Raw genomic sequence first — 576,716 nt, forward strand, 5'->3', positions numbered from 1 at the left:
TTGTCCCGATACTAGTATCGGTACCGATACCAAGCATTTGCCCGAGTACTTGTACTGTGAGCGGTGATCAGTGCATGGGGAAGTTACAAGCACCAATCACCGCTGTATAGATTTAAAAGTAATTTCTCCGCTTCTCTCTACACCCCTCCCCCCGCGTGGCTTTCAGCCGCTTTAAAATCAGCCGTGATCGGTGCTTGTAACTCCCTCACACACGATCACCGCTGACTGTCCCGTGTCCTCCTCTGGCCCTCCTCCGTTTTGCTGCAGTCTGTCTCCCTCCATGTCCCCCGCTGTGTATCTCTCCCCTTCCGTGCTCCTCCTCCACCCCCTGGAATTGTCAGGATGGAGAGCGGGGTAGGAGTCGGTAAATCCGGCTCCTTACTGCTCTGAATGGACAGAGTCAGTGATCACTGACTCATGCTATTTACATAACTGAAACATCGTAACCTGTGTTTACAATGTTTCAGTTTATGAATGAAGAGAAGACGCTGTCTTCTCTCCATTCATTTTCAGAGCAGCTGATGCTGCTGAGAAAGGGACTGGAGAATCTGTGTCCCTAGTCCTTTTCTCTGTCTCAAAGGGGAGATGTCAGAGGTCTGTTAAGACCCCTGATATCTCACCAAAGCCCAACAACAGGGCTGAAAAAAAAAATAAAAAAAAAAAAGAAGAAAAAAAAAAAAAACAAAAGAAAAAAAAAAAAAAAAAATTATGGTAGAAAATAAAAAATTAAAGAAAAAAAAACACACTGACACGGTCCACCCCCCACCTTAAAAAAAAAAGAAAGCATTATAAATTAAAAAAAAAAAAAACATTGTAAAGAAAAAAAAAAAAAAAAACACCGATACATGTGCCGCTGTCACACGAGATTAAAAAAAATAAATAAAATACCAATACATGTGCCGCTGTCACACGAGATTTAATAAAAAATAAATAAAAAAGTATCTGTACTTGTACTCGGTCTTAAAAAAGTGGTATCGGGGCAACCCTACCTGTAAGTCACACCAGGGTCATTTCTAAGGACAGAAAGCTGACACTGATCACCTTTGTACCCACAAAAACCTAAAGATGAACTACACTAGCAATACCTGGAACCAGGGCCATTTCTAAGGACACAAGGCTGACATTGATCTGGTACCCAGGCCAAACTAATAACCTATACCACCATCACTGAGAACCAGAGCCCTTTCTAGGACTTAAGGGTGACAATGATCACTGTTACCCAGGCCAACCTATTAATGACCTATACCATCAACACCAGGAACATTTCTAAAGACACAAGCCGACACTAATCACTCTTGTACCCAGGCCAAAATTAATGATGGCCAATACCATCAACATGTTAAACCAGAGCCATTTCTAGGACCCAATGCTTACAGTGCTCACCATTACACAGGCCAACTGAAGACTAACATATACAATCAACAACAGGAACCAGGGCCAAGGACACAAGACTGCAATTGATAACTCTTGTAACCATGACAACCTAACGATCAGTTATACCAGGAACCAGGGCAATTTTTAGGAACCTGATCCATCTGGTAACCTAATGATCCCATCAACCATAGCCAATTCTAAGAACCTGATCACTTTGGTAGCGTATCGATCAGTTATACCATCAACACTGGGAACCAGAGTCATTTCTAGGACACAAGGCTGACACTGACCATTGTTATCCAGGACAAACTAATGATAAGTTCTACAATAATACCACCACCAAGCAGGGCCATTTCTAAGGACACCAGGCTGACACTGACCACTCTGGTGTCCAGGACAACCCAATGAGAAGCTATAAAAACAATATCACCAGCGCTAAAATTGGTAGATGTGTGAAGATAGTCAAACATCATGGGGTGGGAAATGAATATCAAAAAGAAGGATGCAAGTCCAGAGCAGCTAAATAAAATGTGTACCCAGAAGTAATGAATATACAACATCCATACACTAAAATCCAGCGCTAATGGGACACACACAAAATGATGCAGATTGTCTCTTTGCAGCGATGAAGAAGTTTGTCCGTTTATTAGCCACAATTTCAATAAAAAAAACTAGCCACGAAGTGGACGACAGGTGGAAGAAGTAAAATGAAACACTTGCAATGAACAAACTTGCAGTAGCACCTACGATCCCCTGAGCAAGGAGGGGCTAAAGATTCCAGGTGTAACTCGGTGATCACATAAGCTGGGCGCAATAGAAGGCTGTCGCCAGTACCTTATGATGACTGTCATGCAGACCGACATGTGGAGGGCCCTCCAGCACGAGGGACGCGGAACCAGGACTGCAACAGCGGGACGAGGAAACCCGAGAACTATACTTCTTACACCTTTTCTTTATTGAAATTGTGGCTAATAAACTGACAAACTTCTTTATCACTGCAAAGAGGCAATCTGCATCATTTTGTGTGTGTCCCATTAGCGCTGGATTTTAGTGTATGGATAATGATAAGCTATAGGTAGCACAATGGCTTAGTACTGTCTTGCAGCACTGGGGTTCTCCGTTCATTTACTAGGCAGAACGCCATCTACACAGTTTGCATCATGTTCTCCCTGTGGCTACATGGGTTTACGTCCACACTACAAGGACATGCTGGTAGGATAATTGTGTCCTAGTTTGTGTGTGTGCGTGCGTGTAAAGTAGGAGCCTTGAGATCAGAAAATGATATGACTGTACAGTATGTAAAGCTCTCTGTATATGAACAGCAATATATGCATACCTGTAATAAAAAAAATAACATACCATAGGGCTGGACAATACTGGGATCCAGAGACACAAGGCTGACACTCTGGTCCCCAAGCTAGCCTATACCATAGATCTGGACAACACTAGGCAAAATTCTACGGACCGCAGTGCAGCCTACAGATGTCTAATGCCATAGAGATTGACAACAATAGGGACCAAGGACAATTCTAGGAACACAAGGCTGATGCTCTGGTCCCCAGTCCAGCCTAAAGATATCCAATACCATAGAGACGGACAACACTGGAATTCAGGGACAATTCTAGGGACAGAAGACTGACGCTTTGGTCCCCAGTCCGGCCTACAACTGACCTATACCAGAGATGTGGACAACACTAGGGACCAGGGACAATTCGATGGTTAAGAGGCTGACGCTCTGGTCCCCCAGCAAGTACAGTCACCCAGGCACCACAGTCAACCCTGGCCCCGCTCTCCCCAGCAAGTACAGTCACCCTGGCACCGCTCTCCCCCAGCAAGTACAGTCAACCCTGGCCCCGCTCTCCCCCAACAAGTACAGTCACCCTGGCACCGCTCTCCCCCAACAAGTACAGTCACCCTTGCACCGCTCTCCCCCAACAAGTACAGTCACCCTGGCACCACAGTCAACCCTGGCCCCGCTCTCCCCAGCAAGTACAGTCAACCCTGGCCCCGCTCTCCCCAGCAAGTACAGTCAACCCTGGCCCCGCTCTCCCCAGCAAGTACAGTCAACCCTGGCCCCGCTCTCCCCAGCAAGTACAGTCAACCCTGGCCCCGCTCTCCCCAGCAAGTACAGTCAACCCTGGCCCCGCTCTCCCCAGCAAGTACAGTCACCCTGGCACCGCTCTCCCCCAGCAAGCACAGTCACCCTGGCACCCCTCTCCCCCAGCAAGTACAGTCACCCTGGCCCCGCTCTCCCCAGCAAGTACAGTCAACCCTGGCCCCGCTCTCCCCAGCAAGTACAGTCAACCCTGGCCCCGCTCTCCCCAGCAAGTACAGTCAACCCTGGCCCCGCTCTCACCAGCAAGTACAGTCAACCCTGGCCCCGCTCTCACCAGCAAGTACAGTCAACCCTGGCCCCGCTCTCACCAGCAAGTACAGTCACCCTGGCACCGCTCTCACCAGCAAGTACAGTCACCCTGGCACCGCTCTCCCCCAGCAAGCACAGTCACCCTGGCACCCCTCTCCCCCAGCAAGTACAGTCACCCTGGCACCGCTCTCCCCCAGCAAGCACAGTCACCCTGGCACCCCTCTCCCCCAGCAAGTACAGTCACCCTGGCACCCCTCTCCCCCAGCAAGTACAGTCACCCTGGCACCCCTCTCCCCCAGCAAGTACAGTCACCCTGGCACCCCTCTCCCCCAGCAAGTACAGTCACCCTGGCACCCCTCTCCCCCAGCAAGTACAGTCACCCTGGCACCGCTCTCCCCCTCAGTCCCCCGATCGTGACTCACCCTCCGTCTCCCCGTCACTCTCCTGGTCAGGCTCCGAGTCTCCCACATACACGGCCAGAGACGACAATACATTCTTCCTACTCGCAGCCATTGCTCCCGTCGCTCTTATGACTTATTTCCGGGAAGCGGAAGGAAGGTGTGTGAAGGTAATCCCATAACAACAGAGGCCGGTGTTGTAAAAAATCCTCGGACCTGTGAAAAAATCGGACCGCGTCACTTCCGGTGCTCGTACGTATTGATGAGCCACACCGGAAGGGACGTGGTGGAGATCTTGCATGGGGTCGAGACTTTTTTTTACGACACCTGTTCTGCCTTCGTCATCAGTGTGCGCCGCGCCGGCGGAAGTTTTCGGGGAGATGATACACGTCTGTACAGTTGGTGTTCTCCGGGGGGACAAGCTGACTGTCCATAGCAGAGGTAGAAGGAGACGCCTTACTCTTCATATGGCGGTGTGGCAGGTCGCCTCTGCTCTGACAGTTTATAGGTGTTTATTAGTTATAAGGCCCCCTACATGATACCATGGAGACATAGCTAAAGGCAAAACTTTTTCTTTTTTTTAGTTATGTCTACAGCAAATAGGGATTAGAACTCCTGTCACATTTGTATTGCTGTTTGTGCTCCTGTCAGTTATTTTGTCCCATGTGTCTCCAATTTGGGAGATTTCCCTTTGCTTCCTGTTCTATAACTGAAACAGGAAGTGAAAGGGAACCCTCCCCCCATAGTGAGGATTGTTTTCCCTTCAGCCTGGAGCTGCAACTTTAAAGGCAAACCTTTTTTTTTTTAATTATTTACGTTTTGGATAGATTAGGATATAACCCCTGTCAGGTTTGTAGCGCCACCTGTATCCCAATGGGGAGATTTCCCTTCACTTCCTGTCCTATAGCCAAACAGTAAGGGAGGGGACGCCCTCCCCAAAGTGAGGCAATACCTGGTTGTCACCAGAACTATTTTCCCTATTGGATGATCTTCCCAAAATTCCTGTTCTGGTGATTGCTCAAAATTTGTGATTTTCTTTCACTTTCTCTCTACAGTAAAAAGGACAGACAAGATGGGCTTTTCTGAATGACTAGGATCCTGAATGGCTAACTCCAACCAAGACAATTTATATAGATTTGAAAAGGGCTGGCGCCCCTGTCCCAGTTTTTTGTTTACTTTCACCTTTGCTTTCATTGGGGAGATCTCCCCTCACTTCCTGTCAGGACGAGATGGGAGATCCCCCCTCACTTCCTGTCAGGACGAGATGGGAGATCTCCCCTCACTTCCTGTCAGGACGAGATGGGAGATCTCCCCTCACTTCTTGTCAGGACGAGATGGGAGATCTCCCCTCACTTCTTGTCAGGACGAGATGGGAGATCTCCCCTCACTTCTTGTCAGGATGAGATGGGAGATCTCCCCTCACTTCCTGTCAGGACGAGATGGGAGATCTCCCCTCACTTCTTGTCAGGACGAGATGGGAGATCTTCCCTCACTTCTTGTCAGGACGAGATGGGAGATCTTCCCTCACTTCTTGTCAGGACGAGATGGGAGATCTTCCCTCACTTCTTGTCAGGACGAGATGGGAGATCTTCCCTCACTTCTTGTCAGGATGAGATGGGAGATCTCCCCTCACTTCCTGTCAGGACGAGATGGGAGATCTCCCCTCACTTCCTGTCAGGACGAGATGGGAGATCTCCCCTCACTTCCTGTCAGGACGAGATGGGAGATCTCCCCTCACTTCCTGTCAGGACGAGATGGGAGATCTCCCCTCACTTCCTGTCAGGATGAGATGGGAGATCTCCCCTCACTTCCTGTCAGGATGAGATGGGAGATCTCCCCTCACTTCCTGTCAGGATGAGATGGGAGATCTCCCCTCACTTCCTGTCAGGATGAGATGGGAGATCTCCCCTCACTTCCTGTCAGGATGAGATGGGAGATCTCCCCTCACTTCCTGTCAGGATGAGATGGGAGATCTCCCCTCACTTCCTGTCGGGATGAGATGGGAGATCTCCCCTCACTTCCTGTCGGGATGAGATGGGAGATCTCTCCTCACTTCCTGTCGGGACGAGGTGGGAGATCTCTCCTCACTTCCTGTCGGGACGAGGTGGGAGATCTCTCCTCACTTCCTGTCGGGACGAGATGGGAGATCTCTCCAAGGGGGGTGCATGCAAAAAAACAAACAAAACATTTACCACATTGAGAAAAGATTACGATTTCTCGCAATGGGGTTGATGTACTACAGGCAAACAGGATGTCCACTTTGCAAAAAAAAAAAAAAAAAAAGCTGTACTTTGCAAGGGATTTTTTTCCCACAGCTTAGTGAATGCGGCAACATTTCACTTTGTAAATAGCGGCCAATCACCTGCAAGGAAAATAAAAACAAAACTGAATTTTTTACTTGCACATGATTGGATGATGAAAGACAGCAGAGCTTCCCCACATTCACTAAGCCCTGGATCAAATTCCCCTGCAAAGTGAACAGTCTAATTGTCTTAAAGCGGTGGTTCACCCTCAGTAACAACATTCTAGCATGTCATTTAGCATAGTAGCGCGAGCTACAGTATGCCTTTATTTATTTATTTTCCCCCGTACTCACTGTTTAATCCTACAGTGAAGATTCAGGCTCCCCGCGGGGAATGGGCGTTCCTATCCAGAGGGAAGTTGATTGACGGCCGGCTCTGGCACGTCACGCTCCCCGAAGATAGCCGGAGTAGGTCTCGGCTCTTCCCGGCGATATACGGCGCCTGCGCACAGACATCGGAGCTGACTGCGCAGGCGCCGTGAAGGGCAAACACCTATTTTGGCTATTTCCGTGAAGCGTGACGTGCCATAGCCGGCCGTCAATCACGAGCCCTTTGCATAGGAACGCCCATTCCCCTGAAACTTTACAACCCGATTAAACAGTGAGTACGGCGCTAAATTTTTTTTATAAAGGCATACTGTAGCTCACGCTACTATGCTGAATGACATGCTAGAAAAAAAAAAAAATAATTTAGGGAGATCCCCCGCTTTAAGTATTTCAACCCTACTGTGTTTATTGCTGTCTGTGCCCTACTGCCCCTGTGACAACCACTTCCCCAATTTCTTGTCCTGGTGTCACAGTGACAGGAAGTGGGTGGAATGCAAATAAAACCTAACATAAAATATTTGGTCTTTTGTAATTGGTTGGCATTCTGCCTGAAATTAGTGATTCCACATCAGATTGATACAAAAAAAGGCCTTTTTCTTTAAAAAAAAAATTATTAGTTGATATTAGCCACTTCCACCAATGAGAAAGGGTCAGTGTATAGGTAACGGACATTTCTGTTATAGGTGGACAGTGATTGGCTGGAACTTCCCCTCTTGTTCAGTGACAACTTACATCCCCTGTTCTGGGTGGCGTTTGTGCTTGGCATCAGTGAGCGCAATGTTTAGAATTTTAACAAACCTGTATAAATGTCACCGCCGTGTTAATTTCTGTCCACACAGTCCTGACTTGATTTTTATCCATGGGCACATTCAAGCCATCCTTTGTGTTATTACACGAGCATTAATACAACGGGGGAGATTTACAGGAGCACCAAGAATCTGGTGCAGCTCTGCATGGCAGCCAATCAGCTTCTAACTTCAGCTTGTTCAGTCAACTGCTTCTTGACTGTCCCACACAGATATACTGTGGCAGGACGGCGCTCCTGCGTGAAATCACATACCTGTAAGTGATTTTGTGCACAGGTTGTCTGGGGCGCACACCGCCGGTGACCTGCTCTCACTGTGATTGGACACAACAGGGGCCAATCAGCGGGTCTGCCGATCTGCTAAACGGAAACGCAGATCTCTATCTTCCCCCAGGGACACACTTAAAATGATACTATTGGTTCCTGTTTTTTTTTTTTTTTAATACTAACAAACGTCATACTTGCCTCCACTGTGCAGTTTGTTTTGCACAGAGTGGCCCCAATCCACCTGTTCTAGGGTCCCACTGCGTCTCTCGTGGCTCCTCCCCGCATTGGATAACCCCCTATGGGAATCTCTTTCCTTGCGGGTGCGCTCCTGAGTCATTCATACACTCGGCATCCACAGACACCGAGTGTATGACTCGACCCCGCCCCCGCCGCCTGCGTCATTGGATTTGATTGGCAGCAACAGGAGCCATAGACTGCGCTGCTATCAATCTATCTAATCAAAGCCGGGACTCCGTGGAGAGAAGGATGGCAGGGACACGCCCATTGAAATTCAGGGTTTAGGTAAGTAAAACGGGGGGCTTAGGGTGCCAGACACTGGAATTTTTTTTTTTTTTTCACCTTAATGCACAGGATGGTGAAAAAACACGTAGGTTTACAACCCCTTTAACCCCTTGATGTTAACCCCTTCTCTGCCAGTGTCATTAGTACAGTGACAGTACATATTTTTTTTAGCACTGATCACTGTATTGGTGTCACTGGTCCCCAAATAGTGTCAGGTGTCCCATTTGTCTGCTACAATGTCACAGTCATGCTAAAAAACACTGATCACCGCCATTTCTTTAAAAAAAAAAATTCCAGTGTATATATCCTATAGTTTGTATACGCAATAACTTTTGCACAAACCAATCAATATACACTTATTGGGATATTTTTTTTTTTTTTTACCAAAAACATGTAGCAGAATACATATTGGCCTAAATTGCTAAAGAAATTTGCTAAAAAAATAAAAAATATTGGCAATTTTGTTTAACAGCAAGATATATATATATATAATTTTTTTTTTCAAAATTGTCGCTCTGTTTTTGTTTATAGCGCAAAGAATAGAAACCGCAGAGATGATCAAATACCACAAGGAACTAGCCCATGTGCAGTCTGTTTTCTGTACATTGTGATAACACGTGCATTAATTGCAGCACATAGTTCTGGATGGGCCCTAAACAGCATTGTCCCCATCAATTAAACTTATCCCAGGCAATGATATGCAGCAGACACTGGAAGAAGTGCATGTAGACCAGAAGTGGCGGCAAAAAGGCCACGAGAGATTAGCAGCAATGAGATGTAAAAATCAATGAACAAAAAAAAAAAAAAGTTTAGATGTTGTTCCTTAAAGAGTATCTAATTGGACCCCGGATGCACAGAATTCCTCTGAACACTGACCCCAAGTGCAAGGAACATTTATGGTTGTAAAGTATATTGAATATATACTTTTTTTTTTATTTTTTTTTTCAAATAACAATTTTTATTAGACACGAGGTAACCCCCGTGCCATAAAAGGAACAGTACAGGTATGTCAGCAGAACATAAGCAGAAAAGAAAACAGTGTGAATATATATATTCTATTGCTTTTAGTACCATAATCCAGTTTTACTGCTAATTGTTTTCTTCTTTTTCCTCTTAGTAACACGCTGATGAACCATGAGATTAGGCCATTTGGTAAGACTTGTGTATGAAATATGTTTTTGGAAAGTAGACCTAAACGGGTTTAAACTGTTTGCATGCCTAAATATTTGTAATTCAGTTTATACTCACTTGTGAATCAAACACCCCTACTACACTGCGTAGCCAGGAAGGTGACAGTACTGCCTGGGAATAGGGCAGTGAGTGTTTTTTTTTTTTTTTTTGTGCTTATCTCATTTTGTAAGCTATATAAACATCTCTCTCCTTCACTGCCTAAAAATGATCGATTATTAGAGTTTCACATGGAGTTCCACTCATTTTATGTCAGTGTAGCTGCTGACTTTTAATAAACAGACACTCACCTGTCCCACAATCCAGCGTTGCGGCCGCCCAAAGCCTCGCTCCTCTCCACAGTGTCATCATTGCAAGTGTGGGCACCCGCCTGTCACAGCTTGGGGAGTCACAGCCACATACTCGAATCGCTCTGCGCTCGCTTAGTGGCCAGGCAATCTTCTGGAAACCTGTGATATGTCACAGAAGATTGCAGAGGGGGATAGGAGTCGTCTGGTTTCCGATAATGGTGGACTCGCCGCAAGATCTCTTTTATCAGCGGCCCCTCCCGGTGCCCTCCGCAGCTTACCGAAGCCATCGGTAGCAGAGGCGATCGGATCCTTCTTTCTGCTTGGTATAGAGATGAGTATCCGTCTCCATATCATTGCAGGGCGGAAGAGGCATCAAAATTGGTGTGAATATGAGATCTGAGGTCTTTTTGACCCCAAATGTCGTATTTTAAGACGACCTGTCATGCTTTTTTTTCTATTGCAAGGGATGTTTACGTTCCTTGTAATAGGAATAAAAGGATGGGAATAAAAGTGACACAAAAAAAAAAAAATAGAAAAAAATGAAAATAATTTTTAAATGCGCCCCGTCCAACAGAGCTCACACCCAGAAGCAAACGCATACGTGAGCAGCGACCACATATGAAAACGGTGTTCAAACCACACATGTGAGGTATCACCACGATCAGAGTGAGAGCAATAATTCTAGCCCTAGACCTCCTCTGTAACTCAAAACATGCAACCTGTCAAATTTTTTAAACGTCGCATGTGGAGATTTTTAGGGGAAAAGTTTGTCGCCATTCCACGAGCGGGCGCAATTTTGAAGCGTGACTTGTTGGGTATTGGTTTACTCGGCATAACATTATATTTTTCAGTATAAAAAAAGGAAATTGGGCTAACTTTACTGTTGTCTAATTTTTTTATTCAAAATTTTCTATTCTTTCCAAAAAAAGTGCGCTTGTAAGACTGCTGTGCAAATACGGTGTGACAGAAAGTATTGCAACGACCGACATTTTATTCTCTAGGGTGTTAGAAAAAAATATGTAAAATGTTTGGGGGTTCTAAGTAATTTTCTAGCAAAAAAAAATGTTTTTAACTTGTAAACGCCAAATTTCAGAAAGAGGCTCGGTCCTTAAGTGGTTAAAGTGGAGGTTCACCCACAAATGTTAATTTTGTTAATTTTTAACCTTAGATTGAGGCTCATTTTGTCTAGGGGAATCGGCTAGTTTTTTTTAAATCAAAGCTGTACTTACCGTTGTAGAGAGCGATCTTCTCCGCCGCTTCCGGGTATGGGCTGCGTTTGACAGTCTTCCGACAGGCTTCCGACGGTCGCATCCATCGCGTCACGATTTTCCGAAAGTAGCTGAACGTCGGTGCGCAAGTGCCGTATAGAGCCGCACCGACGTTCGGCTTCTTTCGGCTACTCGTGACGCGATGGATGCGACCGTCGGAAGCCTGTCGGAAGACTGTCAATCGAAATAGGAACGCCCAGTCCCGAAGACCATACCCGGAAGCGGTGGAGAAGATCGCTCTCTAAAACGGTAAGTACTGCTTCGATTTTAAAAAAACTAGCCGATTCACCTTCACAAAATGAGCCTCAATCTAATGTTAAAATTTTTTTTTAGGGTGAACTTGACCACCAGGCACGTAAACCCACTTAATAACCAGACCAATTTTCAGCTTTCGGTGCTCTCACAATTTGAATGACAATTACTCAGTCATGCAACATTGTACCCAAATGAAATTTTCTTACTTTTTTTCACACAAATAGAGCTTTCTTTTGGTGGTATTTAATCACCGTTGGGTTTTTTATTTTTTGCACTATAAGAGAAAAAAGACTGAAAATGCTATAAAAAAAAAAAGAATTTTCCTTTGTTTCTGTTTAAAAATGTTGCAGATTTCGTATTTTTTCTTCATTCTTTTGCATATTGTGAAAGATGAAGTTGCGCCGAGTAAATGGATACCCAACATGTCACCCTTCAAAATTGCACACGCTCGTGGAATGGCGCCAAACTTCGCTACTTAAAAATCCCCATAGGCGACGTTGCAGGGTAGTGTGGGGTATTGCAGGGTAGTGTGGGGTATTGCAGAGTAGTGTGGGGTATTGCAGAGTAGTGTGGGGTATTGCAGAGTATTGTGGGGTATTGCAGAGTATTGCACAGTTTGGTTATGTTGTTATGTTATTATTATTATGTTATGTTGTTATTGTTATGGGGCAGGGATGGATGGCTGGATCTGTGACTGTATTTGTCACAGATCCAGCCCACAGCACTCGTGCTGCATCCGCTCTCTCCCCTCTCCTCTCACACTGTACCGTTCGGTACAGAGAGGGGAGGGAGGAACCGGCGTCATCACACGTCATTGGACGGAGCGATCACGTGGTAAACCGCCGCTATCAGCGGCGATTTACCGTGATGTGTCGGGTCCAGAGGACCCGGCGGTCACGGACATTCCCGTGTGCGCGATTCTGGGAGGACGTCCATGGACGTCCTCCCAGAGTTAAGGAACTGCCTTGTAGACGTCTTTCGTCTATAGGGCGGTGACTAAGTGGTTAAAGAGCAACTGTCATCTCTGTCCCACAGCAGCTCCTCCTCTGGCCGACAGTCTCATTCACTTTATTGGGACGGCTGGTGATGCGGCAGTGACACAACAAGGTGAGGGACGTGGCGGCAGCAGGTGAGTGGATCCTTGCTAACAGGCGCTGCCATGATGGATCTGAAATGACAGGTGCTCTTTAAATGTAAGGTCTTATTCTTGCTGGTAGTTAGAATCTTTAATATTTGCAAACAAAATTAAGATTTTCTATTGAGAATAATAAGCTGTCAGGTTAGTAAATATTCCCAAACTGGGTCTTTTTTTTTCGACCTGCTGCCATTTTTCTCCTCGGGGGAGGAATTAGGCACTTCAATCTATGTGCAGAAAGATTACAAGGTTTATAAGCTGCTTAGAAGGTTTCAATTTAATTTTTACTGCTTGCCCTTCCTCCTCACACCTAGAGCCTGGTACAGATGCATTTCTCTTCAAACAATCCTAGTTTGTAGTGTACATACAATGAGATAAAGGACTATTCCTGAACTTTATCTCATGGTTACTGTGAAATTGTGTGAATGCATCAATGAAGTGTTAGCTCAGTATGCAGAGCTTGGATTCATTGAATGAGTTTACCATAAATGTAAATATTGCAGAATAAACAGCCTCATGCTACATAACTAAGCTTCATTTTATGCTGAAAAAAACTCAATTATTAATGTACCTTAAAGTGGAGGTTCACACAAAAAGTGAACCTCCGTGTTTTGGATCCCTCCCCCCTTCCGGTGTCACATTTGGCACCTTTAAGGGGTGGGGGGTGCAGATGCCTGTCTGAGAAAGGTATTTGCTTCACTTCCGGGTTCTGACTCCCACAGGGAATCCAGCCTTGTCACGTCACCCCCCCCCCCCCCCCCCCGCTGTCTTCTGGGAAACACTGTTCCCGGGAGAGAGCGGGAGCAGTGACGGCGCTCTGCGATCCCCGCACATGCGCAGTAGGGAATCTATTTTTTTAAAGTCAGCAGCTGCAGTATTTGTAGCTGCTGGCTTTTAAAAAAAAAAAAAAAACGGCGGAACCTCCAATTTAAGATAGTGTTTTTTTGTTTTGTTTTTTACTTCAAAAGCATTTTATTAAAATTATTTGATAAAAATCCACATGAAATAAATACATTATTTTATTTATTTATTTTTTTTAAATAATTGAATTTTCTTCTTTTTTTTTTTTTTCCTCCGATCCTGGCTAGAAGTGCAGGGCTGATATCGCTTTCTGAACATGGTAGCTGGCTAGCTGTCATTTTATATTTAAAGCGGTATTAAACCCAAAACCAAAATAGTAATATATTGCAGCTTACCAGTCATTCAATGTGGTGGCTGCATTCGTTTTCTTTTCTTTTGGCTTCTTCCCCTTTTTTCACCTGGTCATCTGGCCAGTAACATACCTCCTGTATTAGTGAGACACAACTCTGGAGGAATGAGCATAAGAGGCACAGCAGACGGCTTCATTGTCAGTCTGGGGAGGGCAGTGTTAAATGTACTAACAGATTTATTTGCACTAACAATTTGAAGCCAAACTCTGGCTCACACTTTTTAAAAAGATATGGCAAACCGTTTTTTTTTTTTTTGGATAAAGCTTTTACATGAATAAATAAAAGCTGATAATTTCAATCACCCCTGTCGGCGTTTAACAGTTTTTTTTTCTCATCCATGTAAACAGATACATTCCGCTGGAGCTTGTGAAAAACAAGAGACTTACTAGCTAGATCACCAGATGAAAAGAGAAGAAAGAAAACTTAAAAAAAGAAACTGATACAGCAATCATTAATTGGCAGAATTGGTAAGCTGCAATATAATTACTGTTGGGTTTAATACTGCTTTAAAATAGAAGTAGGGCCATATTTTTCTTCTGGGTCACAGTAGTGCACTTACTGTCAGCTGACATCACAAAGCCACCTATGTAAAGATCCTCACTATATTGTCAGAATCCATCCTGATACCTGACTGACAGCTGACTCCGCCTCTCAGCGTACCCCTTTCCTTTCTAGCCCGGTCCTCCAGTGAGCACTGGAGGGACAGAGCAGTGACTGACAGCAGTGGTAATTTTGGCAGCAAATTTCGATTTTAGTTTTAGTCCCATTTTAGTAATCTGCAATTTTTTTAGTCTTATTTAGTCGACTAAAATTCCCTACATTTTAGTTGACTAAAATCATTTAAGTTGCACGTTTTTTGTAGGGTTTTCTGAAAGGGCACCAAAGATACAGCATGCAGGATTTAGGTGCATTTTCAGAAAATGTGGCAAAAATGTGCAACCTAATAGTAGTCTTTGGAACTGCGGCTATAACCAAAAGTAACATGCAAGAAACCTGCAAGTACACCACCACTGCGGCCAAACCACCACATACAAGTCTGAACCAAAAGGGTTGTTCACACTTGCAGCAGGCACTGTCACTCCACTGAAAAGTGATCCATGCTCATCAAACTTTTCAGAGGCACTTGACAGGCAGTGTGGAGGTGATATCACATTTCCTCACTGCCTATTTTAACCTTCTAAATGCCAATTCCTCAAGGTAATGGCATGGTGAGCCCTCTTAAATGCACATAGAACCACATACTAATATAGACTGAAGAAAGAAAGCTAAGGAAAGGTTCTGCTGGGGGACAACATAAGAAAGAGGAGAAGGGGGAGAGATGGCAGGAAGGGATTGAAGAAGTGGAAGAGTACGGTCACAGTGCTGAACTGCTCACTCACTCAGTGGCTTAATATTTTGGCTGCTTGATTGAAACAATCCCGTCCACATTTTCTTCAAATATACAGTGCACGGACAGGCTGCATGGAGGGAGGGAGGGGCAGGCACAGGGAGGTAGAGTAAGTATATTAAGTACCCCATAATATAATTTAAGAAGAGGGGGGGGGGGTCTGTCTAAGCACTGAATTAACTAGGCATGACCTATAGGGAAGCTGGATTATATCATTAATAAACTGTTATTAAACGGAATTGATACTAGAGGCTAGCCCCAGAATCTTAAAAACAAAACATAAAATGCACCAAAATTCTGCAAAAAAAAATAAATTGAAAAAACAAAACATTTTTGTACATCGAGGGCGCCTAGGACAGGTAATCCTTATTAAAAGTCAGCAGCTACAGTGTTTATAGCTGCTGACTTAAAAAAAAAAAAACTGCGGGTGGAACCCGATTTAAAGTGATTGTAAAGCTTCTTTAGCTTAATGTATTTTCTGCAATAAGGTAAAAATCTTTCTCTGTGCAGCTCCTCCCTAGCTGTGCGCATCTGCAGCAGCCCCCCCCCCCCCCCCCACTCGGCTCTAGCAGACTTGGCTGAGAGCAGTGGGCGCCATTGTCCCCTTCTGCTGTCAGTCAAAACCTGAGAGCAGTGGGCAAGGCTGAGCCAGGCTGTGTGTCTGAATAGACTCAAACAGCCCAACTCTAGATTGAGCATGCATGAGTACCCCCGTAGGAATTGGCTCACTCTGTGGTGGGCACTTGGTGGGGGGTGGGGCAGGAGGAGCCAGGAGCGCCAGCAGGGGACCCTAGAAAAGGAGGATGCTCTGTGCAAAACCATTACACAGAGCAGGTATAACCTGTTTGTTTTCATAAAAAAAAAAGTAAAGCTTTAATATAACTTTTAATACATACACAATGCAATCCTATGCAACAGTAATGGATACACGGCACAGGTTCCTTATTAAAATTTTCTGTAATTTTATAAAATGTTTATAATGCATTCTCTTAAACAGATTTCAAGCAAAATGTGTTCCATTGTTCCATCACTTGCCTGTATACCGTGTGTATGTATGTATGTAGTAATTAAGGTGGAATAATGATCATTTAAAGCGGGAGTTCACCCAAAAATCAACTTTCTGCAGTTAGATCCAGCATACTGCTGACATCTGCAGTATGCTGGTCTTTTTTTTTTGGTACTTATCGTTTTAGCAGTAATTCTTCTATGGCTCCGAGCGGGGAATCCTTCGGGGAATGGGCGTTCCCGAAGGCAAGCAAGTTGATTGACTGCCTTCGATAGCGCGTCACGGCCTCCGAAAACAGCCGAGGTGACACTTGGCTGTTTACGACGCGCCTGCGCCTGCCGTGTAAAGCTGACTGCGCAGGCGCCGTAATTTGGCGAGCGTCACTCGTGTATTTTCGGAAGCCGTGACGCGCTATCGAAGGCTGTCAATCAACTTGCTTGTCATGAAGGGAACGCCTATACCAGGAAGTAATCCCCGCTCGGAGCAATAGAAGAAATACTGCTAAAACGATAAGTACCAAAAAAAAAAAAGACCAGCATACTGCAGATGTCAGCAGTATGCTGGATCTAACTGCAGAAAGTTGATTTTTGGGTGAACTCCCGCTTTAAGTTGGACAGAGTCTTGGCTGTCTATATGAAATTATTTCTTGCTGTGTTTTTCTGCCTCCTTTAAAGTAAACTCTTCTCTTTTTTATTTGTTTTTTTTATTTTCACCTATAGGTAAGCTTATAATAAAGCTTATCTGTAGGTAAAAAAAAAAAAACGTTTACTACCACTTTAAAGGAAGCAGAAAAACACAGCAAGAAATTATTTCAAATAATTGCAAACATGAATATCTCCTAAATGCGCACCGTTTAGGAGATATTCTAGCCAGCAGCAGCAGCTAATGACATCACCGGCGCATGCGCGCTAAAGAAACGGCATACCCATGCCGTTTGTTTAGAGCAGGGTGCCACGACTGAGACTCGCGTGCATGCACGGGAGTGGCATTATGGCGGCTCGGCCAGTTAGACGGCTGAAATCCCCGTAAGGAAGACCAGGTGGAGATGGAAGCCTCTGCAGCGGTGACAGCTGAAGGGCTTCACTTTAAGGTAAGTCTTTCATTATGTGGTTCATAGCAGCACATTCTGATTTTTGCCTTGCAGGTAGAAACTTTTTCTTAAAGATTTTACTATTGCTTTAACTACTTCTGGACCACCCACCGCACATATACTGCGGCAGGGTGGCCCAGCTGCGCCAAACAACGTACCTGTACATTGTTCGTGACTTCCGGGTCTGGGATTCATGTGACCAGCTGTGATTGGATACAGCGGGAGTCAATCGGCAAGTCCGTCAGCCGCGATTGCCGCTGGCCACCTGTGATCTTTTGGAGGAATGACAGAACGGTGGACTGCCTAGGTAAACAAGGCAGACCATCGTTCTGTCAAACAGGGAGAGAAAGATCTTGCGTTCCTGCTAATCAGAAACACAGATGTCTCTCTGCAGTCAGTCCATCCCCCACACAGTGAGAGAGCACACCCAGGGAACATACTTAACGCTTTAATTGTCTCTGATAACCTTTTCCCTGCCAGTGTGATTTATACCATAACGGTGCATTTTTTTTTTTTTTAGCACTGATCACTGTATTGGTGTCACTGGTCCCCAAAAAGTGTTACTTAGTGTCTGATTTGTCCCGCTAAAAATCACTGACCCCCACGCAATCAATGCGTTTTCACTGTGGTGCAATAAAAAAGAAATGGGGGGTGGGGGGATTCTTTCTCTGTGTTTCTGTGGGTAGGGATGGCCATTGAAATAAATGGGCTGCCCTACACACAGCACACAACCACACAAAAGGGAAGGGCTTGATCTCCGACTGGGAGAGGGAGAAGCAGCGAAAAGAACCTTGTGTTGTAGTGCTCCTGGGGAAAAATTGGAAAGCTGACGGGTGAGAATAGAGTAACAGAGATGAGTTTATCAGTTTGTTGCTTCTCCTTTTACAGGCTAAGGGAGGGGAAAGACTCATAAGGCTTAATTTCCACTGGCGTTTTTACAGCCACTTTTTTTTTTTTTTTTTTTTTTGTGAGCTGGAGCTCAAAACGATGCGGTAGCGTTTTTGTGCGTTTACAATGATCTTAAATCAGTGATATGAAAGGTGTAGATGCTGCTATTCTGTGAGCAACACCACTGTGTTCTGTTGATGTTCTTGCAACACAATCCCTTTTTTAAATTGCAGTAAACCTTCTAAAACATCTTTGTCATGGATTTTGTGGCTTTTATATTGAAATTAATCTCTAAAAGCTCAGTTGCCTTTATTGTACGTCTACATTGCACAACCTATAGTTCCTGCACAGCTCTGATTTTTGTAATTGTTTAAATATTTTCTCTATGTGATTGAATAATTGATTTCTTTCCTGCAGGAGGATTAGATGCCTTTTTCTTCTCTAAAAGATGAGTGCAGAGTGTTCCTCATCATCAGCACGACCGAAGTGCAGAGTACAGTCTGCCCTGAAGAAGATTTTTGGATTTGACTCTTTTCGGTCTGATCTGCAGGAGAATGCAACTCGTACAGTGGTTAGAGGTGACTGACTTTTTCATACGCTATTCTTATTTTCTAGTAGATTTAGTGCAGGGACTTAAAGTGGTTGTAAAGGGAAAAGTTATTTTTTTTACCTTAATGCATTCTCACATAAGGGTAAAAAAATATTTAATAGTAGTCCCCCATTAATACTTACCTGAGCCCGATCTTGATCCAGTGCTGTGCACATTTGCAGCATATCTTCTCCCTTATCCTCTTTTCCCAGCTCTCACATGCTTGGCTGAAAGCAGCAGTAGCCATTGGCTCATATTGCTGTCAGTCAAACCTGTGAGCTGAGAGTGGAGGGTGGGGCCGAGCCAAGCTGTTTTTTTCTGAAAAGACACAAACAGCTGGGTTCAGAAGTGAGCATGTCATGGGATGCGCGCTCACGTGAGGACGTGACGTGACGACGCGATGCGCTCTCGGGTGGGGGAGTGAAGAGCTATGGGACTGCTGAGAGGAAGGACGGACCGCGCCGAATGAGAAGGGGAGACGGCAGACGGCAGCTCCGTTCGTGACACGTGATGCTCAGCGGCTTTCCATTGGACCATCGGACCAAATCGCCTCCTGTGGTGCTAAGGGCTGCGGGCGGCGAGGTGTCGCGCCGTGCCGCAGCACCGGAGAAACGGATACAGGACGCGGGGTGAGTAGAGGGGGGACGGACCCCGCTGACCACACCGGCTTCGGATGGGACGCTGGCCCGCGTTGGGGTGAGTGAGTGTACCGAGCCAGCGTGCACGCAGAGTCCAGGCAGATATCATCTACACCCCTCCTCTCAGCTGATCCAGATCTAGAGGTATATTTCGAATCTGGGACTTAATTTTGTTGCTTAATCAGATTGTCTGAAACCAGCGATTAGAAACAGCAAGTAAATGCAGGTTTATGGAGAAAAGAGATGTATTTAGCTATGTGGGATTAAATCAGAGCTGAAATATATGATACGGTCACAGAACAATGCAACACAACTGAAACACTGGAGAATGGATGATCAATAAGGGAGGCAAATGATAACCTTGAGATAACCAGCTGCCCACGCTAAATAAATTAGTATAGAAGGAGGGTTAAGATGCGTCACCATGGATAAACGGACTGCTACAGACTTTTTATACTCTACTTGACTGGGCAGGGACTATTTATAGCACATGTGAAGTATCTATAATTGGTAAAATCGGCACATACTTTTTGAACTCAAATTCTTACCTGCATGCCCCCCTAGAAGTCTGCCCATTTGTAAAAAAGAAGGGAAATTTATTTTTCTTCTTTCTTGCTTGCGGGGAAATTTATATGCCCCATTCCTCTTGGGGAAATTCTAGGCACCCCTGGTTTTGACTCCTCTCCATCTCCCTTTTTTTTGGGGAGTCCCCTAGTCTCCTTGGGCGTAACTAGGAAAATTCATATAAAACATGGATACGAGTGAAGAGGACCCACAAATGTAGGATACTATCGGTGCAATCGGTGCAATTTGAAAGCGGGGTCACTGGAATCAATACTCCATTTGCTCTTCTTTATCGACGAGATCATATACTTAGGGAGTCCCTCGGTACCCTTCGGTTCGGAAAAGGGGTCACTGATTACGTCTATCCCGGAAGTATCTCTAGTCCCGGATTTTAAAAATCCTAGACACTCAGACGACCGGAAGAACTGACGGTCAATACGCCTCTCCTGGACTAAAAATAGAAGGGAGTGGGGGATAAAAAGGAGAAAGAACTTTGGGGAGATTTGGGGATCAAATTCTGTCTCCTCCTACAAAACCCCATAAACAAAGGATTGGAAGGTGACCCTTTTATCCCCTCTCTCTTATCCTGCTCTCTGTGTACATAAATATTTGGACATTGGTACACTGATAAGTGTTGGTCAGCGTTGCTCAAACGGTTAGAACCGCCGAAACCTGAGACAATAGTAGTAGGGTAAGAGTTAAAAAAGGGGGTAAAGGAGGAGAGGATAGAGTTGGAGCAGCAAATCCCTACAAAGCAAACCTCCGGCCCAACCCAGTCTAGTACTTCATTTCGATCTCTCCCATTATATTGATTTGTATATCAATTGGGGGAATAAGAGGTCAAGCTGGGGAAGAGAATCAGAAAGAAGGAGACTAACATGAGCAGGATGACGAGTAGATCAACAAAAGGAGGACCCCCAATCACCCCAAGTAACACCATAGCAACAAGCTCAATAAGGCCATTTGTAACCAGAGGGGAAAGCCCGCGGGTGCTTGGAGCCCAGAGTGTAATTAAGCAACAACAAGGGAATAAAGTTAAAAAGGCTGAAAATAAGAAACCCCAGAGTGACAATTCCAGAGAAACATCTATAGAACTAAGAGAGGAGGGGCCTACTGGAAGTGCACTGGAAAGTAGCAGGATGGATGAACGAAGCACGGACACTCAATCCCCCACAAAAGGAGAAATGGCAGAGATGCTGTTAAGATTAGAAAATGTGATAAAAAGTGAAATACAGAACTTAAGGACCGATTTCGGCCATATGCTCTCCAGAATAGAAACAGCAGAGGAACAAATAGAGAAACAAGAACGGGAATCAATTACACTAAAAGCCCAGATTGATCAGATTCAACAACAACAGAGGCATATTCTCTATAAATTGGAGGATCAGGAAAATAGAAGCCGGAGGCAAAACTTAAGGATAAGGTCTATACCAGAGAAGAGGGGCGAGGACCTCAGGATAATAACACAGACGATATTTGGTCCATTATTGGAAAGAACAATAGACAATCCAATTAGGATCGAAAGGGTGCATCGTGTAGGAAACCCGAAAAGAGTGAACCCCGAGCGATCAAGAGATGTCATAATAAGGTTCCGATTTTATGAAGACAAAGAGGCAATTTGGAAGAAGCTGAGGGGGCAACCCCCGATAGTGTTTGAAGAGACGGAGCTGCAGATTTTCACTGATGTGGCCCCAGAAACTCTGGCAAGGAGATGGCTGTTAAAACCACTCTTAAAACAGATGATAGACATGAATATTAAGTATAATTGGGGTTTCCCTGCCTGTCTAATTGGAACAAAAGAGGGGAGATCTGCGACACTAAGATTCCCCGAGGACTTAAACGAATTCTGTAGGAAATTGGATATTCAGGTCCCTGACTTGCCAGGCTGGGGGTAGGGGGGGGGGGCGGAGGTGGGAGGGAGAGGGGGGGAGAACAAAAACTCCACCCCCTCCTCCTTCTTTCCTTAGCTCTACCCCCAGTTGCATCTCTCCCTTTTTTAGGGCACGGATCGACGCCCCCGGCAAAAAAAAAAAAAAAAAAAAAAAATTTTTCCCTTTTTCTTTCTTTTCTTGGGTCTGGTATTTCCTCCGATCACGGACCGGGGCCGTGTCCTCTTCCCCCCCCCTCCTGGGTAGAAAACCGGAGGGGGGGAGGCGGTCTCAGACCCCACCCAGAACGACCTGAACCATGATATGGAAGATGGTTCAGAGGTCTTGAACAGGCCAGATAGGGGGGGTGGGAGGGAGGGAGGGGGGGAGGGTTTAGTCGGGGGGAGGGGAGGGATGGGATGCTGGGGGGGAGGGGGGTGGGGGGGGGGGGGGGGGGGGGGGGAGATGCCCTGTCTCACCTGGAAAATTAGATGCGAACGTGTACCATAGAAAGGAAAATTGCAGATCTAGTCGAGGATTAAAAAACAAAAAAAACGAGGATGCCAGTAATTAAATGTCTATCATACAATGTCAAGGGACTGAATAGCCCATACAAGAGACATAAGGTTTTGAAGGAACTGAAATTTTATAGGGCAGATATTGCATTCCTACAAGAGACCCATCTGACAATAGGATCAAACGTTAGGATGTACTCGCCAGACTTTCCCACTTGGTATTACGGAGATACCATCTCCAAGAGGGCTAGAGGGGTCGCAATTGGGGTAGCCAAGGGTACAAGGTTTGTGCTTACAGATAGACTAACTGACCCAGAAGGGAGATTCCTCTTTCTGAGAGGAAAACTGGAGGAGGAAGACTATACCCTTGTAAACGTATACGCACCTAACACTTCCCCAATGAAATACATTGTGGGAATTTTGGGGAAATTAAAAGACTTCAGCAGGGGAAAGATAATACTAGGAGGAGACCTAAACTTCTGTATGGATCCGAAAGTGGATAAATCACATCGGACATTAGAAACTCAGGACACACAATTAAGAAAGGCCAAAGCTAGCTTATACAGAAGTCAGTTAGTGGAAACATGGAGGATTTTTAACCCTTGTCAACGAGACTATACTTTTTACTCCCAGGTGCATGGTAGCTATTCTCGGATCGACCACATCTTTGTCGACCACAGAATGCTGGAGGGTGTGGTCGAGACAAGAATAGAGCCCATGACGATCTCTGACCACGCGCCCATTAGTATTTCTATAAAAATCTCGGGCAATCAAAGGCCCTATCAAAGCTGGAGATTAAATGAGGAACTACTGATTGAGGAGAGAAGTTTAACAAGGGTCAAAAAAGAACTAGAAGAATATTTTAAGATCAATGAAACGGAGGAAATCTCGGCGGCTACCCTATGGGATGCCCATAAGGCAGTAATAAGAGGGGTTCTGATCTCTGAAGGGGCAAGGAGAAAAAAGGAAGCGATCAGCAAAAAAGTTAAATTAATAGACGAGATTTACAATCTAGAACAAATACACAAAAAAGAAAGTAAACAACGAGACGTATACCTAACCCTAGTTAACAAACGAAATCAACTTAAAGATCTCATGGATCAGGATACAAGAAAAGAATTCAACTTAATAGCAGGGGAAAGATATAGGTGGGGAAATAAAACAAGCAAACATCTGGCTCGGTTGGTGAAAAAAAAAAAATCAAGAAATTATATTGACAAAATTAAAAATGATAAAGGTGAGGTTGCCCATACAACAAAAGAAATCGCCGAAACTTTTAGATCATACTATGAAAAATTATACTCAGTTGAACAAAAGATTTGGCAGATAGGAGAAAAAGAAAACAAGATCACAACCTTTTTAAAAGAAGCAAGACTCCCAAAAATTAGTCAATTTGACGCAGAGGGGATGGACAGGCCAATCACCGAGAATGAAATTAAGCTAGCACTAACAAACTCAGCCTCAGGTAAAAGCCCAGGCCCAGATGGCTTCACAGTAATGTACTACAAAAAATGCAAAGAGACACTACTACCAAGGCTATGTAAGTACTTCAACGGCCTTGGGAAGGGGTACAAATTAAGTAAGGAGGCCTCAGAAGCAATTATCACTGTCATCCCGAAGGAAGGTAAAGACCTGAAAGGATGCCCGGGGTACCGGCCAATATCCTTGCTAAACACGGATATAAAACTGTTCGCAAGGATCTTGGCCGGGAGAGTTAAGCAGGAAATGAATAAATTGGTGCATCCAGACCAGACGGGGTTCATCCAGGGGCGAGAGGGGAGAGACAATGGCGTCAGAACACTTTTGATTATCCGGAAAATGAGGACAATGGGGTCCCCAGGTCTACTCCTGTCAATAGACGCAGAAAAAGCGTTCGACAGGGTAGACTGGGGACTCATGCTCTCTACTTTAAAGGAAATGGGGTTTGGCCAGGGGATGATGAATTGGGTGGCTGCCCTATATCAGTCCCCTATGGCCAAAATTAAAATAAACGGCAGCTTCTCGCAAACATTCCAAATGAAAAATGGAACACGGCAGGGGTGTCCATTGTCCCCACTGCTGTTTGTGTTGTCAATGGAACCCCTGCTAGCCAAGATTCGTATTAGCCAAAAAATAAAAGGGATCAAAATAGGAGAGGAGGAACACAAACTTGCAGCTTTTGCAGACGACGTCCTCTTCTATCTAACTGAACCCAAAACATCAATTCCAAACCTATTAAGCCTTTGCTACGAATATGGAGAAATTTCTAATTTTAAATTAAATATCACCAAAACGAAGATCATGAGCATAAATGTTAGTAAGATAGAAGAAAAATCCCTGAAAAAAAACCATCGTTTCGACTGGGTCAGTGAACTTAAATACCTCGGGATTATGTTAGCCAAAACAATTAAAAAAATGTACGAGATAAACTTTATCCCATTACTAAACGAAATTAAGAAAGAGACAAAAAGGGTGGAAAATAGAGCAATATCTTGGATAGGACGAATTAATTATTGCAAAATGGTCATTATGCCAAAGGTCCTATATAAATTCCAGATGATCCCCATAGCCCTTCCGAGAACTCTACTCTCAGCCCTTAATAAATTAATTATGAACTTCATATGGAAGAATAAGAAACATAGGATATCTTCTCAAACATTAATGCAACCAAAAAAAAAGGGAGGACTCGCCGTTCCGGATGTTAAGAGTTATTACGATGCGGTTATACTGACAAGGGTGGTGGAGTGGGCCAGACTCAATAAAGAAAAAAGATGGGTAAGTTTAGAAAATGAATTATCACAGGCAAGGTTAGATAAGATAATTTGGAACCCCCCCAAATTTAGGACACTGGATATAAACCTACACGAGATAACAAAAAAGGCACTGAAAACATGGGATATAGTATACAAAAAAATTGAGAAAGAATATAACTCACCTCTCATAGCACTGAAAAACAACAATTTTTTTGCACCGGGTAAGACACAAGTAGGGGGGCATTGGATTAAAAAAGACACGGCACAATTAAGAGACATAATGAGTGAGGGTCACATTAGAACACTGCAGGAGTTAAAACTTAATAAAAATTTAATGGAAATCAATGAGTGGAGGTATCAGCAGCTTAACCATTTTATCCAAGGTCTCCCCCACCCTTTGAGGTCAGGAGACCAGTTGTCAGACTTGGAAAAAATCTGCACCACGGAAAGATCCAAAGGTATTGTTTCAAAACTTTATAGGATCCTAATGAAGACGGGGGAGCCGGGTATACCCCCATTCATTGAAAAATGGGAAAGGGAATTGGGCACAAAGCGGGATAGGACTAAAATAGAGAGAATGTTGACTCTGACCCACTCCTCCGCGGTGGATAGCCGCACGGCGGAAATGTGTTTTAAATGCATTTCCGGTTGGTATATGACGCCGGATAAATTAAAACAATTTAAAGAGGGGCAGACAGGGAATTGCTGGAGGGGGTGTAGTACACTAGGAAATATGGCACACCTTTGGTGGGGATGCCCTAAGATAAAAGAGTACTGGGAAAAAATATTGGGATGCGTTGAGGAGATCACAAAGGAAAAGATAAAGATGGACCCATGGGTTGTTTTATTTCATGGGGGAGAAGAAGGTATAAAAAGGTATAGGGAATCACTGATACCGCACCTCCTAAACGCCGCCAAGAGATTAATCCCTAGAAGGTGGCAAGACCCAGACCCCCCTCTGATTTGGGAATGGATCGACGCTGTCGAAGAAACATACAAAATGGAAGAACTGAAAGAGGGTTTAGAGGGCAATAATATTTTATTAAGCACAAAATGGGAAAACTGGAGGATCTTCAAGAAAACGTGGAGCTACGCACAAAAGCTAAGGGAAAAATTTAAAACTCTCTTCTAGAAGAATATTAGAAAGATCTATAGGTCTGAAGAAAATGTCTAAGGTGAGACAGGGGAGGGGGGGGGGGAGGGTAGAGGCAAGGGGGGGTAAAAATTTAAAATGGTCAACCTTTGGGTATTTTTATGTGCTCTTTTGTAAGAGGGACATATATGGGTTTATATGGGTTTATTGTTTATGCGCATGTTACAATAGCATATGTATAATAATAAAAAAAAAAAAAAAAAAAAAAAAGAAGTGAGCATGTACGACTGCCCCCCCTATGAAGAAGCTTCCACTAGGGGCACTCAGCGGGTGGGTCTGGAGGCCCGGTGCAGGAACCTAGAAGAGAAGGATTGGGGCTGTTCTGTGAAAAATAATTACACAGTAAAGGTAAATCACTGCAATTTGAATGAGCCCCTCTGCCAAAAATGTATGGCTGCAGAGGAACCTGACTCTCCATGTTGCTGAGGACAATGTTGTCCACAACTATCTAACCCCACACACTTACAACACGTAAAGTTTGTAAGGGGGAAAATGTACTCCTAAAAGTCTAGCCCATGTCCTTCTCCTCACTGTTGGCATCTCATCCTCCTCATGCTCCTCCTGTGTTTGGTGCTGCCTCATAGGGATGGATTCAAAATAAGGCAGTTTATGATACAGCAGGAAGTTTTCCTCTTCCTCCTTTTGATTTGCCTTGCATGCCCAATCTTGTACAACACGTACTTGCTCCAGCTGGAACGCCAGAGGGATTTCATTGCTGACCCCTGTTGTAGAATCTCATATTAGCCAATGTGTTTCATATTATTATATGACATGACAAGTACTTGTACACAGGTGTTCTTGAAATTGATTAAGATAGTTCGTTTAATTTCACCAATTGGAAAAGGAAATTTTTTAATCACAGTTGAAATGCATATAAATCGTAGAGATAAGTAATACAGGTAGTTTAAAATAATTATGTGGATATGGGAAAGTTATGTACAATACATTAAGTTTGACGGGGTCTGCTTGTGCCCTCATTAAAACTGTTACATATAACAGATAAGGTGGGGTTATTGAAAGTTTATTGAAAGTTTATTCTTCCAAAGTGATAAATCTGTTGTCCTTGAAGTTGGTGACTAACACAGCTGGATGCCAGACTGTCTCTACACAGGTGTTTTTAATTGGACAAAACCAGATATAAATCACTTTTAATGAACATCTAGGAATTCTAGGACAGGTGTTACATTGACGTAGATCTTGGCAACCAATCATATATAGGAGGTATAGGAGAGATTGCTGAGATAAGACCCCTTTCACACTGGGACGGGAGGTGCGGTGGTGGTATAGCCCCGCTAAAAATACCATCAGAATTGTGGTGGTATTCGGCTGATGGCAGTGCGATTTTTATTTATTTATTTTTTACCCCCGCTAGCGACTGAAAAATGGGTAATACCGCTTGCAATGCGCCTCTGCGGAGGCGCATTACCAGTGGTATAGCCGCGGTTTCCCATTGATTTCAATGGGAATGAGCGGTGGAGGAGCGGTAAACCGCTCCTCTCACCGCTCCAAAGATGCTGCTAGCAGGACTTTTGGAGCGGTCCTGCTAGCGAGCCGGTCGACCTACTGGTCCCCATCAGGTAACAGGGTTTCCAAGAATTGGCAGAAAAGACACATTCTGGTTCAAGGTGAGAACAATTCACTATTGTTTCAATTTGGTTAGAGGATAAGAATATCAATATCTAATATGCTTGCATTGTAATAAACTGTATAAATTAGACCTGTATCTTGTAATACTTTGAACATAAAACTGTATGTTCCCAGCTGTTAATAAACCTGCATTGTTGAAGTCCTGCCTGGTTCGATACTTTGTTATTCTACATCACCCCCCCACATTTTCACAGCTCACCATTTTGGTTGTAAGTGGTGAAACTATGGTAGATAAGTCTTGAGCGATGAGCCGCTGCCGTGGCGAAAAAAAAACCCAGAGCCTACTTTTGTCCCATACTCCATTAAATGCTCATTAGCAGCCTACTAATGCAAGTACAACTGTTGTAGCATGGCCAAGGTCGAGATCCAGCATGAGGGCAGTTTTGCATATCAAGCGATTTTTGGCCCGTGTGTATCTATCCTTAAGGTATATGACTTCCATCCTTATTGCTTGAAGCTGTAGATGTTGCTGATAGAGATTCTTGTGTAGTGCAGGGAGAGGTGGAAAGGGCTTGTGAGATGGAGTTGTTGAGGCTTTTTGCTGTTGACTGATATTATTTCTGTGTTGTGCCCACGGAGCTTTGTGGTAAACATTCTTATCTCTACTTATTCATGTGGTCCCCATACGCTATAGGCAGAGGCTGCAAACCACTACAGTGCTGTTTGCAGCAGATGGGTGAAAAATGAAGCACTTTTTCCAGCACAACATGGTGTAGCGTAATCCACTGCCTCACACTATGCTGCAGGCAGTAGAAGTAAATGAAATGTCATTTGAGAAATCTCAAGTTATAATCAATGAGCCCTTACTCCTTTTTTTTTTATTACTTCTATATCATATTGTGTGGTGTCTTTTTCAGGTGACAAAGATGTGTTCGTGTGCATGCCAACTGGAGCCGGCAAGTCTCTCTGTTATCAGCTTCCTGCTGTTCTTTCAGTGGGAATTACTATTGTTATTTCTCCACTCATTGCGCTGATTCAGGTAATGACAGAAACCTTTAAGCAAGCCATACACAGAGAAAATTTCTTTCCTGCAACCACCATTGTATTAACCAGTTTTAAGCCACCCCCACTGGGAGAAGACAGTGATTATTACTGCCGGGTATACCAGCCACTAGCGATAATCACATGCAAAATCCAGCAGGCTGGTTGTACCCAAGTTGATCCATCAATTAACTTGGTACATTCAGCTGGCCCATACAAGGTTCAAATCAGGAACCGGCCGAGATGTGAACTGTCTATAGCCCATAAAGTATAATCACATTTTGTGGTATTGGTTAGCAAGACCTCATACACTTTTACATATTTTCTTTAAACCTTATACATGAGCATACATCATTGCACTTTTCCATTAATCCCAACACCATTGCCTATTGACAGAGATTGCAGCAGAGGAGTGCCCACTGCGTTCACGTTGGACAGACTCTGCTAGCTCAGCGGGGAATGACTCTGCTGATCCTCGCTGAGCAGGCGGATGACAGCTTTGTCTCCGCTCACTGTCAGAGCCCCCATGTTCTCTATGGGGAGATTGGATGAAAACGGACAGCCAGTCTGTTTTCATCTGATCCGCTGGACGGATGGTGAACGTATCGCCATCCGTCTGTTTTGAGTGGATCTTGTCGGCTCAGATGGCAGGCGGGTGTAAGTCGACACAGCTCCGCTGACATCCGCCTGCCCATAGAAGTCAATGGGTGGCCCGCTTGTATTCACCTATCTGTTTTTTTTAAAGGCGGATCCGAGAGGGGAGACCCATTGACTTCTATGGCCAATCGTGTGAAGGGGCCTTATTGGACATATTGGCACAGACTAAGACAAACCTGTGTAGTAACATTATTTGTGGTAATCGTACAGTAGAGGACACAAGCTGTTCATAGACCCCCCTAGGTTATAGACTGTTACCTTTTAGGTGATTGGACGCCGGTACTTGCTTTGCTAGGTATGCCCTCTATGTGTACTCCCTTAACACCACCCCTGCAATTTTTTCCTAGTGTGCTTATGTTTTGGACCTCCTATGGAGAAGCTTTCTGTGCTTATCCAGTTTTCCTTTTGTTTTCCCTTTTATTATACGTTCTTCAATTGACTTTTCATTGACTTCTACTCTAACAATAGAAGCAGTGCATCCAGATGGGTGTAACCCTGGTAATACCATGGATTCACATTCCCTAAGATTGGCAGTTTCCCAATAACATTCATTGTTGTGATTTTTTTTTTTTTGGCAGCCAGATTTGACCGGTGAATCTATCAATGTCCTTTTATAAACAGGTTACTAAATGTAATTGTAAGCCCTATGTCAATATAGTTGTGTGTTTTATATATCTCTATGCTCTGCTGTTTTTAGAGTGTAATATCTTTTGTGTACCGTGCCTGTAACATTTACTGTTTCTTATTAACTCCTAGTTGGTTAATAAGTTAGTTCAGTTCACCTATTAGGCTTTGATAGTCTGTTGGGTTTAATCACCCATTGGCTTCTTTCTACAGGGCTGCTGCAGTAACATATGTATTCTGGAATATCTGTGCCATAGTTCTTGGCTTTGAGCATTGTTATTCTCTGCTGCATTCTATATTATGTTTATCAGAGTCCCTGGGAAATATAAGAGCTATTGAGTTCAGTATTTTAAAGCTGAACTCAAGACATAGTTTAAATATCTGAATTTGTAATAATTTCAGCCTCCTGTAGTTTCCTGTACAAGCAGGTCTTAGACTGGTATAGGGGTAGTGAGCACCCTGAACCAAAAGGATCCATGTATATGTGCTGACAGGAGAAAAAAACAGAATGTTGGACTTCTCATTCTGAAGCTGCTTTTAATTGCACAAATACAGGCTTGGGACAGGTTGGAGACCAAGCTATGTTGTCGAACTATGAGAAAAAGTGGCTGGGGACCAAGCCGCATTGCGTAACTTTAGTGGAGAAAAGTAAGGTTTACTAACCTGGCGGTCCTGTCTGCCAGAGCTGTGTAAGTGCGTTCACCAGCACTTGAACCATGTAGGCCCCCCAACCACTTCTCCTTTTAGCTGTAGAGAAAGTATCCAGGGTTATACATACAGTTGCAATACAAAGTATGTAAATCCTTTTGGAATGATATGGATTTATGCACACATTGGTCATAAAATGTGATCTGATCTTCATCTAAATCACAACAATAAACAATCACAGTCTGTTTAAACTAATAACACACAAAGAATTAAATGTTACTATGTTTTTATTGAACACACCATGTAAACATTCACAGTGCAGGTGGAAAAAGTATGTGAACCCCACGACTAATGACATCTCCAAGAGCTAATTGGAGTGAGGTGTCAGCCAACTGGGGTCCAATCAATGAGATGAGATTGGAGATGTCGGTTACAGTTGCTCTATAAAAAACACTCACCAGTTCTGGGTTTGCTTTTCACAAGAAGCATTGCCTTATGTGAATGATGCCTTGCATAAAAGAGCTCTTAGAAGACCTATGATTAAGAATTGTTGACTTGCATAAAGCTGGAAAGAGTTATAAAAGTATCTCCAAAAGCCGTCCTGCTGTTCATCAGTTCAGCACTGCTGCTACTCTCCCTAGGAGTGGCCGTCCTGTAAAGGTGACTGCAAGAGCACAGCGCAGACTGCTCAATGAGGTGAAGAAGAATCCTAGAGTGTCAGCTAAAGACTTACAAAAGTCTCTGGCATATGCTAACATCCCTGTTAGTGAATCTATGATATGTAAAAACATAGAGAAAAAACAAGATGCGCTACACATAATAAAAATGCATAAATGTGTCCAAAAACGAATAAAGTAAATCATCCGTGAAAAATATGATGAATATAAATGAACAACAAATTATCAGAAAAAAGTCCTTAATGGAAGCAAAAAAATCCTTTCACCAGTGAATATGAAAAGAAAAGTCCATGTTGATGAGTGACAATCCAAAAAAAGAAAAAGAAGAGACCTCCACCAAACGAGTAATGAATCTGCTTACCAGATTCCCGGTGGTCTCTTAGTTAAAAGAAGACCCCAGGTAGCATGAAGATTTTAAACTCTACGGAGTAAAGGCTTGTATGGACAATCCAGATAACGATCTCGGTTGCACTCCCGTGTTAGAGGATACGATGACCATACCACATAAAAAACATAGGAGGCCACAATAGTGTAAATCCGTAAAAATTGATTTATTTAAAAACTAAGACAAAAGCACACTTACAATTTAGCAGTGTTTGACAGGCTTATCAAGTTAAAGCTCCGGCCGGAAGCAGACCAAACAGCCCATCAATGGTGTGGAAAAATGCAGTCAACGGGGGGTGATACCGATATAGATGCACGTTCTGCCCGACCTGGTTTCGCGACAAATCGCTTCCTCTGGGGCACTGAGTACTTAAGGCCATCTGTCCACCAGCTGAAGCTCAACAGAAGATGGGTGTTGCAACAGGACAACGAACCAAAGATTGAGATGCTGTGGCATGACCTCAAGAAAGCGATTCACACCAGACATCCCAAGACTATTGCTGAACTGAAACAGTTCTGTAAAGAGGAATGGTCAAGAATTACTCCTGACCGCTGTGCACGTCTGATCTGCAACTACAGGACACGTTTGGGAAGAAGAAATTGTTGGGACTTGAATTGAAAAAGAACACTAGGTCAGAGTGTATCAATCAATATGATCACCTTTGGGGTTGGTGCATAGCCATGTCCGGGATCTGCGACAAGCACCGCGGTGTCCCCCCTACCCTTCCGGCTTATTGGCTGCGGGAGGCTTACTCGCTGTGTGTCGACCTCACACGTCTGTGCGATTGACGTCTATCCTGACGCCGCGTGCTGGCGTGTGTATTTCCATCTGCGTTAGCTATAAAGGGAGGGGTTAGGTGACTACTTATAGGCAATGGTTGCATGTATGTGGTCGCCGCTCCTCCAGCACACCTCGTGACGTTAGTGGGGCTCTGTCGGCTGGTGGGGTGTCCCTCTTTTGACTAGTGTCTATGGTCACTACCCTTTTTCCTGGACACTTTTTTACACCATGGTTATCATGGTTTAACCTTCTAGTTCAGGTACACTCACTTTTATTGTTGTTTCCGACTCTTGCATATTGAGTCGATTCATCCCTCACCACTTTTTCTCTACCTTCACACATTAAGGTGCCTTATACGCCCCGACCTGATTTAAATATGTTCACTTTTATCATTATAGTTCTTACTTTTCACTAGTTCAGTTCATTATTTTTATGCATAATTTATTATTTGTTACAGAAACCTTCATGGCTTCCACTGTTATACCTATCACTATATTATTACCTTGTCAATTTGGGTGTTCCCTGCCGCCGCTTTGCAGCCACTCTAGCTCCCGGGGATATGATCTCTCAGCCCCCAAATGCCTTCTATCAGTTTTTCTACTGCTTATATTGTTTTACCAAATACCCATAGGTAAGATTATTAGGATCACCATGTAGTGTTCCCTCTCTTCCCTTTCTAATTAATTACCATTAATTAGTTTGTCATTATCAACTATTATTTATTGTAGGTTACCCCAGTCCCTAGCTGCTCCTGATGAGTAGAGTTATTCCATGAAACGCGTCGAGCATACGAACATACAAAATTGCTGTCCCGTCACAGTGAAGATGTTTATTACTATGAGCTTGATATTGTCTGAATCATCAATTGTATTTTACTATTTATTATGGTTATATGTCATTCTGGGTCACATTGCTGGTTTCATTGTTTATCATGTGTTATTATGTTTATTTTTGCTACTATTAGAATGCTATATGATTTACCAATCATGCTTATGTTATACATTGTAACTCATTTATTGATCTACCCTGTTTACCTACATTGCACTGTGCCCTAGCATGCCATTAATATTTTTTATCATATTTATTGATCCACTCTGCCCTAGTGTTCTGTTTCAATTCCCAACAATTTCTTCTTCCCATTTCATGTTGCCGGGATGGAGGTCTACGTGCCGGATGGCCATAGCCTCATTTAAAGTCCCACCCAATTAGATTTTAAATTTAGCAATTTAAACTCCATATTCAAACTACAGGAAACGTTTGGTTGAAAATATTGCTGCCAAAGGAGGTTCAACCAGTTATTAAATCCAAGGGTTCACGTACTTTTTCCACCTGCACTGTGAATGTTTACATGGTGTGTTTAATAAAAACATGGTAACATTTAATTATTTGTGTGTTATTCGTTTTAAGCAGACTGTGATTGTCTATTGTGACTTAGTCTTTTTATGACCAATTTGTGCAGAAATCCATATCATTCCAAAAGGGTTCACATACTTTTTATTGCAACTGTATGGCGTGTCTATGGCAGGTATCCCCCTGTCATTTGCCATTGCGTAGCAAACGCTGAATTCGCCCCATTAACGTGAATAGTGCCACTCTGCAAGCACCCCGCAAGCGTGTGTAGTGCAGTTGGTTGCGGCACGCTGGTGCAGAGATTAAAGGGTTAAAGCAGCCTCACAGCTTTTCAGATGCCTTTTGAAAAGCAGTCTGAACTCGAATCACTCTTCAGAGAGCAAAGCTAGTGTAGATGAGCCCTAAAGCCTTGTACACACGATCAGATTTTCCGGAGACAAAGCGCAGGACTTTTGTCCAAAGGGCGTTGGCCAGGAATTTGTCTTGCATAAAAACGGCACACAACTGACGGCCAACAAACACGACACAATGTGGTTTTTCAGCTCTTTAGTGTCACTCTTTGGGCACCTTCTGCTAATGTTGTGTTTGGTGAGCATTGCTTCCAATCATGCGTGTTTGTACTTTTGTCCACACGCTCGGAAAATCGGACAACAGACCGTTCGAGAACATTTTTAAAGCATGCTATCCAACATTTCTCCGCAGAAAATCCGACAACAATTGTCTGATGGAGCGTACAAACGGTAGGATTTTCCGTCAACCACCTGTCATCACACAATTCCCGTTGGAAAATCTGATAGTGTGTACGAGGCTTAAGTCTCAGTACTGGCAGGTAAAACAACTTCCATATTTCACAATTGTATTCAGCTGTGGTTCAGGAAGATTCTGCTGTAACATCAGTAAGGCTACTTGCACACTTATCCGCTGCGAAAACGTGGCAAAGATGCATATGCGTTTGTAATGCATTTTTTTTTTTTTTTAAAGGACATGTGACCCAAAAGCGCATCACAGATGTGTTTTTGCGTTTTCCATTGAATTCAATAGGAAGTTGCTATTTTTTATTTTATTTTTTTAGCTGACCAAACATTCACCAAAAATGCGGCAAGCAGGACCAGTGTGAAGAAATACATAGAATTTATAAGTCTTTTTTCTTTTTCTTGCACTTTTGTGTTTTTTTTTTTTTAACACAAAAGTGCTTCAAAAACTACTTTCACACGAAGGCGCTTTGCAGGTGCTAGAACGCTAAAAATAGCGCCTGCAAAGTGCCTTGAAAGTGCCTCTCCTCTCACTCCAGTGTGAAAGCCCCGAGGGTTTTTACACTGGGACGGTGCACTGGCAGGACGGTAAAAAAAAGTCCTGCTAGTCGCATCTTTGCAGCGCTGTAAGAGCGACGTGTATACCACTCCTAAAGCGCCCCTGCCCATTGAAATCAACGCAAATTCGGTGTGAAAGCAGCCTAATAATTGAAGTATCAGTTTTTAGTGAACTGTTTAACATTAACTAGTTCTTATTTACCCTTGTTCCAAAATACAGGATCAAATAGACCACCTTGAAGCCCTGAAGATTCAAGCCTGCTCCCTCAACTCCAAACTGCCCGCTGCAGAACGCAGACAAATCATGCAAGATCTGGAGTGTGAGAGCCCCAAAACCAAGCTTCTGTATATCACCCCTGAAATGGCCGCTGCCTCATCTTTTCAGCCCACCCTGAACATGCTGCTTTCTCGGGGCCTCCTGTCCTATCTCATCATAGATGAAGCCCATTGTGTCTCTGAATGGGGCCATGATTTTCGTCCTGATTACCAGCGTTTGGGGTCCTTGAGAGCTCGCTTGCGGCAAACACCCTGTGTTGCTCTCACTGCCACAGCCACCAAGCAAGTACAAGATGACATTATATCATCGCTGAAGCTGCGCCAACCAATTGCAATGTTCAAAACACCTTGCTTTCGATTCAATCTTTTCTATGATGTTCAGCTGAAGGAGCTTTTGTCAGATCCTTATGGGAGCCTCAAGGATTTTTGTTTAAAAGCTCTAGGAGAGAAGAAACCTACAGGGGTAAGAAAAATCCAATCAAATAAACTGGAATGGTAAATTGTGTTGATGATTTACCAAGTGCTCACTTGCCAGTATAACCTTAAGGCATCCATGTCTGTTACTTATTAAAACACTAACAAATCTAAATTCCAGGCTTGAATATACACTATATTGCCTAAAGTTTTGGGACGGCTGCCTTTATATCCGTATGCCATCCCAGTCTTTTTTCGTAGGGTTCAATATTGAGTCCCCCCCCCCCCCCCCCCCTTTTGCAGCTATAACGGCTTCAACTCTTCTGGGAAGGCTATTTACAAAGTTTAGGGGTGTGTCTATGGGAATGTTTGACCATTTATTTCAGAAGCACATTTGTGAGGTCAGGCATTGATGTGGGTAAGAAGGCTTGGCTTGCAGTCTCCCCTCTAATTCATCCCAAAGATGTTCTATGGGGTTGAGGTCAGGACTCTGTGAAGGCCAGTCAATGTTCCTCCACCCCAAACTCGCTCGTCCATGTCTTTATGGACCCTGCTTCAAATCATTTGGTGGAGGGGGGATTATGGTGTGGGGTCGTTTTTCAGGGTTTGGGCTTGGCCACTTGATTCCAGTGAAGGCAACTATTAAGGCGTCAGCATACCAAGACATTTTGGACAATTTGATGCTCCCAAAATTGTATGAACAGTTTGGGGATGGCCACTTCCTGTTCCAACATGACTGTGTACAAACCAGGTCCATAAAGACATGGATGAGCGAGTTTGGGGTGGAAGAACTTATCTGGCCTAACCTCAACCTGATAGAACACCTTTGGAATAAATTAGAGCGGAGACTGCGAGTCAGACGTTCTTGTCCATATGTCCGTCCCCTCTACCCCACAATTGTGCTTCTGGAAGAATGGTCAAACCTTCCCATAGACACTCTTAAACTATCTTTCTAGAGGAGTGTACGCTGTTATAGCTGCAAAGGGCGGGCCAACTCAATATTGAACCCTACAGACTAAGACTGGGATGTTATTAAAGTTCACATGCGTGTAAAGGCAGGCGTCCCAATATTTCTGGTAATATAGTGTATAAAGTGCTATGAATAATAATCTTGTAGCATCCTATAATGGTTCCTATCTAAGGGACCACAGATCTAAAAGGTCCAGTTCTGACAACAATTTAAAAGAATAAGTTAAAAAAACAAAGTGCATTTGCTGTATCATCTTTACCCCCTTCTTCTGACCTAACCCACCACAAAAAAAAGAACAAAACACACATATGATCCCTCTGCTGAGAAAGGGCATTCTGACCGGCTGCTGTCATTTTGCACTGATCAATGGCTGCAGCCGCTTATCGAGAAAAGTTTTCCATATATGTCCTTTCAAAAGAAGTTGATCAAAATACTTTTTTATTTTTTAGGGCAGGTTATAAAACCTAAGGAGGCATTTAAATAGTTTGGCAACATATATATTTTTGGTAAGCTACATAATACATTGGTGTGCTCATACACAGGGTTTCTCCGGCTGTGGAATAGTGTACTGCCGAACCAGAGACTCTTGTGAGGAAGTGGCAATACAATTAACTCAGCGAGGCGTCCCCTCCAAGGCCTATCATGCTGGTAAGTGACCGTTTATAGATTAAACCATTTTTTACATAGTATACTTTTTAATCTTTAAAAACCTAATTCAACAAAAATACCAATGTTTTTCTTTATCAGGTCTCAAAGCAGGAGACAGAGCGAGTGTCCAGAATGAGTGGATGGATGAGGTTGTTCCAGTGATAGTGGCCACCATCAGCTTTGGAATGGGAGTGGATAAAGCCAATGTCAGGTGTGTTGCTCTGATTGTATTTTTAGGGTGTAGGAATTCTATTCATTACATTCCTGTATTAACTTGCCTTTTATTTGTGGCAGGTTTGTCGCTCACTGGAACGTTGCCAAGTCATTGGCTGGCTACTACCAAGAATCAGGACGGGCTGGCCGAGATGGCAAGCAATCTTTTTGCCGCGTCTACTACTCACGTACTGACAGGGACCAAGTCAGCTTTCTCATCAAAAAGGATATCGCTAAAGCTCAGGTGAGTTTAGGCATCGGAGGCTAAACTACTCGTATGCTGCTTGGATTTACAGTATTTTAAAAGAAAATATTATTTAAAGGACTAATATTCTTTTAGTGAAATTGTACCCTCTATAGTTCGTTCTTGTGGGGTAATTGCTTATCCACATCCCCACTCCTGATATTTTTACTGTGCGGTGCTGGCAGGCACTGTACAACTTTTTCTCCTAAACAATCCCAGCTAAACCTTGCACCTGCTATGCATGCTGCTGTCCGTGTTTATTCCTATGAATAGGTCTATACTCAGGTGGTCCCCGGGTTACAAACAAGATAGGGACTGTGGGCTTGTTCATAAGTAGAATCTGTTTGTAAGTCGGAACAGGTAAATTTTGAAATTGTAGCTCTAGCCAAAACATCTATTTTTAAGCTTTTTTGGATAACATAGGGAAGGGTTATCACCCCTATAACATTTGTTTTGCTGTCTGTGCGTCTGTTCAGAAGATTTCACCTCACTTTCTGTCCCAATGAAAATTGCATTTAGAACATTTTGGGTTATTAGGGAAACAAGGATTGGTGATAAAGCATCAGTGGAGAAGAGACACGTTTTTCCCATATTAACTCTTACAAGAGAGAATTTCCCTTCCTAGAGGTAGGTTTCCTCTCACTTCCTGTTGTCACCCTCCGTTTGTGAGTAGGAGTTGTTTGTAAGTTGGATGTTTGTAAGTAGGGGACCACCTGTACCCAGATCTGGGGTACTACTACTAACCAAGACCCAGGTCTGGAGTACTTGTAACCAAGACCCAGGTCTGGAGTACTTGTAACCAAGACCCAAGTCTGGAGTACTTGTAACCAAGACCCAAGTCTGAAGTACTTGTAACCAAGACCCAAGTCTGAAGTACTTGTAACCAAGACCCAAGTCTGGAGTACTTGTAACCAAGACCCAAGTCTGGAGTACTTGTAACCAAGACCCAAGTCTGGAGTACTTGTAACCAAGACCCAAGTCTGGAGTACTTGTAACCAAGACCCAGGTCTGGAGTACTTGTAACCAAGACCCAGGTCTGGAGTACTTGTAACCAAGACCCAGGTCTGGAGTACTTGTAACCAAGACCCAGGTCTGGAGTACTATTGCTAACCGCCCCTCAGGTCTGGAGTACTATTGCTAACCGCCCCTCAGGTCTGGAGTACTATTGCTAACCGCCCCTCAGGTCTGGAGTACTATTGCTAACCGCCCCTCAGGTCTTGAGTCCCTGGTATAATGCATATATAACTTTAATCTCAAGAAACCTGCATAAGGGGCCACTCCTCAAAACGTATCACATCCAAATGAAAATTCACACTCCAGCAAGTAATCAAAAGTAATTAGTAGAACTGTGTCCCCTAAAAATATTATTCTTTACAAAATGTATGGATTAAAATACCATGTTAAGTACATGGACACTTAAATATCTGCTGGCCACTGCATTATAGTAAGTTCCAATATACAGCGTACTTACAGCAGTACAGTTTTTTTTTTTTAGCACCTACATAATATTCAAATTTTCCCTTATAGTAGAACTTGACGGTGCACCTGTCGCTAGAGGTCAACCGATATAGGTTTTTCTCTGGCCAATGCCAATATTTAGAAATTGGGGCGGCCGATGGCCGATATTTGAGGCCAATTTTTTGCAGCCGATATTTTGGGCCGATTTTTGGTTTGGGATGCATTGTGGAGGAGGATGGATGGTGCTGGGCGTGGGTGGGAGATGCGTTGTGGAGGGGGATGGATGGATGCTTCTGGCGGTGGGTGGGGGATGCGTTGTGGAGGGGGATGGATGGTTGGTGTGGGTGGGATGGTTGGTGTGGGTGGGGGGTGCGTTGTGGAGGGGGATAGCTGGTTCTGGCCATGGGTGGGGGATGCGTTGTTGAGGGGGATCGATGGATGGTGCTGGCCGTGGGATGCGTGGTTGAGGGGATGCGTTGTGGGGGGGGGATGGATGGATGGTGCTGGCGGTGGGTGGGGGGTGCGTTGTGGAGGGGGATGGATGGATGGTGCTGGCGGTGGGTGGGGTTACATTGTGAAGAGGCTCATATCCACCCAGAGTCATCCTCATCCATTTTCACAATGCAACTCAATGCCAGCTTGTCAGTCTCAGCCAGGTGTCCCATTAAAGGAGATTAAAGTCTGCAGGGGGCACAGCAGCACACATTACATTTTTGACTTGCCCTCCATCCATGCAGGGAAGGAAGAGGAGGTAGTGCTGGCCACGATCACCTGCTGGGGGGGTTACTAGTCAGACAAGTTGCAGTGGCGGCGGCTCAGGCTTGTGACATGTTTGCGGATGATGCTTTCTTCCTCTGCTACAGCCCGCCGAGGTTGGGGGGTGGGGCTGGGCGGTGCTAGTGAAACTTTCTCTTCTCCTCTATAGGGGCCGGTGCGCAGGCTATTGCCACGAGTGAATTAATTTCACGTGCTGCTGTAGGTGGAGCGGGTCACTGGTCATCAGGTTTAATGCGGCAGCCGAAAATCGGCCTAATTTTCACAATAGTAGGCCGATGTCGATTTCTTAAAAACTGCCAAATATCGGCCGATATATCGGTCGACCTCTACCGGTCGCCCATCAGTGGCGGTCAGCGGTGCACCTGTCGCCCATCGGTGGCGGTCAGCGGTGCACCTGTCGCCCATCGCCTATCAGCACCATCACCAGAATACACATCACGCAGCTGCCCATCACCAGAGTACACGTTATGCAGCCCATCAGCAGCAGTCAAGTCTCGGCCATGGCCAAAAAAAATTGCAGCTGTGGGAGGCGTTTTAGATCCTAAGCATGACTGATTCAGATTTAGAAATTTGAACCGATCGAAAGCAGTGGATTGGCGACCGAATCGGAAGAAGAAAGGGTTCCTCCTAAAGGGTTACGGCGCTCTAAAAAATAGGCATCTGCCAGCGACTGACCCCAGGATTAAATGCCCAGTACCAGTGCTGGAGTATCATTCCCAATTACCAGCATTAAATTGGAAAATCTCCCAAGTACCAGCACTGGAGTGTCACATCCCCCAAGAGTCAGGGCCGCTACATACCTCCCAACATGGCTGCCTTCCAACTCGGGATCAGTAAGCATGCCCCCTTTCACCCCACAGCCGGGTGTGTAGGCCAATACAGAATTTTTTTCTAAAATTTATTTTTTATTTATTTTTGCCCAACGCTTTTACTTTACTTACTAATTTACTGTTAACCAGAGCAGACAAATCTATTCGCCCAGCAGTATATTTCTAACAGCCCCTTTTCATCCTATGCCCGTCTGTATGAGTGGAGAAATCTGACTTTTGAGGAATTCAAATTGTTTATGGCCTCACCCTTAACATGGGGCTTACATAAAAATAAAATGAAGGACATGCCTACTGGTCCACCCACCCTATCCACCACATGCTCATTTTTTCTTCAGTAATGCTCAGTCCCCGTTATGAGATGATTATGCGCTTCCTTCATTTCAGTGAAAACACCCAGTGCCCTCCATACAAACTATGACAAATTTATATAAAATTTGCCCACTTAAACATTTTTTTTTTTTTCTCAAAGATTTGCTGAACTTTGTCCCTGATCAAAACATATGTGTGGATGAGACCCTGGTACACTTTACAGGCTGGCTAGGGATCAAACAATGTATTCCTAGCAAAAGGGACAAATATGGCATCAAATTTTACAAGCTATGTGAAAAAGCCATGGGATATCTGTATGCGTTTTGCATATATGAAGGGAGAGATTCCCAGCTTCAGCCCCCTGAGTGCCCAACCTACATGGGCACATCCAGAAAAATTGTATGGGACCTGGCGTCCCCACTGCTGCAAAAAGGTTTATCACATATACCTGAATAACTATTATACCAGCCTGCCCCTTTTCAGGCACCTTGCAAAAACCCTGGCCCGTGGAACCTCCAAAAAGAACAGGAAGGGCTTCCCACAAACTTTAGTAAATAAAATACTGCAATGGGAGGAAAAAGCAATTCTGAGAAACAATGAAGTGCTGGCCTTAAAGTGGAAGGATGAGAGGGATGTATACATGCTGTCCACCATCCACAATAACACCTCAGTCGGGATTCCCAGAAGACAAGTTCCCATTCAAAAATCTACATGCGTCCAAGATTAAAATCTTTACAAAAGGGGGGTGGGGGGCAGGGTGGATTTAAATGATCAAATACTTCAGCCCTGTTTAGCAACAAGGAGGTCCCATTTCTGGTATAATAAAGTTGCAATTTATCTTATTCATTTGGCCATTTACAATATATCACCTACACCAAATCCACGGAAAGACCCACCCCATTCCTAAAATGAATCGAAGAAATAGTCACGTCCCTCATCTACCAGCAAGGACCCCTTTCAGAAAACCTTCACTCTGATGCTCTTAGCCGACTTCATGAGCGCCACTTCCCGGACAGCACTCCACCATCTGAAGCAGGCTGAAGAGGCCAAAAAGGATGTAGTTTATGCAGCAGAGGAGTTGGAAGAGATACCAGCTACCATTGTCTGCAGTGTCCCTCCCAACCCGGCCTAGGCATTGGAGAATGCTTCTGGTGGTATCACACATCCCTGAAATATTAGCCCATATTTTTAACCATTTCCCCATTTTCATCATCTGTGCTGACCATTTTCCAAGCTTTTTCAAATAACCATTTCACTGCCTTCCATGTGAACTGACCCTGGCTTCTGCCTACTGCTTGGACTAATCAGTTGCCCTGCTACTGTAGTACACAAGGGTCTCACATAGGTTTGTTTTTACAGATGAAGAAAACTAACATCCCTTGTGATAGGAATCTATTGGGACAGGTCCTCTTTATGGAGAGAGGCGGGGTCAATAAGACCCCACATCTCTCCTCCAGGCTGGAAAGCATGAGATCGGGAAAAAAAAAAAGATCTTGTGCCGACAGCCACGATTGCGGCTTTTTTTACCTCTGGGTACCCGAGCGTGACGTCATAACATCACGCCCGGGCCTCCGATGGTCATGGAGATCATTTGGTCACCAGTCATCCTTATGCTTCCCATCCGGCGCCGGCAGATTGTTTCTCCGGATCCCCGATGACACGGGAGAGCCCGGAGAAACACCGGATGGCGGCGGGAGGGGGGACATCACCCCCCGTCACCTATAAGAACGATCAAGTGGCGGAACTTCCACTATGATCGTTCTTATGGTGCACTGAATCGCCGGCTCAAAATGGTGATATCTGAATGATGCTGTAGCTGGCAGGCATCATTCGGATATCCCCACTGAAATTCCAGGACATCATATGACATCCTTGGGTGGGAAGTGGTTACATGTTTGTTTGTTTTTTACACTTTTTAAAAAACATATATATTTTTGATTACTTTTATTCCTATTACAAGGAATGTAAACATCTGTTGTGATATGAATATGGCATGATCTGACATCTCTACAGTGAAATATGGGGTCAATAAGGCCCCACATCTCACCACTAGGCTGGGACAGCTGAAATAAAAAAAAAAAAACAACCTCAACTTCCCTGCCAAGGAGGCGCCGTTTTTTTGAATGCAGAGGCCAGGCGTGACGTCATAACATCCCGCCCGGCCTCTGACGATCATAGAGACTCTGGCGACCATCTGGTCCACTGCCAATTTTTATGGTAAACATCCGGGGCCGGTGGATCCTGTCTCCGTCCCACCGATTGCAGCGTTGAGTCGGTAGAAGCATTGGAGGGCGGCCGGAGGGGGAGACGTCCCCTCTCACCGCCAGTAAGAACGATCAAGCAGCTGACTAACCGCTATGATCATTCTTATGGTGTAGGGAATCACAGACTGAAAAAAGCCAATATCTGAATGAGGCCTGTAGCTGCACCCATCATTCATATATACCCGCTCAAAGTCAAGGACGTCATATGTGGGCGGGACGTCGTTAAATTTGCATCAAAAAGAAAATTGTACGAAAATGTACTCAAAAATCAGGCTGCTGCAATAGAAATGGTTTGCTACTAGAACAAGTACTAAAAAAAGTAAGTACTAAAACACACTTGTGCTAAGCCATACGTGGGTTGAATTTCGAAATGGCGTTTTTTTTTTTTTTAAGCCCAGTGTGCATAAATGCAAAATTTTTTAGTATAGCCTCAGATTGATTATTTAAATAATCATATAATGTACCATCATCCAGGATTTAATGGAAAGAGGAGGATAGGGTGGTGATGGCTGCTAGTGACGTAAACCAAAAATAACCATCACCCGAAAATAATTTGATATGGACTTTCTCTGTACTGATGACACAGATGGATACAGTAAAAAATACATTTATTGTACATAAAAAAATACAGTTTAAAAACAGCTATGACAATCAACCTCACAATAGTTACAGCAGTGGAACATAAACGGAAATCCGTAAGGTGTATATATGGTTGTGAGGTGAAGTCAAAGGGAGACCTCTACCGGTTTCGCGGATGACCGCTTCTTCAGGAGGTAATCGCCAGAGGGTCATGGACCGACATGGATCGCGCCGGACAAAATCCCTCAACGGCGGACAGGGGGGAAAAAATTTGTTCTCAAGGCTGGTAACAGCACTTGATTAGGGCTGCTGGGATGTGAGCGCTACAGCAAGTGTAAAACACATTTAAAACCTGACAGGGGTTCTAACCATTTCCTTCTCTATCCAAAATCAAAGAAAACATTTGGTTTATACATGCTTTAATATTCTGTCAATTTCACTAATAGTAAGTGTTTTTTCTAGTTGTTACAACCCTTATTGTATGAATTAACGTAAGATTTATGTTAGGATAATTTATATGTCTGCTTTTACAGGCGAAAAGGAAAGATACCAAATCATCAGACAAAGCTGCAATGGTTGGATTTGAGACAATGGTGAATTACTGCGAGGAGCAGGGGTGAGTGTTCTTGTCATGTTCTTTTTTGATAAATCCAATAAAAAGGTAGGCACAATCCTGCTAAAGTCAGAAATTTCTGGTAAGCACATCCATATGTTTGAGCACGTTTTGGGTGAAAGAAGATTGTAATGTTTGGTGGTGGCAAGTTATCACTTAAACAAGAACACAGTTAATAAGGAAATATGAATATCAGATTCACTGCAATACACAGATTGGGACTACCTATTAAGAGACACTAATAAGCACTGCAGCTGTGCTGAACCACTTTTGTCATCTATTTTTGTCTATATTTAAGTTGTTATTGTTATATGTTTAATAATTTATAATTTGCACAACTATAGGGGATATTTTTTAGTTATCAATTTGTAGCCAAGCGCCCTCTATATTCACCTTCACCAATAAAAAGGTAACGCTGTTCCAGGTGATTGTAATCCAATGGATTAAATGGGCAGGGTGGTCGTGCTTCTTGAAGAAGCACAAGTTAAGTGTGAAACGCATTACCTGTTCTGTGGCAGTCGTGATATTATGAATAAATCAATATTGGATGTTTGGTGGTATGCAGCCGCATCTTTTTTCGTGTCCCCTTTGGTTTCGGCCTTCTATATGATTGAGGTTTTCTTTTGTACATGTTAAAGCCAAATTACTATATATGTTTTATTTAGTCTCCTTGTTTCTGGTACCTTGTTGCATCATCTCATAGGAGAGGATATATTAATTCACATCATCTTTGTTTTTAGGACTTTTATTTTTAGTAAATTGAGGGTGATTTCCAATATGGGCCTTCTGCATTGACTGTTAAATTAACCATAATTGAAATTTTTTCCAGATTACCACAATTCAATAGATTACTTAATTTATTGCTTTGCATATTATGTTACAGAACTATTGTGAGCATGGCACTTAAAGGGTCACCAAAAATATACTGCCCTGCCCGCTGGCTTACAAACTGTAGAGATTATTGTATGTACAATTATTAAATATTTAGAATCATTTTCAGCAAAATGTACAGTAATGTTTAAGTTACAAAAGGTAAAAAAAAAAAAGAATTGCCAATATTTCCCGCAGATACATTTCATTGATCTGCCACTTGTTTTCCCAAGTGTTTTATCTTGCTAAAAAAAGCTATCCAGAGGCAGCTCTGTCCTTATGGTGTCATTACCCCTGCATACTGGTTACAGTGCCCATTTTTAATGTATGCAATACCTACGCATTATTTTTATTATACAGGATTTATAACGCGCCTACAGTTCGCTCAGCGCTTTACAACATTAGGGCAGACAGTACAATTACATCCAGTAGGAATCAGAGGGTCCTGCTCGTTTTAGAGCTTACAGTGTAGGAACACATGTTGTACTCTCCCTGTCTCATAGACAGAAGTCCACGTTACAGGCTGCCTTGCTTGCCTGCCTGGGCAGTCATAAGGAATTGATAGACAGCAGTTCCTACATTGAACCTTACTATGATCCAAGCATAGGGCAGTTAGGTAATGAGTAGTGTGCAATTATAAGCTAAGAAACAAAGTTTCATAGAATTGCAGTGCTTACCTGCACACCAGGATGTGTGACACAATGCGCTTTCATACCACAGATTACAGGGACTGCATAGCGGTCATGTGTCCACTGCAAACATCTCTGGGGGAAAATAAAAGATGATGATCTGAAATATGAGGAAGGGGCAAGCCCCTTGAAACATGTCATCATGATGATTGGCTTCTCTCTTTTGGTTTGACATGGTTTGAGTGCTCTCCAAGACTTCCAGTTTGCCCTCAGCAGCCAAAGTTTGGGTGCTCTTCAGCCAAATGTATGACATCCTGTCCTGGGACACATGAGTTCCAGGGGGCGCCATCTCAGCAGGGGATCAAGTACTTTTTTCGCTCACTGTATACATGAAACTGAAGTAATTGGCCTGTGCATTTCCCTGCTGACCACTAGTCACATCAGGACAACAGTAAGTGCATAAGGGTAGTGGTAGGCACTACGGCAGCCAGTGGTGGGCACACTCTGTTCAACACGCCTAAATCTGTGGAATTGGATCAGCTCCAGGAGTTCTGCTACAGAGTGAATTTTTGCAAATGGGCTGACTGGTATGTTTAAATCTGTTTTCTGCACAAGTTGGTGATTTTGTAATTATATTGACCCTCTGTCACTTTCACATTCAAGTGTTTAATTAGGGCTGAAACAACTAATCGACATAATTTCGAAAATAGTTGTTAACTGTTTTCATATTCGATTTATTGGTCAACCATTTAGTTTGCCTGCATACAGAAAGCATTATTTGTTTAAATATCAGAAAGTACAGTGCAGCTTGGTAGGCCATCCATGCATTTCAGTAAGTGCCTGAGAACTTGTGATTTTTCTAATGTGTGAGGAGCAATGCCTCATGGGACATGTAGTCCTAGGCAGGAGAAGGAAGTGCGTGATTCTAAAGGCAGAAGTTTGTTTTTACCTTGCTATAGGGGCACCCTATACTTTACTTTGTGGCTTGCTGTAGGGGCAGCAGCGCAATCTGTCACTGGCTGTGTCATATGGATCTGAGTACCAGCTTATTGCCGGTACCATGTGATCGCCGTGACGTATCACAGCAGGTCACATGACAGTTGTAAACAATAGATGGCTTCCTTTTGTGCCATCTATTGAATACAACTGTGTTGCTAGCTGTGATTGGTCAGTGTGATCACATGGTACAGACACAAGGCCAATCACAGCCCATCTGTACCATGTGATTAGCTCTGACCAATCACAGCTAATCAAAACAAAACAGACTGAAGGAATCTGTTTCAGTAAAATGCTTGCTTAGTGTATAGTAATGTAATGCATTTCTATATGCAAACATAATGTGTGAAAAAAAGTCCTCATAACTTCCCCAGAGTAGTCCGCTAACATTCGCCTCCCCATAGAGGACAATGGGCAGCCTGTATGCCTGAAAAACAAACAGGTGGACCTGATCGGTCCGATTGTGTGAAAGGGGCCTAAGGGTAGAATCGGCAGAATGTTGAGCTCTTCTTTTTCGCTCTCCTCTCTTCTCCTATCATCATGCACTGTGGCACAACTGATTGATTGGTTCCTCATGTTGCTTCCCAGTCCCCTAGAGTTTATAGTGCTTAGGGCCCTGTCCATTTAGGGACAAGCTTATGGAACACACAAAGGACTTGTGTACCATATGATACAGTGTTTATCCCCACAGACTTTGACAACCTGCATGTAGTGGGGCTGAACGCTGCACCTGTCTTTAAAGCCTAGTACACACAGGCCGAACGTTCAATAAAACCCGGCCAACGTTCAGCCCATGTGTATGGCAGCCGGTCCGACAGGCTTCTGTCAAATGAGCCTGATGAAAAACCAGCAGTGTTCTGGCGAGGGGCGCCCCCCTATCAGAACACAATAGAACAGAAGGGGAGCAGGGCCGGATTAACATAGGGGCTGATGGAGCTGCAGCTCCAGGCCCCTTTCTCAAGATAGGCCCATTTGCCCCCCAAAGAAAAAGAAAAATCTGAAAAAAAAAAAAAAGATCGACTTCGGGGGTTGTAGCTCGACGACCAGAGGTCACAGAAACCCCACATTTGGGGGGTAGGCAGACAACTGGTCAAAATATGGGACGGCTATCATTTTTGGTTCCGGAGATACGGGCCTGCTTGCACAGCCTGTCAGAAACTACATTCAGAGCGGCCAATATAAATACAAGCTGACATATAATGTTTAGCGGTTCCAAGTAATTTTCTAGCAAATAATATTGCTTTCTAACTTAAACAAGTGTTGGACTTTAAGTGGTTAAATTTCCTGCATTTACACACAGAAGTTTGATCTAAGAAGGAAGTTGGTTACAATGTTTCATGTTGTTTACAAACTTGGCAGACTGCCCAGATTTTTTCTTTACCCACAGAAGTTTATCCCTTTGATCTAAGAAGGAAGCGTTAGTTATAATGTTTCCTGTTAAAAACTTGGCAGACTGCCCAGATATTTTCTTTTGATAGCTGAAAGTCTCTCCACTTGTTATATGAAAGAATCGGCAAACTCTGCATTGGAGATCGTCAGGGGGGTTGAATCGACATCACGATCGCGTATGTAACCTGTGTGTATCTGGCTCTGATACTAGCCAGTGCCTACCCAGCCACTGACTAGTATCTCTCCCCAGCCTGTCCCCACACACCCTCTCGCCTGCTGACCTGTGGATGGGGGAATCACTCCTGCAGTGTTATTGTGTTCTGCCAGTGAGTACAATGATCAGTGTTGCTAACTATAGCTGGCAGCACTGATTGTTTTGGGAAAAACCTAACAGGCTGGTTGCACTCAAGTCGATTAATAGATTGACTTGTGTAAAACCAGCTAGCCCATACATAGATCGACTATGGCTGGTCTCTGCATAATTGGTGTAATTTCAATCCATGTATGACCCGCTTAACCACTATGCAGTCCCTAAATATCCTTCCACTCCTGTACATAGTGCCCACTGTCATACTCTCCACACTCCTCTCCTCTCCTGTACATAGTGCCTGCTGTCATACAATTCTCTCCTGTACATAGTGCCCACTGTCGCACCCTCCACACTCCTCTCCTGTACATACTGCTCACTGTCATACCCTCCACACTCCTCTCCTATACATAGTGCCCACTGTCATACCCTCCACACTCCTCTCCTATACATAGCGTTCACTGTCTTACCCTCCACCCTCCTCTCCTATACATAGTGCCTACTATCATACCATCCACATTCATCTCCTGTACATACTGCCCACTGTCATACTTTCCTCTCCTGTACATACTGCCCCATCATACCCTCCACACTTCTCTCTGGTACATACTACCCTCTGTCATATGCCCACACTCTTCCTGTACATACTGCCCACTGTCATACCCTTCACACTCCTCTCCTGTACATAGTGCCTTTTGCCGTACCCTTTGCACTCCTCTCCTGTACATAGTGCCCACTGTTAGACCCTCCACATTCCTCCCCCTCACCTGCACATACTTCCCACTTATATACCGTCCATACTCCTCCCATATGTCGCTTACCCACAAAAACAGTTCTTTAAAATTATACTGAATACCCTCAATGTTACCAGCTCTAGAATGGACACACTTTTGTTAGTTCAACTAGGAAATCTCAGTTCTCATATTTGTTCTGCCCCATTATTAGTACTCATTTAATTTTGTGATTACTACTGTGATGTATAGAGGAACATCGGGGATCTCAGCTACTCTAAATATAGCACCTATATAAAAAAGTGTCTCTGAAAATATTTTTTAAATGTTGGCAACTGTGCACTTAGGCACTGCCCAAGGACCACTGGGTCAGTAGGGGCCCCATGAGAGGCTCTTGGGATCCTGTGATAATAAAGTGGTAGTAAACTTTCCTGACATTACTACTTTTTAGAGGCCCTGGGGTAGGTTATGCCACAATGTACAAGTATACACAGCACATTAGGGTACACTTAAATGTTCAGACTGAGCCCTCTAGTGCTGCGCTGTGATGAATCAGGCGGGGCCTGGACACTTCCATCTTCACCCGGTCTTCCGTCTGGGTTCTGTGCCTTTGGTCACTTGCCTTGGCCGGGCTGCGTTCATGTCATTCCCACGCATTTATTTATTATTTATAAAAGGCCCCGCCAAAATCCTCAGCACCAGGCCCATGATGTTCTTAATCTGGCCCTGCAGGGGAGATCGCTGTACTAACATTGGGTTGTTAGTACAATGGCTCTGATTGGAGCTGACAGTTTCTTAAAAATACTAGTGGCGTGTACTAGGCTTAAGCATCGGGAGGGACACACTGCAACTGAAAAGCCCCCTTAATGAGTGTAAACATTTGAAGTCTGTGGACAAATTGGGCAGTACTTGATAGTATACATCTGTAAATGCAGGCTTTATCAGATAGTCTATTGTGCCAGTGCTTGTATATTTGATACAACCTATTACTTATAGTAATTGCTTCATATATAGTTACTGTTTTTAATTCTCTGGGGAAAACCCTATGCAAGTGCCAACCTGCCTGACAAAGAAATGAATGCATAATTTCCTTCCAGCTTTGTTCTTTTTGTTCTGTGTCCGCACCCACAAAGTGATCACAAAATACTGTACAGAGAGGAAACACCCTTTCACATAATACAGCTGGTCCGGCAGCTTTATACCTCTTGCATTGTGATGTCATTTACTCCATTGGTTCACATATGTTTATATATAGCAGGTTAATCTGCTTGCAGGGGTTGTAAACCAGGGGTTCTTGGCTCCTGATTGGATAGATTGATAGCAGCGCAGCCATTGGCAATCAAATCCAGTGACGCGGGGGGGGGGCGGTGCTGAGTCCGGCATTCGTGTCTATGGACGCCGAATGCTGGACTCTGGAGCATGTCCGCAGGGTAACCCCACCCAGGAGAGAGCTTCTCCTAGAGGGTTATACGATGCGGGAAGGAGCCGCCGAGGGACCCCAGAAGTCGAGGATCGGGGCCACTCTGTGCAAAACTAACTGCACAGTGGAAGGTAAGTTGACATGTTTGTTAAACAAAAAACTAAGGCTTACAATCATTTTAGGTCTTATTAACGCCCTTGAATACTAAGGGGCAGATCCACGTAGAATTGCATGGGCGCAGCGTATGGGAGATACGCTACGCCGCTGTAACCTACTTTTTGATGCTTCGAATCCAGAAAGAATTTGCGCCGTAAGTTACGGCGGCGTAGTGTATCTCTCGCGGCGTAACTGCACCTAATTCAAATCGGTGAGTAGGGGGGAGTGTTTCATTTAAATGAAGCGCGTCCCCGCGCCGAACGAACTGCGCATGCGCCGTCCCTAAATTTCCTGCCGTGCATTGCGCTAAATGACGTCGCAAGGACGTCATTGGTTTTGACCTGGACGTAAATTACGTCCATCCCGATTCACGAACGACTTACGCAAAAAAAATTAAAATTATACGCGGGAACGACGGCCAAACTTAACATTGAGTACGCCACGAAATAGCAGCTTTAACTATACGCCGAAAAAAGCCGACTAGAGACGACGTAAAGGAATGCGCCGGCCGCTCGTACGTTCGTGGATCGTCGGAAATAGCTAATTTGCATACTCGAAGCGGAAAACAAAGGGAACGCCACCCAGCGGACGCCGAAGAATTGCATCTTAGATCCGAAGACACTTGTTGCTTAAAGGGGTTGTAAAGGTGCATGAAGGTGAAAAAACACCTGGCAATCATCGACCCCCTACCCCCCCCCCCCCCCCCTGTTTTACTCATCTGAGCCAGTTACCTGCTCGGCGCATTTCCGGCATTCTCTTCTTCAGAGTCCTGGCGTTGATTAAATAGATTGATAGCAGCGCAGAGCGCAGCCATTGGCTGCTGCTGTCAAACAAATCCAATGACCGGGGGGGGGGGTCTATGGACACCGAGTGTATGACTCTGGAGCATGCCCGCAAGGTAACCCCCTCAGGAGAGCTCTTCTCCAAGGGGGTTATCTAATGCGGGGAGAAGCCGTTGAGGGACCCCAGAAGAGGATGTTTGGGGCCAGTCTGTAAAAAATGAGCTGCACAGTGGAGTCAAGTATAATATGTTTGTTATTTAAAAATAAATAAAAAAAGGAACCTTTAGACCCCTTTCACACTGAAGCGTTTTTACAGCGTTTTAGCGTTAAAAATAGCGCTATTAAAACGCTCTACATGCATCTCAATGGACCCTTTCACACTGAGTCCTGCAAGCAGCATCTTTGGAGCAGCTTTTGGGCGCTGAAAAAAACGCTTCAAAAACGCCCCTCTCCATTGAAATGAATTTAAAGCGCTGTAAAAACGCCTTACCCTTTCACACTGAGGCACTGCAAAAACGCCCTAAAACATTAGGGTCTTAGCAGTGCTTTACCAGCACATTGGGATTGCAGATGAGGCTTCGCTTGAAAAACTTTTGGAAAACCCTCGAATAACGCCCCAGTGTGAAAGGGGCCTTGGTGTCCCTTTAAAAAATCCTGTATTTGTTGCTAGAAAATTACTTGTAACCCCCAAAAATATATACTTTTTTTAGGAGAGACCCTTGAGAAAAACAATGGTGGTCGTTGCAATATTTTGTCACATTGTATTTGCGTAGCGGTCTTTTAAACACCTACACTGACAATAGCCCAATTTTAATAATTTTTTAGTATAATGTGAAAGATGATGCTATGTAGAATAAATAGATACCCAACATGTCACGCTTTAAAATTGCGCACACACGTGGAATGGCGACAAACTACGGTACTTAAAAATCCCCACAGGCCACACTTTAAACATCTTTAACAGTTACCAGTGTAGAGTTGCAGAGGAGGTCTAGTGCTAGAAATATTGCTCTCAATCTAACGATCGTGGTGATACCTCAGCTATGGTTTGAACGCTGTTTAAATTTGGAGGCACGACTTGCATATGCGTTCATTCCTGCTTGCGAACACGGAAAGATGGTGTGCTTTTAAAAAAAATATAATTTTACACTGTCCCTTTTTAAAACAAACTTTTTTTTTTTTTTTTTGTATCACTTTTATTGCTGTCACAAGGAATGTAAACATCTATTGTGACTGCAATAGTCACGTGTCGGGTATTTTTTTTGGAGGGATCCAGGGTCTAAGACCCCGGATCCCTCCTTTTCACTTAAAGTGGTAGTAAACTCTTTACTACCACTTTCACTTACCGGTAAGCTATATGCCGCTCCAGCCAATCACAGCGCTGGAGCGGCGATACCCAGAAGACACGCCGAGGCAAGATGACATCTCCCTCGGCGTGGACCAGATAAGTTTCCCTAACCTCGTTCCAAGGTAATTATTGTAGCTGCTGACTTTTAATGTAAGGACACTTACCTTTCCAGGGAGCTAACGGCTCCGGGTGCAGGTGATGGCATCCTTACTAAGGGAAACAGAAAGTGAAGCAAAACACACTTCGCTTTCTGAGTGGTCACTGTCTTCTGGGACCTGTGTGTCTCCCACAATGCAGCAGGGTGACGGAGGAGGGTCCTGAAGTTTCAAAGATCGCTGCACAACGATGCAGCAATTTCTTTATCGTACATCACGGGACACAGAGCAGCATAGCCATTACATATGGGTTATATAGTGTACCTTCAGGTGATGGACACTGGCACTCTCCGACAGGAAGTTCCCTCCCTATATAACCCCCACCCATAGTGGGAGTACCTCAGTTTTTTTCGCCAGTGTCTTAGGTGTTGGTGCACGTTGAAGGTTGTGCCTGCAGTTTGTCCTTGGGACCAGGGCCAGCCGACCGGATCCGTCCAAGGTGCTTCATAGCCAAAGTGGACGGTACCCGGGCCCCAATTCGTGGATGGGGTTTTGCCTATAATGCCTCTCCTTGGAGGGCTGGACTCTGGGTTCCAGGACTGGGTTTTTTAACCTATGAATACCTGCTGCCAGTAGTGCTGTATAGGTCCAGGTGTGTGGTGTTCCTGACTTGGACCCCGGTCCCTGAAGGTCTATGACCATACCCACGGTGAAGGGGGAAGATTGGGCCTCTTGCATGAGCAATACCCTGCGGCGTGGAAAGGTAAGCGGGGGGCCTACGGAACTTGGTTTGTCAGTGGGCTCCCCACAGGGGGACTCTGGGGGAAAGCCTTTTTATGCCTCTGTGCATGGGCTAAAGAGAAACCACAAAGTCTGCATGACTGGATGGCTCAAACACCCAGGTATACTGTTCCTCTGGCTGGGCTAATAGACTGCTGCTGCTGCTACAAGGTGTTTTTTGCTCCATGAGATGTAAAAGGGGAGCATATCAGGTAAAATACTTACTTCCTGATGTCTGTGTGTGCTTCCAGCAGCTCCTGGGCTCCTCTCCCCACATGGCTTCCTGCTTCCTGCAGAGCGGCGTCGGGAGCGCGCGCGCGCACTGTTATAGGCGCCGACGCTGCGTGGAGGGGGCGGGGGACGCCCGGGGAGTTCCCTCCCCTCTGTACATCAGAGGGGAAAACTCTATTTAGCCTGTCAGTATGCTGAAGGCTGTGAAGGGACACGGAGCAGCGATGCTGAGCTGAGCAGGATAGGTTTGCCTATGTTATGCTGACACAGTGACACCTAGTGGCCGTTTTTTTTGTACACACCTTGCTAAAGAGCTGTTTAAGCTCATATTTTCTCTGGAAAGCCGGTGTACTAAGTAGCAGTCAGAGTACTTTTATTATTAGGTACTCTCCTAGCCCAGCATTAAGGGAAGCAATATTAGGATGTGATTAAGCCCTTGGGGCTCAATATTGTTTTCTCTTGTTAGGTTTTGGGAAGTTTAGTTTCTGTCTAACATTACCCTAGCCTAATTTTTTCCTCATTTATGTAAATGTGTGTTTTCCTCCAGCTATTACAGTTAGTTGTATATTAGCGGAGTATCTCAGATTTGTTTATTATGGCTCCTAAGGGTGCAGGGAACGCTAAAAATGCTAAAGGTATTAAAAAGCCGAAGGGTTCCCCATCGGGCTCGGAGGATATTTCCCAGAATCCACCTGCCCCTACCTCCCCGGAGGATCCGGAGGTTGCTGCCCTGGGTGAGCCATCGGGGTTGCTAGGTGCTATGGCGGGCCCTATTCAACCAACTCCTTCCTATGTCACGGAAGAGATGTTAGCCTCCACCTTGGGTGGATTTGAAAAAAGGATGGCCGCTCTTATTACGGCCTCTTTATCCGGGAAGAAGCGGGCTAGATCCCCGTCTCCCAGGTTTGAATCTCCTGAGGAAGATGTCCTTTCCACTGAGGAATTGGAAGATACAGGAGACCAGGCTGAGGATCACCTGGACCATTTAGGTTCTGAGGATTCTACTATAGAAGAACCTTTTTCAGCTTCTCACGCAGAAAAATTGTGGGTTCAGTCCTTAACGGATATGGTGCGGTCAGCCTTTAAAATGCCTTTGCCTCAGCCTCTGGCTTCCGCTGTTTCCTCATTGGGCTCCCTAAAAGCGCCCCAAGCCAACCTGGTGTTCCCGGTCCATCCTTTGTTAAAGGACCTGATATTTCAGGACTGGGTTAAGCCAGACAGGATTTTTTTGCCTCCTAAAAGGTTCGCAGTTATGTACCCTTTAGAGGAGGAGTTTTCAAAAAAATGGGCTGTCCCCACTGTTGACGCAGCCATATCATGTGTCAATAAAGCTTTAACGTGTCCAGTGGACAATATTCACATGTTCAAAGATCCTGTGGATAAAAGGCTTGAGACCTTACTGAAGGCATCCTTTGCCACAGCGGGGGCAGTGGTCCAGCCAGCTGTAGCTGCCATTGGCGTCTGCCAGGCTTTAAAAGACCAGGCCAAGCAGGCCCTAAAGGACCTCCCCGGCTCAACAGGCTCAGGACTTGGCCGACCTACCTAGAGCTTTATGTTTCGCGGTAGACGCTATCAAGGATTCAATCCAACAGGCGTCCCGCCTATCCCTGTATTTGGTTCACATGAGAAGATTACTTTGGTTAAAGAACTGGTCTGCAGAAACCCCCTGCAAAAAGCTCCTTACAGGATTCTCCTTTCAAGGAGAGAGATTGTTTGGAGAAGATCTTGACAAATATATTCAAAAGATCTCTAGTGGTAAGAGCACCCTCTTGCCGGTTAAGAAAAGGTTCCGGGGTCCCTTTAAGCGTCCAACCTCTCCAGTTCCAGGGCCCTCATTCTCTAGGCAGTATCGACGGCCTTCTGGACGAGCAGCTGCAAACAGGCCACAAGGCCAACCTGCAGGGAACAAGAGACCGTGGAACCGTAAGCCGGTTAAGGCTGCCCCTAAGGCAGCCTTGTGAAGGGGCGCCCCCACTCTCTCGAGTGGGGGGAAGACTCCGGTTGTTCTCGGAGTTGTGGGGGGCCAAAGTTACCGACCAATGGGTTCTGTCCTCAGTGACTCAGGGGTACAAGCTGGAGTTTCGGGAGTTCCCCCCTCCTCACTTTCAAACGTCAAGACTTCCAGGCGACCCTCAAAAGCAGGCATCACTTCTGTCCGCCCTAGAGCGACTCCTATCTCAAGGAGTGATTATGGAAGTACCAGCAGGGGAGCAAGGACAAGGGTTTTACTCAAACCTCTTCATTGTCCCGAAGCCAAACGGCGACGTCAGGCCTATACTGGACCTAAAGTCATTAAACCGCTTTTTAAGAGTCCGGTCCTTTCGAATGGAGTCCATTCGTTCGGTGGTGGCCGCCCTCCAAGGAAGGGAGTTCTTGGCCTCCATCGATATAAAGGACGCATACCTGCACGTTCCGATATTCCCAGGTCATTACAAGTATCTGCGTTTTGCCCTAAACTATCGGCATTTTCAGTTCGTGGCTCTTCCGTTCGGACTAGCCACGGCCCCTCGGGTTTTTACGAAAATCCTGGCCCCCGTGTTAGCCATCCTAAGGGAACAGGGCATTCTGATCATGGCCTACTTAGACGATCTTCTGGTAGTCGACCACTCAGCGGCCGGCTTAAATCGGGCAGTGTTGCTAGCAGTAAACTGCCTAGAGTCCCTGGGTTGGGTTCTAAACCGGGACAAATCAGCCCTACAGCCCACAAGAAGGTTGGAGTATCTAGGTCTGATTTTAGATACAAGACGACAACGGATCTTCCTGCCCCAGTCCAGAGTGGACTCGATAAGGGAGTTAATCCACTTAGTCCTAAGCAGCACAAGGCCATCTATACGCCTCTGCATGCGCCTGTTGGGAAAGCTAGTGGCCACCTTCGAGGCAGTACCCTATGCCCAGATCCATTCTCGGAGGCTACAGAGAGCTTTTCTCACGGCCTGGGACAAAAGACTCCAGGCCTTGGATCTTCCCATTTCCCTTCCCTATGCGGTAAGGCAGAGTCTGTGTTGGTGGCTAGTCACAAAAAATCTTCTGAAAGGAAGATCGTTCAGTCCCCCCTCATGGAGGATAGTAACCTCGGATGCCAGCCTATCAGGCTGGGGTGCAGTCCTAGACGATTTAACCCTACAGGGGAAATGGTCAAGGGCAGAATCAGCCCTACCCATAAATGTCTTAGAGATCCGAGCAGCTCGGTTGGCTCTTTTGGGCTGGACGGAGGTTCTGCAGGGCTCCCCAGTAAGGGTACAATCCGACAATGCCACTGCCGTAGCTTATATAAACCACCAGGGTGGCACCAGGAGTCAGGCAGCCCAGAGGGAGGTAGATCGGATCTTTTTATGGGCAGAAGCCCATGTCCCCTGCATCTCAGCTATCTTTATCCCCGGGGTGGACAATTGGCAAGCGGACTTTCTCAGCCGCCAACAGATGTCCCCAGGGGAGTGGTCCCTCCACCCCGAAGTGTTCCAGGACATTTGCCGGAAGTGGGGTACCCCGGAGGTGGACGTTATGGCGTCCAGATTCAATGCCAAAGTAGCAAAGTTTGTCTCCCGAACGAGGGATCCATTGGCCTGCGGCACGGATGCCTTGGTGTGCCCTTGGCATCAGTTTGCGCTAATCTATGCCTTCCCTCCAATACGGATGCTACCCCGTCTTCTTCACAGAATTCAAAGGGAACGCAAGCCAGCGATTCTAGTGGCCCCAGCGTGGCCCCGAAGACCTTGGTACTCCTTGATAAAAAGGATGACCGTAGAGGAGCCTTGGGTCCTCCCTCTACGTCCGGACCTCCTCTCACAAGGGCCATTCCACCACCCTGCCTTACAGGCCCTAAATTTAACGGCCTGGCGGCTGAGTCCCTGATTCTCAGAAACAGAGGCCTTTCAGGGCAGGTCGTTTCCACCCTTATAAACGCAAGAAAACCAGTTTCCAGGTTAATATACTATAGGGTGTGGAAGGCCTATATTACCTGGTGTGAAACCAGGAAATGGGATCCCCGCAAATATACCATTGGGAGAATCCTGGAGTTTTTACAGTTGGGAGTGGAAAAAGGTTTGGCGGTCGGCACAATCAAGGGGCAGGTGTCTGCCTTGTCGGTCTTCTTCCAGAGACCTTTGGCTGCCCATTCCTTAATGAAATCCTTTTTACAAGGTGTTATTCGGGTGAATCCCCCGATTAAAGCTCCCCTGTATCCTTGGGATCTAAATTTGGTTCTATCGGTCTTGCAAAGGCAGCCTTTTGAGCCCTTGTCCGCGATCCCTTTGGTCCTTTTGACTAGGAAACTAGTGTTTCTGGTGGCCATGGCATCCGCCAGAAGAGTGTCGGAGTTGGCAGCCTTGTCATGTAAGGCACCTTATTTATTAATGCATAAGGACAGGGTCGTTTTGCGGCCACTTCCGTCCTTCCTGCCTAAGGTGATATCGAATTTTCACCTTAATCAAGATGTGATTCTTCCATCATTTTTTCCAAAACCTTCTTCTAAGGAAGAGAGGGTACTACATTCCTTGGATGTAGTTAGAGCTGTAAAGATTTACTTGGAAGCTACAGCCCAGATTCGTAAGACGGACGTCTTATTCATTCTGCCGGAAGGGCCCAAGAAGGGCCAGGCAGCGTCTAAGGCCACTATTTCTAAGTGGGTTAGGCAGACGATTATACAGGCCTATGGCCTGAAGGGGAAGAGTCCACCCTTGTCGGTTAAGGCTCATTCCACTAGAGCTATGAGTGCCTCTTGGGCAGCGTATCACCAGGTCTCTATGGCCCAGGTCTGCAGGGCAGCAACCTGGTCATCTGTCCACACATTTGCAAAATTTTATCAAATGGACGTTAGGAGGAACGCTGATTCAGCTTTTGGGCAGGCGGTACTACGGGCCGCAGTTTAATCTCCTCTTGTCCGGTGGCACCTCCTGTTTGTTTTTTTCTGGTTGTCTCCCTCCCCTCATGGAGCATTGCTTGGGGACATCCCATATGTAATGGCTATGCTGCTCTGTGTCCCGTGATGTACGATAAAGAAAAAGGGATTTTTAATAACAGCTTACCTGTAAAATCCTTTTCTTGTAGTACATCACGGGACACAGAGCTCCCACCCCTCTTATGGGGAATTTTGGGATGCATATTGCTTGCTACAAAACTGAGGTACTCCCACTATGGGTGGGGGTTATATAGGGAGGGAACTTCCTGTCGGAGAGTGCCAGTGTCCATCACCTGAAGGTACACTATATAACCCATATGTAATGGCTATGCTGCTCTGTGTCCCGTGATGTACTACAAGAAAAGGATTTTACAGGTAAGCTGTTATTAAAAATCCCTTTTTTGCATGAAAGAAGGAGCGGATACCTGGTTTTGACAGGTATCTGCTAAAAAAGGTGCCAAATGTAACAGCAGAGGGGGGGCGAGGAAGCAGTCAAGAAGAGCTTCCCCTTTTGGGTCATGACATCACTTCCGGGTTACTAGATCCGAGACCCAATCAAAGCCGATTCCTGCTTTGTTCGGGTCTCCGGCCAGCTGACTGACATGCCGGCTGGTTGCTCGGGCCTCCCAGTGGGATGGGAGAGCCCAGGAAGAGTGGCGAAAGCTGGCAGGAGGGGAGAGACATCCTCTCCTGCTGCTTGTATTAATAGCCGAGCGGATGATACTACAAGAAAGTCGACCGTAGACGCTGGAAAATGGTACCGGGGTGATCGCCCCAGTACAGCCGCTTGAAGCAGAAGGCCGCATATATGTGTTACATCGGCGTGAAGGGGTTAAACCTCAGTCAGGTCATAGGTCCCCTGTACATAATTCTGTATTATTCTAAAACCGTAGACTATACTGACGTGCTTTATGAACACATGATTTGTAGAAATCTAATATTTTTTTTTCAAAGGGTATATGTGTATTCCATGATTATTTACTGACAACTTGCAGCGTTGTGTGGCATAGTAAAGGAAACTTGTACTGGCTTATTTCTGAAAATGTAAGTTGCCTTACTGTCCTGACCCTTTTTCTGCATTCATTACTCTTGAGTCAGGCCCCATTCACACCTCCAGCATATTGTACGTTAAAGCTTGAAGTTCCAAAATGCTGTAGGAGAAAAAAAATATACTGTATGGAGATGGTTCTGCTACAAGTCGCTTGAAACTCAAAAAAGTTCTGGAGTTCTTTTTGTAGCTTGAATCGAGAACCCCAACCCCTATCCCTATTCCTAAACCCTAACCTAAAAAATAAATAATAAGTAAATAAATAAAATAACCCCCAACACCCTTTAAGGGGTTGTAAAGGCAGAAGGTTTTTTATCTTAATGCATTTTATGCATTAGGATAAAAAGCCTTCTGTGTGTAGCAGACTCCCCAGCATCCCCTAACACTAACTTGAGGTCCCTCTGTCCAGCGAGTGTCTCGGCAGTCCACTATTCTCCTTCCTGATTGGCTGGGACACAGCCATTGGCTCCCGCTGCTTTCAAAGTCGGCTAGCCATTCAGGGGGAGAGGGTTCAAGGCCAGGGCGTGGTTTCATGTCTTAATGGAGCTGTGACTCTGCTTGGGTGCCCCCATAGCAAGCTGCTTGCTGTGGGGGCACTGAACAGGAGGGAGGGGCCAGGATCAGGGAAGAGGGACCCAAGAAGAGGAGGAGCCGGGGCTGCTCTGTGCAAATCTACTGCAACAGGGCAGGTAAGTATAACATGTTTGTAATTTTTATAGGGGAAAAAAAACAAGCCTTTACAATAACTTTAACCCTTTACAAAAAAAGTTAAAAAAATAATGAATTAATAAATCAAAGTAGATAAAACCGTAGCAACGCACATTCAAATGGCTGACAAAATGCTCAAAAACATGACACTTGGGTATGAATACAGCCTCAGAGACCCAATACAAGCATGCAGTAAATATTGTAAGTGTGTTGGGAAAATATCAGAATTCCTCATCTCCATGCTTGTTCCTGGACAGAAACTCAAAAAGCATTGAAAGTCAAATCGGTATGATGGCCACAGGACTCGCATTCGCAATACACAAGTCAGCCGTGGCAACCCCCAGTTTCTCTCTATAAGTTGCAATATTACAAGGTTGGGTCAGCAGTGACAGGCAGCATGTAAATTTTTAAAAAATCAAATGGAAAAAAAATGAAGAAAGAAAACAAAGAAAGGAAATTATAAGACCATGGTAAAATCCCACAGTGAAAAGAATACCATATAGCCATTGTCCTGCTTCGCTGAGGCATACAGTAGAAAGAGCATTTCTAGGCAGCAAGTGAAACAGCATCTTTAGCCATTGTAGCAGGCCTTCACCTTGATTGTGAAAAATACCATAAAGATACCTATAAAAACAATATGAAATGGCAGTTAAAAATTACATTCACTTTTTGAATGTATACTTTTGTTTCTTTGAATGCTTTTGGTGTGTTTATGTTAAATACCCATGCTGCCCTAGAGGCGGGCATCCTCACCTCATATGAATCTATCCAGAACCTAATACACCATCTGTGGCTTAGGGGGAGGGAAGGGGCTACTGTTCTGGCCATGACCCTGCAGATCTTTAGAGTTTCTAAACTGTTACCACTCAGTACCCCAGCTATATATTCTTCCAACGCCTCGCTATGGGGAAACCTATGTCTACCAGAATTTCATTACTGGGGCATACTGGTTCAAGAAAGGGGTAAAAACAATATCGCACTTATTTACAGACACTAAGTTCCGCTCCTTTGCGGAATTTCAGAGAGACTTTGGTCTCCCACACACAGCCGACTTTCAATATCTATAGATACGACATACCCAGGGCTGGACTCGGACAAAAATTTGGCCCTGGACCTTATCCAGACCGGCCCACTTTATTTTTGCAAACACAAACAAAAACCATATATAAACTATACGGAATTGCGCAAAAAACAAACAAAAATAAAAAACATAAGTAAAAACATTCCACATTAATTCATTAACCAGCAGTGGCAGTATATTTATTCATTTATCAGTTACCATGACCAGTAGTAGCAGTACATTCATTTATCAGTGACCATGACCAGCAGTGGCAGTACATTCATTCATCAGTAACCATGACCAGCAGTGGCATCACATTCATTCATCAGTAACCATGACCAGTAGTGACAGTAGATTAATACATCAGTGGCAGTAAATTCATTCATCAGTGACCGTGACCTGTCAATTCATTCATCAGTGACCGTGACAAGTAAATTCATTCATCAGTGACTGTGACCAGTCCAGAGCAGGACATTATTACATCAGTTACTATGACCAGTCCAGTGGCAGTACATTTACCCCCTCCCCCCGCCATGCTGCATATTGAAAAAATCAGACAGACGCACAGACAGTCACAGTTCATAATCTAAGTTCAGTATGGCATCAGCGGTCAGCCCAATTTAGTTGAGTGCTTTCTTACTTGTTGTAAATGCGATACTACAGTGTACTGACTTTTCTGCTGTCTGATGAAGTTGTTGGCAATGGATGGTTCCTCCTCGGCCGCCCCGACTCTACTTCTCTTAGTTGCAGCAGCTCTCTCTACAGCTCCTCCCATAATACCCTCCCACCCCTGGCCGTGAGTGACGTGACGTCACGCAGAGGGGACAGGGGTAGGGTTGTAAATTTAAGGCGGAGCTGAGGAGGGAAGTGTCTTGCAGCCTGGCAGCGATGATGGGTGGCTATTTGCTGGCGCTGCCGCCGGGTGCAGGAGGCAGGAGCCAGGACTCGGGAGCATTACGTGACATTTACAGAGAGACACTGTCACACTGACATAACAGATGGCCCCACTGAGCCATGGGATGTTCGGATCAGCGGCCCACCGGGCAGGAGCATTATGTCAGACAGTGACATAGACTCACTAACCGAGAGAGAGAGAGACACTGTCATGACAGCCGGCCCATCGGATGATCGGCCCACTGGGAATCTCCTGTTAGTCCCAATGGCCAGTCCATTCCTGGACATACCGCTGCTGCACAATTCGGACTATGAAATATAGAGAAAGGCGAACTTCCCAACTTGAAAACTTACTGACTCCTCCCACACCAAAATAGTTTTGTCTTGCTATAAGTCTCTACTCCACTTCACGACCACTAGGCTTACCACCATTGAACAAAGATGGCATGCAGACATAACTGAGCTGACACAGGAGATCTGGGGAGAGATTCTTCCCTTGCAGGTGCCCTCCGTCGTCTCCTCAAGAGACAAGGTGATCCAGACCAAACTATTGTATAGATCATATTTTACACTGTATTTGTTATATAGATTAAAGAGATTATCCACTCCTTTATGAACTCTATGTGGACTGGCCAATGGCACATTCTTCCATCTGATGTGGCAATGTGCTCCGATAAGGAAGTTCTGGTCGGATGTTACTGCTTTCATCAGCTCTGTAGCTGAGATTCCTAATATTTGCAATCCTCTTATGCCCTGTACACACGATCAGACCTTTGTCTGACCAAATTCACATCGCTGGAAAATAGAACATGTTCTCTATGTAAATTTCGATGGAATTCATGGGGCATACACATGGTCGAAATTTCCGATGGGGGGAAAAAAATCTTTAACATGCACTGGAAATCTCAGTCCACACCAAATATTAAGTTTTGGTTTACCATTGTCAACCAAGCGATACCACTATACAAGTTAACATACGAAGCTAGAGGATACCCCAAAAAAGTTCTCCAAAATATCGAACTGCTGGGTTAACTCGGATCGTACCATACCTCCTGCCCTCTAGGCTACAGCTTTTAATAGAGATATTATGGTTCCAAAACTGCCAGTGCCTAGGCCCTGACTAGGGTAGATTGTGCTACGTGATGATATTCTCTGTATGCTGTTTCACAATGTTCACCTGTATACCTGATTATTGTATTGTACTTTGACTGAAGAGATGTTCGCTATGATTATACACCCGTATAACTATTGTTTGTTTATAAAAACAATAAAAAAAGTTAACCTTTAAAAAAATAAAAAATACCCTTATTCCTGTGGCCATCTTCAGTAAGTGCAGAGGATTATTTCTCCTAACACTTGATCTCCGGAAGATTTACCCCCTTTCATGAACAAGATTTTTTTTGCTATACAGCAGTAAGCATCACACGATGTGAAACATGTCCGCCATCCTTTTCCTTCCTTTTGTTCACTTCTTTTTGACTGCAACATTGTTGGTTTTTTTTTTGTTTTTTGGATTTCACTTGCTGAATAAAGATATCGTTTTAAGGAGTGCGGCAGTCCAGAACCACTTTTCATCCAAAGCACTGTTATTTAACGGACAATTGCGCAGTCATGCAACGCTTTTCATAAATTGTATGTCATTTATTTTCCAGAAATGGTTTTCTTTTGGTGGTATTTAATCATCACTGCATTTATTTTTGATATGCAAAAAAGGCTGCAAATTTTGCAAAAAAAATAATAATAAAAAAAAAAAAAATATATATATATATATATATATATATATATATATATATATATATATATATATATATATATATATATATATATATATATATATATATATATATATATATATATATATATATATATATATATATATATATATATATATATATATATATATATATATATATATATATATATATATATTCTTTTTTTATTATTTTTTTTTTTTTTACTTTGTGCTGTAAAACCTATCCAATGAAATAAAAAAAAAATCCAATTTCTTCATAAATTCAGGCCATGTCATGCTTCAAAATTGCGTCTGCTCGTGGAATGGCGGAAAACTTTTACCCTTTAAAATCTCTATAGGCGACGTTTAATTTTTTTTTACAGGTTGCATGTTTTGAGTTGCAGAGGAGGTCTAGGGCTAGAATTATTGCTCTCGCGCTACCAATCGTGTCTATACCTCGCGAACACCGCTTTCATATGCGGGCGCTACTCACGTATGCGTTCGCTTCTGCGAGCAAACTCGGCAGGACGGGGCGCATTCCTGGCTCCTAACTTTTTTAGCTGGCTCCAAGCAAATTTGTCAAGCCCGGTCTTAATCGACACATGAAGCTATGACTCGGCTCATGTCCCCCCATAGCAAGCTGCTTGCTGTGGGGCACTGAACAGGAGGGAGGGACCAGGATCACAGAAGAGGGAATCCGAGAAGAGGAGGATTGGGGCTGCTCTGTGCAATTCCACTGCAACAGTGCAGTTAAGTATAACATGTTTATTTTCTATAGCAAGAAAAAGAACCTTTACAATCACTTTAAGATTCAACACTATATGTTTCCACACTACTTCTGAAGACGATCTCTGCTGGTTAATTCCTATGTAACATCTAACGTACCCATTTTCCCCCTTTTCTGACTTGCTGTATTTCTACTGTTTACAAGATGATCTTCGTAGGGCTTTCACATACTTGGCATGTTGTACAGAGTCCCGGTATTTGTATGCAGCTGAAGGTTCCACTGAGACTCACATTACCATTATGTTCTTTATGGAACATTCAGATTCTTGTGTAGTTTTTTTCCCACTTGCATCTCTTATTGTACAATCTACCCGTTCACCACACGTGTCTCTGCATCATCAGTGTCATAGTATTTTTAATGACTCATAGGACAGCCATCTTATCGTTTTGGCTGGGCTGTATCCTCCTTAAAGGATAAGTTCACCTTTCCTATGTTACACCCAAATTCAGGGTGTAATATGTAACATGTTATGAATGCACTGGCCCCCACGCCACCCCGATCCCCACTGTTACAGCAAACTGGGGGTCTTCTCCCTGTGTCTGCTGCTACAAGTCAAAAAAGACTCAGTGAATGGAAAACTACATGGTCCATTGCAGCTGTCTGCTGATTGCTGGTGCAATGCTTTACAGCATGGATATGCAATTAGCGGACCTCCCAGCTGTGGCAGAACTACAAGTCCCATGAGGCATAGCAAGACTCTGACATCCGGCATGACACCCAGAGGGAGAGGCATGATGTGTAGTCTTGCAACAGCTGGAGGTCTGCTAATTGCATATCCCTGCTTTACAGGCTCCCAAAATAAAAATTATAAATGCACATTTTTTTTTTTACCCATAAATAAATGTGCATTCATTATTTTTTGTCAAAAGGTGAACTTATCCTTTAACCACATCAATACAGGGCACTTTTATCCTCTTCCTGCCCAGACCAATTTTTAGCTTTCAGGGCTGTTACACTTATGCCGCGTACACACCATCACTTTGTGATGAAAAAAAATGACGTTTTTAAAAACGTCACTTTAATTGACCGTGTGTGGGGGAAAACGTCGTTTTATGTCTTCTAAAAAACGACCAAAAAAAATTGAAGCATGCTTCTATTTTATGTGTCGTTTTTCAAAACGTCAACTTTTACTTCACAGAAATTGACCGTGTGTAGCAAAAACGTCGTTTAAAACGACGTTTTTTCACCCGCGCATGCCCAGAAGCTAGTTATGAAGCGAGCTTCAATGGAAAAACGTGGTGAACGTAACCTCGCTTTGCTAGAACATTGTGAGAAAAACGATGGTGTGTTGGCAACTTCGTCTTTGAAAATTGAAGTTTCAAAAACGTAATTTTTTACTTCACAGAAAATGTCGTTTTTTTCATCACATAAAGTGTGTACGGGGCATTAGAACTACAATTGCACAATTATTCAACACTGTACAGTACCTATATCAAATTTCTATCATTTTCAAATAGAGCTTTCTTTTGGTGGTATTTATTTACCACTGTGTTTTACATTTTTTGCTAAATGAACCAAAAAAAGGCCAAAAAGTTTGTGAAAAAAAATGTGTATCTTCGTTTTTGGTATAAAATTTTGAAAATAATCTTCATAAATTGTATTCTGCTACATTTCTTTGGTGAAAATAACCCAAATCAGTGTATATTATTTAGTCTGTAGGAAATGTATACTTAACCACTTGTGGACCCCTTCACGCCGATATACGTCGGCAGAAGAACATGGCTGGGAACAGGCTCGTCGTCTTTAAGAGCACAGCCGCGGGTCGCGCACGCGCCGGTGCAGGTGCGATCGCGAACTAGTCCTGAGCTCACAGGAGCTGAAGAACGGAGAGAGGTGAGTGTAAACAAACCTTCCTTGTTCTCTGTGGCAATGCCACTGATCGTCTGTTCTCTGTCATAGGGAACGACGATCAGTGATGTCACACGTCCAGCCACGCCCCCCTACAGTAAGAAACACAATAGGACACACAAACCCTTTAGTGCCCCCTAGTGGTTAACCCCTTCACTGCCAGTGTCATTTTCACAGTAATCGGTGCATTTTTATAGCACTTTTCGCTGTGAAAATGACAATGGTCCCAAAAATGTGTCAAGTGTCTGATGTGTCCCCCATAATGTCGCAGTTACGAAAAAAAATATTGAATTTTTTTAAAAATTGACGCTCTATTTTTGTGTATAGCGCAAAAAAATTAACGCAAAGGTGATCAAATACCACCAAAAGAAAGCTCTATTAGTGGGGAAAAAAAGGACGCCAATTTTGTTTGGGAGCCACGTCGCACGACCACGCATTTGTCAGTTAAAACGATGCAGTGCCGAATCGCAAAAAAGCTCCGATTAAATACGGTATATATCTCTTGTGGCCCCCAAGGCACAGGGCACATTTGAGGCTGCAATGGCTATATATACATATCCAAATCCCCAGGGGGGCCATATTAAATCACCAAGGGGGCCGCAATTGGCCCCCGGGCCGGACTTTGGACATGCCTGCCCTAAGCAGTACCCTGAAAGATTTACCTTTTTGTCTTCCTTCTAAAAACAGCAGGGGTAGATCCACGTACCTCTGCTGCGCGCGGCGCAGATGTGAGATACGCTATGCTCTTCCTCTACCTCCAGCCTTATAGCTTTTAGTTGTGTCACTGCTGTACTGTTCACTGTTATTTTTGCTGGAGAGGAAGCTGTACCTGAATATGTGCAGCACAAGAATCTTCTCCATTCATCCACTCATTCTGTGAGTCTTTGCTGCTGCTTGAATATTCCCTCACCAGTCATCAGATGACCTGGCATCAGAGGTGCTGTGAGGAAACAAATCCCTGACTCTACCAAGATGGTAGTCTCCACATAGAAAGACAAAGCAGAGCAAGCATGGTAAATTGCTAATGGGGAAAACATGAGCTGCAGGGAGCCCACAGGCAATGCTGGTAACTAGTCCTTTGCCCTTTTTTATTTTTTTATTTTTAGGCACAGCTTTTACCGTTCAGTTCCTCTTTGTTTACGGCTTTTCTTACAATTTTAACCACTTGCTTACTGGGCACATAAACCCCCTTCGTTCCCAGGCGAAATTTCAGCTTCCGGCACTGCGTCGCTTTAACTGACATTTGCGCGGTCGTGCGACGTGGCTCCCAAATAAAATTGATGTCATTTTTCCCCCACAAATAGAGCTTTATTTTGGTGGTATGTGATCACCTCTGCGGTTTTTATTTTTTGCGCTATATAAACAAAAAAAGAGCGACAATTTAAAAAAAATATATTTTTTTTTTACTTGTTGCTATAATAAATCTCCCATGTTTTAAAAAAAAAAAAAAATTCTCAGTTAAGGCCGATACGTATTTTTCGACGTATTTTTGTAAAAAAAAAAAAAAAAAAAAAATCGCAATAAGCGACTGGTTTGCGCAAAAGTTATAGCGTCTACAAAATGGGGAACAGAATTATGATTTTTTTTCATTTTTTTTTTTTTTTTTACTAGTAATGGCAGCGATCTGCGATTTTTATTGGGACTGCAATATTGCGGCGGACGTATCGGAAACTTTCGACACAAATTTGGGACCATTCACATTTATACAGAGATCAGTGCTATAAAAATGCACTAATTACTGTATAAATGTGACTGGCAGGGAAGGGGTTAACACTAGGGGGTGAGGAAGGGGTTAACTGTGTAGCCTGGGTGTGTTCTAAGTGTGAGGGGGGTGACTGGGGGAGGTGACCGATGCTGTGTCCTTATGTACAAGAGACACAGATCGGTCTCCTCTCCTCTAACAGCACGTGGAGCTCTGTGTTTACACACAGAGCTCCACGTCCCTGCTGTGTTCCCGACGATCGCGTGTACCCGGCGGACATCGCGGCCGCCAGGTACACGCATCGGGTCCCCAGCGATGCGGCGGCACAGTGGTTACCCGCCGCGTGCCCCCCAGTGGCGCGCGCGGGTAATGCATTTCAAATGACGTCCCAAGACGTCCACTTGGCACCTGAGAACCGCGCTGTTGACGTCTTTTGTCAATAGCGCGGGTCTCAAGTGGTTAAAGGTTTCTTTTTGTACCCTCCCTACCACATTTCGTTAAGCATGCATGCATAGTTTTTCAATATAAAACAATATTTCTTGTCTTTCCTTATCTATTTATATGCTCTGCGTTAGCAACTTGGAAAATATTCAAGGCATTGGCTACATTTTTAGAAGGACATTAACAATGGCAGTCCCCACAGTATTTCTTTCATGTTTACACGTCGTTCAAAGGTTTTTAGTCTGTTCACCTTGACTTTTGTTACTACCCAGGCCTGAAGAAATATGTTTAGGTATAAAACTAAAGTACATGACAAAGTCCTTGGCCTCATAGTTTTCTTTTGAAGTGTATCGAAACCCAAAACCAAAAATGTAATACATAGGAACTTGCCAGTACAGGCATACGTACCCTCACTGCACGTACACTCGCGAGTACGGACACATTGGCGTCCGTATGCACCGATACTGGTATCGGCGCTGATACTAGCCATTTTTGCGAGTATCGGTACTCGCAAAAAGCTCAGATTCTGGAAACCGATACTGGAAGTGACGTCGTTTGGAAGCGGACCGCCTCCTCCTCCCCTCCTAACAGTGCCATTCCTGCCTCCTCCTCCCAGTGGCATCGCAGGGAGCAGGCCCACCCAGCCTAACAGCCCACAAGCCCTGTCTCCTCGCTGCACACCTCCTTCCTCCAGCTCTGACTTCCGTCCACACAGAGCACTGGATCCGGGCTCTCCCTGGCTGGATGCTGAGGAAGGGAACAGGAGGGTTCTGTATGAAGACACTCTACGGGTGGTATCCTGTTGTACTGAACAGCAGGGCTGTCTCCCTGTACTATGTCTGCAGTAGGGTGACCACATTTCCAAACTGCCATTCAGGGACACCCCTCCCCCCTTCTTGTGGGACCGGTTTTGTGGAACGTTTGTCAATGAACGGGGGGTGGAGGCCACTGGCGTATGGGTGGTGGTGTGTGAGGTGGAATGTAGTCTCGGGAGTTGATGGGGAATTTGGCAGAGGGTGATTTGTCGGACGAATGGCTGGTGTTGGCACTTTTATCATCATGACACCATGCTTGATATGGTGTCGGGATGATTAAATCACATTATTTCTATTACTACATTGTAATGTAGCTTGTCACCAGATGCAGCGTGTCCAAGCAGTCCCGCTATACGTCGCTATTTGCCTCCATTACGAGTAGAAGGGAAATAAATAAAAATTCCATAAATGCTCCATGTAGATGCTATAACCATATAGGTGCAAACCAATCAATGTACGCTTATTGGGATTTTTTTACCAAAAATATGTAGCAGAATACATATTGGTCTAAATTGATGAAAAAATATTGTTTTCAATTTGTTTTATTGGATGTTTCTATAGCAGAAATTAAACAACTTTTTTTTTTTTTATTGTTGGTCTTTTTTTGTTTTGTTTTGCAAAAAATAAAAACCGCAGAGGTGATCAAATACCACCAAAAAATAGCTCGATTTGTTGGAAGAAAAGGACATCAATTTTATTTGGTTACAGCGTTGCACGACTGCGCAATTGTCAGTTAAAATAACGCAGTGATGTATCGTAAAAAATGGCCTGGTCATTAAGGAGGGGTAAATCTTTCGGAGAGTAAGTGGATAATAAGAACTGTTTCTTTAATGGACTGTCTATAATTCCATACATCAGGAACTGCTTACCAAACAGGGATTAGAACTATGATAGTTACACTTGGCAGAGCGGTTGGTTTATAAAACAGGGACTGTCCCTATTAATCAGGGATAATGCCATACACAGTAGTGGGTGAAGGGGAGGGACTGGTCTCCAGGTCAGGGACTGTCTCTCTGTGTACAGTGACATGCTGTGATTGGGTGAGCAGTCTCTCTGCACATAGCCAGTTTTGTCTCATGTCTCAGTGTAGCACACACAGGCAGTAGACAAAGACATGTACAAACATACTGACAGCTCAGCTGTATATCCCCCCCCCCCCTCCTGAGCACTTGTTTATGGTCCCCTCACAGTGATTTATGATTCTAGCATGGCCACCACAGAGCATTCCAAGCTGGCAGGTTAGGGAGAGGGAGGTGAAGAAAGTGACCGACAAGGAGGCACAGGCTCATCCATCTAACAGACAGAACTATAGAATTCCTACAACTCCCTCTGACAATCCAGTGTGTCCCCGGCGGTTCTAATTATGGTGTCAGCAGAGGCTGGCGGCCCCCCCCACTAGAATAATACTAACTGTGCACTGCAGTGTGATCGGGGAACATCGCTGGTGTCAGCTGCTCTGTGCTGTGAAGGGTCAGGTGCCCAGTAGAAATCCTTGTGGAGACTGGAAGTGAAGTAGCAGAGAATCTTCTTTGGGGTGCCGTGAGTGGGGCCCCCACTGACAACTAGCCCAGATGCAGTGTCGCTTGCCTTGCCAGAAGATAGAAAAGGTGGGAGGTCATCCAGTATGGCGGAGAGCACTAGGCGCGGAGGAGGCGGAAGTTAACTTCTCCTTCGCTTTGAGTGCTGAGCAGGAGTCGCATCCATGACGTCACTCGTTTCTAGATGCCAGGCGGCTCTAGCAACCAGTGGCCAGTAGAGTATCAGGTGGAGGCTGAGGTGGAGTGAGCACCAGCGCTACTGCAGGGTTTGCTCACTCTGTCAGTATCATTCCGGGACGCTGTATTGTCCCGGAATGAAGGTGGCGGGACCCGGGACAGACTTGCTAATTGCGGGAGTGTCCCGGGCAATCTGGGACACGTGGGCATCCTAGTCTGCAGTCTTTCTCACTCTCTGTACCATGCCTGCAGTTTCAGGCATGCTCTCTCCCTGTACCATGCCTGCAGTCTCAGGCTCGCTCTCTGTACCATGCCCTCAGTCTCGGGCTCTCTCCCTGTACCATGCCCGCAGTCTCTGGCTCTCTCCCTGTACCATGCCCGCAGTCTCTGGCTCTCTCCCTGTACCATGCCTGCAGTCTCTGGCTCTCTCCCTGTACCATGCCTGCAGTCTATGGCTCTCTCTCTGTACCATGTACCACTCCCGAACAACAACCCCCTGCCACCTCCCAAACCACCCCTCTTCCTAGGTGATAGGTATCGGTAATCGGTATCGGCGAGCACCTGCAAAAAAGTATCGGTACTCATACTCTGTGTTAAAAAAATGTCATTGGTGCATCCTTAGCGTCTATGGGAAAGCTTGCTCAGCTTGACATGGCACCAAAATTTTGGGAGCACAGAGAGAGGACCCAAGACTACAACATATTCAATTTTGGGGTTGGCCAGCTTGCCTTGGTAATCTACCATGTTGTAGTCCTGGGTCCCTAAGTTTGTTGTCCCTGTCACTTATGGTGCAGGAGCAGTACCATATCAAGCTGACCAAGATTTCCCATAGAGCTAGTGTATTTACATGCATTGAGAAGTGACAAAAGGTATTGCTTCACTTTAACCACTTCCATACCAGGCACTTACGCACCTTCCCGCCCAAGCCAATTTTCAGCTTTGAGCACTGTCGCACTTTGAATGGCAATTGCGCAGTCATGCTACACTGTATCAGTGAAAAAAGTCCAAAAGTGCTCCAAATAATGAAGTGACTGATTGTGATTGAATCTCAAAAAGCTGTGATCGACAGGAAGGTTCCTTCACCAATAGCTAAAAGATGGCCCCTCACCTCAGCCATTCGACCATGGCTAGGTCACAAAACTTTTGAAAACCTCCAAGGTAAGTGTAAGGACACGTCCAAGCTTTAAAGGTTACCAGCAGGCAGCAGACAGCTCAATACTCCCAACGACCACAGAGAAATATATGAAACAAAAAGGGAACAGACTAGTGCTCTCTGTCTCAAACTGGATTTAATAAATAAAAAAAGACCAAAATAAACTCACATTTTACAACACTCAGAGCCGAGTGTGAAGCGTATCAGCATAAGCGGAGCTCCAAGGCTTCCGAGTCTTTACACAGCTCACACATCAGCGTTGGGTCGGCGAGCGCGGGTGACGTCACGAAGCTCCTCCCCCTCGTACGCGTTACGTTCCTATGGGCGGAACTTCCTCAGCGTGGGGTCAGAGAGGCTAACGTGAACGTCCCGCAACGTCATAAATAGTGTGTGGTTGCCATCGCAACACACCATACTAATTCCCTGCTCACCTGCGCCATCTAGTGCCCAATACACAGAAGGCAACTAAAAAGCTGTAACTTTTTTAATGCACAGGATAAACGGTCCACCTAATTAAAGAAGGACCAGCAGGTACTTTAGAGATAAATAAATCTTTGTAAAACGTGACGTCAGCCACGATCGCCTCGCCATTAACAAACAGAAAATACCACTAAAATTTAGCGGATAAGTCCAGTGTAATTAACAGCATATTAAGAAAACATTAAATATATAAGAATATATTAACAATATATTCTAGGCAAGATAACATGCCTTAACATTTCAATACCTTTAAATACAGAAATGAGTATGCAAAATTAATTACATTATAATATTATGTACAGAAACCTAGTCATATGAAATGTAAAAGGTAAATATATATGTTAATACATAATTAATATTAAAATTATTAAAATTAATAAAAATTAATAAAAATACTAAAAATTCCCCAAATACTGAAAAATTGAAAAATACAAATTATCGATTAGAGATAAAACAATTGAGATCGAACTCAACATTGAGGCCTAATGGAGCCGAAACCTTGGTTTCATAGATCCAAAAAGATTCACGACGGCTCAACTGTCGTATGTAATGCCCTCCTCTCCAATGTTTGGTGACCTTTTCTATGCCCCAAAATTTCAGGCCTTTAGGATCTCTACCATGGCATTCCCTAAAATGCTTAGAAACACTATGAGTCCTAATGCCACGTCGGATGTTGCTAATATGTTCTCCAACCCTCACATGCAATTCACGTGAGGTACGCCCGACATATTGCAATCCACACTGGCATTCAAGCATGTACACCACGCCAGTGGTCGAGCAGGTAATTAGTTGTTTAATTGGATATTCCATTCCAGTAATATTAGAAACAAAGGACTTCCGTTTCTTGATATTATGTTTGGCATGTTTACAGGTTGCGCATCTGCCACAGGCGTAAAAACCTGATAGGAAATTGAAAAGTTTGGGTCTCGGGATGACAGGTGGATCTATCACCCCTGGAGCCAACCGATCCCTAAGCGAAGGGGCCTTCCTATACACAAATTGTGGACGTTCTGGAAGAACCGGACCTAGGACCACATCTCCCTTTAAGACCGGCCAATGTTTGGCCACAATCTTTTCAAACTTCTTATGTTGGATAAAATTCGCACCAATACGTAATTTAAATAAATTTGAGACATATGTGAATGTCCAGAAATATGTGAGGAATTTAAATTTGAAAAAATATTTTCTCTCTAATCCTATAGAAAGGACTCTCTCTATGGCTTCTAAGCATTCGAGTCTGAGAAATAAGTCTGTTTTTAATCCCCATAATGCTGATACCAAACACCTGGAAGTTTTTCGGAATTTGGTGTGCAAAGATCTTGATAATCTTAGGATCAAAAAAGTGAGAGACTCTCAGTGTATCCAGCGAGGTATTGTTTCGCTGGAACAACGTAATAACATTGTAATCCGCCCCGCGGACAAGGGGGGTGGTCTGGTGGTCCTCAGCAAGGCCTACTATTACGAGGAGATGGGTAGGTTGCTGGGTGACCAGGATACTTATCTCTTGTTACGAAGTGATCCAATGGTGAAATACAAAAATGAGCTTCACCTTTTGATAAAAGGAGGTAAGGACTCGGGCATATTGAATAAAAAGGAAGCGGCCTATCTAGACCCTTTCCATTGTCGGACCCCGATAATTTATTTTCTTCCTAAATTACATAAAGACGCAGAACGACCTCCTGGCCGTCCAATTGTAAATGGAATTGATTCCGTTACGTCTCGTTTGGGACAATACTTAGACGTCTTTTTGCAGCCTTTGGTTCATAGATTACCTGCTTACCTTCGGGATACAAAGCAAATTATTCAAATCTTGAACTCTATTCCCTGTACAGATAGTACTATATTGGTAACTGCCGATGTAGGCTCTTTGTATACCATAATTGGGCATGATGCAGCCTTGGCATCAGTGGCATGGGCATTAGAGTCCACTGATTTGAGTCCTGAACATACTGATTTTCTTCTGGACAGTTTGAGATTCTGTCTATTGAAGAACTATTTTTGGTTCAATAAGGAATTTTTCCTACAGCAGCGAGGAGTTGCGATGGGAGCCCGTTTTGCTCCCAGTGTGGCCAATCTTTTCATGGCCCACTGGGAGCGGGATGTGGTCTTCCACGACACACCCCCTCAGCTTCTCTGCTACCGCAGATATATAGACGATCTGGTGATGGTCTGGGAGGGCGATATGCCCTCGTTGGAGACTTTTATGGCTAAACTAAATTCCAATGATAAGGGCATTGTCCTAACTTGGACTGTTTCCCCTGACCAGGTGACGTTTTTGGATCTTGAGATTTTTAAATCTGGATCCATGTTGGCTACCAGGAATCACTTTAAGGCTGTAGATCGAAATGGGTATATCCCTTTAACAAGCTGCCATCATAGATTGTGGCTATGCAATATTCCTCGTGGCCAGTTCGTCAGACTCCGTAGGAATTGTGCCTTGGATTCCGATTATGCGGTACAGTCTGAAGAATTGGCCACTAGATTTGTGTCTAAAGGTTATCCTATGTCTTCTGTGAAGCAGGAGATAGAAAAGGTTAAAAACCTGGACAGGAATCTGATTATTATGGATAAACCACCAATTGCTGAAGTGGATAGATCCAATTACAAAATGTTGTTGGATTATAACATCCAACATAAGAAGTTTGAAAAGATTGTGGCCAAACATTGGCCGGTCTTAAAGGGAGATGTGGTCCTAGGTCCGGTTCTTCCAGAACGTCCACAATTTGTGTATAGGAAGGCCCCTTCGCTTAGGGATCGGTTGGCTCCAGGGGTGATAGATCCACCTGTCATCCCGAGACCCAAACTTTTCAATTTCCTATCAGGTTTTTACGCCTGTGGCAGATGCGCAACCTGTAAACATGCCAAACATAATATCAAGAAACGGAAGTCCTTTGTTTCTAATATTACTGGAATGGAATATCCAATTAAACAACTAATTACCTGCTCGACCACTGGCGTGGTGTACATGCTTGAATGCCAGTGTGGATTGCAATATGTCGGGCGTACCTCACGTGAATTGCATGTGAGGGTTGGAGAACATATTAGCAACATCCGACGTGGCATTAGGACTCATAGTGTTTCTAAGCATTTTAGGGAATGCCATGGTAGAGATCCTAAAGGCCTGAAATTTTGGGGCATAGAAAAGGTCACCAAACATTGGAGAGGAGGGCATAACATACGACAGTTGAGCCGTCGTGAATCTTTTTGGATCTATGAAACCAAGGTTTCGGCTCCATTAGGCCTCAATGTTGAGTTCGATCTCAATTGTTTTATCTCTAATCGATAATTTGTATTTTTCAATTTTTCAGTATTTGGGGAATTTTTAGTATTTTTATTAGTATTTTTATTAATTTTTATTAATTTTTATTAATTTTAATAATTTTAATATTAATTATGTATTAACATATATATTTACCTTTTACATTTCATATGACTAGGTTTCTGTACATAATATTATAATGTAATTAATTTTGCATACTCATTTCTGTATTTAAAGGTATTGAAATGTTAAGGCATGTTATCTTGCCTAGAATATATTGTTAATATATTCTTATATATTTAATGTTTTCTTAATATGCTGTTAATTACACTGGACTTATCCGCTAAATTTTAGTGGTATTTTCTGTTTGTTAATGGCGAGGCGATCGTGGCTGACGTCACGTTTTACAAAGATTTATTTATCTCTAAAGTACCTGCTGGTCCTTCTTTAATTAGGTGGACCGTTTATCCTGTGCATTAAAAAAGTTACAGCTTTTTAGTTGCCTTCTGTGTATTGGGCACTAGATGGCGCAGGTGAGCAGGGAATTAGTATGGTGTGTTGCGATGGCAACCACACACTATTTATGACGTTGCGGGACGTTCACGTTAGCCTCTCTGACCCCACGCTGAGGAAGTTCCGCCCATAGGAACGTAACGTGTACGAGGGGGAGGAGCTTCGTGACGTCACCCGCGCTCGCCGACCCAACGCTGATGTGTGAGCTGTGTAAAGACTCGGAAGCCTTGGAGCTCCGCTTATGCTGATACGCTTCACACTCGGCTCTGAGTGTTGTAAAATGTGAGTTTATTTTGGTCTTTTTTTATTTATTAAATCCAGTTTGAGACAGAGAGCACTAGTCTGTTCCCTTTTTGTTTCATATATTTCTCTGTGGTCGTTGGGAGTATTGAGCTGTCTGCTGCCTGCTGGTAACCTTTAAAGCTTGGACGTGTCCTTACACTTACCTTGGAGGTTTTCAAAAGTTTTGTGACCTAGCCATGGTCGAATGGCTGAGGTGAGGGGCCATCTTTTAGCTATTGGTGAAGGAACCTTCCTGTCGATCACAGCTTTTTGAGATTCAATCACAATCAGTCACTTCATTATTTGGAGCACTTTTGGACTTTTTTCACTGATGCACTTTTATGGATTTCTTTTTGTGTTAATATTAGAGTTATATATATATATATATATTTTTATATATAATTTATATATATATATTATCTGATCATCAATTGTGTTATTACTTAATTTTATATGTTTTGCGCTGCACTTTATTGCTATTGATCATTATTGGGATTTCTATTTGAATTTATCCTCCAGTGCTGGCTTGCATTTTTTATAGTTTTTTGTGTATTTTCCAGCGCGGAATTTCTTCTTTATTTTTGGTATGCTACACTGTACCCAAACAAAATTGGCGTCTTTTTTCCCCCACAAATAGAGCTTTCTTTTGGTGGTATTTGATCACCTCTGCGATTTTTTTTTTTTTTTGCGCAACAACTAAAAAAAGACTGAAAATTTTGAAAAAAAATTACGTTTTTATTTTTTTCTGTTAATTTTTTTGTAAATAAGTTTTTCTATTTCAATTACGGCACTGATATGGCGGCACTGATGGGCACGATGAGACGGCACTGATGGACATCGATGAGGTAGTACTGACGGGCACAGATGAGGTGGCACTGATTGGCGGCGCTGGTATGCGGCACTGATGGGCACACATAGGCGGCACTGATGGGCACACATAAGCGGCACTGATGGGCACTCATAGGCGGCACAAATGGGCACTCATGGGCGGCACTTATGGGTGGCACTGATGGATACTTATGGGTGGCACAGATGGGCACTGATAGGTGGGCACTGGGCATGGATGGGCACTGTGGGGTGTCACTGATGGACACTGTGGGGTGGCACGGACACTGGGGTGGCACTGATGGACACTGTGGGGCAGCACAGATTTAACCATGTTGCCAGTCAGTGCCCATTTGTGGGCACTGACTGGCATCTTTTTTTTTTTTTTTAATGGTTTATTTTTTTTCAGACTTTTTTTTTTTATTTATTTGCCCTACCCTGGTGGTCCAGGGTGGGCTTCCCTGGTGGTCCAGTGTGGCGATCCGAGGGGGGGCTGCGCTGATAAACAATCAGCGCGAACCTTCCCTGTCAGGAGAGCCGCCGATCGGCTCTCCTATACTCGCGTCTGTCAGACGCGACTGGGGAAGAGCCATCAACGGCTCTTCCTGTTTACATCGTGATCAGCCGTGATTGGACACGGCTGATCACGTGGTAAAGAGTCTCCGCTGGAGGCTCTTTACCGAGATCGGAGATGCAGGGTGTCGGACTGACACCCCGCATCACCGATCACGCGGCATTAAATCCTGCAGGACGTCCATGGACGTCCTGTCAGGATTGTGCAACCACTTCCCGGACGTAAATCGGCCATAGGCCGGGCGGGAAGTGGTTAAGTACATTTTCCTTTTTACATACGTGCTCTGGTCCCATTGGTTGTGGTGGTTGCTTTTTTTTTTTTTTTTTTTTTTTTTTTTTTTTAGGCTTCTAAGATTTAAAAAAAAAAAAAATATAAAAAAAAAACAAATGTAATTATCAGTTAAAGCCAATATGTGTTTTGGATACATATTTCTGGTAAAAAAAAAATCCCAATAAGCGTATATTGATTGGTTTGCGCAAAAGTTATAGCATCTACAAAATAGGGGATAGATTTTTAATTGTTTTTATGACTGCTATCTGTGATTTTTAGTGGGACTGCGACATTGCGGCGGGCATATCTGACCCTAAGTGACACTTTTTCGGGACCAGTGACACCAATACAGCGATCAGTGGTAAAAAAAATGATAATGCACTGATCACACTGTAAATTACACTGGCAGGGAAGGGGTTAATTCTGGGGGGGGGGGCGATCAAGGGTTAACTGTGTTTTCTGGGTGTGTTCTAAATGTGTGGGGGATGGGCTCACTGGAACAACACAGATCGCTGTTCCTGATTACTAGGAACAGGCGATCTCAGTGTTGGCCCCTGACAGAGCGGGGATCTGCCTTGTTTATATAGGCAGATCCCCGCTCTGCCTTTCTGTGGAGTGATCGCGGGTGGCCGGCAGGCATCGTGACCACAGACCCTTGCTAAACATTCTATTTGTTTACTAAAAAAATCATTATACTTTCCTTTGAGTGCAGAGTACATGCCATTAGGTACTGCGTAATTCCCATCAAGTCCCTGTTTTCTTAGGAGATTTATTGATTATTCTGGACATAAAATCCTCGCTAAACTGCTTGCTGACCAGCCGTGGTTATATGCTGTTATACGCAGTGTCACGGCGGCAGGTCGGCTCTGCTGGGCGAGTTCACGTAGCTATACGTCACCTCGCCGAGCAGCCAATAGGAGCGCACGCTCGCCCCTGACGCGTGTGCCTGGCGGTCACGATCACCGCCGGGCACCCATGATTGCTCGTTACAGAGTGAGAACCGGGAGCTGTGTGTGTAAACACACAGCTCCCGGTCCTGTCGGGGCGAAATGATCTATCGTCTGTTTATACAATGTATGAACAGCGATCTGTCATTTCCCCTAGTCAGTCCCACCCCCCCTTCAGTTAGAACACACCCAGGGAACATAATTAACCCCTTCCTCGCCCCCTAGTGTTAACCCCTTCACTGCCAGTGGCATTTTTATAGTAATCAATGCATTTTTATAGCACTGATCGCTATAAAAATGCCAATGCTCCAAAAATGTGTCAAAAGTGTCCGCCATAATGTCGCAGTACTGAAAAAAAAATCGCTGATCGCCACCATTACTAGTAAAAAAAAAAAAAAAAAAAAAAAATATTAAGAAAAATGCCATAAAACTATCTCCTATTTTGTAAACGCTAAAACTTTTGCGCAAACCAATCAATAAACGCTTATTGCGATTTTTTTTTTTTTTTACAAAAAATATGTAGAAGAATACGTATCGGCCTAAACTGAGGAAAAAAATAATTTTATTTATTTTTGGGGGATATTTATTACAGCAAAAAGTAAAAAATATTCATTTTTTAAAAAATTTCGCTCTATTTTTGTTTATAGCGCAAAAACTAAAAACCGCAGAGGTGATCAAATGCCACCAAAAGAAAGATCTTTTTGTGGGAAAAAAGGACGCCAATTTTGTTTGGGAGCCACGTCGCACGACCGCGCAATTGTCAGTTAAAGCGACGTAGTGCCGAATCGCAAAAAGTGGCCTGGTCTTTGACGAGCAATATGGTCCGGGGGTTAAGTGGTTACATTTCTGAACTAGTGAAAACGTTTTTTTTGTGTTTTTAAAATTAAATAAATAAACAATTGTGTGACATGACATTGAGACAGAGGTATGTGAATTAGTCATACTGAGTAGGGCTTTAACTTCACACGAGATTGTAATCATTTATTAGCAAGAGACTTAACTACTTGTTGACAACTGTCAACGAAATGTTAAGTATTATAATCAAATGAACATATACATTTCTTGCCAAACATTTCCAGCCTCACGTGCAACCACATCCCTAATGTTGTCCTTTTAACGCTTCTCTTGGCTTTTGGCATTGTTATCTGACAACACAGTTATAAAATGAATATATTATATGTAGCCTACTTGTTCAGGCTAGTGCTTGCTTTTCAACCCTTTTCCTGCAAAAACAGACCTCTGCTGAGAATGGACAATAAAAAAAAAGATAATTATGGCCTACTTTGCAAACACACCAGTTTTATCCACAGTATGTCAATGTATCGTGCACTAGAAAATCACCAATTGCATCTTCAACATGTGCATTCTTTGTTATCTCTTGTCGTGCTTTCTTTATATATTTTCTGTATAGAAAAGCCCTTTTCTACCCACAACATTTGGAGTCGTTTTGGACAGAGCGGAGAAGGGTTAGAACCTCTATAGGGTTTAATTTGCAAACTTGGGGAAGTTTTTACATCACTTCATGTCTGATGAGAAAATGATGAGAAACTCCCTATTTGGGGACACGGACCACAACAAAATGGTTAGAATCTCTGTCAGATTAATACTCTGTCCTCCTGTCATATTTTAGCTGTAGTTGGGCTTTAATAGAATTATAAATGATGTGTAGATACAATAAGGCTTTCCTTGAAAAAAAATTGTATGGTGGCAGGAAAAATACTACTTCAAGTGATGGTGTACTATGAATGCCATGCACAGTTTTGTACATTAAAGTAGAAGTAAGGGAATCAGTTTTTTCCCCCCCCACTTTTATACTTACTTAGGTGGATGCAGTATTGGTTGGATGCTGCATCTGTCCCCTGGCATCTCTGCACTGAGAACCGAGCCATCGAACACTGTCGATGGCTCGGTTCTTTTCGGGTCACCAAGCAGAGAGCTGCTGCCTGTCAATAAGCAGCTCCTGCTCTGCTCTCCACGCTCACTGGAGAGCTGAGCTGTGGAGGGGTGGGGAGCGGCTGTCTCAGCGGCTCGCTGAGACTGCCATTAGTCCAGGCACCTGGCGGATCCAGACTTCCAGAGGTGGGATGACGTGGTGCCTGGACTGATCTGTGTGACGTCAGCAGAGAGCCATCTTCAGACGGCTCTCTGCTGAAAACGGGTCACAGGAGTGCAAAACGAATTGCACTCCTGTGACCCGTAGGAGATGCCCAGCCAAACAAGCTCTGGATTTCTCCTTTTTAATAGGCAGGTCTGAATTTTGGGCACAGCAAGAATATTCCTTTCCACAGCAGGGGTAAAGGGGTGACTTTTGGCTGTATGGTTTTTATCCAGATGTTTTCCCCATTAGTAAAAAAAATAAATAAAATTACAGTATCCTTATATATGCCTACGTTTTACGGCCCAAAATTTGTAAACACCTGGTCAGCGCACCGATATGAGCCTTTTGGACATCCCATTCTATGGTCTTGTTGGTGTAGAGAAAAAAAAATCTGTCAAGGGCTTGTATGGCAGGGGCACCCTTGGTTGTGCAGGGTGGTATTCTTGAAAGAGTCGTCATAATTGGTGAGCAAACATTTTATTTATTACACTGTAATATCTGAGATTTTTAGCTCAGTGGTAGAAGAATTTTTAGTGAGTCCCTGCCAGTTTGAACAGTGTTTTAGGGCTTGTTGGCGCAGTTTATTAAACAAACTCAAGGGTCAACAGGAAAACTAGTTGCCCATGCTGGGGTTTTCATTGTCGAAACAGAAAATGAAAAATAATATTGAGTCATCTGGCTCTTTTTTCTGTAGCACTGCTACTTAAGCCTTAAACTTTGGCTCTTGGCTTCTGGCCCCTCCGATCATCTTACACATTACCTCAGCTTCCCCAGCTCTCCTGGCTCTCTCAGCCCTTTTGGTTGCAGCACCCAGCTACAGTGACCCACTTCTTGGCCTCTAGATGGGGGTTCACCTGACACCCCAGGATCTTTTACTCCTCCAAGACCTCCAGATTCCCTCAGTTCCATAGACTTGCCTAGTCATCCTGAAACTCTCAGTCCTAGACTTGTTTAGCCACTGTGACTCCTCCCAGTCCTGTGGACAAGGAATCTTTACTTCCAGCATGGAGTGCTGTCTCTTGTTTAAGCACACCTGTCTCCTAATGGGAGCTCTGAGCTATGCCCAAGCCTGTCACTATAAGGGCTGTGTGTACCCGCACTCACAGCCTTTCTGGTCTTCTGCCAAACTAGGACACTGTGTTGGAGATGTCTTTTCTCCCACAACTCATTGAAATCTCTAAACTTCGGAATCCAATCCGAGAATACCAAAATCTGGAGAAAACCAAACGTTTTTTTTCTGCTCAGGAGTTCTGCACTCTGCAAATGTGCAAACTAGGATTGCACCGATACTTGTACTCATGCAAATGCTCCGATGCTTGATCCGATACTTCCCGGCAGGAGGCCAGTACACCGGCATCCTCAGCGTAGCAGGGGGGTCGGGCAGCCTCACAGATGGTCTGTGTGGCAGTGGGTGCAGTTAAAAGCAATGATTTCCCTGTATAGCTTTTCTGACAGCCACTTTTCCTCCTCTCCTTCCTGTGGCTGTCAGCTGCCTAATTGAAAGCTATACAAGGAGATCGGTGCTTGTAACTGCACCCTACCGCCACACCAATCATCTCCGACTGTCCCTAGTGCCCTCCTCCGACTTCCTAGGTCCTTCCAGGATGGAGATAAATCTGTAATTTACCGGCTCCTTCCTTTTCTGGATGCATCAGTGATCACTGTGTTTACAATTCTTCAGTTTATGAATGAACAGGAGCAGCTGTTTCCTCAGTCCTTTTTCCTGTCTCAAAAGGGATATGTCAGGAGTCTGTTTAGACCCCTGATATATCGCCAAAGCACTCCCCCCCCCCCCCCCCCTATAAAAATAAATAAATATAAAAAAGAAATGTAATAAATTAAATGTTTAAAGCTTAAATTGTAAAAATAATAATAATTTAAAAAAACACTGACACCGTCCACTCGTTTTTTTTTAGTTTATCCCAAAGATGTTCAGTAGGGTTTAGGTCAGGTCTCTGTGCTAGTCTTTAATGTAACTTCCCACTAAACCCACAACACCATGCCTTTATGGAGCTTGGATGTGCACACAGGGCACAGTCCAGCTGAAGCAGAAAAAGGACCTGTTGCCTCAAGGTTGGAAGACCCAACTTGTCTAAAGCTGGGTACATACAAGCTGAAAATCATCCGGAAACTACCAGTTTGGCAGGAACCGGACAGCTTTTGGCCAGTGTGTACATCTCCTTGTCCAACAGAACGACCAGCTTCTGTCGAACGAGCTTGCTGAAAAACCAGCATCCCTTCACTGATCACTGTGTTCTGGTAAAGAGGAAGTCTCCCTGTCAGAACACAATAGCTCAGAGGGGAGATCATTGCACTAAAATCGAATGAGTTAGTATGGCGATCTGTTATTTTTCTTTTATCATACACCACGGGACACAGATCCATTAATCATTACATAATGGGTTGTATGGACACCAGAGGTAATTGGACACTGGCACAGCCAATCGGAGACAGTTTTCCTCCATATAGCCCCTCCCACCAGGGGAACACCTCAGTTTTTTCGCCAGTGTCTAAGGATTGGACGCATGGGAAGTGCGAAGGAAAAGCTCAAGCAAATCCTGCTTAGGGGTAGAAGAGCTAGACTGTCGGGTCCATCCAGGACGCTGAATTTTAAGCCAAAATTGGATGCGACTCGGGCCTCTCGCAGGAGGTGTCGCCTGTAATGTCTCTCCTTGGAGGACTGGGCTCTGAGATTCCAGCACTTTCGCTATGGTAGCTAAAAGTCCTGGTCAGAGTCTTTTACAAGGCCCAGGCAAGAGGTATCCTTTAACCACTTAAGGACCCCTTCACGCCGATATACCCCTGCACGCGACCCGGTTCGAAGCTCCTTGACCGCGGCCGCTGGAGTCCCGCGATCGGTCCCCGGAGCTGAAGAACGGGGAGAGCTGTGTGTAAACACAGCTTCCCCGTTCTTTACTGTGGCAGCGTCATTGATCCCGTGTTCCCTTTTATAGGGAAACACAATCAATGACGTCACACCTACGGCCACACCCCCCTACAGTTAGAAACAGAGATGAGGTCACACTTAACTCCTTCAGCGCCCCCTTGTGGTTAACTCCCGAACTGCAATTGTCATTTTCACAGTAAACAATGCATTTTTAATGCATTTTTTGCTGTGAAAATGACAATGGTCCCAAAAATGTGTCAAAATTGCCCAAAGTGTCCGCCATAATGTCACAGTCACGAAAAAAATTTGCTGATCGCCGCCATTAGTAGTAAAAAATAATTAATAATGCAATAAAACTATCCCCTATTTTGTAAACGCTATAAATTTTGCGCAAACCAATCGATAAACGCTTATTGCGATTTTTTTAAAAAAAAAAATTTTTTTACCAAAAATATGTAGAAGAATACGTATCGGCCTAAACTGAGGAAAAAAATGTGTTTTTTATATATTTTTAGGGGATATTTATTATAGCAAAAAGTAAAAAATATTTTTTTTTTTTTCAAAATTGTCGCTCTATTTTTGTTTATAGCGCAAAAAAATAAAAACCGCAGAGGTGATCAAATACCACCAAAAGAAAGCTCTATTTATGGGAAAAAAAGGACGCCAATTTTGTTTGGGAGCCACGTTGCACGACCGCGCAATTGTCAGTTAAAGCGACGCAGTGCCGAATTGCAATAACTGGCCAGGTCCTTTAGCTGCCTAAAGCTCCGGGTCTTAAGTGGTTAAATAGGAACCCAGACCCCTGAAGATTGACACACAAAGCAAGCGGAGATGGGTGAAGACTGGGAGTAACCCTGCGGCGGGGAGAAGGTAAGGGAAATGGAGCCTAAGTGTATCTTAGGACCTTTTCCAAAGGATTTTTTAGGGAGGTGTCTTCTCAAAGGTGGCGACCGGAGGGAGTAAAGAGCTATCTCACTCACCTTGGACCACAGACATGCCAGAGCCCAGAAAGCACGCTTCTCCTGCAGAGCTCTGCATCCCAGCGCTGGCTAAGTTTAAAGTAGGGGGATTGGAAAGCCCTGAAGAGGGCACATAGGATTCCCCATGCCTCCAGGCAAGCCGCATCAGCGGGAAAACACGCGGGGGCGCTCGCGCACGCTTTTAAAGCCCCAGTACCGGAAGTGATGGGAGCGCGCACAGGGGAGTGCGCACGAGACGCCGAGATTAAAAAAATGGCGCCCAGCAGAAGCCAGCACATTCAGCAGCTATCCTTTGGGACACAGCAGCTTGGGGACACGTCAAGGTGGTTTGGCACTGCTAAAGAGACACCTACCCTTTTGCATTGAACCTGTGTGTTTAAGTTGCAAACTGTTATGTAGATTGCTAAACGGAGCACAGTAGTATATGCATATTGGTACCTCGGCTTGTTGCCTTGAAAATGTCTTCCCTTAAGAAAGGTTCAGGGACTCGAAATAAAAAGTCAGCACCGCCGGAGACGGGGTTCTTCCCGCGCCTGTTCGGTACCATCCTCCCCTGTAAGCCTTGATTTGCCTATACAGGAGGATCCTTTGCCACTTTTGCAAGTCTCTCCAGTGGCGCCTGGGCCTGCTTATGTCACTGAAGACACTTTTACAGTAGCCGTGGAAAAATTGGAGGAAAAGATTGCGACCTTAATGGCTAAGTCCTCTCAAAGAGACAAAAAGCGAAGTAGATCTCCTTCGTCAACAATCGATCCTCTATCGGAAAAATATGAAGAGAAGGAGGAAGATTCTGCAGAGGATAGAGATGAGGTGTATCAGAGGAGCCTTTTTCTGCCTCCCAGATGCTGAGATCGCAGGTGCAATGTTATGCAGAAGCAGTACGCACTTAATTCAGACTGCCCCCTTCGGAGCCGGAATTACCTGTCTCCTCCCTGGGGTCACTAAAATCTCTGCAGAATTTAGGCTCTTTTCCAGTTCATCCGCTGTTAAAGAAGCTTATTTGCGCGGACTGGTTACATCCAGACAAGCGTTTTTCTCCGCCAAAGAAATTTGAAATTATTTATCCTATGGAGTAAGAGTTTATCAAGAAGTGGAGTTTACCTGCGGTAGACGCAACCATATCTTGTGTAAACAAGAACCTGACTTGTCCGGTGGATGACGTACAGGTGTTTAAAGACCCTTCAGAAAAAAGGTTGGAATCCTTATTGAAATCCTCCTTCATGTTGGCAGGTGCAGTGGCTCAACCTGCAGTAGCCACAGTGGGCATGTGCCAGGTCCTTAAGGTACAAGCTGGAGTTCAGAGAAATCCCATCTTCACAGTTCCGAAGTTTAGGCCTCTCCACAAATCTTCTAAAAAGAGCACCCTTCTTCAAGGGATTGGATCACTTGCTGTTCCAAGGAGTGATCACAGAAGTACCCTTAAGGGAGCAAGGTTTAGGTTTTTATTCAAACCTATTTGTGATCCCAAAACCAAACTGAGACGTCAGACCCATTCTGGATCTAAGATCTCTAAATCAGTTTCTGAACATTCGCCATTTCCGAATGGAAACTATTCGTTCAGTAGTCGCCACCCTACTAGGAGGAGAATTCATGGTGTCAATAGACATCAAGGATGCCTATTTACATGTACCTATCCATCCCACTCGCCAGAGATTCTTAAGGTTTGCGGTAGAGCATCGACACTTCCAATTTGTAGCTCTGCCCTTCTGGGTAGCCACCGCACCCCGAGTGTTTACAAAGGTACTAGCCCCTCTGCTAGCAAATCTCAGAGCACAGGGCATAGTGATAACAGCCTATCTGGACGATCTACTGGTGATAGATCAATCACTGGAAGGGTTAAATCATGCGGTTTCCACTACTATAGGATACCTGGAAGAATTAGGATGGATAGTAAACTTACAAAAATCCTCGCTACAAGCCCAAAGAAGGGTCGAGTATCTAGGCATGATCATAGATACAGCCTAAAGCCGTGTGTTTCTACCAGAGTCAAAGATCAAATCACTAAGGGATCTGATTCACAAGGTGAAGGCAAAGAAAAAGCCATCCATTCGTCTTTGCCTGAGGCTTATGGGGAAGATGGTGGCCTCTTTCGAGGCTGTCCCTTATGCCCAGTTTCATTCGAGACTGCTTAAAGCCAATATATTAACGGTCTGGAACAGGAAGATCCAAGCTCTGGATTTCCCCATGCACCTGTCTTCACAGGTAACGCCGGGGGCTTCAGTTGGTGGTTAAGGACCAAGAACTTACAAAAGGGAAGATCTTTTCGCCCAATCACCTGGAAGGTGGTGTCAACAGATGCCAGCCTAACGGGCTGGGGAGCTGTGTTGGAAGAGGCTTCAGCCCAGGGAATATGGACCAAAGTCGAAAGAAACTTACCCATCAACCTACTGGAGTTGCGGGCAGTATATTGGACCCTCAGAACTTGGACAAGCAGGTTACAGGGCCACCCTGTTCGGATTCAGTCCGACAATGCTACAGCAGTGGCTTACATCAATCACCAAGGAGGCACCCGCAGCTAGGGTGCCCAGAAGGAAGTGAATTGCATCTTGAGATGGGCAGAAAAACATATCCCTTGCCTTTCGGCAATTTTCATTCCAGGGGTAGAGAACTGGCAAGCGGACTATTTGAGTCGCCAGCGGTTATCACCAGGAGAGTGGTCTCTCCACCCCGAAATCTTTCAGGCCATTTTGACAGAAATGGGGGACCCCGGATGTAGACCTATTAGCTTCCAGGTTCAACAGGAAGTTGGACAATTTTGTATCCAGGACAAAAGACCCTCTGGCTTACAAATCGGATGCACTGGTAGTGCCATGGAATCAGTTTTCACTGTTTATGCCTTTCCACCAATTCCCCTTCTACAAAGACTGATTTTCTGAATCAAGAGGGAAGGAATTCCAGTGATCTTAGTGGCTCCAGATTGGCTCAGAAGACCCTGGTACGCCGAGATCATAAAGATGGCAGTAGGAACGCTGTGGAAGCTTCCGCTTCGTCACAGCCTGTTATCACAAGGTCCAGTTTTTTACAAGGGCTAAATTTGACGGTTTGGCTGCTGAGACACACATTCTAAAGAGGAGAGGGCTCTCAGGACCAGTACTTTCTACGATTAGTAATGCCAGAAAACCAGCTTCCAGACAGATCTACTATAGAGTGTGGAAGTTGTATGTTTCATGGTGTGAAACTAACAAATGGAATCCTCAGAGATATGACCTTAGTAGGATTCTTGCTTTTTGCCAGCTAGGAATGCATATGAAATTAGCCCTTAGTACTATTAACCACTTAAGGACCGTCTAACGCCGATATACGTCGGCAGAATGGCACGGCTGGGCACAATCACATACCTGTACGTGATTGTATAATGCCCAGTCGTGGGTCGTGGGCGCGCGACCCGTTCCGAAGCTGCGGGACTCGCAGACCCGATCGCCGCTGGAGTCTCGCGATCGGTCCCCGAAGCTGAAGAACGGGGAGAGCTGTGTGTAAACACAGCTTCCCCATTCTTCACTGTGGCGCTGTCATCGATCGTGTGTTCCCTTGTATAGGGAATCACAATCGATGACGTCACACCTACAGCCACACACCTCTACAGTTAGAAACAGAGATGAGGTCACACATAACCCCATCAGCGCCCCCTAGTGGTTAATTCCCAAACTGCAATTGTCATTTTCACAGTAAACAATGCATTTTAAATGCATTTTTTGCTGTGAAAATGACAATGGTCCCAAAAATGTGTCAGAATTGTCCGAAGTGTCCGCCATAATGTCGCAGTCACGAAAAAAACTGATCGCCGCCATTAGTAGTAAAAAAAAAATTATTAATAAAAATGCAATAAAACTATCCCCTATTTTGTAAACGCTATATATTGTGCGCAAACCAATTGATAAACGCTTATTGCGATTTTTTATTTATTTATTTTTTTACCAAAAATGGGTAGAAGAATACGTATCGGCCTAAACTGAGGAAAAAATCTTTTTTTTATATATTTTTGGGGGATATTTATTATAGCATTAAGTAAAAATTGTCGCTCTATTTTTGTTTGTAGCGCAAAAAATAAAAACCGCAGAGGTGATCAAATACCACCAAAAGAAAGCTCTATTTGTGGGGGAAAAAAGGAAAAAAGAATTTTGTTTGGCAGCCACGTCGCACGACCGCGCAATTGTCAGTTAAAGCGACGCAGTGCCGAATCGCAAAAAGGCTTCTGGTCCTTTAGCTGCATTTTGGTCCGGGTCTTAATGGTCAAATATCGGCTCTATCGGTCCTCTTTCAAAGGCCTCTGGCACCTCATTCCCTAGTGAGGGCTTTCATTCAGGGGGTACTACGGATCAATCCACCAGTTAAGTCTCCCTTATGCCCATGGGATCTGAATTTTGTTTTGTCAGTGTTGCAGAAGCAACCCTTTGAACCTATTCGCCACATTCCGCTGATTCTTTTAAGCAGGAAATTGGCGTTTCTGATTGCTATCTCTTCGGCGAGAAGAGTATCTGAATTAGCAGCTCTTGCTTGTAAAGAGCCTTATCTAGTTTGTCATAAAGACAAAATTGTACTACGACCCCAACCTGCTTTCTTACCCAAGGTGGTGTCGGCTTTTCATTTAAATCAGCTCATTGTCCTACCTTCTTTCTTTCCGAATTCGCAGACAGCGGAGGAAAAATTGTTACACTCTCTAGATCTTGTGAGAGCTGTAAAGGTGTATCTGCAGGTGACCGCTCAGATACTCAAGACAAATATTTTGTTCATTTTGCCGGATGGTCCCAAGAAGGGACAAGATCCATTATCTCCAGGTGGATTCGACAGACTATTTTTCAAGCCTATAGTTTAAAGCAGGGGTCTTCAAACTACGGCCCTCCAGGTGTTCAGGAACTACAATTCCCATCATGCCTAGTCATGTCTGAATGTCAGAGCTTTGCAATGCCTCATGGGAAGTGTAGTTCTACAACAGCTGGAGGGCCGTAGTTTGAGGATCCCTGGTTTAAAGAATAAGACTCCTCCTTTTTCTGTTAAGGCGCACTCAACCAGGGCGATAAGCGCTTCATGGGCAGTGCACCACCAGGCTTCGGTGACTCAGATCTGTAAGGCTGCAACTTGGTCGTCAGTCCACATATTCTTTAAATTTTATCAGATAGATTTGAGGGCACGTGAGGATGCCACCTTTGGGCGAAGTGTACTGCAGACGGCAGTATAGAGCTTCTAGTCCCTGGCGGTTTTGCTTGATCTGTGTCTCCCCCCCTTCATATAGGGAATTGCTCTAAGACATCCCATTATGTAATGATTAATGGCTCTGTGTCCTGTGGTGCACAATAAAGAAAACCGGATTTTTATAACAGCTTACCTGTAAAATCCTTTTCTTGGAGTACACAACGGGACACAGAGGTCCCCCCCCCCCCTTCTTGTGGGAATCCTTATTGCTTTGCTACAAAACTGAGGTGCTCCCCTGATGGGAGGGGCTGTATGGAGGGAAACTGTCTCTGATTGGTTGTGCCAGTGTCCAATCATCTTTGGTGTCCAATACAGCCCATTATGTAATGATTAATGGCTCTGTGTCCCGTGGTGTACTCCAAGAAAAGGATTTTATAGGTAAGCTGTTATAAAAATCCTGTTTTTCATTCAACCCACATGGCTGACCAAAAAAAATCTTCCGTGTGTACCAGTGAGATGTCTTTTGTAAACTGTAAACAATGGAAAGTTCTACATTATTTTGACCATGTAGGATTGTGTAATGGTCCAATGTTCACAAACTTTTGTCCATATATTATATGTACACATTATCACAATGTTCTAGACCAAGTTAGGGAAAATAAAACAAAAATATATCCATTGTAAATGCATCTTACTAGCAGAGATGTGTTGCTTTGGGCACCAAAGACAGTGTGCCTTCAGACACCAGTAATGGAATTGCAGCCTGGTCAAAAGGCATGTAGATAAAACACTGTTGCTAATCTGCAGTACATAGTTTTACAGACTGCTGTTGAATGCTCACATCCATAAATAGATATACACTCATAAGAGTGCTTAAGAAATGTGTAGGCGGTGATATTGGAGACAGGTCCTATTCAAAGTAGGTCTTACTGATACATTTTTTTTCTTCTCTATCGGATATAAATGAGTCTCGATTGTAACACTGATAGTTTAAAAACTTCTAACAAATAAAGTTTATTTACAGATTTTGTGGCACATATTTAAATAATTGCAAGTAACACCTCTCTAAACATAGGTATCCCCACCAGGCAGGTGAATCAGGTGCTTGTCAACAAGCGCATGCTCACTCCATGTGTCATATTACCAGAAGAACAAGAAGGCCAGACACTGAGGACATCATTGGGTATAAAACCTATTCAGGCCACACTTACGTGCTGCTGAGTCCTGACCAGGGGCGGACTGGCCATTTGGGCACTCGGACACTGCACGAGGGTCCCATGTTACTAGGCAACTAGGGTTGCCAGGCTCAGTAAAACCAGGAACAGTGGGGTAGATTCAAAAAGCAATTGCGTCTGCGTAACCATAGTTACGCAGCGCAATTGCTTACTTGCGCCGGCATATCGAATGCTCCTGATTCAGGAACCTCGATACGCCGACTGCAGCCTAAGATATGCCTGGCATAAGGCTCTTATGCCGTCATATCTTAGGCTGCATTCTTACGCAGGCCGCTAGGTGGCGTTCCCGTAGGGGTCAGCGCAGAGTATGCAAATTGCATACTAATGCCAATTCACAACCGTATGCGCGCCCTGCGTACGCAGTTTACGTTGTTTGCGTACGTCGGTTTTTGCGTAAGGCTGCCCCTGCTAATAGCAGGGGCAGCCAATGCTACGTATACCAGTCGTTCCCGAAAAATTACGTTTTGTTTGCGTAAGTGAATCTTGAATGGCGCTGGACGCCATTCACGTTCACTTTGAAGCAAATGACGTCCTTGCGACGTCATTTACCGCAATGCACATCGGGAAAGTTTCCCGACGGAGCATGCGCACTACGTTCCGCGCGGGAACACGCCTTATTTAAATGATCCACGCCCTCTATGGGATCATTTAAATTGCGCGCTCTTACGCCGGGCATTTTTCAGGAACGCCCACGCAATTTACGGAGCTACTGCTCCGTGAATCAAACGTAGCGCAGGAAATTTACGGAGGCGCAGCGGCAAAACGGTGCACTGCGCCTCCGTAAGAAATGGGCAAATGTACCTGAATCTACCCCAGTATGTACAAATCTGTGTTTTTTTTTTTTTTTTTTTTTTTTTTTTTTACATCTGTCCCTGATATGTCCGATACCGACATCATTTTGATGTGAAAATCCCAAGATTTTAGCTGCCCCACCTCTGCACTGCCTCCTGGCATGGTGGCCATCTGTCAGCCTGGGGGCCCCATAATCTTCTATTGCCCGGGGGCCCCATGAGTTGTCAGTCCGCCCCTGGTCCTGACCTAAAACCACCCCACATTGATGCATTTCACCTTTATGGGCTTACTCATCGATTCTGTGTAGAGATGTCTCTACAATTAGGCATGTTCTAAGGTGGGCCTCGGCAGCAAGAATAAAGTTGATTTTAAATCCAGTAACAACAGTGACCTGCAATCTTTATGTTCTTCTGGTAATACAACATATTTAATTGGTGGCATTACACCACACATAGCAAGCCCACATTTGCCATTTTTGTTTGAGCCTAAAGCATAGGAGTTATCTGGTAATATATGTTTTCCCTGAGAAGACCAGAAGAAGGGCAGATCTTAGGAATAATGGAGTGGTCTCTGGTATCAGTAGGTGGCTTGTGTTGTGTTTTTGGTTTCTTTGGCTCCAAACTCTTCTCAGAACTATGTTAGTGGATATAATAGTATAAAGCTGCAGTCCTTTCACACATGTAGAAAAAATGTCCAGTGTTTCATTTTATGTCATTTTTAAGTCCATATTTCTTTTCACTGCACTTGATAAAGTGATCCAAGTGGTAACGTAAGGCATTTGGATTAAGGCTTCTTGTTCCATTTCACACCTCAGCTTTTGGCTGAACCCGGGTAGTGCGACGCTTCTTATTGGTGCAACAACAGCCGGAACACGCTACGATTGTGACCACCAACACTGCGGCTGTGGAAGAGAAAACAGTCACTGTATTGTTTGTATTGGTGTGGATTAGCAAAGAATTACAGATGTTTATATAAAACATTCTAGTAGGGATTTGTATGATAAATCTGAAGCAAAGAACTGGACCAGAAATGGAATCTTGAGCACAGCTAAAGTGGTTAGTGATTTATTTTTTGGAAGATTCATGAACACCACCTTTTTGTTTTGTTGGCCCCCTATACTCATCACTTATCTTATTACTATGGCAGCTGTAAAAGTGTAGGTATTAGGAAATGTAGCTACCGTTACAATATTGTTTCTGCAGAACTTGTCAGTTTTGGTAGAACATTAGAACATACCCAGAGGTCTGCATCCCTCACTGATTACTCCTATCTCTAGCACAGGATGAGGAAGAACGTATCTCATGGAAACAAGATGGAGGGGGTAATTCTAATGCAAAAAATATATATATTTTTTTATAGTGGCTAAGTGGCAGAAAAGTTAAAACAAAGCGGCACAGAAACACTCTAACATTAGTGATTATTTTGTGAACTATATAGATTATGATAGTAAGTAACGTATGTAATGCACATAAACGGTTGCTGCAAAATACCATATGCATAGGGCAGAATGTGACCTCCTCCTATAAGACAGTGCTTGGGTCTAGCAGCCCATTGCTAGGCCTAAATACTGTCATATGATGTAGTAGGTGACATCAGGTATTGTGGTGCAAGCTATGACAAGGGAAGGAGCCACAGGGGGTCACCGAAAAGGCAAGTATTTGTAGTAGTGGTTTAGTACTTCTTCGCAGACTTGTGCTTGAATCAGAAAGTGAGTCTTTAAAGTGGTTGGCACATATATATATATATATATATATATATATATATATATATATATATATATATATATATATATATATATATATATATATATATATATATATATATATATATATATATATATATATAAACACACAAACACACACACACACACACACACACACACACACACACACACAGAAAAGGTACTGGAAAGGCGGGGCAGCTATAATCTTCTTTTTTTTTTTTTTTTTTTTTACCAACTGTCCCTGGTTTTACTGAGGCTGGCAACCCTGATGGTCCCCCTAGTGGCATGGGGCCCTCGAGCAGTGCCCGAATGGTCAGTCTGCCCCTGCAGGGAAGGGATCTCCAGCTGATTGACAGCCTCAGCTCTGTTCCTGTGTGTGGAGGGGAGTGTATCCCTTTCCTCCAATCGGCTCTCAGAGCCGCCCTCATTGAGCTCTGCAGACTGGTTACTCAAGCAATCTGCCCCCTTTTTTCTGACAGCTCCGCTTTATAAATGCTGGACTTTGAATGGATGTAGAGAAGAGAAGACTGCAGATAACCAGGCACAACTTATGTGGGAGGATTTTTTGCATCTCAGTGTATCACCTGAGGACCGTCACTTCATTGGGTAAATGTAAGGGTTTACAACCACTTTAAGCAAGAGGTGTGCTTTTACATAAATGAGGACCAATTTATGTTGTAGAATAGTTATATTGTAATAAGCAGCATGAACATACTAAAATCATTCATTTTACTCACCAATAAAAACAAGGATGATGGTGAATGAAATTATTTCCACAGTATCTGCCTGAGGGATTTGCCTTAATTTTGTCAGAAATTTTTCCCCCATCTTTGCCACCTCTTCTTTTATAGTTGGAGAAGACATGGTTGCACAAAGGTATTGTGGCAGAATCTGCCTAAAATAATAATAAAAAAAAAATGATCAAAATCTCTATTTGCATGCCATAGTTTTTTTTTCTTGTAATTTTTTTTCATCAATTTCAAATCTATCTCTATATTAAAGCCGGGTTCACACTATTGCAAATTGGATGTGGATTTCTCTGCATCCAATGCGCATATCAGAAGATTGTAAATGGCTCTCTATGGAGCCGGTTCACAAATTTCCGCAGAGATTTCGGTGCAGATTGCACAGGAGTCCTGTGCGTCTTCTGGTTTGTTTTCAAGTCCGAATTCAGCCCAAAATTCAGGCTGAAATCGGACCTAAAATGGTGAGTGGAGACGCACCACACCCCTACTGTGAGCTGCTGCGTTCTCCAGTGTGAACTCGGCCTAAAGCAGAACCCACCTCGCCTAAAATATGTGCCTATGTGCTCGAAGCCCATCACCAAGGAGTACAATGTTGAAGGAAGTAGCAAAATATGAGTTTTTAACCACCATGTTTATTTTTTCCGTCTTTTTTAAGTCCTTTTATATGCAGTAACACATTACATCCGTTTGCATGAGATATGTAAACTAATTTTTATTTTTTAACACCTGAAAAGCAAAAGCACCGCATACTAGCTCATTATGAAAATACTTACCTTGAAACGAGGTGTGAGGAACTTACGTGGTCCACGCCGAGGGAGATGTCATCTTCCCTCGGCGTGTCTTCTGGGTATCGTCGATCCAGTGCTGTGATTGGCTGGAGCGGCGATGTCGTCACTCCCGCGCATGCGTGCGGGAGACTTCTCTCCGGCAACGTCCGGCGGCTGCCGGGCCTTTAGCCGAGGATCTCCGCATCCAAGATTTTACAATACATGGCTGCATCCATTGGCCCCACAATGTGGCAAAGTCTGCTTGTACCTTTAGCAGAGAAAGGGCCCCAAAGCATAATGTTTCCACCTCCATGCTTGATTGTAGGGATGGTGTTTTCAGGGTCATAGTCTGCTTTTTTCTTCCTCCAAACACAGCGAGTTGAGTTAATGCCAAAGAGTGAAATTTTGGTCTCATCTGACCACAGCACTTTCACCCAATCCTCTGAATCTTTTAGCTGTTTATTGGCAAGCTCCAAATGGGCCTGTACATGTGTTTTCTTGAGATGGGGAACCTTGCACGTATTGTGTTACCGATGGTTTGTTTGGTGATTGTGGTCTCAACTGCCTTGAGATCATTCACAAGCTCCTCCCGTGTAGTTCTGGGCTGATCCCTCACTTTTCTCATGATCGTCCTTACCCTATGATGCAAAATCTTGCATGGAGCTCCAAACCAAGGGTGATTGATGGTTATTTTGTATTTCTTCCACTTGACAATGTCTCCTCCTTGCCAAGTTTCTTGCTGATGGTCTTGTAGCCCATTCCAGCCTTGTGCAGTTCTACAATCTTGTCTCTGACATTCTTTGACAGCTCTTTGGTCTTGCCCATGATGGAGAGGTTTGAATGGAAGAAAGAAAATTGAATTGGCAGGTGTCTTTTATACACATAATGAGTTGTCGTGGGGAGCGCTTTCTTAAATTGACAGGACTGATCTGCGTACCACATGAGAACATACTGCAGCCAGAATTATTGGTTGGGGATCAAATACTTAATTTACTCACTGAATTGCATCTCAATTTATAACATTTGTATCATGTTTTTTTCTGGATTTTTGGTTGATTTTCTGTCTCTATTGTTTAAAATACATTATGATAAAAATTATAGACCCTTCATTTCTTTGTAAGTGAGCAAAGGTACAAAATTTGCAGCGGTTAAATAATTTTTCCCCATTGTATTTGTCCTGTTTATTGTTGTCAGAGTGAACGTGAAAGAAAATCCCAAATTTTGAGTTGTCACCACAACAGGAATGACGGGAACACAAGTTATGGTGACTCTGGGGACAATTGGGGAGTCTCACATTTTGCAGAGATTTCCTGTCACTTCTGTTGAGGTTATGGGCTAGAGAGTGCAGTTTAATCTCCCTAATGAGACACAAATAGCAAAAAAAAAAACTGATTGGTTATAAACTTTCCTTACCCTATCCAACATGAAAAAACATTTTGCGTTTTAGTTCAACTTGAGATAAAATCTGCCAAATTTACCTTCTAAATAATGGATAGCATCTTCAAACTGTTGAGTCACCTTCTAGCTAACATGCTCTCATTTTCAAGCTGGTGTTTAAAGATGCTGAGATTTTCACATGGCCCTACGAGCTGTCCCTTAAACAACCCATAGATGAGTCAATTTTTTCCATTCAGCCAGCGGGTTGAACAAAAAAAATACTTGATAATCAACTCCATGCAATTCAAGTGGATGGAGGAATCCTCGCCGCCGAGCTATTGTGTTCTGACAGCGGGGAGACTTCCCTGCTATCACAATACACAGATCAGCACTGCCAGCTATAGCCTGCAACTCTGATCAAGCAGGCAAAATCTTGGAAAGATCGACTTCTGTACTACCCCAGTGCCTATAAATGGATTACAATTTGGCTGCTGCAGGAACATACACATAAATAGTGTCATAGATGTGACAATATATGACCAATATTTGGTTCTAAAGCTGGCTTTAGACCCATCAAAATTTGGCCGGCTCAGCTTGGAATGGGTAACGTTCAATCAGCCCCGATTCACACTAATACAGCCCATGTATTTGACATGATAAATGAATGTTCCATTTTTTATTTCCTTCAGAAAAAAAAAATCCCATCTACGTGCAGCTTTATGCTGGCAACCTTTTTTAAAATTTGCAATCGTGATGAAGGCAAATTTTTTTCATAAATTGGGCATCGGCCATAGCAAAATGGCTGGCAGTAGTGAAGACAGAATTGCCATTAACTGCAGCTGTTATTTCTTCAGCTGTCACTGTGTTATTGCAGCATATTCAATGGATCAAGATCTCTTTGTATTCCTCAAGGAATATTATTATTCTTGGAGAAAGTGTCAGTTAAAATGGTTCTAAAATATTTTTTTTTATCTTTAACGCATTCTATACATTAACTATTTGCGGACCGCCCACTGTAGATATGCTGCAGCAAGGCGACCACTCCAAATCACGTACATAGATGGATGTACACAGCCTAACTCACCAGTGGGCCTGCCCTCTCAGCACATGGCTTACTGAATAGGCAAATGTACACAAGCCTGTGTAATTAAAGACACTCACTGTGGCAACGATAAAATAGATATAGAGGCCTTTCACTGCGCACCACTTGTTATAAAAGTTAATTATAAATCATGAAAGGTATGTATATGACCATAGCAGATATGACTATAAGATAATATCTATCTCTCAGATATGCAATATGGGTACACTCATCCATGTGGACACAGCTAACCACTGATGGACAAGCCCCATATATCACCATATCCACCATTTGCTAAGACTACACTGACACCAGGCATATCACACCCCAGAATTCTGAAAAAGGGGGGTGGGAGGAAAGAGTCAGAAGGTGCTCGCAAAATGAAAATCGGCCAAGGTTTGTGTGCAGTCTTCGCTAATGGTGGATATGGTGATATATGGGGCTTGTCCATCAGTGGTTATCTGTGTCCACATGGATGAGTGTACTCGTATTGCATATCGGAGAGATAAACATCACCTGGTCGTATACCTGTAAGTTATAAATTAGATTATAAAACTGCAAAATGTATACCAATAAAAATTTAGATAAAGCATCTTTGGGCATCCATTGCTGTAATTTCTGTCAGAATTATCATCACCAATTCAGTGATGACGCTAGAATCTAATCTATGACATTAGAATTTATAGAAGTGCCTCCTTCTAAAGTCTTTTTTTTGTTTTGTGTGTAGGTTGTCTATAGTAGTGTTTGTTGATATGTCTTTGGTTGCTTAGATGCTGTAATATACACGCATTCTGGTAATTTGATTAGATATTGTTTTTTTTTCTATGGCTAAAGGGGTGCTTTTACTAAATGAAAAACAAAGAAACCTTAGCTTACAAGATGAAACTAATTTAGAAAATTAAATTTGTATGTTAAGTCAGCAGGTAAGGGTATGTAGTTAAAGTGGAACTCTGCTGCTCTCTTCTCTATAACTACATTTCCCCTCACTTTCTGTCCCAGAAACCACCGTCACTGGGCCCAGAAGAGATGGTAATCATTGTCATTGGGACGGCAAAAAAAGCTTATGAATGGTTTTAATTTCCCCTTGCTTTTCTAGAAAATAATGTTTTTGCCACCTTGCGTGTTCTTGGTGGACAGATACAGTATAACTGTAATGCTAGGGCTTCAGCTGCCATTTGACAGTTGAATGACAGTGAAAGGGGATTGGGCAGAAGTTAAACTGACAATGGGGTTGATTTACTAAAACTGGAGCATGCAAAATCTGGTGCAGGTGTACCAATCAGTTTCTAACTTGTTCAATTAAGACCCCTTTCACACTGGGGACGCGTTGGCACTAAAGCGCTGTTTAAGCAGCTTTTTTTGTCCGATAGCGGGGCGCTTTTAGGGTTAAAAGCGCTTCCAAAGTGCTTTTCAGGCGCTTTGGAAGCGCTGTCCATTCATTACAATGGGCAGGGCGTTTTGGGAGCGCTAAATACAGAGCTCTTAAACCGCCCAAAGATCCTGCTAGCAGGACTTTTCGTAACGTCCCCACAAGCGCACCGCCCCAGTGTAAAAAGTCACACTGGGATGAATGGGAGGCAGTATTCAGGCGCTTATCAGAGGCTATTTCCAGCACTAAAGCACATGAAAACCACCCCAGTGTAAAAGGGGTCTAAGGCCCCGTTCACACTGGGTGCGGGAGGTGCGGTGGCGCTATACCGTCGTATTTACCGCGATATTTGGCCGCTAGTGGTGCGGTTTTAACCCCTGCTAGTGGCTGAAAAAGGGTTAATACTGCCTACAAACCGCAGCTGCGGTATAGCCACGGTGTCCCATTGATTTCAATGGGAAGGAGCGGTATACACATCGCCTCTGGCTTTCACATTGAGAATGCTGGGGCAGGATTATTTCCGGCGTTATTTATGCAATAAATCGCCTGAAATACGCCTCAGTGTGAAAGGGGCCTTAGTGTTGATAAAAAACCTGGAATCAGATTGGTTTGTATGTAGAGCTGCACCAGGTTTTAATGTCTCCAAAAAATAATCTGTATACATTTAAGTTGGAATGGCCCAGTAACCTACTTTTCATGAAATTTCTGCCTTCTTGTAACATCCTCGGTGAGTTCCATAAACCTCTTCTAGAATTTGGATCCAATGGCCTTTGCAGTGGCACAGTGATTAAAACTTTACTGATCGCTCAGATTGCTCTTCAGCACTGTGGTAACCCTAAAATGTTGTCAGATCAGGTTCACTTTAAAGGAAACTTTTCCTGAGATATGTAGTCTACAAACCTAAAGAAGCCTAAAGATGAGTTAGACTGTCCTGGTCAGATATTTGTCTGATGTCAGTGACTCGCAAAGTATTCAAACCAGTGGAGCAGTATAATGGCTAGGCAAAATACATGTTCAAACTGTGGTCAGCTATTGCAGCCTTAAAGGAGATGTATAGCCAAAGCTTGTTTGGCTGTACTTTTCCTATGGATCACAGCAGTGCAATTCGTTTTGCACTCCTGTGACCCGCTTTCAGCAGAGAGCGAGCTGAATCCGCTCTCTGCTGATGTCACAGAAGTCGGTCCAGGGTCCACATCCAGGGATCCTTCAGTTGCCTGGACTGACACCTGGCTTAGGCTCTCGGCGAGTCGCTGAGAGCCTGAGCCGGCCTTCCTGCCCCATCCACAGCCCAGTGAGCAAAGGGAGGGGGGAGGACAGAGCAGAGAGCTGCTGACTGACAGTCTGCAGCTCTCTGCTCACGGAGCTGTCAGAACTGAGCGATTGATGGTGTTCGATCGCTCGGTTCTCAGTGCAGAGGCACGGAGGACAGATGCTGCATCCACCTAGGTAACTATTAACCACCTCCCGTCCACGCTATAGCTGAATGACAGCTACAGTGCGGGTCTTAATTGCCGGGAGGGCGTCAATAGCTCCTCCACCAAGTTCTGGGGGCACAGCTAGCCAGTAAACAAGGAAAGGTTAACTGCATGGCTCAGCTATTTAAACAGCAATCATGGTGTATTTGGAAGATCCTGGTGTTCCTCAAGCAATATTGGTGACCTTGGAACAGCTATTCAGCAAATTTGTTTTTGGGATAATGTGTAGGTTTGTGTTTGCTGTTGAAAAGCAGCATTTGCCACATGCTTCGAGTGAAATTACACCCAAGATATGAGTATTTTTATTAACCCAGCAAAGTAGTTTATTTTCTTTGCTTTGCTTTACTTATATATGTAGCATTAATTCTTAGAAATGGCAACATGAAGGTGTGAAAGACTGTGGTAAGACGCCATGCTAGCTGTCCTGTAGTTGGTACTACTATAAATACCCACAAGGGTTACTTTGTGCCCATTAAACGATGAATAGCCACTCTGTTTTGTTTAATCCTGCGCTTACTGAGGATTCGGAAATACTTTATATGTGACGATGGCAGCAATGTACTTTTTACACAGACACGGGATCAGAATTCATTCGAATACTACCTACAGATAGAGGTGATATACTGGAATAAAAACAAACATTTTCTTCTCCTAATCATGCAGTACAGGACACAGGTTTGATAGTCATAGACCCCGGGTTATAGGCTGCTACATCTTTTTAATAATTTAACAAAAATATCAATAGATGTTGTAGAAAAATGTACTGTGGCCTCAGAAACTGGTAACTCCGCCTTTAGCAAAAGTGACTTCTTTTAGGCATTTTCCATTCCAATCTCTGACATCAATTCATTGTACAAAGCCTTCCTTCAGGCATGACATTTATGGGTTTCCTCATAATCTTTCAGTGAGATTCAGATAAAGGCTTTGACTAGGCCAGTCTGTAACCCATGATATTTTATTTATTTTTTTCCATTTTTTTTTCTTTTAATTTCATTTGTCATTTTGTCATTCCTTGTTGTATTTGCTAGTGTACTAAGGATCATATAGAAACATCCATACCTGATTCAATTTCAACTTTCAGACATTGGGCTTTGCATTTTCAACACGCACACGCTGATATTATGTCAGCAGTGGCTTCGATCTACAGTCAGGTCCATAAATATTGGGACATCGACACAATTCTAATCTTTTTGGCTCTATACACCACCACAATGGATTTGAAATGAAACGAACAAGATGTACTTTAACTGCAGACTTTCAGCTTTAATTTGAGGGTATTTACATGCAAATCAGGTGAACGGTGTAGGAATTACAACCAATACTATATGTGCCTCCCACTTTTTAAAAGTAATGGGACAGATTAACAATCATAAATCAAACTTTCACTTTTTAATACTTTAATTCTTTGCAGTCAATTACAGCCTGACGTCTGGAACGCATAGACATCACCAGACGCTGGGATTCATCCCTGGTGATGCTCTGCCAGGTCTCTACTGCAACACTGTCTTCAGTTCCTGCTTGTTCTTGGGGCATTTTCCCTTCAGTTTTGTTTTCAGCAAGTGAAATGCATGCTCAATCGGAGTCATGTCAGGTGATTGACTTGGCCATTGCATAACATTCCACTTCTTTCCCTTAAACTCTTTGGTTGCTTTCGCAGTATGCTTCGGGTCATTGTCCATCTACACTGTGATGCGCCGTCCAATGAGTTCTGAAGCATTTGGCTGAATATGAGCCGATAATAATATTGCCCGAAACACTTCAGAATTCATCCTGCTGCTTTTGTCGGCAGTCACATCATGAATAAATACAAGAGAACCAGTTCCATTGGCAGCCATACATGCCCACGCCATGACACTACCACCACCATGCTTCACTGATGAGGTGGTATGCTTTGGATCATGAGCAGTTCCTTTCCTTCTCCATACTCTTCTCTTCCCATCACTCTGGTACAAGTTGATCTTGGTCTCATCTGTCCATAGGATGTTGTTCCAGAACTGTGAAGGCTTTTTTAGATGTTTTGGCAAACTCTAATCTGGCCTTCCTGTCTTTGAGGCTCACCAATGGTTTACATCTTGTGGTGAACTCTCTGTATTCACTCTGGTGAAGTCTTCTCTTCATTGTTGACTTTGACACGCATACACCTACCTCCTGGAGAGTGTTCTTGATCTGGCCAACTGTTGTGAAGGGTGTTTTCTTCACCAGGGAAAGAATTCTTCGGTCATCCACCACAGTTGTTTTCCATGGTCTTCCGGGTCTTTTGGCGTTGGGAGACAAGATACAGCATCCACCTGGATTTGTATGATTCTTAAAAAAAAAAAAAAAAATGCCATACTTCTCTTTTAGGCAATGCACTTTAGGACCTATCAATTATAAGCCTTTCTCTGAGTTCCAAACTGTAATGTCTAATCCCTGAACATGAAGGTAGCCAGTGAAGTTAAAGTCCTTCATCGCCTCTTTCCAGGTCAGTGACTCAATTTATTCATTTGAGCCATTAGATCAATGGGACAGCAAGGCAGTTGGCATTTTCAGGAGAGGTCATCAGTGGCACATTGCATATTTCTTTTAATGCAGGTTTCCTGGTTATGTTGTCAGTCGTTATTTCCAAGAAGGGATCAAGATTGCTGCAATACCTATACATAATGAGCCAAAGCTCTGTGTTATTCTTTTCAAATTGTTCATTTATATTGTTACAGAAAGCCATGTGGGGTCAAACGGACTCTAGTTGCTAGGTACTCTGATGCCAACAAAGCTGAAGCATGTATGTTTATTGCCAAGTTATGAGGAAGTACAGCATACTAGATTTCTATTGTGTCTATTTCCTTGTTCAGAAGTTCATAATCATAGACTGAGCGTATTGTTCATTTAACCTCTTGCCAACTGCATAACGCATATATACGTCGGGAAAGAGGGTGGGCTTTAACGGACAGTTATTGCACATGTGTGTCAACAGAGGTCTAAGGTCGTGTGCTAGGAGCGTGCTCACTGCATACGCCCAACATGCTGACCAAGCTGTCACTGACAGCTGTTGGTCACAGCTTCTGATCGAGAGCCAGCGGGGTGGACTCCCAATCATGTGACTGCTGTGAGAACCAGTCACAGCGGTCACAAAATAGAGAAGCCATGCTGCCTCATTAAAGCCTGGGCTGTTGGGCGGTGACGTGAAGGGGTTAAAGATTCTGTAAGTACAGAATAATATCTGTTGATTTTTACGAAATTCACTCGGCTTCTAATTCCCTCTTGAGAAATAAAACCATATGTCATTTTGAGGACTGAAATTGCGAGATTAGGTGTCATCCTTGCTCAGTATGCTTGCATACTAGAACATTGTGTGAAACTTGCCTTTAAAACGAAGCCCTCCAGCGACGCACTTTCATCACTGACAAGGCTTCCATCTTCGCCTCACGGAGCTCTGAAAACCGAGCGATCGTTCTTCAGTGTTGGAGCTGAAATTCCCATACATCTCTTAAGGATTAAATTCAAATACGTTTCATCATGCTTTAGATGCATGTTATCCCTTTAGAAAGCTTTTGTTATTTTTTTTACTTTTTCCAAAAAAAGGCTACTTAAAGCGGGAGTTCACCCATTTGTTAAAAAAAAAAAATTCTCTTTTTCTTTCTCCCTTAGATTCCTGCTCGTTCGGTCTAGGGGAATTGGCTATTTGTATTAAAATATGAGCAGTACTTACCCGTTTTCGAGCTGCATCTTCTTCCGTCGCTTCCGGGTATGGGTCTTCGGGAGCGGGCGTTCCTTCTTGATTGACATTCTTCCGAGAGGCTTCCGACGGTCGCATCCATCGCGTCACTCGTAGCCGAAAGAAGCCGAACGTCGGTGCGGCTCTGTACTGCGCATGCGCACCGACGTTCGGCTTCTTTCGGAAAATCGTGACGCGATGGATGCGACCGTCGGAAGCCTCTCGGAAGACTGTCAATCAAGAAGGAACGCCCATTCCCGAAGCCCATACCCGGAAGCGACGGAGAGGATGCGTCTCGTAAACGGGTAAGTACTGCACATATTTTAAAACAAATAGCCGATTCCCCTAGTAAAAACGAGCAGGAATCTAAGGGGGAAAAGTGCCCTCTAAGGGTGAACCCCCGCTTTAAAGCGGAGCTCCACCCTAAAGTGGAACTTCCACTCATTGGATTCCCCCCCCCCCTCCAGGGCCACAATTGGCACCTTTGGGGGGAGGGGGGACAGGATACCTGTCTTTGACAGGTATCCTTTCCCACTTCCGGGAGTCCGGCCACGGAAGTCACGTCACTGCGGGGCTCCCTCCTCTCCCTCCCCTGGCCGCCAGGCTAATAGGAGAGAGGAGCGGGGCCTCGCACATGCGCAGTAGGGTTACCGGCGTGAAGCCGAAAGGCTACACTGCCGGGTTCCCTTACCCACAATGGCAGCGGCAGTGTAGCCTTTCAGCTTCATGCCAGGAACCCTACTGCCGACATTGCTGGACTCCAGAACAGGTAAGTGTCCAATTATTGAAAGCCAGCAGCTGCAGCATGTGTAGCTGCTGGCTTTAAAAAAAAAAAAATTTCCCCGGACCTCCTCTTTAACCACATCCCGCCCGGTCCATAAGGGATTTATGTCTGGGAAGTGGTTCTGAAATCCTGACTGGACGTCCTGCAGGATTTCATGCCGCGTGCGCCCTTGGGTCTTAACCACGTGATCAGCCGTGTCCAATCACGGCTGATCACGATGTAAACAGGAAGAGCCGTTGATGGCTCTTCCTCACTCGCGAGTAGAGGAGAGCCGATCGGCGGCTCTCCTGACAGGGGGGGGTTCGCGCTGATTGTTTATCAGCGCAGCCCCCCCTCGGATCGCCACACTGGACCACCAGGGAAGGGCAAACCAAAAAAAAAAGGGGGGCAACAAAAAAAAGTCATTGGGGGGAGGGCATTAAAAAATAAAAAAGATGCCAATCGGTGCCCACAAATGGGCACTGACTGGCAACATGGATAAATCAGTGCCGCCCCACAGTTTCCATCAGTGCCACCCCACAGTGTCCATCAGTGCCACCCCACAGTGCCCATCCATGCCCAGTGCCCACCTATCAGTGCCCATCTGTGCCACCCATAAGTATCCATCAGTGCCGCCTATGTGTGCCCATCAGTGCAGCCTATGTGTGCCCATCAGTGCCGCATACCAGCGCCGCCAATCAGTGCCACCTCATCTGTGCCCATCCAGTACTACCTCATCGATCAGTGCCATCTCATCGGTGCCCATCAGTTAAAATTTTTTTAGTTGTTGAGCAAAAAAAAAAATCGCAGAGGTGATCAAATACCACCAAAAGAAAGCTCTATTTGTGGGGAAAAAAGGACGCCAATTTTGTTTGGGTACAGTGTAGCATGACCGCGCAATTGCCATTCAAAGTGCGACAGTGCTGAAAGCTGAAAATTGGCTTGGGCGGGAAGGTGCGTAAGTGCCTGGTATGGAAGTGGTTAACAAGGTGTTCTGAAACCTTTGTTACTAGCTTTTACAGTTGCCCCCTAAAAGCATAAAAACCCAATACAATGCTACGTGCACATATTTTGTTTTACCACGCATTTCTTTCTTTAACACCCAAGCAAACTTCACCTGCACTTGGTACTTGGGAACTTTTTATGTCTGTACTCTGGGGAAGAGATTGATTTCCTTCTGTATTGGTATTGGGTTGCCAAAAGACTATTCATAAAAATCCAACAATGGCTTGGTTTCCCAAATTGCAGCCTCTCTACAAATCCAGCATTCATTACTTTAGGCACCTGTGCTTTTAGTTCCATTTACCTTGGGCACATTTTATGTCTGGGATCAGAGGAAAAGAGATTTACTTTTGCGATTTTTATTTTTATTTATTTTTTGGGCATTAACTGCTAAAAAGCAAGATGTAAAAACCCAACAATGCATTGGTTGCCTAACTGCAGCTTCTACACAAATCCAGTATTTATTACTAATATCATTGAGTTCTAGTCTAATAGGGCTCTGTTATTACATTAGCTTTATAATAAAGAATACATATATATAAAACAAACCACCTTTTAACCCTTGATTAATAAGCAGTTCCGTAATGATGTAGTATGTAATGAAAGAGAAATATTTTCACTCACTCCTTAGTTCCTAAGAGGGACATGTATACTGTAAAGTTCAGCCTTGATGGAGTAAATGGGGAGTACAGCACCCATATACCATTGCATTGTGATACAGTGGACTGGGTTTGATAAATAAGTCAAAGCTCAACATCTGCCACCTGTCAAATATACATTTACTATAGAAGCTACCTGAGCCTTCATCTAAAGCAGCATATTTATTGGAAAGACATTTCTAGTGTTGGCCATGCACTTCTCGATATTCTAACTTTGGGTGGCCCTGTTGATTTTGAAATCGAAGGAGCCAGGTTGGCCTATTGGCTCCTACTTCTGTCAAACACAGCCAGTGAGCTCCTGAAGAGAGAGAGTGGGGGTGGGAGGTTGCAAGCCACAGCTCTTGATGTCTTATGGACACACAGAGCAGCAGCTCGGGAGCAAGCATGCAGTGGTGTTCCCAGGGCAAGTGGCTTTCTTTGTTGGGGCGGAAGCTGGAGGAGCTAGGACCACCAGTAGGTACCGAAAAGAGGAGGCTCAGGCCTGCTCTGTGAAAAACCACTGCACAGAGCAGGTGAGTATTACATGTTTGTTATTTGAAAAAACAAAAAGAACACAACGCTTTAACCACTTAAAGTGGTTTTACACACTGTACAACCAATTTTACCTACCGGTAAGCCTATATTAAGGCTTACCTGTAGGTTCTGGACATCTCTCCTACACGTTTAGGGGATATTTACAATGTCTACGTACGCCGATGCATTCGGCGCATGTGGACTTTAGAAAGGGCACGCTGTGCCGTTTCTAGTGTGGGGTCATGCCATGACTGGTGGCTCCCGCACGTATGCGTGATGTCACGCCACATCCGGCCAGTCACAGACCGGAGTCCAGCCCCTGGAGGACGAGGGGTGAAGAAATGGACGCTTCCTGTACAGGGGACAGCCGGGGACATCGCAGGCTTCGGTTTCAGGTAAGTGACACATAATGGACTACTATGCAATGCATAGTAGCCCATTACGCTTTACCTTTGCAGGGAAATAAAAAGGAAGTAAAACCTATCAGGGTTTACTTCCTCTTTAATAAAGGGGTTGTAAAGGTAAAAAATGTTTTCCCTAAATAGCTTCCTTTACCTTAGTGCAGTCCTCCTTCATTTACCTCATCCTTCCATTTTGCTTTTAAATGTCCTTATTTCTTCTGAGAAATCCTCACTTCCTGTTCTTCTGTCTGACTCCACACAGTAATGCAAGGCTTTATACCTGGTGTGGAGAAAGCCTCTTGAGGGGGCGAGCAGGAGTGTCAGGATGCCTACTAACACACAGCTCCTTTCTCTATCTGCAAAGTAGAGAGCGTCCTGACACTCCTGCTCGCCCCCTCTCCCCTCAAGAAGCTTTCTCCACACCAGGGAGAAAGAGTCACATTACTGTGTGTAGTTACAGACAGAAGAACAGGAAGTGAGGATTTTTCAGAAGAAATAAGGACATTTAAAAGCAAAATGGAAGAATGAGGTAAGTGAAGGAGGACTGCACTATGGTAAAGGAAGTTAAAGGGGAAAACAAATGTTACCTTTACAACCCCCTTTAAAGACCGAGCCTCTTTCTGAAATTTGGTGTTTACAAGTTAAAAAACATGTTTTTATTGCTAGAAAATTACCTGGAACCCCCAAACATTTTATATGTATATTTTAACACCCTAGAGAATAAAATGGCGGTCCTTGCAATACTTTTTGTCGCACCATATTTGTGCAGTGGTCTTGCAAGCGCACTTTTTTGAGAAAAAAAACTTTTTTTTAATTAAAAAATAAGATGACAAAGTTGGCACCATTTTTTTTTTTTTTTGTGAAAGATAATGTTACGCTGAGTAAATTGATACCCAGCATGTCACGCTTCAAAGTTGCGCCCACTCGTGGAATGGCGACAAACTTTTACCCTTAAAAATCTCCATAGGCGATGGTTAAAGAATTCTACAGGTTGCATGTTTTGAGTTACAGAGGAGGTCTAGGGCTAGAATTGTTGCTCTAATTCTAATGATCACGGCGATACCTCACTTGTGTGGTTTAAACATAGTTTTCATATACGGGCACTACTCACATATGCGTTCGCTTCTGCACACGCTCAGCGGGACGGGGTGCGTTTACATTTTTTTTTTTTTATTTTACCTTTTAATTTACATTTTTACACTGTTCTTTAACCACTTAGCCCCGGGCTATTAGGCTGGCTAAAGACCAGGCCACTTTTTGCGATTCAGCACTGCGTCTTTAACTGAAAATTGCACGATCGTGCGACATGGCTCCCAAACAAAATTGACGTCCTTTTTTTCACACAAATAGAGCTTTCTTTTGGTGGTATTTGATCAATTCCGTGGTTTTTATTTTTTGCGCTATAAACAAAAATAGAGCGACAATTTTGAAAAAAATGCAATATGTTTTTACTTTTTGCTATAATAAATATCCCCCAAAAATATATATATAAAAAACGTTTTTTCAGGGATGCAGACCCTGCCAATTTCTTTCTTAGAACTCTGCAGGTGCAGCAGCTGACTGATAATTATAAAACCACTCCCATACAGATTCACTGTGCACATGGACACAGACAAACGGCTATTTCTTCAGAATAACTATAGGTAGGAATCTGCAAAAAAGTTTGGTAAAATCTTTGCAATGTACATGGATCACCCAGATGGGAATTTTTCTTTCTCCACAAAAGTGGATTTAATATCCAAGAAATGAAGATGTGCAAGCCAGCAGGGTAGTGTGCATTGTATTCTAGACTAGGGGAGTGGGGTGACTAGGATAAAGGGTTTGCTTGAAGGACATGTGTGTCAGATTGCACATTGTATGGCTGACACAAATAGAAGCTTTGGTTTGTTTATCATATAGTCCTTGGGGTAAGCTTATGTCCACTTTGGCTAAGTTGATCTTTTCAGGATTTGAACAAAGAGTTGCCCATTCTTTAAACGTTGTTCAGAAGTAATAGCCTACTGAAAGGGTCAAGAGTCTCTGGAGTATTTACGTTGTTTTCTGCGTGCAATCATACTTGTGTTTATTAGCCTCAGTTAGATTTTTCTACACATTTTATGTTTCAAACAAAAACAAAATTTTCTTTATTTTCTTAAGATATGAGTAGTTTGCTTTATGTATATATTCTTATCCATGTGTGTTTCTTTTCAAAAGAGCTTTTTTTTATTTTTTATTTAGTTCATGATGCATGTATGCAGTAGTAGTAGCATTTATCCATTACTTATGCAGGCTCCATTTCCTACTTCGTATATCTGCATATTGATTGTGCTTTGCTCAATCCAAGACTATCAGTCTGGTCTGGCTGATTGAGAACAATGCACGCTTTATATGGCTGAAATTTTATATCTGCTTGAAGCCCAACTCTAGGGTAAACTTTTTTTTTTTTTTTTTTTTTTAAAGGTCCCCTAGTTGCTAAAAACAAAAAACAGCCCTGACTTCAAACTTGCCACAACTTGGGATCTGACTTGTGAGAGACCCCAAGTCGCATGACATGTGAAATACCATGTTGGTCAATGAGAGCGGTCTTAATTGTCACTACTGAAGTCGCTCCTACTTTAGAAAAGGTTCCTGTACTACTTTAAGGTGACTTCTATCTGACTTGTGCCCATAGACTTTAATACAGGGGTCGGTAGCTCGTTGACCGAGGACAGGTAGATGGCGAACAGGTTTCCACCGCCGACCCCCACCTTCTACTTTAGGTACCAGACTGGTTCTCTCTCTGCCACCAGCCGTGCCTTCGGTTCTTCTCTCTCTCCACGACCTGCCTCTGCCCCCACCTCTGCTGCTGTAATCGGTGAACAGCGGGGCGCGAGGGCCAGCACAGCCCAGGACAGAGGGCAGGAGTAGGAGCTGGCCAGGTTAACTTTTTAAATTAACTTGCCGTGGATTGGTTGCTAGGTCCTAAGCAACCAATCACCAGCTTGTTAATATGAAAAATCACTTGACCAGCTTCCGCCCCTTGTCCAGAGCTGTGCTTTCTCCCAATCTTTGCTGTGTGCAGAGGTAGGATACAATGGAACTATGCCATGGAACACTGCTATGGGAAGGAAGGGTTCCAGAGGTCTCTGCTAAAGGGGTAAAAGGAGGACACTACTGTGTGTGTGTGTGTGTGTGTGTGTGTGTGTGTGTGTGTGTGTGTGGGGGGGGGGGGTGATGTGAAGGGGGCAGTGGACACTGTTATGGGCATGGCCACCCCCATATCCTCTATCACCCTTCTTATCACCTCCCCCCAACTCTACATTCTGAGCGCAACGCACTCCTGATTCCTGCATTCTGAGCGCAACGCACTCCTGATTCCTGCATTCTGAGCGCAACGCACTCCTGATTCCTGCATTCTGAGCGCAACGCACTCCTGATTCCTGCATTCTGAGCGCAACGCACTCCTGATTCCTGCATAAGTAGATCTCCATCTACTTGAACATAAAAAAATTAGTTTTGCAATGGTGACTATAATATTTGTTTACTGAAAATACAGACAGCCTTCCTTTTTAATATAGAACTTTTAGCAAAAGAAAAAATGTGTGGGCAGTGTTTTCCCACACAGAAGCTCCATGCATCCAAATGCAGGCAGTCCTATTCATGTCAACGGGGACAGACACAACTGCTGTTCCCAATTTGACATCCTTGTGTGTGTCCCCAAACTCGCACTGTCAGCGTTCAGGGACATGCACCTGCTTCCAATCTGGTGTCAAATTGGGACACAGCGACAAATTGGGAGCAGTTGCTGCATCTCAATTGACATAAATGGGACTGCCTGCCTGGACACGTGTAAACATGTAAAATCACAGCACCCTTGTTACCCTTGTAGCCAAAATGGACATGTCATTTTAGATGACTTTAAAAGAGAAGTACAGCCAAAGTTTGTTTGGCTGTAGATCACAGGAGGTCAGTTTGTTCTGCACTTCTGTGACCTGTTTTCAGCAGACAGCGGGCTGAAGCCACAGAGCTGGTCCAGGCTGGGGAAAGATCATAATACACCCACAAGCCTGGACCGGCACCCGCCTCAGCCTCTCAGCGAGGCGATGAGGGCTTAAGCCAGACGATCCCGCCGCCCTCTACAGCCCACGCTCCAGTCTGTACAGGGGGTCAGAGCAGATAGCTCTCAACCTTGGAGCCAGCGGGGAACAGATGCTGCATCCACCTAGGTAAGTATAATCCTTAAGAGAAGTATGGGATTGTTTTTTTTATTGTAAGTAAAGTTAAGTTTAACCACTTCAGCCCCGGAAGTTTTACCACCCTTCCTGACCAGGCACTTTTTTGGGATACGGCACTTCCTTGCGTTAACTGACAATTGCGTGGCTGTTCGACATTGTACCCAAATATAATTGATATCCTTTTTTTTTTTTTTTTCACAAATGGAGCTTTCTTTTGGTGGTATTTGATCATCTCTGCGGTTTTATTTTTTTGCACTATAAACAAAAAAAGACTGACAATTTTGAAAAAAAAACTATATTTTTTACTTTCTGTTATAAAACATACAATAAAAAATAAATAAAAAAAAAAGCAAATTTCTTCATCAGTTTAGGCAAATGTGTATTCTGCTACATGTTTTTGGTAAAAAAAATAAATCGCAGTAAAAGTATATTGATTGGTCTGCGCAAAAGTTATAGAGTCTACAAACGATGGAATAGATGTATGGGCTTTTTATTAATTTTTATTAGTAATAGCAGCGATCAGCGATATTTAGCGGGACTGCGTCATTGCAGCAGATAGATCTGACACTTTTTGGGGACCAGTGACACCGATACAGTGATCAGTGCTAAAAAAAAATGCACTGATCACTGTATAAATGGCACTAGCAGGGAAGGGGTTAACAAGCACGATCAAAGAGGTAAATGTGTTCCCTGGGAGTGCTTTCTAACTGTGTGGGGGATGCTTTGATTGGGGGGAAGACATAGATTTGTGTTCCTGCTTGGCAGAAGAACGAGATCTCAATCCTCCAGTCTCTCACAAAACGGCGATCTGCCTTGTTTACATAGTCTGCCTTGAGAAAGATTGGCGAGCCCCGGCGGACATCAAGTCCGCCAGACATACTGGCTCTTGCTGTGTCCAATCACAGTGGGAGCCGGACGCTGCTGGCGCACTCGCGTGTCCCAGACCTCAAGAAAGAAATCGCTAAAGGGCTGCCCTGGTACAGTATATGTACGTGGGGCCGTGCTTAAGTGGTTAAAGGGGTTGTAAAGGTAAAACATTTTTTTTTTAAATAACAAACATGTCATACTTGCCTCCACTGTGCAGTTCATTTTGCATACAGTGGCCCTGATCCTCGTCTTCTTGGGTCCCTCGGCGGCTGTCTCGGCTTTGATACAGTGGCGGCCATAGCTACCAAGTGTATCACTCGGCCCCACCCCCCCAGCACGCGGCGTCATTGATTTGATTGACAGCAGCGGGAGCCAATGGCTGCGCTGCTATCAATCATATCAATCATCCAATGAAGAGCCCACAGAGATGGGGGAAACCAACACGGGATCACACCCACAGATTCGGGCCTCAGGTAAGTAATACGGGGGCTCGGGGAGGCCAGTAACTATCAAATGTTTTTTCACCTTGATGTATAGGATGCATTAAGGTGAAAAAAACTGAAGCTTTACAGTCACTTTAAAGCATAACTCCAGCTAACACTTTTTAAGCAGTAACTGCAAGAGTTTTTTTCTTTTTGGCAAAAATGTTTAAACCCTGATGGCAAAACAAATTGTTAACTCCTGTCTGAATGGTCCCAACGCTTGCCAGCGTTTCCAAGTTTTTGGAAGCTTAGTCTGCATGTAAATGTGGGGAAAAATATAAATAGAGTGAAATAAAAAAATGGAAGCCATATACTGAGTATTATCCTTATGTTTATACATTTACCAACATACGTTCATTTTTGTTTTAATGGTTTTTAAAATAAAATTGACATGTATTGTGTGCAGTACTTTATATATTAAAATAATGGAGGAAACATTGGTCCACGCTACTGATTGCTCACTGTCCATATAATGTATACTGGAGTATAATCCGAGGTACCTAATTTTACCCCCAAAAAATGGCAAAACGTATTGACTCGACGTCCGTGATTGGCGGAACACTGAACACAGTGTCTGCTGGGAAACCGAGTCCGAGGATGAGAGGACCTCTGTGATAGGCGGAAAACACTGAACACAGTGTCTGCTGGGAAACGCCTATCCTTGAAGGTACCAGGGGGAAGCCACGACTTTTAAACAATGGACGCTCGCAGCCCTTCAGGTACACCGACTCGAGTAGAAGCTGAGGGGGGTATTTTCAATCCTAATAAAAGGCCTGAAAAACTCTGCTTATACTCGAGTATATACAGTACATTATTTTTTTTCAGCTTTGCCTATGTATTATTCAGACCTTTCTCCCCTCGTTTTATAACCACTTGCCGACCGCCGCGTGTATATGTACGTCCACAGAATAGCACGTACAGGCAGATGGGCGTACAGGTAAGTCCCCGCCTTTCCGTGGGTCGGGGGTCCGATCGGGACCCCCCCCCCCCGCTACATGCGGTGGTCGGATTCCCGCGGGGAGCGATCCGGGACGACGGCTCGGCTATTCGTTTATAGCCGCTCCGTCGCGATCGCTCCCCGGAGCTGAAGAACGGGGAGAGCCGTATGTAAACACGGCTTCCCCGTGCTTCACTGTGGCGGCTGCATGGATCGAGTGATCCTTTTTTATAGGGAGACTCGATCGATGACGTCAGTCCTGCAGCCACACCCCCCTACAGTGGTAAACACACACTAGGTGAACCCTAACTCCTACAGCGCCCCCTGTGGTTAACTCCCAAACTGCAACTGTCATTTTCACAATAAACAATGCAATTTAAATGCATTTTTTGCTGTGAAAATGACAATGGTCCCAAAAATGTGTCAAAATTGTCCGAAGTGTCCGCCATAATGTCGCCGTCACGAAAAAAAATTGTTGATCGCCGCCATTAGTAGTAAAAAATAAATAAATAAAAATGCAATAAAACTATCCCCTATTTTGTAAACGCTATCAATTTTGCGCAAACCAATCGATAAACGCTTATTGTGATTTTTTTTACCAAAAATAGGTACAAGAATACGTATCGGCCTAAACTGAGGAAAAAATAAAATTTATATATGTTTTTGGGGGACATTTATTATGGCAAAAGGTAAAAAATATTGATCTTTTTTCAAAATTGTCGCTCTATTTTTGTTTATAGCGCAAAAAATAAAAACCGCAGAGGTGATTAAATACCACCAAAAGAAAGCTCTATTTGTGGGGAAAAAAAGACGGTAATTTTGTTAGGGAGCCACATCGCACGACCGCGCAATTGTCTGTTAAAGCGACGCCGTGCCGAATCGCAAAACCTGGCCTGGGCATTTAGCTGCCTAAAGGTCCGGGGCTTAAGTGAATAATTAAGCTTCATGTTTGCCATATTTTTCTTCTATTATTCTTCAGTTATGCCCTTTACTTTGCTTTCTTCTAAAGACTGGCTTGCCGTATTTTAATTTTGATGTTATGATCATTTGTTATTTCTGTTTCCCGAACATTATCTGTCACAGTATGTCACATTCAGTGATGTTATTTTCTACTTTCCTTGAGCTTGTGGTTTCCTCCATGCCTTTGTGCGCTGCCTTCGTCACATTGCATTTGTTTGATGCTATGATGCCCCAAAGGCAGGGCAGGGAACTTGCTACTCCCAAGCTTTCCTCCAATATAATGAATAGGATTGCAGCATCCAGCTAAGGACAATAATGGGTGGCATTTGTTACTAACCAAAATAAAAAGAACTTGCACGACTACAATTAATGAAGCTCCTTGGAATTGCTCTCACTCACTGCACTCTTATAGGAAAAATGAACAGGTGCTTAGAATACTGGTTTCCTGGCTGTCTCTCTCTTCAATAGACTCGGAGTCTCCGAGTCATGCAGATCACAAATTCAGAACTGATCTTGAATTGATTTAGGTAGTGCCACAGAATTAAATAAATCAGGAGAGCCAGGCAGCTAGCATTTTCAGGAGTCGTCATCAGTGGTAGCCTTTAAAGTCTCTTCGTACAAGTTTCCAGTAATATTTTTACTTTTCCTAAAGCACATGATGTATTTGACAGATATTAAGCTTCTGCAAAGCCTGTGTTGTGCCAGGCAGGGACACTCAGTAAAAAATCTCAGGAAGAGAGACTGAGGATAAGTATTTTGCAGTTGGCAAACATTTTAAGGACAACTTTACTTAAAGTAGTTTTAAAGGCTGAATTTTTTTTTATCCTAATGTAGTAAAAAAAAAACGTGTGTCCCAGAGCCCCTCCCTACTACTCACCTGAGCCCTCTCTTGATCCAGCGATGTGCACGGGAGTCTTGGCTGTCCTGGGTATCTCTCCACAGGGGGTGGGGCTGAACCGTGGCTCTGTGTCTTATAGATGCATAGAGCTGGGCTCGGGAACGAGCACGCACCAGCGCCCCCATAGCAAGGCTTTCTGTTGAATAAACTGGTTAAGGGGGAGGAGCCAGGAGTGGCGATTGGGGCTGCTCTGTGCAAAACCATTACACAGAGCAGGTAAATGTGTTTTTTTTTTTATTATTATTAACACAAGCCTTTAGAATCACTTTAAATTTCTTCCCAGAATCTGCTAGGGTGACAAGAGCATTATGCATTAGATTTGTGATTTTCTGCTATGAATGTTCTTTGTCCCCTATTGGTGTAAGCTGCCTTGTGTTTTCCTTTTATTGGGTAGTGATGAATAGCGGCACTCTTCTGTCTACACCTGTTGCTAGTTTATAGCATACTGAACAGATCCAGTGCATGGCATTGTTTATATACAACGGTTCTCTATGGTAGGTTGCACCGGACGATCACAGACTGCACAAAGTCGTCTACATGCTTTTGTATGCCCAGATCTTTATTGCACTCACTAAGCCATCACTGCCACAAAGTCCTGGGAAGGTTTTTTATTCCATTGACTTCCATCAACGGAGCAAATTATGCAGATTTCAGAGAAATCCAAATCGTATTTGCAATTATTATAGTAGTAGTAGTATTGTATAGCGCCAACAATTTGCGCAGAGCTTTACAACACAAGGGCAGAATATTGCGAGCTCTGAGCTCCTCCAGCACTTAGTAATAAAATAAGAACACTAGTATTTGGCAGGATCTGTTGGTGTGTACATGACTTACATTGACCATACTCGGCAGGAATTAATGCTGGGATTACACACAGCCAAGAGATCTGTAAACATACTACTATTCCATGTTCTGCAAGCCTGGAGCTTTCACCCTTCCTTTTATTGTGCTCCGTCAGACCCCAGGCACATAAAATAAAAAATCAAGATGACCTGCAGACAATGAGATAAAATATACATTGTGTTGTTTTTATGATATTGTGCCTTCCAAGTATGCAGGTTGCTTCCCAAGGAGGTTGCAAGCCCTTAACTTTACTTGCCAGTCCTTAACTTTACTTGCCAGTCCTTAACTTTACTTGCCAGTCCTTCACTTTACTTGCCAGTCCTTCACTTTACTTGCCAGTCCTTAACTTTACTTGCCAGTCCTTAACTTTACTTGCCAGTCCTTAACTTTACTTGCCAGTCCTTGACTTTAGTTGCCAGTCCTTGACTTTATTTGCCAGCCCTTAACTTTACTTGCCAGTTCTTAACTTTACTTGCCAGTTCTTAACTTTACTTGCCAGTTCTTAACTTTACTTGCCAGCCCTTAACTTTACTTGCCAGTTCTTAACTTTACTTGCCAGTCCTTAACTTTACTTGCCAGTCCTTAACTTTACTTGCCAGTCCTTAACTTTACTTGCCAGTCCTTAACTTTACTTGCCAGTCCTTAACTTTACTTGCCAGTCCTTAACTTTACTTGCAAGCCCTTAACTTTACTTGCAAGCCCTTAACTTTACTTGCCAGCCCTTAACGTTACTTTGTTTAGCCCTGGTCCATGCATGATATATTACAAACAGCAAACTAGTGAATCCTGCAAATCGGTGAAGTGACAGTCCTTTCATAGAAAATAAAAGTGCATATCAGATGTAATAGCTGCACACGGAGATGCTTACCCTGCACTCCAGAAGTGCTCTGTCCCCTGTCACCCCATACAGCCAGTAGTTGCTTGGTGCTCCCTGACAGCTTGCTCTACCCTTAGCAGTGCTTGGATTATTCTGCTGCCTAAGAGATGGGAGGTTTTATATTACACTTCTCCAGAAAGGGGAGGAAAGGAGGCTTGTCTGGGGGTGTGCTTTGATAAGAGAGGGTGGTAGTGGAGAACAGCTGGGACTGACGGATGGTTTGCCTGTTGTCAATGTCACGTTTTCTTTTTTTCTGGGCAACTGTCATTGTGCACTTTGTATTTGTCATCCATCCTGTTTCTATGCAGTGAGGCTGGCTCTCGCAACTCAGCAAAACTGCCTATTTTGCATGCTTTGTGCCTGGCATAACCAAAATCAGAGGCATGGTGTATAAAAACTGGAGAAACAAAGCTGTCACCCACAGAAACTCATCCAATCAGTTTGCTGTAGTTTTCTGCTCTTGTCCCTCTCCTTTTGTCTGTTCCCAAGGTTTAACGTAAGAGGAGAGACCAGAGACTTCTACCCATGAGCAGCACTTCTGTGTAATTAGAATGGATGCACACACATGTAAATGACCCCCTTTTGCCACCGAAAAGCATCAGGTTATTGGCACATCTGTTCCCGTGCCTGTTGCTGGTAGACAGAAGCTTCTTGTGTAGTGTATGACACATTGCCTCTGAAAGACGCTTTTCTTCAGTCTGCAAGCCGACACCCAGAGTTCCTTTTCTTTGAGGTCAAGCTGTGAAAGAAATCTTTGTGGCCTTATTGATGGCAGCTACTTCCCAGGAACATGCCGGACATCTCCCACAATATTAAATGAAGCTTTGCCCCGGTCTCCAGTGCCTTTGTAGTATGTGGTTCTATAGTTAACCACTTGCTTGCCGGGCACTTTTACCCCCTGCCTGCCCAGGCCAATTATCAGCTTTCAGAGCTGACAATCTTTGAATGACAATTCGCGGTCATGCAACACTGTACCCAAACTACATCTTTATCATTTCCCCCCCACAAATAGAGCTTTCTTTTGGTGGTATTTAACCACTTCCCGACCGCCGCATGTAAATGTACGTCCACAGAATGGCACGTACAGGCAAATGGGCATCCTTGCCTTCTAGCGGGTGGGGGGTCCGATCGGGACCCCCCCCCCCCCCCCCCCCCCCGCTACATGCGGCGGTCGGATTCCCGAGGGGAGCGATCCGGGACGACGGCGCGGTTATTCGTTTATAGCCGCTCCGTCGCGATCGCTTCCCGGAGCTGAAGAACAGGGAGAGCTGTATGTAAACACGGCTTCCCCGTGCTTCACTGTAGCGCTGCATCGATCGAGTAATCCCTTATGTAGGGAGACTCGATCGATGACGTCAGTCCTACAGCCACACCCCCCTACAGTTGTAAACACACACTAGGTGAACACTAAATCCTACAGCGCCCCATGTGGTTAACTCCCAAACTGCAACTGTCATTTTCACAATAAATAATGCAATTTAAATGCATTTTTTGCTGTGAAAATGACAATGGTCCCAAAAATGTGTCAAAATTGTCCAAAGTGTCCGCCATAATGTCACAGTCACGAAAAAAATCGCTGATCGCCGCCATTAGTAGTAAAAAAAAAAAAAAAAAATTAATAAAAATGCAATAAAACTATCCCCTATTTTGTAATCGATAAACGCCTATTGCGATTATTTTTTTACCAAAAATAGGTAGAAGAATATGTATCGGCCTAAACTGAGGAAAACATTTTATTTATATATATATATATATATATATTTTTGGGGGATATTTATTATAGCAAAAAGTAAAAAATATTGTTTTTTTTTTTTTCAAAATTGTCGCTCTATTTTTGTTTATAGCGCAAAAAATAAAAACCGCAGAGGTGATCAAATAACACCAAAAGCTTACTCACCTGACACAGCCATCTGTTTACCTATTTTTTTTTTTTTTTTTGTTTTAACTAAACGATGTATTCTTCCATTGATGTTTGTGCTGTGGCTCCCCTTCTGTTTTCCACATGTCCTGATGATCTTCCCTGGTCTGATGAGCCCTGCTGCACCTTTAATGGAGCCTGAACCCATTTATTCACCCATCCCTGATCACATCCATCCCAGTTATCCATCCTGCTATTGGCTATTTATTAAGGTAAAAAAAATGTCAGCATCGCCCCTTAGCCCCCCCTTTACTTACCAGAGACCCCTTTCATTCCAGCGCCATGCACGTCGGAAGATCATTTCTCCCCTCACTTCCCGGTCTCGCTGGCTTTGCTGGGGCAAGGGAAGCCATTGGTTCCCAGTGCTGTCAATCAAAGCCAGTGACGATGGGGCGGGCCGAGTCCCTCTGTGTCAAAGGATGCAGAAGAGGGACTCTGGTGCGTGCACGCACGAGTGCCCCCATGGGAAGCGGCTTCCCATGGGGGCACTGGTCAGAGAGGAGGGGCCAGGAGCACCGACCGGGGACCTGAAAAGAGGAGGTTCCCGGCTGCTCTGCGAGATTCTATTGCACAGAGTAGGTAAGTATAGACATGTTTATTAAAAAAAATTGGACTTTTCAATCACTTAGGCTTAGAGAAAGCTGCATAAAGTTGACCAAAAGCTTTGCAAAAGCTTGCTGTTCACACTGCTCTTATGGAAGCTGAGGCCTGTGTGAAAACAGGTCTTGTTTTTTTTTTCCTTTTGGATAAAGGTTTTACATAAATGAATAAAGGCTGACCATTGTAAGCACTCCTGTCAGTGTTAAATGGTTACTCCCCAAGTCTAACGTCCATGTTTACTGCACAGCTTGTTGGTAAAATAACAGACTCAACAGGTGAAAGCAATATGTTAATGCTTGTCTCATTTTTAATGTTGTCATTAGTACCCCTTTAAAGCAAACTTGCATATCAAATCAACAGGTATGCTTTAATGCCTCTCTTCCCAGCCGTACTTCCTTTTCTTCACTCCCCCACTGTAACAGTCAGCGTGCTCGAACGGTCATGAATCCACACACAGCTGTCATGCTCATCCACAGAAACACCCGTGCAGCCATAAGCAAGCCATACACTATACGATTTTCATTCCTTCAATGATGGGTTAAAATTGCTTCATTCCCCCATCAACACAGTCAGAGCTATTAGATTCTGAGGGAAGTTTCCCAGCTGTCAGAATGCAATGATCACTGCTGGCAGGTATAGCCACCAGCAGTAATTGCATGAAACCCGACAGGCTGGTTGTACTGAAGTTAATCAATGGATTGCCTGCATATAAATGGATGATAATTAGGCCCCATGCACACGAGACGCTGATAAACGTGTGTTCAGAGGCATTTGGACAGCTTCACATTCAATGTTATCCTATGTGTCCATGCACACAGTCAAGTTTTTCTGCGTTTTTCGGAAGTTGCGTTTATGCTCGTTTTTTCAGAAGCAAAAAAAATGGGTTCAGACGCAAAAGTTTTCGCGTTTCAGATGCAAAACGTGGCAAAACGCCGGTACCGCGTTTTTCCGTTTAGTTTATAGGCGTTTTTAATAGTGACCTATATTTTTTACATTAGAAATCTCAAAAATGATGGCAAATGATGAAAAAACATTTAAAAAAAACATAAAAAACCGAATTGCTTGCAATGCATTGTGGACAATCCACAACTTGTAGCAGGTGACGTGGCCAGGTCATGTGGCAAGTGGACAATCCACAACTTGTGGCAGGTGACATGGCCTGGTGACGTGGCAAGTGGACAATCCACAACTTGTGGCAGGTGACGTGGCAAGTAACGTGGCCAGGTGATGTGGCAAGTGAACAATCCACAACTTGTGGCAGGTGACGTGGCCAGTGTACAATCCACAACTTGTGGCCAGGTGACGATCTGCAACTTGTGGCAGGTGACGTGGCTAGATGACATTGCCAGGTGATGTGGACAATCCACAACTTGTGGCCAGTGGACAATCCACAACTTGTGGCCAGTGGACAATCCACAACTTGTGGCCAGTGGACAATCCACAACTTGTGGCCAGTGGACAATCCACAACTTGTGGCCAGTGGACAATCCACAACTTGTGGCCAGGTGACGTGACGTTTGAAAACGTGTGTTTAGATGAGTTTGCATATGCGTCTCGTGTGCATGGGGCCTTAGCCAATTCCTGCTGATCCAGACAAATTTTGATTTGTCTATGGCTGGCCTCAATGAGCAAAGCTCAGATTATCCTTGTATTGGATTGATCGATTGATTCTTGAATTCTATGTGAATTAGTTTAACCTTGCTATTATGCCTGTTTATTGTTTGTTTCTGTTTGGTAACTGCAGCTATCTGCCTATCACTAGGAATCGTATCCAGAGCTTTGTTGTCTATGTACTTTGTCTTTTCTTTTGGCTTTGTTTTGTAAAAAGGTTGGATTAACTGTGTAAACCTCTCTTTGTTGCTTGATGGTAAATTGCAACAACATAATATCTCAAACCAGGGCTTGACAAATCTGCGTGGAATCTAGGAGCCAGCTAAAAAAGTTAGGAGCCAGGAACGCGCCCTGTCCCGCCGAGCTTGCGTGCAGAAGCGAACGCATATGTGAGTAGCACCCGCATATGAAAGCAGTGTTCAAACCACACATGTGAGGTATCGCCGTGATTGGTAGAGTGAGAGCAATAATTCTAGCCCTAGACCTCCTCTGTAACTCAAAACATGCAATCTGTAGAATTTTTTTAAACGTCGCCTATGGAGATTTTAAAGGGTAAAGGTTTGTCGCCATTCCACGAGCAGGGGCAATTTTGAAGCGTGACATGTTGGGTATCAATTTACTCGGCGTAACATTATCTTTCACAATATAAAAAAAAATTGGGCTAACTTTACTGATGTCTTATTTTTTAAATAAAAAAATAAGTGTATTCTTTCCCCAAAAAGTGCGCTTGTAAGATCGCTACGCAAATATGGTGTGACAGAGTATTTAAACGACAGCCATTTTATTCTCTAGGGTGCTAGAATAAAAAATATATATAACGTTTGGGCGTTCTAATTAGAGGAAAGGAGGTGGCAGTGAAAACACTGGGGAAGCTCCATTAGAAATGCTGGTTTACTTGTCATGCCAACGGCCACTACAAGATGGCACCAGATCACAGAAGGAAGCATAGGCCTGTAGAAAGCCGTGGCATCAATTGCCGGCCGGCGCGGGCTGATGCGATCGCACGGCGGGGGCGCACGGAGACACAGGATACCCCAGCGGTGCCGCGCCAGGTCACTAATTCTAGTCGCAATTGCGACCTAGCGAACCCTGTCTCAAATCATTAACCCGAGGCTCTTAATAAGATGTAGCAGCCCACTGCTGAATGGCTGAGCATAATAATAAAGAAAATAGAACATCTGTCTGAAAGTTACATTTCACATGTGTGTGATTGCCCTTATCAGCAGGTATTAATATTTACGAAGGTACCAATATCTTTCTTGGAGGAACTGAACTTTTGGGAGCTGTGGCCAAAAAAAAAAAAACATAGAGGGCATTGGGATAGCTACTGGTATTGCCCTGAGGTTTTCCTTCATCTGATCTTTCCCATTGCTGACTTACCATTCCTGGTTCTGCACTGTCTGTGTGGTGGCGGCCATCTTTGTAGATGACAGACTTTACTACTTGTTTTCCGAGCCACCAGCAAGGACAACAGTGAACGGTACAAGAGTGACACCCCCAAATCTTACTCCAAATATTCTGGGACTAACAAGCTTGTACCCAATGCATTATGTTATACTGTTGATATACAACCATAGGCCTATAGGCCCAGGAGTGCCTAGGCACACTCCCATACCAGGAAGCACATTACAATTCACAAGGTTCATTTAAAAAGAAATAGGTAATTATTAGGTACAATTATCTTTCGATGTTCCTTATAACATGGCATATCTTCACATTTCATTGTATTTGGTTACCACTAGGGTTGTCCCGATACCACTTTTTTGAGACCGAGTACAAGTACCAATACTTTTTTTTTCAAGTACTCGCCGATACCGAATACCAATACTTTTTTTTTTTTATGTCGTGTGACAGTGGCGGTATTTTTATTGTATTTTTTTACCTTTTTTTTTCGGGGGGGGGGGGGGGTAGTGTCAGTGTGTCAGTGTGTTTTTTTTTATTATTATTTATTTTTATTATTTACATTTTTATTTTTTAATTATTTATTGCAAATTTATTTTCATTCAGCCCTGTTGGGGGGGCTGAGGCACGGAGGGGGACGGCTGCGGCACGGTGGGGGGGGCGGCTGCGGCACGGGGGGGGCGGCTGCGGCACGGAATGGGACAGCAGAGGTACGGAGGGGGAGAGGAGCGGCACGGAGGGTGACAGCAACGGGACAGTGGGGGACAACAGAGGCACGGAGGGGGAGAGGAGCGTCACGGAGGGTGACAGCAGCAGGACAGTGGGGGACAACAGCAGCACGGAATGGGAGAGCAGCGGCACGGAGGGGGGACATGGAGGGGGAGCGCAGAACCAAGGAGGATAGCAGCGGTACAGAAGGGGGGACACAGAGCATGGTGGAGGAGAGCAGAACCCAGGAGGATAGCAGTGGCATGGAGGGGGGACACGGAGCGTGGAGGAGGAGAGCAGAACGGATGGTGGGAACTGGAGGAGGATACAGGGGAAAGTCAGGTATCGGGTAAAGTATCGGAGTACTCCGCCAGGCCTTCTCATCCACATCAGTGCCTGACCTCACAAATTTGCTTCTGGAAGAATGGTCAAATATTCCCATAGACACACTCCTAAACCTTGCGGACGGCCTTTCCAGAAGAGTTGAAGCTGTTATAGCTGCAAAGGGTGGGCCAACTCAATATTGAACCCTACCGACTAAGACTGGGATGCCATTAAAGTTCATGTGCGTGTAAAGGCAGCTGTCCCAATACTTTTGGTCAAATAGTGTATGTTAAAGAGGTTACCTGGCCACCTTCATCACTTCAGCAGGAATGGTTTCAGGGGGACAATCTCTGGCCTCCATGACAATCCAGCATCTAGTAATGGCTCTGTGCTTGCCACAGCTACGTGGTGCGAAGAGGAATTCTTTGTGTGTCTCACTTTATTGGCAGGCAGAGCCGCATAGGACCTAGAAAAGTATTCTTCAAGGGGCGGTACCCTACAGAAAAGTAGTAGTAGTAATAAAAGTTGCTGAAATTAAGTCAACTGTACACTGGGTACTAGACTCATCATTCATGGAACACCCTCCGGAGAAAACTGCAGTACTTGTTCTTTCGGGTTGGAATTCTTATTTGTTAACCATCTTGTGTCAGACGGTGTTAGTGTTCCACACAGATTAGTGGCAAATATTTGGCCAGCACATATTAGGAATGTGTAAGGGGAGGGCAGCTACAAATGAACGGAGGCACTTACATTCCCAAACACCATAACAATCTGCAAACTATTATGGCATCAAAAAAAATCATTCACTTTTAATTATGTAGTAGAATGCATATAAGTGATTACAAAGAGGTTGTTTAATGCAAACTAAGGGTGTCTATTTGTTTTATATAGGCATTGTGGGGATCACTCTCCTAATTATCTGAGATAATAATGCTGTTGGATTAATGTTGGAATGATTCTATCTATCTTTCTATCTATCTATCTATCTATCTATCTATCTATCTATCTATCTATCTATCTATCTATCTATCTATCTATCTATCTATCTATCTATCTATCTATCTATCTATCTATCTATCTATCTATCTGTATGCATGTATGTATGTAGTAAATAGTAATTTCATACCTAATTTTTGTGTCCATATGGGCTTTGCAATAGGAAAGAGCATCACCACTGTTCATATATTTATATGAAAGGTAATGCTGCCTTTTTTTTGTATTCATCATCAAAAAAAAAATTCATCATTTGACTGATCCAACAGCATTATTATCTATGATAATTAGGAGAGTGATCTCCACAATGCCTATTTAAACAAATAGACACCCTTTTGCGTTAAACAACCTATTTGTGTGTGTATGTGTATATGTGTGTGTGTGTGTATATATATATATATATATATATATATATATATATATATATATATATATATATAATTACAGTGGAACCTCGGTTTATGAGTAACTTGGTTTGAGGGCGTTATGATTTGCGAGCAACTTTTCTTTTTTTTTTTGTTTTGACTCGCAAGACAAGCAGAATTTAATAAATAGGCCTGCAGTACCTCCTTTGGCCTGAGGTACGGGGGCGCAGAAGCCGAGAAAAGCCAAACATTGGCCTGCAGTGCCTCATTTGGCCTGAGGTACAGGGGTGCAGGAAACGAGCCGAAGTGTTTTCGGGCCTTTTCTATGCTCTCTGGAGCCCCCACCTCTGACCGCATTCGGTATTGCATCCCATTGAAATCAATGCGGAACAAATTATTTTTGTTTCCATTGACTTCAATGGGAAAAAGCTCTTTGATATGTGAGTACTTTGGATTACGAGCATACTTCTGGAACCGATTATGCTCGTAATCCGAGGTTCAACTGTAATGGAGAGAGAGATGGTAGCGCGGTGACAAACGGACCTAAAACTTTTTAGGTGTTAACCTTCACGTGTTACAATCTGCTTGTACAACCTTCTGTGTGTTTACCACCTCCTATGGTCAGTGTTGTTTGTGCCGTGATTCATGTTGGCATGTGCCTGTGCTACCGGTGTGACTTTCCTGAACGTGGTCACGTGATGCAGTTTCTCCCTTTTGAAAAATATAATTTCCTTATGTTTCTCCGTCGTCCTATCGACTCCATACTGCCGAAGGCACGTTTTATGAGAAGGTATTCTAAAACCTAGTACAGCCGGGCACAATATCATGCAGCATCAGCCGGTTCAGTAGAAACCGGCTGACATTCGGCCCTTGTGAATGGCAGCTGGTCTGACAGAAGCCGGCTACTCATAAATTTGTGACTAAGCTATGAATGATCAAGCATTCGCATATTCTTAAAAAGCAGATTTTTTTTTTTTTTTCTAAAACAAGCCCTTAATGACCTAGCTAGCTGCAGGTTCTTGATTTTATATATTTATTTTTGTTTATTTAATAAATATAGCATTAATAATTCATGACTTCTGTAGTGCAAATCAATGTACCAATAGTGGTTAGCATCTGTAACTTGCATACTTTTATCAGTTAAACATATCATAAATATGGTGACACCAAACCAGTAAGTGCCATCAAATAAATGCAAAAACAGTCCAAGAGTTGTCCAAAAAAAAGCAAATAAAGTCCACAATCCACATCTAGTCTAAGGCCCCTTTCAGACTGGGGCGGGAGCCGCGGTGGCGGTATAACGCCGCTAAAAAAAAAGTGGCGCTATACCACCGGGATTGCCGCGGGAATCAGCCGCTAGCGGTGCGGTATTAACCCCCACTTCACTTAATTAAAGGTGGTCAAAATGCACTTAATTCCACTCCTTGCATAATCGGGAAAAAACTATGTCTACGTGTTTGGTATATATTGATTTGCACCATAGGAGTCATGATATGTTATTGCTATATTTATTAATGTTATATATGTATTTTTATATTAATTTATGCACTTGTTGGATGGTTTGTATACACAGTTTTATATATATTTTGTATTGGTGGGATACAAGGGTTAATCACTAGCGCGCCAATAGGTCTGAAACAACAAATCGATTAATCGACAACTAATCGATTGTGAAATTAATCGATTACTGTTTTGATAATTGATTAATTGGCCAGTAACATAATGGGTTTAAAAAAACGAAAATTAGCCCTTTATAGTACAAAAAAGGCAAATCGCTACTGTTAATATTATATTAATACGAAAAATCTTTGTACATTCGCTGAATGAAAGAATGTTTGAAATTTCCACTTGCTTTTAACATACAGTTTTAAAATGAGTGTAATTTCTGAACGAAAACCACATACACTGTCTGAAAAATCCTTTCTATTATTTCTAAACTTTCTCATCACTGTGGTTGAAAACGAATGTCCATTTGACCCCACTGACGATTAGAAAATCAAACGAACGTTCTTAAAATGTTTTTTTTTTTTTTTTTTTTTATAAGGAAAACTTCTAACTTTTTAAACTGAGTCTGATTTCTACCAGCAGGGCCGATCCTAGGGTCACAGGCGCCTGGGTGCAGAAAAATTTCTAGCGCCCCCATATGGTCGTGGTCATTTTAACTCCTCCCCTTTACAAATGTTTCTATGGCAACGACTCAACCACAGAGATGCTCCCCTACGAAGTCTTCATTACCCTGGGATCCTTACATGATCTCTTAACAATAAACAATATACAGGAAGAGAAGCAGAATACTTTATTGGGACTTGGAGGGGGCCTCTCTGATGGACACAGAAAGGGCTTCTGTTAGAGAGTCTGTTAGAAAGAGCCCCAGACATACTACAGACATGATACAGGAGATGGTCAGAGATTGCAGACATAGTACAGGAGACGGTCAGAGACTGCAGACGTAGTAAAGGAGATGGTCAGAGACTACAGACATAGTACAAGAGATGGTCAGAGACACATCAGTTCTGGAAGGACACACACCTATGCTCAGAAAACTAGTTCTGGACGGACACAAACAAGGAGAGAAGAAGGGAGGGGAGAACTCTGCCACTTTGGCGCCCCCACCTCTGCAGGCGCCTGGGTGCAAAGCACCCTGTGCACCCTGCCTAGGATCGGCCCTGTCCACCAGATTATTCTCTAATAGTATATACAGTATACTTCTTCATTCTTCTGTCCATTATTCTCAGAGTGGATTAGAGATTTTGCTGCCTAACTATATAGTTGATTATTTATATTTACCACTGCATAGAGATATTTAATATTAAATTGCTTTTTTTTTAACTTTACATATTAACTAAATTATACACCACACTTTATTTTAGGTTATTAACCGATTAAGCGAAACAAAAATCGGCCAACTAATTAATTATGAAAATAATTGTTAGTTGCAGCCCTAGAAGCCAAAGATTTTTGGATAGAGTGTTGAAGGATTAGAAGCCCTGTCAGATTTTTCTGCTATGCGAGGCTTCATGAAGGAGATTTTCCCTGACTTCCTTTCCTCCTGACAACAGTTTTACCAGAAGCAGGGAAAATCATGCAATATAGACCTAGACATAAATAAAATCTCACAGGGTTCCTAGAAATTCATGTCTATAAAAATGTCAGCAAGATGGGAAGTAAGGGTAAATCTCTCCAGGGGTTCAAACTCTTCCCCATTCCATCCAATTAGAATAGACTTTACCATATACTTTAAGCCCCCAGTTGATAGGACAGCACTTGCATGCATTGCGTATACCTAGAGTTCTTGCTTTTTTTGGAGTAGACACTTTGCAGACCTTTGCAGGCGCATTCAGATGGAACCTAGATGTTAAAGTCCGTCTTTTCAAGAAGTATGAGAAGTTAGTCTTGTTCCTTATGTTCTGGTCATTAAAGCTGACCTATCATTACTTTTCCAGGTGCCGCCATGCTACCATTGCATCATATTTTGGTGACACGAAGCCTCAGTGTAACAAGTGCTGTGACTGTTGTAAAACCCCTCAACTGGTGAAGAAACAGACTGAACACTTACAGACCCTGCTCCTAGGGAGAAGCAGAACTTCTATTGAGCAACCTGGAGCTCGGCCTGGACCATTTGGCTATAACTCAGATCTTTATGAAGGCGGCAGGAAGGGGTATGGGTTTGAAAGGTAAGAAACATTTATTGGTTAATATCTATACTAGTTCAGCAGATTGGCAGAGCGCTGTGATTTATTGCTCTGCTGTTTTTTCTCCATCGTTAATGTTTGCATTTTAATGTGTTTGTCCATCCTTGTTTCTTATTTCTAGATTTGATGAGGATGAGGATTCTGATGGAGGACAGGAGGATACAACTGACAGGAAGAAGAAATGGAACAGTTTCTTTCAGAAACAGATGAAGCTAAGGAAGGTGAGGGCTGTGAAGTTGACTCTGTAGCCAATAACCGCATTCCCAATGGTTTGTGGGATGGTATGGGTAGCAGAAGTTCTCAGTGTTTTTACTGAAATTAAAGTCCCAGTGATAAGAGTGCAAAGCACCCAGGATCTAGTGGGGGTGTCCCGGGCACCCATGTTACTAACGGTACATGTGGGCACATTACGGTGTCCTCTTTAGTTATATTGCTTGTGAGTTGGAGACCCACTTCTTCAGGGGCCTCTCTCTCTTACATTTTTTCTTTTCTAGCACTGAAGCCTCCATCGGTCTCTTTAGTGTGTCCCCTTCCCCTGTGGGTCTATCCTCCAACCACAGCTGTATTGCAGTAGAATTATTATGCTAGAGAAAATATGCCAAAGTGCATCAAATTCACAATAAAAAGTGTGTTTCTTTAAGAGAAGTATGGGAAGAAGTTCAGCCAAACAAGATTTAACCCCACTATGATGTACAGAGGGCTTTTAATAAAATTCAGTTTACTAGGCTTAAATGGGATTGACGTTCTGGTTCTCCGGTTCTCTGTCAATATGAAATATCAGAAGCAATAAAAATGAATATTCTCTCGGCTGTTTTTGGTGCTTAGCGTCTTTTGTCTTTTTCCCCTTTCTTTGAAATAACAAAATATTGATTTATTTGGGAGTACAATTGATGGGTTGAAAAACCTCTAAACTTTCCTGTATGTGTAGAATTGTTCTTTTTGAGGATGAGTTTTGCCTCCCTACTTACTGGGGTTGGTTTACTAAAAGTGGAGACTGTAAAATTTGGTGCAGCTCTGCATGATAGCCAATTGGCTTCTAACTTCAGCTTGTTCAATTAAAGAGGAAGTAAACCCTGACGGGCTTTATTTCTTCTTTGTTTTTCTGCAAAGGTTAAGTATAATGGGCTACTATGCATCGCGTAGTACCCCATTTTGTGTCACTTACCTAAAAATCGAAGCCTGTGATGTCCCCGATTTCCTCGCTGGCTGGAAGTGTCCATTCCTCACCACTCTTCCCTCCGCGGCCACGAACTCCGGTTCTGTGATTGGCTGGGGTCGTGTGATGTCACTCCCGTGGGAGCTGCTGGTCACGGCATGACCCCAGATTGAAACGGCACAGCGTGCCCTTTCTAGAGTGCGCATGCGCCGAATACACCGGCGCATGCGCGTTAGACATCGCCGTATGGGGAATTGTAAATATCTCCTAAACCATGTAGGTTTAGGAGATATTTCCAACACCTACAGGTAAACCTTAATTTAGGCTTACCTGTTGGTGAAAGTGGGTTGTAAGGGTTTACAACCACTTTAAGCTTTGTCAAAAAATTGGAAGCTGGGTTCTATGCAGAGCTGCACCAGATTTTGCACAAATCAACCCCACTTTATCCTATTCACATTCTTCCCATTTCTTTCCCTCGTTCAGAGGCTTTGAAAGAAGAAGTCGGGGTAACAAAAAACAAACATTTATTCTCATCTCTATGCTGCAGCCTTGATCTGATGCTGCAACTGTCTCACCTCGACTCTAAGCCCAAGAATTGAGAAATCACATGACTGGTGATTGCTCAGTTTTCTGTCTTCTCAGAAGGGGAGAATGGTGACTTTCAGTCACCGCTCATTGACTCAGCCCACCAGCACTCACTGGAGTGCAGGGCTTGAGGAGGGGAGGGAACAGTTGATTCTGGATTTCAGTTGTGCGCTGAGAGGCAAGGCCAGCTGTTGTTCGGGCACCTGGGTGGATCCTGACAATATGTTTGGGATCCTTCTAAAGCCTGGAGTAGCTCTGCCATGTCTTTCTGGGTCCCCACAAGAGAAGCTTTGGCTATACTCCCCTTTTAACTCTTTTCAGCAAGTTAGATAATTTATTTATAACTCATTGGTAAAAGTGTTTTAGGTTTTAATTTGGTACATTGCTTTAAAGGGGTTGCCGAGCTTAAAGCGAAGCTCCACCCTAAAGTGGAACTCCCGCTGATCGGAACCCTCCCCCCTCCGGTGTCACATTTGACACCTTTCAGGGGGAGGGGGGTGCAGATACCTGTCTAAAGACAGGTATTTGCACCCACTTCCGGCCACACAGTCTGCGGGTAGACTGCAGGCAGGACGTCAGATCCCGTCATTCCCCTTGTGTTCTGGGAAACACACGGCTCCCAGAACACAGCGGGGACCAGTGAGCATGGCGCACACGACTCGCGCATGCGCCGTAGGGAACTGGGCAGTAAAGCCGGAGCGCTTCACTTCCTGGTTCCCTCACAGAGGATGGCAGGGGGGCAGCAGAGGGACGAGCGATCGCTCATCCTTAGTTGCGGACGGCGCTGGACTCCAGGACAGGTAAGTGTGCTGGTATTAAAAGTCAGCAGCTGCAGTATTTGTAGCTGCTGGCTTTTAATATTTTTTTTTTTCAGCGGACATCCGCTTTAATGTTTTCAGAATAATAAACATGGTATACTTTACTGCCCTGTGCAGTGATATTGCAGAGCGCTGCATCGAACCACCTCTTCTGGGGTCCCCCACCAGCAATCCTCCTCCTCCTCCTCATCCTCAATGTGCCATTATAGGAAGCCACTTTCTATGGGGGCTCCTGAGCTGGGCTGTGTGTGTCGGCTCCCCCCCTCTGCTCACCCAATTTGATTGTTGGCAGCAGGAGCCAATGGCTCCCGTTGCCGCCTCTCTGTTCTGTGAAAACAGGGAGAGAGCTGCTACAGCATAGTGCTGGATTAAGTGAGGACTGAGAAAATATTTGGGGGGACAAACACTGGGACATTTTTTACCTTTAATGTAGGGAATACATTTAAAGTGAACATTTTTATGTCTTTACAATTAGAAAAAAATAAAAATGAATGCTCAGAAGTTGCTTTATTTCTTCTCTGTTCTGTTCACTTCCTGCTTGTCTGATTTTACTGACCACCGTGAAGGGAGGCTTTACTGCAGTGGTCAGTAACGTGCTCGCCCCCTCCTGGGAACTACATCTGTGCGGCAGCACGCTCTCTATGTGTTAGAGACTTCAAGGAGGTGTGAATTACTGGGCGTGCCGCAATGCATACTGGGAAATGTAGTTCTTACATGAACGAACGATGCAAACCAGGAAGTGAATGAGAGAACAGAAACTAGAACACCGGAGGTGATATAGATGAAGGGATTTAATAGGTATTTACTTGTTTTTTAACAGAATCATTACACTATTCTGTCTGTCTACCTTGCAGACATTAATTTTTGGCAAAAAACTGTTTTCCTTTACAACTCCTTTAACTTCATGCGAGCTATAGCAGAAACGCAGAGATAGTTCAAAAGTCCCATGGAGTATGTATTCACAAGCCTACAAATATGCAGTTTATGATGTGCCCAAGGCTTTCATTTTTGTGAATGGAGCCAGCATGTGATTACTTTGTCAAAGCTGACATAGCGTTCATATGATCTGTAACCACTCCTGATGTCAGTGGGGACCCCGGCCTTCACTGACATTGGGATTGAGAGCCTAAAACAAGAACTTTTATAAATCTGTCCTTAACCACAGGTCATCATGGTGGAGAAGATTATTATACAGATTGTAGATGGGAAGGGTCAAACCTCAAAAACAAATGGAATCATTGAGACTGGCGACCTGAAGCGAACACCTCCATACTCAAGAAACCCCAAATAATTGTGTACAGTCTTTTTAAAGGGGCCCAGTAAAAAACTGCAATTATTCATTTTGGAAAATGAATCTGAAGACCTAAGAGCAACAAGAAAACCACAAATGTTCTCATTGGTTAATTTAAGTTCTCGGAGGATTGGAAGCCATGCGAGTCACCTGAATGCAGCAGAATATATTTGGGTCTGCTGAATTTCCAACCTCACATGTTATTTAAAGCGGGGGTTCACCCTGTTAAAAAAAAAAAAAATGTTTTTTTTTATTAGACCATTACATTCGGCATCGTAGCGCGAGCTACGGTATGCCGGTCTTACATTTTTTATCCCCGTACTCACTGTGCTATGGCTCATTGAAGATTCCGGGGAATGGGCGTTCCTATGGTGAGAGAAGGTGATTGACGGCCGGCCCTGGCACGTCACGCTTCTCCGGAAATAGCCGAAATAGGCTTGGCTATTCACGGCGCCTGCGCATAGCCTGTGCGCAGGCGCCGTGAAGAACCGAGACCTACTCCGGCTGTCTTCGGGGAGCGTGACGTGCCAGAGCCGGCCGTCAATCATCCTCCCTCTCCATAGGCACGCCCATTCCCCGCGGGAGTCGGATTCTTCAATGAGCGATGGCACAGTGAGTACGGGGATTACAAATTTAAGACCGGCATACCGTAGCTCGCGCTACGATGCCGAATGTAACGGTCTAATGATGTGAAGGAGGGTGAACCACCGCTTTAAGTTGGACATTTTAAACAAAACCAATTTCACAGTATCCCAAGTCCAGCCCTTTCATTATTTGTGGTATATTCGTCAGAGAGATACATGGGAGACAAGGACATCTCTGCTACTAGATTTGTAAAACCCAAGTTTTGGAGCTTGTGCTCCAGTTATCCCAATCTACAGCCTTGTTTGACCTATTTTATTTGTGTAGTGGCCAAGGCCTGTCATCCTGGTGAGTCTCAAATTTTACTTGTGGTCCTGTCAAGGCTTATGATTGTTTTGACTGCTGTTAACAGCCAATCCAATTGTACTGGTTCACATTTCTAATATTTTGCACTGATTATAAGGCAAGCAATGGGACGTTAGCATGTAAGGTAATTTGATTTGAATGACTTGGACTATTTTAAAACTTGTTTTTATTTAGCTGTCTATTGATAAATACAAGCATGCAAAAATTACTATTGATATCATAGCTAAATGGCGAGTTCATACAGCTGTGCTTTAGCCCAAGGAATTCTCATCTTTCTGTCTTTTTTTTCCACAGAGCAAAGAGCTGGAAGAATTCATTCCTCCAAGTAGGTGAAAAAAACTACAGCTAATGATTTCTAAGGCCGCGTACACACGGTCGGACAAAACCGATGAGAATGGACCGAGGTTCAGTTTCATCGGTCCAAACCGACCGTGTGTATAGCCCATCGGTCTGTTGTCCTTTGGTCCAAAATGTTAAAACATGCTTCAAAATCGAACCGATGGCCCGCTGCCCGATCGGTCCAAACCGATGGTTAGTATAGAAAGCATCGGTCCAAAACCCGCGCATGCTCAGAATCAAGTCAACGCATGCTTGGAAGCATTGAACTTCGTTTTATTCAGCACGTCATGTGTTTGACTTCACCGCGTTCTGACCCGATCATTTTTTGGAACGATGGTGTGTACGCACATCAGACCATCAGGCCACTTCAGCGGTGAACCGATGGAAATGGCCCGTCTGACCATTCTCATCGGTTTGGAACGATCGTGTGTACGCGGCCTAATTGTGTTAACGTGAAGTGAACCTATGCTCTACTTTTACTAGTAATACAGCTACCTAAAAACAGCTACCACAAAATTGGCTGCTTTAACCTTGATAATCAAGGACAACCTTTTCTGTGCTGCTATTTGATTTCGTATTACTTGGGACATCATTTATGGTTAAAATATACTGTATGTAAGGCCAAACCTTCCATAGTTTTGAATACATGAGGACATTGGTAAACTGTTGGGAATATTCAGCCTTAAAGCACAATTGGCACCTGTCTTTCACAGGTATCCTGTTCCCACTTCCGGGAGTCTGGGCCGCGGCCCGTGACGTCAACGCAGGGCTCCTTCCTCTTCCCTCCTCCTCCCCTTGTTGCCGGGGCCAGTAAGAGAGAGGAGCAGGGCTTCACACATGCGCAGTAGGGTTCCCGGCGTGAAGCCAAAAGGCTACACTGCTGGATTCCCTTAACCGCCATGCCGGTGGCAGCACCCGATAGCTGATAACATCAGCTGCGGGTGCTGACATCGCTGGACTTCAGGACAGGTAAGTGTCCTATTTATTAAAAGCCACAGCTGCTTTTTTTTGGAGCCGAACACATATTAATATTTGTCCTAGTGACTATTTTCTCCAGTGCTGTACAGAAAAATGATTAGAAATCCAAAATATTAGATCTGTCCCTGAAATATGGGTAAATGTTAAATATGCCAATAAAGAAGCTTTGTTCTGTAACTGTCTAGGGGGCGTTTTCCCCTAGTTTGAAGACTACTTTATCTTTCTTTCTTTTTGTGCTACTGGGACAGGAAGTGATGGGGAAATTTACCTGACAAGATACAGCCACAAAAAAAACATTCCATTCTCTATCTTTTAAAAAGTTTTGTCTTTGCGTACATTTTAAGCTATGTCAACTGCTGTTCCACTATCAGGTGCTCTGCGTGGACTGTAGCAGTTAAGGATATTTAGCCACTTAAAGGGGTTGTACAGGAAATAATTTTTTCCCAAAATAGCTTCCTTTACCCTAGTGCAGTCCTCCTTCACTTACCTCATCCTTCAATTTTGCTTTTAAATGTCCATATTTCTTCTGAGAAATCCTCACTTCCTGTTCTTCTGTCTGTAACTCACCACCATAATGCAAGGCTTTCTTCCTGGTGTGGAGAAAGCCTCTTGAGGGGGGGAGGGGGTGTGCAGGCAAGTCAGGACACTCTACTTTGCAGATAGAAAAAGGAGCTAGTGGGCGTCCTGACACTCCTGCTCGCCCCCTCAAGAGGCTTTCTCCACACCAGGAAGAAAGCCTCGCATTACGGTGTTGAGTTACAGACAGAAGAACAGGAAGTGAGGATTTCTCAGAAGAAATGACATTTAAAAGCAAAATGGAAGGATGAGGTAAGTGAAGGAGGACTGCACTAAGGTAAAGGAAGCTATTTAGGGAAACATTTTTTTCCTTTACAACCCCTTTAAGGGAATGTCTGGTCCCACTAACGGTGAGTCTAATTCAGAGAGGAGCACAAGATGGGCTTTCCTAATTATACATTACAGAACACAGGAGACTTGGATACCTTGGGTTATTCAGCTTCTTTTAGGTTAAGGACCTCTGTTCTCCAAGTCACTACAACCCTACAAATTATAGAAAGGACTAGCATTGGGGAATGGTGGCCCCTTTAACCCCCAAAACATGGCAAAAAGCCATTGACGGGAACAAAAATTTAAGAAAAAGGGAAGCGAAAATGCACCACATTCTACTCCTGAGGATGCTGGCAAATAAATGAGTCATTTACTGCAGATGGGGGTTTGGCCACCACCACGCTCTTTAAGCATGCTTTTAGTTTAGCTTCACCTAACGTCCTGCTCCTGAAGGTGGCAACATCACATGCATCCATGAAGAAGTAAAGACGTGTTTTTCAATGAATGACAGAAATTATTTGAATAGGACACTTTGAATATTGTTCGCTCATAGGTTGGAACATACTGCAAATGGGCAATGTTGTTGCTAGACTGCCATTTAACAGAATAGGGCAGTGGTCCCCAACCTTTTTGGCACTGAGGACCGGCGTTGTGGAATAGAATCGGGCCAAGGCCTGGGGGGTTGGGTTGTTATGTAGCTTTTCGTGGGCAATTTGTCGGGGAAATGGCTGGTGTTGCCACTGCAATCATCACAGAACAATGGCTGATATGGTGTTGGGATGATTGAAGCGCATTATTTCTGTCATTGCATTGTAATATAAAATGAAATAGTTCAAACTCCTCAAAATGCAGAATCTGCCACCAGATTCGCTTTGTCACTTGCCACGTCGCCTGCCACCAGGTGTGGATTGTCGCTTGCCACCTCACCTGCCACCAGATGTGGATTGCCACTTGCCACAACACCTGCCACCAGGTGTGAATTGCCACGTCACCTGCCACAAGATGTGGATTGCCACATCACCTGCCACAAGGTGTGTATTGCCACATCACCTGATGTGGTTTGCCACCTGCCACTAGATTTTTTTTTTTGTCACCTGTCATGGTGGTAGCACAGGCCAGTGAGGGAGAACAGCGGTAATGCAGGGTGGTATAGCAGCCCCACTGTGTGGGCCGAAGTGTTGTGATCCGGGCGTGCTGCGAGAGATGTCATCTCTCTGCTTGCCCGCCGCACCTCACACAGTGCAGCCTTCGTGGCCCGGCTGCAAATAGGCCACGGTCTGGCAGTGGGCCGCGGACGGGGGGTTGGGGAACCCTGAAGTAGGGTGTTAAATCTTGACTTGTTTCACTGACACCATTGGATAGATCTCTTTTAAAAATAGGCACAGTATACACCTTTCTATTTAGCTGTATTTCACCAGATCTGGAGACCAATGTCTGTTGTAACTTTTAACAACCCCAATTCACCATTCTGCGGGGCATATGATCCATCAGACAAAGCCCTTTCCAAGTGCTATATTCCCTACAGACAACTTTTAGCCAGTGCCTTTCCTCTTCCTCCTCTTTATTGATATGAACATGTATGCTTATTTAAATGTATATGTTGATGCAGCACTTTTTTTTAAAGAAGGCCTTTGCATGATTTTTTTTACATTTTTCATTGATCATATTGGTTGGATTGTTGTTACAATTTTCTATATTTTAACCTATTCTAGGTGAGGATTCTCCACTTAGAGATGGGGCTAATACTAAAATTCCTAAACTCACAGTTAAGGTAAGAGATGAAAAAAAAAATGGCATTAATCACTTGTCTACCATGGCAATTTTTGTATTTTTTTTTTTTTGCACATGTTAAAATCTGCATTTTATTTAAAGGATATGTAAACCCTCACCTTGTAAATCAACCCATTCAGTTTAAAATAGAAATGAAAGGCAAAACATTTGTGTATAGAAGTAAACAAACAATATAAATACCCTTTTTTCCTCTTTTTATAGGTGATTACATTCCCTCTGTTCTCAGCTGCATAAGAGATGGGGGAGGAGAAGCAAGAGAACACTCTAAATTTCCAGTGAAAGGCTGTGCAGGGGGGGAGGGGGCGCGTGTCTGGATAAGTCTAATCATTGGAGGAGGGCACACCGAGTTCCAAGCATAGCTAGATAGCTGACTGCAATATGCTCTCCTGCTTAGTGTGGTCAGTTTTTAATAGGAAAGTAGAGGGACTGGCAGGAACACCAAGAATTTCACACTGTAGAAGCCATACAAAGAGATCAGGACTTTTTTTGTTTAATATAAGTACAAGGTACAGCAGGCACATTCAGATTCCGAATACTTTATTAATCCCAAAAGGAAATTATTATTGTGGTGTTTACATACTCTTTAAACCCCCAAACGCTGTGTATATTTTCTGAAAGCACAGACCAAATAGAATTGTGGCACACAAACGCACAATATATTATTTTTTGGTAGAATTTAAAAATATGGGATTGCTTTAAGTAGATACCAAAATGTTAAAACGTTAAATTGCGTTTGCTCCTAAAATGGTACCCAAATTTGAGAGTAGAGACAAGATTGGTGATGTAGCTTGGGGCAGAGTTGTAAATGGCTTTGTATGTTAGTAATTTAGAATTGTTTCCGTAAGTCAATCGGGAGCCTATAGTAGGGATTGGCAGCTAAAAAGGGGTGTATTATGGAGATGTTATGGAGGTGAAATCGACAGGGTTTAGACAGGGTTTAGACAGTGATTGTGTTTGTGGCTGAAAGAACAGGTCAAAGGACAGGATTATACCTACCACCCTGGCATGAGGGCGGGAATTATAGTTGTGACATTGATCTTGATAGAGAAGTAAGGGGAGTGGGGCACGGGCGGGGATGAATATGAGCTCAGTTTTAGAAATAATGAGTTTGTGGGAGCGGTTTGACATCCATACTGATATGTCACTTATTAACCGCTCCAGACAATTGCGCGGCGGTGCAACGTGGCTCCCAAACAAAATTGACGTCCCTTTTTTCACCCAAATAGAGCTTTATTTTGGTTGTATTTGATCACCTCTGCAAATTTTTTTTTTTTTTTTTCGCTATAAACAAAAAAAGCGAAAAGATAAATAAAAAATTCAATATTGTTTACTTTTTGCTATAATAAATATCCCCAAAAAATATCCCCAATTTTTTTACACCGTTTAGGCCGATGCGTATTCTTCGACATATTTTTGGTTAAAAAAAACGCAATAAGCGTTTATTGATTGGTTTGCGCAAAAGTTATAGCGTCTACAAAATAGGGGACTGTTTTATGGCATTTTTATTAATCATTTTTTTTTACTAGTAATGGGGGCGATCAGCGATTTTTATCATGACTGCGACATTATGGCGGACACATCGGACACTTTTGACACCATTTTGGGACCATTGTCATTTTTACATCGATCAGTGCTATAAAAATGCACTGATTACTGTAAAAATGACTGGCAGTGAAGGGGTTAACCACTAGGTGGGGGCGCGGGCGCGCCCACTGGGCAGCAGATTTAAAGGGACGAACCTGTACGCCAATCTGCATGCCCGTGCCATTCTGTCGACGTAAATAGTCGTGCGGCGGTCGGCAAGTGGTTAAGTTAGTATTGCGGCAGGAGATTAAAGGGGTGAAGTGGGGAGTAGAGCGTTAGATGTGGGTGTCATCAGCATAGCGATGGTATTGCAAGCCGTGGGAGTTTATCAAGTGACCAAGAGAGGTGGTGTAGATGGAGACGAGAAGGGGTCAAAGGACAAAACCCTAGGGGACCCCTACAGAAAGAGGAAGTGGAGGGGAGGGTACTGATATGTAGGCAACACTGAAAAAACACTGTGATAGGAGGGGAACCAGCAAAGATCAGAGTCTTGGAGGCCAGGGCAGTGGAGGAGGAGTTGGTGGGCAACAGTATCAAAGGCAGCAGAAAGGTCTACTGGTTTTAGCCATTAGTAAGTCGTTAGTGAGTTTTAGTAGGGCAGTTTCTGTGGAGTGTTGTGATCGAAAGCCAGGCTGTAAGGGGTCAAGAATGTTGTTGTCCGTGAGGTAGGAGCTCAGACGATTGTAGACTAGATGTTCTAAAAGTTTAGAAATAAATGGGAGCAAGGAGATTGGTCTTAAAGTGTAGTTCTGTCGAATATTTTATATATATATATATATATATATTTTTTTTTTTAAAAAGTCAGCAGCTCCACAGAAACTGTCTTCGAAGACAGCGGGGCAGTGGGGAAGTACAGAGGAGGGGCTGGACATGGCATAGATCGCCGCGGAGCCTAGGCGATCTATGCCTGGAAGTAGGAGCAAACACCTGGATTAGACAGGTATCTGCTCCTCCCCCTTGAAAGGTGGCAAGTGTGACCTCGGAGGGGGGTGGGGTTCCGAAAAGCTGAAGTTCAATTTTTGGGTGGAATTCCGCTTTGAGTTCAGGATGGTGGGGTCCAGTGAGGACTTTTTGAGTATGGGGATGATCAGTGCATGGCTTACTCTGATGTTCACAGCGATACCTCACGTGTGGCACAATTGCTGTTGACATGCATGTATGCGCCCCCTTATGTGATAGCATTGATAGGTGACAGGTTCTCATTATGAAGACATTAGTGGTATATTAGACCCTCAATCTCCACTAAACCTAATCAAGCACATATTGTGCTACAGTAGCCAGGCCATGACTGTACTATGAACCTAGAAGTGACATAATACACGTGACTTTGGGGTTCCTTTATTGCACAGGAGATTGGAGAATCGGTGTTCTTTGATCCCATTTTCGAACAATAGGTTACTACCTTTTACTGCTGTCTTATGCTTCCCAGAGGAACAGGAGAGCCGGGAGCCATGATGACTGGTACAGTAGGGGGAAGGAGGGGGTCAGCACCCTTTTGGTACTGTAAAAGTGATTGGGTAGCTCTACAGCTACCTGATTACTTTTACATGAAAGCTGATTGCTGGCTTAAAAAAGTAAACCTAAACGTACATTGATGGGCAATGGAATAAGTACATATACAGTGTGTGTATATATATATTTTTTTATTTATTTGTTAATATAGGTTCTAAAAGTAAGAATATTTGCTGTGCTTTATTGGTACCTGTTCTGATTTTAGGCTAGGGAGCATTGCCTTAAGATGCTGGAAGAAGCACTGAGCAAAAATGCCCAAATGACTGACAGCCAGTATAGGTAAGATTGATGGTCTTAATTGCCCAGTTTTCCAGTGTGCTGTATTGTGTGCGTGCGTGCATGGTTAACTTTTTACAACCCCAATGCCAAAAAAAAGGTTGGGACGTTGTGTAAAATCTACATAAAAACAGAAAATGATTGGAAAATCTCATGAACCAATATTTTATTCACAATGGAAAACCACATCAAATGTTTAAACTGAGAGCATGTACCATTTTAAGGAAAAAAATAAGTAATTTTGAAATTTGGGACAGGGCAAGAAAAAGCTGGCAAAGTAAGTGGTACTAACAAGGAGGAACATTTTGCAATGAATTGGGGTAATTGGCAACAGGTCAGTAACATGATTGGGTATAAATAAAAAAGAGCATCTTTAGAGAGTCAGAGGGGTTGATTTACTAAAACTAGAGAGTGCAAAATATGGTGCAGCTATGCATGGTAGCCAATCGGCTTCTAACTTCAGCTTGTTCATTTAAGCTTTGACAAAACAAAAATGGAAGTTGACTTGCTTCTATGCCGAGCTGCACCAGATTTTGCAGTTCACACTTACAGTAAATCAACCCCAGAGTGTCGTAGAAGTTCACCAATCTGTAAAAAACTACATCTATAAAAATTGTTGAACAATCTCAGAATAATTTTCAAAAATTATAGTAAAATTGCAAAGCCTTTAAATATATCATCTACATTACATAATATCGTCAAAACATTCTGACAATCTGGAGAAATCTGTGTGCAAGGCCAAAATGCAATATTGGATTCCTGTGATCTCTGGCCCTTTAAATGGCACTGGATTAAAACCAGGCATGATTCTGTGATGGGCATCACTTCATGGGCTCAGGAATACTTCCAAAAATCACTGTCTGTCAAAACAGTTCGCTATGCCATCCAAAAATGCAATGTGTAAAGCTCATATCTGAACATGATCCAGAAATGCTGCCAAAAGCTTGTTTAAAATGGTCTGTTGCAAAGTGGAAAACTGTTCTGTGGTCAGACTAATCTAAATTTAACATTCTTTTTGACATTTATGAGCGCCCTGTCCTCCGGACTAAAGAGGAGAAAGACCTTCCGGCCTGTTATCAGTGCTCCGTTAAAAAGACTGCATCTCTGACATAGGGATGTGCGTTGGTGCGTATGGAATAAGCAGCTTACCCATCTGAAAAGGCACCCTCAATGCTGAAATATATATCTAGGTTTTAGAGCAGCATATGCTCAGACAAGACCGGGACAACATTCCGCTCCCAATTCTTCAGCAACCGGTCTGCTCCTTCTCAGTGGTTTACAAAGTCTTACTAAAAGAAGAGTGGATGCTACACAATGGTAAACATGGCACTCTCCTAACCTTTTGTTTGGAATTGGGGTTGTACTTTGCCAGCTTTTTGTTGCCCTGTTCCAACTTTTTTGAGATGTGTTGCTGCCATCAGTTTCAAAATGACCGAATTTGTTTCTTAACCACCTCAATACAGGGCACTTAAAGGAGTTCTCCAAGCTAAAACTTTTAACCCCCACTGTGCCCGGGCTGTAAAACTATACAAAATAAACTTTCACTTACCTGCCTACGATCCCCCGTTGTTCCGATATCGCCGTCCCGTTCTTCGGTCCCGGTCTCTTCCACTTCCTGCGGGTCGGTGACTCACAGTGCGCTCAGCCTATCAGCGGCCGCGGCGGGACATTGCTGCGGCCGCTGATAGGCTGAGCGCACTGTGAGTCACCGACCCGCAGGAAGTGGAAGAGACCGGAGAACGGGACGGCGATATCGGAACAACGGGGGATCGTAGGCAGGTAAGTGAAAGTTTATTTTGTATAGTTTTACAGCCCGGGCACAGCGGAGGTTAAAAGTTTTAGCTTGGAGAACTCCTTTAAACCCCCTTCCTGCCCAAGCCATTTTTCAGCTTTCAGCGCTGTCACACTTTAAATGCCAATTGCGCAGCCATGAAACACTGTACCCATATGACATTTTTATAATTTTTTCCCCACAAATGGAGCTTTTTTTTGGTGGTACTTATCACCTCTGCATTTTTTTGCGCTATAAACAAAAATAGAGCGACAATTACTTTTTGCTATAGTAAATACCACCCCACCCCCCCACATATTTTTTGTAAAAAATAAGCAATAAGCGTATATTGATTGGTTTGCGCAAAAGTTATAGCGTCTACAAAATAGGGGATAGTTTTATTGCATTTTTTTATTTTTTACTAGTAATGGCGGCGATCTGCGATTTTTATAGTGACTGCGATATTGCGGCCGGCATATCGGACACATTTTTGGGACCATTCACATTTATACAGTGATTAGTGCTATAAAAATGCATTGATTACTGTATAAATGTGACTGGCAGGGAAGAGGTTAACACTAGGAGGCGATCAATGGGTTAATGTGTTTCCTAGGGAGTAATTCTTACTGTGGGGGGAGGGGACTGACTGGGAGAGGTGACCGATCGGTGTCCCTATGTACAAGGGACACACCATCTGTCTCCTCTCTCCCTGACAGGGTGTGGATCTGTGTGTTTACACACACAGATCCATGGTCCTGCTCAGTTACTGGGCAATCGCAGGTTCCCGACGGACATCGCGGCCGCTGGGCACGCACATCAGGTCCCCAGTGACACGGCGCGCCCCCCTAGTGGCCTGGGAAGGAGAAGACGTAATATGACGTCTTCCCAGTACGAAAGCCTTATCGTCCCGCCGTCATATGACGGCGGGCGGTAGGCAAGTTGTTAAAGGGGTTGTAAAGGTTTTTTTATTTTCTAAATAGGTTCCTTTAAGTTAGTGCATTGTTGGTTCACTTACCTTTTCCTTTGATTTCCCTTCTAAATGTTTTGTTTCTTTGTCTGAATTTCTCACTTCCTGTTTGTCCTCAGTAAGCTTTCCCCCCATCATCCATGGGGGTTAGTCAGCCAGAACAGCTTACTGAGGAGGAACAGGAAGTGAGAAATTCAGACAAAGGAAAAAAAACATTTAGAAGGGGAATCAAAGGTAAATGAACCAACAATGCACTACCTTAACCACTTCAGCCCCGGACCATATTGCTTCTCAATGACCAGGCCCCTTTTTGCGATTCGGCACTACGTCGCTTTAACTGACAATTGCGCAGTCGTGTGACGTGGCTACCAAACAAAATTGGCGTCCTTTTTCCCCCCACAAATAGAGCTTTCTTTTGGTGATATTTGATCACCTCTGCGTTTTTTTTTTTTTTTGCGCGATAAACAAAAATAGAGCGACAATTTTGAAAAAAAATTAATATTTTTTACTTTTTGCTGTAATAAATATCCCCAAAAATATTTAAAAAAATTATTTTTTTCCTCAGTTTAGGCCGATACGTATTCTTCTACATATTTTTCGTAAAAAAAAATATCGCAATAAGCGTTTATTGATTGGTTTGCGCAAAAGTTGTAGTGTCTACAAAATAGGGCATAGTTTTATGGCATTTTTATTAATATTTTTTTTTTACTAATAATGGCGGCGATCAGCGTTTTTTTTTTTCGGTACTGTGACATTATGGCGGACACTTTTGACACATTTTTGGGACCATTGGCATTTTTATAGCGATCAGTCCTATAAAAATGCATTGATTACTATAAAAATGCCACTGGCAGGGAAGAGGTTAACACTAGGGGGCGGGGAAGGGGTTAAGTATGTTTCCTGGGTGTGTTCTAACTGAAGGGGGGTTTGGACTCACTAGGGGAAATGACTGATCGCTGTTCATACATTGTATGAACAGATGGTCAGGCATTTCTCCCCTGACAGGACCGGGAGCTGTGTGTTTACACACACAGCTCCCGGTCCTTGCTCTATAACGAGCGATCGCCTCCGGCGGCGTGCGCCCCTATTGGCTGCTCGGCGAGATGACTTATAGCTACGTGATCTCGCCCAGCAGAGCCGACCTGCTACAGTATAACTGCGGCGGCTGGTCGGCAAGCAGTTAAAGGAACCTATTTAGATAATAAAAAAACAAACCTTTAAAATGGGAAATGTTCTCAGTTTAAACACTTGATATGTGTTCTATGTTCTATTGTGAATAAAATCTGGGTTTAAGAGATTTGCAAATCATTGCATTCTGTTTTTATGTAGATTTTACACAGCATGCCAACTTTTTTGGAACCGGAGTGGTCCATTCTAGATCAGGTGAGCAGAAGTATAAATGAAGCCTAGTGACCCAACTGGAAAATGTATGACCAGCTTTTATGGACATGTGTGGTAATAATCGGTGTAACTACCGGTATGTCCTTTTTGCTCTTTCACCCAACATTTACTTAAATATTCTGATTCCAGGATTGATGCAGCTTCATCTGCTGTGGACCTAGAATATGAGGTTTTTCAAAACAGCAAAGTGTCAAACGTCTATAAAGCAGCAGTGCTGAAAAAGGTAATTGCCAGGGAAAGAAATACTCGGGTGTAGAAATGTGCTCATCACTTGCAAATGCTGAAGCAAAAAATGCCAGGTGAATGGATTTTGTATAGTGAAAATCTTCAGATAAGGATGTAACATAGTTGTAAACCTGACCTAGATCAGCCCCCTGCTGCAGTCTTTGCTGCCATTTGATTCCTGGGTAAAAGGAGACTGAGCAAATGCTTCCTCCTACTTTGCCTAGCCAAAGTCACGGACTGGAGCTCAAAGATTACTTTTTAATGATGAAAGGTGAAACTTTTATTGTTAAAAGGTAATTTTGTTATTGCTGTATGTTGTAACATGTCAGAAATGTAGTTTCTAAATGTGACGTGCTAAATTACAAAGTATGGTAATGCTAATGTATAATAAATCAAAATGAAAATCAATAAAGTGCAATATGAATGTCCATTGTTATAAAAATGTAAGATTCTCTATGGGTTCAGGTCAGGTGAGTTTGCTGGCCAATCAAGCACAGTAATCCCACGGTCATTGAACCAGGTTTTGGTGCTTTTGGCAGTGTGGGCAGGTGCCAAGTCCTGCTGGAAAATGAAGTCAGCATCCCCATAGAGCTTGTCTGCGGAAGGAAGCATGAAGTGCTCCAAAATCTCCTGGTAGATGGCTGTGGTGACCCTGGACTTAATGAAGCACAGTGGACCAACACCAGCAGATGACATGGCTCCCCAAATCAACACAGACTGGAAACTTCACACTGGGCTTCAAGCATCTTGCAGTGTGTGCCTCTCCATTCTTCCTCCATACTCTGGCTCCTTGGTTTCCAAATGAGATGCAAATTTTGCTCTCATCAGAAAAGAGGACTTTGGACCACTGAGCAACAGACCAGATCTGTTTTTCTTTAGCCCAGGTAAGACGCTTCTGATGTTTGTTGTTTAGGAGTGGCTTGACAAGGGGAATACGACATTTGAAGCCCATGTCCAGGATCCGTCTGTGTGTGGTGGCTCTTGATGCACTGACTCCAGCCTCAGTCCACTCCTTGTGAAAGTCCCCAACACTTTTAAATGGCCTTTTTCTGACAATCCTCTCCAGGCTGCGGTCATCCCTGCTGCTTGTGCACCTTTTTCTTCCACACTTTTCCCTTCCACATAACTTTGTATTATTGTGCTTTGATACAGCACTTTGGGAACATCCAACTTCTTTTGCAATTACCTTTTGAGGCTTTCCCTCCTTATGGAGGGTGTCAATGATGGTTTTCTGCACAACTGTCAGGTCAGCAGTCTTTCCCATGATTGTGATTCCTACTGAACCAGACTGAGAGACAATTTAAAGGCTCAGGAACCCTTTGCAGGTGTTATGGCTTAATTCGCTGATTAGAGTGGGAAACTTTGACCCTAGAATATTGCATCATTTCACAATATTAAGATTTTCTGAAATTGTGGATTTGGGGTTTTCATGAGCTGTAAGCCATATTCATCACAATTATGACAAATCATGGCTTGCACTATCTTGCTTTGCATGTAATGAGTCTCTCTCATATATCTGTTTCATCTTTTAAGTTGCATTAGTGAAATAAATGAATTTTTGCACGATATTCTAATTTTTCGAGTATCACCTGTATATATACCACAAGTCGGTAACAAGCCATGCAATCCATACAACAAAACCAAAACAAATAAATTCAGAAATTAAGTTATGTGTAATAAAATGGAATGACACAGGAAAAAAGTATTGAACCCCTGAAGAAAAGAAGGTGCAAAAAGACATAGAAAGCCAAGACATCAGCTGAAATCTATCAGTAATTAAAGAGCAATCCTACCCCTTATCAGTACAAATTTATTATCAGCTGGTTCAGTCTCAACTGATGGCCTATAAAAAAGGAAAGAAACATCTCATGATGGGTAAAAGCAAAGAGCTCTCAAGGCCTTTGCAAACCTTATTGTTGCAAAACATACTGATCTCATTGGTTACAGAAGGATTTCTAAACTTCAGAATGTTCCAGTGAGCACTGTTTGGGCCGTAATCCGGAAGTGAAAAGAACATAATTACCATAAACCGACTTCGACCAGTTGCTCTTCGCAAGATTTCTGAGGAGTGAAAAGAACTGTCAGTTGTCCAAGGACCACTTGTGGAGAGCTTCAGAAAGACCTGGAATTAGCAGGTAAAATTGTTTTAAGAGAAGCCATTAGTAATGCACTCAATTGCCTTGACCTGTATGCACGCTCACAATGCAGTACTCCATTGCTGAAAAAAAAGCATGTTGAAGCTTGTTTAAAGTTTGCTGCACAACAATACTTTATCTCTGTGTCATTCCATTTTATTACATATATCTTCATCTCTGAACTTAACTTATTTTTGGTTTCCTTGTATGTATGGATTGCATGGGATTGCATGGGTTGTTACTGACATTTGGTGAAAATTTCATGTCAATATCACATATAAATATTTTAACCCAGAAAAATGGTGATGTGTTCAATACTTATTTTACCCGCTGTAACTTTGAATGCATAGTGTGTGTTTTTGTGTGTGTGTGTGTGTGTATGTATGTATGTATGTATGTATATATATATATATATATATATATTTGCTGGTGAGCGAGATGGTTGAGTATTTGTCAAATGTATTCATGAAGACTTATAAAGTTACAGAAAGGTCCACTTAAGTAATACTTGTGGCTTGGTCCCCATTGGCAGCAGTACTGGAATTTTTACAGCTTACCTACTTTTGTATTTTTATGTATTCATGTATCAGGTGAATGAGATTAATAAGGCTTCTAAGGATGGTGAGGTGTATGCTGTGCTTGGTGAACCTTCGAGAAAAACCGAGAAAACAGAAGATCCACCCGAAGATGGATTTGTAGCTGCCGCTCAGGTACATACAGTGTGTTACAGTATTCTGCAGCAAACACCCATTCTGATAAATCTGTGATTTTGTAATTATATATTTTTAAAGCGTGTGCCATGCAAAAAACGACTAGTATTATCGGAGAGTTTGTTAAATGATCGTGTTTTCTATTGCCAGTGTCAGCAAAATACGCATTTTAAAAAGCCCTGTACTTCCTGTATGGCTGTTTGTGCTCATTTGCTGTTCGTTATATCTAGCATATACTGTAACTCAAACCACATAGAGATCCGTAAGGTCAGATTGAGTAGATACCAGTGAGAAAACATGGGCCAGCTTGGGTAGGGGAAACCTTTTTACTTAGGTGGCAGGTGCTTTTACATTTTCCACTTTGATCAGTCATTAAGATAAGTTATCTTTAGGGGAATTTGGGTTGTGACTCAAGGTAACCAGTTTTCCTGCCATTTAGTTAAAATTTTTATTATTAGTTTAATATATATATGTAGCGCCTATGTACTTTATAGTACTGGTGCTAGTCAGATTTAAGTATAGATCCGAGTATAGTTAGACTCTGATCCTAATTTTTAGGTGTGAGAATAGGGCCTCTGTCTCAGCTTGGCTGTGCCGTGGGTCATTCTGCTGTACTGGGGTGTTCTTCCAACCCCGGTGTTGCAGGTGGCAGCAGTGGAGTCAAGGTTTGGGTGCGAGGTTTCCCAGCAGCCAATCGCGAGGGTTGGTCCTCAATGTGCATGCTGGGGAGGGGTATTTATGGGGCAGACGCCATTGTTTCTGGTTCTTCTTCGTCCAGTGTGGCATCCACCTTTTAGGGTGGCCACATCACAGCGCCATGGCCTACCTGGCCAGGGCGTACGCGCCACGCAGTGTTCCTGGTTCCGGGGCCATGTTGGCCCAGAGCATCTGAACCAGCGATGGGGACCCAGCGACTGGGTTCCCTCTTTTGAAGATCCCAAGCTGTGTTGCTGTTCAGTGGGGAGTCTGTCTGAGGAGCGCCATTGAGAGGCTGGCGGTCCAATAGGGCTTGGACGAAACCACCGGGGATCACAGGTAGCCGGACACTGCGGGACTGATCACCTGTCAGTCGGTACCTGGGCGACAAGTTAAAGGAGATCCAGACGTAACTCAACCAGGGAGGCATATCTCCAAGAATTCTACCCAGAGGGGACCTGTGGCAGATGTATCTTCTGAGGCTCTTTGAAAAGGGGTCTGTGGCAAAGACTTTCTCCCAAGTTCAAGTTCACCAAGGAGGGTCTGTGGCAGAGACTTTATCCTACAATTGTCCGAGTGATACTCCGGCTGCCAGGTCAGTGAGAGAGGCCTGTCCGGGTACACTGAACCCACTCCATCAGGAGTGGCGCAGAGAAGTGTTGCGTTCGGGAGCAGGACTGTTTCCTATCATTACGCCTGAATCTGCTATTCTTTCTCCTTTTCTTTCCTCACCACAAATTATTGTTTTTACCTGGCTGGGTAATAAAGAGCACAGCAAAGAGCACTTGTCGTGGACATTCCTTTACTTCTGTTTATGCACATACGCATCACTCGCCCCTAGAGAATTCGGAGGAGCCACGAGGTAACACCCCACCCAAAAATCCAGCAGCTCCACTGGGGGTAATGCGCTATATATAATATATATAAAATAAAATATAATCTACATAGTATATACTGTCTGCCACTGTAGACCTGAGATAATTGTCTATGGGTACTCATTCACCAAAAAAACTGGTGTAGTATAAAAAATGACAGTTTTTGGCTGTCCTTTTATTTAGAAAATAAAAATAAAGGATGGTCCCCCGGTGTAGATTCATCGTCAATCATGACACCCGCCACCACCGCCGACCCGAAAGAAGAAAAAAAGTACACTCCCGCCAAAGGCTCCCACCATCTGACAGCTCCGCCACCTGACCGTTCTTAAATAAATACACTGGGTGTCAGCGTCAGCCAGGGACATCACCGGGTGCCCCCACCACTTAGTTGTTTATTTATTATTATTTTTTTCAGGTCAGCAGTGGCAGTGGGTATCGTGCTTGATGATAGATTCATTTCGGGGGCCATTGTTTTTTATGTTTTGTTTTTTTTTCTTCTTATTTCTTTGCTGCCTTTTTTTTTTTTTTACATTCAACTGTCAGCTGGGTTCCCTGCACTGGGTCTATGAAAATGGAGTTTGTTTCTATTTGCCTGCATGTCTATTTATTTGTCTTAATTCAGTTGGGCTTAAATTAAATATGATAGCCGTGCAGAGAAGGGCAACCAAACTGATAAGAGGCATGGAGGAGCTCAGCTATGAGGAAAGATTAGAGGAACTGAATTTATTCACTCTTGAGAAGAGGAGAATAAGGGGGGATATGATCAACATGTACAAATATATAAGAGGTCCATACAGTGAACTTGGTGTTGAGTTATTCACTTTACGGTCAACACTGAGGACAAGGGGGCACTCTTTACGTCTAGAGGAAAAGAGATTTCACCTCCAAATACGGAAAGGTTTTTTCACAGTAAGAGCTGTGAAAATGTGGAACAGACTCCCTCCAGAGGTGGTTCTGGCCAGCTCAGTAGATTGCTTTAAGAAAGGCCTGGATTCTTTCCTAAATGTACAGAATATAACTGAGTACTAAGATTTGTAGGTAAAGTTGATCCAGGGTAAATCCGATTGCCTCTCGGGGGATCAGGAAGGAATTTTTTCCCCTGCTGTAGCAAATTGGATCATGCTCTGCTGGGGTTTTTTGCCTTCCTCTGGATCAACTGTGGGTATGGAGTTGGGTGGATAGGATTTTACTGTGTTTTTTATTTTGTTTTTTTATTTTTTGTGGTTGAACTGGATGGACTTGTGTCTTTTTTCAAGCTGACTAACTATGTAACTATGTAACCATGTAACTATGTGTTGTATTCGATACTTATTGGATCCGTTTTTTTTTTCTCCTATACAGTTTAAACGAAAGAGAGTGGGTGCACCTTCTTTATTTCAGACTGCATCTAGTTTTCTGCAAAACACAACAGCAGAACCGCCACAGACTAATCATGGCTCCATAGAAGAGTCAGAACCCAGCAATTCGAATTCACTCCTGGCAAACCGTGCAGGTAGCAGTAAAAATGTAAACAGCCCAAGCAAAAAGCCCTATCTTAGTAAGAAGAAACAGGAGCTGGTCTCTGCAGCAGCCAAAGACTCGCAAAACATTGCCAAGTTTTTTTCTTCTCCGGTTAAACCTAAGGTCTCAAAAAGTGACAGCCCCACTGTATGTGAAAGCACTTCTACCAATCAAAACTCTGACTCTTTTATTACCTCAGATGTCTTGAAAGAGGAGCAGAGTAGTGATAAAGAAATTGTCAGACGTTTACCAGCTACAGACAATTCAGAAAACACAACTGTCCAGATGCCGAGAAGAAATATTCTGTTTGAGAACTATAAAACTGAACAGTCGCTGGAGACAAAAGACCAGTCTAGCACTTTATTTGTACATCATTCAGACAGTATGGATGTTTCCGATCATCTCCAAGATATGCATATCTCTAAAACAAGCACTGAGGATACCTTGACTCTGTGCCCATCACAAAACCAGAAACTATCTACTGATTCTTCATGTCATGGGAGATTAAAGGAGTCTGTGAATTCCAATAAATATCAAAACCGTTCTGGGTAAGCATAATTAGTTGTCTGGAAAATATATGTGTTAACATTTGCTCTAGCATAGAATCTGCAAAGACTAAGGCCAGCCATACACGGTTCGAATCTCAGCTGGTTTAGCAGGAAGCTGCTAAGACTCGAACCGTATATTGGCAGGCTGAATGTAACAAATTGATCGATTTGTTCAACTTGGGTACAACCCGCCTGCCGGATTCTCGTCTATGCTAAAGCTGCTAGCGATAATCGCTGTCTTCTCCCGGTGGGGGGGGGGGGGCAGCTTCCCCAGCCGGGAGCAGACAATTGTTTGGCAGGAAGGATTCCCTTGTCCGCACTGTCTGTGTTGATGGAGGAATCATGCAAATTTCTTTGGAAAGGAATTTGTGCTATTTGGCCTGCCTTAGGCAGCCTATACATTTTTTTTTTTTTTTTTTTTTTTTTTCGTTGGTACACTATTTTTGTACAGGATTGGAGGAGAGTGAGAGAGAGAGAATATTTTTGAGGGTGAAGATCCACTTAAAATTATAAATGTATTTTTGGCACAAATCCCCTGTTTGCCTATATCAAGTTAAAGATAAGGATGTTATTTACACACCAGGATTTGCCTCCTAACACTGTTTGGTGTACCTGTTGTTTTTTTTGGTGGTAAAGCCACTTCTGCCAGTCAGTGGAAGGTACTATTCAGAAAGAAGGTATATAATTGAATTTGTCAGCTATAACATGGTGAGTACAAAAAGGCTGGATGCTTGATTGAAGAAATAAGCCTTCATCCTGCAGACAAAAACACTGCCACCTTTTAATGTCATCTTTTTAAAGGGGTTGTAAAGGTACATGTTTTTTCACCTTAATGCATTCTATGCATTAAGGTGAAAAAACATCCAAGCATTAGCGCCCCCCAACCCCATGCCCCCGTTTACCTTTTCTGACCTCTTTGCTGCTGTCAATCATATCCGATGACGGGGGCGGGGCCAAGTGTTACAGAGAGCGGCTATAGCCGCCGGCTGTATCATGGGAGCACACACAGAGAGCTCACATGAAGGTGGAAAGTTCTTCTGGGGGGAGCCGAGACAGCTGTCGAGGGACCCCAGAAGACCAGGTTTGGGGTCACTCTGTGCAAAACGAACTGCACAGTGGAGGTAAGTATAACAAGTTTGTTATTTAAAAAGAAAAAAAATATATATTTTTAGTGTTCCTTTAATACTGTAATTGTCAGAAGGAATAACAGTATTAAAGCGATAGTGTAATGTGTCAGAAAAAAAAAAAACCCTGCAAGGTAAAGGCATAATGTGCTACTATGCATTGCATACTTGGCTTAAAACGAAGCCCTCCAGCGGCACGGTGTCACCGCTGCGGAGGCTTCCATCTTGATTTGGTCTTCCTTCAGGGGTTCAGGGACTGTGGCTGTCTGGCCGAGCTGCGATGTGCATGCACGTGGGAGTCATGGCACAAAGCCTTGAAGGAACAGTACAGGTATGCCGTTCTTTCGGAACGCATGCGCCGGTGATGTCACCGGCTGTTCGCTAGAATATCTCCTAAACGATGCACGATTAGGTGATATTAATTGTACATGCAGGTAAGCCTTATTATAAGCTTACATGTAGTTAAAAATTTAACTGTTTTTTTAATTTCAATTATTGTGCATTTTCAAAAAAAAAAAAAAAACAGAGGAAGGCTGGTATTAAAACAGTGTACCAAATAAGAAGGCAACTTGTGTTTCCTGCATGTTTCTGGTCAAAGTTAAGCCAGACAACATATGCAGGTAGGTTTAGATCAGAGGTATCAAACTCAATTTCATCATGCGTCACATCAGCTCTATGGTTTACCTCAAAGGACCAGTTGTAACTGGGGTGCGCTACATTGAGGGTTCAGAGGTGCGCTATGGACAAAGTGCAGTTCCAGGGGTGCCCTATGCGCAGAGTTCAGGGTTGCACTATGTGTAGAGTGCAGGGCTCAGGAGCTGATCACATACAAGAGTGCAGGGTTCATGAGTACACTATGTATAAAGTGCAGTGTTTGGGATGAGCTGTGTACAGAGTGCAGGATTCAGGGGTGTGCTACCCATAGTGTGCAACCCCATCTCGCTTGCCATGTTCTGTCTGCAAAACTGAGTGCGCAGGCCACATGACAAGGCCTGGCAGGGCGGATTTGGGCTGGGGGCCTTGTGTTTGACATATATGGGTTATATGATGCTTCCACATCAGAGATCATAGCAAATTGACAGCATCTGTAGATAGCCCACCATTAATGCTTTTATGCTTAATGAGCTATGTTCACTGTCTTTCTGCAGCAACATCTCCTCCACCTGTCTAATCTTATAGGTCTTTAAAAATGTAAAACAAAAAAATGATAATGCACAGCATAGAAATAACCAAGGCATGCTGAGACTGGTAAATTTGGCTTAAACATCTAAGCATTACTGATCTCTGGTAACACAGGAATGGTTTTCTTTCACAGATAGTGTGTTCTGTGATGGCTGCAACCCATGTCATCATTTTAGGGTACCAATTTGACTATATTGGATGACTGTTAACCTACAGTATATGTAAATCAAACCTATTGAGCAAGCCTCTATGTGTGCCATTTACTTTATTTGTGCTATGTGTAACTATTACTTTTATTTGTGCTATGTGTAACTATTACTTTTATTTGTGCTATGTGTAATTATTACTTTTATTTGTACCATGTGTAACTATTACTTTTATTTGTACTCCTGTGTTTTTTCCATCTTTTTATACACCTATTTTGAAGCATTGGCTGTTTTTTAGGTATCATTTTAACTTTTTTTTTTTGTTTACTTTAATATTTTTTTATCTCCAGCCAACATGAGTTAGAGAAGAAGGCATCAGGAGAGGAGGTGAGTTATTTTTTTTTGGGGGGGGGGGGCTTTTCTATGATATAATCATTATTTTTTGCTGTATTACATACCTATAAACAAGTATAATTGAATTTCCTTGGCCAGGAGTCTGACGAGCCTACCAGAAAGAGGCCAAGAATAGAAGACAAATCCAGCTCCATTTTGTCCCATCAAGTAAAAAGCAACTTTGGCAAAAAGAAAGTGACTTTCGACCCAAATCTCTCTCGTGAAGACAAGGAAGGCACTGCTAAAATATTGCAGCCACCTGGGAATAAGGTGGTGACTCTTAAAGAGACTGCTGACATTGTGGTGAAATATTTGACCCCATTTTTCCGGGATGGGAAGTTTGCTTCCAAGGTAAGTAAAGCTCTTTAGTCCAGTGCTATGTATATTTCATTATTATTAAAGCACCCCCTTCACCATACTGCAAGTGGCAATAATGGCATACAAGAAGAGACCCGGGTAGGGACTATCTGGGAGGAAAGCGACTACTATGGCAACAAAGGGTCATAATAGGTACTGGTTATAAAGATACAAAATGTATTGAGTTAGAAAAATAACAGCTAAAAACATGCGCAGTGTGGCTGTATTGTTGCAACTTCACATATACTAGATCAAGAATTAAACACTACAACAGTGACGTGTGAAAATAGACAAAAAGGAGACACAAAGGATTACACATAAATAAAAAGTCCAGATGCCAAATACATTCACATATAGATTGTTATACGATAATTATCGCTTGATAGGTATGAAAAAAACGGTTGATATTTTCTAACAATCGGTATGTGTATGGCCCCAGGGAAGTGGAGTCGCTCATTGACCTAGCCAATACTAATTTGGTGCAGACTGACTAGTTCAATACACTTTTTGTATCTTTATAACCAGTCCCCATTATGACCCTTTGTTGCAATAGTAGCTGCTTTCCTCCCAGGTAGTTTCTACCAGGGTCCCTTTTTGTATGCTTAGATTGGCTTGGCTATGGTGACAACACCCAACTGTGGTGAGTGATCCAAGGGTGGATTTTCCTTGCAAGTGCCAATAATGCCGAGCAACAAACCCAAAAGGGTAAATGATCAAATATAGGTAATCTTTACCTCTACCTATATAACTAGCGAACCATTGCTATTCCCTTGTCCCCTTTCATATGCCAATAATGCCTGTTACCTACAAAGATTACCATACCACTGGGCACTGATCTATTGAAGTAAAATAGCTTGGAAGTAATGATTTCCAAAAAAGCCTTTAGCCTGTGATTTCCCCTCACTGAAGCGGTGTTCAGCGGTGCAGGTGACAGGAGAAATATTCACTTTCTTCTTTGCAGATAATAGATGTTAATTATGGGTACTTTTAATACGGCGGCAGGGATAAGGGATACTTTCAGGGTTTTAAAAATGTAAAGGATTATTACAATAAAGCTGTAAAGATTGGTGCACACAACGAGGAAAAAAACCTGACCGCTCCAGAGGAGCCGCTGTACTAACCATACAATTTTAGTACAGCAATCCCCCCTGCTTTTCTATTGTGTTCTGACAGGGGGACAGCCCCTGCCAGAACACTCTGGTCAGTGATCTCAGTCACTGGTTGAGAGCGCTCATCGGGGGGGGGGGGGGGGGGCAATTGGCAGACCGTTTTTGGTCATACCCCATTGACAAAAGCCGGCCGACACACGGGCTGAATGTCGGATGGTTTTTATTGAACCGTCCAATGCCGTCCAACATTCAGCCTATGTGTTACTAGGCTTTATATACATAACTCAGTGGAGAAAATATTATACTGCAATAAACCAAGACAAGTCATGATGTACCAGCACATGCAGCTCTTAAAAAGGCGCTAAAATCTGGAAGCTGTGCTTAAAAAGAAAAGAAAGTCAGGCACAGAGCAAAGGACTAGTCACTGGTATTGGCTGGGGCCTACTATGTTCTGCACTGTGTCCCTGTGTGGAGGCAGCCATCTTGGAAAGGCAGGACTTTGCTTCCTAATGTCAGAGCTTCTGGGAAGTGGAACAGTGAGCAGCAGGCCTTCTCACTACAGCTATGAAGGTGCAGGTATACTCATATACCAAGAAGTACACTGCTGTTTTAAGGAGGAACAAAGGTACATTTCAGGGTACTATTTAGGCACAATTCACATTCCTACATGTTTACTGCAACGAATATAGAACAGTACCCCTTCAAGAAGAGTGGGCAAAATCGGACTTTGAGGCTCGTGGAAGTATAAAAAAATATATATTTTATTACATAAATTTACAAAATGTACACTAACAATGGTATAATGAAATGCAACTGATAACAATCACAATACAACCATTCAGAACAAGAGAATAGTGAAAGAATCCTATTGAAGTCGCCTACGCGTTTCACCGTGGGGCTTCTTCAGGACGAAATGAACAGGATTATTGCTACTATGTAGCCATGATTTTCACAATCTGATACACAGCGGTGGATATAATCATCCAGGAAGATTCCAATGAGCGTCCGTGTATGCCCCAGGGTCACAGCCTGTGCAGGTACTCAGCACAGGCTGTGACCCTGGGGCATACACGGACGCTACATGCACACAAGGTGTTTGCAAGACGATCTCTGTTACATGGGAGATGCTGTTCCTTTATTGATGGATGGCCTTATGTTTGCCTCTTTGAGCTGTCTTTTGCCCCAGCTTTAGGTCCCCTAGTGGATTTTTAAGGGATTCGGTTACCTGCATCTCTATCCCCGACACGTCTTCTTTTGCCTGGGGACTGTAATGTGTATTTGCTCATGTCATTATTGACATATTTGGCCTGGACCTGCGGTCATCGATCTCTAAACATATTTTTTGTACTATCTACTACCATCGGTATATATTTCATCTATCATTGGAATCTTCCTGGATGATTATATCCACCGCTGTGTATCAGATTGTGAAAATCATGGCTACATAGTAGCAATAATCCTGTTCATTTCGTCCTGAAGAAGCCCCACGGTGAAACGCGTAGGCGACTTCAATAGGATTCTTTCACTATTCTCTTGTTCTGAATGGTTGTATTGTGATTGTTATCAGTTGCATTCCATTATACCATTGTTAGTGTACATTTTGTAAATTTATGTAATAAAATATATATTTTTTATACTTCCACGAGCCTCAAAGTCCGATTTTGCCCACTCTTCTTGAAGGGGTACTGTTCTATATTCTTATCATTAAAAAAAATGGAGGATCCCCCAGGGTGGGGCTTTTTAGGCAACAGTAGTACAAGTAGTCATGGTAGATACAAAATATATAATAGTTTAATAATAACAGGACGGTATCAAACAACGTTCAGTAAACGTATATAGTACAAAGGTTTAAAAACAACACATTAATGGGGTGTATTGGAAAAAGAGTCCACAATATGAATACTGGGCCCAACGCGTTTCGGGTTTCCTTCTTCAGGGACCGAAGTATGTGTGGAGTCAGAAAGTGTAACAAACAACTTTTCTAGAAAACAAATAAATGACAATGTGTTGAAAATAATAACATACAGATGAAAAACATAAATATTAATTATTAAACTGGTACAGATAAGAAAAAAATCATACCACCCGAGAAGTTTCAACGGCTCAGCACACCCCTTAAAAGGACATCGCAATCGGGACGCATGGCAAGCCTCAGATGGTAAAGAGAGGAGTGAGGACTGGCATCTAATATCAATCACAGCGTAGCAAGACCTTTGGCCCAAAGTGTCACAGCGTAAAAGTTTATTGATTGTATATATATTTTTACCTGTCCAAAATATAAATAAGAGGACAGGATAATATCAACGGTGCCGCAGGCAACAAAAACGCAAAAGAACGCAAAAAAGGATCGCAAAAAAGAAAGCTGAACCAAGATTTTATATATGAGGCTAGAGACATACCTGTAATGACAAAAAGTGGCCAGAGAGGTCAGTAGAGGGATCGGAAGCTAAAAAATAAATGAAAGAAATAAATCCCAGTTTAGAGATGTACAGAGTATAGGAAATGGCATGTAAAGCAATAGTATGGGGGTCAAGGTGGGAAACCTGAAGGGACAAAGTACTTACATGGGAAGAAAACACAAGCAGTGTAGAGTGTGTACAGCTGCTGCAGCCATCCAGCAATGTCTGACATTGTGGGGCTGCTTGGCTTTTTAAATAGGAGAGGGGGAGGAGTAAGGTGGGAGGGGTCTGTAAAGGAGCCTGCGTTGCTATGGGTCAGTGTGGAAAAGGGGGCGTTGCCTCCAAGTGGGGAGAGGGGAGGGACAGGTAAGCCCTGCTCTCATCATGTGGGAGCCCGCACTAGTGACGTGCAGGGAGAAAAAACTATGTGTGGTATGCAGTGGGCGGGACAGAGAGAGAGGGCGGAAGATACGTCCCGCCCTCTCACCTCCGCCCACACCCACCGCCCAACAGCGCGGTAGCGTAGGCACGCCGCAACAGAGAGATATATGAGTGTAGTGAGCACTGGGCGGGACAGAGAGAGAGGGCGGAAGATACGTCCCGCTCCCTCACCTCCGCCCACACTAGCCTCCTGACAGCGCGAATGACGTAGACACGCCGCAGCGCCGTCAGGAGCTACATAGCAAGTGACCAGGAAGATCACCTGACACGGGGGTGGAGAATATGCAGATTAGTTGGTTGCATGTTAGAGAATAAGAAACGTATGATAAAGGGGGCATGACCATTACTAGTACAGGAGGAGAAGGGTACAAAAAGGGTCAGCTAGGGAAAAAGTAGTAAGAAGGATTGGAAATGCAAGATGCAAATAAAGGTTTTTGTTATAGAGTGATTTATAAACACGGTTGCTGCTCAATGCAAGCAGGAGTTTGTATATACAGTATCTTTATGTACAGGTATGCTCAGCCATAAAATTAAAGGGACAGCAATCTAAGAAGATGTTATATTAAAAGGATATTATAATTATGCAAGAATGGGGACACGTGGGCCAAAAGGTCCAGGGGCAAAAAGGAAAAAACAGGGGCATGAAAAATGTCCACTGTGTGATCCCTGCCCCTGTTATAGGCGCAGGTATAGACCCATGGTCAAAGACACCAAAAGGTGCATGGGGACCAGGTCAAAAAAAGCCGTCTCCCATGGAAGGAGGACAGACGGCTTACGTGCGCCCAGCTAAGGAGTGACAATAAGGGAGATGCCAGTCGAGCCAAAATGCGCCTCGAAGGCGAATCCCCAGGGGGTGTACTGAGGGATGAATGGGCATGGTGATAAATACAGGGAACATCCAGTATGTATTACTGACATGGGCAAATGACAGAGTGGAGAAGGGGGTAATGAAAGGAGACAATCGGTGACAAAAGGTCCCCGAAATATAGAGTGGTCTTGGTCAGTCTTTTTCACAACCCCCGGAGGAGAAACCTTCCAAAAAAGGCCTAAAGCTGATCTGCTCATTGAGGCCCGGTGGAAGATTAGCCTCTAATTCGGCAATCCACCGAGTTTCATGCTGCAAGAGGATCTTATTCCAATCCCCACCTCTGGGGCTTGGATGGATCCTATCGAGGATTAAAAATTTAACCCCTGAGAAAAGTCCATTATGTTGAGACAAGATGTGGCGCCCTAGTGGTAAGTCTGGGTTGGCCGAACGCATGGCATGTAAGTGCCGGGAAGCTCGCTTAAAGAATGGTAATTTGGTTTTACCCACGTAGAACCTCTTACATTGACAAGTGAGTAAGTATATTACGCCAAATGTCTTGCAATTGGCAAAGTGTCTCGGTCTGTAAGGCCGACCGTTGGGTAGTACAATATCACGCTCTATATTGATGTATCGACAGATGGAGCAACCCCCGCAGGTGAAGGTACCCTTCCTTTTGCAAGGGTCTTTCCTGAAGTTGTCCTTGAACTCACTGGCCACTAAGTGGTCTTTGAGTGAGCATGCCCGTCGGTAAGTTATCGCTGGCTCTTTTGGTACAAAAGGACCAAGTTGAGGGTCAAAAGAGAGTAGGTGCCAGAATTGTTTGAGGATTCCTCTCGTTTTTTGATGTTGAGTATGGTACTTAGTGATAAGTCTGGTAGTGTCACTACCAACAGGGGACTTCTTGCCTGATTGTACTAATAGGTGTGACCTGATTTGTCCATTGGCCCGTTGAAATGATCTTTTAAGGATTTTTTTCGAGTACCCTCTATGTAGTAATCTGTCACGTAGTCCAGCTGCTTCCCGTAGGAAGGATTCCTGGGTAGAACAATTGCGTCTTAGGCGTAGATATTGACTATAGGGTATTGATCCTATCAAAGATGTGGGGTGTGCACTAGAAGCGTGCAATATTGTATTACCCGCCGTGGGTTTTCTGTAGAGCCCTGTTGATATGTACCCATCAGGGTTTTTGAGTAGGGTAACATCAAGAAAGGGGATTTGGGAATCGCTGGAGGACATTGTGAACTTTAAGTTCAGCTCGTTGCAGTTCATGATAGACATGAATGACTCGAGCTCCTCGGTCGATCCCTCCCAGTTCATAAGGACATCGTCAATATATCTGAACCATCCAGATACAAGATGGATAAATGGTTCTACCGGATTACTGGTCAGGAATAATTTTTCCCACTCCCCCAGGTACAGGTTGGCATATGATGGGGCACATGAGGTCCCCATCGCTACCCCCTGTACCTGGAGGAAGTGGGAGCCGTCAAACGAGAAGACACTATGATAGAGTATGAACTCCAAGGCCATAATGAGAAATTCCCCAAGCTTCCGATCAACGCGGAAGATGGGAAGTAAGACATCCCGTATAGCAGCCAAACCCAGAGGGTGTGGGATGGAGCTATACAGGGCCTCCACGTCGATGGCTACCAAAAGTGCTCCTGGAGGCACTCTAAGATGTTCAACTTTGTTTAGAAGATGGATGGTGTCCTTAATATAGGATGAGAGGTGGGTTACAAAGGGTTTCAAGTGTGAATCGACAAAGATACTCAAATTCTCCGTTAGGGCGCCACTGCCGGATACAATGGGACGGCCCGGTGGATTTATGAGATCCTTGTGGATTTTAGGCAGGCAATAGAAAGTTGGAATTTTGGGGTATTTGGTGCGGATAAACTCCCATACATCATGGTTCACTGCACCTTGGGAGAAGGCTCCATCCACTAGAGCATAAAATTCAGTTTCAAACTTTATAATAGTAGATGTGGAAATGGGAGTATACCAATCCCGGTTGCAAAGGATTTTTTTACACATAGCCTTGTATTGATCATTCGTTTGGATCACAATGTTGCCCCCCTTATCGGAGGGCTTGATGGTGAGTGAATGACAGTCTTTAAGTTTCTCTAGTGCCTCAATGGGTTGGTAAGCAAGCTGTTTGGTGTTGGGTGGTTTTCGTAATTTTTTGATTTCTGCTGTCGTGAGTGCTACGAAAGCAGCCAGGTTTGAGTTGGTTTGCAAGGGAGGAAACTTGTCCCACTTGATTTTCAAAGTGTTGAAGGGTCGTTCGGGTCTTGGAGTGGAGATGGCGTCTGACATAAGGGTTTCTATGTCTGAGATGTCATCAAAATCAGAAAGGTCTGCCTCGTCACAAAGTGATAGAAGGAGATCCATGTCTTCTTTGTGCTGTTGAGCACTAGTAGGAAAAATTTCTGTTTTGGGTTTAGAGTACAGACTCTTAAGTAACAACTTCCTTGCAAACAGGTGAATGTCCTTTATAATTTCAAAAGTGTCCAGGGGTGCCACTGGGCAGAAAGAGAGGCCTTTGGTTAGTAGTGTCATTTCGTCGGTAGAGAGTTCGTAATTCGAGAGATTTATTATATCAAGACCGACATTGGATCTTGGTTCATCATCCATCAATATAGGATGGTCTAGGTATCCTGCCGTGTGTGAACTACTTGAGGAAAAAACCCAGTATCCGTGGTTTCTCTGATTGTGGGTCTTAGTCCTTCATGAGTAACATGGGTACTTTGTTGTGAAGTCGAAAACACAGGAAACAGCCCGGTTTTTTGAGCTGGGGAATTGCTGTGTTGATTAAATCTTTCGGAGTCCGCGTGGGTATTGGTGGGTCCTGGCTGTTGTACTATGCGTTTCTTGATGGTGTTGTCATCTTGGTCCGACAAGGCTCGTTTCGGTTTAGCATTCCTATTTCTAGTGGAGTTTTGTGTGGGGGCATTGTTGGGAACATTTGATGAGGCCTTATTGCCCTTTTTGGAAGTAAAGGCGTTACCTCCTTTTGAGGAATTTTGTTGGGTGGAATATGCTGTTTGCCATTTGTAGGCTTTGCCTTCTTGGAAGGACCGTTTGTCCCTCCAGAATTTTGTTTCCTTTTTGTGCAGAGTTTCTGCAGTGACCGCATAAAGTCGTCCCTTGATTTTGGTCTCATGCTCTTTAAAGGCAGGTAACGCCAAAAAGGGTAAAAGTTTGGTATAAGTTTCGTCAATGTCCTTTTCAACCTGTGCCGATCTAGTCTTGTATTCTTCTATGAGAAGTTTCATCATGTTGGCAGTACAAAGTTGGAGGTTTAGCTCCCATTTCTTCCGGAACTCAGGATTTACATTGTCTAACAATGGAAAAATCTGAATCCGGAGACCATAGGGGTTAATATCTTCTCTTAGATATTTTTCAAAGCTCTCAACGTGCCAAAAGAGGGCTGCCTTCTTTTCAACCAGTCTGCCAAGTTGGCTACACAAGGAGGAAAGCTCAGACTGTATGGCCTCCCCCTTGTGATGACTGGCAGAATAGCCCTGCATTAGGTCATCCCATTCCTTGCCTTGAAACATGGTCGGTGGCGAAAATAAAAAACTGCACCAGATAAGAGTGTCTAATTGCTCAGAAAATTAGTGCAAGAGGACGTAATCCACAAAGAGTGTAACAAAGTATAGTACAAATAATGAATAAAGGTAAAAATTTGTACAATAATTCAAAGAATATATGAGGTAAGTAGCGATCAAACAAAGATGTAAATGGGGGGCTGAAAGTGGTGGTAAGCCACCTTCATGGGTATTTTCTACCCTGAATACGAAAGTATGAATAGAACATCTATTATGGTTTGGTCTCAAATAGTTGCCGACACCCCTGATGAACAGAAAAAAATGGAGGATCCCCCAGGGTGGGGCTTTTTAGGCAACAGTAGTACAAGTAGTCATGGTAGATACAAAATATATAATAGTTTAATAATAACAGGACGGTATCAAACAACGTATCAAACAACGTTCAGTAAACGTATATAGTACAAAGGTTTAAAAACAACACATTAATGGGGTGTATTGGAAAAAGGGTGAAGAGTCCACAATATGAATACTGGGCCCAACGCGTTTCGGGTTTCCTTCTTCAGGGACCGAAGTATGTGTGGAGTCAGAAAGTGTAACAAACAACTTTTCTAGAAAACAAATAAATGACAATGTGTTGAAAATAATAACTTACAAACATAAATATTAATTATTAAACTGGTACAGATAAGAAAAAATCATACCACCCGAGAAGTTTCAACGGCTCAGCACACCCCTTAAAAGGACATCGCAATCGGGACGCATGGCAAGCCTCAGATGGTAAAGAGAGGAGTGAGGACTGGCATCTAATATCAATCACAGCGTAGCAAGACCTTTGGCCCGAAGTGTCACAGCGTAAAAGTTTATTGATTGTATATATATTTTTACCTGTCCAAAATATAAATAAGAGGACAGGATAATATCAACGGTGCCGCAGGCAACAAAAACGCAAAAGAACGCAAAAAAGGATCGCAAAAAAGAAAGCTGAACCAAGATTTTATATATGAGGCTAGAGACATACCTGTAATGACAAAAAGTGGCCAGAGAGGTCAGTAGAGGGATCGGAAGCTAAAAAATAAATGAAAGAAATAAATCCCAGTTTAGAGATGTACAGAGTATAGGAAATGGCATGTAAAGCAATAGTATGGGGGTCAAGGTGGGAAACATGAAGGGACAAAGTACTTACATGGGAAGAAAACACAAGCAGTGTAGAGTGTGTACAGCTGCTGCAGCCATCCAGCAATGTCTGACATTGTGGGGCTGCTTGGCTTTTTAAATAGGAGAGGGGGAGGAGTAAGGTGGGAGGGGTCTGTAAAGGAGCCTGCGTTGCTATGGGTCAGTGTGGAAAAGGGGGCGTTGCCTCCAAGTGGGGAGAGGGGAGGGACAGGTAAGCCCTGCTCTCATCATGTGGGAGCCCGCACTAGTGACGTGCAGGGAGAAAAAACTATGTGTGGTATGCAGTGGGCGGGACAGAGAGAGAGGGCGGAAGATACGTCCCGCCCTCTCACCTCCGCCCACACCCACCGCCCAACAGCGCGGTAGCGTAGGCACGCCGCAATAGAGAGATATATGAGTGTAGTGAGCACTGGGCGGGACAGAGAGAGAGGGCGGAAGATACGTCCCGCTCCCTCACCTCCGCCCACACTAGCCTCCTGACAGCGCGAATGACGTAGACACGCCGCAGCGCCGTCAGGAGCTACATAGCAAGTGACCAGGAAGATCACCTGACACGGGGGTGGAGAATATGCAGATTAGTTGGTTGCATGTTAGAGAATAAGAAACGTATGATAAAGGGGGCATGACCATTACTAGTACAGGAGGAGAAGGGTACAAAAAGGGTCAGCTAGGGAAAAAGTAGTAAGAAGGATTGGAAATGCAAGATGCAAATAAAGGTTTTTGTTATAGAGTGATTTATAAACACGGTTGCTGCTCAATGCAAGCAGGAGTTTGTATATACAGTATCTTTATGTACAGGTATGCTCAGCCATAAAATTAAAGGGACAGCAATCTAAGAAGATGTTATATTAAAAGGATATTATAATTATGCAAGAATGGGGACACGTGGGCCAAAAGGTCCAGGGGCAAAAAGGAAAAAACAGGGGCATGAAAAATGTCCACTGTGTGATCCCTGCCACTGTTATAGGCGCAGGTATAGACCCATGGTCAAAGACACCAAAAGGTGCATGGGGACCAGGTCAAAAAAAGCCGTCTCCCATGGAAGGAGGACAGACGGCTTACGTGCGCCCAGCTAAGGAGTGACAATAAGGGAGATGCCAGTCGAGCCAAAATGCGCCTCGAAGGCAGCCCTCTTTTGGCACGTTGAGAGCTTTGAAAAATATCTAAGAGAAGATATTAACCCCTATGGTCTCCGGATTCAGATTTTTCCATTGTTAGACAATGTAAATCCTGAGTTCCGGAAGAAATGGGAGCTAAACCTCCAACTTTGTACTGCCAACATGATGAAACTTCTCATAGAAGAATACAAGACTAGATCGGCACAGGTTGAAAAGGACATTGACGAAACTTATACCAAACTTTTACCCTTTTTGGCGTTGCCTGCCTTTAAAGAGCATGAGACCAAAATCAAGGGACGACTTGATGCGGTCACTGCAGAAACTCTGCACAAAAAGGAAACAAAATTCTGGAGGGACAAACGGTCCTTCCAAGAAGGCAAAGCCTACAAATGGCAAACAGCATATTCCACCCAACAAAATTCCTCAAAAGGAGGTAACGCCTTTACTTCCAAAAAGGGCAATAAGGCCTCATCAAATGTTCCCAACAATGCCCCCACACAAAACTCCACTAGAAATAGGAATGCTAAACCGAAACGAGCCTTGTCGGACCAAGATGACAACACCATCAAGAAACGCATAGTACAACAGCCAGGACCCACCAATACCCACGCGGACTCCGAAAGATTTAATCAACACAGCAATTCCCCAGCTCAAAAAACCGGGCTGTTTCCTGTGTTTTCGACTTCACAACAAAGTACCCATGTTACTCATGAAGGACTAAGACCCACAATCAGAGAAACCACGGATACTGGGTTTTTTCCTCAAGTAGTTCACACACGGCAGGATACCTAGACCATCCTATATTGATGGATGATGAACCAAGATCCAATGTCGGTCTTGATATAATAAATCTCTCGAATTACGAACTCTCTACCGACGAAATGACACTACTAACCAAAGGCCTCTCTTTCTGCCCAGTGGCACCCCTGGACACTTTTGAAATTATAAAGGACATTCACCTGTTTGCAAGGAAGTTGTTACTTAAGAGTCTGTACTCTAAACCCAAAACAGAAATTTCTCCTACTAGTGCTCAACAGCACAAAGAAGACATGGATCTCCTTCTATCACTTTGTGACGAGGCAGACCTTTCTGATTTTGATGACATCTCAGACATAGAAACCCTTATGTCAGACGCCATCTCCACTCCAAGACCCGAACGACCCTTCAACACTTTGAAAATCAAGTCGGACAAGTTTCCTCCCTTGCAAACCAACTCAAACCTGGCTGCTTTCGTAGCACTCACGACAGCAGAAATCAAAAAATTACGAAAACCACCCAACACCAAACAGCTTGCTTACCAACCCATTGAGGCACTAGAGAAACTTAAAGACTGTCATTCACTCACCATCAAGCCCTCCGATAAGGGGGGCAACATTGTGATCCAAACGAATGATCAATACAAGGCTATGTGTAAAAAAATCCTTTGCAACCGGGATTGGTATACTCCCATTTCCACATCTACTATTATAAAGTTTGAAACTGAATTTTATGCTCTAGTGGATGGAGCCTTCTCCCAAGGTGCAGTGAACCATGATGTATGGGAGTTTATCCGCACCAAATACCCCAAAATTCCAACTTTCTATTGCCTGCCTAAAATCCACAAGGATCTCATAAATCCACCGGGCCGTCCCATTGTATCCGGCAGTGGCGCCCTAACGGAGAATTTGAGTATCTTTGTCGATTCACACTTGAAACCCTTTGTAACCCACCTCTCATCCTATATTAAGGACACCATCCATCTTCTAAACAAAGTTGAACATCTTAGAGTGCCTCCAGGAGCACTTTTGGTAGCCATCGACGTGGAGGCCCTGTATAGCTCCATCCCACACCCTCTGGGTTTGGCTGCTATACGGGATGTCTTACTTCCCATCTTCCGCGTTGATCGGAAGCTTGGGGAATTTCTCATTATGGCCTTGGAGTTCATACTCTATCATAGTGTCTTCTCGTTTGACGGCTCCCACTTCCTCCAGGTACAGGGGGGTAGCGATGGGGACCTCATGTGCCCCATCATATGCCAACCTGTACCTGGGGGAGTGGGAAAAATTATTCCTGACCAGTAATCCGGTAGAACCATTTATCCATCTTGTATCTGGATGGTTCAGATATATTGACGATGTCCTTATGAACTGGGAGGGATCGACCGAGGAGCTCGAGTCATTCATGTCTATCATGAACTGCAACGAGCTGAACTTAAAGTTCACAATGTCCTCCAGCGATTCCCAAATCCCCTTTCTTGATGTTACCCTACTCAAAAACCCTGATGGGTACATATCAACAGGGCTCTACAGAAAACCCACGGCGGGTAATACAATATTGCACGCTTCTAGTGCACACCCCACATCTTTGATAGGATCAATACCCTATAGTCAATATCTACGCCTAAGACGCAATTGTTCTACCCAGGAATCCTTCCTACGGGAAGCAGCTGGACTACGTGACAGATTACTACATAGAGGGTACTCGAAAAAAATCCTTAAAAGATCATTTCAACGGGCCAATGGACAAATCAGGTCACACCTATTAGTACAATCAGGCAAGAAGTCCCCTGTTGGTAGTGACACTACCAGACTTATCACTAAGTACCATACTCAACATCAAAAAACGAGAGGAATTCTCAAACAATTCTGGCACCTACACTGTTTTGACCCTCAACTTGGTCCTTTTGTACCAAAAGAGCCAGCGATAACTTACCGACGGGCATGCTCACTCAAAGACCACTTAGTGGCCAGTGAGTTCAAGGACAACTTCAGGAAAGACCCTTGCAAAAGGAAGGGTACCTTCACCTGCGGGGGTTGCTCCATCTGTCGATACATCAATATAGAGCGTGATATTGTACTACCCAACGGTCGGCCTTACAGACCGAGACACTTTGCCAATTGCAAGACATTTGGCGTAATATACTTACTCACTTGTCAATGTAAGAGGTTCTACGTGGGTAAAACCAAATTACCATTCTTTAAGCGAGCTTCCCGGCACTTACATGCCATGCGTTCGGCCAACCCAGACTTACCACTAGGGCGCCACATCTTGTCTCAACATAATGGACTTTTCTCAGGGGTTAAATTTTTAATCCTCGATAGGATCCATCCAAGCCCCAGAGGTGGGGATTGGAATAAGATCCTCTTGCAGCATGAAACTCGGTGGATTGCCGAATTAGAGGCTAATCTTCCACCGGGCCTCAATGAGCAGATCAGCTTTAGGCCTTTTTTGGAAGGTTTCTCCTCCGGGGGTTGTGAAAAAGACTGACCAAGACCACTCTATATTTCGGGGACCTTTTGTCACCGATTGTCTCCTTTCATTACCCCCTTCTCCACTCTGTCATTTGCCCATGTCAGTAATACATACTGGATGTTCCCTGTATTTATCACCATGCCCATTCATCCCTCAGTACACCCCCTGGGGATTCGCCTTCGAGGCGCATTTTGGCTCGACTGGCATCTCCCTTATTGTCACTCCTTAGCTGGGCGCACGTAAGCCGTCTGTCCTCCTTCCATGGGAGACGGCTTTTTTTGACATGGTCCCCATGCACCTTTTGGTGTCTTTGACCATGGGTCTATACCTGCGCCTATAACAGGGGCAGGGATCACACAGTGGACATTTTTCATGCCCCTGTTTTTTCCTTTTTGCCCCTGGACCTTTTGGCCCACGTGTCCCCATTCTTGCATAATTATAATATCCTTTTAATATAACATCTTCTTAGATTGCTGTCCCTTTAATTTTATGGCTGAGCATACCTGTACATAAAGATACTGTATATACAAACTCCTGCTTGCATTGAGCAGCAACCGTGTTTATAAATCACTCTATAACAAAAACCTTTATTTGCATCTTGCATTTCCAATCCTTCTTACTACTTTTTCCCTAGCTGACCCTTTTTGTACCCTTCTCCTCCTGTACTAGTAATGGTCATGCCCCCTTTATCATACGTTTCTTATTCTCTAACATGCAACCAACTAATCTGCATATTCTCCACCCCCGTGTCAGGTGATCTTCCTGGTCACTTGCTATGTAGCTCCTGACGGCGCTGCGGCGTGTCTACGTCATTCGCGCTGTCAGGAGGCTAGTGTGGGCGGAGGTGAGGGAGCGGGACGTATCTTCCGCCCTCTCTCTCTGTCCCGCCCAGTGCTCACTACACTCATATATCTCTCTGTTGCGGCGTGCCTACGCTACCGCGCTGTTGGGCGGTGGGTGTGGGCGGAGGTGAGAGGGCGGGACGTATCTTCCGCCCTCTCTCTCTGTCCCGCCCACTGCATACCACACATAGTTTTTTCTCCCTGCACGTCACTAGTGCGGGCTCCCACATGATGAGAGCAGGGCTTACCTGTCCCTCCCCTCTCCCCACTTGGAGGCAACGCCCCCTTTTCCACACTGACCCATAGCAACGCAGGCTCCTTTACAGACCCCTCCCACCTTACTCCTCCCCCTCTCCTATTTAAAAAGCCAAGCAGCCCCACAATGTCAGACATTGCTGGATGGCTGCAGCAGCTGTACACACTCTACACTGCTTGTGTTTTCTTCCCATGTAAGTACTTTGTCCCTTCATGTTTCCCACCTTGACCCCCATACTATTGCTTTACATGCCATTTCCTATACTCTGTACATCTCTAAACTGGGATTTATTTCTTTCATTTATTTTTTAGCTTCCGATCCCTCTACTGACCTCTCTGGCCACTTTTTGTCATTACAGGTATGTCTCTAGCCTCATATATAAAATCTTGGTTCAGCTTTCTTTTTTGCGATCCTTTTTTGCGTTCTTTTGCGTTTTTGTTGCCTGCGGCACCGTTGATATTATCCTGTCCTCTTATTTATATTTTGGACAGGTAAAAATATATATACAATCAATAAACTTTTACGCTGTGACACTTTGGGCCAAAGGTCTTGCTACGCTGTGATTGATATTAGATGCCAGTCCTCACTCCTCTCTTTACCATCTGAGGCTTGCCATGCGTCCCGATTGCGATGTCCTTTTAAGGGGTGTGCTGAGCCGTTGAAACTTCTCGGGTGGTATGATTTTTTTCTTATCTGTACCAGTTTAATAATTAATATTTATGTTTTTCATCTGTATGTTATTATTTTCAACACATTGTCATTTATTTGTTTTCTAGAAAAGTTGTTTGTTACACTTTCTGACTCCACACATACTTCGGTCCCTGAAGAAGGAAACCCGAAACGCGTTGGGCCCAGTATTCATATTGTGGACTCTTCACCCTTTTTCCAATACACCCCATTAATGTGTTGTTTTTAAACCTTTGTACTATATACGTTTACTGAACGTTGTTTGATACCGTCCTGTTATTATTAAACTATTATATATTTTGTATCTACCATGACTACTTGTACTACTGTTGCCTAAAAAGCCCCACCCTGGGGGATCCTCCATTTTTTTCTGTTCATCAGGGGTGTCGGCAACTATTTGAGACCAAACCATAATAGATGTTCTATTCATACTTTTATATTCTTATCATTACGGATGCGGCCAATGTGAGTGCTTTCCTTGTGTATCTTGTCCTCCCTCCCTCTCCCTCTTTCCTTTGTCTTTTCCTTTCTGATCATCCCTAGTTTTGTGTTTTTCCTTCCCTTCCCACCCCCCTCCTTCTTTTGTTTTCAATGTTTACTGCAACATTTTCACTTTTTGGTCCTTTTCTTTGCAAAAGATACCCAATCCCATGATTGGATGATAAAAATCGGCAGAGCTTCCCCTCCTTTACTAAGATCTAGAGCAACTGCACAGTATTTTCCTTTACTAAATCCGCCCTTAGGGTCTGTAATCCCTCCCTTACTAATCCTGCCCGGCTTCGCTCAGTGTCCTTTGAAGTATTGCTGTTCCCTTCAGCTATATGTTTTCTGTGATCAACTGTCACTGGTGGGTTCAAGCAGGATACTGGAAATCCTGAAGGCCTCTCTGGCTAATGAGCGCAGGTTTTTCCAGTTCATCAAGCATACTGGTGTTCCCTCTGTGAGGATCCTGCAGTCGGCAATAACAACCCTGTCTGTGTTCCGGTCAGCACAGAACTCTGCTGTTCAGGTCAGGCCAATACACCTGAGGATTCCTTGCTGAGTTATTAGGGCCAATGCTGTGGCAATGTTTGTCTCTGAACACTTACATGTTGTACCCGAGGCTGTATGTGGTACATGCTACAGGAGCTGTTGTAGCTGGCTGGGGATTGTGTGAAGAGAACAGAAAGTTAAATTACTTTAAAATGCAACAATCTTATAGTTGGGTCTTACCCAGCCAAGGAGAGCTTACTCCTTCTCCATATGAGCACATTATATTCTTTATACATCAATTGCGATTTTAGCTTTGTATGTGATTTCAAATGCATGTATAAGTATAATATGGTTTAAATGAATTTTGTCTATATAGTTACAGTGCCTTGAAAAAGTATTCATACCCCTTGAAATTTTCCACATTTTGTCATGTTATAACCAAAAATATAAATGTATTTTATTGGGATTTTATATGATAGACCAGGGGTCTCCAAACATTTCAAACAAAGGGCCACATTATTGTCCTTCAAACTTTAGGAGGGCCGGATTGTGACCAGCAGGGGCAGAAAATGTCACAGGCCCAGCATCAGTGAGAATAAATATGGCCTCAGGGTTGGTGGTCGATAGGAGGAGGAGTATTCCCCCTATTAGTAGGAGGAATAGAATCCCATCATTGGTATCATTGGAAGAGATAGTTCCCTATTGTTGTTGTCAGTGGAAGGAATAGTGCCTCATATCAGTGGGAGGAATTGTGCCCCAAGGGCCAGATAAAGGCTAGCATAGGGCAAAATTGCTCCAGGAGCATTAGTTGCAAAATGTCCTCTGCTGTGGTGGCCTGGCTGCTGTTAGCCCAGTTAGAGGCCGACAGGGACAACTGGCATGCCCATTCCGCGTAAGAGTCTTTTGTGGTTTTGCGTGAGTCCCTGAACTTCTGTCGGTGGGACTCTGGGGTTACTGCATAACGAGCCAGGAGCACTTCTTTAACCCGGGCGTAGCTATGGATATCCTGATCTGGCACGGTCCGGAAAGCATCAGAAGCTTTGCCTGACAGTTTGCCTGACAATATTGCGACCCACTCTCTTCTAGCTATTCGGTGCAGGTTACATTGTCGCTCAAAATCTGCCAGGTAGTTATCAATCTCACAGTCCTTTTCATCAAAAGCTTTAAAAGCGCTAAACGGAATCTTCCTTGTGTCTGCTGTGCTGTACTCACTGTTTGGAGAATGTGCGGCTGCTTGTTGGACTGCTGCCAGTTTTAACTGTAGCTCTGCGTCTCTTATTTGTTTAGCCTCCTGTAGTTCTGCGTTTCTTATTTGTTTAGCCTCCTGTAGTTCTGCGTTTCTTATTTGTTTAGCCTCCTGTAGTTCTGCGTTTCTTATTTGTTTAGCCTCCTGTAGTTCTGCGTCTCTTATTTGTTTAGCCTCCTGTAGTTCTGCGTCTCTTATTTGTTTAGCCTCCTCCGCTAACAGGTCCATCACTTTCAGCACCACATCCGCCGTTGGGTTCGGACCGAACCATGCTAGCTTCTCTCTCATTACTTTGTTGGCTGGCGATTCCTCCTCCTGAATCACTGGTGTCTCCATCTCTTGTACTGCTGGCGTTGCTGCAATCCCGTCGTCCTGGTCTAGCTCCATTAATTCTGCTATGATGACCCGCTTGGTTTTGTTGCTAGCAATCCTTCCATGAACTTCCAGTAGTTCTTCCAGTGTCTGCTTGGAATCCGGGTGTAAAGGGGAATAGAAGGGAAAATCCCGCTGCTGCCAACCAGTTGTGACGGTATTACAATGATATCCCCGTCAACGTTCCCTTCTTCCCATAACGAAAATCACCCCAATATTCCAAGAGGAGGAATATTCCTGGAGTCGCCCAGAAAGCCACACATGAGACAAGCTTACTGCTGCAACAACACAGACTTTAATGGTTTTCTTCTCAGCTTTTTATACAGTCCAAGACATTGAAGCAACAATGAAATCTCCACCCCCCCTAATCGCACACTAAGGCTAATTACTAAAACATTCTAGACAGGTCGGCACCGACTGATAATCATCATGTCTAATCACTGCACATTCCTTAAACAGCATAACAACAAACCACCTTCACACCCTTGAGTTTCTTAGGCAGACGTTTCGTCTGCATCCAGTTTGACACCTAGTAACACCTCTGAGCATCACTAGGTTGTAGACAGCGTTGTCACACAATTAAAGGCCTTTCAAAAGCTAGCCTTATTTAACATATGAACAGTCTTTACAGAGAGAGATGAATCACACATGAAAACACCTGTTACCTCTAACCCACAGCATTAAATTAGCAGGGAGAATTAAACTGGAGCATATATAGGCAATTGCATCACAGGGGGTCTCATCCTTTCCTCCCTTCCCTCCCTCCCTCCCCTCCGGGCTCTCTGAGCTAGGCTGACTGCTTCACCTGTGAGGGAACTGCGCTGTACGTCTGCTTACAAATGCTATAAGCTGTCATGAAAAGTTTGCTTACCTGTGTGTTCCCCTCCATGCTGTCGGTGGCCATTTTTGCCTGTGTTTCACACTGTTTGGCCTCTATCTGTCGCTCGGTGGCCATGTTTTTGTGGTCCGCGCCTTGTTTGGCCTCTATCTGCTAATCGGCTGCCATTTTGCCTGTGATCCACGCTGTTCTCTGGTCCACGCTCTGTTTTTGCCTCTACCTGCCGCCCAGCGGCCATGTTCTTGTGGCCCGCGGCGTTGTTTGGCCTCGATCTGCCGCTCAGCAGCCATTTTCTCACGGTCCAAGCCGGATCATATCATTTTTAAACGGCACAAGCTTGCAGACACAAGCTACTCAGTGGTCAGACTGACACAGACAGCTAGCAATTGATGCCCCTGCCCCGATGTATCGGATGCTATGTCGGCAATCCTAGATGCTTTTTTTGCCAAGGTGGAAGCGGCGTGTGGGAACACGGGGGGTAATAAAGCACCTGCTGAGGGACAGAAGCGTCCCTGGTTTCGCAAGCCCAACAAGCCTGCAAACAAATCCACGTCCGCATGAAGGTTTGGGGAGACGTCTTTGCGAATTTGTGACCCGTTGGACATCGCAGATCTCCGACTGGTGGGTTTGCAAAGTAGTTTCCTCAGGGTACAAGATGGTGTTTCTCTCTTGCCCACCAAACAGATTTTTTTCCCCTCCAACCTCCAGCTTCAGCCGTTGGACAGCCCTGTTTGGCGCAGTTCAGGATCTGCTGTTACGTGGGGTAATTATTCCTGTCCCAGTACAGGAACGATTGCTTTGTGAAGGTACAAGGATTCTGTATGTAGTCGGTTCGCTCTGTTGTCGCTGCCCTCCATCTGGAGGATTTTATGGCATCCTTGGACATCAAGGTATCAGATGTCTGAACTTTGCTGTCGGGGAAGACCACTACCAATTTGTGGCTCTCCCCTTTGACCTGGCATCGGCACCGAGGGTGTTCACCAAGGTGCTCTCCCCGATTTCTGGCCCTACTAAGAAAGCATGGCATCGATATCATGGGATGTTTGGATGATCTTCTGAGGGCCACTTCAAGCTCAGAATTAAAGGTGAGCGTGTGTCTATAACCTGTCAAACCCTCCGAGATTTTGGTTGGGTGCTGAACACTCAGAACACTCAGAAGTCAGTATTGGTGCCAACTCGACGCCTAGTGTATCTGGGATTGATTCTGGACTCCTCAGAGGCGAAAGTTTTTCTCCCTGTGGTAAGGTTGCAGACTCTTCGGGCTGCAGTTTGGCAGTTGACATCCCAAAGATGGTCGTCACTCCGCTTTTGCATGAAAGCCCTGGGTCTCATGGTAGCCTCCTTCGAGATAGTACCGTATGCTCAATTTCACACTCGAGAGTTGCAGAAGGAAATTCTGTCCAGATGGGACAAGTGCCCAGCATCCCTGGATTGTCAAATCCGGGTGAGCCACCTAGTTGGGACCTCCCTGGTTTGGTGGCTGACATCACCGGCACTTCTGTCCGGGAAGTCGTTCCTTCCATTTCACTGGATGGTGGTCACGATGGTCGCCAGTCTTACCGGTTGGGGGGGAGTCTGGGGGGTCCAGTCGGCCCAGGGTCACTGAACTCCGCAGGAATCCCACTTTCCGATCAATGTCCTGGAACTCCGGGTGATCAGGCTGTGCCTCTCCACATGGTCTCAGAGCCTCCAGGGGCGTCCAGTCAGGATCTAGTTTGACAACGCCACGGTGTCAACCATCAAGGAGGAACAAGAAGCTTGGCTGCAGAGTCGGAGGTCTCCCACATCCTGAGGTGGGCAGAAAGGAGCAAATCGGCCGTATACATTCCGGGCGTGGAAAACTGGCAGGCGCACTACCTGAGTCGCCAGATGATGGACCAAGGAGAATGGTCTCTGCACCCGGAGGTGTTTCAGCTCCTTTGCCAAAGATGGGGCACGCCAGACGTAGATCTCCTGGTGTCTCAATTTAATTGGAAGGTATTGAAGTTTGTGGCCAGGTCAAGAGATCCATGAGCAGATGCGACAGATGCGTTGGTGGCACCGTGGAGTTAGTACCGGCTAATCTATGCCTTCCCTCCTCTGAAGCTCCTTCCTCATCTGCTACGCAGAGTGGAGGCAGAGGAGATCCCAATGATTCGAATTGCTCCGGATTGGCCTCCGCGTCCTTGGTACGCCGACCTAGTGCATCTAGTAGCAGACGTCCCTTGGCATCTACCGCCGAGAGAGAACCTGCTGTCGCAATGTCCTATACTTCATCCTGCTTTACAGTCGCTGGCTTTAACGACATGGCTATTGAAAGCCAGGTGCTAAGAGACCGGGGCCTGTCGGTTTCAGTGATTTCTACCATGAGGAGGGCTCGGAAGCTATCCTCTAGGAAGATTTACCATCGCACTTAAAAAGCCTACATATCCATTTGTGAGGAAATGAGGTGGAATTTGCATACTTATTCGGTTTCCAGAGTCCTGCTGTTCTTACAGAGGGGGGTGTACCAAAAGCTTGCCTTAAGTACGATCAAGGGGCAGATTTCTGCCCTGATGGTCTTTTTTTCAACGACCAGTTGAGGCTCACTCTCTAGTGAGTACGTTTGTGCCCCTCCGGTCCAACCTCCCCTACCTCCGTGGGACCTGAACTTGGTCCTCTCGGTGCTTCAGAAACCACTGTTTGAAAACTTTAGGAAGATTACCTTGTTGACACTTTCTCAGAAAGTGGTCTTTTTGGTGGCTGTTGCGTCAGACGGGTTTCTGAGCTGGCAGCCTTGTCATGCATCTGATCTTCCACAAGGGTAAGGTGGTGCTGCGTCTGCAGCCGTCTTTTCTTCCTAAGGTCGTTTCAGCCTTCCATTTCAATGAGGACATTATACTTCCATCCTTGTATCCTCGTCTGTCGCACCCTAAGGAGGCGACGTTGCATTCCTTGGACGTTGTTTGAGCTTTGAGAGTATACTTGTCTGCTACTGCTCTGTTCCAGAGGTCAAAATCGTTGTTTGTTTCAGTGGCTGGTCCTAAGAAGGGCCTGGCGGTCTCGTCGGCCAACATCTCTAGGTTGATCCGACAGATCGTGATTCAGGCTTACTCCATAAGGGGTCGGGCGCCTCCCTTTCCTGTCACTGCGCATTTGACCAGGGCAATTGGTGCCTCTTGGGCTTTCCGACATCAAGCATCTGTTTCCCAGGTGTGTAAAGGGGCGACCAGGTCGTTCGTTCACACTTTCACTAAATTCTACAAGGTTAATGCGAGTGCATCTTCGGATGCTTCTTTCGGCCGCAAAGTTTTGCAGGCGGCTGTTTAGAGTTGCAACTCCTCACTTGAGGAGCTCTGTTTTGTTTTGGGGTGAAGTAATTTTATGCTGTTCCCAGCCCTCGTTTTTGACACTGCTTTGGGACGACCCACTTTGTCAAGATTAAGGCTGTGTCCGTCCATGAACGAAAAGAGAAAATAGGATTTTTGTACTCACCGTAAAATCCTTTTCTCTGAGTTCATGGACGGACACTGCACCCACCCCTCCTTTTTTTATGTTTGTACTGCTTTTTGACTAACTGATCTGCGAGATGCAGAGAGAGGAGCTATACCCAGAGGGACCGCACATGGTGTGTGATGTGTTTAACACTTTCTATATGTTTCTGCCTAGTCACTCCTAAATGAAGGCCAATACCCACTTTGTCAAGATTAACCACTTCCATACAGGGCACGTATACACCTTCCCGCCCAAGCCAATTTTCAGCTTTCAGCACTGTCGCACTTTGAATGGCAATTGCGCGGTCGTGCTACACTGTACCCAAACAAAATTGGCGTCCTTTTTTCCCCACAAATAGAGCTTTCTTTTGGTGGTATTTGATCACCTCTGCGATTTTTTTTTTTGCGCAACAACTAAAAAAAGACTGAAAATTTTGAAAAAAAATTACGTTTTTATTTTTGTCTGTAAATTTTTTTGTAAATAAGTACGTTTTCTCTTTCAATTATGGGCACTGATATGGTGGCACAGATGAGATGGCACTGATGGACATCGATGAGGTAGTACTGACGGGCACAGATGAGGTGGCACTGATTGGCGGCGCTGATATGTGGCACTGATGGGCACTCATAGGCGGCACTGATGGGCACACATAGGTGGCACTGATGGGCACACATAGGCGGCACTGATGGGCACTCATAGGCGGCACTGATGGGCACACATAGGCGGCACTGATGGGTACACATGGGCGGCACTGATGGGCACTGTGGGGTGGCACAGATGGGCACTGTGGGGTGGCACAGATGGGCACTGTGGGGTGGCACAGATGGGCACTGTGGGGCGGCACTGATGGACACTGTGGGGCGGCACTGATGGACACTGTGGGGCGGCACTGTTTTCCTTTTGTTGCCAGTCAGTGCCCATTTGTGGGCACTGATTGGCATCTTTATTTTTTTTTCCAGACTTATTTTTTTTTTTTTTCAAACTTTTTTTTTTTTTTTTTTTTAGACTTTTTTTTTGTCCCGTTTTTTTTTCTTCCTGCCCTTCCCTGGTGGTCCAGGGTGGGCTTCCCTGGTGGTCCATGTGGCGATCCGAGGGGGGGCTGCGCTGATAAACAATCAGCGCGACCCCCCCCTGTCAGGAGAGCCACCGATCGGCTCTCCTCTACTCGCGTCTGTCAGACGCTAGTGAGGAAGAGCCATCAACGGCTCTTCCTGTTTACATCGTGATCAGCCGTGGTTGGTCTCCGTGAGAGACTCTTTACCGAGATCGGTGTTGCGGGGTGTCAGACTGACACCCCGCAACAATGATCGCCGCGATGCGCGCCCCCGGGGGCGCGCAGCGGCTCAGAATCCTGAGGACGTCATATGACGTCCAGTCAGGATTCTACAACCACTTTGCCGACGTCAATTTGTCATTGGCGGGCGGCAAGTGGTTAAGACTGTGTCCGTCCATAATTTAGAGAAAGGGATTTTTATGGTGAGTACAAAAATCCTATTTTGCCATGTATTTGCCCACTCCATTATTTTGTTCAGGTCTTTTTGTAAAATTCCTATATCCTAATGTGAATTTATTGCCCTACTTATCTTTGTGGTGTTCGCAAAAACTGAAATCGAGCTATGTATAACATCCTCTATCATTTATGAATAAATTTAAACAGAATTGGTCCCAAGACAGAACCTTAGGGTTCCCCATTTGCCACTCCAGACCAGTCTGAGTACACGTTATTTATCACTGCCCTTTGAACACGCCCCTTTAACCAGTTTTCTATCCAAGAACAAACCTTATGGTCCATGCCTGCAGACCTCAGCTTGTAGATTAAGCGTTTATGGGAAACTGCATCAAATAGTTTTGCAAAATGCAGGTACACCTCATCTACCGGCCTCCCCCTGTCCAGATGACAACTCACTTCCTCATAGAATGTTAACAGATTGGTCTGGCAAGAACGATCCTTCGTAAACCCATGCTGATTACTACTAATGATACTGTTTTCATCAGCAAATTCTTGTATATTGTCTCTTATAATCCTCTCCAATAATTGACCTACTATTGATGTTAGGCTGACTGGCTTGAAGTTTCCAGGAATATGTCCATGCCCTTTTTTTGAATATTGGTACATTGGCTTTTCTCCAATCAGTTGGTACAATTCTCGTACAATAAAGATATAGGGCTTGTTCACCCCAGTGCAATTGTATAACCTGGCCTCTGGTGTGCTATGTGAAGGGAGTAGTACTAACCCGTCATAGCACTTCTGCATTGGGAAACTCTGCCCATGGCAGACCAACATAGGCCCTTCGTATGATAACATTTGGAACATGAGTATGGGAAATTGTATTTCGGAAATCTCGCCAATGGTAAACAAACATCAAATTACAAGGGGTTTTACCTATTCCTCTCTATCTCACGGTCTGCTGTTATAGTTATTTCTTTATTAGAGAAGCATAAATGTGTGAAAATATAGTTCAATGTTACTGCAGATATTTGCACTAATATAATGCAATGTATTCATTCCTAATAGGACCTGTTTAAAGGATGCGCAAGGCAGCTATCTCACCACTTGGCTGGGGATAACAAGAAACCTCTGCGGAAAAATGGTGAGCCTCCCTGTATCCTCTGAGGAGGAACATCCATCTATACAGAGTTTATTAGGTCAAGTAGGGCAAAATATGTTGAGTCTTAAAGAGTTACTCCACCTGAGACGTATATATTTCATTTCTGATGAGTGAGTATTGTGCCAGGTCTCGGGGTATATACTAAAGCTAGTTATACACTGTGAAACAAACATATTCCTGCGTCCACACAAGCAAGGTGGAGAAATCAATCCCCCACTAGGACATTGTATTCTGACAGCTGTGCCCACTGTAGATGCTGATCAAGTTCTCCAGCATGTTCTTTCAGCAGAAGACCATCAAACGATTGATTTACCGAGATTGGGTGACCACACACTGATGGAGATTTGACCAGTCTCTGCTGAATACATGGAATTTTGATCACTGTATGGTCAGCTTTAGGCTCAGCACACGCCTGCAAATATTAAGAAAAACATTTTTTTTTATGTTATTTAATACAAGATGTTGTACTAGAATATGACGAGTATAAGTACAAAATGTTGTACTAGAATATGACGAGTATAAGTACAAAAATCTGCCTTCATGTCAGCTTCCTGGAATTCCCTCCAAAGTAGCACTAGACCCCTTTCACACTGGGGCGTTTTTCAGGCGCTTTGGCGTTAAAAAAAGCCCCTAAATGGGAAGGGGTGCTTTAGCAGCGATGTGTATTCAACGATTCTAAAGCGCTGCAAACAAACACATTGGGATTTCAGATGAGTCTTCTTTCAGATGCTTTATAGGCACTTTTTTTAACGCTAAGACCCCTTTCGCACTGGGGCGTTTTTCAGGCACTTTAGTGTGAAAGCACTTGGGCTTTCACATTGGGATTGCAGATGCAGCTTCTTTCAGGTGCTTTACAGGCGCTTTTTGTTTAACGCTAAAGCGCCTGAAAAATGCCCCTGTGTGAAAGTGGTCTATAGCTTAGAGAGGGAGGACCAGCAGTGGCATTGCACAGTGTTGTCAGTCTGTTTCTGAGCATGCTTACAGCAGAGCAGTGTGCTGCTTCTACCTCTTATAACTTTACATATACTTTGACGATGGGGTATTTTATTCGATCTGAGATGATGGGTATAGGCAATTACAGATGGAGTATTTTATATGATCTGAGATGGCAGTTAAAGTGCAATTAAAAATTGACTATTTTATTTGATCTGATATCTAAGGCATAGTGCAATTTAAAGTTGTGGTATTTTATTTCAGCTGACATACCAGGTATAATGCAATTTAATCATGAAGTATTTTTTTAAAACGGATATACCAGGTATAATGCAATAAAAAATGTGGTATTTTGTTTAATCAGAGATGGCAGGTATAGTACAAATAAAGACGGGGCATTTTATTTGAGTTGATATACTAGGTATAGTGCAATTAAAGATGGAGTGTTTTATTCGAGATGATATACCAGGCATAGGGGTTGATTTATTAAAACTGAAGAGTGCAAAATCTGGTGCAGCTGTATATGGTAGCCAATCCGCTTCTAAGTTCAGCTTGTTCAATTAAGCATTGACAATAAAACCTGGAAGCTGATTGGTTTCTATGCTTTTTGCACTCTCATTTTAGTAAATCAATCCCCAGTGCATATGAGGATTGGGTATTTTCTTTGTCTAATATACCAGGTATAGTGCAATTGAAGGTGGGTAGTTTCTTTGATCTGATATACCAGGTATAATGCAATTGAAGGTGGGGTATTTTCTTTGATCTGATATACCAGGTATAATGCAATTGAAGGTGGGGTATTTTCTTTGATCTGATATACCAGGTATAATGCAATTGAAGGTGGGGTATTTTCTTTGATCTGATATACCAGGTATAATGCAATTGAAGGTGGGGTATTTTCTTTGATCTGATATACCAGGTATAGTGCAATTGAAGGTGGGGTATTTTCTTTGATCTGATATACCAGGTATAGTGCAATTGAAGGTGGGGTATTTTCTTTGATCTGATATACCAGGTATAATGCAATTGAAGGTGGGGTATTTTCTTTGATCTGATATACCAGGTATAGTGCAATTGAAGGTGGGGTATTTTGGTTGATAAGACTTATTGTTTAGTGTGAATCTTCATTCATCTATTCCTTCTCTTTAGTGAAAGAAGACGCTCAGAAGCTGATCAAGGCATTTTTTAAGAACCGGCCAAAGTGTGAGAGTGAGACGGATTGGCAGGAGATGCTGCAAGCTGCCACCTAATGCCAGTACTGAAGAGCTGCCACCATGTACATGACTTATCTATGCACTAACAAGAGCGCTCAGTGGAGCACACAGCTACCTCATACCACCTGTTGTACTATTCATCAGTCTGTGTGTGTCCCGCCTGTTCTCTGCTGTCCTACCCATTACATTGGAATGGTTTATGTCGGATTTAGACCAGTCTTTTTTTTGTTCCTTTCTGTGCTGCGCTTCCTATAAACTTCTCGTCAGTACAGCACCAAATAGTGATGTTGAGGTAATAGAGGGGACAGAATCATCACTGTGTACATTTTTGTGGTCTGTTCTTCCTTGGCTAAATTATGAATTCTTTTTATGTTTAGGGAACCCATGCAAACACCACATTGATGTTTCCTATAGAGGTGAAACCAAAGTTATAGCATGGACTGCTGCTTATAGATGTCAATAGTCGACTCTTTTTCAGATACTGCTACTGTGGTGCCATCTTGTGGATAATGATGGCACAACTACTATCTTGTCATACTACTGTATCACTGAACAAACAAGAGTGACTTGGTTGTGCTGCTATTGCTTTTTCATGCTGATTCTAGGAACAGTAGAATTATTTGCTGTTAAAGTGTATGGAGGTATAACAATACAAGTGCTGGAGAGTAAACGTCATAGGGTGCCAGGCTGCACTTGTTTTGTTAGAATAAGGCTTCTCACTGGGCTGGCTAAGTAGTAATACAAATACTGACTTTCTGAAAGGTCAGGCACATTCCTCTTGTGACAGTTCTTTGCCTGGTTACTAGATCTCATATAAGATTGAACTTAATGTCATTTCAAAGGTCATTTTCAATTCTTTCACTAAAATTAATCCTGGTGATCATGCCATGAAGATTACCCAGATTTCTTATAAGAAATCTGGGTAGTCAATTCAACACACAATGATACAGGTATTTATATAGCACTGACAATTTCCACAACACTTTGTACATTCAAATCAGCGCCTGCTACAATCTAAGGTCCCTAACTCACATGTGTACATATACTAGGGCCAGTATAGACATGAGAAAATTGACCAACCAGTATTTATTTGGAGTGTGGGGGGGGGGGGACCCCATGCAGGCACAGGAGAACATGCAAACTCCATGCAGGTAGTGTCCTGGTTGAGGTTTAAACCAGTGACCCTGGTGCTGTAAGACAGCAGTGCTAACCCCTAAGCCACTGTGCTGCATGTAATGTTGTCATGTTCCACTGTTTTTACCATCAGGAATCTCGTTCTGAAAACTGCCATGCAGAAAGTGACTGCAACAAGGCTACAGGAGATGAACGCTACTGAGATAAAACAGTTTTTCATTTTTTTTTTTAAACATGACAATTGTTTGACATGTAAACAAAAGTAGAAAACGCGGTGGCAAAAAAATAGTAAAGCCGCAAGCAAAAACAGTCAGACATGCTGTGCAATAGGACTTGGGGACAAGATATGCAGTACTAATAGTAATTACACTAGGTAATCAAGTATATAAAAGTGAAAGTTCAAAAAAGTCCAAAAAGTAGTATGTGCAATTGTGACAGTGGTTCCGGTCACAGGCAGATCACATTCCACCACCAATACAAGATGGACTCTTACCTATATTCATGGACACCATTACGGAGTCAGATGCGCATAATACAGTGTGTCCACATGTGCCAAAATTCCAAACCTCCAGGAATCACAAATGATCCAAGGATCTCCCAGTAAAATCACATATAATTCAGGTACATCTCAGTAGATGTGATGGAATAAGGTGTCACCATGAAAAGCTTACATAGTATAAAACCGCAAAAGAGCTTTTATTGATGCAAAAAGGGTGATTAAAAAATACTCCCATAATTTATAATACAATCAGCACAGTCTTTAAATCCAAGGCTCCCAAAACCATACATAAGAAAGGTCATTTACAGAGCAGGGGAAGTGTGGTGACGACACGTATGTTCGCTCCGCCATACACGTTTCATCATAACTGACGCCATCGGGATCATATTTGAATACCTATTGTAATCACTATTAGCGCTGCATATCTTGTCTCTAATTGGTTAACATGTAATGCTTTAGAAATCTAAATGCCTACTTTAAGAAGTCTCCAGCAGCACAGGGAGAAGGAGTATTCTGACAAAACCGTTACATTCTGTCAGCTATGACGCATATTCTGCAGCACTTACCTTAATATTTTTTCATCGTACAGGTTTATTTTATATTCAGACTTTAATTAAAAGTACATATCCCCCTTCCCTCTCGTTCCTTGCACATCATTTTTTTTTATTTCTTATTGAAAAACATTCATCCAGATGGTGCGCAATTGTCCTCTGTCCTCATCCTGTCGTCTCTCCAGCGACATCCTGTGGATGAAGTAGAGTGGTGCAACCATGTCACACAGCAGTGACGTACATGTGTTGTCAGTACTGGAAGATTGGGGAAGATGTGCTAATGGCTACACATTGCAGAGAAGTTCAAGTGGTGGAGCCATACCTTTCTGTAAGTCGATTTCCAGTGTTCAGCTAGAAAGTGTGGCAGCAGCTACTGGACTCTGCAGACTTTCTGTAGGATACAGAAAGTCAATATTACAGCGAAAGCTGTGTTTTTTTTTATTTTTAACAGGAGTCAGTAAATTTAAATTGTGAAGCTGGAGTAGAGCTTTTATTTCCATACCCATTTTTGTTTTTAACAGGAAAAAAATTTGCTTATGTTTAGGGGTTCAATGGGAAAAAAAATAAAGTTTGCACATTAGTAATAAAACAAAGACGGACACTTGTATTGCTCGAATAGGAAGGCTTGCAGGGATTATGTCTTCATTGCTGCTTGTGCATATTCAATATGAATGTGGTGCTTTTTTAATAGCCATAGGTATTTGACATTACTGTTATTTATCTGACGCTGGAAGAGGTTGGAATTGCCTTAAATTTCATGTGTTGTTTCACCAAGCCATACATAAACCTTCGACTACAAGAAAACGCGTGTAATCACTTACCTTCATAAAGCAATTTTTATTCTTTAACAGTTATTTCAGTTTCATAAATTTTTTTCAGATTTTACTATAAGCATAACCCATCGAAAATTGCTAAAGCTGAATACCAAGCAAACCGCTAAATACACAGATAAAGTACCGGTATATATAAGGGAGCTGATTAACCTGCCAGAGTTGTGAGTTTTACACAGCACAGTCCTGTCTGCCAGAGAAATGTTACTGTAGTTATGGATTTGCAGTCCAGGGACCTCGCCTGTGGAATGCACTACCAACCACCATCCGACTGGAGTCGGACCACTTGGCCTTCAGGAGAAAGATTAAAACCCATCTCTTCTGAGGTCAAGGGGTTCCTTACCCATGAAATGTATACAGCGCCCAGAGGCGATTCAGTTCGCATGTGTTGCGCTTTACAAGTCTCTCTCTCTCTCTCTCTCTTATGTAACCTCTACAAGTCTTGCCCCTCCCCCAACCCATGACTGGACAGTTAAAGGAGAAAGTGTTAATAGGAAATATTACTGCTACAAAAAAAGTGACAGAATTCAATAAACAGGATAGTGGAAAATGTAGCGCTAAAAATACCAACATTGGACAATAAACCAAATGTTAAATGTGAATAATAAACTATATGCAAAAAATCTATCTCTGATATGGTGAAATATGAGACAAAATATTAAATAGTGAAACCAAAGTGAAAAACGTCCCAAAGGTGAAACAAGTGGTAAGTATGTATAAAGTGCACCCCAAGAAGTTGTTGCTCCAAAGTGGGGTACAGTGGCCTTAACAGGCACCTAGAACCTCAAAGATGGTATATCCTCCACACAATATAAGGGGTATGTACTCTAACTGGAAGTAGTAGACTCAAGTGTCAACGACGAGTCAATCAAGTGAGGATGGCCCGATCAGCAGATCTCCTAAACGATCCAGGGAGTCCATGACAATCCAAGACCGAATCCAAAGAATCATGTAGATGCCCAAAAAACTGGAACTTGGCTGTTCAGGATCTAGCCCAGGAAGCCAGCAACTCTCATCTGAATGGATATAAAAAGAAAAAAATGCCTCCATATGGTGTAGGTCAAAAAGTTAGAATTTTATTAAAAGCCAACATTCATCCATTCAATAAAAATATGTGATCACAGAATAAAAGCCCCAGTTGAAGTCCACTTGGATGAAACGCGTCAGTCTTGGCTTTCTGCTTCCCACATTGCTTTTATTCTGTGATCACATATTTTTGTCTTATGGATGAATGTTGGTTTTTAATAAAACCCAATCTTTTTGACCTACACCATAGGTGTATACCTCGCATGTGTGGTTTGAACACTGTTTTCCTATGCGAGTGATGCTCACGTATGCGCTCGCTTCTGCGCGCGAGCTTGTTAGGACAGGGTGCTTTTAAAAAAAGTCTTATTTATTTTATTTATTTTTACACTCTTTAAAAAAAAAAAATTGGGATCACTTTTATTCCTTTTACAAGGAACGTAAACATCCCTTGTAATAGAAAAAAAGCATGACAGGTCCTCTTAAATATGAGATCTGAGGGTCAAAAAGATCTCATATTTATACTTAATTGCAATAAAACAAATGGCCCTTTAAGGGCTATGGGCGGAAGTGACATTTTGACGTCGCTTCCACCCTGCAGTGGTATGGAGACGGGTGGGGCCCCCTCTCTTGTCGCCGATAACGGTGGTCTTGCGCCGCAGAGACCACCCTTATCGTAAACGGAACCGCTGCCTGATGACTAGGATACCTGGGTTTTGGCAGCTAGCTATCCCGCTTTAAAGTGCCGACATATATAGTTATGTGGCGGTCCGGAAGTGGTTAAGACACCTCCTGTATAGAGAAACTAGTCTCATGCATTGCTCAGGTGTGTCTTCAAATCTATGATCTCTGGTCTTTGGTTCTTTCCATAGATTTTCTATTGGATTCAAGTCAGGCGATTGGCTTGGCCATTCTAGCAGCTTTATTTTCTTTTTTTCAAACCAATTGAGAGTTTCCTTGGCTTTGTGTTTGGGATCATTGTCATGCTGGTAGATGACAGCAGATTTTTATCAAGAATGTCTTGGTACATTTTTCCATTGTTCTTTTCTTCAATGATATGAAGTTTTCCAGTATTGTATGGTGAGAAACGGCCCCACACCATGATGTTCCCACCTCCAAACCTCACTATTGTTATGGGGGTGTTTTTAGGGTGATGTGACCTCCAAACATGGTGTGTATTATGGCATCCAAAGAGTTCACTTTTGGTCCCATCTGACCAGACTATATTCTCCCAGTATTCCACAGGCTTTTTCAAATGTTGTGCAACAAACTTTAAACGAGCTTCAACATGCTTTTTCTTTTCAGCAATGGTGTCTTGCATAGTGAGCGTGCATAAATGCCAAGGCGGTTGAGTGCATTACTTGTTTTCTTTGAAGCGATTGTACCTGCTAAGTCCAGGTCTTTCTGAAGCTCTCCACAAGTGGCCCTAGGCTCTCTGACAACTCTGTCAAAAATCTTGCAAGAAGCACCTATGGCCGGTTTATGGTGAAAGATGTTCCTCCCACTTCCGGATTACGACCCCAATAGTGCTCACTTCCGGATTACGGCCCCAATAGTGCTCACTGGAATATTCAGAAGTTTATAAATACTTCTGTAACCAATGCCATCAGTAGGTTTTGCAACTATAAGGTTGCGAAGGTCTTGAGAGAGCTCTCTGCTTTACACATCAAATGAGATGTTTCTTGTGTGACATCATGGTAATGAGATGCCTTTTTATAGGCCATCAGTTAAGACTGAACCAGCTGATATTAATTTGCACTGACTGGGCAGATTTCTATTTAGGGCCCTTTCACACGGAGCGGATCAGTAATGATCCGCTCCGTGTGTCCGCTTTGCTCAGCGGGGATCCTCCGTAAAATCCCCGCTGAGCTGGCAGCTGACAGGGCGGTCCCCGCACACTTCATCCGATCCGATCCGGCAGACGGAAGAAAAATAGGATTTCTTCCGTCTGCAAATGCGGATCTTTGCGGAGGCGGACAAATTACGGGTGTCAGCGGATGTTCAAACCCGCTGACACCCGTAATCACATAGGGACCCATGTATATCCCGTTTTCATCCGCAAACGGAAAATGCGGACATACGGTCCGTACGTGTGAAAGGGCCCTTACTGATAGATTTCAGCAGGAGTCTTGGCTTACTCCCTTTCTTCATGTGTTCAATACTTTTTCCCTGTGTCATTCTTTTTATTACACATAACTTTTTTTCTTAACTTATTGGTTGTGGTGTGTTTGTATGTATAGAGTGCATGGGTTGTTACCGACATTTGGTGAAAATTTCATGTCAATAGCACATAGAAAAATGGTGACCTGTTCAATATATTTTACCCGCTGTGTCTGCTTGGAGTTCTGCGCTAAAAAGCTCTATTTGCACCTAAATGCTATTATAATATTAATATTTAAAAACAAATTTAAAATGACTCTGATTAAAATGAAAAAAACGGCCTGTAAACAATTAGGAATAAGTAAATACAGGCACTCATCCTTGGCCTTGTATATGTTCTTTATGAAATACCCGGGGTAAAAGTCACAGATGTAACAGTGCTGATATGTTTTAGCCACGAATGGCCTTACTCATAGGAATACTAACCAGCCGCACCTCACCCTAGTCTTCACTCTTTTGTAGAGTTATAACCAACATCCAACACATTTTCGGGTATGTCAGATGCCTGCATTCCCCTGCTGTACTATGTGGTTCCACCCATCAGGCCACTATGTCACTAGTGTGTCCCTGGACCTCTGAAAGGACATGATAGTGACAGTGGTCGGACACTGGAACCAGAGACTAGGCATCTGACACAACCGCTGTTGTTTAGCTGGCCATAAAGGATGAACGGGAAAAAAAAAATCAAACATTCCTCCTTCCTCCATCCATACTACACAGTACAGATGGCAGAACCTCTTACTGCAATATGTATGTTGTGTTACTCTTGCGCTACCACAGTATCTAAAATGGTACAAATTACACGGGACAGCTGTTCTCACTGTATAGCTTATCCGTGGCTATTGGTAAAGATTAATGGGGTGAATAGTGATTCGCTGTCTACCAAAACCTTATCTACTCAACATGTGAAATAATAAGTGACAAGAATATTGTGCTGTAGTATAAATGGTAAGACGCGTGTGTCTCAAGGCTGGACACAATTCAATCCACACAAACTTGAAAAAGACTTGCGGGGGCGGTTTTACTACCCACTTGCGGCCGAGAAAGGGTTAAGAACCACCGCAAAGCGCCTCTGCAAAGGCGCATTGCTGGCGGTATAGCCACGCTGTCCCATTAATTTCAATGGTGTGAGCAGTGAAGGAGCGGTATACACACCGCTCCAAAGATGCGGCTAGCAGGACTTTTTTTTTACCATCCTGCTAGCACAACGCTCCAGTGTGAAAGCCCTCGAGGCTTTCACACTGGAGACACAGCAGTGGCTGTTTAGGGTCAGTTTGCAGGCGCTATTTTTAGCGCAATAGCGCCTGCAAAACGACCCAGTGTGAAACAGACTCCTTCATTGAAAATGTCCTTAACCACTTGAGACCCGCGCTATTGACAAAAGACGTCAACAGCGCGGCTCTCAGGTGCCAACTGGACGTCTTTGGAAGTCATTTAAAGTTTCCTGACCCGCGCGCATCGCTGGGGACCTGATGCGTGTACCTGGCGGCCGCGATGTCCGCCGGGTACACGCGGTCGTCGGGAACACAGCAGGGACGTGGAGCTCTGTGTGTAAACACAGAGCTCCACGTGCTGTCAGAGGAGAGGAGACCGATCTGTGTCCCTTGTACATAGGAACACAGCATCGGTCACCTCCCCCAGTCACCCCCCTCCCCCCACACAGTTAGAACACACCTAGGATACACATTTAACCCCTTCCTCACCCCCTAGTGTTAACCCCTTCACTGCCAGTCACATTTATACAGTAATTAGTGCATTTTTATAGCACTGATCGCTGTATAAATGTGAATGGTCCCAAATTTGTGTCAAAAGCGTCCGATACGTCCGTCGCAATATCGCAGTCCCAATAAAAATCGCAGATCGCCGCCAATACTAGTAAAAAAAAATAATAAAAAAAAAATCATAATTCTGTCCCCTATTTCTCTTATCGTCCATGGACGGACACAGCTCCTTAAGTCTTGACAAGTGGGTTATGTTCCTGTTTACAGGAGAGGACTAGGCAGAAACATGTTAAATGGTTAAATACATGTTAAATTAACAGAGTTGAACAGCCCCGCCCAGGGGGCGGTCCCTCCAGACATAACCCTCCTCACTGCAGCATGCAGCCTCAGTTTCGTTCTGCCTAGCAAAGGAGAAGGACGTATGGCTCCCTTTGGGCCCAGCGCCCTGAGGAGAAATTTTATTTTATTCTATCTTATTTTATTTTATTTTCACTTTTTCTTGAAGAATCTTCTTTCAACTGTCGGCTGAGTGACAGGCTGGATATTATAGATCCTTGTAGTCTACTCAGTCCGACCAGCAAGCGTGGACACACCTATGCAAAGAGGCTTGGTCTGCCACGCCGTACCTCATGACTCCTGAGGTGGCCGTGAGCTTTGCTCCGAGGTCCACATATGACTGGGCTGTGGTGTTGCCTCACTCACAGTGGACCGGGCCGACAGCTACCTCCATTGCGGTTGTATGTCTGTCAGGAATGCGTCAGCGAGTCCTCGCTCGGACGGGTAAGTACAGTCCCTCCTACTTCGGTGGGTTGGTACGGCTGGGCATTCCTGGGGTTCGGAGGTGCTCTGACAGTGGAGGAGCACTCCTCCCTTCCCTGCTCCGTTCCCTTGCTGCATTGCTAAGGCACGCTGTCCGGGGGGGGGGGGGGGCTTTTCACTGTAAAGGCTCTAGGAGGCTTTCCCTGTTTAAAATGTGGCGTTTTGCCGCCGTTTGGCCGACGCTGGCGCCATTTTTTGGGAGGTTTTCAATTACATTGAAAACTCCCATTGGCGGCCATTTTGTCATAGCCGCGCCATGTGCAGCGGGCGGCCATCTTTGTGCAGTCCTGACCCCTAGCGCTGTATCTACGGCGCACACAGGTCCCTGCAGACGCCGCAGTTCCTTCATGGTTTCTTTCCTCTCCACACGCTGTGTGATGAGAGCGGTCGGCAGCGCTGGGCAGTCTCCTCCTGAGGTGAGTCCCCTGGCTAACAGACTTATATTGGGATAAGTTTTTAACTCCCCGGGTCAGCGCAGCAAGTGGGTAAGATGCCCTGTATAGGGCCCTGGGAGCGTCAGTTTTTATGTTAAGACAGGTATTACATACACATGTAAATGTCTTTTATATTTGGAGTCAGTATCTGGTCCTTCCCCCAACATGCTCAGCGGCAGGTGTTAGCACCTGGGATCTCCACAGAGACTTCTTTGTTAGCCCTGGACACTTTTGGGCCAGGCTGGGGGTGGAATGCGGACGGGCGGGGGTTAAAAGAGTGCCCCCTCCCTCTGTTATCCCCTGGGGAATGCTCCGTATTATTGAATTTGTGACCAAATGTGTGTTTTATCTTTTTGTCTATGGTTTATATGACTCTTCTTTTGTGTGTCACCTTTTAAAGTCCCACCCTCAGGGGTGTACTTTTGTTTTGTTTTTTTTCTGCTATGGAGCCATGGACCAGGTACCTGGGTAGTAAAAAAAAAAAAAAAAAAAAAAAAAGCAGGATAAGGCATTTATGGGTGCGCTTCTCACTGCTGTAAGGGACTCTCTTAAGCTGTATAGTGCAGCTGTGTTTCCGCCGAGGGCTCGGTCTTTTTTTTTTGGATCACAAATCAGACCGCTCTGTGTAGGTTCTCTCCTTCTTGCCCTTCTTTTATAATTTCTAAGATGCGGAATGAGAAAAGCCGCTGAGGTAGTCCCTCACCGCCTGGCGGTTCAGTGCCCTTTTGAGGAGAGCCCTTTCAGGGGATCCTCCGGGTGTTATGTATAGCTGACCACTCTCCCTATTATGGGAGTCCCCGCTTGTATGGATCTGGCTGTTAGAAGATCCGAGGTACTGGCCCTTGTCATGTTTACCATGCTGGGGTCCGTCTTGCGGCCTATTGTGGCTACTACTCTGGAGTCTCAGTCAATTTCTGAGTGAGCATTTTGCACCAGACAGTGGAGGAGCACCGTCTCTGTACCAAGGATATTAGGCTAGCGGACCCGTTGGTCCAGGGCCTCATATAGGTCTGTGATGCTTCTTTGAATGCTGTGCCCTTGTTATCCAGGGCTTCTGTTTCAGAGATGGTACGCGGTGGTGTAGTGGTTAATTCCATTACTTGTCAGCAAGAGTCATTGGTCCGAATTCCGGACACTGACACCAATCTAGCTGGAGCTTACTTTGTCGCTCTCTGTGTCTGCGTGGGTTTCCTCCGGGTACTCCGGTTTCCTCCCACCCTCCAAAGACGTGTGCATACACTTCCATAATATACATGCAAACTTTGTGTATGTATTAGTACGGGGCCGACAAGGGCTCAGCTGGGGGACTAAATTGTCCCTGGGTGCGTAAACGCCATATGCAGTCGTCTTCCCTCCCTGCTCTAGGTGTGGGGGGGCGGCTTACAGGTTCACAATTCAGTGAATCTCCCTGCTCTGACTGATGGGGGGCAGTCCTGCATGGTGCAGTGGTAAGCCACCTGCACTTCGGTGCACAAGGTCATAGGATCGAATCCATTAGACCCACCATGGGGCTGCTACCTGTATCTGCGAGGTGGTCTCTTCAGAGTCCTAGATAGGGTTTACGCCTATCCATAGAACAGAGTTCTTTTCTCGTTTATTCCTCGCCCGGCTTGTCGTTCTGCCTGAGAACAGTGCGGGACTTGTAAGTCCCGCAGGGATGCATACATGCATGTCCCGTTTTGCATATGTCACAGAATTTTCTGTGCTCCGTGATGGGGGAGGGCTTCTGTCAGTCTGTGGCCCTCCCTCTTAATCTGGCGTTGGCACTGAGGGTTTTCGCCTAGGAGCTCGCAATTATCCTAACTTTGTTGGGACAGTGAGGTTTTGCCTCGTGGGCTTCTTGAACGACCTTCTTCTGAGGGCAGCTTCTGTCTCAGACCTAATGGAGCTATTTATAGCCATTCAGACCCCCCGAAGTCTCGGGTGGGTGCTAAACATTTGGAGCCGGTCCTGAGTCCGACTCAAAGGGAGCGAAGTTCCTTCTTCCCCTGGAGAAATTGCAGACTCTTCAGTCTGCAGTGAGGGTATTAGCATCATGCTATCGGTCTTCTATCCGGGTGCATGCTGGTCCGGGACCTGTGGGTAGCCTTCTTCGAGGCAGTACTGTATGCCCAGTTCCACACTTGGGCTTTCCAGGTAATACTGTCCAGGTGGTAAGAAATTTCTTGTCTCTGTAATCATCAGATTCAGGTGCGCCACCTAGTTGGAGTCTTCTGAGTTGGGACGGAGATCCCCGGATCTTCGGCCCGGGAAGTTGTTCCATCCTTCCAGTGGTCGTTGTTTACGACGGACGCAGGCCTCACGGATTGTGGGGACCCCTGGGGGGGTCCAGTCGGCCCAGAGTCGCTGGATTTGCATGGACCTACGGCCACAACTTCCTGAGTGTGCCTGCTCTCTTCTGATCTTGGTGGCTACCCAGGGTCGGGCCTGGTTAGTACCTAGGTGGGAGGCCGCCTGGGTGCTGTGGACCCTGTCTACCGGTCTTTGTCCCACTATTTGGTTGATCAGGCTTTGATTCTCCTCGTGTTCGAGGCGGTTGCAAGGTACTAGCCAACAACGCCACGACCGTGGCTTCGGTCTACCATGGGTATGCCAGCAGGCGGGCTACTGGAGTCACCTGATGCTGGACCAGGGTGACTGGTTTTCTGTGCCCGGGGGTGTTTCGGCTCCCTTGCAGGAAGTGAGTCTCACAGGACAGGCGAGATTATGGCTCAGCGGTAGACTGCCTGCCCTGCAGGCAGTTGCCTCTGGGTTCAAGCCCAGGAAGATCTGTGTCGTTACGTTGGCCGGGCTCGCCTTGGTTTTTTTCCACTTGTGGATCTCCTGGCCGCTCGTCTCCACCGCAAGGGTGTCGAAGTAGTGACCAGGTCTAGTGCTCTGGTACTGACGCGTAAGTTGCGCTGGTGACCCTGTGGGGGTCTGTATCAGCGGCCTTATACCGTTCCTCCATTTGTGTTGCTTCCTCAGGTGCTCCATAGAGTGGAGGCTGAGGGGATCCCGATGTTCCTAATCACTCCAGATTGACATTGGCATCATTGGTACGCCGTTTTCGGGCACTTCATAACGGAGGTACCCTGGCCGTCGCCAGGGCGAGAGGTCCTTCTGTCTCGAGGTTCCATACTTCCTTCTGTTGTACAGTCACTAACTTACTCAATATGGCTATTGGTAGCCAGACTTTAAGAGACCGGGGTCTGTCTGACTCGGTCATCTCAACCATGTTGAGGGCATGGTAGTCTTCTTCCAGGAGAATCTACAGTCACACCTGGCAGACCTACATCTCTTGGTGCGAAGAGATGAAGTGACGTCCACGAACGTATTCGATGGCCAGGGTCCTGATGTTTTTTTTACAGCTTGGTGTGGATCTCAAATTACTTTTAAGCACCGTTTGGGGACAGAGTTCAGCCTTGGCTGTGTTCTTTCAGTGGCCCTTTGGGGCCCGTTCCCTGGTGGGTACCTCTTTTTGCAGGGGGTTTGTCATATTCTTTCCCCTCTTGGCCCATCTCTTCCCCAATGAGTTTTGACTTTGGTGCTCTTGGTTCCTCAGGAGCTTTCCCTTTGGAAACTTCAGAGAGATTTTCTCTTAACACTATCTCGGAAGGTGGCCCTTTTCTTCTGTTAGAGGGGTCTCTGAGCTGGTGGGCTTGTCTTGCAAGCCGCCATGCTTGATACTCCATAAGGATTAGGTGGTGGTGCGCCCGCGACCTTCCCTTCTTCCGAAGGTGATTTCGGACTTTCGCCTGAATAGGGGCATTGTTCCGTCCATCCTTTTTGCCCTCGGCCGGCGCATCCTACGGAGGTTGCTTTTCATACTTCTGGCGTGGTACGCGCTTTGCGGGTGTATCTACCTGCTACGGCTCCGTTTTCGAGATCTGACCCTCTTTTGTGTCAGTGTCTGGTCCACAAAGGGCCTGGCGGTCTCGTCGACCACCCTGTCTCGGTGGATCTGACAGACCGTCATACAGGCCTATGCTCTTAGGGGGCGGGCCCCCCTTTTTTCCGGTCGCGGCACTTTCGACCAGGGCACCTGGTGCTTCCTGGGTTTTTTCCGACTTCATACGTTGGTGTCACAGGTGTACAGGGCGGCGACTTGGTCGTCCGTTCACGTTTTTTGTTTTTCAAAATTTCCTGGTTGCTGTGAGTGCATCATATCATGCTTTCGCCCGCTAGCGTTTGCAGGCGGCCATTTGAGGTTGCATCTCCTCCGTTTGAGGAGCTCTGCTTGTTTTGGGGTGAAGTTAAAATTGGTTTTACTGATATATTTCCCACCCCTCGTTTTGACACTGCTTGGGGACGTCCCACTTGTCAAGACTTAAGGAGCTGTGTCCGTCCATGGACGATAAGAGAAAATAGGATTTTTTGTACTCACCGTAAAATCCTTTTCTCTGACGTCCATGGACGGACACTGCACCCACCCCTCCTTTTTAGGTTTGTACTGCTTGTTACGAACTGAGGCTGCATGCTGCAGTGAGGAGGGTTATGTCTGGAGGGACCGCCCCCTGGGCGGGGCTGTTCAACTCTGTTAATTTAACATGTATTTAACCATTTAACATGTTTCTGCCTAGTCCTCTCCTGTAAACAGGAACATAACCCACTTGTCAAGACTTAAGGAGCTGTGTCCGTCCATGGACGTCAGAGAAAAGGATTTTACGGTGAGTACAAAAAATCCTATTTTTGTAGGCGCTATAACTTTTGCGCAAACCGTCGCTTATTGCGATTTTTTTTTTTTTTTTACAAAAATACGTCCAAAAATACGTATCGGCCTTAACTGAGAAAAAAAAAAGTTTTTTTAAAAAAAGATTGGGATATTTATTATAGCAACAAGTAAAAAATATATATATATTTTTTAAATTGTCGCTCTTTTTTTGTTTATAGCGCAAAAAATAAAAACCGCAGAGGTGATCAAATACCACCAAAATAAAACTCTATTTGTGGGGAAAAAAGGACGTCAATTTTGTTTGGGAGCCACGGCGCACGACGGCGCAAATGTCAGTTAAAGCGACGCAGTGCCGGAAGCTGAAATTTCACCTGGGCACGAAGTGTGCCCAGTAAGCAAGTGGTTAATGGAGTCTGTGTGGATACAGAAAATAATCCCTTGGGAACACCTTCAGAGTCTATATTACCATCATAGAGAGCAGAGTATTGGGAAAATACAAAGATGACTTAACCATACAGTATTACACCACTGCTAAAAGATATCATCATATGCCTATACTAAGCATATCTAAGGTGAGAGGCCAGAGAGCACAGAGGTGACACGGGAAGAAAGGGATTCAGTCACCTATTATTATGGACATTCACAAGTGAATGCAAAGGGATGCACCATGAATCTGCACCGACTCCATTAACCACTTCCATACAGGGCATTTATACACCTTCCTGCCCAGACCAATTTCCAGCTTTCAGCGCTGTTGCACTTTGACAATTGTGCGGTCATGCTACACTGTACCCAAACTAAATTTGTATCATTTTGTTCCCACAAATTTTTTTTGGTGGTATTTGGTCACCTCTGGGATTTTTATTTTCTGATAATTTTTTAAAAAAAAAGAACGAAAATTTAGAAAAACAAATGTTTTTTTGTTTTTTTTTCCCCCGTTTACAAAACTTTGTAAAAAAAAAGTATGTTTTTTCCTTCACTGATGGGGCTGCACTGACAGGCACTAATAAGGCGGCACTGATGAGGTGGAATTGATGGGCACTAATATGCAGCACTGATGGCGGCATGGATGGGCACAGATAGGCAGCATGGATGGGTACAGATAGGCGGCACGGATGGTCACTGATAGGTGGCACGGCAGGGCACTGATAGGTGGCACAGATTTACTGTATTTTATTGTACTTATGGATGCCAATCAGTGCATTTACATTTGTGTCATATTTACTACACTATCGGAGCCTCCCTTCCTTTTATTTTTTACTGAGGCACGAAAGAGACCGGACTGCATAGGATCGCACAAGGAGCTGACCCCCCAATTTGTGGAGCATTAATATAAGGAGTTCCTGAGATACGCCTGTTACCCCAAGAGGGGGCTTCTATCTGGTAAGTGGGGAACCTTGAGGGGAGCACCGGAAGCACGCCATGTTATGTTATAGGACCACTTCCTCCATACCCACCCTCCTTGCTGGATTCCAACTACTTTCGATGAGACCTATGCCTGTATAAACTGTGACTCAGTGGCTCTGGATGAACTGTTTTTTCAAATTATCAAGCACTATCAGCATTTGTATATGCAATTTATTTTTATTTTTTTCTACAAGCTTGCTGCCTGTATAACAGACATTTTAAGTAGAACGACTGCTATTTCTTTTTTCTAGGGGGCAGCAGCCCATATATGCACACTGGACTGGGTACTGTGTTTATGCCATTATATATATATATCTGTTTCCACAGGAATAGCTAATTGGCGTTGGACATATATTGCTCTGTTATATATTTTTCTCCACAGGGGGCATTAGCCCAAGTATCTACTCTTATCTGTGGGACTTAGTTGTGTTATACTTTAATTGTATAAGAGATTGTTTTCATCCAGGCACTCTATATACACATTGGGGCAGCGACCCCTGGATTTGGGAACCATTGGCGCCACACCACCCTACAGAGTGGTTACTGGCGCGAATAAGGTATTATAGCATAGCCACCTGGGAAGCTGTAGCCCACTAACACTTAGTGGCTCGATTGCCAGTGTGATATACAATTTGGCATTCACACCTGCCTACTGTGCAGCCTGCACATTTTTCTTTCATCTAGGGATTGTATTATTTACATTGGGCCTTACACATTACTGCCCTCAACTTTCTTAGGGCCGACCATTTATAGGAACACTAGTGTATTGGAGCCCAGTGAGGCAGTGCCATCATCCCACCTCTATACCATCATATAGGCCCCACTAAGCTTAATATAGCTCACGGCTTCTTATTGGGGCTACCTGTTATCTGTCACTGTCCCAGGTAGATTACCTATAGGATACCTCAGAGGCAGGTGTTCACTTTGGCAGCGCCAACATCCCTACCTTCACATTTACTATAAAAAAAAACTAAATAGCTTCCTTTACCTTAGTCCAGTCCTCCTTCACTTATCTCATCCTTCCATTTTGCTTTTAAATGTCCTTATTTCTTCTGAGAAATCCTCACTTCCTGTTCTTCTGTCTGTAACTACACATAGTAATGCAAGGCTTTCTCCCTGGTGTGGAGAAAGCCTCTTGAGGGGGAAGGGGCGAGCACTAAGGTAAAGGAAGCTATTTAGGAAAACATTTTTTTACCTTTACAACCCCTTTAACTCAAGTGGAAAAAAAACTGAACACTTTATGGCCACCTTTCTTTTTCAGCATGTCAGAAGAAAAAAAATTCTCTAGTCCTGGTTTTTGGTAAAAGCTCCAAGATATGTGACCAGGCTTTCTGTCCAGTTTGTCATAGATGAACAAGTCTGAAAATAAAAGTTCTGTTCCTGTAATGTTCTTCCATTTTTTCCTTTTAAATCTATTACCTGTGCTTCCAATGAGGATGATGTAGCTACGGGAGTAAACACAGATGTAATGTTTTTCTGATGTCACACAAGGCCCGGCAAGTTTGTTCAACTCTTATTGTTAGAAAGTATGTAGTGAGGTTTGAGACATTAATGACATTCAATAAGCACAGCAGCTTTGCTCAAGTCAAAATGTTAGTGTTCCCAAACCCCCAACAGTAATATTAGTCTGTATATTCATTAAAGCATGCTTGTTATACTGTGGAACCTAAGTGGTTAATCCTCTGCATTGTGTAAAAAGTCTGTTTGATACTGTCTTCTCTGATCCTTCTCTCCTTCCACAGTCCCCAAACTATCTGCTGATAGCACAGCGCTCTAGGAGTCACTCTGCACATCAGCGGCGGTGCGTCCATAGTGGGCGCAGAAGCGCCGCCCCCTCTCTCCCCTGCACCGTCACTCAAGTCTACAATACATAGAGATTCATGCAACTCCCAGGCCATAGCTGTTGAGTCAGCTGTCTGTCCCCACCTTCTACTTCCCTGATGCAGGCAGTACTAGTTCACAACCGACTAGCCAGGGTTACATGAAATGGGGGGGATAGGACGGTCTTCACTAAACTCATGCAGAGAATGCCTTTCGCTGTGGCTTTTCCTTTCCTATCATGCATGCTTTCTTATCCTATTCAATGCTCACCACACACAAAGAATTTTAACGCATGTATTGTTCCTCTGTCTTAAGTAGAAGAATACGTATTGGACTAAACTAAAACAATTTTTTTTTTTAAATGGGATATTATAGCAAAAAATAAAAACCGCAGAGGTGATCAAATCCCACCAAAAGAAAGCTCTATTTGTGGGGGAAAAAGGATGCCAATTTTGTTTGGGAGCCACGTCGCACGACCGCGCAATTGTCATTCAAAGCGTGACAGTGCCGAAAGCTGAAATTTTGCCTGGGCAGGAAGAGGGTATATGTGCCCAGTAAGCAAGTGGTTAAAGGCATGCCAGGGTGGGTGAAAAAGGGTTAAGGGGGTTAAGTTTCCAGCCAGGTGCTTTTGAATAACATAAAAGGATGAGGGGCCTAATTTATCGATTGTGTGTGTGTGTGTGTGTGTGTGTGAAAGAACTGTGTGTTGCTTTAGAAAGGCCAGTCCTTCTACAGTTTTCAGATGCACGTTTCATAATTTGGTGTTGGGTGAGGCAGCTATGTAGACAGTACATAAAGGACTGGCAGGCCGGGTGGCAGAGTTGGCATACCCAGAGAATTAACTGCAAATAAAAAATAAACCCAATTTTAGAATTGTTCTTCAAGACTAAATATCCATATTGCAGGGGAGTGATTGAGGCTGGGTTCACACTGAATTTGGATAGGGGTCCGGTGTGTCCCTGTTCTCTGTTTCAGGGACAAATCAGGCCTGAATTTGTACCTGAAATGGAACTAAAAAACAAAAGGGAAGCAGCGCTGATCAAAAATAACTATACAGTCAGGTCCATAAATATTGGGACATCAACACAATTCTAATCTTTTTGGCTTTATACACCACCACAATGGATTTGAAATGAAACGAACAAGATGTGCTTTAACTGCAGACTTTCAGCTTTAATTTGAGGGTATTTACATGCAAATCAGGTGAATGGTGTAGGAATTACAACAGTTTGTATATGTGACGCCCACTTTTTAAGGGACCAAAAGTAATGGGACAATTGGCTGCTCAGCTGTTCCATGGCCAGGTGTGTGTTATTCCCTCATTATCCCATTTAGAAGGAGCAGATAAAAGGTCCAGAGTTCATTTCAAGTGTGCTATTTGCATTTGGAATCTGTTGCTGTCAACTCTCAATATGAGATCCAAAGAGCTGTCACTATCAGTGAAGCAAGCCATCATTAGGCTGAAAAACAAAAACAAACCCATCAGAGAGATAGCAAAAACATTAGGTGTGGCCAAATCAACTGTTTGGAACATCCTTAACCCCCGGACCATATTGCTGGTCAAAGACCAGAGCACTTTTTGCGATTCGGCACTGCGTCGCTTTAACTGACAATTGTGCGACGTGGCTCCCAAACAAAATTGGCGTCCTTTTTTCCCCAAAAATAGAGCTTTCTTTTGGTGGTATTTGATCACCTCTGTGGTTTTTAGTTTTTGCGCTATAAACAAAAATAGAGCGACAATTTTGAAATAAATGAATATTTTTTACTTTTTGCTATAATAAATATCTCCCAAAAATATATATAAAAAAAATATTTTTTCTCAGTTTAGGCCGATACGTATTCTTCTACATATTTTCCGTAAAAAAAAATCGCAATAAGCATTTATTGATTGGTTTGTGCAAAAGTTATAGCATTTACAAAATAGGGGGTATTTTTATGGCATTTGTATCAATATTTTTATTTTTTTTTACTAGTAATGGCAGCGATCAGCGATTTTTTTTTTTCGGTACTGCGACATTATGGCGGACACTTTTGACACATTTTTGGGACCATTGGCATTTTTTATAGCGATCGGTGCTATAAAAATGCATTGGATTACTTTAAAAATGCCACTGGCAGTGAAAGGGTTAACACTAGGGGGCGGGGAAGGGGTTAAGTATGTTCCCTGGGTGTGTTCTAACTGTAGGGGGGTGGACTGACATGGGGAAATGACTGATCTTCTGTTCATACATTGTATGAACAGAAGAACAGCATTTCTCTCCCTGACAGGACCGGGAGCTGTGTGTGTGAAAACACAGGTGCTCTCCTTACAATTCTCATTAAGCCATGGGACCCAACAGAATGACCTCTGAGCCTGCCCCCCTCCCCCGGGCCCCGACCAATGTAGCTGGAGAGCAGAAAGTAATGAGTGAGGTGGAGGATTGCAAAAATTACCACTCCGGTGCAGCGCTCACTGAAAGTTGCCCTGACATAAGAGCAGTAGCCTTCTAGTTTGTGCAGTTTTCTTCTGCTTGTGCTCTATGTAAGTGTCCAACAGTTTAGCCTGAGCACTGTGAACAGACTGGTCTCAATGTGTGCTGTGCGCTGTCAGTGTGCGCTGTGCTATGGTGTCAATGGCTGTGCAGTTGTGTGGATCTCAGCACTGGATTGTACTCCCTCTGCCAGCCTGAATAAAAGAGGGAAGTGGGGACATGCAAGCGTGGTGCCGCACACACAGGCTTCTGATGATGAGATGAATGGGAGAGAGAGAGAGGATGGATGGGAGTTGCGGAGGAGGCAGGAAGAGAATGGGGGAGAGACCCAGTTCTAGTGCCCTGTCCCTCTGGTCTGCCCCCAGTGCCCTGTCCCTCTGGTCTGTCCCCAGTGCCATGTCCCTCTGGTCTGCCCCCAGTGCCCTGTCCCTTTGGTCTGCCCCCAGTGCCCTGTCACTCTAGTCTTCCCACAGTGCCCCTTTGTTAAAGTTGTTGTTGGTAATATTTAATTTTGTAACTTGATTCTGCATAAAACATTGTCATTCCATGAGATAATCTACGAGGGCGTGTTTACGGGTGCAATTAGGCGCAGGGCAGTGTATGAATTAGGTGGGGCAACTGGTGGCGAGAAACTCTTGAGGCCTGGCTAGTAGCTCAGGACTTGAAATTTTGAGCCCTGGCCTATACAATGTGATAATACCACCTAGTGTGATCCTCCGCCAGTCATACCAAACTGACTCACCAGATCAAATGGCTGGTAAGATTATAAACCTGGAGCTGTGCCTTTTTGCAATCAATGCTTAGATCCTAAGCTGATTGCTGTTAGCAATGCACAAAGTTCTCTCCAAAAATCATGCCATGGTCCCACATGCATAAGGAGAGGAACAAAGAGGCTCCAATAGTGTGATAATGCTTATTAAAAAGTTTATTTAATACATTAAGAATAGGTTGCACTCACATTTTAAGTGTCAGACCCGACACTAGGGATCACAAGCATTTGTGTATTCCAAATCACCTCTGGCCGCTGAAGTTTGTATGTGAGCGCAAATACGATCCTAGAGAGCATGTTGACATCAACGTCCTTGCCCCACCCTATGCGTTTCGTCATACAATTGGACCTGTAATGGAGCCAAAGACACACAGGACCCCTGTGCAATACGCTCCACAGCCTCCCTGGACATGTGTGAACTGGCTCCATAGAGAGCTGGTCACATTCTGCTATCATGCAAATTGGATGCAGAGAAACTCCACTTCGCATAAGTGAGCACCCAGCCTCAAGCAACAATTGGCCATATAGATATAGAACATTTTACAAATAAGCAGAGGTGATACAAGTGACTTCTCTTTAATTAAAGAATATTACTACAGTAAAGGCACTAAAACCATCAATACTTTAGTTTCGATTGTATCTGTTTTCTGATTAAACAATATGTTTCCCAATAAATTACTTTTTTATTTTAACATGTATATAAAACAATTTTTTTTAATATATTGCACCTTACTAGTCCTTGGATGTAATTTCTTTGTTATTTTTTATTTTATTTTATTTTATTTTTGTTTTTCTGGCATTTTCCCTATTTTCACCTTCTGATGTTGCCTGTAACACATTCCTGTCCTAGGGTGACCATGTTAATTTGCTCTACAGTAACCACAGAGGAGCGTTGGTGTCACCCTAGGCTGCCCTTCACATTTTGAGCTACAAACCTTTTCTCCTACATTATATATAGGGAGTCAGGGCTGGACTGGGACAAAAAATTTGGCCCTGGACTTCATCCAGACTGGCCCACTTTGACCGGTCTCTCTTATTGCAGCCCGACAACTTCTGCCCCCCGCCACCAAAGCCCCCTCTCCACCGCCAATAGCCATTCTACTTTATTAGAGTAGAACGGCTGGTACTCTTATAGGCAGTACCAGTGGGAAAGCTCAACATTATTTCACCCGGGGCAAATAATCAGTTTGGTGCCCCCACCCCCATGGGACAAGATTAGGCAGAAGTGAGAAACTCCCAGGCCATAGCTGTTGAGTCAGCTGTCTGTCCCCTCCCCCTTGCTCCTTCTGGTCCCACCCCATGCTCCTCTGGTCCTCCCCATGCTTCTCTGTTCCCCCCAGATAAGCACTGTGGGGAGGGAGAGGAGGTAAGCACTGCGGGGAGGGAGAGACAGAGGAGCGGAGGTGGGCTGTGGTGCGCTGTCTCTGAAGCCGGCCCACTGAGCCATCGGCCCACCGGGAAACTCCCAGTAGTCCCAATGGCCAGTCCATGCCTGTAGGGAGTCATTCTTTTGCAGTTCAGAGAAGTTGGCAAAAAAAACTGATATTATTGTTTGCAAATTTTCTCGGAACACAGGAAGTTACAAAAAAAAAATATAGCATTCTGACAAAAAAAAAAGCTTATGTAATTGTAGAAAAAGGACTTATACTGAAAAAGCAAAACAAATGCAACTACATCTAAGGACTGGCAAGCTGCATTATATTACTTTTTGGTGTTTGGATTTAGATAAGTAACTGCAGATAACAGGCATTTCACTATTTACATTGACAGTCACAATATTTCTATCAGGTATTAATATGACTAGACCTGCATTCAAATAAAAGCAAAGATTGGTTAACCAACTGATCCTAGCACAGCAAGCCACTGTACACACAGGGCAGCTTGGACATTCCCAGTTTTAATTTGATAGACATAATTCAATGGTACAGGCAGACATTCATTTCTGATCACATGAAATGACAAATTGAATAAGGTGTATTTATACATGATCTCTTTCTATTTCTTTCTACTATACAGACGCATCCTTGTTCTCTATGATCAAGGCCAGTGTGTGGTACAGCTCTTTAGCCTGTGGAGAGAAAAGGAAAACACAAAACTTTAAAATTCTTTCAGTGCGTAATTTTTTACTTTATTTTTACAATTAACTTTATTGTGGTCACATAGGGGGTCAACGGTCCCCTGATAGCACACTGTAATATCAAGTTCTCTTTATTGAGACATCAGGGGTCTATTTGACCCCTGATGTATCCTCTCCCTTCACTGAAGCTAATCGAGCACAGGTTGTGATTGGCAAGATGTGAAAGTTATTGGGTGGTTTTATAGTTGCCCATATGATCTCCACATGAGAGCCCATTGTTTTTGTATTAATGCTGCTGGTAGATCCGTGGTTAAAGCAGAGCCTCTGGCTCCTCCTACAAATACTGTAGCTGCTGACTTTTAATATTAGGACACTTACCTGTCCATGAATCCATCGGTGTCTTCACCCCCTGACGCTCTCGGGTGCTGCCGCTGTCATTTTTTATAAAGGAAACAGGCAGTGAAGCCTTTTGGCTTCCCAGACGGTTCCCTACAGCGCATGCGCAAAGCACGCTATGCTATGTGAATAGCCCAGTGGCAGGGGAAGGAGTCTGAACTTACAGGTGACTTTGCTGCGGTGAAGTCAGACGAAAGTGGAAGCGGATACCTGTCAAAACCAGGTACCCGCGCCCACCCCCTCCCGAAAAGGTGCCAAGCGTAGGTGGGAGGAGGCAAACAAGCCTTTTGGGTGGAGGTCCGCTTTAAAAAGGAATTCTGAGACGTTTGGGTTATACTGCCACCTACAGGAGAATTGTACACTGGTAACAACAAACTTGTCAGCCAGCCAGTATAGCCCCTGCCAATTCCATCATGCTTCCATTTTTTGCTACTGTCCTAAGAGAATGGACAGCTTTTCTCCTCCTCAAGCTTAAAGGAACCTATTTAGAAAATAAAAAACAAACCTTTACAACCCCTTTAATGATATCAAGAAACTGTTTGAAGAGGCACTATCCTTTAATGTCCCATGTGTGAGGGGCAATAGTGGGTAATTCACCATGCTACTAAATATATGTAGTAAAAATAAATGAAAGGCTTGCAGCTGAGCACTGTTGTGTGTTCCCACACCCCAATGAAAAATGTGACAAAATAAATAAAATGCAGCGCTGCCTTCACTAAAGAGTGTTGGTGGAGGGACCCCCTCAATGTGTGACAAAGGGGGCAAACTATTGTTTTGCTATCATATATTCATGTTTACCTTGTGCATATAATTCTATAATGATGATATCCAAAAAAAAAAACTTGCATATACAGATTGAAATAATTACACCTCCTACATGTAACTGTGCAAACAACCTGGGATAGCAACTGCACACATTGGGGCAGATCCACAAAAGAATTACGCCGGCGTATCTCTTGATACGCCGCGTAATTTCAAATTTTGCGCGTCGTATCTTTGTTTTGTATCTGCAAAACAAGATACGACGGCATCTCGGATCGATCCGACAGGCGTACGTCTTAGTACGCCGTCGGATCTCAGGTGCATTTTTTCGGTGGCCGCTAGGTGGCGTTTCCGTAGATTTCCGCGCTGCCTATGCAAATTAGCTAGTTACGGCGATCCACGAACATACGTCCGTCCGTCGCTTTTTTTTACGTCGTTTGCGTTCGGCTTTTTCCGGCGTATAGTTACCCCTGCTATATGGTGGTGTACTCAATGTTAAGTATGGCCGTCGTTCCCGCCTCGCATTTTGAATTTTTTACGTCGTTTGCGTAAGTCGTTCGCGAATAGGGATTTGCGTAGAATGACGTCACCGTCGTAGGCATTGGCTTGTTCTGGTTTAATTTCGAGCATGCGCACTGGGATATCCCCACGGACGGCGCATGCGCCGTTAAAAAAAACGTTGTTTAAGTCGGGTCACGACTTATTTACATAAAACACACCCCCATAACATCCATTTGAATTCCGCGCCCTTACTTACGGCGCAAATTCTTTGAGGATTCCAAAAAAATAAAATAAGTTACGGCGGCGTAGTGTATCTTAGATACGCTACGCCCAACGCAATAATGCGCTGATGTACGTGGATCTGCCCCATAGTATATACCAGGGGAGGGCTGGCAGGGGGGGCAGGGTGGAAATCTCCCCTCAGGCTGGTGACACTATGCACAGCCACTGGACGCCGCTACCAAATGCTGTTTTTGCACAGCAGGAATATGCCTGCTGGAGCTCTGTTAACACAGGTCACGGCCGCTGCTCACCTCCCACTGTGCAGCTGTGCCTGTGTCAGCTCCGAGGTAGATGGCTGCAGAGCTGAGCTATGTCTCATCTCACACATAGCTCAGCCCCAGCGCACACCAGCGATGACATCCCCTTCTCTCTCTGCACAGACACAAGGAGAGATGGAGCTCATCTGCTCCTCCTCCTTCTGAGTCTGCCCTGCCCACACTCCCCGGGCATGTGTGGGCACTGGACAGGAAGTTTGAACCCAAAAAAGCATCAGACAGCCTGCCTGCTCCTCAGCCTCCACCCTGGTAAGCTCACCCTCTCTAGTCTCTCCTGACTCCCAGTGTATAAAAATGGGTTCTCTGTGGACTTTGTTAAAGGGGAGGGGGGGGGGCAGGCTTTGGTGAGCAGAGACCCTCTTTACATAGTCCACAGCATGCACCCTTAAAGGGTCACTAAAGGAAAACATTTTTTTAGCTGAAATGACTGTTTACAGGGCATAGAGACATAATAGTTAACTGATTCCTTTTAAAAATGATTAAAAATAGATAAAAAAACAATCATATAATGTGCCTGCAGTGTAGTTTCGTTTTTGCATGTTGTTTGCTGGTTCTCTGATGTACAGAGAGCCACTAGAGGGCAGTCAGCCAATAGAGAGCAGTGATACTTTGTCTAAAACTCCTCAACACCAATCCAGTTTCGTTTTACACACAGCTCCTTGATTAGTGACCACCGTGAGAAATCTCCCAGTACTGTGGTTATCAGGAAAAAGGCAACCAGGAAGTGTCCAGAACAGAGAGGATTTACAGCAACATGAAAGCAAAAACGAACAATGAGCACATGAAACCAGGACTGCAGCAAGGTAAAGGAAGCTATTTAGCTAAAAAAAAAAATTCCTTTAGTGACCCTTTAAATCAAGTTTCCCAGAACACCCCTTACATCAGATCTGATGTATATGGGTCTGTGCAGACTCTGATGTAAGGGGAGGTGGGCCTCTGTGCAGACTCTGGTGTAAGGGGTGGGCCTCTGTGCAGACTCTGATGTAAGGGGGGCCTCTGTGCGGACTCTTGTGATCATGAAAAATCTTAGACTGTTTTCCTCGATCCATCACTTTTCCACGCTCTATGGGCCACTTGACTGGACTTGCCCCCCAGGCCTAAGGCTGCCAGCCCTCCCCTGGTATATACAGTGCAATAGCGATACAGAAAAACGCAAATAATCAGCAATATGTAATAAAAAACATGCACATATACTTGATATATAGCAATGGTGGTGGGAGCCACTTTCCCATTAATAAGTCTCCTATGTGGAATACTTTAGTTACATAAAGACTCTCAAAAATGAAAACGTATACACAAAGCAAGTGTCCAGTGAAAGTAGAAATCCTCAATATGCGGCTACTTGGGGGGAAAAAAACCCCACCTGATCCTCCACCTTTCTATATATGCTCTCACCTTCCTTTCAGACCTATTCACAGGTCCCAATGCGCTTTTCCCTTACATGGGTCTAAATGTATAGCAAGATTTTCTCCAGATCCTCCCAGAACTGCTCTGCATTATGTGTGGTAATGAGGGACTCGTCCTCTCTTCAATTTGGCTCAAAAAGGGTTCAAAACAAAACGCCGTCATGCATTGCCATTAAAAAGTTGTTAATGATTCATAGACATGTGCACTCCGAAAAAAAAAAAATTGGAAATCCAAAAATTTGGAAATTGAAAAATTCGGAAATTTCGGAATTAACGATTTGGTCAAAATTAGTTAAAAAACTAATTCGGAACTAAACGAATTGCACATGTCTATTAATGAAGGCAGTGCTGTATTTTTTAGTTTAATCTGACAAATGTTTTACCTATTCCCTATACTATATATCCAAAACCAAAGAATAAATTCAGACCCAAGATATACTTGGGTGTGGAGGGACTTATTATATAGGATATTCCCCCTGCTAGAGAAAATAATAAGAATGTGAGAGGTACACGTTTCATAAAATCACTTCACATACTACTTTCCTATAATAAAAGCCTTCTATTGTACAACATATATTTTCAACACTTTTCCTAGGCAATTGATGCTCATTTTTATTATTTTACTCATTTTTATTCTCTTAGATTTTTTTTATTATTGGCTGTCTTTGTGGTAGCAAAAGTTTCCACATATAAATGTGACGACAGGAAAGTGGAACTGAGGTGGCGTGCTGAGCGCGCAGTCCATGTACAGTCACTGACAGCTCTTAGTCATGGCTTCTGATTGGGTGCCAGTGGGACAGGTTCAAAATCATAAACAAAAAAAAAGAAGAAAAAACTCTGCGCTAAACCCACCGTATAAAAAAAGAAAAAATACTTACCAACAAAGTATCATAATAAGTGAAAAATTATGTGATAAGAGAAAAGGAATGCTGCAGCCAATATAAGTTTAAATACCTAGAACTCAAAAACACATACATACAAAGAATAGGTGCGCAATTCCCAAGCAATTACAAGTACAGTACAAGTGATGAGTGCTAATTGAAATAATGTGAGCGTGTGATATACACATAAAAAGATTGTAAACCAAAGGAAGTCCCAAAAAAAAACAATGTGTGTGCGCTCTCATAAATGAATATATAATAAATATTAATCAAGTGAAAAAAGTCCCATAACATATATCCGTGTGAGATAAGATAAGTGGGTTCTGATGACAGAATAATATCCAGAAATCAGTTCAATGATCACTGCACATTTCAGCACGGTATCTGGAAGCAGTTTGATTCTTATTTCTCAGCCCAAAGGGAATGAAAATACTTGGCTAGATTCAGGTAGCATTTACGGCGGCGTATCTCCAGATACGCCGCCTTAATTTAAAATCTGCGCTGGCGTATCTTTACGCCGATTCTCCAAGGCAGATACATCGAAAAAATAGGCTTCCTCCGCCGACGTAACTTTAAAGGGGCGGCATATAATTGTGTGCATTCTTACGCTGGCCACTAGGGGCGCTTCTGTTGTTTTCGGCGTAGAGTATGCAAATTACCTAGTTACGCCGATTCACAAACGTACGTGCGCCCGGCGGTAGTTTTTTACGTCGTTTGCGTAAGGCTTTGCTCCAGCTATTAGGTGGCGCAGCCAGTGTTAAGTATGGACGTCGTTTCGCTTCGAAATTTGAATTTTTTACGTTGTTTGCGTAAGTCGTTCGCGAATAGGGCTGGACATAATTTACGTTCACGTTAAAAACCAATACGTCGTTGCGGCGTACTTGGGAGCAATGCACACTGGGATATGTACACGGACGGCGCATGCGCCGTTCGTAAAAAACGTCAATCACGTCAGGTCATCACACATTAACATAAAACACGCCCCCTTCCACATTTGAATTACGCGCGCTTACGCCGGCCCCATTTACACTACGCCGCCGCAACTTACAGAGCAAGTGCTTTGTGAATATTGCACTTGCTCCTGTAAGTTGCGGCGGCGTAGCGTAAATACAGTATGCTGCGCCGCCGTAACTATGCGCGCCCCTACCTGAATCTAGCCCACTGACTCTTACCGCAAAAGTTGGACCCCGTTTTTAAGGAGGTCAAAACAGCTTGTGCATTAGCCTGCCGGCCCTAGTAGGAATTCACTCAACTCAGGGAGGGGTGCTTAAATATTGCAAAGGAAGAGGAGGCCTTCAGCTATCTCTTCAGACTGGATCATGCAGACAAACGGTAATCAAATTCACTTGAGATGATACCAGATATTTGGATACTGATTCAGTTCACTCAATGAAAAGAAAAAAGGGGACAAATCCTCATCGTGCAGTATGTCCAAAAAAAGTCATTTATTAAAAAAATCATGAAAAAGTCACAGCAGATAAAAAATCAAGAAAATATCTCACAGCAGGTCAAACAATCCACAGCAACAATATTTCTGAAGAGGAGAAAAAAGACCAAAAAACACAAAAAAATATATATATATATATATATATATATATATATATATATATATATATATATATATATATATATATAAAACATTCATATATATAAAAAACAGCCAAGGATCAAACCATATGGGCTGTATGTATGAGTGTGATGGCATTAGAATTGCTCCACCCGACTAGTTTCCCCAAAACTGGCTTCAACTGGGAAAGGAAACTAGTTGGGTGGAGCAATTCTAACGCCATCACACTCATACATACAGCCCATATGGTTTGATCCTTGGCTGTTTTTTACATATATATTTTTTTTGTGTGTTTTTTGGTCTTTTTTCTCCTCTTCAGAAATATTGTTGCTGTGGGTTGTTTGACCTGCTGTGAGATATTTTCTTGTTTTTTTATCTGCTGTGTAATTTTTTTTATGATTTTTAATAAATTACATTTTTTGGACATACTGCACGATGAGGATTTGTCCCCTTTTTTCTTTCCATTGAGTGAACTGAATCAGTATCCAGTATCTGGTATCATCTCAAGTGAATTTGATTACCGTTTGTCTGCATGATCCAGCCTGAAGAGATAGCTGAAGGCCTCCTCTTCCTTTGCAATATTGAAGCACCCCTCCCTGAGTTGAGTGAATTCCTATCAGGGCCGGCAGGCTGATGCACACGCTGTTTTGACCTCCTTAAAACCGGGGTCCAACTTTTGCGGTAAGAGTCAGTATTTTCATTCCCTTTGGGCTGAGAAATAAGAATCAAACTGCTTCCAGATACCGTGCTGAAATGTGCAGTGATCATTGAACTGATTTCTGGATATTATTCTGTCATCAGAACCCAGTTATCTTCTCTCACACGGATATATGTTATGGGACTTTTTTCACTTGATTAATATATATTATATATTCATTTATGAGAGCGTACACACATTGATTTTTGAGACTTCCTTTGGTTTACAAACTTTTTATGTGTATATCACACGCTCACATTATTTCAATTAGCACAGGTTCACAATCATGTGACCACTGTGAGAGCCAATAACCACAATCACATCAGTGTTAATTTTGGCAGCAAATTTCGATTTAATTTTGGGACTAAAACTAAAATGCAATTTTAGTCCTATTTTTTTGTCTTTTGCAAGTTTTACTTGTATTAAGTCGACTAAATCTCCAGTATATTTTAGTCAACTAAAACAAATTTTAGTCGGCTAAAATCGAATGAGTGTAATTAAATTGTAATGCATTAGTTAACATTTCTCTACAATTTCCAAACTCAATACATACTGCTGGAGTGAAAAATCTCATGTTATTATTTATGGTATTGAGGTATAAACATGCACTACAGACCAGTGTTCATTTTGAAGTCAAATTTCAATTTAGTTTTAGTATTAGTCTATTGACTAAAATTCCATTTTAGTTTTAGTCGTATTTTAGTCACCTCATTTGTTTTAGTTGACAAAATTAGCACTGAATCACACAATAGAACAGCCACCTCTCGGTATCAAAGAAGACCAGGCCTTTTTCTGGAACTTTGGGCCAGATTCACAGTGAGAGTACGCCGGCGTATCTACTGATACTCCGGCGTACTTTCAAATTTGCCGCGTCGTATCTTTAGTTTGAATCCTCAAACCAAGATACGGCGGCTTCTGGCTTCGATCCGACAGGCGTACGGCTTCGTACGCCTTCGGATCGTAGGTGCAATACTTCGGCGCCCGCTGGGTGGAGTTTGCGTCGTTTTCCGCGTCGGGTATGCTAATTAGCTTTTTACGGCGATCCACGAAGGTACGCGCGGCCGTCGCATTCTCTTACGTCGTCGCTAGTTGGCTTTTCCCGGCGTATAGTTAAACCTCCTATTCTGTGGCGTATAGATAGACTTGCCATGTTAAAGTATGGCCGTCGTTCCCGCGTCGAATTGAATTTTTTTTTTTTTGCGTAAGTCGTCCGTGAATAGTAAAGGACATAACTCACGTCTACGTTCAAAAAATTACGTCGGTGCGACGTCATTTTGCGCAAAGCACGGCGGGAATTTTCGAAACAGAGCATGCGCATTTCAATTGGTGCGGGGACGCGCTTCATTTAAATGAAGCACGCCCCCTACCCGCCCAATTTGAAATCCGCGCCAAGAAATACACTACGCCGCCGTAACTTACGGCGCAAAATCTTCCTGGATTCTAAAATGCGGCAAGTAAGATACGGCGGCGTAGCGTATCTCTGATACGCTGCGCCTGGGCAAATGTATGAGAATCTGGCCCTTTGTGTTTACTAAATTAAATTAGTATTGTTTGCTAAAAAAATTACTTAGAACCCCATTCATTATATAATATTTTTAGCAGAGACCCTAGAGAATGAAATGGCGATCGTTGCAATATTTTACGTCACATAGTATTTGCACAGCGTTTTTTTAAACGCAATTTTTGGGGAAAAAATACACTTAAATGAAAAAACAAAAACATAATAGTTACCCCAATGTTTTTGTATAATGTGAAAGGTGATGTTATGCCGAGTAAATGGATACCGAACGGGTCACGCTTTAAAATTGCACACACTTGTGGAATGGCGACAAACTACTGCGTTCACTTCTGCGTGGGGCAAATTTACATTTTATTTTTTCTTATTTGTTTTACTTTTTACTTCTACACTGTCCCTTTTTTTTGCACTTTTTTTTTCCTTTTACAAGGAATGTAAACATCCCTTGCAATAGAAATTAGGAGGACAGATCCTCTTTATTGAGAGAGTAAAAAAAAAAAAAAAACATAACTAATTTAGGCCCCTTTAAATGGGGCGGGTCTGTTTCAGCGCAGTCTGCCTGCTCAGAGGAGGACACTCTGTTGATCTCTGCTGAGCCAGGGGATGACAGGTCGGCCTCTGCTGACTGAGCGGGGAGGGGCCTATCAGAGCCCCGCTGATTCCTATGGGGAGATAGGACGAAAAGCATGTCTGTTTTCATCAGATCTCATCCGATCCACCAGACGGATAGCTGAACATATCGCCATACATCTGATTTTAGTGGATCGGATGGCAGGCGGGACACATCTCCACTGACATCCACTTGTCCATAGGAGTTAATGGATGGCACACTCGGATCCACCTGAAAAACAGACAGACGGATCCGAGCGGGCTTGTTGTGTGTAAGGGTGCCTAAAAACAAAAGGAAAAAAATAAATAATTTGTTTTGCCCAGAGAACAGGAAGTGACGTCGGATATCGCTCTAGTCCTCCAAGGGCATAGAGAAGAGTGGCGGTCATCTTGCCTTCACTCGACTTCCTGCCCAGTAGGGTATGGTAAGCCCGGGAACACCTGGGAAGGGGGGCACCACTCCCACTGCTTCCAAAAGTCATCCTGCACAGATGTAAAAAAATTATACTGATGTTATGGCAACCAGCTGCTATCCATAACACCAGTATTAAATGTCAAAGTAATTACTTATTTTTACAATGGGCTGATCGGCAAAAGGTTAAACAATGGTTATGTATACAACCTACTGCACATGTGCTTACCTCCTGGAGCTCCACCCATAGTGTACGTGGATTGGCTGCTGAGCCATAGTGCAGCTCCACCCCTGGGAGTGTGTTGCTATCCAGAGGACGCATAGTGCGCATGCTCTGTATGTCTTGTAAGCTGACAGTGGTATGTGGTTTCTGTACATAGAAGAAATTTACCGGTTACTACATATGATTAGTTAGACATCAGAGAATTCTACATAAATAAATAAAGAAGCAATCTTTAGTGAAGCAAGAATATGGACGTTTTCTTCTGTATTAATTCCAGGTTAGACATGGCACCAAGCATTATCTAACCCAATGTTTCTAAACTCCAGTCCTAAAGGCACCCCAACGGGTCATGTTTTCAGGCTTACCATTATTTTACACAGGTGATTTGATCAGTTTCACTGCCTTCTTAGTTAACACAGCCGTTCCATCTGAGGGAAATCCTGAAAACATGACCTGTTGGGGCGCCTTGAGGACTGGAGTTGAGAAACACTGATCTAACCAATAAGAAGGCGTGTTCTGCTTTCCAGGTTCTTTGGGTAAGAGAATATTATCAGAACACACAGATCTATGGTATGTAATGTCAGAACATTCCCTAGCAGTGCTCATCCAGCTACAACCTCTATAGTAAAACTTGTCCTACATCTGCAGCAGTCATTTTTCTGCCTCTTATATAATATGTACGTTTTTTGAACTGGGTGAACAAAAGGGTAGTCCAGAACAAAGACAGAAATAGCTAAAAACTTGTTTTGTCCGTTCCACCAAGATAATGCATCAAAAACGTTTCCATACATTCAAATCTAAAGTGGAACTTCCTCTCATTTGTCTCCTCCCCCCAGCCGGTGCCACATTTGGCATCTCTTAGTGGGGGGGCAAACAAATTCCTGTCTTTGACCTGTCCTCACATACAGGAACTCCCTCCTCCTTCCCCCACCAATAGGCCAATAGGAGCGGTGCCTCGCGCATGCGCAGTAGGGCTTTCAGCGTGAAGCTGTAATGCTACACTGCCAGGTTCACTTACCTGCCATGGCGGCGGCAACACCCGACAGCTGATGGAAACATCAGCTGCGGTGTCGACATCGCTGGACTCCAGGACAGGTAAGTGTTCTATTATTTAAATGCAGCAGCTGCAGTATTTGTAGCTGCTGGCTTTTAATTTTTGCAGCTGTGGGCGGACCTCCACTTTAAATAGATTGTGTGTGTGTGTGTGTGTGTGTGTGTGTGTGTATGTATATCTCACTCTACACAAGACTTACCCTAGGTTCACACCTATGCGTTTTTAGTGTGTTTTTGCAGTTTGCAGAAATGCACTACAGTCCAGTGTTTACTATGTCTTCCTGTCTATGGTGGTCTTGGTCTTTTTCAACTCTCAATGGAGGTGTCTTTCGTTGGAAGATTCGATCTGGTGGCTCCTGGACCCTGTGTTTAATCCACTGACGGATATTATATCTGCTTGAGGCTGTTATTTCTTATCAATCTGGCTTTCCATGTGGTGGCGGTTTGCACAGATGGTTTAAACCAGGGGTGCCCAACCTTTTGAAGAGTGAGGGCCACTTAAGCGACTTGGTAACCAATCGCGGGCCACAATCAGCAGAGTGGGTGGGTGGCATGTCCGTGTCCGCTCTGCATATGCAGAGCGGACACGAACATAGCCCACTATACTCCTTTTTTTTTTGCAGGTCGGATTGGAGGTAGGACACAAGACGGTTTATGTCTTCCACTACTTAGAGGTGAGTGGAGGGTCCAATTGGTCGGACTGTCCGTGTGAAAGGGGCCCAAGGCTGCTTTTACACTGATGTGCTGCAGTTTATCCGCACCACGGGTGCAACGCAGTCTACCTTTGGCTTTCCTGCACTTTGCAATAGACTTCAATTATATTCTGCAGGTTTGGTGCACTTTCAGAAAACTCACCAAACTCATAGGTACTAACAGAAGTCTATGGCTCAGTGCAGGTAACCCGCAGGTAAACTGATCTGCACCTGCGGATCAGTTTGAAAGCAGCCCAGTAACCACTGCAGAACAGATATGCTCATATATACACACTGCGATTTTAGTAATAAACTGACCTTTAATAACAGTCTTCTATTCTATTCCATCCCAAAGCAGGAAGTCGCGGGCCACATCAGATGGCTCCGCGGGCCACATGTGGCCCCCGGGCCACTGGTTGGGCACCCCTGGTTTAAACATTCACTGTGGTGCTGTTCGTTACAGATGTTAACACCCACAAGTCATTTTACCTTTGGGAAATTTTTTACATGTTTGATTTATATGTTAATTTATGTCATTACATATGTCATTACATCTGGCATGAGTGCTATGTGATTCAAGTTGGCGCAGTTTTTTCCTTTGTTTTCTTGTATTTGTGTGTATACACTGTTTACTGCAGCCTTCTGGTTCAATATTACCACATTTTTAATTCTAATATTATTTATGGTTAGCGCGATTTTCTTCTTTTCTACTATGGTACATATGCTTGGCAAATTTTTTATCAAAATGTGTTCTTGGCTGCAGAGATACCAAACAGTCACCAGGTGTCATAAATGAGTCAATTTGCATGTGCAATTGCCACTATTCGCCACTAGATGTCACTGTTGCATTAACATTGAATTGGTTCTATTGTCAGCACTAGAAAATGCCAAAATACGTTTTTTAGTATTAAATATTAACAAGTGTACAGTTGTACTGGTCAGTGGAGAGACGCATATGTATACATTATGATCAAGTATATTAAAAAAAAAAAAAAATTGTAAGAATGTGTAATCAGGTTTAAAGGTTTTGGGTTAATGGCAAATCCAAAAGTTTACCCAGAAGGGAAGAAACCTCTTCCAATAGGGAGCCCTGTTCTGGTGACAACTAGGAGAAGTTCCTTCACTTTCAGAGAAATCTCCTCTCACCGTCTGTTGTGTCCTTCCTGGACAGGAAATGAAGGGAAATCACCCTGACAGGACAGACGGCAAAAGCCACCCTGATAGGTTTCGGCTTTAGATCATTTTATTTTTGTTTTAATTAAATGATTTAAAATAAATAAAATATGAAGAAAATATGAAGAAAAACAATAAACACTTTAAGCATAGTTTTAGGTGCCATATACTGTACATTTATGACACTTGATGCCTCTAGTGTGAAAATATCACTATCACCATCGGACACTTACCGGACTGTTATTTTGGAGTATAATAAGTTGATAATCATTCACCGCTACATAGCAAGGGGAGATCACATCAGGCTCACTGATCCTTTGAATGCTAAATATAGTGTAGTCAAACAGCGGGAGAGCAGACACGGTTTCTAAAGAACAAAGCAGAATGGTACATTAGAGAGCTGAGAAACATGCTGACACTTTCATAATGCTCTGATGGAAAGGCTTTTTGTAGACATTCCCATATCTCTACCTGTACCCTTAAAGCTCTAATGAGTCAGCATGCTGCAGCGAAGGACACGTTCTCTCTGGGTGGAAGCAGTGATCTCTCTGCAGAGGTCTAACATACCCCATGCTGCTTCAGAACTGGAGCTCTCCAATTACCAGGGAGCCTGAGCTGATTGGAGGCATCCACCTCTGACTCAGCAGGGGGTGTGTAAGACATTTACAGAGAAAAATGCCTGCAAAGCATTGCACCCATGATCATCAGATCATGGGTGCTATGCGGGGCTCTTGCAGACTCTATGTGCAAGCTGATTTAAAGTATAACCTCTGAGGTAGTAATACATAAGTTAAAATTAGAGGTACCATCATCCTAGAAATTTTGATAAAGAAAAAAATTGGATCTAAGGTCCCCAAACCAGAGAGCCAAAAAGGGGTGGGCCGTTTGGACTATTGCGGTACTAATGAAATTCAGTAAAAAATATACAATTGAAATGTAAACAATATAATTTTATTAGGTCAGAAAATACAATAAAAGATTAAAAATGGTGACGACCATACATAGCACCAATACAATGATTCCGGAAAGGGAAAATTCATGGATAGAAGGTCACGACATTGAGCTTTACTAGTTTCGCGGCGCAGGCCGCTTCGTCAGAAGCATGTCCAGCGCGCACGTGTAGGTGGGAGGTGTAGGTGGGAGGTGCCGGAGCGCTCCATGGCGTGTGGTCACGGGAGCGGGAGTGGAGAGCCGACGGATCCAGCAGCGGGCCGGTGGATGTCAGAGTGAGAGGATGACACCCCCGGCGACCGAGTCGGAGACTCACCCCCCGCCCTGCGCGGCTCGACGAAAGAACCCCCCCGTACGGTCGGGACCCAGAGGGATACCTGGCGACCCGGAAGAAGCCACGTGATTGGCCAGCACCACGCCGGGAGCAGCTGTGGAGAGGAGCTACGATCGGGGATGACTCAGGACAGAAAACGGAGCCCCAGCAGCACTGGCAGCGGCAGCAACAGGTCGCCAAGGAGGTCCTGAGGTTGGGTGAGACGCTCAGTAGAGCCGAGCAGGGTCGGGTGCCCCCCCCCCCTCCTCCTCCCTGGGCCCCCCCCCCGATCCCCCTGGTAGTGTGTTACTGTGCTGGGACTCTTTTCAGGTGCCGCAGCCCAGGAGACAACCGCTTTTTTGATTAAGCGGTTATAAGTGCTTTATTATATATACAATGAGCTAAAACTGTATATACGGGGATAAGGACTGAGCCATGGTCTGGATACAATGAGATAGTAGGACTATTGTCAATTATTATTAAGGTATTGCTTTCCATGATCACCAAGCAAGAGACTGAACGTTTATGGGCGATTTTTAAATAAGTATCAAGCTGACAAGTGTCTCTAAAGATTAAGAGATATAAGTTGCCTACACTACAGGAAAGAGACTTGTGGTAGAAATCCTATTGGATGCTGAGTGGACTTTGACACGTGCTTCTTTTCGCTTTTTATTCTTTCTTTTTTTCACCCCCTCTTCATTAGTGTTCCTTCCCTGCCTGATCTCCCTCTGTGTATTATGGCAGTAAGGTGAGCATACCTGGTAACCAGTATTTTGAGGGGCAGTTAGACCAGGGAAGGCATACTGGTGAGTCCTACTTTTTTCTGGTATACATATAAAAAACTAACCTATGAAGGAGCAGGACTCCCCCTATATACAAAAGGACTGTATTGATCAAATAACGTGGACACACAGGATAACTAGTCCAACAATGTAACCATAGGCTGAAGGTAATAGCGTGCCAAGAGATGCTGAATAGAGCTTAACCTCCAGGTGCCTATAGAAGATTATAACATCTCGCCAGACAACATTGAGAACTGTATACAGTGTTTAACCAGATAAAGATAATTAAAATAGATAAGGAGTAACCACAGATCTAGGTAGCGGACGGGGAGTAGGCGGGATTCAATAGGGAGGCGGAGAGGAGGTGCCCCTACTCCGGGCCCTTTTCATTTGCCTTCTTACTTCTTACTTCCCCGTCTGGTCCCCCCTTCTCCCGGTGCGTTATACGGGGGATTCCTCCCCTGTATTTTCTTTCCTTGCTGATGCCCTTGGCCATATCCCTCTTCTTCTTTGTCGCCTGTACCCCCACTGCGCCTTATTCCTCCTCTTAAAGGGAGAGGAGAAAATAACAAGAGGAGAATAGTTACCCCCATATAGAGGAGCTAAGGCAAGGTTGGAAAAAAAAAAAAAAAAAAAAAAGGGGAAAAAATCATCAAGAGTAGATTGAAAAAATCCTCATTCAAACTGGGGAAGAGAATTAGACCCTCCAATAAAATGAATAGGTCAACGAGAGGTGTCACCATAAAACCCTCTAAGAATAACCCGGGGAATAGCTCTATACAGCAATATATGACACAAGAGGGGAGTCTTAAAAGTCCGGGGCTCGCAAAAAAGACGGAAAGGAAGAAGAATGAATCGAAAAAGGGAGCGAATAGTGCGGAGAGCTCTAAAAGTGAAACTACAATAGAAAGCGAGCAAGATCACAATAACACTGAAGTGTTGGCCTCAGACTTACAGGACACACAGCCCCCTACAAAGGCAGAAATGAACGCTATGCTATTAAGGATGGAAAATGTCATAAAGACAGAGATCAATAAGGTGAGAGTGGACCTCGGAGGACTCAGAGAAAGAGTAGTAGAGACAGAAAAGAGATTAGAGGAACAGGATCAAGAAATAAACGCCCTGAAAGGGCAGGTTAAGGCCCTGACCGAGAGTAGCGGCTTACAGGATAGAGGACCAGGAGAATCGCAACAGGCGACAGAACCTTAGAGTTAGAGCGATAGTTGAGGAAAAGGAGGAAGACCTCATGGAGGTCATGAATACAATTTTTTGCCCCTTACTTGACAGACCAGCAGATGCGAAGCCCCTCAAAATCGAAAGAGTGCATCGAGTGGGAAATCCTCAGATGATAGATAGATACGGGCCAAGAGATGTTGTTGTTCGGTTCAAGAATTTTGCTGATAAAGCAGAAATTTGGGGAAGACTTAGGGGGAAACCCCCCCTGAGATATAGAGAGACTGACTTACAAATATTTTCTGATCTATCTAAAGAAACACTGGCAAGGAGAAGGCATCTGAAACCACTCTTAGAGCTGATGCGGGCACAAAATATAAAATACCAATGGGGCTTCCCGGCATGCCTTATAGGCATTAAGGGAGGTAAAACGGCTCGACTAAGATTTCCGGAAGAACTGAATGACTTTTGCTCTAAAATGCAGATAGCACCCCCTGATTTATCGGCTTGGGTGGATTAGGGATGTTCTGAATTGCCTGGATTCCCGGGATTATGGATCGGGGGGGGGAGGGGGAGGGGGGGGAGCCAGGGGAGTGCCCGAGCACCACCACAATTAGAGGAGTTGAGGGTGAAGATGAGAAATCGCCCTTCCAAGGCTCATAGGCCAAAAATAGGCCAGGGGGGAGGAGGGAGGGAGGGGGGATGGGATGGAGGAGGGAGGGGGAGGGAATGGGAAGAGTGGGGGGGTGGGGGGAGGCAGAGAGACCATCTGACTGACTTCACAAGAAAATATTCCAAACACTTAAAAAAAAAAAAAAAGACATATGACAGATGTCAAGTTTCTCTCATATAATGTAAAGGGACTAAATTCCCATACTAAAAGACACAAAATTCTCTGTGAATTAACACAGTATAAAACAGATATTGCTTATCTTCAAGAGACCCATATTACTTTGGAATCCAATATAAAGCTCTACTCAACAGAATACCCGATATGGTATTATGGGGATACAATCTCATCGCGATCCCGGGGGGTTGCTATTGGATTCGCTCGTAGAATCCGATTCGCATTGGTGGATAGACAAACAGACCCGGAGGGGAGATTTCTGTTCCTGAAAATAAAACTGGGAGGAGAGATCTATACCCTAGCTAATGTATACGCCCCCAATGTAAACTCGGTTAAATATATTAGTAAAATCATGAGAAAACTAAAAGAATTTGAAGAGGGCCATGTAGTTTTGATGGGAGATTTCAATTTCTGTATGAGTCCAAGCCTCGATAGTACGTCCTGTGCACAGGGGACAAATCGTGAGCAACTAAAAATACTGATAAAACAAATGACACAAAATCAAATGGTGGATGTATGGCGGATCCTCAATCCGAGGGCCCGCGACTACACGTTTTTCTCACCTGTGCATGGGACGTACTCGAGGATCGACTATGCCCTCGTCGACCACAGACTTCTGGAGAGTGTGATAGAAGCAAGGTGTGAGATCATGACGTTATCAGACCACGCCCCTATAACCTTAAAAATAAAAACTTCTATACAAAAAGACACACCACCAGAATGGAGATTGGATGAGAGTCTGTTGGGGGACGAGGAGGTAGTGGAGAGGATACAGAAAGAGTTGGAATGTTATTTTCAGGAGAACGACAAGGAGGGTATCTCAAGAGCATCCCTTTGGGAGGCCCATAAAGCGTATATAAGGGGAATCTTTATTGTAGAAGGGGCAAGGAAAAACAAAATAAGAACGAGTAAATTAAAAACACTAAGGGAGGAGATATATCGGATAGAACAGGAACATAAGTCACAGGGGCAAAAGAGGGAAATATTTCATAAGTTGAGTATAAGAAGGGATGAATATAGAGCTCTGGCGGAACAAGAAACTAAGAAACATATAGACCGGACAGAGAGAGAAAGATACGTCTGGGGAAACAAACCTAGTAAAAATTTGGCCAGAATGGTAAGAAAAAAGAAAACTAGGAATTTTATAGAAAAAATCAGAGACAGGAATGGTGACTTAGTATATGCGACAAATAAAATAGCAGAAGTATTCCGGAGCTACTATGAAGAACTTTACGATATTCAACAAAAGATCAGGTGCCCACGCGAAAAAATGGACAAGAGTAGGGAAATACTACAGTTAGCTAATCTCCCAAAATTAGAAGAAGAGGAGGTAGAAGAGATGGAAGGTTCAATAACGGAACAGGAAATAAGGGAGGCCTTAAAAAACACTCCTAAGGGGAAAAGTCCCGGGCCAGATGGCTTTACATCTGCCTACCTACAAAAGTTCAGTACCATCTTAATCCCCAGACTCTGCCAATACTTTAATGGCCTTGGAACTGACTATGAAATGAGTAGAGAGGCTTTAACAGCAACGATTACAGTGATCAAAAAAGAGGGAAAGGATAATACGACCTGTTCGGGTTATCGACCGATCTCACTCCTAAACGCAGATACGAAACTGTATGCAAAAATTTTAGCGGAAAGAATGAAGGGAGCGATGACAGCCATCATCCACCCAGACCAGGTAGGTTTTATACCTGGGAGGGAAAGGATAATGGTGTGAGGGCGCTCCTTCTCCTGGAGCAGTTCAAAGAAAGTGGGACCCCCGGTCTATTCCTGTCGGTTGATGCTGAGAAAGCTTTCGACAGGGTAGACTGGGGATTCCTGATACAAACCCTAGAATTCATAGGAATAGGTCCAGGGATGATAAGGAGAATAAAAACCCTATATTTCCACCCGTGTGCAAGGATCAAAATTAACGGATCCTTATCCGCCCCTTTTGAGATGAAAAATGGGACTAGGCAAGGATGTCCCCTATCCCCCCTCCTCTTTGTCCTAGCATTGGAACCCCTCCTGGCAATGGTCCGACAAAACCCAGAAATCTATGGGGTAGAAGTAGGCGAAGATGAGCATAAATTGTCAGCCTTTGCTGATGATTTATTATTCTACATAAGCAGCCCAAGAGTCACCCTCCCGAAGTTAATAGATACCTTAAAACAATATGGCGAGGTCTCAAACTTTAAAATGAATACAACAAAAACGGAGATTTTGAATATTAATATCCACAAAGACGAAGAATTATATTTGCGGAAGAAATTTAATTTCTCCTGGCAAAGAGAGATAAAGTATTTGGGTATAAAAATGGCAAATACTTTGAAAAAAATATATAGAATAAATTTTATCCCCCTTCTCGACGAAATTAAAAGAGAAATTAAAACTATATACAATAGACCAATATCGTGGTTTGGGAGGATAAATGTGGTAAAAATGGTACTTATCCCCAAAATTTTGTATAAATTCCAAATGGTCCCAATTTATTTGCCTCCGTCATATATTAAAATAATTAACTCCCTTCTAATGAAATACATATGGAACAATAAAAAACATAGAGTCTCTGCCCAAATTCTAAAACGAACTAAGAAAAAAGGCGGCCTGGCTGTACCTGACATTAGATTATACTACAACGCTTCGGTCCTCACACGGGTCATAGAATGGGCTAAAGAGTCACAGGATAAAAGGTGGATAAGTATTGAATGCACCTTAGCGAGGGAACAGTTAGGGAGATTAATCTGGAACCCCCCACACTATAGAACCCTACACACGTCAACACACGCAATTACACATAACGCTTTAAGGATATGGGATCGATTACACAAACAATTAAAAACTAAATTCAACTCACCCCTTATAGATTTGAAAGAAAACGAATATTTTGCACCTGGGACTAAAGAGGTAGGTGGTAAGTGGATTAAAAATAGAACACAGTTAAAAGACATAACACTAGAGGGCAAAATAATGACCCTTCACGAAATTAGGATTGAAATGGAGGCACTCAGCGAGTGGAGATACCTTCAGTTGGTGTCATTCGTTAAGTGCCTCCCACACCCATTGAGGTCACGAGAGGAGTACACTACATTGGAACAGATGTGCAGTACCGAAAGCTCAAAAGGAAATATCTCCAAAGTATATAAATATTTACAGAAAATAGACGAGTCGGATACGCTAAACTACATACAGAAATGGGAGAGAGACCTAGGAGTTCCAAGGGGGAAGACGACCATAGGGAGAATCCTTAATTTGACTCATACTTCGGCGGTTGATGTAAAAACCGCCGAGATGAACTTCAAGTGTCTGACAGGATGGTACACTACCCCAGATAAAATGGCCAAATTCGGAGCAGGGGAGTCAGAGGAATGTTGGAGAGGATGTGAGGCAAGAGGAACGATGGCCCACCTGTGGTGGGACTGCGTAAAAATTAAAACGTTCTGGGGAAAAGTTTTGGATTTGATAAAAGAGATAACTAAAAAAGAATTGGAAAATAATCCTTGGATAGTCCTCTTTCATGGGGGAGAAACGCCAGTGAACGAATATAGGGGATCACTAATTCCGCATTTGTTGAACTCTGCGAAACGATTGATACCCCTAAAATGGAGAAACCCGGTAAGCCCGCAAATATGGGAGTGGATCGACTCTGTAGAGGGTACTTATAGGAGGGAGAAAGTAAAATACGGTGGCGAAAAGAACAAGGCAGGAAATAAGGATATCTGGGAAACATGGATTGATTTTAAAAAGTCTCGGAAATACGCAGAAAATATGAGAGAGGAATAAGAATGCAGCAATATAGGAAATAAAAATACTAGGTGGAGTCGGGAGATGGTCTGGGAGGGGTGGGAAGGGTAGTGGGGGGGAGGGAGGGGAGGGAAGGGACTGGGATGGGGTGATGTGTCACGTTATCACGTAATGATAGCATGTTGGATCTCGTATATATGAGGAACGCTCTAGCCCGTTTAAATTGTTAAAGGGCTGAAAGAAGATATGCTTAAAAAAAAAAAAAAAAATCAAACAATATGCAAATAGCAGAATAACAAATATAGAATCAAGGAAAAAAATAAATAAATAAATAAATAAACTACCACAAATGATGCTATACCTGAAATAGAGACGGAATTATGAATAAAATCATGAGCAGGTCTCTTGCTGTGGTTATGTCTGACGTGGAAAAAAAAAAAAAAAGAAGCATGTCCAGAAGGAACCCGCAGGAGAAAACGGCGGGGATCACCATACAGCGTCCCACATAGCGGCCAGGAGGCAGGCAAATGGGAGGATATCTGAGATTTAAAATTGAGGATGGTGCATGGGGGGTGCTCCAAAAAAGTGAAGTCCAGCTGGGTATGCATTGGGACCACATGTTGGCTTGGTGAAGCCTTGGTGAATCCGGATGCCGGATCCCGGGATGCCTGTGGTTTTACCCAATCCACAGTGTCATTGGCTGGCCTCATTATTCTGAGGTCACCCTTCCGTCATACTTGGTTTTCACCTTACCAAACAAGGCTTCACCAAGCCAACATGTGGTCCCAATGCATACCCAGCTGGACTTCACTTTTTTGGAGCACCCCCCATGCACCATCCTCAATTTTAAATCTCAGATATCCTCCCATTTGCCTGCCTCCTGGCCGCTATGTGGGACGCTGTATGGTGATCCCCGCCGTTTTCTCCTGCGGGTTCCTTCTGGACATGCTTCTGACGAAGCGGCCTGCACCGCGAAACTAGTAAAGCTCAATGTCGTGACCTTCTATCCATGAATTTTCCCTTTCCGGGATCATTGTATTGGTGCTATGTATGGTCGTCACCATTTTTAATCTTTTATTGTATTTTCTGACTTATACAATTGAAATGTAAACAATATAATTTTATTATTTTTTACTGAATTTCATTAGTACCGCAATAGTCCAAACGGCCCACCCCTTTTTGGCTCTCTGTTTGGGGACCTTAGATCCAATTTTTTTCTTTTTTTTTTCTTTATCTATGTGCAAGCTGTCTGGCCATACATCTGGGTGGTACGGGGGTCAGTGGATTTTTAACATGAATTTGGGTGTAGCATGTTGCAAAGGGTGAACTTGTTTTTCTATATGTATTGTACCCCCGTAGGATCCGCTGGCGTATATACTCCTATATCCCCAATAGAGCACAAACAGCCAGGCAAGCCAGATTTCCTGCTCTCCCCCACTGTCTCCAAAGATCAGATTACGCCAGGATCTCTAAACTACAGCTCTCCAGCAGTTGCTGAACTACACGTCCCATGAGGCATTGTAAAACTCTGACATTCACAGCATGATGGGAATTGTAGTTTCTGAACTGGAGGGCCATAGTTTGGAGATTCCTGCTCTACGGATTTCTTTTTTTTCAATGCACTGGATATGGAGAGAGAGCACAGGATACCCCGATGAACTGAAAGCTTGAGGACTCCTCAATTTCTAGCTGCACTGCACAAATGGAATGTCCCATAGAATTTCTTATGCTGTTGGTGACCTGTACTCCTTCCAGAGTTTAAAGCTATACTCAGCACTGGGGGGTCATCTACTCCCTCCTGCCAATATCCACCAGGCTCTTCCTAGTGAGGGACAGACTCGCACCACCATAGGACAGCCGGAGTCTTTCCCATCAACTTCCTTCTGGCTCTCTCCAGTGAACTTCTCCAGACCCAACTTGATCCCCCAGATGCAGAATTGCAAATCGCCCCCCCCCCCCCCCCCCAGCTAAGCATATCTGGGACCTCAATGTCTTCAAGACTTCCTCTAGGCTCCTGCACCAGGGGGTAGAGCCTCCTCACATGGGTCTTCTGCAGGACTGCAGCTCTGATTCTGCATAATAATCATGTTGAGACTGGCTAAAACTCATTACCACCTAGAGTGCAGCTCCTGAGGACTCCGCTTTTTAACTGGGGACACTTTCTAGCCAGGGATAACCTCATGAAGGCTGGGACTGTCCCTGGAAACCTCTGGTTATTTTATACTAGATGCCCCTAGTTTATATGCACACTCACACACAAATGTATTTAGCAGAACATCATAAAACCAAAGTCAGCACATAAGAAGAATCCAATAAACTAATGACAAGAAAAATCCTTACCTAAAAAGCGGAGCTTGGCCTGCTGGACACTCAAGTTATTTAATGACCTCAGCTCCTGCATGAGGTATTGCTGCACACCTTGTAGGTTCAAGCGATTCTGCACAGAGCTGGGAATGTAACTCAGAAGCTCCTGTCTGTAGAAAAGAATTTGTACAAAACTGATTTTCAAAATCTACACAAAAACACATCCATCAAAACTCTACCTTACTGACGTTAGTGGCCTTTTTATCACAAAAACATTTCATTCCTATGGGCCTACTGTACCTGACTAATTTTTTTAGTGCAGTGTGTGTATGCATTCAGTTTTATTCGGGTCGGGTGTGTTGTCTACTGCTTTGACATGCATTGGGGGCCCAATAAGAAATGAAAGGGTTGCTCCACATAATGCATGTGCAACATACACAAAAAAGCGTAAAAACCATGCTAGAAGAGAAAATCCTTTATCTTTACCTAAAGATATATTAATTGTATATGTTACTCTCCAGAGGAATGTTACTCTTTTCTATGGTGTTAGGATGTGGATGAAAGTAAAAGTGCAGCAGGAGAAGATCAGGTCCCCTCCACTGCTAGACAGGGTTGTGTGGCGGCACAAAGCTATAAAAAATGGAGGGCTAGATGAAAAAATATACAAATCTTTTGGTAAAACATTTCTTCATTTGCACATATAAATGTTTTTCCTGAAGTTCAGCTTTAACGGGAATTTGCCCTCACTTTGAAGAGATGTTCATTCACTTTCTATTGTGAGAAACACTTCAAACTTTTCACTAGGTTTGCTTTTGCTTTTTAGGACATGTTACCTTGTTTGTCATTTCACTTTCATGTTTTTTATTTGCAGTTTCTCAGTCAGTGATAATTCTAGTGATTGACTCCAAAGAATAATCACAGTAACAACACTTTAACAGTTTTAGACAATCTAAGGCTGGAAGCCAACACTGGCAGAAGCAAGAGGCCGATCCTGTCGTTTCAGAGGGGAGTGCATTGCATTAATAGGAGTCAAAACCAAAACGGTTTAATTTCATTTGGGTGTTATTGCTGTAGGCTGCAACTCCTCAGGGGTAATCTCATCATTCAAGGACTTGAGTGACTCGAAATCAGAGACTTTAGGGACTATGATTCAGAAGCTGCCAAGGCTGTGGGTAGTTCAGACACATAAGCCACTGAAGACCTGGTGATTTGGGTCAAAAAACCTTACCTAGCCATGGCAAAACCTCATCTGACAAGGTGCAAGACCCAGCTAGACCCAATGGAGCTAAGGAGGAGTCCAAGTATGGGACAGACCCTAAAAGTAGAGGACAACATGACTTCAGGCTGCAGACCTCAGCACCCTCAGTAGTCTGTCTGCAAGCAGCCCTGGAGCTGTTAGTGGAAAGTAAGCTGGGGCACCCAGGTAAAGCAGCACTGTTCCCCACCATGTCTAGAATCAGACATATTGCCACTTTGTGGTGGTAAAGCAATATATAGGCTCAGGCTAAGAGGCAAGGCCTCACAAAACCTGGACAGTTGGTAGTGGTAGCAGATGAGGGTCAGATAGCCAGAAGTCACCAAAGTCACTGAAGGTGGGCAGCAGGAGCGGACTGAAGTTCCACAGCGCTTGTATGCAAGAACAGCAGTAGGGAGAGGCTTCCTTGATAATGTATGGTGAAAAAGTGAGCACATGCAACTCTCTACACAGTGCATGACATTAGTGCCTAATTCCACCATTTAAAACCATTCCACAGATAGACCGGCAGAAAACGTGGAATAATGGCGCTCAGCGTTCTATGCAAATGAAGTAACTCCTGGTGCTCGGCCCAACCGTCCAACTCATTAAGTGAGCCTTTAGACCAGGGGTCTCAAACTCAAATTACCTGAGGGCCACAAGACAAGTTTTCATATGCCATGGGGGGCCGCATGCAAACTTTCAAACTTCAAAAACAACAGTACTGGTGTCAGCGAACACATTATTAACCCCCAGCACTGGTGTCAGCGAGCGCATTATTACCACCAGCACTGGTGTAAGTCAGGGTTTGACAAATTTGCTTGGAATCTAGGAGCCAGCTAAAAAAGTTAGGAGCCAAAAAACGCACCCCGTCTCGACGAGCTTGCGCGCAGAAGCGAACACATACGCGAGCAGCGCCCGCATATGTAAACGGTGTTCAAACCACACATGTGAGGTATCGCCGCGATTGGTAGAGCGAGAGCAATAATTCTAGCCCTAGACCTCCTCTGTAACTTAAAACATGCAACCTGTAGATTTTTTTAAACGTCGCCTATGAAGATTTTAAAGGGTAAAAAAGTTTGTCGGCATTCCACAAGCGGACGCAATTTTGAAGCGTGACATGTTGGGTATGAATTTACTCGGCGTAACATTATCTTTCATAATATTAAAAAAAAATGGGGATAACTTTACTGTTGTCTTATTTTTTAATTAAAAAAAGTGTAATTTTTTCCCAAAAAAGTGCGCTTGTAAGACCGCTGCGCAAATACGGCGTAACAGAAAGTATTGCAACGATCGCCATTTCATTCTCTAGGGTGTTAGGATAAAAAATATATATAATGTTTGGGGGTTCTAATTAGAGGGAAGAATATGGCAGTGAAAATAGTGTAAAATGACATTAGAATTGCTGTTTAACTTGTAATGCTTAACTTGTAATACCAACGGCCACCACCAGATGGCGCCAGCTCACATCTGGTGGTAATAACTTGTAATACCAACGGCTCACCACCAGATGGCGCCAGCTCCCCCCACTTCCGCCCTGCCTGCGGGCCATTTATAACTGGTCCGCGGGCCGCAAATGGCCCGCGGGCCAGTACTTTGAGACCACTGCATTCACCAGAACATAGCCTTGCCCCAGTGCACAAATGTCACTATCAGGCTATCCTGGCAATATCCTGTCCAGCGGGGTCAGAATGCTGCATTCAGAAAACCAGGCAGAGGAAGATAATGCTGATTAGCGGCAATTGGAGATAAACAGATAAACGCCTGAAGCAATGTAGAGAATAGTGTTCATTTAGGAAAAAATCTAAGAATAAAAAAGCTCTAGCACAAAAGATAGGTTAGTCTTTATCAGGGCCGATCCACCCTATAGGCTCACTATGCAAGGCGCTTAGGGCCCCCCAAATTACTAGAGGCCCCGCCTGGTGAGAAGTCATTTTTTGCTCCTCATCCCGCTTCTCAACTTGCTGGCTGCATAGGAGACGAGGTAAGAAGTCAGCACCCCCCCCCCCCCACTTTTCACTTTAATGTAAGATGTAATTTCCGACAGCAGAACACCCCATCCCCCCACTTCTCAACTTTAATGTGACATGTCATTTTGCTTAGGGCCCCAGAGAGGTCAGGATCGGCACTGGTCTTTATCACAGCAGAGCTGAAGGAAAGACATCCATCCTCCTAGCACACTAGAAAAACACTGCTGGTGGTAAGAAGGAGTATCCTGTTTTTTTTTTGCCTGTCTTCAATCCCCTTGTAGGTGGCAGTATAACCCAATGGACAAAAGGACTGTGTCCTTCTTCAATGGACAAGAACAATATATGTTTTGGCTACTTTCATTGCAATTCTGGAAATGTATGGCCAAGTTAATAAACATTTAATTGTGTGTATTCATGCAGCAGTAATTTAAAAAATCACCATCAATGTACCCAAACTGCATACTTTAAGGACATATGTTCTGGATTTTACTCACTTGTCCGGAGGAGCGTTCATCCCTTTTATTTTATGAAGAATGGCTGCCACTGTCCCTGCGAACATCTCTAGTTTATCTTGTGGGCTGAGTAACAAAGCTTTACCTTGCATGTACTCAAGTCGCACCTAGAGGAAAAATACAGCTTTGACTACTGCACTAATATACATACAGTGCTAACTTTTGGTATTTTAACCTATATTTATTTATTTCATGTAGTGATATGCTTCAGCATTTTTTATCATAGATTGGATACTTATGTGAATTTCTTGTGTGTGTGTGTGTATACAGTATATATATATATATATATATATATATATATATATAATTTTTTTTTTTCTTGGATGTTTATGAACAAGATATATAAATATATTTGATAATATGAATATACATTGTTCCAATATATGATATTTATGTGAATTTTCTTGTATATTTTTGAACTTTATAATAGCACCCACCCAATCTGTCCTGAGGAGGCAAATATATTTTGCGAAATGCATTTAAAGATTGTATAAATTTATTTTTTTACATCAATTGCCTCATGTTGTGCACACAAAGTCCGCTGTTTTTGAGAAAGTAGGTTCTACTTTCTCGACCCTTTTTTTAAATTGGATGTTGGCAAGGTGAGGGTCCTCCTTTCTTGCGTGCACTAATCTTATTACACTACTTTTTTTTTATGTTAAAAATAGGTGAGGGTTAAAGTGTATGTAACTCTAAATATCTTTCCCTTTGGTTTGTTGGATATACAGTATCTCACAAAAGTGAGTACACCCTATCCTTCCTGGAAGTGTGTTACTGGCGGGGTCACCAGGTAAAATTTTTATTAAAAAAAATATGAAAAAGCAATATACAAGATGTTTGTTCTTGGGTTTAAATACACTTTAAAGTGATTCTAAACCTTACTTTTTTTTCCGCTGGGGCTCCTCCTCTCCAGTGAGCTTTCTATGGGGGCACTTGTGCAGGCTCCCTCCTGATCCCCGCTGTCTGCGTCCATAGACACAGACAGCAGGGCTCAGCTCCACCCCTGCTCCCAAATTAAAGAATTTGATTGACAGTAACAGAGCACTGTGCCCCGAGCCCAACATTTTTTAAGCCAATCAGAGCCTCAGGCTCTGATCATGTGCTTCAAAAATAAAAACCTTGTAAAAATCTATGCATTTGGCGGGGATTAGGGGGGCGGACCCTTATGGACCAGCCGCCGCTGGTGTAAATCCTAGAAGTTTCCAGTTCACAGGTTTTCCCAGCTCATTAAGTGTTCTCTCAGATGCCACTGCTGACTGTAGGACTATCATTCTGTGTTGCAGTTAACACAGGACTCTTCAGGTCAGGCCAGTACATCGTAGGTATACTTGCTGAGTTTCAGGACCAGAGCTGAGGCAGTTTCACTATTTATATCCGAAACACCACTTGAATTTCCCACTGCCATTTTCTCGGATGGGACTTGATGATGCAGCAGAGTAAAGAGCTAGTACATGCATATTCCAAGCTCCTTTTCCCTGGTTTTCTCTCAGAGGAGTGTTGTGGGACAGCTCTCACTAGTGCCTTTTGGGCTTTTTGGTGTTACAGATTTGTACGGTTGCAAGCTGAACTTCTTATATACTTTCTTTAAGTCTTACAAGGTTGATGTGTCTGCCTCCACTACCTACACTAATTGGCTTGACTTACATTTAAAGGGGTCCATTTATAAAACATTTGTACCAGAAGCATTTGTGAAAGTTGAATGAAATTTGAAATTTTGAAAAACTTAGTTTATGTTAAAGTAATTGAAGGATTTTACCAAACCATTGGAGGTATTAGGTTTGATGGGGATTCTGAAAATATATTTCCTGACTGACTCCATGGCAGCCTACGTGTGGGTTAATCCCGCCTCCTCTCCAATGTGATAGGACCCCATACCCATAAAAGTTAACTCACCAATAGACTCAGTGTTCCTTTTTTTTCCTCCTCCATGGATCAGATTCATTTTCTTCAAGGAATGGAAAAGGGCACACTTTAAGCGGTGCAGCTCGGATCCCAGCCATGGGCGGGTGGAGAGCTTGCCCAGCATATCTTGTTATATGCTGTGGCGTGTGCTGAAGACTGGATTCGGCTGGCAAGGTCCATCTTTATCTTACTCCATGGCAGTCGCCTATTTGTTATTCTATGTTGTTTGTTGTTTGTTTGTACATGTGTGGCGGCTGGAGCGCTTCTGCGTTCCAGCACGCCTGTGGCTTCCTGGTTCCCCATCGCCTGTGTCCCGCGCATGCGCTGTACCCACTCCCGGAGCGAGGCTTGGTCGCGCATGCGCAGTCCGTCGGTTCCCGCGGCGGCCGCGCAGGCGCCGTGGGTTCGCGGTCCACTGCGCAGGCGCGTACGTGGAGGACGTGTGACGTCACCGGCGGGCCTTTTAAAATCAGCTGCTGGCCTGTGTTCATTGGGTTTCCCTACAGGCGAGCAGCTGATTGACCGTCTGTGCTACTCTGCTAAAGCTGTCAGGTCAGTGAGAAATCCTTTTTTGCTTCTGGCTAAATTGATTTTACCATTTCCTGCTGTGCACTTTCTACTTGTCTATTCCAATTAATTGTTTAATTATTTTCTAATACTAAATTAATTTATTTATATGCATTTACTTTATTTTGTTGGTTCTGTTCATTTATTTAAAAAAAAAAAAAAAAAAACACACACAGATGAGTTAAGAAATTTCTTAAAGGGGCAGTATACTCATTTTATTTTTTGTATTATTCGGCACCATAGGTTCCTTTTTGGTTCCGAATCAGTGTCACCTTTTACACGCAGGTCCGGGAATTATGGACCAGTCACCGTCTACAGGCGGCCAGCCCTCACGCACAAGGTATGTGCGGGAAAGGGTTCGGGTTTGGGGCTGCTAGTCACATTTTCATGTGTGTTGACAGTTTCCTCCCTAAATGTTTTTTATTTAGCCCTTCCAATCCAGAACCGGAAGACCTTGCCAGTCCGCAACGCACTTCTTCTTCCTCAAAGTCGAGGTCCAAGCGTAGATCTCCATCTACTTCTTCCCACCGGAGGAGAAGATCACATTCCTCCTCAAGACACCGCTCCCACCGCCATGATAGTCGCTCTGATCGCAGAGCCTGCTGGGGATGTGACACTCGTGTCCCGGAGGGCAAGTCATTGTGCGACCGATGCTACGCCCATGCGGTCAGGGAAAAAGAGACTGATGGTCATCGTATCGAGTCTTTGGTGGAACGTGTGGTTCAACGAACTCTAAGAGAGAACATGCCCCACACGCAGATTCAGACCAACACTGACGGGTCTGTTTCTCCAAACTTAGAGATCCTAGAGGATCCAGGTCCTTCCCGGCCTCAAGCCTCCACTCCGGCTTTTCCTGAGGGTGACCTAGAGAGTGATGAAGAAGGCTTAGAATTTGACTTCGCGCAGGTGACGCCACTCGTCAAAGCGATTAAGGAGGCTCTCTTATGGGAGGAACAACCTGCTTCTCCAGCCAAGCAGAAAAAATATTTTAAACGCTTGGGAAAAGAACGCCCTACGTTCCCGTTTCTGTCTGAACTGAAGGGTATCTTTGAAGAGGAATGGAGCAAGGTGGACAAGAAATCTTCCATGGCTAACAAAGCCTCAAAGCTCTATCCCTTCAAACAGGAGGAGGTCAAACATTTGGAGAATGTTCCTCTAGTGGATGCGGCAGTAACAAGACTTGCTAAACACGTCACTTTACCTATTGCTGATTCCGTCTCTTTCAAAGATGGCCTGGACAGAAGAATGGACCAGGACCTCAGAAGAATTTATGGCCTAGCGGGCACAGCGTGCAAACCGGCTCTAGCTTTAGCGGCATTATCAAAGGCCATGGAAGCCTGGACGGAAAACGTTGATTCTTTCCTCAAAGGCGTCTCTGAAGAACTAGCCAAGAACTCAGCCACGGCAGAGCTAAAACTGGCGGTCGCATTCCTGGGTGAAGCCTCCGTTGACTTAATCCGCCTGTTAGCTAGGATTATGCTTTCTTCTGTGACCGCAAAACGGGCCCTCTGGCTACGCCCCTGGGTTGCTGACCCATCATCGAAGCAGAACTGGTGCAAGATTCCCTTCGAAGGGTCAACCCTGTTTGGTAACAAGCTGGATGATGCCATCTCCAAAGCCACGGGTGGCAAGTCGGGTTTCCTTCCTCAGGACAAGCGCCAAACAGGAAGAAAAACACCCCAATTTCGGCGATACAGCCCGGATCGCGCTAGGGAAGCTCGCGCTTATAGACCTGGCGGAAATTACAGAAGGAATTGGAGCAGAGGTAGAGGCTCCTACCGCAAACCAACTCCAACTACTCAAGCGTCAACTGGACGCGACAAAGGGAAATCTTTTTGAGACAACGCCCGCCCAAGCGGATCGGGTAGGAGCTCGTCTACTCCTTTATCGGCACGTCTGGGCGGCCTCAATCAAGGACTTTTGGGTCATCAAGACCGTGACCTCAGGACACACATGGTCCTTTTCCAGTCCTCCCTGTCCAAAGTTCATCTCCACTCTTCTTCCAGGGTCACTGGAACAGAGACAGGTCCTTCTAGATTACATTCACCTCCTGAAAATTCAAGGGGCAGTGGTACACGTCCCAAAAGACGAACAGTTTCTTGGGGTATACTCCCCTCTCTTCTTAGTACAGAAGAAGAACGGTACCTGGCGTCCAGTCATAGACTTAACGTACCTGAACAAATTTATAACACACAAAAAGTTCAAGATGGAAACTTTATCAACCATCCAACAAGCAATACAACCGGGCGACTGGATGATTTCTGTGGACCTAAAGGATGCCTATTTTCACGTCCCAGTAGCAGCAGAGCTGCACAAGTTCCTCAGGTTCTATGTCAACCAGGAACATCTTCAGTTCGTATGTCTACCCTTTGGCCTAACAACATCCCCACGGGTCTTCACCAAAGTTCTTTTGGCACTGGTAGCCCTCATCAGGCTGAAGAAGATTCGTTTGTACCATTATCTGGACGATCTCCTGGTCTTGTCCCAAGACAAAACCCTTCTCCTGGCACAGAGAGATCAGGTCATCTCGACCTTGTCCGAATTCGGGTGGCTCCTGAACCTGGCAAAAAGCCACCTAGAGCCAACTCAGTGTCTAACCTATCTGGGAGCTCAATTCGACACGGTAAGGAAGACCATCTCCCTACCAGTAGAGAAGATTCCGGTAATTCAGGGGAGGATTTCCCGGGCCTTGAGTACCCGCCACCTAAGAGCTCATCAATGCTTGAAGATCATTGGGACAATGGTATCCACAACACCAATGGTGAAATGGGCGCTTTGGAGGCTACGTCCCTTCCAATCCGGCTTTCTCAGGCAGTGGAAATCAGGGAGCATGAGTCAGCGGATCCACATTTCATCGTCAATGAGGGGCAGCCTCTTCTGGTGGCTTCAACCGAAGAATCTGCTGAATTGTCACTCCATCGCTCCAGTTTCGTGGGTCACAGTGACAACAGATGCCAGTGGCTCCGGTTGGGGGGCCTTATGCGGCACAAGCATGGCGCAAGGCAGGTGGGACGCTCGCCTCCACAATTCAGGCTCGAACACCCTGGAGCTTCGAGCGGCCTGGTGTGCCCTACAGTCCTTTTCACAACTGCTGAAGGGAAAGTCAGTAATTCTAAGGATGGACAACACCACAGCAGTATCATATGTCAAGAGACAAGGCGGGACTCGGAGCTCATCCCTTCTCCAGGAAGTAGAGCCCATTATGAAATGGGCCCAAGTGAACCTGGTCAACCTGACGGCTGTTTTCATTCCAGGCATTCAGAACTCCCAGGCGGATTTCCTGTCACGAACTCAGGTGGACGTCAACGAATGGTCTCTCCACGATCAGTCCTTCCATTGGATATTATCCCTGGGAGTCAATCCCCAAGTGGATCTCTTTGCTTCCCCGAACAATGCCAAATTGAAGAAATTCTACACGAGGGGTTACTACAGCCAGGCAATCGGGACAGATGCCCTAACGGATCGGTGGCGGTTTCAGAGGGCGTACGCCTTTCCCCCGATCCCAATAATTCTAAAATTCCTGAAGAGACTTCTAGCGGAAGAAGTGGAAATCACAATGGTGGCTCCATACTGGCCGAACAGGCCATGGTTCCCTCTTCTGGTTCAGCTGAGTCTTCAGGACCCAATTCCAATACCATGCAGACCAGACCTTCTCTCCCAGGGGACACTCCTCCATCCCTGTCCGGCTCAAATGAAACTAGCGGTCTGGTTCTTGAAAGGGAAAGGCTAGAATCCCTTGGCTGCGCCTCTCGGGTGATCTCTACCCTTATGAGCTCAAGGAAAGGAAGCACAAATAAAGTGTACGGTAGAATATGGTCTAAGTTTGTGGAATTTTCTTTAACCGCGGGCAGTTCCTTCAAGAACCCAGAAATCCAAAACATCCTAAGCTTTCTTCAATCAGGGCTAGACCTACCCCTGTCTGTAAGCTCACTAAGAGTTCAAATCTCAGCACTTTCAGCCTTTTCTGGAATTCCTTGGGCAACCCATCCACTAATCAAACAGTTTTTTCGTGGAGCTTCAAGATTGAGACCTCTGAGGAAACCAAGATTCCCCAAATGGGATCTCCCGTTAGTTCTTGACTTTTTGAATGGACTTAGTATGTCGGGGCCCTTCCCGTCCTCGTTGAAGAACTTTTCAGCCAAAGTAGCCTTTTTGGTAGCCATCACCTCGGCCAAGAGAGTGTCCGAGATCGGTTTTCTGGGTCACAAAGAGCCATTTCTCACCTTTTTTCCAGACAGAGTGGTTCTGATACCTATGCTGGGCTCCAAACCAAAGGTCTCGTCGGTTTTCCATGAGAATCAGGAAGTAGTTCTCCCTACCTTTAAAAACCCAGATTCTGATGAGACTCACCCTCTGGATATGGGCAAGATACTCACTGAATATCTTCAAGTTACATCTACATTCAGACGTTCTGATCACCTGTTCGTCCTGCATTCAGGCAAGAACAAGGGGAAAAAGGCATCTTCAAGAACAATCGCATCCTGGATCGTCCAGACGATACAACAGGCTTATTGTGCAAAGGGCTTGGCTCCTCCACAGGCGGTAACAGCTCACTCCACGAGAGGGATGGCAGCTTCCTGGGCAGCAGCCCGTCATGTGGCGCCAGACGTTATTTGTAGAGCGGCCTCTTGGTCTTCTATAAACACCTTTATGTCCCATTACTGTGTTGAACCTGCAGCACTGTCTTCTGTAAATTTTGGTTTATCAGTCTTGTCGGCTGACGGGACAAATTAAATATATTTCTGTTCAGCATACCCACCCGTGTGTTTGGCTAGTTATTTCCCACACGTAGGCTGCCATGGAGTCAGTCAGGAAAAAGGAAAATTTATTATCATACTTACCGTAATTTTCCTTTCCTGATGGACTCCATGGCAGACGGAGTTCCCACCCTGAAATTATGGAGTCGGGATAGTTACGGAACACTGAGTCTATTGGTGAGTTAACTTTTATGGGTATGGGGTCCTATCACATTGGAGAGGAGGCGGGATTAACCCACACGTAGGCTGCCATGGAGTCCATCAGGAAAGGAAAATTACGGTAAGTATGATAATAAATTTTCCTTTTTTCGGATACCGGTGGGTTCCAGTATTAGTTATTGGAGGGAGGGAGGGTGGATTGGAGGTTTTGCTCAGCCTCTAGGACACAGAAAGTTCCCGTTAGGGGTGTCGGAGAGGTTGATGTACTCCGGTAATCTTATCCTTTAATTGTTCTATGTAATTTGGTCTGGTACACTCATTTAGTTGTATCCTTTATATAACTAATTGTGTGGTAACAATGGACCTAGGAATTCCTTGATATATAGAACTATTCTTTTTCTCTTTCAAATATAAATTATTACTTTGAAATACTATATCCTTTTTGCTTATGTGAACTGCCTTACTTTCACCATATGGTGATGAGCATATGGGATAGTTAGATATAAATGGCAGTTTGTAAGACAGAAATGATTGATATGAATTGAAATGTATTTAAATTATTATATTTCTGTAAGCTATTGACTTATATCCTGCTATTTTAATACAAATGTATGTATTTATTTTATTGAAAATAAACTTAAATTTGAATGAAAAAAAAGAAAGTTGAATGAAATACCTGTATGTTTGTAAATACTTGTATCTTTTCTAACACATTAAATGGGTTGTAAACCCTCATGTTTTTTTACCTTAATGCATCATGTAGTCAGCTGATCACTGACTACACAAGGGTCTTCACCACATAGCTTATACCAAGGGCAACAAATAATGTGCCCACAACCCAAATGTACAGTATGCACTGCCACTGTATCACTACTTTCTTGTTGATGTTATTTCATCTTCAGATATACACTCTGAATGAATGTAATTTCTAAATTACTTCAACATTTTTAATAAAATTTGAGAAAAACAAGTCTTTGGTACCTGGCTGAAATGCACTTGAACATAGAGTTCACTACGTCCCTTCAGTGTCGCTTTCCATGTGACCCTTTTGAACTCCAAGATCACCGAATTGTCCTGGAGCAGGAAGTCATGAATGTAATCCCCGGGACGCAGAGGCCGTATCATCTCACCTGTCAGAAGTAGAATTGGTCACATTTACTTCCTTGTTTCTTCCACTAAACTACAGAATAGACAAGCAGATCACTACATGTGACTGAACACTAAACAACCACACAATGTTACCTTTATTCTTGTTGGCAAATATGGCAAATTCTTCCAACTCATTTGGATCAGAGACCATCAACTGATCACATACCTCAGGGACCAGATCGGCTGCCACCTGGTGAGAGGAAAGAAAAAATCTTCATTCATAAGACTGTTTTAAAGGGGTACTAAAGGTTTGTGTTTAAAAAAAAAAACAAAAAAAAACATATTATACTTACGTCCACTGTGCAGTTTGTTTTGCACATGATCCTCGTCTTCTGGGATCCCACGGCGTCTCTCACGGCTCCTCCCTGCAAGAGCTAACCCTCTCTCGGAAGCTCTTTCCCAGAGGGTTAGCTTGCGGGCGCTCTCCCGTGTTATACACACAATGCAACAGGCTGCACACACCTATGTGTGTGCCACCAGAGGTGCTGGTGGGGAGGGGGGTGCTGTTTTACAAATGTTAAATGGCTCTTCATGTTTATGCTGTGATTGGACACAGCTGATCACATGGTAAAGAGCCTACATCAGAGACTATTTACTGAGATCGGTAATGCGGTGTGTCAGACACCACACCAACGATCGCCGTGCCCCTGCAGGAGCGTGATCACGGATTATCCTGCTGGACGTCATACAAACTCCACTTTGTGCACATCATTCTGCTATATGGGGGGCGGGGAATAAAATGAATTAATTAAAACAATAGTCAGCCTTTAATGTTTTAAAGTCTAATTCGGGTACAACCATTTTATTGTTAAAAGATTTGTAATAAGGTCTTTACTTCAGCTTTGTAGTGGTATGCATCTGACTTCTTCCATTTGAAGTACCTGGTTGATCCTGCCAGTCACCTTTCTTCCTTGTTCTAAACTGACCACACAAAGTACAGAAGTTGATCTGTGTTGGTGTGGTCAGTTTGCATTCTTTGGTAGTCCTTTCATAGGTACAGAACACTTTGCAAGTATACATCATGAATGTATTGGGTAGTTTGTTTAGCTACCATGCCCCCTGACAAATCACAGCCTGCCTCTTGAACACACCTCCCAGTCACAGCCTGCCTCTTGAACACACCTCCCAGTCACAGCCTGCCTCTTGAACACACCCCTGCTCAAGCACAGCCTGCATCTTGCCTCATGATGGACAGACTATGTAATTCAGGCACATGAGGTGTCTGCACAGTGTCCTGTAACCTCACCCCCCCCCACCCCCTCCACTGTTAGGATAAAGAGATGTATGGTCACATGACAGAATTTTTTGACATTTAAAAAAAAGGTAAAAAATATATTTTTGGAATCTAAACAAAAGCAGTTATGGTGCCTGCATAGTTAAAATTGTCTAAAGTTTCTAAAGAAAAGAAAGTGTCTATAACATTGTATGTTCACAACTGCTTTCAAGCCATGACTCAGATGTTGAGGAGCATATCCCCCAATTCCATAGAATCATTTTACTACCTAAAGCTCCAACATGCCATCAAGGTGCAGCTGGATCTATCAAATATTGTTCTTTAGTGTGGTGCGGTTTGAGCCCATTCATTTTGAAAAGTAGGTACAGAAAGAAGGTTTATGGGAGGGACTTTTGAAAAAGCACCCCTATGACAAATATATAAAAATACAAATTTTGGCCCGGATTCACATAGGACTTTCGTAAGTCCGAATGTGCGCCGTCGTATCTATGCGACTGATTCATAAAATCAGATACGCCTCACTGTTGCCAAGATACGAGCGGCGTAAGTCTCGTACGCCGTCGTATCTTGAGTGCATATTTGCGCTGGCCGTTAGGGGCGCTTCCGTATATTTCCACGTCAAATATGCAAATTAGCTAGAAATGCTGATTCATGAACGTACTTGCGCCCGGCGTATTAATATACGCTGTTTACGTAAGGCGTACGACCGGCGTAACTTTACCCCTCATAAAGCAGGGGTGAGTCATGTTAAGGTATGGACGTCGGAAACGTCGGAACAGCGTTGTATTTTACGTTGTTTGCGTAAGTCGTACGTGAATGAGGATGGACGTAGGATATGTTCACGTCGACTAAGCATTGAGCCAGCGTAATTTAGGGAGAAAATTCGACGTGATACTGAGCATGCGCGGGCATGCGCCGTTCGTTAGGCGCGTCATTAATGTGGGGTCACGATTCATTTCCATACAACACGCCCCCCCCTACCAGCCTACTTTGAATTACGCGGGCTTATGCCGGCCCATTTACGCTACGCCGCCGCAACTTACGGAGCAAGTGCTTTGTGAATACTGCACTTGCCTGTCTAAGTTGCAGCGGCGTAGCGTAAATAGGATACGCTACGCCCGCACAAAGATGCGCCCAGATACGTGAATCTGGCCCATAGTTTTTATTTAATACAATCTTAAGACAATAATAAAATACATGCAACAGTGACTGTAAATTTTGCACAGAATAATAAGACTTTCTTCGTAACAAGAAGTGGCTTAAATCCCAAAAAGAATCGTGGGAACCCCTACGCATTTCGACTCAGGGGTCTTCATCTGGGGGTTCTCAAGAGCAACTCATTTTGAAAAGTAGTGCATGCATTACTTTTGGAAACACACTGCAACTGCATCACATGGTACATTTATACCATACAATCCGGCTTGTGTTTTTACGACCTGCGTTTGGGGTGTTTTTAACTTAATACGTAATAGTCCATATTCCCATCACACATGTTCCTGGGGAAAGCTCTAGGATACCCCCAGCTGGAGACTGGACCATAAAAGCCACAATTAAAACATTTTCTAGCACATCCCAGATCTTCAGTCCGAACGGTTTTTAATTCAGCATGCATGATCACATGACGAAGAGGTCCTGCCTGACTCTGGAACGTTGCACTCTTTTGCTTGACGTGATCATGCTGAAATAAAAAGCGTTTGGACTGAAGATCCGTGGTGTGCTGGTACATACATTCATCTTAACTTAACAGTCACACCCACTGCAGATTGAAACTGAGTGCGTTTTGAATGTGGTTTCCCACAACGTGTTCTAGTGAGAACCAACCGAGGCTACAGACACCAGGACGCTGTGCAGGAAACCCATGTTCCATGAGCGTTTTCCACACCGCGTTCAAAATTCACTGGGTGTGTGATCTGTTTTAATATAATGGTAATGACACCCCAAACACAGATCGCAAACACAGTCCATTTGCCTGTGCTGGATCGCATTCTACTGCAGTACCGTGTTTTAAAAAAAATAGTGCATGCGTTGAATGGGCTGAAAATCGCATTGCACAAAGGAATCACACAGGAATGTGGACCAGGTTCCTGTGCGATTCAGGTATGAACCGGCCCTAAGAATTAAAGGTGCAGTGTGTTGCATGGACTGCAAGTAACCAGGGCCGCCATCTGGAATTATGGGGCCCCTTACACAGCTTCAGGCATGGGCCCCCTGGAGCAGAGAACCCCTGGGGGCCTGGAATTGAGAAGCGGGGGGGGGGGGCTGCCACGAATTGAGAAGCGGGGGGAGCCCTTTACAAAAAAAAGAAGAAATAAAGAAAAATATATATAAAAAAAGGGGAGTAGCCATCCGGGGCCCTGGGGACCTCTGGGCCCTTAAATAAAAAGAAAAAAAGAAATAAAAAAAATATATATAAAATATATATATATATATATATATATATATATATATATATATATATATATATATATATATATATATATATATTATATTATATATATATTTTTTTTTTTTTAAAAGGTTTTTTTTTTTAAAAAAAAAAAAATTACAAAAAAAGGGGGTTTGCCTTCCGGGACCTCTGGGCACTTTAATAAAAAGAAAAAAAAGAAATCTCTGGGCCCTTTAATAAAAAATAAATAAAAAATAAATATATATAAAAAAAATAAACATTTATAAAAAAATAAAAAAAAAAGGGGTGTTGCCATCCAGGGCCATGGGGACCTCCGGGCCCTTTAATAAAAAAAAATACAAAAATATATATAAACAAAAATAAAAAAATAAACATTTATAAAAAAAAAAAAAAAAAAGGGGGTTTGCCACATGGGGCCCTGGGGACCTCTGAGCCCTTTAATATATATATATATATATATATATATATATATATATATATATATATATATATATATATATATATATATGTAAAAAAAGAAATAAAAAATAAAAAAAATAAAATAAAATAATATTAAAAAAAAGGGGGGGTTGCCATTCGGGGTCCTGGGGGCCTCCGGGCCCCTGGGGACCTCACAAAAAAATTGCCCCTTTAATAAAAAATAAAAGACAAATATATTAAAAAAATATATATTTTGTTTTATATAAAAAAAAGGGGGGTTGCCATCTGGGGCCCTGGGGACCTCCGGACCCCTTTACAGGTGTACTGCCTGTACCCCCCTGATGGCGGCCTTGCAAGTAACATACAACATCTGTGCTGTCCAGGGTCTTGTACAATTCTGTTTATGCATCTTTCTAGTTTCTATTGATACTCACAGAAAAGGTCTTGATTTTGGTGGTGTATTCAACTCCGCCTGGCAAAACTATAATAGCACGTCGAGACATCCGTCCATTCTTTTGAAGGAAGAAAATTATTATTAATGAGGTTATCCTGCCAGACATACAGTAGCTCACAAAAGTGAGTACACCCCTTACATTTTTGTAAATATTTTATGCTATCTTTTCATGTGACAACACTGAAGAAATGACACTTTGCTACAATATAAAGTAGTGAGTGTACAGCTTTTGTATAACAGTGTAAATTTGCTGTCCCCTCAAAATAACTCAACACACAGCCATTAATGTCTAAACCGCTGGCAACAAAAATCAATACATCCCTAAGTGAAAATGTCCAAATTGGGCCCAAAGTGTCAATATTTTGTGTGGCCAACATTATTTTTCAGCACTGCCTTAACCCTCTTGGGCATGGAGGTCACCAGAGCTTCACAGGTTGCCACTGGAGTCCTCTTCCACTCCTCCATGATGACATCACGGAGCCGGTGGATGTTAGAGACCTTGCGCTCCTCTACCTTCCGTTTGAGGATACCCCACAGATGCGTGTGTATGTCAGTACACACACACTGACATAACCTACATACAGTGACCTGACCTGCCTACATTGACCTGACCTACATACACTGACCTAACCTATATACACTGACCTGATCTGCATACACTGACCTGACCTACATACACTGACCTGACCTACATACACTGACCTGGCCTGCATACACTGACCTGACCTGCATACACTGACCTGACCTACATACACTGACCTGACCTCCATACACTGACCTGACCTGCATACACTGACCTGACCTACATACACTGACCTGACCTATATACACTGACCTGCATACACTGACCTGACCTACATACACTGACCTGCATACACTGACCTGACCTACATACACTGACCTGACCTACATACACTGACCTGACCTGACCTACATACACTGACCTGACCTGACCTACATACACTGACCTGACCTGACCTACATACACTGACCTGACCTTCATACACTGACCTGACCTACATACACTGACCTGACCTTCATACACTGACCTGACCTCACTGACCTGACCTGCATACACTGACCTGACCTACATACACTGACCTGACCTGCACACACTGACTTTTGTGAGATACTGTCTCATTACATTTATCTTGCACTTCTAGCCCAAACTATGCTCAGCATCCATTCTAAATATTCTCAGTTACCAGCAGAGCTTCCACTTCATTCCGCGGGGGTAAATGCCGGCGGCCATGATACAGCACAGTATGGCGCAAGTGTTCTTGGCAGCTCCGAGAGATTTCTAAAAATAAAAAATAGTATCAATAAAAAGGTCTTCTAAACAAACATTTGGAATTCATGAAAGATATAAAGGTCTGCTCCACCTAAAGCTGACTATACGTGGATCGAAAATTGGCTGCTTCAGCAGGGACCTGACACATTTTGATCCATGTATGGAGACAGTGGTTGAGCAGTCCTATTACTTGACCTACTAATCAACTTCTGTGCAATCAGCCTGTTAGATAAATGCCATTCGATTAGTGCCACTAGCTATAGCTGGCGACACTGATCAGTGCATTCTGGCGGCGGTTCAATAAAAAAAACTGAATCATATATGGGCTGCTTTAGACTTATATAACAACCAGATTACATGTCTTGGAAGCTCCAGCCATGAGATTTCTCCTGGCTCTAACCGAATCCTAAGGGGCAATTCTCTGTATCTAACCTATCACGACCACTTATCTACAATTCTGCTTTTAATCCAACACAAGAATGTTGAACTTCTGGTCATGTGATGAAGGATCTCATTGATCTCCCAGGTTTTTGTAACCAACATATTTCAACACTTCCAAGCAGTGCCGAGAGCTGGCCCCGCCCTCCACCAGTATGCTCCCTGTGGCCTGTTCCTGGAATTTTTTTGGCCAGTAAGAACATGATTGTATCTTTAGGTATACTTATGATCAATGAATTTTGGGGGAGGCACAGTAAGTCTGTGCCTATCCTAACCATTTTAAAACCAACACATGAAAAATTGGTAAGAATGTTTTTATTGGTTTATGGGATTAAGTGTTCCCTCCAGATTTAGGGCCCTTTCACACGTACAGACAAACGGTCCGTTTTTTACAAGTCCGTAAACGGACTTGTAATGCTTCCCTATGGGATTGCAGACGTTAGCGGATGATGCATCCGCTAACGTCCACAAACATCCGAGTCCGCAAAGATCCGCTTTTGCGGACGGAAGAAAACCCTATCTTTCTTCTGTCTGGCGGAACGGATCGGATGAATACGGACACACGGTCCGTATTCATCCGATTCCCCATAGGGGAGAGCGGAGGAAAGACAGGGCGGTCTCTGCACAGTGTGCGGGGACCGCCCTGTCCGCCGACAGCTCAGCGGGGATTTACGGATGATCCCCGCTGAGCCGACGGACACACACGGGGCGGATCAATACGGATCCGCTCCGTGTGAAAGGGCCCTTAGACTTGCTTGGCAGACCATGCGTAGGTCTAGAAGTGGAAACAGCTCTTATTATTCTTCTCCATGTGTATTAGGGCCAAGGAGACACTTTAAATGCTAAATGTTTTTCATAGAAAGGTTGTTGCTTCTCTCTTATTAGCTTTTTGCACCAAACCTAGGTTTAACTGGCCATGGTAGTGTAGCAAGGGCCCCGACCCCTAGAGGCCTAATGGTGACCTCCAGAGTCAGGGAGAGCTGACATCCTTTGTAGAGTGGATTAATTGGCATAGTGGGTGTAATGCAAGATAGAATGATTGGGCGCCAGTCACTTTTTGAACGCGAACAAAAGAGATTTGTTATCTCTTAACAAGAACTGGGGGTTAGGGCCTAAACACCCTTAGGCAGAGATACAATAGTAATTGGCAGACTCTGAGGCAAAATAGGCAGACAGCCTACAGGTTGAGGGACTTTAAGCTGGTTGCTTCATATGGCCCCCAGGCTAAAAGAACACTGATTACCCGACTCATTCCCCTTAAATAGATTCTCCCAGCATGCTTAACCACAAATATGATTGGCTGAGAAATTATGTCTATTCACAACCTAAACTCACTGTGGTCTTGTCATTCTAATGCCAACGGCAGTAGTGCCACCTATTGACAGAAGAGAGAAATGCACCAGATTCAGGCTTAGGAGGATACAACTACCAATTAGTCAGGGTAATTACCACCTAGCCTAACAAAATGTGTTAGTAACCATGCCCAGGGTGCTACATCATAAAAATGCATGTTTTATGGCAATGGTGAGGCCTTCAGATTATAGAAGGACTTCTAAATTAGCAAGCCATGCCAACAACCTTGAGAATGAGCTATCATGCAGACTTCAATGCAGTGATCTTTAGGGCCTTTGTTAATGGGTGTAGAAGGGCAAATGCAGCTTGCTTTTAGATGCATTCCACTTGCATTTGACAATCAGTTTGAGACATTTCATTGTTCATTGACAAGTGCATTTGGCCTGCAGGAACCTTTGCTGAAAGCAGTAAAACCCATGTGCTTTCACAGTTTTAGACAATGTTCTAGTCAGTGACTGACATACCTTGATAATCACCAACAGTGTCCTGGAGGTACTTGGTAACACATGGCAGTAAAGTGGGGGTAGGCGAGAAATATCCAGTCATCAGGCTCAGCATAATCCAGCCACGGTTGCAGCTTTCCCTGTCAAATTAGAAACAAAAAGATACTTTAGTAATACATATGAAAAGGGAGGGGTATATGTGGTATATATAGGTGCTACCCTGCTGCAGAGAACACAGTGACAGTGTCTGTGTAAAGCAGCCCATATAGGAGTCTTTTTTTTATAACCAGTGGTTTGAATGAAAAAACTGACTCAGTTCCCCATTCTAACAGCAGGACGACTTCCCCACCACCAGAATACATTGATCAGTGATGCTGACTATAGTCTGCAGCTCTGATTGAGCATCAAAAAACTGACAGGGCGGTAGTACAGAAGTCAATTGGTAGATCAACTTCTGAACAACCTCCCTGCCCACACATGGATCCAAATTTCAAAACCAGACAAATTTCAATACAGGGCGCTTTACCCCCTTCCTGCCCAGACTAATTTCTCGCTTTCAGCGCTCTTGCACTTTGAATGACAATTGAGCGGTCATGCTACACTGTACCCCTATGAAATTATATATATTTTTTTCACAGAAGTAAATGTTTCTTTTGGTGGTATTTAATCACCGATAGAGAAAAAGATGCGTCCCATGTTTTGTAGCGATATTTTTTCTTATATTAAATATTTTGTAAATTCTTACATACGAGTATAGTCCTTGTTTTGCCTTTAGTAGCCCTTGTTACCCATAGGGAACCACATTCTTCTAGGTTGCCGACTGGGTATGTTATTTATATTTTGTGCTGGTATTTAATCACCACTGTGTTTTTTATTTAAACAAACAATAAAAAAGACCAGAAAATAAATAAATAAATAAATGTTTTTCTCTGTTTCTGTTATAATATATGAAAGAGAAAAGTGTATTCCAAATCATCAGTGCTTTCAAGTTTTAACAGTAAGGAATTATATTTTACCCAAAAAAGCCTGAAGCTTGTCACCACAAAAAGGAGACTCTTTTGAGCAGAACCCTACACTAACACTAGGCCCCATTCACACCTGAGCATAGCGTTTTCAGGCAATAAGTCGCAAATTTACCGCGATTCTACTGCAGTTTTTACTGCGTTTTTACCGCGATTTTGTACAGGTCAAAAGGTCACCAATGTAAAAAGCAGAAAAACGCCTAAAAAAAGTCCCAGAACTTGTTTGAGCTTCAGGCTTTTTGGAGCTTCTGGCTTCAGGCGTTTTGGAATGGAGATGTGAACCATCTCCATAGAGAATATTAGATTTTTTCCCCTCCAGCGTTTTGTAGCTTCAGGCTTCAAGCTACAAAATGCTCAGGTGTAAATGGGGTCTAACTGCACTACCATTTCAAAGAGAATTCCCAGCAAAGAGACAGCCCAATCCAGCAAACATTTAGTCCCATATATTCAGCAAACAGGCAGCCAAATCCAGCAAAGAGACAGCCACATATATTCATCAAAGGGTCATCCCCATATATTCAGAATTCCCAGTAAAGAGACAGCCCAATCCAGCAAATAGACATCCCAATCCAGCAAAGAGATATCAATATATATTCAGCAAAAAGACATCCCCATATAGTCAGCAAAGAAACAGCCCAATCCAGCAAAGAGACAGCCCCATATACTCAAACAATGGATATCCCCATATATTCAGCAAAGAGACTGTCCAATCCAGCAAAGAGACATCCCCATATATTCAGCAAAAAGACAGCCCAATCCAGCAAAGAGACATCCCTATATATTCAGTAAAGAGACAGCCCAATCCAGCACCAAGACAGCACCAACATACAACAGATTGCCAGTATGTAGAGACTGTTGTATTGTGAGAGCACCAACTCACCAAACTGCCTGTATATAGAAAGCCCTGTATTGTGGGAGCACCACAATACACCAGACTGCCTGTAAATGGAGACTGCTGTATTGTGAGAGTACCTACATGTACCAGATCACCTGTATATGGAGAGTGCTATATTGCGGGAACATAAACATAAAGAGCCCATAGCTCGATCTCCCAATCTCCTGCACTCCAGTGATTCCCCTCACCTGTGTCCCAGTTCCATACTCAACACCAGGACGGAAGGCGAAAGGCGGGAGGTGGAGCATTAGTATGTGGTGGAGAAGATAGGAGGAATTTACATCCTCCTCCTCTGCCGGGAGCCTCTGCCAGGCAGTCCTAGCAACCAATAATTTTGACAGCGGTGGCCAGCGGGAAACTGGGACTCAGCAGAGGTGGCAACTTGGGGCCCAGGCCCTTTGGGATGTCTGTTCCCCCAACATGTGTGGGCTGTCCCCCCCTAATGGGGGCCTTGCTCCTCATTCTGCAAATTCTAGTTCCCTAGTATTGATGAGTGGAGTGATTTTTCGAAGAGGTAAAAACTCTCAATTTTTCTTATTAAGCTCCTTAAAAACAAATCTATTTCTTAATAAGAGGGTGTTCTGTGTACTTAGGAACATTTAAATTGTTTCATTAAATGCTCTTTTTATTCATGTGTTTTCCCCTTTTTTTCTGTATTTGATGCTTTTTTTGCACTGTTTTTTTTTGTGATTTTTTTTATCTAATGAAGGGTTGTTCTATGGCTCAAGAACAGGTCCACAATAGATGAAGTAATAACCACCAGTAGCCATTTTAAGTCCACTGCCCACCTCTTTAATTTTACCTTCCCCTTTGGCTCTAATGCATTTGCCAAACAGGCAACATTTCACTAAAATCTCCCAATCTTTGCCAAAACTTTAGAAAAGTGAGAACTTTCATGTTTCATGTTGACCCTCTGGACAAGGTAATCAGCTGGATCAATTGATTGGGGTCATGCTATCTGGGTGTGTTCTGCATTAAAGTCCATTACAGCTCTGAAGAGTATTCACTGCATGCTACTGAGATGAATAAAAACGGCTCTCTATTGGTAATGAGTAGGTCCAACATCTAATGGTTTAGGGCGTCAGCCAGTGTACACAGAGCAAAGTTGCTGATCTGCAGTGAGGAAGGAGTGTCCAATATGGACACTCTGGCCTCAGTGTCCCCCTCCGCCGAGGGCCGTCCAAGGCAGTTGCTTCACTTTGCCACAATCACAGAATGCCCCTGGACACAAATGTACAAAATAGGGCTCTTGTACATCTGATTAGGCAGAAAATTACTTAAAAGACATTAGTAGGTACTCACTGTTTGGGGTTTTCTGTGATCTGTTTCAGCACCTGGCAGTAGACCTCATCTTTTAGCATCGGGTTTTCTCTGCACAGCTGCAAGAAATACTTATTAACAGTGTTGTTTAAATGAATATCTACGTTAAAGTATCTATTATTCACCATACTTACCACCAAGATCTCATAGATACATTTGACATCATCCTGCTCCCGGTACTGCTGGTCTCCCATGAACCTCATCAGAGCTGGGCAGAAAAGGATACACAAATTAAATCTGAACTGAAAAAGCGACCCACATATATATATGTGTGTGTGTATATAAAGAGTGTGACAGTGCTAGGCCCTGCTACTCTGTGATTATAGAGAAAAACGATACAGAGTTCACACTAATATAGAGTGCGGAGCTCCAGAGTGTCTGTACTGAGCGCAGGAAACTGGGTATTTGGCTTTCTCTGAGTATTTATATCCCGACTCAGGATCTGGAGTCTGAAGACATCAAGTTGTGCACCGGCCTTACGCCAATCTGTACCTGGGGGGGTGGTCGCGGGAGAATTTTTCCGATAACACTTTGAGCAGATATACGTGCCATGTGTCTACATGGCTTCGATATATCGACGATATATTTATTGTCTGGACAGGTACCCAGCAACTCCTTGACATCTTTGTAAATACCCTCAACTAAAACACATTTAACTTGAAATTTACTGTTAATAGTCACTCTGACATATCTTTTCTTGATCTTCATATCTTCAAAGATTCTGACAACTGTCTGGCCACCACTCTTTATTGCGAAACGACTGTAGGAAACACTATCTTGCATGCCTCCAGCGCTCATCCAACGACATTGGTCCATAGCATTCTATACACCCAATTCTTTCGATTGAGAAGAAATTTAAAACATCTTACTGATTTTAACATTCAGGCCAACCTGTTGCGGCAACGCCTTCTACAGAGGGGGGTATACCAAATCATTGCTACATAAGGCCTTCAACAAGGCACTAAAACAGTCTCGTAGTGATTTACTTTACAAATTCAAAGCCAAAACTGACTTCACATCCACCATGAAATTTATCACTCAATATTCTGACCAGCAGCATCAACTCAGAAATATCTTATACCATAACTGGCACATTCTCCTTAATGACCCGATGCTTACTAAATATATTGTGATTGCTCAGATATTGTTTTCAGGCATGCAAGGTCCTTAAGCGATAGCCTTACTAACAGTCACTATACCACTATCTCACAAACACAAACCAGTAGTAAAGGGATGTACCACTGTGGTCACTGTACCTTTTGCCCCTGGGTGTCCACAGGGTCCTGATTCACACTCCCCAACAGGGAAGTGTTCCACCCTTGTTTTAGGGCTGACTGTGGTTCCCAGGGTGTAGTCTACTTAATGACCTGCCAACATGGAGCATTCTACGGGAGCAAAACCATCCGCCAACTTAGAGAGAGACTTCACGACCACATCTATTGCTCTACCAATGGTAAAATGATTACACCTGTAAGCAGATACTTATGCCACATATACACGATCGGCCCATCCGATGAAAACGGTCTGATGGATTTTTAAATCAGTTAACCGATGAAGCTGACTGATGATCAGTCGTGCCTACACACCATCAGTTAAAAAAACGATTGTGTCAGAACGCAGTGACGTAAAACAACGACGTGCTGAAAAAAATTAAGTTCAATGCTTTCAAGCATGTGTCGACTTGATTCTGAGCATGCGTGGATTTTTAACCGATGGACCTGCCTACAAACGATCGTTTTTTTTTCTATCGGTTAGGTATCCATCGGTTAAATTTAAAACAAGATTGAATTTTTTTAACCGATGGATAAATAACCGATGGGGCCTACACACGATCGGTTTGGTCTGATGAAAACGGTCCATCAGACCGTTCTCATCGGTTTGACCGTGCGGCATTAGACCTTTACCACATATTTTATTAATCTTTGGTCTCCTTTCTGGTCCTGGTGGTTATTCCACAGGATCTCAGAGGAGGTGACTGGAATAAAAAGATCTTGCAACAAGAAACTAAATAGATACAGCGTATTAAAACTCCCTATCCTCCTGGAATTAATGAGGTACAATATTATAAGGCATTTCTGTAGATATAGGACTATATATACACTTTGTATTATTAATTTTGGGGGTTAGATATGCATAGTGCCAGCATTACTATTGACTCTTTAGGCGAGACTACTTGGATGTGTTCAGGTGGATCACCCATGTAGTAAATGGTTAACATGATATGTTGCCATAATTTAACATCTAAGAAGTAGTGCATAGATGTTTCCACTTGCTTAAACTGTTATACATCTGTACATGTATTTTTTATGTATAATATATATATATATAAAAAAATCTCTTTTTCAGGCATACATGTTATGTATGTACTGTCTGTCTCTGTTATTCAGCATTCTAATTGCATGTAGAGCTGGTAATTTTTAGCTTAGTTTTAAAATTTACATGCAGCACACAAACTAAAACCCTTAAAGGTATATTTTTATAGAACCAGCCTCAAAGCATTATGTTTATCAGCTCCAAACCCTACAGATGATTCCTTGAAACAGATTTTTTCCATAACTAAGATGAAAATACATACCCATAAAGTTGTTTGTTGCCAGATCATTCAGCTCTTTGTCATGATATAATATTAAAGACTCCTGAATTGGTACCTGAAAAGCATAGCATAAAATTAGATATTGGGTGATGTGAATGAACCTTGAGCAGTACAGTTTGTTTGCAGAAATGATTGTGGTACAAATATTATTTAGAAAGATGGCTGGTGATGTTGAGGAGACCAGCTGTGTAAGATTATGGATATGTTTATGAGAATAATTGAGTTGTAAGACTGTAATTAGGACCATGAGTGAGATCAAGGAAGAGTTACAGGACGTTATGGATTGATTGTGCGAAGATTATGGTGGTATGTGTAGTATGACACTTAGCAAATTGGTGCATTGCTAGCTAAGTATTGTAGACTAATGTTCTGATGGTGTTAAAAATGCCCTACCTTTGTGTGCTGCACCAGCTCAATTGCTTTCTTCCCTTCAGCAGCCATTCCCTTCCACCCGAGCCTATGAGACAACAGCTAATATGAATTTTACTTATTACAGGTAACAAAGTTAAAGTTAGTCAGCTTGAAAAAATACACAAGTCCATTTAGTTCAACCAATAAAAAAAAAAAAAAAAAAATAGAAAACCTATATACAGAATCCTAAATCCACAGTTGATCCAGAGGAAGGCAAAAACCCTACCATCCAATTTGCTCCAGCAGAGCAACATGAATTCCTTCCTAATCCCCCAGAGGGCAATCGGATATTCCCTGGATCAACAAACTCTGGCGTTACCATAAAATAATAATAATAATAATAATAATAATAATAATAATAATAATTTCATAAAATCCAATATACCCAATTCTATACCCACAGTTGATCCAGAGGAAGGCAAAAAACCCCAGCAAGAGCATGATCCAATTTGCTACAGCAGGGGAAAAAAACCCTTCCTGATCCCCCGAGAGGCAATCAGATTTTCCCCGGATCAACTTTACCTATAAATGTTAGTGAGGTTCTACAAAGTATTGACTCATGGGGCGCCATACAAATGCACGCCACACTTTTCACATATTTATTTGTAAAAAAAAAATAAAAACAGTTTTTAAAGGGGTTGTATGGGTTCATTTTTTTTGTAATAACAACCATACCATACTTACCTCCACTGTGCAGTTTGTTTTGCACAAAGTGGCCCAGATCCTCCTGTTCTTGGGTCCCTCAGCGACTCTCGCGGCTCCTCCCCGCAATAGCTAATCCCCCTCTGGAAAGCTCTCTCCCTGGGGGTTAGCTTGCGGGCACGATCCCTGTCATACACGCTGCGTCCATAGACACAGCGTGCATGACTCGGTCCCGCTCCTTGGCGGCCACATCATTGGATGTGATTGACAGGTGTTTTTTTACCTTAATGCATTGGATGCATTAAGGTGAAAAAACACGAACCTTTTTCTTACACCTTACAATTATGTGCCACTTTGTGTTGCTCCATCACATAAAATCCCAATAAAATACATTCACGTTTTTGGTTGTAACATGACAAAATGTGGGAAATTTCAAGGGGTATGAATATTTTTTCAAGGCACTGTAAAATCGTTAATGTGCAGTTATATTTTGTGCATTTAGGAATGCATCCAGCTCTTTTCTTTAAAAGTTCATTGCTACATAAGGCCTTCAACAAGGCACTAAAACAGTCTAGTAGCGATTTACTTTATAAAACCAAAGCCAAAACTGACTTCACGTCCACCATGAAATTTATCACTTGCCAGAACCAGCTCTTGAGGGAGTCTATTCCACATTTTCACAGCCCTTACAATGAAGAAGCCTTTCCATCTGTGGAAAATAAATCTCTACTACCAGTGCTGTGTCGGTTTTGCTGCAATGTGCTCATGTGAGCGTATTCACACATACAGGCATTGGTGGAAGACCATTGGCCGTGAAAACCTTCCTGTGGACACGGCCAATCTGTTTGATCTTTTAGGGATGTTCATTTATGCCTCACCAAGAGACTGGCCATTTCATGGCGACTGCATCTATGGCTCCGAGGAAACAGATCTGCGTACATGGGAAGTATAGCATAACCATCCAAAAATGATGCCCTATTGAGCCATGATAGAGTATGGTTCGTTTCATTGGTAGCAGTGGGATGGTTTTCACATGGTCATGTTCAGAGCCATCTTTGTAGTTTTCAAATTGTGAGATGCTCTTTGTCTCACAGAAAGCCTGCCACATGGCTCTGCACACGACCGCTTGCACACGTCACTACTGGTATTTTATTTAAATATATACATTTGTGTGATTGGTTCTTTTGAAAGAATGCAAATGTCTGATTGGCTGATTATTAAGCCACCACCTTCTTTTGTTATTCATGTTGACAGTATAAATAAACGGAGCTGACCATCAGAAGACATTCTGCCAAGATCCACGCGATACCAGCACCTGTGTCTGTGTTACTTGGAGACAAAACCAGCACGCATTTCCCGGCCTTATACAAGAGACCTATATTTGTGCTTTTAAGCGCAAGGAAATGATTTGCTTATAGGAGGAGCTTGAAATTAGCTGACTTCCATCCTCCAATCATGTGTAAGCAAAAATGCTGTTTCATTTTTTATTTTCCTTGCACGTGAATGGGCATTCTTTGCAAAGTGAAGTTTTGTCTCATTTATTAAGCTCTGGAGCAACTGCAAAGTGTCCAGTCTATTTGTGTTTAGTAAATCAACCCCAAAGAGTGCCCCCTTGTCCCTTGTATTATCTCTTGACCTTAAAATGAATAACACTACAATAAGTTCACTATATGGACCACTTAGGTATTTTTTATAGTGCCAACAATTTACACAGCAGTTTACTTAAATTAAACATTTACATTAGTCCCTGTCCTCAATGAACATTAGAATCTAAGGTCCCTGCCTCATATTTCCATACATACCAGGAGCCAATTAACCTACCAGCATGTCTTTAGAGTGTGGGCAGAACCTGTACCCAAAGAAAACCCACACAAGCACAGAGAGAACATGCCAACTCTATGCAGCTAGTGGTTGGTTGATAACCATGTTGCTGGCAAAGCAGGAGGGCTAACCATTAAGCCACTGTGCTGCTCATATAATTTAATTTACAAAGTGTTGATAGCAGTGGAACAAATTGTGAACCTTCTGTCTGCCCTTGTAAACTGACCATAGACAGCTTGATAAAAGCAGACACTGCTTCAGATTTGCTATAGCAAGCGCTTAACCTCTTGTCGCTGACAGTACGCAAATATGCGGCTTCTCGGCATACCAGAATGTAAATACAGCTGCACCCTGTGTGCTCCTGGCACAGTTACCGGCGGCTTTCGGAAAGCTTCTAATCGCTACTTGTATGTGACCGCTGTGAAAGCCAATCACTGATCATAAACCCCGTCCCGGCATCTGAAACCATTTGAAGGGCTGAGGGCAAGGGGTTAAAGTAAATATGTGGCCATATTTTTTTTAGGAAGCAGTAAGTGCCAGTTCACACTACAGCAACATGAAAGTCGGCACGACTTTGCAAGGCAACTTGAGGCAACTTCAAGGCACCTCCAGGACAGGCAACTTTGCCAGTAGCCAATCACAAAATAATCAGCTCTGTGGGAGGGAGGGGTTTGCCTGAGAAAACTATTTTATCTTCCTGTAAAGTTGCTTCAGTTAAGACAGTGATCTGACTTTGGAGGCAACTTCCATTGAAATCAATGGGTACAAGTTGCCTAGAAGTCGCCTTGAAGTAGTACAGGAACCTTTTCTGAAGTCGGAGCGACTTCAGTAGTGTACATTAAGACGGCTCTCATTCACTTCAATTGAATTTCTCATGTCGCGCGACTTGGGGCGACACAAGTTGGATCCCAAGTTGCGATTGTGTGAACCGGCACTAAGTAAGCTTCAAAACAAACTGTAGCTACTGTGGAGCAATTCATCCTCAGATTGCACAACAAAAGCACTGAACTCAATCTAGTCATTTTCACTGCACCTCATCTTGTAGACATGTGCTCTGCCGAAAAATGTGTTTTATTTTCATTGTTTTTTTTGTTTGTTTTTTTGTTTTTTGGGTCATTTTGTTATGATCGCAAATTGTAAATTTGAAAATTCGTAAATTTGTACGTTTATAAATTTGAAAATCGGAAAATTCTAAAATACAAAATAAGAAATAAAAAATTCAAAAGAACAAAAATCTGAAAATTCTAAACAATAACTAACTAACTAACTAACTAACTAACTAATAATAACTAACTATTAAATGATAGGTATTGGAATTTCCTTTCAAATTTGGCTGTTAGAGAACGTAACGAATAAGAATTTATCCGAAGTTACGAATAATCCGAAAATAACAAATACCGCATCTAAACAAATGGAAAGGATTGAATTAATAATAAATAAAAATAATAAAAAAAGTTTATTATTATTATTATTATTAATTTGTTACGTTCCATTAATTTAGATACGGCATTCGTTATTTCCGATAATTCGTAACTTCGGGTAAATTTGTATTCGTTATGTTCACATAACAGCCAAATTTGAAAGAAGATTCCAATACCTATCATTTAACCACTTACCCCCCGGACCATATTGCTGCCCAAAGACCAGAGTACTTTTTGCGATTCGGGACTCTGTCGCTTTAACAGACAATTGCGCGGTCGTGCGACGTGGCTCCCAAACAAAATTGGCGTCCTTTTTTTCCCACAAATAGAGCTTTCTTTTGGTGGTATTTGATCACCTCTGCGGTTTTTAGTTTTTGCGCTATAAACAAAAATAGAGCGACAATTTTGAAAAAAATGAATATTTTTTACATTTTGCTATAATAAATATCCCCCAAAAATATATAAAAAAACATTTTTTTTCCTCAGTTTAGGCCGATACGTTTTCTTCTACATATTTTTCGTAAAAAAAAAATCGCAATAAGCGTTTATTGATTGGTTTGCGCAAAAGTTATAGCGTTTACAAAATAGGGGGTAGTTTTATGTCATTTTTATTATATTTTTTTTCTAGTAATGGCGGCGATCAGCGATTTTTTTTTCGGTACTGCGACATTATGGCGGACACTTCGGACACTTTTGACACATTTTTGGGACCATTGTCATTTTTATAGCGATCAGTGCTATAAAAATGCATTGGATTACTATAAAAATGCCACTGGCAGTGAAGGGGTTAACACTAGGGGGCGGGGAAGGGGTTAAGTATGCCTGGGTGTGTTCTTACTGTGGGGGGGGGGGGTGGCCTCACTAGGGGAAACACTGATCTTCTGTTCATACATTGTATGAACCGAAGATCAGCATTTCCCCTGCTGACAGGACCGGGAGCTGTGTGTTTACACACACAGCTCCCGGTCCCCGCTCTGTACCGAGCGATCGCGTGTGCCCGGCGGCGATCGCGCCCGCCAGGCACACGCACGGGAGTCGGGGGCGAGCGGGGGGCGCGCGCCCCTAGTGGTGGCTGGGAGAGAGGACGTCATATTACGTGCTCTCGCCCAGCAGAGCCACCTTGTGGACGTATTTCTACGGTGCGGCGACGGCAAGTGGTTAACAGTTAGTTATTATTTCAGATTTTCGGGTTTTCAGATTTTTTTATTTTGAATTTACGATTTTTCAAATTTACGAATATTTGAAAAAATTGGTTGAACAGGTTTTCGTTAATTCGGATGTTTCCGAATGAACGAATTTGTCGAAATTCGTTAAAAAATGAATTCAGAACTAAACGAATTGCACATGTCTATTATCTTGTCCTTCCCACACTTCTCTAGCAGTGACTTGCCAGCCTACAGCCTCGTACACACGATCAGATTTATGGCGGACAAAGCTGTGGAATTTTGTCCAAAGGGCGTTGGCCATGAACTTGTTCTGCATACAGACAGCAAAACTTTCTCAGCCAACAAATACAAAACAATGTGTTTTTCAGCTCTTTAGCGCCACCCTTTGGGCAACTTCTGCTAATGTTGGGCTATGGTTAGCATTGCTTCTGAGCATGCGTGTTTGTACTTGGACTTATGTACACACGATCGGATAATCCGACAACACACATTTGTTGTCGGAAAATTTGAAAGCATGCTATCCAACATTTGTTGTCGGGAAATCTGACAATAATTGTCCGATGGAGCGTACAAATGGTCTGATTTTCCGTCAAAACCCTGCCATCACACATTTGTTGTCGGAAAATCTGATAGTGTGTACAAGGCTTTACAGTCTACTTCTATTTTTGAGGATTTAGGAGGATGGATTGCTCCACAGTGTCTGCAACTACACAGGTCAGAGAGAGTTATTTTAATACTTATTTACTTACTGGTACTTGTAAACTGCGGCTGTTGTAAAAAAAAGAAAAAGAAGAAAGACCTGCAAAGCAATGGCGTAATGTGCTAGTATGCATCGCATACTAGCACATTATGAAATATTTACCTTGGAACAAAGACCTCCAGCACTGTATTGTCAGCGCTGAGACGTCTCACGTGTTCCCCCAGTCTTTCTTCCGGGTTCGTGCTCTCCGACTATGCGATAGACCGGAGCCGTGGTGACGTCACTCACACGCATGCGTCCGGCATGAAGCTCTGAAGTTCCGGAAAGGTATGCTGGACCTTCAGAGCGCATGCACCAGTGATGTCACTGGCTGCATGCATGGTGAATTTCCCCTAAACAGTGCACATTTAGGAGATATTCATTTTACTTTCAGGTAAGTCTTATAATAGACCTACCTGTAGGTAAAAAATATCAAGCGGGCTTTACTACCATTTTAAGAGTATGGAAATAATTGAATGTTAATAGCCTGGCCACAAGTTAAAGAGGTTGTAAAGGTTCATGTTTATTCACCTTAACTGCTTGCCGACCAGCCGCCGCAGTTATACGGCGGCAGGTCGGTTCCTCTGCGCGAGAGCCCATAGCTATATGTCGGCTCTCGCGCAGGCCAGAGCAGGCCTTTACGAAAAATATGTAGAAGAATACGTATCGGCCTAAACTGAGGAAAAAAATTGTTTTTTTATATATTTTTATATATTTTTGGGGGATATTTATTATAGCAAAAAGTAAAAAATGGAACAAGTGAAAGATGTCTGAAAACACACTATCAATAATATATTGCAAATTGCAATATATTGCAAATGTGTGAAAGGGGCAGGGGGAAAGGGGGGGGGGCACAAGTGACAGTGAATACGTGGGTATGCTGTGGTGATAACTATAGATAGCAAAAAATTGAACAATAACTCAGTAAATATAAAAGATACACATATGCAACTAAAAAAAAGTCCAAGAAATGAAAGAAACCCAAGGTCTCCAAAAGTCTGGTAAGTCTGATGGTTGAAAAATGAGGACAGATATTCAACGAAGGGAGACCCCACAGCCAACTCTGGTGAAGAAAGGATAGACCGTCACCTTAAAGATCTCCACACACACACCTCTGGTGGTCCCAGCAGCTCACCTTACATCAAGCAAAAAGAGCCTGATAGGAAAACCCTTTGGTCTGGTCTTAATGGTATAGCTTGCTCTCACATTCCAAGGCAGTACATGCAAATATAAGGAACATAGAACAGGATGGTGTAATATTACAGAGCCGCCGTGGGACCCCAGAAAACGCAGTTCGGGGCCACTCTGTGCAAAATTAGCTGCACAGTGGAGATAAGTAAAACATGTTTGTTATTTGTAAAAAAAAAAATCAAACCTTTACAACCACTTTAAGGCAGTTGGGGGCACTTTATACTTTACACTCCTCCCTGATACCAGGGCCAATCTTTTACTCTTTTAAGGACAACAGTGAAGGAGTAGAAACTTGGCCATGTACTGTTGTCTACATCAGGATGGATCAGACAGGTACAAGTTCTCATATAAGTCATGTGAGGATGAGCAGATATCCCCTTGCACATTGTTCTCAGGAAAGATATATGCATTTCTATGGCCCATTGTAGATTACTATACCCTGGGCACAGGGCCGGTGCAAGGATTTTTTCCAACTAAGGCGAAGGTGCATTTTGACGCCCCCCCGGGACACACGCCATACATTATATCTGTGCTCTATTAACCTTTAATGGTTATGATGCTTAAAGTGATCGTTTAACTTATTTATCTTTTACAGAGAAAGATAGCATAGATGGCGTTATTCTGCATTGCGTTGTATATAATGTACTATTGCTGGGATTTGTAGTTCTCTATAGCTGGTGGTATTCTCCATTGCATTGTATAATGATTATACTGTGCAATGCAGATTACCACTGACCAGTTATAGAGGTACTACAAATCCCAGCAATAATACATTATACAGCGCAATGGAGAATACCAGCAGCTATAGAGGAACAACAAATCCTAGCAATACATTATATAAAATGCAATGCAGAATACCAGCAGTTACAGAGGACTACAAATCCCAGCAATAATACAATATATAAAAGCAATGCAGAATACCAGCAGTTACAGAGGACTACAAATCCCAGCAATAATACATTATTAGAGTCGAGCGAACCCGAACTGTAAAGTTCGGGTTCGGTACGGACTTTGGGTTTTTCCCGAACCCGGACCCGAACCCGAATAATTGGAAAAAGTTTGGGTCCGGGTTCGGAGTTCGGGAAAAAAAAAATGCGCGGAGGTCCCCGCAAATTCAATAACCAGACCCTTTAGGTAGGTCTGGTATGGATATTAAATTTAAAAAAAAAATTACGTGCGGTTCCCCCTAAATATCCATAACCAGACCCGTTATCCGAGCACGTTGACCTGGCCGGCCGCAGAAAAGAGGGGGGGACAGAGTGCGGGCCCCCCCCTCTCCTGAACCGCACCAGGCCACATGCCCTCAACATTGGGAGGGTGCTTTGGGGTGCCCCCCAAAGCACCTTGTCCCCATGTTGATGGGGACAAGGGTCTCATCCCCACAACCCTTGCCCGGTGGTTGTGGGGGGTATGCGGGTGGGAGGCTTATCAGAATCTGGAAGACCCCTTTAACAAAGGGGACCCCCAGATCCTGACCCCCCCCTGTGTGAAATGGTAATGGGGTACACTGTACCCCTACCATTTCACGAAGGAAGTGTAAATTCTTGTAAAAAAAAAAACACACACCGTAGAATAAAGTCCTTTATTAATAAAAAAAAACTCCAGCGGTGATAATCCACTCGTTCCCGGCTTCCTGCTCCAACGACGGGTGCGGGTGATCTCCAGCGATGAGAAGATCCAGCAACGGGTGGGGGTGATCTCCAGCGATGAGAAGATCCATCCATCCGGAGCGCAGCATCGCCGACCTCCTCTCACCGCTGGACACAGCCCAGCGAATGACACGCTGAAGCTGTGACATTACTTTTATAGGGGAGGCCCTCCACCCGTCACGTGACCCCGCACCCTCTGACGCACCCTCTTCTACATCACTGGGGAAGCCCAGGAAGAGGGAAGACTGGGCTTACCCAGTGACGTAGCAGAGGGTGCGTCAGAGGGTGCGGGGTCACGTGATGGGTGGCCCTGCCTCCCCTATATAAGTAATGTCACAGCTTCAGCACGTCATTCGCTGGGCTGTGTCCAGCGGTGAGAGGAGGTCGGCGATGTTACGCTCTGGATGGATGGATCTTCTCATCGCTGGAGATCACCCCCACCCGTCGCTGGATCTTCTCATCGCTGGAGATCACCCACACCAGTCGCTGGATCAGTACAACGTTGGAGCAGGAAGCCGGGAACAAGTGGATTATCACCGCTGGAGTTTTTTTCTTTTTTTTTTATTAAAAAAGGAATTTATTCTACGGGGGGGGTCAGGATCTGGGGGTCCCCTTTTTCAGATTCTGATAAGCCTCCCGCCCGCATACCCCCACAACCACCGGGCAAGGGTTGTGGGGATAAGACCCTTGTCCCCATCAACATGGGGACAAGGTGCTTTGGGGGGCACCCCAAAGCACCCTCCCAATGTTGAGGGCATGTGGCCTGGTGCGGTTCAGGAGAGGGGGGGGGCCCGCACTCTGTCCCCCCCTCTTTTCTGCGGCCGGCCAGGTCAACGTGCTTGGATAACGGGTCTGGTTATGGATATTTAGGGGGAACCGCACGTCATTTTTTTTTTTTAATTGACAGCGGGGTTCCCATTAATATCCATACCAGACCTAAAGGGTCTGGTTATTGAATTTGCGGGGACCTCCGTGCATTTTTTTTTCTAAAAGTCCGTGTCCCATTGACTACAATGGGGTTTGGAGTTCGGGTTCGTTTTTTTTTTTAAAGTTCAGGTTCGGACCCGAACCCGAACATCCAGGTGTCCGCTCAACTCTATACATTATACATGCTGCTTAATATATTATTGCAGGGATTTGATGTTTTCAGGAAACTTTAAAACAGGTCCACCTTACCTGTTTCTGAAGCCTTGCAAGTCGCGGCGGCGGCACTGCGGGCGTATGTCCGGCCTGTGTGGTGAGTGCGGCGTGGTCTGGACTCGTCCTTCAGATGCCGCCCGCAGCGGCAGCCCACACACACTGCTGCCCCCCAGAACAAACCACCCCCCCTCCATTAGTACAGACCCCCCCCTCAGGACAAACCTCCCGCTTCAATTAGTACATACCCCCCCATAAACCACCCCCCATTAGTAGAGACCCCCCCATCCATTAGTACAGACCCCCGGACAAACAACCCCCTATATTTGTACAGACCCCCCACAAGCCATCCCCCACAATTAGTACAGAACCCCCCACAATTAGTACAGACCCCCCCACAAGCCATCCCCCACAATTAGTACAGACCCCCCCACAAGCCATCCCCCACAGTTAATACAGAGCCCCCTACAAGCCATCCCCCACAATTAGTACAGAGCCCCCCCACAAGCCATCCCCCACAATTAGTACAGAGCCCCCCACAAGCCACCCCCCACAATTAGTACAGACCCCCCCACAAGCCATCCCCCACAATTAGTACAGAACCCCCCACAAGCCACCCCCCCACAATTAGTACAGACCCCCCACAAGCCATCCCCCACAATTAGTACAGAACCCCCCCACAAACCACCCCCATTAGTACAGACCCCCCCACAAACCGCCCCCCTCCATTAGTACAGCCACCCCCTCGGGACAAACCCCACCCAGGCGGCAGCTGGAGAGGACAGTGTGCAGCTGCGCCGCCGGGGTGGAGAAGATGAAGATCGTGACACAGGAGGGAGGACTAGGAAACACTGCGGCGGTGGGGAGCACGGCCTCAGACAAGGAGAGGAGGAAGGAGAGGAGGAGGGAGAGTCGCACTCTGGCGCTTGAGCGCCTCCACCTCTGTGGTGCCTGGGTGAAATGCACCCCGTGCGGCGCACTCAGTCTCGGTCGCGACTGATTATTCCGCCCTGTTCCTTAGCTGGCGCCCGCGCCGTAAGTCTAGTGATAGAGATTCGATACATTACACTGACGGTATATTAGTATGTATTGCATTTATTACATGGGCTATTAATCATGTTTTTGTATGTATATATGAATAATGGTAATACATTAACTCCAATCATTGGAATTTTTACAAGCTTTGAAACCAGATCACTTGGAAGTTTACTCACATGCTCTGTGCATCCCGGAAATATTTCAGTGCGAACTCCACCATGGTGTAATGTGTTGCATCAATGGGTTGTGGTGAAGGTGAAGGTGAAGGACTCTGATGTTGGAATGACGCCTCGCTCACCTTGCCACTCTGATAAAACAGATCACCATAAGACACATTTACCTTTTTATATTTCCACATTCTTGAAGTCTAATTAAAAGCAATTGACATTTCTTTAACATTAGAAATTACTCAAATGTTTTAAGCCTTTTAATATACTTATTTGCGTGACCAATGTTTCTTGAGATTGACTGTTTAATTTGATTATTTGTATCCAATGCCTTAATTGATATTTTCATTCATGGTAAATTTGTCCATGTCAGTCAAATGCACATGAATGTTAAGAAAATATTGAAAAAAGTAAACAACAAAAGACATTGACCATTTTACAAAACAATTTGATAAAAATTGGAAGATTACCAAACATCTGATATATTTATCTTCAATTTGATCATGCAAAATTTGTCAAAACCAATGAAAATCATGATGAAAAATTATTGATAATTGCTGCAGTTGACTATAATATTGCAAATATACTGTATAATCAAAATAGTCATATAGTACATACTGTAAATATGTGAACTATCTTACTAAAACATTTCATATTCTTCCCCATGATTAAGCTTCCCCTTGAATAAGCTGAGTGAAACGTGTTGGGGGCATGGCCTGGAGCCCAGGCTGAAATTGTAATTTCACATATCCACAGGGTCTAGCAGTAATGTGCGGCACATAGGACCTTTTTTATTTGTTGTATCATTGGAGCTGGGATGAGCTCTGTCCTTGCCAGTACTCCCAGCGGTGTACTACAGGAGAGGACTCAGCTGGAGCCTTGAGGGGCACCCCTTATTTGTTGTCTGGTCACATGAAATATTATTATTTCATGTTAACATTGTCCATCGATCTGGTACAGCTTATTACCATCGGCCTAAGAGGCTAACCTCAAAGTCTTGCATGACTGTAATAAAATCCTTAGATTAAAGGGCATAGGAACTGACAGCACCCCACGGAGCTAAAGGAGACTCCAGCAGATATCAGCATTCCCACATTGTTAAACCCTTCTGAGGTGGAAACTGTCAGGAAATTGAAAATTGTAAAGGCACCCTGTGACCTAAGTAAATGAGGTAGTTCCTGATGCTCGACCTGACTGGCCCACTCTCTAAGTGGTCTTGATTAAGCACGGATTCCGTGTGAAACGCGTCAACCTTGTATCCCCCTTGCCTGTCTGTGCTTGGTTGTTTTTAAAGGATTTTGTATTATTGAATTAAAGCCGAAATTGCATCGTGTGAGTATGCAGCCATCCGAATTTTGATTTATCTTGGCCCACTCTATAAGAGAGTCTTCAGATCCAGGGTAAGTGCAATGCCAGCAGCTCTGGATCTGGAAAGCACTCTGTGGCTAACTTGTTACCATAACTGAGACTGGAAAGAACCTTATGTGGAACCCAGTGCCTGAAAGTCAGTTCCATGCCATCCCTTCAATAACCAGTCCAGCCTGGTTCAGACACAACATACCAAAAAAAAAGTGGCAAGCAAAATGAGGCTAGTTGTCTTTTCTCCTAGGATTGTAGCAAAAGCCAGAGGTATGCTGGTAGTATCCTGGGCTGGCATACAGTTTTTTAGATTTGCCAATCCTCCTGTAGGCAGAAGTATAACCCAAAGGTGAAAGGCGTCCTGTGCTCATGTTTTGGCTATATACACACTTTAAATATACCCCAGGAAAGTCTAATTTCCATAAGGTGTAGGTTCTCCTTAACTGCATAATGTAGTGGTATTTGCTCTCTCACCCCCGTGCTGAAGGTTCTGCGAAGACCCACAGGGCGGGGCTTGATAATTTCGCTTTCTCTTTTGTCCACTGGAGAGTAATAGTCTGGGGCTGCAGCTGGCTGCACAAATCGGGATGGGAAAAGACCTGAGTATCCTCCGAGAGAACCAAACTGCCAGCCTGAAAGACAGAAATGAAAGAAGTCAGAAATGAAGTAAAAACAATAAAAATGCAAGGATCTTTACAACAGTCAGACAAATTGGGAGAACAAGGCTGGATATTGTGCTCCAGCCAGGAATTGGGCAGGCTCTATCTAACTTGCTGCAGCTTCTAATGCACACAGTGGGAAGCTTACATTGTTCAGCGATATCACAGTAAGCAATTTTAGTATAGAAGAGATGCCCATGCATTTTTGCAAGATGGAAGGTAAGGCGAGCATTCTTATGCCCCGTACACACGATCGGAAATTCCGACAGCAAAATCCGATGTGAGATTTTGAATGGAAATTCCAACCGTGTGTAAGCTCCATCAGACTTTTGCTGTCCTATCGGGAAAATCCTATCGTCTGTAGCAATTCCGACGTTCGAAATTCCGAAGCATACTCAGAAGCATTGAACTTAATTTTCTCAGCTCGTCGTAATGTTGGACGTCACTGCGCTCTTGGTGGCGCTAAGGGGTTAAGTGTGCCCTAAGGGAGTGATTCTTACTGTAGGGGGGCCTGGCTGCAGGTGTGACGTCACTGATCGTCGTTCCCTATATCAGGGAACAGACGATCAATGTCACTGCCACAGAGAAGAACGGGGAAGGTTAGTTTACACACACCTCTCCCCGTTCTTCAGCTCCTGTGACCGATCGCGGGACATCGGCGGCGATCGGGTCCGTGGGACCCGTGGGCGCGGTCACGGATCTTCGGACCGGGTGGCGCGCGGGACCCACAGCTGGGCTCTTAAAGGCAACTTACAGCCGTGCCATTCTGCTGACGCACATGTGCAGGAGGCGGTCCTTAAGTGGTTAATCCTGAAGTTTGAGCATTACTTAATCCTGACCCCTAAAGCTCAGGGCTTAGAATTAGGTATTGCACAGAGTCACAGAGTAACACAAACAGGTAAATAGGTTGACCACCATGTACCGGCCTCTTTGCTTTCATGCATGTCACACAAAACCAAGTCACTCCAATGATTGCTGTTATTACCTGGTTCCAATCCATCCATTGACATCACTTTGATGATGTCACCCTTCTTGAACTGAAGTAGACTTTTATCATCAGTAAAATGACTACGTAGCGCAACCACATGATTGGATTCCTGTGAAAACACCAACAAAAAGACACTTTTATCAGGGCTTTTCTTTTTTAATACTAGGCCAATTGCTATAGTTTGATCGCCTCGATCACCTTTATCAGTTCCTGCAGAAACAGTTCCACCAAGCTTTTTAGTGCCTGTGCTCTGTCGGAGCGCAAACTCAGGTCCTCAGTACGTAGACAAAAGCGCAAAGTGCGGGAATCGGACATTTCCAAGGACAGGATATCTACATAACTGCAGGATAAAGAAATGAAATGTTTATGGAAAGATTCCTTCCAAGATTTACTTATCTTCCATTGGGTTGTGTTATGGCCCACCTGTAGCTGTACAGAGTCTTCAGATATCTCTGTTGGATTCCTGTTGAATTTACATCCTTCAGAAGCCGGATCCCTCGGTGAGAAACCCCCAAAAGCAGTTTTTCTATATCATCATCCAGCTAAAATCATGAAAAAGGCAAAATGTTGGTAAATAAGAAGAAAAATAGTATACTGCAAAACAGAAAAAAGGAAACTGTGTAAAGAGTTATCAAATATACCCTTGAGATGTGTTACAGCTTTAAACTCCAGTCTTGTTTTTTTTTTTTTTTTTTTTTTATCCCAACTGTCAGGTTGATAACCGAAAATGGAATTAAAGTGTTACTAAACTCAGGACACTTCATTCACTATACAGTGGAACCTTAGTTTACGAGTACCGCGGTTAACGAGCGTCTTGAATAACGAGCAACTTTATTTTTTAAATCCTGATTGGGTTTGTAAGTCTCACAAAACAAGTAGAATTCAAGCAAATGGGGTGTGCAGTACCACATTTGGCCAGAGTTGCACGGGGGCCGGTGACACTCGCAACGAATCGAAAATACTCGGAACCACTCGGAAATACTCCGCTTCTGAGTGTTTCCGAACCTTTCCAAGGGTTTCCAAGATCAGCCGAGCTGTCCCAGAGTACTTTGGAGGGTCTCCAGCACACCCTCACCTCTGGCTAAATGCGGTATTGAATGCCATAGAAGTCAATGCAGAACAAATTATCTTAGTTTCCATTGACTTCTATGGGGAAACTCGCTTTGATATGTGAGTGCTCTGGATTACAAGCATTCTCCTGGAACAGACTATGCTCGTAAGGTTCCACTCTATCTGGTCTCCCACAGTACAGAACATGGAAATAATTTTAGTAAATACAAACAGCTAAATACATTTTCCCATCAACAGTATAAAGCAGACTTGTGATTTCTATCAGTTCCTGGTGAAGCTTGTAGGAGTTTTCATACTGCACTGAGCTGTCCTATGAGGCTGCAGGGCTCCTGACCCTCTGTCTGGACATGTCTAGACAATGCTGATTGGCCCTGTGCTAATCACATGCACTCTCCCAAGAAAAATAAAAACCTCTCTAGCAATACACACCAAACTGAGCATGTGCAGCCTTGACTCCAAAGCCTCTGTCTTACTCGGACTTGTCCAGGGGAACAGTGCAGGGAGGGGAGGATCTGTACATACGAGATCAAACAGCCTTTTTACACAATGCAGAGGATTAACCCCTTAGGTTACACAGCGAGAATAACAAGCATGCTTTACTGCATATACAGACTGATTTTATTTTGTGGGTTTAGTAACAAATCTTGTTGGTGTTATATGTGCGCATTAGGGCACATCTAGCTCAAACTGTGCCATCCTCCAGTGATAATGGGTCCAGTATCTTCCCCATCGCCACTGTTTATTTTAACTTCTGTAGCAATTTGCTTTGGCCATTAGAAAGCAACTGATGATGCAACGCCTGAGCATGTGCCAGCACCTAGCACAGTTGGGGAAGAGCTCCTTTTGGCAAAACAGACTCTTCTAGTCTTTTCTATTGAAACAAACTTTTTTTGGTTGTGGGGCTTTATTTCTGCTTTAAATATTTTTGGTTCTATAATTGCCATGGTGTTAATGATGACTAGCCTGAAGGGTCCTGTTCTTTCCGAATAGATGATTTTATTGGTCTGCTGCTACTCCTGTCCAATCAGCAGGATGAGGGTGGGAAATTACACCACTGTATCTTTTATACAGTCTAAACTGTAGCTGATAAAGTGGTGCCATCCTCCTGGCTGTGTTGTGTGGCAAGGCTGTGTAAATATCAGGACTGAATGGACAGAAATACATATCTTCTGACAGGTACACATCTGTGCATTTAGGCCCCATGCACACGAGAAGCAATTACAAACACCTCTAAACTCACGTTTTCAAAGGCAAAAACCGGCGTTTAAAACACCCGTTTTTGCCGCGAATTGTGCAGTGTTTTGCTGCGATTAGCGGCGTTTAACCGCGTTTGCGGCTGTCAGCGCTTATCTCAAAGACATTGTAGACCCTCCCAAAGTTTAAAACGCAAAAATAAAACGCTTCTGAACCCAAAATTTTGCGTCTGAAAAAACGGACATAAACCCAACTGCTTTAAAATGCCAAAAAACGTGATTGTGTGCATGGACACATAGGATAACATTAAATGTGTTCAGGGGCAGTTGAAAAAAATGCCCAAATGCCTCTGAACTCGAGTTTAGCAGCGTCTCGTGTGCATGGGGCCTTAGATGTTGCCTGAAGTTCAGCTTCAATTTTCCTGAGCAACTTGAGTCCCCAAAACAAATGGGCTCACTATGTATTGACCAATGTCTTTGGAGTTTAGAGTCAAGAATTACAAACCTAGCACCCTGGTTCTGTGGCTCACATCTTGCTGCCTGTTTTTTTAAGTCAGGTTTGCTTTATAATTGTATTACAGGTAAACTTCAACACATAGTGAAAAAGAGCTGCTAACAAATGAATAATGAAATGAGAGATAGATGTTGGAAAATCATTTTTTTTTTTTTATTCTCTCTTCTCTCCTGACGCGGGATAATAATCGGGAGGGGGGGGGGGGCAGCCAGGCTGGGCCTGTAAGGGGCCCTGGGGACCATTGGGACCCTTACAGGTGTAATGCAAAAAATAAATAAAGAATAATAAAAAAAACAGGAGGGGGGCTAGCCAGGCCCCTGGGGACCATCAGGCGGACTGAACATTCAGGCACTCCGGCACTGCCCGAGGGTCCCATGCCACTAGGGGGCCCCATCAGTGTTGCTAGCCTCAGTAAAACCAGGGACAGTATGTAAAAATCTTTTTTTTTACATCTGTCCCAGAAATGTCCTGTACCGTCATCCTTTTGGTCTAAAAATCCCAAGATTATAGCTGCCCTGCCTCTCCAGTACCTTCTCAGTGTGTGTATGTATACTGTGTGTGTATATATGTATACTGTGTGTGTATATTGTGTGTATACTGTGTGGCCCCAAAATCTATTGCCTGGGGGCCCCATAATCTCCTATTGCCCGGAGGCCCCATAATCTTCTATTGCTCGGGGGCCCCATGAGTTGTCAGTCCACCTCTGCCTGTACCCCCCTGATGGAGGCCCTGATAAAAGCCATTGGTTTAGCAAGACAGACAGAAAAAGTTAAGTTTTAGGAGATCACAGTATAAAGAAATGTACTCAGTTACAAAATGATACAGTTAATTTTACACTCACCGTGACAGGGAAGAGGCGGGAAAAATAATTCTCCCAGTTATCCCGGGCAGCTATGACAATACGTTTCTTAATAGAATCTTCTGTGATGGAGCTGGCATCACTTCCTACTTGGTGCTCACCTGGTCAACAGAAATCAGAAAAAGGTCACTTACACGCACAATCATTTGTGCTGTAAATACTGTACATGTTCATCTGCATTTCTGACTTAAGCCCTGTACACACTATCAGTTTTTTTTTTTTCATTCAACCCAGCAGGCTGAATAAAAAAAAAACGTGAGAAGAGCCTGTACTAACGATGTGATGTTAGTACAGAGACCCCCCTGCTGAACTATTGTGTTCTGACAGGGGGACCGCCCCCCTGGATCTGCTATCTGCTGCAGGAGAGACTGAGCCATTTAAGAACTTACCATACAGCCTCCCAGTAGCCTTATTTCTGCCTGCAGGTTTGAACTGGGACTGTTCTCATGTGCACCAAAGGTACAACTGGGCCCCGATCTGGTTAAAGAGTTAGGACTAAAAACTGCCCTTTTACCAATGCTGTAGCAAAACCTTCACCTATGCTTATGCTAAGTGATACCTCTCAGGGACACTGGAACATATCCTAGCCAATCTCTTAGGGTGCACTCTAGGTTAGTTATAGTTTTATTATTCATATTGCAGTTATTTTACACTAAATGGTCTTGCGTCTATTTACTGACATTAACTCACAGCCAAGTTAAAGGTATCCATATTGGTTTTCTTAGAAGTGCTTGCAGCAGTTTTCATTTAACCAGGTGTGCCAAAGAGCCGAAGGTTATTCACTCAGTTGAGGCAAAGAATAGAGGACCCAATCAACTAAGTGAAGGTAAATTGGGTATCTGGCGCTCCAGGAGGCAATGCCCTTAGTTTGTAATAATATACATTTGATTAGTCAGTCTTTAGGTAAAAACAAAGTTGAACCACGGTAATGGGGTGATTTAAAAAGAGGCAGCCATCCTCAGAGTGTGTCCAGAAACTCTGCAAAACATATAAAAGAAACAGGGGGGGGATGCACCTCTCTAGGTGTAGTATTAAAAGAGTATCATTTATTGCACAAGATTAAAAAAACTTACAAGATATAAGTGGGAGTCATGCTCATCATAAGTATGTAGTCCTGGCAGTTCTACTGCGTCCCACAGGCTCCTCGCACAATCCAGTTAGCTGGGAAAGGTTCTGGTGTGATGTGCTGTACATTCAGGAAAACCAGGAAGTAGTCAGCTCCAAATCATTTCCTGGTTTTCCCAACTGTCCCTGATTTCGAGGGACTGTCCCTGATTTGGAGCAATGTCCCTCTGTCCCTCATTCCTCCTCCTCTGTCCCTCATTTTGGTCTAATCTATATATGTATATAAAATGCACTTTTTATCTATAAAAAGGTGTTTTCCAGTGTGTGACAGACTCATCCGGGACATCCCCGGACTCTCTTATGTCTAAAATCATCCTATGTCCACTAGGGGCATAGGATGACTGAGAAATTATATCTTGGACTACCTGAGATGGGATTATTATGTAATTATTATCCACAATATATTCCAGGATATCTGTAAAGAACTATTTACTGTTTGTTGATTCTGAACTCAACGGGTTAATTGTAAGAGTGACTCATTCATAATGTTGGGACACATACTGTTAGATGCTAATGTCCTCACCTCCAGCCATCTGTCTGTTCTCTGTGCTAATTGACCCTGCTATTGTGTGAAGATGTCCTGTGTTTACACTTATGATAATGTGAATTGTATAGCAGGTGAGCGGAGACGGGAACGTCTACTCTGAAACGTCATATCTTGGAGTCACCTCGTCTGGGTAAATGATTAGTTAATTAGCTCATGTTAATTTATGTTCTGGTTACCTCCTCTTTAAACCTGATATAAGGTTGTATTCTTGGTTCTATTAAACACTTCATGTTCAGCAGACAAACAAGTATCATCTCGATGTGTGCTTGTGAGCAGCTGGAATATATGATATCTATATCCAGACTGATAGGAAGCGGTATATGACGGAAGCACTCAAGCAGAGTGTGGGACGTTCCGTTACACAGTGCTAAACCTTTCATCCAATTTCTAAATTGCTGCATTTGTAAATTCCAAAAGCCAAAATAAAGGAATAGTAGTGGTAAAAAAAGCACTTGTGGGTTTAACCAATCTTGTTTTTTTGTACAATTCTCCTTTAAGGGGGTGTGGCAAGGGGTGAGTCCTATGCCTGCATACTTTTGCTGATAGGTGTCCCTCATTCCCATCACAAAAAGTTGGGAGGTGTGTTTTCCTGAATGTACAGCGATTCAGCACATCACACCAGAACCTTTCCTCAGCTACCTGAATCGTGCGAAGAGCCTGTGGGATGCCAGGACTACATTCTTAAGATGAGCATGCTCCCACCTATATCTTGTAAAGCCGCGTACACACGACCATTTTTCATGTCATGGGAAAAACAATGTTTTTCTCGATGTGATTCTTGTCAAGCCTGCCTTGCATACACACGATCGTGAAAAAAAAAATGCTCGAGCAAAGCGCGGTGACGTACAACGGCACTATAAAGGGGAAGTTCCATTCGGATGGCACCACACTTTGGGCTGCTTTTGCTGATTTCGTGTTAGTAAAAATTTCGTGAGAGACGATTCGCGCTTTTCAGTCTTTGCGCTTTTCTGTCTGTTACAGCGCGACAAATGTGCTATCTCCATTACAAATGCTAGTTGTATCAGAACGACGCTCCCATCTCATAACTTGCTTCTGAGCATGCGTGTTTTTTCCCCGTCGTTAAAGCCTGTTTTTCATGACGTGAAAAACGACTACGTGAAAAACGCAGAGAAAAATTAGAGCATGTTCTAAGTTTTTAATGGCCATTTTTCACGTCAAGGAAAATTCTCTGCAACCTACACATGATCGTTTTTAATGACCAATTTAAAAAATTTCATTTTTCATGTCATGAAAAACGGTCGTGTGTAAGCGGCATAAGTGCAATAAATGTTACTGTTTTAATACTACACTTAGAGAGGCGCCCCCCCCCCGTTTCTTTCAATCAACTAAGTGGCTCCTATATGGGTAGTGCTACAGTAGTTAGGGTTAGAGTTAAGCTGGAATTCCACTTTAAGTCCAAAAAACGGCTAAATAAGAAGTTGAAGTAGATATATATATATATTTTTAAAGTCTTGACGATCCACACACTCCTGTCAGACAACATACCCTGATCTATGCAGGTGTTTTTTTTTTTTTTAAACTGCAACAGTTTCCTACCGCTTTTATTTTCATATCTCTCTAGAGCAGTGGTTCTCAACCTGGGGGTCGGGACCCCCTCGGGGGTTTAAATGATGATTTGCCAGGGGTCACCAAATCCTAGGCTGTTCCCGAAGCCTGCACCACTCCCAGCCTTTTTGCGACTGCCCAGCAGGGCTGTCTCTGGAGCCTGTGGCCACCCAGTTGGGCTGTTCCTGGAGTCCATGGCTGACCACTCAGTCTCTTCGCAGCCACCCATTCAGTTCTGGGTGGCATAGACTAGAGGTCAGCTGACTGGTGAGGAATTCGAAGCACTGCCACTCATCCCATTCCTCCTACCAGCACTGCCACTCATCCCAACTCCCCTCCAGTACTGCAGGAGTAACAGAAGGAATAATAACAAAAAAAATACATGGAAGGGAGAGGAAAAGAGGGGGAGGAAGAAAGAAAAAGGGAGAGAACAAATAAGAGAAAAAAACAAGAAAGATGGCTAGAGAGAGAGATGGGGGAAAAAAAAGAAAAATAAATTAGGATAGAGAGAGATAAAAGGGTAAATAAAGGAAAACAAAGAGAAAGAGTGATACATCCTAAAATGTACCATATGAGGTTTTAATACTGTACGAGTGAAAGGGACTCAGGGAGCACAAATTACTTGTATTGCCTTGGGTGCCGATAACCCACGCTACGATTTTTTTTTTACTGTTAGGGGTCCCCACAACTTGGGATATTTTATCAAGGGGTCACGGCACTAAAAGGTTGAGAACCACTGCTCTAGAGTTTGGCTCTAAAGGCTCCAAGCACCTGACCATTTTGATAGTCCACAGCTTACTGCTTAGCAAAGGGCAACATTAGCTGGCTAATCACAGGAAGGGAAGACAAATGATGTGGGCAGGTAAATCTCATACATTTTCTTTGTACTTACTTAAGAAGTCTTTCATCTTCCGTCTCTCCTCTTTAGACAGCTTGAAACCAGTGTCTGAGAATGTGTCTCGAATTATCTATCACAACAGAAACCTACATGACTATTGTGCACCTCAAATCCTATATACATAATTAACAGCTACCCAGTCACAAGTTACCAAAGATCTGACTGCTACAAAACAACAAGATAGAATAGACTCAACAATGTTAAATACATGGGCTTTGGACACTATGAAGAGCAGCTTATGATATTGGTGATACAAAGCTTAGGATCAATGTCCTGTCCTGGCCAAATTCTACAAAACACTATTCTCATATTAGGACATGGACTGCATTGCCCGTGACCAACAGATCTAACACTTTCAACAATTGATCATTGTTCTTCTACCAGCTCGATTTTCCAGGACTTTCTATTCATGCATGGCTCTTCTTATCTAGCTCCACAATCTGTTAAAATTTGAGGCTCAGAAAAAAAACGTATTGCCTAATTGCCATGTTTCCTAGCATACATGAAACAGATATTACTGTATTTCATAAGCAACCTATGAGCTGAGCATTTTATTTTTACATGATTGTATTTTTAATAATTAGTTACATAGTTGGTAAGGTTTTAGTGCATACTAATAGTCTACTGGCCTTGCTCAATGCAGCTTGGCATTGCATTCTATTGCTGAGCCGGTGATCTAGTAGAAACCTGGGATCTTTTTGCATCATTGATTCCACGAGAGAATATCTTTTTGGGGGAGAATCTAGTTTTGACAGGTACCTGCTACCCTTTCCGCTCAGATAGTTATCCTTCCTTCCTCCCTCCCTCCCTCCCTCCCCACAGTGTTCTGGGACAAGGCTGCAGGCCAATTCAAAAAGCACAGCACCGCAAGCAGCATAGCCAGCTGTCCAGAGTTAGGATGCCGATGCCAGGAACCTGAAGGCTAGTGAAGAACTAGCCCGGAGGAGGATGGTGCTGGATCCCTCGACAACGATACTATTTTCATCAGAAAATTCTTGGATATGGTCCCTTATCATTTCTTCCAATAGTTTGCATACTATTGATGCTAGGCTGACTTGTCTGTTGTTTCCAGGTTTATATCTCTGACCTTTTTTGAATATTGGTACCACTTTTACCTTTCACCAATCAGCTGGTATCATTCTAGTCAGCAAGCTGTCCTTAAAATTTAGGATTAATGGTCTGGCTATTGTGTGGCTATATTCTTTGCGAAATCTCCAGTGTAAGCCATCTGCTTCTAGTGATTTATTCAGAATATGTTTTTCTGGTTTCTTTTTTGAACACAGTTTTCTGTTAGTCAGAAGGGTACATTCAATCTAATGTTATTAACATTACTATCTTGTAAAAATAACTAAATTCCTTTTTTTCATATTGAGGCTTTCAAAAACAAATACTGCATTTTGGCCACTAGGTGATGCTTCAATCATGCAAGATAGTTTTTTATCCTAGAATATGGAAAGTTTTGCTGTAGCTGAGCGCATTTGCCTCATATTTGTTCATCGAACGGTTTATACATAGACCCCAAAGTATTGGTTAGTTGTCTTTGATATTTCAGATTCACCTGTTAAATGCCCAAAACATATATGTTTTCCTTTGAAAATTGATAATTGCAGATCATGGTATAATATTCACACACATGGAAAATATTTAAATAAAAAAGAATGCATCTGGTACTATTATTCACCTGCTCACACAGAAGGTTCAAATAATATGGATGAGTGAATTTTTCCTTCGGATAGAAGATCTGCAAAGAAACGACTCACAATTAGAAGATATCAATGTAAACATCACTTAGGAAGTTGCTCTTATATGCTAAAAAAAAAAAAAAAAAAAAAACATAATTTGCTTCAGGTGGATAGCTATTTGGTTCTCTTTGGTCTATCCCAACTTTTAGTGTCCCTGACCAATGCCCCATTCAACTGTTGCAGCATCTCAAAACTCATTTCCACCCCTGCTTAACAATGTGTTATACAGGGTCCCAATGTGCACCCATAAGAACTAGAAATCACTACCTGACAGGGTCCCCCAACAAACCGCCCCCCATCCTGAAAACAATCAAAACAAATCTAAATAATATTTTTGCTAGAATTACACTAAAATCATTAGTTAACACAAACACAACATAACTTACAAAATTCCTGCTAAATCATGCTAGGTCTTTGGGCTTATTCACATGGGCACTGTGGCCAGTGTGAATCAGTGTTTTTTTTTCTGTGGGTGGAGTTATGTGCAGGTAGCCTATGTCTCTATATGGGGATGTAGCAGCTGTACAAATGCAGCCACAGGTCCCAATTTGACAACCCTGTGGTTGCAGATCTGTGGCCCGAAACACAGACAAACTATATTTGGGGTCACTCACCCAAACCTGTACATTTAACAAATTAGAACCCATGGCTATGTTTATACAGCCGCTGCATCCCCATAGAGTAACAGGTGGCTCCAGCAGCACAAACAAACCACTCATTAACACTGTATGGGCCACTTTTGAGACAGAGAAAGTGACAGAGAAAGTGACTGAGGACAATCCTCAATCTACAGACCCAGCTGCACAGAATGAATGATCAGCAATAGCTCTGTACAGTTTACTGTGCTTCAGTTATGAATGAACATAGTAAGTGATCAGTACCGATCACTCACTATCAGAAAAGGAAAGGGCCAATAAATATTACATATTTACTGGCCCCACTACGGTCTCCATCCTGAAACACCTGCAGCAGCCAGGGGGAGGAGAGGAAAGGAAGCCACCAGGGAGAGGAGGATAAGCCAGATTTCAGCTTCCACACAGGAGAACTACTGGGGATCAGTACCAGATAATGCCCCCCCCCCCCCACCCCTTTGTGGCACCAATCACCCCTTCCTGCCCAGGTTCCACCCCTTGCTTCTGTTTGTCAGCTGCCCAGGCCCCATACAGAAGAACCAGCGGTACCCTCTTATTGGCGGATATATATATATATATATATATATATATATATATATATATATATAGTGTAAGAATGCTTTCAAAGCATTTTATTTTTATCAATTTACAAAATGCAAAGTGAGTAAACAGAAGAAAAATCTAAATCAAATCAGTATTTGATGTGATTGCCGACTTAGCTTTGTTGTAATATATGTAGATTTATGTGGAATGTTTATATATATATATATATATATATATATATATATATATATATATATATATATATATATATATAATGTCATATTATTGTGTTGTGTTATTGTGTTCCAAAATGGACCAGGCCAGATTTCAAACCTGTAATTACATGTTACACTTTAAAAGACATACATGATCTATTTTACACATCAAACCTGTAATTACATGTTAAAGACGCTTGTCGATTGTCAATAGGCAAAGAGACAGGATGAATCTGTTTTTACACTTCAAACCATTTCTCAGGCCACATGTAATCTAATTACTTATTAGAGGGAGCTTATTGGTATGCAAGGATGTATACTAGTTAGCTCCCTAATACTAATTGGTGACTCCGGCTGGGAGTGACAATTACCTGTCACTCTGAAAGACAGGATGTAGATCAAAGACGGCCAATCAAATTGCTCAGCTATTCAGTGGATAGAGAATATAATCTTGGAAATGAGCCTTGTCACTGAGAGAATATTTTCCCTATGTATTCTCTGTATGAATATATGTTGGTCTGGAAGTGATCAGAATATATATTCTCTATGTATTCTCTGAGAAATATGGCACAGGTCTAAGATGAGACTTTGAATTACTCTGTTGGATTTTGTATCATCTGTGGAATTTGGACTTTGTTCATTATTGAAAGTTAATTAAAATGCGTTCTCTGGAGAGCCTGTGTGTTGCTGCGGAACAACCTAATTTATAGTCATCATACCGTGTTTCCCCGAAAATAAGCCTGGGTCTTATATTAATTTTGGCACCCAAAAACACACTAGGGCTTATTTTCGGGGTAGGGCTTGCCATTTAATCCTCAGTGTGAACAGAGTAAAAATGCTTACAAATTGCTAGAATCCTCACCACCAATGTAATGTAAAAAGTATGTGTGTCTGCAATCTGTGCTGTGCCACATACCTTCCTATAGTGCAGTTTGGAGCTTCCGTGGCCCCCCAATCGTCTTCCCTGGCACAAGCATTGCAGAGGTAGGGGGCCAAGATCCCCGCTGAGAAGAGGAGAGCTGTGGGGATCATCAACTGAGCGCGGCTCTGCGCTTTCTGATGGTCCTCCTGTGCTCTCTTACCCACTCCAAGCTTTACAGAGGGAGGGGGGCTAGATATCCCCCACTGAAAGTTGGCAGAAGAGAAGAGCTGTGGGGATCAGCTCAGCGCGGCTCAGCGCTTTCCGATGGCCCGCATTAAATTTCTTACCTGCTCCAAGCCTTGCAGAGGGGGGGCCGAATTCCCCCGCTGACAGCTGGGAGAAGAGGCGAGCTACGGGAGGTCAGCTGAGCGGCGTTCTAAGAAGGCATCTCACTCAACTATACCACAGAAACACACCCTTCACACAAAACACTACAATACAGAGGATTCCAGCAGTCCACAATCACTTCAAACTAGGGCTTATTTTCGGGGTAGGGCTTATATTGCAGCCCTTCCTGAAAATTGGGGTAGGTCTTATTTTCAGGGTAGGTCTTATTTTCGGGGAAACACGGTACTAATACCTAAGATATCAATATCTAATCGAACTGGATACTATACATCTATATCACTACATTTATTGGACATGTATATCACTACAAACTTCAAACCAGCATAATTTCTTCTAGGTACATTTGTACACAGTCTTTGAAGGAACTCGGCAGGTAAATTGTTCCACACATCTTGAAGTGGAACAAACCACATTGTAGGCTGCCTCAAACCCTTCTGTCTCTTCATACAATCCCAGATTAGGCCTTTGTGGGGCCAAACCATCACTTCCACGACTCCTTGTTCTTCTTTATGTCAAAGATAATACTTAATGACATTGGCTGTATGTTTGGGGTCATTGTCCTGCTGCAGAAAAAATTTGGGGCCAATCACATGCTTCCCTGATGGTATGGCATGATGGATAAGTATCTGCCATTGAGGACACCATTGATTGGCCAAGGTTGAGGACCATAGATGTAGGGGGTTGGTCAAGGAAACCTAATGCAGCTGATGAAAGACACATCATGCTTACTTCCTTTCGACATTGGAAGATGTCCAGCAGTGTCATCAGCACAGAACTGGTGGAAACCAGTGGGACCCAGATACACCCATCTACTGTCCAGAGAAGTTAGGCCAGTAGTGGTCTTAATGGAAGTATTGTGGCTAAAAAGTCATACCTCCAACGTGGAGACTAGGCTAAGCGACTCAAGTATACACAGAAATATAGGAACTGGGGTGGAGGAAAATAGCAGCAGGTGCTCTGGACTGATGAGTCAAAATTTGAAAAATTTGGCTGTAGCAGGAGGCAGTTTGTTCACCAAAGGACTGGAAAGCGGTACAATAATGAGCGTCTGCAGGAAACAGTGAAGCATTGTGGAGGTTCCTTGCAAGTTTGGGGCTGCTTTTCTGCAAATGGAGTAAGAGATTTGGTCAGGATCCGTGAAGGAATGCAATGAGCATAATGATAAATTAGAAAATGTCTATTCTCTATGCATCTTTAATATAAAGTCTATATTGCTTTTTCTTGTATACCACTGCGATAATCCTTCCTTACTCTAATCAGCTCCTAATAACACCCCTCCCAAACATGGCGAATGCCTCCCTCTCCCACACAGCTTTAGGAATGCGGAGGTGAAGACACATCAGAGGGCCGGCTGAGATCGACACCCCATCTTGTACTCTTCTTGTATCTCGGCCAATTAAATGCGCTTTCTAGTTCACATAATAGTGACGTATCATGCTGTATGTAGAAGTTTGTCTTGTCTGCAATAAAGCAGAGATAACGGTGTACTTCAACTGAGACGGTTGTATCAGTGACTTATTCCTAGCCATGCATGGTGATCTGAACTTGGAATTTGGAACAGCAGTAGAATCCATATTAACTCCTTTGCGGTTAACAGAACTATCACAGATGGTGCCCAACGTGGGGCTCCAGGTTTTTGACTGAAGGAAGACCACAATCTAAAGGCTGAGCTGCCGATCGGGACAGACGAATACAGGGACTGCGCACCCCTTCTGTCGTGAGTGTATATATATATATATATATATATATATATATATATATTATATGTTTACCACTGTACAGAAATTCGTTGTCTAAATTGGCAAATTGGTCTGTGTCGGCTTCCTGAAAGTCAACAAAGAGGCAGGTAATTTTTATATCTCGCCTGGGGCTGTTTTAACGAACCTGCTATCGGATTTCTACTGACTGTGTATTTGTTTAATGTTTGTATTGTTCGGTGTCTGCTGTCCTTTAAATTTGCAAATTCAGCAAGCTGAAAGTTGTTGCAATTGATGATTACTCTGACCCAGGAGGTAAAAGCTCATTTGCCTCTGGGAAGACGGGTAGGTTGTCCAGAAGGTTTTGCCTTACAGGACGGAAAACTTTGCAACAAATGTCTTTTTAGACGAGTTTCTCAGGGTTAATGGTTAACCCATGAGGGTGTATCTCAGCTGTTGATGCTTTTGCAACTTGACAGACAGCAGGTGTCATGTTTTGTTCTCATTGTGTTTGTGTGTTCTGAGATTAAACGTACATTTCCCAGTGAAAGAGGGAATATGAAAGAAACTTGCGATAGGAGCCCCCCAACCCTTGCGTTCTTGTTTTAGAAGGAGGGGGAGGATGGGTTAGAATGTCTACTAGATATGAAATCACTAGTGAGCATGAGATGTAAGGAATCAGCAAGGAAATGGTTAAAGAATTTGGAAGTGGAATGCAAGTGGACAGAAGGTTAGAGAAATGAACAAGGTCTGTTGGATGTGAAACAAGTACATTGTAAATTGGACAGAAGTCAAGCGTTGGTTGTTGTAATGAAAGTTTGTGAATTGGAAGACTGCCAGACTGAAGATAAAGGAAATCTATGTGATAGAGCAGCAAGAATATTGCACAAAGAGGCGAAGAAAGATGGCGATTGTTTTGTATATGTTTATCACAAACCTGATGTTTCCAGACCACCCCCCCTATGGAATTTGGAAGTAAGGACAGGGAAAACCCAGCCCTCCACCTAACGCCCAGTTTCTTCCCACTACCCAAGCTCAAGTACAGCCCAGTGCACTTCCTCCCGGCAGCCATCTTAGTGCACCCACATCCTCATTTCCTGCCCAGCCCAGTGCACTTCCTCCCGGCAGCCATCTTAGTGCACCCATGCTCTCACTTCCTGCCCAGCCCAGTGCACTTCCTGCAGGTGGCCATCTTGGTACACCCAGAAGGCCTAACCAATGCATATACCCAGTTCTCCTGTTTTAAACCAGTATGGCTCCTACCACACTCCTGTCTTCCCCAATACGGAAGTGCCACTTCCTGTTCCTCAGGTGTGGAGTTCTGTGCCCAACTCCACGAATGGGCAAAGGAGAAATTGACGGATCAGACCACCACCATCCAAGATATTACCCAAGATGAAGGGGAGTCTGTGGAGAAGTATGATGCCAGACTCGTACAAGCCTTTGATGATCTGGGCTTCTCTCGCCATGAAAAGGTGCACACACACACACATGTTATCAACTGTTTTTGTCTCAGGGCTCAGAGAGGATACCAGAAAAGGCCTGACGGTGACCCGCCCCGAATACTGCTCTATGTAGATGTCCAAACTACTGTTGGTGGCCAGAGGTATAGAAAATCAACGCCCCTCATGGTGGCCCATGATGAAGAGAATGTAGAGCCCCAAGACATCTCAGACAAGACAGACCCCCGTGAAGGACAACGCGGACATCAGCAACCACCACCACCACGCCCGAACTCTCTCAATGGGCAAACCTGATGACAGTGTCCTCTACCTGTCCCATGAATTTGCTCGGAGCTGATGTGCTGTCCAGACTACAGGCCTCAATCATTTCCACGCCTGAAGGAGGAGTGCAGCTAAATTCTCCCTTATCCCCAGAAGACTCATCTGCCTTGTGTTCTCTGCCTCGCATGATGATACTTCATGAAGCAATACCTCCAAGTACAATACCACAAGACGTACTTAACAGAATCCCTACGTGCCTATGGTCCAAGGGACCGGAAGACATTGGTCATTTGAAAGTGCCACCAGTTTTAGTCAAGTTCATTGCCCCGGAAACCACAATACCCCTTGAAGCCAGCTCAATCCACAGTCATCTCAAAACAGGTCGAGACTCTTGTGTCCAATGGAGCTTTGATACCCTGTACTTCTGAATGCAATACACCCTTGTTCCCAGTGAAGAAACAGACCCCAAGAGGAGAAGCAGAGAAATACAGAATGATCCAAGACCTCTGAGCAGTTAATGAAGCCACAGTGTTGGACACCCCAATTGTGCCAAATCTCCAAGCCAGTTTGCCAAAGCCATAACTTCAATACTTGATACAGGGCAAAAAGAACACCCTGCAGTGACTATTCTCATATATGTGGACGGCCTTCTTCTCTGCACAGATGACCAATATACTGCAGAAGAAAATTCAGAAAGCCTACTATGCTATCTTGCGGAACAAGGCTGTAAGGCCTCCAAAGCCAAAATACAGTGGTGTTCCAAGACATATCACATCAGACCGAGTGGCTGCTATCCAGGACATTCCCCAACCACAGGCCACTAAACAACTGCATGCTTTTCTTGGGCTCATATCTTACTGCAGGGCGTGGATCCCTGATGCATCGATCCTCATGCAACCACTCTATAATGCTCTCAAGTCTGTGCCGTCTAACCTGTCAAGCAAAGCCCTGGACAATTTCTTTCTGCTGAAGCAAGCAATATCTACAGCTCCTGCTTTGGGCCTCCCAGATTATGGAATACCCTTTAAGCTGTTTGTGTCAGAAAGAAAAGGCCACGCAACAGGGGTCCTAGCTCAACCACATGGAGGCCGGACTAGACCCATTGGGTACTATTCATGCCGCTTAAACCCCGTGGCTAGGGGTGGCCCTTACTGCTTAAGAGCAGTCTTTGCTGCCCAAGCACTACTGGACAAAACTTCAGACCTTGTTTTAGCACACCCCCTGCTTCTTCTGGCACCGCATGACATTGCTGCCATCTTGAATCACTTGCAACCCCGACACCTGTCCACCGCCAGACATCTTCGGTTGCAAATCTCCCTCCTCCTTCCAGACAATGTGACCCTCCAAAGATGTCTCACTTTCAACCCGGCCACACTTCTGCCATTTTTTGAGGGGGGACAAGATGGAGAAGATAAAGAAGGAATCGGAGAAGGTGAAGAAAAAGACCCCTGTACTGTTCCACATGACTGCCTTGAAATGATGCGCATGGAAACCACACATTTACCTACAGTGAGTGAAACTCCTCTGGAAAACCCTGACTACATACTTTTTGTGGATGGCTCCAGATATGCGGACGAAGGAGGAAAGTACCACACAGGTTATGCTGTGACCTCAGAATTTGAAATTCTACAATCAGGAGCATTACCTCCAACTGTATCTGCTCAGGAAGCGGAGCTCCTTGCCCTCATTACAGCGTGTAAGATAGCAGAAGGTAAAAGAGCCAACATTTGCACGGACTCAAGGTATGCCCTGGGAGTGGCCCATGACTTCAGTATCATCTGGAGGGCTACAGGATTTCTGACAGCGGCCGGAACACCGGTGAAACACGGCCCAGCCATCAAGGAGTTAATCGATGCACTACTCCTGCCTGACCAAGTGGCTGTCTTGAAGGTTAAAGTACATGGCAAACTGAATTCTCAAGAAGCCAGAGGGAACCACCTAGCGGATATAGCTGCCAAACAAGCAGCGAAAGACCAACGAAAAACGGCTGAAGTGGCCGAAGAGGAGAGTGAATCTTTAGCACAGATGCCTTTGGAAGTCCATGTGCCATCTGACAGGCTATACCTAGCCTCTATGCAAAATGCAGCTCACACAGAAGAACATTTGGAATGGATCAATAAAGGAGCAGAATATGATGGAGATCTATATCTGATGAGAGGAAAAAACTGTTTACCAAAATATATGTATCCAGCAGTCGTCTAATGGGCACATGGAACTGCAAATCTCTCTAAGAACTTAATGAATTCACTAATTAGCAAGTATTACTGGGCCCCAGGGATAACCACCTTAACCAGAAATGACTGCGCCTCATGTGCAGTATGTGCAAAATGCAAACCGGGGAGGACAGAGAAGACAACGCAGAAGCATTTGGCAAAACCGCTCTATCCGTTCCAGAGGATACAGATTGATCACATACAGATGCCAAAAAGTGGCCGATATGAATATGCCCTAGTGGTGGTGGACATGTTCCCTGGTTAGCCAGAAGCCTACGCTGTAACAAACATGACAGCCAAGACCACGGCTAAGAAACTACTGAGTGAGCTAGTATGTAGATTTGGGGTTCCAGAGGTGATAGAGAGCGATCAGGGCCCAGCCTTCACAGCAACCCTTACAAAAGAGATTTGGGCAGCACTGGGAGTTCAGTTAGCTCTACACACCTCATACCACCCTCAAAGTAGTGCGAAGGTAGAAAGGATGAATGGGACTCTAGAGGACAGGATGTTAAAGATTGCCCAATAGACTAACATGAGTTGGCCAGACAGTTTGCCCATTGCCCTGTTCAGTGTCAGACCCCCCCCCCCCCGGGGAAAACATGCTCTGTCCCCTTATGAAATTCTGTTTGGTTCAGCCCCCAGACTTGGCTTCCCACAGTAGTTGCAGTTACAATCTGATGTGTTTAGCTATGTCACACGTTTGTCTCATTAACCTAACCAATATCCGTACGAGTGTTTTCTCCCATTCCAGATCCTGAATTAGATACAGGAACATACCAACTACTGCCTGGAGATTGGGTGCTAGTAAAGAAGTTTGTGAGGATCTCTTGAGCCAAGATCTGATGGTTCGTTCCAAGTTTTGCTGACCACAGCCACCTCAGTCAAATTGGCTGTGAAGAAAATCTGGATACACACTTCCCACTGCAAGAAAGCTCCAACCCCTGAGAAAAAGATCCCGCCCACTTCGTGCTGACTATGCTGCATATCCTTTTTTCTGTTTGGTCCAAGGGGGGGCTCAGCAGGTAGCCATTACACAAAATGACAAGCTATTCACCACATTCTAGTATAACTCTTCAAACACACATGTGGCCACCTTTATCTTTGATTACTGTAACATAGTCTCCTGTCCTCCAGTTCCCTGGCAATGTAACTTATACAGTGACACACCCAGTCACAGGAGGAAGCAAACAACCAACAGAGATTTGTAAATTACACCAGAGACGCCCTCCAGGGAATTGCTGACCAGATAGCCCCCACTTCCTATATGACATTCGAGAACCGTATGGCCTTAGACATGGTGTTAGCTGAGAAAGGAGGTGTCTGTAAAATGATGAAGAAAACGGGAACATGTTGCACCTACATTCCTGACAATACTGGCCCAAATGATAAGGTTACTCTAGCTATAAAGAAATTAGAAGATCTGTCATTGGAGTTGAAGAAGAACTCCGGTATTGCAGACCCGTGGGATCAATATTTCAGCTGGATGAGTGGGTGGCAAAAGGTGCTTGCCCAGATAAGAGTAACGGTATTAATAATCCTAGTTCTTTTGGCTCTGGTTGTATGCTGTATTCTGCCCTTTGTAAAGAAGTTAATGAGCAAGGCTGTAGATAACAGTACACCTACATTTCTCCACCAAGAAGAAGAGGATCCCTGCATGAAGGAAGAGGATAAACCTTTCACTCCTTTACAGTCACTCCCCGTCCATAATTTCACAGTCCTATAGGGATTTAGGGATAGGATAGGGAACCCCAGGGCCGCGTCCTGTGTTCAGTTGCAGCGAAAGCCATCCTCACCACTAGAGGCTGTGGGGAACACCTGCTGGACCTTAGACTCTGCGCGCCCTGGGGAATCTAGGGTTCACGTTTCCTGTCCGTCCGCAGAGGTCCTTTAGTTTGAGGGACAGATAGAAAATAGCCATTTTAGGGGGGTCTGTGAAGGAATGCAATGAGCATAATGATAAATTAGAAAATATCTATTCTCTATACATCTTTAATATAAAGTCTATATTGCTTTTTCTTGTATACCACTGCTATAATCCTTCCTTACTCAAATCAGCTCCTAATAACACCCCTCCCAAACATGGCGAATGCCTCCCTCTCCCACACAGCTTTAGGAATGGGGAGGTGAAGACACATCAGAGGGCCGGCTAAGATCGACACCCCATCTTGTACTCTTCTTGTATCTCGGCCAATTAGATGTGCTTTCTAGTTCACATTAACATAATAGTGACGTATCATGCTGTATGTAGAAGTTTGTCTTGTCTGCAATAAAGCAGAGATAACGATGTACTTCAACTGAGACGGTTGTATCAGTGACTTATTCCTAGCCATGCATGGTGATCTGAACTTGGAATTTGGAACAGCAGTAGAATCCATATTAACCCCTTTGCGGTTAACAGAACTATCACAGATCAATGGTGTCCTCAATGCTGAGAAATAAAAACAGGTACTTATCCATCATGTCATACAATCATAGAGGCATGTGATTGGCCCCAAATTTGTTCTGCAGCAGGACATGACCCCAAAGATTAGAAACTATCTTCAGCGTAAAAGAGAACAAGGAGTCCTGGAAATTATGGTTTGGCTAATGTCATTAGGAACTATCTTCAGCATAAAGAAAAACAAGGAGTCCTGGAAGTGATGGTTTGGCCCCCACATACGATACGTAGATATGGTGTCCTATAGTAAACTGAATGAATACATTGCACTGGCACTTTCCCCTTGTAATGGGACATTGCCTAATTTTAAAAACTTTCTCTATAAACTTACTTCCTTCCGCACATAAAGTCTCCAGTTCACATCACTGTAGGAGAAGTAAACACTGGCACTATGTTTGATGAGAGCTGACCTGGTGGAGTGGTCACCTTCAAGAGTTCTTCCTGAAAGCAAAGAAACGTTAAAATGAATAAAGCTGAATGCTTTTGAAGAGGGAATTACAGGACATTTAGAAAAAAATTGGTTATTCAGAAAATCTTGCCGTTTTTTTTTACCTGCACCCTTTGGAGCCTGAACTTCTGGGGCCGGTGGTAAACCAGATGAAAAGAGCCCTAAAAGTGGCTTTTGCTTCTCTCGAATAGAATTTGTTGGCTCACTCTTTTCTGTAGGAGAAAATGGAGGTGGTGGTGGTGGCGGCTTTATAGCTTTCTTAAAAAAAAAAAAGAAGAAAAAGAAAAGGATTTATTTGTTTTGTGCAAGGCTGTTACAAAATGTGTTGATTTTAAAACAGAATTCATTCAGGAAGCAAATACCACATTTTGGGTTGTCCCCAGAACAGTAATAGGGGGAAATCTTCTAATAGGGACACTAGTTCTGGTGACCTCGGGGTCCCCAAGAGATTCCCTTAATTTGCAGGGGTTATAATCCTCCCTTACTCTATCCTTACTCTATCCAAAATGAAAAAAATAAATACAGTTTTGCCTATAGTTCTACATTAAAGTGGCTAATTTCAGTACCAGACCAACATGATCATATGTTATAACCCCTCACACCTGCTCAATTTAACATAGTGTCCTATGGAGAATGAATATATTTTTTCTTTTTGCTGTATTTCTTGCTTGAATTTGAAGATTTGTTTCTACTATTATTAACAGCTACTGGTAGATTTTGGTTGGATATTGGAACTCCTGGAAGTCTACCTAGTTAGCCAATGGGCCACAAATTTTTCCCAATTCATAAAGTATACTGGTGTTCTCACTGCAATGGTCCTGCAGTCAGTAGTGACAACCTGCCTTAGTTTCAGTTAGCACAGGACTCTGCTATTTAAGGCAGGTCAGAATTTTTGGGAGATTCTTTTGCAGAGTTATCAGGACCAGAGCAGTGGAAGTTCATCTGCATGGTTGCCAACAGTCCCGAATTGCCAGGGACATTCACGAATATTTGACAAATGTCCCGGTGTGAGTCTCGAAAATTTCGCTTTGTCACAGACAGCTGAGCTCACCAGGCGGACAGGAACTTTCACATGCGGCACACTGACCGATCCCTCCTCTGGCTCCCCCAGCTTCAGAGCTGTTCAGTGACTCAGGGCTCTGATTAATGCTGAGGGGCTGATCCCTTCATTCAGGTCTCGTGAGAGGGTGTGGCTAGCCAAGGGGTGATGCCGTCTGTCGCTCTCGTAGGTAGAGGGGCTGGGGGCAGGCCTCAGGGATGATCGTGTGGTCTTTCTGAGGCAGAGAGCAACGTGGAGGTAAAAAAAAAAAACTGAAAATGCCAGTATTTATTTTAAGCAGCCACTGGACTTTGAGAAATTGGGTCGAAAACTGCTCTGCCCAATTTCTCACAGTTAGGACAGTACTACAGGCAAAAACAGATACCATCTTGATCTTGGTCAGCTTTTCTATTTCTATCTTTAGAAATTTAGATGTTAGAAGTAAAAAAAGTGCTTTCAACTGACAAAGATCAAAATGGTATCTGTTTTTTCCGCCCAGGACAATCATGGCCGCCATGGTGACTAAGGTGGGCGGTACTTCCTCCTTGCAACCTGAACAGATCACATGACCAACTTCCTGGTCTATTTAAGCCTGCTGCTGGAGCTGCTCATTGCTGGATTATCTCTTCAGTCTCCTGTGTACCTTGACCTTGTCTCCTGATCCGTGCTTATCTGTTGTGACCCGGCTTGCCTTAACCTTGCTTCCTGGTCTCCTGTGTTTGACCCTCGGCCTGCTTCTTGACTCTACTTCTGCTTCCTGATCACCCGGCTTGACCCTCGGCTTGTACCTGGACCCTGCTCGTGTATGACCTTGGCTCACCCCCGTATATGCTCTGGACTGACCTACCTGTGTTTGACCCCTGGCCTGGCTTCTGCTATCTCCGTTCATTTAAATACTACAAGTTCAGTTCTGCCTGCCTCAGCCATCCCTCAGTGGCTGAGCTCTTCAGACTGCAAGCAAGCACCTGGCCTACCGTGCTTCTGTGGGCACCGCGTTTCCTGTTCCCAACTCCAGGGTCGCGCTGCACTCAGCCGCAAGGGGAGCTCTCTTAGCATCTCGATCTCCATACTTGTTCCTGACAACTGTCCTAGCTGTGAGAAATCAAGTCCAGTCCTCTGCCCTGCTGACGTACTGCCCTCTGCCCTGCCGATGGCCAGCCCTCAGCCCTGCTGACGTCCAGCCCTCTGCCCTGCTGACGTCCAGCCCTCTACCCTGCTGACGCCTAGTCCTCTGCCCTGCTGACGCCTAGTCCTCTGCCCTGCTGACGCCCAGTCCTCTGCCCTGCTGACACCCAGACCTCTGCCCTGCTGACACCTAGTCTTCTGTCCTGCCAACACCCAGTCCTCTGCCCTTCTGACATCTAGTCTTTTGTCTTGCTGATGCCCAGTCCTCTGCCCTGTTGTCGCCCAGTCCTCTGCCCTGCTGTCGCCCAGCCCCAGTCCTCTGCCCTGCTGTCTCCCAGTCCATTGCCCTGCTGACGCCTAATCTTCTGTCCTGCTGACACCCAGTCCTCTGCCCTGCTGATGCTGGAGACCGGACCAGCTTCAAAAAAGGTATGTATTGCGATTTCTTCTTTACAGGGCTAGATAGGTTAGTCTTAGGTTGTGGATGTCTGTAGATTTAGAGATTTTAGTTTTAGGGTGAACTTTAATGCATTTTCAGCATTAGGGTAAAAAACTTTCTGCATGTAGTCCCCCCCCAGCCCCCCTTATACTTACCTGACCCCAATCTCAGTCCACTGATGTACATAAGATCAGAGGCTCTGTCTGCTCTCTCCCTCCTCATTGGCTCAGAGACAGCAGCGAAAGCCATTGGCTCCTGCTGCTGTCCATCACAGCCAGAGACAGGAAGTGCTAGGGACGGGGCAGAAACCTACTGTGTCAATGTGGGAGTGAGCCCGCACAGGTACCCCCCTTATGCACTCGGCACCCCGTGGGGGTTGCCAGGAGTGCTGTCGGGAGACTCGAGAAGAGGAGGATTAGGGCTGCTCTGTGCAAAACTATTGCACAGAGCATGTATGATGATAAACGCACAAGTAATTTTTAGATCAATTGTTATTTTTAAATTATATATATATATATATATATATATATATATATATATATATATGTGAAGTTTATTTTTTGGCACCCTAAACATATTTTTTGGCACCCTAAAAGTACCCTTTGTGTATTGCAGGGGTCTTCAAACTATGGTTATAGTTGTTCAGAAAGTACAATTTCCATAATGCCTAGTCATGTCTGTGAATGTCAGAGTTTTACAATGCCTCATGGGATGTGTAGTTCTGCAACAGCTGGAGGGTCATAGTTTGAAGGTCCCTGGTGTAGAGTATATAATTCAACTATTTGTCTTTGGTTGTTGTGCAGGCTTATGAATTGAAAGGTGAAGTGCCTTCTCTTCACGGTAAAGCCCACTCCACCAGGGCTATGAGAGTTTATTGGGCTTTCAACTTTTCAAATTTGGTTGAAAGGTTCTTCAAAGGCTGTTTAATGTCCTTGGTTTCCCTTTTTCTTTGTTTTCCACTTGTTGGAATGGTTCGCCTGTGCTTGTTTTGATGTGCTCGTCCCTCTTTTTTTTGGACTGCTTTTGGACATCCCTAGGTTGTTTTTTTATCATCAAGCTGTGTTCCTCAATCCTTTTCTTGGAGTCCTTTGAGGATCACAGCTCCCTCCTCCTATATGTTATTGTTTTCTCTTCGACTGTCATCAAAAACTTCAAATGTGTGAGATCAGAAGGCTCATAGCCTCAAGGCGGCTAGCCTTCAGTTTTCTATGTGCCCAGCGTTCATTTCTTCCTTAGGCAGCAGTATAACCCTAGGTTGATTATTTATCATTGGGCTATGCTCGTCAGTGGACTCCTGGAAATGGATTTTACAGTTAGTATAAAAGTCCTGTTTTAATTTACACAATAAATAAGCCCACATTTGTCACATTTTACACCAAAGCTTTTCAGTTAAAATGATCATCTATGGATTAAACCACTCAATTTCTGACAGAGAGGATACTTAAAACAGATTATATCAAACAATCATATTGTTTCTTGTATGGCCATTAATGCACTTTCCAGTATTTCTTATTGGCCTTACCCCATCTGGAGAGGGTGCAGAGTTCCGGAGTCTCTCGAGAGCTTCCTCTTTGGGATCTTTCTTCTTTAAGAAGGTATGGGCTGTTCTCCTACAGTACAATAAAGGATCACACAAACCATAGCGGCATTAATTCCAAGAAAGCAAAGACATGAACAAGGTTTTTCTTATCTCAATGGCTTTTGTCTAGTTTTATAAAACGATTGCTCTCTCCCAGCAGCCTCTTCTGCTAATCCTCAAAAACCCTACTTACTTAAAGTGGTAGTAAACTTTGTTTTTTGATTTGTACCTATAGGAAAGCCTATAATATCCGCCCCAAATACAAATTCAGCCCCAAATCCAATCACTGTACAAATCGTCCAGACTTCACCTCCAAAATATGCTCCTTTCTAACAGTCAAGACCACTAAGCAACTTATTCACTCCCTTGTTATATATCACCTTGACTATTGTAACTCCATCCTCATTGGCCTACCTCTCTGCAAGCTATCCCTTCTTCAGTCTATCATGAATGCCGCTGCCAGACTCATCCACCTTACCAACCATTCAGTGTCCGCCACTCCTCTCTGCCTATTCCTCCATTGGCTTCCCATTGCCCAAAGAATAAAATTCAAAACACCAACAATAACATACAAATCGATTCACAATTCTGCCCCGAGCTACATCACCAATCTTGTCTCCAAATATCACCCGTCCTCTTCGCTCCTCCCAAGAACTTCTGCTCTCTAGCTCCTTTGTCCCCTCCTCCCATGCTCGTCTCCAGGACTTCTCCAGAGTCTCTCCCATCCTCTGGAATGCACTACCCCAATCTGTCCGGCTATCTCCTACTCTGTCCACTTTTAGGCAATCCCTAAAAACTCATCTCTTCAGGGTGGCCTATCCTGCCTCCAGCTAACAACCAAATCTTATACTCCCCTCATCAGTTCATCCCTCACAGTCCCTAACTTTTGTTTCACCAGCCTTTCCCTTTTAGATTGTAAGCTATAACCCTTTTGTTTTGAATTGTACTGTTGGTGTAGTGTCTCCCTGCATTGTAAAGCGCTGCGCAAACTGTTGGCGCTATATAAATCCTGTATAATAATAATAATAATAATAAGGCTTACCTGTAGTTACAGTGAATATCTCATAAACTTGCACTGTTTAGGAGATATTTACACTGCATGCATCCGGTGATGTCAGCAGTGCATGCACTATGAAGGCATACTGTGTCAGACCTTCAGAGCCGTGCTGTAAATGAGGGGTTCCCAAGGGACTGCGCGAGAGCTATGTCATCGTGGCTCCGGCCACTCAGGTAGCCGGAAAAACAAAACCAGAGAGTTTCCTGCTCAACTTACCGACCAGCCTGCAAACAACCAAATTTTCCTATCTAATGCCGCGTACACACGATCATTTTTCGGCATTAAAGAAAACTTAGTTTTTCAGCATGTCCAAAAAGCGATGTTTTTCCAACTTCATCATTAAAAACGACGTTGCTCACACACCATGGTTTTAAAAAATGATGAACAAAGCGCGGTGACGTACAACACGTACAACAGCACTCTAAAGGGGAAGTTCTATTCGCCTTTGGGCTGCTTTAGCTGATTCCTTGTTAGTAAAAGACGATTTGCGCTTTTTTGTCTGTTACAGTGTGATGAATGTGCTTACTCCATTATGAACGGTAGTTTTACCAGAACGAGCGATCCCATCTCATAATTTGCTTCTGAGCATGCGCGGGTTTAAAACGTCGTTTTAGCCCACACACGATCATTTTTTACAACCCGAAAAACGACATTTTTTTAAGACAACGTTAAAAAATGCAGCATGTTCGAAAAATAAATTTGTCGTTTTTCAGAAATGGAAAAACGATGTTTAAATGACGTTTTTTAAAAACGAAGTTTTTTTCATGCCGAAAAATTATCGTGTGTATGCGGCATAACAGTATGGATTAAAAACAAATGTTTAGTCTGCACACATTTGTGAATACATGCGTAAGCTACAGAGCCCCATCAAGGCACCCTGGTATTTTCTGTAGTCCTAACGCTAAATTTTGTGAGCCTCCACAGTGGAAGCACATGCATTATAATGAATAGGCAGATGGCAGGTGAGCCTGGAGGTAGTCCACCCTTCATTAAAGCGGAGGTCCGCCTAAAAAAAATTATTAAAAGCCAGCAGCTACAAATACTGCAGCTGCTGACTTTTAATAAATGGACACTTACCTGTCCAGGGTGCCCGCGATGTCGGCAGCCGAAGCAAATCAATCGCTCGGCTCTCGCCTGCCCCCGCCGCCAATCTCGGTAAGGGAATTGAGAAGTGAAGCGTTGAGGCTTCACTTCCCAATTCCCTACTGCGCATGAGCGACTCGCGCTGCATAACCTCACTGGTCCTCGCTGTCTTCTGGGACCTGTGTGTTTCCCAGAAGACAGCAAGGGGGACGGGAAGTGGCGTGACCCCCGCAGGAGTCTATGCCTGGAAGTGAGTGCAAATACCGATACAGGTATCTGCACCCCCTCCCCCGGAAAGGTGCTAAATGTGACACCGGAGTGGGGGAGGGTTCCGAAAAGTGGAGGTTCCATTGTTGTGTGGACCTCCGCTTTAAAGGCACGCACTGGACACACAGCACATAGCACTATGGCAGCAAAAGGTGTCCAGTGCGTCCTCTCACCAATATTCAACAGTAAAAACAAATGGCCTCTGCCCTCACCTAGAACTGGCCTTTGCATGTGTGCAGACTAAACCCTTGTTTTTAACGCATACTGTTAGACAGAAAAATGTGGTTGTTTGCAGGCTGGTCAATAAGTAGAGCAAGAAGTTGCCCTTCCATGTGCTCTTCGCTGCAAAGGCCAGTTATATGTGAGGGCAGTGGCCATTTATTTGTACTAATGTAGCTGGAGGTCACAAACCCAGAAGGAAGACTGGGGGAAGATGGAAGCCCTGTCAACTGTGACAGCGTGCCGCTGGAGGGCTTTGTTTGAAGACAAGTCTTGCATAATGTGCTAGTACGCAATGCATTCTAGCACATAATGCATCTTTCAGGGGAAAGCTTTTTTGCAGCAGCAGTTTACTACTTGTTTAATCTACAACAGCCATGATACTGCACATGTGATCTGTTATGATACCGGCCATTGGATGGTTTGACAGTTTGATTGAGAGCACAATCAATTGAAGTGTTACATTTCCGGCACGTGCCAGAAATTAAACTGTTTTATAGATGGGTTTACTTCCGCTTTAAACTCTGCTTTATTTGGTGTCATACCTGACTGGTTCATAGGGTTTAGGTTCTTCTTGGGGACGGCTTTGATACATCTTGATGATATCTCTTATTTGATTGCTGGGTTGTCGTCTAGGTGCAGATTTTACTTCAGGAACCTGCTTAGCCTCTTTAACTGGAGCGTCGTCTAGTTTAGGAGGAGGAGGGGGTATGATGGATGGCGCCTTTGGAGGTGATATTTCTGTGAAAACACAAAATAAACAAAATTTTACCTGAAAATGCAAATAATAATTAATAAGCTACTCAGCTGTGATATCTTACTCAGGGAATGGCTTAAACATAATTTTTTTCAATTAAACTATATTTTTCTCCACATTTAAAGTGAAACTTCAGTAAAAAAAAATTAGGTCCTGCCAAGATCACTTCAGGCTGGCCCCTTTTGCATGTATAGCTATGTAAAAGGTATGGCTATGTTTAAAATCCAGTAATACACTGTCTCACCCTGCTCTGTACATGCTCAGTTGCTCTCTTTTTTAGGCTTTTTTAGGCACTGCTGGGTTTGTAGAGGACCGATCTGATAACAGCCTTAAAGTGTAATTAAACCCTCCTATTCTTTACAGACAAGGAAGCTTCTTCTGTTTGATCTGCAACTGCCATGATGCTGCACATGTGATCAGTTATTTATGCCAGCCTTTAATGGTTTGACAGTTTGATTTAGGACGCAAACAAAGGTGACATGTAGCAATTCCGGCATTCCAGGAATGTACCTGTTTTTTTAAACAATTAAATTGATAGGTTTAGTTCTGTTTTATGATTTACTGCTGTTCAAGGGCTCTGGGCTTAAGCAAAATGGCAGCCTCCAGCAAGAAGAAACAGGAGCAATGCTGGAGATAATTTACAGCACACATGATGGTAGCATAATTATTAATGTGGAATGGTAAAGAACATTTTTATTGTTATGGGTAAAGTTCCACTTTAAGTGCAGGCCAAGCTGTCCAGTTACAGGGGTAAGGACAAACAATATACCATCGACATGGGTGCTTAGAACAGCCAGCTTTATTCATACCATTTAAACTTAAAAAAAAAAAGTTGCTGTATTTGCTTAATTTGAAGACCACACAGTTTCAACCATTACCAATCCAGGCCATTTTTCAGTTTTAAGCGCTGTCACACTTTGACTGACAATACTCAAAATAATTTAAAATATATATTTTTTTTAGATAGATAAAGCTTTCTTTTGGCAGTATTTAATCACCACTGGGTTTTTTTTTTTTTTTACTAAATAAAGGAAAAACGTTTTGACAAAAACATTTTTTCTTAGTTTATGTTATAAAACTTTGCAAAAAAATTATCTTTCATCATAAATTTAGGTCAAATTGTACTCTTCTGAATTTCTTTGGTGAAAAAAAGAAACAAATCAGTGTATATTATTTAGTCTGTTTGAAAGTTATAGATATTTGAAGATAGATCAATCATTGTTTACTGATTGCCTGATCTCATTTTGTGAGGCCCTAAAATGCCAGTTACTTGTGGTATATGTATATGTATTGGAGGTGTTATGAGAGTCCGTGAGGTTACTCAACTTTATGTTTTTTTAATGTGTTTGTATACAATGGTTTTAACTTTATCCTATTAAAAACTTCAATTTGTTACTAAATATTTGCGTGTGCCTACAAAGTCCATATCTTTATTCTAATTTCTTCTAAACTAAACTGGGACGTCGGCACACTGTTACTTGTGTATCTACAGTATCACCCTGTGATGATACAAGTAGTTCACGCATTTTTTGTCTACTCATGATATTAATTGAGTCCTTGAAGTCCCAGGATAGGGTAAACACCCTTGAAATTACCCCACTTTAAAAAACAAACACCCCAAGGTTGGAAATGGGGAGAGGAGATGCATAGGATCAATGGGTAATAAAACTGTTACTAGGGGGACTCAGAAAACAGAATGAATACTGTGTAGATTTATTATTTGTGACTTACTTGGTTGTGGCTCTGGTTCCGGTGGCTCTGGAGGTTCCTCATCGCTGTCACTGTCACTGTCACTTACTGGCTTTGTTACAGGAACTGGTAGCAGAATTTTAGAAGGTGGTTTCACAGATTTCACTCGAACCTCTTGAGCCTCTGTAACATAAATATGTTATAAATTCCTATTTTTTTTTTGGAATCCAAAACCTTTATATGCTTTATGTTACTTACCTATCTTTTGGAAGAAGTCTCTCTTCTGCTGGAATGTTTTCCTTTGATATGAATACTCAGTACCATCCATTTCATCCCAGTATACCTTAGAGACATATGCCGTTATTACACTGTCTACTGTATTTTTCATAAAATGTATCAACATTTTACAGCCTCTATTTAAAGACGTTGTAAAACCTTACATACACCCAGAAGGTGCTCAATAAGAGGGAGATCGTTCCCCGTTGCCTGTGGAAACGGCTCGGGGCTAATAATGTTATAAGTTATTATCGAGACTTGGGGCTTTTCGGGGGCACATTCGGGGCTCCAGCCCCCCCAGCCATTGCCCCCCGACGCCCCTGGTCTAGCTTCAGGTGATACAGAGAAATGAAACAAATGCTTGATAATAAGTTGTACCTGTTGATCCGTCACCATTTCTCCTGTAAAGCTTTCTAAAACCTACAGATCAAACAAATGATTTTTTACAGCAGCACAAAGCGGGGGGGGGGGGGGGGGTACTTTGATCTGACCTCTCACATACTGCGGAGCTAGAACACAGAGCTGTCTGTAATTGGATAGCTGAGTGAAGGGAAAAGATACACACCTCCTGTGCTAAGCTCACAGAAAAACATACAGAGCTGAAGCTATAATTTACCTGCTTTCTGCTGGGAGGTTGTAGGTATCTCCTGAGAGGTTGTGTCAGTTTAGTGTTCTATAAATGACCCATGAGGGATCAGAGAACAGAGAGGAACCACATTGGGTGCTTTGGATTCAGATACATTTTCGTATTTATTGGCGGGCGTAATGTATCTCAGATACACTACGCCGCCGTAACTTAGGGCGCAAGTTCCGTATTCACAAAGAACTTGCGCCCTAAGTTACGGCGGCGTAGTGTAAATGTGTCGGCGTAAGCCCGCCTAATTCAAATGTGGATGATGTGGGGGTGTTTTATTTAAATTACTTGTGAGTTGTGACCCCACGTAATTGACTTTTCTTACGAACGGCGCATGCGCCGTCCGTGAACGTGTCCAAGTGCGCATGCTCCAAATTACGCCGCAAACTGTCAATGCTTTCGACGTGAACGTAACTTACGTACAGCCCTATTCGCGAACGACTTACGCAAACGATGTAAAATACGACGCTGTTCGTTTCCGACGTCCATACCTAACATGACTTACCCCTGCTTTATGAGGGGTAACTTTACGCCGGAAAAAGCCTTACGTAAACGACGTAAAAAAATGTGCCGTGCGGACGTACGTTTCTGAATCGGCAAATCTACCTAATTTACATATTCTATGCGTAAATATACGGAAGCGCCATCTAGCGTCCAGCGTAAATATGCAACTAAGATACGACGGAGTAAGAGACTTACGCCGGTCGGATCTTAGGGAAATCTATGCGTAACTGATTCTAAGAATCAGGCGCATAGATACGACCCCGCACACTCAGAGTTACGACGGCGTATCTGGAGATACGCCGTCGTAACTCGTATCTGAATCCGAGCCCTTGACTTCTTTCCAAGTTAAGATTATACCTTGTCTCTCCTACACTATGCACTGCCCCCTGTCTCAGTTGTAAAGTAGCAAAACATCAACGGTCAGTAGAAGCTCTTGACATTTCAATAACAGGCACCAAGAAAGGTCAGAGCTTAGGAAACCAGGAATAAATTAACTGATTATAATGTAAGCACAGGTACTTGCTTGTGCATTACCAAAAAATTAAGTTTATAGGCTAGATATGTTCACTTTAACCACTTCAGCCCCGGACCATATTGCTGGTCAATGACCAGGCCACTTTTTGCGATTCGGCACTGTGTCGCTTTAACTGACAATTGCGCGGTCGTGCGACGTGGCTCCCAAACATTGGCATCCTTTTTTTCCCACAAATAGAGCTTTCTTTTGGTGGTATTCGATCACCTCTGTGGTTTTTAGTTTTTGCGCTATAAACAAAAATAGAGCGACAATTTTGAAAAAAAATGAATATTTTTTACTTTTTGCTGTAATAAATATCCCCCAAAAATATATTAAAAAACCTTTTTTTTCCCTCAGTTTAGGCCGATACGTATTCTTCTACATATTTTTCCTTAAAAAAAAATCGCAATAAGCGTTTATTGATTGGTTTGCGCAAAAGTTATAGCGTTTACAAAATAGGGGATAGTTTTATGGCATTTTTATTAATATTTTTTTTTACTAGTAATGTAATGCGGCGATCAGCAATTTTTATCGGTACTGCGACATTATGGCGGACACTTCGGACATTTTTGACACATTTTTGGGACCATTGGCATTTTTATAGCGATCAGTGCTATAAAAATGCATTGATTACTATAAAAATGCCACTGGCAGGGAAGGGGTTAACACTAGGAGGCGAGGAAGGGGTTAATTATGTTCCCTGGGTGTGTTCTAACTGAAGGGGGGGTGGGACTGACATGGGGAAATGACAGATTGCTGTTCATACATTGTATGAACAGACGATAAGTAATTTCTCCCCCTGACAGGACCGGGAGCTTTGTGTTTACACACACAGCTCCCTATTCTCGCTCTGTAACGAACGATCGCGGGTGCCCGGCGGTGATCGCGCCCGCCGGGCACGCGTGTCGGCATCAGGGGCGAGCGAAGTGGCGCACGCACCCCTATTGGCTGAACTGCGAGATGACGTATATCTACGTGATCTCACGCAGCCGACCTGCTGCCGTGTAACGGCGGCGGCTGGTCGGCAAGCAGTTAATTATGGGTCTGATTCAAGCTTACACATCATATTTAACATTTTCCCCCTTTAAAACACTGCCAGTTAATTTTATATTATCAAGAAATTACCTCCCTGGGTCTTTCTGGAATCTGATTCTCTGAAGTTTTAGGCAGAGGGGGCATAGGGGGTAATGAAGATGGAGGAGCAGCAGGAGGTGGAGGTGCAGCAGCAGGCACAGGCGGTGGAGGTGGAGCAGCTGGAGGTGATGTAGGAGCTGTAGGTGGGGTTGGTGTTGGCTTTGACCCTGGGGGGGAAGCCGGGGATGGTTTAGGAAGTATCTTAGGAGCAGGTTTTGGAGCTGGCGGGGGGGAACGGTCTCTGTTTCTTTGTGGAGGATCCTGGCGAGCTTGCTGCTGCTGGGACAACATTGTAGCTTGAAGTGTCATTTGTTGTGCCTGGATAGAAATAATAAAACAGTAACTGAAAAAAATACAGAATATTCTACAACTTAGGCCACAAATGGAAATAATTTTTTGAGGCCAGAAAAAGTGCAAAGAATACATGACCCAAGAAAACAAGATATATACCAAAAGCAAGGCCTGCTGCTGAATAAATGCTTGTTGGGCAGCCATTTGTGAAGGGTCTACAGAGGGCATCATTGGCTGTGCCATGGGCATTGGCTGAGCCATCATTTGAGGCATCATAGGCTGGGACATCATAGGCTGGGACATCATAGGCTGGGGCATCATAGACTGGGGCATCATAGACTGGGGCATCATACCTATAAGCAAGAGAGCACATAGTTATTTGTGGTAGAAATGCAAATGTGTTATGCCGCGTACACATGATCATTTTTCGGGTTGTAAAAAACAACGTTTTTTAAAAATTTCATTTAAAACGATCGTGTGTGGGCTTCAGAGCATTTTTTGGGTTCTGAAAAACGGGCATTAAAAATTTCGAACATGTTGTTTTTCGGGTTGTAAAAAATGATCGTCTGTGGGCTTTAACGATACGAAAAAACCCGCGCATGCTCAGAAGCAAGTTATGAGATTTTTCACGATCTAAAAAATGGGCATTACAAATTTCGAACATGCTCTATTTTTTCACGACGTTTTTAACCTTGTCGTTTTTAAGGTTGTAAAAAATGGTCGTGTGAAGGCTTTAACGACGTGAAAAAAGCGCGCATGCTCAGAAGCAAGTTATGAGATGGGAGCACTCGTTCTGGTAAAACTACCGTTCGTAATGGAGTAAGCACATTCATCACGTTGTAACAGACAGAAAAGCGCAAATCATCTTTTTTTAACACGAAATCAGCAAAAGCAGCCCCAAGGGAGGCATCATCCGCATGGAACTTCCCCTTTATAGTGCTGTTGTACGTGTTGTACGTCACCGCGCTTTGCTAGAGCATTTTTTTTCCATGATCGTTTGTAGGCAACGCCGTTTTAATGATGAAGTTGAAAAAAACATTGTTTTTTCTACAGCCTGAAAAACGTTGTTTTTTACAACCCGAAAAATGATCGCGAGTACACTGATCGTACACTCAAGGAGCTTACAATCTAAGGTCTGTAACTGACATTCATACCGACACATACAGTGCCTTGCAAAAGTATTCACCCCCTTGACTTTTTACCTATTTTGTTAAATTACAGCCTTTAGTTTTTTTAATCTGAATTATATGTGATGGATCAGAACACAACAGTCTAAGTCGGTGAAGTAAAATTATAAAAATATATACATAAAACAATTTTTCAGGAATAAAAAACTGATAATTGGCATGTGCATATGTATATACCCCCTTTGTTATGAAGCCCATAAAAAGCTCTGGTGCAACCAATTACCTTCATAAGTCATATCATTTGTGAAATGATGTCCATCTGTGTGCAATCTAATGCCGCGTACATACAACCGTTTTTTACAACCTTAAAAACGACAACCTTAAAAACGTTGTGAAAAAATAGAGCATGTTTGAAATTTTTAATGCCCATTTTTTAGATTGTGAAAAAAGCTCTGGAGCCCACACACAATTGTTTTTAATGACATTAAAAACAAACTTCATTTTTTAGAACCCGAAAAACGGTCGTGTGTATGCGGCATACGTCATACATGATCTGTCATTACATATACACACCTTTTTGAAAGGCCCCAGAGGCTGCAACTCTAGCCAAACACTGCCATTAATACCAAGGAACTCTCCAAACAAGTAAGGGACAATGTTGTTGAGAAGTACAAGTTAAGGTTAGGTTATAAAAAAATATCCAAATCTTTGATGATCCCTAGAAGAACCATCAAATCCATCATAACCAAATGGAAAGAACATTGCACAACAGCAAGCCTGCCAAGAGATGTCCGCACACCAAAACTGACGGACCGGGCAAGGAGGGCAATAATCAGAGAGGCAGCACAGAGACCTAAGATAAGCCTGGAGGAGCTGCAGAGTTCCACAGCAGAGACTGGAGTATCTGTACATAGGACGACAATAAGCCGTACACTCCATAGAGTTGGGCTTTATGGCAGAGTGGCCAGAAGAAAGCCATTACTTTCAGCAAAAAACAAAATGGCACGTTTTGAGTTTGCAAAAAGCCATGTGGGAGACTCCCAAAATGTATGGTGGAAGGTGCTCTGGTCTGATGAGACTAAAATTAAACTTTTTGGCCATCAAAGAAAACACTATGTATGGTGAAAACCCAACACATCACATCACCCAAAGACCACCATCCCTACTGTAAAACATGGTGGTGGCAGCATCATGCTGTAGGGATGTTTTTCAGCAGTCGGGACTGGCAAACTGGTCAGAGTTGAGGGAAAGATTGATGGTGCTAAATGCAGGGATATTCTTGAGCAAAACCTGTACCACTCTGTGTGATTTGAGGCTAGGATGGAGGTTCACCTTACAGCAGGACAATGACCCCAAACACACTGCTAAACCAACACTTGAGTGGTTTAAGGGGAAACATGTAAATATGTTGGAATGGCCTAGTCAAAGCCCAGACCTCAATCCAATAGAAAATCTGTGGCCAGACTTAAAGATTGCTGTTCATAAGTGCAAACCATCCAACTTGAAGGAGCTGGAGCAGTTTTGCAAGGAGCAATGGGCAAAAATCCCAGTGGTAAGATGTGGCAAGCTCATAGAGACTTATCCAAAGTGACTTGGAGCTGTGATAGCCGCAAAAGGTGGCTCTACAAAGTATTGACTTTAGGGGGGTGAATAGTAATGCACATGAACTTTTTTTGTTATTTTGTCCTATTTGTTGTGTGCTTCACAATAAAAAAAAAAACATCTTTAAATTTGTGGGCATGTTCTGTAAATTAAATGATGCAAATCCTCAAACAATCCATGTTAATTCCAAAGCATGAAACATGCCAAGGGGGGTAAATACTTTACTAAGGCAAATTTAGACAGGAGCCAATTATCCCATCAGCATGTCACTATTCCTTTAATAATATTTACAAGATTGCAATAAAAAAGTTAATATGTTATACACAACGCCAGGGATGGGTCCTGGATGGTAAATATATTTCCACACTATTTAGAGGCGGGTTCAAGAATATATGTTAGTTCTCAAATCTTCCCAGGCATATAGGGTTTAGGGTTCTGGGGTAGTCCAGTTGGAGAGGAAAGGACTGATTTTCAGTACTCTCTGGATTGGCAATTCCTCATTAGGGACCCAGATTTGGAGGGTCTGAGAGACCTTAGGGCTGAAAGGAACCTGCAAACCCTGATTACAGGGACATTGGTAATGAAGGAGTTAACCACCTGCAAGGGAGGCTTGAAAGGCAACTTGATGAAAGCAGTATCTGTTGGTGAGGTGGAATGTGAGGCAGTTCACAGCTATGGGAAGTGTGGTCAGTCTGACGACTGAGGTAGTGTTTGCTGAATTTCAGTGGCCTTACAGCACCCTGGTGTGGGATTGGTGTACTGGTGGTGAGCAGTTTATTTTCATCACACCAGAATTATGGACTCTTTGTTTGGAAGCCATTTTAAAGTAGGTTGCACTCTGTACTTACAGTATCTCACAAAAGTACACCCCTCACATTTTGGTAAATATTTTATTATATCTTTTCATGTGACAACACTGAAGAAATTTGCTACAATGTAAAGTAGAGCTTGTACAGCTGGTATAACTGTGTACATTTGCACCTGGGAACTTTGCCAGTCATCCTCACCTTTAGTTTCAGTTTTCCGCTTCACAGGAAATTTCAGATCTCTTTTTACTGCACAGGGCATATAGAACACCAATCCAACCAGGGGCGGATCCAGGGGGGGGGGGGCAACAGGGCAATCACCCCCCCCCAGAAATTAGTTGCGGGTGAGTGTGCGCTGTGCAGGTGATGTGGTGGGTGAACCAGCTTGTGGCTCGGCATGCAAATGACTATGTGCGCGGCGCGGTGGGTGAGCCACCGAGCTGCCCCTCCGCTCCGCGCTCATACAGTCACACTGACTGTGCAAGAGGATGCAGCTGGGCAGCTCGGCGGGCGGGTGAGAGAGCGGATGGGAAGCTGCCAGCTGGGAGGCTCGTGGGTGGACTGGCCAATCAGCGGGTGGCGGAGCAGGGAGATGACATAATTTCTCACCGCCCGGCGCCCGCCCTGCATCCTGGCAGTTCCACCCACACTCACTATGCAGGCAGCAGAGAGATTACATCATCTCTCCGCTGCTGCCTGACTCTGGGACACAGGAAGTGACAATCCCCATTCCCCACCTTAGCAGGAAAGTGTCAATCTGCAACTTGTGGCAATCCACAATGTGTGGCAAGTGAAAACTTGTGGCAAGTGACAATCTGCAACTTGTGGCAGGTGACCTGGCAAGTGGACAATCCCCAATGTGTGGCAGGTGACGTGGCAAGTGACAATCTGCAACTTGTGGCAAGGGACAATCCACAACTTGTGGCAGGTGACGTGGCAAGTGACAATCCGCAACGTGTGGCAGGTGATGTGGCATGTTACAATCCTCAACATGTGGCAAATGACAATCTGCATCTGGTGGCAGGTGACGGTGGCAAGTGAAACACTCGGGGCTCCTACTGATTCTGCATTATGGTGAGTTGAATTATTTCATTGTATATTACAATGTAATAATAGAAATAATGCGCTTCAATCATTCTGACACCATAACAACCATGGTGCCGTGATGATTGAAGTGTTAACACCAGCCATTTCCCAAATAAATTGCCTGCAAAAAAATCGTATTTTCTGGCAGTGCCCCTGCCAAGACTAGACTCTGGATCCACCCCTGAATCCAACTACATAAGTGGGGGAGTACAGATAAACCTCTATGCCCAAAATACGGATGGTATCATGGGGACCTCCTCCACATGATATGGAGATGCCCCAAGCTCTTTCGCTATTGGGCAGAGGTTACAAGTACCATTTCACAAGTCTATAACTTTAAGCTTAATAGTGAGCCTATTGTTTGTCTTTCGGGAGCCTTGGAAATAGATACGCCAACTCAAAATGCCTATGTGGCAGTATTATTTACGTTTATTTTATGTTGCTTGCAAATGGATTTCCCCTTTATTTGATTTCCCCACATGTACCAACTATAAAGCAATGGGTGGAACAAGTAAACGCTATGTTTATTTGTGAAAAACTGACGTACCAACAAAGAAAGAAATGCACCTAAAAAATTTGGTGGCACTGGCAACCCTTGTTGGATTCAAATAACATGTTGCGCTGTCAAACATAACCTTATCTGCATAAAGTGTACAAAGTCCATCAAATAGAATAAAAGTGAAGAAAAGGAAGAAATGATAGTCCAAAATTACAGCTACAATCGTTAAAGTGAACTTGAAAATGTGTCGATCCGCTGCTTTGTGCCTAGCCTGACGTACGATTTGTCCAATGGGACTTCTTATGTGAGGCAGTAAGGGTCAGTGGTGCTCACATCACTTCCTTATAAATGAAACAACTGCTGCTGAACACTAGAGAGAATTTTGTTGTAGTTCAAAACTCATCACATGGCAGCTATGTTCCGAGGGATTCACTGCGCTCTATTACAATACCCTTGTCTAAACGTATTGCTGTTTATACTGCATATACGAGCAGTCAGCATATGCAATATTACATTAGAACCAAATCACAGAACAATATATCTACTAATACATGGTGGCTTTATACTTAATCATAATTGCAATTATAATATTACATACTCCAATTAATTGGTTTGCGCAAAAGTTATAGCGTCTACAAAATAAGGGATAGATTTATGGCATTTTTATTATTCATTTTTTTTATAAGTAATGGCAGTAACTAAGTTTCCAAAAGTTCATGTGTGTTGATCCTCAAGTTATTATTTTCACTATAAAAGAACCCATGTGAACATCAAGGGTGAATTGATGCATTCATAAAGACAGGGGGCCAGATTCAGGAAGCTATTGCGCCCGCACAACCATAGGTTGCGCGGCGCAATAGCTGTTTTGCTCCCGCGTAGCGAATGCCCCTGATTCAGGAACATCGCTACGCGGACTGCAGCCTAGGATATGACAGACATAAGCCTCCTTATGCCTTCATATCTCAGGCTGCATTCTTGCGTTGGCCGCTAGGGGGCGCGGCCATTGTGATCGGCGTATAGTATGCAAATTGCATACTACCACCGATTCACAAAAGTTGCGCGGGCCCTGCGCACGCAAGGTACGGAGTTTCCGTACGGCGACTTTAGCGTAAGGTTGCTCCTGCTATAGCAGGGGCAACCAATGCTAAAGTATAGCCGCCCTTCCCGCTCGTGAAATTTAAATTTCACGTCGTTTACGTAAGTGATTCGTGAATGGCGCTGGACGCCATTCACGTTCACTTAGAAGCAAATGACGTCCTTGCGACGTCATTTGCCGCAATGCACGTCGGGAAAGTTTCCCGACGGAGCATGCGCTGTTCGCTCGGCGCGGGAGCGCGCCTAATTTAAATGATTCCCGCCCCCGGCGGGATCATTTACATTAGGCAGCCTTACGCCCGGCTATTTAGCATATCGCCCGCGCAATTTACGGAGCTACTGCTCCGTGAATCGCGGGCATATCAAAATATTTGCGTGGGCGCCGAGCAAAAATCGTTGCCCTTTGCCCACGCAAATATTGCGCGGATCTAGCTGAATCTGGCCCAGGGATAGCTCCTGGATTTTGCACAGCTGCCTGAGAAGTAAAAAAATCAGCCACCTGCAAAGCAAAGGAGGAGGACTTCCACAGGTTGGAGTATCCTTCCAAGAACAGGCTGAGCGCTGGTTTAGGGAAAAGGCTAGACAGATACTCCGCCAAGAGGGATCAGGGACATGATCTCAAACTAGCAGGGGGGAAATAGTAGACAGTATTATTTTTCAGTGCTAGACATGTGCACTGCCGAAAAATTTGTTTTTTTTCTTTTTTCTTTTTTCGGAAATTTTATAAATTCGGAATTTGGAAATTCTAAAAATTCGAAATTTGGAAATTCGGAAATTCGAAAATCCAATTTTCGAAATTTGCCATTTTCTAATTTTAGATTTTCGAATTTTTGATTTTCTAATTTTAGATTTTGCAATTTCGAATCTTGAATTTTTTTGAAATTTACAAATTTCCGAATTTGCAAATTTCCAAATTTTCGAATCTTGGAATTTTCTAATTTTTCGAATTTTCGCAAATTAGAAAATGTAAAATTCGGAAATTCAGAGATTTCGGAAAATCAGACATTTCGGAAATCTGGATTTTCGGAAAAATCATGAATTTCGGAAATCCAAAAATGCGGATATTGAAAAATTCAGAAATTCGGAAATTTCGGAATTAACTAATTTGTCAAGATTCCTTAAAAACTAATTCGGAACTAAAAGAATTGCACATGTCTATTATTCAATAAAAGAGTGGTTAATGCTTGGAATAGTGAGTCTGTCAACATTACGTTGAACATGCTTGGGAAAAAACACAGATTTATAATCAGATAAAAAAGTTTAAAAAAAATGTTGTTGAATATATATTAAAAAACTGGGCAGACTCAATAGACCTCTTGGTCTTCTGTTCTGCTGTCACTGTTCTATGTTTAAAATATCTATCTAGTGCGCTCTAGTTTTAACATACCTCCTGTCTAAAATAACCCCTACTTACAGGGCTACGTTACTTTTCTTTTTAGACTTACTTGGCATGGTGGGCATCATTCCCATTGTAGGCATCATACCATTCATTGCAGGCATAGAATATGCTGACATTGCGCCAACCCCAGGGTAACCTGAAAGAAAGAGGTACATTAAAATACACTCAGAATGTTTTTTTCCCACAAAATACAAATTTATCAGTTTAGAGATAGCCGCTTAAAGTGCTTGTAAAGGCACAAGTTGTTTTACCTTCATACATGCTATGCATGAATTTAGAAAAAACTTCTGTGTGCAGCAGTCCCCTCCCCAATACTTACCTGATCCCACTCTTGATCCAGCGATGTCCACGAGAGCCTTGCCTCTCCAGGAACTCAAACTCCTGATTAGGTTTTGGCAGCAGCTGTTAATCCCAGTCAGGAGATGGAGGGGCAGGGCAGAGTCATGGCTCCATCAGTGAATGGACACACAGAGCCGTGGCTCGGGAGCGTGCCTGCTTGCTGTGGGGGCACCTGGCAGGAGGGAGGGGCCAGGATGTCTGGTAAAAAGCCTAGACTTATGAAATCATGCATAGCTCTCTCTCTCACTCTCGTGAGTGTTTGCCAGGAAGGAAGAAGGGATGAGTCATAAGAGGGCCAATGAGAGCATAAGTAGTAATAAAGTAATAACCACAAGAAGCTGTTTTTGACAAGTCCTTTTTTTTTTAAATAGTGCCCCTCGATGTAAATCCATCATAAATCACGATGCCCACCTGAATCGAAAAATAGAAGAAGAAAAAATGCTCCGCCTCATGAGAGGTCTCTGGCCGACTGCCCGCTCTGCGCTTTGACAGTTCTTATATATGCAAGGGGCGGGGCCTCCTGGCTGCGTCACCCGGTGGCACGCCCCTTCTTTCCTATTCGTTATGTGATTGACGATGGATTTACATCATACATCACAATTTTTTTATTTTTAATAAAGGACTTGTCAAAAACAGTTTTTTGTGGTTATTCCTTTTTGACACTTTTTTGGTGAATGCGTAGGGGTATGATGTACCCGATACCCATTCACATGGGGGGCGGGATCATATGCCCCCCATCCACAGGCACCAAAAAACACAGTCCAGGGTTTTTAGGAAGAGGCCCTTGTCCCCATTAAAGCACCCACCCCCCTATGTTGAGGGCATGTGGCCTGGTATGGTTCAGGAGGGAGGCTGTATGCTCAGATAAGCATCACACCGTTTTTAAAAATAAATTTGGCATGGGGGTTCCCCTTAAAATCCATACCAGACCTGAAGGGTGAGGGACCCTACGCCATTTAAAAAAATAAAATTCTATTGCTAGAAAATTGCCTGCATTGTTTTCATTACATTCATCTATCAGTGGGGAAACCCGCTGATAGATGATGACTCATGGTTGTTAAGGACAAGGCGGATGGCTTCCCAGTCCACTGCTTAACAACTAGCTATTTCTTCACACAGAATTTGAATCGTTCGATCATTTTTTGACCAATCCAAATTCAAATCTTTCTGAAAAGTTGGAATTTCGGTAGAAAAGGAATAAACAAAACAACTTTTAACGGATTTTAACGAAATTCGTTACTAATTGTTACTATTTCATTCTGAGATTCGGATTTATCAAATATTTGTCCGAATTTGTATTTGGACTGAAAATAATTGCATGTCTACAGTACCGTGTTTCCCCGAAAATAAGCCCGGGTCTTATATTAATTTTGCCAACCAAAAACACACTACGGCTTATTTTCGGGGTAGGTCTTATGCCATATGCTCTCTTCTCTCCCCCCTGCCTTTTAGAAATCCCCTGTGGAAATTCCTAAAATTTACAGCACTGCATATTGCATAATGTGTATGTCTGCAATTCAATTGTGCCACATACCTTCTTCTAGTGCTGGGCACAACTGTAACCCTTTGAAGCTCTCTTCCCCTCTTCAAGCACTGCAAAGGGGGGGGGGGCCCGAGATCCCTCGCTGACAGCTTGCAGAAGAGCAGAGCAGCCCGACATCAGCTGATCGCTGCTGGGCGATTCTGTTGACCACCGGAGGCCTTATCCCAGCTCTAAAGAATGCAGAGGGGGGGGGGGCAGAGATCCTCCGCTGGGAGGAGAGGGGAAGAGGAGAGCAGCGCGAGTACAACTGAGAGCAGAGGGAGGTCAGCGCTATACCAAAAGGTATTTGGCACAACTACACTATATAATACTGTAATAGAGTGGACTCTAGTATTTCACCGGCACTTTAAACTAGGGCTTATTTTCGGGGTATGGCTTATATTGCAGCCCTTCCTGAAAATCGGGGTAGGTCTTATTTTCAGGGTAGGTCTGATTTTCAGGGAAACACTGTATATGCCTTTGGTAAATCAACCCCAATGACGCATTAGTTATTATAGCAGAATCAGGTAAATAGTCCCATTCCCAAGCATTTTGTTGAAGGCTAACTGACACCTATTCACAACAAACATTTTATTTTTAAGGAAATTTCAACACAAATAACATTTGATTTAAACACTTCAAATAATTGTTGTCTCATGTTTACAATGAAATCTGCATTAGTGTTCTCTTTTGCACTGACCTTGAGGGGCAAAAGGATTTTGTCTTGTAGGTCCAATGCCTCCACCTCCCTTCATCCGCCAGTTGAGATTGTGAGTCTGGTCTAAATCCTGCAAGGGTCAGATAATAAAGCTGGAGTTTAATCCACTTATATTTAGCACCCTGTGCCCCCAACCAACATGATAATGAATTTTTTTTTTAAAAACGGTCCCGTTTTCAATATATATACACCTTATTTTAGACCTAGTGATTTCATCATCACTGGGTCTCTGTGCTTCTTAATGCAATGTGAACAGACTATGGATGATGGAAGGGGCTGTCAGTGTGCTGTGGACAGCTTCTTAAAAACATTAGAGCACTCTGCCTAACTCCAGTTCTTTCCCATGCAGTACTCTGGAACTTTTTTTTGGGGGGGGGGGGGGGGGGCAAAATGAAAAAAAAATCAAGCGCAGCCACTGTGCCCATTAAACGCAGCCACTATATCCATAAATTGCCGCAACTGTGCCATCAAACGCAGCTACTATGCCCATGAATTGCTGCCACTGTGTCCATCAATTGCCGCCACTGTGTCCATCAATTGCTGCCAGTGTGCGCCATCAATTGCCGCCAGTGTGCTCATCAAATGCTGCCAGTGTGCCCCATTAATTCGCTACTGTGCCCATCAAATGCTGCCAGTGTGCCTCCCGCCCGGCACTTGCCTGTCTCGGCGCTGTACTCCACGCTCCGAGTCCTCATGTCTTCTCCCTTCGTCTTCTTGTCCTATGCTATGATAGGCGTCCAATCACAGAGCCTGACGCTTCAGCCAATCAGGTGACAGGGAAACCAGACCCGAGCACCTGATTGGCTGAGAGGCGGGTCAGTGTTAGGGAAGCGATTTATTCGCTTTCCTAACACAACACAGTGTAAACAGTGAACGCACAGCATTGCGCACACTGTTTACCAATTTGGAAGCCTATTAGAGCCCATGGCTCTAATCAGGATGCCTATTAGAACCGACGGCTCTAATCAGGCGCTTCCAAAATTTTTTTTTTTTTTTAAATGGATGAATCTATTTATTGGTGATTAACAGGTGCAGGAGAGAGGGGGTGGCGCTCCTGTGCCCTTTATGGACGAAACGTCACTGCTGGAACTGTAAGTGGGAGAACTTGTAAGAGATAGAGACTCTTGGGTGCAAGGATTATCTTGACAGCTGTGAGTCTACCTAAACAAAAGATGTATAAAGCGCCCAGCGAGTCATTGGGGAGGTTAATTTGGTGAGCATGGGGGGGGGGGGGGTTATCATCATGATATAGAACAGGGGTCTCCAAACTTTCTAAACAAAGGGCCAGTTTATTGTCCTTTAGACTCAGGGCGGGACTTTGACCAGCGGGATTGAACATTTTCTGGCATGAGTGGGAGTAAATATCGCCACATTTGGTGTTAGGAGGAGGAATAGTGGCCCATCATGGTCATCATAGGGAGGCATAGGAACCCATTACTGGTGTCAGTGGGAGAATAGTGCCCTGTTGTCAGATGACTGAGTAGTGTCATCAGCAGGAGGAATAGAGCCCCAAGGGCACGCAAAGGGCCGCAGTTTGGAGACCACTGATATAGAGCATCATAGGTCTTGGTTCAATTGATACCAACATAAGGTAGCTGATGAGGTGCCACGGTAAAAGGAAAGGAAGTTTGCACAGGAATGGAGATCTTGTGGGGAGAGAGCAGAAGGTTTTTCACCCTAAAAGGGAAGTTACAGTTTATGTCCTCTCCTCTACCACATTTGGCACATTATACATTTTTTGAGGAAGCGGTTACCTGGTTTTGATAGGCCAGTGGACTTTAAAGGCCCATCCATAGCATTGAAGTACAAAATAAATTATTTTGAAGTTCAATGCTATGGGTGTGCCTTTAAAGTCCATGTCTCCTCTTGAATACATTTTGCAATATATATATAGGACGTTGGAACACTTATACTTGTTTGTATCCACAACGCCATCTTGTGGTGATACTCTTAAATTTAAATTTAGTTTTTTCATAGGTTCCCGTTCCCACTTCCACTCAGATCATCTAGGTCAGGGGTCTCCAAACTTTCTAAACAAAGGGCCAGTCTACTGTCCTCCAGACTTTAGGAGGGCCGGACTGGGGCATTGGGAGTAGAAAATGTCCAGTGGGAGTAAACAATACCATATCTTTGGTGTCAGTGGGAGGACTAGTGCCCCATTGATGGTGTCAATAGAAGAAATTGTACCCTTTTGATAGTGTCAGTTGGATGAAAAGTGCCTCATTGGTGGTTTTAGCAACAAGAATTATTCCCCATTGTTGGTGTCAGTGGATGGAATAGTGCCCCAAGGGCCAGATAAAGGCAAGCAAAGGGCCTCATCTGGCCCCAGGGCCGCAGTTTGGAGACCCCTGATCTAGGTGATCCAAGCTTAAGTTCAGCCCACATCTCTTTGCCCATAGCCTTCTGAGACACGTCACAGAACCCAGAAGGACCATTCACAAGTCACAGCTGGCTTAACTAATTAAGCATGCCAGGGACCCAAAGACAGGTGAAGAACAACCCCAAATGAGAACAGGGCCGTGGACAGGGAAATCTTTTTTTTTTTAATAAAAGTTAGCAGCTAATTAGTATTTGTAGCTGCTGCCTTTTAATTTTTTTCTTTCTAGGCTAAAGAAATATCACCAAGTACACTCGTCTGACTGCAGTGTATTTTGTAGACATGTGCACACTGAAATATTTCAGTTCGGAATTTCGGTTTTCCGAAAATCCTAATTAATTAAGGTTGAATCTGTCAATTGAAGGCTTATGGTGTCTGTCGGATGTTCTAAGAAGATTCGACAAAGCAGCTAAACTGTACTACGCCGCGATCGTACATTTCCGGTTAAATGCTCCACCCACAAGCTATAGTAGAATTCTAATGTTGTCTGACTAGTAATAATTATATTTATTAATTATTATTACTAGTCAACCAACATTAAAATTCTTCTATAGCCTATGGGTGGAGCATTTGACCGTAAATGTCCACTTGCGGCAAATCTTTTTCTCTATGTCGAATAATCTTGGACTAATAAAGTTAGGTTAGGCACATCCAACCACAGATTCGATAGACACAGATGGCTATTGTCACCGTCATGTCAAATCTTCTATCTATAACAAACTGTTGTCGCAACGAAAATCAAGCATTTTTTATGTCAGATCTTTCGGATTTGGGATTCTGCGTGTTCGTTATCGTTTATTAACACGAACGCAAAAATCCCAGAAATTCGGACGAAAATGCATTTGGACGAAAACGAATGCACATGTCTAGTATTTTGTAGTGGTGCTGGATGTTTTACCTGTGCTTTCTGAATGTACTAAACCAGACAGGCTAGATGTCTAGTGTGTGGCCTTGAGGGTACAGTAATAATGATGAAAGTGGTACTCACTGTTGGTGATGATAGCACTGGATTAAAAAGCTGGTCTAGGTAGCTCTCCACTCTTTGGGGTCCTGTAAGAAGAGCAACTATGAGACAATGTTTTTTCACGGTGTTGATAATAAAATATGTGGCTTGTGCATTTAAAGAGGATGTATAGTCTTTTCCAGTGGTCTGGCACCCAGGGCTGGTCAAGTTAAAATCTTGATTGTTTGTTTTTTGCAAGAAAATGATTTAGAGGTATCAGCAGTCACTTAGCAGAGATGATTATTGTGTTCTTTGCCATACAGATAGCCACTGGAGCAGGAACCAACACATCTATATATACAATGAAATCAGGACTGTATGGAACAGTATGTAGAAATAGAAAAGCAACATAAAAATATATATTTAGTTAAATGTTATTCACCAAAAGCACCATACAGTTCCCCTTATTCATATATATTCACATTTAGGCACATACCTCCATTAATGTTCACTGAATACATTTCATCTACACCTGGTTCCATTGCTTCACCTGGAAAAGAAGGGGCCAGCATGGGTGGAGCTGGGGGGATTGAAGAATCGGGTCTATAAATAGGGGGGAAAAACAGTTACAGAAACAGTGTTAATTTTGTCGATTACATTAACACTATTTTAGTCGACTAAAATACAACTAAAACCATTCTAATGACTAAAGTATAATTAAAACGAAATTGGCATTTTAATCAAAAAACTGACTAAAACTAAATTGAAATCTGACATCAAAATTAACACTGTGCTGCCCCATAAGAATAAGTAGGGGTCATCTACTAAGCTGCTGAAAAGAAAATAAGAAAAAGGCTTTTCTCAATTATTTATTTACTTTTTGTTAATATTTAATGTTGGTAATATATTCCGGTAATATGTGCAATGGCATTACAGCCAATACAGTTTACCATTTTTTTTTTTTTTTTAAAGTTGCATTTTATATTTTTGATTGAGTCTTGGTTTTATTTATACAAATGTTATATATTACAACGGCTAAATCTGTGCCTGTAGGGCATGTTCAAACCCTAATATCATAACTAACATGTTTTTATATTTTTACTCCAGGAGTATTGAATGAGTTTGTCAAAACTAAAGAAATTCTTAAAGTGGAGTCCCACCTGTTTTTTAGTTTATTAAGTCAACAGCTAAAAAAAGTGTAGCTGCTGACTTAATAATTAGACACTAAGGCCTCGTACACACTGTAACGGTCACCACCGTTTACGACCTTCCATCAACTACGACAGCTCATCTGACACACAGACAAACCAGCAGGCCTCCCATTTCCCAGAATAACGAGACTTGCTCCGTGTTCTCTGGTTTCAAAATGAAGACAATTTTAATGGTTTCTTCTCAGTCTTATATACAGTACAACCATTTGACAGTATTCAAAGGGACAATGAGATCTCCACCCCCCTAATCACACACTAAGGCTAATTACTTAAACATTCTAGACAGGTCGGCACCGGCCTATAATTATCATGTCTAATCACTGCACATTCCTTAATTAACAGCATAACAAACAAACCCATCACACACTGAGTTCCCTAGGCAGACGTTTCGTCGCCGCATGCAGCTTGACACCTATTCACACCTCTGAGCATCAATAGGTTTTAGACAGTGTTATCACACAATTAAAGGCCTTTCAAAAGCTAGCCTTATTTAACATATTAACAGTCTTCACAGAGAGATGAGTCACTATTGACTGGTTGGGGTCACAATTAACCAACATCTTGCAGTGTCTCAAAATCCTGCAATACGAACTATCAGTGATGTCCCATCTCATGTAATACATGAATTATGATTCACTTGCCACCCCATGCCCAAAGGGCACAGAGTGGACTCAGACCCAAGAGTTATCAGTGACGCTGACACAGGAGTATCCTCCATCCTCACAAAGTCTTTGGGTGTCACGGGTCATTCCGTTACACACACGATAGGTTAACCAGAGGACAACAGTCTGATGGATCGTTTTCATCGGTCAAAACTGATCGTGTGTGGGCCCCATAGGTTATTTAACCATCGGTTTAAAAAAAAGCCAACTTGCTTTAAATTTAACCGATGGATTCCTAACCGATAGGAAAAAAACGATCGTCTGTAGGCACGTCAATCGATTAAAAATCTATGCATGCTCAGAATCAAGTCGAAGCATGCTTGGAAGCATTGAACTTCATTTTTTTCCAGCACATCGTTGTGTTTTACGTCACCGCGTTCTGAAACGATCGTTTTTTTAACCGATGGTGTGTAGGCACGACGGACCATCAGTCAGCTTCATCGGTTAACCGATGAAAACGGTCCGTCGGTCCGTTCTCATCGGATGGACTGATCGTGTGTACGAGGCTTAACCTGTCCCACGGTCCAGCGATGTGGCAGCCTAGATGATGTCTGTTGGGACAAAACGTGGTGGGTGACGTCCATGACAATCGCTCTTTACCTTCTAAAGAACAAGCTTGTTTTTAGCTGCAATCCTGTAAGTGTGAACCCCTCTTTTTTTAAATAAAAGACCTTACGGTATTATGCTATGTGGATCAATTTGTTTTTCATGTTCAATGCCAATGGAATGATTTAACATTTGCTGCATGCTTTGGAGCTCGTTCGTCTGAAGTACGATCTTCCATCATCTGAGGTCTACCTTCCACCTACTGCTTCACTCACAGATTACTACATTGAGGTCAAGTCCTCACTGTGCCTGTTTGACCCAAGTGCTGTAGGGTACATGTGTCCACCCCATCTGATAAGAGTGCCAACCTTACTTTTTTTGACTGCACTTCATGATCAAGCACTTTTTTTTCAAGATTTTTTACCTTAATCTTTACACTTAGAGAGAAGGAGAAGAGAGGTAGAGCTGCCTGGGGTGTTCTAAGGAGCCCTGACCAATCCCCAACCTTGATTGTCAGGGGGCAGACCTCCTTAAATACCCAGGTGGGGAGGAGTTGTTGGGTTGAAGAACTGGAGATGGAGTACTAAGCTGTTGTAGCCTTGGAGGGAGCTCCCCAGTCTGAGGGGGTGCCCTTGGGCCTGGGCTTGGGTGCAGGATGGAGCCTTTCAAGAAAATGTGAAGGTTCTGGATAAGGGACACAGGAGGAGCTAAGAGGGCGGCAAGAGCTAATACTGCCAGGAAAGTCTTCAAGAGGGAACCTGTTCATTGTCTTAGAGTGACTGAGAGCACATTTTTTGTTGTATGTATTTGCGCCTATATGCGTTTGTGCAATTTTGAATGCGCGAATTTTCATGCACATGCGCGCAAACGTATTCTCGCATTCTCATTCTGCACAATATGTAAATGGATATTTGCGCATATTTGACCAAAAAAGCTCATTATTATATATATACATATATATATATATATATATATATATATATATATATATATATTTTTGCTGAAGATTTTGCACAGCGCTTGTTTACCTCCTACCTCCATTCCTGAGTGTTTCCGAGCCTTTCCAAGAGTTTCAGAATGCAGCCGAGTGGTCTCCGAGTATTTCCGAGACTCTCCGGTGTCCCCCACCTCTGGCCACATGCGGTATTGCATGCCATAGAAGTCTATGTGGAACTAATTATTTTCATTTCCATTGACTTCCAATGGGGAAACTCGTTTTGATATGCGAGTGCCTTGGATTACAAGCATTCTCCTGGAATGGATTATGCTCGTTATCCAAGGTTCCACTGTACTGTATCTTGCTAGGATGTAAGTAGACCAAAATAAAAGGGTAGCCCAGTTTGATGGCATGCATTGAGGACATCGCAAATTGTGAGCCCTTTGTTTTTTGATAGAGGGAGGGAGGGAGGGAGTTTCCTGAGTTAACTTTTCCTATTAACACTGCAGAGAGTGGTCCTAGCAACCTATCAGAGAGAAGGGGGCAGAGGACACTGCAGTGGGAGGAGGGGGAACCTCGGGGGCAGGGGGGGGATACTACTGTGCGAGGGTAAGGCCACTACTGTGGAGACGCAGAGGACAATTCTGGGTGGGGATGACCTGAAGGGGCAGGGGATACTACTGTGTGTATAGGGGGGGGCAGAGTACATTACTGTGGGCTAGGTAAAGTGAAGGGGGGGGGCAAAGGACACTACCATGAAGACACTACTGTGATGGTGGGGCTGTGATGTAAAGTGGGGGATCTTGATGTGAAGGGGGGCTGAGGACACTGGTTCACACCTGAAATACACAGTGAGTTACTGTGCAAATTCAGTGATTTTGAGCCCTTTCAATTGAATGGGCTGAAATTGGACTGGATCGCACAAAAAGAAGTGCATGCACTAATTTTCAAAAACGCACCGCACCAAATCACATGCTATTGTGGTACCATACAATCTAGTAAAGGCAGATCTGTGTATGAGGTGTCACTAAGAATACAGTATATTGACACCCACCGCAGACTGCCCGGACCCCTGCTTTAGTTGTTCTTTAAGAGGAAAGTAATCTTTTTAATTACAGTCAAATGAGCAGGTCCTATAAACGGCTTCTACTAATGATCATGGATATAAAGCTATACGCCAAGTTTATATTAACAGAACTTAATGTAGTTATTTATGCATTAAAGGGGTTGTAAAGGCACAATTTTTTTTCCTAAATAGTTTCCGTTATCTTAGTGCAGTCCTCCTTTACTTACCTCATCCTTCCATTTTGCTTTTAAATGTCCTTATTTCTTCTGAGAAATCCTCACTTCCTGTTCTTCTGTCTGTAACTCCACACAGTAATGCAAGGCTTTCTCCCTGGTGTGGAGTGTCACGCTCGCCCCCTCCCTTGGACTACAGGAGAGTCAGGCCGCCCACTAACACACAGCTCCTTTCTCTATTTACAACGTAGGGAGCGTCCTGACTCTCCGGTAGTCCAAGGGAGGGTGCGAACACGACACTCCACACCAGGCAGAAAGCCTTGCATTACTGTGTGGAGTTACAGACAGAAGAACAGGAAGTGAGGATTTCTCAGAAGAAATAAGGACATTTAAAAGCAAAATCGAAGAATGAGGTAAGTGAAGGAGGACTACACTAAGGTAAAGGAAGCTATTTAGGAAAAAATTGTACCTTTACAACCCCTTTAAACAATACGTGTATTTTTACATGCAACTAGCATTGGCACTGGGCCCTGATATAAGAAGTCTGATTTCTGGTGTAGGAGGGGTTTGCGAAGTGTATATAAAGAGAGATAATATGCAATTGTAAAAGCATTTATTGATTTTTGGCTATTAACAAGTAATTACGGTCAGTAGGCAGAAAATGACTGCAGTAAGCATATTTCTCTATTAGAACATAAGGTTACTCACCTTCCAAAAGATGAAGGAAAGGGTGGAAGGAAGGGTGGAGGGAGAGGTGGAGCTCTGGGCGCGTGGAGAGGTGGAGGATCCGGAGGAAGTCCAGGTGCTGGGAAAGATGGGTGTCCTGGTGGGAGCAGTGGAGCAAAGTCTAGTGGAGGTTCAGGGATGCCACCATTATCTCCAAAAAGGTATTCAGATGTTGAAAAGGGCTGAGAGGGAGCTCCATCTTCTATCTCAGCAATTATATCCAGCAAAAAGTCATCTCCTGATAGATCAAACCACTGATCACCATCCAGAATGGAGACAGACCAGCCACGAGGATTGTCCCCAGCACCTCTTCATATATAAAAAAAAAGGATGGAAGAGAATAAGTAAATAATTTCAGGAGTTAAGCTAGGTCTGGCACCTGAGGTGGTTACATATTTATAACTGTCAGAGGTAAGGCATAGAAAGACAACATAAACATACTGTATATACAGAATAAAAATACCTGGATTGCAGCAGCCAGCCTGCCAGTTGTTCTCCAGTTGTCCACGAATCCACTTCTGCAGAATATTTTTCCTCTGCGATATTAAATATGGAGAAATATAAATTAAATTAAGTTTCGTACTTTACTTATCTTTCCAATATCCTCTTGAATGTCTTACTACCCCAAGCCATATATTATGTCACCCTGGGCTATATACAACTCTGGCCTTGACAGCTGTCATTTTTGCTCATATGGTTGAAACAGCTATGCTAGGGGTAACTTGTTCAACACTGGCTGTTTTAAGTAGATAGGGGCCCTTTCCTACGTACGGATCCCGTGAGGATCCGTACCTTTCATATCCGCTTGCTCAGAGGGGATCGCTCCATTGATCCCCACTGAGCTGGCAGATGACAGGGTGGTCCCTGCACACTGTGCCGGTACTGTACAGGGACCGCCCTGTCATATCTCCGCTCTCTCCTATGGGGGGATCGGATGAACACGGACCACCTGTCCGTGTTCACCCGTTCCGCTCTGCAGACGGATGGAAAAATAGGATGTTCCTCCGTCTGCAGAATCTGACCATAGCGGGGACCGATGAGATCGGGTGTCAGTGGATGTTCATCTGCTGACACCCGCTATCCCATAGGGACATATGTATGTCTGTGTAACGGAATTGCCCGTGGGACCCAGAGGCTCTTGAAGGGTGTGGGGTACGCCTGTTTCAGCTTCATCAAAGAGGTGCTGCAGCAGCAGAAGTCACAGCAGCACCAACTGAAGAGAGAGGAGAGGTACAGATACCAGTTGCCATGGAAGAGGAATTCAGAAGGAGGTTACAAGAGATGCAGATACAGCACAGAGGACCAGTATCAGAGGAGGCCCTGCTGGGATGGTCTGATTTGATCCGTTGCCAACTCTGGAAGGAAGCGCTATCTCTCAAACAGCAACACCAGGGAAAGGTCCTCCCCTCCATCCATGTAAGGTACTGGCCGCAGTATGACGTACTAATGCCGTTATTGGGGGAACAACCGAAGCAGGAGTGGACAGCCGAGTTGAGCAGGCCGATCCGGGCAGAGATGCGGTTGGACGAGAGCTACAGAGCCCTCCGGTGGTATGTAGCCCAAGGTCAGCGGATGACAGCCCCACAGAAGGCTATGACTATGATGGCCTGGGATTGTTGTATTGGAGGATGTCCAGTGACCCTGACTTTGGGAGTGATTGGGAGTGGCATGTGGAGGAAATAATGGAGCACAGAGAGCAAAAATTGAATGTCTCGGATGGGCACTGGGCACAGGAAGATTTGGAGTTTCTGGCCGTTCAGGAATGGGAGCTGGAGATCGCCTACAGACAGCTGCTAGACTCTGCTCAGCAGCAGGGTGGGGCTCCTGTTGCCTGGGACTATGAGGACATTTCAGCTGGCAACTCTGAAATCCTGGCTTATGAATCGGCAGTGGAAAATCTGAAGATTGCCATCCCTAAAGCCAAAGCAGATGATGTGGAGTTCCAAGGGGCTTGGGCAGTTGGCTCATCTCCCCAGCCCCAGATTACGGAATGTATGGACTTAATGGACCTTTCATAGAATCTTACGGTTTATGCATCCCCAGCAGAAGTGCTGGCAACAGGGCAGAGTGCTACCAATCTCTGCCCAGCACCGGAACCAACTGTGGAGTTCCAGGGAGCCGGGGCGGTTGGCCCCTCTCTCCAGCAACAAGCTGAGGTGGTAAAACTTTTACTCCCAGCTGAATCACTGGCAACATAGCAGAGTGCCACGGGCCGCTGCTCTCAACTAGCAGGAGAGGGAGTTCCTGTGGTAGTGGATGGGACTTCAGTCTCCACTTGTATAACCCAGGGATGGGGGGCAGTTGGCCCAGATCCCCAACAGCATGATGAACTGAGCCCAGTCACCCTGTCTTCTCTCCAGCGGCTGAATGGACTCCAAGGAGAAGGGCCAGTCCAGGCCTCTCCCCAGCGGCAGGCATGTTCTCTGAGATAGGCAGAGGTTGGCTGGGTGAGTAATGCTCTATTTGGAGCAATTTATTTGTGGTACTGTATGGATACCAGCATTGGAGAAATGGAACTATGGACTAACTTCGGAGTCAACCCATCTGGGGTCTCCTCCTGTGTTAGTCTCCTGCCGAAAGGGGGGAGATGTAACGGAATGGCCCGTGGGACCCAGAGGCTCTTAAAGGGTGTGGGGTACTCCTGTTTCAGCTTCACTGATGACTCTTGTGTCTAAAGTCATCATATGTCCACTAGGGGCATAGGATGACTGAGAAATTATATCTTGGACTACATGAGATGGGGCAGTAATGATAATTCACAATGTATTCCAGGATATTTTGAAATATTACTGTTTGTTGATTCTGAACCCAACAGGTCAATTAAAAGAGTGACTCATTCAATGTGGGAACATAGACTGCTAGGGGGTTAATGTCGTCTGCTACTGTGATGTAAATGAACCTTAGTATAGTTCCTAAGAACCTTTCATTGTGTTATGTTAATTGACACTGTATTGTGTGACAGTTCTATTGATGGTACATGCGTGTTGTGAGTTAGCACAGTCTAAAGGTCAGATGTCTGACTTGTCAGCTGTAGTTAATTAGCCCATGTAAATTATGCCTACTAAAGGAATGTGTATTGAGGGGGGCTCGTTAGGAACCATTGTATGATGTTGTGGGTGGAGTGTGTCATTGTCCATTTGATTACTGCAGTATTCTTTTTGTGTGTATATAAGAGCCTGCCTTCTCAATAAAGATTGTCTATTTGTTTGAACCAGAGAACAGAGCTGTGTGTCTCATTTCTGGGGGAAATCCGTATGGGTCGTGGTCACCGGATTGTGGAGTGTCGATAAGCTGTCTTGGGTTCGGAATGTAATATCTTAAACGGCGTTAACCCCTGTCCCATTTGGGGTTCCGTTACAGTCCGTATTTCATCCAAAAATGGATGGATGAAATACGGACATACTGTCCGTACCTGTGAAAGGGCCCTAACTCATTAAATGATAATTTTTACAAATAGAGTTGGACAAACAGTTTGAGCTGAGCAAAAGTTTGGCCCCAATATTGCCTGTTCGCACCTTTGGGGATCCCCAATCCTTTTTTTTTTGTATATCTGGCAATGGTATTGTATTACCGGCAATTTAAAAGTAATTTTTTTCCTTTATAAATGTCAGTTTTGCTGCGGCAGGTTCTATACACGGTACAGATGTGCCACTTTACAGACACTACATTTAAATTAATTTTTCATTTTTATTGTTTCACTTTAAGCATCATTAAAATTACTGCTCCTGTAAAAATTGTCTTTTTTTTTAAAAAAAAATGCATTGATACATGTCCCCCAGGGCAGTACCTGGCCCCTCAAACCTTTGTTATGGCTAATACCTTGTGTACAAGCCTTCAAAATGGGGACTTTTAAATTTAATGTGTGGTTTGAACACTGTTTTCATTTGCGGGTGCGACTTCCGTATGCGTTCACTTGTATGCACGAGCACGGTGGGATGGGGTGCTTTAATATTTTTTTTACACTGTCTCTTTAAAAAAAAAAATTCTGATCATTTTTATTGCTTCAAGCCAAGAATGCATATTTGCGTATGATCGGTGTGAAGGGGTTTTACTTTATTTGCTCTTGTTCTGCAGTAAGTGACGGTATATTAGGGGAGCTAAGAGACATTACATGTAGAAGAGCCAAAGAGGGACCCATATGATCCCATAAACATCTAGAAAGTAAATACACAGGGAACTTGCCATCTCACCATTAAATGTAAACACATCCATGACCATCTTCCCTTTTCTCTCATTGGCGGTCCATTCCAGCAAAGTAGGGGCATGTGAGCGAAACACGCCAAGGTTATTTTGCTTGGCACGAAGCAATTTGTTCTGGCATATGGCCCTATATCCTTCAAATACTTGATCAGAGACATACCTGCACCAGAGATATAGCAGTATATTAAAGAATGTGGATGGATCAGAGCCAATAAAAATGTTGTACACTGCTTGATCAAATGACATACTTGAGCAGTGGCATCTCTAGAGTAGGTGAAGGGATAATACAGCTGAGCAGACCAGAAAGAAGTAGCCCTGCCCTCTGGCTCTGTTCTTCATTGCTGTTCTGCACGGTCAGACTTGCTGCTTGACAAAGAAGTTCATCTTTAAGTGATGGCTGCCTCAGGCAGCGTTCCACAATGTAGTTACCCATAATCCTTTGCTGCCAAGGGGGCATTGTGGTGTTACCCATGAACCGCAGGGCCTATCACAAACACAGGTACGTTTTAGGCAACTCATCAGATATAACACCAAGAACTGTAGAGTAATTAAATAGTCTCTCACCAATTTGTACAATTCCAGAGCAACTCCATGGTCATTCTGTGTTAAACGAGTCAGGGGGTCCTGCAATGGTTGACCCAATGGTGGAAGAACAGGATTCTGGGAGGGCATATATTTAAAAACATAGGATTAAAACAAGACTATCTTTATATACAATGACAAAGCTACAGTAAATTGGTGATGTATAAACTTGCCACATTACTGTGTACCCGATGGTATTTATCTTAATACAAAATATTAAATTAACAAGTATAAGAAAAAAAAATTATAAAAGAAAACATACCTTAAAATAGGAACGAATAAAGATAGATAATGGATAGTTGTTTATATCCTGAGGAAGCGAAAGGAAAGTCTGAACCTTGATCTGTGGCGGAGGCACCTCCGTGATCCCTGTGCCTTGGGCATGGGTCTTTACTGTGGCATAAAAAGCATGTCAAATGTTATACAACACAAACAAATCCAAGGAGGCAGTACAAAACCTATATATATATATATATATATATATATATATATATATATATATATATATATATATATATATATACACCCAGTATCTCACAAAAGTGAGTACACCCCTCACATTTTTGTTAATATTTTATTATATCTTTTCATGTGACAACACTGAAGAAATTACACTTTGCTACAATGTAAAGTAAATGTCTCAGGTGTAAATTGGGAACAGGTATGTTAAATTTGATGTTATCGCTCTCACTCCCACCCCAAACTCACTCATCCCTGTCTTTATGGACCTTACTTTGTGCACTGGTCCAAGTCATTTGATGGGGGGGAGATTATGATGTGGGGTTGCTTTTCAGGGGTTGGGCTTGGTCCCGTAGTTCCTGTGAAGGTAACTCCTAAGACGTCATCATACCAAGACATTTTGGACAATTTCATGCTCTTCAATTTGTGGGAACAGTTTTGGCACCTTCTTGTTCCAGAGTCCTGACCTCAACCTGATAGAACACCTTTGGGATGGGTAAAGCCTCGTACACACGCTCGGATTTTCTGACGGGTGTTGTGTGATGACAGGCTGTTGTCGGAAAATCGGACTGTTTTTATGCCCCATCGGACAATTGTTGTCAGAATTTCTGACAACAGCCTGTCATCACACAATTCCCCTCGGAAAATCCGATCGTGTGTAAGGATGACTAAATACCCAACAAAAACCCATATATATAATAGTTGGATACAACAGAACCATATGTTTCTTCCCTTTCAATGCTTACCCTGTGCCGAATTCAAAAGAGCAGCTAATTCCGCTGGCACATCCAGCGCAGACAGATCCTGGGCAAGAAAATATATAAAGATATTAACACGTGTCATATAAATTCACACAATAGTCAATTCCTTATTACACAACATGTTTAATTTTTGAACAATTTTTTGTTCCTGAACATTTATAGTACTTTGGCTGTATGTGATTGTAGGGTTAACCATCTCACGCCCAGAGCCTTTTAAGGAACTGTTGATATTCTGAGGGAGTGCCACCACCATTGTTATATGATTATTACATCCTTATCTTTTTTTATATCATTTTTTGGGTTAATTGATTACAATCTAGGATGTATTTATATATGTTTTGAGGATAATTTTGGGAGTATCTTGGGTTTTATTAGGTATAACTTTGTTTTTAACTTGTAATAAAACATATTGGTTATACAGTTAGCTATACAGTTAAGTCTTAACAGCAGCCATTGACCCAGAATCAGCATTTGAGCATCCAGCTCACATTTCAGAGCATTCTGAAGCCTCATACACACAATAAGATTGTTAGCAGGGGATTGTCTGTTGAGAGACTGTTGTCCTAAAATCTTACCCTTAGTATGCTCATTTTGACAATTGCCCAATTTTCCCCCAACAAATGATGTCAAATGGATGGCAGGCTAGTAAATTTTCAGTGGTCAGTACACAAGTCCATCACACAAAAGTCGAAAGTACAAACATACATGCTCGAAATCAATGCTCACCAAACACAAAATTAGCAGAAGGGGCCCAAAGGGTGGTGCTCAAGAGCTGAAATTCCTCGTAGTACATCACTACGTTCGTGTTTGGGGCACGACTATTGTGTACCGTTAGTATGCAAGACAAGATCCTGGCACACGCCCTTTTGACAAAAATCAGACACAATCGTACCGTGTGTACAAGGCTTTAATCAGGTAGGAGCTGAACGATCAGAGACAGGGACACAGGATTCACATTGACACCCTAGATGTACATGTAGCGGATGGATGCTATTAGTTAGTAACATCAACCATATCACCCTGCTGCCAGACCTCCATATATCATTCTCAGAGACAATGAGACAATGAACAGTCATTTTGCCTTGTTTTGTTTTTTTTTTTAATTTGGGGGATATAACTTGGTTGGGGAAAGGGGGATATGGGATGCCCATAGAACAGATCACTTTGCCACAATCATGGTTAAGATTAAGAATTGATTAAATGAACTGAGCTTTTGAAGAACTGATGGACTTTAACATTTACAGTCACTTCCCCTGCATAACACATGCAGACTGTTACTCCTCCTCTGTATCATCTCCTGCAGACTGTTACTCCCAGGACTTCGCTCCTCCTGCACAAAACTTCCACTGTACAATGTCCCCATCATCTTCATATTACACCAGGGATCACTCTGAATAATCCCAGGTGCTAACTGAATTGCTGAACTTGCTGGCTTGTTAATAGGCCAGGGGTCTGCAGTACCCCTTCTTGCGGCCTATTTGATTAGCAGGTTGTGTTAGTTGGTGGACTACTGATCCCAGCTAGCCCGACTTGCAAATCCTGCGTCCGCAGGCCACAACGATTTGACACAAAACCCCACAGTCTCTCCTCTGGCCTTGCACCCAGCTCCCCTGGCATGCCTCTTATAGATATTCACTATGGCTCACTCACCGACCTTCTCCTGCCCTGGGTCCATGCTAAAGAACTTAACCGGAAATGCGTTCCAATCGCTTCTCCAGCCCCTCTGTTCCAGGACACTTCTTCCATGACCGTGTACGGATGAGGCTCCCTCCCAGCTCCTGGGCTCCTCCGTCGAGGCACACATCCTCCCCAGATCTAGCACTCCATTCTTTACTTCTCCCAGCCGACAAACCCTTCCAGTGGGCTGGACCTGAGCTTATATGGGAGGCCTGCCCCCTGCCAATTCCAATTGGGGATTGGTCAAGGTTCCCCACATGAGCTCCCTGTCACTCCAGTCCTCTGCCCTGTCCCTCTTTCAGAACATTCTCCCTGGAAGCAGAGGAAGCACCCAAGAACTGAAGCACAGGTGGTCACACCCACTGCTACACTAACAACTCCCTGCCCTCCAGATCAAAAACAAGCAGGCCTAGCATGCAGCATAGGCCTGCCTAAATTTACCTGCCTGACATCACACAAATCCTCACTCCTAGCACCAACCTAAGGTAGAGGGTGCTACATACAAGCATTAATGCTGCCCAGGGCTGAACACAGTGACAGACAGTGAAAGAGATTATGTACAGAGTGGAGATGTCAGTTAAGGATCTGATTCAACCACCAGTGTCTTTGGGTGGATCAGATCATTGAATGACAGTTCCAATCCTCTTTGCAATGTCCGGGGGGAGTGCATGGAAAAGCTGAGACAACGTCACAGGATATGTGACCCATTCCAGCTTAGCCCCGCCTCTATCTAGGTCATGCTGCAAGGGAAAGGAGAACAAAATTCTCATGACCATCACTTTAAAATTTTTTATCACAGCATGGTCAGTATAAATCAGCAGCTTATAGTGTGCCCTAATGTTTTTGGGTTAAGTGAGTTTAGAATCACTGTAAGCTAAACCATCTCCTCCACTAGCTAGCTACCAGCACTGAAGGAGTTAGGCCCTTGGGAAGGTGCTGACTGCAAGGATCCATAAAGCTGACAGATGGTCATCTGAGCGATGGACAATAGTGATACAAGATAAGGGCACTAGCCTGAACACAAGGGCAAAAGCTCCAATCGTTAGCAGGTGTGGTATCAATCCAGGTCCCTGTACTAGTAGGGGATAGCTAATAGTTAACCATGTAGGTCAGGGAGCCTTAAGGAGGGACCCTGAGTGGTACCATGCACTACGAGGGGCTGTCCATGTCCTAAGGATAGGCCTGGATGGGGCAAAATTCCAGAATCCAAATTAACATATGGACTGGAGCAAGAGGCCCAGGGGTGGTAGGGTCCCAAGTAGACTTTGGAAGGTGCAGCGTCTTTTCGGAGCAGTACAGGGGAGAAAATAAAGAACAAATGGAGGAGGCACAAGAGACAAGGACTGAGACATTTTTCTAAAAGTGGTCCCTTTCCACCTGATTCCTAGAGAGGCAAACTACCTAAGAACGTACCAGGATGCACAATCAGTCCCTCACGTGTAGCTTAAGGTGCACCTTATTGCATAGGGGCTTTCAGAGGGGTTAGCTGACCTCTAAGCACGAGCCCTATGGACTGAGTGGGAGTCAGGCTTAGAGGGCTTAAAGGCACCTAAAAATGCATAGTAATAGTCAGGGCGTTTTTCCTCAGAAAACAGGTGAAGATACTCCCCCCCTTCCAAGTCACTCCTTGTCTCTGCACCCCACCTACCTCCAAGCACCATCTTTTGGTTCCACCCCCTAGCTACCTCCCAGTACTGCACTTTTAGAGAAAACAGAACCAAGACTCCTTTTGTGATGCTTGCCAAGTAATTTGTATGTAATAGTAAGAGGAAAATAAGTAAAAATAGATCCACTGCAGCCAGTAAAAATAGTCCCCCCAGCATCACTAGACCCCCAGAGGGCCAAAAGATCTCCCCAGCATCAACAGGCCCCCTGAAACAAACTGCTTCCATGGCAACAATAGATCCACCTCAGGAACAATAGATCTCCCAGATTTCCCACCCTCAACAGTAGATTCCACCCAGCAACAATTGGCCTCCCAGCAACATAAGACCACCGCGGCAACAATAGACCCCTCCCTGCAGCAACCAAGATAAGAGGAGGATTGGGGCCGATCTGAGCAATACCACTGCACAGAGAAGGTAAGTATAACATGTTTGTTATTTTAATTAAAAAAAATCAGACTTTAGTAACACTTTAAGAGCATTTTAGTAGCATTTAGGAGCATTCATTTTTTTTTCTGACGCAAAAACGCTCTTAAGAATTTCACAAAAACATTTTTTTTACTGCTTCAGCCCGCGTGTACTAGGCATTATTCTGGTTGAAAAAAGACACAAGTCCATCTATTTCAACCAACAACAAAAAACAAAAAACACACAAATAGAAAACCTCCATATGCACAATCCTATACCACCAATTGATCCAGAGGAAGGCCAAAATACCCCAATAAAGCATGATCCAATTGGCTCCAGCGGGCAAAAAACTTCCTTCCTGATCCCTCCATCAGATTTTCCCTGGATCAACTGTACCTATAAATATTAGTATCCAGTATCCTGTGGAACAGGTCTTCATTGAGAATATTTCTGTACTTTGCTCCATTCAGCTGTCCCTCAATCCCTACCAGTCTCCCAGTCACTGCTGATAAAAAAAAAACACCTCCACATCATGATGCTGCTACCGCCATGCTTCACTGTTGGGATGATATTGGGCAGGTGATGAGCGGTGCTCTGGTTCCTCCAGACATAATGCATAGAATTGAGGATGAACAGTTCAATCTTGGTTTCATCAGACCAGAGAAACTTGTTCCTCACAGCCTGAGAATCCTTCAGGTGCTATTTTGTAAACTCCAAGGGGGCTTTCATGTGTTTTGCACTGAGGAGAGGCTTCCATCTAGCCATTCTACAGTAAAGCGACAGATCGGTGGAGGGCTGCAGTGATGGTTTTCCTTCTGGAACTCTGTCCCTTCTCCACACATGATCTCTGGAGCTCAGTAAGAGTGACCATCGAGTTCTTGGTCACCTCTCTTACTAAGGCCCTTCTCCCCTGATTGTCAGTTTGAAGGAGTCCTGGTTGTGCCAAATTTCTTCCATTTGAGAATTATGGAGTCCAATGTGCTCTTGGGAACCTTCAGTGCAGCAGAATTTTTTTGGTAGCCTTCCCAAGATCTGTGCTTTGCAATAATCCTGTCTCTGAGCTTTGCAGGTAGTTACTTTGACCTCCATGGCTTTTGTTCTGATACAGTATACATTATCAGCTGTGAGGCCTTTTGCCCTTGTTCACATTAAAGGTGGCATTGAAATTGCGTGGCTTCAAGTCAGCTTCAAAGCTGCAAGTCAGTGCGATTTCGGGTGCGGCTTTGAAGACATCTGTGCGGCTTCATGCACAGATGTCTATGCAAGTCGCACCCGAAATCGGCAAAAGTAGTGCAGGAACTTTCCTTTCAAATCGATGCGGCACAACAAACTCGGCGTCGTATCGATTTGAACAGTGCCATTGCTGACAATAGGGTGCAACTTGTCATGTGATTTGACAGGTCGCTCCAATGTGAACGAGGGCTTGAGGCCCCCTTCACACATGCAGACCTTTGTCTGTTTTTCATCCATCCATTGACATCACAATGGAAAAATGGATGATCATCCATTTACATCCATTTACATCTGCTTTCGTCAACATTCGTTATTTGGAACGGATCAAAGCCCTATTTGTCTTCTCTTAAAGAACGGATCAGAGAAAAAATTGACGAAAAAAATATGTAAAACTTAGTGGTTAAGGACTCTCTAGCTGGCAGATGTAAAATAAACCGATGAAAAACAGATGAAAAATTTATGACAAACTGATTTAAACATGTTTTTCTTTTTGAAACAAAAAAAGTGGCTGAACTGATCAAATGAACAGTTCATGCAAATCTAGAGAGGTGTGCGCCTTTCCAAATCATGTCCAATTAATTTATGTAATACACCACAGGTGGACTCCAATCAATGCGTTGAAACATCTTAGCAACATTCAATAGAAATGGGAGGCACCTGAGATCCATTTCAAATGTTGTTGCAAAGGGTCTGAATACTTATTCCAATGTGATATTTCGTGCTTTTCCTTTTTCACACATTTGCAAACATTTCTGAAATTCTGTTTTCAGTTTGTCATTATGGGGAACCCATAAATCCCATAAAATTATTTTTAAAGTACATGTTACTAAAATAACTGAAAAGATGTATCAACTAAAAAAAACACAACATTTTCTCTTTAACTGTAGACTCTTGTGTCTACAGTACATGCTTGGGTATGACCTTGCCATTAATGAAATATTGCAGGTGCTTTACAGTGTTACAAGCTATACTTTAAACTATTTAAACTATTTACAGCTTTATGGCTTACCTAGTATATTTGCAGTTTGTAAACATGTTTTAGTAAAGCACCACTAAAAAAGATTGACGCCGACTGAAACATACGTCAAATATATTGTTTAATTCTGTAGGGACAATGACCACTATTTACCTATTTGATCCTGTAACACAGTAATATGGACATAGTGGGGACTTACATGTGGAGCTCCACTAATATGGACATAATAGGGACTTACATGTGGAGCTCAACTAATACTGTACCTATGAGCATTTGACATTTACAGCAATCATAAAAGTGGGATTGGTTACTTGCAGATATTCTGGGTTCAAGTTTATTTGTACTTCTGACAAATTTCACTTCGACATTCCAGATCAATAGAAAGGCAAAGGGGTAGGAGCACATGTTATAGGCATATACAGTATGTAGTATAACTAATATATATGATAATGTGATAAAATCTACATCCAAAAACACAGCAAACTCATAATTACATGAAATATATGTATTTTATACCCTCCCTATCTTACATGATGAATGGTTTTTCATAGCCCTTACACCTGCTACGACAGGATCAAGTGATATTTTCATTTCACTTTAATCCTATTTGGGTTTTAGGAGTTAATGTATTAAAGTGATTGTAAAGTTTTTTTGTTTCTTTTCTCGTAACAAACATGTCATAATTACCTGCTCTGTGCAATGGTTTTATGCATCCTTCGGTGCTCTTGGCGCCTCCCCTTTTCCGTGTGCCACCTTAGGAAGCCGCTTCCTGTGGTGGCACACATGCCCAAAGACACACAGAGTGCAGCTCTGCCCTTCCCCACCCCAGCTCCTTTGTCACTGGATTTGATTGACAGCCGCAGGAGCCAATGGAGATAGAGAGCAGTGCTGCTGCTCTTGGGCACAGTGCTGATTCGAGATCAGGCTCAGGTAAGTATTTGGGAGGGTTTGTGGGGGGAGGTGACAACAGAAGATTTTCTACATTAATGCAGACAATGCATTAAGGTAAAAACCTTCAGCCTTTACAACCACATTAGAGATGACACATGATTCTAGAAGCCTTCTTCCTTTTTTCCCAGACAGATTTTCTTCATGGAACCCCTGTGATTTGCTTTCACAATGGTCACATGATCAGAAGCCAGTTCACTGGCTCCATATCTGAAGCCATAACTGTTAGTTATCAGTGACAGCTTGATCAATGTGCTCAGCACACAACCCTAGGCTACGGTAGACAGATATGGCGGTGTTAAAGCCCAGGTTATATAAACGTTGTGGGTAGAAGGGCAGGACAGGGCGTTATTCTTTACAGGTCCACTTTAATGCATCTACTTGTAAATGTTTTTTTACACCAGATTCACACATATTTTTAGTTGAATTCAATATGAAAAATGTATGAATTCTGCATGTGGTTGTGTGAATCTTGTGTGAAAACATTTATAAATGGACCCCTAAGTGTTCAGCCATTTGGTCTGTAAAGCTTTCTCTTTTGCTTTATTATAATCTCTTATCCAAGTCATTAAGGGGTTGTAAAGGTACATGTTTTTTCACCTTAAAGGGTTAGTAAAGGAATTATTTTTTTCCTTTAAAATAACAAACATGTTATACTTACCTCCACTGTGCAGTTCGTTTTGCACAGAGTGGCCCCGATCCACGTCTTCTGGGGTCCCTCGGTGGCTGTCTCTGTTCCTCCCCGCAAGTACTGACCACAGTCATGCGAGAGAGCTCGCATGATGGTGAGTAATTGCGGGCGCTTCCGTGATACAGCGAGCAGCCGTAGCCGCTCACTGTATCACTCGACCCCACCCCTCGGCGTGCCTCGTCACTGGATGTGATTGACAGTAGCGCCAGCCAATGGCTGCGCTGCTCTCAATCCATCTGCTCTAGCCAATCAGCTAACCCCCTTGGGAGAGCGCTTCCCAAAAGGGAGTTAGCTCTTGCAGGGAGGAGCCGAGACAGCCCCTGAGGGACCCCAGAAGACGAGGATCGGGGCCACTCTGTGCAAAACGAGCTGCACAGTGGAGGTAAGTATGATATGTTTATTATTTAAAAAAAAAGGAACCTTTACAACCCCTTTAGTTTATAAAAAAAAAAAACACATTCTGCCTTAAACCTAAAAAGATAAAGAAGTGAGCTTACCATACTGGACAGGGACTCTTGATTCGTTCCCTTCACCTTCATAAAAAAAATCCATAATTAATGTACTGAATATTGCTGGCAGGGAAATGATGACACACTGAATACATAAAAGCAGAAAGGTGTACAAATAAAGATACATGTCCTAGATGTACAAACATAAAATGATCAAGCGGTCAAAGCACTATCATATATATATCTTAAAGACAGAGGTACATCCAAGCTGATACATAAAATAAGATGTACATTATAAATACTAGAAGGCAATGTCTACCTTACTAGATACAAATCCTCCTCATTTCCACCAGTCCCACAATATATCTCATACAATCACAACACACGCATAGAAGACTGGCCACAGATATTCTAGAAAGATACCTATCTGTTGTCTCCGATGAAGGGAGCCCCTCTGCAACCACTGTCATGTATTGCTTGTAGCTGTGTGACACTAAGTGACACACCCAGAGGGCAGGAAAGGGCAAAGTCCAAATGGAGGAAAATAAATCAGGCAAGAGAGAGAGGATACAAGGACTCCAGAGAAACAGTAACTGCTTTAAGACTATTTCATATGGACTTTGATACATTATAGATCCCAGAGAAGGAAAGAAGGAAAAATAATGATTACACAACTGGGCGTATATTAAGAAGTACATAGAATACAGGAAAGAACTGTGCTGCAATTAAGTTGAGTGGAAAAAATATGTTTATATGGCAGGAGAGTGACGTACTAGAAAGATAGGAGGTGTCCCTTGCAGATATAGGATGACTGCTTGACTCACCTGGCAGATGCGCCTGTGTATGGAAGAAATTCTGGAGATTAACAGGACAGCCCCAAACTGGACTCTGTTGTATTTCAGTCTTCTGTAACGTCTCCTGCAATTGGGCACATTGCAGTTTTATGACTATCCATGACACTTTTACTTTGCAACCCAATGTAATAACATTTCTCTATTGCATACTACTATATGAAATTTGGGGATTAAATTGTACGTTCATCCAAAAGTTAAGGTTAAAATGAGGAAGGATTTGAACCTTTGTTGGATTTTAACTATTATCTAGAACGTTGTTAAATTTCCCTTCTCACTGCCCAGGAGAGAGAGGTTTCAAAAGAGGAAATCTGCAACAGAAACACAGACAATGAAAGCCTTCTATTAGTCTAAAAGAAGCCTTTTTTATTTCTATGTTGCTGTTGAGGGTTTTCTCTTAATTTCTGCCTGGTAAATCTGTTGTCACCAGGATAGGAAGTGAAGGAAAATCCCGAACAGGGATTTTAATCTTTCTCGTGCTATCCAAAACCCCAAAAAAAGGTTTTGGCTCAACATGAACATTATATTGAAATGAGTGATAATAACTGCGCTGTGTGGGTATGTCGTCATCAGGAAATTATGAAGTCATGTGACATGACGCAAACGCGTAGAGACAGGAAGTACCAGACCTCACACACTCTGAAGGGAGAGATATGAGCTCGCTGCTCGTTTTGTTTGGATATTTCTGACATTTTAAATGTGAGTTTTTTATATGTTTTTATATTAAATACTTTTTGAAGCGGAGCTGTACTATGTGCCTTCTTCTCTCTTTGCCCATCTATACCTGCTGAGCATTTAGTGCCAGTATCCGTGGACGTTTAGGTGGAGGCCAAAGAGAGAGGATCAGCATACAATCAAGATCACAGACTGGGTCGCACGAACTCGCCGTTCGTAGGAGATAGGCCCACTACTCACGGCCTCCATGTGAGTGCATGTGCATGTGATTGATCGTTTTTTATACCCTTGCTTCCAGTATTACGCTATATCTTCCTCTTTTTCTTGTTTCTTCCAATATGGTCATTTAATGTGGAGACTACATCTATCCCTCATCCTGCTGGATCTTTGAGTACACCTTGAGTGGTATCCAGGCTATCCGTGCTATGGCCTTGAGGTGAGCATTCTATACCACTAGAGGTGTGCGCACCGAAGCTTGCTCTTCTCTGAAATATTGGATTTCCTGGTTTCTCATCACTTATTACTCACAGCTATCAAGGACTGCACCTTTAAATATATGCTTTTTGGATGCGAGACTTTTATTTGCACTTGATTTCACTGGATTTTTACCCTTTATTATGTGTTGGGATCACTTACCTTTGGTCCTTAGTACCAATCCTGGACATTTATTTTGATAACTGTATTTATTTACTTCCATGTTTATTTTATTTCCTTATAAGGATTTTGCTGCATAGTGTTAACCTTTTCCAGATCACCCACCTTCACAGTTCAGATTGCACACTGCTTGTGGAGTTCACCCTGCCCAATTGGTGGGACTTATTGATCACTGTTTTGTTTTGCTTTTTTGTTTATTGTTTTTTGTTTTTCGCCCTATCCCTCCATACCCACACAGCACAGTTATTATCACTCATTTCATTTGCTTTCACTTTTGGCTAGGACCAATTTCAGGTAACTGCAGCAGTGCCCCCTAGGTTTAGAACATCGATAGCACGAGAGCCCTTCCATTGCATGAACATTATATTATAACAAAGGGAAAACTTTTTTGAGTTTTGAAAAAGTGGAGAGGGATTAAGACACCTGTCAGGTTTTTGTCGCTGTTAAAAACAAAGAAATAGAACCGTTTTTATGTTTTTTTTCCGTTAACTTTTTTGTCTGTGTATAGACCTATGTTAGTCTCAAACATGTTTGAAGCCATTTACGGTTGACTGCCTCACTACCTCTACTGGAAATGTAACCTCTGGGAACTGGGCTCTGCATTATGGTGCTTTCCAGACCTAAGTGTACTGTGTTTGTTTGCCATAGATCACTTTTCAGGTCTGGAGCCGTGGAACAAACCCAGGTGTGACCTGGTTTTTGAAGATTCACTTTGTAAGTGCACAGTGCAGGCTAAGCAGCGAGAGCACTGATATCATTCCTTGGTTGAAGTGTCACTTCAATTCAATGCATTCCATGCAATTTTTCCCACCATTCAGCAACTGAGGAAACACCTTCCTGTTTCTGCTCCTGACGGATAGGGACCAGACATTGATCCAGACCAGACCAGATAAAAGGCAGAATTTGTCCCTTGAGTACTTCCTGAGATGGCAATCCCTTGCCTGATACCAGGAGAAAAATGCTTTCCTGGGGCAATGATTTTGCAAGAAGTCACCTTCCTAGCTTTCATCTGAATTTGGGTAGGCCTCTGTCCTTCAGGACCGCTTTCATTGTTAGATCATTACTAGGGTTGTCCAGATACCGATACTAGTATCGGTATCGGGACCGATACCGAGTATTTGCGGGAGTACTCGTACTCGCGCAAATGCTCCCGATACCTAAATAGAATACTTTTTTTGTATTTATCAACATGTTCTATGAAAATTCTTTGAGTTTTTTACTACTGCGTGACAAGCAAATAAAACATTTTTATTCATTTTTACTCATTTTTATTCTTTTATAATGTCTTGAGTTAGAGTTCTTCATAATTCTAAAGAAAATATCCTTAGTCTGTATTGTGGTTTGAAAACTGTCACATGACATTTAAAAAAAGTATCGGTATTCGGTATCGGCGACTACATGAAAAAAAGTATCGGTACTTGTACTCGGTCCTAAAAAAGTGGTATCGGGACAACCCTAATCATTACCCTCTTGACGCCAGCCGCAAGCAAATATGCCCCCTCTCAGCAAGCAAATATTCGGCCTCTCTGTGGGCCTGCGCGCCAGCGGCACGCAAATATGCGGCCTCTCGGTGGGTAGGCTGCATATTTGCTTAAATTGGTGCAAAAACATCTGTGCAGAGAGAGTGCTCCCTGTGTGCTCCTTGCAAACTTACCGCCGGCTATTAGAAAGACCAGGAGCTTCCCGATCATGTGATTGACAGTCACATGATCATAAACTCGGCCCCCCTCCCAGCATCCTAAACCCCTTAATCACTTCAGCATTCGGAAGGTTCACCCCCCTTCCTGACCAGGCCATTTTTTGCGATACGGCACTGCGTTGCTTTAACTGACAATTACGCTGTCATGCAACACTGTATCCAAATATAATTGATATTACTTTTTTCCCCACAAATTGAGCTTTCTTTTGGTGGTATTTAATCACCTCTGTGTTTTTTATTATTTGCGATATAAACAAAAAAAAGCGTCAATTTTGAAAAAAATAACAATATTTCTTACTTTCTGCTATAAAACATATCTTCATCAATTTAGGCCAATATGTGTTCTGATACATATTTTTGGAAACATAATCCCAATAAGTGTATATTGATTGGTTTGCAGAAAAGTTTTAGCATCTACATACTATGGGATAGATTTATGGACTTTTTTTTTTTTTTTTTAATATCAATGGCGGCAAACAGAGATTTTTAGCCGGACTGCGACATTGCAGTGGACAAATCTGAAATGAAGTGACACTTTTTGGGGACCAGTGACATCAATACAGTGATCAGTGCTAAAAAAATGCACTGTCAATATACTAATGACACTGGAAGGGAAGGTGTAACGGTATGGCCTGTGGGACCCAGAGACTTTTGAAGGATGCGGGGTACTCCTGTGCCAGCTTCACCAATGACTCTTGTGTCTAGGGTCATCCTATGTCCAATAGGGGCATAGGATGACTGAGAAATATCTCGGATTACATGAGATGGGACAGTAATGATAATTCATGTATTGCAGGATATCTTGAAATATTACAGGTGGTTAATTCTGACCCCAACAGGTCAATAGCAGAGTGACTCATTCATGTGGGGACACATAGACTGTTGAGGTGCTAAGTCTACCTGTAGTGATGAAAGCTGTGATTGCATTCTATTGTCTATTGTGTTAATTAAGCCTGGTTCCTAAGATATTTCATGGTGCTATGCTAACTAACCCTGTATTATGTGAAAGTTCTATTGATGCTAATATGTGTTGTGAGTTAACGCACTCTAAAAGTCATGATGTCTGCCATGTCAGCTATAGTAATTGATTCATGTAGATTCGGTGCCAGAAAGTCTGTCTAAGATGTGGATTGAGGGAGACTCGTTAAGCACCCATTGTGTGATGTTGTGGGTGGAGTGTGTAATTGTCCCTGTAATTACTGCAGCATGCTTTGTAACTGTATATAACCAGCTGAGTTTACCATTAAAGTTTTCATTCGTTTGAACCAGAGACAGAGCTGTGTGTCTCGTCCTTCTGGGGAATTCTCATGGATCGTGTCTGCTGGATTGTGGAGTGTCGGATAAGCTGTCGTGGGTTGGTGGAATGGAATATCGTAAACGGTGTTAACCCCTGACCGTTACAGAAGGGTTAACATCGGGGTTATCAAAAGGTTAAATGTGTTCCCTGGGAGTGCTTTTTTACCTGGAGGGGGATGCTTTGACTGGGCGAACACAGGGAGTTGTGTTGCTGTTTGCAGCAACACAAGATCCCCATCTTCCCCTCTGACAGAGTGGTGATCTGCCTTATTTACATAGACAGACCATCATTCTGTCTGCCTCGGGAATGATCGGCTGGTTCTGGCAGACATCAGGTCCACTGGACCCATTTATTGGTTACCGCTGTGTCCAATCACAACGGGAGCGGGACTCTGGAGGCACGGGCGCCCAAGTCCTGAAGAAAGAAATCACTGCCGCAGTATATGTACCTGGAGTGGTCCTTAACCACTTGACGACCAGCTGCCGCAGTTTTACTGCAGCAGCATTGCATGGCTGGAAGAAACGTTATGTTGCGTCGCTTTGCCCTGTGGCCACTAGGGGTGCTGTTCGTCTCCGGAGCTGATGCGAGTGCCTGGCGGGTGCGATGACCGCTGGGTGCCGGCGATCGCTCGTGACACAGTGAGAACTGGACTCTGTGTGTGTAAATCCAGCAGAGGAAGGCATGGAGGAGGAGGAGGAGATGGTGGAGCTGACAGATCTCACATCATCACCCCCAGCTGTATGGAGACGTGGCAGCAAAACAAGCTCCAGCACTGAGACCTGTCCTGCATCCTTCCTAGCTGCAAGCAGAGTTACCCAGTGTGCTGTGAATGAAATTGTCCCTGACCATGCTTGCTGGACCACGAGTCAGAAGTAAGGTGGACCTTGTGGCTGACTGCTTTGCCCAACGATACCAAAACATTGCGTTCCACGTGGTGATGGTACAGAGCTGGAATGGCCTTATGTAAAAATAAATAGCAACTAGGAACCTGCCACTGTGGTACAGCACATTCTGCAAATTCATGAAATACTGAGCTGTCCTTACAGTTTTGTTTGCCATTGTCTGATAACCCAATAAATAACACTATGTACCTAAATACATCCTGTGTCCCCAAATGTACTGTTCAGAAGTTGGATTTTTGTACTTACCATAAAATCCATTTTTTTGTAGTTAATTGAGTGCACAGGTCCCACCCCTCCGTGTCTATGATCATGCTCTTTGTACTGCTTTACACAAACCTGAGGCATGTTGGGAGTAAGTGTTATATCGGGTAGACACTATTTTTTGGTTTCCAGTGTTCTACACCTCCCATAATAGCACTATAACCCAACAATATGTGAACCCGTGTCCCTCAATGAACTACAAGAAATGGACTTTAGGGTACAAAAATCCTATTATTTTGGTGAATAACACTACATTTGGCATAGGTACAGTGTGACCATCATCAGTTACTTCAAAATCAGAATCATCAATTACAAGATCCTGGGCTACTTACCTGGCCTGACGCCCCCTGACGTGTGCTTGAACAACAGTGATCTTGCGCCGATAAACCTGAAAATTTTTGCGGTTAAGAAACCCTCTAAGATTTTTCTGTAGAGTGAGAGCTGCAAAGCTCTGGAGTTCTTCCCATTTCTTCCTTAGTACTACCCGGCCTTGCTCCTTTAGGAACACCTGCATAATATACACTCTTTTAGTCTTGTCACTGTTTAGGCACACTTCTTTTTGCATATATAGGGGTTCTGCAATAACTTTTGGCAAATAAGGACATGTATGGTGTCTGTATAATCTGTCTTACTGTACAGGGCACTCTAGAACAAGAAAACCACTCAGGACCATTGATATGAACACACAAGAGAACAATATGATTCTCTATGGCAGCGGTTTAACAACAGCTATAGCTGCCCACTGTAACAGGCGCTCTCTGTCGCCGTATTGCGTTCCACGCTAGATGCACTGCACATGTCTTCCTCCTATAAAGAAGACAGCGTGCATAGTACACGCCGTCCTATTATTGTCGGCCGTAGCCGGCTTGGCTACAAACAAAGTACAGCTACTATCTATCCCTAAAACTTGAAACCGTCTCACACCTTGATCTACGCGGGCAAACTCACTACAGTTGCTGCGGACACCCCAAGATATCCCCCACCAGGAGACCCTGCACTACAGAATCCCAAGGCTGCTGCAATATTTGCCTACTGGATAACACTCATCCCTGCAAACGGATAAGTAGCATTACTACGTTACAATTATTGCTGTACAATTACCCGGGTTCACATATACCTTATTCTAAGTACTGTATTTGAATTTGCTTTTACCTTATACTACAGTACTGCTTGGCATTACTTGACTGCTGTGCTAAATCTTGAAGGGACATACACTTTATAACCATCTGAGCTATAGTTGCCTCTCTCAAAGTATATGCCAATTGCATACAGTATTTTCATATGCTACGTGCTTGACATTCGTTGTTACTTGTACACGGGCTTCCGCCCTAAAATAATGTTCATTATACGTTTTTTCTCGCTAAGGATAGAAGGTGTAGTATACCTTCTCCCTTAGTAGCTCAATGCATTTGTGTAAGTCAGTGATATGATGCAGTGAACCCCCAAACTCTTATTCTCTTATTAGAGTGACGCCTGGGGTCTAATACCGATAATCACTTGGCATACTGAAGTTCATTGAAATCCGTTACTTGATCTACTTGTGCTATGCTCACTGTAACCTTTCTAGGCTAAGGCTTGACGGTATGTTGTAATACCTCCACCCTTAAGTAGCTCAATTCTTTTCTTTATGGGAATGATATGATGTAGAGAACCCCCAAACTCTTGTTCTCTGATTAGAGTGATGCCTGGGGTCCAATACTGATAATCACTTGGCATACAGACGTGCATAGAAATCTTCCCTTAAACCGCAGTTGTGGTTCACTCTCATTCATCTTAGTTTGTGACACCCACCTGCCTGCTATGGGGCCCTGGTGGGCAGTGAGGGGTTAGTTACTAGGGTTGTAAGTTAAAGCTGACGACTCACCATACCAACAGACACTGTCAGATTGGCAGTTTTTCTACTGACCACAAATAAAGGGGGCATCCTACCACTAACTACCAATTTAATGGGGCACTCTTCCTCCCACTATTTACTAATGTAAACATGGAAAAATTTAAGCTGATATATGTCCTGCCTACCACTGATAACTGATAAATCAGGGCATTTATCCACTAACCATGAATGTAAGGGGGCACTTCTCCACCAATGTAATTCAGGTACGTTGCTTTGCGGATCACGGGTACAGTCTTAGAGGACAAATCGGTTCCACACTGGATTTAGCAACCACCGGATAGGCCCACTCTCACTGACCTAGCAGCCGGTGCGAAGCTCGTTCAAAGTCTCTGCCACAGACTTGATGAGTGTCGTTGGGTCGTTAAACTGCCCTCTGCCACAGGATTGTACCCAAGTTGATTGATCAATCAACTTGGAACATTCAGGCTGCCCACTAACAGAAACTGGCCAAACCGGCCAAGATTTGAGCCGTGTACGGCTGGCCTAAGTAGCAGTGACACCAATAAGCGATTAGCAGTAACATGAGTTATGTTTTGATGTAAATATTAGGTTTTTAAAGTTACACTTAATGTTAATAGATAAGACTACATAGTTCATCCGGCCCCCATGTTTCTGCTAGGGATATACAAGCTGCCAGTACAGTTGTACAGTTGCAATGTCTGCTAACTTTCTATCCAAAAGAACAACAGGCATTTCTGAAACCAAAATGACATCACTTTCCATTACCTTAGAGATGCCAATTTGATATAACGATGACGAGCCACCAAATGTTTTGTTGAGAACAGCAGCGCAGCATTCTCTGTCATCAGGAAAAGAGATGACTTTCTCCACCAGATGACCATATCTGAAAGATAAAATTGTGATCTCAGACAACATGATGTCATTAGCATGAGTCCAAAGGTCAGAATACCTGTGGTTCTTACCTGTTCACAAATTCTTTAAATGGGATACGGATCGGATAGCCATCTTTCATTAACTGTACGGCTTCTAGCATGCCTGAGTTCCTCAGCTGGGAGCTTACAAACTCCACATCAAATATACCTGGAAGCTAAAACAACATGACACGAATGTGATAAATAATTGATCACCAGCACACACCACACAATACACTGATATTAAATATGAAAATATATTATAATTTATTAAAATAAAATAATGCTCTATCAGTTCCAGGGTGTGGTGCTAAAAGCATGACTATAAGTAACATCCTTTTCTACAGATTAGAACACTACAAGCCTAGATTCCACTCTGCAACTGTGGGAAGCAAAAGGTTGCACTTTAGATGTAGTATTTGCTTCCCAGTGGTGCTGCCTTCTTCATTGTAACACATGTATAGTGCCTTGCAAAAGTATTCACCTCCCTTAGCATTTTTCGTCTTTTGTTACCTCACAACCTGGAATGAACATGGATTGTTTAAGGATTTGCACCATTTAACCAGTTAACGACCGTTTCCGGTACATTGGCAGAATGGCATGGCTGCGCGTGACCCTGCCGCAAGCTCCGTGACTGTGCCCGCAGGACCCGCGGACTCGATGTCCGCCGGTGTCCTGCGATTGGGACACAGAGCTGCAGAACAGGGAGAGGCAAGTGTAAACATGCATCTCCTCGTTGTGCCTAGTGACAATGTCACTGATCGTCTGCTCCCTCTCATCGGGAGCAGTGATCAGTAACGTGTCACTCGTAGACACGCCCCCTAACAGTTAGAATCACTCACTAGGACGCACTTAACCCTTTCAGTGCCACCTAGTGGTTAACCCCTTCACTGCCAGTGTCATTTTTACAGTAATCAGTGCATTTTTATAGCACTGATCTCTGTAAAAATGACAATGGTCCTAAAAATGTGTCAAAAGTGTCCGATGTGTCCGCGATACAGTCGCAGTCATGAAAAAAATCACTGATCACCACCATTACTAGTAAAAAAATATATAATAATAAAAATGCCATAAAACTACCCCTATTTTGTAGATGCTATGACTTTTGCGCAAACCAATCAATAAACGCTTATTGTGATGTTTTTACCAAAAATATGTAGAAGAATACATATCGGCCAAAACTGTGGACATTTTTTTTTTTTTTATAGATTTTTGGGGGATATTTATTGTAGCAAAAAGTAAAAAATATTACATTTTTTTCAAAATTGTCGCTCTATTTTTATTTATAGCGAAAAAAATAAAAACCGCAGAGGTGATCAAATACCACCAAAAGAAAGCTCTATTTGTGGTAAAAAACGGACATCAATTTTGTTTGGGAGCCACGTCACCAGACCGCGCAATTGTTATTTAAAGGGACACAGTGCCGAATCGCAAAAAGTGCTCTGGTCTTTGGGCAACGAAATGGTCCGGGGCTTAAGTGGTTAATTTACAGAACATGCCCACAACTTTGAAGATGTTTTTTTTATTGTGAAGCAAACAACAAATAGGACAAAATAACAGAAAAATTCCATGTGCATAACTATTCACCCCCCTGGCCACTCTGCCATAAAGCCCAACGGCTTATTGTCGTCCTATGTACTCTGCTGTGGAACTCTGCAGCTCCTCCAGGGTTACCTTAGGTCTCTGTGCTGCCTCTCTGATTAATGCCCTTCTTGCCCGGTCAGTGAGTTTTGGTGTGTGGCCGTCTCTTGGCAGGTTTGCGGTTGTGCCATGTTCTTTCCATTTGGTTATAATAGATTTGACGGTGCTCCTAGGGATCATCAAAGATTTGGATATTTTTTTATAACCTAACCCTGACTTGTACTTCTCAACAACATTGTCCCTCACTTGTTTGGAGAGTTCCTTGGTCTTCATTGCAGGTTTGGATAGTGATGCCTTTTGTAGCCTCTGGGGCCTTTCAATATGGTGTGTCTATGTAATGACAGATCATGTGACACCTAGATTGCACACAGGTGATTGGTTGCACCAGAGCTTTTTATGGGCTTCATAACAAAGGGGGTGAATACATACGCACATGCCAATTATTAGTTTTTTATTTCTGAAAAATAGTTTTATGTGTATGATTTTCCAACTTAGACTATTTTGTTCTGATCCATCACATATAATTCAAATAAAAATAACATTGAACTAAAGGCTGTAATGTAACAAAAGAGGTAAAAAGCCAAGGGGGGTTTCACTTTTGCAAGCACAGTATAAAAATGTAATTAAAAATTACTATAAAGAAGTATTTGGTCATCTAAAAGTAAATTATATAGCATTTCTTGGTGGGAGCTCATTACGGTGTTTCCAAAACCATTTTTTCTGAGTTTTGAATGGGGTGGGGTGAAGTTAGAAACTCTATCAGGTTTGTATTGCAGTCTATGTTCACCCTCTGTGTCTTGATGATCATTTTCACTGGGACTGAGGAAAACGTCCAACATTGTAAGTTGTCCCCGGAATAGGAATAGGGAAAATCTACCAAATAGGCAACCCTAAAGAAAAGGGATGCTTAACCAGGGGCGGACTGACCATTGAGGCACTCGGGCACTGCCGAGGGCCCCATGCCACTAGGGGGCCCCATCAGGGTTGCCAGGCTCATTAAAACCAGGGACAGTATGTAAAAATCTGTGTTTTTTTACATCTGTCCCTGATATGTCCAAAACCGACATGCTTTTGATGTGAAAATCCTGAGATTTTAGCTGCCCCGCCTCTGTAATGCCTCCTGGCTTGGTGGCCATCTGTAAGCCCGGGGGCCCCATAATCTTCTATTGCCCGGGGGCCCCATGAGTTGACAGTCCGCCCCTGGGCTTAACCATTAAATGTTTCAACAAGTTAGATGAACTATTGTATAAGGCGCTCCTCAGTACACATCTAAAAAAAATATGAAACTTGTTTAGGTGACACCTGTCTTGGAAAGAGATTTTTTCCTTACTTTGGAAAGCTCTTCTAAACACTTTTTGTTATGTTTTTAACTACTTGCCGACCTGCCACTGTCGTTTTACGGCGAGAGCCCGTAGCTCTACGTCGGCTCTCTCGCAGGATACTAGGGGCGCACGCTCACCCCGAGTCCCGCGCGCGTGCCTGGCAGGCGCGATCGCCCATGGGCACCCGCGATTGCTCGTTACAGAGTGGGGACCGGGAGCTGTGTGTGTAAACACACAGCTCCCGGTCCTGTCAGGGGGGGGAAATGCTGATCCTCTGTTCATACAATGTATGAACAGAAGATCAGTGATTTCCCCTAGTGAGGCCACCCCCCCCCCCACAGTAAGAACACACCCAGGGAACATACTTAACCCCTTCCCCGCCCCCTAGTGTTAACCCCTTCACTGCCAGTGGCATTTTTATAGTAATCCAATGCATTTTTATAGCACTGATCGCTATAAAAATGACAATGGTCCCAAAAATGTGTCAAAAGTGTCCGCCATAATGTCGCAGTACCGAAAAAAAATCGCTGATCGCCGCCATTACTAGTAAAAAAAAAAAATATTAATAAAAATGACATAAAAATACCCCCTCTTTTGTAAACGCTATAACTTGTGCGCAAACCAATCGATAAACGCTTATTGCGATTTTTGTTACGAAAAATATGTAGAAGAATACGTATCGGCCTAAACTGAGGGAAAAAAAAAAATTTATATATTTTTGGGGGATATTTATTACAGCAAAAAGTAAAAAATATTCATTTTTTTCAAAATTGTCGCTCTATTTTTGTTTATAGCGCAAAAAATAAAAAACGCAGAGGTGATCAAATACCACCAAAAGAAAGCTCTATTTGTGGGGAAAAAAAGACGCCAATTTTGTTTGGGAGCCACGTTGCACGACCGCACAATTGTCAGTTAAAGCGACGCAGTCCCGAATCGCAAAAAGTGCTCTGGTCTTTGACCAGCAATATGGTCCGGGGGTTAAGTGGTTAAAACAAAAAATTCTAGAAAAAACTTGACAGGGGTTTTTGCCATTTGTTCCGATTGTATCCAAATCTAAAAAAAATTTAAAGCGGGGGTTCACCCTAAACATTTTTTTTTTCTAGCATGCCATCAAGCATACTAGCGCGATCTACAGTACGCCTTTATTAAATATTCCTATTTCGGCTATCTTCGGGAAGCGTGACGCGCCACAGCCGGCCGTCAATCATCTTCCCTCTGCATAGGAACGCCCATTCCCCGCGGGGAGTCTGAAACTTCACTACAGGATTAAACTGTGAGCACGGCAAAAAAAAAAAAAAGAAAGGCATACTGTAGCTCGCGCTAGTATGCTTGATGGCATGCTAGAAACTTGTTTTTTTGGGTGAAACACCGCTTTAAGTTTTGAGTTTTGATATACTTTAATTGACTAATAATTATCATGGAAGGGTGCTTTGAAAACTATTTTGTTATTTCATTTTATAGATTAGATTGTGCTGCTTTTTTTTTCAGAGATATCCCTAAAGATGGAGATCTTTTGACTCTGAAACGTCCAAGGTATCTCTAGAAGAAGTCTGCATATCAAGTCGATTAAATAAATTTCATATTGAATATGGTACAATGATTGTGTAGTTTATTTGTATATAAGAAAAACAGCCGCAAAGATTCTTTTTGTTGTGTTGTTCTGCATTGTTGTTCTGCATTGTTGTGTTGTTATTGATATAATAAAGATTATGCAATTTTTTTACAAAAACGGTGATACAATTCTACTTCCCAACCCATTGGGGGATCATTGGTACATTTATTTTGTGATATCAGCATTGAATTAAATATATTTAATGAGTCATATTTATTTTTCTATGTGTTTTAAAGTGAGCACTACTAATTATGGTTTTGTTTTAAAATCAACATTTTGGAGGTGGTTTCATATTTTACTACCTGCTGCTATTTATTGTCAAATTGTGTTATGTAGCAATGTTGTTCCGTTTGCATATGCGTGCTAATATGACAGAATATTTAATGAAATAGAAAGTTGTAAAGAAAAACAGGAGGGTAAAAACCCATGAACAGGGATTGAAATACTGTATATACTCGAGTATAAGCCGAGTTTTTCAGCACATTTTTTTGGGCTGAAAATGCCCCCCTCGGCTACTCGAGTCAGCTTTTTGCGCCTGATATACTGGACTTTGGGGACCCGGTACCGGCCGGTGGTAGGTCCCCTTGGCACACATGTAGCCCCACTCTTCCTCTACAAGTGTGCAAAGTTTGTTGTCCGGGGGACCTACGGCCGGGGAGCACCGATTTTTCAAAGTCGGGCACCCCTTCCATAGACTCCCATTTTAAACGGTAATTTCTCCGGTGACTTTGGGGACCTGGTACCTGGCCGGTCTGAGGTCTCCTGGACCCTGAACTTTGCACACATGTAGCCCATTTTTTTGTGCTGAAAATGCCCGCCCTCGGCTTATACTTGAGTCACCTTTTTGCGCCTGATATACCGGACTTTGGGGACCTGGTACTGGCCGGCCGTAGGTCCCCTTGGCACACATGTAGCCCCACTCTTCCTCTACAAGTGTGCAAAGTTTGTTGTCTGGGAGACCTACAGCCGGGGAGCACCGATTTTTCAAAGCCGGGCACCCCTTTCATAGACTCTAATGTTAAACGTCAGTCTAGTCATGGACACAGTGAGGCATGGACACAGAGAGGCATGGACACAGTAAGGCACAGTGAGGCATGCAGATGGACACCCTAGGCTTATACTCGAGGCAATACGTTTTCCCATTTTATTGTGGTAAAATTAGGTGCCTCGGCTTATATTCGGGTTTGCTTATACTCGAGTATATACGGTACCGACATTATCATAATAATCATTTGAAAGGAAATTCAATTTAGCTGAATTGAATTAAAAATAGGGTCCAAAGAACCTTACATCAACTTGGGTGTGACTCTATTGGGGCCATGCCTTGGCACCTTTTTGTTATGGCAGGGTGCAGCAGGATACTGTCAGAAAAAATTAAATAAAATTTGCTTTCGCCATGACCTACACAATCTTTCAGTGCTGATGATAACCAATCAAAGAAAGAGGAGGCCATACCATTTTTGCAGACTGTATAGCTGCACAAAAGCCCTCTGGGGCTTAGGGTCCCAATTATACTAGATATGGATTGGGTGAGTGCAAAGGTGTGCGCAGCCTATTGCATTGGGGTGTACACCCCAAATCTCAAATACAAATCCATGTGTGTGTGTGTGTATATATATTATATAGACAGATATTTACAGTGTCTTGAAAAAGTATTCATACCCCTTGACATTTTCCACATTTTGTATTTTATTGCGAAAGACCCACACAAAGTGGTACATAATTGTGAAGTGAAAGGGAAATGATAAATGGTTTTCAAAATTCTTTATGAATAAATATCTCAAAAGTGTGGTGTGCAATTACTTTGTAGAATCAATTACAATTGAGGCAATTACAGCTGCAAGTCTTTTTGGGGATGTCTTTACCAGCTTTGCACATCTAAAGAGTGACATTTTTGCACATTCTTCTTTGAAAAATAGCTCAAGCTCTGTCAGATTGTATGGAGAGCGTCTGTGAACAGCAATTTCCAAGTCTTGCCACAGATTCTCAATTGGATTTAGGTCTGGACTTTGACTGGGCCATTCTAACACATGAATATGCTATGATCTTACTCATTCTATTGTAGCTCTGGCTGTATGTTTAGGGTCATTGTCCTGCTGGAAGGTGAACCTCCACCTCAGTCTCAAGTCTTTTGCAGACTCTAACAGGTTTTCCTAAAAGATTACCCTGTATTTGGCTCCATCCATCTTCCTATCAACTCTAACCAGCTTCACTGTCCCTGCTGAAGAAAAGCATCCCACAACATGATGCTGCCACCACCATGTTTAACGGTGGGGATGGCGTGTTCATAGTGATGTGCAGTGTTAGTTTTCCCCCACATATAGCGTTTTGCTTTTAGGCCAAAAAGTACAATTTTGGTCTCATCTGACCAGAGCACCTTCTCCCCCATGTTTGCTGTGTCCCCCACATGGCTTCTCACAAACTGCAAAAGAGACTTCTTATGGCTTTCTTTCCACACTGGCTTTCTTGTTGCCACTATTCCATAAAGGGCAGATTTGTGGAGTGCACGACTAATATTTGTCCTGTGGACATATTCTCCCACCTGAGCTGTAGATCTCTGAAGCTCTTCCAGAGTTACCATCGGCCTCTTGGCTGCTTTTCTGATTATTGCTCTCCTTGGCCAGCCTGTCAGTTTAGGTGGACGGCCATGTCTTGGTAGGTTTGCAGTTGTGCCATACTCTTTCCATTTTCAGATGATGGGTTGAACAATACTATGTGAGATGTTCAAAGCTTGGGATATTTTTTATAACCTAACCCAGCGTTAGACTTCTTCACAACTTTATCCGTGACCTGTCTGGTGTGCTCTTTGGCCTTCATGATGCTGTTTGTTCACTAAGGTTCTCTAACAAACCTCTGGGGACTTCACAGAGCAGTTGTATTTATACTGAGATTAAATTACACACAGGTTGTTGTGTGGGTTGGGGCAGACATAGCAGAGATAGAAAGGTGGAGCAGATTGAGCCTCTTCCGTTCTGTTTGAACACACTGTGCTGGGCACTGCTGATTTGATCGGATCGGCACTGCACAGTGCACCCACCCCTATCCCAGACTGGGAAGGCAGATGATGCTGCAGATAAAATACAATGGATTACTTGGGGTCTGTAGTGCATGACAAGGCACAGTGGGTCTCCCTTCCCTCGGGGGGCCCTTGTGCCTCACACACTTCTGTACACTGCATGGCACTGGTGCCCGGGGATGATTAGGGTGTGCCCAGGCACCCCCACTTTGCACACCTAAGGGTTAGTGCAGGGAGACCCTTCCTCTTTCACATGTGGACATGCGGCAGGCATTCTTCATGATACTCACCACATCTTCCTTGCTGGTAATATCCAAAGGTTGCAAGGCATTAAGCACATTCCTTATTCTTTGCCTTAAAGCGGAGGTTCACCCATAGAGAACACATTTTCCCCTTAGCTTCATGCTCGTTTTGTCTAGGGGAATCGGCTAGTTGTTTTAAAATATGAGCCGTACTTACCGTTTACGAGATGCATCTTCTCCGCCGCTTCCGGGTATGGGCTGCGGGACTGGGCGTTCCTTCTTGATTGACAGTCTTCCGAGAGGCTTCCGACGGTCGCATCCATCGCGTCACGATTTTCCGAAAGAAGCCGAACGTCAGTGCGCAGGCGCAGTATAGAGCCGCACCGACGTTCGGCTTCTTTCGGCTACGAGTGACGCGATGGATGCGACCGTCGGAAGCCTCTCGGAAGACTGTCAATCAAGAAGGAACGCCCGCTCCCGAAGACCCATACCCGGAAGCCGATGGAGAAGATGCATCTCGAAAACGGTAAGTACGGCTCATATTTTAAAACAAATAGCCGATTCCCCTAGACAAAACGAGCATGAAGCTAAGGGGAAAAGAGAAAAAAAAAACTAATTGGGTGAACTCCCGCTTTAATGACACTGAGACATACAGAGTACTTCTCCCATTTCTTATGAAGCTTGAGTCTAGAACATCACAACGGCTACTCTTCATTAATCTATCTTTCTTTTACAATGAACACATGTTTATACTTGGGTAGTAATTAAAGATTCTCACACAGGGGCACTTTGGTGACCACTGATTAGTGGGCTGGACTATGCAGGACCTACCCAAGTGATTCACACAGCTGCTGGATACAGAAAGGAAATCAGTACCTCCGTGGTCTGTGCAGGATATTTCCAGGTGTTACTATTTCCAGCTCTATTTCTGGAGAGAGGTGTTGGGGGGCAATGTAATGTATCCAAATGCTGAATGTAACATTTAAAAAGCCACACCGCACTGCTCCCACAACACAGTCATGATATCCTAAACAAGATAAAGTGCTAGTGCCCAAAAAACAAAGGATTAAGGTCCAAAGCGAGCATAAGTCTTCAAAAAAAATGCTGGTGGCAATATCATAAATATCATCTATGGAAGCTGACATGGCCATCCCACACTCTGCAGACAGGGTACCTTGTCTGTAGAGTGTGGGTGGGCCATGCCAGCTTCTTCAGCTAATGAACCCATCTGAGCTTCGAGGAATTAGCCTGACAACAGTGGCAATTTTAACTAAAGGCAGATGAATCTCCTCTTACTTCCTGGTTCTTTGGGTGTGCCACCTGGAAAAGTGACAGGAATGTCCCAGGATGCAGGGGTTGGGGTCAGAGTTACATCATCAGTGCCTCACTCAACCAGGAAGTTGGAAAACAAATGATTATAAGAGACCAATGATCCCTCTTGACAACCACATGTCCCTACAGGATAGAGGATTTCGTTCTGCCATAGGAAGCAGGGGGGAGTTACATTTTCTGTGCTTCTGGTGTGAAATTTGGCGGCGACGGCATCGAATGTGACGAGCGCATGCTTGTTGTACGCGATGATGTCGCCGCGTTCTTACCTTTCAAAAGAACCGTGAGATTCTTGCCAAGAATCTCGTCAGGAAAAACAACGTTTTCTTCCTGACAAGATTCTGGCCCATGTGTACGAGGCCTGAGTCAGCATCTCAATTGAGAAATAGATGCGGACTATGGGTAATGCTTCAACAAAGATGGATTTGATTTTCTGAGGAGAAAAGCAGATGAAGTACTGAGATCCATAATGGGAAAATACCTGGACCTTTTCTTTTTTTTAGCATTCATGCACTTAAATCAGAACTCCAGTTTTAGCCTCCCCTCTCATACCTGTTTAGTAAAAGTTTCATAATCCAGTTGATTTCTGGTTGGTTATTCAATGTCCTGGCATCCTTCCTCTTGTTTCGGTGTTGGTGGTGAGCAGCCTTTTATTTTTCAGAAAGCATACTATATTGTTCTGTAAACCCAGGCGATGTGGTGATGTACCCCCATGGTATGTGTACATCAGTCTGGGCACATAGGAGGTGGGTTGAATGACGTTGGCTGTTCGGTGGTGGCCCGCTTATTAGTGGTGAAGGGGCGTCGCCTCCATAATCCATTCAAAAATGGTGGGCTCAGGGTGCAAGGCACTGTATCCTGAGCCCATCCACTTGTGTGATGTGTACGGCGGTGGTTGGAGTGGATAAGCAGCGGAGAGGAGGAGAAGGCAGGGGGGCTGGTGGCAGCCAATGCAGTCTCCAGCTGTGACATATACAGTGTAGAGGCAGAGTTGCCATGTAGCCTGAGCTGGGAAAAGAAAGATGGCAATGTCTGTCATTGGAGCGTGCCACAGCCTGGCTTCTCTCCTACTGCTTTGTCCATCTGCCGTGGGAAAGCGACCGTGGAGGTGGTACATGTAGACCTGGCGGGGGAGGGGGGAATGACAACATTGTTTGCCACCCCCCAAAACAATGGAGCACCAGCCGCCACTGCTGTTAATAAACCTGGAAGAGGTCCATGGCCATCAGTGGAGCAGAGAGCACCAGAGAAGATGTGAGTATTGCAGTGAAAGCTGCATTTTTTTAATTTTTAAAACCTCTTACTAATTTATTTTTTATTATATTTATTTAGGATCTGAATTATATATTAACATGGTAGAATATATCCAATGCTAGGTCGGATTTCATATTTGCTTGGTTGCTCAAGACATTGTTAATGTCCATTTGCAAATGAATCAACTGCTATGGTTTTACTTGACAGCACTGTAAGGAAATACATGTATTTTAGTATTGTTGGCATAACATTCATAGCACTGTTTCTACAGACTCTTTGATCCCTTTGATAACAATGAATCAACATATAATGGAAATGCAAAGTAAAGCTGATATAAAAGAAAAATTGAGGAAGAATCAGATAAATCAGACAATAATTACCTTTTTTGAATTGGGGGTGATGCAGCGAACAAACAATACATGACTCCTGTTAAAAAAGAAATGCATCATAGGCATTGTAAAACGTATGATAATATAAAAAAAAAATCACGTGTACATATGGAATAAATGTTTGTAAAGCTGAACTCCAAGAATTCAGCTGCTTTGTAAAATGGGCAGGCATACCAAGAGTTGAGCTTTAAGCCTGGCTTGCTTATTTACTAAAGGGAAAAAATAATCATGAAAACGCAAAATGCTGTAATAATAGCAGATTTCAGTAAACTTGTATTTATTTTTTCTGTTTGAGATGAGTTACTGCTCTTTCAGATCTGTATTGCTTGATGCACTGCTCTGTTAAACAACCCTATAAAAGTTATGTACTGTAATAAAGATGCAGAAAAAAACAAGGTGTGTTTGCCAGTACAACCATATAACTTTAATACCATCTCTACTTACACACTAAAATGAAAGTGTTGTCAGTGTAGCCATATATCAATAATAATATCTTTACTTGCTCAGTAAAAATGTCTCTAAACATACATTCTTTTGACTGCGTTATAATATGTATGCTTATCTATATATATAAAACTCAACGTGTGTGTGTGTGTGTATGTATGTATGTTCCAGCATCACGTCCAAACGGCTAAAGATATTAACATGAAACTTGGCACACGTTACTTATACGTCAGCAACAAATATAGGATAGGTGGTTTAACCCTTACCCACCCCCATTTGCCATGGTCGGGGTTTTTCTTTAAAGTCCCATTCAACTCTATGGGAAATACATGTTACTTCATAACTTCCAAACGGCTGTACATCTTTCGATAACACTTGGTCACATGTTACTTATATGTCCACTTAAACTATAGGATAGTTAATTTATCCCTTAACTACCCCCATTTGTGAGGGTCGGGGTTTTTGTTTAAAGTCCCATGCAAATCAATGGGAAATGTATGTTCCCACATAACTTCTGTACGCCTGGAGATATTTCAATAATACCTGGTACACATATTACTTATATGCCAAATAAAAATATATGACAGTTAAATTAACCCTTACCTACACCCTTATATAAAAGATGGGTATATTTATATTACTATGATTTTCCTCCCCAAAAGGTTAAGATAGGAAGACCGGGCAACGCCGGGTATTCAGCTAGTTGGTTATAAAGACAACTGTGTTTCCCTTGCTCCTAAGCTGGTCATACACATGGCAATTTGATAGGGCTGTTAAACTTTCAATTTTGTGCCCAAATCCCCCAAAAAATTAACACAGAAAATGGTGTCTTTGGTTGACTGTGATGTGATCAGATTGAGTTTGATGAAGTTGGCATATTTTTCACCTTGGTGATTTTTTGAGGGGCAGTGATGGCCTTTCTAATAAAGAGGATGGCGAGTGGTGGACTATTTGTTGCCGGGGATGGCCAATGAGAATATTCAATAATGGCCTGTCTGATACGGAGGATGGCCAGTGATGGCACCTCTGATATAAAGGATGGCAAGTGATGGAGGGAGGGGGATAGAGGATGAGGGAGGGGGGGATAGGGGATGAGGGAGGGAGGGGGATAGGGGATGAGGGAGGGAGGGGGATAGGGGATGAGGGAGGGGGATAGGGGATGAGGGAGGGGGATAAGGGATGAGGGAGGAGGGGGATAGGGGATGAGGGAGTAGGGGGATAGGGGATGAGGGAGGGAAGGGATAGGGGATGAGGGAGGGAGGGGGATAGGGGATGAGGGAGGGGGATAGGGGATGAGGGAGGGGGATAAGGGATGAGGGAGGGAGGGAGCAGGGAGAGAGGAGGGGAAATTGGGGCTAGGGGGATGGGGGCTTTGTTTTTTTGTTTGGTATGTAATTTGTTTTTGTTGTATGAATTCGGGAAATATGCTTTTTGTTTTCCATAAAAAAAAAAAAGGAAATACTTTCAGAGAACCAAACACTACCACGTATAGACCATAGGGTGAACAAGCCCTTCTGAAAATGATAAGCCAAAGCCTTCCCCCCCCCCCCCCCCTTTAGTCATACCTTTTAAGTCGGCCAATGAGGTCCTGTAGACACAGATGAAATCTCCCAATTAGTGTAGATCTTGGACATTTACCTTTAGACTTTCCTGTCTGAGCCTGATCTATTTTAGGAGATCTCTTGAACATATCTGAGAGAAGCTGGAGAAATAGATATAACAAGAGATACGTAGTACACTAAATGACATGGTGGTGCACAAATGGCAGCATGCTTTCATGCAAAGAGAACTTTAGGGAAATCAGTAATGCTGCAGTTTAAAAAAAGAACAGACAGATGGAAAACAGGGATGGGAGAAATTTAACAATATCGCATAAACAGGAACTGGAAACATGAGACACAGCAGAACTGATGAAACAAAAGATCTTTATTACTCTCAATCGACTCTGAGCCAAGACATCTCTGGCAACAGTTGGAAGTCTGTCTTTGTTTTTGCTCAAGAAGTTATGGACCTAGAACATAAAATTGCCATATTGGTGTGATGCTTGTTTCTCCTCCTAGACACACACACAGTAAAGAGCACGGCACAGATCACCTGGTACGTGACAAGTCCAGAGTAATGTTGCATTGTGAACACTGGTAGAGGTAATTTGGGTTTGATGTAGATGTTACTGTCTCCGTGATGATAATGACACTTCTGTAAGAACGTGTGGTCTGTAGCCTAAAAAAGAGAAATAAAAAAAACAATTGTAGTGTATAAAATGCATGTGTAGCAATGGTATTTTTGCTATGTAGTGCTAAAGATTGGTATTTGGCTCCCTCTGGTGGTATGCAATGTGAACGAGATTTGTTTTAACTTACACATGCAGAGCAGGAAGTGGTTTGTTTACTTTGTGAAAGGACTCACCTACCCATAATGCCCACTCACTTACTCATGAACACTAGATGGCTGAACTGCATGCTGGGTGGGTAATAAAAGGCAGAGGGGAGACATTTTTTGCTCTGTTCTGGACGCATGGCCTGCCTGCAGCGATCTGTGAAGAAGTGTTTCAGAAGAGGGCCCATATCTAGGGTGACCACATGTCCCGGATTGCCCGGGACAGTCCCGCATTTTGCAGGTCTGTCCCGGGCACCTTCATTCCAGGACAATACAGTGTCCCGGATGAAACTGACACAGCCACCCCCCCAAGCCAAACTAATGCCCCCAAAAAAGGCCGCCACATCACCGCTTTACTCACTGACAGTACTTGTCCTCTCCAGGAATGCCTAAAGGAGCACAGTCCCCGCCCCCTGCTTGTGATTGGAGAAATCATAAATCTCGCCTCTTGTGTCCAATCACTGTGCTTTGATTCGTTACACCACAAGCTGATTTTTGGGAAGGGAGGGTGTCCCTGAATGGTAGTTTGGAAATGTGGTCACCCTACCTATATCGCGTAGAGCGGAACAGCAACCATTGACACTGCTTTACCACAGTGTGCTGGAGAAACAGTGTGATCGGGTCTGAGGATCCAGAACTCCTGACGGAGCCAAACACATGTCCGGTTTACTTGCGGAGCAGAGCAGTGTGACAGTGCTGACTGGCAGCAGGACTGAGACAACCGGACCGGAGATTCACAACTTTCCATGCCTGGTGTGGTGAGGGGGCTGTCGCCCAGAAGTTATTTAACACCCTTAACACACTTAGACTCATTTCACAGAGTTACTGGGACCTGTAGTCCTACAGAGAGGTCTCATTCAAATAGACTGAGTTCAAGCAGGCCTCAAAACCTATACTTCATTGAGGGCTGACTGACGGTTAAGGTATACCTACACCGGAGGCATCTGAAAGTATGTTGTATAGCGGGAATTGTTATCACATTTCAGTTTATGCTATTCCAGTACTTGTTAAACCATTGGATTACAAACGCTGCAGTATAATAGCTAGCAGAGGAAAGAAGACCAGAGACTACAATTCTCACTGGGATTTTTTTTTTGCTTCGGATAAAAGAAAGACAAAAGGCTGCCTTATACCTCAGGGGAAGCTCTTGAGAAATTGTATTGTGCTGTGTTGATATCCTTGCATTAGTATGTTTTGATGCGGCTGTACTGGAAGTGGGAAGGTGACCTGTGTCAAGGCATTGTCACTCTGAGCACTAATCCCACATGGAGACGCGCCGCAGTAGAGATTCAAGGGACCGTTAAGTGTTAATAACTTGTGTACACTCATTGCACTATTATAGTAAGTTTGTATGTTGATACAGTTATTATAACTACTGTTTTTATACCAGTCTCAGTAAACTTACATTCTGGTTGATTATAATTGGTGTGAGGCTTGTTCATTATCCTCACAGGTGGAACAGCGGATGCCCAGATAACGGTAAAGGTACACTATATACACATTGTTATGGTGGGATTGTTCCTTGTAGTGAAAGTTTTACATCAACACTGTTACACAGCTGTGTCAAGAGGGCTGAGACAAGTTATTTGGGGGTAGGAGAGCAGAGTACAGGCCCAATCAATTACCAGCAGCTCCTTCACATGTATAGACTCATCAAGAGGAGAAAACAGCTCCAATCTAAGTGCAGTATTAAGGGCTACCCCATGTTTATTATAGGTAATGCAGTCACAGAAGACAGAAGATACCCGGCATGTAAAAGCAGGCCACGCTTCAGCAGATTCCATCCGGTTGGAGAACTACTGTATGTATAGACTCACACGTTTTACAGAGTAAATCTATAGCATTTACATTTTTCCTTATACATACTGTACAGAAGAGATCAGCTAGACGTAAACATTTTTATCTACAGTAAAACCTTAGTTTGCGAGCATAATTCGTTACAGAAACATGCTTGTAATCCAAAGCACTTATATGTCAAAGCATTTTTTTTACAGGGTATAAAAGAGAAGAGAGGCACCTCTAAGTGTAGCAATAAGTTGCTAAATGTTGTACCTTCGTTAAAAGTAACTGTATTGCTACACTTAGAGGCTCCTCTCTTCTTTTTTATACTCAGTTTTGACATGACGCTACTCTTATATCAAGACATCGCTTGTATATCAAGGCAAAATTTATTAAAACATTTTGCTTGTGTAGCGCCTGGTTACTTTTCAGAACCGGTGCTAGTATAAATTTAGAGGGGGTCGGAGAGTTAAGTAACTCTGACCAGGTTAATCTGTTCAAATTTGATGCCTCTGCCTCCGATTTGGCTGTGCTGTGGGTTCATGCTGTCGTTTCTGGGGTGCTGATCACACCCCAGACCGACAGGTGGCATCAGTAGAGTCAAGGATTTGGATATTTCTTCCCAGCAGCCTATCAGGAGGAGGTTTCCTCGCTGTGCATGTTGGGGAGGGGTATTTATGAGGCAGACGCCATTTGCTTGGGTCTTCTTCCCGTGTTCTAGTGTTCCTGGTTCCGGGACCACGTTGGTCTGGAACATTTGAGCTGCGGCTGGGGCCCAGTGATCAACTGGGTCCCCAATCTAATGAGGTCCTAAGTGTAAGTCCTGTTAGAGGAAGATGTTCGGTGGAGAGTCTGCCTGAGGAGTAACAAGAGAAGCTGGTCTTCCAAGAGGGTCTTGACCATCCACCGGGGACCAAGGAAACTGGGTGCTGAGAGGCTGGACGTCGGTCGCCTATCAGTCAGTAACCTAACTAAAACTACCTGAAGGAGATCCAGGTGTCGAATCTGCTAAGGAGGATTCCGGACCACTATTATCTCCATTGTTTCAACCATAGGGAGGGTCTGTGGCAGAGACTTATCCCCAAGTTCCGAGTGACATTCTGGCTGCCAGGCTTGTGAGAGAGGCCTGTCCAGGTGCGCTATACCCATTCCGTGAGTGGCGAAACAGAAATTGTCATTGGAAGCAGGACTGTTTGCCTATTACATACACCTGAATCTGCCATTTCCATTTCTACTATTTCTCTACTCTTCACCAAGTTCTACTGTTTTTACCCAGCTGGGTAATAAAAAGCACGGAAAAGACACTTGTTGTGTGGACATTCCATTTACTGCAACTCTCATCAAATACCCTAGACGGCAGAGATACATGAGGCAACATGCCACCCAAAACAAACCAGCAGCTCCTTCGGGGGTAAGTGCTACACTTGTCTTGCAAAACGCTCTTAAACCAAGTTACTCTCAATCCAAGGTTTTACTGTATATGTGTTAGGGCCTAAATAAATGTTCCCATTGTGGAACTCTTTGGTTTTACTCTAGACTACATATGTCAAACACATAGCCCGCGGGCCTAATGTGGCACTCCAAGCCTTGTCATGTGGCCCTCACACCAGGTTTGGAGATAGATTGTGCTGGAACTCTAGTCCATCACCTCTGGCACTCATCCTCTGCTTCAGCTCCCCACTATTGTAAACATAGAAGCCTTCTGTGTTTACAAGGGCCAGCTTTGCTCTCAGGAACTAACAAATCCCTGCAAGCACTGATGACAGGGACAGATCTCCAGAATCTAAGAGGGAGAATGATCTCCCTGCAAGGCGAGGCAGAGTGGCCTACATAGGGAGGTACTAGAGCTGGTTCGGGTAGGAGAGAAATACGAAGAAGCTTTGGGGGGGGGTTCCACACTGTACATAGTGCACCCCTAAACCCTGCACTCTGTACACAGCACACCCCTAAACTTTGCACTCAGTACATAGAGCACCCCTAAAGCCTGCATTCTGTATAACGCACTCCTGAACTATGCACACTGTACGTAGCGCACCCCAGATACAACCGGCCCTTTAAATGCAACCATACTGCTAATGTGGCCCACAATGAAATTGAGTTTGACACAACTGCTTTAGACTATACCTTCTGTATGTTTCCTAAGTAATGCCCTGTACACACGATCGGTTCATCCGATGAAAACGGACCGATTTTTTCATCAGATATTCGATGAAGCTGACATTCATCAGTCTTGCCTACACACCATCAGTTAAAAATCCGATCGTGTCCAACGCGGTGACGTAAAACACAATGACGTGCAGAGAAAAATTAAGTTTAATGCTTCCGAGCATGCGTCGACTTGATTCTGAGCATGCGTCGACTTGATTCTGAGCATGCGTGGATTTTTGACCGATGGATGTCCCCACAGACGATCGTTTTTTTTCGTTTTTTTTCGTTTTTTAACCATCAGAACATTTTAAAACAGGTTCTATTTTTTTTCACCGATGGGGAAAAAAACGATGGGGCCCACACACGATCGGTTCGTCTAATGAAAACGGTCCATCGGACCGTTTTCATCAGACGAACCGATCGTGTGTACAGGGAATTAGAGGCAGCAGAGAGAGCAATGGAGAGGCTTTCTGACGTACACAGACAAGGATTAGGTATCATCCCTTATAGTAGAGAGTGAGAGAAAGGAAAAGCAAAAATCTATTTAAAATTGCAGACAACTAAATAGAATAGTTCTGATTGGATGCTATTTGCTAATTCACATTGCCACTCTATATTTTTTCCTACAAAATACGTCTGTTAAGGTTTCATTGTTGTCACTACATATTATGCTTTTTTAATGAAGGAAGACAGGAAACTGCTTTCTTTGCATACTTGCTTTGATTCTTTTATTTGACTTTAACTAGGTAAGATTATTTCTGGCCATAATAAATAGCATTAAAACAAGCATGACTCAATGTAAACAATAGTAACAATGGCCCAGATTCAAGTAGAATTGCGCGATATTTGCGGGGGAGCAGGGCAACGATTTTGCCCTGCGCCCCCGCAAATATTTTGCGCTGCCCTCGATTCGCGGAGCAGTAGCTTCGTGAATTGCGAGGGCGCGCCGGCAAATTTGCCCGGCGTAAGCGCGCGCAAGTTAACTGATCCCGCCGGGGGCGGGAATCATTTAAATTAGGCGCGCTCCCGCGCCGAGCGTACAGCGCATGCTCCGTCGGGAAACTTTCCCGACGTGCATTGCGGCAAATGACGTCGCAAGGACGTCATTTGCTTCTAAGTGAACGTGAATGGCGTCCAGCGCCATTCACGTTTCACTTACGCAAACGCCGTGAAATTCAAATTTCACGGCGCGGGAAGGCCGGCTATACTTTAGCATTACTATTAGAAGGGGAAGCCTTGCGCTAAAAGTAGCCATACGGAAACACCGTACCTGGCTTGCGCGGGGCCCGCGCAAGCTTGTGAATCAGTGGTAGTATGCAATTTGCATACTACACGCTGATACACAATAGGAGCGCCCCCTAGCGGCCCCCGCAAGAATGCAGCCTAAAATCTGCGAGGCATAAGAGCCTTATGCCGCGCAGATTTTAGCCTGCAGTCGGTGTAACGAGGTTCCTGAATCAGGAGCACTCGTTACACCGGAGCAAGTAAGCACTTGCACTGCGTAACCTATGGTTGCGCGGGCGCAAGTGCTTCTTGAATCTGGGCCAATGTTTCTGCAGTTGTTCAGGCACATCAGCCTACAAAGGAGCTTTGTCATTTATCGCACATCATTTTTAGATTACCTGCACACAAGTTTTAACATACAGGTACCTTTCCCTATTTTACAGCTGCAGACCTGCCTATTGGCTCTCAGTTAAAGTGATTAGAGGTCGATAGATATATCGGATTATTATCCAAATTGGGCCAATATTTAGCATTTGCAGCAGAGTGTGGAGAAGGGAGGGGGAATGTGGGGTTTCTCCGCCCTTCTCCACACTCTGTTGGCAGAGCAGCGCCGCAGTGTGTGAAACTATGGAGAGAGAGAGAGAAGCTATCATAATTGAGGTTGGATGACGGGGTGGGCGGGACCCGGCTATCCAACACCAGCCAATGGGATGGGATCTGGGTGGCCGCTACGTGTATGTGGCCCGCCCCTTTCTTAAACAGCCCCAATCATTGGCTGGATAGCTGTGGGGTCATTGGCAGGATAGCTGTGGGGTCCGGCCCACCCCGGGTCCTGCCCACTCCGGGTCCCGCCCACCTCTGACATCACGCTGAATTTGTCAGCTCCTCTCTCTCTCCATACAGTTTCACACACAGCGGCACTGCAGAGAGCAGTTTCAGACTGCTATAGGCTGTGAAACCTGCCATTGCCTGCCAGTTCCATCTGTTGGCACAAGTGCCAATTAGTGCCACCTGCCAATCAGTGCCAACCAGTGCCACTTGCCAGTGCCACCTGTTAGTGCCTGCCAGTGCCACCTGCCAGTGTCACCTGCCAACCAGTGCCCTCTGTCAGTGCCAACCAGTGCCAATTAGTGCCATCCAGTGCCAATTAGTGCCACCTGCCAGTGCCAATTAGTGCCACCTGCCAATCAGTGCCAACCAGTGCCATTTGCCAGTGTCACCTGTTAGTGCCACCTGCCAGTGCCAACCAGTGCCAGTGCCATCTGCCAACCAGTGCCACCTGTCGGTGCCTGCCTGTGCCACCTGCCAAAAAAAAAAATCGGCCTAAAATATTGGGAGCAAAAATCGGCATTATATATCGGCCATCGGCCGCCCCGATTTCTAAACATCGGCATCGGCCAGAGAAAAACCCATATCGGTCGACCTCTAAAAATGATTATAAAGGTTTGTATAAAAAAATAAAATAAATAACAAACATGTCATACTTACCTCTTCTGTGCAGTTGATTTTGCACAGAGCAGCCTGGATCCTCCTCTTCTTGTGTCCCTCTTTGTTGCTTCTGGCCCCTCCCTCCTATAGAGTGCCCCTTCAGTCAGCAGCTTCCTGTGGGGGCACCTAAGCTGAGTCAGAGCTCTGTGTATCCATTCAGACAAGGAGCTCTGACCTGGCCCTGTCCTCTCTCCCCTGATTGGCTGACTGACAGCCGCGGGAGCCAATGTCACCGCTACTGTGTCTCAGCCAATCAGAAGGAGTGTCCCGGACGGCTTAGAGATTAGTGGACATCGCTGGAGAGAGATGGGGCTCAGGTAAGTAATTAGGGGGTGCTGGGCCTGGGGAGGCTGCTACTCAAAGAAGTTTTTTGTCTTGCATAGAGTGCCTTTACAACTCCTTTAACTTTGATGTGGCTCCAATCAACCTTGTATTTAGGCATCCTGCTTCCATATACATACCTCAATGATTATTAATAACATTATTATAATACACGATTTAAAGGAGTGCCAAAAGTTTGTGCAGCTCTTTACAATATAAAGCAGTAATGGGCAACTTTCTTGATATGGGGGGCGGGGGCAGAAATGCAGCCCCCGAAATCACCAAAGGGCTGCACATAAAATTCAGTGAATATTCATTATCAGAGATAGCTGACACACAACATGAGATGATCAAAGACTGTAGACATGATGCAAGAGATAGTCAAAGACTGCAGACATACTACAGGAGATGGCCAGAGACTATGGACATAATACAGGAGATGGCTAGAGACTGTGGACAAAATACAGCAGTTGGCCAGAGGCAGAGTACATGATACAAGAGATGACCAGATACTGCAAACATGCTGCAGGAGACTCTCAGAAACTGACAATGCTATAAGAGATGCTGGAGACGAGACATACCTCAGGAGCTGGGGCGGATCCAGAGTCTAGTCTCGGGAGGGGCACTGCCAGAAAATATGTTTTTTTGCAGGAAATTTTGGGGGGAAATGGCTGGTGTTGGAGCTTCAATCATCACGGCACCAGGGTTGTTATGGTGTCAGAATGATTGAAGCTCATTATTTCTATTATTACATTGTCATATAAAATGAAATGGTTTAACTCACCATAATGTAGAATCAGTGGGAGCCCCGAGTGTGTCACTTGCCGCCATCGCCTGCCTCGCGTTGCGGATTGTCACTTGCCACAAGTTTCGCATTGTCAATTGCCACGTCACCTGTCACACGTTGCGGATTGAAATTTGCCACGTCATCTGTCAATGTTGTGGATTGAAACTTGCCACAACACCTGTCACACGTTGCGGCTTGTCACTTGTCACGTTGCCTGTTACATGTTGCGGATTGTCACTTGCCACGTCGCCTGTCACATGTTGCGGATTGTCACATCGTCTGTCACATGTTGTGGATTGTCACTTGCCACGTTGCCTGTCACATGTTGCGGATTGTCACTTGCCACATCGCCTGTCACATGTTGCCAATTGTCACTTACCTGCTCCAATTGTCCCTTGCTGTGTCCCAGAGTCAGGGCTATCAGGCAGCATGATGTAATCTCTCTGCTGCCCTCGGCTGCCTACACAGTGAGGGAAGAAACGGCAGAGATGCAGGGCGGGCGGTGAGAGATGATGTCATCTCTCTGCTCCCCCCCGCTTGCCTGCTCATTAATTGGCCAGCACTCACTCAGCACTCACCAAGCTGAACAGCTGCCCGGCCCGCACGCTCTCTCATCCGACACCTGTCAGCCGCAGTGGAGCCGCCCGGTCTTTTAGCTGCCCAACGGCGGAGCCACACACTCTGTCACCTGCCCACCGAGCTGCCCACAGCCTGGCCTGCTCGATCTCACCTGCCCACAGAGTGCTTTCTCAACCGCCCACTGCACTCACACGCAAATAGTTTCTTGAGGGTGGCAATTGCCCCGTTGCCCCCCTGGATCCGCCCCCGCTCAGGAGACAGTCATAGACCGGAGACATTACATGAGACTGCTAGAAATCATTACTATAACAGGACAGTAGGAAAATATTAGTACAGATTAGTACCTGAAGGGGCCACAGGAGCCGCACAAAAAGTGCCAAAGGGCCACAGGTTGGTCCCCAGGGATATGAAATCAGACAGTACAGTAAAAATACAATACAAGAGAGATAGGAGGACCCTGCTCGTGAGTGCTTACAATTTAACAGAGTGGGGTAAGTGGTACAAAAGATACTAGGCAGAATGAGCAGATGGAAGTCTTAAAAGTTCAGTTGTTAGGTGGCTGTGGGATAGGCTTCCTTGAAGAGATGAGTTTTCAGGGATGGCCTAATGGTGTACAGAGTAGGAGGTAGGCAGATATATAGAGGTAGGGAATTCCAGAGGATGGGAGAGGCTCGGAAGAAGTCCTGGAGAAAAGACAAGGGAGCCAGAGAGCAGGAGGTTGGAGAAGACAGTGGGGCAGATCCACAAAGAAAGTACGCCGGCGTATCTACTGATACGCCGGCGTACTTTCAAATTTCCCGCGTCGTATCTTTGTTTTGATTTAAATGAAACACGCCCCCTACTCTCCGATTTGAATTACGCGCCGTTACGCCGCAAGAGATAGACTATGCCGCCGTAACTTACGGCGCAAATTCTTTCTGGATTCGAACCAAACAAAAGTAAGCTACGGCGGCGTAGCGTATCTCAGATGCGCTGCGCCAGGGCAGATCTTTGTGGATCTGCCCCAGTGACTTTATGAGCTCTGCTCTTTGTATCATGTGATTATTTTATAAAAGACTACCTACTATAATGTACTATTAGAAGCAGCATGTGGCTTGGTTTATATGCAGGACTTTTTAACAGAAAGGTGTTTTTTATTAACAAAACAGCATTACAAGATATGTATTAGTCGACAATCAGATTTGCAGAGAAACGGTGACAGTCAGAAACAAGCAGTTTCAGCGTTGCAGACTATAAAACAAAGGAAAATAACCAAAAAAATTAAAAAAGGGGAAATAATAAATGTAGAGCACACAAACGAGGTGCAAGTTCATAGCTCTCCCACCCCAGCACACCCCAACCGTAATCTACCTGGCGCAGACCCAACCGGAGTCCTCCTCAGAGTACACTAGGGTAAATGAGCGTCGCCCGCAGGACTCATTTTTAACTGTACAGACCACCAAATAAAAGGAAATAAGAGATAATTTTATGTTTATTTAACTTCAAAATGCCTTAAAACTCTTAACATCCACTGTACCCCCTCCTAACAGTTTACTGAATTTAGCCACGAGCACGTTTAACCTTTAATTCGGCTGCTAGCGGGGGTTAAAAGCGCTTGCTAGAAGCCGAATAGCGCAGCTAAAATGACAGTAAAGTGCTGCTAAAACTAGCAGCGTTTTACCATCAATGCCCGCCCCAGTGTGAAAGCAGCCTAAGAGTCAGGGAGTGAATGAGACAGAGGAGGGGGCAGAGAGACAGAGAGGGGAGCTGAGAGACAGAAGGGGAGCTTAGAGACAGAGGGGGGTGCTGAGAGATAGAGGGGGAGGGGCTGAGAGACAGAGGGGGGAGCTGAGAGACAGAGGGAGGTAGCTAAGAGACAGAGTGAGGGAGCTGAGAGACAGAGGGGGAGCTGAGAGACAGAGGGGGGAGCTGAGAGAGGGAAGCTGAGAGACAGAGGGGGAAGCTGAGAGACAGAGGGGGAAGCTGCGAGACAGAGGGAGGTAGCTAAGAGACAGAGTGAAGGAGCTGAGAGACAGAGGGGGGAGCTGAGAGACAGAGGGGGGAGCTGAGAGACAGAGGGGGGAGCTGAGAGACAGAGGGGGAGCTGAGAGACTGAGGGGGGAGCTGAGAGACAGAGGGAACTGAGAGATAATGGAGGAGAGCTGAGAGATAGAGGAGGAGGGGCTGAGAGATAGAGGATGGGCTGAGAGACAGAGGAGGGGGCTGAGAGACAGTGGGGGGCTGAGAGACAGAGGAGGGGTCTGAGAGACAGAGAAGGGGTCTGAGAGACAGAGGGGGAGCAAAAAAACAGAGGGGGGGAGCTGAACGACAGAAGGAGGGAGCTGAGAGACATAGGGGGGAGCTGAGAGACAGAGGGGGGAGCTAAAAGACAGAGGGGGGAGCTGAAAGATAGAGGAGGAGAGCTGAGAGATAGAGGAGGAGAGCTGAGAGACAGAGAAAAGGGGCTGAGAGACAGAGAAGGGGGCTGAGAGACGGAGGAGAGCTGAGAGACAGAGGAGGAAAGCTGAGAGACAGAGGAGGGAGGAGAGCTGAGAGACAGAGGAGGGGGCTGAGAGACAGAGGAGGGGGCTGAGAGACAGAGGCGGGAGCTGAGAGACAGAGGAGGGGTCTGAGAGACAGAGGTGGGTCTGAGAGACAGAGGGGAGCTGAGAGACAAAGAAGGGGCTAAAAGAGGGGGGACTGAGAGAGAGAGGGGGGACTGAGAGACAGAGGGGGGGTCTGAGAGACAGATGAGGGGTCTGAGAGACAGAGGAGGGGGGGTCTGAGAGACAGATATGGGGCTGAGAGCCAGAGGGAGGGAGCTGAGAGACAGAGGGGGGGGGGGGGGGGGTGCTGAGAGATAGAGGAGGAGAGCTGAGAGAAAGAGGAGGGAGCTGATAAACAGTGGGGGGCTGAGAGACAGGGGAGGGGTCTGAGAGACAGAGGAGGGGTCTGAGAGACAGAGGGGGGAGCTGAGAGACAGAGGAGGAGAGCTGAGAGATAGAGGAGGGTTGAGAGACAAAGAAGGGGTCTGAGAGACAGAGAGGGAGTCTGAGAGACAGAGGGGGTCTGAAAGAAATAAAGGGGGACTGAGAGACAGCGGGCGGACTGAGAGATAGAGGGGGCTGAGAGACAGAGGAGGGGGCTCAAAGAGGGGGGACTGAGAGACAGAGGGGGGGGCTGAGAGACAGAGGGGGGTCTGAGAGACAGAGGGGGGTCTCTGTTTTAAAAAAATAATATATATATATTTTTTTTAAAGGGCCCACCGGGAAACTCCCGGTAGTCCCGATGGCCAGTCCATGCCCTGTCAACATGTGGAGGAGCATGCAGTCTGTGGAAGCATTCAGAAAAGTCATTCGCCCTGCTGATTGTACAGCTTTAGCTCTGACTCAGCAGGAGTTGTGTTAAATTAATTCTAAAGGCAGAAGGTTTTTTACCTTAATGCATTCTGGGTGCAGATTCCCCCCAGCCCCCCTATACTTACCTGAGCCCCATCTTGATCCAGCAATGTGCATGAGAGAAATGGCTCTTCCAGGTCCCAGGTCTCTCTCGCCTCATTGACTCACACAGCAGCAGGAGCCATTGGCTCCTACTGCTGTCAATCACAGGCAGTGAGGAGAGTGCGAGGGGCGGGGCCGAGACACACTGTGTGAATGGACAATGTCCACTTACAGGAGTGTGGTTTGGGAGCGAGTCTGCTTGAGTGACCTCATAGCAAAAGGCTTGCTATTGGGGGCACTCAAAAGGGGGAGGGAGAGTTCCACCGGCAGGGGATCCAAAAAGAAGAGGATCTAGGCTGTTCTGTGCAAAAACACTCACTTCACAGAGTAAGTAAATATAACATGTTTGTTATTTAACCACTTCCCGACCGCCGCATTTAGATATACGTCGGCAGAATGGCACGGACAGGCACATCAACGTACCTGTACGTGCCTGCCTAGACGTGGGTCGGGGGGTCCGCAGTCACGAAAAAAATCGCTGATCGCTGCCATTAGTAGTAAAAAATAAAATAAAAATAAAAATGCAATAAAACTATCCCCTATTTTGTAAACGCTATAAATTTTGCGCAAACCAACCGATAAACGATTATTGCGTTTATTTTTTACCAAAAATAGGTAGAAGAATACGTATCGGCCTAAACTGAGGAAAAAAAAATTTTATATATGTTTTTGGGGGATATTTATTACAGCAAAAAGTAAAAAATATTGCATTTTTTTCAAAATTGTCGCTCTATTTTTGTTTATAGTGCAAAAAATAAAAACCGCAGAGGTGATCAAATACCACCAAAAGAAAGCTCTATTTGTGGAGAAAAAAGGACGCCAATTTTGTTTGGGAGCCACGTCGCACGACCGCGCAATTGTCTGTTAAAGCGACGCAGTCCCGAACTTTAAAAACACCTTGGGTCTTTAGGCAGCATTTTGGTCCGGGGCTTAAGTGGTTAAAAAAAAAATAGAACCTTTAGAATAATTTTAACCCTCAGCAGAGAAGACTTATGCTTCCACACAAAGAGCAAAGATCCCACTCTGCAACATGCTGGCATAGGACAGACTATTTTACCTAGGCTGTGGCTGCTATTTAATCACTTAAGACCCGGACCTTTATGCAGGTAAAGGACCTGGCCAGTTTTTGCGATTCGGCACTGCGTCGCTTTAAGTGACAATTGCGTGGTTGTGCGATGTGGCTCCCAAACAAAATTGGCGTCCTTTTTTCCCCACAAATAGAGCTTTCTTTTGGTGGTATTTGATCACCTCTGCGGTTTTTATTTTTTTCGCTATAAACAAAAATAGAGCGACAATTTTGAAAAAAAAAAAAATATTTTTTACTTTTTGCTATAACAAATACCCCCAAAAAATATATCATTTTTTTCTCAGTTTAGGCTGATACGTATTCTTCTACATATTTTTGGTAAAAAAAATCGCAATAAGCGTTTAACAATTGGTTTGTGCAAAATTTATAGCGTTTACAAAATAGGGGATAGTTTTATGGCCTTTTTATTAATATTTTTTTGTTTTACTACTAATGGCGGTGATCAGCGATTTTTTTTGTGACTGCAACATAATGGCGGACACATCGGACAATTTTGACACATTTTTGGGACCATTGTAATTTTCACAGCAAAAAATGCTATAAAAATGCATTGTTTACTGTGAAAATGACAATTGCAGTTTAGGAGTTAACCACTAGGGGGCGCTGTAGGGGTTATGTGTAACCTCATATGTGCTTCTAACTGTAGGGGGCGGGGATGGATGTGTGACGTCATTGATCGTGTTTCCCTATGATCGCGTTTCCCGATGAAGCTGCCACTGTGTAGAACGGGGAAGGTGTGTTTACACACACCTCTCCCCGTTCTTCAGCTCCTGTGACCGATCGAGGGACACCGGCGGCGATCAGGTCCGCGGGTCCCGCGACCGCGGATACGGAGCTTCGGACCAGGTCGTGGGCGCGACCCACGGCTAGGCACTTAAAGGGGATGTACAGGTACGTGCCTGTGCCCAGCCATGCAATTCTGCCGACGTATATGTGCAGGAGGCGGTCCTTAAGTGGTTAAAGAAATTGAACTGTAAGAAATTGGACTGCAGCTGTTTTAAATCAGCTGAAATGTATTCAGATAATTTAAACTAAAAGTTCAGTTTGGCTTTAAAGGGGTTGTAAACCCTCAATATTTTTCACCTTAATGCATTCTATGTGCAGCAGCCCCCCAGGGCCAGCGTTTTACTTACCTAAACCTGGCCCTTCTTGCGATGGGGACGAGCACACCAGCTCAAGCCGGTGTTTCAGGGTCCTCATTGGCTAGATTGATAGTAGCAGGAACCATTGGCTCCCTCTGCTGTCAATTAAATCCAATGACATGGGAGCCGGGGGGCCAAGCCGAGTCCTGCTATCTGTGTCAATAGACGCAGCAGCAGGACACGGGCGAGGGCCCGCACAAGTTCCCCGAGGGAGAGCGGCTTTCCAACGGGGCATTCGGGAAGAGAAGGAGCCAGGAGCGCTGCTGAGGGACCCCAGAAGAGGAGGATCAGGGCCACTCTGTGCAAAACCAACTGCACAAAGGAAGTAAATATGACTTTTTTTTAATAAAGATTTAGTTATGCTTTAATATTAGCTAAAGCAAATAATGGCCTCATGAGTGACAGCCAGGACATGTGATTGATCACATGGTATGAGGGTGGAGCACAGTGGCTTGGTACATTAACCAGTTAACCACCAGCCGCCGTCATATAACGGCGGCAAGGTGGTTGCTTAACTGGGGGTCGCGGTTATTTAACAGCGCCCAGCAGAAGCAGGAATGCGCGCCGCCTCGGGCGCGCACACCGAAAATTCTGTGCGCGCCGGGTCTATGAGACCCGGCGCTACACAGATCACGGTAACTGACCGACAACAGCGGTCTTTTACCATGTGATCGCGCCGTCCAATGACGGCGCGATCACATGTAAACAAACCGGCGTCATTTGATGACGCCGGTTCCTCCCTCCTCTCGCTGTACCGATCGGTACAGTGTGAGAGGAGAGCGCGGATGGCAGCAGCAGTGTGGGATGGATCTGTGACTATTGCAGTCACAGATCCATCCATCCCTGCTCAGCCATCCCTGCATTAACCCATGCAATACTCTGCCTTCCCTGTGCAATACTCTGCAATAACTCCTGCAATACTCTTCCTTCCCTGTGCAATACTCTGCATTAACCCCTGCAATACTCTTCCTTCCCTGTGCAATACTCTGCATTAACCCCTGCAATACTCTTCCTTCCCTGTGCAATACTCTGCATTAACCCCTGCAATACTCTTCCTTCCCTGTGCAATACTCTGCATTAACCCCTGCAATACTCTTCCTTCCCTGTGCAATACTCTGCATTAACCCCTGCAATACTCTTCCTTCCCTGTGCAATACTCTGCATTAACCCCTGCAATACTCTGCCTTCCCTGCGCAATACTCTGCAATGCTCTGCCTTCCCTGCGCAATTACTCTGCAATACCCCCTGCGCAATACTCTGCAATACCCCCTGCGCAATACTCTGCAAAACCCCCGCGCAATACTCTGCAAAACCCCCGCGCAATACTCTGCAAAACCCCCGCGCAATACTCTGCAAAACCCCCGCGCAATACTCTGCAAAACCCCCGCGCAATACTCTGCAATACCCCCGCGCAATACTCTGCAATACCCCCGCGCAATACTCTGCAATACCCCCGCACAATACTCTGCAGTACCCCTTGCGCAATACTCTGCAATACCCCCGCTCAATACTCTGCAATACCCCCGCACAATACTCTGCAGTACCCCTTGCGCGATACTCTGCAATACCCCCGCGCAATACTCTGCAATACCCCCGCGCAATACTCTGCAGTACCCCCTGCCAGTACTCTGCAGTACCCCTTGCGCAATACTCTGCAGTACCCCCGCACAATACTCTGCAATACCCCCCGCGCAATACTCTGCAGTACCCCCCGCACAATACTCTGCAATACCCCCCGCACAATACTCTGCAATACCCCCCGCACAATACTCTGCAATACCCCCCGCACAATACTCTGCAATACCCCCCGCACAATACTCTGCAATACCCCCCACACAATACTCTGCAATACCCCCCACACAATACTCTGCAATACCCCCTGCGCAATACTCTGCAATACCCCCCGCGCAATACTCTGAAATACCCCCCAGACAATACTCTGAAATACCCCCCGCACCAATACTCTGCAATACCCCCGCACCAATACTCTGCAATACCCCCCACACAATACTCTGAAATACCCCCCACACAATACTCTGAAATACCCCCCACACAATACTCTGAAATACCCCCCACACAATACTCTGAAATACCCCCCGCACCAATACTCTGCAATACCCCCGCACCAATACTCTGCAATACCCCCGCACCAATACTCTGCAATACCCCTGCACCAATACTCTGCAATACCCCCGCACCAATACTCTGCAATACCCCCGCACCAATACTCTGCAATACCCCCGCACCAATACTCTGCAATACCCCCGCACCAATACTTTGCAATACCCCCGCCAATACTCTGCAATACCCAGAAAATACTCTGGGGAAAAAAATGTGTTTTAACCACTTCCCGCCCACGTCATATGAGGTCCTTGACTTTGTGCAGGGATATCTAAATGATGCCTGCAGCCACCAAGAATGATCATGGTGGCTGTTCCACCTCTTGATCGTTCTTACAGGAGGCAAAAAGGGACGTCCCCACTCCCTTCGCCCTCCGGTGCTTCTTCTGACTCACCGCTGCGATCGAAGCCAGGATCGTTTTTTTTCTTGTTTTTTTTTCAGGCTTCCCAGCCTAGAGGTGAGATGTGGGGTCTTATTGACCCCATATCTCACTGTAAAGAGGACCTGTCATGCTATATTCCTATTACAAGGGATGTTTCCATTCGTTGTAATTGGAATAAAAGTGATCAAAACATTTATTTTTGGGGAAAAACGTGTCAAACTAAAATAAATAAAGTAAAATGAACAATAAAAATAAAAAATAAATATTTAAAGCGCCCCTGTTCCCGCGTGCTCGTATACAGAAGCGAATGTGTACGTAAGTCCCGCCCACATATGAAAACGGTGCCCCAGACCTCCTCTGTAACTAAAAACATGTAACCAGTAAAAACATTTAAAACATCACCTATGGGGATTTTTAAGTAGCGAAGTTTGGCGCCATTCCACAAGCGTGTGCAATATTGAAGGGTGACATGTTGGGTATCTATTTACTCGGCGTAACTTCATCTTTCATATTATGCAAAAACATTGGGCTAACTTTAATGTTTTTTTTTTAAAAAGCACAAAACTGTTTTATTTCCCAAAAAAATGCGTTCGAAAAATTGCTGTGCAAATACCATGCGCGATAAAAAGTTGCAACGACCGCCATTGTATTCTCTAGGGTCTTTGCTAAAAAAGCATATATAATGTTTTGGGATTCTATGTAATTTTCTAGCAAATAAATTATGATTTTTCCATGTAGGAGAGGAATGTCAGAATTGGCCTGGGTGTTCCAGAACGCCTGATGGTGCTCCCTGCATGTCGGGCCTCTGTATGTGGCCATGCTGTGTAAAAGTCTCACACATGTGGTATCGCCATACTCGGGAGGAATAGCAGAATGTGTTTTGGGGTGTAATTTGTGGTATGCATATGCTGTGTGTGAGAAATAACCTGCTAATATGAAACTTTTGTGGAAAAAAAATAAAAATAAAAAAAACCTTGATTTTGCAAAGAATTGTGGGAAAAAATTACAACTTCAAAAAACTCACCATGCCTCTTTCTAAATACCTTGGAATGTCTTCTTTCCAAAAATGGGTCATTTGGGGGGGGGATTTGTACTTTTCTGGCATTCAACTTCAAGCTCACTCTCAGGAGACCGTTCACATTCTCCTCTGCTATAGGCCCCCTGGGCCCAAATCGCAGTTGCTTCCAGCATTAACTGAGTTCCTATCCACTTACGCCCTTAACAGCAATCATCTTTTGCTGCTCGGGGATTTCAATCTGTGGGCCAACTCCTCACAGGATCCCATCGCGGAGGCCTGCATCAACCACCTGGAAGGGATAGGACTTCAGCAACTCATATGCGGACCCACGCATGCTTCAGGTCACACACTCGACCTAATTTTCAGACAAAATCTGAAAATAAACATTGTGGGCAATGAACCTTTGCCATGGACAGACCACCATGCAATAAGCTTCATAATTCCCAGAATTCCACTAGCTATGAAGGTTCCCAAGCCGGTTACAATACACTGGGCTAGATCTCAGAGAAGGCTCCACTCGGAACTTTTCAGATCCACCCTGGTAAACCGAATTGAGGGTATTCCGCCTCAGCTAGCAGCCTCAGATACACTGGATGCCATAAATACAGCTCTGCTACAGTCAGCCGACATAGCAGCACCAAAGCGCAAAGTCCGCGGACGGGCAAAAAAGTCCAGCTGGTTCAATAACCAGCTGTCACTACTGAAGCAAGAGCGCAGAAGGGCGGAAGCCGCCTGGAAAAGAAGTCCTTCAGATGACCGCCTCAACTTCTACAAAGCAGTAACAACACGATATCACAAGGAAATTTTTAAAGCCAAAAAACTTTACTTTTCCATGGTGATTAACAGCGCAATGAATCGCCCACGTGAACTCTTCAGGATGGTCACCCAGACCATGAATCCGGGATGTCTTGAAGTCCCCACTTCAGACTCCCAAGAGTTCTGCAATGAACTATCGGATTTCTTCATCAACAAAATTGAAAAAATTCGGGTAAGTATTCGGCAAAACAATACTCCACTCAGTCCCCTCTTCAATCAAAACACCGACGGAACGCCTCTACAATCAACTAAGTTCACTTTGGAACCCATCTCCATCGATACCACCAAAAAATTCATTGGTGCGCTGCGGAACAGCACTGCACCCAACGACATCATTCCCACCAAGCTACTGAAGGAATGTGCCGACATCCTGGCGCCTCCAATCACTCAGCTTATAAATCAGTCATTCAAGGAAGGCATAGTGCCTTCCCTGCTGAAAGAGGGCACAATCCTGCCGATCTTGAAAAAACCTAATTTGGATCCTATGGACCCAACTCACCGCCGTCCCATCACAGGTCTAAATGCTCTGTCAAAGATAATGGAGAAAGTGGTGGTAAATCAGCTGCAACAGCATCTGGATACCCACAACCTACTTGATCCATTTCAGTCCGGGTTCCGCCCCGGACACGGGACAGAAACGGCCTTACTGAAAATATGGGACGATGCACTCGAGGCCGCAGACGAAGGAGAGTCGTGTCTCCTGGTTCTGCTGGACCTAAGCGCAGCCTTCGACACAGTAGACCATAAATTGCTACTGAGACGACTCACAGAAGTCAACGGAGTCACAGAAGACGCTTTACCATGGTTCTCCTCTTTTCTCGGAAACCGATCACAAACAGTGAAACTGGGTTCTTTCACGTCAGAAAAACGCACGGTGCCTTGCGGGGTCCCCCAAGGATCCCCCCTATCACCGGTGCTGTTTAACATCTATCTTCGTCCTCTCTTTGATATTATCAGTAGCCAAGAACTACTTTATCACTCTTATGCAGACGACACGCAATTGTATTTTCGCATCTGCCACAAAAAGGATCATCATCTCAGATTAGAGAAATGTCTCTCTTCAATAGAAAACTGGATGACTAAGAGTTATCTCAAACTCAATAGCGCTAAAACAGAACTGTTCATCTTCGATGCCAGTCGGAAGAGACTACCAGCAACTAACTGGACACCATCGCCCATTCTGGGACAAATCATCGCCCCTAGCTCCAAAGTCAAAAGTCTAGGAGTCACGTTTGACAACTTCATGACTATGGACGCACAAATAGGGTCTGTAGTCAGCGGGGCCCACCATTTGATGCGCCTACTACGCAGACTCATTCCTTTTATCCCCAAAGAAGACGTAGCAGTCGTGGTGGGAACAATCGTGAATTCCAGACTGGACTATGCAAATGCCCTTTACCTCGGGCTCCCCAAGTACCAAATCGCTCGTCTTCAAGTCGTACAGAATACGGCCGCAAGACTTGTGACTGGGAAAAAATCTTGGGAATCAATCTCACCTTCACTGAGATCCCTTCACTGGTTGCCAGTGAAAGACAGAATTGCATTCAAAGCACTCTGCCTGACACATAAGTGCATCCATGGGAAGGCTCCTAGATATCTATGCGACAAGATCAAACCGCACAATTGCAACCGCATTCTGCGTTCCACCGACCAAAAATTGGTCATGGTTCCTAAAACCAAATACAAATCTAAAGGAGAAAGAAGGTTTGCTGTCCAGGGCCCCAGGCTTTGGAATGCTTTACCAACCAGCATTCGGTTGGAGCAAAACCACCTGTCGTTCAGAAGGCAGATCAAGACCCTGCTTTTCTGATGGCATGAGACACAAACAACCAGCGCCCAGAGGCGATTCAGTTCGCATGTGCCGCGCTATATAAATTTTTCATTCATTCATTCATTCATTCATTCATGTTAGGGTCTCAAGAAATGAGAGAGGCCGTCAGTACTTCAGATGTGATCAAATTGATAAATTTTCAGTAATTGGTACCATAGCTTGTAGACCTTATAACTTTCACCCAGACTAAATAATATCCAAATTTTTTTTTTTTAACCAAAGATATGTAGCAGTATACATTTTAGGCCAAATTTATGAAGAAAAATTCATTTTTTGCAAAATGTTATAATAGAAATGAAGAAAAATTCATTTTTTTACAAAATTTTCGTTCTTTTTTCATTTATAGCGAAAAAAATAAAAACCGCAGAGGTGATCAAATACCACCAAAAGAAAGCTTTATTTGTGGGAAAAAAAGGACAAAAATTTCATTTGGTTACAGTGTTGTATGACTGAGTTATTGTCATTCAAAATGTGAGAGCACCGAAAGCTGAAAATTGGTCTGGTTATTAAGGGTGTTTAAGTGCCCAGTTGTCAAGTGGTTAATCAGTTATCTGCTGGTCACAGTTTTCTCTATTCAGAAGTTGGCAAGGCCAAATGTATAAAAAAGTAAATGCAGCGTAAGTTTGCAGAGGCATTTCATTCTGAGTCCTCTGGGTCATTAAGGATCACATGATGATGATCACATGATCACACTTAACTCCCAGCCACGTACAACTCCTTGGGTTTCTGGGGACTGAAAACCATCCCTTGAAGACTGCTGCTGAGTGTTATCCTCTACATCGGGCATCACTAAATGGCGGACCGCGGGCCAAATGCGGACCGCCTCGCTCTCTTATGCGGCCCGCCGCGGTACCGCCATTTAGCAGCCTTTTCTTTCCCCTGCCGTCTCTGTAATTCTCACACAGAGCCGACAGGAGGAGGCGGGACAGTTCTGGATGCAGGGCGGAGTTGCCGGAGGTAAACAAGCAGGTGATTGGCTGCTAGGATGAAGGGCAGTCTTAGCAACCAATCATCATCTTACAACACCCGCCCTCCATCGGAGCTATGCCGTGCCTCCCTCCGATCTTCGGTCTATGCAAGGTGAGTGAGGGGGCAAAGTTGCAGTGGCTCTGTAGTTCCCTCACTGCGGGGGGGCCCTCAGGAGACCGGGATATCGCTCCATTGTTGCTGGCTGCAGTTATGAGCAGAGAGCGTCTACTCTCTGTCACACTGCCAAGACCTCGCACTGACAGCCCACCCCCCTCCTCCTCCGGACACTCAGACAGGAGAGGAGATAGAGAGAGCAGGAGCTTCTCCTCCTGTGTGCACCAGCAGCCCCGCCCACATCCAATCCCTGGCAGCTCCGTGCCTTGCAAAGGGAAAGTTCAGCAGCCTGCAGCTAGATAGATAGTGGATGAAAGATTGCAACCCTCCACAATAGGGGATCCACAGCTCTCCAGGACAGCCTTTCTTCCTTCCTTCAAACCTCTCAGTGATTGAAAAGAAAGCAGCTCACAGGTGGGTCAGTCATGAAGAGAGAGTTTGTTGTCACCTCTAGTGCCCCTCTACCAACACAGCAGCCTGCTGGGATTTCCCTGGTATGGTGCACTACAAGCCCCAGCATGCTCTGTCAGCCTATGTGTATGTATAGCACAGGTGAGTAGGCCTGCTTGCTGACCACAGTGGCAGAACTCCACTGCCCAAGTCAATGGCAGCTGGTGCTCAAATAAACTGAAAAAAAAAAAAAAAACAACCATCAATTGCAGCCTCACTGTACCATCAAACGCAGCCAATGTGCCCCATCAAACGCTCCCATTGTGCCCCATCAAACGCTCCCATTGTGCCCCATCAAACGCTCCCACTGTGCCCCATCAAACGCTCCCACTGTGCCCCATCAAACGCTCCCACTGTGCCCCCCCTACCGCTGTCTGCCCGGCACTTACCCTGTCTCAGTAGGGCAGACGGCGGGCGGGTGGGCACAATGCCCCCCCGCCATTTAGCAGCCTTTTCTTCCCCCTGCCGTCTCTGTAATCCTCACACAGAGCCGACAGCAGGAGGCGGGACAGTTCTGGATGGAGGGGGGCAGCAGTGGTTTCCTCCATGCTACCTTATATTCATTCTCTTTTCTAACACAGCTGGGGGAACTGCGAGTGCCAAGAATAGGGGGTGTCGGCGGCGGCCATTGATAGATTCATGCATTGCATGAATCTATCTATTGGTGATAGAGGGGGGTGGTTGGAGAGAGGGGGCAGCGACCGGGCGCACCACCACTGACCCAAGCCTCCATCTATGATGGAGGCTTTCTCTTATCTCACCAGCCTCTGAGCACACCAATGTAAGGGAGAGCTCCGTGGACTGTAATGTAAAGGGGGATTCTGATATAAGTGAGGGCTTTGGTGAGTAGAGACCCCCTTATATCGGTTCCCAGAGCACCCCTTACATCAGAGTTCCCCTTTATATTACAATCCACAGAACTCCCCCTTAGGGCCCTTTCACATGGGAAAAAACGGACACCATGATCATTGGAAAGGGCCCCGGGACCAGAGATCAGGGGGGCCTTTATGGTTCCTTGCACCGGGGGCCCAGATGGTTCTAGTTATGCCTCTGAGTTACAGGGAGTGAGGACACTGGTCTGGAAAGCGGAAAAAGATAACTCGCTGAGGACATTAAAGTGGAGTTGTTGAGGGCTGTCATGTGGTGGGCTGAGGACATTAGGGTGGGGGGGGAGGGAGGCTGAGCGGACTGTGATGTATGGGGGGAGATGTGGATATTACAGGGTGGGAGATGTGGACATGACAGGGGGGAGGCTGAGGACTGTGATGTGGGGGCAATGAGGACAGTAATGTGAAGGGGGCTGAAGATAGTAATGAGGGGGGATAATGTAAATTGGGGCAAAGGACAGTACTGGCGGGGGGGTTAGTGTCAAGGAAGTCTGAGAACATTACTGTGGAGGGGGGAGATATAAAGGAGGACCTGAGGACACTCCTCAAGAGGGCTCTGATGTGCACTGGGGACTGAGGATGCTGATGTAAGAATGGGTTCAGATCTGTACATGTGCATGAGGTGCACATGTCGTGGGTAGGTCAGCCCTTTTTAATGGGCTGCACTGCCCGCAAAAAAACTGGAGAAAGACGTCCTTGACGTCTTTTCCAAAATAGTGCGGCAGCAACATGCGGTTTGGCACATGCGAAAAGGCGCAACCGGTAATGACATGATGTTCGGACCCCTGCTGGAAGAAAATTTTGCTGACCGGACCTCAGTGAATTTTAATTCATTACCCCTGCTCTACATCCATGCTGACACCTATCAGCAGGGCTGGACTGGGACAGAAATTTGGCCCTGGACTTCATCCAGACTGGCCCATTTTGACAGGTCTCTCCCATGGCGACCGGACAACTCCCGCACCCCCACCGAAGCCCCCTCTCCCCCTTCACTAGCCACTAGCTGTTCTACTTTATTAGAGTAGAACGGCTGGTACTGGTACTCTTATAGGCAGTACCAGTGGGGAAGCTAGACATTATTTCACCCGGGGTAAAGAATCAGTTCGGTGCCCCCCCTTATGGGACAAGATTAGGCAAAAGGGAGAAACTCCCAGGCCATAGCTGTTGAGTCAGCTGTCTGTCCCCTCCCCCATGCTCCTCTGGTCCTCCCCCTGCTTCTTTGTTCCCCCCAGGTGAGCGCTGCGGGGAGGGAGAGGAGGTGAGCGCTGCGGGGAGGGAGAGACAGAGGACCGAAGGGGGATGGCGGTCCACTGTCACTGAAGCCGGCCCACTGAGCCATCGGCCCACCGGGAAACTCCCTGTAGTCCCAATGGCCAGTCCATCCCTGCCTATCAGCAAAAGTATGTAGGTATATAACACACCCCTTGCCTTGCCCCTTTAACCACTTCCATACAGGGCACTTATACACCTTCCCGCGCAGACCAATTTTTAGCTTTCAGCGCTGTTGCACTTTGAATGACAATTGCGCGGTCATGCTACACTGTACCCAAACTAAATTTTTATCATTTTGTACCCACAAATAGAGCTTTCTTTTGGTGGTATTTGATCACCTCTGGGATATTTATTTTCTGCAAAAAAAAAAAAAAAAAAAAATGACAGAAAATTTAGAAAAAAAAAAGTTGTTTTTGTTTCTGTTATAAAACATTGTAAATAAGTACGTTTTCTCCTTCACTGATGGGCACTGATGGTACTGCACTGACGGGCACTGATAAGGCGGCACTGATGGGCACCGATGAGGTGGCATTGATGGGCACTGATAGGCGGCACGGATAGGCGGCATGGATGGGCTTGGATAGGCGGCACGGATGGGCACGGATAGGTGGCACAGATGGGCACAGATAGGCGGCACGGATAGGTGGCATGGATGGGCACGGATAGGCGGCACGGATGGGCGGCACGGATGGGCACTGATAGGCGGCACGGATGGGCACTGATAGGCGGCACAGATGGGCACTGATAGGTGGCACAGATGGGCATAGATGGGCACTATTGTATGTGTTGTACTAATGGATGCCAATCAGTGCCAAACAATGCCTGCCAATCAGTGATGCCCATTGTGGGCACTGATTGGCATCCATTGCGGCACTGATTGGCATCCATTTTTTGTGTCCTCATCCCTGATGGTCTAGGGTGGCATACCTTTATTTAAAATTTTTTTTATCCCTGGTGGTCTAGTGGGCATCCCTGGTGGTCCAGTGGGCATCCACGGGGGGGCTGTGCTGATAATCGATCAGCACAAACCCCCCCCCCCTGTCACAGGAGATGCCGATCGGCTCTCCTCTACTTGCGTCTGACAGACGCGAGTGAGGAAAAGCCGATTAACGGCTTTTCCTGTTTACATCGTGATCAGCCGTGATTGGACACGGCTGATCACGTGGTAAAGAGTCTCCATGAGAGACTCTTTACCTTGATCGGTGTTGCGATCAACAACGATAATGGATAATGGTAATGGAGAACAACGATCGCAGCGATGTGCGCCCCCGGGGGCGCGCAGCGGCTCACAATCCTGAGGACGTCATATGACGTCCAGTCAGGATTCTACAACCACTTTGCCGACGTCAATTTGTCATTGGCGGGCGGCAAGTGGTTAAAGGAGAATAGTACAAAAAACGCTCTCATCTTAGTCTGCTCACCCCAGGGATAGTGAGAGCAGGACGCTCTCAAACGAGTCGGCTCTCCCCAGGGATAGTGCAGCCAGGCAGGGTCCTCCCAGCTCTCGGCTGCTGCAGACACAGCACAAAAAAAACAGGACTCCCACCCCCCCCACGGCAATTGATCCAGGGTTGCACCGATCGCCGTTAAGGGGTCAGGAAGGAATTTTTTCCCCCCGATCGCTGCAGATTGGCACAGCACGCCTGGGGTTTTTCGCCTTCCTCTGGACTAATCAGGGAAAGAAGACTCAACGAGTGACGGCTCACTTGGACAGTCTTCCACCCATCACCATATAAGACCCCCCCAATCAACATTACTTCCCTGCGTTTTTTTCTGCGACCATGGGTTACCTAAAATACTCTGCAGAAACTATCCGGGAACTAAAACCATTTGCCTCTATACTCCCAGTTGTCACCAAAAAAGCTCTAAGGAATGAGCGACTGTTGAGAATCAATCGACGATCAACCGTCAAAAACTACACGCAGGTACCCTAGCCCAAGCGCATAATATGCGCTTTGGTCAACACAAGATCGGCAGTAAAACACCGACAAAAAATCTATGATTTCATCCTTCAACACGATCTAGACTGCCTCTTCATCACAGAAAGCTGGCTGACAGCCGACTGCAACACCATTCTAGCAGAATTGGTGCCAGCAAATTATCGCATTCAAATGCAAAACAGAGTGGGGCAAAGAGGGGGGGGCCTGGCGGTGATCCACAAGACTCACCTCTCGATCACCAAACCAGTCCTTCAAAACTCGCTTCCATTCCTGGAAACCCTCACTCTGCAGCTGCAAACAAATCCCCAAGATACGGTCCATATGCTACTTTGCTATAGACCACCAGGCCCAAAAACGCACCTTCTCACTTCATTGACTGAATTCATCTCCACATATACCCTAAACATCAAACACCTTTTGGTGCTTGGGGATTTCAACCTCTGGGCCAACTCCTTGCTGGACCCCGTAGCCGACGCCTGCATCGACCATCTGGAAGGATTAGGTCTGCAGCAACTAATACAAGGCCCCACTCATGCCTCAGGCCATACGCTCGATCTCATTTTCAAACAAAATTTGGAAATTGACGTCCTGGGAAATGAGCCGCAACCATGGACCGATCACCATGCCATCAAATTCACAATCACCAAAAATGCCAGCCCAAAAAAAACGACAAAACCGGTGACAACTCACTGGACTAGATCTCAGAAGAAGCTCCACTCGGAACTCTTCAAAACAACACTCGGGAACAACCCAACGAAAACAAACAGCCACAGAAACACTTGACGCCATCAACAAGGCGCTACTACAGTCAGCTGACTTAGTAGCACCAGTTTGCAAAACTTGCATCCGGAAAAACAACTCCAGCTGGTTTAATGACCAGCTGACGTTGCTAAAGCAAGAGCATAGAAGAGCAGAAGCTGCGTGGAAAAGGTGCTCTTCAGATAAAAACCACACCATTTACAAGATAATAACAAAGAAATATCACAAAGAAATCTTCACGGGCAAAAAAAATAATTTCTCCAACATCATCGCAAATGCCCTTAACCGCCACCGAGAACTCTTCAAGCTGGTCACTCAGACTATGAATCCAGCTTGTTTAGAGGCCCCCAATTCTGATTCACAAGAATTTTGCAACGAATTAGCGGATTATTTCATTAATAAAATTGAAACAATCCGTGAAAGTATTCAGCAAAATGGAACCGTCACCAACTCCCCCCCAAATCACAAACCTAATACCCACATAAATCCGTCGCAACCACCAAAATTCACTCTAAAACCCATTTCCATCGATGCCACTAAAAACATCATCGGGACTCTGCGTAATAGCACAGCACCCAATGATATCATCCCCACTAAACTGCTGAAAGAAAGTGCCGATATACTGGCACCAGCTATCACGCAGCTCATTAACCAATCATTCAAGGAGGGCATGGTGCCCACCTTGCTAAAACAAGGTACAATAAAACCAATTCTAAAAAAAACTACCCTCGACCCCAAAGACCCAAACAACCGGAGGCCCATAACAGCTCTAAATGTCTTCTCCAAGGTAATGGAGAAAGTAGTTGTACAACAGCTGCAACTGCATTTAGACACCCATAAATTACTCGATCCGTTTCAATCAGGCTTCCGTCCGGGTCACGGAACAGAAACGGCACTGCTTAAAATATGGGATGACGCTCTAGAGGCCGCAGACGAAGGAGAATCTTGTCTCCTGATACTGCTGGACCTAAGCGCGGCTTTTGACACTGTAGACCACGGACTACTACTGGCTAGGCTAGCTGAAGTAGCCAGAGTCGCTGAATGTGTTTTACCCTGGTTCTCCTCCTTCTTGGAAAACCGATCACAAATAGTGAAACTGGGGTCTTTCACTTCTGAAAAACGTACAGTGTCATGCGGAGTCCCTCAGGGATCTCCCTTATCGCCCGTATTGTTTAATATCTATCTTCGCCCTCTCTTTGAAATCATCAGTAACCAGAAGTTACTTTACCACTCCTATGCAGACGACACACAACTGTATTTCCGCATCTGCAACAAAAAGGATCATTCTCTTGGACTAGAGAAATGCCTCACTCTAATAGATAACTGGATGACAAACAGTTATCTTAAACTCAATGGTTCGAAAACAGAACTTCTCCTGTTTCACGCTAACCGGAAAAATCACCCCGCGTCAACATGGACTCCCCCACCCATTCTGGGTAAAACTATCACCCCTAGCACCAAAGTCAAAAGTCTCGGAGTCATTTTCGATACCTACATGACAATGGATGCACAAATAGGGTCAGTAGTCAGCGGATCCCACCATCTGCTGCGCCTACTACGCAGACTCACGCCCTTTATCCCGAAAGAGGACATTGCAGTCGTGGTGGGAACAATCATCAATTCCAGACTCGACTACGCAAATGCCCTCTATCTAGGACTCCCCAAATACCAAATCACTCGTCTGCAAGTCGTTCAAAATACGGCCGCTCGACTAGTGACTGGGAAAAAACCATGGGAATCAATCTCACCTTCACTGAGATCCCTTCATTGGTTGCCGGTAAAAGACAGAATCACTTTCAAGGCACTCTGCCTAATACATAAGTGTATTCAAGGCAACGCCCCCCAATATCTATGCGAAAAAATAAAAGCCCATAACCCCAATCGCATTCTGTGATCCACCAATCAAAACCTCCTCCAGATACCCAAGGCCAGATACAAGTCCAAAGGAGATCGAAGATTTGCAGTCCAGGGACCTCGCCTGTGGAATGCACTACCAACCACCATCCGACTGGAGTCGGACCACTTGGCCTTCAGGAGAAAGATTAAAACCCATTTCTTCTGAATTAAAGGTAACAACTTTAATGACAGAAATTGTAGATCTGGAAACAAGACATAAACAGTACCCCACTCCAGAGTTAGAACGGGATTTACGGGCAGCTCGTAGACAGATCTCAGAAATACTTTTATACAGGGCTAAAAGGGCAATACAAAATGGTAAAAGACAGAGCTATGAATTTGGGAATAAAAGTGGAAAACAGCTGGCAAGTTTATTGAAGGAACAACAAATTAAGACCTACATTCCAATGATTCAGGGGACAGGTGGAGAGAAAATGGTGCTACCTAGGGAAATTGCAGGGAGTTTCGGAGAATACTATGGTTCCCTATATAACCTACAAACAAATTCACAGGACCGGGTGGGAATGGATAACTATATAACCTCCTCGGGCATCCCGAGCTTAACCCCAGAAATGAGCCAAGAGATGGAAAAACCCATTACACTAGAGGAACTTCAGGAGGCAGTGAAGAAGGGGAAAGGGGGGAAAGCACCCGGGCCGGACGGATATACCATTCAGTATTATAGAGCCTTTTTACCAGAGCTGGGCCCATATATGATAAAAATGTTTAATGATTTAGGGGAATCAGGGACTTTTCACCCCGACTCATTAAAAGCGGTAATAGCGGTTATCCCTAAAGAAGGAAAGGACCCCTCCCAAAGGGGAAGTTACAGACCGATTTCTTTGTTGAACGAAGATTTGAAGCTTTTTGCTAAGATTCTAGCAGGGAGGGTCCAACAGAATATACCAGGACTTGTCCATAAAGACCAGGTGGGATTTGTGCAGAAACGGGAGGCCCGAGATAACACGGTTAAGACTATGAACCTGATCCACCTGGTTAGCGCTTCCCGAACCCCATGTGTCTTTGTAGGGACGGATGCAGAAAAAGCATTCGACCGGATAAATTGGCAATTTATGTTTGCAGTGCTGAGACACATGGGGTTCGGTAGAAAGATGTTGCAATGGATTGCAAGTAGCTACACACATCCAGTGGCGCAGGTTAGAGTGAATGGAGTTTTGTCGTCACCCTTTAAACTCTCTAACGGGACAAGGCAGGGATGTCCCCTCTCGCCGTTATTATTTGCTCTGACAGTGGAGCCCCTTCTGAGTAAAATACGGTTGAATAACTGTGTTAAAGGGGTGTCTTTGAGAGGTGCAGAGTACAAATGTTCAGCATACGCAGATGACATGATGTTTAGTTTAACTAGCCCAATGGAATCCCTTCCCAATCTAATACAACTGAGTGAGTATGGAGAGTGGTCAAATTTTAAGATTAACTACGATAAATCGGAGGCAATGGGAGTGGCGATCCCAGGGAGAGATTTAAAGTTATTGAAATTAAAGTACAGATTTAGATGGTCAGACACCTCCCTCACGTATTTGGGCACATCCATCCCGGCGGACCTAACACAAGTTTTTAAACTTAATTATGTGCCTTTACTGTCTAAAATACGGGTCCTCCTGGATGGATGGCAGAGGGGGTTCCATTCGTGGTTTGGGCGAATCAGCATCGTCAAAATGAGTGTGTTGCCCAAGTATCTGTACCTCTTTCAGACACTCCCGGTCGCAATACCGAAATCCTTTTTTAAGCAAACACAGTCCCTTATTAATAGATTTATCTGGGCGAACAAACGTCCAAGAATTAAGGCTCGGGTAATGTCATTAGCCAAACGGGATGGAGGAATAGCGGCCCCAGACATCTATAGATACTACCAGGCGGCGTTACTATGTCGACTTGTTGATTGGAGCAGACACGCAGGGGACAAGCTATGGCCAGGGTTGGAGCAAGATCAGTGCGACTGTATACTGCAGAGGGCAGCATGGTGTTACCAGGGGCTCCCAAATGATGTTAAGAAACATCCATTGATAGGTCCCACCCTTCGGGTGGCCCATAAGTTATTTGCCAGAGGGATACTATCAACGGATGATTCACCACTTTTCCCAATTATGGGAAACCCACAGTTTAAACCAGGCTGGATGAAAGGACCATTTAGTAAATTAATAGAGCAGGGGTGGTTCCAGGCTTCGCACTTCCTGAAGGAGGGGGCCTGGACTACTCGACAGGAGATGATATCGGGTGAGCTACCCTATCAACTCGACTTTTGGCGGTCTTTACAATTACAACATTATTTTAATACCTTGAAATCCCCAGCTAGTTATGGGCGGACCTTGACAAGGTTTGAGAGGTACTGCAGCGGGGGAGGGACCCTACGGCACCCTTTATCGAGAATTTGAGAGTTACTGAACACCCCAACAGAGGAGTTTCAGATACCCTTCTTCCATAAATGGGAGCGTGAACTGGGGAGACTTTTTACAGATGAACAAAAGAACAAAATAATTCGGAATATTTTTGAAACATCTATGTGTGTAAAGACACAAGAGACGAATTACAAAGTCCTGTCACAGTGGTACTGGACACCGGAGGTACTGAATAAGTGTTATCCAGACATGGTAGATAGATGCTGGAGGTGTGGGAAGAGGGGAGGAACCCTAATGCATATTCTGGGCCTGCCCTAAGATTTTAAACTATTGGGGTAGGGTCCGGGAAATAACACAGAGATTTAGTGGGACGCAGCTACCAGACGAATGGTCTTTTTATCTGTTGCAAGATACAGAGATGTCAGCGAGACGATATAAGAGAACAATGACCTGCCACCTTCTAAATGCTGTGCGAGCATGTATCCCAGGGACGTGGAAGCAGACATCTCCTCCAACTATAAGAATGTGGCTTAACAGAGTTGAAAATCTGAATAGAATGGAGGATTTGGTTTGGACCTCAAGGCAAAAACGGAAGGTATATTTAGAAACATGGGCAGAGTGGAACACATTCAGATATTCGGAGGAGGGAAAGGCCCTGATGGACGCGGATTGAGGGAGGAGTGGACGGGGGGGGGACCTGATGGGGGGAGGAACTATGAGTAATTTTTTTTTTTTTTTTTCCTTTATTATAATTTTTTTTTCCCGTTTTTTGGTGCTTGTTCTGTTTAGTTGGGGGGGGGGGGGGGTATAGGGGAGGGAAGGCAGGAGGAACAGATTAGTGGCCCCAAGCCCGACGGGATACGGATCCCCCGTCGGTCAGGTGGCAAAAGGGAAGGAGGGCAGAATGGTATTAGGGGAGCGGATCAACAAAGTAGACCTGGGGTAGTATGGAAGGATCAAGTATAGGAAGAGAGATAATGTAACAGATTATGAGCCTCCTTTCTTCCCCCAAAAGAGATCCACTTCCCCTTTACTTTTTTACTTTTACTAGATGAATTGTTATGAAGATAATACTGTTACTTATGTATTGACTGACTTAAACCAGAGGAATGCCTCCTAGGTTTCTGTATACTCTTGCTTTGCTAAAAACCAATAAAAGAAGATTAAAAAGAAAACCCATTTCTTCTGAGGTCAAGGGGTTCCTTACCCATGAAATGGATACAGCGCCCAGAGGCGATTCAGTTTGCATGTGTTGCGCTTTACAAGTCTCTCTCTCTCTCTCTCTCTCTAAACCCACAAGTGCTTTTTTTTTACCACTACTATTCCTTTATATTGGCTTTAGGAATCTACAAATGCAGCAATTTCGAAATTGGATGAAAGGTTTAGCACTGAGAAGCACCTTTTGAAAGATAAAAAGTGCATTTTATATACAACTATAAAGATCAGACCAAAATGAGAGACAAATGAGGAGGAATGAGGGACAGAGGGACATTGCTCCAAATCAGGGACAGTCCCTCCAAATCAGGGACAGTTGGGCAATATGCTCCTCCTCCTCCTCTTCCCCCTGTGTGTTTGGTGGGGCCCCAGGAATGCTATCTGGATAAAGGGGGTCTTGAGAAGTAAGGAAGTTCTCCTCTTCCTCCTGCTGTTCTGCCTCACGCAGTGGCGTCACTAGGGTTGGTGTCACCCGGTGCGGTAAAACATGGTGTCACCCCCCTCTGTCTAGGCTGCCCAGCACCAAGCAGGCAGCGCACGGGCACGAGACGCACCCCAAACCAGCCCCTGTATATGATAGTATAGGGCAGTATAGTGGCAGGTTAGGGTAGTATAGAGTGGTATAGTGGCAGGTTGGTGTAGTGGGGTGGTATAGGACAGGTTAAGGTGGTATAGGGCATTTTTTGCTGAATAAAGACATCGTTTCAAGGAGTGTGGCAGTCCAGGAATTTTCTCTATCTAGTAGTATAGGGCATGTTGGGGTGATATAGGGTAGTTTGGGGTGGTATAGGGCAAGTTAGGGTTGCATAGGGCAGGTTGGGGTGGTATAGGGCAAGTTAGGGTGGCACAGGGCAGGTTGGGGTGGTATAGTGCAAGTTAGGGTGGCATAGGGTAAGTTGGGATGGCATGGAAAAGGTTGGGGTGGTACAGGGCAGGCTGTGGTGGCACAGGGCAGGCTGGGTGGTACAGGGCAGGCTGGGGTGGTACAGGGCTGTTTGGGGGGGTACAGGGCAGGCTGGGGTGGTATAGGGCTGTTTGGGGTGGTACAGGGCAGGCTGGGGTGGTACAGGGCAGGCTGGGCTGGCACAGAGCAGGCTGGGGTGGTACAGAGCAGGCTGGGATTGCACAAGGCATGCTGGGGTGGTTCAGGGTAGTCTGGAGTGGTACAGGGCAGGCTGGGATTGCACAGGGCAGGCTGGGTGGTACAGAGTAGGCTGGCATTGCACAAGGCAGGCTGGGTGGTACAGGGTAGGCTGGCATTGCACAAGGCAGGCTGGGTAGTACAGAGTAGGCTGGCATTGCACAAGGCAGGCTGGGTGGTACAGGGTAGGCTGGGGTGGTTACAGGGCAGGCTGGGTGGCACAGGGCAGGCTGGGGTGGTACAGGGCAGGCTGGGATTGCATAGGGCAGGCTGGGTGGTACAGGGTAGGCTGGCATTGCACAGGGCAGGCTGGGTGGTACAGGGTAGGCTGGGGTGGTACAGGGCAGGCTGGGCGGTACAAGGTAGGCTGTGGTGGCACAGTGCATCTTGGAACTCTATGTACTGTAGTGACACTGCAGAGTAACTTACTTACATAGCATGAATGCAGATGAAGACCCGGGCTTGTGGGCGGGGGTGCTGTGTCCTCATCTTAAACTGCAGCATTATCGATGGTGAAGGAGTCTGTGGGAGGAGAAGAGGAGGCAGCCACACCCACAGCTCCGCCCACCAACTCCGGCTCACACGGGGATAGCCTGACTGAGGAATGTTACAGGCAGCCTCCCCGCACGGCTAGATGCCCTGCTCGCACCGCTCCAATCAATACAGTATGGTGTTTAGCGGCGAGGCGGCCCCGGTGTCACCCCTCTGGCGGGTGTCACCTGCTGGGCATGTCAGCTAAAAAAACAAAATCCGGGTGACAACTGCTAGAGTGGTGACACCATCCCGTTTTTTTTTTTTTAGCTGAACAGGATGGTGTCACCCCTCTAGTTGGTGTCACCCGGGTGCGGACCGCACCCTCCGCACCCCCCTAGCAACGCTTCTGGCCTCACGTGCCCTGTCCATTATTCCACGCAGCATGTGCTCCAACAGGAAGACAAGAGAGACAGTATCACTGATGCATGCACTGTCACTGCTCACCATCCTCGTGGCCACCTCAAATGGTGACAAGACAGTGCATGCATCCTTAATCAGTAGCCAATTTGCGTGGCAAAGAGAAGCCAAGCTCCCCTGACCCTGTCCACTGACCCTGTCCCGGTCCACAAATTCACGGAAGGAACAGAGTCTACCATCTGAAAAGGCAGCAGTTGCAGTGCTAGCAATTTGGCCAAGTTAGCATTTAGACACTGAGCATGTGGATTAGGGGTGCTGAAATTAATATTTTAGAGTTACAATCCATTAAGTGCCCCGTTGTATGTGTGTGTGTGTATATGCCGCTCATGTGACTGCCCGGCCCACCTCCCTCTTCTCTTCTCTCCCGTCTCACGTCTCTCCTAACGTCAGCGGGGAGTTCTCAGCCCTGCCCGCTGATTGTAGCTAACAGATTCGGAGAGAGGCGGGCGGGGCTGAGAACTCCCCTCTGACATCAGAAGAGACGTGAGATGTGAAAGGAGAGAAGAGAGAGGCGACCCGGGCAGTCAAATGAGTGGCATGTACACTGTACACACACTGAGAAATGAGGAATGAAGCTCCATATTCTTTAAAAAGCACATTCATTGGGGCACTTAATAGATTGTAACTCGGGATTTATTAAAACATAGTTATTTTAACAACAGTAAGTAGAGTACACATGTGTTCCCTGGCTTCCCCATTTGCACATTCCACTGTGTTAACTCCTAGTGTGCTGGAAGGTGCAAAGGGGGAAGCCAGGGAACCGTCAGCACAGAGACAGTACAGGGAACTTCACAGGCCCTCCTGACCTCTCAGCAGCAGTGTGTGTGAATGCCTGTACCCTGTAGTGCACCGGATTAGTGCACTTTTAAGGAAGTGAGGTTATTTTTAATTCAAAGCAGAGTTCCAGTATATTTTTTGTTTATTAAAAGTCAGCAGCTACAAAAGAAGTATCTTCCGATTTTTAATAAAAAGACACTCACCTGTCCCACAATCCAGCGACGTGGCCACCCAAACCCTCCAGTCTCTCCCCCACCTGTCCACGGCGCTGACAATACTACTGCGGGCATCCGGCAGTGACAGCTTGCAGCTTCACAGCCAGGTGCGCATGTCTTACTGCACTGTCCTGCATAGCCGGGCAATCTTCTGGGACATGTGATGTGTCCCAGAAGATTGCAGGGAGGAAGGACCGCCTAGGTGGCCCAAGCCGAAGTGGGAGCTCGTCAGTAATCGTGATGCATCGCAGAATCGAATCATTGACCAGATAATCGAATTGAATCGTTAGACCAGTGAAGATGCGTACCTCTAATGTGGATGGCTGGGACCAAATTTCTTTTTTACGGTAGTGCATTCTTAAACATACATCAGTTTGGGACCAACGCGATTAGTGACTGATGGGTTTTTGGTTTAACACATGTTTTTTTATGGTTTATGTTAATTTAAGTTTGTTTGTTAATAAAGAGGCTGCTACGGACAATTTACTCCATTTATGGTGTGGCCTCCATTAATGGGATTTAATGGTATGGGTGGGATGGAGTATGGGGTTGGTCTGGCAGTTATTGCCTAAGGATGGAACATCTGTTCTACAATGGTCATGCCTTTTCCAGGGTACAGTATGAAGTGCAGTGCCCATTACAGAAACCCAAACTAAGTATAGATTCTGTAAGTTCTGTATGTAAAATGTAATAACGAGGTGTAAAGTCATGTGTGGTTTGGCAACATACTGTATAACGCACAATATATTGGAAACCAAAGCAGCACAAACGTTTATTTTTGCAGCACAAACCAGCATAAACGAATGGCGTGTTTTTTTTTCAAAATTCAGCAACATGAGGTGCAAACTGGGTTGGAGTTGCATTGAATTAAATGTTTAATATCTCAGAAACCGAACCGGCACAAACGCTTGTTTTTGCAGCATAAATCAGCACAAACGCGACACAAATGGTATATTTTTACTCAGGTTTTACAAACATGGGGTGCCAACTTCACAGAGCTGATTTTAACTTGTAAACAACAAGTTTAAAAAATAGGCTCGATCCTTAAGTGGTTAAACAGTAAAGTGATATCTTTGCAGTGTTTGCTAACAAAGAAATCTTTAGAGGTAGTCATGGATGCAACCTGCTATGTACTTCCTCCTGTGCTTCTATTTATGTAGCTGTTATCATCTAATGTGTTCAATTGGATAGATGGAAAACAGGGAAGTCTGAAAGCTAGCTGTTATTTTCCTGAGATACAGTTAAAAAAAACAAGTTCTTCCCTGAAAGAAAAACACCTGAAAATGATCTACCTAATTTATCTTAGGCTTCTTTCACACTATGGATTGTATGTCCGTTTTATAATATCCGTATTACACCTATTAACGGACGTTTATTAACGGATTTAATAACGGATACATACGGATAAATATTTTACCATTCTTCCTTTATTGAAAACGGATAATGTTTATCCGTATATATCCGTATACATCCATTATATCATTCCTTTCTAACGTCCGTTAATAAAAACATTTCACCCTTTCTTGAAGTCCAGCTCCAGAAGTCGCATGGATATTCAGGGGAACCCCGCCGTCAATTTAAAACAAAAATGACGTGCGGTTCCCGGTAAATATCCATAACCAGACCCTTCAGGTCTGGTATGGATATTCAGGGGAACCCCGCCGTCAATTTAAAACAAAAATGACGTGCGGTTCCCCCTAAATATCCATAACCAGACCCTTCAGGTCAGGTATGGATATTCAGGGGAACCCCGCCGTCAATTTAAAACAAAAATGACGTGCGGTTCCCCCTAAATATCCATAACCAGACCCATTATCCGAGCACGTTGACCTGGCCGGCCGCAGAAAAGAGGGGGGGACAGAGTGCGGCCCCCCCTCTCTCCTGAACCGCACCAGGCCACATGCCCTCAACATGGGGAGGATGTCCCCATGTTGATGGGGACAAGGGTCTCATCCCCACAACCCTTGCCCGGTGGTTGTGGGGGTATGCGGGCGGGAGGTTTATCAGAATCTGGAAGACCCCTTTAACAAAGGGGACCCCCAGATCCTGACCCCCCCCCTGTGTGAAATGGTAATGGGGTACACTGTACCTCTACCATTTCACGAAGGAAGTAAAAAGTATTGTAAAAAAACACACTGACACAAAAGAATAAAGTCCTTTATTAAAAAAAAAAAAAAAAAAACTCCAGCGCTGAAAAATCCACTCGTTCCCGGCTTCCAGCGTTGTCCTGATCCTGCGACGGGTGCGGGTGATCTCCCGCGATGAGAAGATCCAGCGTCGGGTGATCTCCGCTCCGGCGATGTGAAGATCCATCCATCCGGCGCAGCAGCATCCCGGACCTCCTCTCACCGCTGGGCACAGCCCAGCGAATGAGCGGCTGAAGCAGTGACATTTCTTATATAGAGGAGGCAGAGCCACCCGTCACGTGACCCTGCCCCCTCTGACGTACCTCTGCTACGTCACTGGGGAAGACCAAGAAGAGGGAAGACCTTTCCTCTTCATGGTCTTCCCCAGTGACGTAGCAGAGGTACGTCAGAGGGGGCAGGGTCACGTGACGGGTGGCTCTGCCTCCTCTATATAAGAAATGTCACCGCTTCAGCCGCTCATTCGCTGGGCTGTGCCCAGCGGTGAGAGGAGGTCCGGGATGCTGCTGCGCCAGATGGATGGATCTTCACATCGCCGGAGCGGAGATCACCCGACGCTGGATCTTCTCATCGCGGGAGATCACCCGCACCCGTCGCTGGATCAGGACAACGCAGGAAGCCGGGAACGAGTGGATTTTTCAGCGCTGGAGTTTTTTTTTTTTTTTTTAATAAAGGACTTTATTCTTTTGTGTCAGTGTGTTTTTTTACAATACTTTTTACTTCCTTCGTGAAATGGTAGAGGTACAGTGTACCCCATTACCATTTCACACAGGGGGGGGGGTCAGGATCTGGGGGTCCCCTTTGTTAAAGGGGTCTTCCAGATTCTGATAAACCTCCCGCCCGCATACCCCCACAACCACCGGGCAAGGGTTGTGGGGATGAGACCCTTGTCCCCATCAACATGGGGACATCCTCCCCATGTTGAGGGCATGTGGCCTGGTGCGGTTCAGGAGAGAGGGGGGGCCGCACTCTGTCCCCCCCTCTTTTCTGCGGCCGGCCAGGTCAACGTGCTCGGATAATGGGTCTGGTTATGGATATTTAGGGGGAACCGCACGTCATTTTTGTTTTAAATTGACGGCGGGGTTCCCCTGAATATCCATACCAGACCTGAAGGGTCTGGTTATGGATATTTACCGGGAACCGCACGTCATTTTTGTTTTAAATTGACGGCGGGGTTCCCCTGAATATCCATACCAGACCTGAAGGGTCTGGTTATGGATATTTACCGGGAACCGCACGTCATTTTTGTTTTAAATTGACAGCGGGGTTCCCCTGAATATCCATGCTCAGTAAAATTAACGTCCGTTAACATAACGGACATTTACGGAGACATTTACTAACGTCCATGTGCCATAGACTTCAATGTTAAAATATAACGGACGTTAATATATCCGTTACTTGCAACGGACAAATAATTTACAAAAAATAGTGCAAGACCCATCACATATTCCGTTATAACTAACGTCCGTATGTTATAACGGACTATTACGGATCTTTACGGAACATAAAAAAATCCCATAGACTTTAATGATATTTTATAAAGGACGTATAACTTCCGTTTTTTAACATTATCTGACGGATTTTAAAACGGATTATTAAAACGGATTTATTTTGTAGTGTGAAAAGGGCCTTACAATACAAAATAAATAAATAACGAAAAAGATTAAATACATATTTCTTGTTTGCTTTATAAACCTCTATCAAATATATAATTTGCTGTATAAAACTTGACTTGGGATCAGTCAAAATGTAAAAAAAAAAAAATTCTTTATCAGTTTAGGCCAATATGTATTCTTCTATATATTTAAAAAAAAAAACGCAATAAGCGTATATTGATTGGTTTGCACAAAAGTTATAGGCCCGGATTCAGATAGGAGATACGACGGCGTATCTCCTGATACGCCGTCGTATCTCTGAGTGCGGGCCGTCGTATCTATGCGCCTGATTCAGAGAATCAGTTACGCATAGATATCCCTAAGATCCGACATGTGTAAGTGACTTACACCCTCAGATCTCAGGCTGCAATCTTACGCTGGCCACTAGGTGGCGCTTCCGTTTGTATACGCGAGGAATATGCAAATGAGGAGTTACGCTGATTCAGAAACGAACGACCGCCCGGCGCTTTTCTTTACGTCGTTTGCGTTCGGCTTTTTCCTGCGTATACTTACCCCTGCTATATGAGGGGTATGTGCGGCGTATCCTATGTTAAGTATGGGCGTCGTCCCCGCTCCGAGTTTTGCATTGTTTACGTCATTTGCGTAAGTCGTTCGCGAATATGGCTGGACGTAATTTACGTTCACGACGAAAGCATGACGAGTTGCCGACGTCATTTGGAGCATGCGCACTGGGATTCAGTCGCGGCCGGCGCGTGCGCAGTTCGTTCGGCGCAGGGACGCGCATCATTTAAATGATACACGCCCCCTACCTGCCGAATTTGAATTCCGCCGGGTGGATTTACGCTACGCCGCCGCAACTTTACAGGCAAATGCTTTGTGAATAAAGCACTTGTCTGAAAAACTTGCAGCGGCGCAACGTAAATGAGATAGGTTACGCAGATCTAAAGATGCGCTCACCTATCTGAATCTAGCCCCTAGTGTCTACAAAATAAAGAAAGATTTATGGCATTTTCAAGGGGTTAACTGTGTTCCCTATATGTGTTTCTAACTGTGGGGGGGTGGGATTGACTGGGGGGAACATATCATAGGGCCAGATTCACGCGTAGATACGTTACACCGCCTAGACTAGCGGCGACGTAGCGAACGCGAAAATCCGTCGTGGATCGCCGTAACTCCTAATTTGCATACCCGACGCTGGTTTACGACGCAAACTCCCCCCAGCGGCGGCCGCGGTACTGCATCCTAAGATCCGACAGTGTAAAACAATTACACCTGTCGGATCTTATGGATATCTATGCGTAACTGATTCTATGAATCAGTCGCATAGATAGAAACAGAGATACAACGGCGTATCAGGAGATACGCCGTCGTATCCCTTTTGTGAATCTGGCCCATAGTTCCTACTTAGTAGGAACACACAATCTGTTTCTACTCCCATGACTAAACCGGGATCTGTGTGTTTACATACACAGATCCCTGTTCTCGTTCTGTCAGGAGCAATTGCGGGTGCCCGGCAGACATCGTGCCCGCCGGGCACGCACATCGGCTTCATGTAACACGCTCATGCCGTTACTTCAGAGCCCTGTGCTGTGACAGTTGGCTCCTGCACGCATGCACACGAGTGACGTCATTGTGGCTCTGGCCAGTCACAGAGACCGGAAGGCAGTTTTCTAGGGTGAGTTGAATTGTTATAGATGAATGTTTTATTATGTACATTCTGTATTTAATAAATCCTTTGTACATAGCGAATCAGTACACAACCTCATACTTAGTTACAGAGCCTACCTGTGGCAACTCAGTTTGTTCCTCCAAAATGTGAAAAATTCCATGGGGTCGATCAGTCAGAAGTCCCAAACAAGAAAGATGTCCCTCTTCGGAGAGTGGGATCCAGCATAAGCCGTCTTTGGCATATTCAGCCTTCCATGGAAAACAGCATTAAAAGATCTGCCCAGATATGAGTTTATTAAATATAACCACAACCATTCTTGCCACAAGTACCTTTTCCTGAGACATAAGTCTCTCCATGCTGTGACACTGGATCTGATCATTGGCAAAGTTCCTGCACAGCTGCTCTAAACTGTTAACTCCCAAATTCTGTAAAATAAAATCATCAGTGCAAACGGCACTCAATAGGTGCAATAGGTGTTATAAGTCATATATGTCATATAATATTGGTGATACACCCTTATACAAATAATATAAAATTATACTTGGTAACCATGTGCATATTATTGCCACTCCTGATGACATAGTACTGAAGAAACATGTACTGTATAGGCCGCTCCTGATGACATTGTACTAAAGAAACGTGTAGGCTGCTCCTGATGACGTCGTACTGATGAAACGCCTAGGGAGGAGCTACCAGCGTCATTACGTCACTTCTGGTTAAGGTCTGTGAAACGCATAGTGACCCGGACTTCCTTGTTTTATGCAGTTTAAATGTCGTTTTGAAGCAAGTGCATTTCGGCTCTGCACACAATAAAAAGTTTATACAGTATTACACTATGTGGTCTCACCTTTACTATCTCCACATGTGAAAGGATGGGGCAAGAAAGTTAGAGGAAAGAGGAACACCATATCGGATGTGAATCTGAGGTCTGATGTTTCAGCCACTGTGTGCTGTGAATGGGAAGAACTCTCTGGTGAGTGTGGTATATAAAGGGGAGCACAAGTTGAAACACCAGCATCAAGCACTAATTCTTGGAGCACCTTTAGAGAGCACCTGTCACTTTATGATTTATTGATGAACTTACTAATGATTCAATCCTGAGGACATACATTTATTTTCCTGACACATGGGCTTGGAGCACCTTTAAAGAGCACCTATCACTTTATCAACCATAGCAGGACTTACAGTGGGAATCGAAAGTTTGGGCACCCCAGATAAAAATTTGTATTAATGTGCATAACGAAGCCAAGGAAAGATGGAAAAATCTCCAAAAGGCATCAAATTACAGATTAGACATTCTTATAATATGTCAAAAAAAGTTATATTTTATTTCCATCATTTACACTTTCAAAATTACAGAAAACAAAAAAATGGCGTCTGCAAAAGTTTGGGCACCCTGCAGAATGTATAGCATGCACTGCCCCCTTTGCAAAGCTGAGACCTGCCAGTGTCATTGTCAGGGCACTAACTCTTACCTGCCTTCCAGAACGGTGCAATCGCGGCTGTTTGCGCGCGCGCGCGTGCGTGGTGTTGGCGCGCGCGTGCGTGGTGTTGGCGCGCGCGGGCGCGTGCAGGTGCGCGCGCACGGACGCGCAAGACCTGTAGTTCCGTCCAGCCAATCAGAGCCCTGAGCGGGCTATTTAAACCTCTCCCTTTCCTGTGGCTAGTTGCTGGTTTGTCACAGCATTTGTTTGGAGTGTTTCCTGGATCCTGGAAAAACCTTACCTGATCTTGTTCCTGTTTACCTGACCTTGGCTATACTCTACCGGATTTGTAAAAAGGGGGGAACTAATGCGCAAAACCAATCTACCCAGGGCAACTAAGTAAAATACAATAAAATATAAATAAATCTATAAAGGCAGCAGCCACTACTAAAACAGTGATCACGCACCAACAAGCATATGTAAAACAGGGAGTGTAATGGCGCTTGCCAAAGGGAAACTACAATAAGATAAACTAAATAACACACATAGCAACGTCTAAAAACGTATGGATATTGATCAGTAGTGTTCAATCAATATGTGTTCCACTCCTAATTTCCTTCAAAGCCCTTCATGACATCCATAATTCAGGTGTGAAGGGTAGGAGTAGTGGATATAATAGATGGAATAGATTTACAATGATACTATGGAAATCATTGATTAAAGTGAATGTGCAAATAAAATGTAAACAAACGCTTCCAGTGATAACGCCAAAATAAAGTGCTCAAGTGTTGACGTGAATACAAAATCCCAACTAGGAAGTACTTAGTATATAAATTACAAAATATTATAGCAAATAAGCCAGTGTGCACAAAGATCAAAAGTGCAAAGTGAATAAATATTGTTCTAAATAGATTTCATGAAGAATATAAATATAAAAAATATATATATAGAAAAATATCATAAATATATTAAAAATAATCCAGTTGATATGGTGTTCAGATTGACTTCCAAAATTTCATACAAAAAAATGTTCAAAAATTGTGTTCCAAACGTGCAAATAATTAAAAAATTGAATAGAGTGGAAAAGAATATATAGATATTCAAAGTGCATAAATTTCAAAGATTTCCCAGCGGTGAAAAAGTTGTTCAAACCAATGCTCCAATCCACCACACGATCCTCCAGTGTAACTGTGCAGATAGGATAGATAATGCTAGCCTCTCACCTCAATTGCGATCATACAAGCCTGTTGGATAGGGGATGAAACCCAGCAGTACACACTCTGCATACAGGAAGGTTCAGGTAGCTCCGATCCTCCACCTCCAAGTTCCTCCAGACACTCGCAGAGAAGCAAAAGGCAGGCTCAATTGCGATCATACAAGCCTGTTGGATAGGGGATGAAACCCAGCAGTACACACTCTGCATACAGGAAGGTTCAGGTAGCTCCGATCCTCCACCTCCAAGTTCCTCCAGACACTCTCAAGAGAAGCAAAAGGCAGGCTCCATAGTGCAGTAAATCAATGGTAATTTATTAAAAATATAGTAACACTCACAATTATAACGGCTGTGAACAGCATGCAGATACTCCACAGTAATAATTTACAGATGGTCAGCAGATCTCCGCTCTCGGCCGCGAGCGGAGATGACGTCACCAACGACACTCCTCTTTCACCTGACGCGTTGCGTAGCAGAACAACGCTACTTAATCATAGGTATGGAAGTGCCGTGGGTGAGCGGTGACTTTTATACAGCTGCATAATACACAACAAAACACACAATACATCAGCATAATAGCCTGGGAATGATCCAAAATATTGTAACATCCATTTAAATCAAAAATAATATTAAAATGACGATTATAAATATCTAAAAAATCTATGGATAAAAAACATATTGTTCATCCTAAAAGGATATTAAGATAAACCATACGATGCTTAGGGCTCCCTCAAGTGGTTAGTTGGGGAAAGAGCAAAGAAAGATACATGAGGGTAAGGCACTTCATTCATTATCGACAGATGTCAATACTTCCTCTATTTAAAATTATGAAAAACTCCTTGCACATGTAACCCCTATCCATAGTGGATGAATCTAAGCAAAAGCAAAAGTGAATCTAAGCACCCAGTGTGGCAAATTTGTATATGGCAGAGTGGGAGGAAGAGGTCCTATATAATAGAAAACCCAAAGAACTACTCCTATACAAACGTTTTATTGACGATATTTTAATAATTTGGTCTGGAGACAGGGAAAAGTTGGTGGATTTTGGTTTTTATCTTAATACTAATGACAAAAATATTGTACTCTCCTGGGAAATCAGTGAAGAAAAAATAAATTTCCTAGATTTAGAAATCATCAAAGAAGGAACAAAATTAATAACGCAGACCCATTTTAAAACCGTAGATCGAAACAGCTATCTACCTTTAGATAGCTGCCACCATTCGCCCTGGTTGGAAAATATACCGAAAGGGCAGCTTTTAAGATTGAGGAGAAACTGCACTAAAGATGATACTTTTTTAAAACAGGCTGATTTTATTGGGAAGAGGTTTGTAGAGAAAGGTTACCAACAGGACTTTATTAACAAAAAAATACAAGATGTGATGGCTTTGGATCGGAATTCCCTCATCCAGGACTCTACAAGAACTAATACCTTTGCTGGAGGGGTACCCCTAATAATGAACTATAGTGTCCAACATAAGCAGGTAGAAACCATTTGCAGGAAGTATTGGCACATTGTGAAGGGGGATCGCCATTTAACAAGTATACTCCCTGAGAGACCTCTATTCACATATAGGAGGGCCCCAACCTTAAGAGACCTGATTGCAAAGAATGTCCTGGACCCCCCTGAAAAGAAAAGTTTTTCATTTTTTAATGAAAAAGGTTTTTATCCTTGTAAAACTTGCTTCACTTGTAAACGCACTAAAGAAAGTAAAAAGAAAAAAGAAAATTTCAAATCAAGCTTCACAGGGAAAGAATACAAGATTAAAGACTTTATTTCCTGTAGAACTGAAGGAGTGGTGTACCTTCTAGAGTGCCCATGTCAAATCCAATATGTGGGAAGAACAAAAAGGCCCCTCTGGAAAAGACTACGGGAACATACACAAAATATATTAAACGGATTCCCAAAGCATAGTTTATCCCGCCATTATGAGCGTTATCATAATAAAGATCCCTCTTCGTTGAAAGTATGGGGTATTGAAAAGTACAAACCCCATTGGAGGGGGGACAATAGGGTGCAGAAAATTAGCCAGGCCGAATCCCGTTGGATCCATGAATTATGCACTTTATCCCCCAATGGCCACAACATAGAATTTGATCTTAATTGTTTTATTTCTAATTTTTAGATATTAAGATTTTATTTGTGCTTTTTAATTATTATTGGAGCTGTGCGTCATTAGTAATTCTATTTTATTTTTCCTATTATTAATAATGATTTTCCGGTCGTTGCTATTATTGTCATGTCCCCTGTTCATTATTTACCCTTTTGCTTAGATTTATCCACTATGGATAGGGGTTACATGTGCAAGGAGTTTTTCATAATTTTAAATAGAGGAAGTATTGACATCTGTCGATAATGAATGAAGTGCCTTACCCTCATGTATCTTTCTTTGCTCTTTCCCCAACTAACCACTTGAGGGAGCCCTAAGCATCGTATGGTTTATCTTAATATCCTTTTAGGATGAACAATATGTTTTTTATCCACTAGAGGGAGATTACATAGATTTTTTAGATATTTATAATCGTCATTTTAATATTATTTTTGATTTAAATGGATGTTACAATATTTTGGATCATTCCCAGGCTATTATGCTGATGTATTGTGTGTTTTGTTGAAGGCGCCGAGAAGCGCGCCTCCGCAGCTGTATAAAAGTCACCGCTCACCCACGGCACTTCCATACCTATGATTAAGTAGCGTTGTTCTGCTACGCAACGCGTCAGGTGAAGGAGGAGTGTCGTTGGTGACGTCATCTCCGCTCGCGGCCGAGAGCGGAGATCTGCTGACCATCTGTAAATTATTACTGTGGAGTATCTGCATGCTGTTCACAGCCGTTATAATTGTGAGTGTTACTATATTTTTAATAAATTACCATTGATTTACTGCACTATGGAGCCTGCCTTTTGCTTCTCTTGAGAGTGTCTGGAGGAACTTGGAGGTGGAGGATCGGAGCTACCTGAACCTTCCTGTATGCAGAGTGTGTACTGCTGGGTTTCATCCCCTATCCAACAGGCTTGTATGATCGCAATTGAGCCTGCCTTTTGCTTCTCTTGAGAGTGTCTGGAGGAACTTGGAGGTGGAGGATCGGAGCTACCTGAACCTTCCTGTATGCAGAGTGTGTACTGCTGGGTTTCATCCCCTATCCAACAGGCTTGTATGATCGCAATTGAGGTGAGAGGCTAGCATTATCTATCCTATCTGCACAGTTACACTGGAGGATCGTGTGGTGGATTGGAGCATTGGTTTGAACAACTTTTTCACCGCTGGGAAATCTTTGAAATTTATGCACTTTGAATATCTATATATTCTTTTCCACTCTATTCAATTTTTTAATTATTTGCACGTTTGGAACACAATTTTTGAACATTTTTTTGTATGAAATTTTGGAAGTCAATCTGAACACCATATCAACTGGATTATTTTTAATATATTTATGATATTTTTCTATATATATATTTTTTATATATATATTCTTCATGAAATCTATTTATAACAATATTTATTCACTTTGCACTTTTGATCTTTGTGCACACTGGCTTATTTGCTATAATATTTTGTAATTTATATACCAAGTACTTCCTAGTTCGGATTTTGTATTCACGTCAACACTTGAGCACTTTATTTTGGCGTTATCACTGGAAGCGTTTGTTTACATTTTATTTGCACATTCACTTTAACCCCTTCCCGACCGCCGCATGTACATATACGTCGGCAGAATGGCACGTACAGGCACATTGGCGTACCTGTACGTCCCTGCCTAGACGTGGGTCGGGGGTCCGATCGGGACCCCCCCCCCGCGACTTGCGGCGGTCGGGTCCCCTCGGGGAGCGATCCGGGACGACGGCGCGGCTATTTGTTTATAGCCGCTCCGTCGCGATCGCTCCCCGGAGCTGAAGAACGGGGAGAGCCGTATGTAAACACGGCTTCCCCGTGCTTCACTATGGCGCTGCATCGATCGAGTGATCCCTTATATAGGGAGACTCGATCGATGACGTCATTCCTACAGCCACACCCCCCTACAGTTGTAAACGCACACACAGTGTACACCAAATCCTACAGCGCCCCCTGTGGTTAACTCCCAAACTGCAACTGTCATTTTCACAATAAAGAATGCAATTTAAATGCATTTTTTGCTGTGAAAATGACAAAAATCCCAAAAATGTGTCAAAATTGTCCGAAGTGTCCGCCATAATGTCGCAGTCACGAAAAAAATCGCTGATCGCCGCCATTAGTAGTAAAAAAAAAAAAAATAATAAAAATGCAATAAAACTATCCCCTATTTTGTAAACGCTATAAATTTTGCGCAAACCAATCGATAAACGCTTATTGAGATTTTTTTTACCAAAAATAGGTAGAAGAATACGTATCGGCCTAAACTGAGGAAAAAAAAATGTTTTATATATGTTTTTGGGGGATATTTATTATAGCAAAAAGTAAAAAATATTGCATTTTTTTCAAAATTGTCGCTATATTTTTGTTTATAGCGCAAAAAATAAAAACCGCCAAGGTGATCAAATACCACCAAAAGAAAGCTCTATTTGTGGGGAAAAAAGGACGCCAATTTTGTTAGGGAGCCACGTCGCACGACCGCGCAATTGTCTGTTAAAGCGACGCAGTCCCAAACTGTAAAAACATCGTGGGTCTTTAGGCAGCAATATGGTCCGGGGCTTAAGTGGTTAATCAATGATTTCCATAGTATCATTGTAAATCTATTCCATCTATTATATCCACTACTCCTACCCTTCACACCTGAATTATGGATGACATGAAGGGTTTTGAAGGAAATTAGGAGTGGAACACATATTGATTGAACACTACTGATCAATATCCATACGCTTTTAGACGTTGCTATGTGTGTTATTTAGTTTACCTTTTTGTAGTTTCCCTTTGGCAAGCGCCATTACACTCCCTGTTTTACACTCTACCGGATTGCTGCTTTCTCCTACCTTGACCTCGGCTTGCTTATTTGATTATTCTGATCTCACCCGCCCTTGACCTTTTTGGCTTGAACTTTGGACTACCTTGTTTATCTGAGCTTCCTTGACCACAGTCTGTTTTCTGGATTTCCCTGTTTCCTACCAATCCTGCTTCCCGGACCTCCTGGAATTCCCTGCCGTATTTTCAGCCATTTCCAAGTGGACTACTGCCTGGTTGTTCCTGTTTCACGCACCCAACCTTCACCTTCCCATCGGTACCGGTGCCTCCTGGTGCGTCTGTTCCCCTGTCCCCACTTCAGGGGGCGGACCGCGCCGGGTCGCAAAGGGAGCCACCCTCAGCATCTTGGCCTTGGTAAGTGTACTTTTGTTACTACCTGATAGTACCTGATAGTACAAACCAGCCAGATGTCCGAGGCCGACAGGGTGCGCTCGCCTTTTGAGACGCTATGCCAACAAGTCTCAGCCCTCACCGAAGCGGTACAGAAACTTCAGGAAGGCTATCTGCATATAGATGGTCGCTTACAACAGATGAATGTCACCCCCGGATCCTCGACCGCCTCCGCGGCATTAGCTACAGGTCCTGCTTCTTCTCAACCCTCTTCTGCCTCTCCAGTGCTGGTTACTCACCCTGAACCACGTGTGCCTACCCCGGAGCGATTCGCTGGCGACCGAAAGAAATTCCGGGCATTTAAGAACGCTTGCTCCCTGTATCTGACTCTTCAACCCAGGACTTTTTGTTCAGAAGCTGTAAAGGTTGGTTTCGTGATCTCCCTCCTTGCAGATGAACCACAAGCTTTGGCCCATAGTTTGTTGGAACAAGGGAGCCTGATATTAGACACCATGGACACTTTCTTTGAACATTTATCTAAGTTATACGATGATCCTCTCCGTTCAGCTACCGCGGAACTTACCCTTCATCAACTAACTCAGGGGAGGAGACCCGTAGAGGACTACGTTGCTGACTTCCGTAAATGGTCTGCTGATACAGGGTGGAATGAAACTGCCCTAAAATACCAGTTTCGCCAAAGGTTGTCGGAATCCCTCAAGGACGAGCTAGCCAGAGGTGACCCGCCTGCCACTCTGGAAGCCTTAATCCAATCGGCCACCCAGCTTGATCAACGCCTTCGAGAACGCCGGCAGGAACGCTTCCAGACATCCCGTCCTAATTGGATTCCGCCTAGATTCTCACCAGCTCCTCCACCTGCTCCAGTTCCACCTGTTGCTTCGTCTTCAGATCCAGAACCAATGCAGCTCGGTCTACTCCGGGCACCTCTCACCCCTGAAGAGAGACAACGTAGACGGCAGTCCAACCTCTGCCTGTATTGTGTCGCTTCTTCGCACCTGTCCCATAAGACCCAGTAAGTCAAGACTACCGTCTTTTTTCAATTGCCATATTTCCAACTTACCACAGACTTATGTTTATGTTTTCTTTCTCTACAGCTCCCGCAGGGGGCGGTCCGGCTGCCAGCCATCGTTGACTCCGGGGCTTGCAGCTGCTTTCTTTATTCTGCCCTAGCCCAGAAGCTGCATGTCCCATACCGGCCAAAAAACTTTCAGTTACAGATCCATCTGGCAGACGGCTCTCTACCCCGCTCTGGATTAGTTACCATGGAAACTCTGCCCATCCACGCCATCTCCGACACCGGCCATCGAGAGTATCTGTGCCTGGACCTTATTCCTTCCCCTTTATTCCCTATTATTTTGGGTTTACCCTGGCTACAAGCGCATCAACCTTCTATAGACTGGCTCAAAAAAGACATCACATTCCCTTCTGCTTTCTGTTCTCAGCATTGCCTTCCTCCCGTTAAAGCCTCCTGCTCCACCTTGATATCTGCACCATCGGATCTTCAACATGTTCCTGCTGCATACTCAGACTTTAAGGATGTGTTCGATAAGCAACAGGCTGACCGCCTTCCCCCACATCGGCCATACGATTGCCCCGTTGATTTACTTCCCGGTTCTAAAATCCCTTTTGGTCGAATCTTCCCACTCTCAGAGACTGAATTGGTGGCCCTAAAGGCCTATATCGATGAAAATTTAGGAAAGAAATTCATCCGCCCTTCATCTTCCCCTGGAATCTTTTTTGTTGAGAAAAAAGATGGTTCCCTCAGGCCCTGTATTGATTACAGGGAGCTAAATAAAATCACCGTCAAAAATAGGTATCCTTTGCCCCTCATTCCGGAACTTTTTCAACGCTTCCGATCAGCCCGGATTTTCTCTAAGCTCGATCTCCGTGGGGCCTACAACCTCATCCGGATCAGGCATGGGGACGAATGGAAGACCGCTTTTAGATCAAGGTTCGGGCACTTTGAATACCTAGTAATGCCATTCGGCCTCTGCAACGCCCCTGCCACCTTCCAACATCTGGTAAATTACATTTTTCGCCAATATCTGGATGACTTTCTAGTCGTCTACTTGGACGACATCCTCATTTTTTCGGTATCACTCGAACTACATCGCACCCACGTTAAGAAGGTCCTGACTATCCTCAGATAACACAAGCTTTATCTTAAAGCGGAAAAATGCGAATTTGAGAAGACTACAATTCAGTTTTTGGGGTTCATCATTTCAACCGACGGTATATCCATGGATCCGCAAAAGGTCAAAGCAGTTCAGGATTGGCCAGCGCCAGTTGACAAAAAAGGGGTACAGCGTTTTATTGGCTTTGCCAACTTTTACCGAAGATTCATTGTTGGTTTCTCATCCATTGTGGCCCCTATCACTCGTCTAACTCACCAAGGTCATCGCTTTCATTGGTCCCGGGAAGCTCAAGAAGCATTCAAAAAGTTAAAAATCTTGTTTTCTTCAGCCCCTATCCTTAGGCATCCAGATCCAAGCTTGCCCTTTATCCTGGAGGTCGACGCTTCGGAGACGGCCATCGGTGCTATCCTGTCACAAAGGCAATGACCCAAATCCTTACTGCACCCCATAGCTTACGCTTCACGAAAACTAAATCTCTCGGAAAGAAATTATGATGTTGGGGACCGGGAACTGTTGGCCATTAAGTTCGCTCTAGAAGAGTGGAGGTACCTCTTAGAGGGTGCTCTTCACCCCATCTTGATCTTCACAGACCATAAAAACTTGGAATACCTGCGATCTGCCAAACGTCTGAGACCTAGACAAGCCCGTTGGGCCTTGTTCTTTGCCCGCTTCAACTTTCACATAACCTTCAGACCAGGATCTAAGAATGGAAAAGCTGACGCCCTATCCAGAATGTTCACCGAAACTCCTGATCAGTCAGAACCCAGTACCATCTTGACGTCCCAAAATTTCTTTCTGATTTCTCAGTTGGATCTACTTTCCTCTTTAAAGACGGCTTCCACTCAAATTACCAACATACCCTCACTCTCTCTTGAAAGACGAGACGGTTTACTATGGTCTCGAGGCAAAATTTTTGTACCTGAACAAGCGAGACAACTAGTACTGAGCATATTCCATGACCACAAACTAGCAGGCCATTTTGGAGCTCGGAAAACCGCGGAATTAGTTAGCCGCTCCTTCTGGTGGCCAAAGTGGAGGTCGGACTGTAAAGACTATGTAACTTCGTGCTCTCGGTGTCAGCGTTACAAAGGCCCAAACGCCAAATCCTGGGGTTTACTCAGACCTCTTCCTGTTCCTGAACGCCCCTGGGCGGACATCTCTATGGATTTTATTGTAGACTTACCACCTTCTGGAGGCTTTACTACAATCCTGGTAGTGGTCGACCGGCTGTCCAAATTTGCACATTTTGTGCCCATGATTGGCACACCCTCTGCAGCAGAAACCGCTAAAGTTTTCTTCAAAGAGATCGTGAAGCTCCACGGAACACCCAAAAGCATCGTTTCGGATAGAGGTGTACAATTTACATCTAAATTTTGGAAGGAACTTTGTAAATCTCTGGAGATTAAAATCTGCCTCTCATCAGCTTACCACCCGCAGTCCAATGGTCAGACAGAGAGGACCAACCAAACGTTGGAACAGTATCTCCGTTGCTTCTGCTCCTCGTCGCAAGATGACTGGTCGTCTTTGCTACCATCCGCAGAATTTGCGTATAACAATTCTCTACATTCATCCACTAACCAGACTCCATTTTGGGCTAACTATGGTTACCATCCTACTTTTCTTCCAAATTCAATTCCCGAGAATCCTGTACCTGCTGTCCAAGAACATATAGTTGCTTTACAACAAAATTTTCAAAGACTTCAAAAAAACATGCAACAAGCCCAGGAAAATTACAAAAGATCCTACGATAAGGGAAAGAAGGAGTGTCCAGCTTTTAAAGTCGGGGAGAAGGTATGGCTATCGGCCACGAACCTTAGGTTACCCATTCCTTCTCGGAAATTAGGTCCCAGATTCATAGGCCCATTCGAAATTAAAAGAGTGATCAATCCTGTGGCTTTTGAACTAACATTACCAGGGTCATACAAGATCCACCCCGTATTCCACGCATCTCTGCTCAAACCCGTTATTCCAGACTCTTTTCCAGGAAGGGAGGAACTTCCACCTCCTCCAGTGGAGATTGAAAGTGAAAAAGAATTTGAGGTCGAATCTATTTTAGGTTGTCGGAAGAGAGGGAGACAACTCCAGTACCTTGTCAAGTGGAAGGGTTACCCGCCTGAAGACACCTCATGGGAACCTTCCAAAAATTTACATGCTCCTCGCCTAATCCGAATTTTTCACCGGGACCATCCGGAACTGATGGACAGTTTAGGCGTCCGGAGTCCGCCCCTGGGGAGGGGGCACTGTCAGGGCACTAACTCTTACCTGCCTTCCAGAACGGTGCAATCGCGGCTGTTTGCGCCGCGCGCGCGCGTGTGGTGTTGGCGTGCGCGTGCGTGGTGTTGGCGCGCGGGCGCGTGCAGGTGTGCACGCACGGACGCGCAAGACCTGTAGTTCCGTCCAGCCAATCAGAGCCCTGAGCGGGCTATTTAAACCTCTCCCTTTCCTGTGGCTAGTTGCTGGTTTGTCACAGCGTTTGTTTGGAGTGTTTCCTGGATCCTGGAAAAACCTTACCTGATCTTGTTCCTGTTTACCTGACCTTGGCTATACTCTACCGGATTGCTGCTTTCTCCTACCTTGACCTCGGCTTGCTTATTTGATTATTCTGATCTCACCCGCCCTTGACCTTTTTGGCTTGAACTTTGGACTACCTTGTTTATCTGAGCTTCCTTGACCACAGTCTGTTTTCTGGATTTCCCTGTTTCCTACCAATCCTGCTTCCCGGACCTCCTGGAATTCCCTGCCGTATTTTCAGCCATTTCCAAGTGGACTACTGCCTGGTTGTTCCTGTTTCACGCACCCAACCTTCACCTTCCCATCGGTACCGGTGCCTCCTGGTGCGTCTGTTCCCCTGTCCCCACTTCAGGGGGCGGACCGCACCGGGTCGCAAAGGGAGCCACCCTCAGCATCTTGGCCTTGGTAAGTGTACTTTTGTTACTACCTGATAGTACCTGATAGTCATGGATTGTTCTCCATCATCGTCTGGGAAGACCAGGTGATGTCAATCTCAAAGGTTTTAAATGCCCAGACTCATCTGACCTTGCCCCAACAATCAGCACCATGGGTTCTTCTAAGCAGTTGTCTAGAAAACTGAAACTGAAAATAGTTGACGCTCACAAAGCTGGAGAAGGCTATAAGAAGATAGCAAAGCGTTTTCAGATGTCAATATCCTCTGTTCGGAATGTATTTAAGAAATGGCAGTCATCAGGAACAGTGGAAGTTAAAGTAAGATCTGGAAGACCAAGAAAAATATCAGACAGAACAGCTCGCAGGATTGTGAGAAAAGCAATTCAAAACCCACGTTTGACTGCACGATCCCTCCAGAAAGATCTGGCAGACACTGGAGTTGTGGTACACTATTCCACTATAAGGAGATACTTGTACAAATATGGTCTTCATGGAAGAGTCATCAGAAGAAATACATTTCTATGTCCTCACCACAAAAATCAGCTTTTGAACTTAGACAAGCCTGATGCATTTTGGAAACAAGTTCTGTGGACCGATGAGGTTAAAATAGAACTTGTTGGCCGGAATGAGCAAAGGTACGTTTGGAGAAGAAAGGGCACAGAATTTAAAGCGGAGTTCCGGCCACAATTTCACTTTTTAAATATAAATATAAATACCCCTGTAATACACAAGCTTAATGTATTCTAGTAAAGTTAGTCTGTAAACTAAGGTCCGTTTTGTTAGGTTGTTACAGCATTTAGACACTTTATAAAATAGAAATTGACTGGGGCCATCTTAAGTGTGGGCATCATGAAGCCAGACTGTATGACTTCCTGGATTTCAGCCTTGCAGATCTCGCACATGCTCAGTGCTGCACAAGCAGTGTAATAGGTTTCAGCATCTGTACTGTCCAAGTCACATGATTCTTCGAGACTGGGGAGTGCACAGACTCCTGGAAAGTTACACCCACTACATTCCCAGGAGTCTGTGCGGTGTAGGTTAGGAAGCTTAAGCACCTAGGTGCAGGAAGAGGGAAGATTAACTATTCTGCCTAGCAACAACACTTTGAATCAAAAGGATTCTGGACCACCATTTTCTACAACCATTGGGAGGGTCTGTGGCAGAGACTTAGCCAGAGTTCGAGTGACATTCTGGCTGCCAGGCAGGTGAGAGAGGCCTGTCAAGGTGAGCTATACCCCTTCCGGCTGGAATGGCGAAGTGAAAGTTTATCGTTGGAAGCAGGACTGTTTCCCATCTACATACACCTGTATGTGTTGTTCTCCATTTCTGCTACTCCTCTATTTTTCACCAAGTTCTATTGTTTTACCCTGTTGGGTAATAAAAGCACAAGAATAAGACAACTGCTGTGTGGATATTCCATTTACTACAACTCTCATCAACTACCCTAGACGGTGGAGCCACAGAGGTAACATGCCACCCAAAACAAACCAGCAGCTCCTTTGGGGGTAGTGCTATATATATATATATATATATATATATATATATATATATATATATATATATATATAGATATATATATACAGCAGGGCTTAAAATTTCAAGCCCTGAGCTACTAGCCAGGCCTCAAGAGTTACTCGCCACCAGTTGCCCCACCTAATTCATTCACTGCTCCACGCCTAATTGCGCCCCTAAACACGCCCTCGTAGATTATCTCATGGAATGACACTGTTAAATGTTTTATGCAGAATCAAGTTACACAATTAAATATTACCAAAAACAACTTTACCAAAATGGGACAGGGCACTGGGGACAGGGCACTGGGGGCAGACCAGAGGGACAGGGCACTGGGGGCAGACCAGAGGGACAGGGCACTAGAACTGGATCTCTTCCCCATTCTCTTGCTGTCTCCTCTGCAACTCCCATCCATCCATCCTCTCTCTCCCTCTCCTATTCATCTCATCATCAGGAGCCTGTGTGTGCGGCTCCACGCTTGCATGTCCCCACTTCCCCCTTTTATTCAGGCTGGCAGTGAGGAGAGGAGCTTCAGCACAGCGGGAGGGAGTACAATCCAGCGCCGAGATCCACACAACTGCACAGCCGTTGACACCATAGCACAGCACACATTGACACCGCACAGCACACATTGAGACCAGTCTGCTCACAGTGCTCAGGCTGAACTGCTGGACACCTACATAGAGCACAAGGAGAAGAAAACTGCACAAACTGGAAGGCTGCCACTCTCATGTCAGGGCAACTTTCAGTGAGCGCTGCACTACCTACCTGGGACACCCGGCGTGGTAATTTTCGTAATCCTCCACCTGACTCATTACTTCCTGCTCCCTGCTCTCTGCTCTCCAGCTACATTGGTCGGGGGGGCAGGCTCAGAGAGGTCATACTGTTAGGTCCCATGGCTTAATGAGAATTGTAAGGAGAGCACCTGTGTACTGCTCTGCCTGTGCGCGGCTCACCAGACTACTTTTCCTGGGCATGCACCTTTCCTCTTCGGCCGCCAATCGCATCGGGGCTCTAAGTGTAGGCACAGATTGAAGGGACATTGGTCATGCAGCCCTGTCATCACTCGCCCCCAGCTTAAATCCACTCGCCAAATGCTAGAAATTTTGAGGGCTGTATACAGTATATATATACAGTATATATATACATATATATATATATATATATACACACACAGTATCTCAAAAAGAAATGACACTTTGCTACAATGCAAAGTAGTGAGTGTACAGATTGTATAACAGTGTAAATAACTCAACACTCAAAACCGCCAGCAACAAAAGTGAGTACACCCCTTACCTAGTTAAAATTTCCAAATTGGGCCCAAAGTGTCAATATTTTGTGAGGCTACCATTATTTTCCAGCACTGCCTTAACCCCCTTGGGCATGGAGTTCACCAGAGCTTCACAGATTGACACTGGAGTCCTCTTTCACTCCTCCATGACGACATCACGGAGCTAGTGGATGTTGGAGACCGTGCGCTTCTCCAACTTCCATTTGAGGATGTCCCACAGATGCTCAATAGGGTTTAGGTCTGGAGACATGCTTGGCCAGTCCATCACCTCTACACAAGGTAGTGGTCATCTTGGAGGTGTGTTTGGGGTCGTTATGCCGGAATACTGCCCTACAGCCCAGTCTCTGAAGGGAGGGGATAATGCTCTACTTCAGTATGTCACAGTACATGTTGGCATCCATGGTTCCCTCAATGAACTGTAGCTCCCCAGTGCCGGCAGCACTCATGCAGCCCCAGACCATGACACTCCCTCCACCATGCTTGACTGTAGACAAGACACACTTGTCTTTGTACTCCTCACCTGGTTGCCCCCACACACGCTTGACACCATCTGAACCAAATAAGTGTATCTTGGTCTCATCAGACCACAGGACATGGTTCCAGTAATCCATGTCCTTAGTGAGACCTTATAACACTAATGAGTCACATGACACGGGGAGGGAAAACTACTAATTGGGACCAATTTGGACATTTTCACTTAGGGGTGTGCTCACTTTTGTTGCCAGCGGTGTAGACATTAATGGCTGTGTGTTGTTATTTTGAGGGGGCAGCAAATTGACACTGAGCTGTACACTCACTAATTTACATTGGCCCAGATTCAGCATAGCTTGCGCTATATTTGCGGGGGAGCAGGGCAACGATTGCTAGGGCGCGCCGGGAATCATTTAAATTAGGCGCGCTCCCACGCCGAGCGTACAGCGCATGCTCCGCCGGGAAACTTTCCCGACGTGCATTGCGGTAAATGACGTCGCAAGGACGTCATTTGCTTCAAAGTGAACGCGAATGGCGTCCATCGCCATTCATGAAGCACTTACGCAAACGCCGTGAAATTCAAATTTCACGGCGCGGGAAGGCCGGCTATACTTTAGCATTGGCTGCCCCTGCTATTAGAAAGGGCAGCCTTGCGCTAAAGTTGCCGTACGGAAACTCCGTACCTGGCTTGCACGGGGGCCGCGCAAGTTTGTGAATCAGTTGGTAGTATGCAATTTGCATACTACACGCTGATCACAATGGGAGCGCCCCCTAGCGGCAAGCACAAGAATGCAGCCTAAAATCTGCGAGGCATAAGTGCCTTATGCCACGCAGATTTTAGGCTGCAGTCGGTGTAACGAGGTTCCTGAATCAGGAGCACTCGTTACACCGGAGCAAGTAAGCAATTGCGCCGTGTAACTTATGGTTACACGGGCGCAATTGCTTCTTGAATCTGGGCCATTGTAGCAAAGAGTCGTTTCTTCAGTGTTGTCACATGAAGAAATATAAAAAAATATTTACAAAAATGTGAGAGGTGTACTCACTTTTGTGAGATACTATATACAGTGCCTTGTGAAAGTATTCGGCCCCCTTGAACTTTGCAACCTTTTGCCACATTTCAGGCTTCAAACATAAAGATATAAAACTGTAATTTTTTTTTTGAAGAATCAACAACAAGTGGGACACAATCATGAAGTGGAATGAAATTTATTGGATATTTCAAACTTTTTTTACAAATTAAAAACTGAAAAATTGGGCGTGCAAAATTATTCAGCCCCTTTACTTTCAGTGCAGCAAACTCTCTCCAGAAGTTCAGCGAGGATCTCTGAATGATCCAATGTTGACCTAAATGACTAATGATGATAAATAGAATCCACCTGTGTGTAAGCAAGTCTCCGTATAAATGCACCTGCACTGTGATAGTCTCAGAGGTCCGTTTAAAGTGCAGAGAGCAGCATGAAGAACAAAGAACACACCAGGCAGGTCCGAGATACTGTTGTGGAGAAGTTTAAAGCCGGATTTGGATACAAAAAGATTTCCCAAGCTTTAAACATCCCAAGGAGCACTGTGAAAGCGATAATATTGAAATGGACCACAGACCACTGCAAATCTACGCAGAGCTGGCCGTCCCTCTAAACTTTTAGCTCATACAAGGAGAAGACTGATCAGAGATGCAGCCAAGAGGCCCATTATCACTCTGGATGAACTGCAGAGATCTACAGCTGAGGTGGGAGACTCTGTCCATAGGACAACAATCAGTCGTATGCTGCACAAATCTTGTCTTTATGGAAGAGTGGCAAGAAGAAAGCCATTTCTTAAAGATATCCATAAAAAGTGTTGTTTAAAGTTTGCCACAAGCCACCTGGGAGACACACCAAACATGTGGAAGAAGGTGCTCTGGTCAGATGAAACCAAAATCGAACTTTTTGGCAACAATGCAAAACGTTATGTTAGGCGTAAAAGCAACACAGCTCATCACCCTGAATACACCATCCCCACTGTCAAACATGGTGGTGGCAGCAGCATCATGGTTTGGGCCTGCTTTTCTTCAGCAGGGACAGGGAAGATGGTTAAAATTGATGGGAAGATGGATGGAGCCAAATACAGGACCATTCTGGAAGAAAACCTGATGGAATCTGCAAAAGACCTGAGACTAGGACGGAGATTTGTCTTCCAACAAGACAATGATCCAAAACATAAAGCCAAATCTACAATGGAATGGTTCACAAATAAACATATCCAGGTGTTAGACAAGGAGAGAGGCGCCTCTGGGTGTGATACTTTAAAACAATTTAATATTAAAAAAGCCACAGATTAAAAACCACTCACATTTAGGTGGTCAAATGAAGGCATGTAGAAGTAATTCTCCAAAGGGAGAAGTGGGTGTCATCTGGTGCGTCTGGTTGGTATCTTCCTAGGGTCACTGGTATGGCGCCATATACTGTATACACTGTATATACTATATACTGTATATAATCGTATATATAATTTTTTTGTTGGGGGGCAGGGCACCAAAGGACCTAAAGGTTCCTTTAAAGCGGAGCTCCACCTTAAAGTGAAACTTCCGCTCATTGGATTCCCCCCCCCTCCGGTGCCATAATTGGCACCTTTCAGGGGGAGGGGGGTGTAGATACCTGTCTAAGACAAGTATTTGCACCCACTTTCCGGGCATAGACTCTGCGGAGGGAAACTGCGGACACTATGTCACTTCCCAGCCCCCCCCCCACGGCTCCCAGAACACAGTGGGGAACAGTGAGGACGGCGCAGCGTGACTCGCGCATACACAATAGGGAACCGGGCAGTGAAGCCGCAATACTTCACTTCCTGGTTCCCTCACCGATGATGGCGGTGGGGGCAGCTGAGAGATTGCTCATCTTCTGCTGCCGACGTCGCTGGACTCCAGGACAGGTAAGTGTCCATTTATTAAAAGTCAGCAACTGCAGTATTTGTAGCTGCTGGCTTTTAATATTTGTTTTTACAGTGGAGCTCCGCTTTAACAACTGGTTCTGATAGACAGGTGTTAGAACACACAACACAGTGTATCGCGGTCTGTTGTGTATGGGGCTGCTTGGTCACAGAACAGTCAGGGTACCCATGCTGACCTGTGTCCACATCCAAAAGCATCTATTATGGGCACATGAACATCAGAATTGGACAAAGAAGCAATGATAGAAGGTGACATGGTCTGATGAATTCAAGAATGGTTTGAGGAACACAGCAACAAGTTTTAGGTCTTGACATGGCCTCAAAATTCTCCAGATCTCAATCCAATCGAGCATCTGTGGGATGTACTAGAAAAACAATTCCAATCCATGGAGGCCCCAAATTACTTTTTACAAGACTTTAAAGGATCTACAACTGACAGCTTGATGCCAGATACCACAGCATACCTTCATAGGTCTAGTGGCGAAAGAAAAGAATAACCTGATAAGGGTTTTACTTCATCCCTAATGTATTACTACAAATAAATATGGTTTCACATACAATTTATGGTGAAAACACAATGGTAGTACTGTACCTCAAAGCCACAGATGTCAATAATACCAAAAGAGCTGTCAGTTTCCTTGGGTCTGAGCCAATCATTTCCCTTCTCCAGAAGCCAGTCAAAGAGAAGAGCATACAGTGACTGTGCAATTGTATCCCTAGGTTGATACAAATAACAAAATATGAATCATTTCCTAATGTAGAAACACACAACTAGTTCAAGCAGAAATTCACTTTACCATGGATTTATTAAATCATCTGCTCTGTCCACCATGTTTTTAGTGCACTACATGCTCCAACGCTGCCCCCCCCCCCCAAGTTCAAAGCTGAATGACAACCAGCATCGTTTGGCCCCCCCATGTGAGCTCAGGCTGTCTTGGACACAGCCCTAGGGGTGCATTATCACACAGCCTAGGGTCACAGTATACTGTTGCATAGAATGGCACTCATACATTTCTATGTGAGTGCCATACTGTGCAATAGTATGCACCACTAGACAAGAAATTGAAGCACCTGGTATTTCACTTGACTGTGTGTAATTGACATGGACCTCCAGATTTAGGGTTCTTTTTTTACTCCAAATACTTTTAAAATGTCAAGGGGTGTGGAATTCAGGGAGGGGGAGGTGAGATTGTTTTTCAAACATAGAATTGGGCTTTTATAATCAGATTCCTTAAGTGCTCATTTAAAATAATGTTTGCACAATGAATTACCTGGGGATTGTCACTGATCCTACTTACCGAATATCAATGGAGGCTTCCACAGTGAGAGGAGAAAGAACCTGGTCATAAGATGTCATCTGAGAAAAAAGACAGCTAGATTTAGGAAGATTAATTATTAATTATTTTATTCATACTAAATATACTGGATTGTTTACATCCAACTATACATTGCTTGCATCTATGAATTATAGAGTTGTTTGGCTATCAGGCCATACATAGCCTGTTACTGATACAGTCATTTTTTTCTTTGGAAAACTTTTGTATTGCTATGGATAGATGAGGGAAGTGTACAAATAGTGCTGGACCCGTGAGGTTATCTTATTGGTATTGCAATCTTAAATGTTGATAGAAAAATCTGGTTCCCAGGCAGGTGGCTTCTACAACTCAGAGGATCTACACCAAAGAGTATCCAACATGTTTTCGGAATCACACTGGAAGAAATACCATTAAAGATCCAGTTCCCTTCTAGTCCATTGACATTCTTTTCAACCAAGCCCTGATGAAGGGGGCATGTTTGAACCCCAAAGCGCATTGGCTACTCTTTAGATTGTCCCCCTCACATTTATTGGAATAAAATTGGTCTCCGGACCTATTTCAATTTCCGTTTTCATATTTCCGCGGACACTAACTGGACTCCAACATTTTTTTTTTATCGTGGACCAAATTTTTTTTTTAAAGTTGCAAATGCTTTTTTTTTCTTAATTGTTACTTTATACTGACTGGCAAGGATGAGGAAGGTTATCAGCAGTGGCAACATTGATATTTAACCTCTTAATCAGAATGCATAAGGATGCAGCAAGAGGACATTGCTGCAAAGAATTCATCACAAAGCGTTTATTCAAAACAAAGAGCCTTTGACTGTCAGGCTCGCCAAGGATTTTATAGAGAAAGGAGTTAAAGGGGTTGAGGAACTTTATACTTGCTGTTAAATTCTTACCTTGGAGTCAATTGAGGGACACAGGAAGTCCTTCACCTTTGGGTTATACTGCTGCCTACAGAAGGACTGGACATTGGCCAACAAAATAAATGGCAGGCTAGCCTAGGATAATCCCAACTACTAACTGCATGCCTCAACGTTGTAGCAAAGCAATACTGAGAGCATAATGACACAGAGGGTGGGATATGTGTTCATCAATAGACTACAAGAAAAGGATGTTACAGTGAGTAAAAAAATCTTTGTTTCTTTATCATCCATTGAGGGACACAGGAAGTCTTTCACTTTTGGGACATCAAAAAGCGGTCCAACTGAGAAGTGGGCAACATAGCAAATGACCACTAACAGGCACAGGAACCACAACAGAGAACCGGGGACTGTCTTCAGCTAAAAAAAGCCACATGACGGACCTTACGCCTGTAGCTGGCATCAGATGAGGCCACAAGGTTTACTTGAAAGAACTTAATGACTGTGTGAACAGAAGAACAGGTGACAATATTGCAAAACTGGGAAACAGGTGCTTGATGCCAAAAAGCCCAATCGGAACTCACTGATCTAGTAGAGTGTGCCTTGACAAGAATAGTTGGAACCATCTGGAATGACTGAAAACAAATCTGTCTTTCTGAAAGAGCAATGGCTGGGAGAGACTCTCACAACCCAAACAGCATCCAATGGATGATATACGGACATATTCGTTTGGTGAACTTGACCCAGACAGATAGCTGGAAAACAATATCCTGGGTGATGTGAAGGTCAAGTTTACTTAGACAAGAAGGAATTATTGGGCCTTAACACCATCTACGCAAAACCAGAAAAGGTATTTGTAGGATAAGGCTGCCAGTTCAAACAGTTGCTTCACATAGGAGACAGAGAGCACCAGTGGAGTCTTGGAGAATCAGGGTACCAAAGATAACTTTTTACTGATATCAAGAACATGACTTACGGTAACTCTCTGTGTAATTGCTTTCTGAAGTTCTTCAGGAGAAATTTGTAGAAGACTTGCCACAATTCTGATCTCAGTTATCCTAAAACCAGCTGCTGATCCAAAAGCATCTCTCTATGAACATATTTAAATTAAAAGGATAATTATTTAAGGCTAGAAATGTCTTTGTCTTCACGACAATGATCAGTAAGAAACAAAAGTGAAAATTGCATTGTGACCCAAAGTGGTAATTCCAAGTAGACCTAGCATCAGATATCATGTTCATATTAAAGAGGAATTTCCCTCACTGTACTGTAACCGCTGACATTTATTAAAGATAAGAAACATAAGACACGCAACAGCCAAAAAAGTCAAGCGTGGTCTTCACCAAAGTTGATTCTTCAACAGGCTTCCACACACTATTGCCAACATCTTGGATTTGAAAGCCAGCCGTGATTTATGATGTCTCACAACTGACTTCCTACTGTGCACAGGGCCGTCTTTAATATGGTTTGGGCCCTGGGCAAACATTTTTTTGGGGCCCCACTCCAGCTTATTTTGGGCCTGGCTGGTTCACATGTATGTGTTTTGGCAGCCCTCATTTTTGCAGGCACAGCAGCCCATTGATTTGAATGGGCTGCCATGTCTTTGTATATATAAAAAATAAAAGAAATATATAAAAAAAGTATTTTTTTTATAAAAAACGGGGGGTTGTCATCCGGGCCCATGGGGACCTCCAGACCTCTAAAAAAAAAAAAAATTGGCCCTTTAATAAAAAATAAAATCTAATTTGTTAGGGGTAGGGGAAAGGGGAGGATGGCTGGTATTTTCATTTTTTGACTGAAGGTCCACTTTAACCATTTCAGACCCGGAGGACGTCCTGGGACGTCCTCGGCTTTGTGCGGTGATATCTGAATGATGCCTGCAGCTGCAGGCATCATTCAGATATCGCCGTCTTCAGCCGGCGATTCTGTGCACCAGAAGAACGATCATAGCGGCGGTTCCCGCCGCTCGATCGTTCTTCTAGGCAGCGGGAGGGGACGTCCCCCCCTCCCGCCGCCATCCGGTGCTTCTCCGGGCTCTCCCGTGCCATCAGGGGCCCAGAGAGCGAATCGACCGGCGCTCGTTGGTGAAGCATAGAGATGACTGGTGACCAGACGGTCACAGTCATCTCTATGACCGTCGGAGAACCGGGCGCGACGTTATGACGTCACGCCCGCTACCCGGAAGTAAACAAAGCTGCTATCGCGGCTGTCGGCATGTAATCGGTGATTTTTTTTGTTCACCGATTTCATGCTTGTAAGCCTGTAGGAGAGATGTGGGGTTTTATTGACCACACATCTCTCCATAAAGAGGACCTGTCACAGTGATTCCTATTACAAGGGATGTTTACATTCCTTGTAATAGGAATAAAAGTGATAAAAAAAATAAAATTTTAAAAAAAGTGTAAAAATAAAAAAATTAAGTAAAAAAAAAAAAATTTAAAACGCCCCTGTCCCGGTCGCTCGCGTGCAGAAGCGAAAACGCATGCAAGTCCCGCCCACATATGTAAACACCGTCAAACCCCACATGTGAGGTATCATCGCGTGCGTTAGAGCGTGTGCAACAATTCTAGCACTAGACCTCCTCTGTAACTCAAAAATAGTAACCTGTAAAAAAAATTAAAGCGTCGCCTATGGAGATTTTTAAGTACCGAAGTTTGGCGCCATTCCATGAGTGTGCGCAAATTTAAAGCGTGGCATGTTAGGTATCTATTTACTCGGCGTAACATCGTCTTTCACATTATACAAAAAAATTGGGCTAACTTTACTGTTTTGTTATTTTTTAATTCATGAAACTGTTTTTTTTCCCTAAAAAAAGGCGTTTGAAAAATTATTGCGCAAATACCGTGTGAGAAAAAAAGTTGCAATGACCGCCATTTTATTCCCCAGGGTGTCTGCTAAAAAAATATATATATTGTTTGGGGGTTCTGATTAATTTTCTAGCAAAAAAAATGTGATTTTTACATGAAGGAGAGAAGTGCCAAAATAGGCCCAGTAACAAAGTGGTTAAGTACATGTATAAATAATGTGCATGTGTAAAACACCTACAGGCACCTATTACTTTTTAGGGATCAGAGCAATACCCTTATCCATACCTCCCAACTGTCTGAGATAGGAATGGGGGACACCTATCAGCAAAAGTATGTAGGCATAGGACACACCCCCTGCCCCCCCCAAAAGAAGAATAGTACAAAAATGATTGGTTAAACCCACAAATGTTTTTTTTACCACTACTATTCCTTTATACTGGATTTTTGAATTTACAAATGCAGAAATTTAGAAATGTGGTGAAATGTTTAGCACTATGAAACACTTTTTGATAGGTAAGTAGTGCATTTTATATACAACCATAAAGATCAGACCAAAATGAGGAGGAAAAAGGGACATTAGGACATTGTTCCGAATGAGGGACAGTCCTCCAAAATCAGGGACTGTTGAAAGCTATGCCCTTATCAGTGCCTTTATCTGCATTTCTCACCAGGACAGAGTTATCTTTGTTCAAGCATCATCAAAGATTAGCATCTACTTCCTGGACTGAGATCATGTAGTATATCATGGGAGACTCTGAATATGGCGGCAGTCAGACTACAGGCCTGATTATTAATCCAACCTTGAGGTGTTCTTTTGAAAGTCACTGAGTTTTGGAGCGATAGAGAGTTACATAATTTGCTTCTTTGCATTATGAGCAGTGGTGGCCACTCCATTAGGGGCGCAGGGGCACCACCCCCCTAATCCATGCTACCGGCCCCTAATCTCCATGAAGGGCGCCGGACGTATGGATTGCAATTTTTTTAGAAGCACATGATTAAAGCCTGAGGCTCAAATTGGCTTAAAAAAAGGGTGGGCTCGGGCCGCAGAGCACTGTGCCCTGAGCCCACCCAGTTGTGTGACATTAGCATTATTCCTGCTTCTCCTCCTTGCCAATCAGAAAGTGGTTCCTGAGACCAGGCCAGGGAGTCTTAGGACCCACTTCCTGTTTGGCTGGGAGGAGGAGCAATGGTCCCGGTGTTCCGTCAGAATAGGTGAACCGTCACCAGCTGGAGCGAGGAGCAGTGGGCGGAGCAGCAGCAACACCCACTTCTAGGATCCAGCACCACCTCATCATCAGAAGGTAAGGCATGGATCGCCGCATTGTTTGCCGTCCCCCGAACCACCCTGGAGGGTTGTTTGCCGCCCCCCCAAAATATACAGCACCACTTGCCACTGATTATGAGCATGATGATATAACTGTATCCTGAAAAGTAAACAGTTGCGCACTTTCCTTTAGCCATATATAATATATATATATATATATATATATATATATATATATATATATATATATATTTTTTTTTTTTTTTAACCACTTGACCTCCAGAAGATTTTACCCTCTTCATGACCAGGGCATATTTTTGCTAATAAGCACTGTGCTGCTATACCTGGCAGGTGACTTGGCTTGGTCATGGAACAATGTACTCAAATTTTTTTTTCACAAATAGAGCTTTCTTTTGGTATTATTCAATCGCCATTGGGCTTTTATTTTTTATTATATAAATTAAATAAGACTGCAAATTTAAGAAAAAAAAACAATATTTTCTACTTTCTGTAAAACATATCCATTGAAAAAAATCTAATTTCTTCATAAATTTGGGCCAAAATTTATTCTGTTACATGTCTTTGGTAAAAATTCATTCCCAACAAGTGTATATTATTTGGGTTGTGTGAAAGTTATAGCATTTACAAATGATGGTGTATATATACTGAGAGGTTACAGCAGTATGCTGAACCTGCATGGGATAGCGCAGAGGGAGAAGTGGGCTGCCGCGCTCCGGGGGTAGTAACAGCAGCTGATTGGTGAGTTGCGGCAGCCCCCTTCCCTGATAGGTCCGTTCGCGTGAGGCATTGCCCGCGCTGAGCGAGCCTATATAAGGGAGCGGCTGAGGCGATTCGCTCAGTCACGTCTCCTGACGAGCAGCGACGCCCGCCTCTCCCTCTCTCTCAGGATGAAGCGCGGAATTCCGGACAGCCGTGAGGAACTGCTATGCAGACTCCTTGAGAAGGCTGAGAGCAGGGGAGGGGAGGAGTGGTTGAGGCGATGCCTGTCAGATGAGAGTGGCTCTGCCTCGTCCGTTCCCAGCCCAGCTGCAGTACCAGCAACGAACGAGGGCGCCCCCAGGAAACAACCTGGGAGAAAGAAGAAGTTTAAAGCCAACAATGTAGCTCCTCAAGCTGAGGGAGCAGCAACAAGAAGTGCTTCTTGCCATCAAGGGAGCAGCGCTGCCTCTTCCCCCCCTCCTGGGGACTTGGGTGAGCATGTTTTACCTGAAGTTGTGTACAGAAATGTTAACCAATTGTCTACATTTTCCAGTCTGATTGAGTCTCTGTCTGTCATTGTGCAGCAGTTCAAGGGGGCACATAGTCATGGTGCTGATTTTGTTTCACAAGATGTTAATATGTATTTACAACCAGGTGAGAGTCAGAGTACTCAGACATATAAAGCAAGTCAGAGTGCACAGGAGGCTGGTGCTGGAAATAGTGATAATGTTCTTGATATGGAGGAGATTGGTGTGGTGTGGCATGAGGCTGGTAATCCCTCTCTGCTGGATAAAGATGTTACTGTCAAATCAAATGTGAGATGTCCCTCTATACATAATATGTTACTCCTCAGAGCTTCTGCTGCTATGGTCAGCGAGTCATCCTTTAAGGAACCCCTCCCTTGCAGTTTGTCCCCGCTGGGTTTTCATCTGCCAAAATCAGTCAAAGAGAAAATTTGGAGGGGTGAATATCTGGACATGTTATCATTATTACCGTCTTCCAAGGAATTCTTGGCTAAGTCTGACAGACAGTCCAGCGAAAGAACGGAGGAGGATAGAAGGAGAGCAGTACCCAAGACCTTCCAAAACTGGCTGCAAGCATTCTGTATTTATGCAGCAGTGATGGGTGAGCGCTTCCCTGGGAAGTGTTCAGGTCTATTCCAACACTTGGATATCATTGCGGAGGCCTTTCGCCACTTTGGCGGCTCCGCATGGTTCTCCTATGACGAGAATTTTCGTCAAAAATTGGCAGTTCACCCCTCGTTGCACTGGGGGGCTAAAGACGTGGGTTTATGGTTGAACCTTATGCTGCCACCAAGGCCCCAGTTCACCCCTCGTCCCTCGCCCAACGCTCAGAGTCCGGTCCGGAAGGGTGTATGCTTTGCATTTAATGAGGGTCAATGTAAATTCTTATTAAATTGTAGATACAGACATGAGTGTTCTTATTGTGGTGGTACCCACGCGGCGAGCAGATGTTTTCGTAAAGCTGCCGCAAGTTCCTCTCATACAGGACCCAGGGACACACATGGGAAAGGCCCCGACTCCGGTGAGTCTGGCAAAAATGCGCCCCTGGCTCGAGCGCTATCCAGACCTCAGGATGGCGGCTCTTCTAACTGAAGGTTTTGCGAATGGTTTTTTAGTGCCATCCTTTAAAGGCCCAGGGTGTGTACCAGTAAAGAATCTAGTATCCGTATCCATTCACTCTAGCATAGTACTGGAAAAAATTTCCAAAGAATTGTCTGAGGGTAGGGTTGCTGGTCCCTTTAATGAAAATCAAATTTTCGGTTGTCCCCGTTAGGCATTGTACCCAAAAAAGGAGGAAGGGGCGTTCAGACTGATCCACCACCTATCTTATCCTCCGCATTCGTCACTCAATGACGAAGTTGCCTCTGTGGAGGCCCCTGTCTGCTACGCCTCATTTGATGAGGCTCTGTGTCTTTTGAGACAGGCAGGACAAGGGGCTGTGCTAGCGAAGGCCGATATTAAGTCGGCTTTCCGCCTTCTTCCCGTGCACCCACAAGGTTTCAATTCCTTGGGGTTTCAATTTTTGAATCAATATTATTTCGACAAATGTATGCCAATGGGGTTTTCATTGTCATGCTTTTATTTCGAGGCCTTTTCCTCCTTCTTACATTGGGTTGTGTCGGTCATCATCCCTCAGGGCCTCATCCTACATTATCTTGATGACTTCTTGTTTTTAGGTCCCCGGGGGTCATCAGTGTGTATGGAATCATTACAGGTTTTCTTTGACGTCTGTCATGACTTTGGAGTGCCATTGGCACAGGAGAAGACAGTTTTTCCCACTACGGTTATCGAATTTTTGGGTATTACGGTTGACTCTGAGCGAATGGAATTCAGGTTGCCACAGCAGAAGATACAGAAGATGAAGTCAATGATTGCAACCTTTCTTGTAAGAAAGAAGGTGTGCTTAAAGGAGGCACAGTCTTTGCTGGGGCTTTTTGCTTTTGCGGCCAGAGTCATCCCTATGGCGAGGGTTTTTTCGCATAGGTTTTCTTTAGCCATAAAGGGTATGGTGAATCCTTACGCTCATTTTCGGATTTCAAAAAGCATCAAGGATGATCTAAAAATATGGGATGCTTTTTTAAATGAGTTTAATGGCTCCTCGGCTTGGCAAATAGACTTTATTAATAGTTCTCAGATGGAGTTCTTCACTGATGCAGCTGGCTCTTCTGGGTTCGGGGCTTTCTTAAATGGGCATTGGTGCGCCCAGTCCTGGCACCCTGATTGGCTCCAGAAGGATATACTTCAAAATCTTTAGGAATCGTAGAATTTTAGTTCATACAGATAATAAAGGTGTCTTTTTTGCCATCAATACTCTGTCCTCTAAGTCTGATCCCGTTCTGAAGCTATTACGTTTCCTCGTACTACATTGTATGAACTGTAACATATGGTTAAGAGCTGAGCATATTGCAGGTAAAGAAAATAACATAGCAGATTCTTTATCTCGTTCACAGTTCAAGAGATTCCGAGAGTTGGCGCCATCAGCGGATCAACGTGGCACCCCTTGCCCAGACTTCCTCTGGGGCTTAATTTGGGAATAATATTCCGGAATCTCAAGGCTTCAGTAGCAGAAAACACCTGGAGGGATTATAGGCTTTCATGGCACAAATGGTGCTCGTTCTGTCAACCATTGGGTTTGGATCCATTATCTGTATCTTCTTACGTGGCTTTGTCTTTTTTGTCTTTTCTCATTCAAGCTAATCTTTCTCCGGCTTCCATAGGTAAAATATTGGCGGGAGTTTCCTTTTTCCTAAAGTTTGCAGGCCTTCCTTCTCTTACTTCTTTCTTTCAGGTCACCCAAGTTCTGAAAGGCCTTAAGAGGTCTAGGCCCTCAACGGATAATAGGCGTCCCATATCGATTCCCCTTTTGATCGACCTTCTGGGGATTCTCCAAGATGTCTGCTCATCTAGTTTCGAGTCCTTTCTTTTCAAGGCTGCTTTTTCTATCGCATTTTTTGGAGCCCTCAGGTTAGGCGAGTTCACAGCAGCAAACAGAAACTCTTTTTCATTTCTCCGTTTTTCTCATGTCCAGTTTGACGACGGTTCGATTCGCCTTTTTTTGTCCAGGTCCAAGTCCTCCCAGGTTGGTCAGTGGTTTTCCCTATCTAGATCTCCTAATGTGGCTATTTGTCCTGGGTTGCATGTTCGTAATTATCTTTCGGTCAGACCATTTGGTATCGATTCCTTTTTTATCCATGAAGACTTGTCATCTTTAACAAGGTATCAGTTTTCAGCGGTGCTGGCCTCCTGTTTGAAGCGTTTAAACTTATCTGGGTATCATTTTTCTTCCCATTCTTTCAGAATTGGGGCGGCCACCACAGCCGATGCCCTAGGTTTTTCGGAGAGTAGGGTTAAGAAGGTGGGAAGGTGGGGCAGCAATAGATATAAGTTATATGTCCGTCCCAGTCTTCTAACTCTATGATTTTCTTTTCAGATTTGTCCAGAAAAATCGCTTGGGTCATAGGTCACTCCTACGTGTTTTGGGCTTACAAGCACTCCGGATCCAGATCATACTCTGCAAACTTGGGATTGGATCCCGAGTTATTTTTAATATTATGGTCAGGTGTTAGAGGTATGCGGTGGCGCAATGTCAAAGACCACCTAGTTTATTTGTCCTCTATCTGGCCCCAACCCCAAGTGTTAGTTATCCACGCAGGGGCGAATGACTTGGGTAAGTTTAACACATGGGACTTGTTATGTGAGATGAAAAGGGACCTCCATTCCATAGCCCTAATGTTCCCGGGGACTGTGTTATCATATTCCGAGATGGTTCCCAGGCTGTTATGGTCGCCGCATGGCACCCTTTTTTACATAGATAGGATCCGTAAACGCCTTAATAGGACAATCCATGGGTTTATGCCTTCAATTGGTGGTTCTTCCTTTCGCCATTTCGAATTGGAGGGTTTTTTGCCCGGGTTGTTTCGGGAAGACCAGATTCATCTGTCGGGCATAGGCCTGGACATTTTTAATATGGGCATCCAGAACATGGTCGAATCAGCCACAGTGGTGGGGGGGCCTCGGCCAACAGCTTCGCGGTTGGCCTCGGCCGGTGGGGAGTAGTCGTCCAGCTTTTGCTGGATGGACAGCAATTAATTTTATTTTAAAGTTTAAAGTTTAGCCAAGATGGCCTTTTTTGTAATTTAATTTATTTATTGAGAATTTTTTGTAACCCCACCCCCACATTTATGGATGACACCGTGGCCAATTTTACCAAAGCTAAATAAAAAAATGTTGTATCAAATTGTTGTTTGGTCTCTTTATTAATACCTCTGTACTAGCCCATGAGAGGTTACAGCAGTATGCTGAACCTGCATGGGATAGCGCAGAGGGAGAAGTGGGCTGCCGCGCTCCGGGGGTAGTAACAGCAGCTGATTGGTGAGTTGCGGCAGCCCCCTTCCCTGATAGGTCCGTTCGCGTGAGGCATTGCCCGCGCTGAGCGAGCCTATATAAGGGAGCGGCTGAGGCGATTCGCTCAGTCACGTCTCCTGACGAGCAGCGACGCCCACCCGCCCACCCTTTCCCTGTCACGTTTGTCTTAATAAGTCATGTTGTTGTCCGTATTGGGGGAGTAGTCGTCCAGCTTTTGCTGGATGGACAGCAATTAATTTTATTTTAAAGTTTAAAGTTTAGCCAAGATGGCCTTTTTTGTAATTTAATTTATTTATTGAGAATTTTTTGTAACCCCACCCCCACATTTATGGATGACACCGTGGCCAATTTTACCAAAGCTAAATAAAAAAATGTTGTATCAAATTGTTGTTTGGTCTCTTTATTAATACCTCTGTACTAGCCCATGTAATTTACGCAGCTATAGAAACTATACTAGTAATGACAGTGATCACGGATTTATAGTTGGACTGTGATAGGGTGGTGTGCAATATAGCGCTAACAAACACTGGCTGAGAGGGTCACTAACTGACACTGATGTCGCTAGTGACACTAATACAGTAATAAGTGATAATATTGTACACTGACACTGGCTCGGAAGGGGTTAACATCTGGGGAAATCAAGGGGTTAATTGCGTGCCTAACAATGTGTAATGTGTGTAAAGTGTGCTGCTTTTACTTTCTGATCTGGCTGTTTTTTTCTCCCTGCTTTTCAGGGAGAAGAAACAGCCAGATTGCATATCTATGTACACAGAGTTTTGATCAGCCCCTGTTACAGCTTTCACCTTGTGACTTGCTAAAAGTATAGCCAAACCACAGAGGGAGACAGATTAAGCAAACATTTCCTCCGGTCTGCTGCAGACTGATGACATCATCTAAGCATAGGCAATGTCACTTGCCTGGAGAAAAACTGCTACTATATGATAAAAGGTGCATTTTTTTTTAATTATATTTCTGTGGTAACAACAGTTTTTTACTGAAAGATCCACATTTTATTTTTTTTACTTATTGTGCAAATCAGTTACAACATTCCCATGGTCCTAACATTCTTATGAACAGTAGAAGAGAAGAAGAGGTTAGAGGGAAAGGAGAAGGGGGACGGAATAAGTGCCGGTAGCCCCAACAATCCAATAATTGCGGTAATAACACTTACTTGGAAAGACGTAAAGCAGATGTTGCCCAGTTGTAGAATGGCGCTGAGAATAGCCCATATGGAAGTCAGCTGACTATCAGTAAGGCCAATACCACGGAGGCATTTTCCAAGCAATTCAAAGTCGATCTTGTCATTTTTTCCTGGAAGATCACATGCTCGACCCTCAAAAATCACCAAAGTAACAATTTCACCAAAATAAGTCAATTGAAATCTGTATTTTAATTGGATCAACTTGTGTTGTTTGTTCTAATAACCCTAACTTGTTTCCCCACATACAAAACAGAATTAAAACAAATTAAAAAAACGAAAAATAAATATATACAGAAGTGCATATGTGAAAAATCAAGTCTTTATGCTAATTATATTTGATTGTCTCACCTGATTAAGATAATAATATGTCTCTGGCTCTTGTAAATATAATGACTGCTTTTCATTCTCAGGAAGTCCCTGAAGAAGTTCATAAAATACATGGAATCCCCTCTCACTCAGAGCCTAAAAAGTTACAGTAAATACCAATCAGCAAATACTGCAGCAGAGTGTAGTACCATCAATGAAAGTAGAAGCTCAGGTTTAGGTTGATACCAGGGTAATACCTAGACATGTGCACTGCTGAAAAATTAGTTCATTTTCATTTTATTCGTAATTTTGAAAATTCAAAAAACTCTGAAATTAGTAAATCCGTACATTTGAAAATTCGGAATTCGGAAATTAAAAAAATCATAAATTCGAAATTTCAGAATTAGTAAATTCGGAAATTTGAAAAATCGAAAATAAGAGTGGAAAATCAGAAAATTAAAACGAACGAAAATCCCAAAATTTGAAATAATAATTAACTAACTAACTAACTAACTAACTAACTAACTAACTAACTAACTATAACTAACTATTAAATTATAGGTATTGGAATTTCTTTTCAAATTTGGCTGTTAATGAACATAACAAATACAAATATATCTGTTACGAAATATCCGAAATAAAGAATGCCACATCTAAACAAATGGAACAAAACTAAATAATAGGTTTTTATTATTATTGTTATTTATCATTATTAATTTGTTACGTTCCATTAGTTTAGATGTGGCATTCGTATTCATTACGTTTATTAATAACCACATTTTAAAGGAAATTCAAATACCTATATTAGTTAGGTTATTATTAGTGCGTTATTATTTAAGATTTTTGAGTTTTCAGGATTTAGAATTTTCTGATTTTTGTTCTTATTTTCTGATTTTCGTTCTTTTGAATTTTCGGATTTTCATTCTTATTTTTGGATTTCCAAATTTCCGGATTTCAAAATTTTCCGAATTTCAAATTTCCGAATTAACGAAAATTCGAATTTTAAAATATTCTAAGAAATTGGGAAATTTGGATAATTTGTCTAAATTAGTTAAAAAACTAATTTGGAACTAAACAAATTGCACATGTCTAGTAATACCATTACTGGCTAACTAAATAGATTGTAGCACAAGCTTTCAAGGCATGCTGGCCTCTTCATTGCTTGCCTGAAGAAAGCTTGCACTACAGTCTATTTAGAAAATGGTATCACCATAAATCCAAACTTCCATGATCAGCAAACACTAAACAGAAAATACACCACTGTGCAAATGTTTTAGGAAGGTGTGAAAAAATTCTGTAAATTAAAAATGTTTTCAGAAATAAAAGTGTAATCGTTTATTTTTATCAATTAACAAAACTGAAAATAAATGAACAGAAGAGAAATCTAAATCAAATCAATATTTGGGGGGGACCACCCTTTGCCTTCAAAAGAGCATACATTTTTCTAGGTACACTTGCGCACAGTTTTTGAAGGAACTCGGCAGTTAATTTGTTCCAAAAATCTTGGAGAACTAACCACAGATCTTCTGTGGATGTAGGCTGCCTCAAATCCTTCTGTCTCTTCATGTAATTCCAGGCATACTCTGTGATGTTGAGATCGGGGGGTCTGTGGGGGCCAAACCACCACTTTCAGGATGCTGAAGATAGTTCTCTATTGTCCTTTTGCAGAATAAATTTGAGGTCCATCACACACCTGCTTGATGTGATGGCATGGTGGATAAATATCTGTCTGTATTTCTCTGCATGAAAGGCACCACTGATCCTGACCAAATCTCCAATTCCATTTGCAGAAATGCAGCCCCAAACTTCCAAGGAGCCTCCACAATGCTTCACTGTTGCATACAGATACTCATTTTTGTACCACTCTACAGCCCCTTGGTAAACATACTGCCTCTTGCAACCAAATATTTCAAATTTTGACTCATCAGTCTAGAGCACCTGCTGCCATTTTTCTGCACCCCAGTTCCTATGCTGTCATGCATAGTTAAGTCACTTAGCCTTGCTTCCATGTCAGAGGTATGGCTCTTTAATGGAAACCACTTCTGACCAGACTTCTCCGGAAAGTAGATGGGTGTACCTGGGTCCCACTGGTTTACATTAGTTCTGTGCTGATGGCACTGCTGGACATCTTCCGATGTCAAAGGGAAGTAAGCATCATGTGTCTTTAAGCTACATTAAGTTTCCTTGGCTGACCACTTAATCTACGGTCCTCAACATTCCCCCGTTTCTTTGTGCTTTTTTAAAAGAGCTTGAGCAGCGCATTGTGAATCCCCAGTCTACTTTAAAATCTTTGCCTGTGAGAGACCTTGGTGATGTAGTAAAACTGCCTTGTGTCTTGTTATTGTGCTCAATCCTTCATTGGTGTGACCTGTGACATGAAACTAACTGTCTTCCACAACCTCACCTTAGATGCAGAGTTTAACTGTTCCTCACCCAGTTTTAAGCCTCCTACACAGGTGTTTCTTTTTCAGTAAATGTCTGTGTTTCATCCTACATATGACATTCATGATCATTAGCATTTACTTGGTGTAATTGGTTAATCATATACCCAACTCTAATCCTACAAAATCCCTGGCTTTGAGCAAGTGTATAACGTGTGCAAGTGTAAAGCTGAATACACACTATACATTTTTTTTTACATTTATTTCCTTTAGATTTGCCAAAACCATGTAATATGAGGTCAAACCCAAACACTTTCAATTTGTATGGAATCATGCAGGCCCTTGCAGTACATAGTTGAAGGTAAATCTAAAGGAAATCGAACAACAAAGGTTGTATAGTGTGTATCCAGCCTAAGAAGTGATGCTGGTTGAAGCCAAAGGGTAGTCACACCAAATATTGATTTGATTTAGATTTCTTTTATTCGCTCACTTTGGATTTTGTAAATTGATAAAACATTTTTTTTTAAATATACTGTATATTTTTGAAAGAGTTCTTACTTTACAGCATCGTTTTCTGGCAGAACTCTCGAACATCGCAAAAGTTTGGACCCGAACTGTGAACCATATTAAAGTCTATGGGACCTGAACTTGAAAAATTAAAAGTCCCCATTTTGAAGAATTATATTCGAGTTATTGGCCATAGAAAAGTTATGAGGCATTGGTACTGCCTTGAAGAACATGTACCAATGCAATTTATTTTTAAAAAATATTGTTTTTAAAGAAGCAGTGATTTTAATGATGCTTAAAGTGAAACAATAAAAATGAAAAATTCCTTTAAATATAGTGCCGGGGGGGGGGGGGGGGGTATGGTTCCTTAGTCTGCCTGTAAAGTGGTGCATCTGTACCATGTATAGAACCTGCTGAAGCAAAACTGACATTTATAAATAAAATAATAAAAATTACATATAAATTGATTTCCTCCGCTTTCTTTATTTAGTAAATAACGGCTTGGGGCCATAATTTTAGTGCACTCTGAACAAGATTAGAGATTTTTTGGATAAATTCTGGTGTCTCTTTGGCAGACTTTTGGATGGAAATAACAATGTTTTTCGCCACAGTGAACAAGTCTTATGTGAAGAAGTCAAATTATAGTACACCCAGGCCAAAATTATTATTTTTTTTAGATAAAGTCTGGTGTCTCTTTCGCAGACTTTGAATAGAAGTAACAGGTGTGGGAAAATTGGGCTTTGGGTGTGGGTGGTGCCTTCACACCAGAACCCTATAGAGGTACTCTTGATGAAAGCAAATTTGAATTTGATGCTCCTGGCACACAGTTGCGAAAAAATTGGTCTTTGAGTGTTAGTGCTGTCTTCACCCCATAACCTTCTAGAGGCAGAATAAACCGCTCTGGCAGCTGCGATGGACCGCACACTAATCTCAGCTTCGGTCATAGAGGATGAGGATGGTTTAGTAAGCCAGTCCACCACCTCCTCTGCATGCTGTGGCTGCGGGCAACATCACTAAACAGAGACAACTGTGCACTGCTTGAGGATGGACCACGTCACCTTTGCCTGTGGACTCATAATGGCATGGGAATCTCTGCCTCTCCTTATTGGCCTCCCAGACATGATTTAATAGAATGTGTGATTGGATGCACTTTATTGAATGAAAAGTTGTGTAAAAAAAAAAGGGGGGGGGGGGGACACAGCGTCACAGTCAGAAAACCTGTGGCAGACAATTTAAAAAAAGGGGGGGAAGACAGGGGACATAAAATAGAAAAACATGCAGCATCCAGAAAAAAAGGGGTATACAGCACTGTATACAGCACTAAATGATATGTAATGCTGTGTTAAAAACTGCACTACACTAATACACTGCACTGATACTACACTATACTAACACTACACTTACACTCTATACTCAAAATTACAATAAGTGAACACACTAACTGGCTAGTAGCCAGGGGCGGACTGACCATTGAGTCACTCGGGCACTGCCCGAGGGCCCCATGCCACTAGGGGGCCCCATCAGGGATGCCAGGCTCAGTAAAACCAGGGACAGTATGTACAAATCTGTGTTTTTTTTTTACATCTGTCCCTGATATGTCCAAAATAGACATGCTTTTGATGTGAAAATCCTGAGATTTTAGCTGCCCTGCCTCTGCAATGCCTCCTGGCGTGGTGGCCATCTGTAAGCCCGGGGGCCCCATAATCTTCTATTGCCCGGGGGCCCCATGAGTTGTCAGTCCGCCCCTGCTAGTAGCAAACTGAGCCCTGCTCTATCTATCTTCACTCCAATAACACACTGCAAAAGCTTCCCATGGGAAGCAACCTTTAATAGTGTGGGGTGGAAACTATGAACACTGAGCAGTGATTTGGACAAAGTCATCATCACTTTGTCCAATCAGAACTCTGACAGTGCTCTGTGCCCCAGCAGTCAGGTGCAAGGTTCCATCCAATAAGGGCTCTAGAATGCACTGTGCAGTGCATTGTGGGGTGTTCAGCGGGCAAACATCCTGCTGAGCGCACCACAAGTTCGGGTGTTCGCCAAATGGGCTAACAGGCTATGTTTGTGCCAAAATTTAGCTTGGCTCGAACTGTTCGCCCAACACTATTGCACAGTAATTACATCAAATACCACTAAAGTCTTTGAACAATTTTCCCTCCACCTGATCATCTTTGGACACTTGTTGAAAAATAAAACTGGTGTACCTACAGTTTGTCCTTAGCACCCCTCCAAAAATTCCTACAAATTCCTGTTGATCAAGTCAGTGAAGTGCACCTTATGCCCCTTTTTATGATAGCATGACTACACCTCTGCACTACTCCTGAATTCAGAGAAACTGCCATATAAGTGGTGGGATTAGAAATTTTGCAGGCGTGGCTATCAACTTTGGCACTGCTGATTCATAAGTGATATTGAAATCCAGCAATTATCCACACCTAACCCTGCCAACTGCATTCTGAAATGACAGCCCTGTCTTTGAGGGATGGGGGGTTGTAAGGCACAAATTAAGGATAATGTGGCTTAATCAGGCTTGTGCATCACACAGTAACTTGATTTGGTACCTGTTTGAAAGTCAGACAAGAGCCTTAAAATCTGGTAAATCACCAACCTGGAACACAACACGGGACTTCTCCAGTAGATAGTGAGACACTGAGCAGCCCACCATAAGACCTCTAAAATACAAAGCAAAATAATGACGGCAGATACTGACCAACAAGGACAGAAAAGGTCTTACTCTATTTCACAGTTGGGAATGACATATCTTAAATTGAACATTCCCCATACATGTATATAAATACAGTAATGAAGATCATTTTAAAACTTAAAGTGTTAGGCCCCATTCACATTGACATGTTTTTCAGGCGGTTTAGTGCTAAAAATAGCGCTGCTATACCGCCTGAAAAAAGGTGCCCTGCAGTCTTCAGTGTGAAAGCCCGAAGGCTTTCACACTGAAGCGGTGCGCTAGCAGGACCGCTCCAAAAGTCCTGCTAGCCGCATCTTTGGAGCTGTATAGGAGCGGGGTGTTTACCGCTCCTACACCGCTCCTTCCCATTGAAATCAATGGGAAACTGCGGTAATACCGCCGACAATGCGCCTCTGCAGATGCGCATTGCCGGCGGTATTAACCATTTTTCGGCCGCTAGAGGGGGTTAAAACCGCACCGCTAGCGGCCAAATATTGCGGTAAATACGATGGTATAGTGACGCTAAAAATAGTGCCGCTTTACCGCCACCGCACCTCCCGTGCCCAGTGTGAAAGGGGCCTAACTGTAGACAAAACTTTTAATTTGGGATTTTTAGTTCAGATTTAGTTTAGATTTTTTAGCTAAGCTTTTGATTGCTACATATGTCCTTGTTTACTCTCCATTTGTCCTGGTAAATATTATCTCCAATAGTGTAAGAACAGTGTAAGAACACTCCAAATTTTGAGTGGTCACCGGAACAGGAATAGAGGTTGAAATCTTCCAATGGGCACACTAGTTCTACTATGGATTACTTCTTTGGGAGAAGAAGTAGAGTAAAATCTCCCCAATTAGATGCAGATAAAAAAAAGCTGGTTATTAACCCCCCACCCCCCCCCTCTATACAAAATTTGAAAAATATATATTTCCTTCGGTTCTACTTTCACATGGGAGAGAAATACATTTTTCCCATACAGGCAAGGAGTTTAGCTGTAGAGATCATTTAGAAAAAGGTGGAACAGGAACTAATGAGTCTGAAAGATAAGAAGAGTAGAGAAAGTAAGTCAAAGCACCAAAATATGCCAAAATAAAAAGTCTAAAAGAAAGAACAGACTTCGTAATCAAGAATGCAAAAAAAATGGGTGGAGGAATAATCCTCAGTTCCCAAGAGTACGAGACCCCCTATGGCAACTTCAAGAAACTAAAGTATATCATGTTTTAAAAGGGTATACTAATGCAGTTTTTTTATATGCCTTAAATGAACTTATACAAAGGAGTGAACAAATATTATGTAAAAGGTGTCCCAAAAATACATAAGTCAGGTATACCTCTGCAAGGGTGCCCAATTATGGCAGATATCGGCTCACTGTTTGAGAGACTTGAGTATGGGTAGACTCACATCTGCAGGTACTGGTACAGAGGCTCCCAGAACATATAAAAAATACAAATTCAGTCCTTTTCCATATTAGACATCTGTATTGGAAAGGAGATCTCATGTGGGCAACACTTAGGGGTTCATTTACAAAAACTGGAGAGTGCAAAATCTGGTGCAGCTGTGCATGGTAGCCAATCAGCTTCTAACTCTTGGCAACTGCCTCCATCTGTGGGTCCCCCTATCCGGACAACATTTACCCTACTCTCTAACTTGGTTAGATGGTCTGGAATTAATCCTTTTTGGCATTTTCTGTGCCTGAAGCTTCAATGTTCTGCTTGTAAAACTGTAGTGTATGTCCAGTTTAGTTATTGCTGGTACTAATTATGCTACTCAGGTTTACTAACTTCATGGCAGCCAATGGCCGCTAAGCACATTTGAAGTCATACATGAAGGTTTAAGACATATTTTACAGTTAAAATACTTATTTTCCCTAAATATTTAATGCGCCTAAAAAGAAAATATACAAGCTCCTGAAGAAGCAATCTTAGCAAAACATTTAGAGCTTAATATATTGTTACACTATAGTCTAGTCATGCATGTTTATCATGACATGCTTTGACATCTATGACCATTATTGGAGAGAGCTAGTTGCCAATGTAGTAATATTGCAGTATTTTAATGCTCATTAAAAAAAAATGTGTATGTATTGATTGTTAATAAAATGTATTGTTTATTTTCTTGTAATTGGTGCCTAGAAAGTACATTTTTTCACTTTCAACATTTGACCAAGCTTCTAACTTTAGCTTGCTCAATTAAACTTTAACAAAAAGCCTGGAAGAGGATTGGATTGCACCATATTTTGCACTCTCCAGTTTTAGTAAAACAACCCCTCAGCATAAAAGCACTGCACTCTTTAAATTCTCCTGCACAGGCTACTTTGAGGTATCATTTGAGTATAAAAAGTGATTATAATGAGGAGCTCCATGACTTTTTGGTAACTACAGTAGAATTTGTATTAAACACATAACTATGTTATGCTTGATATTACTTACAAAGGAGAGTCGCTATGGGTGCTAAATTATTCCCATCATTGGCAAATTTGTATATGGGTTGGTGGAGGGGTTTAGTGTCCTCAAGTGACACTCCCTTTTTGGGAAATTTGAAGTAGTATCGCAGATACATTGACGACCTGATGGTGTGGGAGGGAGACACTATCACCTTAGACACTTTATTTACTATCCCAATGCAAATGATTTAAATTTACATCTCACACATGCATGGAATTTGAAAAGTATAGCTTTTTTGGATTTAGGCTGCATTTACACCTGAGTGTAGCGTCTTTTTAATTTTTACAGGGTTTTTTTGTGCATTTTTACGTGCAATTTTGCATGTTTTTTTGCACGACTTGCACACATTTTGAGCTTTTGCCATTTTTTAATTAGCCAATAGAGACAACTATCATCTGGTGCATCATTTGTTGCTAGGTATTTCAGCTTTTTACCTCTTCCCTTAGCTTTTACTTCTTTTTTATTTATTATTATTCATTTATTTTTTAGGATCAGGCATTGGGGTTAGGGTTAGGATTAGGATTAGGGGTAATTATTTAAATTACTATTACTTAGTATTCATTTATTGAATTTATTTATGATTATTTTTATTTGTCTCTTTATTTTACATTTATATATTCAGTTATTATTATTATTATATTTATTAATATTACTATGTCAGGAAACAAGTTCAGCTAATTCTAATTCTTATACAGCTCATGGAAATTCTTCTGCAGCAAATGCTAATTTCCCCAATGCTAACATTAGCTGCAGAAGAATTTGTATTAGCTGCATGAGAATTCGCTTAACCTCCCTGGCGGTATGATTCTTTCAGAAAAAAGGTGCTGAAAGCGGTACCATTATTTGCAAGGAAATTTGGTGATTTATACTGTAGGCCTGTAATTCTTAGGAATAACTCATTTAGATCTGACCAAATAAGAGTCTAGTAGGCATCCCGGGTATGAAATGTTTTTAAAAACAAAATTATAAATAATATAATAAATAATTATAAATAATTATAACAAATAATAATATAATTATAATAAAAACTATTCAATAATGTAATCAACTCAAAATCACTGAAATTTGCTCAGTTGCAGAATTGTCGCTGTCATTACTTTTATTTTTTTATGACGAATTTCCCCACAAATCGCTATCGCACAATTCTGTAAGTGATTATAATTTATTATCGCTGTTTTCTAGCTGCTCTTAAACCATTTTTTACATAAAGGGACACTTTTGGTTGCTATGGACAATCTACAGTTTTCAGGCAGAAAGAATAGTTTTTATTATATAAAAGTACATGTAGGACACTGGGCAGACCACTAGGGACAAGGGGGGTGTGTATTTTTTACATACAGTACTGTAATCTATTAGATTACAGTATAATGTATGTATTGTGTTTGTTTACCTTTTTGAATTCGGAGCCGTTCTCCGCCCCCGTGCGGCGTAACGTCGCAGGGAACGGAGATCGGCGGCACAGGAGGACACTGTGTGAATCGAGCGAGGTCCCGCTCGCTCACACAGCGCAGTGGCATCGCTGGATCCAGGGGCAAGGTAAGTAAACAATGCCTGTGGATTCAGCGAGTCTGACTCGGGGTTACCGATCATAGCCAAAAAATCTCACACCGAGTCAGACTCGGGAACACCGCCAGGGGGGTTAAGCGAATGAGCATTAGGGAATGAGCAGTAGCTGCAGAAGAATTAGTATTAGCTGCAGAAGAATTTGCATTAGCTGTATGAGAATTAGTATTAGCTGAACTAGCTTCATGACACAGGGTTATTTATTTATTTATTTTTGTCTAGGGTTAAGGTGATAATACTACAACTACTACTACTAATATTAAAGCGGGAGTTCACCCGGAAAAAAAAAATTAACATTAGATTTAGGCTAATTAAGGGGAGCAGAAACGGGTATTTTTTTTTAAATCAATGCCGTACTTACCGTTTTAGAGATCGATGTTCTCCCGCCGCTTCCGGGTATGATCTTCGGGACTGGGCGTTCCTATTTGATTGACAGCCTTCCTACGGTCGCATACAGCGCGTCACTAGGTGCCGAAAGAAGCCGAACGTCGGTGCGGCTCTATACTGCGCCTGCGCACCGACGTTCGGCTACTTTCGGAAACTCGTGATGCGCTGGATGCGACCGTCGGAAGCCTGTCGGAAGCCTGTCAATCAAATAGGAACGCCCAGTCCCACAGCCCATACCCGGAAGCGGCAGGAGAACATCTATCTCTACTATCTCTACAACGGTAAGTACGGCATTGATTTTAAAAAAAATACCCGTTTCTGCTCCCCTTAATTAGCCTAAATCTAATGTTAAAAATGTATATTTTGGGTGAACCTCCACTTTAATAATACTAATTAATGAATAAACAAATGTAAAATAAATACACAAAAAATAAAAATAATCATAAATATATAACAAAAATAAATTCAATAAATGAATACTAAGTAATAGTAAATAAATTGACCCATAACCTTAACCCCTAACCCATAAAAATATAAAGTAATAATAATAATAATAATAAATAATTAACTTTCTAACCCTAACACAAAATAAATAAATAAATTACTATTATTATTTATTTTTATTTTTTTTGGTTTGGGTGTTTATTTATTATTATTAATATTTATAATACTTTATTTAAAAAAAATATGTTAGGGGTTAATTATCATTTATGTATTTATTATTTCATATTAATAATTTATTTATGATGATTTTTTGTTTTATTGTGAACTTAGTTTATATTTATTTATATATTTTTAATATTTTGTGTTTTACAATTTATAGTTTGAGAAGAAAGTCTCGTGAACATGCGCTGATGGTGCGTTTCTATTCATTTCTGTGGGAATAAAAACCACAACAAAAACACTTAAATCTGCTTAATTTGAGCAACAAAAAAAGCTCCAGAACTTTTTTGAGCATTTGGCTTCAAGCGACTTGGAGTGGAGTCTCCATAGAGAATAATTGTTTTTTTTTATCTTCCAGCGTTTTGGAACTTCAAGCTACAAAACGCTGAGGTGTGAATGGGGCCTTAACGCTAACAGCCGTTAAAATCACATGAACGGTTTCTACATGTACATGCACAACAAACACGTTCCACTTGAGGCAAGATTTATTGCAATGACAGCACACTGCTCACTCCAACTCGAAACATTGCCCCAAACACGTTTCACCCACAGCAGGGCTTAATCACGGGAGAAACATGTTGGGGGCAGGGCTTTGGATGGGAGTGAAACTTTAGCTGCAGTTGAACACATTTGTTGTGCAGCCCATTATTTGAATGGTGAACTACAGTATAGCAAGAGCGGACTCCAGGGCCTATACATCTGGCTGATTTCAGGGAATCAAGGAGGATACAGATTGGCCTGTGAGTAGTGAATGGGGCTGGGTTCATCTAAAAGTTGCAATCCCTCCCACACAATCAAAGCAATCCTTTAGAGAAACTGCTTGAGTGACAAACTGTATTTAGAAGAATCTAGAATGGTAGAGGAAAAATGTAAAAACAAAGGCTATTCAACTGTTTGAATCTACCAAGTGAATGACAAAGCTGAGAAGAAATGTACTGATATCAGATAAATGCATAATTAATAAAATGGGATGAAGATGAAAAAGTAATTTGTGTAACTTCTTGCAGTGTTGAATATACATGAGTTATAGAGATTAAATTTTTTTTTCCATATTATGGGGATAAAGAAATACATCATGTATTGCAGAAAGACTGTTGTTTCTCCAGTTAGCAGGAACCAGCTTTGGACTCTGTGCTATCTCCAAGATAATAGAGAAATAATAGGAAGCAAAGTCCAACCTGGTCAACAGTAAAAAGTCAGTAAGGTAGGTTCACCAAACGCTAAGGAGGCAAGATTGACAACAATGGGTGACGTACTCCACATACAGCTGTACATCAGCTGTAATACTTGCAATGCAATGAACTTTTTAGAATGAAAAATATACTTTATTCATTATTTAGAGTGTACAATTAGACCTCTTCAAATTAGAATACTATTGAGAAGGTTTGAATCCTAAAGCTACAAACATTGTATGGAGGTGCAGTGAGGTAATATGACATCCTTCACCTTCTATGGAAGGGTAACTCAGGATGATAGAGGTGGAGAATGGCAATGGAAGCTCCTGGAATGGAATATGCTTTGGCTACACAAACAACTTGCGCCATACTTGCATCGTGCCAGGCAGGCACGCTGCTAGCACCATAACAACAAAAGATCCTGAGCAGCCTGTAGACATGACATCATTTGTTGCTATGATGATGGTGGCCAGCCCAACCGAACCATGGAATCTAGGATGGCAGCAACCAGGGCCCCCCAGCATTTGGAAGAGGGCCTTATCTACTGTACCTCCTGCTGCCTGTCTAGATCTGCTCTAGGTGGAATCTAATGTGAAAGGAGAATCTGATGTGATGTGGGGGGTGGATCTGAGATGACATTTCTCAAACATAGCTTAGTACAGTGCCTTGAAAAAGTATTCATACCCCTTGACATTTTCCACATTTTGTCACGTTACAACCAAAAAATAAATGTATTTTATGTGATAGACCAAGGTGGGACAAGTATGTGAAAAGTTTGGCGTGCATTTGTATTCAGCCCATTTACTCTGATACCTCTAACTAGAATCTAGGGCGGGGATATGCAATTAGCGGACCTCCAGATGTTGCAAAACTACGATTCCCATGAGGCATAGCAAGACTCTGACAGCCACAAGCATGACACCCAGAGTCAGAGGCATGATGGGACTTGTAGTTTTGCAACAGCTGGAGGTCCGCTAATTGCATATCCCTGATCTAGGGGAACCAATTGCCTTCAGAAGTTACCTTATTAGTAAGTAGAGTTCACCTGTGTGTCATTTAATCTCAGTACAAATACAGCTGTTATGTGAAGCCCTCAGAGGTTTGTTAGAGAACCTTAGTGAACAAACAGCATCACGAGGGCCAAGAAACACACCAGACAGGTCAGAGATAGAGTTGTGGAGAAGTTTAAAGCAGAGTTAGGTTACAAAAAAATATCCCAAGCTTTGAACATCTCATGGAGCACTGTTCAATCCATCATCTGAAAATAGAATGAGTATGGCACAACTGAAAACCTACCAAGACATGGTCGTCCACCTAAACTGACAGGCTGGGCAAGGAGATCATTAATCAGAATGAGCCAAGAGGCCCATGGTAACTCTGGAAGAGCTGCAGAAATCCACAGCTCAGGTGGGAGAATCTGTCTACAGGACAACTTTTAGTCGTGCTATCCACAAATCTGGCCTTTATGGAGTAGTGGCAAGAAGAAAGCCTCAGTTAATAGAAAGCCATTAATAGTCCTGTTTGCAGTTTGCAAGAAGCCATGTGGGGACACAGCAAACATGTGGAAGAAGGTGCTCTGGTCAGATGAGACCGAAATTGAACTTTTTGGCCTAAAAGAAAAACGCCATGTGTGGTGGAAAACAAACACTGCACATCACCCTGAACACACCATCCCCACGTGAAACATAGTGGTGGCAGCATCATGTTGTGGGGATGCTTTTCTTCAGCAGGGACAGGGAAGTTAATCAGAGTTGATGGGAAGATGGATGGAGCCAAACAGGGCAATCATAAAGGAAAACCTGTTAAGCCTCGTACACACGCTCATTATTCACGTCAAGAAAACTGCTGGCAGTTTTGTATGTATGTGTGTATGGTTTCTCGTCGAGAAAACTGTCGTGAATCTCGATGAGAAAAAAAGAGAACCTGCTCTCTATTTACTCATCGGGAGTCTCAATTTTCTCGTCATGATTCTCGTCAGGCTGGTTTACGACAAGAAAAACGTTCGTGTGTATGCTTTTCCGAGTCTTAAAACCCGCGCATAGTCAGAATAAAGTATGAGACAGGAGCGCACCTTTGGTAAAACTAGCATTCGAAATGGAGATAGCACATTCGTCACGCTGTAAAAATGATTGCATCGTTTAAATGCTGCGCATTTAAATCTTCTTTAGAATGGTACAATAATGAACAATAATGAACTTGTTTTGCTGCTGATATTCACAGAGTTCTGACTAACTTTTTGCAACATTTTGAATGCTGATCTCATGAATATTTTTGATTATTTTATAGAGCAAGATATATTTTTGAATTAATATTTTTTTAATACAGATCTGCATTTTTAATTATTATTTCATTTCTAGTGATCTCCATGATTTTATTTTTAATTTTGCTGTGTCAAGTTACCCCAATTTAAACATTATTATCTTGTATTTTTTTTTTTACCTTCAAGGAGATTGTTTGGTGTTATCTGTCCCTTTTTAATTAGACCTTTTTCATTTTTGAAAGTTACCTGCCTACACACAAGCTAAATTTTTAGGTTTAAGAAAAACACATTTAAAACACAGTATTAAATGTAAATGTAAAATAACCATTTATTCTGGTATATAATAATAATAAAATAAATAGAAGGCAGCGTTGGAAAACCTACTGCAATTTTTGCAACTCTGTGTGGGCCCAATCTTGTCCTGGACTCCCAGAGGTCAGGAACAGCAGCAGGTCAGATATATGTCCCAAGTTTGTGATACTACAACAGCCTGTCTTCTGTCAGACCACCTTGAAGCAAGGCCATCACTTCCTGGTCTTCTTGGTAGCCTTCCCTCCAGCCTTCTTTGCTGCCTTCCCAGCAGTCTTCTTTGCTGCTTTCTCTGCAGCCTGCTCTGCAGCCTGCTCTGCAGCCTTCTTTCTCCGCTTGCCTGGAGACTGTGCCTCTGGAGGTGTACTCATGTCAGGAGGAGGAGAAGAAGGTGGAGGGGGAGGAGGTGGAGAAGAAGGAGGTGGAGGAGAAGAAGGTGGAGAAGAAGAAGGTGAAGGAGAAGAAGGTGGAGGAGGTTGAGAAGAAGGTGGTGTAGGAGGATGGCCGTGGTTACAAATTACAGTGGATTCTGTAAGTGTCCCCATCACCCCCTTATTTAAGAGACTAATTAGCAGGGGCTCGCATAGGAGGCGCTGGCCCATCGCCACCTGGCTCATTTTGATGCTAACTAGGGCGGCATAGCCCTCTTCAGGGGTGGTTGGTTGTTGGAGGGTGGCCTGTGCCTCTTTAAACAGGGCCAGTGCTGCCTCGCTCACACTCCTATTCCTCCTGGCCCTTCTTGGTGGAAGGCGGATGGGAGGCACCTGGCACCTTGTTCAGCTACTTGGCCCTGCCACCTCCTTTCTGCCACTCACCCCTGCCACCTCTTCTCTGCCACTCACTCCTGCCACCTCCTCTCTGCCACTCACCCTGGCCTCCTGCTGCCTGACATTTTCCAGACCCTCATCCTGGCCGATGTCATCCTGTGTATAAAAAAGGGACATAGTTTGAGTTTTGGGTTCATCAATCACACACAATTTTCAGCTCACGACTGTTGCAAATTTAATGAAAATAAATAGAAAAAAGACAATCATTCTGACCCCAGCAGTTTTCATTCTTTTCTCCCCAACTTTTGGGGCCACTACTGTCTATTGATATGGAAAACACTTTTTGATCAAACTTTTTTTTTTTTTTTATATATTAACATCTATTTTACAGCATTAATTTTTTCACAATAAATATTTTTAAAATACTATACCTGGCTCCAGATGGCCACATGCAGGTCTTCCTCCAGGATGGAAGGCTCATCTTGCTCCAGAGAAGGATCATCTTGGCTGCAGGGAAGGCTGGAAAGTGAGTGCCTTGCTTCAAGGTGGTCATTTAGAAAGGACAGTCTGTTGTAGTACCACAACATTGGGACATACCTGCCCTGCTGCTGATCCAGACCTCTGAGAAGCCAGGACCTTAAAACGCTCACTCCTGTATGTGCCTCTCAAGGTCCCAATTTTAGTGTCCAGCTGTTCGATGGTTATGTGGGGCAAGCGAGTATGCACAAATGGGAGCAGGGTCTCCAGCGCTACTTTCCTTACCCCTCTTTTTTTGTGTATGGGTATTTTGGTCTCCCAAAGAGCGGGCACCTCCCTTAACCGATCGATAAATTCACTTAAGAACTCTTGGTTCAGAAATTTTTTCTGCAAGACAAAACACAAGACAAATATACTAATGTCAATCACAGTCTAAAATAAAGTAATATTCATCCCCATATAGGCCTTTCAATCTCTATGCAGTATAGGTCAGACGTTCGTCGCTTTTTACTCCTTCCTCCACACACCGAACGTAGGTACGACACATATGTGTTAGCTTTATATACACTATGCATGTGTGACACTCCGCACACGTCGCCTGCCCGTGACGTTCTTTCTCGATGTTTCCCCGCACACGACATGGCAGAATCCGATGAGCAGGTGTCTGCAATTAGGCCAATTAAAGAAAAAAACGACGACATGGCAGAGTCAGATGAGCAGGTGTCTGAAATTAATAATTTGTCCAACGACGACACAAGCCCGGAGCCTGAGGAAATATCACGAATGAGGAGCAGGGACAAGGCATCTAACATGTCCTACACGGAAATGGTGGACATATTGAGAAAGTCGGATTATGATGGCAAGCATAGGCCCTATACCCAACCTAATCTACGGAAGGCCAAAATAATGAAGAAAGTAGTCAAAAGTCTAAAGAGACATTTTGGGGTGAAAAAATCGAAGGAGCAGCTCAGAAAGAGGTGGTCAGACCTCAAACTGAGGGAGCCGGAAAAGTTAAGGAGCATTAAGAGAATGCTAGAAAAAAGTACTACTCCTGTGTCCCTATTATTGTATTTCAGAACTTGCATTTGCTCCATGTTGTTGCTTTTTACTATTGGACCTTAGAAAATGTAATCTTTCTAAATTTTGTGGGCACAGTAATCGGTCGTTACAGACACATCGTTCGGCCACTACATACAATGTTTTTTTAAGATACAGGGTTAAAAAAACTTTAATATGCCTGTTTGTATTCAAGAAATGTTATTACATTGTTGTATAGATGATGTGTTTGTAACTAGAATGAAATGCAAACTTAAATCAGTGTAAAGGAGAGGACACTCAGCAGCTGTTTACACATCTGCACTCAAGAGCACTGGTGTGGGCCACCAGAACAACCCTTTTAGGGTGACCCACACAGGTGCTCCAGTGGATTTTTGGAGTGTCTACATGTGTGACATGTGTCACAAAAAGGTGAGTAGTCAAGATTTGTGTTTGGAAAAATCATGTCTTCTGCTTGTAACTCTGCCCAAACAGAAACTTGTACCCCACTTCCAAGCAATGTTTCATATTCCTATTTTTGCCCTCAAATATCTGTGTGCCAAGTATACCCTTTGTTTCATTCTCATAGGGGTGAGAAGACTGGGAGGACACCACTCCTCAGAGCCAAGGAACCCCAAACCTCGCCATGGTTAACATGTATGTGAAAATAAACTTTAGAACACATTTGGGGGGGGGGGGGGGCTAGATGAGTTTGGGACCACAAAAAAACAAACAAAAATAAAATGTATGTGAAAATAAACTTTAGAACACATTTTAGGGGGGGGGGGAGCACTACAATGGAGCTGACAAAATACATTGTTAACAGACTAGGCTAGGTGTGTTTGGGCCCTGGATAGCATGCTGGGGAGATTAGTGAAGGGACATATGCATGTAGGCCAAAAAAATGGCATTAAAAAATTACAGCATGCATGGGGACAAAGGGGACATTCACAGCATATTACAATCATGGGAATTAGGGAAGGAGGAAAGAAATACAATACATTAGCATACATTAAATAAATAGAATGTGATGTTTAAGGAGAAAACTTACCCTCATACAGTCCTCCTGCAGAACTTGTATAATGGTAGAACAGGTGTCTGGGATTATGAGGCCCAGAGCCTAGGGGGAGATGCCTGTTGTGAACTTCAAGTCCTGCAAGCTTCTCCCAGTCGCCAGATAGCGTGACGTGGCAACTAGCGTCTGCTCAGCACTGATGGCTTCCTGCATAAAGGTATCCTGCCTGGTGATATAGGGGGACACCAAAACTGGGTCAGACATCCTAAGAAAATTCCTGTAGTCATCAGGATTATTCTCCTGAATCTCCTGCAACAGAGGCATGTGACAGAATTGGTCCCTCTGGAGCAACCAATCCTTGGTCCATGAACACATCCTCACCCTGTTAATGGACTTGTCTTGGTCTAGAAACAAGAAGACCAACAAAAACTGACTGCACAGCACGAACTCTAGGACGATAACGTACCCACAACATGGCTAGAAAACAAACGTCTGATCAGAACAAACTAAACAGAACGCACGGAAGAACAGCAAGTCCTATGTCGGCCTGAAAATCAGAAATGAGCGGACAGGAATGCACTGTAAAAACAAATACGACCTGACTACACGCCCTGAAAGAAAAGATATGAACCCACAAGCACAAATTGAACCCCAGAAAACGATCTAAAAGCAAGACTGAAAAGCGTGAATCGTCTCTCACCAAACTTTTACTAACACGCGGTAACACGAGATTAGCAAAAGCAGCCCCAAGGGTGGTGCCAGTGGAATCGAACTTCCCCTTTATAGTGCCGTCGTACGTGTTGTACGTCACCACGTTTGAGAACAACAAGATTTTTTCTTGACAGTGTGTATGCAAGGAAAGCTAGACAAGAATCACGTCAAGTTTGACAAGAATCCCGTCGAGAAAACAACGTTTTTTTACGACGGGATTCTCGGGCGTGTGTACGAGGTTTTAGAGTCTGCAAAAGACTTGAGACTGGGGTGGGGGTTCACCTTCGAGACAACAACCCTAACTATACAGCCAGAGATAAAATGGAATGGTTTAGATGAAAGCATATTCATGTGTTAAAATGTCACAATTGTGACATTCTAATAGTATTATAACATAACATCCCAATAAAATACATTTACGGTTTTGGTTGTAACATGACAAAATGTGGAAAATTTCAAGGGGTATGAATACTTTTACAAGACACTATATATGAAAAGGTCAGTATTATGTCATACTACCAATTGCATTCTAACCTGCTATGTGGGACAGAGTCTGATTGGTGATACATTAAGCACAGAGAAAAAAAGCTACAAAACACAGTTTTTATGATAAAGACCCATTTACAATATCTGTACGTGGCTGTCTGGAATCTGCTTTCTGTAATCTGCTTCAGATGAAGGTAAAATAGGTATATGATCTGTCTCTAGCACAGTTGCACAGCTTGCTGGAGAACATTATCAGTTCACCATTAAGGTTTAACTTGATTTGAGATTTTTGTTTAATTATCAGATAGTGATAGTATTTCTTTAAAATGTTTTACAGTATGTGCCTGCAATACCTTACACTTATATATCCTTGTCTGGAAGTGGATATGCACTTTACCTTTGAAGAAACACCTGAAGACTCTGCCCAAATCGAGAGGAATTTCTATTCAACACAGTTTTGGCATGTCCAAAACTTTCCAAGACCTTAAAAAAATCCAGAAGCTATGAAACAGAAAAAAAAGTATAGGTAGTACAAAACAACTAAATAAAAACAAATGTTTATTAATGTATATACTCGAGTATAAGCCAAGTTTTTCAGCACATTTTTTGGTGCTGAAAATGCCCCCCTAGGCTTATACTTGAGTCACCTTTTTGCGCCTGATCTCCCGGACTTTGGGGACCCTGTACCGGCTGGCTGTAGGTCTCCTGGACCCCAAACTCTTCCTCTACAAGTGTGCAACGTTTATTGTCCAGGGGACCTACGACCGGGGAGCACCGATTTTTCAAAGCTGGGCACCCCTTTTATATACTCCCATGTTAAACGTAAGTCTAGTCATGGACACAGTGAGGCATAGGCACAGTGAGGCACAGTGAGGCATGGACACAGTGAGGCATGGGCACAGTCAGGCATGGGCACAGTGAGGCATGGACACAGTGAGGCATGGGCACAGTGAGGCATGGGCACAGTGTGGCATGCACATGGACACAATGAGGCAAAGTGAGGCACAGTGAGGCATACAGATGGACACCATAGGCTTATACTCGAGTCAATAAGTTTTCCCATTTTTTTGTGGTAAAATTAGGTGCCTTGTCTTATATTCGGGTCGGCTTATACTCGATATATATACGGTATATATAATTTTATCAAAGAGTGAAAAAAAAACTACCAATAAGTCTACTGTCTTGTGCGTTATGAAGCTTGGAGCATGACTTACCTGTAAAATCTTGTCTCCTTGTCTTCTCTGGGGAGTAGTAAGGTACTGGGACAATAGCTTGACAGCCTCTGTCTTACCAGAACCTGAATGTCCACTGGAAGCAAAGGGACATAAATGGAAAAATATCAAAGTAGTAAAAATAGTTAGATTATTGTAATGTATGTATGTACAGTATATTGGTTTCACTTCAGTTATATAGTAGAGGCTTTTTTTGCTAAATAAACCAAAAAAGACCAAAAAAAACAAACAAACAAAAAAACAATAATAATTTCATAGTTTTAAAATGATGCAAACACTAATTTTTCTCCTTCACTAATGTGCGCTGATGAGGCTACACTGATAGGTTGCATTAATGGGCATTGATGGGCACTGACAGGCTGCATTGATGGGTACTGATAAGGCAGCACTGAAGCGGATGCACTAAAAGGCGGCACTGATAGGCGGCACTGATGGAAACTGGTAGGTGACACTGATGGAAACTGGTAGGTGGCACTGATAGGTGACACTAATGAGGAGGCATTAATGGGCACTGATTGTTTGGCAGCACTGGTGGGCACTGTTGAGACTGCATTGATAATCAGGGCACTGATTATAAGTGTACATGTCTCTTCTAAGGAATCCGGTTATTGGCACTCTTCTCCTCACACTGTCCACACGAGGAAAGGAGTGTCAATAACCGGCTTCTGCTTACATCGTGATCAGCTATGATTGGACACAGCTGATTATGTGGTAAAGATAAAGGCCCCTGATTGGCTCTTTACCTCAATCTGTGATCAGCAGCATCTGGAGGACTGTAATCACAGAGCGCACCTCCCACAAGCTGCTGCGGGCGCACAACGGGCACGATTACGGGAGTACATCATGTAGCGCCTGGCTATTTTCAGAGCCGGTGCTATTGTAAATTTAGAGGGAGTTCAGAGAGGCTCTGAACCTGTTAATTTGGTTAAATTTGGGGCCTCTGCTCCAGCTTTGGCTGTACTGTTTGTGCATACTGTCGTTGTCTGGGGAGTGAGTCCCGCCCCAGGCCGACAGGTGGCAGCAGTGGGGTCAAGTGCAGTTGGATATTTCTTCCCGGCAGCCAATCAGGGGGGTTGATCGCCTTGCGGTGCATGCTGGGAAGGGGTATGTAAAGGGAAGATGCCATTGGTTCGGGGTCGCTGTGTTCTTGCCCTTGAGCTGGGCAGTCGTCCCACCACCCCTGTGTGTGGCCCTCCTGGCCGGGGTATGTGTGTCACAGTGTTCCTGGCTACGGGACCACGTTGGTCCAGAGCACATTCATCTAGCTTGTGGACCCATTGGGTCCCCAATTTGCAAAATGGTCCTGGGCTGTCTGTCCAATTGGAGGAAGCTGACTGATGAGGAACCTGTCCGGGGGATACCGAGCACGAGGCTGGTGTTTCAGGAGAGGCTTGTCTTTTCATCAGAGGACACTGGTTCTGAGAGGCTGGACGCGGGTCACCTATCAGTTGCTGATTTAACTAAAGTTATTTGAAGGAGAACTGGGTCCTGAATCCAGTCAAGAAGGATTTTGGATCGCAATTGTCTCCATTCTTCAGGAGGGTCTGTGGCAGAGACTTAATCCTAGAGTTCTGAGTGACACTCTGGCTGCCAGGCTGGTGAGAGAGGCCTGTCCAGATGCACTGTACCCACTCTGGCTAGAGTGGCAAAGTAAAGTTGTCCAGGGCCGATCCTAGGCAGGGTGCACAGGGTGCATTGCACCCAGGCGCCTGTAGAGTTGGGGGCGCCGAACATCTAACAGACTCTCTAACAGAAGCCCTCTCTGTGTCCATCACAGAGGCTCTCCCTCCGGGTCCCAATAAAGTACTTTGCTTCTCTTCCCGTATTTTTTTTTATTGTTAGGAGATCATGTAAGGATCCCAGGGTAATGAAGACTTTGTGGGGGAGCATCTCTGTGGTTGAGTCATTGCCATAGAAACATTTGTAAAGGGGAGGAGTTAGTAAAATGATGACGCCCATGTGGGGGCGCCAGAAATATTTCTGCACCCAGGCGCCTATGACCCTAGGATCGGCCCTGAAGTTGTCCTTGGAAGCAGGACTGTTTCTATATCCAGTTACACCTGAATTTTCTGTCTTCCATTTTGCTATCCCTTCACCTTCCACAAATTTTTACTATTTTACCCCGTTGTGTAATAAAGGCACAGAAAAGACACCTGTCATGTGGACATTGACTTTACTGCAGCTCTCATCTAGTACCCTAGACGGCGGAGACACAGAGGTAAAGTGCTACCCAAATCGAACCAGCAGTTCCCTCGGGGTTAGTGCTACAATCATATGACACCCTCCCAGAACTAGCCAGCTGTGCTGCAGCCGTCATTCGACCCTGGGATTGCTGGGGATTATAGTTCTATTTTGGCTCAGTGCAGTGACAGACCTCAGGTGATACACAGAGATAAAACAAATCCTGTACCTGTTTATCTACAGCCATATTTCCTCTAAAGCCATTCAAAGGGCATCATTTATAAAGCTTGTCTGAGGTGTCAGAAAAATAGGGAAGAGAACTGAAAATACACTCTGCAGAGCTCAGTGAAAAAAGCCCTAACAACTAATTGGAGGGAAGGAACACCCCATTTTACACATCACAAAGGAACAGCTGTCAATCAGCTGGAGGTCCCTCGTCTGTCACCTTTCTTTCTCTTGGTGAAAACTTGTGAATTCTGGGATTTTTTTTTTTGTTATTTTTGATTGAGTTTCACACTCATGGCAGAATCTCCGTCCTCGCCACCTAAGATTTTCTCCTTTTTTTCAAGCCATGTTTTTTTAGCTTTTTCGTACTACAAATTTTAAAGTAAATACTAAATAACTAAACACAAATAATTTGTATTATATTTTTTAAAATTGTATTAACTAGGGGATTAGGCTTTTGTAGGATCTATGTGGCAGTTTGTCATTTTTTCTTCTTGCATTTCATATGCAATATTACATTTTTTACCATTTTTGCACTCATTGTTTTTAATCCATATTTACATTTTGCACCTTTGTATGCAAGCCTCTAAATTGTCTATCAGTTCTCATTATTGCTATATAACACGTGAAGTTTCTGGCTGTGGTTGCTTTTCAGGGGCTTAGACTCCTATGCTACACGGTGCACTTTTTCACTCACCTGTCTATTTAGAGTGGTTTACCTACAACAATATTTAGGCAGCTGATGTTGGAATTTATTCCCCTGCCACCAGCAGACCCTCATCTCCATGATTAAGCACCGAGGGTGGGACGAAACATGTCTGAATCGAGCTGATGCTGCTTTTACCTGCTAACCAGTGAGGTGTATAGTGGCCGGTCTATCTCTTCCTATTTTTACAGCACACTATAGAGGGATATGCTTTGTTCGTATTTCATGTAAGAGGTTTACAACCACTTTAACCACTAGAGGACCAGGAGCAGCAGTTGTACTGTGGCAGGTTGGCTCTCCTGGACAAATCGCCATAGCTATACGTCAGCCGCTTTAAGACCACTAGGGGGAATGCGGAGCTGATGCACGTGTTCGGTGGCCATGACGTCCATCGGCCACCCGCTATCGCTTCTGAGAGAGACAGAACGGAGATCTGTCAATGTACACAGATAGAGCTCTGTTCTGTCAGGGGAGAGGAGACAGATTAATTGTTCATACTAAGTATGAACAGCGATCGGTCTCCTCCTCCAGGCAGTCCCACCCCCACGGATAGAAACAACTACATTTAACCCCTTGATCGCACCCTAGTGTTAACCCCTTCCCTGCAAATGACATGTATACAGTAATCAGTGGCTATTTTTACCTCTGATCTCTGTATAAATGTCTATGGTCCCAAAAAAAGTGTCAAAAGTGTCCAATCTGTTTGCAATGTTGCAGTCCCACCGTCATTACTAGTAAAAAAATAAAAATAATAAAAATGCCATAAATCTATCCCCTATTTTGTAGATGCTATAAAAGCCTGTACACACAATTGTATTTTCCGATGGGAATTGTGTGATGGCAGGCTGTTGTCAGAAAATCCGACCGTTTGTATGCTCCATCAGAAAATTGTTGTCGGATCTTTACGCCAACAAAAGTTGGATAGCATGCTTTAAAATTTTCCCACAACAAATGTGTGTTGTCATATTATCCGATCGTGTGTACAGAGGTCCTTCAGACAAAACTCCAAAGTACAAACACGCATGCTCAGAAGCAATGCTCACCATAACACGACGTTAGCAGAAGTTGCCCGAAGGGTAGTGCTAAAGAGTGGAAAAAACATGTAGTTACAGTACGTGTTTTGTTGGCCGACAAGTCTTTGCAGTTTGTATGCAAGACAAGTTCATGGCCAACGGCCTTTGGACAAAAGTCCTACGATTTGTCCACGGAAAATCTGATTGTGTGTACCAGGCTTAACTTTTGCACAAACCAATCAAAATACACTTATTGCGATTTTTTTTTAACCACAAATATGTAGAAGACATATCGGCCTAAACTGAGGAAAAAATTAGTTTTTTTTTATATTTTTTGTGGGGATATTTATTATAGCAAGAAGTAAAAAAAATATATATTTTTTTTAAATTGACGCTGTTTTTAATAAAAATGTCATGCGTCTATTTCCTATTTTTTAGATGCTATAACTTTTGCGCACAATCAATTATTGCGATTTTTTTTTACCAAAAATATGTAGAAGAATACATATCAGCCTAAACTGATGAAGAAATTATTTTTTTGCCTTTTTTTGGGATATTTATTATTGGAAAAAAATATAAAATATATTTTTTTTCAAAATTGTAGCTCTTTTTTTGTTTATAGTGCAAAAAATAAAAACCGCAGAGATGATCAAATATCACCAAAAGAAAGCTCTATTTGTGAAAAAAAAAGGATGTAAATTTTGTTTGGGTACAGCGTCGCACGACCGCGCAATTGTTAGTTATAGCAACGCAGTGCCATATCGCAAAAAACTGCCTGGTCATTAAGGGGGCAAATCCTTCCAGGGCTGAAGTGGTTAAGTCAGGACCTGGGTGCTTAGGCAGCCTGTTTATCTGCTTTCCTAGTTTTTCACAATGAGATTTATATATAATGTATATATAAATTAAAATTAAGAAAACAGTACTTCAAAAAAGTGAAATAGCATTAAAAACATTGATGAGAAAATAAAGTGTCTAAGAAATCCAAGCAAGAAAGAAAACAATCAAGCACCTGAGAAGGATGTTCGGTGGATGTTCAGAGTTCCGGGAGAGTATAAATGCTTCCTCTGCCACAGCAAAAATATGACTGAAAGAAAAATTTAACACAGTGAATCCTTCCAGTTACAATACACACCACATTTCAGTGTGCATTTTTGAGAAGTAAAACTCATATATGATATACTGTATATATGAAAATAAAAAGCAGGAGCAAAAAGCATAGCATTTCACAGAACAAATATCGAATGAATCTTCACAGCGGACCCAGGAAATGAAATGCCCCTTCTTTCTCCATCATATGCAGAATATAATGCTAGTTTTGCCTAGAGCTAATGGAGAGAAGGGGATCAGATCATGGAGCATCTGTTTTACACATAATATAAGCACTATGGGCCAGATCCACAAAAGAGATACGCCGACTTAACTCGATTTTTCTAAATTTACACGGCGTGTATCTTTGCGCCCGATCCTCAAAACGAGAAGCGCCTGAAATTCCGGCTTTTCCGTCCTACCTAAAATAATTACACCGGCGCATTCTCGGGCGCAAATTACGCTAGGCACGCCGCTTTTTTTGATAGGCAAAGATGCAAATGAGGGAGATAGGGCGATCCACAGAATTAAGTGTGTGCGCCGTAGATTACGCCCTTGTGCGCACCTGTTAGTTTCCCGGTGGGAATTTACACTTTATAAAAGCAGCCCTAATTTTACACATGCCGTCTGAATGTCTGCTGAAGCAACACCATTGAGGAAGAGCTCAGCACACACACACTTTCAGGACGACAATCTGTCTGCCAAAATGCCAGGACCATCAATGATCCTAGCTGCATTAGTGTCTATAGAGGCGCAAAGAAGGAGGAGGGCACAGAGGAGGAGGAGGAGGGCACAGGAGAGGGTATACCGCCCACGCCAAGATCTGTTTGGCATGCCTGATTCTGAAGTATTCCGCAACTTCAGATTTAACCGTGAGGCCATCCTGGAATTAACAACAATACTTCAGGATGATCTTACCAGCCCAACACAACGCTCCCATGCACTGCAGCCACTCATCAAAGTACTGGCAACTCTGCATTTTCTTGCCACTGGCTCTTTCCAACGCACAAGTGGAGGCGTGGCTGGGATGGCACAATCCTCCATCAGCAGGTGTGTGCACCAAGTGGTCCCTGCAATCCTGCGGCGCATGGGAAATCAATTTCAAAAACCCACCCAGGAGGACCAGCGTTTGAAGACCATGACAGACTTCTATCACATTGCCAGATTCCCACGCACCATCGGGGCCATTGATTGTACCCATGTGGCACTACAACCCCCCCATGATACTGAGCACATGTTCCGGAATCGTAAAGGCTGGCATTCCATAAATGTGCAGGTGATCGTAGATGCCCATGGCCTCATCTGGCACGTCTGTGCTAAATTTCCGGGATCCTGCCATGACAGCTATATTTTCAGGCAAACACAGATCTCCAGAGATTTGGACCAGAACATGTATGGAGACAGCTGGCTGATTGGTGAGTGACATGTGTGTCAGGTATGTCCCCCCCATGATGCTGACATCACAAGGGGCACATGCATGACTAATATCCTCCTGTCTTTTCCCTTACAGGTGACTCTGGATATGCCTTGGGACCTCACATGATGACCCCATTCAGGAACCCCCAAACCCCAGGAGAGCAACGCACATACGTACCCGGGGAGTGGTTAAACGTACATTTGGGCTTATGAAGTCCCGCTTCAGATGCCTGGATAAGTCTGGGGGTACACTGCTGTATTCCCCAGACTTTGTGTGCCAAATAATTGGGGCATGTTGTATACTCCACAACTTTGCCCTGAGAAGGGGACTGCATATTGACTTATGTGATGACCTGACCCCCGACCCAGGCAATACCCCCCCAACCAACTCTACCCAGTCTGCTGAGGGCACAGCAGCCAGGAGACGCCTTGCAGAAGGCATTTTTTCCCAGTAAACGTACATGATTAATGTCACAATAAGAATGTATCTTTTCCCTGTAAATGCACATCAATAAAGTCACAATGATAATGCATGAATGCACACCACTGTGGTTCCTAGCACAGACACATCACATGCACATCGAATTGGATTAGATCCAAGTCCCCCCCCCCTTTGGGACTTGGGAGCAGTAACGCCACGCCACGGCTCCAATTATGTCACTGTGCATTCATACACCATTCAGAAACCTGGGATTGCACTTCTCCCTGGTCCTGGGGATCCCTACTCCACCAAAACTGAGGGTGACACCCTTAATTTATCAGGAATGCCACCCCCCACATTCACACATCATTCACACACATAAATCAAATCATAAGTACAGAAGACCAAATTAAATAATAATAATAAAAAATGCATAAACAAAAAAAAAAAAGTATCCCAGCTAATTAATTAGCGGCGGCGATTGCTACGCCTTGGCTGGGCAGGGGCACGGGCAGGGGCACGGCCACGGCCACGGGCACGCCGTCACGGAGGATGTCCATTGGGGGGGGGTGAGCTGGGGAAGGAGGAGCCTCCTGGGGGGGGTGAGCTGGGGAAGGAGGAGCCTCCTGGGGGGGTGAGCTGGGGAAGGAGGAGCCTCCTGGGGGGGGTGAGCTGGGGAAGGAGGAGCCGCCCCTGCTGGCCTGCCCTCCATGGCCCCTGCAATTCGAGTGAGACAGGCAGTGAGGGCAGCCTCATTGGCCTGGCCAGACCTAGTATTGTCCTGCACAGCCTGGGTCAGGGCACTCAGCTCATGGGCCACGCGTGTTGTGGCGGTCTGTATGTCATTCAAACATGTGATGACCGCCGTTGAGTTGGTGGCCACATCACCGAATGTCTCCATCATTTCACCCTGGCTGTGCTCCATCTGCGTAATTTTTTCAAGTATTTTCCCAAGAGTGCGGGTCTGCCGGGCATTGTCCTTCACCACACTGGCCGACAGACGCTCGCCCACAGCCACGGTCTCCTGGGTTGGCCCCCTGGCTGCCGCTGAGTCTTGCGGGCCTGGAGGAGGGGAGAGAGTGACCCTTGTGACTGGAGGCCTGTTGGGGGAGAAGTGGGAGGGGCTACCCCTGATGGTGGCCTGACTGGTGCCAGCCTCAGGGGTAGCCTCAGGGGAAGACTCAAAGGTCATCATATCAGTGGCCAGGAGGACTTCCCGGCCAATCTGCATATTTTCGTCCTCCTCCCCCTCATCATCCTCCTCCCACTCATCCTCCTCCCCCTCAACCTCCTCCCCCTCAACCTCCTCATGAGTGGAGGTTTGGCCAATCCCCTCCCCTGGGGAATCCTGCCCTTCTTGGGACTCATCATCAGCCTGTCTTGGGGGTGGTGCAGCAGCCTGGCCCGATGGGCCTGCAACCTCCTGGCCTGCAACCTCCTGGCCTGCAACCTCCTGGCCATCTGTGGAGGACACAAAACAATCACATGTTTGAGGAACCACACACTTGGCACATCTGCCCTTCCCCCACCCACACATGCTAATCAACAGAGATTAAAAAAAAAAACGTACCTGTCCTCCTCGGAACATCTGACGTATAGCCAGGCAGGCCCACCACCTGCTGTGGGTGGAAACACTGGGCCACTGCCCATTCCTCCTCCGTCAGTCTGACTGGGCAGGGTCCCCCTCCTCCAGTGCCCCTGGTATGGGCGTCGATCCTTGCCATCTTATTCCGGACGACGCTCCTCAGATCATTTTTTTTTTCTGTATGCCAGCGGGGGTCCTGGTCTCCCCCCCCCGCCGCATTGATCTGGTCCGTGATTTTTTTAATAAGCTGCCTCCTCCTGGCCGGGGTGGTGTTCTGGCTCTCAGGGCCATGCAGAAATCGCCCATATTTCACAATGCCCCGAGCAAGAATTTGCTTCTCTCCCAGGGTGAAATTAAGCTTCCTGCGTTTGGGGGGCATCACATACACCACCCAGCAACAACAAACACACCCGACAAACAATCTAGAATACACACCCAAAAACCAGACAAAAATATACACCACAAAAAAATCAAACAAATATAAACACACAAGGACACAGCTAATATAAATTCAAAAACAAACAAACACGCACAAACAAAAAAACAAAAAACAAACACCAAAAAACAATCAGCAAAAACACTAACAAACAAATTAAATAAAGACACTTCGCAAAAACAAACAACAACTAGACTCTCCAACTCCTCAAACACTTTTCTCACAAACACAACTTACCAACACACAAACAAACAGAGCAGAAGCAAATTGCTCATGGAAGGGAAACAATGGGATATACTTTTGCAAGAGAAGTGTGTGTGTGTGGGGCTTTTTAGACACAGGGCGATCCTCAAACTAAGTACACTTGGCCTTTTACCTATCTCACTGATTGCGCCGAGACCAGTTCTGCACATGCCCAGTGAGGTCCCGATTCGTGCGCGCATGCGCAGTACGGCCGGCGGCTCATTTGCATGGGGTCACGGCTCATTACAATGAAGCACGCCCACTTCCTTCCCACTTGCGAAAACCCCGCCTTACGCCTCTGAATTTAAGTTACGCTGGCGCAAATTTAGACGCAAATGCGCTGTGGATACGGCACTTATGACACCAACTTAGGGCAACGTAACTTAAATGACATAAGTTAGGACAAACTAAATTTGCACCGCTGGCTGAGGATCTGGCCCTATATTCTGCATATGCACCCGTTTTATGTTCCGCTTTAAAACAAATGTATAGGCACATAGATAAAGAAGTGGTATATACTTGAAACTAATATGTGCCAAGAATTTGAGTACCAAAGGTTTGTGATTTTGTTCAATCACTCTTTAAATTCACTCAACCCTTCCAGGCAGTATTTCTGACCCGAGATGATGTCTTTTCAGACGAAACATGTCGGGTTGACGCTCATCTGACTACTGCATACTACTACAGAGTTTCTGTTCAATCACTCTTGAAATTCACTCAACCCTGCCAGGCAGTAAAATCTGATTTCTGATACAGATGATGTATTTTCAGACGAAACATGTCGGGTTGACGCTCATCAAACTACTGCATACTACTACAGAGTTTCTGGATTGTATGACTATATGCCTGTTTATTTCCTGTTTGATATAAGTGCAATATTCTTTTAATAAATATTCTTTTAAATGTTTTTTCACTATGTGGATATGTCTTTGTTTCTTTGATGATTGACCTACTAAAAGAGAGAGAAGTTTACCCTGCCTGATGTGGAATTGGATTGGTGATCTGCCATACAGCGATAAGTTTGGGAGAGCTTATTCTCCCGATGCCTATTTGACTGATCTGGTAAGGGCATTTAAACCTTTGTATTGGTATTGGTGGTGGCTTACACACCAGGGTGACTTCTTTGTTGGATTGGCTTGGTTCCCTTCTACCAAAGTTTAATACATATGTGACTTTCACCTCTAAAGATTTCTTTTGCTGATGTCACATATGGACTTTTTGTTATTTTAATTCACATTCACTGATAGGATCCTATGAGTAAGTGGCGTGACAGCCACGTAACGCGTAAGGAAGGAGGAGAGCCGCTGGTGACGTCATCCACGCTCGCGGCCGAGAGCGGAGGATTGTGTTTTCTTACATGCTGTCCATTACCTGCTTAACTGTGAGTGTATACGTTAAATATTAAAACCCATTCGTTTGAAGTTACTGCACTATGGAGCGTATTTTTTTCTTCACATTCTCCACTGGGGGTTATGCATCCTCGTGCTGATTCTTTAGATAGTGCTTATCTGGAGTCCTTTGGGGGATCGAGCAGTGGTTTATCTGATGAGCGGTACCGAGAGCTACTTTCATGCATCATTGAAAGGCTTGTAATTAAGCCAGCTGAGGTGAGAGGCTGGTGTGAGCGGGGTCACTCTGAGTGAAGCACCTGTTATTTTGCGGGGGATTGCTCGTGTCACCTACACTTCAGAAATTCTTATGGACATTGCTTATTCCATTTTATTTGCATGTTATTGGACAATTATTAAGGAGCTGTTTCACGGACACTATATACTGCATGATTATTTGACCTACATATTATTGCACTATTTGCACTTTATATTTTCTTTGTATGCACCTTATTATTATGCACAGGACTGTTTGTTCACATTAATTATTTAATCCATTTTGGATCTCTTTATCCTTTTTATCATATTTATTTTGTTCCACTGGATCACATTCAGTATTTGCTTTTTATAAATTTTTCCTACTATTATTGGTATTTGCACACGAGATTATAGTTATTTATTATTCACCTATGATATTACTGTCATTTGAATGTAGCAGTGGACTTATTCTTCCGTTACATCATTTAATTATTTTATCACATTAATATTTATCATCAGTGCATCAGCACTGTTGCTTTGGGTGGTATTCTTATTACCTATGTTATTCTATTAAAATCACTTATGTCACCCTCCACATTACACGGTTGATGTTGGGCGGTTAGTACACTTGGAGTGGAACACTTTGTTTTGACCCACGGAAATTGCTAGAGTTTTGTTACTACAGTTGTTATTTATTTATTAGCAAGCGCCATTGCACCCCCTTGTTTCAAACTAGTACCAGTGTGTGAGCACTATTTAGCTGTGGCTGCTGCTTAGTCATCTATTAGGATATTTTACATAATTTTTATTTATTTGTAGCTATATTGCCCGGGTTAGTGTGGTTTTGCGCATTAGTTCCCCCCTTTTCACAACACAGAGATACGGCTGCCATATACCGTATTTATCTTCATATAGCGCGTCCCGGCGTATAGCGCGCACCCCCAACCTGGAAGGGAAATTTCAGGAAAAAAAGAAAATACTTACAGTTTGAATGCCCCTCGTCGGTGTCTTGCCTGGCGTCCATCGGCGGCCTTGTCCGGTCCGGCGTCCGTCTGCGGCCTTGGAGGTGTCCTCCCCGCTTCTCCCGCGCTGTTTTTGAGTCGATCCCTGCTTCCCGCACTGGGTTTGAACGCCGCCGCCGACATATACCGAGCACAGTACACTCGGGCATGCTCGGCCACGCTCGGCCCCTCTCGCATAAAGGCTAGGAGGCGGCACAGGGCGTGACCGCGAGGGGAGCCGAGCCTGGCCGAGTGTACCCGAGTGTACTGCGCTCGATATATGTCGGCGGCGGCGTTCAAACACAGCGCGGGAAGCGGGGATCGGCATATATCGCGCACCCACGATTTCCCCCTGATTTTAAGGGGAAACAAATGCGCGGTATATGCCGATAAATACGGTAAGTAAATAATTTTAATACATCACCACCGCCATGGCATGATCCAGACCAGACCTGGGACTGGGAGCTGCTGCTCGACCCGCCGCACGACAAGGGAATTTACAAGGCCTCCCGCTAGTAGCTGGGACGTTTGCCCATATTGACGCTTGCCTGTCAATGGCCAGGTTAGTGAGCTCTTAGCTAGGATTGCTGGACTTCAGAGAGGATTGATTTGAAACCACAGTATCCCCGTGCACAGGCCTGGAACTTCACCTCAATCCTAGGAGGAGGGCAAAAAAGGAACACCGCCTCTGTCCCGTAAAAAAATAAAGATTTATGGGAGAGGTATGAGGGGGGCAGGATTAACCCACATGTGGACTGCCATAGAGTCTGTCAGGAAATTTGCTTTTTTACTTTTTTTCTTAAAGTGGAGCTCCACCCTGAAAAAAAAAAATCCTCCAAAAATGAAAAAAAAAAATGAAAAAAAAAAAAAACATTTTTACTTACCCGAAATAGCTGTTGCTATGCGGAAGTCCCGAATCTGCCTCTTCATCCTCCGCGGTGGATTCTCTTCCTCCTCCTACACTCGGTTTCTTCTTGTGAAGGGGGCGCGCTGCATTCTGGGAACTGTGTGTAACCCAGAAAGCAGTCGGCCCATTCACAAAGCGCCTCGCTGCTCGCGCATGCGCAGTAGGAAACGGGCAGTGAAGCCGCACGGCTTCACTGCCTGTTTCCCTTACTGTGGATGGCGGCGCCTGGAGCTGCCAGGATCGAGGATCGGCCTCGGTGGGGGCCGACATCGCTGGCGACAAGGACAGGTGTCCTTATTAAAAGTCAGCAGCTACAGTGTTAGCAGCTGCTGACTTTTAATTTTTTTTTTTTTTATCGGACCTCTGCTTTAATATGTATTATAGCAAAAAATAAATGTAGTGCGCCCTTACTTTCAGTATGGGCGTTACGCTAAAATTAGTGGGGAATGGGAGGATTAGTTTACTCCTATTCATAATTTGTGGAAATTTGGGTTGTTGCCAATTTCAGAATCTGTCCTGTAGGTCAGTCTACGCTCCGGGGGTGCGTTATCACCCCCGGGCGGCAGGTGGCGCTAGAGGGGTTCTGACAGACCCACCTTCCCCAGCAGCCAATCAGAGGAGTTCTGCACTCGTTGGGCATGCTGGGGGGGATATATCTGTGGCAACCGCCATTGTTCTCTGTTCTGTGCGGGGCCCCAGTTCCAGGTGCGGTATCCACCTTCAGGGTACGCGCATCCATGGGCCCCGCCACCGTGGCCTGCTTCACTGAGGTTACGCACCATGCAGAGCCTCACCCTAATATTGAGGGGCCCCAGCGACTTGCTGGGTCCCAACCTTCTGCTGAGAGGATCCTAAGCTGGGAGCTGTGCGATGGGGGATCGGCTTGAGGAGAACCTAGAACTAGAGGTTGTTCTTGGGAAGGCCTAGATGAACCATCGGGGATCTGGTCACCACACTGCATGACAGGTATGCTTAAGCTGTCAGTTGGTGACACAAAAATCTGAATTTACTGGGAGGATTCACTCATCCTGATCTCACATACCTCAAATTGATAAAGCCTGTATCAGAGGCTCTGAGTCAGGCTGGTGCTACAGGCCTGTTCCTCCCAGTGATCTTTAAGTGGCGCTCCGGCTGCCAGGCATGTGATAGTCACCTGTCCGGGGGCACTTTACCCACCCTGATCGGGGTGGCGATGAATTGAGTTACACTATTGCTGAGAGCAGGTTTGCTCTTTTTCATATCCAAGGCCTGATACTAAAGTTTCTCTACGCTCATCAACCTTTCTCTATTGTGTGCCATGTTGATGTTGGCCATGTTGGACCTTGAAATAAAGCATTGAAAACTCATTTTGTGTCTGGACACTTGCTCTTCATCTACACTCACGAATGTCACCCCTAGACCAAGCCAAGAAGGTAACTCAATATGCCGATCCCAAACTAATCAGCGGCTCCTTCGGGGGTAGCGCTACATAAAAAAAATAATTTTATTTAAAAATTGTCAGTCTTTTTTGTTTATAGCGCTGGTGATCAAATACCACCAAAAGAAAGCTCTATTTGTGGCAAAAAAAGGCATACATTTTATTTGGGTACAGCGTTTCACGACCGCGCAATTGTCAGTTAAAGCAACACAGTGCCGTATAGCAAAAATTAATATAATCAACCGTACCAACTACAGTGAAACCTCGGATTACGAGCAAAATCCGTTCCAGGAGAATGCTTGTAATCCAAAATACTCGCATATCAAAGCGAGTTTCCCCATTGAAGTCAATGGAAACGAAAATAATTTGTTCCGCATTGACTTCAATGGCATGCAATACCTCATGCGGCCAGAGGTGAGGGGGCACCGGAGAGCCTCGGAAACGGCCGGAAAGGCCCGAGAACATCTTGGCTGACCTCGGCAAACCTCAGAAAGGCTCAGGAGTATTTCCGAGTCTTTCCAAGTCTTGCAACACTCAACACTTGCAAACCGAGTTAGGATTTTTAACCGTGTTACTCTAAATCCGAGGTTCCACTGTATGTAAGTTTGTAATTAAAACATCTTTACAATACAATATAGGCCTTTTATATCTGCCTATAGCTACTGTGAGTGATTTGGACATACTAAGAAAACTGGATTTAGTAATCAGTGCTCTCATACTTACGGGGGCCTCTCCACAATGTTGATGTCTTGATAAATTTGAGCCATTTCTAAGCTGTAAATGTTCAGAGACTTAAAGGGGTTCACTGACAGCAGCATGTGACCAGCAGATGTCTGAAGGAAAGAAAAGATGTGGGTTGTATAAGCCCTATTACATTACATACAGTAGCTCCGAACTTTTCCTTTTTCGTAGTAGACTGACCCTTTTCTAAAGACCAAGTACTTCACTCCAATTTTTTGGTTGCTGATGTGTAGCAAGAGTATCTATTTTACCTAAAGTTAAAAGGTAGGATGAAGATGAACCATAGGTGTGTGCAGCCTAATGCATTAGGGTGTGCACCCTTAAGCTCAAACACACATGCATGTGGAAGTATCTACATATTTATGACCCTGGCACATTGATCTCCCTGCTGGCACAGTGAAAGAGAAGAGCATAAACACTTTTCTTATGGCTGAGCCAGTAAAAGGGAGATCTTTCCCATGTTCCTGTTGCTACACAGTGTGATAACATGAATGCGCATGGGGTGATTAGGGAGTGCCTGGGCACACCTGGCACACCCTGTGTGCATGCCTATGAGAGGAACGTTTCTTGAAAATTCTTTCTAGGTGCACACCTTTGTTTTTTAGTGATGTACGGGGGAAAGTTCTACAGGTTGGACCCTACACCAAGGACTCTGCTTGTGTTGCGAAAATCACAACATGAAAAGACACCAGTAGAGCTGAAAAAAGAGACACCATTAGAAAGAGTGGTTGTCAGATGGCCTATTTCAGCCAAGCAAATTTTTGGAGAAGGGGGAAGATTTTCAGTCAGGCCCCGTACACACGTCCGAGAAACTCGACGGCAAAACACATCGTTTTGCTCGTCGAGTTCCTTGTGAAGCCGCCGAGGATCTCGGCGAGCCAAGTTTCCCCATTGACTCATGCCCCGTACACACGACCGAGTTTCTCGGCAGAATTCAGCCAGAAACTCGATCGGAGCCGTATTCTGCCGAGAAACCCGGTCGTGTGTACACTTTTGGCCGAGGAAACCGACGAGGAACTCGTTGAGCCAAATAGAGAACATGTTCTCTATTTCCTCGTTAGTCAATGGGGAAACTTGGCTCGCCGAGATCCTCGGCGGCTTCACAAGGAACTCGACAAGCAAAACGATGTGTTTTGCCCGTCGAGTTTCTCGGACGTGTGTACGGGGCCTAACGAGGAAATAGAGAACATGTTCTCTATTTGGCTCGACGAGTTCCTCGTCGGTTTCCTCGGCCAAAAGTGTACACACGACCGGGTTTCTCGGCAGAATACGGCTCCGATCGAGTTTCTGGCTGAATTCTGCCGAGAAACTTGGTCGTGTGTACGGGGCCTGACTCTTCTAGTACAAATCATGGTAGCTTGGACCCTCAGATATTAATGCATGTTAGGTATACCAGGAATACTGGCAATGCAAAATTATATGGGGAAACCTTGGTAAATTCTGCTCATTTTAGGGCTAATAGACAAACTACTGTTAACCACTTTCCGACCAGCGCACGACTATATATGTCGGCACAATGGCTCGTCTGAGCATATGGGCGTACATGTACGTCCCCTTTAAAACCAGTCATTGTGGGTGCGCGCGAGCCTGCTGCAAGCTCCGTGAGTGTGACCACGGGTTCTGCAGACTCGTTGTCCATGGGGATACCCGCGATCGTGTCATGGAGAGGAAGAACGGGGAAATGCTAATGTAAACAAGCATTTCCCCATTCTGCCTAGTGACAAGGACACTGATCACAGCTCCTTGTAATCGGGAGCAGTAATCAGTGTTATGTCACACATAGCCCACCGCCCCTACAGTTAGAATCCCTAGGGCACACTTAACCCCTTCAGCGCCCACTACTGTTTAACCCCATCACTGCCAGTGTCATTTACACAGTAATCAGTGCATTTTTATAGCACTCGTCGCTGTATAAATGACAATGGTCCTAAAATGGCATCAAAAGTGTCCGATGTGTCCGCCATAAAGTCGCAGTCACAAAAAAAAATCGCTGATCGCCGCCATTACTTGGAAACATAAAATATTAATAAAAATGCCATAAAACTATCCCCTATTTTGTAGACGATATACCTTTTGCGCAAACCAATCAATAAACGCTTTTTGCGATTTTTTTTACCAAAAATATGTAGAAGAATACATATTGGCCTGAGGAAAACAAACATTTTTTTATATATTTTTGGGTGATTTTTATTATAGCAAAAAGTAAAAAAAATTGCATTGTTTTCAAAACGGTCACTATTTTTTTGCTTATAGCGCAAAAAAATAAAAAAAGCAGAGGTGATCAAATACCACCAAAAGAAAGCTCTATTTGTGGGAAAAAAAAGGACATCAATTTTGTTTGGGAGCCAAGTTGCACGACAGAGCGACACAGTGACGAATCGCAAAAAGTGCTCTGGTCTATGGGCAGCCAAATGGTCTGGGGCTGAAGTGGTTAAAAGAAACAAAGCACTGTAATAGCAAAACTAGGCCCACATTTTCAAGAGACAAAAGCACAGGCTTGGGACTGTGTTCAGAATTCAAGTGATCCTCTTCTTTTTGGGTCTCTCACCCTGCCGAGTGCCCCCCAATAGCAAGCATTTTGTTATAGGGCAGGCGTTCCTGTGAATGTGACCCACTCCCACTGTAATTGGAAGCAGCGGGAGCCAATCAGCGGACCCACTGATCGTTCCTGAGGCAAACAGAACGGCGGTCTGTCTATGTAAACAAGGCAGATCGACAGTTTGACAGAAGAAGACAGAGATCCTGTGTTTCTCCCAAGCAGGAACACAGATCTCTGTCTTCTTATAAATACAACCCTCCCCCCACAGTTGGAAAGCACTCCCAGGGAACACATTTAACCCTTCGATTGCCCCTGGTGTTAACCCCTTCCCTGCCAGTGTTATTAGTACAGTGACAGTGCACATTATTTAGCACCGATCACTGTATCAGTGTCACTGGTCCCCAAAAAAGTGTTTAAAGTTGCAATGTTGCAGTCCCACTATAATTCGCTGATCACCGTCATTACTAGTAAAAAAAAATCTATAAACATTCCATAAAAATATTCCACAAACCAATCAATATACACTTAATGAGATTTTTTTTTACCAAAAACGTGTAGCAGAATACATATTGGCCTAAATTGATGAAGAAATTCGATTTTATATTGTGTATGTTTTATAGCAGAAAGTAAAAATATTGCCCCCTAAAGGAAAATTGTAAAAAAAAAAATATTGGTTAAACCCACTTCTGTGCTTTTTTTTTTTTTACCACTGCCTTTTCTTTATATTGGCTTTTGACATTTACAAATGAAGCAATTTAGAAATTGGATGAAAGGTTTAGGACTGGGAAACACTTTTTTGACAGAGCATAAAGTAGTGCATGTTATATACAACTATACAGATCAGACCAAAATGAGGAAAGAGGGACTTTGTTCCGAAGGAGGGACAATCCCTCAATATCAGGACAGCTGAGAGCGTTGCCCTCCACCAGTCTCTCACCACATCTCCATAATACGTCCCAGGGGGTAGATCCCTGCTTCCTTTCCACCCTGAGGCCAAATGACTGGGACGAGAGACAGGTCTTTTATGGTGGCATCCTCACAGAATGAGGAAGAAACATGATGTATCCCTGGCATTTAAAGGAGAAGTACAATCAATTCTTGTTTGGCTGTACTTCTCCTGTGGATCACAGGAGTGCAATTTGTTCTGCAGTCCTTTGATCTGTTTTCAGCTGACACAGGACTGAAGCCCGCTGTTGGCTGGCTCCATAGAGCTGGGTAAACACTCCGACCACATGGTTGGGATCCGTCCAGGATCTTAGACCAACAGTTGGCTCAGGCTTTTAGCAAGCCACTGAGAGCCTGAACCAGTCGCTCGAGTTCCCTCCACAACCCAGCACTCCAGTGAGTGCTGGGGGGGGGGGAGCAGAGTCGGAGCGCTTGTCGCAACAGTGTGAACAAAGTGCCAAACTTTTGCTCGGCTCGAACTGTTCGCTCAACTTTAACACTTATGAAAATAGTTCCATAGTCAGGCTGGTGTAAAAGAAAGTGTGATTTTATTAGATCAGACCATCAGCATCAACATAAAATTAATACAAATTACAGCCGTAATTATTAAATTGTAAACAATTAGGAGCCGTAATTATAAAAATGTAGTAAGTTTTAGAAAAATATTGAGCTTCTTGCCTGCTCTATTACAAAGAAGTAAGATGAGAAGTAAACAAAATCTCACCAAGCCCCCCAACAGGGCTGATCATTTTTTTTTATTATTGTAATAAAAACATTATATTGTAAATATATATATATATATATATATATATATATATATATATATATATATATATATATATATATATATATATATATATAAACAAAAAAATAAATAAAAAAAAAAAAAAAAGCATTCTGAGAAAAACTATAAAAAAAATTGTAAAAAAAATACTGACACCGTCCACTGCACTACTGACACAATAAACTGCCCTAACCCCATCCCTCTCAAAAAACATTGTAAAAAAAAAAATATGTAAAATGTAATTGTCAAGAAAAAAAATACATTTGTGAAAATAAAATAAAAATAAACTACTAACAATGTTCACTGCTCTACAAACAATGTGGATGGGGTCCTCTACCTGAAGCACTGTTAGAAAAATTATTAAAAAATGATTTAAAGAAAATAATAAAAACAATAATAATACTAATAGCAAATAAAATGATAAAAACATCAAACTATTGCCACCACCCCCCCCCCCCCCCCCCCAAAAAAAGCATTGTAAAAAAAAAAAAAAAAATTTATTCTACAAAATATTAAAAAATAAAATAAAAAACTACTGATCGTAAAAAGTTAAAAGAAAAAGTTATTAAAAAAAATAGTAGAAAATAGAATAATATAAACAGAAAAACTACTGACACGCCCTTCCCCTGCCCCGCCCCTTCTGCTGTGAGCAGACTCCTCGGTGTACAGAAATGTTGTCATTAGAATTAGAATTTCATGACACTTTCTCCCCTCAAAGAAAAAAGCATTCTGAAAGAAATTATGAAAAAAAATGTAAAAAAAAAAAAAATGTAATATGTAAAAAATAAAATTTAAATAAAAACTGCTTACACTGTCCACTGCCCTACTGACACCACCCACTGCTCCACCCCCCTCCCCGAAGGACAAATGTGGAAAACATATATAATAAAAAGTTATATTATAAATAAAATACATTTATAAAAAAATACATTTCTGGCACCATCCACTGTTTTACACAAACCCTTCTCTGCCCTGCTGAAACTAATCGATGCTCCCCAAGCACTGTGAATAAAAAAATTTAAAATAATAAAAAATAAAATTGTAAGAACATAGACATTAAAAACAAAAACTACTGACACTATTCACCACCCTAATAACCACCCCAAAGCCCCCCAAAATCACTGTGATTTTTTTAAAATAAAAAATAGTAAAATAGTTATTACAAAATAAAACTGAAAAAAATTATAAAAAATAAAATAATAAAAATTGAAAAAATCTTTCACTTTCCATTGCTCTATTGACCCCATCCACTGCCCCACTGATAACATACACTGCCCCCCCAAAAGCATTGTGAAAAATTAGAAAAAAGTATAAAAATAAATAAATTGTAAAAAAAATATAAAATAAAAAATAAAAAACTGACACTGTTCATTGCCCTACTGAAACTACCCACTGCCCTCCCCACCAGAAGAACTACGAAACAAATATAAACAAATAAATACAATACAATTATTAAAAAAAATAGAAAATAAAAAAATAAAAACAAGAACTACTGACACAATCAACTGCTCCCCAAAATCATTGTGAAAAATAATAATAAAACATTAAATAGTAAAAAAAAATGTTTTTAATTAAATTGTAAAAAATAATAAAAATGTTGTCACTGCATTGCTCTACTAAAACCATCCACTGGCTTACTGACACCATGAACTGATCCCCAAAATCATTGTAAGAAAATAGTAAATAATTTGTAATAAAACTGATCAAATAAAAAACAACCATCCACTGCCCTCCCCACCAGAAGCACTGTGGAAAAAATTATTAAGACATTAAAAATAAAAATTTAAAAAATATATTAAAAATAAAATAATAAAATAAAAAAACTACTGCCCTACTGACACCAACCACTGCTCTACTGACACCATGCACTGCCCCCCTAAAATCATTGTGAAAAAACTAATACAATTTTTTTTATAAAAAATAAAATTGTGAAAAATAACTTACATTTTAATTAATTAAAAAAATAATCAAATCCATGTCCATTGCTCTACTGACATCATCCACTACCCTACTAATAAAATAACCAGACTTAAAACAACGTGTGATTTTATTAGATCACACAATCAGAATCAACATAAAATGAATACAAAAAATAAAACAAATTATAGTTCAGTACAAAATGAATTTGTAAAAAAAAAAAAAAAGCTATTGACACCATCCACTACTGTTCACTACCCTACTAAACCCCCAGGCATTATGAATAAAAAAAATGTAAATAATAATAGAAAATAAAATAATAAAAAAGAAAAAGCTAAAATAAAAAACTGACACCATCCACTGCTCTACTGATGATGTTCATTGCCCTACTGACACCATCCATTGCCACCCCTCCCCCAGAAACACTGTGAAATAAATAATAAAAAATAAATTGAAAAATACATTGAAATAATAATAAAAAATAAAATAATAACAACAACAAAAATGCCCTACTGGCACCAATTACTGCTCTACTGACATTATAGTGCAGCACTGTTTATTGACTATTTGCACCATCCACAGCCCCCTAAAATAATTGTGAAAAAAAAAGAATACAAAAACAAATAAATTCAAATAAAATTGTAAAAAATTATTTAAAAAAAAATGACAATGTCAATTGCTCTACTGACACCATCCACTGCCCTACTGACACCATCCACTGCCCCCCCAAAAGCACACTGCCCCACCAAAAGCATTTAAAAAAATGAAATAATAATTGAACAAAACCCAATGTAAATAACAAAACAAAAACTATGGACACTGTCCACTGCCCTACTGACACCATCCTGCACATACTACCAACCACCATACACTTTGCACTGTACATTTCCTATTCAACAACTTTAAGAATGCAGTTTTCCCCTCAGGGTGGAACTTTAAAGGCACAGATTATGAAACAATATTTAAAATTCTAATTTATTAGTATACAAAAAACACTTTTAAAGCTAATAAATTAGTTTTTTTTTTTATACAATCTGTGCCTTTAAAGTCCCACCCTGAGGGGAAAACTGCATTCTCATTGAATAGAGGGATGTTGACCATTCAAAAGCAAATATAGTTTACCTCCAACTTTTTTTGATATTTACCACTTCAGCCCTGGAAGGATTTGCCCCCTTAACGATAAGGGTTTACCCACTTCCTGACCAGGTCATCTTTTGCGATACGGCACTGCATTGCTTTAACTGACAATTGAGCGGTCGTGCAACATTGTACCCAAACAAAATTGGCGTTCTTTTTTTCCCACAAATAGAGCTTTCTTTTGGTGGTATTATGGTGGTATATTTTTTGCGCTATAAACAAAAAAAGAGCTAAAATTTTGAAAAAAAAAACATATTTTATACTGTTTTACAATATTAAATATCCCCAAAAAAGCAAAAAATAAACTTCTTCATCAGTTTAGGCTGATATATATTCTTCTACATATTTTTGGTAAAAAAAACAAAAACGCAATAATTGATTGGTTTGCGCAAAAGTTATAGCGTCTAAAAAATGAAATTTGTATGGCACTTTTATTATTATTATTTTTTTTTTACTAGTAATGGCAATGATCTACGATTTGTATTGGGACTGCGACATTGCGGCATACAGATCGGACACTTTTGACACATTTTTGGGACCATTGACATTTATACAGAGATCAGTGCTATAAAAACACACTGATTACTGTGTAAATGTCACTGGCAGGGAAAAGGTTAAAACTAGGTGGTGATCAAGGGGTTAACTCTGTTCCCTTGTATGTGTTTCTAACTGTAGGGGGGGACTGACTATCTTAGGAGAGGGATCGCTGTTTCTACTTAGTAGGAATAGACGATCTGTCTCTCCTCTCCTGTCAGAACAGGGATGTGTGTGTTTACACACACACTTCCCTGTTCTTGCTCTCTGCAGTGAGCGCGCCTTCTAGAGCTGTTTAAAGGCCCGATGTACAGCTATGGCGATTTGCAGGAATGAAACAACCTGCCGCAGTATAATGACGGCAGCTGGTCGGCCAATGGTTAACATTACCACATTCTGCACTATATAAGTGTAGCGCTACCCCCTCAGGAGCCGCTGGTTATATTTGGGATCGGCGTAATTATGTTACCTCTATGATGTGTCTAGGGATGAGGATGATGAGAGTAGTGATGGAATGTCCAGACAACAGGGTGACGTTTTCAATGCTTTTATTTCTGGCCCAACGCGACCAACAATCAACTTGAGGTAGATAGGATAGGTTGGTGAAAGGAGAAAACTTTGCAGATTCAGGCCTATGGATAAATTGAAGCAGTCCTGCTTTCAGTAGCAACCTTTACTTCGTCGCCACTCCAGCCGGAGTGGGAACAGTGCACCCGGACAGGTCCCTCTCACAGGCCTGGCAGCCGGAGCGTCACTAGAACTTCTGGAAAGGAACAAGTCTCTGCCACCGACTTGGCTCTGATAGAACTAGGATTAGTAGCTAGACCTCTGCCACAGGCCCAGTACTCAGGAACATTAATCTTAGAGCGAATCTTCCCAGTAACACAATCTTGCCTGAATCTTCCCCAGGTAGACTTGATAGTTTGGGGTCACCGACTGACAGTTTGCAGCATACAACCTTTTCAATTCTTTATTTTATAGTTTTTTCAGTTTTAAACAGACATAATTTCCATTTTTACCATAACATATGGTTTAGGTATGTTAATACACAAATTAACAGAATGTTCCTAGCTCGCTTAAAACTTCTCTGTACAAAATTCAATCGAGCACAACAACACCGAAGAACCATAACATATATCTTAGATATGCTTTTACACAAATTAACAGATTATTCCTATGTCACTCAAAGCTTCTCTGTACGACAATCAAACAAACACGAAAAGTACCACAGCCGTCTCTCGTCTTCCCTTACCCTATCCCTTACCTTCCCATCCCCCTCCCTCTCCCTTCCCAAAAAAAAAAAGAAAAAAAAAAAAAAAACCCCCAAACGATAGGCCTTCCCCTCCCCTCCCCGCCTCCCTCCCCCCCCCCACCTCACCCCCGCAGAGCTCCCTCTCTATAACTTATGTAAGGAGACCACGTCGATCTGTAACTGTCCTCCTGCTCTCTTATACCCGCAGTTAACTTCTCCATCTGTTGGATTTCTGATATTCTGCCTATCCATTGTTGTCTAGTCGGGCTGCTTGTACTTTTCCATAAAATTGGTACGCACGCCCTTGCCGCCGTCAAGAAATGTCTTATCAAAGACTTTTTGAATTTAGTCATGGCAATTGGTATGTCAAGTAATAGGTAGGTAGCAGGATTAACTCCTAGCTCTATGTCCAATACTTCTTTTATTGTGTCCCTGACCATTTTCCAAAAATCTTTTAACTTTGGACATGTCCAAAACACATGTAACATTGTGCCCTTCTCTTCACCACACCTCCAACATCTGTCTGAGATTTCTGGAAATATCCGCTTTAATACCACTGGCGTTTTGTACCACCTGGTTAGAATCTTGTATCCCCCCTCCTGGTACCTTGTAGCTAGGGAAGCTTTATGTGCAAAGTTGAAAATTTTTGTTTTCTGCGTTTCCGAGAATTTCACTCCTAACTCTCTTTCCCATGCTTGTACAAATGGTAATTCCTTTGGGGCTTCCAGATCCACCCATAGACTATACATCTGAGAGAGGGAGTGTCTCATCTCTTCTCCCTTCAGGCACTGTTCCTCAAATCCTGAGAGACCCCTAAGAGGACATCCTTTTGGGTTCAATGCTCTGATAGCAGATTTTAATTGAATTTGTCTTAGAGGGTCAAGTTCTTTTCTCACTGCGTCCTCCCTTCCCCTCCCCCCTATCCTTGGGTTGTCCCCTTCAAAATGTATTATTCTACTCCAGCCTAGACCTTTTATAGTGTCGAAACGGGGATCTACAAGTCCCACATGGAACCTGGGGTTCCCCAATACCGGGGTGAGTGGGCTTGGGTGGGTCGAAAGATTTGTTCTCCTAAATAGTTTTTTCATTACTCTTAGGGTAGCTCCTAAGGTTGGATGTTTTTTTACCTCCAGTGGTATATCTTTCTCATAGATCCACACCATTCCTTCCAGGGGAATGGATGTGATTTTCTGCTCTAAACGTAAACAGGGTTTGGCCTTCTCTTTTATACACCATTCGACCGTCCTGGCCATATGTGTCGCCTCGTAATAACCTATTGGATCTGGGAGCCCCACTCCTCCCCTCTCTTTTGGTAAGGTCAAAATTTCACGCCGTAACCTCGCTGGTTTTCCTGCCCATACAAATTTAGCCAGTCTGGCTCTTAGGTCCCTTAGAAATCCCAACGGGATCGTCACCGGTAAGGTTTGGAGTAGGTAAAGTAATCTTGGTAGAACGTTCATTTTCAAAATGTTTATTCTCCCAAACCAAGTAAAACTTTCCTTGTCCCATTTCAGAAGATCTAACTTAATCTGCCTTACCAAGGGGGCAAAGTTCAACTCGAAAATTCTATGTAGATTTTTCGAGATTTTAGTGCCCAGATAAAGTATGTGTGACTCTGTCCATTTAAAGGAAAAATTCCCTTGTAGTTGTTCCTTATTCTGTCGATTTACTTCTATCCCCATCGCCTCTGATTTACTGTTATTTACTTTAAAGTTGGAAAGGTCTCCATAAATCCTCAACTCTTTCAGCAAAGCTGGTAAAGACAATTCTGGAGCCACCACCGAGAACAGAAGATCATCTGCGAATGCAGCCACTTTATATTCCTCTCCTTTACTCCGAAACCCTCTTATGTCCGTGTTTGATCTAATTGTTCTCAGAAGTGGCTCCAGTGTTAGGACAAAGATTATTGGGGACAGTGGACAACCTTGTCTTGTTCCATTTTTAATTGGAAAGGGATCGGATAGTACCTCGTTAACCTTCACCCTTGCCGACGGGCAAGAGTAAAGGCCCGCAATCCAGTTTAACATCCCTGTCCCTAAGCCTATATGCTTTAAAGTGGCGCCCAAAAATCCCCAATCCACCCTGTCAAACGCTTTTTCCGCGTCTGTTGATACTAATGCCATTGGAGTCTTGTAATGTTGGGCCATATAGATTGTACTTAGTGTTCTTTGTGTGTTTTCCCTACCTTCCCTACCGGGGACGAATCCTACCTGATCTGGGTGAATAAGCGAAGGGACATGCGCCACCAGTCTATTAGCTAATATCTTGGAAAATATTTTTAAGTCTGTATTCAGTAGGGAAATTGGACGGTAACTTGAACATACCGTAGGATCTTTCCCTTCCTTGGGGATAACTACTATATGCGCTCCTAATGTTTCCCCTCTCATCGGCTGTCCCTCCTTCAAAGAATTAAAGGCCTCTAGAAACGTAGGTATTAATTGCTCCTGGAAGGTCTTATAATATTGTAACGTATACCCATCTGGGCCAGGGGATTTACCTACTTTCATTTCTTTAATTACCTCTAAAACCTCTCCCGCCGTAATTGGTTTTTCCATGTTAAGTGAACTCTCGTTTGTAATTTTCGGCATTCCTGACTCCCTCAGGTACGTTTTTACTCTCTCTTCTCTACACTGTGTCCTCCCTGGATTAGGCTGTACCTCTAATTGATATAAGCTGCTGTAATATTCTCTGAATGCTCCCGCTATTAATTGTGAGGAATATACTAAATTGTCTCCTTGTGTTTTTATTTTCTCTATGTTTTTTTTGGATCTGGATTCCCTCAGCGCGTTCGCTAGCATCCTGCTTGGCTTATTTCCGAACTCGTAAAAGGCCCTCCGACATCTGCTCAACTTGGCTTTCGCCTTGTCCATGAGAAATAGATTAAGTTTCTCTCGGAGAGACATCAGCCTCTCTTCAAGGTCTCCTTTCTGCTCTTTCTTATGTTCATTCTCTGTTCTCTTAATTTCCCCAAGAAGGGTGTCTAGCTTTACAGTGAGCATCCTTTTTCTGTGAGCCCCCATCGCGATAAGTATTCCTCTCAAATAGCACTTGTGTGCTTCCCACTTGCAAAGCGGAGCTATTTCTTCATCATTATTCCTCTCAAAAAAAGACTCTATTTCCTGCTTTATTTTCCCTTCGTACTCTGGGTCTTTCATTAAAGTTTCGTTTAACCTCCAGGTCCACTCCCTGTGTCCCACAGTGCCCCATTCAATCAGACAGCTAACTGGGGCATGATCAGAGATTGTAATTGAGCCTATTGATGCTTCCCTCACATTCATTAGGACCTTCTGGTCAAGAAATAAATAGTCGATTCTTGTATACGTTTTGTATTTATGGGAGTAAAAACTATAATCTCTTTCATGGGCATGCAATGCCCTCCAACTATCCACTAATTGTAAGTCATTGATTATGGTCCTTGCTTTTCTCAGTTTACTATTAGATATGCTGTAAGACCCCCTGGACGAATCCAGGGTGGGGTCCCACACCATATTCATATCTCCTCCAAGGATCAAAACCCCTTCCCTATTTGCTTTTATCACTTCTGCAAATTTTTCCAGTGTGGTGACCGGGTCCTCATTCGGGAGGTAGATATTGACCAACGTGACTTTATGCTCATTTATTGTCCCTTTTATCAGGAGAAACCTACCTTCTTCGTCCACCACTACTTTAGATTCTTTCCAAGATACATTTTTAGCCAGTAGGATTGCAACCCCATTGGACTGAGATGCCCCCATATATATCACTGGGAATCTCTGAGACCTCAGTTTAGGGATTTTATCCTTTCTAAAATGTGTTTCCTGAACAAAGACTATTTGTGATTTTAGTCTTCCTATTTCTAACATTAATTTTGATCTTTTTTCTGGAATGTTTAACCCTTTCACATTATACGAAGTTATATTTATTCTATTCATCTCGTACCGATTTATCTAATACCTCTTGTAGGCTTCTATTACAGGCTTCAGTTATTTCTCGTACTACCTCACTGTCTCTGCAAGGGTAAGGCGGCGGGAAGAGACGAAGACGGCGAGAGGGAAACAAAAAGCCGAAAAAAGGAGAAAAAAAAAAAAAAAAGGAACCCCCTCCCCCCCCTTGTATCTCGGATTCAGGACCACTGTCCGATTGTCCGAGTAATCTTTATTGGCCCTCTCGTGGTAACAACTCCCCCCTATCCGAGGTGCGTCGCCTTCCCCCCGGGCCAAAAAAAAAAAAAAAAAAAAACCCCTAGCGTCTCCGACTACCCCCCTCCTGGAGGAGAGACGCTCTATTGGGGGAAAGTGTGAAAACACAGCGGAGAGTCACGTCCGCTGCCCTCCGTCCGGTGCTCGTCCTCTAGGTGTTAGAGCCTATCCCCAACCTTTTACTCCCTGAGTATTACCTCTTAATTCTAAGGAACTATATCTCCTCTAAATTATTAGCTATTGTGTCCGCCTATCGTGAGGAAGACCATGCCTCGTATTCATCTTAAAAAAAAAAAAAAAAGTGGGAGACCCCCCTTCCACTATTAAACCACAAATACTCCAGTTAAATATACGAAAACCTCCCACTAACCCCCACTTAGAACGCTATCCGCCTACTTGACCCTCGTCTCTAAGCAGACTCCGTTGCCTCCTTCCAAATGTCACCACATGGTCATCAATCAAGACGCAATCATATTGGCGTATACAACGTAGAGTAGCTGACATATTTAGTGGAAGTTACATCCAAGCCTTACATTGGTATATAATATGATTGGTGCCCTTTAAGGTAATAACCTTTTCGGTGGATATAGGATATAGGATATAATATACATAAAAAGTCATGTTGGCTGGTACTGTGTGAGGAAAAGTAATAAAAAAAACATTTATGTCACAGTATCTTAAAATATCTTACTTCTTCCCCTAAGCATCGTACCCTCACATCCTCCTCCTTACCCTCCTTCCTAGTCTCTCCTCTCCCCCCCCCCCTCCCCCCCTTGAAACCTCCTATGCAACTATTAGTTCGGTGGGCTCCCCCCGCCCCCCCCCCCCCCCAAAAAAAAAAAAAAAAAAAGAAAAATAACACCCCACTTCTATGGTGTAAACCCCCACTTCTATTATGAACTTATCCATCTCCCTTACTCCCTCCCCCCCCCTCCCTCCACCCCCCCCTAAATTCTACATCCCCCAAAAATAGTCCAAAGTAAAACTTCTCTTCTCGTGCAATCTGTTCCACGTGTATACATCCCCCCCCGGTGTGTCTTTCCCTGAGAAAAAAAAAAGGGGAAAGACAACCCCCCCCCCTGAAAGATAAAGGAGTGTTAAACATCTACTAAACTATTTCCCTATAATACAGTGCAATCCTGGGGCCCTCTAATTCCACGAGCCTCAACCAGGATGTGGACAAGTGTTATACTATTTAAATGCCCTTAGACCCCCCCTCCCCCCTCCCCCCTCCCCCCTCCCTCACTCCACCCCCGCCCCCCCTCCCCTCCCTCCCTCCTCACCCCCCCCCCCTCCCTGATGAGCCCCTGTTGCCAAGGGGGGGGGGGGGGGAAGGAAAGGAAGACTATTCCTGATATTAAGCTCAATGATGAGTCATTTACCCTTTTAACGATCTATCCACCAGTCCTCATATCCCTCTAGGATAGTTACATCTATACATATCTTAATACTCTATCAACTTGTACCTATTCCCGCTGCACCAAAAATTTTTTACGGATCCCCCTCCATTTCCAAAAAAACAAGAAAGTAAAGGGGGGAGGGGACGGGGGCCGGGGGAACTGTTCAGTCTCTATCATACATTGTGTTATTGTGTCATAAATTTAACCTTCCTCAGAATCCCCCTCCCCCTCCCCCCTCCCCTTCCCCTCCCCTCTCCAAACAGGGACAGCCTTGCCACCCAAAAAATAGGAGGCTTCCAAAACAAAACAAAAAACACAAAGAAAAAAAAAAAAAAAAAAAAAGACAAAACGATAAAAAAAAAAAAAAAAATTTCCTCCTACTCCTCCTCGAGCCATAGTCCCCCCCCCCCTAATGTCTGCGGGAAACCATTGTCAGACCGCTCCTTTGCACGGGGCTCCTTATCCTCTTCTTCCCTCTTCTTCCTTCTCTCTTCGTCTCTGTTCCAGTAGTCCACCCCCTTCCCATCCTCTTGTACAAAAAAAAGAAAAGAAAAAAAGGGGGAGCAGAAACGGAGTTGCTATCCCAGCTACCCCCTCAGACCTCTCCTGACATTATTTAGGACAGATCTTCTTTAGATATTTAGATTTTTCCTTTCCCCTATTACTGATAAATCCAGCCAATTAGGAACACATATTGGGTCCGCTCCCAAGAATTGAAAGAGTGTCTGAAGCTGCGAGGGCTCACACAAATAAAAGCTCCTTCCTTCCTTTTTAACTATCAAGGCCAGCGGAAACCCCCACCGATAAGTGGCCCCCTTGCTGCGCATATACTCCAGTAACGGTTTTAATAGCCTTCTTCTGTTTTTGGTTTGCCAGCAAAGGTCTTGAAATATATGGATTTCAGCCCCCTCCAACACCCACAAACACCCTTCCTTCCAGGCCTCCCTGAGAATCTCTTCTTTCGTCAAGTAGAAATGGACTCTACATAGCACATCCCGGGGATTTACGTGATCTTGGTATCTTACTGAGGGGATTCTGTGAACTCTATCCAGTTCAAGGGCCGCGTCTGGGTTTTTTTTCAAAATTTTGTTCAATAGGGTAGTTACAACCTCTCTTAATTCCATACCTTCGTATTTATCCGGGATACCTTTAATGCGGAGGTTATTTCTTCTACTTCTATTTTCTATCTCTTCAGCCTGCAATTGCAGCCTGATCAAGTGTCTCTGTTGAAACTCTAACTTTTCTTCTAACTCAGTCAATCTGATTTCCATACTACTTTGCTGTTCCTCGCATCTCCCGATTTTCTGGTCAGCTTCGGCTACCTTCGCATTTACCTTTTCAATCTCCCCCCTCAATGTGGCAGTGATGTTTGCTACTATCTGCTGTATGTCTTCTTTAGTAGGAAGTGCTTGAATGAGCCTACTAATTTGCCCCATGTCTGTAGATGGTCCCGTTTCTCCTCTCCCAACCTCTTGTGAGTATTGTGGCTTAATTGAGGAATGCAATCCTGATGCCTCCGCTATCATTATCTGGCTGGTCATTTCAATGCCCAGGCCTTGTTTAGGCGCCTCCATAATTAGGCCCAAGGATGGGCTCCCTGCCCCTGCCCCTGACCTGGGTTCAGTGAGGGGTCCCAGGGGCCCTAAGGCGGGCTCTATGGCAGGTCCTAAAGGCCCTCTCGTGGATGGCAAAGCTCTACTTGGTATGACAGGGGTAAATGGCTCCTTTACTATAGCCTCCCCTATGTGTTCCACCTTATGTACTGTCAGATGACCATCAATGAGTGTTGAGTGCTGGGCTCCTTCCCTCGCAGTTACACTGCCTGAAGCTCTTCTCACCTGGCTTCCAGTGGACACCCCTCTCTGTTCCAGAGGCTTCTCCCTCCCCCTTGTCAGCCGTGTGTCCGTTGCTGCAAAGGGAGCTGCCGGCTCTGTGGATGAGGATAGGGGCGCTGACCTTCCGGATGTCGGTAAGGCGCTCTCTGTCAGCGAATTCCTCCTCCTTTCTGCTCGATCCGTCTGCTCGCTCCCCTTCCCGGTCAAAAAACGCGTAATATGCGCTTGACTCGGTTGTGGAGGGACACCGCCGATCTGCTTCGTGGCGCTCCGACCTCGCCGCGACATCTGCCGCACGCGCCTGGCTTTCTCCCCGCTCGCGGGACGTTAGGGGGCTAGCAGGGATTACCAAGGTTTCGCCGCTCTCCTGACTTGCGAGCACCGCGGGACCCGGAGGACTCTCCTGGCGTGGACGCCTACTCCGCCATGCTTCCGACTCCTCCCCCGGAAAACCAGTACTGGTTTCTTCCAGCATACAACCTGTCAGTGTCCGGTCACCCAGATCCCAGATGGTTTGTCTAAGCCCTATTGGATCACCTGCCTCCGGGCTCACCTCAGACCGACCTTCCACCCAACAGCATAACTCGCTTGGGATCTTCTTCACAGAATGTGGAACCCAGTAAGTGACTGGGGTCCCTTTGTAGCCTCAGTTGGGAAGTTGGGAACTCTGCGTGGCACGTGCGCCCCGACCTGGTAGGCCATGCCGGGGCCCGTGATGTGCGCACACCCTAAAGGTGGGTGCCGCACCTGGAACCAGGAACGGGCAAAATACCCCAAAAAATAGCGTCTGTCACAGAAATACCCTCCCCCAGCATGCCCCGCGAGGGAAACACTCCTCCAATTGGCTGCTGGAGAAAAGCGGCTCCTCCCGGACCCCTCTGGTGCCACCTGCCATCCAGAGATGGAACTACATCTCCGGAGCACAGAATGACCCACAGGACAGTCCAGAACTAACAGAAACCCAATTTAGTAAAACATCACGTATGAGAGCAAGGTAACTCTCTCATCCCCCAACTAAATTTATCATAGCACCTGTACTGAAAAGTACACAGGCGCTACATAAGTAATCTCAGACTCTATTTAACCAAACCCCCTTACCCCATAGCAAATATTTTACGCAATTTAAACCACACCAAGTTTTTATCGCAGTGCACTTTGTGCGCCACATTTTTATTATATTCAATAACTGGGCCCAATTTTAATCTTGCACACAGGCCCACTGATTTCATGATACACCTCTGAAGGAATACAACCATGTGCAGAAAACACATACATGTATTGAGAGAATTATCTATAATTGGGGAATATATTATCACACACTTATCCTAGCAAATTCACTAATTATGTAACTAGATTTGATAAGTAACTAACTGTATTATTAATTACACAGGGAGATACTGGTGAGCTTCACCAATACACACTGAACACGGGAAGACACTGGTGAACTTCACCAATAAACCCTGAACATGGGGAGACACTGGTGAGATTCACCAATAAACACTGGACACGGGGAGACACTGGTGAGCTTCACCAATACACACCGGACACGGGGAGACTCTGGTGAGCTTCACCAATAAACCCCGGACATGGGGAGACACTGGTGAGCTTCACCACTAAACACTGGATGTGGGAAGACACTGGTGAGCTTCACCAATAAACACCGGACACAGGGAGACACTGGTGCGCTTCACCAATAAACACTGCACACGGGGAGACACTGGTGCGCTTCACCAATAAACACCGGACACGGGGAGACACTGGTGAACTTTGCCACTAAACACCTGATGTGGGGAGACACTGGTGAGCTTCACCAATAAACACCGGACACAGGGAGACACTGGTGCGCTTCACCACTAAACACCGGACACGGGGAGACACTGGTGAACTTCACCACTAAACACTGGATGTGGGGAGACACTGGTGAGCTTCACCAATAAACACCGGTTACGGGGAGACACTGGTGCGATTCACCAATAAACACTGGACACAGGGAGACACTGGTGAGCTTCACCAAAAAAAACCGGACACGGGGAGACACTGGCCAGAGCTGACATTCTTCTAATCCTGAAGTATAATATGGCAAAATGGTAAATGCAGTATAGAGTACAGACGTGTGTTCTTATATAAAGCCAAATTAATCAAATACTTCTTCAAACCCCTTCCCCACTCTCTCTCCTGTCAGCAGATTCCTATATGTAGAGGGGAAATGCTTTCTTTCATACCCCTCCCCCACTTCCATTGCTTCAAGCTAAATCTACTGTTTAGATGAGAAATGTTAACATGACCCCTCCCCATCCACTTTGATGTGAGCTGAGTCCTCTGTGTACAGAAGTACTGACACGCCCCCTCCCCATGCCCCACCCCTTCTGCTGTGAGCTGACTCCTCTGTGTAGGGAAATGTTGGCATGTAGATTTTTATGACACTGATAATATTTTTAGGCCCCTTTCACACGAGGCGTATTTCAGGCGTTTTAGCGCTAGAAATAACATAAATAATGCCTGAAATAATCCTGCCCCAGCATTCTCAATATGAAAGCCAGAGGGCTTTCACACTGAGGCGACGCAGGCAGCATCTTTGGAGCGGTATAGGAGTGGGGTGTTTACCGCTACTTCCCATTGAAATCAATGGGAAATCGCATTGCCGGTGGTATTAACCCTTTTTCGCCCGCTAGCGGGGATTAAAACATAATCTAGGACTTTGTGGAAGTCTATGGTATTTCCAATTCATCAGCAGTAAGAAAAACTCCACTGACCATATCAAGTACCCCTCCTTAGAGAAAGCAGCTAAAAAACTGGAGTGGCTGGAGATGTCTGATATAATAAAATGCTACAACACGGTGCCTTATGTTGTGTTTTAAAGGCTTTCTGAGTAAAGTACTGTATGCCATCATTACCCTGTGTCCATATGGCATCCCATAGTCCAACCATAGGGTGACTATATTCAGTGGCTAATAGAAGAAGGAACAGAGCAATCCTAATGAACAGTTAACTTCAATTCTACAGGATAAATTAAAGGTGTTTGAAAAGGTATGGGGCCCGTGGATTAGATACTTGACTAATGATCCCCAGACTATACCCAACTAGGGTCTCCCCTGGTTGATATGGACCAGAAGGTGGAGTATTTTCCTCCTCCCCTTTCCCCTTGTCCTTCTTTTCCCTACTTTTGCTTTGTTGTTCTTGTGGTTGAGGAATTTGGACTGCATAATGCCATGGTTGTGGTGTAGGACATAATCTGAACCCCATCAAATCACATTTGCTATCATACAATAGAAAGACATGCTGGGACATTTATGTTTTATTGCCTATAGCATGCAGTTCTACATCTCATCTAATGTCTTTCACTCTGTATTAGTGCAGGTACACTGCGTAACTTTTTTTTTATATATGCAATTTTAATTGTGGCTATTCTAAATTAACCACTTCAGCCCCGGAAGGTTTTACCCTCTTTTTGACCAGGCCATTTTTTTGCAATACGGCACTGCGTTATTTCATCTGACAATTGCGCGGTCATGCGACTCTGTACCCAAACAAAATCAATGTCCTTTTTTCCCCCCACGAACAGAGCTTTCTTTTGCTGGTATTTGATTACGTCTGCAGTTTGTATTTTTTGTGCTATAAACAAAAAAAGAGCAACAATTTGTTTCTGTATTTGTTTCTGCTATAAAACATACCTAATAAAAAAATCAATTTAGGCCAATGTGTATCCTGCTACATATTTTTGGTAAAAAATACAAATAAGCGTATATTGATGGATTTGCGCAAAAGTTATAGCGTCTACAAACTATGGGATATTTGTATGGCATTTTTTTTTACTAGTAAAGGCAGCGATCACAAATTTTTAGCGAGACTGCGATATTGCGGTGGAAAAATTCGGGTGGCAGGGAAGGTAGTTTTCAGGCACTTTACAGGTGCTATCCCTAGCGCTAAAATGCCTGAAACTGCCTCAGTGTGAAATTGGTCTTAAGCCCTGTACACATGGCCGAGAATCCCATCAGAAAAAAAAAGTCGGTTTTCCTGACGGGATTCCTGGCAAGCTTGGCTTGCCAAGCCGTGCATACAGACGGCCATTCAAAAGAACCACTGTTCTTTTGAATGGCAAGAACACGATGACGTCATCGACTACGACGGGCCGGCACTTATCACATTCGATGCCGTCGCCGTCATCTTGCTACACCCCACATTAAACTTGTATGCTACCGAGCATGCGTTAAACTCTCATCGAGCATGTGTGGGTTTACCTGGAACAGTTAAGCATACAGATGACAGGTTTTCTCGGCAGGAAACACTCTGCAGGGAATCCCGACGAGAAAATAGAGAGCCAGGTTTTCTGCCTGGATTCCTGGCTGATTTCCTGACAGGAAAACTGCTAGGGAGCATACACACGGCTGGGATTCCTGGCCAAATGCCCTCCTGGCAGTTTTCCTGCCGGGAAAACCGGTCGTGTGTACAAGGCTTTATTGTGCTAATTAAACTGGCAGGGAAGGAGTTAACACCAAGGGCGATCAAAGGATTAAGTGTGTCCCTAGGGGATGCTTTCTAACTGTGTGTGGGATGCTCAGACTGGATGAAGACAGAGATCGGTGTTCCTGCTTTGCAGGAACACCGATCTCTATCTTCTCCTCTGTCAGAATGGCAATTTCCCTTATTTAGATCGCTGTTCTGCCTCTCTGGGGAACGATCGCAGGAAGTCAGGGAACATTGGGTCCACTTGATTGGCTGATTGGCATCCCCTGTGTCCAATCAGCGTGCGATTGCGCCCTTAGCGGGACTTGCCCACACCCCAGTGGCTATTGCATGAAACAACGTACAGACACGTTGTTTTGCACGGTAAAGCCAACCTGCGGCAGTACAATTGCGTTAGGCAGTCAGCAAGTGGTTAATACTGGAATTTACTTTATTTGTAAAAACCTTTATGAAAAATATTGGAACAGAACAGATTACTCCTCTAACATAGTGGTTCTCAACCTGGGGGTCGAATGACAATTTGCCAGGGGTCACCGAATCCTGGGCTGTTCCTGAAGCCCACGCTGCTTTTCCAGCCTTTTCACGTCTGCCCAGCTGGGCTGTTCCTGGAGCCTGTGGCCGCCCACTCTGCCTCTTCGCAGCCGCCCATTCAGTTCACAGGATGGCTGGGGGGCATAGACTAGAGGTCAGCTGACTGGTGAGGAATGTGAAGAGGGAGGGGCTGGAGGAGACCCTATCTCCTGATTTCGGCATAGGTGTCACTGCTACAAGACACCACAAAGTCAGAGACATAGTGAAGCCGGAGACACAGTGAGTAACATTACCTGTGATTATAGTTGCCATTAAAAGTCCCCACTACAGTTCTCAAATCAGCAGATGACCTTGATCAAGAGCACCTAAGTTGGCTGATCGGAATTCCCCCCAGCACTGCCACTGATCCCACAACCCCCCCCCCCCCCCACCAGCCACTCATCCCAACTCCCCGCCAGCACTGCCACTCATCCCATTCCCCCCCACCAAAGAGTAAGACAAGGAATAAAAATAGAGAATACATGGAAGGGAGAGGAAAAAAGGTGGAGGAACAAGGAAAAAGGGAGAGAAAGAATAAGAGAAAAACAAGAAAGATGGCTAGAGAGAGCGATGGGGAAAAAAAACAAGAAATTAGCATAGAGAGAAATAAAAAGGGAAAGAAAGAAGAACAAAGAGAGTGGTACATCCTGTAATAATAAGGGGTTTTTAATACTGTACGAGTGGAAGGGACTCAGGGAGCGCAAAATGTCTAAGGGTTAGGGGCGCAAATTACTTGTCTTGCCTTGGGTGCTGACAAACCACTCTGCGAAAATAAATGTACTGTTAGGGGTCCCCATACCTTGCCAAGCTCTTAAAATGCGTCAACCTGTTAGACTTCTGAAATTGACTTAATACGTGAAATGTGATATGTTGTATTGTGGACTTGAAGTTGCTGTTTTTATACGACAAGCTCTGATGCTTCTGTCAGTTTGTGAGCATATTACTTACCATTTTTTACATATTAAAGATTATTGTTGAGAATAATGCACTGGGCTGATGCACCCTCTGTCTTGTTTTATGGTTTCAGTGTTCCAAGGCTTTTGCCTGTCTGCCAACTGCACGTACCTGTTTGCTTTGCTCAGTTTGCACATGCCCTGGCATCATAGCCAGGCACCAGAGGCGGTTCTTTAATTAAGCAAATTGGGCGGTTGCCTAAGGCCTTGCAGTCACGGGGACCTCGCGGCTGCCTAACTTACTCAATGCATTACCCCAGTTTTGAGGGACAGGGGACCTTAACGCTGTTGTGCTCAGGCAGCGTTAAGAGCCCTGACTCAGGAACGGCCCCGGCCCCCCCCCCCCCAGCATCCCTAACAACAAGTGAATATTGGTGACACCACCCCTTGTGACATCAATGACTCAACATGCCCTCATACAATGACATCACAAGGGGGCAGGTTCACCAGGTGCTTCCAGATTCCAAAAAGCCCATTGCCCACAAACCACCACAATCACCAGCCAGGGTTGTGGGGAAGAGGCTCTTGTCTTGGAATAAATTTTCCCTTCATGGGTGTGAGTGGGGCCTGTGTTAAGTTTTGCCTAAGGCCACACAAAGCCTAGAGCCACATCTGCCAGGCACTATAGCATTGTGTATGTGTCCGGGGGGCAACCGAGTACCAGAAGGCCTGCTCGCCTTATAGGAAAGGGGGCTGTTATAGGTGAAGAACACAGATGCAACTATATCTCTGACCACCTGCAATAGGGGGTAAGCATGACAATCAGTAATAGAAAGACTTACATATATAGCATCCCTGTGAAATCTCTTCTTTAGGCATAGCAGGACAGCACTTTCACATACTTCCCTAGGGAAATAAAGTTATACATCATGTAACAAAGTATTCACTGCACATCTGTTTTATCAGTACAAAAATATCTGTTGATCTTGTCAGAAACTTAGAGCTTTGGTGTTCTCTTTGCCCCTATCTCAAAAAGACTATTTAGACCTCCTTGTTCTTACGCCGCGTACACACAATCATTTTAAATGACATTTTTTTTAAACGTCGTTTTTTTCATGATGAAAAATGATCGTGTGTACGCGGCATAACACTATATTACCAAACGTTCTCAGGACATCTGCCTTTACACGCACATGAACTTTAATTACATCCCAGTCTTAGTCCGTAGAGTTCAATATTGAGTTGGCCCACCCTTTGCAGCTATAACAGCTTCAACTCTATGGAATTTGCTTTGTGCACTAGTCCAAAATCATTTGGTGGAGGGGGGATTATGGTGTGCGGTTATTTTCCTCAGGGGTTGGGCTTGGCCCCTTAGCTCCAGTGAAGGGAACTCTTAAGGAGTCCTACCCTCAACCCGATAGAACACCTTTGAGATGAGTTAGAGAGGAGACTGCGAGCCAGGCCTTCTTGTCCAACATCAGTGCCTGACCACACAAATGTGCTTCTGGAAAAATGGTCAAAAATTCCCATACACTTCTAAACCTTGTGGACAGCCTTCCCACCTTCTGGATGTCCCCTTCCAGGGATTGGCCAGGGTATGATCAGCTTATCATTTGAATCTCCCTCCCTATGCTCTGGAAACCTATTCCAGAGGCGGGGGGAAGCAATCAAACTCTCCGCTTAGGAACCCTGATCAGACCAAAACAATCAACAACCACTACGTTCACTTTTCTGGAGCCAAAAAACAAATTTACCTAATGGCCTAACTGGGAGGTCACTACATATATATATATAAATAGAGAATGTATAAAATATAGTAAGAAATTATAATATTTGGGGTATAATTTTACTGGATTGTTTAATGTAATATATCTTTTTTTTATATAATTCACAGACTACTATAAGCTTTCTTAAGAGAGCAAAGCAAATGTTGTTTGCTTTTAAACACGTTGGCCTCAACAGAACGATCAGGGAGTCATTAATCTGATATATTGGTAAACCACCACTGGTGCAAGGGAGAGCCTGAAGCATATGAAAGGATCCAAGAATGCCACCTACTGGCATAAAATAAAAATGATTGTATGCAATATTTAAAGAGGGCCTTAAAGTATATCTAACCCACAACCAAAAAATGTAGCATCCAGCACCTTACCAGTTCTTACTATCACTTACTTTAAAAATGACAAATCAGACAGCTCCTCCACTTCTGGGCACTGCTCCCCTGTACGGGCCTATTTCACATAAACAAGAAAACAGAAGTTACTCAAGTACTGTACAACACCATTTCAATATGCAGCTTTCCAGTACTGTTTCACTTGTTCTAGTTCATTAGTAAAATAAAGCCTTTTAAAGTAAGTAAGGTTGCCTTGTAAAAGTCCCATAAAGAGGTCTATTACTAGAGGCTTTTAAAGTAAATCTCAGATTAACACTGAAATGTTGATAAAATACATAAGTGTATTTCAAACCAAAACTTTTTTGCAAAAAATGTAAGTTGCCACTAGAACATAAATAGAGGGGAAATCTTTAAATGCAAATACTTGTTCTGGGGACAAGTGTCCATGAGGGCATGTCCCTCATTTTCACTAGAGTCTGGACAATCCATACTATTTTTGGTCCCAACCACTGACAATTATGTGAAACTCACTGTGTAGTTTAGACTTCATTATTGTTATCATTATTTTGTTTTCCTTAATTTAGAAGTCAATGACATTTTTGAAGCATACTTATCACAAAAAAAGTATTATATGTTTGTGATGGACCGCTTGGCACCCACCCTGGGTGCCTCTGCCAAGATACAGCTTCCTCTACTCTGGAACCAGGAACCAGGTATTATAGCTGAGAATTGCACCCATGAACTAGACAGCACTAGTTTACGTAAAAACTGGAATTCTTTGTTGACAATTCATACAGAATATACACCACACAAAATCATGTAAAAGCTGATTACATTATCCTAAACAATTCAAACTGTAAATAGTAATATCATCAGTACATCTAATGAACAGCCAACAGCTACCAGTGATCTAATTTCAGTAAGTTAATCAACAGCTTGCACCTGACCAAGTCTTGATTAGTCAGGGAGTTTCCCCCCAGACAGTTTGGCACCAGTATTCAAGAAGACCCAGGGCTATCCAAATCTCATTAATCTCATTAACTAGATTTACAAAAATAGGTCTTTTATTTTCCTATTAAAAACAGCATCATAAAAACTCATCTTAATGGTGACAGTTCAAGCTTAAACCAGCTCTATACCAAGCCAATAAAGAGTTGGTTTGAACCCTTTGGATGCCAACAGACTGGTGACCATTGCACAAAGCACATTATTGGGCTGCTTGGTGTGAACTCTACATATTCAAATGATTCATTTTTAGATACTTGTACTTCAAACCTCTCAGTGGGGACGAGCACTTAGGTTCAGAACAAACCCAGAAGCAAGCAGTCACTCCAACCAAATCGGCCCCCACTCATCCATGGCTGGGGCATTCCTCGAACTACAACCACATGTAACAAGGAAGTGGGGATGACATCACTGACCTAATATGGCCACATGATCATATATGGTCAATGACATTGTCTTTGTCTTTGCCTTTAACTTATTTGAAAAAAAAAAACTTTAAAAACACTTTCATTGTCAGTTTGCAGTCACCTATTCATATATAAAAATAAATACAGTACCTGCTTCTTGTTCATTGCCATTTGCAACATATCTTCTGTATAATCCTCGGCCTCCCATCTATCCCTTTGAGGTTGTATAGGTTGTGCAGGTTTGGTAGGAGGAGTATCTTGGTAGATTGTCCATTTACTAAGATTTTCCACTGTAAGGCGTGGCAGGAGAGTTTCTGAACTTAGCCAGCATGTGGGATCACAGGTTCTTCCAGGTACACTGTGGGCCCAGTGAACATGAGTTGTTGATGCATAAGAAGGGCTTTGCTCTTCCTCCTCCTCCTCTGCCTGAATATCCTGGGTTGAGTCTACAACTGATGATCCCACTTGAGAGTCAGTCAGTGTTGTTCCATTTACTGGTGTGCTTTGAACCGAATGTTCTTCATTTTCCTTGCTTAGTTTGGGCTTTGAAAATGTGACTGAACTCTGTGACTCTTCATTAGCTTGTAAGTCTTGTCCTATACTGGATCTTGATTCCACTAGCTGTAAGGGTCGATATCGTTGTATGGTATCAGTCTGATTTTCAACGCCTTTCTTTGTGTCTTTCATTAACCTTTCTGAGATTTTGGTTGATGAAGCAGGCTGTACAGACACAATGACTCTCTGTCCAGTGTTGGGAGTACACCTCTGGACAGCAGGAGAAATCTTTATGGTTTTTGCAAGATGGTGGATTCTTGGAAAAACTATAGCATATTTTGCATCTGCAGTAACAGTGGATTCTTCACCTTCAGGGCTCTCACAAAATGTCTTAAGACTTGATTCTGATGTGTCAATATGTTTCTCTGACTTGCTGCACTTCTTACTAGCACTTTTTAGTGTACATGCATCAAGATTTTCTTCAGAGGTTTTTTCCATGCTATGCTTTCTTACTGAGGTCTGGCTGAATTGATTCATGAGCTTTGATGAGCTTAGTAACCTCATGGCTGTTCTTCTTTTAAGTTCACATTGTCTACGCTTTTTTTTTCTTCTGAATGTTCTGAACAGCCAGTCTGTGATCCCAATGGCTCGTGCAACACTAGCTAAACGTTCCTTCAAGTTGGGTTTTTTAGGTGGAACTCTCTTCAGCCATCCGGTTACCCTACGAAAGGCTGACATTGAACAGGCTGTTTTTCCATTTTTAGTAACTCCAGGAAGACAGTTTGGCATATTCTGTCCATCAATATCCCTTTCTTCCATTTCTGGAGTGTTAGAAGCACCTTGGTTACCTTGATCCTTTTTGTTTGTTGCTGTACTTAGCAGTTGCCCTATTTTATATTCTCCCCCTCCTGTCTTTCCTTGAACATTTATCAACGTTCTGTTTTTGGAATCAACAATACTAAGAGTAGCTGAATTAATGGACTGTTGTCCTTTCATTATATGTTCATCATCTGAAGAACTCTCTTCTGTTTTTGTATTATCTAAGGCAGCTTGTTGATTTTCCTTCTCTTTAACTCTTAGTTTCTCTCGGACTTCCTTTTGTCTCTTTTTGAGGTTTGCAATTATATGAGTCTGTGCAATGAAATTAAGATGTGGTCGTGTAGCTAGCTCTATTGTCTGCTCAATGTCTCTTTTAACCTTTAAGGAAGAAGATGATCTCTGATCTTTTTTCTTCAAATTCTTTCCTGGCTTAACACATATGAGTTTTTCAGGCTCTGCTCTTATTTGGTTGGAATGCTTAATTAGGTTCATAAAACCATCACTAGGTGTTGGAATATTTTCCACATCCTTTGAAGTTGTGCCAGGCTTGACATGCAGAAGTTTAGATCTTATACCCCTAGGCAGAGGTTTTCTTTTGGCTGAAGGCCCTTCCTTTACTTCGACTTTTTTTTCATTTTCATACTTTTTTTTTAATTTAGGATCTGAAATAGAACTTTTTTTTGCATTTTTACTTGCATTCTTTGTCTCCGTGTCATCTGATCCATTCTTGTGACTATTTGTTGATCTTGCAACATCTTCATCTCCATTGTTATCTTCAGTTTTCTCTGTTATATTTTCCTCCTTTCTTTCAACAGTTTTCCCACTTAGGACATTGTCACTGTCTTCTTCTTCATCTTGTTCAGTATTTTCTTGTTCACTTTTCCCTTCATTTTCTATTTCGGACTGATTGTTTTCATCTTCGTCTGCAGTTTCATCATCTGAAGTTTCACTTGAACTATCACTGTCATCTTCGCTGCTTTTCTTTCCTGCCACCTGTTCTTTACTACTTGTGTGATTAGTGCTTTGCTTCTCTGTTGCACCTGCTGACTCACTTGAGTCAGATGAGCTACCTTCCCTGCCTTCTTCACTCTCACTGTCATCACTAGCTGAGCTCTCTTCCTCTGCTTGTTCTTTAGGCTTTACTTCTTCTTTTTCTTCTTCTTCTTCTTCTCCTTCTCCTTCTTCTTCTTCGCTACTCTCTGATGGGGATGATGATGATGATGATGATGATGATGAGGAGGAGGAGGTTTCCCCATCCACCACCTTAATCTTTGAATTCTCTGTATGTGACTCATCATCTGTTACAAGACTAGAAGAGCTCTCCTTCTTTTTTTTCTCTTGAACTGAAGTATTCTGTTGTGATGTTCTTTGGCTAGATATTTCTCTCGTATTTACAGAGTTCGTTTTTTTCTTTGGGGTCCCTCTTACCTCTCTTTTCATCTCCCGTTGTTTCAAACGTATATTGTTTTCCTTATCTTTGGTTTCTTTAGTTATTGATGATGTTGAGATGTCTTTTGAACTTTTTGCAGTAGATGGTGATTTTAGGATTTTTTTAGTGTTAGATGTTGTAACTAGCTCAGTCTTATTAAGAGCTGAACGTTTTTCATCTTTTACTGCAGCTTTAGTTAATTTTATTGTGGGTTCATTTTTTTTCAAACATCCTTCCTCCTCTTCCATGGTGCTCGGTTGTTCCTGTTCTACTGCTTTATAGTTTGACTGCATTCTCCCTTTCTTAATTTTTGATGGATTTTCAGCTTTTGTTTCAATTTTGGGTAAAGTTTTTCTTTTCATATTTGTTCTTGGGTCATCATCTTCGTCTATAACTAATTCCTTTTCTTTAATGTACTTGGTGCTGCCTGGCTGTAGAACTTCTGTCTTGTATGTGGATGAAGATGTTTTTTTTATTCCTGATGCAGATGCTTTTTCCTTATTTTTCTTGGATTCTTTTTCTACATTAGATTTTAAAATTGATGAACTATCTCTGTTAGTCTTGTTGTCAGATGAAGTTCCCATCCCATCCTCTATTATGTTTGGGGAGGATTCACTTATTTTGTTATTGGATAAACCCTTAGCACTTGTTTTTGACTCATTTGGCACCTTTATTCTTACTTGCTTATTCCCTGGAGTTTCTATCTTTGGTTTTGTATTTGATAATGCTTCCACTTGTGCTTTTTCCTGCAGCTTGAGTTCCTCAACTCCTTTGCTGTGGGATAGTTTCTGTTTAGATTTGGCTCTTGATACAGCTTCCTCTTTTGCAATAGGTTTAGAAAGATCTTCTTTTCTTGTATTCATTTTAGATGGCAATTTTTGATTTTGTTTTAAATACACCGGGACTTCTATGCTTAACATGGAGCTAGATGACTTATTTTCTGTATTGGATGAAACTTTTGAATCAGGCTTGGAAGTTAATGGAACGTCAGCTTTTGTTCTGGTAGTGGATGCAGAGGTTTCATCTGCTGTAAAAGTAGATGGATGATCTCTACTGGATTTTGTGGTGACATATGGATATTCTCTCTCTAGTCTTGTGGTTACGGATGGAGATTCTATTTCTTGTTTGGTGGTAGCCTGGAAATCTTTGTATTTTGACTTTTTCTGTGTAGAACATCCTCTGGCTGATTTGTTGATATCCACAGCTTTTTTATCTTCTACACCCAGTGTTGTTGTGGTTATTGCAACAGTTTTTGAACTTCGTGGAGTTTTTGATAATTCAACTTTTCCTGCAGTCTTAAAAGTAACGCAAGGTGGTTTTTCCCCCTTCTTTTGCTTGTCTATGGGCTTCTGCCGCTTGTGTTCTGTAGATGGTGAAGGTTGGTCAACATCAGAAGTGCTTAGCTTGCTCCCTGAGGAAGACATGTTATCATTTATGCTGACAGTCTTTGCAATTTCATCATCATGTTCACAATTCTCTGGCCTTCCTTTTACTACTTTACTTCTCTTTTTTAGCTGTCTCTCAGGAATTTTGTCTTCTTCTTCTTCCACTTGCTCATTACTGCTTTGCTCTGTTAAGCTTTCTCTTCTACTGCTGCTGTCTTCTTTTGTTCTAATTTTTCTCACATGTCTTCTTTTTCCATCTGATTTTAGGTCCAGTGATGAGTTCTTCTTCCTTGCAGGATGTTTTTCATTTACTCTGCTTTCTCGCTTTCTGCCTCTTTTCTTTAGACCAGTTTGTGAACGATGCATTTTAAATAAACTTTGGGTTTCTTTTGGAACTTACTCTGTAAGGAAACAGAACAAATCAGGATGGTAAAATTGAATAAAAAAATCAGGATGTAGACTCCCAGTCTGTGAAAGTGAGATTTTGACTATGTCAGGCTTCTGCCATTGCAATGACACCAAGACCTGGCCCGCTGCTAAGTCCTATCCCATACTCAAAGTGTTCACTATTCTACAAACACGGTGTACACTGGGAAACCATTTTGTGCCTGCATTACTGCATGATTTTGTCAGTATGCATAGCAACAGAAAAACATTAGTAACTATAGAAATCAAAATGAGTGAATTAATTGAAGGGATGACTGTCATTTAAACTCCCAAGCCAATGCATTGGATATATAGATGAAAATACAGAGCTACACATATATACTTACTTAAACTTTGACCAATATGATTTCATAATTTGTATTAGCATTATTTATTTGCTTACAGTTAAAGCCTACTCTAGCTATTTTTTGCACAGAACAAGAAACCTTTGTCAGATTTTTTTTGCTGCACTTATTAGGGAGGTTTCCCTCCCTTCTCCAATGGGGTCATGAAAAAGGCAGAAGACCATAAATGAACACACAGTATCTCACAAAAGTGAGTACACCCCTCACATTTTTGTGACAACACTGAAGAAATTACACTTTGCTACAATGTAAAGTAGTGAATGTACAGCTTGTATAACAGTGTAAATTTTCTGTCCCCTCAAAATAACTCAACACACAGCCATTAATGTCTAAACCACTGGCAACAAAAGTGAGTACACCCCTAAGTGAAAATGTCCAAATTGGGCCCAATTAGCCATTTCCCCTCCCTGGTGTCATGTGACTCGTTAGTGTTAGGCTCCATTCACACCTCCGCGACAAGATACGCCGCGTATGTGGCGTATTTTGCCGCGAGTGTGTAACTTTTTTTTTTTTTTACAAAGCCTTGCCATTGCTTTGTATGTCCGAATGCCAATGCCGCCTGAAAAAAAGGGTCCGGGACTTTTTTTCAGGCGGCAGGCGTACGGCGTCTATGAGATGTGAACCATCTCCATAGACAACAATGGGAATTCTCCCCTCTAGCGGCACAAGCGTCCGGCGTTTTGTCGACTAGATGTGAATGTGCTCTTACAGGGTTTCGTGTGTAAATGGGGAGCAGGTATATTAAATTTGGTGTTATCACTCTCACTCTCTCATACTGGTCACTGGAAGTTCATCATGGCACCTCATGGCAAAGAACTCTCTGAGGGTCTGAAAAAAAGAATTGTTGCTGTACATAAAGATGGCCTAGGCTATAAGAAGATTACCAAGACCCTGAAACTGAGCTGCAGCACGGTGGCCAAGACCATACAGCGGTTTAACATGACAGGTTCCACTCAGAACAGGCCTTGCCATCGTTGACCAAAAAAGTTGAGTGCATGTGCTCAACATCATATCCAGAGGTTGTCTTCGGGAAATAGACATATGATTGCTGCCAGTGTTGCTGCAGAGGTTGAAGTGGTTGGGGGTCAGCCTGTCAGTGCTCAGACCATACACCGATCCTGACCTCCCTGGGGCCCTAAGCAAAATGACATGGCACATTAAAAATGAGAAGCGGGGGGCGCTGACGACAGTGACATGTCACATTAAAGAAAGTTGAGAAGCGGGGGTAGGGGGTGTTCTGCTGTCGGAAATTACATCTTAAATTAAATTGAGAAGCAGGGGGTGCTGACTTCTTACCTCTTCTCCCATGCAGCCAGCGAGTTGAGAAGCGGGGTGAGGGGGTGAAAATGACTTCTCACCAGACGGGGCCTCTAGTAATTTGGGGGGCCCTTCGCAGTTTTGCGGGGCCCTAAGCGGCTTGCATAGTGAGCCTATAGGGCGGATCGGCCCTGCTGTGGTCTGATGGAACCAATGGAAACTTATTTGGTTCAGATGGTGTGAATCGTGTGTGGCGGCAATCAGGTGAGGAGTACAAAGACAAGTGTGTCTTGCCTACAGTCAAGTATAGTGGTGGGAGTGTCATGGTCTGGGGCTGCATGAGTTCTGCCGGTACTGGGGAGCTACAGATCATTGAGGGAACCATGAATGCCAACATGTACTGTAACATATTGAAGCAGAGCATGATCCCCTCCCTTCGGAGACTGGGCCGCAGAGCAGTATTCCAACATGATAATGACCCCAAACACGCCTCCAAGACAACCACTGCCTTGCTAAAGAAACTGAGGGTAAAGGTGATGAACTGGCCAAGCATGTCTCCAGACCTAAACCCTATTGAACACCTGTGGGGCATCCTCAAACCGAAGGTGGAAGAGCGCAAAGTCTCCAACATCCACCAGCTCCATGATGTTATCATGGAGGAGTGGAAGAGGACTCCAGTGGCAACCTGTGAATCTCTGGGGAACTCCATGCCCAAGAGGGTTAAGGCAGTGCTGGAAAATAATGATGGCCACACAAAATATTCACACTTTGGGCCCAATTTGGATATTTTCACTTAGGGGTGTACTCACTTTTGTTGCCAGTGGTTTAGACATTAATGGCTGTGTGTTGTGTTCTTTTGAGGGGACAGCAAATTTACACTGTTATACAAGCTGTACACTCACTACTTTACATTGTAGCAACGTGTCATTTCTTCAGTGTTGTCACATGAAAACATGATAAAATATTTACAAAAGTGTACTCACTTTTGTGAGATACTGTGCATACAAAAATGCATTTTTAGTAGGGTAAAGAAAGTTTTATAATTTCAGGCAAAGTTTTTGCTACTCCCAATGTTTTCCTGTCCCAGTGACAATTGCACTTCCTCTTTTTTTGTAAGGGTGTCATTGGGACAGGAAGTGAGAAAAAACATATGGGGGGCACAGTTAGAAATAAAAAAAACACTTACGGGAATTTTAACAATATGAACTGTTTGACATTAAAGCCACGTACACACGATCTGTTCGTCTAATGAAAACGGTCTAAAGGACCGTTTTCATCAGACGAACCGATCGTGTGTGGGCTCTATCGGTTTTTTTATCCATCGGTGAAAAAACTAGGAACTTGTTTTAAAATGATCTAAAGGTTAAAAAAACGATAGAAAAAAATGATCGTCTGTAGGGAAATCCATCGGTTAAAAATCAACGCATGCTCAGAATCAAGTCGACGCATGCTCAGAAGCATTGAACTTAATTTTTCTCAGCACGTCGTTGTGTTTTACGTCACCGCGTTCTGACACGATCGTTTTTTTAACTAATGGTGTGTAGGCAAGACTGATGAAAGTCAGCTTCATCGGATATCTGATGAAAAAATCCATTAGACCGTTTTCATCGGATGAACCGATCGTGTGTACAGGGCATAAGAATTTCTATAGAGTTTGGGAATCTGTATAGAACATAAATAATGTCCCCATGCATTATTTTAAAGACAACAAGAATATTGTAGCACATTGGCTACCTTTCCGGTTGCATCATAAACCGGAATGGTTTATGATGCAACTAGGAATATGGAGCTATGCACATAACTTGTGCTAGTTTGTGTGTTAGTTCAAGATCAACTTTATTTATGCTTTAGCTGGTTGGCTTTTTATCAGTTGGAAACCAGTTTGCCTTATGTTGTTTATTCCTCTGCTTGTCTTACACGGGACTCCATATGGGAATCACATTGAATTAATCTTTTTATTGTGGATATTGTATGAGCATTTACAATTTCCTAAATAAGAACCTTCTACTTCATAACTGATGCTATAGGACCATCAAGTGCTCGTATCTAGTATAAATGATCACAATATATCTTTTCATCTTAAAAAAAAAAAGAGCTATGTGTGCTAAATGGGGTGTTTCAGATATAACTTGGTAAATATCCATTGACGTCTTAAAGGAACTTTTTTGGTGTAAGCATCTCAGGGCCAAATCCACAGCCCCGCAGCGCAACGTAACTTAAGTGATTTAAGTTACACTGCCGCAAATTTCCTAAGTTAGGTATCGATCCACAACACACTTACCTGGAAATTTGCGGCGGTGTAACTCAAATCCGCTTGGCGCAAGGCGTGCCGAATCTAATGGGGCGAGTCCCATTTAAATTAGGCGCGCTCCCGCGCCGGACGTACTGCGCATGCTCCGTCGGGTAACTTACCCGACGTGCATTGCGCTAACTGACGTCGCTCCGACGTCATTTGCTTAGACGTTAACGTAAATGGCGTCCAGCGCCATTCACGAACGTCTTACGCAAACGACGTAGAGTTTAACATTTCGACGCGGGAACGACGGCCATACTTAATAGGGCTTAGTCAAATAGGACTCAGCCCTATTTTTACGCGACGTAACTCGACGTAAACGACGTAGATTTAGCGCGACGGGCCCGTCGGAACGTTCGTGGATCGCCGTAAGTGTTCATTTGCATATTCTAGGCCGGCCGCAATGGCCTCGCCACCTAGCGGCCGGCCTAGAATTGCATCCTTAAGATCCGACAGTGTAATTCAATTACACATGTCGGATCTTCTGCCTATCTATGGTAAACTGATTCTGTGGATCAGTTCCATAGATAGAAACAGGGATACGACGGCGTATCAGTAGATACGCCGGCGTATCCCTTTTGTGGATTACCCCCTCAGTATTTGAAAATTTGCACTGGAGTGGATGAGAAGAACTCAACGGCCCGGATTCACGTAGCACTTACGCCAACGTATCTCGAGATACGCTGCGTAAGTGCACATATGCGCCGTCGTATCTATGCGTCTGACTCTAAAAATGAGATACGCCTGAAACTAGGCTTCATCCGACCGACGTAAGTTTCCTACGCCGTCGTATCGTGGGCGCATATTTACGCTGGCCGCAAGGGGCGCTCCCATTGATTTACGATTCGAATATGCAAATGAGTGAGATACGCCGATTCACGAACGTACTTGCGCCCGGCGCAATAATATACGTGGTTTACGTAAGTCGTACGTCCGGCGTAAAGTTAAGCCTCATAAAGCAGGTGTAAGTCAGCAGCATCAATGCAAATGGCTGCACCAGGGAACACAGCCGTCGTTTTTTACGTCGTTTACGTAGTACGTGAATAGGGCTGGGCGTAGGTTACGTTCACGTCGTAGGCAGTGATTCGACGTATCTTAGGCGTTCGTTCCGACGTGATTCTGAGCATGCGCACTGGGATACGTCCATGAGCCCGCGCATGCGCTGTTCGTTATTCGTATCTTGATGGCGCTCGGCCCATCATTTTCATGGGGTCACGCCTCATTAGCATGGCTCACGCCCACTGCCACTTACGACGAGTTACGCCGAGGGAACACAGCGTAGATTTGGGAGCAAGTGCTTTGTGAATACTGTGCTCGCCGCTCTGCGCTACGTCGGCGTAGCGTATATTCAATACGCTACGCCGGCATAACTATGCGGCGCTGTATGTGAATCCGGGCCTATATGTATAAGTCTCTCTTTCCATTATTATTTTGAGCAACAGACATTTTTGTATAGTTTTTCTTGTTGCTGCAATTGAGGCAGGGGAATACAGTATGTTACACTTGTAATCAGATCATTTTTATTAAGTTTTTCATATAGAACAATAAACATAAAACATAAAACAATACATGGCCTACACATGTGATCAGAGTTATACATGTAATGTAATATAGGTAAACCACAGATTGGGACTGCTTCAATCAAACAACCATAAAATAGTAACACCTGTAAGTTTAAGCGGTTATCTGTTTTGCTTTATTTGTGGTGGTCCAAGATTCTGCTTCTCTTTTAATATATTTTGTGTATTTTTTTGTATGTCATACACTGTATATTTATAAAAAGATACTTGGTTTAGCGTATATAGTACTTAGAACAGAAAATAAAATTGTATTCCTATGTAGAAATAATAGTCAGATGGAAATATTAAAGTGGTTGTAAAAGTATATATATATTTTTTATCTTAATGCATTCTCTGCATTAAGGTAAAAAGCCTTCTCTGAACATGATCCCCCCCCCCCCCCAGCCCCCTCTTATACACGACTGAGCCCAATCTCAATCCAGCACTGTGCCTGTCTCTCTCTCTCTCTCTCTCTCTCTCTCTCTTCACTTGCTGCAGTCAATCATAGCCTGTGAGGAGGAAGCAGCGGGCGGGGTCCAGCCACGCTATGTGTGTGTCAATGGACAAACAGAGTGTGTCTTGAGGCTTGCTATGGGGGCACTCGGCAGGGGGGGAGGAGCCAGCAATGCTGGTTAGGGACCCCAGGAGAGGAGGATCAGAATCATTCCACAGGGCAGGTAAGTATATAATGTTTATTAAACCATTACTGACGGAGGGTAAAACAAATGTTATTGCCTGAACACAATTTTGCAACTTTCACGTGTTAAGCCTCGTACACACGACCGAGTAACTCGACGGGCGAAACACATAGTTTTCCTCGTCGAGTTCCTTGTTAGGCTGTCGAGGAACTCGACAAGCCAATTTTCTCCATTCCTGTCAAGTTTCTCGTCAGTTTCCTCGACGAAAATGTACACACGACCGGTTTCCTCTGCAAAAAATATCTCCCAGCAAGTTTCTTGCTGTTTTTTGCCGAGAAACTCGGTCGTGTGTACGAGGCCTTAGTAAAACTGTACATATCATCATAACTACTCGTATCTAGGTGGATTATATCTTGTTTTTTTCAAATTGGTCAATTTGGTTTTCCTTTTGTTGGTAAATGGTTACAATTATCTCCTGATTTTTTTTTTATTATAAAAGAAAAACTGTCCCAAAATAGTAAAAAAAAGTAATATTTCAAAAAATGTAGCTGTATATTTCTTGTTATTTACCATAACTTACCACCAAAGGACAACTTAAAATAAAATCCCCTGCTACTGATGTTCCCAACGATACCACATATGTGTATATTAATTGTTGATTGAACCCGTAGTAGGGCCCAGAAACAAAGGTACACATTTTTTAATACTACCTAAAACACACTGACATCAACACGAATTTAAACTAATTTAAACTACCCAAAATATACCTAACTTGACCTTTGACCCTTGCCGTAAAGAGGAAGTAAACCCTGATGAGTGTTACTTCATCTTTGTTTCCCTGCAAAGGTAAAGCATAATGGGCTACTATGCATCGCATAGTAACCCATTATGTGTCACTTACCTGAAACCAAAGTCCCCAATTTCCTCGCCTCAATGAAGCGTCCATCTTTCACCCTGTGATTGGCATGTGCGCGGGAGCCACCAGTCACGGCACGATCTCCTTTAGAAACGGAACCATCGCTGTTTTTAAAGGTTTCTAAAGTGCGCCTGCGCCGTTGTCTACACATCGGTGCCCGTCTCTTTTGCAAATATCTCCTTAACCATGGAGGTTTAGGAGATATTTCGAGCACCTAGAGGTAAGCCTTAATCTAGGCTTACCTGTAGGTAAAAGTGGTTGTAAAGGGTTTAAAACTACTTTAACCCTAACACTAACCCTGGCACTTTTTATTATTATTATTTTTTTTATATATTTTTTACACACTTTTGTTTATTTATATCTTCATCTAGAAAGATACAATGTATCTCCATTCAGAAGAGACAGTAAACAAATGTGCAGGCTCTGCAGTGACTGAATACTGTGATAGCCAATTAGGTAACCCAATACCAGGAGTCCTGGGTCCCGATCGTTACAACAAGACCTGCAGCTCCTGGTGAAAGCCCGGTCTCTGCGCTGGGAGCGCACACACTCCTAGCAGAAAGGCAGAAATTCAGTTATGTGGCCCCACGGATAAAGGCCCACTGCAGAGAGGATGCATATCTGTGTATGGTCGGCAGGAATGGGTTAATTAAGAAAAAAATTACATTTGCAATCACTTTAAGTCTTCCCCTCTCTATCTACACCCCCCCCCCAAAAAAAAGGCTAAAGCTTGTCTTCAAAGCTGAATTCCAGGTATGGAATTATTTGCATAGTTACATTGTAAGCATGCATATGCCATACATGTGGGATCCCTGTGGGGGGTGTTCTATGTGTCGCCTGCATTGACTGTAGCAGTGTTTTTATGTACAATTAACAATCTGCTGAGAATATTTGCAGAACAACTACGGTATGGCAGTACTTTGTGGAGCAGATCACTCTACAGTACGCAATCTAATGACCCAAATGAAATGTTACCTGGTGTATTCAAATCAATTTTAATAAAAATGTCATTATTTCGGATTGGTTTATATTCTGTACTATTATAATTCGAAAACAGATTAGAGAGAGATTAGTGGGTTGGTTCACAGATGCGGGGAGGAGCTCTGACATGTAGCAAGCCCGTGCTCGGACGCCGGAGCCTCGTCTCCACCCACCCATCTGAAATTTCCGCCACGCCAGAGTAGAGGAGAGAGTGAGCTGAGAGGGGAAGCAATAGCCGGAGATGTGGGAGATATGAAGACTGACTATGGCATGTATGGCGAAAGCAGCTCTCCCGCAGAGGCTCCGAAACTCGGACATCTTCTCCAAAAGCTAGTACAATAGTGTCTGCCTGCTGCTTCTCCTTTGTTCCCATTCCTCCACCCTTCCCCGGCAGAACATCCCCACCTCTCCCGCCCCTCTACCCTACCCTGGCTCAGTTTGGAGTATTATGCCATATCGCTGGCTGCTATAAACCTGGCAGAATAGATGCTTGCTGATGAAGGGTGCCAATAACGATCGTCATTGGCTGACAATCAATGCTGCTACCTGCTGATCACTGTTTATGATCTATTGATGACTGCTGCAGATAATTAATGCTTCCTGCTGTAGCCCTGTTGTGATTTTCAGCCATTTAAGAGGATGTAGATATATATATATATTGCAGCAGGTGGAGCCAGAGAGCACAGATTTGGAGCCTGCAGTACAGAGCAGACATAGAGATACATTTCTACACCAAGGGGCTGGAGAACTGCATTTTCCCAGGAGGCTGTGAGACAGGAAGTTCCGGGAGAGAGGGGAGTCAGGAGGAAGTAGTGAGGAGAGGGAGTCTGGAACAAGGACCCAGGCAACACAGATCTGCATCACAGGGTGATTTAAGACGGTTTGTGTCAGAACTGTGTGTTTGCCACTGAGACACAGGCTCTATGCAGTAGTGCTTGGAGAGACTGATGTTCGTCTACTGAAACAGAGAGAGACTGTGTTTTGAGCGATCGAACTGAGGCCTGGTCGCAGGGCCGATCCAGCCACCGGAGTAATCCAGCTTGCCCAACTGAGTGGGTGGAGCTGACGGAGGTTATTGCCAGATTCCCCAGACGGCCCCTAGACGATCTGAGATGTCCTGCCGGAGGCTTTAAAAGACTGCATCCATTTCACAGACGTCGGTCTGAGGAGAGAGGGACATTCGCTTCCGCAGACAATCATCCTCCTTTCCCAAAGAGACACTAGAAGTGGTGAGCGGCCTTTGGCCATTGCAACAAGTGTACTTCCTACACCAGGGCCCCAACGTTGGCTAGCCTAGGACAGTACTACTGGCCAGTAGTTTAGGGTGGGGTAGATACCGCTAAGTATATATATATATATATATATATATATATTACTGTTCATTGCATTCAATCTAAATGTATTATCTCATCCTGTTATTAGTTGTATTATATTAGAGTGGGGAGACATTAAGGGCTTTTGCTCTATCCCACAGTTATTAAATCTGTTATAAAGCTTCACAAGGTGTGCTGGTGTGCTGTGGATTCATTGTTTGTGGTGTGTCACAGAGGTGAGACAGAAGACCCGATAATTCAGCGGCTCCTTCGGGGGTGAGCGCTACACTGCTAATAATGACTACGGTACTTTCTGACTATTGCTGCCCTTTCCTGATGACCGTTGCTCCTGCTGACATTTACTGCTGATAATCTTTATTCACTGATAACGAACACTATTTGTTTGTTATCAGTAATCACTGTTACTCCTTGATAACTGAGTACATTTTCTGATAATTGCTGCAGATAACTTTTGCTACGCCTTGATAATGCTAATGCTTGCTGATGACTGCCACAGATAATTAACGTTCCCTGTTAATCTCCATACTCATTGGTATTTGTCCATAAACCGTTGGTGATTCTTCTGCCTGTGAAGAACTTTTGCTGTACCTTGATAATTGCTGCTTAAGTGCCGAAGCGGACAACTGTATACATCAGTTGATAAGGGCCATCATTTACAGATGATTGTTGCTATCTTATGAGAACTGCCGTCGGTCCTAGATATTGGCTGCTATGCTCTGTCATGTTCTGATAATTACTGCTATTTATTGATAATTGTCTTTAAATAGTCGCTAAATATGTGGGGTGGGGGTTCCTTTTGGGTCTGGTTTTTATTTTTTGCCTTCTTTTTCCTCCTTCTCTCTGGATGTATCACAGTCTGCCAGGTGCTCTCTATGATGAACCATGGCCACAATAAATGTAATTTCCCTTTTATCTCTTGCTATCCTAATTTCTTGCCCCCCCTCCCCCCCCAATGCTCTCTCTAGCCGTCTTTCTTGTTTTTTTCTCTTTTTCTCTCTCTCCCTTTTTCTTTCTTCCTCCCCCTCTTTTCCTCTCCCTTCCATGTATTCTCTATTTTAATTCCTTCTCTTACTCCTTGGTGGAGGGGAATGGGATGAATGGCAATGCTGGGGGGAGTTCTGATCAGCCAACTTAGGTGTTCTTGATTAAGGTCATCTGCTGATCTGAGAACTGTAGTGGGGACTTTTAATGGCAACTATAATCACAGGTAGTGTTACCCAGTGTGTCTCTGAATTTGTGGCGTCTCGTAGCAGTGACACCTATGCTGAAATCAGGAGATGGGGGTCTCCTCCAGCCCCTCCCACCTCACAATCCTCACCTATCAGCGGATCTCCAGTCTTTGCCCCCCAGCCATGCTGTGAACTGAATGGGTGGCTGCGAAGAGGCTGAGTGGGCGGCCGTGTGCTCCAAGAACAGCCCAGCTGGGTGGCCACCGGCTCCAGAGACAGCCCTGCTGAGCAGCCGAAAGAAGACTGGGAGAGTGGTGCGGGCTTCAGGAACAGCCCAGGATCTGGTGACCCCTGGCAAATCATCATTTGACCCCCGAGGGGGTCCGGACCCCCAGGTTGAGAACCACTGACATAGAAGAAGACTCATTGGAGAGATTCCAGAATATATGGGGGAAATGGCGGGAGTTCAGGGAGTTGGGAACCTGGAGGAATTGATGAAGGTGTAGGGAATCCAGGAGGGAAAAATGTATAGAGTATAAATGTATAGGCCCGGATTCACATACATTGGCGCATATTTATGTGGGCGTAGCGTATCTCCTTTGCGCTATGCCGACACAGCGCAGAGAGGCAAGCATGGAATTCAGGAAGCCAGTGCTCCCCAAGCTGCGTCGGCGTGGCTTAGATTTCGAAGGCGTAAGCTGGTGTAGGTGGAAGTGGGTGTGACCCCATGCAAATGATGGTCCGAGCGTGGAGCAGTTTTTTACGCCCGGCGTATCATGAACGGAGCATGCGCAGTGACGCGGACGTATGACCGCACCCCTGTGCGCATGCTCACAACTACGCCGGCGCAACTTCCTGGGATACGCCGGCCCACCAGCTTACGCCGAGCGCATAAATACGGTCAGCCATACGCCTGTCCGGCGCAAAAGTACATCCTGCTTGTTTCCCCCCCTGAAGCAAAGTACTTTTGTTGAGCGATGGCAGCTGCTAAGGAGAGGAGGAAGAGGAATTTTTCTAAGGAGGAGAGGGCTATCCTGATTTCGGCGATAGCCAAATTTGATATGTACCTCCATGGTGCCCACAGTGCCAGGACAGCAGGGCACGTAAGAGGGAGATCCTGGAGGAGATCACCCTGGAGGTCAATGCCATTGGGCCTTAGACCTGGACCCTTGATGCTGTCAGCAAGAAGATTAATGACATGAGACGTCGGGTCCGTGATAAGCTGGCCAGCATGAGGAGGCACGCCAGGGGCACGGGAGGACCAGCATCTGCTCTGCGGTTGACTGATGAGGAGGAGGTCATCGCCAGCTGTCTGGAGCGGGAGCAGGTGGAGGGCATGGAGGGCTTTGACTCCGGTGACCAGGCCTTGAGGACAGGAAAGTGTGTTTTATCCCCAATCCGGTGTGTAGCATGTAAGGGGTGCAAGGGAACATGTGACAAGTGTGTGGGTCCACCAACATGTAAATGCTTTGTGTCATCCACAGATGTGTTGGAGGGAGCGGGGCCATCGTCAGCTGCTGGACGACCCACGCTATCCCCAGAGCAGTGTGCCCACACCTCTCCTCTAGAGGAAGTTGAGGAGGAGCATGTGGATCTTGAGGAAGGTGTCTACCTCGCGGAGGATAACATCATCCCTGGACCCTCCCAAACCTCCTCTCCCATCAGGGGAAGCCCCTCAACCTCCTCCCCCATCAGGGAAAGCCCCTCCCCCTCCTCCCCCATCAGGGAAAGCCCCTCAAGGGCCTCCCTGTACAGACAGCCCCAAGCCTCTCCTGCCCCTAGGAAGGCTACGCGGAAGACAAGGGGTGTTCCTGAATCCCTACAACAAGGGCTTGCGAGTGAACAAGCCTGCCAGACGCGCCACATGGGTGCTATTGCCTGTGACCTGCGCCGTGTGGCAGACAGCCTGGCCTCTTCAGACAAGACCCAGGCTGAATGCACAGTGGCTGTGCAGGGCACAGCAGCCACTGTGCAGCAGTGCCTCACACAGCAGGCTGAGCAGAGCACCTCAATCTCTGGCAGCCTGCAGGATGTGAGTGCCAACTGCGCTGCTATGGTCACCTGCATTGGGGAGCTGCAGGCCACAACATCAGGCCTCATGGCAGAGGTGAAGAGCCTGGAAGTGGCTATACAGGCTAACACGGCTGCCATCAAGGTGGAGGGACGGCAGACCAGGCGCCACCAGCGGCACACCACCACCCGCCAGCTGCGGATGCAGGCGCAGATGAACGCTGTGCTCACCCGCATTGCCCTTGCGTTGGAAGGCAGGCAGCCAGCATCTGCCAGGAGGGACAGACCAGGGGATGATCCTCCTCCTGATGCCCCATCCCCCTACCCGAGGCTCCCCCCAGACAACTGAGGAGCCGGAGCCGTGGCACCATGTCTGGCCCACTACAGGGCAAATGATTGCCTTTTTTTTTGGCTCAGATTATGAGCTTTTTTATTTTCTTTGCTCAGATTATGAGCTTTTTTATTTTCTTTGCTCAGATTATGAGCTTTTTTATTTTTGTAGTGACTGCACACGGTCAGTAGTGCAGGCTACAGTGTGACTGGTGTGTGAATGTGGGTGACATTCCTGCCAGCAAGGTGTGTCACCTTGGGTCATCAGGGAGAGGTTATCCCCACGACCGTGTGAAAGTGGTATGAATGGACAGCAACACCATTGGGGTCTTGGCGTGGCGTTGCTGCTCCCAAGTCCTGCATGGTGGACTTGGGCTAAACCAATGTGAAGTGCATGTGGTGTGTGTGAGCACAGGACCCCAGATGGCAAGTCACTTTTTTTTTTTGGAAAAAAAAATGTTTTTGATATTTTTTAATTTATTTTTTTATTCTTTTTAGTTCCTTTTTATATATATATTTTTCTTTATTTCGTCTTTCTCAATTCGTGGCAGCACCCCCTCAGGCCCATGCCTGAAGCTGTGTAAGGGGCCCCATAATTCCTGATGGCGGCCCTGTGTGTGGTTGCTCAGCTCGTCCGTAACGGTGCTGCTGCAGCTGCTGTCCAGCTGACATGTGCATGTCTGGTGCTGAGTTACACCTGCTTTATGAGGAATAACTTTAGGCCGGACATTGAACTTACGCGCACCGCGCGTAGCCTGCGCCGGGCGCACGTACGTTTGTGAATCGCCGTATCTCCCTAATTTGCATATTTGAATAGAAAATCAATGGGAGCGCCACATGCGTCCAGCGTAAATATGCGCCCACGATACGCCGGCGTAGACAAGTTACATCGGTCGGATGAAGCCTATTTTCAGGCATATCTAGTTTTGTTGGCACGGCGTATAGATACGACAGCACATATTTACACTTACGCGGCGTATCTCGAGATACGTCGGCGTAAGTGCTTTGTGAATCCGGGCCATAGAGTATAGATGAAGAAATAGGATGTTTTTTAATATGTGATTGTAACCATCTATGTTTATATAATAAAATAAAAGGCGAATATTAAAAAAAAAAAAATCTGCAACAGATGGCGCACCATGGCCCTGCTGCCTTCAAGGTGATGTCACTGAGACTGCCTAGAACACCCACACTAGAGTGGGACAAGTGCCCCACCGCCATCACCCTAATGCCGCGTACACACCATCGTTTTCTGCGATGGAAAAAAGCGACGCTTTATGTGCTTTAAAAAAACGTCATTTTTCAAACTTCAATTTGAACAACGACGTAGCATACACACCATCGCTTTTTCACAACGCTCTAGCACAGCGCAGTTCCGTCAATCACGCACTACGTCACTATAAAGGGTCGTTTCCATGCGGAAGACGGCCTCTTTTGCTGATATCGTGTTGCTGCGTGTTAGTAAAAGTTTGGTGAGATACGATTCGTGATTTTCAGTGACTGTGCTTTAAATTTCGTTTTCTGTCGTACAGTTTGTCTATTTGTTGTCGGATCTGTGATACAGTGCTTGTACTAAGGACGTATTTGTTTAGGCATTACGTTTGGTGTGCACGGTGCTGTTTAGCAGGTCGTTCTTCAAAGGCCATTCTTTACTTCAGGGCGTAATTTTTAGTCTGATCTGATTTGACGACCGTTTTCTAGCCATGTTGCGGGTACGAACTCGTCGCCGAGATCGTGCTGTGCTTGTTGTTAGGATGTGTGCTGCATCCCAGCGACGGTCCATGAACAGGGTGAGGAGGAGGTTGTGGACCAAGAACTGGTTGCTACGCAGGGACCAGTTCTCTCATATGCCTCTGCTGCGGGAGATCCGAGAAAATAACCCTGATGATTTCAGGAATTTTCTTAGGATGTCTGACCCCGTATTTCAGCAGCTTTTGGCTTTGGTGTCGCCATATATCACCAGGCAGGACACCGTTATGCGGGAAGCCATCACTGCTGAGCAGAGGCTAGTTGCTACGTTGCGCTACCTTGCAACAGGGAGAAGTCTGCAGGACTTGAAGTTCTCGACGGGCATCTCCCCCCAGGCTCTGGGCCTCATAATCCCTGAGACCTGTTCGGCCATCATTCAGGTTCTTCAGGAGGACTATGTTAAGGTAAGTGGTGTTCTTTCAATGGTCAAACTAATTCCCAAAAAAAAAAAAAAAAAAGTAATAATTTTCTAATATGCTCAGAATGCTCACTTTGTCTCTATGTATGCTGTTCTACACAATTAGTAAAGCCCTACATGTTTATTTAATTTAGCCAACCTGTCCATCATTCTATGTTGTGGGCAAACCCACCTAGCATAGTCCCTATCTTCCCGTTTATTTGTGGCCTCCATTGTAGTGCTGCATTTTGTGTGTCCCTATATCCCCGTTTATTTGTGGCCTCCATTGTAGTGCTGCATTTTGTGTGTCCCTATATCCCCGTTTATTTGTGGCCTCCATTGTAGTGCTGCATTTTGTGTGTCCCTATATCCCCGTTTATTTGTGGCCTCCATTGTAGTGCTGCATTTTGTGTGTCCCTATATCCCCGTTTATTTGTGGCCTCCATTGTAGTGCTGCATTTTGTGTGTCCCTATATCCCCGTTTATTTGTGGCCTCCATTGTAGTGCTGCATTTTGTGTGTCCCTATATCCCCGTTTATTTGTGGCCTCCATTGTCCAAACCCCCCCCCCTAGATTTTTGAAATACATACTAATAATTATTTTTCTTATTTAGATATTTTTTGGGGGGTTGTTTCTCATCTCATCTTGAGCCCCACTCCCCCTAAATATATTTTTTAAACATCAGAGGGGGGTGATTAATATGCTTAATTGTTCAAATTTTTTTTTTTAATACTAACCTTTTTTGTTGAATTGTTGGTGGGATCCCTTGTAATTTTAGCTATATTCTGTTTAAAATCTTTGTTCTAATGTTTTTTATTTTTTCTTTCTATCCAGTTCCCCACCACGCCACAGGAATGGCAGACTGTGGCAGCGGACTTCTCCCAGCGTTGGAACTTTCCGAACTGTGGAGGAGCCATTGATGGCAAGCACATCCGCATTGTGCCCCCACCCCATAGTGGATCCCATTTCTTCAATTATAAGGGATTCCACAGTGTTGTTTTGATGGCGGTGGTCTCAGCAAATTACGAGTTTTTGTACGTGGATGTTGGGAAAAATGGCCGGATGTCGGACGGCGGTGTCTTTGCGGAGACGGAGTTCGCACAACGGCTTCGGTTGGAGGACCTAGGATTGCCACCTGCGGAGGAGAACGAAGAGGGTCTGCCCTTCGTGTTTGTAGCAGATGAGGCTTTTGGTTTGGGTCCCCACCTCATGAGGCCATTTCCCGTACGCACCCTCACCCATGAGAGGAGGGTTTTTAATTATCGGCTGGCCAGGGCAAGACGTGTGGTAGAGAATGCCTTTGGAATCATGGCCAGCCGATTCAGATTGTTTTTAACAGCAATAAACATGGCGGAATACAAGTGGAATTATATTATACTATCTTGTTGCATTTTGCACAATTTTTTGAAAAGAAATTCTCAAACGTACCTGACGGTATTGCCTGATGAGGCTGATCTTGTGGCTCCGGAGCCGGGACATCAGGCTAGCCATAGAGGCTTGGCCCCCCAAACCGCACGTGCAGTGCGTCAATCCTATGTGGACTATTTTATGGGGAGGGGGGCCATTGCAATGCCTGATCTTGTTTAAAAAAATAAATTTACTTTTTGTTTGATGAAACAGTGTTTATTTGTTTGATTTTAGTTATTTGTAAGTTTTGGGGGTAATGTTTCTTTTTCGTAGGTTCTCATCCAGCCATGTGTTTGGGATGTAATAAATTCCCATGAGTGTTAAATCTTAATAACTCTACAAATATGCCTGATTAATTTAATGAGTCTGCATTGATACCAATAACTACACACAAATTGTTTGGAGTCCAAAATGTTATTTATTTGTTACTTTTTTAGTTTTGATTAGTACAACAAATCATTTTTTTTTTTTTTTTCGTCTTTTTTGATTATTTCAAAATATAAAATATTTTCTTTATTTTTTTGGTCTTTTTTGATGATTTAAAAATATAATATATTTTCTTAATTTTTTTGGTCTTTTTTGATTATTACAAAATATAATTTTTTTTTTATTTTTTTTGGTCTTTTTTGATTATTTCAAAATATAATATATTTTCTTTATTTTTTTGGTCTTTTTTGATTATTACAAAATATAATTTTTTTTTTATTTTTTTTGGTCTTTTTTGATTATTTCAAAATATAATATATTTTCTTTATTTTTTTGGTCTTTTTTGATTATTACAAAATATAATATTTTTTTTATTTTTGTTGGTCTTTTTTGATTATTAGAAAATATATTATTTTATTTTTTTTTTTTTTTTTTTTTTTAAATTCAAGGAAAAAAGAAAATACACCAAAAATTAAACCCTCCCCAAAACATTAATAAAATTTTTTAGCTGCCGTTCCAGCGTCTTGGCTTTGTGGCGTATTTCACGGCAGGCCAGACGTATGTCCTCAACTTGGGCCCTGCAGGTGAGAACCTCGCCGATGAGGAGCTGGGCACTATACGTGTCCAGTCCCTGACCAGCCCGATTTCCTCCTGAAATGTGGAACCAAAACATGTGTTAAAAGATTGTATGCCTATATCTATATTCACAGAAAATGTGGTAGATGTTACTTTACCGGATGTTGAGGCAGGTTCCTCTTCCTCTACATCCCTCGGGGGTGTGGCTTGATTGGCTTGTGCCTCCTGCCTTTGTGCTTCATTGTGCCCTACAAGATTGAAGAAAGGGAAAACATGAGGTTCAACCATTAAGAGCGGCCTGAAATGACACCCAAAAATTAAAAAATGATAAACAAAAGGTCACTATTGTTGATTTTTAAACAATTATCAATAAAATAGACCAATATTTAATCCATTCACAAAGTAATCTCAAATCAGTTAACACAATTTTTACGTTTAGATATGTAAGCTAAACAAGTCTCCCCTGGATCTGCTCACCCCTGTGTGTGACCCAACATAGGTTGTGATTGTGACAAACAATTGTGCTACTGAGTACACATGTTCAATAAAAAAAGGAGTAGCAAACGCTCCTTTTTGTGAATCTCAAGGTATTTACGTTTCTTCTAAAATAAGCTGAAACACATTTCCATCTAGTCCAGAATTGAATACACCTTTTTTTTAAGCCCCAAAAATGTCACAACTTTCATATTTGTGTCGACTAATTGGTCATAGGAGTCGTCGTTCATTCGCCCACAATTCCTCAATTTACGATTTTTGATCAGATACAGTGCTTCAACTCCCCTTTGCACATGCCAACTAGGCATGATGCCATTTCTCGTTAATATGGTCTTGGATTATTGAAAGTCACCGAATGAACGACGACTACGACGACTGCATCATGCGTCCACATTCATAATATTCATTTTATGGTCAACCTGGCACAAAAAAAAAAGGGCACAAAGAACACACAAAAATAATTAAATACACATGGAAAAAACTTACTTCTTCTTCGAATCACCTTATTAATTCGGTAAAGTTGGTGGGGTTCCCTTTTTTTCAAATCCGACCACCTTTTGCGCAGGTGCTCTCTGCTCCTGGTTTTACCAAACTTCCGCTGGAGCCTACGGATGACCTTCTCCATAATTTGTGCTTTTACTTTATTGGGATGCATGTAGGGGCCATGCTTGGCATCATAGTCCTCCCTCCTCAATATGGTGACCATCTCCACCATTTCATTAAATGACATGTTGGAGGCTCTGCAGCGGAATCTGCGGCGTGGTTGGGCCTGGCCTGCCTCCTGGCTTGAGCTGGAATACACCTCCATGTTGTCCATCTTTTCTCCCTCACCAAACGACAGAGAAGGGGCGTGGAAAGGACGATACCGAACGTCAGGGGCGGGGTGTCGTGCGGAGCGTCACGCGTGCGTAGTGTAAAAGGGATGGGACGTGTTTGGAAACGGCCTGCATAGTCTGTGGAAGAAGTCGTAATTCCCGATCTTTCCTAATAACGACGAGACGTAAGTTTTTAATTCCGACTTTATTATAGTGAATAGGGAATGAGTTTGTGGGCTAGTTAGGGGAAGTAAGCTAGTGCCTTTAATTACATTATGTTTTGGCTTCTGTTTCATGTGCAGAAAGAATGGATGCCTTCAAGGATGCGGACTTCCTGACAGACTTCATCCAAAAATGGAAGGAACATCCAGTTCTGTGGCAAACCAAAAGCACACTAAATAAAAACAAAGATGCCAGGGAGAAAGCTAGACAGAGCATGCTTGTTTTTGTGAAAACAAGGGTCCCCAACGCCACAACAGCCACTGTGAAAAATAAAATCAATTCCATCAGGGGCACCTACAGGGCCCAACGGGTCCAAGTCCTGGCCTCAATGAGGTCTGGGGCTGCAGCTGACTCCATCTACAAACCAACCCTGTGGTACTACAGTCAGCTGCAGTTCCTGGACGACCACATAGAGACCAGGCCATCCCTGTCTACCCTTCCCCCAAGAGGTAGCTCCCAGCTTCCCAGCAGCCAATCCTCCAGTCTTCCCTGCAGACAAGAGCAGACAAGCTCGGAGGAAGAGGAAGAGTTCCTGGAGGACCCCAATTGTGAGCCGTGGAGAATGGTATGTGTTTTTTGTTTGAATTTAGTTAGTATATGACAAGTATAGTAATAATGGTAAATGTATGTTACTATTGTTCTAAATTCTATGTGAATCTTGTAAAGTTTAGGGATAGGATCAATAGTCAGTAGTGGGAAAACATGATGGGGTCAAAATGGGCAAATTAATAATGTTGATGAAGGAGTGGGTGGCATTTTCAGATAGGCCAGTAGGGGGGGAGTAACGCAATACACCTGCAAGGGGTCCCAGATGGAAGACACCCTTTTTGAGTACTATCTAGTTGACACTAAATTGATTAACCTAATTTTTGGGTAAAAGGCCACTTATTTACTAAATTAGGCATGCAACAACCCACATAATTCCAGGGGGACCATGTCTGAAGGTGTTTAAGGGGCCACATAATTAAGGATGGCGACCCTGTGTGTAATATATATTGACATTCAATTTGCATCACTCATGATTGTAAAAATGTGTGTGATTAATGACAAACACAAATAACATATGTTCCTTTTTTTCATACACAGGCAGACCCAAGCCAGGAACAGCCAGGGCACACAGGGAGCCAGGAACAGCCAGGGCCCACAGTGAGCCAGGAAGAGACAGGGCCCACAGGGAGCCAGGAGGAGCCAGGGCCAACTGCAAGGCAGGAGGTGGCAGAGCCCACTGGGAGCCAGGAGGTGGCAGGCCCCAGTGGGACCCAGGAGGCACGCCGGCGGGATACCATCTCCCGGATCCCTCCATTCCGCAATCCCAATAAACGGCTCAGGAGTATGCGACAGATGGAGGAGGAGACCCAGGGCCTGCTTCGCCAAGCTACTGCAGCCATCCGAGAGCCACCCAGTGAAGTTGAGGGGTTCGCAGCGCTCATTGCAGCCAAGCTGTACAATCTGGAGCAGAGCCAGCGTGTGCGCTGCGAACTCCTCATGTTCGAAGCCATAACCATGGCATCCCTGGGGCAGCTCGATGACGACACCCACATTGTGCGGATTGCTCCTCCTGTCCTTGCTGCTCCTCCTGCTCCTGCTCCTGCTCCTGCTCCTGCTCCTGCTCCTGCTCCTGCTCCTGCACCTGCTCCTGCTCCTGCTTCTCCACCTCATGAGGCTGCTATGGCTCCTGCCACCTCATCTCCTCCAGGAACCCAGCCCCCAAGGACTCGGGCTTCCGGGAAGGCTGCAGGGAAGACTGCAGGGAAGGCTGCTGGGAAGAAAAGGGCGAAGAAATAATACGGTGCCCCTGATGGAATTTTTATGTGGACTCACAGGCTGTATTTGTGGCTTCGGGGACCCTTGTTTTCAGAAAAAAACAAGCATGCTCTAAAGTGCTGCCTACCCTGGCATCTTTGTTTTTATTATGTTGTGTTTTTGGTTTGCCACTTTTTTTTTTTCTAAATTTTTATGAAGACTAAAATAAAAATTTAATTTTCAGCCAAATTTAAACATGTTTCTTTATTGTAGATTTGAGAGATCAGTATTGAGTGGGCAGACCCATGACAAAAAAAATAATGAAAACATTAACAAGGTAAAAAAACATGCTTGTGGGTGAGTAAACTAAAAAATTAGGTTGTTGCATACACTTCACACACTCCTAAATAAAAAAATAATAGAGATTACTAATCAAATTGGTGAGAAAAATTTTTAAAAAAAATAAAAGGTGGACCAATATATATATTTAAAATGTTTAAGATGGAAGATACAACTAAATAACAGAACACAAACATAAACATTATCAAACAAGAAAGAAACTAATTAAAAGCTTGTCATAACTATGCAACAAGATCAGCCGCAACAAACGTCCATTTCTGGGTAGCAGTTAAAAGCAGGGGTTAAAGATGCGGTTTATTTTCTTGTCTATAAGCTGAAAAACACCTTAACGAATGTGCTGATTCCATTCTGAACAGTCGTTTTACATGAATGAGCGCTGCCGTCTCCTAACTTGCTTCTGAGCATGCGCGGGCTTAAATCGACGTTTTTACGTACACACGGTCAATGTTTAGAACACAGAAAACGACGTCGGCCAAAAACGACACATAAAATTGAAGCATGCTTCAATATTTTTCTGTCGTTTTTTAGAAGACATAAAACGACGTTTTTGCCCACACACGGTCAATTAAATTGACGTTTTTGAAAATGACGTTTTTTTCCATCGCAGAAAACGATGGTGTGTACGCGGCATGACTCTATATTATTGCAAACAGGAAATATGACATTTTTCCCAAAAATTTTTTATATGTGACAACTTCATGTAAATTCCCCATTGCTTCTGTGGTTAGTGTATGAGATTATGTACAGATGTGCAGTATTACCTTATCGCTACACAGTAACCTGTGCACTGTTTTGTGGACTATGTGGTGTGATATTTAAATCAATAAAAAAATATAAATAAAAAAGGAATATCGATAATTCAGATACCTCCAAATTTCTGAAAAATCTAAAATGTGTCAGAATTTCAATTCAGAGCGAAACGAACTGCACATGTCTGACGCTTAACCCATTCGTTCTTCTCCAGAGATTACCGGAAAAACAGCCATGGGAGCTGGTAGGACCTGCTTAGTAGTTGGAGCTAGGATTAGTCCTACAGAAGGAGGGGATATACTCCTGCAAGCAGTAACCTTTATGCCTCGTACACACGACAAGTTTTCAGGGCAGGAAAACTGCCATGAGATCTTTTGACTGGGAATTTCCGGCCATGTGTATGCTCCTGTCAGGAAAACTGCGGGAAAAAAAGAGAGAACATGATCTATTTTTTCCCGTCGGGATTCCCGGCGGTCTTTTTCCCGGCAGTTTTCCTATTGGAAAAACTGCGATGGAGCATACACACAGCCGGAATTCATGGCCAAAGCTCTCACCGCAGTTTTCCCGACGGGAAAACCTCTCGTGTGTACAGGGGGAAAGTTACCGAGCAGGTTCTCAGTTTTCCCTTCGGGATTCCCAGTGGACTTTTTACCACCGGAAATCCCGTACGTGTGTACTAGGCATAAGTTTGTGCTACTTTTCGAGGGGCCCATGTCTGTAATGAACTTTTGTTCATAATTTACAATGGAATATGAACAAAATGATTTTTTTTTGTTATGTTTTGTACCGAAGGAAGCAGTTCAGGATTTTGTACAAACAGACAGGCATGAACTTAGTGCACAAGAAGGGGGATGAACGTTGGAAATGCAGTGTACCTGTCCCTAATGTTGGTGATACAATATGGAATATAGGACCTAAGTAAAAGACAATAGGGTAAATCTGTATGTCAGAATATTTAGGATAATTACTTCAGCTGCTTATACAATGTCACAGCAGTAGAATAGACCAATAATATGTAACACAATGGATAGTGAATACCAGTTAAAGCGGAGTTCCACACAAAAGTGGAACTTCTGCTTAATCGACTCCTCGCCCCCTTACATGCCACATTTGGCATGTAATTTTTTTGGGGGGGAGTGGGGGCTTTAGGAGGAGTGGGACTTCCTGTCCCACTTCCTCCTTCCGCCGAGGGGCTGCTAAGGCGAATAGTCTAATCGCCTTTAGGCAGCCCCTCCCTGTAGGTGATTGCCTGGGACACGTGACAGGTCCCAGGCGATCGCCTGTCCAATCAGATGGCGCAGCGCCGCTCGCGCATGCGCAGTTGGTGCCCGGCCGTGAAGCAGAAAGCTGTCACGGCCGGGTGCCCACACTAAGAATGAAGACGCCGGCTGGAGAGGGGGGGGAGAGGAGCGGAGCCCTGGCCGACGCATCGCTGGAACGTGGAGCAAGTGAGTGTATGTTTATTAAAAGCCAGCAGCTACACTTTTTGTAGATGCTGACTTTAAATAAACATTAAAAACAACTGGAACACCCCTTTAAAAATCTTAATATAAGTCGATAATGCCGCACTTTGGGCAGCCAGTGAAAGGAGCTAGACCAGACTCAGTAAACAAACAATGAGAGAAGACAGTGCCTACATATGGAACAATTTATTAGTAGTACTAAGTCAGCTACTCAAAAAAGTGTTAAAAAACAACGCGTTGTATGTCATGATATTCTCCACTCTGTGGGGCTCGAGGGCAGCTCAGTCCAGGCAGAGGAGAAAGCTGGAGGCTCGGGATCATGATGGCCTGAATAAGGAGCATGCATGCTCCGAACGCAAAGCCACCTCCTCCGCTCCGTACCCAGAAGGGACGTAATCCCGAGCCTCCAGCGTTCTCTGCCCGGACCGAGCTGCCAGTGCTGGACACCATCCGTACGAGCTGCTGGCTGGACTAAGGTTGCCACCTAATCCCTTTAAACCCAAACACATTACTACTACTTTAAGACCGGAAGGATTTGCCCCCCTAATGACCAGGCCATTTTATGCTTTAACTAACAATTGTGCAGTCGCGCGACGCTGTATCCAAACAAAGTTTATGTCCTTTTTTCCACAAATAGAGATTTCTTTTGGTGGTATGTGATCACCTCTGCGGTTTTTATTTTTTGCGTTATAAACAAAAAAAGGCCAACAATTTTGTAAAAAATATATATATATTTTACTTTTTGCTATAACAAATATCCAAAATAAAAAATAAAAAAAATTCTTCATCAGTTTAGGCCAATATATATTATTCTACATATTTTTGTTAAAAAAAAAAAAAAAAAAATAGCAAAAAGCGTATATTGATTGGTTTGTGCAAAAGTTATAGCGTCTACAAAATAGGGGATAGATTTATGGCATTTTTATTATTTATTTATTTTCTACTAGTAATGGCGGCAATCTGCAATTTTTAGCGGGACTACGATATTGAGGCAGACAGATCGGACACTTTTTTGGGACCAGTGACTAGAGCTAAAAATAGCCATTGATTACTGTATAAATGTCACGGGCAGGGAAAGGGTTAAACACTAGGGGGCGATCAAGGGGTTAAATGTGTTCCCTGGGAGGTGTTTCTAACTGTGGGGGGAGGGGACTGACAGGGAGTAGAGAGAGATCGCTGTTCTTGATCATTAGGAACAGCAGATCTCTCTCTACTTCCCTGACAGAACGGGGATCTGTTTTGTTTACATTGACAAATCCCGTTCTGGCTCTCTGAGGAGCCAGCCACGCGCATCGACTCCAGGGTCGCGCGCACGCCCCTATACCCCTTAAAGCGGCCACCATACAGCTACGGCGATTCGGGCACGGGAGCAACCTGTATAACGAAGGTGGCTGGTCAGCAAGCAGTTAATCAGCCACAGAACCTGTGTAATTTTTATGTCTTCGGTTTTAAAGGGATGAGGTGGCAACCCTAGGCTGGACTCCCAGGGACACAGACACAGGGGGACTATCCTCAGGCCCCACAATGCGGGACTATCATGACATACAACACGCTGTTTTTTAACCGTCTTGTGAGTAGCTCACTTAGTACTCCTATTAAATTGCTCCATACGTACTGCACTTAGAGGCGCTGTGTCTTCTCTTCAGGATTTTGTACAGAGAGGGGAAGATTGTCCCCAAGTTTAGCTGTTTCAATATCTGCTGGGCATTCCATAAACCCTTCACCCTATACAAATTGTTATCCCCTAATACAATCAACAAAAACAAGTCAAGGGACTGACTTCTTGTGTCTGGATGCAAGTGGAAAGTGTGTGTTGCCTGGCTGTGCAGGAGTAAGAGAGCCAGTTACCCGCAGCCCCTGCGGGTAAAGTGCTACACATTTTTTCTTGAAACATGCCAGTTTTTTATAATATACAGTCTTTAGCAAACTAAATGTGATCCATTTGGGTTTAGATCTACTCTAAAAGTCAGGCAGGGGGCAAAGGACTCATCTGATATTTGATCCTTTACTGACTTATCATGCCTTGTTCTGCACTATGAACAGCAGGGATTTGCTTTCTCGCGTTAGGGTCTACAGCAGGGAGAATACAATATTGACATCAGCGTCTCAGTGAGAGGCAGCAGTACCATAGATCTCACACTGCAGATATACAGCTACAATGCTCTAAGTACAAGATTGTATAGCCACCCTCACCCTATTTTTCAGGAGAAACTGAGGGCAAAAAGTGGATTTTTGTAGGTACTGCTTGGGAACAATTAAAGTAAATATAACCATTTTTCCCTAAGACCCCATTCACACCTGAGCGACAGCCGCGTTCGGCGGTAGCGGCGTATTTTGCCGCGGGTGTGAAACTTTCAATTTTTTTTTTTTTCAAAAGTCTTCCCATTGCTGTCAATGGGAAAACGCCACTGTCGCCTGAAAAAAAGGGTCCGGGACTTTTTTTCAGGCGACAGGCGTTCGGCGTCTATGAGATGTGAACCATCTCCATAGACAGCAATGGGAATTCTCCCCTCTAGCGGCAGAAGCGTCCGGCGTCAGGCGTTTTGTCGCTCAGGTGTGAATGCAGCCTAAATGGGTTGCTAATACCGTAGCAGAACTTACATGCACTTGTTGCTGCCCCTTGTGGCTGTTGCAACCTTTAGAGTCCTGCTGGAGTTTCCATTAAGTGTGTGCACTCCTGTTTAGAACTACAAACCTACATGCAGCTGTTCCCAGCGCTGCACACACAGGCAGAGCAAGAGGGACTCTGAGCCAAAACCTCGCATGCCCTCCTCCTCTACAACGAGAATTGAAATTGGCTCTCAAATCAGCATAGCCTTGACTCTGTGTCCCTCTAGGGAAGGGCTACATGTAAGATTGTAGTTCTAAACAGGAGTGCACAGGAATTGGAGATCCATGAGACTTTATAGGTCCCAGCAGGCACAGGGGGCACCCACATACCTGAAGTTGGGATCACACATGAACTGGAGACTCCAGTAGGTCTCTATACACCCCAGCAGGAACAGGGGACATCCACATACCTGGAGTTCAGAGCACACATGAACAGGAGACTCCAGTGGGACTCTAAAGGTCACAACAAGAACAGGGGGCATCCACATACTTGAAATTGGAAGCACACATGAATTAAAGACTCCAGTGGGACTCTATAGGTCCCAGCAGGCACAGGGGGCACCCACATATCTGTAGTTGGGAGCACACATGAACTGGAGACTCCAGTAGGACTCTATAGGTCTCAGCAGGCACAGGGGGAACTCACATACTTTGAGTTGAGAGCACAAATGAACTGGAGACCCCAGTGAGACTCTATAGGTCCCAGCAGTCACAGGGGGCACCCAGATACCTGTAGTTGGTCCCAGCAGGAACAGAGGGCATCCACATACCCGGGCTGGGGAGCAAACATAAACTAGAGACTCCAGTAGAACTCTATATGTCTCAGCAGGTACAAGGGGCACTTACACACCTCGAGCTGGGAGCACACATGAACTGGAGAGTCCAGTGGGACTCTGTAGGTCCCAGCAGGAATAAAGGGCACTTACATACCTGGAGTTGGGTACACACTAACTGGAGAGCCCAGTGGGGTTTAGGCCCCAGCAAGCACAGGGAGAACTCACATACCCAGAGATGGTAGTACACATGAACTGGAGACTCCAGTAGGACTTTATAGGTCTCAGCGGGCACAGGGGGAACTCACATACTTTGAGTTGAGAGCACATATTAACTGGAGACTCCAGTGGGACTCTATAGGTCCCAGCAGGCACGTGGGGTACCCACATACCTATAGTTGGTCCCAGCAGGAACTGAGGGCATCCACATACCTGGGGTGGGGAACACACTAACTGGAGAGTCCGGTGGGACACTTTAGGCCCCAGCAAGCACAGGGAGAACTCACATACCCAGAGATGGTAGTACACATGAGCAGGAGACTGCAGCTGGACTCTATAGATTCTAGCAGTCCCAGGGGGCAGCCATGTACCTGGAGTCAGGCAGTGCGGCAGTATGAGTAGGAAGCTCAGAGGAGACAAATGATAAAAACAACAGCAGAAGCATGTAAGTTTTGTTATTAGAAGCCCACTGAGGAAAATTATGACTTATGCCTAGGTTCACACTGACTGCAGGAATGAAATTGTGTGAGTTCAGCTGAACTCAGTCATTCATTCCCGCATGTCAGTCCCAACTTCAAGGGCAATTTCAGAGATATCTCTGAGGGTTTCTGCACAGATGTGAATGGAATTTGCACCCTGAAATTGCAAAAAGTAGTACAGGGACTACTTTTGTAAATAGGTGTGGCGTTGCACCGATTCGGACGCTGCCATTGCCAGCAGATTTGGCATGTGATTTGACATGTCTAATCACATGCCAAAACGCATCAATGTGAACCAGGACTTAATATCACTTTTGCATTTCTATATCGTCCCTATAACAGAAAATTTTGACTTTCTGAGTTCAGATCCACTTTGAGGGACCTCCTGCATGCAAACCATTCAGAGAAAGATAAATCCATTATGCAGCTGATTTTGTATCCATATGATAGACATAACTTGTGTCTGCAGTTTTTCTTATGCAAAAAATGCTCCATTTTAGAAATTATAAAGCTGTCACTAGGCATAGGAAGAACTTACCTGTAGCCGTACCTGTTCAGCTTGCACTGGCACCTCCACCCTCTCCTGCTCCACTGTATACATGGAGCACATGAATTATGTATATTCCCATGAGGGTGGGGGAACCAGAGGCAGATACCTGTAGCCAGGAAAAGCAGAATGTTACACACAACACTATTATCATTACTATACACTTAACTATCTTGTATCTACAAATTCACCTGCAGTGGCTCTGGTATCTTTCTATCATAAAGAGAGACAAGAGTCTCTTAGCAGCCCTTCATATCACATCTTTAGTGCTTTCCCAATCAAATGACCAGCCCATGCAGAAATACTTTACTACACATCACATTAGATAAATATGTGCATTCCATATGTAAAATATACATTTCCAAATTTTAGTCTGAAATTTTTTTTAAACAAGAAGCAGTCAGCACCACCCAAATAGTTGTCACCATAGTCTAAAGCTTTTGCAGCCATTCCACAAATTTAGCATCACCATACAGTATTTAGTACTGCCTGGGTACCAGCCTGTAATACTCCATTACCAGGCCATTTTTCAGTTTTCAGCGATGTGAGCTTGCATTTATGTTTCCGGTAAAGTGCAAGAAAATTAGCATTTTGCTGCGTGTTTCAGAAATGCGCTGCAAACGTACATTGAGCTTCCATTGCCATTTATTGTTAATGGCACTCCAAGTACGGTTAGCAGATGCATATTTTGCCATGTGGCAACCGCACTGCAAACACGCCAAAACGCAAGCTGAAAAAAATGCACCATGCCCGAAAAGGACTTGCTTCTTCTGTGGAACATTTGTCATGAGTAGGGTACACATAAAAAACACCCAGAAAACGCAAGCGAGAATGCGTGTTTCTACTACATGAAGTGTGAATGCTGTCTGATAGTTTGACTGACAATTACTTTGTCAACCAAATGAGTGTTACTGTATACTGTATACCATTTTTTGAGACAGATAGAACTTTATTTTTGTGGTATTTATTAACTGATAGAATTCACATTTTTTTTACTTAAAAAACAGTTTCCTTTATTCCTGTGAAAATTAAAATACCATGGTGGTATAAAAAAACCTGAAATTACCGTTATTTTAAAAGCAGACACTCCAAGGGCGTCTAGTTTTTTGTCACAATTTTTTTGAAATGAAGAAACATGCTGGAATTAAGGGGGTTATCCATTTAAAGACCAAGGCCCGGTTTCAGAAAGACTTACGACGGGCGTATCAGTACATACGCCGTCGTAAGTCCGAATCCGCGCCGTCGCAACTTTAAGCGTATGCTCAAACTGAGATACGCTTAAATGTTGCTAAGATACGACCGACGTAAGTCTCCTACGCCGTCGTATCTTAACTGCATATTTACGCTGGCCGCTAGGGGCGTGTACGCTGATTTACGCCTAGAATATGTAAATCAGCTAGATACGCCTATTCACGAACGTACGCCCGGCCGTCGCAGTACAGATACGCCATTTACGTAAGGCTTTTTTCGGCATAAAGTTACCCCTGCTATATGAGGCGCAGCCAATGTTAAGTATGGACGTCGGGACCGTGTCGAATTTTCCGTCGATTACGTCGTTTGCGTAAGTCATTCGCGAATAGGGCTGTGCGTAATTTACGTTCACGTCAAAAGCATTGACTTTTTGCGGCTTAATTTGGAGCATGCGCACTGGGATACGTTCACGGACGGCGCATGCGCCGTTCGTAAAAAGTGTCATTTACGTGGGGTCACGATGATTTTACATAAAACACGCCCACATCTTACACATTTGAATTAGGCGGGCTTACGCCGGCCAATTTACGCTACGCCGCCGCAACTTGCGGAGCAAGTGCTTTGTGAATACTGCACTTGCCTGTCAAAGTTGCGGAGGCGTAGCATAAATAGGATACGCTACGCCCGCACACAAATACGCGCTCCCTACCTGAATCTAGCCCCAAGTCTTTTTCTTACATTTGTTGTCAGTAATATATATATATATATATATATATATATATATATATTAGTAGAGACCCTAGAGAATAAAATTATGCTTGTTGCAATATTTTATGTCCTACTGTATTTGCGCAGCGATCTTTCAAATGCAATTTTTGGGGAAAAAATACACTTTAGTAAATACGAAAAAAAAAAGTAAAGTTAGCCCGATTTTTTTCATATTGTGAAATATGATGTTACACCAAGTAAATAGATACCTAACATGTCATGCTTTAAAACCGCGTAAGCTTGTGGTATGGCGACAAACTACAGTACTTAAAAATCTCCATAGGCAAAGCTTTAAAAATGTAAACAGGTTACCTGTTTAGCGTTACATAGGAGTTCCTGGGCTAGAATTATTGCTCTCGTTCTAACAATCGTGTCAATACCTGTGTGTTGTTTGGACACCGTCTACATATGCGAGCGTGGCGTATGAGGGATGGGAAACTACATTTTTATTTTCTTTTTTCTTTTACTTTCTTTTTTTACACTGTCCCATTTTTTATTTTTATTTTTTTAACACTTTTATACCTATTACAAGGAATGTAAACATCCCTTGTAATAGAAATAAGCATGACAGGTCCTCTTTATTGAGAGATCTGGGGTCAAAAAGACCTCATTTACTCTTAAAAGCAAAGAAATTGTAAAAAAAATTGACACTTTGACTTTGAAAAAAACATGTCCTTGAGCCCGAGAACCTGAAGTGATGTCGGAGGTTGCTCCGGTCCTCCATGGGCCGAGTGGGGACTATCTTGCCCTCACTCTACTTCCTGCCTGGCCATCAGCTGCATCGGATCAGTTTGGGGTTAACGTCGGCACCACTTTTATCTGAAAACCGGATGCCTAAGGGTATTAAATGTGAAAATCATGATGCATATTGCCAGTTTGGTGGTTGACAAGCTTGAGAAAAGTGCAATAGATATTTTATTATGAAGGTTGACATCCTGACAGATATTTATCCAGTGCTGTTCATAAATGGCACTGGGTAGATAAAGGTACACTGATCTGCCGTTGTTGAACGTACAGGGGTACATACTGTAAGTGGTTAAAGTATATCTAAAGGTAGAAGAGTTTTTTTTGTTTTGGCTAAAGTGGAAAGGGATTTATTGTTGTTTGTGTCCCTGTTTCACCTTCTCTATTTGTCCTGGTAACAAATAGATTGAGAATGAAAGTGAAAGAAAATCCCACATTTTAGGTTGTCACCAGAACAGGCATAGAGGAGAAATCTTCCAATGGGGATATTCTGGAGACAACCAGGAATTCTCTCACTTTAAAGGGATTTCCTCTCACTTCTTGTTTTGGCTATGGGACAAAGTAAAGTAAAGAAAAGTCTCCCAAATGAGACACAAATGGCAAAAAAGGAAACAGATGGGTTATAACCTTCTCTTACTCTATACAGTCTCTCATTTCAGATGTTACTTTCACACAGGGTGTACCTTCCCTTCACACAATGGGAGATCCTCCACAGGCTCAGAGGCCTTAATAAACCAAGCTGCTGGACTTGCTAGGTGAGGGTCGGGGTCAAGATTTCTCTTTCCGCTTCCAAAGTGTCCTCTCTGTATGCCCTGGTGGTTCAGCCTAGAGATGGGAAGGAAAACAGGGAAAAAATAAAATTCCCCAGAAAAATTGGAAAAAACTAAAGAAATGTGGAATATGTTCTTTTACAATGATAAATAATATATTTATGTCATGGTATTCAAACTATATAACATGAAGACCTTAATGAAAGATTTCTGAAACTTTATGTAAAGTCTTACATTTTTGCAAATTCTCTCAGCTGAAGACAAGCAAATCCTGGAATACAATTCAAGTAACACCATACTTCTAGAAGTTCTCAAATAAGAGAAATACGCATATCTGCCACTATGGTGCACTGCAGGGGAAAGGCTCCAGATTAGTTTGCTTGTGGGCTCCATCTTGTACCTCCTGCAGTTGGGTAATCGTTGGGATTATTTTATAACCTTTAAATTAATTCTATCAATGTTCTCCACCATCACACCATAATGTTTACCTGTATTCTGGTCAGTTAATTGTTTTTTCTTTTGAAATGATGAGGCCGACATCTAGAGTTTGTAAACATTTCCACAGCGCAATTGCTAATGATTTCAAATATTGTGATAAGAAAAAAATCTTTTCCAAATTCTACAATGATGACAAAACGCATCCTAGCATATCAGAGGTGCCCTAAAGACATTTAAATACTTTATGGAATGAAATTATGAGGACCTGAATGAAAGTGCGAGTAACTTTTCTCTCCAGAGTTCTCATTCCAGAAACACTCATTCTGCTCCTTCTAGGTCATCACAAAGTCTTACAGTCACAACTGAAAATCAGGAGAATATTCATAAAGGTCTTCATAGCAATATATGCTTCTGGATCAGCATTTCTTTTTCTTTAAATTTTTTCACAATTTCCATTTCAATTCGCATGACAGGCAAGTGTGTCCGCCTCTCAATGAAGCCGGTTCACACAGGTCCAGGGCAGCCACGGTTTGGATTGCAGAAGTGTTTCCGAGTGTTTGCATCTGGCTCAGGTGCTAATTCAGGCAACATTTGAATTCTAAATTGCACCTGAAGCAGTGAACAGACAGGCACTGGACCCCAGGCATGAACCCGTGGCTGCACATATGTGAACTCGGCCTAAAGGACCATTCAAAATGCACCTACTCAGCGGGAACATGTGATTAGACATGTGCACAGCAAAAAATTTCGTTTATTTCTGTTTCGTTTCTGTTCGTTTATCGTGATTCGTAACGAGTCGTAATTTCGTAAGACGTTAGTTATCGTATTCGTACTCTTTAGTATTTTCGTAACACTCTTTTTTCCGTTTCCGTTTTTTTCTGTTAGTTTATTTTTCGTTGAATCGAGATTCGTATTTTCGTTATATTTTGTATTCTGCCGCGTTCGTATTTTTAAATGATTTTATTCGTTCCTTCGTTTTTACGTTAGTTTAATTTTCGTTGTTTTGTTATTCGTATTTACATTATATTTTCCATCATGCCGCATTCGTATTTTCGTAAAGAAATATATTTTCGTTGCTTTATGATCATTCGTATTTTCATGTCTAATTTCCTTTGATTGTAAAAACGTACTTTTGTAGATTTTATTGCATTCTAATTCTGTTAGAATTCATTTACGTTTATTCGTCCACTACTCGTCGTAATTTTGTATTCGGATTTTACTGTAAATGACTTGACTGTCTTAGCACACACACCCTGTCTAGAAATGAAGGTCTGACGTAGAAGAAAACTAAAATATGTCAGATATTACAAATACAATCTAGAAATAAGATGCACTGCAGTCTAACACAGAAAAAGACACAATGAGCCAGGAGGTAATGAGAAAGAAGCTCATTGGTGAAGGAACAAACCTCTTCAGAGGAAAGGGACAGCGCTCAGTGGCTATTGGTCAATGTCCAGAAATATTTCAGTACTAACGAAAGCTAATTACATTATTTTGTATTTTCGTTGTTTTCATTTCTAGTTTTCCGAAGATCCGTAATTTTTTTTTTCGTTAGTTTTGATTTTCGTTTTTTAGTCTTTGTTCGGCATTTCGTTTTCTTTTCGGTCTTCGAATATTAGTAAGTTTGCATTTTCGTTCATTTTGTTTTTCGTAATTTTTTTTTTTTTTTGGGTTCGGTATTTTCGTTGGTTTCTATGTTTTCGTTTCTTTCTTCTTTGCGTATCTTCGGTGGTTTTTCCATATTCGTTATTTTGAAAATATCGTTATTCGTTATTAATTGCGCTAAACCATTCGTTCATTCGTATGTTAACGAATCAACTAAAATAACGAAAAATGACGGAAAACGTATTCGTAACTTAAAAAATTGCACATGCCTACATGTGATAGGATTTATTGCCTTACCTGACAGAAAAGAGAAATCTGGTATGAATGCAGTGGGGTTGATTTGCTAAAAAGACTGTTCTGTTCAGTTAGCAAAAATTATGTTTACTGAGCTTAGTACAGTGGGTATAGAAAAAGGATCACCCCCCCCCCCCCCTCAAAATAATCCCATGTTGTTGCTTTACAGCCTGAAATTAAGACAGACACATATTTTGTTTTTACTCAATTTATAACATTCCAGTGAAAGATATAACACTAACAAATGGCAGAACAGAAGAAATCAAAAATAATTACTGAGTTGGAAAAAGGATCACCCCAGTGTGTCAGTATTTTATTGAATCACCGTTTGCTTTAATTACAGCCTTTAGTCTGTTGGGTTATGTCTCTACTAACTTTCCACATCTAGGGGCAGATCCACAGATATCTGCACCCACGCAGCGTATCAGATATACGCTACGCCGCTGTACCTTACCTGGCGGAATTTCGAATCCTTAAAGATTTTGCACCGTAAGTTACGGCGGCGTAGTGTATCTCTGGCGGCAGAATTCAAATCGGCGATTAGGGGGCGGGTTTCATTTAAATGAAGCGCGTCCCTGCGCCGAATTAACTGCGCATGCGTCGTTCCGAAATTTCCCGCCGTGCTTTGCGCTAAATGACGTCGCTAGGACGTAATTTTTTTTAACTTAGGCGTGAGTTACGTCCATCCCGATTCACGGACGACTTACTCCAAAAAAAAAAAATAATTAAAAAAAATTCAAATTAAAAGCGGGAACGACGGCCATACTTAACATGGCAAGTCTACCTATACGCCGCAAAATACCAGCTTTAACTATACGCCGTAAAAAGCTGACTACAGACGACGTAAGAGAATGCGACGGCCGCGCGTACGTTCATGGATCGACGGAAATAGCTAATTTGCATACCCGACGCGGAAAACAACGAGAACTCCACCCAGCGGGCGCCAAAGTATTGCATCTACGATCCGAAGGCGTACGAAGCCGTACGCCTGTCGGATCGAACCCAGATGCCGTTGTATCTTGGTTTGAGGATCTACTGATACGCCGGCGTACTTTCAAATAACCCGCGTCGTATCTCTGAGGATCTGGCCCCTAGACTTTGCAATATTTGTCTACTCTTCTTTGCAGATCTGCTCATCACTTAAAGTGGTTGTAAACCCACTTTTTTTACTTTTGCCTACAGGTAAGCCTATAATAAGGCTTATCTGTAGGTATAAAGAATATCTCCCCTCGCAATGCGCCGCTAATTGCAGCGGCGCATGCGCAGGGGGGATCCTCGGCTGAAGGGCCGGCCCCGCCGACCCATGCTGGAAAGGAAATCATCGCCGCTCCAGCCAATCACAGCGCTGGAGCGGCGATACCCGGAAGACACGCTCGGCTCGGACCAGGTAAGTTCCCTACCTCGTTCCGAGGTAAGTATTTCATAATGAGCTGATATGCGGTGCATACTAGCTCATTATGGCTTTTTCCTTGCAGGTGTAAAAAAAAAAAATATTATATGCGGGTTTACAACCGCTTTAATTTTAATGGTGACCGTTTGTGGTGACCGTTTGTGGACTTCAGTCTTCAAGTCATTCCACAGATTTCCAATAGGGTTTAAGTCTGGGCTCTGACTAAGCCATGTAAGAACATTCTCCTTTTTTTTCCTATCAACCACTGTGTGGTTTTGTTTATAGTGAGCATGGGTTCACCTTATTTACCATCATTCACTCTGCAAAAATACAGCCTGTACTGCATAATAAACCAACCCCAAATGTTTCCACATATCTCTGTGGTATTATAAAAAAAAACGAAAAACCTTTAATTTTATCAAGTGTAATATTAGACATTGTAGTAAAACTTGCTTAACGGAAACCTATACTGAAAGAAATACGGGGTTTGCCATTGTACACTCTGAAAGTACTAATAGCCTAGCCGTTGATGGCTTCACTGCTTTGTAAGGCACTGATCTGGAACTAACATATGGCCTAGGATGAATTTAGAGCTTCTAATTAGCATTAAATGAGCATGACAGCCAGGGTCACTTACTTTGACATAACCGTGCAGGTACATCCAGCTCAAGGCTGGTTCTTTATCTATAGTGTATTCGTAAAGTCATTTTGTATAAAAAAATTGTACAATTTATTTGCAACAATCAGGATGCTCAAATAACAGGCTCAGAACTCAGGTTGACTTCTAATCTTGTTCAAATGCATTACATATTCCCACAGGCTATGCTGGCCTATTGCAACTAGGGATGAGCCGAACACCCCCCCGTTCGGTTCGCACCAGAACCTTCGAACGGACCAAACGTTCGCGCAAACTTTTAGAACCCCATTGAAGTCTATGGGACTCGAACGTTCGAATTCAAAAGTTCTCATTTTAAAGGCTATTATGCAAGTTATTGTCGTAAAACGGATTTGCGAACCCGGGTCTTGACCCAGGGAACATGTATCAAAGGAAAAAAAAGTTTTAAAAACGGTTGCTTTTTCTGATTTTAACCCCTTCCCTACCGACGCATTGTCAAATGACGTCGGCAGGAACCCTCCCTCGATCCGGGTGGACATCATATGACGTCCTGTATTCCCGGCGTTCTAAGGCGCGCGTGCGCATCCGCGGCACTGCTCGTGACCCGGCGTGTGTGCCCGGCGGCCGCGATTGCCGTCGGGCACCCGCGATTGCCGGTGATCATGGCAGGAGTGTAGATCTGTGTGTGTAAACACCACGATCCTCCTCCTGTCAGCGGTGAGGAGACTGATGTGTGTTCCCAGTACAGAGGAACACACATCGGTCTCCTCCCCTTGTGAGTCCCCTCCCCCCCTACAGTTAGAACACACTATAGGGAACATTTTAACCCCTTCAGCGCCCCCTAGTGGTTAACCCCTTTCCTGCCAGTCACATTTACACAGTAATCAGTGCATATTTATAGCACGAATCACTGTATAAATGTGAATAGTCCCAAAAACGTGTCAAAAGTGTCCGATGTGTTCGCCGCAATGTCACGATCACAATTAAAAAAATCGCAGTTCGCCGCCATTACTAGTAAAAAAAATTATAAAATAAAAATGCCATAAATCTATCACCTATTTTGTAGACGCTATAACTTTTGCGCAAACCAATTAATATACAATTATTGCGATTTTTTTTTTATACCAAAAATATGTAGAAGAATACGTATCGGCCTAAACTGAGGACATTTTATTTTTTTTTTAAATAGTGATATTTATTAAATAAAAAAATTAGTTTTTTTAAAAGAAATTCGCTCTTCTTTTGTTTATAGCGCAAAAAATAAAAACCGCAGAGATGATCAAATACCACCAAACAAAATCTCTATTTGTGGGGGGAAAAAAACATAAAGATTTAGTTTGGGTACAGTGTTGCATGACCACGCAATTGTCATTCAAAGTGCAACAGCGCTAACAACTAAAAATTGGTCTGGGCAGGAAGGGGGTGAAAATGCCCTGTATGGAAGGGGTTAATGATGCTTAAAGTGAAATATATATATATTTTTAATTCCTTTAAATATCGTACCTGCTGGGTGTCTATAGTATGCCTGTGAAGTGGCACGTGTTTAGAACTGTCCCTGCACAAAATGACATTACTATAGGAAAAAAGACATTTAAAACTGCTTTGGCCCTATATACTTTGAACAGCAGTATACAGGCGGTGCAAACAGGGACTGTAGGTTTGCTGTTAATTAGAATCTGTTTGTAATTTTGAACTGGTACTTTTTTAAAGTGTAGCTCCAGCCAAAAAATCTATTGTTAAAGCGGAGGTTCACCCTAAGTTTTTTTTTTTTTTTTATCGGGATCTTTACCTTTGTAATCCAGCAGTTTCTGTCCTGTCAATCACTATTCCCCGCGGGAGTGGGCGTGTATCACATTTTTCCCCGACCAGCGCTATGTCCCCTGGGAGTGAGTCATGAGAATCCCAGGAGACGCGCTGTGCTGTAATCCCGCGATATCTCGCGGGTCACGTGACCTTTTCTACCAGCTGCTCAGTTCACATTGTGAGCTATAGCTGATAGATAAGGTGTATGTCTTCACAACGGGGCGTGACCTACGCCGGCCGTTGTGATGGCAACAGTGCAGTGTTGACGGCGACGCTCGCCGTCAACACTGCACATGTGCGGGATAGAGCGGTGAATGCTGGGTAGTCAGCATTCACCTCATCCCAGAAACACATCCTGCTGGGCTTCAGAGTGCCCACACTGAAGATGGAAACGTCCATCGAGGAATTTTATAAACTACCGTTTACGGGCCAAACACAATGCGGGCGGCTATAATAGTGTTTTTTTTTTTAAATGTTGTTTTTTTAGTGAAACAAGGATTGGTGATAAAGATAAAGCATCAGTGGACAGGAGACACCTCTTACAGAAGAGAATTTCCCTTCCATGGGGAAGATTTCCTCTCACTTCCTGTTGTCTCCTTCCGTTTGCAAGTAGGACTTGGTAGGCGCAGGAATGGGCGCAGTGAAAATACTTGCTGATCAGACACTGCCTGTGATATTAATTTGACAACAACAGCAATTGTATTCACGTGGCTTTATGTGCACACTGTGGAGGACACAGCACACCACGTGAAAATACTTGCAGAATGATCCCCTGCCTGTGGTATTAATATGAGAAGACCCCTGCCTTTTAGAGCTGCACGATTAATCGCGAGAATATCGCAATCTCGATTCACCCCCCCTGCGATCTCCACGCGGGATGACCTGCGATCTTTATATGTGGCCGCTGGTTCCACGTAACCAGCGTGGAACGCAAATGGCGGATATCGGAAGTGACGTCAGCAACTGGAACTGATGTCAGTTCAATGCGTGAAGCGCCGCGCTGCTGGGCATGGGCGGTGCAGAGACACAGACAGTGTCTCACACTTGTCTTGGGAAACGAGGAGCACAGCAGTGAGTGCGCAGTGAGGTAGGGTAGTACTGTAGTGACGTTGTATAAAACAGCCATGCTATTATCAGCTATCACTGCTGTGGTTTTTGATGCCCCTCGGCCTCCTGACTGTGTTTTGAAGGTTCAACGTCACATCTATGCGATGCATCAGAGTATGTGCCTTGCTGCAGATGCAGAACAGCCTATTAATTTGAGAATGAACAGCCTGCCACCCCTCAATAGCACCAAAGTGCATGGGCCTTTTTTTAATGCCGCTGCAGTGCACCAAAATGCATGGTGGCTTTTGTATCATGCATATTTTTATTTTTGGATGATTTTTTTATTACACACACCACACCTCACACACAATATACATATATACATAATAATATGTATTATAATAATATATTATATATATATATATAAATATATAATATATATATATATATATATATATATATAAAATGTGTGTGTGAATAAAATAAAAAAAAATCACTGCTTCACTGAGGTTATGCACCATGCGGAGCCTCACCCTAATATTGAGAGGGGCGACTTGCTGGGTCCCAACCTTCTGCTGAAAGGATCCTAAGCTGGGAGCTGTGCGATGGGGGATCGGCTCGAGGAGAACCTAGAACTAGAGGTTGTCCAGGAGGCCTAGATGAACCATCGGGGATCCGGTCACCACACTGCATGACAGGTATGCTTAAGCTGTCAGTTGGTGACACAAAAATCTGAATTGACTGGGAGGATTCACTCATCCTGATCTCACATATCTCCAATTGACAAAGCCTATACCAGAGGCTCTGAGTCAGGCCGGTGGTAGAGGCCTGTTCCTCCCAGTGATCATGCTGCCAGGCATGAGATAGTCGCCTGTTCGGGGGCACTTTACCCACCCTGATCGGGGTGGCGAAGAATTTAGTTACACTATTGCTGAGAGCAGGTTTGCTCTTTTTCATATCCAAGGCCTGATACTAAAGTTTCTCTACGCTCATCAACCTTTCTCTATTGTGTGACATTTTGATGTTGGCCATGTTGGGCATTGGAATAAAGCATTGAAAACTAATTATGTGTCTGGACACTTGCTCTTCATCTACACTCACGGATGTCACCCCTAGACCAAGCCAAGAAGGTAACTCAATATGCCGATCCCAAACTAATCAGCGGCTCCTTCGGGGTAGCGCTACACCTGGTTTTGACAGGTATCCGCTCCCCCTTTCCCCCCTAAAAGGTGGCAAATATGGCACTGGAGGGGGGGAGAAATCCGATTTGCGGAAGTTCCATTTCTGGGTGGAACTCCACTTCAAGGAGCCCGCTCCTTAACAATCACTATTCCTGCTGAACATCCCACCAAGCTCCCCGAAAATTTGAATGTTCGGCGAACACCCGAACGGGCACTGTTCGCCCATCTCTACTGATCACAGAGCTGAACAAAAACCGTATCGGCTGTGTTCGGCTCTTTGACATAGTAACCCAGAAGTGATGACCTTACATCACTTCCAGCTTTCTTGGATGGAAACGGTGCCATTTTTAAAACTCAAAGTATTTGATCATACTGATCTTGTTGTGATCAAATACCTTTAAGGGTAGACCCCAGATCTCTCCTGCCTCTGAGAGAGTACACCAAGTTAAATTAGGGTTCTCAGAGCACCTCTTACATCAGAGTTCCCCTTTACATCAGGGGAACTGAGGCCACAGTGTTCCCCCTTACATCAGAGTCCTCTCCGTAGTTTAAAGTTCTCAGTGCTCTCGCTTAAAGCGGGGTTCCGATCATAACATTTTTTTTTTGCAATCTCAATTACATTATGATGAATATTCATTAAAACATATTAATAAAGCACGATCGGTACATAAACAGTTGCAAAAACTTACCTGATATCACGTAAAGGGATCTTGTGGCCGTTTCCATCATAGCTGTGAGCATTATGAAGCCCAGTTCATGTTTCTTCCTGGATTTTCCGAGAGAGGTGGATGCTGGAATTTTTAGGCACAGTAATGCCCAGAGAATCCTGGGAAATGAGTGTCATCATTTCCCAGGAGGCAATGTGGTCTTAAGTCAGGAAGTTCTACCACCGTGGCCTAGAAACTAGGCAGATTATGAAATCTGCCTAGTAACAGCCATATAGAAGTGAGTTAAAAATATATATATATATATTTTTTTTTTTACATTAAAGGCAAGCTGTTCATAAAAAGTAAAATTTTAGGGTGGAACTCCGCTTTAAATCAGGGTTCCCAGAACATCCCTTATGTTAGAGTCCCCAGAGCTCTCCCTTACATGAGAGTCTGCAGAGTCCCCCCTTAGGCCCCATACACACGACCGGATCAATCCGCTGGGATTGATCCGCGGATCAGTTCCAGCAGATAGATCCGTTCGTGTGTACGGCCTAGCGGACATTTTCAGGCGGATAAAAATCCAGCCGATGGATTTTCAGCGGATAAAAATTTCTTAGCATGCTAAGAAATCTATCCGCTGGAATCCTGTCTGCCGGACTTATCCGGTCGTCTGTACAGACTCACCGGATAAGCCCGTCCGATCCCCATCCCTCGCATGCGTCGTATTGATTCGACGCATGCGTGGAAGTATTTACCTTCCAGGGTCGCGCACGTCGCCGCGTCATCGTCGCTGCGACGGCGCGGCCACGTCACAGCGGATGTATTCCGCGGGGATTTTGATCTGATGGTGTGTACAGCCATCAGATCAAAATCCGCCAGAGGATTTATCCGCTGGAAACGGGGAGTTTGTGTCGTAAACCAGCGTCTGGTATGCAAATTAGGAGTTACGGCGGATCCACAACGGATTTTCACGTTCGCTACGTCGCCGCTAGTCTAGTTCCCGTCGCAAAGTTAGTCGTTTTTTTTGGTGCCCTAACTTTAGTCAGCAAGCGTATTGCTGTCTAAAGTATGGCTGTCGTTCCCGCGTCAAAATTTAACGTCGTTTGCGTAAGCCGTCCGGGAATACGGAAGTACGCTACGCGCGTCGCAGTTCAAAAAAATTACGTCACGGCGCGCAAAGCACGGCGGGAGTTAAGAAACGGAGCATGCACAGTAGGTCCGGCACGGGAGCGCGCCTAATTTAAATGGCACACGCCCATTTAAATTGGCCCGGCGTAGTTTTCATCGTAGGATACGTTACGCCGCCGCAATTCTACGTGAATCTGGCCCTCCGTAACTAACTTGTGTACTTTGTATAATGTTTATTAATAACTAGGTATTCCAAACTAGAGAAGAAATTAATATAGAAATCACAATGAAAAAAGCAATCACGTGGCAGACTGTTGTACACTAGCTGGAGCCCGCTTAATTCTCCACAACGGAAAGGTGAGCTGTCTAGATAATTCAGCTTAACAAAATGACAAGCATTGCAAACACCAGTCATGAATTAATGATGACCTTTTTGTCCTGTAAACGACCATGGTCATCTCAAGTTTCCTCACTAATTAACCAAGGTAGGAGTCAGTGTAAGGGACATATAACCCCTTAATAACCATTCATGTATAGGTCAAGTTCAGTAAGCATGACAAAAACATTGGCCAGAGGCAAGGCAGTACAATAGTTGGTTACTACTTATCTTCATCTTTATATTATAGTAAGTAAAAAATTGTTTAGAGTTCATTTTATTAACAAAAACTGCACTGGCAGGACTGAGATTAACCACTTGCCTGCTGGGCACTTTTACCCCCTTCCTGCCCAGGCCAATTTTCAGCTTTCAGTGCTGTCACACTTTGAATGACAGCACTCTGTACCCATATGTATTTTTATGTAGCAGTACCCCCGAAGAAGCTGCTGGTTTGTTTTGGGTGGCATGCTACCTCTGTATCTCCGCCGTCTAGGGTACTTGATGAGAGTTGTAGTAAAGGTAATGTCCACACGACAGGTGTCTTTTCTGTAAAAACAATCAAAAAGTTGAAAAGTGAAGGGATAGCAAATAGGAGACAGCAGATTCAGGTGTAACTGCATACGTAGAAACAGTCCTGCTTCCAGTGGCGGCTGGTGCTCAAAAATTTTGGGAGGGCGCAAACAAATGAAAAAAAAAAAAGACAATTGCAGCCTCACTGTGCCCATCAAAGGCAGCCACTGTGCCTATCAAATGCAGCCACTGTGCCCATCAAATGCAGCCACTGTGCCATGCCATCAATTGTCGCCACTGTGCCATCAATTGTCGCCACTGTGCCATCAATTGTCGCCACTGTGCCATGCCAAACGCAGCCACTGTGCCATCAAATGCAGCCACTGTGCCATCAACTGTCGCCACTGTGCCATCAATTGTCACCACTGTGCCCATCAATTGTCACCACTGTGCCCATCAATTGTCACCACTGTGCCATGCCAAACGCAGCCACTGTGCCATGCCATCAATTGTTACCACTGTGCCCACATCAATTGTCGCCACTGTGCCCACATCAATTGTCGCCACTGTGCCCACATCAATTGTCGCCACTGTGCCCACATCAATTGTGCCCACATCAATTGTAGCCACTGTGCCCACATCAATTTTCCCCACTGTGCCCACATGAATTGTAGCCACTGTGCCCACATCAATTGTCCCCACTGTGCCCACATCAATTGTCCCCACTGTGCCCACATCATTGTAGCCACTGTCCCACATCAATTGTTGCCACCTGTGCCCTGTAAAATGCTGCCAGTCAGATTGCCCCCCCCGGGCACTTACCTTTCTGGGGTTAGCCATCCTCCTTCCACGGTCCCTCGATGTTCTTCTGCCGCCCTCGATGGCGCTTCAGCCAATCAGGTTACCGATAACAGAATCTATAAACCTGATTGGCTGAGACGGCCGTCAGTCTTATCCAAGGGACGCAGCCCCCTTACGTTCAAGGATAAGACATCCGGGAGCCGAAGGGCTGTACTCGGAAAGCTGGCTCTGATAGGCACTTCTGCAAGCCAACCAGCTGCTGTTATTCAGTTAGCCCTATGTATGGCCATCTGAATAGACCAGCGGTAGCTGGCCACAAAAACATACATTCATGCAATGCATGAATGTATGTTATTTGCGCGGCGCTGCAGAACGACATTTTAAAAGCCATAAAGGGCCCGTTTTTTTTTTATGACTACAGGAGGGGGGGGGGGGGTGGCGCCGGGCGCCCCCTATGGATGGGCCGCCACTGCCTGCTTCCAACGATACTTTACTTCGCCACTTCAGTCGGAGTGGGTATAGCGCACCTGGACAGGCCTTTCTCACCAGCCTGGCAGCCAGAGTGTCACTCGAACTTAGGATTAAGTCTCTGCCACAGACCCTCCTAAAAGATTGGAGGCAATTATGGTCTGGAATCCTCTCTCAGTAGATTCAGCACCCGGATCTCCTTCAGGTAGTTTTGCAATATAGCAGCTGACAGGTGACCAACATCAGCCTGTCAGATCCCAGTAGTCCCCCCGATGAATGCAAAGGCCCTCCTGGGACACCTGGTATCCTTCGGACAGACTCCTCATCGGTAAGCTTCCTCCAATTGGACGGACAGCTCGGGACCCCCTCCAGACTCGGGACCCAGTCGATCACTGGGCCTGCACAGCAGATCAATTGTTTCGGGCCAACGTGGTCCCGGAACCAGGAACACTGCTACCCACGCACACCCCGGCCAGGAGGGCCATATGCGGGGGTGTGTCGTGGAATGGCTACCCCAAAGGTGGGCGCCACACGAGGAAGAACCTTGAGGCAATGGCGTCTGCCCCCTTTATACCCCTCCCTGGCATGCACAACGAGGCGGCCAACCCCTGACTGGCTGCTAAGGAGTGGTACTCAGACTCACTTGACCCCACTGCTGCCACCTGCCGTCCGGGGAGGATGGGAGTCCCTGGACAAAAGGTTAGCCCACAGTACAGCCAAGCTAGAGCAGAGACCCAAATTTAAACAACAAACTAATTCAGAGCTAACTACTTCTCTGAATTTCTCTACTAATTTTAACATAGCACCGGCTCTGAAAGTAGCCAGGCGCTACATTTATAAAAAGAAAATCACACAAAGAGAGCTTTATTTAGTGGTATTTAATCATCACTGGGTATCTTATTTTTTGCTAATTCATAGTTTGTTATAAAAATGTTGCAATCAGGCAATTTTTTCTCCTTTACTGGTGTGTGACATCTCTTAGTGGGTGCAGGAGTGCCGCCCCCTCTCTCCTGCATGCACCCGTCACTCAACAATAGATATATTCATACATTGCATGAATATAATCTATTGTCGCTGCTGCCGCCCACTTTCAGGTGTCTGGCCCCCCTGTTGAGCGCCGGCCATCTGATTAACAGCGGTGGGTGTGTTTTGGAAGTGCCTGATTAGAGCCAGAAGCCTGTGGGCTCTAATCAGCTTCCAAATGATTAAACAGAGGGCACACGGCTGTGCGTTCCCTGTTTAAACCATACTGTGTTAGGGAATCGCTTCCCTAACATTGACTCGGGTCTGGTTACCGGTCACCTGATTGGCTGAAGGCGACATCGAGGACAGGAGAACTTCGAGGACCAGGTAGCACTGAATTGCAGGCCTGACACCGGCTCAGCCAGGCCCAAAGCAAATGCCCTTGGCAGGCAGGGACCGTGGGCCCCTATTGCTATCTATCCCATGTGGCTACTGATCCCAGTACCACCTCTTCAGGCCCTGCCAGCCTTCGGGCTGAATCTGCCTCTTTCTACTGCTCGTGCCACCACAGGCCTCCTTACTGCCTCTGCACCCATCCCAGACTGCTTGCACTCAGTCCTCCCAGTCCTCCTGACTGTGTGTCACTCACCAGCCCTCTTGGCTGTTCCTGTTTTTCTCCTGGAGACTTGTCCTGCTGTCCTCTCCTTACTCCCGTGCCTCCTGTCCAAGACACCTCCATGAGTTGTAGGAAAGTCCCATCTGCACCCGAGCCCAGGCCCAAGGTCACTGCGGTGCTCCCTCAAAGACTGCAACAGCCTAACACTCCATCTCCATCTTCCAACTGAACATTTCCTCCCCAGCTGGGCTGACTCTGAGTACTTGAGGGGGTTTTCCCGCTGCCAATCCAAGTTAGGGATTGGTCAGGGCCCTCAGAATACTCCAGGCAGCTCCACTTTACCTCCCCTCCCAGATCTTTCCAGAAGGTTCCAGTGCATTGTCAAAAAGAGGGCGGAAGGTCTCAGTGATGCTGTCTGTAAGTCACCCAGTTCTCCCTGGACTTCTGCCAACCCAGGAAACAAAAAAAGATAGGCTTGGCTACCAACCAAGCCTGCATAAATTTACCTGTGCTAAAAACGAAAAACCTATTCCTACTTTCTAGCATTAGAGGGTGCTACATAATTGTATGTATATTGTTTGACCTCTAGATCACTATAATATTAAACTTTTGTTATATACAAAACGTGTTTGTCATAGTGCAATGCCTTTAAATTCCCTTATTTTCTGAAAAGAAATCTCATTGTTGTTCTACAGGTATATTATACTCCTCACAGACTTCATACAATTTATATTCTCTCTCTCTCTCTCGATCGATGTGGGTTAGAGAGTTTAGGATAGAGGAGGAAGGTGGTCACAGCAATTGTAAAGGGACAGGATCCAGGGGACAGGTAGTGAGGTGGGATGAGTTACAGTGATACTTATTTGTATTTTCCACATTGAAATGGCATTCAATGTATTCATAGACATTCGTCTCCTGCCACTCCACCTGAGATTTTGGCAGAATGGGATGAGTCTTAAGCCTCATACACACGATCGGACTTCAAACAAACTTTTCCGTGGATTTTTGTCTGAAGGGAGTTGGCCGGGAACACCCATAGCATACACGGCAGGACTTTTTCTACAAACTTTTCCAAAATCACGTGATTTTTCTGCTCTTTTCTGCTCTTTACCGCCACCCTTTGGTCAACTTCTGCTATTGTTAGTTGATTTTAACATTGGTTCTGGGCATGCGTGTTTGTACTTTGGACTAAAGTCCGATGGATTGCTGTACACACAATAGGACTTTGCACCGTAGGACTTTTGTTGCCGAAAAGTTTGTTCATTTGCAGAGCGAACTTTTGTCGATGATACCGGAAAAGTTTGTCTGATGGAGCGTACACACGGTCGGATTATTTAGAAAACCTGCTTATTTGAAGTTTGTTGTCAAAAAGTCAGATCATGTGTATGGGCCTTTAGGATGGCTGCGAGCCTCACAGATCTCTGCAGGAACCTCAGAAGACAAAAGTGTTGCTCAAGCTGGAAATGTACCTATGACATTATGTTCTACTCCCATCTCGGATTGGTATACAGTAGTATATAAAAGACACAATTTTGTAGCGCTGGGATCATATAAAATTAAATCAAGAAAAAATTAAAATAAATAAATAAATGAAAAAGCAGCTGACACAATATGCAAGGATAGCACAATAGATAATGTAAACAATGGTTATAGCGCTAATAGAAACTGTATGATAGTCCCACATAAACTTTCAGTGCATTGAATGATTTTATACAACAATTTCACTTAAAAGTCCATAATAATAGTAATAAATCTTGCAAAATCCACTTGTAAGGACACCGCCACCCAAACACACTGCCTCTTACCCTCTGGTAGATTAAACAAGCATAGATATTTTGTCAATAACGCTCCTCAGCAGCATGGGGGGAAAAAAAACTGCAGCAAGCCTGGATGTGTCTCAATGTCACATCCACAACCGTATGGGAATGAGTATAACTGCTCCTTCACCTCATGTAGTACCCAATAAAATTGAATTGACAAACAATCAATGGTTATACATTGAGAAAAACTACAATATGTAGATTGGGGAACAATCTACAATCTACATATTGTAGTTTTTATTAATGTATAACCATTGATTGTTTGTCAATTCAATTTTAGACATGCTTCTGATGAAGCGGCTTTCGCCGCGAAACTAGTCAAGATGATTGTCGTGACCCTCAATTCACCGTTTTCTTCCCCTTTGGGGATAAGTTCACTGGTGTTGTGTACAGTCGTCATTATTTTTAAGCCTGTAACCTTTTTTTGTTGTTGTATTCAATAAAATAATTTTCGTGTTTTATATTTGCATATGTATAAATGATATTTATTTTATCAGTACCGCAATAGTCCAACCATGCCCCCCCTCCTATTTGGCTCTTTGGTTTGGGGACCTTAGACCCAATCTGTCTATACAATCTCTGGAAGATGGTACATTTTATTATATTATTTATGTATTCCTATTTTAGAGGCTATATTTTTCACACTCACATTTAAGTAGAAATGTCCAGCGCTTTCAACCAGAAAAATGGGTGCTGCGTCCCAGTACACAAGCCACGTCACATGTCTTCGGCTCCTCCCTACGCATCTCGTCATCACTGACGTCGTCAGGGGTGTGACCGTATGTGTGTTATGCTCGTTATATATAGGGGATGGCTTATCATTGGGCGGATTAGTCTCTGCATTCCAAATAGAGGAAGCAGGAAATTTCTATACACTCCAAGGACTGGATTCAGTCATAGGTGTACACTAAAACTGCTCCAATAGAGGAAACAGAACGGAGTGTATGATACTGGAAATTAGAGATGAGCCGAACACCCCCCTGTTCGGTTCGCACCAGAACCTGCGAACAGACCTAAAGTTCGTGTGAACTTTAGGACCCCGTTAAAGTTTATTGGACTCAAACGTTTGAAATCTAAAGTGCTAATTTTAAAGGCTAATATGCAAGTTATTGTCCTAAAAAGTGTTTGGGGACCCGGGTCCTTCCCCAGGGGACATGTATCAATGCAAAAAAAAAGTTTTAAAAATAGCCATTTTTCGGGAGCAGTGACTTTAATAATGCTTGAAGTGAAACAATAAAAGTGAAATATTTAAATAAAAAAAAAAATATATTTTGTACCTAGGGGGGTGTATAGTATGCCTGTAAAATAGCGCATTTTTCCCGTGCTTAGAACTGCCCCTGCACAAAATGTAATTTCTGAAGGAAAAAAAGTAATTTAAAACCACTCGCGGCTATAATGAATTGTCGGTTCCTGGCAATACAGAGAAAAGTCATTCATAAAAAATAAAATGCGTGGGAGTCTCCCCCAAATTCAATTACCAGGCCCTTCAGGTCTGGTATGGATATTAAGGGGAACCCCCCGCTTCAAATAAAAAAATGACGTGGGGTACCCCCCAAATATTCATTCCAGACCCTTCATGGTCTGGTATGGATTTTAAGTGGAACTCCACCCCAATTTAAAAAAAATGGCGTGGAGTTCCCCCCAAAAATCTACACCAGATCCCATTATCCGAGCATGCAAACCTGGCAGGATGCAGGAAAAGAGGGGGGGGGGAGGCACAAACACACACATCCGGGGGGGGACGAGAGAGCGCCCCCCTCCTGAACCGTACCAGGCCACATTGCCCTCAACATTGGGAGGATGCTTTGGGGGTCTGTGTTGATGGGGACAAGGGCCGCATCCCCACAACCCTTGCCTGTGGTTGTGGGGGTCTGCGGGCGGGGGGTTTATTGAAATCTGGAAGACCCCCTTTAACAAAGGGGACCCCCAGATCCTGGCCCCCCAAGTGTGATTGGTAATGTGTACATTGCACCCCTACCATATCACAAAGAAAGTGTAAAAATTGTAAAAAAAAAAAAAAAACACAGACACCGTTGGGATAGTCCTTTATTAAAAAAAAAAAAAGATTCTAGAGGTGGTAATCCACTCTCGGTCTCCGCTCCAACGCTGTCGGTATCTTGCGATGGGTGATCTCCTCTCCGGGGTCCAGCATTGAGAAGATCTCCTCTTCATCCAGGTCCAGGATCCAGCGTTGAGATGTCCATCCAGCGCAGTGCATCACCTGTCTCCACCGGAGACAACCCGGGAATGATGCAGCTTCAGCCAGTGATGTCTCTTATGTAGGTGAGGGCGGGGCCACCCGTCACGTGACCCCATTCCCCTCTGACGCAAGGGAAAACCCAGGATTTCCCAGTGACATGATGGGTGACCCCGCCCCCTCTGATGCAACGGCAAACCTGCGTTTCATCAGAGGGGGGTGGGGTCATCTGCACATCACTGGGAAAGCCTGTGTTTTCCCTTGTGTCAGAGGGGGACAGGGTCATGTGATGGGTGACCCCGCTCTCACCTACATAAGAGCTGTCACTGGCTGAAGCCGCGTCATTCCCGGGGTGTCTCCGGTGGAGACAGGTGATGCACTGCGCTGCGGACATCTCATCGCTGGATCCTGGACCTGGATGAAGAGGCGATCTTCTCATTGCTGGACCCCAGAGAGGAGATCACCCATCGCAGGATACTGACAGCGGAGTGGAGACCGAGAGTGGATTACCACCGCTGGAATCTTTTTTTTTCACAATGTACCCCATTACCAATTCACATAGGGGGCGGGATCTAAGGGTCCTCTTTGTTAAAGGGGTCTTTCAGATTCCGATAAGCCCCCGCCCGCAGACCCCCACAACCACCGGGCAAGGGTGGGGACATGGTGCTTTGAGGGCATGTGGCCTGGTACGGTTCAGGAGGGGGGGGGCATGCTCTCGCCCCCCCTCTTTTCCTGCGGCCTGTCAGGTTGCATGCTTGGATAAAGGATCTAGTGTGGAATTTTGGGGGGAACCCCACGTCATTATTTTTTTAAATTTGACGTGGGGTTCCCCTTAATATCCATACCAGACCTGAAGGGCCTGGTAATTGAATTTGGGGGGACCCCGCGCATTTATTTTTATGAATGACTTTTCTCTGTATTGCCGGAAGCCGACAATTCATTATAGCCGCGAGTGATTTTAAATGACGTTTTTTCCTTCATAAATGACATTTTGTGCAGGGACAGTTCTAAGCACGGGAAACAAGCGCTACTTCACAGGCATACTATACACCACCCTAGGTACGAAATTTAAAGGAATATTTCACTTTTATTGTTTCACTTTAAGCATTATTAGAATCACTGCTCCCGAAAAAATGGCAGTTTTTTAAAACTTTTTTTTGCATTGATACATGTCCCCTTAGGCAGGACCCAGGTCCCCAAACACTTTTTTCGACAATAACTTGCACATAAGCCTTTAAAATTAGCACTTTAGATTTCTCCCATAGACTTTACAGGGTGTTCTGCGGCTTTCGAATTTGCTGCGAACACCCCAAATTGTTCTCTGTTCGCCGAACAGGCAATGTTCGAGTCGAACATGAGTTCGACTCGAACTCGAAGCTCATCCCTACTGGAAATATATAGGAAATATTATAAAAATACACATACAGGGATAAATACCATCATGAGCCAAGACATTATACAATAAGTAGAACACCAACTTATAGGTGGATTCTGAAAGACTTAGGTTGGCGTATCAGTAGATACGCCAGCCTAAGTCTGAATTTCCGCCGGGGCTAATTTAAGCGTATTCTGGTAACCAGATAAGCTTAAATTAGGCTCAGATACGAGCGGCGTAAGTGTCTTACACTGGCGTATTCTAAAGTGTAATTTTTAGGCTGACCGCTAGGTGGCGCTTCCATTGCGGTCGGCATAGAATATGTAAATCACTAGATATGCCTATTCACGAACGTACGCCCGGCCGCCGCAGTACAGATACGCCGTTTACGTAACGCATTATCAGGCCTAAAGTTATTCCATCAAATAGCTGGAATAGTAATATTAAGTATGGCCGCCGTTCCCGCTTCGAAATTCGAAAATTTTACGTTGTTTGCGTAAACCGTCCGTGAATAGGGATTTACGTCATTTACATCCACGTCAAAATCAATAGGACCGTGCGGCGTACTTTGCCGCAATGCACACTGGGATATGTACACGGACGGCGCATGCGTCGATCACGTAAGGTCACCCCCCATTACCATAAAACAGGCCACCTCAGCAAAATTTGAATTAGCTGCCCTTACGCCCGCCCGATTTACGCTACGCCGCCGTAACTTAGCAGGCAAGTACTTTGTGAATCATGTACTTGCCTCGCTAACTTACGACGGCGTAGTGTAAATGCCATACGCTAAGCCGCCGCATGTATGCGCTCGCCATCCTGAATCTAGCTATTAGTGTTAATCTAGGCTATGACAGCGTAAATCTAAGGAGTTAAATAATACAACAAGGAAACAGTGCCATCTTGTGGTTTAACAAGGATATGACTGGACTAATATAATTTTATTTAAAAACGACATCAGTATTATTGTATAAACCTTGTAAAAAAATAAATAAAAGGAAGACACCCTAAATCATAAACATATGAACTAGAGAAGACAGACCTGGGGCACAATAACCTCACCAAGCAACTATTATTGATGAAGGAATTTATTCATTCCATGAGGGGCATAGCATTTGACCTGATATATCTACTTGGTCTCTACTTGGTCTCTAATCGTGATATTTCTCTGATCGTATTACTACCTCTCCAATTGTTATTAAATGTATCGATCCCAAGGAATACAGTACCTCTAGGGTCTCGATTATGACATAAATTGTAGTGCTTAGACAAACTGTGTTTCGGAAATCCTTTCGTTATATTGGCCACATGTTCGTTCAACCTTATATGAAGCATGCAAATGATTTGGCCAATATAGGGAACTGCTCACTGGTAGAAGAAAACTCAAAGGATTCAGTCCTTCTACACTTATTAGTGTTAAGTTAAAGGGGAGGTTCACCCTAAAAACGACTTTCTAGTATTACAATGGCCCGCCACATTACAATACAATTATGCCTATTATGTTTTTTTATGCTGTACATTCCTCGGTACTGCGTCATGATTGGCGAAAGGAGCCGAACGGCGAGTTGGCGCTATACTGCGCCTGCGCACCGCCGTTCGGCTCCTTTCGGCAATCGTGACGCAGCTTACGCGACGGGGGGAGCTCGTTTTTGGTCATCACGTCAATCACCAGCAAGTTAGGAACGCCCACTCCCGCGGGATTCGCAACCCGGAAGCCACGGGTGAATTAGCTGTACCGAGGTATGTACAGCATAAAAAAAAACATAATAGGCATAATTGTATTGTAATGTGGCGGGCCATTGTAATACTAGAAAGTCGTTTTTAGGGTGAACCTCCCCTTTAACTTTACATTTAGGGCACTTCCTACAAGGGAAAAACCCTCACATGTTTTGAAAAATGAGGAGCCGATAATGTGTGACGCGACTTGTGTACTGGGACGCAGCGCCCATTTTTTTGGTTGGAAACGCTGGACGTTTCCTTTGTTTGCCTGTCATTAACTACTTAAATGTGAGTGTAACAATTTTTAAACTCTTTAATAAAAAGATGGTTGGGATGTCTGCACTATGAAGGGTACTACATGAGGTGGGGGAGGTGCTCAAAATTTTTGGGGGGGCGCAAACGAAAAAAATTTGCAGCCTCACTGTGCCCATCACATGCAGCCACTGTGCCATCAAATGCAGCCACTGTGCCATGCCACCAAATGCAGCCACTGTGCCATCAATTGTCACCACTGTGCCATGCCATCAAACACAGCAACTGTGCCATCAATTGTCACCACTGTGCCATGCAACACAGCAACTGCGTCATCAATTGTCACCACTGTGCCATGCCATCAAATGCAGTCACTGTGCCATCAATTGTCACCACTGTGCCATGCCATCAAACAGCAACTGTGCCATCAATTGTCACCACTGTGCCATGCCATCAAACGCAGCCACTGTGCCATCAATTGTCACCACTGTGCCATGCAACACAGCAACTGTGCCATCAATTGTCACCACTGTGCCATGCCACCAAATGCAGCCACTGTGCCATCAATTGTCACCACTGTGCCATGCAACACAGCAACTGTGCCATCAATTGTCACCACTGTGCCATGCCACCAAATGCAGCCACTGTGCCATCAATTGTCACCACTGTGCCATGCCATCAAACACAGCAACTGTGCCATCAATTGTCACCACTGTGCCATGCCATCAAACACAGCAACTGTGCCATCAATTGTCACCACTGTGCCATGCCATCAAATGCAGTCACTGTGCCATCAATTGTCACCACTGTGCCATGCAACACAGCAACTGTGCCATCAATTGTCACCACTGTGCCATGCCATCAAATGCAGTCACTGTGCCATCAATTGTCACCACTGTGCCATGCCATCAAACAGCAACTGTGCCATCAATTGTCACCACTGTGCCATGCAATACAGCAACTGTGCCATCAATTGTCACCACTGTGCCATGCCATCAAACGCAGCTACTGTGCCATCAAACGCAGCCACTGTGCCATCAATTGTCACCTCTGTGCCCTTTGTCACCACTGTGCCCCATGATGCCACTGTGCCAATTGTCACCTATGTGCCGTTTGTCACCACTGTGCCCCATGATGTCACTGTGCCCCTTACCCTGTAAAAAGCACTTACCTGAGGATTCCATGTCCTCCCTCGATGTCTTCTGCCGCTGTGGTGAAGCTTCAGCTAATCAGGTTCCTGATAACCAGAATCCGGGAACCCGATTGGCTGAAACGGCCGTTTGTCTTATGCAAGGAGCGCAGATTGCCTGCGCTCCGAGTATAGACATCTGAGAGCCGGGGAAAAGCCTATCAGAGCCGCTGGCTTTGATAGGCAGTTCCCCTCAGCCAACCAGCTGCCGCCATTCGGGTAACCGGCGTCCCGCGTCCGGTTATATGAATAGACCAGGCAGCTGGCAACCAACCAATAACATACATTCGTGCATTTATGCACGAATGTGTGTTATTTGCGAGAGGGGGTGGCGCTGCAGAGCCCTCTATAGACGGCCGCCAGAACTGCGGTTAAAATGTCAAAATGACATTTTAGCCGAATAAAAGTTCTTAAAGGGCCCGTTTTTTTTTTGTGTGACTGTGGGAGGGGGCGGCGCCCGTGCGTCCCTATGGACGGGCCGCCACTGGGTTGTACTCATTCCCATACGGTTGTGGATCTGAAATTGAGAGGCATTCAGGCTTGCTGCATCCAGGAGATGCACAGTCTTTTATCCCCCATGCTGCTGAGGAGCAGTTATTGACAAATAGATAGATTCACAAAGAGTGAATCAGTAGATACGCCGACGTAACTCTGAATCTGCGCCGTCGTAAGTTTAAGTGTATTCTCAAACTGCGCCGTCGTATCTTAGGGTGCAATATTTAGGCTGGCTGCTAGGTGGCGCTTCCGTTGAGTTTGGCGTAGAATATGTAAATGCATAGATACGCCGATTCACGAACGTACGTGCCCCCGTCGCAGTAAAGATACGCCGTTTCCGTAAGAGATACGCCGCGTAAAGATAAAGCTGCCCCCTAGGAGGCGTAGTCAATGTTAAGTATGGCCGTCGTTCCCGCGTTGAAATTTGAAAATTTTACGTCGTTTGCGTAAGTCGTCCGTGAATAGGGCTGGACGTAATTTACATCCACGTCGAAACCAATACGTCCTTGCGGCGTACTTTGGCACAATGCACACTGGGATATGTACACGGACGGCACATGCACCGTTCGTAAAAAACGTCAATCACGTCGGGTTACGAGTAATTAACATAAAACACACTCCCCCATCCTCATTTGAATTAGGCGCGCTTACGCCGGCCACATTTACGCTACGCCGTCGTAAGTTAGGAGGCAAGTACTTTGTGAATACAGTACTTGCCTATCTAACTTACGGCGGCGTAGCGTAAATACGATACGCTACACCGCCTTAAAGTTGCGGCACTCTACATGAATCCAGCTAAAAATATCTATGCTTGTTTAATCTAGGGTAAGAGCCGGTTCACACTGGGGCGACCTTGGATCCGACTTCAAGACGCCTCAAGTCGTGCGGTCGAGAAAATGAATGGAAGTGAATGGGAGCCGTCTTAATGTACACTACTGAAGTCGCTCCGACTTCAGAAAAGGTTCCTGTACTAATTCCTGTGCCCATTGATTTAAATGGAAGTCGCCTCCAAGTCGAATCCCCGTTCACAGTGAGGCAACTTTACAGGAAGTCGCCCAGTGTGAACCTGTTCTAAGGCAAGCTCTTCCCTCCCACAGGGAGCTCCACGCCAAATTTTAAATAAAAAAACGGCATGGGTTCCCCTCCAGGGGCATACCAGACCCTTAGGTCTGGTATGGATTTCAAGAGGAACCCCCTACGCCGAAAAAACGGCATGGGGTTCCCCCCAAATCCATACCAGACCCCCTATCTGAGCACGCATACCGGTCGGTCAGCAAAGGGGGTGGGGACGGGCGACCTGTACCCATTGATTTCAATGGAAGTCGCCACCAAGTCGGATCCCCGTTCACAGTGAGGCAACTTTACAGGAAGTCGCCCAGTGTGAACCTGTTCTAAGACAAGCTCTTCCCTCCCACAGGGGAACTCCACGCCATATATTTTAAATAAAAAAACGGCATGGGTTGCCCTCCAGGGGCATACCAGGCCCTTAGGTCTGGTATGGATTTCAAGAGGAACACCCTACGCCGAAAAAACGGCATGGGGTTCCCCCCAAATCCATACTAGACCCCCTATCCGAGCATGCATACCGGTCGGTCAACAAAAGGGGTGGGGATGGGCGAGCGCCCCCCCTCCTGAACCGTACCAGGCGGCCTGCCCTTAACATGGGGGGCTGCTTTGGGACAGGGGGGCGCCCTGTGGCTGTGTCCCAGCATGCACCGGGTACCCGGGTACCTCCCAGATTCCGATAGGCCCCCGCCCGCAGACCCCGACAACCAACGGCCATGGTTGTCGGGAAGAGGCCCTTGTCCCCATCAACATGGGGACAAGGTGCTTTGGGGTGGGGGGTCACAGGCGCTCGCCCGTCCCCACCCCATTTCCTGAGCAGCCGGTCTGCGTGCTCGGATAAGGGTCTGGTATGGATTTGGGGGGGACCCCCACGCCATTTTTTCGGCGTAGAGGGGTTCCCCTTGAAATCCATACCAGACCTAAGGGCCTGGTATGCTTCTAGAGGGGGAACCTATGCCATTTTTTTATTTAAAATTTGGCATCGAGTTCCCCCTCCTGGAGGCGACTTCAAGTCGTGTTGTAAGTCGCGTTGTGATTCATACTCAAGTTGTGTTCAAGTTGCCTCCCAAAGTCGTGCTGAAAGTCGTGTTGCCCCAGTGTGAACCGGCTCTAAGAGGCAGTGTGTTTGGGTGATGGAGTGGATTTTGCAAGATTTATTACTATTATTATGGATTTTTAAGTGAAATTGTATAAATCATTCAATGCACTGAAAGTTTATGTGCGACTATCAAACAGTTCCTATTAGCGCTACACCATTGTTTACATTGCGGTATACAGTAGGTGCCTCTGGTCAGTGCAGTTCACACTCATTCAAGTCATGGAAAGAAGAACTAAAGCTGCCCATAGCTGGCTTGAAATTCGGTTGGCTCATCAGACTAAGGTGACCAGATTTTTTAAATGAAATCCGGGGACATATATATTTTTTTACTAGTAATGGAGGCAATCAGCGACTCTCTGCCCCTCGCCTGTCAAGTCTGACTCTCCGGGCCCTGGCTACTACTGGGTGGGGAGCGGAGGAAGATCACTACACCAGGGAGGGCAAGCTGATAAGCAGACAGGTGGCTGGCCGGGATTTGAGCCAAGGCAGAAGAACATGTGAGCTGAATGGGCATGCACCCGAAACTGAAGAAATATTCCCTCCACTCCGACCAGCACATGATCATCAGAAAGGGGCACAGATAATGGAAAAAATACACCCCCTTATGCTAGTAGGAGCAGTGGGTGTGTAATTTTTTTTTTATTATTATTCTGTACTGACTGTCTTTGAAATTGCCCCAGCCCCTGTTTAAATCCAATCCGGGGACAAAACCGGGGGCAGACTTGGTCCGGGGACAGTGTCCTCAATCCAAGGACTGTCCCCTGAAACCGGGGATGTCTGGTCACCCTACATCAGACTGTCTGAACTTCAGTTTATCTATGGCCATTTCCATTCATCTTCTCATGAACAGATGTAAATTTTTGTTCAATCAGCACTGCGGCCAATCAGAATACAATAGAGCAGTGGGGAGGATTCCCTCATCCACTTTACTTGTGTAGATGGAGGAATCTGTTGCCTGGCTGATCGAGAAAACTGATTAATCTATGGCCAGTTTTAGGCCCGGTTCACACCAGAATCATACAGGAATGTGGTGCGCGCTCCCCTGTAGTGTGATTTTCAGCCCGTTCATTTGAATAGGCTGAAATCTAACTAGATCACACAAAGTATTGCATGCACTACTTTTGAAAAAACGCACTGCACCAAATCACATTATACTGCAATGTTATGCGATCTTGTGCCCCCGAAATGCACTACAGTTGCAATCAGTGTTTGGGGTGTTGTTAACAATGTATTGCCAGCAGATTGTAAAGGCAGTGTGTTTTAAATGCGGTGCATGAAACGCTCTTTTCTGCACCACGTTCTGGGGTGAACCGGTCCTTACAGCATGTAAATCATTCTTCACCATCCATATACACCATATTTTGATGGATGTGCATTCCAATGACACCGTATTGGCCATGTCTATAGATGAGGCTGTGTGACAAAGAATGACAGTACAGATAGAAAAAGGCCACAATACAAGAATATATAACACAGGAAAAGCATACATTTTACAGAAGATAGAGCATTTTTTGCACCCTATAGGATTTATGGAAATCAAATACTATTGCTTGAAATAATATTTCTTGGAACATAGTTACATAGTTATGTAGCGTCCTCTAGTGTGTTAGAAGGAAAAGTTCAGGTTTTTGTTTAGAGTAGGTACATTTCCAGGCTTGGCTGGCAGCCAAACACTGGGTGTGTTTTTGTGATCTGGGTTGGGAGTGACCTAGAGCAGTGCTTGGTGACTCACAGGTGGTGTCACCAGGAACTCCCGATTTATTTCCAGAATGTTCAGGAAAGAGAGGTGAAGAAAGGAGGTGGAACCACCTGGGGTATTCTAGGGAGCCCTGACCAATCCCCGCCTTGGATTGGCAGGGGACAGGCTTCCAGGGTCAGCCCAGCTGGGGAGGAGGTGATTGGGTGGAAGATGGATATGTAGTGTAAGGCTGGCCATACATTATACAATTTTCTTATTCAATTTCCTTTAGATTTACCTTCAACTATTTAGTGCAAGGGCCTGCCTGATTGCATACAAATGGAAAGTGTTTAGGTTTGACCTCATAATACATGGTTTTGGTAAATCTAAAGGAAAGTTGTACAAGAAAATTGAACAATGTATGGCCAGCCTTAGGCTCTCGGGGCCTTTGATGGAGCTCCCCAATCGGAAATGGGGGTGACCTTGGGCCTGGGCTCTGTTGCAGATGGGACCATCTTAAAACCCACAGAGGTGTCTCGGCCCGGAGGCACAGGAGAAGCAAGAGGACAGTGGGTGAAAACTGCCAGGCAAGTTTCCAGGAGTTCCACAGAGGCAGCCAGGAGGGCTGGTGAGTGAGCACAGTGAGGACTGAGATTCAGCAGTCTGGGATGGGTGCAGAGCCAATCTGGAGGATGGTGGTGTCACAGGCAGTGAAGTGAGGCAGATGCAGCCAGGAGGGCTGGTGAGTGAGCACAGTGAGGACTGAGATTCAGCAGTCGGAGATGGGTGCAGAGCCAATCTGGAGGATGGTGGTGTCACAGGCAGTGAAGTGAGGCAGCTGCAGCCAGGAGGGCTGGCAGTGACTAAAGAGGTGGTACTGGGAGCAGTAGACACAGGGACAACTAGCACTGGGACTTTCTCTCTTTTTGCTACACCATAGGGGCCCAGAGTCTCTGCCTGTAAGCGCCTTTGCTTTGGGCCTGGCTGAGCCAGTGTAAGGCCTACAGTGCTAGCTAGTCAGGAGGAGCAAGAGAGGAAGCAATTTGCTGGAGGATAAGAGGAGGGTGTATATACCGGACTGTATATAGTAGTCCCAACGTTGACTGTTCATTACTAAGGCATCTGATAAGTTCCCAGTCCACATCCAAGGTTAATCTCCTTCAATAAAACAAAAAAAAAAAAACAAGTGCAAGGACTGCTTTCATGTCTCTGAGCGAGTGAGAAATGTGTGCCTGGCTGGAGCAGGGTGACAGACGAACCACAACACTCAGCAGCTTCTACGGGGGAACCACTACAGTGACACAACTGGTAAGGTTAAATGAAGATACCAGTACATCCAGTTCAACCTGTGTAGTGTTGTGGAAATTTTATTAGGATGTATTTAATATGTATTGTCACAGTGTCTCCCAGTGTTAGCTCTCCTGCAGCCCACTCTAAGAGCGGACTGGGGCAGACTGACGCCAGTTGAGACCTGTTTTAGTAGTGAAAAGCTTCCTGTAGGATGTAGAGAAGTGTTTGCAGAGTGAGGATATGTCTGCCAGCAAAGGGCCCCTGTGCAATGCACAGACGATGGTCTGGGGGGATGTGCTCACTCTGCAAAGACATTATCAGTTATGGGGGATGTACGCTCGTGTGTCTGTGTTTGTCTAAACAGCATGTGAGGAGGCTATGGTGTGTATCTGCAGAGAATCTCCCATCCTCCGGAATGGTAGTATAATCCGGGTATGCATTGTTCTCTGAACAATGCAGAATAAGAATTTACGCCAATGGTAAAACAGGAGTCTTTGTGTGCATTGTGGTCGGGGGCAGTGTTCATGAGCCCTTAGGCCATCCATGTGGTACAAGGGGCGGGGAATCATACACACTGCCCCTGCCCAGACACGCCCATAAGCTCCACTAGTCATTGTTCATTGGTTGAGATTTTGTATAGCTCCTCCTGTTTGAAGGAATGCCTGCGCTTGATTGGCTGTTTGTGAAGCTAACAAGCTCTATTGTTAAGTACTATGAATAAACAACACAGGCGCTCCAGAAGAAAGTCTGGCTGTGGAGCTAAAGATGTAAGGACGGTGGTCATGTCTGTGTTACTTGGGAAAATATGGGTGTACACGGATGCATTATACCAAAAGGCTGAAAGGGCGCTTTATTAGCACAGGAGACATGTATTACGCGTAGCCTATAGTGGAATTTCCACGTCAGTAGGTGTGTGTGTTTATACTAATTTCCCATATACTGTGCTCGCTAAGATATATGTCAAAGAGTTTATTTCAAACTAGCAATACTTCCAGCTGACACCACTGATTGTGGAAGTCAGTTCAACATCCTTACCGCTCTGACAGTGAAAAAAACCCTAATCGAGTAGCCCCATGTCTTCTTACACTCCCTGAAACTGAATAGTTTATTTCCTATGCCAGAATCACCATTGAGGTATTTGTATATTGCTATCTTATCTCCTCTCAAGTAGGGATGAGACGAACACAGCAAACCCCCCCCCCCCCCCCCCGATTCGGTTTGCAGCAGAACATGCGAACAGGCAAAAAATTCATTCGAACACAGTTAAAGTCTATGGGACACGAACATGAAAAATCAAAAGTGCTATTTTTAAAGGTTAATATGCAAGTTATTTTCATAAAAAGTGTTTGGGGACCTGGATCCTGCCCCAGGGGACATGCATCAATACAAAAAATAGTTTTAAAAACTACAGTTTTTTCGGGAGCAGTGATTTTAATAATGCTTAAAGTGAAACAATAAAATACATTGTACCTCTACCATTTCACCCAAAAAAGTGACAAAAAAGGTATAAAAACACGCGCACACACACACACAGCTTGGGACAAGTCCTTTAACCACTTAATGACTGCCGCATGTACATATACGTCCACAGAATGGCACGTACAGGCAGATGGGCGTACCCGTACGTCCCTGCCTAGACGTGGGTCGGGGGTCCGATCGGGACCCCCCCCCCCGGTACATGCGGCGGTCGGTAATCGTCTGGGAGCGATCCGGGATGAGGGGGCAGCTATTCGTTTCTAGCCACCCCCCACGATCGCTCCCCAGAGCTGAAGAACGGGGAGAGCCGTGTGTAAACACGGCTTCCCCATGCTACACTGTGGCGGCTGCATCGAATGTGTCATCCCTTTTATAGGGAGACACAATCGATGACGTCAGACCTACAGTCACACCCCCCTACAGTTGTAAACACACACTAGGTGAAACATAACTCCTTCAGCGCCCCCTGTGGTTAACTCCCAAACTGCAACTGTCATTTTCACAATAAACAATGCAATTTAAATGCATTTTTTGCTGTGAAAATGACAATGGTCCCAAAAATGTGTCAAAATTGTCCGAAGTGTCCGCCATAATGTCGCAGTCACGAAAAAAATCACTGATCGCCGCCATTAGTAGCAAAAAAATAAAATTAATAAAAATGCAATAAAACTATCCCCTATTTTGTAAATGCTATAAATTTTGCGCAAACCAACCGATAAACGCTTATTGAGTTTTTTTTTACCAAAAATATGTAGAAGAATACGTATCGGCCTAAACTGAGGAAAAAAAGTGTTTTTTTATATATTTTTGGGGGATATTTATTATAGAAAAAAAAATTTTTTTTGCATTTTTTTCAAAACTGTCGCGTTATTTTTGTTTATAGCGCAAAAAATGAAAACTGCAGAGGTGATCAAATGCCACCAAAAGAAAGCTCTATTTGTGGGGAAAAAAAGGACGTAAATTTTGTTTGGGAGCCACGTCGCACGCGCAATTGTCTGTTAAAGCGACGCAGTGCCGAATCGCAAAACCTGGCCTGGTCTTTTAGCTGCATTTTGGTCCAGGGCTTAAGTGGTTAATAAAAAAATCTAAATTCCAGAATTGTAATCCTTCTACGACCCGGACCCGCCGCCACAAACGGTACAGCCTCCATAGGAGGCGCTAGGCCGAATGATGCGCGACCCGTCTGACAGCTCTTAAATAACCGAAGGCAGGGCCACCCGTGACCTGGATGGGTGACCCCGCCCCCCTCTGATGCAAAAGGGGTTTCCTGTGATGCGTCAGAGGGGGCGGGTCACCTGTGACACCATGGGGAGACCCCCGGAAACCACCGTTGCGTCAGAGGGGGCGGGGTCACCCATCTATGTCACTGGGAAAGCCCAGCATTTCCCCTTGCGTCAGAGGGGTGCGGGGTCGCGTGATGGGTGGCCTCACCCTCAGCTACATAAGAGCTGTCAGGCTAGCCGAGGTCATTTCCGGGGTGGAGTCAGGATCGCGTGCGTGTTTCTCGCTGGATATCATCGCTGGAGCGTGAAGATCACCCATTGCTGGTTACCGAGAATGGATTCCATCGCTGGAGTGGAGGACGAGACATCGCTGATGTATTTTTAATAAAGGACTTATAAAGCTGTGTCTGTGTGGTTTTTAACAATTTGACTCTTTTTTTGTGAAATGATAGGGGTGCAATGTACCCCTTATCAATTTACATGGGGGGGCGGGATCTGGGGGTCCCCTTTGTTAAAGGGGGCTTCCAGATTCCGATAAGCCCCCTGCCCGCAGACCCCCACAACCACCGGGCAAGGGTTGTGGGAATGAGGCCCTTGTCCCCATCAACATGGGGACAAGGTGCTTTTGGGGGACCCCCAAAGCATCCTCCCATGTTGAGGGCATGTGGCCTGGTACGGTTCAGGAGGGGGGGGTGCTCTCTCATCCCCCCATCTTTTTCTGCGGGCCTGCCAGGTTGCGTGCTTGGATAAAGGGTCTGGTATGGATTTTTGGGAGGACACCACGCCATATTTTTTTATTTCGGCGTGGAGTTCCCCAAAAATTCCAAGTCAGACCTGAAGGGTCAGGTATGGATTTTTTGGGGGAACCCCACGTAAGTTTTTTTTAATTACACGGGGTTTCCCTTAATAGCCATACCAGACCTAAAGGGCCTGATATGGAATTTGGGGGGACCCCCCACACATTTTTTTTAATTTTGGTTCCCTGCACAAAATGTCATTTTTGAAGGGAAAAAAAAGTAATTTAAAACTACTCGTGCTATTAATGAATTGTCGGGTCCCGGCAATACAGATAAAAGTCATTGAAAAAAATGGCAGGGGTTCCCCTTTATATTCATAGGAGACCCAAAGGGCCTGCTAATAGACTGGGGGGGGGGACCCCTGTCATTTTTTTCAATGACTTTTCTCTGTATTGCCGGGACCAACATTTCATGACTAGCCGCTAGTAGTTTTAAATGACTTTTTTCCTACAGAAATTATGCATTGATACATGTCATGTCAGTGTTTGGGGAAGGACCCAGGTCCCCAAACACTTTTTAGGACAATAACTTGAAAATGAACCTTTAAAATTAGCACTTTAGAATTCTCTCATAGACTTTTACAGGGTGTTCCGCGGCTTTTCGAATTTGCCGCGAACACCCCAAATTGTTTGCTGTTCGAGTCGAACTCATGTTTGACTCAAACTCGAAGCTCATGCCTACTGTTGAAATAAGACAGCATGTAGGCCTGAGTAAACAAAATCTCACCAAAGCCCCAACAGAGCTGATTTTTAAAAAAAAAATATTATTAAAATACTAATTTGTAAAAACAAAAATCTAAATAATAAAAAAAGTAAAAACAAATACAGACACTGTCCATTGCCCTATTGAAATTATACACTACCCTAAAATGCATTGTGAAAAATATTACCAATAATAAATTATGAAAAAATAAAAATACATTTAAAAAAATAAACATTTTTTTTTTAAATACTGAAACTGTCCACTGCTCTACTAACACTGTTGACTCCCCTACTAACATGGTCCACTACCCTCTTCCTGAAGCATTATAAAAAAATCTATGAATAAAAAAAGAAAGCTGACATTGTTCATTGCCCAAAATAAAGCAATGTGAAAACAATTATATATATATATTTAAAAAAAAAAATAACAGAATAAAATTGAGAAATAAAAACAATTAAAAAGTAAAAGAAAACTACAGGCACCATTCAATCCCCCCCAAAAAGCTCTGTGAAACAAATTATAAACAAACTAAATTGTAAAAATAAATAAAAAATAAAAAACTACTGACACTGTCCATTGCCTTTCTGACTTAAAAAAAAGAAAAAAATGAAATGTAAAATAATATATTTGTAAAAAAAAAAAAAAAAAAATACTGACACCATCCACTTGTTTACTTACAATGGGCCAAATTCTCAAAAAGCTGTGCTAATTTAGTATTACCTAACTTATGTCATTTAAGTTACGGCGCCCTAAGTTGGTGTCGTAAGTGCCGTATCCTCAGCGCATTTGCGCACAAAATTGCACCATCCTTAACCTAAATTCCAAGGCGTAAGGCGTGGTTATGGCAAGTGGGAATGAAGTGGGCGTGCTTCAAAAAAATAAAGATAATTAAGGTCCATTTACTGGGCAAAGATGCCTTCAGCCAGTTGTCTCCTTATTGCCTGGCCCTCAGCAGACCGGGTAGAGGTGGTTGGGGGGGGGGGGGAATGCCTGGGTGGGGGGTTAGGTCAGGACATATCTCAACATGCAGGCCCCTTCTCAGAGCAAAATTATGGAGGATGCAACATGCCCCAATAATTTGACAGACAAAGTCTGGGGAATACAAGAGTGTACCCCCAGTCTTGTCAAGGCATCTGAATCTGGACTTGAGAAGGCCAAATGTCCGCTCTACTATTGACCGGGTCTGGATGTGCACCTCGTTGAACTTGCGTTCTCCGGGTGTTTGGGGGTTCCTAAAAGGGGTCATGAGATGGGGTCCCAATGCATATCCAGAGTCACCTGTAAGGGAAAAGACAGGAGGATATTACTCATGCATGTGCCCCTTGTGATGTCTGCATCATGGGGGGGGCATACCTGACACCAATGTCACTCACCAATCAGCCAGCTGTCTCCATAAACGTTCATCTCCAAGTCTTGGTAGATCTTGGTCTGCCGTAGAATAAAACTGTCGTGGCACGACCCTGGAAACTTGGCGCAAACGTGCCAGATGAGGCCATGGGCATCTACAATCATCTGTACGTTGATGGAATGCCACCCTTTTCTGCTTCTGAACAGGTGTTCAGTTTCATGGGGGGGCTGTAGTGCCACATGGGTGCAGTCTATCGCCCCGATGGTCCTTGGGAAGCCAGCAATGCTGTAAAAGTCAGTCATGGCTTGCAGACGCTGCTCCTCCTGGGTGGGCTTGACAAATTGGTTGGTCATGCGCCGCAGTATGGCAGGGACCACCTGATGGACACATCGGCTCATTGTCGACTGCACCATCCCAGCCAGACCTCCAGATGCACGCTGGAATGAGCCACTGGATAAAAAATGGAGGGTTGCCATCACTTTATGTAGAGGTGTCAGGGCATGGGAGCGTCTGGTTGGGGTGAGAAGATCCTCCTGAAGTAGTTGGGTGATCTCCAGGATGGCTTCCCTATCAAACCTGTAGTTGCCATACACCTCATAATCTGACATTTGAAACAGATCACGCCGTGGCCGATAAACTCTCTCCTGTGCCCTCATCCTCCTCCTCTGTGCCCTCCTCCTCCTTTGTGCCTGTAAGGTGGCAAGTGCCGTCAGAATCATTGATGTCCCAGGCATTTTTCCAGACAGATCCTTCACAACTATAGCTCTAGTCACTACCTTCAGCAAACCCTTCCACGGCATGTGTAAAATTAGGGCTGCTTTTATAATGTGGAAATTTACACAGGGAAACTGACAGGTGCGCACAGGGCGGAAAATACGCCGCACACACTTAATTTTGAGAATCGCCCTAACTCCCTCATTTGCATCTTTGCCTATCAAAAACAGCGGCGAGACTAGCGTAATTTGCGCCCGGGGATGCGCAGGTGTAACTATTTTAGGTAGGACTGAAAATCCAGAAATCTAGGCTTAACTCGTTTTGAAGATCGGGCGCAAAGATACGCGCCGTGTAAATTTAGAAAACTTTAGTTAAGTCCGCGTATCTCTTTTGAGAATTTGGCCCAATGTTCCCTTCCTTACTGATACAATACCGTGTCTCCCCAGAAGTACTACTATTTAAAAAAGTATTACAAATAAATTAAAAGATAATAAAAAATAGAATTGTAAAAAAAGAATACAAAAAATATATTTTTAGAAAAAATTATATAAAAAAAAACTACTGATAACATTAACTGCTAACCATGCTCACTGCCCTACTGAGACATCCACTGTACCCCTCCCAGAGGCATTGTGAAAAAATATATATACATTTTTTTTTTTAATTGTAACTATTATTATAAATAAATAATGAGAACAAAAATGTTACTGACACTGTCCACTGCCCTACTGTAACCATCAACTTCCTGAGCCCCCGATAGCATTGTAAAAAAAAAATGCAAAAAAAAAAATTCTAAAAAGTCTTAAATAAAATTAAAATTATAAAGATTTTTAAAAAATATAATAAAAACAAAAATCTATTGACAAGACCACTGTTCTACTGACAAGGTCCATGGCCCTCCAAAATCATAGTGAAACAAATTCTAAATAATAATAAAAAATTATTAATAATAAAATTGTAAAAAAAACCCCAAAAAAAAACACTGTCCATTGCTTAACTGACACTGTCAATTGCTGTCCCAAAAGCATTTTTTATAAATGAAAAATAAAAAATAAAAAAATGAATTAAATAATACAAATAAAGATCTACTGATAACTTCCAATGCCCTAATGACATTACACAAAGCCCTAACAAAAAATTTATAAAAAATATACATTTGTAAAAATAAAAAATAAAAAAATTAAATAAAACTACTGACACAGCGTAATCCATTCTAACATGATCCACTGTTTTTCAAGAAGCACTGTGAAAAAAGTGTTTAGTAATGAATAATAATATATACTGCCCACTGTCCTAATGAGGCCACCCCCTGTGCCCCTCCCAGAGGAACAGTGAACATTTTTTTAAATATATATATATATATATATATATATATATATATATATATATATATATATATATATATATATATATATATATATAATGAAATTTTGTAGAAAAAAAAATGTAAATAAAATAATAAAAACAAAAACTCGATTGATACTGTCCAATACTGACACCTTTCAGTTCCTGACCCCCATAGCATTGTGAAAATAAAAATAAACACCTTTTTAAATAAAAAATTTAAATAATTATAAAAAGTAAATATTGGAAATAAAAACTATTGACACAATCACTGTTCAACTGACCATGTCCACTGTGTTTATTATTATTTTTCTTTGTGAAAAAAATTATAAAAAAATGTAATAAATGTATTATAAATGTATTATAAAATTGTGATAAATAATAAAAAACTAAATAATAAAATAATACAATCCTGACACTGTTTATTGCTCTAATGATACTGTCAACTGCCCTACTTACATCATCACTGGCACTCCAAATCAAAATTCCATTGTAAAATATAAAACATAAAATTGTAAAGAAAAATAATAATACAAATAAACAAGTACTGGCAATGTCCACTGCCCAACTGACCTGATCCACACCCCTAAAAAAAACCATAACATTTAAATATAAAAAAAAACCATATATCATACTTTTTTTTAAAATAAAAAAAGTAAAAATAAAAAAAATACTGACACCATCCATTGCTCTTCTTTCATTATCCACTGTCCCCAGAAGCACTGTAAAAAAAGGGAAAATTTATATCAAATACTTACCGTAATTTTCCTTTCCTGGTGGACTCCATGGCAGCCTACGTGTGGGTTAATCCCGCCTCTCATACCTCATAGGACCCTACTCCCATAAATCTTTGCTTCTAGTCAGAGACCGTGTTCCGTAATCTAGCCTACTCTAGCAAGGGAGGGAACTCCTGCTGCCATGGAGTCCATTGGGAAAGGAAAATTACGGTAAGTATTTGATATAAATTTTCCCTTTTCCTGACAGACTCCATGGCAGCCTACGTGTGGGAAATGACTAGACATACACACCCGGGTGGGCAATTGCTGGTTAAAGAAAAGGTTTAATTGACATTGTCAACAGATAAAACATGTAAACCAAAATTAACCGACGAGAAAGAGGCCGGTTCTATTCAATAGTGTGTCATAAATGTATTTAACGACGACCATGAGGCCGCTTTACAGATCACTTCTGGCGAGACATGTCCGGCAGCCAGCCGCCCATGATGTGGAAATGCTCCGAGTAGAGTGAGCGGTCACCGCTTCTGGAGGAGCCAAACCCTTTGCCTTATAAGCCCCCTGGATGGCTTGGACAATCCACGCTGCAATGGTTCTGGAGGAAGCACGCGTTCCTTTGTCTTTCCCATTAAAGGAAACAAATAGATGATCAGATTGGCGGAAGGACGCTGTAGCTTCCAGATACTGCTTTAAAACTTCTCCGACATCCATAAGATGAATATTAGAGTCCTCAGTTGACCGAAAGGTGGGGAGGACGATTTCCTGGTTCTCATGAAAAATTGATGTTACCTTCGGATTAGAACCTAACATAGGGATCAATACGACACGATCCGGGAAGAAAGTAAGGAATGGTTCTTTGGAACCTAGAGAACCAATTTCAGAAATCCTCTTAGCTGATGTTATGGCTACGAGGAAGACAACTTTGAGGGAGAGATCCTTGATAGAAAGTTGATCCGTGTGACGATTTTCTGAGAAAAAATCCAAGACCAGAGGAAGATCCCACTTGGAGAACCTCGGTTTTCTTTAAGGTCTCAGCCTCATAGCTCCCTTAAAGCGGGGGTTCACCCGGCTTCCGGGTATGTAATCTGCGGGACTGGGCGTTCCTAATTGATTGACATGCTTCCGACCGGCGCATACAGCGCGTCACGAGTTGCCGAAAGAAGCCGGACTGCAAGTCGGCTCTATACGGCGCCTGCGCACCGACGTTCGGCTTCTTTCGGCAACTCGTGACTCGCTGTATGCGCCGGTCGGAAGCATGTTAATCAATTAGGAACGCCCAGCCCTGCAGATTACATACCCGGAAGCCGCAGTGAAAATGTACATAAAACGGTATGTACGGCAAGGATTTAAAAAAAAAAAACAGCCTAATGTCATTATCACAACTCGCCTATATGTAATGTTAAAAATTTGTGCCAGGGGAAGGGGACATGTTAAATGTTTTCTACATTGAGGACTCAACTTACATCAGAGTAATGGGGGGTGGGACATGTCAAGTTTTCTCCCCAAATAGTGGACTCAGTTTGAAGCAATGGGAATGGGGGGGGGGGCATTAAAGAAACAATTTCCTCCTACATATAGGAATCTGCTGACAGGAGAGGAAGTAGGGGAGGGGTGTGCCATGAAGAAGTATTTGATTTATTTGGCTTGATTAAAATCACTGTTCCAATGACCATGACCACTGCAATTATTATTATTTTTTAAAATAATAAATAGCAAAAAATAAGTATAAAATTGTGATGAATCATAACAAAAACATCATCCACTGGCACTTAAAAAGCATTTTTTTTAATAATTTTAAAAAATTGTAAAAAAAAATTCCTTGTAAAAAAAAAAATACAATATGTAAAAATAAATGAATAATAAAAATAAACAAGTACTGGTAATGTCCATTGCCCCATTGACCTGATCCACAGCCCTAACAAAATTTAAAACTGAAGTAAAAAAAAAACTGAAAAATCATACATTTTAAAAATAGAAAATGAAGTAAAAAAAAAATATATATATTGACCGCATACAGTACATTGCTATACTTAAATGATTACATCACTGCATCCAGAAGAACTGTGAAAAAAAGTATTTAAAAAAACTAAAAATAAACTAAAAAAAATACATTTGAAGATTTTTTTTTTTATCAGAAACGACTGACACCACAAACTGCTCTACTGACACTGTTCACTGCCCTAAAAAAATTTTTTCAAAAATTAAATGAATAAATAAATAAATTGTAAAAATAATGAAATTGTAAAACAAATAAAAAGAATTGCAAAAAAAATAAAAATAAATCATTTTTATTTTAATCAAAGTCTGGTTTTAATCTTGCACACAGGCCCACTGATTTCATAAATAACAGCCAAATGAATCAAATACTTCTTCATGGCACACCCCTCCCCCCACTTCCTCTCCTGTCAGCAGATTCCTATATGTAGGGGAAATGGTTTATTTTATAACCCCTCCCCCATTCACATTACTTCAAGTTGACTCCACTGTTTAGAGAGAAGACTTGACATGTCCCCTCCCCCATTCACTCTGCTGTAAGCTGAGTCCTTAATGTAAAAACTGCTGACACCCCCCCTTGACTTGCACCTCCCCCAATGTTTTATTCTGAGTCCCCTCTGTAGAGAAATGCTGACATGACCCCTCCGCTTACACCTCCCCCTTTGCTTGAGCTGGGTCCTATGTGTAATGAGATATTGATTTGCCCCTCCCCCGTCTCTGCCCATTGTATTAAGTCCTCTGTGTAGAGAAATGAAGACACACACCCTCCCATTGAACCACCCCCTCTTTTTTGAGCTAAATCCTCTGTATGGAAAAATCTTGACACACCCCTCCCCCACTCCCTCTGCTGTGATCTGATTCCTATATGTAGATAGGGAATTCACTTTCATACCCCTCCCCCACTCCCATTGCTTCAAGATGAGTTCACTGTTTGGGGAAGAAGTGTTGACCTGACCTCTCCCGCATTCTCTCTGTTGTAAACTCCTCTGTGTACAAAAGTGTTTACATCCCCTCTTTCTGCACCCCCCCCCTCTGGTGTAATCTGAGTCTTCTGTATAGAGAAGTTCTGACTCACCCCTCCCCCAGCACCTCCCCTCTGCTGTAATTTGAGTCTTCTGTATAGAAATGTTCTGACTCGCCCCTCTCTCTGCACCTCCCCCTCTGCTGTAATCTGAGTCTTCTGTATAGAGAAGTTCTGACTCACCCCTCCCCCTGCACCTCCCCCTCTGCTGTAATCTGAGTCTTCTGTATAGAAATGTTCTGACTCGCCCCTCTCTCTGCACCTCCCCTCTGCTGTAATCTGAGTCTTCTGTATAGAGAAGTTCTGACTTGCCCCTCTCTCTGCACCTCCCCTCTGCTGTAATCTGAGTCTTCTGTATAGAAATGTTCTGACTCGCCCCTCTCTCTGCACCTCCCCTCTGCTGTAATCTGAGTCTTCTGTATAGAGAAGTTCTGACTTGCCCCTCTCTCTGCACCTCCCCTCTGCTGTAATCTGAGTCTTCTGTATAGAGAAGTTCTGACTCGCCCCTCTCTCTGCACCTCCCCTTCTGCTGTAATCTGAGTCTTCTGTATATAAATGTTCTGACTCATCCCTCTCTCTGCACCTCCCCCTCTGGTGTAATCTGAGTCTTCTGTATAGAGAAGTTCTGACTCACCAATCCCTCTGCACCTCCCCTTCTGCTGTAATCTGAGTCTTCTGTATAGAGAAGTTCTGACTCACCCCTCCCCCTGCACCTCCCCTCTGCTCTAATCTGAGTCTTCTGTATAGAGAAGTTCTGACTCACCCCTCCCCCTGCACCTCCCCCTCTGCTGTAATCTGAGTCTGCTGTATAGAGAAGTTCTGACTCACCCCTCCCCCTGCTGTAATCTGAGTCTTCTGTATAGAGAAGTTGACTCACCCCTCCCCCTGCTGTAATCTGAGTCTTCTGTATAGAGAAGTTCTGACTCACCCCTCCCACTGCACCTCCCCTTCTGCTGTAATCTAAGTCTTCTGTATATAGAAGTTCTGACTCACCCCTCCCCCTGCTGTAATCTGAGTCTTCTGTATAGAGAAGTTCTGACTCACCCCTCCCACTGCACCTCCCCCTCTGCTGTAATCTGAGTCTTCTGTATAGAGAAATGTTCCCACACCCCTCCCCCACTCCCTCTCCTCTTAGCTGATTCCTATATGTAGGGAGGAAATTATTTCATAACCCCTCCCCCACTCCAATTGCTTTTATCTGAGTCCACTGTTAAGAGAAGTGTTGACCTGACCCCTCTAGACTTAAGAAATGGTAAAGAGAACAGCAGTTGAAATAAGACAGCATGCAGTCCTAAGTAATCAAAATCTCACCAAAGCCTAACAGAGCTGAATTTAATAAATGTAAAAATTCTTAAAATACTTAATTTGTAAAAAAAAAAAAAAAAGTAATACAAAGTAAAAAAAAATACTGACACTGTCTATTGCCCTATTGAAATGATACACTAAAAATACTGGGCCAGATTCACAAAAGAGATACGACGGCGTATCTCCTGATCCGTCCGTCGTAACTATGCGTCTGATTCATAGAATCCGGTTTACGCATAGATCTCACAAAGATTCGACAGGTGTAATGGACTTACACCGTCGGATCTTAGGCTGCAATTTAGGCCGGCCGCTAGGTGGCGATTCCATTGCGGTCGGCGTAGAATATGCAAATGACTAGTTACGCCGATTCATGAACGCACGCTTTGCCCGTCGCTGTAAATTTACGTTGTTTCCGTAGAGATACACGGCGTAAAACTAAAGCCCTCTAGGTGGTCTAGCCAATGTTAAGTATGGCCGTCGTTCCCGCGTCGAAATTTCACGTCGTTTGCGTAGGTCGTCCGTGAATGGCGCTGGACGCCATTAAGTTCTGACGTCTTTAAAATTCGACGGATCTATGCCAAAAGCCGTCGTATCTTGGTTTGAGGATTCCAAATCAAGATATGACGTGGCAAATTTGAAAATACGCGTATTTCTGCTGTGAATCTGGCCCCTTGTTTGTGACAGTACTGCAATCTATATGAAAGGTAATAAATAACTATAAGTATTACAAACTTGGCCAGAATGCCAGGTCCCATTTAAAATAAACAAAATAGCATTAGACAAACTTTCAATCGCTGGGAACATTTACAGTTGCAAGAAAAAGTATGTGAACCCTTTTGGAATGATATGGATTTCTGCACAAATTGGTCATAAAATGTGATCTGATCTTCATCTAAGTCACAATAGACAATCACAGTCTGCTTAAACTAATAACACACAAAGAATTAAATGTTACCATGTTTTTATTGAACACACCATGTAAGCATTCAGGGGCAGATCCACAAAGATCTGCACCCGCGCAACGTATGTGAGATACGCTATGCCGCCGTAACTTATTTGGGTTTGGTTTGAATCCAGAAAGAATTTGCGCCGTAAGTTACGGCGGCGTAGTCTATCTCTCACGGCGTAAGGGCGCGGAATTTAAATGCGGCGAGTAGGGGGCGTGAATGATATTGCAAGGACGTCAGTGTTTTCGACGTGAACATATATGGCGTCCAGCCCCATTCACGGACGACTTACGCAAACGACATAGAATATTCAAAATTATACGCGGGAACGACGGCCATACTTAACATTGAGTACGCCATCAAATAGCAGCTTTAACTATACGCCGGAAAAAAACGACGTAACAAAATGCGACGGCCTCTCGTACGTTCGTGCATCGTCGGAAATAGCTAATTTGCATACTCGACGCGGAAAACGACTGAAACGCCACCCAGCGGCCGCCGGAAAATTGCATCTTAGATCCGACGGCGTACTAAGGCGTACGCCTGTCGGATCTAACACAGATGCCGTCGTATCTGTTTGGTGGATACCAAACAAAAGATACGACGCGCACAATTTGAAATTACGCGGCGTATCAACAGATATGCCGGCGTAATTTCTTTGAGGATCTGCCCCTCACAGTGCAGGTGGAAAAGTATGTGAACCCCTAGACTAATGGCATTTCCAAGAGCTAATTGGAGTGAGGTGTCAGCCAATTGGAGTCCAATGAATGAGATGAGATGGGAGGTGTTGGTTACAGCTGCCCTGCCCTATAAAAAACACACACCAGTTCTGGGTTTGCTTTTCACAAGAAGCATTGCCTGATGTGAATGATGCCTCGCACAAACGAGCTCTCGGAAGACCTACGATTAAGAATTGTTGACTTGCACAAATCTGGAAAGAGTTATAAAAGCCTTGCTGTTCATCAGTCCACGGTAAGACAAATTGTCTATAAATGGAGAAAGTTCAGCACTGCTGCTACTCACCCTAGGAGTGGCCGCACAGCGCAGACTGCTCAATGAGGTGAAGAAGAATCTAGAGTGTCAGCTAAAGACTTACAAAAGTCTCTGGCATATGCTAACATCCCTGTTAGCAAATCTATGATACGTAAAACACTAAATAAGAATGGATTTCATGGGAGGATACCACAGAGGAAGCCACTGCTGTCCAAAAAAAACATTGCTGCACGTTTACAGTTTGCACAAGAGAACCTGGATGTTTCACAGCAGTACTGGCAAAATATTCTGTGGACAGATGAAATCAAAGTTGAGTTGTTTGGAAGAAACTCAGCACTATGTGCGGAGAAAAAGAGGCACAGCACACCAACATCAAACCCCCATCCCAACTGTGAAGTATGGTGGTGGGGGAATCATGTTTGGGGCTGCTTTGCTGCGTCAGAGCCTGGATGGATTGCTATCATCGAAGGAAAAATGAATTCCCAAGTTTATCAAGACATTATGCAGGAGAACTTAAGAACATCTGTCCACCAGCTGAAGCTCAACAGAAGATGGGTGTTGCAACAGGACAACGACCCAAAGCATAGACGTAAATCAACAACAAAATGGTTTAAACAGAAGAAAATACGCCTTCTGGAGTGGCCCAGTCAGAGTCCTGACCTCAACCGATTGAGATGTTGTGGCATGACCTCAAGAAAGCGATTTACACCCGACATCCCAAGAATATTGCTGAACTGAAACAGTTCTGTAAAGAGGAATGGTCAAGAATTACTCCTGACCGCTGTGCGCGTCTAATCTGCAACTACAGGAAACATTTGGTTGAAGTTATTGCTGCCAAAGGAGGTTCAACCAGTTATTAAATCCAAGGGTTCACATGCTTTTTCCACCTGCACTGTGAATGTTTACATGGTGTGTTCAATAAAAACATGGTAACATTTAATTCTTTGTGTTTTATTCGTTTAAGCAGACTTTGATTGTCTATTGTTGTGACTTAGATGAAGATCAGATCACATTTTATGACCAATTTGTGCAGAAATCCATATCATTCCAAAAGGGTTCACATACTTTTTCTTGCAGCTGTAAAAGTGTGCAAAACGAAAATAATGAAATGAAAAATGCCATACCTTGTTGTATACAATGATACATATACGATACTTTGAAGGTTAGAATACCTTTCCCATAAAACCTTTTGATACTTAAAAATAATGGCAGAACGTCCCTTTTAAAAGGATAATGCATACAGGGAAAATAGGGAAAAGATGTGACTTCATTTTATTAAATCCTCCACTTAATGTTAGCATTTGTTACATTGAATAATTCTTCAACTTGTATGGTTAATATGATTCTATCAATCTTCTGTATTATTGCAGTAAAATGAATTTATACTTGACTTCTTACCTTAATATTGATGACTTCCTTCAACTGCAATAAAACAGCCATCTTCTTTTATTTTCATGGGCAATTAGCATGTCACCCTTTGAAATTTTTGTACTTTTTCTTTCATGCCAATGAATAGAATTAAATTCAATGACTTACTTTATGCCACTAAAATGATTGAGGAAGATAAATACTGCCAGCAGTTCTCTCCTCGTATATATTAAATTCTACCTATAAAAGGAAATATGTTTCTCTTTTTAATTTTTTTTATGCTCATAACTTTACAATCTCCGGCCATTAAATACACCTTAAAAGTCTACATCAATCTATTAAAAAAAAGGAAAAAAAAGATGTGATTTTGTTTTATGTTATTTAGTGGCTTCCATTTTTTATTCAAAAAATAATTGATGAAACGCATTTCCAATAATTCAATAATTAAAAGATATTCTAACACACGACTAACTATAGTTGATAGGTCATTATGAATTAATTTCTACGGCAAAATAATATATCATTTGTCATGCAATGTATTTATAGTCATCTTTGTCATTTAATTATGTTAAATTACATAAAAACTACAACTGACATTATTGTGTTTTTTATCTGGTCAGTCCATTAAGTGGAAACATATAGACACTGGTAACCATACCTGCAAGATATTCACAAAGCACTTACGCCGACGTATCTCGAGATACGCCGCGTAAGTGTAAATATGCGCCGTCGTATCTATGCGCCGTACTCTGAAACCAAGATACGCCTGAAAATAGGCTTCATCCGACCGACGTAACTTTCCTACGCCGGCGTATCGTGGGCGCATATTTACGCTGGCCGCAAGGGGCGCTCCCATTGATTTCCTATTCAAATATAAAAATGAGGTGCGTAAGTCGTATGTCCGGCGTAAAGTTATTCCCCATATAGGAGGCGCAACTCATGCTAATGACCAGGGAACACAGCCGTCAAATTTTACGTAGTTTTCGTAGTATGTGAATATGGCTAGGCTTAGGTTACGTTCACGTCGTAGGCAGTGATTCGACGTATCTTAGGCCGTTTTTTCGACGTGATTCTGAGCATGCGCACTGGGTTGCGTCCACGGGACGCTCTGCCCATCATTTGCATGGGGTCACGCCTCATTAGCATGGCTCACGCCCACTTCCACCTATGCTGGATTATGCCGAGGAAACCCAGCGTAGATTTGAGAGCGAGTGGGAGCAAGTGCTTTGTGAATACTGTGTTTGCCTCTCTGCGATGCGTCGGCATAGCGTATATTAGATATGCTACGCCGGCATAAATATGCGCCAATGTATGTGAATCCGGGCCATACTTTTTAAAGTAGACCTGTCACTTAGAAAATTTAGGACAAACTGGGAACGTTCCTTGGATATCCCTTTTTCTGTTCTGCTTATTTTTGCTCTTGTTGCACTGTTCAACTTCCAGAGCACTTGGACATAAGTAATACTTCTGAATATGGAGAAGCATGTGACTCCTCTTTTTCTGATGATACAGTGCTCTGCACCTAAGCAGCCAATTGTCAGGCCTGACCAATGTCACATAGGGTTGGGGAGCAGATCATTAGACCTCTGTAAGCTCCAGCATAGACTGATCATTTATAATAAGAGAAACAGAACTACAGAGCTTTACAATCAGCTATGTCAGAGATCTGCAGCAAAAAGCTGGTCTGCTAATTGTGAGTCTACCAACAAGCAGGCAGGTGCCTACATTTTATTTTGTTAATATGTTCTGTTGCGTTGTGTTGTTGTGTTGTTTTGACTGATGGGTTAATGCAGGGCTCAAAATTTCAAGTCCTGAGCTACTAGCCAGGCCTCAAGGATTACGCGCCACCAGTTGCCCCCACCCAACCCCTACCCTGCCTCACCCCTAATTCCGCCCCTAAACACACCTTCATAAACTATCATAAAAAGACACCTAAATGTTTTATGCAGAATTAAGCAACTTAATCCGTGCTCATCAATGCAGCCTCACCCGTATCCATCAATGCAGCCTACCCGTGTCCACCAATGCAGCCTGCCCGTGTCCACCAATGCAGCCTGCCCATGTCCACCAATGCAGCCTGCCCGTGTCCACCAATGCAGCCTGCCCGCATCCATCAATGCAGTCTACCTGTGTCCACAAATGCAGTCTGCCGGTGTCCACCAATGCAGCCTGCCCGTGTCCACTAATGTAGCCTGCCCGTGTCCACCATAGCAGCCTGCCAGTGTCCCCCAATGCAGCCTGCCTGTGTTCACCAATTCAGCCTACCTGTGTCCACAAATGCAGCCTGCCCATGTCCACCAATGCAGCCTGCCTGTGTGCACCAATGCAGCCTGCCCGTGTCCACCACTGCAGCCTGCCCATGTCCACTAACGTAGCCTGCCCGTGTCCACCAATGTAGCCTGCCCGTGTCCACCAATGCAGCCTACCCATGTCCACCAATGCAGCCTGCCCGTGTCCACCAATGAGGCCAATAGAAGGAGCAGTGGCTCCGAGCGCGTAGCCCAATATGCCCCTTGCTTCTCCTGTGTGACCCCCCTCCTGGAAGTGTTCCCCGGAAGTAGTCACGTGACCCGTGACGTCACGTGCATTCCATGCTGGACCAGGCCTTATCCTGATGGCCACAGGACAAGCCTGAGAAAAACAGACTCTACATCTTCTACATCTGTGCAGCCCATGGACCCGAGACGAGGACTACAGGATCTTTATAGATGAGCCTTCCTTTGCTTCCTTTCCTGTAAGTGTGATTGATATTTGTGTCATTAAAATAATCTTTTAATACTGCACTTAGGTGGCGCTTATTTTCTCTCTAACCTTTCGTGTCCACCAATGCAGCCTGCCCGTGTCCACCAATGCAGCCTCACCCATGTCCACCAATGCAGCCTCGAAAGAGAGTGGATACCCTGCGCTGCCAGGTGTGCGTAAATGGTAGCTGCTGACACGGCTTATTCAAAAAAGCAAAACAACCAAAAAAATACGTATGTGTAGCGCTAAAATTAATAAATGAATATCAAAATACCAAAAAATGTGTATAGTAAAAAATAAAACACATATAACATTAATAAATGTTAGACACAAATTGTGAAACATGTGAGATTCCTCTGTAGCGAGGGGTGACAACAGTGCCAACTGGCACGTGAACTGATGCACCTAAGGTGGTATCAAACATAAAAACAAAGTCCAACAAAAACTCCTAAGTGTGATGATCCGAGGTATGTAGCAAAGTTCATCAACATCCACAAGTCATTCAAGTGAAAAGGTGAATAAATAGGAAAAGCGTGACTCCTTTAACGTGACAATCCCATCACCGGAAAAAGTGCAGGCTTACCGGAACTTGTTGACCACTGGTGGCATATGCCAAAAGAGGTCAGTCAAGGCTTTATATGACGATTGTCAAACAGCAATCCTTGGCAGGAAGCGTAGGTCCAACTGGTGGGTAGGTCCTTATATGGAATAGGTCCCCAGGAGTAAGCCGGAAGCTATACTGATGTTGGTATCCCAAAACCAATTGGCTCAGTGTGTTAGTGGTGCCATAGATGAAGGACAGTACTCTGGTGCCCTCTGTAGTAAATGCTCCTGTTGAGACTCACTTTTTGAGGCCAATATCTGTATACACATTTCCCGACACATTGAATTGTCCTTTGCCTGATAGCAGCAAGAAGAATCCGAGATGAATCTGGATGGGTAACGTAGAACAGAACTCAGCAGTCCATCTGCTTGCAGCCTCACCCGTGTCCACCGTTGCAGCCTCACCCGTGTCCACCAATGCAGCCTGCCCGTGTCCATCATGCTCCCTACCCATGTCCATCATGCTGCCTACCTGTGTCCATAATGCAGCCTACCTGTGTCCATTATGCTGCCTACCCGTGTCCATAATGCTGCCTACCTGTGTCCATAATGCAGCCTACCTGTGTCCATTATGCTGCCTACCCGTGTCCATTATGCTGCCTACCCGTGTCCATAATCCAGGCTACCCGTGTCCATAATGCAGCCTATCTGTGTCCATTATGCTGTCTACCTGTGTCCATCATGTAGGGGAGCAGAGGAAAGGAAGAGAATTGCTGGGCCGGAATGAAGGGAGCGC

General features: G+C 43.8%; 7 protein-coding genes and 3 long non-coding RNA genes across 16 annotated transcripts in view; 2 read left to right on the forward strand and 8 right to left on the reverse strand.

The window, feature by feature from the left end:
- The window catches only part of LOC120918996 (SAP30 binding protein), a 108,628-nt gene extending 104,249 nt beyond the window's left edge, over positions 1-4,379 (reverse strand). The window contains exon 1 of one of the 3 annotated variants that reach the window (XM_040330934.1): positions 4,162-4,377. In XM_040330934.1, the coding sequence (XP_040186868.1) occupies positions 4,162-4,252 (91 nt within the window). In that variant the 5' untranslated portion in view covers positions 4,253-4,377. Of the gene's footprint in view, positions 1-4,161 lie in introns of all 3 variants that reach the window. The other 2 variants (XM_040330933.1, XM_040330935.1) reach the window with 2 other exon arrangements.
- A 42-nt stretch (positions 4,380-4,421) lies between these two features.
- RECQL5 (RecQ like helicase 5) lies at positions 4,422-187,268 on the forward strand. Of its 3 annotated transcripts, XM_040330927.1 has the most exons (22): positions 4,434-4,578; positions 9,478-9,512; positions 14,055-14,174; positions 18,496-18,656; positions 28,642-28,763; positions 35,417-35,935; positions 37,399-37,504; positions 37,604-37,715; positions 37,799-37,961; positions 44,712-44,794; positions 130,585-130,815; positions 130,955-131,054; positions 135,926-135,956; positions 139,507-139,565; positions 142,887-142,960; positions 147,226-147,319; positions 150,047-150,166; positions 153,079-153,785; positions 156,588-156,624; positions 156,730-156,981; positions 181,996-182,071; positions 184,172-187,268. In XM_040330927.1, the coding sequence occupies exons 4-22, from the start codon at positions 18,527-18,529 to the stop codon at positions 184,270-184,272; spliced, it is 3,117 nt and encodes a 1,038-aa protein (XP_040186861.1). In that variant the 5' UTR covers positions 4,434-4,578; positions 9,478-9,512; positions 14,055-14,174; positions 18,496-18,526; the 3' UTR covers positions 184,273-187,268. The 3 variants fall into 3 exon arrangements, with proteins under 3 accessions (XP_040186863.1, XP_040186861.1, XP_040186862.1); XM_040330928.1 differs by lacking the exon at positions 14,055-14,174; XM_040330929.1 differs by lacking the exons at positions 130,585-130,815; positions 130,955-131,054; positions 135,926-135,956; ... (7 more) ...; positions 181,996-182,071; positions 184,172-187,268 and having other exon boundaries at positions 4,422-4,578; positions 44,712-44,798.
- On the reverse strand, positions 93,763-119,322 carry SMIM5 (small integral membrane protein 5). Its single transcript, XM_040330939.1, has 3 exons — positions 119,213-119,322; positions 96,058-96,215; positions 93,763-94,498 (listed from the first exon to the last, which is right to left on the reverse strand). The coding sequence occupies exons 2-3, from the start codon at positions 96,182-96,184 to the stop codon at positions 94,401-94,403; spliced, it is 225 nt and encodes a 74-aa protein (XP_040186873.1). The 5' UTR covers positions 96,185-96,215; positions 119,213-119,322; the 3' UTR covers positions 93,763-94,400.
- Positions 160,038-160,962, reverse strand: LOC120919003. Of its 2 annotated transcripts, XR_005744496.1 has the most exons (4): positions 160,661-160,962; positions 160,496-160,542; positions 160,179-160,362; positions 160,038-160,077 (listed from the first exon to the last, which is right to left on the reverse strand). It is a non-coding gene; the product is annotated as an uncharacterized LOC120919003 (long non-coding RNA). The 2 variants fall into 2 exon arrangements; XR_005744495.1 differs by lacking the exons at positions 160,038-160,077; positions 160,179-160,362 and having other exon boundaries at positions 160,493-160,542; positions 160,661-160,941.
- On the reverse strand, positions 166,308-166,756 carry LOC120919002. Its single transcript, XR_005744494.1, has 2 exons — positions 166,476-166,756; positions 166,308-166,357 (listed from the first exon to the last, which is right to left on the reverse strand). It is a non-coding gene; the product is annotated as an uncharacterized LOC120919002 (long non-coding RNA).
- LOC120919000 lies at positions 171,743-172,907 on the forward strand. 2 transcript variants are annotated; one of them, XR_005744493.1, is made up of 4 exons: positions 171,743-172,105; positions 172,224-172,270; positions 172,404-172,587; positions 172,689-172,907. It is a non-coding gene; the product is annotated as an uncharacterized LOC120919000 (long non-coding RNA). The 2 variants fall into 2 exon arrangements; XR_005744492.1 differs by lacking the exons at positions 172,404-172,587; positions 172,689-172,907 and having other exon boundaries at positions 171,814-172,105; positions 172,224-172,273.
- An 18,674-nt stretch (positions 187,269-205,942) lies between the features above and the next one.
- Positions 205,943-336,417, reverse strand: LOC120919370 (unconventional myosin-XVB-like). The gene is made up of 43 exons (XM_040331501.1): positions 336,265-336,417; positions 335,890-335,925; positions 327,781-327,838; positions 326,838-326,968; positions 326,558-326,653; positions 326,242-326,477; positions 325,984-326,153; positions 322,257-322,329; positions 321,776-322,102; positions 316,969-317,075; positions 316,518-316,579; positions 313,135-313,222; positions 310,620-310,709; positions 303,119-303,312; positions 302,660-302,986; positions 299,865-299,949; positions 299,649-299,789; positions 297,706-297,901; positions 294,478-294,565; positions 290,457-290,610; positions 290,236-290,345; positions 279,113-279,172; positions 277,426-277,501; positions 273,278-273,396; positions 270,082-270,200; positions 269,857-269,998; positions 269,656-269,767; positions 268,486-268,643; positions 266,662-266,792; positions 255,664-255,727; positions 255,253-255,325; positions 252,812-252,885; positions 252,660-252,736; positions 249,462-249,580; positions 247,121-247,215; positions 245,896-245,973; positions 241,494-241,590; positions 241,233-241,381; positions 232,849-232,973; positions 229,187-229,320; positions 219,285-219,418; positions 216,140-216,280; positions 205,943-206,597 (listed from the first exon to the last, which is right to left on the reverse strand). The coding sequence occupies exons 2-43, from the start codon at positions 335,890-335,892 to the stop codon at positions 206,538-206,540; spliced, it is 5,073 nt and encodes a 1,690-aa protein (XP_040187435.1). The 5' UTR covers positions 335,893-335,925; positions 336,265-336,417; the 3' UTR covers positions 205,943-206,537.
- A 148-nt stretch (positions 336,418-336,565) lies between these two features.
- Positions 336,566-347,426, reverse strand: LOC120918350 (unconventional myosin-XV-like). The gene is made up of 5 exons (XM_040329889.1): positions 347,286-347,426; positions 344,998-345,122; positions 344,801-344,918; positions 342,513-342,688; positions 336,566-336,759 (listed from the first exon to the last, which is right to left on the reverse strand). Exons 1-5 carry the CDS (start codon positions 347,424-347,426, stop codon positions 336,591-336,593), a joined length of 729 nt encoding a protein of 242 aa, XP_040185823.1. The 3' UTR covers positions 336,566-336,590.
- Positions 347,427-355,742: 8,316 nt separating this feature from the next.
- LOC120918288 (unconventional myosin-XV-like) lies at positions 355,743-466,806 on the reverse strand. The gene is made up of 15 exons (XM_040329801.1): positions 466,703-466,806; positions 456,891-456,965; positions 451,739-451,832; positions 450,922-451,025; positions 437,163-437,226; positions 431,709-431,822; positions 431,331-431,492; positions 421,456-421,569; positions 419,597-419,655; positions 418,891-419,014; positions 399,475-399,570; positions 399,262-399,393; positions 358,290-358,415; positions 357,761-358,206; positions 355,743-355,788 (listed from the first exon to the last, which is right to left on the reverse strand). The coding sequence occupies exons 1-14, from the start codon at positions 466,795-466,797 to the stop codon at positions 358,012-358,014; spliced, it is 1,554 nt and encodes a 517-aa protein (XP_040185735.1). The 5' UTR covers positions 466,798-466,806; the 3' UTR covers positions 355,743-355,788; positions 357,761-358,011.
- A 20,628-nt stretch (positions 466,807-487,434) lies between these two features.
- On the reverse strand, positions 487,435-497,215 carry LOC120918351 (dentin sialophosphoprotein-like). Its single transcript, XM_040329890.1, has 4 exons — positions 492,844-497,215; positions 491,341-491,399; positions 490,011-490,074; positions 487,435-487,479 (listed from the first exon to the last, which is right to left on the reverse strand). The coding sequence occupies exons 1-4, from the start codon at positions 497,185-497,187 to the stop codon at positions 487,435-487,437; spliced, it is 4,512 nt and encodes a 1,503-aa protein (XP_040185824.1). The 5' UTR covers positions 497,188-497,215.
- Positions 497,216-576,716: the final 79,501 nt, after the last annotated feature.

This window comes from Rana temporaria, chromosome 12, assembly GCF_905171775.1.
Source record: "Rana temporaria chromosome 12, aRanTem1.1, whole genome shotgun sequence".
Classification (NCBI taxonomy): Eukaryota; Metazoa; Chordata; class Amphibia; order Anura; family Ranidae; genus Rana; species Rana temporaria.

Coding starts and splice junctions, on each gene's coding strand:
- RECQL5 (XM_040330927.1), top strand. CDS start 18,527: ATGAGTGCAGAGTGTTCCTCATCATCAGCACGACCGAAGTGCAGAGTA. Junction 37,505..37,603: donor CTCCAAGGCCTATCATGCTG/GTAAGTGACCGT, acceptor TTTCTTTATCAG/GTCTCAAAGCAGGAGACAGA. Junction 44,795..130,584: donor AATTACTGCGAGGAGCAGGG/GTGAGTGTTCTT, acceptor TTACTTTTCCAG/GTGCCGCCATGCTACCATTG.
- SMIM5 (XM_040330939.1), bottom strand. CDS start 96,184: ATGTCTTCTCCAACTATAAAAGAAGAGGTGGCAAAGATGGGGGAAAAA. Junction 94,499..96,057: donor CATCATCCTTGTTTTTATTG/GTGAGTAAAATG, acceptor TCTCTTCCACAG/CCGCAGTGTTGGTGGTCACA.
- LOC120919370 (XM_040331501.1), bottom strand. Junction 316,580..316,968: donor TTCAGTGAACATTAATGGAG/GTATGTGCCTAA, acceptor CTCTTCTTACAG/GACCCCAAAGAGTGGAGAGC. Junction 269,768..269,856: donor TTCTGCAGGAACTGATAAAG/GTGATCGAGGCG, acceptor GTGTTTTCACAG/GAATCCAATCATGTGGTTGC.
- LOC120918350 (XM_040329889.1), bottom strand. CDS start 347,426: ATGTTGGACGTTTTCCTCAGTCCCAGTGAAAATGATCATCAAGACACA. Junction 345,123..347,285: donor AAAATGGTTTTGGAAACACC/GTAATGAGCTCC, acceptor ATGTTGTTTTAG/CTTCCAGGTATATTTGATGT. Junction 336,760..342,512: donor GTCAGGGGGCGTCAGGCCAG/GTAAGTAGCCCA, acceptor GCCCAATTGCAG/GAGACGTTACAGAAGACTGA.
- LOC120918288 (XM_040329801.1), bottom strand. CDS start 466,797: ATGCTGCTGTCAGTGAACCCCTTTAAGTCTCTGAACATTTACAGCTTA. Junction 456,966..466,702: donor AACATTGTGGAGAGGCCCCC/GTAAGTATGAGA, acceptor TTTTTCTTTCAG/TCATATTTTTGCTGTGGCAG. Junction 399,571..418,890: donor TTGACATCTGTGGCTTTGAG/GTACAGTACTAC, acceptor TTTATTTTACAG/AATTTGGGAGTTAACAGTTT.
- LOC120918351 (XM_040329890.1), bottom strand. CDS start 497,187: ATGCATCGTTCACAAACTGGTCTAAAGAAAAGAGGCAGAAAGCGAGAA. Junction 490,075..491,340: donor TCTGATTTGTCATTTTTAAA/GTAAGTGATAGT, acceptor TTATTTCCCTAG/GGAAGTATGTGAAAGTGCTG. Junction 487,480..490,010: donor TTCACAGGGATGCTATATAT/GTAAGTCTTTCT, acceptor TAACTGTTCCAG/GTAAACCCACACATGCTCGA.